The sequence below is a fragment of the Canis aureus genome, chromosome 38 (assembly GCF_053574225.1).
Source record: "Canis aureus isolate CA01 chromosome 38, VMU_Caureus_v.1.0, whole genome shotgun sequence".
NCBI classification, from domain to species: Eukaryota; Metazoa; Chordata; class Mammalia; order Carnivora; family Canidae; genus Canis; species Canis aureus.
In genome coordinates, this window is record NC_135648.1 from 5,196,939 (window position 1) to 5,773,654 (window position 576,716).

General features: G+C 45.7%; 1 protein-coding gene, 1 long non-coding RNA gene, 1 other non-coding gene and 1 pseudogene across 10 annotated transcripts; 2 read left to right on the forward strand and 2 right to left on the reverse strand.

Annotated features, from left to right (window-relative positions):
* The first annotated feature begins 67,185 nt into the window (after positions 1–67,185).
* On the forward strand, positions 67,186–392,821 carry PBX1 (PBX homeobox 1). Of its 8 annotated transcripts, XM_077886854.1 has the most exons (10): positions 67,191–67,656; positions 67,878–68,168; positions 71,474–71,547; positions 300,621–300,865; positions 306,917–307,107; positions 314,365–314,500; positions 319,107–319,266; positions 326,431–326,543; positions 327,880–327,969; positions 353,290–358,585. In XM_077886854.1, the coding sequence occupies exons 2-10, from the start codon at positions 67,978–67,980 to the stop codon at positions 353,380–353,382; spliced, it is 1,293 nt and encodes a 430-aa protein (XP_077742980.1). In that variant the 5' UTR covers positions 67,191–67,656; positions 67,878–67,977; the 3' UTR covers positions 353,383–358,585. The 8 variants fall into 8 exon arrangements, with proteins under 8 accessions (XP_077742981.1, XP_077742986.1, XP_077742980.1 ...); XM_077886855.1 differs by lacking the exon at positions 353,290–358,585 and adding an exon at positions 391,310–392,821 and having other exon boundaries at positions 67,186–68,168; XM_077886852.1 differs by having other exon boundaries at positions 67,191–68,168.
* LOC144307246 (uncharacterized) lies at positions 130,659–141,676 on the reverse strand. The gene is made up of 3 exons (XR_013374165.1): positions 141,579–141,676; positions 135,339–135,473; positions 130,659–132,060 (listed from the first exon to the last, which is right to left on the reverse strand). It is a non-coding gene; the product is annotated as an uncharacterized LOC144307246 (long non-coding RNA).
* Positions 206,843–206,947, forward strand: LOC144307475 (U6 spliceosomal RNA). The gene has a single exon (XR_013374351.1). It is a non-coding gene; the product is annotated as a U6 spliceosomal RNA (small nuclear RNA).
* Positions 241,478–242,813, reverse strand: LOC144307189 (methylsterol monooxygenase 1 pseudogene; annotated as a pseudogene).
* Positions 392,822–576,716: the final 183,895 nt, after the last annotated feature.

A 576,716-nucleotide genomic window follows, 5' to 3' on the forward strand; every position in this document is an offset into this window, starting at 1 on the left:
CTAACTTCTGGGAGTGACAAAAATTATTGGGGCACCTGGGTGGAAGAGTCGGTTGAGTGTCCAACTCTCGCTTTCAGCTCCAGTCCTGATCTCAGGGTCAAGAGACTGAGCCCCACATTGGGGCTTATATGCAGGAAAACTTCACTCTATAGTCAGCTGGTTAGCTTCAGTAACTATCATTTTCCTGCCTTCCTTACACAAAATCAGTCCTTTTGATGCTCGTTTTACAGTTACTTTTTTCTCCTAGATTAAATACTTTGTCCTTGCCTTTATTGGATTTCATGTATTTCCTGGTGACACCCACCAAGGTGTGTCACTAGGACAGTGAGTCAGCAAGCCCTCTCACACAAACTGGTCGGTACCATAAGCTTAATCATCCAGCTCTATTTAAAGACTTGGCCAGGGGCACCAGGGTGGCTCAGTGGTCTGCCTTCAGCTCAGGTCATGATCCTGGGGTCCTGGGATCGAGTCCCACATCGGGCTCCCCGCAGGGAGCCTTCTTCTCTCTCTGCCTGTGTCTCTGTCTCTCATTTTATTTTTCAAAAAAATTAAAATAAAAATAGAGTGGGCTGGCTTCTTCCAGAAAGAGTCAGACTGAATATTTTAGGCCTTACTGACATTATGGTCTCTGTGGCAATTTATTACTCATCTCCACCGCTGTAGTACAAAAGAAGCCATGGACAGTGCCTAACCAAACAACCAAAGCAGGGTTTCAATAAAACTTTATTAACAAAATAGGTGGGGATCCCTGGGTGGCGCAGCGGTTTAGTGCCTGCCTTTGGCCCAGGGCGCAATCCTGGAGACCCAGGATTGAATCCCACGTCGGGCTCCCGGTGCATGGAGCCTGCTTCTCCCTCTGCCTGTCTCTGCCTCTCTCTCTCTCTCTCTCTCTCTCTCTCTGTGACTATCATACATAAATAAAAATTAAAAAAAAAATAGGTGATGGTGGATTTGGCTCTCAGGCTCTAGTTTACTGACCTCTCCTCTTCCATTTGCCCAGAAATTAATGCTTATTAAAACCGCGTTGATGACAAATGATCAATTTCATCTTATAGTTTACTTCTTGATCACCCAATAATTGCTTGAGGTAGAGTCTGTCTTCCAATGTATCATGAGGAGTCTGTGAAGGACAAGTTCAAGAGCCTTACAAAAAGTTGAGCTCGGTTACATCTGCCATACTTTCTTGACCGGCCAGAGCTATAAACTTATTAATAGAAGAATATAAGCCTCTGCAATCTAATGTTACACGCCATCACTTCCCAAGAGGAAGCTCGTGTTCCAAAAAAACTGGGTACTTGAGATGAATTCCACTTAGAACCAGCTTTTCAAATTGCAGGTCAAATGTTGTCTGCGATACAAAAGTCCCATAAGCTTCTGGAATGCTGGGCCATTATCTTTTTCATCCGCCCCGTATCCTAGTGCCTTGTACACTGTGGTGTTCGTTAAATATTTGGTGAAAGACGATGAATGAATGTTGTCCACAGAGACTAAGATTAACACAGACTGCTACTCAGTACATTGCCCTCTTCCAAAGACTTTAGTTCTTTTTAATTCATCAAGAATGTTCAGTGGAGGGGCACCTGGGTGGATCAGTCAGTTAAGTGTCTGCCTTAGGCTCAGGTCGAGATCTCAGGGTCCTGGGATTGAGCCCCAGGCTCTGTGCTCAGCGAACAATCTGCTTGTTCCTCTTCCTCTCCCTCTGCTCCTCCCCTGCTCATGTTCGTGTGCTCTCCCTCTCTCTTTCTGTCTCTAATAAATAAATAATCTTTTTTTAAAGATTTTATGTATTTATTCATAAGAGACCCAAAGAGAGAGGCAGAGACACAGACAGAGGGAGAGACAGGCTCCCCATGGGGAGCCCAATGCAGGACTCGATCCCAGGACCCTGGGATCACAACCTGAGCCAAAGCCAGATGCTCAACCACTGAGCTGCCCAGGTGCTCCAATAAATAAAAAATCTTTTAAAAAAAAGTTCAGTGGTACTGGACCTACCAAAACATTCTATAATATCCATAGACTTCTTAACATTTCATTAAAACAGTGATCCTTTTCCAGAAAATCTGTTAATGAGACAAAATAGACACTGGTTGGAGACTTAGAAGACCTAGGTTCTCGTCTTAGCTGTGCCACTTGGGCTGCAGGATTTCAAATAAGCTTTTCCCTGCTGTGGGTCTCTGTTTCCTCACGCGCAAGATAAATTAGCTGGACTCCACATTCCCTACGGTGCCTTCTCTCTGCTCAACAGTGCGGCCCACACAGGCCATGCATCCACCTCTAATCCCACATTCTCGACCCGTTACCTGTCTTCGCCTGAAATGTGGGAAGGACATGACCACTAGGGCCTGGACTCTCTCTAGGCAGACAGAGAGCCCCTTTTCTTCTCCAAATTTGCACCTCAGGGGGGAAGACTTTCAGAGACTCACCTGAGGAAGGAAGCATCTTCTAGACAAGAGGCTCGGGTGGCAAAGGGCCCCGTAATCACTCTGATGGATCTCCCTGAGATAGGGACACCACTCCTGCTGGGACAGAGTTTCATTGTCGGCAGGGGCAAAGCGAGGAATAATCAGCTCCTCCTGAGTCACAGGGACACGGAGAAGAGACAAGCAGCAGACAGGCAGAGAAGCTAAAGAGAAAAACAAAGGCAAAGGGAAACATGGAAAGTACTAACTAGGGAATACAAAAGACTTAATGGAGCAATGATTTACAACAATGTGCCTTTTTTAGGGAAGGCGGATTGAAATTCCACAGAGCTTCAATTTTCCTCTAAACGCTTGTGATTTCAGAGACTCCCCAGAGTCCGTGCTCCCTCTGGAGCACTCTCAGCAGGAAGGAAGTCCTGGCCCACCTGCTGTGGGAAGAGGGGAGGCGGGTGGTTTCTGCACTGGGACAGATGAGGCCACCCCCACGCCCCACGTGAAGAAAAATGAAACCACTCTTTTGAAAGAGGGGGCTCAGCCAGAGAACCACGAACACGCTCAATGAGAGATTTCTAAGCTTCCCGTTTCCAGAGGTTTCACCTTCCATGGCAGTTGTCAAGGCAACAGAGTCAAGTAACAACCAAAGAACAAATGGCATCAGCCTCACTGGGTGTCACCACCTTTACCTGCCAACTGCAGGTACACATAGTGCCCTCTCTTGTCTGGCAACAGCATCCCCGACTTAACTCCCAGATGCACAGACAGCAGGACACAGACAGAGACACAGGCACGCTCTCTTTTCCTACACATGAGGCCTCCTCGTGAGCCTACAAAGAATTTGGAGCCCTCTAAGTGTCTCTCAAATGTAGCAGCCTTTAGAAATATCTGTCATTTTTAACCATTCTGGCAACCTGGGCTTATGCATCATGGGGAAAATATTCTTTGTTCTGAAAACCAATCTGCTAGGGAACCTCAGGAAAGTCAGTTTGTTTGTTTGTCTTCAAAACAGACCTAGAGTCCCAAATATTTTCCTTATTCACAATTGCAGGGGATAAAATGAACATTCAAATTAATATGGTCCCGATAGCTCCACAAGCCCTAAAGAAAGGACAGCCTCAAGGGCATCACACTGTGGACAAAAAGGAAGCAGTTATTAGAACCGGAGTGAGTGTGCGTGCAGGGAGCCTGCAGAGGAAGGATGGGCTCCGTGCTGGCTCCGGGCGTGCTCAGTTACCGCCGTAAGATGCTCCCTGTTTGGAATCTTTCTAAGTGGGAAACAGGCTAGGGAAACTCTACAGTGAATTATATGTTAAGACCAGCTGATTAGGTCTTAATTCACCCGTTTGCTCCAGACACATATCCTGGCAACACCATAAAAATGTGTAATTGGCCACTCACCCTGGTTTCAGTGCTGAGGACCACCAGGAAGCCTTCCCAGATGTGCCAATAGACTGGTTCCTTCCATCTGCTGACCCGCTGACATCACTCTTTGTGCATCATTTTTCAAAACACCAACTACATCCTGTCTGGTCTCGAGTCACGCGTCTAGCCTGCCTTATCTCCTCACTACACTGGCATTGGCTGGAAGCTCCTAGAGGGTGGGTACAACGTCCAGATCATCTCTGTAGCCATCTTCACAGGGTTTCCTGAGGATCTTATTCATTTATTTATTCAACAAACATTTCTGAAGCTCGCATTAGACCAGATGTACTGGGACCTGAAGATGCACCCATAAATAAGACATCTTAGCCACTTGACACTCACTTGTGAGGGAGAGACACTTAACTACACAAATGAAAAGCTTGGATGACCATTAGGATGGAAATCAACAGTACCGTGTGAATAATACTAGCTAATGTGTTCCATGGGGCCACCAACTATTTTAAGAATTTCATTGGGATGGGGAGTGCTAGGTGGCTCAGTCAGTAAAGCATCTGACTCTTGATTTCAGTTCAGGTCATGATCTCAGGGTCGTGAGATCGAGCCCCACATCAAGCTCCACACTCAGCATGGAGTCGGCTTGGGATTCTTTCTCTCTCCCTCTGCTCTGCCCCCACTCTACTCGCACCGTCTCTCTCTCTCTAATTCTCTCTATAATAAATGAATGAATCTTAAAAGAATTTCATTTGGCATCAACTTATTTTAATCCTCACCAGCCCTGTGACGTCCGCACTATTACCATCCACATTTTACAGATAAGGGCGTCAAGGAACAGAAAATCTAAGTAATTAGCCAAGGCCTCAAAGCCAGTAATGGCAGGGCTGGGACCAAATGCCAGACCAGCCAGGCTAGTAACTGCTGTGTTCTTCAGGCTCTGAGAAGGAATGACAGGAGATCCTTTTTGAAAGAGGTCAGGAAAGGCCTCTCTGTAGAAGTGACACTGAAATCGGGAGCTGAAGGCAGAAGCAGCCACAGGTGTCTCCAGTGCTGTTGATGAAATAAGCCACCGGCTGGGGCAAGGGGCACCCTGCAGGGCTGACCTAGAGCTCCATTTGACCCAACAAGGGAGCTGTGGGATGAGAAGCATAGGCAAAGGCAGCTGAAAATATCAGATCAAGAGTTCCAGGTTTCATTCCAGGCTTTTGCAGACTTCTTCCCAGTGTCCCCATTTTCTAACCAGAGAAAAGTAATTATCAGCATCCATGTGAACCTCTGCCTGATGAGTCAGACAATCCAGTCTGGTTTCTCATCAAACCAAAGCCATCCATGGCCATCCTCTGTCAGGATGGTTCTGGGCAGAACTAAGGTGTCTCCTTTGAGAACTGAGTTTGGCAGGGGCGCCTGGATGGCACCATCGGTGAAGCATCCAACTCTTGGTTTAGGCTCAGGTCATGATTTCAGGGTCGTGGAATCGAGCCCCATGTTGGGCTCCACACTAAGCACAGAGTCTGTTTGAGATTCTCTCTCCCTCTCCCTTCTGCCCCTTGTGCTTATGCTTTCTCTCTCTCTCTCAAAATAAATATTTTAAAAAATATTTTATTTATTTATTCATGAGAGACACACACAGAGAGAGAGAGAGAGAGAGACAGGCAGAGGGAGAAGCAGGCTCCCTGTGGGGAGCCCAATGTGGGACTCAATCCTGGGACTCCAGGGTCATGCCCTGAGCCAGATGCTCAACCACTGACCCACCCAGGCATCCCTCAAAATAAATAAACTTTTTTTTAAAATAAATAAACTTTAAAAAAATAAAAAAGAACTGAGGTTGGCAAAGTTTGAATGTGTGGTGTTCCTCTAATGAGCACTCATAGGAATGTGCCAGGCACCATGCTAAGGAGGGCACAGTGGAAAGAGGCAGCCTGAGGTGGGAGGAAGGTTAAAAGTTTCAGAGGCAGGCATCCCTGATTGAAACCCAGCTCCATGACTCAGTGTTCTCATGTCACATGGGATGGTGGCTTCCACTTCTACAAAATGTGGGAAACCCAACTTTTTTCAGGGCTACTGGAAGGATAAGGCAAGAGAACCCTGTAATGCAATGAGAATCGTGTAGGCCCTAAAGACCATATTAGGGATTTTGTTGCCTTTCTCTGTCCCTCACCATCTAATGAGGGATCATAGGCATGTGTATGTGAACGAAAACAGCCACCTATGACCTAATGTGCTGTGTTGCCTGTGGGAGGCACCAGGCTAAGAGGGAGAAGTGGACACTGCCTATTGTGTTCACGCTTTCTGGGAAATGCATGGCCAAGCAGGTCTCCTGTGTTGACTTTTATGGATTCCCAGAACTTCCACTGTGGCTTTCCAGCCTCTGCCGCTACGCTTCCTACAACTTGAACTTTGGGGCACTAACATTTATGAAATACCCAAATACCATAATAATTATTATTATGCATATATTATCCCATTTAACTCTCAAGACAACATTATAGGATAAGTCTAATGATCCTCTTTGCTATTCTGAATGTTTACCAGTGTCTGGCTTTCCTCTAGTTCCTGGTACGTGAAGGAGTAGTAAGATCCCTCAGCCGCTGACCTCGAGGCATAGCCACATCCCTGGTATGGACAAGGAGATGTAAAGAGAAGAGAAGGATCTCACTTCTCTGTGTGGTTGCCAGTGTTAAAGCCTACACTCTTCCTCTGGGGGGTGGGGGGGGGGCACTTCTCCCAGGTGGTGTTGCTACAGAAAGATGTCACGTAAAGAATGGCTGCCCCAGAGAGCTGCCTCTCCCCGACCACGGACTCCGTGTGAATTAGAAATTCAACTTTGTCGTGTGAAGCCATGAAGTTGCTGGAGTTGAATTTTTTTTCCTTTTTTTCCTTGGCTGATCTGGGCAGTACACTCCTGAGACTCAAATTTGAAATCCGTCCTATCTGAATACAGGACCCATACCTCTTCCTCTAGGGCACGCTACCTGATGATGCCAAATTTGATATACACGTTAAGAAAGAGTTGTTCTGAGGGCAAATATGGAATTGAAAAGAATGGAATTTCTGCAATGGCGGAACGTCAGGGACTGGGCAGGATCAGCAATGCAACAGGGCTTTTGGAAAGTCATCAAACTCTGCAGAAAGGGAGCTGGTGGTTGTAACTCTCACTGTAATCGTGTGGTGGTGGTGGTTAGTGTCAGAGGCAGGGCAGGGGCAGTGGCGGAAGCCAGGGCAGTGGTAGGTTCAGGGACCAACGTGGTCAGCAACGTTGAGAGTCACTGTCAGGAGGTTAAGAGTATCTAGTAAATAGCATTCTTCTCCTTCTGCATTCAGAACCAATAAGAAATAGATCCAGGAGTTAGATTGACAGAGGTCAAAACATCCCCTTTCTGAGAGTCTGGATTGGAGGTCACGGCTTGGTCCACAGCAACGATGGGATATTTTGTGATATTTTATCCCAGAATTAACCCTGCCTATCAAATCACAGGTGGTGAGACAACCTCAGGCCTCCTCCTCCCATCCCGCAGAGGTGAAGCTTATCGAGGAAGCCCACACCATGATAACAGAGCCAACCAGGACACACTCAACTCAGGAAGAACTGAACCAAGCATGACCAGTTCCTAGTTCATTCCTCCAAACTCCACTCAGATGGGTCACTCCCCCTTCTCAAAGGTATGGAAGAGCTCAAATTTGTTTCTCTCTCCAGCCTCAGTCTCTTCCCCCACTAAAGAAGAGGTTGGATTTAGCAAACTATGAAGTTCCTTCTGGTTATGTAAAATGTAATGTTCAAACTGAGAGAAATCATACACTTGCAAAAAGTAGAGCAGTCCATCAAGTAACCACCAGAGTATTTTCTGAATCTTGACAGAGGGCAGAGCATGAAGGCTCTGCAGCTCTTCAGTTACTCCAGCAACATGCCCACAGAGCCAGAGGTGGTTATAATAAGCTCTCCAGACTCTGTGGAACCAGAAGTTAAGAAAAGGATTTGAACTGCAGTGGGCAAGAAGGCCAGGTCATACAGTAACCCTAAAAAGTTCCAAGTCGGAACACAGCCCACTGGAACAAACCAGAGAGAAAGGTGTTTGGAAATTTCTTTGATTTATGACCTACTATAGGATATTGAGACATTATTTATGATCGATATATGTGCCTGCTGGCATCTCACTGGAGCCATTGACACTGCTTCATGCCACGGAGGTTGGTCAGCCCAATCCAACAGACATACTATCTGTGTCCTGTTGGTGCAGGCAATAAACCCAGATATAGTCATCCATCTCCCTGAAAACGGTGCTGGTTACTCCAGCCCTTGGAGGGCTGCCCCAGAGATGTGGATTTGCAAGGAGAAGGCAGGTTGGTGGGAAAAAGACAGACTTCCTCAGTAATTCTCATTTGAAATTTCTCACAGCATCATCCTTCAGTAATTCGCCTTCCTTAAAAAAAAAAAAAAAACACACACACACACACAGAGCATAGCTTTGGGTCGCTAGGACCCTCACTGTAAAACTTCCTCAACGTATTTCTCCTAAGGCTGATACAAGTGGAATGCCAATAAAAGTAAAACTCATCTAGATTGGCATCTGGTCAGTCAACTTATATACCATCCCTTACACTAGATGACATGGGAAATGTAAATTAGGAAATATCAAATATTTTATTTATGTAAAGTATAAACATGTCACTTGTATAAAATAAGAAATAGGAGTTTCCTTGTCTTTAAGGACCTCCCCCCTCTGGGGGCAGCAGAGACTCTGCCTAGAAATTTATATATCAGTCCTATTTCTCTTCTTCCATTTAGTCCAATGAGTACGCCACGTACCCCCCCTCCACGAGGACTTTGAACACGCTTTCCAATGCCTGCATCACTCTCACTGCATATAAATCTGTCCTCTCTCAAAAAACAACACACTGTTGAACCCCACTGACCTTATCTTACTGAATCCTACCTTTCTTGTAATCTCAGCTTAAATATTAATTTTTTCAGGAGGCCTTTCCTGAGGCCCTAGACTAGGTGAGATTCCTCTGCAAGGTGTTAGCACAGCGCCCTATACTTCCCCCAGCATAATATTCATCACATTGACCGGAATTACTCAGTTGATAGTCTACTGTTTCAGCCAGACTGTGGGTCCTCAGAGACAGGGGACATGTCTGCCTTGCTCCTACTAATCCAGTAGATTCGCCATCTGCATCCTCTGGCACAAGTTATAAATCTATGCATAGCTATAGCCATTTATCTTCTCGAAAATGTTCTTGGTTAATCATGCTCTTCGAGGGCTGACCAAAGATCTGGTTTTGTGGAAAAGGCAGAAAGATGACTTTGTGCATTTCCAGTGACTCGCAAAGTCTCACGCAAGGAGGTGTTCAATAAATGTTTATTAAAGAATAAACGGATAAATGAATGAATGAAATTATTATAACTAATCAGTGCTCATCAGAGAACTGACTATAAATGCAATAACACTCAACAGCTGAAAAGTGAAAATCTAGTCTAATGCTGCTGCCCTTGATTCGGTTTGGTTCAATGTTTGGAAACCTAAAAGTTGACCACTTTTTGGGACTTTGATATTCTTCTCTCAAAAGAGATGCATCCCCCATACTTTTTTTAACTGTTCCATTCACTCATAACAGCACCTCTAATCCTTCCCTGGGTCTACACCATCTCTGCCTCCCACTACCTTTCTCTAGGATATCTAATGCAAGGCAGAAGGTGAAGACTAACTTAATAATGTGTCTGCATTTGGCCAACGGCAAAGGCTCCATAGGTTTCTCTCTAAGAAGCAGGCTAAAATTAAAAGATGAGGGGAAAAAAAGACAAAGCCTAAATAAACAGAACTAAAAATTAGGGAAAGTTAGATGCTCTCATATTGGAAGTCTTCATGGTTGCAGGTATGAGGGGACAATGGTCCTCACTCAGGGAAGCACCATCTCCCTTACAGCTACTGTTTCAATGCTTTAGTTTGTGATCTGGGGCCCCCATTCCAGCCTCTCACCCTGTGACCTGGATTTGCTCTTACCATTGATCTGATAACTTCTCATTGGTTCTTAGAGGCCCCACCTTCAACACATTATTTATTCCACAAATATTTATTGAGTTTCTACTAGGTGCTAGAGACTGGGGATTTAGTGGTAAACAGAACAAACATGGTTGTTGTCTTCACGAAATCTACAATCTAGTGACTGGCATAGATCATAAAGTAATATTGCAAATAATAAATGCAGAGTTACAGATTGTCATGAATGCCAGGAAGAAAAGGTATAATGTGTTATGGGAGATTGTAATGAGAAAAATGTTTTAAATTAAGGGATGATAGAAAGCTTCCCTAAGGAATTAGGGGCCTAGAGAATGAATGGGTTTAGCTACTGAAAGACAAGGGACATTGTGGCCAGAGCAACAGGAAGAGTTTGTGGTAAAGCCCTGAGGTGGAAAGAGCTTAGTGCATTTGAAGACATGGAAGAAAGCCAATGTGGAAAGAACTTTTGGGAAGAAAATACAAGAAAAGCTTGAGAGATAGGCAGAGACGGGACCTCATAAGACTTTGTAGGCCAAGTCAATGATGAGGGTTTTCTAATGTTGGTGAGGATGTGGAGAAAGAGGAATGCTTGTGCAGTGTTGGTGGGAATGCAAACTGGTGCAGCCACTCTGGAAGGCCTTATGGAGGTCTGTCAAAAAACTAAAAATAGAGCTACACTCTGATCCAGTAATCACACTACTGTGTATTTACCCAAAGCATATGAACAGTAATTTGAAAGTATATATGCACCCCTATATTTATTGCAGCACTATTTACAATAGCCAAATTATGGAAGCAGCCTAAGTGCCCACCAATAGATGAATGGATAAAGAATATGTTACACACACACAGGAATATTACTGAGCCATAAAAAATGAAATGTTGCCATTTGCAACAACATGGATGGATCTAGAGGGTATAATACTAAGGAAAATAAGCCAGTCAGAGAAAGACAAATACCATGTGATTTCACTTGTATGTGGAATTTAAGAAACAAAAGAAAGAAAAAGAAAGAAAAGCAGATTCTTAACTATAGAGAACAGATGGTCACCAGAAGGGAGGTGGGTGGGGGGATAGGGGGAATTGGTGAAGGAAATAAGAGTACACTTATCCGGTTGAGCACCAAGTAATATGTGGAATTGTTGAATCACTATATTGCACACCTGACACAAATAAAACACTGTTAAGTACACTGGAAGTAATTTTTTTTAAATTAAGAAATTAAAAAATGAAATAAAAATAAATAAAAACCAAACTCCCGGAAACACAGAATATGTTGATGGCTACCAGAGGCTAGGGTTTGGGGGAAATGAGATGATTGATGGTCAAAGAGTACGAACCCCCAGTTAAAAGATGAATAAATTCTGGGGATCTGATATACAGCAATTTAGCTATTGTTAACAATACTGTATTATATACTTGAAAGTTGCTAATTAAACTCATACAATGTTATCTGTCAGTTATATCTCAATAGAGCTGAGAAAAACGTAAAATTAAAGTATTCATAGTTACAAAGAAAAAAGAGGTGGATTTTCTACATTAAAAAGTTTTCAGCAGTAGATTGGTCTTAAGATGATTCTGGGGGCGTCTGGGTAGCTCAGTCAGTTAAGCGTCTGACTCTCAACTTCAGCTCAGGTCATGATCTCAGGGTCATGGGATCGAGCCCTGTGTTGGGCTCCATGCTCAGCAGGGAGTCTGCTTGGGACTCTCCTTCTCCCTCTGACCTCTCCTCTCTCTCTTTCTCTCTCAAGATAAATAAATAAAAATATTTTTTAAAAAATGAAAAAATTACTTTGGCTGCCTAAGAATAGGTTGGAGGGAGGATGGGAAATAATGCAAGGAGACCCGTCACAACCATGCTGCAGCAGATGTGGTAGGAGACCTGCCACTGGCCCAAGAGTAGTAGCCACAGAGGCAGAAAGTGGGTAAACTGAAGATGTTTTTGGAGATGGTGTTGACCAGACCCCTTCTCCAGTGAACTCCCAAGAGTCACTGGGTCTGCTTAAGCAACAGGTGCCAATGTTCTGACAGACTTTGTCTCGGTGAGAATCAGCTGGTGAGACAGTTAGCCAAGCAGCCCAACTCTGCCTCTGCCCCAGTCTGGTTATTTTGGTCACGTAGACGTGGCCTTAATAACAGTCTCTTTCTATCTATAGACTCGGTGTCAAATCTGGTTTACTGCGGACCAGATTTTTTCATCGACTCAGCTCTCTGGGAGAAGATACCCTCCCCAGGAGCAACAGAGACGGAACCTGGCCATCTATTTATAAAATTGGGGGATGGAGAACATGATACAAGATAGCAGGAGTTTTTGGAACACGAATTTTATGGTTTGGAGTCTAATTAATTTGTGGAGCTCTCTTCCCCAGCAGAAGGACTTGGCTGAGATGCTGAAGTTAGCAAATTGCCTGCTTCACGCAGGCACCATGTCCATTTCAGAATGTTTTCTATGGATTTTTCCCACGTCATCTATTAATTACCTAATTACATCGTCTAATTATGGGATTCTTCATGTATTTACACTGATTACGTAATTGGGTGCAATTACACTAATTAGGTTAATGATACAGGATAACAGACTACAAATTGCTTTAAAGGGACACTGGGAAGGCTGGTAGGCCAAAAACCCTTTGGGGGTAGGTCGGGATCTGTCTATTAGCAGCTTAGAGATTCCGTCTTCCTTGTCCTGACTTTGGGATCCATTCTAAAGAACAAAGTGGGTAAACTGACAAACCTGTTGCCCAAGGTCAGGAGACCCAGGACAAAGCTACGACAAAGGCACAGTGCATAAGCAACCCCAGGCTCCCCTCCTGTGGTGGACAGAATAATGCGTCCTCACAAAGATGTCTATGCCCTAATACTCAGAACCAGTGATTATATCCCCTCACATAGAGAAAGGCACTTTGCAGACATGATTAAGGGTAAGGACCTCGAGATGGAGATGGCATCCTGAATCATCCAGGTGGGCCCAACCTTATTACATGAGACCCTAAAGATGGAGAACCTTCCCTGCCTGGGTCAAGAAAATGCAACAATGGGATGCAGAAGCATCCCATGGAAGATGGCATGAGAAGGATTCGACATCCTGCTGCGGGTTCCTAGAAGTGGCAGGCCGTGTGCAAGGACCAGAGAGCAGCCTCTAGTGGCTCAGGCAGCTGACAGCCAGCAAGGAAACGGGGACCTCAGTCCTGCAACCCCCAGGAACTGGATCCTGCCATTTGCATGAGCAAAGAAACGGATTCCGCCCTAGAACCAGCAGAAGCAACACAGTCCCACTGAACCTTGACTCCACCCTGGAGACACCCCCCCACATCGGACTTCTGACCTACAGAACTGCGAGATGATAAATTTCTGTTATTTAAGCAACTACGTTTATAATCATTTGTTACAGCAGCTATGGAAAACTCATACGCTCCGTACTCTTTCTCCCCCACCTCCCACTCACTCCCTCGATGTCATTTGTCATCACGCATATCCTCTTGGCTGCTGTCTCTCTTATCAACACCCATTTTCAAGGAAGGGTCTGACGACAATCTTATCCTTTAATAGGAACCTACATCGCTGTTACCTCTTCCAATGACATTGGTGTTTTGTTTCAGCTCCGTTGTAATAAAAGATTTTGTCCATAAAACTGGAGTGAGAGCCTCAAACTCGGAGTCAGACCAACAGTGCTTCAAATCCTGGCTTGGCTACTTGTTCTGTGGCCACAGATTTCCTTCCGTTCTTTGAAAAGTGCTTGAACCATCAGTGACCAACTTGGGAGAATTAAGAGACCAAGGGACTGTCCCCATATATAAGACATCACAAGGTCCTGTCAGACGAAATCAAATGCTAGATGATTTATCTCATGCCACTCGGAACCACCGGTGGGTCTCAGAGAAGTGCCACCATCCCCTAAAGGAAGCCGGGTAGTGGAAGCCACTGAAAAGCATCTGCTACCCCAGTTGGCTTCTGAGGGTCTGATAAAGGAATGTGGGTAGAGACAGCGAGGTGACACTGCCTCCCCCCATCTCTGCCTATTGCTGGCTGGACGTAGAGACAGCGGAAAGACAGCTCGGGATCCAGATTCCTATCTATGACCCTTGGCCATTTTTAGAACATAGGACTCTAAGCAGTCCCTGGGAATATTTGTGCTAGATGTTGGCAGAGAAGAGGAAAAAGTGTGCAGAAATATAACAATAGTAGCAGCTAACCCTTCTACGGCATCTGCTCTGTGTGCCGCATTCTACAGACACTGAATCACTTGATCTTCCCGGTAGCCTTGTGGACCGTGAATATCCTACTCTCGTCTGCATTTACAGTTGAGGAAACCGGGGCACAGAGAAATAAAGAAATTCTCCCAATGGTACCTGCTGTAAGGTGGCGGCACTGGGGTTTGCACTTGGGTTGGCTGGCTCTCGGACAACGCTTGCCTCCAGTGTGCCCCGTCCCGACACAAGAGATGGGGGCCCAGCCCCACCAGGAGGGGCTAACTTCTCAATGGTGACGTTTGGCCGTGTTTCCCAGTTACATTACAGCCATTAAAAGGTTCGTCATAGGGGCACCTAGGTGGCTCAGGGGGTTAAGTGTCTGCCTTCGGTCATGATCCCGGGGTCCTAGGCTTGAGCCCCACGTAGGCTCCACGTGCAGAGGGGAGCCTGCTTCTCCCTCTCCTGCTCCCCCTGCTTGTACACACTCTCTCTCTCAAATCAATAAATATATATATATATTTTTAAAGTTCCTTCATAATCAGGTAGTCAGGTCTGGAGTCTCCGTGCAATCCAGTCCCTAGAGTGCTGATCTAAGCGGCTTTCCCTAAGTTTGGTCCAGACGCGGGTGGGAGCAGCATCCCTGGCGTCAGACCAGTTCTGCCTAAATCCCATCTCAGCTACATCCTAGCCGTGGGAGCTTGGAAAGACCGCTTAACCTGAGCTCTTACTGGTAAAACCCCGGACCGTGATCCCTTCAAGGTAAAGAGGGATTCTCACATATTCTTGCAAAGATTTTATCTGAGCCATTAAGCACTGTCCGTGGCAATGAGGACTGCCACGATACAACCTGAGGACTGCCACGCGATCTTCCACCCCCTCCACATGCACACACAAAATATTAGCTTGTGTCTGATGTGTTCTCTGATTTTCAGATGGGAGTCAGCATTCTGAGTTAGGACATGGGCCGTGTGAAAATGCACAGACTTCGAGAATAGCTGCACACATCATGCACTTCTTAGTTATTCGACATCATGTAAATTCCTGATAAACATCCACTTTTGACATGGTGATAGTCCAAGTCAGAAAACGAGGATGGTGAGGATATTGGGGCCTAGCCATCTTAAAAGGGTTATTTTGGGGGCACTTCTGAAATAACGCATGTGAATACAATTAAAAGTGCTACCTAATTTTGATTCCGGCAACCCTTATCTTATGTGGCACTTCCTGTATACCAAGGACATGGACAGCACTGTTTCTGAGCCAAATAGGTATCACGTCCTCCTGGTAGGGAACTAATCTAAGCCAGATGGGGATTAAAAGAGTCAAAGGAAGAATGAAAAAATAAATAAAATTTTTTTTTAAAAAAAAGGAAGAATGAGAAACAACCCGTGTACCTATCTCCATCTTTGAATGTGTCCCAATGCTCTGTAACTATCAAGTTCAACTTCACGCCCATCTGAGCCTCTGGACTCTTGGCTTCGTGAGGGCCAGGCCTCGGTCATGTCTAACCTCCCAGGAAATAACAAATTGCTTGACACACCGTAGGTGCTCAGTGAAGTATTCACTGAGTGAATGAATGAATAAGTGAGTGAACAAAAAGCCGAATAGAATTTCTCACCAAATATGTGGACGCAATCTTTGTGCTCCTCCCAGGTCCCAGACACCAGGACTGCGTGAGCCTCTACCCTACACTCCGTGGTACTTTAATTTCCAGGGCAGTGGTGCACACCTTCCCCCTCGCCTGCCTTTCCAACCACACCTGTCTCCACCAGGAGCCGCCCTCATTTCTCCTCTTTGTCAAAGTGGCCCTTTGGGCAGCATTCCTGTGCTGCTTCCTGGCGTCAGAGCTCAGACACTGGTGAAATCACTTATCCGCTGCTTCATTAGCCACGGCTGCTACCTGGGATGCCGCACATAGCATCACCCAGCATTTATTGATTCACCCTTTCAGGACTGAGCAGAGTGATTTCACTTTCAACTGACTAATTGTGTGGGGAGAGGGCTTCAAGACAAGAAAGCAAGCATCCATTAAGTCCTCTAAGACAAAACCTAGGTCACCCCGGTAAGTACTACACCCATACAGAGGTGCTATTAAAGCAGATGCTCATGCAGACAAGCCTGGGCCCTTAGCAGGATTGCCATCTCCTTGAGGCTGTCTCCTTTTGCAAATGACTTCCTAGGATTTGGGGGGACGGGGCTTTGAGGAGGTGAGGGGAGGGAATCCTGAATCCTTAAGCAGCCAGCATTTTCATTCATCTCCTCTGCTCCATTTCAGCTGTTGTCACAGAGCTAGTGTATGTGGACACGACCAGTGTCCTCAGCGCGGAGATTTAAGGACCATCCAGTTATGCCATATGGACTCAAAGAACTTTCCGACTGAAGAGATTCTCTAGGCCACAGCTTTTCAGACTATAGCCCTTGGAGTCTTGGTGATCTGAGAAGCTGCTAATAGGGCTTTTGGCAGGTAGAGGGGAGTGGGAGCAGCAAAGCTAGAGGACTCTTGATCCATCTCCCACCTACTCCTACCACCATGTTTATCTGTGACATACGAATTATAAGGCGGTTGAGAAAAAAGTTTCCCTGCTTGAAAATACTTTCAAACTATGCCTCTAGGCAGTATGCAGAATGGTTAGCTCTACCTCCAAACTGGGTGGGTTTTTTCTTTTCTTTTTTCTTTCTTTTTTTTTTTTTTTTTTTTTTTTTTTAAGAGTTTTATTGGGGCAGCCCGGGTGGCTCAGCAGTTTAGCGCCGCCTTCAGCCCAGGGCCTGATCCTGTAGACCCAGGATCGAGTCCCATGTCAGGCTCCCTGCGTGGAGCCTGCTTCTCCCTCTGCCTGTGTCTCTGCCTCTCTCTTCCTGTGTGTCTCTCATGAATAAATAAATAAAGTCTTAAAAAAAAAAGAGAGAGAGTTTATTTGAGAGAGAGAAAGAGCCTGCAGGAGCATGGGGAGGGGAAAGAGTAGAAGGGTGGGGGAGGGGGAGGAGAGGAGGGGTGGGGGAGGGGTGGAGGGAGAAGCTGACTCCTGCTGAGTGGGGAGTCCACCACAAGGCTCAACCCCAGGATCTGGGAATAATGACCTGAGCCACCCAGGTGCCCCAAACTGGTTGGGTTTAAATCTGACCCATAACCACTGTGCCAAGACGTCCTCCTGTGCCCACTGAGATCCCTTCTCTCCTACACAAGGATTTTGCTCCTACCATCATTTCCTCTCTCTCTCCTATATCATCATTTTTTTCTTAACTGAATCATCTCATCAACATATAAACATACTAGGCGCACCTGTGTGGCTCAGTGGTTGAGCGTCTGCCTTCGGCCCAGGGTGTGATCCTAGAGACTAGGGATCAAGTCCCACATCGGGCTCCCTGCATGGAGCCTGCTTCGCCCTCTGCCTGTGTTTCTGCCTCTCTGTGTCTCTCATGAATAAATAAATCTTTAAAAAAAAAAAAAAAGCTTCTGACTCTTGCTCTTAGCTCTGGTCTCGATCTCAGGGTCCTGAGTTCAAGCCCAGCATGGAGCCTACTTAAAAAACAAAATGTAACTCGCTTCTCATCTTCATTGCTACCGTTAGTTCAAACTGCCACATGCCTCCCATGCCTTCCCGCAGTAGCTTCCAACGAGTTCCAGGTCACATAAAGGACAATACACAAAATCCGTCGTGTGGCCTACACTGTCCTCCCTGCCCCAAGCTCCAGGTTCACCTCCTGCTGGTCTCCTCCTGACTCTGTGCGGCTTCAGCAAATGTGCTCTGCCGACACACAGCCCATTAGCTCACCTCCAAAGAAGTCTGACCTCCCTCGGAGCAGGCCAGGTACCACCTTATCCTCCCACCTGACCTGGGGTGCCTGCGACTCCAAGGTAACTGACTTGGAGCTTAGACCCCCTCTCCCTTGACCTGCTCTCACAGCCTGCTGGGATTTTATGAGACTGACCCAGCCTGCTCGACCGAGGCTCAGCCCAGAGGTGTAGGGAGTCAGCCATTTATCACACCTAATCACTCTGAAAAATATAAACTGGTTATTTTGAATTCCTGAAGATACAGACACTTTGAGTGGTGATATCTGCCAATTATATGGCAAATACATCTACGTACTTCTTGCCCATTCATGGTACGTGGGGGAGGTGAAGATGCACAAGTTATGAGACCATCTGTGGCCATTAAAACCAAGCAAGCCAACCAGATACACTAACGCAAATAAAACTGTTGCAGTACTCCGTGACAGGTACTGGAGCTGGCAGGCCAAATTCAAGCTCAGACCCAAATGCGATGCAATTCCCTTGAAAACTCTTACTCAAACGTGCTGACCCACCTTTTGGAGAAATTCTTACCTCTGCATTGCCACTAAAAATCTTCCAGGGAAGAACTCAAGTTTGGCCAATAAATCCAAGTTAATGACTTTGGTCTTGAAACCCAGGCATCCAGCTAGCAGTCAGTAAATTAGAGAACAGTAATAAATAAATAAAGATATATATATATTTATTTATATATCTGGAGGAACCTGTAACTACTGCAATATAAATTAAAAACAAATTTCACTTCCACCAATCTCAAATTGGCATTTTGGGAATGAAATAATTGAACTTCACAAGCCTTACCTTGTCTCGAACATGAATCATCCAGCACACTCTGCAGCAGCTGTTAGTTACCACCATCCCCACCACACAGTGAAAGAGACTGAAGCAGCCTAGAGAGGTAGGGTGTCTAACTCACAGCCACGTGGAAAATGGGGTAAACTGCAAATGCCAGCCAACTAATCTGTGGTTATGGCATCAATCTGTCAAATGACGCAGGATGTAATTAATTAAATGCCATGCACACGGCACTGTGCATTTAGTAGGCACTCAATAAACTTCACGGAATGAGTGAAAACAAAACACAAAACAAATATGAGTTCAACTGTGACCCACCCCCCCCAATCAAATGTGCCAGGCTGACGCCCTAAAGAAAGAGGGTTTTAGAACTGGGATCACAGGAAAAACCTGGAGGGACACGATCCCTATCCAACGTCAGCTCCGTTTCCTTTCCTGAGGACAGGATCCCATTGCCCGTCAAAGCATGCTGATGCTTCTGGCCAGCTATTGAGTGAAATGTAGACAAGTGGGTTTTTCTCGTAGCTCTCGAACTATAGCCAAGTAGTAGAAAGTTCACAGACCACCAGGAAAAGAGCATTTTTCCACTAAGCTACTATAGAGACACTGGGTCTTTCTTTATAATGATTAGGGGGTGGGGATGCACCTGGGTAGCTCATTTGGTTGAGCCGCTGGCTTGTGATTTCTGCTCAGGTCCTGATCTCAGGGGTCGTGAGATTGAGCCCCACCTCCTGCTCTGCCCTCAGCCTAGAGTCTACTTCAGATTCTCTCCCTCTCCCTCGATTCCACTCCTCTGCTCATGTGTGCTCTTTCTCTCTCTCTCTCTTAAAAAAAAAAAAAAAAGGCAGCTTGGTGTTCTAAGTTTTAATAGCTGCCTTACACTACATAGCCATTATTATCAATTATGGGGAAAAAATCATGGTTATGGGCAGCCCCGGTAGCTTAGTGGTTTAGCGCCTGCCTTCAGCCCAGGGCCTGATCCGGGAGACCAGGGATCCAGTCCCATGTCGGGCTCCCTGCATGGAGCCTGTGTCTCTGCCTCTCTCTCTCTCTCTCTCTCTGTCTCATGAATAAATAAATAAAATCTTTAAAAATTAAAAAAAAATTAAAAATCATGGTAAGTTCCTTGAGGGAAGTCAGATAATAATACATCCTATGTGAATCTGTCCCAGGGGGTCTTTAGTGCTGACCCACCATTGAATTTGATGGTCACCCACTGACATTATTCAAACAAATGTTTTGGACATTCCCCTTTGGACATGTGTCTGGTAGAATATGGGGGACCTACTTTTTTTTGTCGTCCTTTTACATAAAACGCAGTTCCTTGCAATTTGTGCCTTATGATTTGGTCATTTCCTCCAGGTGGCTTGGGGTGGTGAGCCTGGACAGTCTTCCTTAAAGAGCAAATCATCTTAGGTCGTGATAGGGTATCCCTGCTAATCACCTGTGTTCTGGTGAACATTTTATAATGAAAACTTCTCATTAGGCTAACAGGCGAGCCACGTGATACAAAGGGGAAAAAAAAAAAAAAAACCACCACTTAATTTAGCCGTTAGCCAGAAGATTTTGTTTTGCTGGGTGCTTTATTGGGAGGTTTACGGGCACTTTTTATATCTGTTTTTATAGTTTCATAATCAAACAAATCGCTGCTAATTGATTTAGGAGGTTTGGGGGTGTGCATAAAGCCAGAATGAGGAGGGCAGCCCTGGTGGCTCAGCGATGTAGCGGCGCCTTCAGTCCAGGGCCTGATCCTGGAGACCCCGGATCGAGTCCCACGTCAGGCTCCCTGCATGGAGCCTTCTTCTCCCTCTGCCTGGGTCTCTGCCTCTCTCTCTCTCTGTATCTCTCATGAATAAATAAATAAAATCTTAAAAAAAAAAAAAAAGAGCCAGAATGAGGAAGAACTACCTACAGTGTGGGCAGTTTGAGAACACGAGTGAGGCAGGTCTGCAAATAACAGGGGCATTTTCAATGGTTAGTCAGCATTTTGTGCTCTTCTCCAATCGGGTTTTAGTGAAGATTAATCTAGAGGGGACTTACTGGCTCTTAAAGGAAAGCCGTCAGAATTGCAGAAGTGGGGGGCCTCGCAGGGCTCACGGGCTGAGCTAGTGCTTGCAGCCTGTCCTCCAGGGGACCGGGCGCCAGGGGGAGGCTGTGGGATCCCCGCTGAAGGACAAAGGGCACCCAGGCGCAGATGGCTCAGGTCCACTAGAGAGCCAGCCTATTTTTAACCGGGCAGCCAGGATGTGAGGAGTCTAGGATTCAGCTTCTATTTGTGGAAAGTCACAGCATCAGAGTGAAAGAGTAGATGAGACTCCCAGGCCCGGCTCCTGTCCAGCCCCGACACTCAAGGGACTCGCTGGCCCACTGGGTCCCCCGGGGCCATCATTCCCCGTTCAGGGGGTGGGGGGTCCTCTTCCCCAACCAAGGAGGCTCGCTCTCTCCAGGCAGCAGCCACAGGAGGAGGATCCAGTGCAGAGGGCCGCCGGGGTCACCAGGAGAGGAGCCGGTGTCCACGGGGCGCCTGCAGAACCGGACAGTAGATCACAGCACACCAGGTGACCAGGCCCGAGAGTTCTTACCATTACTATTGGGAAAGGTCACTCCTTGAGGGCACCTCTCAGCCCTGGGAGGGAGGGGGGTGACACACAGGGGGTGGCACAGAGCCCTGCCCAGAAAGTCATCCGATCTGCCTTACAGACCCAGCTGGTCACGCAGGTGGCTGTGGCTTTACCAGGCTGCGACCCGCTTCCCATTATGTCGCGGCCCCCAGGGGACTGATTCATTCCTTTGTGTGTCTCCTCCGGAGGATGAGTTTGCCTGCCTCAGGCGAGGGTCAGCCTTCCTTGGGGGCGGCTCCGTGGGCTGGGAACTGGAGGAGCCGGGTCCATCCGACCCCCACACCCCATCCCCCCACCTTCACCCCCTATCCCCCACACCCCCACCTCCCATCCCCCATACCCCACCCCATCTCCCCACCTCCCATCCTGCACACACCCACCGCCCCACACCCCATCTCCCTACTCCCTATCCTTCATCCCCCATCCCCACTCCCACCCCCACACCCCACCTCCCATCCCCCCACTCCCACCTCCCATCCCCCACACCTCCATCCCCCACCTCCCATCCCCCACCCCATCCCCCATACCCCCTCCCATCCCCCACCCCATCCCCCCACACCTCCATCCCCATCCCCCACACCCATCCCCCCACCCACACTCCCATCCCCAGGTGACCCACCTGCCGCTTCCAGCCCCCGTGTTTGCCTGCCCTTCCCACCACTGTCGCAGCCCCGTGGCAGCCCCAACTCCGCCTGGGAGCACCAGCTCCCCCCTCCCACGAGGGAGCCTCCTCGGGGTGCAGAGTTCCCTCCGGTCGGGCTGCGGGGGGAGGAGCCGGGCCCGCGGGTCGCACCCACCGTGGGGACCGAGAGCGAGTCACCGCGATCACCACGAGCTGGCCTCCCGGCCCAGGCCCTGCCCGCCTACCTGGGAACGAAGCAAACGGCCCCCCAAGTCCTTGACCAGAGGCCTGCTGTAAATAAAGAGCATTTTTATGATGGGCTGGCTGCCAACAGCGTTATCACCTCCATCCCTGCATCCGTGCCCCCCCCCGCCCCCCCTGCAACGCACACACGCGCGCACAGACTCGGGCTCTGCTACATTGGATGCCACCGAGGGCGACAGGTTAGGGCAAGGAGCCGGGCAGGTTAGGATGCACGTTCGCAAATTCGGTTCCTGATTTTACCTATTTATTTCCTTTAAGGAGAAGAGGGAGACAGGGAAGAGGGGGAGCCATGAAATCATTAAAAGCAATTCCCTCCCCGCCCCCCCCCTCGGTCCCCGGGCGCGCGTGGAGCAATGTCTGCGCTACAGAGCCATCCCCGGGTATCGATCCAGATGTGGAAATTGGTATTGACTGCCGCCCGGCTCTGTGCACTACCCCCCCGCTTTTAAAGATACAGCGGCCGAGGTGATGCCGCTTTGTCCACCGCACAGCTCCCCAGACATCTGCAGAGGCGAACCCAAGGAGGCAAATGAAAGTGCGCCCTTTGTGTCTTGCCCCCCTCCCCCGACTTGCACCAAATGGGAGCCCAAAGGGCTGCCAAACAGATGGTGATAAAAATGAAAGCTCGGCGCCCCTTTCTGAGGGGAGAAAAGGACCATTTGTGTGCACTTGGAAGTCATCCTGGCCCCTGGGGCCTGGCTCTGCACAGCCCCAACCTTGTTAAAATCCTTGGAGGGTCGGAAGGCTTAACTGGAGGTGCGGTCTGCTCCCCCAGAGATGCTGTTAACTGCCTATTGCTGCCCTAAAAATTACTGCAAATGCAGCCCCGGAAAACAAAACAAATGTATTATCCTACAGCTCGATAGGTCAGAAGTCCGATGGGGTTTCGCCGGGAATATGATCAAAGTGTCGGCAATCTTTGTTCCTTTCCAGAGACTCTAGGGGAGACTCCTGCTCACGGTGGATTGTTGACTGAATTTAGGTCCTTGAGGTTGTAGGACTGAGGTCCTAGTTTGGCGAGGCCTCTCACCCTCCTGCCTTGCAGCCTCCTTCTCCATGTCCAAAGCCGGCAATTGGAGGCCAGATCCTTCCCAACTGGCATCTTTCTCACCCTCTTCTTTGCCTTCCCCTCCCATTAGGCTGACCGAATTAATCCAGATCATCTCGTTTCGTTGCCGCCCTGCACCTTGACCAGGCCCTTAAAGTCCCCTTGCCATGTAAGGTACCCAATCCACAGCAGGTTCTGGGGATTAGGACACTGACATGCGTGAGGAGCCGTTACTCAGCTGGGCACTCTCAATATCTGTTTCAGGTAATTTGGTGGGGACAGGTGACTTGGGGACCCTACTCTTCCACCATCTTGCCCCCTCCTCAATATCTGTTTCAGGACAGTCTGGCAGAAATTAAAAAAAAAAACTTAGCCTTCTATTTTAATAATGGACAGCAATGCCACTCCTGCGTTGCATGTGAGCACTTCCACAATGGCTGTCGATTCACACAAGGGACAGAACTGTCCCGCTACATTTAATACCAAGTTCTAATATCAACCCTGTCTTCCCAAAGGCTAAGCTCTTGAGAAAAGAGGCGGTATACCTGGCTAGTGTGCAGCTAGACTCTTGAAATACCACAATCAACACCACACAGTCAAGATTTTCCAGAAGCTCACAGTTTAGAGGAGAGAGAAACAAGGGATGGACGGTGAAGGTGAGCCTGTGCCGTGTGTCAGAGACCCTGAGACCACAGCAATGAGCCATGCTGAGGTGTCTACCTGCCTTCCCAGGGCCTCCTTTGGGGCCGACCCTTCCAGTCCTATGTCACAGGTTGTAAAACAAGGATTAGAAACGAGGTCATCTCATAGTGGCTGAAGGAAGCATGATGCTAGGGGTCACATCCTGACTTCTGCTCCCCACGGGACACTGTGCACCCCAGGCAGAGACTTTTCACCTGCCCAGATTCCTTTAGGTACTCCTGCAGCCTTCCTCTCTGTGCTCTGGAGGGGACTGCCGTGCTGTAACCTCCGCTCTACTATAAACCCGGCCCAGGGAAAGTCTGTCTCACTCCTGCTTATGCCCACGGACAAACTCATCATCTGTTTTCAGCCCACTGCAGGCGAAGGGCCCCTTGGCTGAAAGTCTTCTGTCAGCCTGAATGGCTAATTGAGACCTTCCCGGGCCGAGCTGGTGCAGATGGCCATGAATGCAACACTGTTAGACAAGGAGGGAAGGCAAGGCATCATGAATATTTAAACAGGTAAAAGTAAATATTAGTGAAACAATTGCATCTTTAAATGGTTAAATTACTTTCCACACTCCACTCCGTTGTCATATGTCGTGATGGCGCTCAGGTGCACGCACACGCGTACACGCCTGTCCTCCCTGCCCCCCCCTGCAAATTATTCATTTTTCATCTCTGTTGTTTCCAGTCTGATTTTTTTAATGTGAGAATCCCCCCTATGCTTAATCTAAGCCTTCCTGCATTTATTCCTGAAGTTGAAAAAGCATGATTGGGCCCTGAATATATAGTTTGCAACTTGCTGGAATCCCAATGACACGCCTGAGTCTTGTCTACTCTGATTTCATGGCACAAAGCCATGCATGCCATCGGGAGGCAGGAAACCTTAACTCGAGCTCATGTGTGGTAATTGCTTTATTCTGCATGAACTCGTTCTAATTCTCCCCAAAACAAGAGAGAAGCTGCATTTTGCAATTTTAATGACCACACTATTTACCCCTCTGCCGTTACCTGGTAAACTGCCTGGAGTGTCTTTGGACAGATCTTCCTCTGCTTATATTCTTTTGTGTTAATTTTCAATAAGGCGTCTCTGGTTTTTCTACTCTTATTTTGCAATATCATCTCATCTGGCATCGTCTTTCCATCTTAACATTTTGGGAAGTTTGATTCAGTCCAAATTGTGTCTCCTTAGACTTGTTCTGTCTGTCGTTCACCTATTTTTCACTGTGGAATTCAGCCTTCGTTCTTCCTTCTAATGTTCTCGCAGTTGCCTGAATCCTACACTTTCATTTTCCATTTTGAATTTCAGATAGAGCACTTCTGTGCCTCTTTGTTTGGTTTCTTAATGTCCAATGGGATCATCTCCCCTTAACTCTGAGGGGATGTCCAAGAACCTCATACCCGGCCTCTAAACCGTATCTTCTCTCTTCCTCCCCAAACACCGATTCTTACAATGGTCCATCCCGCCTTTTAACACGCATCGCTCTACCACCACCTAAAACTAAATTCCTGATTTTCTTTCGTGATCAAGTGACTTAACTGGTCTTCCAGCCACTCCCCTGTGCGCTCCCTCCAGGGACTGTGCTAGAGGCCACATCCTGTCTTCCAGCAGCCATAGGGTAATGGAATCAAAAAGCGAAAGATCTCTTGCTTGGGCAAATCCAATTTATTTTAAGGCCAATGTTTAATGAGTTTTTGAATCTTCTCTGCAAAGAATCTTCTCTGAAATCTATAACCACATTTTACAGGTCATCTAAAATCTGCATCAATCTTATTTTCAACATGTTATATGTACATATATGCAAATGCACATATGTCCACATATAATACACATATTTTAATATATATGTATAAAATATATGTGTATAAGCAGTTCCATTTGAGCCCTGGTGAGCATTCTGGGAAGGAAAAGCTGTGGCAGCCATTCATAGGTTCAAGGGCAGGAGGCTAGGAGGAGGGAAGTGAGGAGAGAAAGCTTCTAACTTGTCTTCTCATTTTGCAGAAAAGCGCAAGTCCTTGTCACAAGGCCCCTAACTTTTGTCCTCAACCCATGGCCTGCGCCTTTACCTGTTCCCCTAATGGCTATCACTCCCCACATCTTTGACCACACGGAGTCACTAACAGCAGCAACAAAAAGTAAAAAGCAAACTAGTTTGCTAACGGGTTGCTAATAACACCAAGAGTTGTCTGGCTTCAAAGAAGTCACTTGAAATTTCTGGGTCTCCTTTTCTTCCTCCATAAAAATTAAAGGATTAGACATCAGCAGGTGAGAGAGGATTTTAAAGGCTTTTTAAAGCCAGGAAACTTTCTCCCAACAAACTCGTACACAGAAACGTCCTTGGTAAAACCGGTGAAGTGGAAGTTGTCTGGGGCAGGAGGAGAGCACAGCGCTGCTTCCCGGGCTGTCCCCCCAGCCACTGGCAGGGGACTCCTGGCTTCCTCTGAGCCTATTCCACAAACACCACCAGACCAGAGTCAACTGAGAGTCAGTTCGAACGTTCGGCATTTCTGTGAAAACCACGAAGCTTGGAAACGATGACCTACAAATGGTTACAGACATACTTCACTTTACAGAAAAGAAGTCCTGGCAGGTGATCTCTACACTAACCCCAATTTTTCCTATTGAATAACATTACATCTCAGAATTGTTGTCTCTTCGGCTCTGATCCATGGTCCTTTGGCAACAGCAACTAATATTCTGGCGTTTTTTGCTATTGTGTTTCTCCCCCCTCCTCTCCTTACACCTGTCATCATTCAACACCCACTTGGGGCCAGGTGCTTTATATCCTGTAAGTTCCCCTTACGTTGTTCTCTTGACCTTAAAGGGGAAATTACACTTGATCTCAGCTGCGGGAGGAAAACTATTTGAGTAAATGAACCCTGTGTCCCATCTTTTAATAAAGTAAAAAGAAATTTAATCCTTGCAAGGGAATAATAATTACCTCCTGAAGTGTCTATTTGTTCAGTGTGAATGAGAAGATCATGTCTGTGCTTTGCAATAGAGTTTCAACGTTTTCTGCATGAGGAGTGAGTGGAACACGTATCCACACCATCATCCTCACCACTTCCCTGTTTAATGTGATAGGATAAAACTACTCCTTTGAGTGACTTTAGCTGTTTATTTCTATGTGAAACAAGGAACTGAATCAGGTGACACAAAAGTCAATAAACCATAGAGCCTGGCTTCAAGGAGCTCCCAGTCTGTAGGTAAAACACATAAATATCGAATTATTTTGAAGCATCCTGAATATAATAGTAGTGCAAACAAGCCTACCAGGAAAACAAAGGAAGCAGAAATTCAGTTTGTCTTAGAGAAAGTAGGACCCAGGGAAGTTTCATGGAGGAGTGACATTTGAGCCTAGAAAAATGGGTAGTATTTCCCTTGCATGATCTTGGCAAGGGGAACAGTGTGTCCAAAGGCACAGAGGCTCCAGAGAACAAGGCAGGATTATTGATTAAGACCCATGGTCAGAGCACAGAGTTTGTAGCATATACCCATGGACCATGAGGAAAAAATGTTACAGGTGAATTGTGAAACTATATCGTACCTTATTCTAGTCTATACTCAATAATAATATATTCAGTAATAGAGATTTTTTAATCAAGGAAATGGCATAAATATATGTGTATTTTCAATAGTCCTGATATGAAACATTCCAGAGATAAAATGTATAGTAGTGACATATCAGAGCCATGAAGAAGAGATGGTAGTCAAAGAAAATGCTAGAATGGTAGCTTGGATGACCAGGTATATAGTGATGCCATCAGAGATTAAGGAATCCCAAGGGGAGAAATAATGAATTTGCCTTTAAATACATCTTTAGATGGGGCATCTGGGTGGCTCAATGGTTGAGCATCTGCCTTCGGCTCAGGGCGTGACCCCGGGGTCCCAGGATCGAGTCCCTCATCGGGCTCCCCGCAGGGAACCTGCTTCTCCCTCTGCCTGTGTCTTGCTTCTCTCATGAATAAATAAATAAAATCTTTTAAAAATACATCTTTAGATATGCCTGTAATATATATGCACAAAATTATAATATACATCAAGTATGTAATTTACATATAAATTCTGTTACAAAATTCACATATTTAGATAATGCAAATTTATCTATTATATACTAAATTATATTCATATGCTCACCTATAATAGATATTATACATATAACATATAAAATACATTCAGACTGAAGGGTGCAGAAGTCCCTGTTCATACCTTATGGGATGTATTTGAACAGAGTCAAGCAATGCCCAGAGGAAGTGAGATCTGGACTTAGCGGGTAGGAGCCATTCTCCACTATCAGGATCGGTTACAGAACTGGTCACCGTAGAGACCACACGGGAACTCAAAGCCTGGCAAGCTGGCCCAAGGCACCTGTAAGAAATCAAGCTACAGGGAATCTGGGCCTGAGGCTGGGAGGTCAGGTAGCGTTAATCCAGAGACAGGGGCCCCTGCAGGGCCATGGCATGGACAGGCAGAGAGAAGGTGGCATCATGTCATGCCTATTTGCAGGATGGTCTTGAGGATTAAATGAGATAAGAAAAGCAAGGAGCTTGGTTGGCATGTGCACATGCTCCATAAGCATGACTTAACCTCAGCCTTTTAAAGATGTGCCGTAGAGCTCCAACAAGAGGCACGACAGCCATCGTGTCATTCTTAGCAAGTGAGCATTTGTAGTTTCTGTTACCCAGAAACTCACTTGATATAATTCCACATTGAAATGATTCATTAAGTCACAAATTCTACATAGGACGCAACATCCTGAAATATAATATGTTGGAAGCTCCAGTGACCATCCTGTTCATGCCCATCATCTTACTCTGGGCGCTGCTAACTCCCCTCCCCTTGTGTACTCTATAATACTTGGCATCCTGCCACATGTTTGTGTTTGGGTTTTTTTTTCCCAATGGTTGTTCAAAAAAAATCATTTTTAATGAATAATTTTAATAATTAATTTAATGTAACAACTAAATAATTTAATAAATAATTTTAAATAGATAAATATGTAAATACTTATCTCTAAAACAGAATGCAGTAAAGAAAGCTTCTTTAATTCTTTTTTTTTTTTTAAGATTTATCTATTCATGAGAGACAAAGAGAGAGAGGCAGAGAGACACAGGCAGAGGGAGAAGCAGGCTCCCTGCAAAGATCCCAAAGTGGGACTCGATTCCAGGACCCCGGGATCATGACCTGGGTCGAAGGCAGACACTCAACTGCTGGACCACTCAGGTGCCCCGAAGTTTGTACAATTCTTTCTGCTGCCCTCAGCTCCCTGCTCTTCCATTGCCTTCACTCTAAACAAAGATCTTCTGAGATGGGAGCCCATACACAGAATGTGAAATTTCTCACATCCCAGTCACATACAGATATTATTATTTTTTAAATATTTATTTGAGAGAGAGAGAGAGCATGAGCAGGGACAGGGGCAAAGGGAGAGAGAGAACCTCCAGCAGACTCCTCACTGAGGGCAGAGCCCAAAGCAGGGCTTGATCCCACGACCCTGAGATCATGACCTGAGCTGAAATCAAGAGTCAGATGCATTACTGACTCAGCCACCTAGGTGCCCCCATATAGGGTATTAAATATGATTTTCCTGATATCACAAAGCCTCCACTGTGTTCTGTAAATTCTGCTTAACTAAAGTCAGGCTTCCTCAGAAACTTGTCAAAAGGATTTCTGACAAAATGGCTACTTTAAAAAGTTTCAGTACCGAAATGGATAACATTCAACTCTCAAAATGTATTAATTCAAAATAACTCACCATCCAGTTATGATACACAAATGTAACATTATGATACATTTAGAGACACTTTATTTGTCCATAGGATCTTTGGTTTTATGAGTGGTGAAGAAACAATGGTTCATGGGACATACATGTTTCACAGAAAAGTTTGCAAGAGTACATCTTTCATATTGAGAAATTTCTTTCTTGTTCCTAGATATTAGTTCCCTCTCACTGCATAATTTATTACAAGTTAAATACTTGCTCTCAATAGTTACTTAACAAAATATTACTTTTAAAAGTTAGAATCTTTTCTTCTGAAATACCTAAATGTCACTGTATTATGCCAAAATTGTGCCACATTCAATCTAGTAAAACATGAAAGAGGTTCATTAAATTTTATTTTCACAAGAAAAAAGAAACTAAAAATTTAAGTGCTAAACCAGTAATACAGCCCTCTAAATCCATCCTAGTTATGAAACAAAACAAAACAAATAATATAAGATCAAGGATCATACAATTAAAAAATGGTTTTATCCATGGACAGGCATTTTGGCAGATTGGGAAAAAAAAAAGTCCTGCCAATGAGCATTGCCTCTCTATATAGGTATATAAATATATATGTGGAAGACATCATACATATATATATGCACATGTGCATGCATGCACACAAACACACACAAATATGTAAATAAAGATCTGGATTCAAATGTTTCAAGATGCATTTCTAACTGGCTTACTGGTCCAAGACATGGTCGATGCCATTATGCAAGTAAATATGATAGAAAAATAGATTTTATCCTAAAATGTATCCTGACATTAGACACAACAACATAATAAAAAAATCAACATTTTTCTTACTTTGCAGAATGAGGTGTCTTTAAGGCTCATCAAAGTCACATGGGCATGTTATCTATTACTGTTCTCCCCTTTTAGAATCAGAAACAGATGCACAGAAATCATATGACATCTTAAAGACTGTATCAGTCTCCAGCTGTCTTATCCAATACTCTGTCTAATAACTGGAAGAATAGATGCTTAGAACCACTGTCCCCCTCCCTCCTCTTTGTCTCATCCCTCTCTCTCTCTACCATTGAAGAGAGCAAGCAATGACTTGGGTTTTCTAATACTCTAACTCGAATCATTTGCTAAAATGATGTTACGGTTCATGGAATTGCCAAGTTAATTGGATTTTGACTCCACTTAAATTACTTTTAGAAGACCAATCTCTTGGTCAAAGAGAAAACAAGTAAGTAGTCTCCAGAACTACGACTCAGATTTTTAAGTGACATCAAAACACAGAATCAGCAGATTATTCGAAGATGACACATGGATAATTGTTCCTTAATTTATTGATTATGGATTCATTGACCTTATGGGAAAATACAACAGACAGGCCTGTAAAATACATCCAAAACTCATAAGGCAAATAAAACAATAAGACAATGGCTGTATCTATGTGTTAAAAAAAAAAAAAATCCCCAAATGACAAATTTTAGCTAGTTGTCTTCACAAAAGGGCTGACTGCCAGGTCCATTCAACTCTTTTGTGTATGGAAAATGGTCTTTCTAAAAATAAAAGAATGACCGACAAGCAGTTTAATTTCTATATACATCAACCACCCTGATAAAAGGACCCAGATTTCAGGGACACATGGGTGGCTCAGGCGATTAAGTGTCAGACTCTTGATCTCAGCTCAGGTCTTGATCTCCGGAACATGAGTTTGGGCCCTGTGTTGGGTTCCACGCTGGGCGTGGAACTACTTTTTATAAAGGGGAAAAAAAGAACCAGGATTTTTAAATATATATATAAATGTTTAGCATTTAAGAAAAATGGTGTGATGATGGTGTTTATTAGAATGAATAATAAATTTCACAAGAGTAGATGATCAAAAGCTGATATTAAAGAACAGACTATTTAAATTAGCCTTAAAAGAAGGAGATAGCATGAGAATAAAAATTAAGTACAAATGTGGAGACTTTAATGGGCAATGTATAAAATGCACTAAAAGAAGAAATGACGAGGAAGCAGGAAGACCGGCTAGGGAGTCACTTTAATGGTCCCAGGCCTGATGGGAGCTGCTGTAATAGTCCAACAAGCAGTAACAAGAGCTTACAATAAAGTGTCAGAGTGCAGGAATGGAGGGCTGGAGGCAAGGGTGGAGAGAAATCAAGTAGAGAGAGGTGGAGGGAAGCAAAATTGACCAGAATTGGAATCTAATTGGGTTCAGGAGGTGAGAGAGAGGAAAGTATCAGAGATGACCAGGAACTTTACCATTTAAGAAAGATCAAATCCATGGTTGGGGCTTAAGAAAACCCTCACTCAGATTTCATCCGGTACAATCCAATATCTCAGAGGCAAAATTTAAGTCCCAGAGAGTTTAGGTAATCCACTCAAGGTCACACAGCCATTGGTGACAGTTAGACCAGCATCCCAAAATGTTCATATCCACTTATCAAAGGTTGGAGAAGTTATCAAGAGAAATAACCCACCTAAGGGAGAACACATTTAATAACAAAAATAAAGTGAAGAGCCACAGTGAGAAATGATTTCATTTAGTGCATGTGTGCAACAAACCAAGCGGTGCAGCCACTCTATCTCCATATGCTTCCTCGTGGAAGCACCCAGACACACGTCCTGTTATCATCCCCAATCACAGGTCTGAGAACAGAGACTTACAGAGATCAAATGACTTTCCCTAAAGCATAAAGCTAATAAGAGGCAGAGTCTCTGGGTACAAACCACAATGTATGCATTCTCACCCACCTTGTGTCTTACTGATTTTGAGGGGCCACTGGGACATCCCAATAGAGATAGCCAACCAGTCATTACAAAGTTGGTACCATGTTTGGGATGGAGGTTCAGACTGAAGACATAAAGGCAAAGTTGGAAGTCATAGAAACACGAGAGTAGGAAAGTGGAGAAGGCAAGAGAAGGAAAAAGAAGGGCGCTGAGAGCATGTTCTTGACATGGCTTGCATTTCAGGGCTGGAGAAGGAAGCAGACTCAGGAAGAACAGTTGCAAAGATAGGAAAGGAAGCGAAGGGTAGTATAATGGAGGCCTGCAGACTTGGCATTTGTTTGTTTTTTAATTTTCCTTATTGAAGGCCCCCAAGCAGGCCTGAGGATAAGGTAGACAAAGAAGCCTGTCCTGGCACAAAAACATTTTCAACTCAAGATGGCTTCTTTTTCCAGAAATTGCATCTCAGGTATTGACCATGTTTGCTGAATTCTTAGATCTGTTTTTGGCCTGATCCTTGGATTCCAGGTTTCCCCAACCTTTGGGTCAACTTTACCTCATCTTGTGTTGTCCTCCTAGATGTAACCCATGAGACCCATCGGCTCCAAAGGATCCATCCGGTTCTGATTCTTGATCCTTCACCTGTCAAGGATTGTCTAATTTCAGGAGACAGCAGTGACCTGAAACAAGCTTTTTTTTTTTTTAATATTTTATTTATTTATTCATGAAAGACACAGAGGAGAGAAAGGCAAAGACACGGGCAGAGTGAAAAGCAGACATCATGCTGGGAGCCCAATGCGGGACACAATCCCAGGACTCCAGGATCATGCCCTGAGCCGAAGGCAGGCGCTTAACCGCTGAGCCACCCAGGGATCCCTGAAACAAGCTTTAGTGAAAGGAATGTCCTTTCATGAAGGGGTGTCCCATTACTCAGGGCAAGGAAAAGTGGCCAGGCCACAAAAAGAGCTGGTACAGGAAAATACATAAAGGCACACACGTTCTCTTCTTCTCCTCCTTCCTCTCTGTGTCTCTCTCTCTCTTCACATGGCTCAATCTCTCATCTATGCTGTGAACGCGCTTAATACTGTCTCTACTATTGCGTGGTCATCATGCCCTCTGGCCATCAGAGCCATCCAAGGACCCCCAGTCTTTATGTTCTTCCAATTTTGGGGACTCCCTCAAACATATGTACTTTTCAATATGACAGTCTCAAATCTGCTTTTACACCATTCCTGTGTGATTTCTGTCCTGAGCACTCCAATGAAAGTGCTCTCATTAAGGTCACGAATGATTTTTGTCACTAAATCTAGTGGGATATTTTCAACCCTCACCTTATTTGGCCTATCAGTAGCGTGTAAGTGTTGGCCAACTCATCTTTCTCAAAAGTCTTACTTTTCACAGTTCAAGGAACAGTACACCCTCCGAGAATTACCCTTTGCCTCTGGCTCCCCTCTAATGAATGCCAAGATGTGGGGTTGAGTCTCTGCTCATTGATTTCCTCCTCTCACCCGGTATGCTCTCATGGCAGACTCATCCAAAGAGTCCTCATTTATACTCTGATGATCCCAGACTCTAGCCTGGACCACTCCTGTAACCCCAGTAATTACCATCCATCCACCCCTTGACATTTCCCTATAGATGTCTCTCAGTCAGTGGTGTGCTGGAACCAGGCTACACTGGCTCATGAGAGCCCACTGCAAGCATCTCTTCATAGCTCCACGTTCACATTGCTAGGTTGAAATCCACCATGATGAGAGTTTCTATAGTATGGAAATTGGCAAATGCGGCAAATTCAGTGTGGTGGTCCTCCTCCCTCTCTACCCTTCCTCCCCCTCCTTTGACAGCCAGTTGCTAATCATTTACAAAACATCACTGTTGGGGGCTTCATAAATTTAATAGTTCAGAACTGAGCCCACACTGTCCTTGCTTCAACCAACTGGGTTCTCTTGCGGTGAACCCTACTCTTGTGGCTATGGCCCCCAGAAGTCCAGTTCATAGTTAAGCATGCGATCTCCTCTTCTGTATTCTTACCACCAACACCTCTTCAGTTTCACCTTCTAAATGTTCCTCAGTTCCATCCATTTCCATGCACGTCCACCTTGCCATGGCCACTGTTTGAAATTACTTTAGACTAATGATCTACTCAACATTTTCCCTAAATCCAAACTCTCGCCCCTCCACAAGGTAGCTGATGTGTTTAAGAACACAATTCTGATCGTGTCACTCTCTTTCATAGTTTCCCATTATTTTTGGATAAAGATCAAACTCCTCATCATGACCTTGAGGTCTTTCCTGGCTTGTCTCTGCCTTCCTCTCCCATTTCACATCCCTTCCCTCCTCTCTACACACACCTTCTTTCATGTCAACACTTCCACTGTGTTCCTGCCATGCTCAGGGCCACACATGCTATTCCTTCTGCCTCTTTCCTCTCTTCCTTTCCATCTAATAAACTATTTTCCTTCAATCTCAGCTTGATGTTACTTCAAGAAAATGTCTTTGGCCACTCAGATTCAGTCTCATGTCTTCATTACATATTCACAGAGCAACTCATATCTCCCCTGTACTTTTCACATCAAAATGTACCCATGAGGGCAGGTAGCAGGTCCATCTTGTTCAACATTCTATTCTCAATGGTAAACACAGTAACTTATACAATACAATAGGGGCTTGGTATCTATTCAATGAAAAAATAACATTTTCAGTGAATGAAGACCATCTTTTTATTCTTCTGCTCACTTGTAGAAAATATTCCATCAAGTTACCTAGGCCAGATTGTGAAGTGAAGCTAGGCAGCAGAGGTAGTTTCAGTGTAGACGTTGCCTACATATAAAATAAAAATGGTATAAAAACAACAGAAATATAGCCACCATAACCACCTGTAGACCAGAAGAACAGGATTAAGTGGATCATTCAATTAATGGTAGATTGGACAACTGAAGTGCCAAACATAACAGTGAACTCCTGGCCAAAAACATGGTTAACAGAAGTGAATAAGGAACCACATTGGAACCACATTCAAATAACCAGAAATACTTCCATTTCTTACTCCTGTAAGACTCCTCGAAAGAACAAACTCAAAATAGAATGTCACAGGGCAATTCTAGTTGCAATTCTAGTCCACCTTTAAATCCAGATGAGTACTCTTTTAACACTCCACAAGATCATTCTGGAAATATAAAATCCCGAGAGGTTCTGGAAGGATTTGACAGGGTTACTCAGAGTGTGAGCTACCTCAATACCTATGGATAGGGGCAGGGCCCCTCCCTGACTGCTGATATTTCTCTACAGAATTTGCTAGAATCTAATCTACCATTTCACTGTCAGTAATGCTGGATGTATGAAAGAAATAACACTAATACTGGTAACACCAACCACCGTAACTTCTATTTTTCCTAATAGACAGGAACCATTCTGACTATTTTTACATCCAACCACACATTTCATCCTCACAATAGCCTAGTGGCACATACTACTATTATTCTGATTTTACAGATGAGTAAATATGCATAAAGAGATTGTCCTTGACTCAAGGTCACTCAGTTTCCCAAGGCTGCACCATTCCAGATGAAGCCAAAGTCTAAACCCAGCATGCCAGCCGCAGAGCCCATTATTTTTGGTCCCTGCACTGTGGGACCTCATCTCTGTTAGAAGCTATCTGGAATCAACTGGAGGCTTACTTGATCAGCCTGCACATTTATAAACATAAGGAGGAAAGCGAGGATCTTTCCATTCTACAATTTTTGTGTTATAACCTGGCATGGAGGGATCTGCAGAGCTTGGTTGGTCGAATGCTATCATTCCCCGATCTTTCCTTTCTCTCTCCATGCTCCCTTCTCCACCTGAGATTCCTGTCCAAATGGATGACAATCCAATGCTCAGATACACAGAAAAATATGGATGCACTACCCACTGGATGCATGGACTAAAATGGCAGGAGAATGGGAAAAAATTGATGCCACGGGCAGCCAAGGAGCTCCTCTCCTGACACCTCATGGCTGTACAAAGCAAGTGTAGCCAGTGGTTGGCAGCCTCTTCCTTCCCTTTCTCGAATCATTTCCGGAGTGAACTACTTGTATTGTTAAAATATCCATCGGGCGGGTGAAAAGAGTGGCATGATCTTATGGGAGTTTGAAAGGTCTCTGCTTCTCTCATGCATTTTCAAGTCGAGCTGGCTGTCTTTGGAGCAGTCCCTTTTGCAGGCCCAAATGTTTATGTGTTTTGAAGTAAATGATGTGTGTTCGTCTTTGTAGTTTTGCTAAACATTTAAAAGCACAAAATAGTCTTTTAAAGATATAACTACAATTGAAATGCCTGGAGAGAAGCAGCAGAAGGGGCTACTCGTGTAGGCATGCTCCAAAGCTTTGAGCGTGATGCTCAGTCTGAAGGAGGATCAGAAGAACTCACTGGAGTTAACAAAAGAATTATTTACAAAAGCAGCAAAATATAGGATGCCATTACCCACCCCAATAGTTAGGTATGTTATTTGCTGACTCTCTTTTCAAATGCATTTTTGATCATAGCTAAAGGGTTGGGCTAAGGTGGACGCCGCTTCCAATCCTGCATGAGAACTGCACACATCTGTGTGCCGCATCAGATGCACGTGGGGGAGAGAATGCACCAGAAGACCTATCTTTGGCGAGTCTTGGAGTCACACCCAGGACACAGTTCCACACTTTTAGAACTAAGGCCACAATGCTTTTCAAGGAAACTTCTGGCAAGAAACATAATGAAGGAGGTTTTCTCATCTTCTGATTCAGCGAGAAGAACATGCTCACCCACGTACAGCTTTAAGGTAAAACCCAATGGCTTTTAAGGCCTAGACCTCCAGGTCACAGCTATTCCCCGAATGTTCCATTTTCTCATTTCACCTGTTCCTCATTTTTTTAAGCAAAACTTCCAGCCTCTCATGTGTCAGCCACCTGCTCCCAGGAAGAGAACGCCCTTCCCCTTCATGCGATGCTCTTGCTATGGGGAAGACGGAGACACAGTGTCCCCCTCTCCTTCCTGCATTTCCTCTGCTACCTCCCTCCTCTCTGCTCTGCCTTGGGCTTTGTCAGTTCCTTTCTCTCTACACTGCATCTCTTTTAGTTCCAAAAATAGATCATTCAATTTAGGAAGAACAATTAACTGGGATGAAAAAAAAAATCCAAAGTATGGGGAGGCATTTCGGCTTCTCTATCAGGCATGAAGTAATTGGCAATGCCACAGCAGTGTCTTTACTGGGGATTCCAGCTCATTCTTCCTTCTGAGCTTCAGGAAAATCATGGACTCAGGAAGGTCAGATTCAGCTTCTCCAGTTCCACAGCACCTCCCCGGTGAGCTTCAAACACATCACAGAACAGTGACACAAAGAACAGTCCCCGCTGCTGTGATTTCACTAGTGTTTGTACTCAATCTGCCCCAGCAACAGATCTGGGATGGTTTGTGTGATCTCTTATCAGCAGATACTTGTTATCTTCCAATGCATTGACCTGTCCCTTGAAAATTAGTATCTCCAGAGCATTCTAATTGCTCCCAGGGAATGTGCATTCAAGACCACAGTCATCTTAGGGCGACGTTTCTCAAAGTATGATCTTTAGAAACACCTGAATCAGAATCATCTGGGATGTTTGTTAGAAAGGCAGATTCCCAGCTCACTTCCCAGACAGAGTTTCTGGATGATGCTCATCTGCACTAATGTTTGAGAAATGCTAACAGGGATTCTTCATAAAGACATAGCCAAGTTTTAAAAAGTTGAAGAGCCTCTAGAGTAGCGGTTCTCAACCGAGGTAATTTCACCTGCTAGGGTGTCACAACTGGAGGTACGTGGGTGCTACTGGCATCTAGCAGGTAGAGACCGGGGACGGTGCTAAGTGTCCTCCAATGTACAAGACAGCCATCCACAACAAAGAATTATCCAGCCCAAAATGCCAGTGGTGCTGACTGTGCGTCAGATGGGTCATTTCTGATCCCAAAGTGGAATTCCCAAAAATCCCAAGAGTTTTTTTAATGCCTAAATGAATGTTTTTCAAGCCGTACATCATTAAATCAGTTTAGTGTGGTTTATGGCCAGCATTTTTTTTTAATGGAATGAGATGGAAGAGAAAAAGATATATCATAGTCTATCACCCTCAATAAAGGTATTATTTCATAAAATTTTTATTTCAGTTGCATATACGCCCTTAGTTACTGTGTAACAGATAGGGAGGATGCACAACACGTTCTTCTTTTACATATCTTTGCTGTTAAATATATTACATTTCCATGAAAGTATACAAACCACAAATGTGTGACCTAATGAATCGTGATGTTATTTAAAGATGTATTTACCTATTTATTTGAGAGTGGGGAGAGAGAATCTTAAGCAGACTCTGTGCTGAGTGTAGACAGCCTGACATGGGGCTCGATCTCACAACCCTGAGATCATGACCTGAGCAGAAACCAACATCAGTCGCTTCACCGACTGTGCCACCCCAGGTATCCCCTGAATTATTATGTTTTTATGAAGTCAACACTGTATAACCATCACCCAGGACAAGAAATAGGATTCAGTGGCCCAGAGCCCTTAATGTACCCCTTCATATCATAACTCCCTTTCTCTCCACTAAAGAGAACAATTATCCTTTTATGGTAACCACATCTTCTCATTTTTCTTGTAATTTTTAAGCGCGTATCCCTAGTTCAGTTGAGATTTTCAGTTGGAACTTCATCTAAATGGTAGTCTATATATCTGACTCCTTTTATCAACTTTATCTTTGGGAGATCCTGCTAGGTGTTTGTACACAGTGGTTGAGCATGAATTTTTATGACCATATAATACTCCAGTGCATGCAGATACCAGTATACGTGCCCATTCTATTGTTTGGACATTTGGATTGTTTTCCATGTGGGCCTCTGATGTATAATGCAGATATGAGCATTTTTGTACACCTGCTGATACACATATGCATACACTATGTTAAATACATACTTAGGTAAAATTGCAAATCTTAAGGTGTGTGCATATTTAGCATTAGTAAATGATGCTTTCCAAAGTAGGTGTATTAATTGACACTCCCACCAAGAGAGTATGAGATTTCCAATTTCCCCACATCCTCAATGCATTTGGTGCTGTCTGTACTTTAAATTATAGACATTCTAGAAGTTATGTGGTGGTATCGTATCGCAGTTTTACTTTTCTATTCCCCGATTAGTAATAAGATTGAACATATTGGGATCCCTGGGTGGTGCAGCGGTTTGGTGCCTGCCTTTGGCCCAGGGCGTGATCCTGGAGACCTGGAATCGAGTCCCACGTCGGGCTCCCGGTGCATGGAACCTGCTTCTCCCTCTGCCTGTGTCTCTGCCTCTCTCTCTCTCTATCATAAATAAATAAAAATTAAAAAAAAAAAGATTGAACATATTGACTCATGTTTACTCTCCACCTAGATATCCTACTTGGTGGCACATCTGTTTAAGTCTCTTGACCATTTTTATATTGGATAGTCTGCTCTTTTTATTAATTTGTAGAGATTTTAAAAATATTTTCTTTTTGTTTTAAGATTTTATTTATTGATTTGAGAGGGAGCAAGAGAAGGAGACAGAGAGAGAGAAGGAGAAGCAGGCTCCCTGCTCAGCAGGAAACCTGACACAGGGCTCGATCCCAGGACCCTGAGATCATGACCAGAGCCAAAAGCAGATGCCAACCGACTGAGCCACGCAGATGTCCCTTAAAATATTTTCTTAAAATAGGTTTTATGTGTTGAAATATCTCCTCCCATTGAATAGCTTGCCTTTCTAGGCTCTTAATTGTTCTTTGATAAAAAGAACTTAATTTTAATATAGTCAAATTGATCCATTCTTCCTTTGTGATTAGCACTTGTTATAACAGGTTTTGTTTGTTTGTTTTTAATTTTTGTTAGTTAACATACAGTGCAGTATTGGTTTCTGGAATAGGTGTTGTAACCTGTTTAAAGTATCCCTACACTAAGTCTAGGAAGGTATATTCCCATATTATCTTTTAGTAACTTTATTGTTTTCTTTTTCATAATTAAGTGCAGTCTACTTGGAATAATTGTAGTGGGAAGAGATTTTTAGGACTTTCCCATATAACAGGTAAGCATCTCAGCTTACATATGCAAAGAACGATCCTTTCACCAGAGTTCTGGAGGTCCAACTCTCATAAATTGAGATTTCACATCTACTTGGCTAGGAGTACTGTTTCATCTATTTTTCTATTTGGTTGCCCTTGCCACAATACTATAGTATATAAATTAGTTTAACTGATTTGATATAAGGTAAAGCAAATCCTCTTGGCTTTTTCTTCAGGACTATTTTGTTTCATTTGTCCTTTGTTCGTATGTCCATGTAGATTTTAGAATCAGCTTATAAAGTTCTTCAAAATAGCCTATCAGGACTGTATTGATTGTATAGATCAATATAGAAGGAACTGACATCTCCAGATATTAGATCTTCTAATCTGAAAACATGCTGTACATCTCTTATTACAATCTTTCTAAATTTCCATTAACTAGGATTTAAAATTTTCTGTATAGGGATCTCAGACACAGTTTTGCTAACCAGTTTTTGCTATTTTTTGATGATAATATAAAACTTTACAATATTTTAGCTTCTGTTTATAATTGATTAGGGAAATATATTTGATTTTTTTGAGCTTCTACCCACCTATCAATTCTAATAATTTATCTGTGAATTCTTTGGCAACTATTAGACATACATACCATTGTAAACAATAACAGTTTTATTTCTTACATCCAATATTCACTCTTTTTTTTTTTCTTTTCTCATGCCACTGGATAGAGCTTACAGTAACAAGCAGAATATAGGTCTGGATGTTAGGATCTTTGTTTTGTTCCTGATCTCAAATGAAAATTTTCAACACTTAACCATTAAGAATTATATTTGGGGGGCAAAAAAATCATGTTATTTGTAAGTTTTTATTGACAGTTTTGACCAGGGATGCCTAGATGGCTCAGTGGTTGAGTGTCTGCCTTTGACTCAACATGATCCTGGAGTCTCTGGATGGAGTCCCGCATCGGACTCCCTCTACCCCCCTCCCCCGGGGAGCCTGCTTCTCCCTCTGCCTATGTCTCTGCCTCTCTCTCTATGTCTCTCATGAATGGATGAATAAAAATATTTTTTAAAAAAACTGAAAAACTGAAATTAAAATAAAAAAAGACAATTTTGACCAGATTAAGAATACTCTTTATAAAAAAGTTTTTTTTTAACATGAATGCATGTTGGATTCTATTGAATGCTTTTACTACATCTATTCAGCTAACACTATTATTTTTCTCTTTTATTCCACTGACATGTCAAACTATATTAATATTTGAATATTATATGAACCCTGTATTAATGAAATAAACTCAGCTCATTCATAATGTGTACTCTTTTTACATATTGAGGGATTCAGTTTGTTGAAAGCATTTATGTAGGATTTTTACATCTACATTGATAAAAGAGTCAGGCCTGTCTCTTTTATTTCTCACAGTAGCTTTGTAGATTATTGATATCAAGGTTATAGTGGCTATAAAGTGTTACTTTTTCCCCCCAGTTCTGTGGAAGAGTATATATAAAACTGGTGTTCTTCATTCTTTTTAAATGTCATGCAGAAATACAACAGTAAAGAATTCTGAACTTGAAACCTGTTTTGTGGAAAAGTGTTTAATATTTTTGAACAGTTACAAGACTTTGCACATTCTCAGTTTCACTCTGTGGCCACTTTAGTAAATTTGATTTACTAGAAATGTGTTACTTCATTATTGGCAAATTTATTCACGAGATCCCCTTATCATTTTAGTCGCAACATAATCTATATTGATAGCACTTTTTAAAATTCCTAACACTGATTATTTGTGACTTCTTCCTTCTCTTTTGATCAGTCTTACTAGAAATTCATCCATTTTAGTAGACTTTTTAAATATCTGATATATCAATTGCTAAAAGTGCTAAACTTCTCTGTCCAAGATTGTGCATTTGTTTAGTTATCCTTGTAGTTTTAAAAATATTATATTTGAGACTGTTTCATTATATGCATACAAATCTAGATCAACTTCTATTTGGAAAAAATTAGGTTGGATCTATATCTCAAATACTTATCAGGATAACAAACCAAAAAAATAATGTTTTAAGAGATAATGGGAGCAATGCATTATACTCTCCTTATGAAAGACTTTTAGACTATTCCAAAATTCCTAGAACTTCTAAAATAAAATATTGATAAATTTAACTATATAAAACTTTTCTGTGTGGCAATAAAAACAAAAACAAAAACCCACCATAAGTAAAACCAAACAACAAATGAAACAGTGGAAAAAGTATTTGCAAATTATATCACAAAGGATTAATTTCTCCAAAATATAAAAACCTCCTGCAAATCAATAGCAATCTGAAAGAAAATAAGTAAAGGATATTAATAAGGAATTCAACTAAAAATAAATACTAATGGCTTACATCCGAGCTATAATACTCAGTCTATTCATTATAGGAAACCTACAAATTAGGTTTACACTAAGATATTATTTTTTGACCCATCCATTTGGCAAAGATTGTAAAGATTAGTGTCACTGAGGTAGTAAGAGGGGGAGTAAAGTAGAAATTCTCAAATATTGATGGTGAAATTAGAAATCTATACAACTTTCATAGAGGGTTATAAATTATAGCAGTATCTACTCAAATTAAAAATATCTTTTGACCCAGCAATTCCAAATTTAGAAACTTATCCCACCAAAAGAAAAAATGCACATGTGCAAAACAATGTGTATAAAAACCAATTCATTTCAATTTCTGTCTGTCATGAGAAAATTATACAACCCAAGTATCTACCAATAGGTGACCAGGTAAACTAGTTATGGTTTACCCTAATAATGGAACATTATGTAGTCATTAATAAATGAGGCAAAACTGGGGCACCCAGCTGGCTCAGTTGGGAAAACAGGTGGCTCTTGACCTCAGTGTTGTGAGTTCAGGCCCCATGTTGGGTGTAGTGCTTACATTAAAAAAAAAATATATATATATATATATATACACACACACACACACACACACATATACATATATGAAGCAATACTATATACTGATATAAAATAATTTTAAACATATTTAGGTAAGTAAAATGAACAGAGTACAGAACTATATGTATGTTATGGTATTGTTGCGTTAAAAAGTATATACACACAAAAAAATTTTTTAAATAAAAAGTATATACACTTTGCTAGTATATTAAAAATAATATATATGTGGGATGCCTGAGTGGTTCAGCGGTTGAGCGTCTGCCTTTGGCTCAGGTCGTGATCCCAGGAGTCCCGGGATCAAGTCCCACATTGGGTTTCCCGCAGGGATCCTTTTTCTCCCTCTGCCTGTGTCTCTGCCTCTCTCTCTGTGTCTCTCATGAATAAATAAAATCTTTTTTAAAAAATAATTATATATATGTTATAATGCATACTCAAGACTCTTAAAAGAATAGTTTCTAAGCAGGCCAGGCTCTCAAAATTTCCAGTCAAGCTCACCTACTTCACCTATTCTCATGTTCTGCTGGGAAATAGAACACAGAAGGGTCAATAGAGAAGAAAATTTGAGGAATATTATGTATACATCTTTCTTAGCAATGAAGGGTTAGACAATTCATATTTGCAATGTTCCATGCCCTAAAGTCAAATTAGTAGAAAAATACAGGCTGAAAATACAGTTGATATGAATATGAATATTTACACATTGTAAAGTTCACTACACCCAGTGGCTTTAGAGCTCTTTTGAAATATGATCAATAGTAAGAAATACACTGGTATCCTGACCCAGTATGTACACACACACATGCACACACATACACACACATGCTCTACACAAGAGTTTCACCTAAAATAGTTAAGCTTTGCTCCAACATTTCTATTTAATTTTATGCTTTTTTATTTCCAAAATCTGGTGGCTTATACTCCAGGAAGGGACAACATCGGGAAATTTGAAAAATACTAAAATATCAATAGAATAGTGGGAGTATGAAGGGTGCAGTTTGGAAATTGCCTTAACCCGACTGTAACCTCCATGGGCACACCCTTTGCAGTCATCCCAAAGAAACACACGTCTTATTTAGAAACCTATGTTTGCTATGCAAACTCAGCTTCAGGACGAGCTCCCAGATTTCCCTTCCACCTCTCAGAAGAGTGCCCCCTAGCACCCCACAAATTCTAAACCCGCCCCTGAATTGAGCTGAAAATGAAGCTCATGAAGGGTGCCTGGACCCCACTGTAGCATAGGGAAGGAGGTCCCCACACAACACCAAGCAAATCTCCGAAGCCAGCAGGGTGTCCGAGGATCCAAATTCTGACACTTGACCCAGAGAGAGCATCAGCTCCCCCAGGCTGGGGCTCAGGCCTGCAGGACCCCCACTGCCCACCCCAGGTGCCACTCACAAGCCTCAGCACAGCCCACAACCTGGGCTTCCGACCCACTGCCCACAGATTGGAGATTCCAGCCACCTCCTCCTTAGCTCCTTTCCGTTTGCTAGAGCGGCTCTCAGAAGCCAGGGAAACACTTATTCATCTTTTCCAGGAAAGGACATGCTGAGGGATGACAATCACCAGTCAGAGCAGTGTGGGGCTCTCCCGCCTCCACACCTGGGTTTCGTCCATGACTAAGTCGCTGGCCATTGGCCAATTCAACCTCCAGCCCTTTCCCCCTCCTGCAAGGTCAAGGTTGGGTCATGAGGTCAGGAGGTTACAAGGTCAGGCAGGGGTCAAACTGAAAGCTCCAATCCCCTAATTACTTGGTGGGTCCTTCTGGCAACCAGCCCCCACCCTTGGGTGGGGTCCAAAAGCCACTTTCATTAATCTAAGGAAAGACACCTTATCACCCTCAACTCAGGAAATTCCAAGGGTTTGTGGAGCTGTGAGCCAGGAACTGTGGATGAAGACCAAATATAAATATGATAAATATATTTTGGTCATCTGAATGGCCAAAAAGATATTTCTTTTTTTTTTCTTAGATTTTATTCATTTATTTGGGAGAGGAATGCGACATAAGCAGTATGGAGGGGTGGAAGGGCAGAGAGAGGGAGAAGCAGACTCCCCGCTCAGCAGGGAACCTGACATGGGTTCAATCCCAGGACCTGAGATCATGACCTGAGCCGAAGGCAGGCTCCCAACTGACTGAGCCACCCAGGCACCCCTAGATCATTCTTAATAATCACAACATTGCTGAAGCCAAAACAAGGAATAAGTCATTGAAATAATTGATTAAAAGCAACTGAGAACGTACAATCCGATTTTCCCAGTTTTCTTCAAAAACCACGCAAATACTACTCTAAGGGAGTAGAGGAGGAAAGGATGTGAACACGGAATGACGAAAAGAATCGGAAAGCAAACAATAGCATAGAAGACAAGTCAACACACGGAGGATGGAAAACACCAGAATCCGTGCTGTCTTACCCAGGCGTCTGGTCTCTCCCATCCTTTGGACGTGCTTAGATGTTAAGGAAAATGATCAATACAGGCCAACAAAAGGCAAGTTGGTTTTTAGTACAGAAGGGAGAAAATGCTCAGGAATGAGAGATACTACTTACTTCTGAGGTAGGTACTTATTCAGAGAGTAGGGTTCAGTGTGTATTTAAAACTCTAAAAGGAGAAGCTACAGACTGTAGAGCTGGATTATTCAGTAAAGCTGCCACGAGCCACCTGTGGCTACTTAACTTTAATTAAAATGTAAAGCCCAGTTACTTGGCTTTGCTAGAAACATTCCCCTTACTAATAGCTGCTTTACTGGGCAGCATAAAAAGACACTTGCATCGTTTTATAGGGCAGTGAGGGTCCAGATCCATCTTCCAGACAACAGACGCAGGTGACAACTTCTGGCCTGCCTCGGCAGAAGAGAAGAGCCAGTGGACCAGGGCACTAGCTACAGGGGAAATGAAGGTGTGCTCCTTTTCTGAGAGAAGGAAATTTTTTTTTTATTTATTTATTCATGATAGAGAGAGAGAGAGAGAGGCACAGACACAGGCAGAGGGAGAAGCAGGCTCCATGCCAGGAGCCGGACGCGGGACTCGATCCCGGGACTCCAGGACCGCACCCTGGGCCAAAGGCAGGCGCTAAACCACTGAGCCACCCAGGGATCCCCAAGAGAAGGAAAATTAAGAGAACCTCTACATACCGAACGAGAAGGCTTCAGCTTTCTTTTTTCTACTTTACTTTCAGAAATGCTGACATAAAAGCTTGTATCCCCCAGATAAAACTTGAAAAATTATTCTCTGGGAAAAAAAAATGGATTAGCTTTTAGCTAGGAAAAAAAATCAGGTTTTGAGAGTTCCCAACAAAAGAGCTATATGACAGGCCTGATCATCATCTGAAACCCAGCAGTCAATGAACCAACCCCACATGGTTTTCGATCAACTGCTCAGTGCTTTGCTCATCAATGTAAACAGGGAGACAAAGGCCCCCAGACCCAACTAGCACACACAGCAGAGACCAAAACAAACAAATGTAAAAGGGAAATTTGGAGAAAAAGATAATGCGTAGAACATAAAAAAAAAAAAAAAAAAAAAACCTTAAAAATAAGTATTATATTCAATGTCTTCACAGAGTAAGAGCAGGTATTTTACAAGGTGGAGGAAAATCCTACCATAAAAAGGTAATAGATAATAAAGAATTCCTCAGAATTAAAAATACAAGAGTCAAATAGAAGGCTTAGAAAGTTAAGAAAATGGAAGTTAAAGAAATCTCCCTAAATGGTAAAGCAAAAAAATAAATAAGGGAAGAAAATTAATATGAAAGAAAATGGCAGCAAGCAGTGGAGGAGAGGATGGATTTAAAGCCTCAACCAAGAGGTAAAACTCCAAACAGAGAAAAGTTTCATAAAGAGAAAATGGGAGGAGAGAAATCAGCCAAGAAGTTGATAGTCCGTTTCTTCTTTTTACACTAAATACAACTGGCCACCCAACTGGGAGAAGGGGAAGAAGCTTTCCCAAGCCACCCAATTCTCTCTCTGCTCCAACCTAGTGTCCTACAATTCGATTCTAAAGCTATTTATCCTGAGTTAGCATCAGATCCCAAAGTCAAGGGCTCAGTCTTACACACCATTTCCCAAGTCAGACACCAATCACGAGCCAGAGAAGCCACCTGTGATTCTCACCAACTGGCTATAAATCAGGGTGCCATGATGCCCTCATGGGTTTGATTAACTTGCTAGAATGGCTCACAGAACTCGGACAGCAGTTGACTTACTAGGTTACCGGCCTATAAAAGGATCCAACCCGGCTAAGCCAGATGGAGATAACAAGGTATGTGGGAAGGGTAGAGAGATTCCATGTTCTCTTCAGGGGCACCACTCTCCAGCACCTCCGTGTTCACCACCCTGGAAGCTCCTCAAATCCTTCTGGTTAGGGTTTCTATGGAAGTTTCATTATGCAGCTGGGACTGATCACATCCTTGGCCATTGGTGGTGACCTCAATCCCTGGCCCCTCTTCCCTCCACAAAAGTAGGAAAGTTTCAGCCCTCTAGTCCAGAGATGGTTTCCCTGGCAACCAGTTCCCTTCCATCCTTAGGGAAGGATGGAACAGTCCAAAAGTTGCCTCATTAACATAAATTCAGGTGTGGTTGAAATAGGCTTATTATGAATAAAAAGTCTCTCCTTTTACCCACCCCTTCCCATTTATCACCCTTATCATTTGGGAAAACCCAAGGGTTTTTAAGAGCTCTATACCTGGAAGGGGACAAAAACCCAGGTACACTTTTCTTACTACAAATCACACTTTCACAGAAATAATACAGGAAAATTTCCCAGAAAAGGATGTAAGATTCCAGATTCCAAGGACCTTGTGAATGCCCAGGACAATGAATGAATAACAATATGATAGGAAATTAATACATAAAGTCATGGGGCACCTGGGTGGGTTAAGCATTTGCCTCGGGCTCAGATCATGATCCCAGGATTCTGCGGTCAAGCCCCAAGTCAGGCTCCCTACTCCCGCTGAGCAGGGAGCCTACTTCTCCCTCTGTTCTTCACCCTATTCATGCTTTCTCTCTCTCAAATTAATAAATAAAAAAAATACATAAAGTCTTAGTTGAAAATAATCAGTTTATTTTTTTATTTTGATTTTTTTTTTGGAAAAATCAGTAGTTTAAGTGCAGGTATGCTACTTAGAAATATGGAAATATAAAAAAAAAAAAAAACACCTGAAGGAAGAGCTAACATTACTGATTATTGCTGCTTCTAGGAAGTGGGATTCTGGTGAAAAAAGGAAAAGGGACTAACGCTGGAGGTTAAAAGCCTTGAAATGCAATCTGACATTTAAAACTGTGTATATAGTACTTTGTTTTTGTTTTTGTATTAATTAAAAACGTAAAAGAATAGAACTCATTTAAGACATGATGCACTTATGTCAGGGAGTCCTACCAGAAATTTGTTACCACTCCAAATACATGCTTGAGGTCAAATGGGAGAAATACCTTGCCAGTCTGGTAGCAGACTCTTAAATAGCATATATCTCAGCAAACTCTAGATAGAAGCCAATTTCAATAACCTTAATAAGTTGAATAGCACATTCCTAGTAAGTTGCCCTTAATTGTTTATAGAGATGCTCATGTATGAAATTACATATTATTCTCCTGTAAGAGCTCAGGAAGTGTCCTGCTTTCTTGGATCACTCCTTGGCTAATCAGAAAACCTCTTGGGAGCACAATCTTGAGCCATGATTCATAATTTGAATATGAGATACCTCCTAATTTTCTCAGATTTTTCAGGGTGTCTGAGAGTTTATCCGTTCATTAAACATATATGGAAAAATATTGTAAGGCAGACACCTTGCTTGCTAGATGCTAAGGATAATTAGAATCTAGTATGACCAGTGTTCAGAGATTCTAGTGAATCTAGGCTTGAATTAATTTCTCCAGGTTGCTACAGATAGCTGAGGCATTTCCAAGTTTTGGCTTAAAACTCTAAATTTGTCATAGAAACTTAGAAGGATCAAGGTGTCCCACTATTCAGAACTTTAAAAATATAAAAATATACTATATATAATATACTATATATTATATAGTGTATATAAAATATGCCATATATATATATTATATATATATACAGAGAGAGAGAGAGAGAATGTGTGTTCCTGGGGCATCTGAGTGGCTCAGTCAGTTGAGTGTCTGACTGGTTCAGGTCACAACCTCAGGGTCTGGGAATCGAGGTCCCTGTTGGGTTCCACACTCAGTGGGGAGTCTGCTTCTTCCTCTCCCTGTGCCCCTCCTCCCCTCCTGCTCTCTTTCTTCTCTCAAATAAATAAATAAAAACCTTTAAAAAAGAATAAATATATATATAGTTCCTCTGCTAAAACGGACCTGTGGGAGATCCTGCTAGTTATCTGGTCATGGGTGTTCCCAACAACCTCCCCCAATTTTTTCTTGCTAAGAGAACCCTAATTTTGTGGTCTAATGTACCAGTGCCAGGAGATGGGTCATACTTTGCTCAGCCAATGTGACCATTGTGTTTCAGACCTTTAGAGCTTCCCCTGCTATCACATGACCAGTTCTGACCAATACTATTAAGTGAAGCCTATTGGAGGAGTTTCTGGGAAAGTTGTTGTCTTACTGATAAAGGAAGACAGGCAGGACTGGGAACTGCTGACTCCCCCTTTCTGCCTTAACACGGATGTTAGAACTTGAGTTCTAGCAGCTGTCTTGTTACCAAGATAATAACAGCCAAAATACAAGGACGAGCTGAGCAGAAAGACAAAAGGGTCTTAGTGTCTGAGGACATCAGTGAGCATCTGACTCAAAGGTAGCAACTGTTCTACTTTGGTTTTGTCGTTACCAAGTCCTAAGATCTGTTTCTACCCACAGAACATTTCTGACACCCAGTGAGTGAGGATTTTTTTTCCCCTTCACCAACCAATTCCTCCCTCATCAACCAATTTTTATTCCTCCTCACCAGATCTGTTTCTACCCACAGAACATTTCTGACACCCAGTGTGTGAGGATTTTCTCCCCCCCCCCACCTCACCAATTAAGTCTATTACCTGAACTTAGTATCAGATCCCACAAAAGGTTCATCCCTGCAAGACTGAACCTCAGACACCAACTGCAGTCCCCGGCCTCCTGTACTAATGGCTTACCAGCTGTAAATCAGGGATTCCCACAAATCTCTTCAGATCTGGTAACTTGCCAGAATGGCTCACAGAACTCATGAAGACATTTTGCTTCATAAAGGATACAAATCAAGAACAATCAAATGGAAGAGATGTATAAGGCAAGCTGTTGGGGGAAGGAATACGCAGAATTTCCATGCCCTCTTCAGGCCCACCACTCTCCCAGGCCCAGCAGCAACATGTGTTCACCTACCTGGAAGTTCTCTGAACCCCAACTTTCAGGGTTTTAATGGAAGTTCCATTAGTAGGCATGATTGATCATTGGTGACAAATCATTGGCCTTTGGTCATTAGCTCAATTTCTAATCCCCCCCCCCACCCCGCCCCAAGAGGTCAGGAGTGGGGCTGAAAGTTCCAACCCTCTAATAATGCTTAGTCTTTCTGGCAACCAGCTCCCATCCTGAATCTATCTGGGGACCCCAAGGGAAACCAGTCATCTCATTAGCATACAAGTAGACACTCAACAATCTGGAGATTCTGAAGGTCTTAGAAGATCTTTTGTCGTGAACTGTGGGGAGGGAGGGTCACAAAGACCAAATATTATAATGAAAGATATCACTATCACTCAGGAAATACAAGCGTTCTAAGACCTCTGTGCCAGGAAATTGGGCCAAAGACCAAATATATATAGCTTTTATTCTATCACAATATCACTAAAAGATTAAACTTCTAGTTATATAAACCACTCTTACTTTTACTGGATTTTATCTCACTTGCCTTCTAATTGAAAGAGGATCTGAATCTCTTGTTTTATAAATGGGGAAATCCAAGCAAAGATAAATCAAGCAATGTAACAATGTCGTCAATGTCAGCACACCTTGCTTGATGGCAGAAATGAGAATAAAATCAAATAGGAATGTGCCAAACCTTAACATGAAGGAAAAATGGGCTGAAAAACTCATTCAATTGTGGCTCTTTGGTCCTTATATTTTCTGAGTGGTTCATTTGATATTTGACTATTATAGTTTCTTGAAGAAAAATGAAATTTTCTCATTGACAAGATCTCATCAAAATGTGTAGTTAGTAGGATTTTTCAATCATTCACATATCCCTTCTTGACTCTATCAATATGTATTTATATCTCTTTTTTTACATATTAGTTTTTAAAACTTGCCTTGAGAATTTGTTACCCATTTATTAAGGGTCCTAGGCATTATAGATTACTGCTCATAATAACTCTTAAATGTTGGTATCATAATATTCATCTTATAGAAGAAAAAACAGAGGTTCAGGATTACAGTGCATTAGATAGTGTTCCCCAAAAAGATGTGTTGAAGTCCTTACCCCCAGCACCTTGACTTTTTGGGAATAGAGTCTTTGCATATAGAATCATGTTAGGATGAAATCATAGTTGGACCATATGGATCCAATGCCTATTGTCCTAAATTCAATGACTGGAGAGGGCAACTTAGAAGCACCAAGACCCACACCAAGTGAAGGTGGCCATGTGAAAATGGAAGTAGAAATTGGGGTGATGTAGTTACAAGTCAAGGAAGGCCAAGCATTGCCAGAAACTACAGAGTCCTGACCCTTCCAAGGGAGCACAGATATGCTGACACCCTCATTTTGAGTGTCTACCTACCCGAACTGAGAGAATAAATTTCTGCTGTTTTAAGCCACTTGGTTTGTGGTAATTTGTTAGGGCAGCCCAAGGAAATTAGCCCAAGGAGTTAAATAATTTACTCTGCATCACACAACTGGAAAGTAGTGGGGCCTATCTGAAAACATGTCACTTAACTTGTGCATTGGAGTGGATCCGTTTAATCCACATGTAGTGAGTTGAGTAGCTATAGAAAGGCCAAACTGCTCCAAATTCTTCATTTGTTCTACAAGTCTTTAAGTTCTAATATACTCTTAAGAATACAAAGACGAGCTTTTGTGGTGCTCACAATCTATCATGCAGTTCTTTAAAAGTAATGTAAGATATCATTATTCCTTACTCTATTGTGCCAATATCCCTAGAAAGCTACTGTTTTTGGTTATAGCCCTTATTTCTTTAGTCTTGATTTTCTTTCAGTGATTTACAATGATCATTCCCATTTCTCAGCTTAAACTGCTTCTATTAAGGGGCACCTGGGTGGTACAGTCGGTTGGGCGTCCAACTCTTGGTTTGTTCTCAGGTCATGATCTTGGGATCCTGGGATTGGATCTCAGGTCAGCTCCAGGCTCAGCAGGAAGTCTACTAGAGATTTTTTTCTCTCTCTCCCTTTGCTCCTCCCCCTGCCACCTTTCTCTCAAAAAAAAAAAAAAAAAAAAAGTTCTATTGGTTCAACTGTCATGTGTCTACATGTGGTTTTCTTTTAATTTCCCCCATTTGGAGTCCACAGCTATTCTTGGATGTTTGGCTTGATATTTTTCATCAACTTTGGAAAATTTTAGCCAAGTTATTTTCGAATATTACGTTTAAATGAATTTATCTCTTACCTCTTTCTGGAGTTCCAATTACATGTATGTTGGGTCTTTTAACTGTGCTCCATTTATCCCATAGGAGCTTTCCCATGATTTTCACTTTCTTTAGTCTCTGTGCTTCAGTCTGTATCTGTTCTCCTGGCCTCTCTCTTCATAGTCCTCCCTTCAGCTGCGTCTACTTTGCTGTTAAGTGTCTGTTGTGTGTTCTTCATTTTTGTTATTAGATTATTTAATCCTAGGGTTTTTCTGTTGATAAATTAAATTCTCCTCTAAAATTCTCCATATTTTTCCTATTTTTCTTACATATAAATCACGGATATTTTAAAATCCATGTGCATAAATGTTAATATCTGACCCTCCTCTGGTTTGTGTCAGCTGTTTTTCTTTTCTTTTCTTTTCTTTTCTTTTCTTTTTCTTTTTCTTTTTCTTTTTTTTTTTTTTTTTTTTTTTGAGCTTTTGGTCTTGTCTACTAGAATGCCTATTCATTTTTTTATTGGTGTTCAATTTGCCAACATACAGAATAACACCCAGTGCTCATCCTGTCAAGTGCCCACCTCAGTGCCTGCCACCCAGTCACCCCCACCCCCTACCCTCCTCCCCTTCCACCACCCCTAGTTCATTTCCCAGAGTTAGGAGTCTTCCATGTTCTGTCTCCCTTTCTGATATTTCCCACTTATGCCTATTAATTTTTAATGATGAATGTTGTATGCAGAAAATTGTAGAGATAATTTGAGATTCAGATTAATGTTAAATACTTCTAGAGAGGATGTACTTTGAGAGGCAGATATATAGGATAGACCAATTAATCTAGCCTATAAGTGTGCTAAATAGAATCTGGACTTTAGGCTTTACAAGAACTTTTCTATAAAATAGCTCTTCTTTGGGGCAAATGGATGGCTCAGTCATTTAACTGGCTACTTTCAGCTCAGGTCATGATCCCAGGGTCCTAGGATCAAGCTCTGAGTCAGGCTCCCTGCTCCATGTGGAGTCTGCTTCTCCCTCTCCCTCTGACCCTCCCCTCCTCTGCCCATCCCCACTTCTCTCTCTCTCTGTCATATCTGTAAATAAAATCTTTTTAAAAATTAGCTGATGACTCAAAAGGAAAACCAGAACTGAAAGTGAGGCTTACTTTCCTGAATTTCCCTTGTCTCCTGGGTCAGGATCTTTGGTCTTCATTTATTATTTCAAAAATGCCTTCAAATAGCTTTCTCAGATTTAAACCTTTTTAGTTGTTTTTGTCAGGATTACTTGTCTGATACAAGCTAGTCTGCCATAGATAGAAGTGGAAATCCAGAACTGCTTGCTTATCGTAGCCTTGGAGAATTGAGCTTGACGGATCTTGTTTCATAGTGAAAATGAGAGACAAATTTCCGTTCTTCCATTCATAAATAAGGCTCCATTATAGAGCATGAGCTTCAACCTGCTAGCACAAGGTGATGGAGGTCCACCAAAGCCTGGGAGGCAGCTAGGTGGTGTGTGTGTGTGTGTGTGTGTGTGCGCATGCATATGTGCATGTGCACACTTCAGCTCTCATCCCTACTTCGCTACCAATTTGTCTAGACAGGAGGAATAGATCTAGGCAGAATGAGTGTTCCCCTCACCCCATTCTCTGTCCTATTTCATAAGTAACATCTTGCTCTCAGTTACCTCATAATTTGGGGAACGGTCATATAAACAATCCTTTACTCCCAACTAATGTTAGATAGTTAATACTGACTTAAGAAAGATAGTTGCTATTAACTTATATGTTTGATATTGACTTTACGAAATGTGATGTGATGAAGAGAAACATTAAAATTTTCTATCATTTTATCATCATTACTTAGTCCATTAAACTATTTTTTATGTTGTCTTGAAATTTGTTGAAATCCAAAGTGCTCAATTCAGGAACGTAAAGTTCATCGATTTCAATTGGCTTTTATCTACACATAAATACAAAGTAAAGGGAAGATTTCAGACATTTAGTTATATAATTGAATTCTACAAACTTTCGATTTTAAAGCATTTTGATAGAGCAATGAAAGAAGATACCTTTGCATAGAATTTTGGAGCTAGAAGGAATCTTGGGTGTCTTTACAGTCTGACTCCTTTTTGAAACATGAATTATCCCTTTCCCAAAAATAATTCTCTGAAAACACTTCACTTTGTATATGATGATGTAGATTTAATTTCATGTTAATTAAAAGAAATAAGCAAAAGGAAAAAAAAAGTCTGTAATGGGAATATTCTTCCGCCTTTCTTTTTTCTTAGAACCATTGAGATGTTTCCTTGTGCCAGCCGTTTGGGCACTGACTCCCCTCAAGGCACTCAAAGTCCACTGGTGGATACTCACCCGTAAACAAAGAGTTATGTGAATAGTACACAGGAGGCCCAAAAGAATAAATAATTAATTTTGCCTGAGGAAGTCAGAAAGGAATTTCAGCTGGGTTTAGCTGATGAAAGGAGAGAGAAAGATACTTCTGGTAGAGCATCCTACTGCTTTACAGAATTGTGAAAGTTCAAGGCATACTTGCACTTACTTGGGAAGCAGAATTCAGTGCAGAGACATAATAGGAAATAGGACTAGAGACATAACATGGGGATAGATTTTGAAAGTCCTAATTTGCCATGTGAAGCAATTTGAACACTATCTAAACACAAAGCTCCTAAATATTTTTTCCAAAGCTCCTCAGTATTTTATTTTGTTTTATCTTATTTAAAGATTTTATTTATTTATTTGAGAGCGAGAAAGAGAGAGCATGAGCAGAGGGGAGAAGGGCGGACAGGGAGAGACAAGCAGGCTCCCCACTGAGCAGGAAGCCCAATGTGGAGCTCTATCCCAAGACCCCGACATTGCTACCTGACCCAAAGGCAGACACTAAATTGAGTGAGCCACCCAGGTGTCCCTCAGAGCTTCTAAATATTTTAAAACAAGAGAGAAATAGATACTTTTTGGCTTCTAGGAATACAACTCTGTCAGAATTTTAGACTCAAGACAAGCATGGGAACAAACTGGTGAATGGGAAATTAATGCAACTGTCCAGATATGAGACAAATAGGTCTAGAGCAGTGATTTTATTCTTCATTTAAAAAAAATATTTATTTAGGGATGACTGGCTGGCTCAGTGGTTGATCGTCTGCCTTTGGCTCAGGGCCTGATCCCGGGGTCCTGGGATCAAGTCCCACATTGGGCTCCCTGCATGAAGCCTGCTTCTCCCTCTGCCTATGTCTCTGCCTTTCTCTGTGTGTCTCTCATGAATAAATAAATAAATAATCATTTTTTTTAAATCTTAAAAAAAATAAATATTGATTGATTGATTTGAGAGACAGAGAGAGAGAGAGAGTGAGCAGCAGGGAGGGGTAGAAGGAGAGAGAGAGGAAGTCCTAAGCAGACTCCCTGCTGACAGCAGAGCCAGATGAGGCTCAATCCCAGACCCATGAGATCATAACCTGAACTGAAACAAAGAGTCAGATACCCAACCAATGGAGCCACTCAGGTGTCCTTGAGCAACAACTTTAAATATCTTTATACATTGTCTTCCTTATCCAGGTACACAGAAGGGTCTGAGGTAAAGAGGTACACTCTAGAGGATTTGGTAGTCAGGTTGCCCTGGGGCTGAAGAAAGCACTGTTTGACTAAGGAGAATGGGTGGCTGGTGATACCGTTAGCTTAGATGAGAAACAGATAAGGAGGAAATGCAAGAGGAGAATGGTGAGTTCAGTCTAGCTGCCTCGTGGCTTGTTGGTGTGGTATTGGGAGGGAAGTCTTGGTATGGCGGATACCTACAGAATGGCTTGCTTCCTTTCTCTTGAGATCTCCTTCCCTATCCACACAGCTAAGCTCTTCCTTGCTTTTATGTGATTCCTGTGCCTTGCTCATACTCAACGCCCAACCAGAGTTGACGATCCAAGGAGAAGCCACAGACTCTTGGTGATATCCTTGTTTTGGGGGAGAAAATGGCTTCTTTATTTCTTCTCTAAGTCCTCTATATTGCTAACATCAGTTTATACTTCAGGGACCATTTTCGTTGCTCTATTGGTTACGATAGCGTCTGGTATGTGTATCTGTGAACCAATAACAATGATTTCAGCAAATTATTTTGCCTCATTTAAAAAAGAAATCCAGAGGTAGGCAGTCAAGGACAAGTATGGTTTTCAAGGCAAACATTAAGGATCCAGGCCATTTCTAGTGTCCTCTTCCACCATCCGTACCTTTCGTTCTCATGGTCTAAAGACAGCTCTTTACCTCTAGATATTACGTCTATGTCCCAGGCAATAAATAAGAAAGGGAAGGGCAAAAGGCATGAGTATGCTAAGTCTGTCCATTTTTAGCACTAATAAAATAGCTTTCCCAGAAGTTCAACCCGAGACATGTTTTCTTATATTGCATTGCCCAGAATTAATGACACATAACCACGCCTAAATGCAAGGAAGCCTGGGAGATTAAGTTATCTAACTGGGTACATTGCTGTCAAAATAAATTGTGATTTGTGAATAAGGAAGAATGTATGTTGGGTGTATACAACTAGCTGGGCCTGCCAGCCACGTTTTCCTTTTAAATATAAAAAGTAGAATTTTTTTACAGGTACAGTTTCCATAGGTCAAGCACATCAACATGGACGGAAAAGGCAGCTGGGAGATCCTAAGGGAGGAAGATCCTTGGAGGGCCTGGCTGGCTCAGTTGGTAGAGCATGTGACTCTTGATCTTAAGGCTGTGAGTCTGAGCCCAACGTTGGGTGTAGAGATGACTTAAAAATAAAGTCTTAAATTTAATTAATTATTTATTTAGTTAGTTAGTTATGTCTTAAATTAAAAAAAAAAAAAAAGGTCTCACCTGTTTCTCCAGCAGCAAGTGCCATTCTATTACCTTCCTTTGTTCCCCTCTCCAACTCCCTTTCATAGGGGAAAGAAAGTGCTTAGGATTCTTACTTAGGCTTAGACAATGCTAATCCACAAAGTCTAAATTTGAGAAGAGTAGCCTCCTTCAGTATTACCAGGGCAACCAGAGGTAGGCTAAATTTTACCTCCTGGCTGACAAGAGAAAGAGGGAAGGATACTTAAGGCCAGCTAGGACAATCAGGATGCCTCAGGGCAAGGATCCATTCAAATTCTTCATTCCAAAACATATCCCCCATCCTTCCCCTCTATCTTTGCAACATGACTTTGCAGCTACTACCATCAAGAGATGGGGCAGGCAGTGCCCATCTCCACACCCTTGAATCTGGGCTGGCCTTGGGATTTGCTCCAGTTAACAGAATACCCTGGATGTGTGCCGGTTCCCAGCTCAGGCCTCACAAGACGTCGTGCACTTTCACTTTCTCTCTGGGAACCAGTCTCTACCACCTGAGCAAGTCTGAGCGAGGCTGATGGATGACCAGAAACACAAGACCTGACCACTGTTCTCATCTCAGACCATAGCTAGGCGTCAGATATTATAGCGAGGCCATCATAGACCAGGCTGGTCCCAGCCAATCTCCTAGCTGTCTTAATAAGTCCAGCTAAAACTCAGCCAAGCACGACCTTGCTCATCTGTGAATTTGTGAACAGTGAGAAATGATTATGGAAAAAAAAAAAGGAAAAGAAAAGTTGTAATTTGAAGCCACTAATTTTGGGATGGTTTGGTATACAACAATACATAATTTGACAAGTAAGTTTCCGTAAAATTAAGCTCCCTTTTGGGGACTCTACAATTATGTCGGGGGTTTACACCTATGTTTTATTTATGTTATAAATTGCTTTAGTCAAATGTGAATGGGAATAAGCTCAAACTAAAGGAAGTTTGGTTTAGAGGATGGAAAAAAAAAATAGTTAAGCAGGTCACTCCGGTCACTAGCTGGAAGGACTGTAAGATTCAGGAACTCTGGAGGAAAGTACAACGTCATTAGTGGCCTCCAAGGCAGGGAAGGACAGAAGGAAAAATGAGACGATTCTGGGAGAAACTATCCAAGAGGCAAAGAATTAACATTGATTATGATCTAATTCCACCCTAACCCGAATCTTGAAAGTCGTGAAAATGAGGCTTTAGATCAGTTAACCTACTTGGCTGAGGTCATGAAGCTGGTGAGTTTCAGAGCAGAGTCTGTGTGATCTCTAAGCACTGGGCTCTGCTGAGCATCTTGTATTTGTGCCTAGGACTCTGGGGTGGAGCCCTGCGTCCACAATCTGTCCAGCTGAAAATCCTTTTTGTGCTCTGACCACACGCGGCAATTATTTAAGTAGCTACGTCATGTCATGACTTCTCGTTACACCATCAACCTCAGTTTCTCCAAGTTCATCCTGGTATCCCCGGCACAGACTGGTCTTCAGGCTGGAGTCTTCTCATTTCTCCACTATCCTCCACTTTTAAAGATGGAGGAGATAAAGGCAGGGATAAAAAAATAAGAACGTTGTTTGTACAATTTTTTTTTTAAGATTTTATTTATCTATTCATGAGAGGTGCAGAGAGAGAGAGAGGCAGAGACACAGGCAGAGGGAGAACCAGGCTCCCCGAGGGGAGCCCCATGCGGGACTCGATCCCAGGACCCCAGGATGATGACCTGAGCCAAAGGCAGATGATCAACCCCTGAGCCACCCAAGGACCCCAATGTTCTTTTTTCTAAATGAGCAATTGAACCTGGGGTAATCCACACTCCGAGCAAAGATCCTGTGGTAGATAAAACATAAGTTTTGGTATTTTATTTGTTGGTACTTGGCTTCCTCATCTGTAAAATGGGCATGCTGATATCTACCTCACAGGGGATGCCTTCTCCACCACAGCAAGTGACATACCATGTATTGAACTAGTCAAACCAAAATCCAGAAGTAAGTTTAATTCCTTGTCCTCCTCTCCCTCCCACATCCCAGTCTCTAGTGAGTCCTGTTGATCTTACCTACACAAAAGATCCCAAATCGAGTCATTTTGACGGTGCCTGGTATCAAGGTACTTGTTCAAGGTACCATCCTTTCTGGCCTGAGCTACCACAATACTTCCTCACGCAGCTTCCGCTCGTCCCCCTCCCCACCCTGGCCATCCATTCTCTTGCAATGAGGCCAGATACACTTTTAGAGTAAAAGCCAGATGTTGCTGTTCTTCAGGGTTAAGACTGAATGTTTGTGTTCCTCCAAAATCAGATGTTGAAACCTAAGACTCAGTGTCATAGGATTTGAACACGGGGCCTTGGAAGGTGCTTGGGTCACGAACGTGAAACTCTCACGGATGAGATGTGTGCTTTTACAAAAGACCCTGCAGAGGCCCCCTCCCCCTTCTACCATGTGAAGATACAACGAGAGGACAGCTGTCTATGAACCAGGGAGCAAGCACTCAACCAGACCTGGACTCTGCTGGTGTCCTGATCTTGAACTTCCAGCTCCAGGACCGAGAGAAGTGAATTTCTGTGTTTTAGAAGCCACCCCCTTTACGGTATTTGCTGTCAGAGCTCGAACAGGTGAAGACATCGTGTGTAACACCTTCCAATGCCTTCTCATTTTGTTGATTCAAGCCACCTTTTTCTTTTTTTTGAACCTCAGGGTTGTACCCTCTTTCCTCATCTGGCCACACTGTCTTTGGTTCTTATCTCTCAAACACTGTAGGCACATTTGCTCCTCGGGGAGGGCCCCTGTATTGGCCCCATTTCTCCTCCACGCAATAGAAAAGTAGCCCACAGGGCACTCTCTGCCACATGTTCTGACTTTATCTTCTTTACAGAACTTACCATTCTGTCACCGCGTTTGTCTACTTGTTTGACTAGAATGTCGTTCCATGACAGCGGAGGCCGGGCCTGGCATATATACCAGGGACTGGGAAATGCCTAGCATCCTGTAGGTTGTCAAAAAAATCTTTGTTGAATAAATGTTCGTCGGCGCTCCCGTTTAGCATGCTGTGGGTTGCAAATGCAGTTGGTATAAAACCCCAAGTCCTTACCATGGCCTGAAATTCCCTGCATTATCTGGTCTCTGCTCCCCACTCTGATTTCATCTTTATATACTTCTCCCCTGGCTTATTATGCTCCCGTCTCGTTGGTGTTTTTTCCTTGGAGTCCCAAGATCCAAGCTCAGCCCTTTGCATTTGTCATTTCCTCCTTCCTACCCTACTTCCATCTCCTCCCCCTTCCACATGCTCTTTCCCAGGACCTACCCATATCTCACTTGTCATCACTCAAGATGAACCCCCATGCTGGCTTCTGAGAAAGCTCTTCTTTGGCCACCCTATTTGATGTTGCCTCCCCAGCACTGTGTAACATGACCCTCCTTTATTTCATTCATAGCATTTATGAGTCTCTGCATTTATTTGCTTATTGTTTATCTCTTACACTAGAATTCAATGCATTCAGGGAATCCATTTGGTCTTATTACTACTATATTCCCAGTGCCTTGCACAAGGCACCAGTGTGAATGTTCCAGGACAGGATCTCACCCCTTCCCTTTGATTGGCTTTCAAGGGTTGGTACCTGCACCTCTTTAGCCCTGACATTGCAATTTGATTGACTATCATTCGATAGTCCTAATGGGCTGTTGACAATCTGGTAGCTTGCTCCATTCAGAAAATGGAGGTGGATATTTCCTTGCAAAATCTCACCTGCTATGAGCCACCTGGTTTCTCCAGACCAATACAGGGTAAGGTTTACTTTACAGCAGAGTTAAAAAAAAAAAATGTTTACTTTAAAGTAAAGTAAAGTACCATTTACTTTACTTGATAATACAGGGCTAGTAGATGTTACCTTTTTTGGGTTTTGAAATCCCTTGAGACTCTGATGAACATAAAGGACCCTGCTCCAAAAATAATGTCAGGTAGTGCATAGCATCAACTTTTGTGTATAATTTCCAAGAGTTCACAGAACTCCTGAAGCTCATTTATGGATGACTGGTTAAGAATCCCTGTTGTAGGTTCGCCATGCTCCAATATACAACCTCAGGACTCATGCAGGGAGGTGGTCCCAGTACTGCTTCAGGGCCAGCCTGGTGAGGCAAGGAAACAGGACTGACCTAGGAGTGAAAGGTCTCTGTGACCAGGATGGAGGAGGGTAGAAGGAAGAAGAGGAAGAGCAAGAGGAATGGAGGTGGAGAAAGGAGTGGAAAAGTTGAAGAAAAGCAAGGAACGAGGGGCGAGAGAAGACCTGAAAAAGAAAGTCAAGAATCCTTGGATGGAGGAATCGGGGCCATGGACTGCCTGAGATGCTCTCTGGGGTTGTAAACTCTGGTCTTGACCTTCTTGGGCAGAGGACAGTTTCTGTTCCCACATAAGCAGAAGAGTTACAGAAGCCTAAAGGCCAGTTCAAATATAATCACAGAGATACAAAGATGAGTGTCTGCTTAGATGATGTAAGGCTGCGTGGTAGTGAATTGATTCCTGGGACCATGTAGGCGGCCCATCTCTCTCCATTTGGTCTGCTGGGGAATGGACCGGGTTCCTTGCACTCTTTGTCCCTTAATGAAGCTGAGAATATGTACCAGTGGGTTTCCAATGCAGTTTGAAAGAGAATCCTCAGAGTAAACTAAATCTTGACGCAAAAGTAAACATGGTGAGATGACTCTGTAAACATTAGAATTAGATCACACTGAGAACGACCAAGTGGCCAAAGTTGATAATGGCTCATGTCTTTGAAACATGATTCAGTGGACTTCAGTTATCATTCGGAAGAAATGCAGCATGATTACTAGCATCAGTCACTCTTACAACACGTATTTGTTAAAAATATCTAATGCAACTAAAGCATCGTTGAGATATGGAAGGGACACAAAAGCATTATCCACCCCTCCTCCCCGTGCAGAAGGCGTGTAAATTTCTCCTCAGAATCTACTTCTAGGAGTTCCTTAATGAAAACAGAAGATTCTGATTTTTATTCTATTTTTTCTATGATAGTGTTTCCTCCTAACTTCCTTCACCCTCTGTGACGCATTTTAAAATAAGAGAGTTTTCAAATCCATACTTTGTGAAGTAATTCCACTTCCGGGAACCTTGGTGTCTTCTCCTGCAAAATGGAGGAGAAAAGTTGTGTCTCACAAAGTTGTGACAATGAAGGGTCACATCGCTAAAACTAAGTACACAGGGTGCCTGAAGCATAATCAGCACTCGACAAATTGTATCTCCAGTTGGAATTATTATTCTGTTAACATCACCTCATTCTTTTTTTTTTTTTATGATAGTCACAGAGAGAGAGAGAGAGAGAGAGGCAGAGACACAGGCAGAGGGAGAAGCAGGCTCCATGCACCGGGAGCCCGACGTGGGATTCGATCCCGGGTCTCCAGGATCGCGCCCTGGGCCAAAGGCAGGCGCCAAACCACTGCACCACCCAAGGATCCCACATCACCTCATTCTTCCCACATAAGCTGGAAAACATTTCTTTATCCTTCCCCCCAATTCACATAAAATCAGTTACCATGTTCTACTACTGGCTCTTCTTTGAAAACGTTCTTCATAATCGCTCTCCTTTCCCATGCTTCTGCCACTTTCCTCGTTCCTCTTCCTTATTGCACCTTCTCTTCTTCCAAAATGTGGTGTTGGGCAATAAGAAGCTGTTAACAGCTAAGTTTGGGGGGAGTCAAAAGTTTCAGGCAGATTTTTGACTCCATGGGGAACAGGTGCCCCTAACTCGGCTGGTTGTTCGAGGGTCAACCATATATTCGATGTATTTCATTAATTTAATCACCACAACTGTCCGACTCAATACCTATGCTTTTACTTATCAGCCAAAGCTTTCTTCTAATCACTGCAATTGGGCTGCCCTGTTTCTCATCCCTGATCGGCGTTTAGGACATGCTATCTCATCTATAGCATTAAATACATATTGAAATATATTTTGGCAACACTATAGAGTCATAATTAAAAGCACAGATATTGAGATGAGACAGTTGTGGTGATTATTAAATTAATAAAGTACGTTGAATATACAGTTGACCCTTGAACATATAGGGATTAGGGGTGCCAATGCCCCGTGCAGTTGAAAATCCATATATAACTTTTGACTCACCCAAAACTTTACTACTAGCTTACTGTTGACCAGAAGCCTCACCGATAACAGAAGTTGATTAACACATATTTTATGTATGTATTATTGTATGTGTCATAAATATTCTTACAGTAAAGTAAGCTAGAGAAATGAAAATGTTATTAAGAAAATCTTAAGTAAAGGGCAGTCTGGGTGGCCCATCGGTTAAGCATCCGACTCTTGATTCAGCTCAGGTCATGATCTCAGGGTCCTGGGTCTGAGCCCTGCATAAGGCTCCCTGCTCAGTAAGGAGTCTGCTTCTCCCTCTCTGCTGAACCTTACTTGCTTTCTCTCTCTCTCTCTCCCTCTCTGTGTGTTCAAACAAATAAATAAATAAAATCTTAAAAAAGGAGAATCCTAAGAGAAAATACATTTACAATACTGTACTGTATTTATTAAGAAAATCCACATATAAGTGGACCTGCCTCAGTTCAAACCCATGTTGTTCAAGGGTCAACTGTAACACTTGATCATACTAAACCACTCAATTCCCTTTTTTTTGTTAAATATTTTATTTATTTTTTTATTTTTAAAGATTTTATTTATTTATTCATGAGAGAAACAGACATAGGCAGAGGGAGAAGCAGGCTCCATGCAGGGAGCCCGATGCGGGACTGGATCCCACGACCTCGGGATCGCGCCCTGAGCCGGAGGCAGACTCTCAAACCCTGAGCCACCCAGGGGCCCCTAAAGATTTTATTTCTAAATAATCTCTATACCCAACATGTGGCTCAAACTTATGACCCCGAGATCAAGAGCTGCCAGCCAGCCACCTCAAGCACTCAGTAAATACTATCATTAATATTATTACTGTGGGCAGTTCTTATTTCTTCGATTTTTAGATTTTTTTTCAATTTTTAAATTTTTTAACAAAACAGCTTTATTGAGATGTAATTCACAGTGCCATAAAATTCACATTTATAAAGTGTACAATTCTGTGTACGTACCAAAAAAAAATCTGGTTTTTAGTATAGTCACAAAATGGAGCTACCATCACACCTATGGAATTTTAGAACATTGTCATCACCCCAAAAAGAATGTTCATAGGTGACAATGACCTTCTGGTATCGATGGTACGTACCTTTTCCAATAGCTTGCCTGGTGAACTTTTATCAGATTTTCTGTTAAAATTACTTGCTCACATCCTGATTTCCTATAGGATCTGGGCTGACTTCATGCTTGAAGATGTGATAATTTCATCATTGTAAGCGATACTGTGATTGACATACAATTTGAGGATATCATTTCGTGCTCAACTTTTTATTAGTGTTGATTTAAAAAACCAGTTTACAAGTCAGGGTATGTCTATGAATAAAACAGTTGTTACTAAGTAATGGCATCATCATTACAATTAATACGCCCTACTGCATGCCCTCATGCCAATAAGTGCCAAGTAGCTTGTTAAGAACTGCTTTGAAATCCTTTCATAAGAGCTCCTTATGTTGCCAAACTTGTTTTTGATAATGACTGGGAAAGAGGTTGGAGTGATGAAAAAGAATAACATTTTATTTTATTGTATTTATTAATTTTTAAAAAAGATTTTATTTGTTCATGAGAGACAGAGGGAGAGAGACAGAGACAGAGACAGAGAGGGAGGCAGAGACACAGGCAGAGGGAGGAGCAGGCTCCATGCAGGAAGCCTGATGTGAGACTTGATCCCAGACCTGGGATCAAGCCCTGAGCCAAAGGCAGACACTCAATCGCTGAGCTACCCAGGTATCCCAAGAATAACATTTTATTTGAGGATCTTAGAGCACCTGGCAAGGATGCCTTCCATTTTGCAGATTGGGTACACTGAGGTTTGGCTATGTTGCCATCCCAGGAGAGGGCTGGATACACATTAGAATAGTTTATGTTAACATTTTCTGGGCTTTTCCTAAGTACTTCCCCTGCCCTTTTATCTTTTGGCCATTGTGACTGTGTAGCCAGCCAGATTTCTCCTCTCACCTTGCCTGATGAAAAGACTGGCGGCAAATTTGTGATCTACCTGGAGCTACGGTATTGGACTTCAGCTGGGAGTTTATTGGTTTTTTTTTTCCCCTCAGTTCTACTTAAATCTTTTCTCATTCTTTCCTACCCATTTTCAATTTGAGTCATCTTGTTCGAATGTGTGTGTGTGTGTGTGTGTGTGTGTCTTTTAAAGCACTTTAAGCCTCTTTGCAAACAACACGGGCAATGCGCACATAGCTAATTTTTTACACGATTCACACATTTCCGTTAGACCCAGGCAGGTTGTACAGTTGAAACACCAGGTTTCTGGAGACAGCCACACTTAGGTTTAAATTCCAGCTTTGACACTTAAAAACCGTGGGACCTTGGACCAGTTTTTTAACCTTTCTGTGTTCCCTCTCTGTAAAGTGGAAATCATAATCCATAACTCAGAGGTGTCTCGAGGATTAAATAAAATAAGTCATGCAAATTACTCGGTGCATAGTAGGCATTCAATAAATGTCAGTTCGCTTCTTATTCCAGTTAATAATGCTTATTAGACTATATTAAAAACTAGAACCAGACTGTGATAATGCATTTCTTTATTAAGTATTTAAGCCAAATAACTAATTTCCCCCAGGGGGAAGGGAGAGATCTGTTGAATTAGATTCAATCGGTGGACTTCTTTATCAATCTTTCCCCCTCCCCTCCAACATTATTTTGTTTCATAGTTCACAATTGAGTGTTCATGCACCACAAATGTCACAGTTCGGTCTGACTTTTAACTCTACTGTGATTCCAAAAAAAAAAAAAAAAAAAAATCTATTATTGCATCTGCCCTTTCTTAAGAGCTCAGGGTTGGTTGTGTTAGCAGCTCGACTGTGCTTCCTAACTACTTCGTGCTGACAAACTTTTGCTCTCTACGGTTTCCCTGAGGTCTAAGGATTTCCAGGGTTCCAGTTTTCCAAATGCAACGTCGCAAGCAAGAGAACACAGAGGTGGGTGGGTGCTGCTGGTGCTGCTGCTGGTGCTGCTGCTGGTGCTGCTGCTGGTGCTGCTGGGGGTGGCGGGGTGGGGGGTTGACTCACAGCGGCTGTGTTCTCTCCTGGAAAATATCCTACGTTTGCACTGAAGTGCAGCCACATTCGTCTTCTGCAGGGCGGCAGCCAGGCGAGGCAGGCGACAAGACCTGGGCGCAGAAGGCAGCCGGCGCTCGGGTTGCGCGGCACCTTTAAGAACCGGGCGCTCGGCGCTGGCCCGGCCTCCTTCCCCGCCCACCTCCGAGCTCTGATTGACAGGGCGCCGGGAGGGGCGGGGCCGAAGGAGGCCGCGGAGGAGGCGCCGGGAGGCGCGCGGCGGGGGGCGGGGCCGTCTTGGCGGCGGCGACCAATCAGAGCAGGGGGGCGGGGCCCGCGCGCCCTCCTCCCTCCTTGGGCCCCCCGCCCCCCGGCTTCCCCGCCCCCTCCCCTCTCCTCCTTCTCGTCCTCCTCCTCCTCCTTCTCGTCCTCCTCCTCCCCCTCCTCCTCCTCCCCCTCCTCCTCCTCCTCCTCCCTCCTCCTCCTCCTCCTCCTCCTCCTCGCAGGCTGTGGTTTTTCTGTATGTGTTTCTGGAGTCCTGAGCCTGAGCTAAACAAAAGCAGGAGGCTGGCGGGGCTGCCGGAGTTTGCAGAGCCACGGAGGAGGAGAGAGCCTGAGCTCTGCCTGCCGCCGCGGCCGGGGGAGATCTGGCTTTTGCAACAGCCCACCCCCTTTGAGATCACTCTGGCCCGGAGTGGGGGTGGGGGGCAGCGGGGGGTGGGGGGGAAAGTTTGCATTGCAATCCCCCTGCCTTCCTCTCCTTTCTCCCGATCAATGCATATTTGCAAAAGGATTAAGCCACAGATTTAAGCGCCGGGAGCCCATTTCTGCCTCGCAAAGGAGACCGGACTGAGAGGAAAAAAAAAAAAAAAAAAAAAAAAAAAAAAAAAAGCAACCAAAAGCCAGCTCTGATTTCTTTTCGTCAAGTGGGAAGGTGGTTTATTTTTCTTGCTTTTCGGAGTCAACACCCTTCCCCACCAGCCCTTATTCCCACCCTCACCCCGCAACCCCTTCACGCCCCCCTCCCCCTCCCCACTCCCCATCCTCCCACCAGCCTCTAAAAGAGGCAAAGGGATTTTTTTTTTTTCTTCTTCTTTTGGTCTTCTTTTTTTTTTTTTTTTTTTTTTTTCCCCCTTCCCTGTTTATCCTGAAAAGGATCTGAAGCCAGCTTGAAGGATAAAAAGCCTTGGTGCTGCCCAGGAGCCGAGCCGAGGAGCAGAAGAGGAAGAGCCGGGGGCTGCCGTTGCCTTTGGAGATGGACGAGCAGCCCAGGCTGATGCATTCCCATGCTGGGGTCGGGATGGCCGGACACCCCGGCCTGTCCCAGCACTTGCAGGATGGGGCCGGAGGGACCGAGGGGGAGGGCGGGAGGAAGCAGGACATTGGAGACATTTTACAGCAAATTATGACCATCACAGACCAGAGTTTGGATGAGGCGCAGGCCAGGTGAGATGGAGGCTTTTCTTTTCCTTTCTTGGGGTTTTTTGTTTTTCTCCCTCTCGCGGGGGGAAACAATGGGAACCGAATCAGCGCAGCGCTTTCTTTTTAAATGTTATTTCTTTTCCCATTCTGATGAGCTCAACTCCATGGCGGAGGAGTAAAATTGCAAGGAGCGTTGTTATCGAAAGTGTAATCGCCCATGCCGAGATGTGGCTGCGTGTGTGTGTGTGTGTGAGAATACAGAGATATTCCTGTATGTGCACACAAACACTCAGGCACGCCGAAAATACTGCCAGCCGATCCAAAAGCGGCCCTCGGCACTTTTTACTGCTTTAAAAAAAGTATCAGAGAGAGCACAATTGTCAAGTTTTGAACCCCATTCCCTGCCTTCTTGCTGGGGGACTCCGCAGCATTACAAAATGCAATGTCCCAATAACACTTTTATTTGCAAATTTAGTGACTCCTTACCTCATTCAGAGACTTTTTGCTTTTCGCTCTTGATGCACCCCTCCAAAATGGATTTTTATCTTTTATCCCCCTTCTGCCCCCTTTGGAAAAACAACAACAACAACAACAACAACAAAAAGCAGATTAATTCTTTGTCAGTACTTGTCAGCTCTCCAAAAGATATTTTGCATTCATTTGATTCTGTTTCAAAAGAAGCTAATGGGAAGAAGGAAAACATAATTTTGCTTTCAGGCATATTTGTTAGTTCTGGGCGACTCAGATATTCAGTTTAACTTTATTGTCTGTTCATTTGAGTCAGTTTACCAGCCTTCCAGTGGCACCCAATGTATGGTCCTTTAAAAAGGGGTGGGGGGGGTGGCACAAAAATCAAGCATGCTTTTTTTTTTTTTCCTCCATGCTTCTTTCAGGACCACTTAGAATGCAAATAAATAGAAATGAAGGCATGTGTGAATTGCATGTATTTCAGTGCCATAGGACAGGAAGATCTTTATTAAGGAAACATAATAAAGAAGCTGTATAGCTTCTCAACTTAACCCTCTGCCAGGTAGAGGTTCTCCACTCCAGGATTTTACAGGAAATTCTCTTTCAAAATAAAACGTAGAGTCAATGGCAACCCACTAACAGCTTGCCCAAGGCCGATCTCGAAAGGAAGAATTTAAAAAACCTAATGATCACATATGTCTTTACAGTTAATTACCCTGCTTTGTTAAATCTCAGAAGTAGTTGTTTTTCTAAAAAAGAAAATATGTACACTATTCCTATACCCCAGATGACTTAGTTATGTGAAAAAGACCTCATTTATAGGTGATTTTGTCCTACGGAAATAAGGAATTTGAGTTGAGAAAATGAGAAGCAGTTAAAAGCATGGATGTTATGAATTACACCCTTATTTTAGCTGCAAGCACATGCAACATGTAAACTCAAAAGTACTGAGGTTTATGTGTGCTCGAAAACTTAGAAATCTCTGAAGACTGGAACTATTCTTAATTTTTTTTTTTAATGGGGGAAAGTTTTCGGAAATGAATCGGTGCTCTTTTTGAATTGTATTATCTGAAGAGAAGCTAATAATTGTAGTAAAGTGGAAGATTTCCCACTGGCAGTCTCTTTTTGAATTGGAACAGATTTCTCCATTACATTGTTCCAGGAAAATAAACTCAGACATACCAATAAACAGGTTTAATAACAAGTTTGTGAAGTGGAAGGGGCCGGGAAGGCTGGAGACTCACCACTTTTCTCATGTTTGGTCCTACCTCTTTTTGTACAACTGAGGACAGCCGTGGCTTGGCGGGTCCCCCCTTACAGTGGCCTAGATGCTGCGAGGGATCTAGGCTCCCAATTTTGGGAGAGGGAAAGCTCTTCTCTCTCCATAACCCCATTGATGTGCTGTGGAAATGCAGTATTTCTGTAAAGCCGTGTGGGGCTTTTTGTTGTTGTTGCTTTTGTTTATTTGTTTTTCCATTTGGGCCTGTGCGTAAGAATACACTTAAATGAAAACTATTTAAAAGGCCCCAGAAGGGGTCTTTGATACAGTGAAGTATTTTCCACCTTTTTTTTTTTTTTTCTTCTCACCCCACATGAGAACTCAGTCACCACTAAGCTTGCTTTTTGGTTAAACAATGTAACTCTACTTAGCAAATACTAGATCTGTTTTTCCTTTCCTTAGCCATACCTTTCTCATGTACATTTATTATTTACAAAGTAAACCATTAGTGTTTTAGACACCATGCATGTGTTTATTTTGATACTCTTGAATTTTGAGCTTATTACCCCTCTGCTGTACAGTGTATGGAGCATGCTTCTGGTTACTATCCTTAAGGAGAATGTGTCTCTCTCTATTTTTTAACTTTCACAAGAATTAAAAAAGAATTGCATGTGTCTGGAGTGCCAGGGGTTTCCATTTGTCTTTACACTTTAATTTCAGTTTGTAAACAGAATTCCCTTAACTGATAGCTGATATGATCAGGATTTTGTTTCCAAAACAATATCCTTCTGTTAAGTGCTTCCATAGTAAAATCAAGGGAAAGGTATTGTTGTGTTCCTCAAGTGCACTCTGAATACAAACACACGCAGGAACCAGGTAAATCACTAATCTAAAAGGCAGAATTGTATTTATTTTTTTCCCCAATGGGTGCAAGGTCCTAATTGTAAATAATTGAATTTCAACACCTGCAAATAAGCGGTGTGTGCACAAGAGGCATAATGTGAACACGGAGAAATGAATTTATTCCCCATATGGGTATGTTTGCCCCCTGGCAATGCATTTCCATACTCTTTAACTTGGGGACTGAAATTTTATAAATTGACAGTTCTACTCAGAAGACCTTTCAAGCATCTTGTGTTTATGAGAATACAGGGGCATCTGCGGAATGAATTCGAACACATGGATGAATTAAATTTGAAAACACACACATAGACGGAGAGGCAGACAGCTCCTAGGCTGTGGTGGATGCATAGATTATAGAAAACTGTTACCCCATGCATTTGGCTTTGCCGTATTCATTGCCCTGGATAGAATTATTGGTTTAAGAATTCCATTTTGATTGAACTACTTGGGGAAAAAAAAAAAAAACGCCCAAGCAAAAACCTAACTCTGCCTAAATGGGCATAATTTAGGTTAGTTCTGTTCTGTAGTTAAATCCCTACTCTCTCCCTGCTAATTAACATTATTTCTTTTTCTATGGCGGGACTCTGTATATTAAGTCATAAAACAATTGAAGCATGCCACAGAGTTATGCTTGGGATATAATTTTGGCTAAATGTTCAGATTTTTCCCCCTGTGCATTATCAGCAGTTTGATCTTGAAAGTCCACCTAAGCTATTATGTTGTTGTTTCTTTCTTGCAGAAAACATGCTTTAAACTGCCACAGAATGAAGCCTGCCTTGTTTAATGTGTTGTGTGAAATCAAAGAAAAAACAGGTAGGAATGAGATTCCAACGTTTAAGCATTTTCTTTGGCCAATTGACTCACTTAACCAGCAATGACAAACCCATTATTTAAATATTAAAATTTCAGAATAAAAGTGCTCTCAAGATTGATCGCAGATTCCAATAGGAAGTCCTAGTAGCCCTGCTTCCTGGAAGAAGCACCAAGTTTCTTTGACAGTTATTATCCAGCATTACTGGTTTATTTTTCTTAACTCTGTTACCAGCCTCTTTGAAATTGGGGCTAAGATAGAGGTTCTGAAGGGAAATTTATAGAATGATGTGCCTTTGGGGGAAGAATATGAAAGTAAAAGTCTGTGTCCTGGAGGAACATATTTTTGGCCCATATTTAAAACGCTCGTTTTTTTTGGAGTTGGGCATGGGGGCTAAACTGTTTAAAGTTTCCTTTCCTTTTTTTTTTTTTTTTCTTGTAATTGTACCAAGCAGCAGGCTAGAGGTTCTTAGCAGTGTTGTCAAATACCTTTGTGGAAAGCGCCATACAAGCTCAGGTTGCCGGTATTTGAAGTGCCCTGTGATTTTATAGCAGGGGGAAGCGTTGGGTTTAGGGGACTATAATGCCATGAGATCACTCATTCTGTTGTTTTTCTACTTTCTAGAGCTCATATCATGGACTAACACACTTATAACACATCCCAGGAGGGCATTTAAATTTTAAAGCAACAATTAAAAAATAGCAATCATCAATCAGAGGTGTTCTTAAACAACAGATGCTCTGGGAAGGACATTTAGCAACATCCTCTTGTTTGTTTATTTTAAGCCTTAATTTTCCAAAGTGGGTGCATCTCGCCCTTGTGAAAAGAAAGAGTTGAGAAGGCAATCTGAAACTAGGGCATAAAGATGAGGAACGAGGGGTGGTTATATAAAGCGGGAGCTTCTGCTGGCCTCTGGCTTGCTCGCTCGCTTCAGAGCAGTGCAAAGTACCTGCCATCCTATTTATTTATTTATTTTTTACAACAAGGAGTGTAACAGTCAATAATTCATATCTAAACCATATAAGCAAGGGCATGACATGAATGAAAGTGACAATAAATATGATTGCATGCCCGGTTGATATACATTGATAGTTACACATAAAAAAAAGGGGGGGGGGGAGGGCACCCAGGGTGGCTTTCTTTCTGAAAGCTCTCGGTGTTTCTCTTTTAAAAAATAAATAGTTTCAAGATGTGACCACTGATGGAACATGTAATTACTGGGGTCTTGAAATCTATGGGAAATTAGTAAGCAGCTCCTTTGTTGGATGTTATTTGTGTTGTGCATAACATTCTAGACAAAGCACCTGAGCAGTGATGTTCAGACCTTCCAGACTTCCAGGTTGCCTTGCCAGAGCCTAACCTGACTGCAAAGCTGTTAATTACATTATTTTAGCTGTGAAACACCTTTTAAGAGATTTATGAATTGTACATAGAAATATCAAAGAGCTTTTCCGGTTTGTCACACTTTTTAGTTTGCTTGTTTTTTTTTTTTTTTTTCCCTATTAACCGGAGCAGGAAACCTCAGTGCATGGCTATTTGTTTCTTCTCTCCTTTTTTTTTCTTCCTTCTCATTTTCTTTTTTGATCTCTGATGCTTATGTACTTTTGAGTAGAGTATTTGGTTCGTTGAAATTTGTCTCTAATCTGGTATGCTTTCTTGCCTCTCTTGATTAATAAAATGTAGAAATCAAGACATAAAGGCATATTTGATAATCCAGGCTAAGGCGACTCTATTTTTGAAGACACTTTATCAGATATTTATTGAAAGGAAGCCCATCAGGGCACTTGAATGTATATATTGTGGCCAAAGTGTTTAATTCTAGGCTTCTAATTAAAACCTACTAAGGCAGTAGATCAAAGTGGGTGGGTGTGAATAGAGATCCGGTTCTGGTGTTAAAGAGTTTGTTTCTTATTCATATTGGCTAAACTACGGTGATAGGAAGCAGTGGTATTGGTCAAAATAACACTGGAAAGGCGTCATTTATCATTGGATTGGTATTTTGCTTTTTTAAGAATTTTCTGTCACTTAATGAATTAATGTCTGGAGAGGTAAAAAAAAAAATCTAAGTTAAGGTTCTGTGTGCTATCTTTAGAATCACAGATTTAAAACATAGTTGATCAAGTCCTGGAAATGGAAGACGGCAAGGATCACTGCCCCTGTGTAAGGGGAAATAACATGTCCACACGCGCACACATACACACCTAGGCCTTGGGATCGAGAGGGCACCCACGGGTGAAAGTTGAAAAAAAAAAAAAAGACAAGAAAAAAAGGTTGCCTTCCTCCTTGTTATTCTTCCGCTTGGATGTTAGAAGGAGTGAGGGGAAGGAAGAAATGTGTCCTGGAGTGTTGAGTGTTCTGTGTTGAAGGTAGGAGACAGACAACCGGTGTGTGGAAAAGAGGCCTTTGATTCTAAAGCCTGATGACTCCCTTCCTTAGGATCTGCCCAACTCCCGTCTCCCTGCCAGCTTATCTTCCTTGCGGTCGATGTGTCTGAGACACAGAAAGTGTAAAGTTGCAGGAGCTTTTTTTTTTTTTTTTTTTTACCCCCTTCCCTTGATGCAGAGCTGGTAACCAGATCTGTAGGATGGTCAGGTCCTACGCATTCCTTCATTGTTATGGGACTTCTCCTATTGTTACTTCCAAGGGCCCTTGCCTTGAATGAGTATTTTCGCCTTCAATGAGTATTTTTGCTTTGGATGAGTATTTTTGGGCTCCCATCTCAAGCCCTGTAGACGTTACTTGATGTTGGGTGGGCTTGTTTGCTGGTTGGTATTCTCACACCAAGTTCACAAGGTTTGGCTCACCTGGGTCTTTCTATAGGGAGGACGGGACTCTGAGAGGTGCATGGCGGTGGCCTCTATTTTCTGCTTTTACTTTTTTGGTTTCTGTTCATGATTTCACTTGGAGAGCTCAGAAACAAGTAGGAATGCTAGCAGAGATGGTCTCACCAACCTTTTGGAACTTGAAAGAAACACATGCGCACAACACCCAAAGTAGGCAGCAGCGTCTAAATTACAGTTGATTGATGGGTATTTAAGTCAGAAATTACTGTGAGGATATTAAAAAAAAAAAAAAAAAAACACCTCACCATGTGTCTTCTTGCTTCAGAGTGTGGGTGAGTTTTTATTTTGATACCCTTTTGCTTTTTAAAAATAAATGCTCGGAAAAAAGAATGCCTGCAAAATGCTCGGTGGCAAATCTCAAACAACAGCAAGGAAAACCTTGTCCAGACCCATAGCAATGTGTGTTTCACAAGTGGCTTTTATCTGCTCTCTCCTTCTGGGAACAGAGGGATTTAATACAGAGTTTTGGACCTCAGTATCTCATTTTCTCTTGTTTTTTTTTTTTTTTAGGAACCATTCCTTGTCTTCTGACATATTAGCAATAGGCTGAGTTTTCCATACGCGTATATGTGGTGGTCGTGGGGTTGATGGGATATGGAAGAGGAGGAGGGAAAAAAAGGTAGACACACTGCATTTCTTAAAAAAGACCTTACTTATATTTTCCAGTGTTTCTTTTACTCTTTTTTTTTTTTTTTTTTTTTTTTTTTTTTTTTTTTTACTTTTGTGTCAAAAATCATGCAGGTTTAAAAATGAGGAAAACACGCAAAAAATATTGGGTGCCATTTACTAAGGAGAATATTTATAGATAGCATTGAATAGCTGTAATTGTTGTGAATAGTTTTTAATTTTAGAACATAATAGCTATCTATGGCATTTTCAGCCGGTTTTCCTCTGTGAATTATCTGCGCTGAAGTTAAATCAAATCACTGAAGGAGGTTAAAAAAAAATTATTATTATTATTTTTTGCTTCCTTAACACTCTTTTGTTCTCTCTCTTTTCTTTTTTTCTCTGTTTTCAATTAACACCCCCATCACAGAACTGTAGGTTTTTTTTTTTTTTTAAGTCTACTACTGTATTTCACTTTTGACACCTTATCTTATTATTCTTGCCTGCCACTTCTTTGTAATACAGCAATTATATCATGGGACTGGTACTCCTCTCTTCTTTACAACATTAGAGAATCATTTGTATGTGTGTGTGCGTGTGTGTTTGTATAAATAGGAGATGGGCATTATGCAGCGAAGCTGTATACAGCAGGGGAATAATTCTGATGGCATGAGGGCTTGAGCCTAGCAGGAGTGAAATAACTTCAGTCAATGTAGGGCTGCCTCTGCTCAGATTCCTAGTGGGGTCGAAGCAGCTGGAGTGACTTCACAGAAGTTCATCCATAGCAGGCAAATGCAAAAACTTTTTCTTGCTGACCAGAGAGTTCAAGTATTGGATCTCTCTCTCTCTCTCTCTCTCTTTTTTTTTTTTTTTTTGATGGAAGAGGCTGAGAGAGCAAAGGGGAGAATGAGGGAAGGGAAGTCACAACCCGGCTTTCCTTGAACACTACCATTCAGGCACAGCAGTGAGCTCGGCAGAAGGGATGTGATTCGACGATATACGATTTGTCATAATCTGGATGTGAGCTATTGACCTGCAACTCGAGGACTGATGAGAAATACCCCTTCTCTCCAGTTACTTTTATGTGATCTGTTTTAAGGGGTGGGTTAGACAAACTCTAGTATTTGGGAGGTGGGGAGGATGGTGCAAAGCACATTTGGGTCATAACCCATCAGAGGGCTGAGAGTTTTGGAAGTTTGGTGTCACTGCTTCTAGCAGGGTGCCTGTGAGGATTGGGGAGGAGGGAGATCTAAGTTAAAGTGAGGGGATTGGGAGACACACACACACAGAGACTTGGGACCCAGGGTCAGTGGGTGCTGGGAGCTGGGGGTGTGGGGCTGTGGGTTCCCGGTTGGGCAGTGCCGGGAGGGGGCATTGCTGGCCTGTGCATTTAGCTCTCTGCTGGTGCCAGGCTTGTCACATGCTTTTGCCCCTGCTGTCTGCTGACATCCATGAACTTTGGGTCGTATTATTGGCAAAGTGACAGAAATAGCCGTAAACAGGCAAACAAACCAAAACTTAAATATTGAACATGTTTAAACAGGAGAGCATTTTAATTTTAATTTAAAGCATAACCCCAGCTTCTTCGGAGACACAATTTGCATTCATGCCTTGGGAAAACTTCGCCTTAATTTTGGTTTTAAACCTCTTTTAGATGGATGCTGTTCTGTTTTGAACTTGGTGAGGTGAATCTAAATATACTTCATTCCTTTTCCTTTTAATGTAAAAAAAATTCACCCCAAAAGCCACATGACGGAGGCAGTGTCCGAGGTCCAGCTCCCCAAGACAGACCGTATTCATTTTCCTGTGACCCTAGGGGCCCCCAGTCTCTCTGTACTGTCATTTGTGTCTGGGTACGAAGAATATAAGAGTTCTGGCCCCAGCCCTGCCCCTTACCTGAGCTGGTGGGGTGAGGTGTAAGGAATCCAGTAATTGATAAATAAAGTACAGAGAGGATTCGGGAGTTGTTTGCAAAGTGCTTTGAGCTCCTCGGCCTATCCAAATAAAAGATGCTGTGTTTTCTATGATAAATTATGTCAGGACTCCTAGCCTATTCCATTTCATAGGATGTCACTGTATTAACTCTTTCAGGACACGGGGACACATCCACTGGTCTGTCATCACGTCATGGGTGGTTGGTTGTCTCTCATGGGGAGAATTCCCTGGTTCAATCTTTTGTTCCATCTGCATCTTAGAGATGTCACTTCTCAGAACTTGGCAGAGTGATTTCCAGAAAAAAAAAAAAAAAGAAGTGCAGGTATAGACTGTCATAAGATTATAAAACCTATCTTCCTTTACGGCAGAATAAGGTCAGTAGTGACTTCCCGGATGGTCTTCTTACCAGTGACAGCTGTGTTTCAATCTCTTATTTATTGGTAGAAATCAAGACTGCAAAGGGTAAAAAAAAAAAAAAAAAAAAAATCATACTTTTGGGTTTAGCTCATACATTCAACTATTCGTTGTGCTGATACGCTGATACTTTAGTCATTAAGCGGGTCCTGGGGTACCCATACTTGCTTGGGACCTACCCCTAAGTAGTTGTAAGATGATAGGCAAATTGCTTAAATAATTTTAGGAGAAACTATAATAGTACTGGGTAAGGACTTGGTCTCTGAAGCCACACTGCCTGGGTTTGTATCCCACATCTCCTGTTCTTTAGCTCTGTGATCTTCAAGTTACTCTACCTCTCTGTGCCTCAGTTTCCTCTTCTGTACAAAGGAGAGAACAGTGATACCTATCGGAGAGGGACGTCGGGAGGATTAAATGAGGTAATACATGTAAATTACAGTGCCTGGCATAAGCAGTCAATAACTGTTAGCTTTTATTATTTCTGGCCCTGTTTTCTTACATGAAAACGAGAGGCTTGCACCAGATGGTCCCTACAGACCAAGCCAATTCCAAGACTCTGTGATTCTATGCTGAAAAGAGACAAAAATTGCTGAATTTAAGATTCGCTTCCTTTTGTTTCTCTTGCTGTTCTCTTAAAGTGAGAATTAGCTACATCTCTCCAAAAAGGCTGAGGCTGGGTTGGAAGAAAGGAGGGAAAAAAAAAAAAGAAATGAGTAAGAACAAAGACAGAGGGTTTTAATTATCCACGGACTGGACAACAACTACCTGAAAAGCTAGAGTTGCATATGTTAGGGAGAGTGTTGTCTTAGCATCAGCAACTGGGGATATTATATAATTATAGTTAAAAATATTTTCTCTCTGAAAACACAGAGACCCATCCATTCCACTTACAAAGTTTCCAAGTAGGAAGAGTAACACCAAGTGGGTTCAGGGCAACCCCACCTCTTCCTGACTTCCTACTACTTTTCATATTTAGGAACAATTTTATATCTGTCATAATGACAGCCTTGATACATAGGAGGTTTATTCTTTTTTTATTCTTTCTGGATAGTTTTCTTTCTTTTTTTTTTTTTTTAAGTAAACTCTGTGCCCCATATGGCACTCGAACTCACGACCGTAAGATAAAGAGTTGCAGGAGCCAACGAGGCGCCGCTGACAGTTTTTGTACAACCCTCAGAACCTAAATTCAGATATATTTTTATCACCTCCCAAAAAACCCAGTACCTATTTTACCAGTCAGTTCATATTTTGCCCTTTGCCCAGCCCCTAGTAATTGCTAATGTCTGTCTGTATGGATTTGTCTGTTCTGGACATTTCACATAAATGGAATCATATAATATGTGGTTTGTTACTGGCTTTTTTCATTTAGCGTAATATTTTCAGGTTCATTTATGCTGTAGCATAGCATCAATACTTCATTCCTTTTTTTTTTTTTTAAGATTTTACTTATTTGAGAGTGAGAGTTTTGGGAGGGAGGGCAAAGGGAGAGGGAAAAGCAGACTCTTCTCTGAGCAGGGATCCCGACTTGGGCTCGATCCCAGGACTCTGGGATCATGACCTGAAATGAAGGCAACTGCTTAACTGACTGAGCTGCACAGGTGCCTCACTACTTCATTCCTTTTTATGACCAAATAATATTCCATTGTATGGATATACCACAGTTTGTTTATCCATTCATCAGTTGATGGTTAATTAGCTTGTTTTGTATGTTTTTGCTGCTATGAACGTGTGCATCGGAGTTTTGTGTGGATGTTTGTCTTTCTCTGGATATACACCTAGTAGCAGCATGCTGATCACATGGTACTCTATGCTTGGTGTTTGATTGTAGGAGGTGTGCTCTCAAGTCATATTGTAAGTCACCTCAAAGTTTGTCTTCAGCACTCCCAGCCTTGCATTTTTTTTCAACCCTTTTCTCTAAGGTTCTACTATATTTTTGGTCGTCTTTGATCAATACCTATTCTAAATTTTTTTGATAGATTTAAAGCAAAAGAATTAATTTCTACTGCTGGAATATCAGATATCTGGTACCTGGAAGGGAAGGAATTAGTAAAAAAGATAGGGCAATTTTCTGAACAGCAATTTAGTATGAACCTGGATTCTGTTCCTAGCATGGCTGTGTAATATTAATAAGTTATTTGATCTTTTTTAGTAAGTTGTTTGATTTTACATAGCTTCCATTTCCTCACCTGTAATGTAAAGATAATACTACTACGTAAGGTCGTTTGGGAGACTAAAGAGCACAATAAATAATATAATGCATATAGTTGAGGGAGTGTGCCAATAATTGCCAACTACAGTTTTTTATTTTTGTTTTAATTTTTTCCAAAACCACATGGCAGAGTGCTGACCATCCTTCTCACTAGTTTGGCCCTGTCTCTTCAGGTTGGGTTTTTCCTGGTTCTTCCCAGGGGTTTAGAGGCTCACCAAAATGCTTCCTGAGTCTGCTGCATTTAAATGCTTTAAGTGGTTGTCTGTGTGACAGGAAAAAAGACTCTTGGGCAAAGCTCAGCACCAGGCATCCCAACACATACCTGCCTCTCCCTCCTTCAGTCCTAAGAGTTCTAGGAAGGGAATCCCATAGAACAGTGCTGTTCAGTAAACACATATATAATTTTAAATTCAGGGATCCCTGGGTGGTGCAGCGGTTTAGCGCCTGCCTTTGGCCCAGGGCGTGATCCTGGAGACCCGGGATCGAATCCCACGTCGGGCTCCCAGTGCATGGAGCCTGCTTCTCCCTCTGCCTGTGTCTCTGCCTCTCTCTCTCTCTCTCTATGTGACTATCATAAATAAATAAAAAAAATTTAAAAAAAAAGAAAAAAAAATAATTTTAAATTCAGTGCTTTAAATTTTCTAGTGGCTCACTTAAAAGAAGTAAAAATAAACAGGTGAAATATATTTTATTTAAGAAATATATTTTGCAACCCAAATAGCTAAAATATTTCCACGTGTGATCAACATAAAAATTAGGAGATATTTTACTTTTTTCTTTTGCACTAAGACTTTGAAACCCATTGTGTATTTTACCTTTACAGCACATCTTCAATGTGGACTGGCCATACTTAGAGTGCTCAAGAGTTACACGGGGTTAGCGTCTTCCATATTGGTCAACTTGGCCATGGAATGATTGTTTTGGCATAAACTTTGGTTTTGTTTATTTTTTTGGCATAGTTTCTGCACTCAGGAAGACACATGATTGTTCCCTACTCAAACTTGGTCTGGTACTTCTGTAGCAATTGATACTACTGTACCTGTTCCTGACGGAAAGCCATGTCCCAGAACAAGGCATATGTCTACGGCATTTCTTTTCTGGCACAGAATGTCTCACTAGTGGGAGTTAGGATGAGGTGATTCCCCTCTACCTTCTTCTGATTTTTACTTTTTTCTTTCTATGACTTATTGTTTAATGATTCTTTTCTATATTCTTAAAAATCTGAAATGTTCCCTAAAATAGAATGAGTGGGTGGAAGCAGCCATCTTGTTTTCTGCCCTGAGAATACAATGAATAAGTACAGAGGAGTCCTAGTGTGACAAAAACTTGCAGGACGCTGTGTCCGGAGTTCCCAGGCCTACTGCTGACTGCCTCCAAAGTATGTTATTTTAAGAATGTCATTTAACCTCTTGATCTTAGGTTTCCACATCCATGGAATGGGCAACTCTAGAAAGCCAGTAGCCTGACCCTGCATCCCATAGATCACCAGCCCCAACGTGATCCCTTGCCAAGGCTTGGGATCACAGGATGGAAAGCAGGTGGAGCATTTAGAAAACAAAATTCCTTTTTATTGTTCCTGCAGTTCTCATTTATCCTTTGACTCCTTGTATCTTTTCTAGACAGTCATGTAAAAGTGGTTATGGTGGTGTTAAAGCCACCTCCATCAATCAAGTGGAATTGGAGAAGGCAAACTGGGAGAGAAAAAAAAAATCACTATTTTTTTTTTCTTAATTGAAGCATTTAGCATCACATTTACAAGGCCAGTTGGAGGCCAGTCCCAGTTTAATCCACCTTGTTGACTCCATGACTGAATACAAATAATGGTTCTTTTGCATCCTATTTATAGCTATCAGATTCTAGCCTGGAAATTGCTTTTGGGAAATACAGAGTCTGGTTGCAGGATGGGAAGTGCAGTCTACAGCTCTGCAAGTTCCTACGGGGCCGCCTGGAAAGTTGGGAAACTTGGTTTTGGTTTTCACCTTGGAACTGGGGAGAGGGTCACTTGTTCACCTCTGGCCTCCCCTGAAATGCTAAAAGGAGGTCTGAGTCCCACCCACCTGTCAGGAGGGCTTTTGGAAGCTTCAAGTGAGGATATTCAGCAAGATGTCTGGCTCTCTTTGAGTGTGGTCCAGGGAGTGTGAGGGCAAGTGTGGCTGTCGCGCGTGGAGACAGGACGGAATCTGCCAGCGGGGCAGAGGAATAAGTTTACCTAGTGGCCTGTGCTGGTAGGCCGGGCAGGCAGGGCCGGCGGGCGGCTTTTCTGGGGGCTCTAGGTGATCTGGGGCCGACTGCGTCCCTGTAGGAGAATCCTCCTTATAATTACCATTGTTAATCGAATTGAAAGTTTGCATTTCTCTTTTGTCCCCGAACAAAGAAAACCTCTCGGGGACCCTGATGGGGAGCCCGAGATGCGTGTGTCCCGAAAGGCCCTCCACGGAGGGGAGGGTGTGCTCGTCGGAGCCCTCCTGCAGAATGTGCCTGCGGAGGCCCCGGGACCTGCCTGCAGAATGTGCATGTGGAGGTCCGGGACCTGCCTGCAGAATGTGCATGTGGAGGTCCGGGACCTGCCTGCAGAATGTGCATGCGGAGGCCCCGGGACCTTCCTGCAGAATGTGCATGTGGAGGCCCCGGACCTTCCTGCAGAATGTGCATGCGGAGGCCCCGGGACCTGCCTGCAGAATGTGCATGCAGAGGCCCGGGACCTTTCTGCAGAATGTGCATGCGGAGGCCCGGGACCTTCCTGCAGAATGTGCATGCGGAGGCCCGGGACCTTCCTGCAGAATGTGCACGCGGAGGCCCGGACCTTCCTGCAGAATGTGCACGCGGAGGCCCCGGGACCTTCCTGCAAAATGTGCACGCGGAGGCCCGGGACCTTGCACCCCGCTCCCATCAGCAAACACTTGCAAACAAAGCGCGGCGGCCGGGCCGGCTTCCCTTTGTGCGGCCTGCCGACGGGGGTACCCGTGACCCCGCGGCCCCGGCGACGGCGAGGCGCGGCAGCCGGGCCACGCGCGGGTGGGTGCGGGGCCGCCGGGCGGCCGGGAGGTGCGCCGAGCCGCGGGGTCAAGGGCGCGGGGTCAAGGGCGGCCAGGTGGGCGGGCGGGGGCTCACCCCGGTGGAGGACGGAGGGCGGAGCCCGCAGGCAGGAGTTTGAGGGGATGCGCCGCGCCCGCAAACTTCGGGAACTTAGGGGAGAGGCCGGGCGGGGGCGCGGGGGAAGGGGGCGGGGTCCCTGCGGGCGCGCGCCCCAGGGTCCCCCGGAGTCCCCCGGAGTGGGGCGGGGGCGGGGGTGCCTCCGCGGCCGCGTTTTCCCCCCCCGGACCCCCCCCCCCAGCCCGCTGACCGCGCTGCCCTTGCCCCCGGGAGGACCCCGTGTCGGCCTCCCTCCCCCGGGGGCCGCGCGGCCTTTCCGGGCACCCAGTGGGTGGGCCCTGCGGTCACGGGGCGGGGCGGAGCCTCGGGGTCGGCGGGCGGGGGGGGGGGTGCCCAGGGGGGTGCCCGGGGTGGCCGCGCAAGCACAGGTGCCACGCACGAGGCGGCCTGCAGGCACGTGGCTGGGGATGCGCGTGCGCTCACACGCGCGCACATGGATTGGCAGCGCCTTCCTCAGCCCCGTGTTGCAGGCTCTCCAGCCCCCGAGACTCCGCTGGGTGCCGGGTGCCGGGTGCCGGGTGCCGTGGACAGATCCAATGCCATCATCTCATCTCAAGTTGCTGCAGCAGCCCACCCTGTCCTCTCCAGCTCTTCCAGGGAGCTCTCAGCAATTCCAGGGAGCTCGTCATCCCCCACCCCCCCACCCCGGGAGATTTTTAACCCAAAGAACCTTGGTGCACTTCAAACAGCACTGACACTTGTTTTCGTTAAGCGTGGCCTGATTCCTTGAACACTGGAAGGAGGGTTGGGGCCTTCCGACGTCCCTGGCTCCTTAGATGGCCGCTTGTCTTGTCTCACAGGAAGGCTTGCAGGGGCCTCCAGCTGCCTGCTTTTTGCCAGAGTCTTCAGCAAAGAGAAAATTGATTTGGGGAGTTTGCGGCCTCCTCCCCCCCCCCCCCCCCCCCCGTGCGCCGCGCGCCCCTCCCCCTCCCAGCCTACTGGAGCCGAGGCAGGAAGGGGCTGTCATCATGCTCAGGCCTAAGCCATATTACTTTATTTTTCTTCTTAGAAAGTTACACTAGGAAAGATGTTCTTGATGTGTGATTATTATTCTTAAATGGATTCTTGTGCTTTCCCGTTATTGCTGTTACAGCCCCGCAGAGCAACCACCAGGTCCTGCGATAGACCCTCCAGAAACTTTCCATTGAGTGCACGTGGGAGAGCTCAAGTCGGAGAGGTGGAATGCTCTCATTTTCCCATTACTTGGGAAATCTGTGAAGTTCAGTCTAGGAATTTCACCAGCCGGGTCTCTGATCCACCAACTACCAGGCCCCTGATTATAGTTTCACAGCGTGGATGTTTCATCCCGGGAACTCTAGGGCCGGTAGGTAGGTTGAGAGTTCCCATGTTCTTTCTGTGAAACACGTTGTAGCTAAAATTCAAGAGTGGGGACGCTCATACCGGCTATGGTAATAATGAACACTTGCTAACCTCGGCTCCTGATTCGGACCCCCCCATCCTCCTACCCTTTACCGAGTCCCCCTTCTGTAGGGGGTTCAGGCTGAGATAGCTTGGTACCCGGATTCACCTCCAGGCTTACACTAAAGGGCCAAGCATCTCCGTCGTGGCCTCGTGTGGGCACATGTAGGCCCAGATTGGTGGTCTGGTCAAGATCCCATTGGAATAGATCTTCTCACCTGTAGTGTCACCTTCTGACTGTCGCCCTCCATCAGCGGAGGTTATGGAAGCTTAATTGTTTTTTCAGTTAAGTTTGGCCCCATCTGTTTGACCACTGTCAGTTCTGGAGATGTTGGCAAAGACTCTCATGCCCCACGGGTGGAATAGTGAAAAAGTTAAAAATGAATCCCTGTCCTGACTGAGGTTACTTTCTCTGTGCAGCTGGACATTGTCAGCTTAGACCTTCAGGAGGGCATGATGAAATGTGCAGAGTTTGTCCCCTGTTTTGGACCATCGATTGCTTTGGCAAATATTTATGGAACTCCTCCTAAGAACCTTAGTGCGAGACCTGGGAGTACAAATGCGTACACTCTGGCCCTTAACCCTCCAGGAGCCCCTGGCCCAATGGGGGACCTGAATCAAGGTCATGATCTTTGTCACGCGTGCCGCTAATAACTTGCTCCCAGAGCCCTGTGCCCAGGAGAGGATGTGCTCCTTAGGACCAGGAGTGTGGCCTTCCGGGTCGTTCTGAACGAAAGTTCATGAACACTTGGGGGTGATGAGCTGCTTTTGTTGATTCCAAGGGTGCTGCGTTTCACTGTGGCAGCCTGAGAACCACCCATTTCCATTTGCTTGGCCTTCTCCCCTTCATTGTCTCTTTTGTCCCCTTCCTTGCCTCCCTCACACCCCCAAATTTGCTATTTGCCAAACTTGTGACCTGAGACCACTTGGCATTTCCCTGGGATGGCTGGAATTTACCACCCGCCGACTAGGCATTCGGTGACATTTGCTCACCTGGGTAGCTTAAGCTACGGGGTCTGTGTTCAGGGAAGGCCGAGAGGAAGTGTGAAATTTACCTCTGTGCTCCAGGGTTCTTGCCAGCGGGGAGACAAACAGTGATGCTTCTGGAAGCTGGAATTAATTTTTATCGCGGTGCGCGTATATAGTTATATATATTCATACACACATTTATTATGTATTCAATAAATGCATGTAGACAATTTGTGCATTATCTGTCATTCCCTAGTCATTATTTTAACAAATTAAATTTTCATGGTTAGATTCATCTTTCACGTGCGTACCCTCCCCTCCTCGGCTACCTTCTCTCTTGCTCTCCCTCCTTGCTGGTCGAAGATGCTGGGTTAACTTAATGCTCTTTGAGGCCCTATGCCATTAGACCTCCTGTCTGCTTAAGGTTTCTGAGACTCCCGTGATGGCTTTCTCGTTGTGGCCTGCCCAGCCGCTCCGCCGGTGACGGAAGAGCTGCTTGTCCCTTTGGATCAAACTGGTCTGGGAGCTGGTGGGAGCCAGTCCCTGGGACAGGCCAGCCCCGGAGGCTTCTCCGGCTCTTGCAGCCCACAGACACCCGGTCTGTCTGTCCTGGCTGGTGGCTGAGCAAGGGAGGCAGGCAGTGTAGATGGTGAAAGCTGTTGCTTTTTATTCCCTTGTACCCTGTCCGAGCGATTTGCAGGGAAGGGTGCTGCGGGCCCCAGGCTGGGAGAAGAGTGGTGGTGGTGGATCATCTCGGGATGAAGCAGGATAGGAGACGTCAGCAGGAGTGATGCTCCTTCCGTCCCCGTAGAGCAGGAAATTCTGTCCACAGGTAATAACAAATAACGTGCATGGAACGTTGACCTGCATGCGGAGCTAATATTATTTGCCCAATTTTTAAGATGAGGGTACAGAGAGTTTAATGAACTTCCTTAAAGTCACACGGCTAACGAGAGGCCACGTTGGGACAGGTGGCCACGTTGGGACAGGTGTTCCTCGGGCAGTTCTTTGAAATCCTCCTTCCCCTTGAGTGACAACCCTTCAGATTGTGATTCTTCCAAGAAAATCCTGTGGAATCCTACATAGTTGTCCGAAAAAAACCAAATGGTTTGGCTCTGCCCACCTCTGGTCCTGTTTCTCAGGTACATAAATTTAATTATGTCTTGGCTGCAGTTGACTGTAAAACATAAGTAAAAGGAGATAAGTTCAAAATTCTCCTTGGGCCTATTTCCTGATTTTTTATTAGGTCTCTGCCTGTTAGCTTTTTCGAATCTCCCTGATTTCTTTCAGGCTGTGAGCATGACTTACTTTCACAGGTGGCCTAAAGCTTGCCTCCCCCCCCCCCCCCTTATGTGTATATCACCTTTTCTGGTTCCTTCTCAGAAGCCTGGGGTTTTGACAGGAACGTAAAGCAAGGCACAGCGTCTTGTTGTTGCACACTCTTGGTCCTGCCATCCTCGTCTCGTACCTCCGTTTGTGGCCACACTCCAGGCCCCAGGGCACCCAGGTGCTTCCAGGTGGTGTCCCGGAAGCTGCGTTGGGGAGACCTGGAAGCCTGCTCTCTCCAGCTGCAGAGCCGCTCTGTCACAATGGCACATTGGGCAGCTCCTTTGTTTTGAGAAGTGGATGTTCTCAGTTTTCTGGAGGGCGCAGCTGCATCCCACGGGGTGGGGTGGCCCGGAGAGCTGGGTGGAGGTGACACTCTCAGGCTTGTTATCTTCATGTCATCCCTGGTGGATAAAGAAAGAATTAAAGGAATAAAGAAAGAATTCAGCATATCCCATGTTTCAATGTATTGTTCAGAAAACAGTTTAACACCAGGAACTTTTCTTAATAAAGAAAATTTGACAAAAGAAAAGAAACCCACCTTAACTCGTACTACCCTAGCTCACTATCGCTTTATAAGCAACAACCCCCCGCCCCTCATCACCCTGTGCTTAATATTTCCTTCCTGTCATTTGCCTTATGGCTGTATGAGTTTTCTATTTCTTGGGGATGATTACGCGTGCAGGGATGAAAGTCTCTCCTATTTTTGCAACAGAACCCGTTATGGATCTTAATCTATTTATGGATTGCTCATATCCTCTCAAAGAGGAATTCAAGCAGTTTACCAAAAGGGATAAGCAAAATGAAGAGATTTACTAAATAAGTGAGGACACTAGAAGAGAAAATTGTGGTAGAAAATTAAAGTGCGAGGGAATGTTAGTATGTAAAATTGCCTGCGTAAGGATCCTTTCTCCTGGTAGACTTTCCAGTCCTTTTGCTGGTATGGAAATAGCTTCTGCCTCTTTGGATCAGACTAATCTAGGACCGTATTTAGTCCACATCCTATAGAATTGGTTATAGAGATTTAACTCTCTGCTTCCTGGCAGCAAAAGTGAAAAGGGAAACAGGATCAATTTTGGATTTCAAAGCATGGAGAATTGAAATGAATCAGAATTTGACTTCATGCAAAATTTCTCCCATTGCTCACTAGAAGAAGGCGTTAAGGGATGTGATAGATGTTGTCCTCTACGAGATCATAAGCAAAATGTTATATAGTTCATATTTTACCGTAGCCCTTTATATATAAAGTCCCTCAGCACTCACCAGATTTTATTATAGTTACTGGCTTATGATCTGATTCCTTCATTAGATTAATGAATTTCTGGAAAAATAATGATCAGGACTTCTATGACCAGCACACAGGAGATACTCAGTTAATATTTATTGAATTGAAAGGCTGTGTTCTCTGTTTATCCAAAAAGGAGATAAATCAATTTATTAGCATTTATTGAATACTTGCTACTAAAAAGAGGGGTCAATCAGAAGTGCTTGCCCTTGAGGCTACTTATGGGGTGTCTGGGAATAGCTCCGTCCTCAGAGGTATGTTGGAGTTTGGCTGGATAAGTGCTGTGTAATAGAGGCACGAACATTTTCTCTTTTGTGGAATGGAGTATCAGATTGCTTAAAATACGCTCTCAGTACAGCTGGCTTCTCCCTTTGGAGTTTGTGTTGGGATCTGTAAGCCAGAAAGGGGGTGGGGGGAAGTGGAAACAAGAATGATGAGGGCATCTGAGAGTTTTGGGGCCTGAGGAGAGGTGATTGTCTTACAGGTTTGCTCTTTCACTTCCGTCTTCTTTTAGGAAAGAGGGTCCTGGGCCTTGGCTAAAACTAACTCTACCTCCCTGAACCCCAGGCCCCCATGAATGAGGGGGCAGGTGGCCACAGAGAAAACAGGTGCTAAGACGAAGAGCAAAGGATCCTTGGGCCGTACCTGTGAAAAAAGAGTGAAGAGAGCAAGGAACTGGCTTTTTACCAGTTTTGTTAATTATTAGTTGTTCATGACTACACTGACCAGAATTGTTTTACTTTTTTTTTTTTTTTTAAAGATTTATTTATCTATTTTAGAGAGTGGGGGAAGGGGTAGCAGAAGCAGAGGAGAGAGAGTCCCAAGCAGACTCCCAGCTGGGTGCAGAGCCCTAGCCAGGGCTCGATCCCAGGACCCCAGGAAACCAAGAGCCAGACGCTTAACTGACTGTGTCACCCAGGCACTGGAGAATTTTTTCCTTTTTACTTCCCTTCCTCTTTTCCTTTCTTCCTTCCTTCCGTTTAAAAACATTTACCAGGCACTTCTAGGCTAGGCATGCCAATTTCCCCATGATCTGAAAGTAGGGTGTCCTGCCACTCTTAAGCCAAAGCAAAGAAACAACTACCGTCTATTTAATTAATTAATTAATTAATTTTTAAAGACTTATTTATTTATTCCGAGAGACACAGAGAGAGAGAGGCAGAGACACAGGCAGAGGGAGAAGCACGTTCCCTGCGGGGAGCCCAATGTGGGACTCGATCCCAGGACCCTTGGGTCACGTCCTGAGCTGAAGGCAGATGCTCCACCGCCGAGCCGCCCAGGCATCCCAACTACCATCACTTTATATGGAAAAAAATTTTGAGCATTCTCAGACTTTCTTAGCCTTTTCTCATACCTTGGGACACATCTTGCTAAGGGATGCAAGGATGCACAAAATACATGGGAACGAAGCTCACTCGGGTGCTCATGGGCACGGGTCAGAGTTCTGGTGGCTTGCTGCTGGGGTGCTGACTGGGGGTCCCGGAAAGGGGCTGGGGGGTGCCCTTCGCAGTCCAGGTGCATGCTGCCTCTGTAACCCTCACTGCAAATCTAAAGTTGAAGGGTATTTTCACTTTTTGCTTTAATTAACTAATCAATTAATTAATTAATTTATGCAAAAGTGTAAGTCCTCTTTGGATTTCTTTCAATTTGCAAAAACAGGTACTAGTACAGGTTTTTTTGTAAAAGTAAAGTGACTCTGGGCACCTCCGTGGCTCAGTGGGTTAAACATCTGCCTTCACCTCAGGTTGTGATCTCGGTCCTGGGATCAAGCCCTGCATCAGGCTCCCTTTCAGCGGAGAGTCTCCTTCTGCCTCCCTGTGCCACCCCTCTCCCCATGCTCTCTCTCAAATAAGTGAAACCTTTGTAAAACAAGTGAAGTGACTCAATGCAAACTTTTGAAAAGCAGAGGATGGATGCCTGCAATGAGAGATGCAAGACAGGAGGATGTTGTCCTCAAATATTTTACTCCCGGGAGGAAAGCAAGAGAGGATTCCAGGGCAGCATTGATCAGGACGTTGAAGGCGACCTTAATGTAGCCTAGTGCCCAACCCACTGTCTGCTCTCAAATGTTTCCAGAAAAAAGATGATTTGAGTTTTCTCTAAGATTGTGAACTTCCCCTTCCAGATGGTAAACTCCTCGTGAGCAAGCCATGCTTTGCACACCTAGCACAGTGCAAAAATATATATGATGTCCAGTAAATATCAGTTGAAGGGAGAGAAGGGAAAAAGGAGCCATAGGTAATTCATCTGAATCTAAATTGGACCTAGTTCTATTTTCAGACTTAGCATCTTCAAAAAAATCATTTGCAAAATCACTACTACCTGCTGTGAGCCTGCCAGTTTGTGAATGTTACGTGTGTGCGTCCGGGATGTGTCAGAGGATAAGAGAGGGTGGGACCCCCCCCCCCCCCCCGCCTTCATCTACTGGCTTACTCCAGTGAAGTGCTCCAAACCCCGTGCTCCGAGACCAGGAGGTTTCTGGTTGGAATCAACTTGTCACTGAATGAAGAGAGTTCTCGGGTGGCTCCTCGGAGTCTGAGTTTTCTGAGTTACGGTGTTGGACTTGGAGTTGTGAAGGTGTGCGCGGGGTATCGTGGGGGTGGCTGGGGGGTGGGGGGGAGCGTGTGAGACAGGACACATGAGAACTGTGTAAAGACAAGTGATAATCAGAGGTAGGAAGCTGGCTAGACGCAACCTTCCAGTGGGAGAGGCGGAGGTGGGAGGGCCAGCTGCTGCTTTAGCCAGTGGCTCAGATTCCAGCACCTTCTTTCATGCCCATCTTCTTGTCCCCCTGCCTTTTCCCATGTGCAAAGCCTCCTCTTTGCTCTTTGCCCTCTCCCAAGAGTCGAGCCACCTGTTTGCTTGTGCCAACGTTTTGTCCAGGTTCCCTTGCATGTTGAATGTTTTGTCCAGGTTCCATCGAAATGTCAGAAATGGATTTCTCCATTTAATAATAATAATTAATAATAATAATAATAATAATTAATTAATAATAGGGGATGCTTGGGTGGCTTAGTGGTTTAGTGCCTGCCGTCATCCCAGGGTGTGATCTTGGAGTCCCAGGATCGACCCACATCGGGCTCCCTGCATGGAGCCTGCTTCTCCCTCTGCCTGTGTCTCTGCCTCTCTCTCTCTCTCTGTCTCTCATGAATGAATAAATAAAATCTTAAAAAAAATAGTAATAAATACAAATAAACTCAAGAAGTTGAGAGTGGGATTTTTCTTAAGGTGAAAGAGGTTGTAGACCAGGAGGCAGGGGAAGTAATTGAACAGGAGGCTCTCTGGACCCACCCCCCCCCCAGCCCCAGTTAAGCACGTGTAATTTAAACCTGTCCTTGGGGATGAGTGAAGAGAGAATCACCCCCACCTTCCTCCCACCGGTCCCCTCCTCCCTCAGTGAAAATTCCTAGTGGGGAGTCTGTGCTATCTCAAACTGTGCTGTCACTTTTCAGGGTCACTCCCTGGGGATATCCTTCCCCCAATCCCTGTGCAATTTAGATGTTTCGGAGGGAAAAACAGAAGCCCCTGTTGGGTCCTGCGGTTGCTTTAGTAACTTTGCTGGTTTGCAACTTAGCCTCCTTGAGGGGGTGGGGGTGGCGCTGGGTGGCGGGAGGGTGGTCCTAGACAGGGAATCACACTGTGGGCTCTCAGGAGGGTAGTGGGTCCTTGGGGCCACGTACAGTCGCCCCTTAACCCACAGGGGATGTGCTCCAAGAGCCCAGCTGGATGCCTGCAACCCTGGGTAGTACTGAACCCCACAGAAACTTAGGTTTTTCCCCAGACGGGCATGCCTGTGACAAAGTCTGACTTATGAATTAACCACAGTGAGGGATTGACTGTAGCAACTAATGATAAAAGGAACAATTATAACAAGATACTGTAATAAAGATTTCGTGAATGTGCTCTCTGTTTCTCAGAGTATCTTGTGGTCCTGTAGTCACCCGTGCCAGTTGATAAAATGCCTCCGTGATGAGACAAAGCGAGAGGCTGACGTAGGCATCAAGGTGTAGTGTCCGGTCACCGTGGGCACCCTCTGGCTCTACACCAGGAGGAGGTTCATCTGCTTCTAAACCTTGGGGTCCCCGAAATCTTGGAAAGTGAAGCTCCAATAAGGGGGGCAGTGGGTGGACTGGACTCTGCTACACTTAAAATGTTCTGTATTTTTTTCAAGGATTTTATTTATTTGTTCATGAGAGACACACACAGAGAGAAAGAGGCAGAGACACAGGCAGAGGGAGAAGCAGGCTCCCTGCGTAGAGCCCGATATGGGACTTGATCCAGGGACCCCAGGGTCATGACCTGAGCCAAAGGCAGATGCTCAACCACTGAGCCATCCAAGTGCCCCCATTTAAAATGTTCTGGAGATTTCCTTAGGCTTGGTCTGGAGGCCGCTAGAACCAGTTCCTTTGATTCTTGTCTGTGGCCGTTCTGCTCCCCTGGAGAAACCACGGTCTGTTTAAGACTTGTCTGTGACCTTCTCGGTTGCCAAGACTCACCCCAAGTTGGGCATCGTGGGGGCTAATAACATTGTATGTCTCCCTGAGAGACGTTTGCCTTTCGGTTTGTACACTCTGTTCTTTACATTTGATGCTCAGGGGTGGTAGTTTTCTTGAATAAGGACCCTTTGTGCGATTGATCAACAAAATAAGTTTCAATGAATGGCCTCCCCCGTTTCCTATGACATTCCCCGAGTAGATAGTGCTTATAGACAGGCATCTATCCCTTCAACCAAATGTTCAAGAAATGGTCTCTTCCTGGGGTTCTAGGTCAAAGAGAAGAACCACCTGGGAATCTGGTAGCCCAGCTCCCACGTCCACAGGGGAGACATGTACAGCACATGTCAATATTGCCCTTGCTGATTAGGGCAATATTTTGGTTTGTTGAGAGAATCCTAAATCTAGGTGGTCACTTTTCTTTTCTTTTTTTTAAGATTTTATTTATTTATTCTTGAGAGATAAAGAGAGGCAGAGACAAGGGCAGAGGGAAAAGCAGGCTCCCCCAGGGAACCCGATGTGGGACTTGATCCCAGGACCCCGGGATCACACCCTGAGCTGAAGGCAGATGCCGAACCACTGAGCCACCCAGGTGCCCCTAGGTGGTCACTTCTCTAATCTGATCGGCAAATCCACATGTCAAACCGAATCGGAAAATACCCAACATCCTCCTCTTACGATGTGGAGTTTACGGTGTTGGAGTTACGGCTCCAACGTATATCCAGGCAAATAGGAACAAAAAGAGCAGAAGGTGTTGTGTGCAGAAGATGCACATGTGTGTGTTTCGTGGCTGGCCTAGAGGAAGCCGCTCACACGCGGGTGAGGATGCTACTGTTAGCTCCCTGTTGCAAGAGCGAGGATCCAATATGGCACCAGGTGCATGGCGAGTGGTCAGCAAAATGTGTTTTTCCTTCTTTGTTTCCAAAGCAATATGGAAACATGCAGGCCCATTTGGAGCAGACTTCTGATGCAGGGGACCAGCCAGTGGCCTGTGGTAGTGCTGAGTGGGTCGGTAACCCTGGAGCCAGCCATGCACGCTCCTGGTGCAGGCATGCATGGTGTGGGCCCTGATTACACTCTTCAGACCGACCCTGATCCACCTCCACGGTGTTTGTGAATCTCCAGGGAGCTGTGGGGTTTAAGATGCTTTGTAAGCTGTAAATTCACAGCGCAACTTAAGTGAGTTCTCAAACCCACCGAGAATTGAAGCAAGGGAAAGAAGCCACGGACTGGCAGGCTGGTGGAGGGCTGATTTAGAACGCGGTGTAGACGGAGAAGTCTTGCGGAACGTGGAATTGGTAGGGCAGGCCACTGTTGTAGAGCAGAGGCCCCAAGACGGTGGGACAGAGGGGTGTGATTGGGAGTTAGGTGGTGGTGGGGGGCCCTGGGGGCCTGAAAGTAGAGGTTACCTGCCCACAGTGGCCGCTGTCCCCTGGGATTTTGTCTGGAGAATGGAGCTGGAATATCAGCCTTCTAGCACCTCACAGCCATGTTGGCAAGGGAGATGGCACGCGAGGCTCATCGTGTGGTTGTGTTGGTGTGTGTGTCCCTTTATTTCACCTTTCCTGGCTTCCCACATGGGGCCAGGATGCTACACCTGCAGCTGTGTCTTCAGGGGACCTGTGTTGGCCGTCCCCCCCGCATACGCACGTGTGTGCACGCTGTTGGCTCACGGTGTCCCCGGCCTGAGTACCCTCCTTCGCTTCCTGGAAGCGTGTATGGTGGACAGGACGCCGGATGGCGTGGCGGACAGTGGTCGGTCACTCGGTAAGTTGCTTATACTCGAGGTCTTGGCTCCTTCCTCTTTAAGTTAGGGGGGTAGATTGGCGTGACTGGTAAGGGCTCCTCCAGGTGAGGCTTGGGGCATTCCTTTGTAGGGTGAAGAGCCCTTTTTGCGATGCGGATACTTTTGTAACGGGGAGGGCATTTTTTCCTGCCTTTCTTATTGTTGATTTTTGTGCGTCCCATTTTCTGAGGGCAAGGACGTCAGGCCCGCTTATTCCACGTGTGGAGTTTATTTTCCTGATCATGGGGATGCAGAACGTGAGGTTTTCAATAGATTCACTTACTAGTTCCAGAAGGTGATGAAGGCCCATCTCATTGGACCAACTTGCCGCCTGTGTTTGTCACAGTGTTTCTGTGAATTTGAATCACAGGCACAGAGCTGCCCCGCTCGGGTGCTTGGGGGGAAACAGCCTCAAATGTCACACCGGGGGTGCTCCCGGGAGAGGTGGGGAGCCCAAGGGCCAGATGTTGTGTCTTCCTGCCCTGGGAGTGTGAAGCCCCCAGCAGGTGGCTTAAGTTGAAGACCTAGATGCGGCGAACAGGGGCAGGAGCCCCAGGGGTGCAGGGAGGCCTCGGCACCTCTCAGCGCCCCGTGCCCGGAAGGACACCTGAGTTTTTGGGAACCGAAATCCAGACCCTGGGAGGCAGAGACCAAAGGGCGGAGGCCAGGCCCAAAGTGAGTGCCTGCTCTCATGCGGGCGCAAAATAATTGAAGGAAGCAGGGATACCCATCACCGGGAGCTGAAAAGCCTCACGTCCAGATGTGGTCAGAGAGGTTCGCCGAATGAAAGACAGTCTGATGAGTGAGATACACACGCCTGTAGAGCACAATAGAAAAATCGATAGTAAGTGGAGGTGAAAGAGTTTGAGCTGGGTTTTATTGAGCACAAAGAGGACAGACTGGCTCTTGCCGTGGTTCCAACTGTATGTTCATGGTGCTTTTTTTTTTTTCCTTTTTTTTTTTTTTTTTTTTGTTGAAAACTCCAGGGTAGGGGGGTAAAAGTCATCCAGGAACAGTTGCCAGCCCAGCCTGGACGTGCAAGCCCACGCATACACACCGATCGGCGGGGGTGGGGGAGAGACACACGGGCCTCGGGGCCTAACGTGTCTGGGCTCGCGCGTGTGGTGGCGCGTGCTCTTGGCTTCACGTGCGTGGGGGCACGTCTGTCATTGGGGGTTTCCAGGAAGCATGAGTGGGAGCTGTCTTTTCCCATCCCGGGTTCCTTCTCCCTTCCCTTTGCCCTCCACCAGTCTACTGTGGCTTTATTAGGAATTCCCTTTGGTTTAGGGGGGGAAACATCGAGGGAGAAAGAGAGCCGGCTGGAGGGGGGGAAGCAGAACTAGCTCTTGGCTGGAAGCCCACGGTGTGGCCCAGCAGCCTTGTTTGAGAGCGCTGTCCCGGCCTTCTGTTTTCTTAAGCACACCCCCTTTCCCCCCACCGTGCCCTCTTTTTTTTTCCTCTAAGGGGGCTGAGGGAGGCTGTTTCTATCCCCTGAAGCCCCCCTTCCTTTTTCCCCCCCTTTCCGTTGTTTAAAGAGGATCTTTTTTTTTTTTTTTTGAGGCCTGAGCCCTGAGCCGGGGTTTCTCCACGCCGGCCTCCCCAGCCCCCCTCCCCGATGAAGAGTTCATCCAAAGTTCGCATCCAGACTCCGAACAAAGTGGCGCAGACCTTTTCCTGACTCCTCACCCTTTGTCCTCATCACTCAGTGACAGACAGGAATCAAATGCTGAGGACCCAGCCGGGCGAGGGGCCGTGGGGGGAGGGAGAGGGGGGTTGTTCCCAGTAACTGGCTGGGCCCTCAGCAGCCTCAGCCTCCGGAGGGAGGGAGGGAGGGAGGGAGGCCGGCCTCGGAGGGAGGCCAGAGGCAGGAGGAGGGCGGCCCCAGAAAGGATTTTTGTTTTAGTTTCCCCAGGCACACACTGCCGAGCTCCCCGGTTCATCTGGTTTCTGTTTGAGGGAGGAGGGCATGGGTGAGCCACGAGGAGAGGCGGCTGGCGGGGGGCAGAGGAGAGGCCGGAAGGGGAGAGCTGGGGTGCTTTTTCCTGAAGCGGAAAAGCCTTGAAGCCTTCTGATCCTGCAGCGAGGAAACAAATTCTCTGGGAGTGAAGGGTTCACCTCTTGGAGGTGGATTACACTTTTCAGGACACCAGAGGACCATAGAGCAAATTACTTCTTCCAGAGTGCTAAATGATCCCCTGGTGCCCTGGAAAGAGCCCGTTTACCTCCAAAAGGTGAGTTGTTTATTGCCGGAGAGTCGAATATTGGCTGTAATGCCGGCTCATCCATCCTCTCACATCCCTGCGAGGCATTTAGGGTGGAGGTGATATTATCCACCTGTCAGCACGGGAAGGGGCCCTGACGAATGCTTGTCGGATTCCCGTTCCCAGGGCGGGCGGCGGCGCAGGGAGGTGAAGTGACTCCGCCAAGGTCTCACGGTGCCCGCTGCCCGGAGCACCGGGGCCAGCTCCAGCCGGGAGGGGACAGGCCAGAGGACGGCCCTCCTGCCATTGCCCAGACCCTAGCGGGGGCCCCCTCACCTTTCCTGCTTGCGTCACAGGCTCCTGCGGAGGCTCCCAGCCTCCCGGGATTGTCGGGAGAGTGATCCTTGGGGAGAGGTATCCTTTGGGGTGAGCCCGAAATTGGAAGGCAGACCGGCGTGAGATCTTGCTTGCCGCTGTGATCAGACCCTTGGCCCCTTCTTCCCCCTAAGTCGTCAGAATCGCAGGGAGCTCAAGGGGCTGTGGTCCCCCGGCCCTTGCGGGGTGGGTCAACAGGGGGCTCAGGAGCTCTTTCTGGTGGGGGCGAACGGGGAAACTGAGCCATGGAGTCAGGACGCCGGGGGTTCTGTGTCTCCTCCTGACCGGTGGATTTGTTGAGTGAGTCGTGGACCTGAATAAAGGCCTGAGTGTAATTGTTGCGGGGCTGTGTTTGGGGTGTGTGGGGGGCTCGGTTAAAAAGGTGAACGCGGCTTAGGCTTCTGGCCCGAATGGAGTCTCCTGTGCATTCCCTGCCTGCTCGTGTCGATGAGCTCATGTAACCCACGCAGCGTCCTGGGAGGTGCAAATCATTGTTTTTTTTTAAATTACTAGACATGAACTTTATTTTTTAAAATCGTCATTTTTTTAACAAGCGAGGGAACGGAAGCACAGGGTGACTAAAACCCCTTGCCGGGCATGGGCTTAGTGAATGGTCATGTGCATCATCGTGGAGATAGGGCGCGTTCCCAGTGATGTTTTTATGGGCTGGCTGTGCTCACAAGAGGGTTGTGGGAAGGAGAGACACCCCTATTAATTAGGATCCTGGATAAGTTGGGCCCCCAGGTGTTGCAGGCTCTGAAGCCTCACCTCTTCCCAGGTGGACAAAAAGAGGACTTCCCAACTAGGCTCCAGCGTACGCGGGCAGGGGGCTATGTGGCCTGCTTGGGAGAATAAACTTACCAATAAATGTTTTAATTACCGATGATCCTTGCCAATTAATTAAAAAGTCTGTCTGTCATGGCGCTGCTTTCTTGGCAGCACTTTTATTGACGATGCGTTTGCGTGCACATGCAAGGAATAAGGTGACATTTCTTCTCGACGTTTCCTAACCCCGGCTGTTTTGAGGCGGAACAGCCCGTCGGCAGACTGGTGCAGTTTTCCTAGCCTGTGAGCCGAGAGGCGAGAGGGAGGCCTGCGCACCCCCGGGCCCGAGGGTAGGTAGTGGGGTGACCTGGTCTACGCACCAGCCCGGGACTCCTGCGTGTTGTGGGATTCGTGTTTCCTGTGAACTTAGTTAAGCCGTTTGCAGAAAGTTGGGGGCCTCCGTGAAGAGGGGTGCCGCGCTGCCGCAGTTAGATGCAGTCTAGACTTTCCACCTCCCCTGTGGCACTTTTGGCAAGTTGACAGGTATAATTGATGAGTTATTCTAAGAATGTGATTCCTGAGTAAGTCTAGAGTGGAGTGGCTGTGTTTCTGAGTAGTTAATGCGGCTGGGGGAAGGCAGGGGAGGGGGTGGGGGTCGGGGAGCGGGAGGGAGATGGGGAGGAGGGTCTTTGTTCTACGTCTGCGGTTCCAGAGAGGGTGGCAGGGAATCCTAGCACTCGCCGTCCCCTCTGGGCTCACGGCTGCCGTGTGACAGTCTGCACGCAGCCTTTCCAGTCCGGCCAGCCTGTGTCCTGGGAAGCGGAACCGAGGCCTCTCACCTGACTTGTAAACCTCTGGGCCAGCCTGGGCCAGGCTTCTCGGTTGAGCTTATAGGGATTCACAGAGTAGCTCTTAACTGCTTCCAGTTTGCCCAGTTGCCTGACAGTCCAAAGTTAACGATCACCACCCGCCCCCCCACGGCCCTTTAATGCTCAAGGGTCGGGACAGAAGAAGTCGGGGTGGTGGTTGTGGGTGTCGTGCCTTGTTGCTCATCTGGATGAGCAGGTGCCAAAGCTGGCAGTGGAGGCTCTGGGGGCATGGAGGCTCTGGGGGTGGTGGAAGCCTTGGGGATGGTGGAGGCCTGGGAGTGGTGGAGGCCTTGGGGACAGTGGAGGCCTGGGAGTGGTGAAGGCCTTGGGACATTTGAGGGTCTGGGGGTGGTGGAGGCCTTGGGACATTTGAGGGTCTGGGGATGGTGGAGGCCTTAGGGGCGGTGGAGGCCTTGGGACAGTGGAGGCCTGGGAGTGGTGGAGGCCTTGGGGACGGTGGAGGGTTTGGGGACAGTGGAGGCCTTGCAGGCGTTGGAGGCTTTGGGGGCGGTGGAGGCCCTGGGGGTGGTTGAGGCTCTGGAGGCAGTGGAGGCCTTGGGGGCAGTGGAGGCCTTCGGGGTGGTGGAGGCCTTGGGGATGGTGGAGGCCTTGGGGGTGGTGAAGGCTCCGGGGGTGGTGGAGGCTCTGGGGCCATGGAAGCCTTGGGGGCAGTAGAGGCCTTGAGGGTGTTGGAGGCTCTGGGGACGGTGGAGGCCTTGGCCTTGGGGGCAGTGGAGGCCTTAGGGATGGTGGAGGCTCTGGGGGCAGTGGAGGCTCTGGGGGCGGTGGAGGCCTTGGGGGCAGAGTGTAGCCTGTTCAGAGAAAGGAAGGAAGGGCCTTGCAGGACTTGGCCTGGCACGTCCACACAACACGTTGGAAAGCAGCACAGGACCCACAGCCCTAGGTGGCTTGCCAGAGGTCAGCGCTTGCTCCTCCTCTGCTTTGAACTCCGTCCCTCAGGGCTCCCCCCTCCTTCCCACCACACCAGTGCACCCCCCGCAGCAGGCCAGTCCCCCCGAAACCTGCCGCACCCAACCCCTTTTGCCTGCTGACCACGACGGAGACTCCCCCTGGGTCTCTTGAGCCCTCAGTTATGACAGCCTCCACCCCCACTGGCAACTCCAACTTCCCCAGCCTCTGCAGCACATGGCGCTCACATTCTTTTGAAACCCAACCTACTTATTTATAGATCCAGACACAATTATCTTATTGGATGTTGACCGTGGGTGGTTTGCTGTGGCTGCGCTTTAATTTTCCAACATGTCAGGTGGACCCCAGATCCCGAGGCTACTTCAGAAGCATTAGACTGCACTCTGGAAAGTTAGAAAGACAAAGTCTGCCCCTTAGTCTGCTCCCCACCCCCCACTCCCGCCCCATGGGAAGAATGAATCAGGTTAGGGAGACGTGGGTGTGAATTCCAGCTTTCGTGGTTACTAGCTGTGTGACCGAAGGAAGTAACCTAACCTCTCTGTTTTTAATCTGTGAAAATAGGGCTATTTGGCCTACCTCCAAAAGTCGTTGAGAAGGCTAAAAAAATAATGAATGGCAGGCACTACTTTGTAAAAATACTGCTAATTTTTGCTTTTTTTAAAGCTCATGCTAGGCCAATGCACACCATCCTGTCTCCTGTAAAGGATCAAGTGCCTGGTGCTTTGGGGGCCAGGGTGCTTTCCACGCTCTTCCTGTTACTGTGGCCTTCTCCCCTGGCTCTCTGCGGCTCTTGAGGGCTCCTGACGTGCCTGCACGCTGGGTAACTCTGGGGTTAGGCTGATGTTCTCTCCCTTTGGGAGAACCTAACTTTTCCTACTTCACCCCTGCCACCCCAGGTTGCTGTTTCTTGGTGGGACCTCCTGGACAGCCATAGGACAGGGTGATAATTATAAACCTAATTTACATGGCACTTTACCAATTTCCGATCCCTTTCCTATTTCATCTCACGTCGAAGGTGGTATTATCCCCATTTTAGAGATAAGGAAACCAGGAAACCGAATCTCGATAAGGAAGATATTTTAAATCCTTTCTGCTACTAACTTGCTGTGGGAAAGTCACTCCAGAGCCCAGAACGAAACAGGGAACGTGAAAGCTGCAGGGGAGCTTTTAGAGATCATCTAGTCCAGCACTGAATTTTAATAGGAAATTCAAAATGTGCAACTGTCATGTTAAAAAAGGCAAAAAGAAACAGGTGAACTTAATTTTAAAGAATATCGCAATTTAGCTAGATTATTTCAATTTGTAAGCAACATAAAAATTATTAATGAAGTCTTAGATTTCTTTTTTTGTGGGGGGAGTGTTCAGTGATCAAAAGTGGGTATGGGTTTTACTCCTACAGCGCATCTCAGTTCAGATTAGCCACTATTTCAAGGGCTCTGTGCCACCCACGGCTGGTAGTTACCTTATTGGATGACCCAAATCTCACCTGTTAAATTTTGCAGGTTAGGACGCCGAAGACCAGAATTATTATTAATACGTGGTGAAAATGAAATAAATCTGCCTTCAGAGCCCTTGTCACTGTACTGTCTGCCCTCAACTCTCTTTTTTTTTTTTTTTTAATTTTATGTTTATTTGAGAGAGAGCACAGGTAGGGGGAGGGGCAGAAGTAGAGGGAGAAGTAGGCTCCCCACTGAGCAGGGGACCTGATTGGAGGTCCTGGAGCCCATCCCAGAACCCTGGGATCATGACCTGAGCCCAAAGCAGATGCTTTAACTGATGGAGCCACGCAGGTGCCCTGATGCACTGCACTGTCTTTAATATGAAGACCAAAGAACTTGGTTTCTGCTATAATTCTGCATCTTCCCTCTGGTTCTCTATAGTTTGGGCTTAGAGAGGGCCCCCACTGTCCATGGGCTTTGAGAGAGTGCCATGCCTGTCTCCAAAGTTACATCATAGTCTTTCCAATGGCAGACAGAGCTTTCCTATTGCTAAGCATGTCCTCGCTCTAGGGGAAGTAGAAATGCACCGTATTTCTGTCGGACAGACTTCCCATCAGTGGAGCGGGGTCCTTGCCGCTCACAACTTGCCTCACCCTACCCTGTGTGCGCTTGGACATGACGCTCCCTAAGAATCCCCAGAAACCCTGAGCAGCGAGTGCCCTTGGCATTGCACTGGTGAGCCAAGTGGGCAGTGCCCGTCGAGCACTTGTCGGAAATGGTCCCCCGGTGGCAAGCTGGCTGTAAAGCAGTTGAGGATGACATGAATGATGTCTCTTGAAGCCAAGACTGAGCAGCCTTAATGGCAAACAAGGTCAGTTACCTGGCTGGATGAGGACTCTGGGAGTCTTTTTTTTTTTTTTTTAAAAGAAGAAGAAGAAGAGCCATTTATTAATCACCACTTTTGGCATGTTATGTATGATTGATTTGCTCATTGGCACCACCCAGCTCAGCTTTGCTTTTAGGAGGTGATCTCCATACCGGTACGATCGCTGTATATTCACTTTCACTGGCTTCAGGAAACCACCAGTGGGAAGTCTTATTTATGGTGATGATGGTTATGGTTATGATTATTGACAGCCATTATTATAAACATCATTATTATTTAGTGTTAATCAACAACGGTGTGAAGGGTGCTCTAAAGAACACGGAATTAGACTCTGTCCTTGCAAATGGGCTCATAAGAAAAAAATGACAGAAAGAGACACCTAGCCTATGGGCTGGCTAGGAAAAATACATTCTAGGGAAATGCAGCTGACAAAATACTCCTAAGGTTATAATTTCTAGAGCTTTGGTAGAGTCCAATATGGTACCCTGAACGTAGATTAGAAAAATAGAAAGTAGAATTTCCCAGTAAAAGAAGGCCCATTGTTTCAGGCCAGTTTTTAGTATTAGACTGAGTCAGGAAGAACAAATACGAGGGAAACATTGGCTGTAATTTTGTGTCTTGGACATGGAGGTTCATTTTTAGGATCTGTTTTTACTGTGCAATATTTGCATTCTTGAACGACTTTCAAGGTCCCCGTGATGTCATTACAGACTTGCCCTGCCCATGGTACAGGAAAAACTTGGATCTAGAGCAGAGAGCATTTGTTTGTGGTATTTCAGAAGCTTCTGTTTCATTCATCCTGATTCTAGAAACAGCCTTTTACTTTTCGGCTTCTGTTTCCTTGTGTGTCAAATAGGGATCTCAGTAACTACACGATAGTGTCTTGAGAAGTAAGGTGTTACTCTTTGGACTTCTACTGTTTCCCACTAATTTTCTTTCTATACTAAGCTCTAAGCTTTTTTCCTCCCCCCTGCCCTCCCCTTATGTTGCTCAACTTCTCTAAAATTAAAAAAAAAAAAAAAAAAAAAGGGAGCACCCTGGGTGGCTCAGCGATTTAGCGCCGCCTTCGGCCTAGGGCCCCACCTCGGGCCCCCTGCATGGAGCCTGCTTCTCCCTCTGCCTGTGTCTCTGCCTTTCTCTCTCTCTCTCTCTCTCTCTCTCATGAATAAATAAAATCTTAAAAAAAAAACAAACAAACCCCCCCCCCAAAAAAAACCCCAAAAAACAACAAAAAAATCCCCAAACATATATCCAGGAATAAGCTGGGGCTCAGAGAAGTGTAGTGTCTTGGCCAAATCCACATAGCAAATAAGTGCACATCTGGGTTGTGAGGCTGGTTTCTTGACTTGGATCAATGATTTGTCTTCAGATGTGTTCCTGGCCGTTGTGCGGATTAGTGAGGGCATGCTCCAGGACCCAGGCTTCGAGATGGGAGTTCTTGTTGGTCTTGACTTTGATATGTGTGTGTGTGTGTGTATATATATAGTGTAAATTGCCCAACAATGTCAGATTTCTAGTGGGGACTGGTCATTGCAAATAACAATTTGAAAATACCACTTGTGGTCACTTTTGCATTCTACGTACTGCCAGTTATTTCATTGCTTCAGCTGAGATGGGTTTATGTGGCCCCAAAGGGCCAGTTAGCCAGGAAGAGGCTCCCCTCTCCCTGTCTTTTGTGGAAGGAACTGAGTTGGTGGTTACCTGAGAGAGTGGTCATCTCCTTCGAAGGTAGATGGTGACATCAAGCGTTGATAGTTGGAAAATACAACATAGTTCTTTGAAGAAGTAGAACCATCTTGACTTGTTGGACTGATGGTATCTATAAAGAAGGTTTTGGGAGGGATGCAGAGGTAATTGTCTACCACACTTGCAAATTTGTTGGCCAAAAAGCAAGAATTTCCCAATTCTCTATATGGCCCTAGGAAGACCAATTGCACCCTTTTGGATGTCCCCAACTATGATGATTCTGAAGGTGTGGCCTTGAAGACAGGACTCCATATGCACTTTTCCTTAATAAATTCCTTAAGTTTCTTCCATGTTTTAGGACTTCAAGAATGGCCTTGTCATGGCCTTTGTTTTGGGGTCTTGTGGCTGCGTGACACGTTAGAAAAGTCACTCTGTAGCTTGTAACTTTGGGCCCCTAAGAGGCCTTGGCCTTTTAAGAAACTGATCTGAATGATCACAGTACATTTCTGCAGGGCTTTCAATTCTGGGTTTCTGGTGTTTGTCTGTTTATTTGTTTCTTTAGGTATCCTGACTACCAGAATAAGAATATGGTTCTCTTTCTCTCTCTTTTCCTTTTCCCCTTCTTTTTCCCCCCCCCTAACTCCCTACAGGGTGGTGGAACCCAGAGCAGAATTTAATTTTAATTTTAAAGATTTTATGTATTTATTCACGAGACACACAGAGAAAGTAGAGACATAGGCAGAGGGAGAAGCAGGCTCCCTGTGGGGAGCCTGATGTGGGACTGGATCCCAGGACCCCGGGATCAAGACCTGAGCCAAAGGCAGACGCTCAACCACTGAGTCACCCGGGCGTCCCCGGAGCAGAGTGTTAGGCTGGAATTGGGTCAGGTCAAAGTGGAGGACCTAAGCCCCAGTCCTCCATTGTCTGTGGCATCCTGGGGTAGCTCTCCTCTCCCACGGTCCCCGATGCCTTCATACACTCTTAGACCTAGAAGGGTCACCTGCTGGAGGTGAACTAGTCTGATACTCAGATCTTTCTAATGAACAAACGGTGTCAAGTGGTCTTCAGTTGGGTGACCAGAGCCCTCATTACGTGCTGAAGTCCTTGGAGAACCTGCTCATGTCTGGTTTTTGTCATTTGTCTTACCATTTCTGGGCAGCATCCACCTCCTTCCCCAGCTCCGCTATGCCCCTTTTATCCTTCCAGACTTTTTGAAGGGCTACCTGGGCAGCCACATTTTTCATAAAGAGCCTGGTACCTAAAATAGCTTGACATTTGTGTAGTAACTTAGAGTTTACAGCACACTTCATTTATGTTATCAGATTTGACCTTTAAAACCACCTGGAGGTAAGCAGGAGAGGTATCATTATCCCCTTTCACGTAAGACATGGAGGCTCAGAAAAGTGCAGTGACTTGACCTAGGTTATTCAACAGGTATGTGGCCAAGCTTGAATTTGCATCCCGGTCTGCGTCCAAACCAACTCCTCCCTGCCCATAGACAGAGTGGTGTTCTTTTACATGGAACTCCATTTCCTGGGTCTTTTTCCTCCTGGTTTTTGCAGCAAAGAAGAGTCAGCAGGCTCATCAAGAGATTTCTTCTTTTTTCCCCTTTCCATCCATCCCTTAAGATTCCATGTCCAACACCACACTCTTTACTGCATCCTTGCTCTCTCCTCGGTCACCAGCGTCAACTCCAGTTTTCTGGAACTGGGTAATCCTGAGCTTGACCCCAGTCTCTCTACTGTCTCCCACTCCTGCCTGTGGTTTTGTTTCTTTTCTCTTTCTTCTGGCCCCGTCTGGAGCTGCTGGACAAATGTTTAGCCTCTTATCATTATAATTTTTTTTTTTTTTTTTACAGTATTCTCATGTGAATCTTTTATCAGTGGCCTCTTCTTCATTTTAGCCCTTTTGGGGGAAGGGTTAATAGTTCAAACCCATCATTTTTCTTGGGAGGGTCAAGACTTACAAAAGCAGCCTGGAGTGGGGCTGTCCCTGGGATGGGCGAGGGGCCCCGGGCCAAGGTGGGGATGCTGGAGGTTGGGAGGACACTTGTCTCTTTCCTCCCTCCTCTGATAGAAGTGCCCAGGAAAGCTTGGACTACAGAAGCTGCAGCCTTTCTAAAAGCCTGCTGCTGGAGTTTGGAAGACTGGAAGATCCCTCCTGGCGGGTGTCCTTTCTTCGTTTTACTTTTCCTATTGGTTTGCTGAGCAAAGAGCAGGCTTTGTGCAGCCCCCATCCCCCCTTCCCCCCCTTTTCTTAAAAAGCTTCTGTTCTCCTTTGAAACAAGCCAACAAAAGTTGAAGCCAGCGTGTGTAGGCAACTCAGACCTCATGAGCCGTTCTTTTCCGAAGCAAATTTTAATTCACAGCGGCCAGTTTGGGGGCAGCGCGAAAGACCCTAATCACCCTGGCAATCTGAAGGACCTTGCCTGATGCTGAATAATTAAGTGTGGTTGTTCCTGCTTCCTAAATCTCAATGTTGTCTGCTGGGCCTGATAATTGTGAGTGTATTTATGGGAAAATTTGGGTAGAATGTATGAGTCAGGAGTGTCCTAAAAAAAAACCCCAAACCCCAGATGTCTCATCACTGCAGTGTTAGACTAAAATGATGGAAATATTAAGGACCCAAACCATGTTACTGCTTTTTTTTTTTTTTAGGTTTTATTTATTTATTCATGGAAGACACAGAGAGAGGTAGAGACATAGGCAGAGGGAGAAGCAGGCTCCCTGTAGGGAGCCCTATGCGGGACTCGATCCCCGGGTTTCGGGGATCTTGCCCTGAGCAGAAGGCAGATGCTCCACCGCTGAGCCACCCAGGCTTCCTTGTTACTGCTTTATAACTTAGGTCAACCTGAGCCCCTGCTCTCCACACAATGCAAACAGACTTCTGGCACTTTCCATTGATTGGGAGACCGCTGTTGCCTATTTAGTTCAGTGTAGCTTAACTGGTTAAAGCACCGGGCCTGTTCCTGGGCCACAGACTCCATCCCTAACGTGGTCTGGCCATCTCGTGCCATCTCGTGCGTGTTTGTTTCTAGTCACACTGTGCACTCCAGGGGGAATCCCGGGTCGATCTGAGGCTGAAGTCATAATCCCGAAGGATCACTCTTGTTGGGTCCATGGTCATGATTTTCACCCCTGAAGGATGGCTTGCGTTTTGCAAACTCAGGGATCGCTCTGCCTTCAGAAAACCAGAATGGGGCAGTAAATTTAAGCAGATTCTCCATTAGGTAGTAACCACCTTCCGAGCTAAGGAACCTCCTGTGCTTATGGAACACAAAGGAGAGTGAAGAGAAGTAACTGTGTGGTGCTCTCTGAGGCCTGTAGTTAAAGGGGTTTTGCAGGGAGCCTCACCCTCTGACAGGTAAGCCCATGTGAAGGTGGTGAGGGTTTTGGGGGTTGGGGGAGAGGAATTAGAAGTGCTGGAGTCAGCATCTCACTGGCCCGGAAAGCTTGCACGGCTCTTTTCTGCAGGAGGTGGGAACATGGGACTAGAAATTGTGGAAGCAGGGGCATGAGTCTTGGGGGTCAGGGCATGGCTGCTTGGCCTCCCCCTGGCCTCGACAGGGCGTACCCCCTTCTCCCCATCCCTCCCACCTGCCTTACCCTGAGCTCTCACTGCATTTCCTTGAAGATCCTTAAAGAGATTAACTATTGCATTTAGATAATCTAATGATGAGACCCCTTAGCTTGTGGGGTTCCTTTTCTACTGGGCCCATTCCAGGGAGACTCTGGGGTGGTGTTGGAGGGGAAGTGCCTTTGAGAAGGAGGCTAGCTGGCTGCCTTCTCCTTCCCCATCCTGGCTGAGAACGGTGGTGCCGGCTCTGAAAGTTAATCCCCACTGTTAATCCATTTAGGTAAAGCTGTTAGTTAAAAGGTAATCTGTTTAGCCTCCCTTGTCCCATTCTCCTGCTGGAGGCCAAGGGGGTTCCGGTCTTCTCCCTGGGACACCTGTGTTTTGGCTGGTGGACTGTTCTTTGTGGCCTGGGGAGGAAAGCTGCCTAACCAGTTCCCAGGCCCTGGTTCCTGAAGCCCAGTGCTGCTCCCGGGGACACAGGAGCAGGAAGGGAAAGGCTTGCTGAAGTAGAGACAGCCCGGGGGCGGGGGGGGGGGCACCCTCCAGGCCACGGCCCCCACCCCTGCAGGGGTCAGTGTCCGTTCTGGGGGCAGACTTCAGGCTTCTACTGCCTTCTCCCAATCCTTGAGAAAATGTGCCCTCTGTGTTCACACTCCAGGACTCTGTCGTGGTTGTGTGGTTGTGCTCCGGGGGTTTGACTGTATTTTATATTGTGTTTGGATATTCTTGTATATTGAATTGCTTGAACAGGGCCTGGTTGTTTGGGAAGGGTCTCTGCACCCTGGCCCACAGCCCCACGTGGCCCCCCCAGACCCTGAGCCTGTGCTTGGCCCCCCCACCCCACCCCACCCCAGAACCCCCCCAGCCCCTTCCTGCAGCCTCCAGACGCCCACTGGCTCCGTGTCCTGCACTCAACCCGGCCCCCTGCCTGGCCCCCGGGGTCCCCAACAGACAAAACATAATGTGCTAAATTGCTCACTTGCACGAAAGGCCTCTTGCCTTTGAGGGGAGCTCTCCAGGTACCTAATTTCTCTCTCAGATTTCTTTCTGTCCTCAGAGGTTCCCCAAAGGTACTTGGAGAATGTGTGCCGTCCGCCGGCTGTAAATTAGGGGCCGAATGTTCGACGCCTCGGGGAGGGAGGGGCTGGGGGAGGGCCTCCCTCCCGGGCTGGCGAGGGTTCAGTCCTGCAGGCCGGCCGCAGGCCCCAGTTCCTGAGTGTCGGGTTTCAGCGCTCCCTCCTTCTCTCCTGCAGCTCTCTTCCCCACCTTCCTTATCTTCCATCTCCTTCCTTCCTTCTTCCCAGCCCACTCCGCCCCCACCCCTCCAGATTTTTCTAAAAGTAGCCACTGGGAACAGAGCGGGAATAAAAGCGACTGAGGAAGGTGGCAGCAATTCCCCCCCCCTCCCCGCCTAAGGCAGGGCCAGAAGACTTGATTCTATCCCCCCCCCCATTTTCCCTTTTCTCTCTTTGTGTTTACTTGCTTGCTTGCTTTCTCTCTTGAGCCAAGTTCGGAAGGGTGGCTTGCAAAAGAGAGGAATTCTGAATAACCGCCTAAGTTAAACAGAATGTGGAGAAAGTTCAGCCCCGTCCCATGCTTTAAAAGTTAAAGCTGGAGAAGGAGAAGGCAATTTTGTCCTAGCCGTGCTGGCCAGATGTAGCTCGGGGGAGGGGGGGGGGGCAGCACCGGCGTGTTGTCACCTGGGGAAGGGGTAGGCCCACTTTGTAGGAAACTCCAGTGTGTGCAAATGTTGGTCTGTAGAAGTAGACACAAAAATACTTGTGCGTTTCCAAAAGAAATCTCTGTGTCATTCAGTGTATCATTCACGTTTTTAAGAGGCATGATAGTAACCATGCAAGGTAATAGGGTTTTTTTTGTTTGTTACCGGGTTTTTTTTTTTTTTTTTTTTTTTGAGATAACAAACCTCTGAGTTGGTCTAAGGTGTGGTTGGCTTTACCAAAAAAAAAAAAAAAACCCAAAAAACCAAAAAAAAAGAAACAAACCACATTTCTTCTCAAACAGAGGACTTTATGACAGATTGTGCGGAGAACAGGCACATACACCACAGCTTGGGTTGAGAGCGCTTCCTGGCGACGTCTAGCTAACACGCTTGGAGTTTTAAGTTTAGCGTGGTCTGCTTTTCAGTTTAGCAACTGGACTGTAGCTAAGAAAGAAGAACATAGTAATGTTCGGCACCTCCTGTTTGCCAGACATAGTGCGAAGGACTTTGTACATGAACTCATTTAGGCCTATTTTAGAAATGGGGACACTGAGGAGGAGCCTGGGATTCTGGAAGTCGTAGCTGGCCGCGCCGCGCTGCGCTGCTGGCCTCTTTACCTGTCTGCATTTCACTGTCACTGCACAGGGTGCTCCCGACTCTTAGGATTACAGTTGGACTTCCGAGGCTCCTTCCACCCTGGTATTCATTCATTCATCCATCCGCCCATCCATTGGCACACTCACCAGTCACCTGTACTGGACGCCTCCTGGTGCCGGGATGCCCTGTCCTTCAGGCCTGTGCGTGGTGACGACTTTTTGTCGCAGGATCTAATGAGTTAGCTTTAACTCATCAGGGGTGGACGTGGCCTCTTCTGCTGTCCTGTGAGTTCTTGCCTATGCCATCCACTTACTACCGTGCATTCCATACGGAATAAATAACTTATCAAAATAGTCATAAAGGACTTGGCAGACAAAATGAACCGCTAGAGATGACTGCATTAAATTTTAATAGAAAGAATTCTTAGTGATAAGCTGAGGATGCGTCTCGGTGTGTGGCTGAGCTGTTCCTTTGAGACTTGCGTACAAGTCCTGTGACAGCAGAGACTTTGTCTCACTGCTCCGTCCTGGCACCTAGAACATTCTCTGCCATATGGCAAGGGCTCCCATTTTTATTTAATGACTGCATGAGACAGTTAATGCTTTATTTGTGCATGGAGACTGATGGTATTTGCAAATTTTGTACAAAAGACATTGCATAACCGTCCATACTGCCTTGTTCTAACTTTAATTTCTTTGATGAGAGAGAGGAGTTGCAGAATCTACAAGCTCATTTATTTAACAGAAGACGGCCTCACTAACTCTGCGGTGAGGTTTTGGGGAAGGATTCCAGAGTGACGTTAGCATGGAGTTTCAATAGATCTGAGGGATACAAAGGCGCAGCTACAGAATGTGAGTGTGTGGCGAATCCGAGGCCGAATACGGAGCAGCACGCAGGGGAGTCGTGTGATCCTGATGGCCACAGTCCAGGGCCACACCAGGGTCCAATTATGCCAAAGCTAAGGATTTCTAGTTTGGAAAGCGTGAGTAGTAATGCTTGAAGGACACCAAGCTTCTCAGAGACTGAACAGAGCCGTGAGGGGGATGAGCTGGGTTATGAGTAGCCCGGAAATACATGCCTGGAGCTTCAGAGAGAAGGGTCAGGGCTGGAGACATAGGTGTGGGGGGTCATCAGTCTGTGGATAGCAACTGATGTTATGGGAGGGAACGTGAAGACACAGGAGAGTCCGGGGAGAATAGAAGAGAACCGGGGCAGAAGATGCCAAAATGTGCAGGCAGAAGAGGGGATAAGGAAAGGATCATCAGAGAGGTGGGAGGGACGCTGGAGGGAGCTGGATCTTCAAGGCCAAGGTGAGTTTGAGAACCGTAGGTCATCACGGCCAGGTGCCTTGGCCTTCCTCTGGACTCTTCTACTTCTGTCCTAACGTAGATCGTGCTACGTTTTTCTGTTCACTGTCCTTCTCTCCCATTCGTTTGTGAGCCCCGTGGAAACAGGGTTAAAGCGTGCTTTCATCTTGGTGCCTAGGTCACGAATGGGGCAGAGGTTTCATTTCATCTGCCAAGTGTAGGAGTTCTGAGCTGAGTCCAAGGTCTTCAGACAAGAGTGCCTTAGTCCATTAAGGGTTTCTGGTATGGGTTTAGGATCAGAGACTGGTGGCCACTTGCCATGTATTTTTCATCTCTGCATTAGGCACTCATTCATTCATTATTCAGCAGATCTTTACTGAGCACCCAACCTGTGCCAAGTCCTGTGCCAGGTACTCAATAAATGTTTATCGAATAAATGTTGAAGGGTTAAAGCTTGCAGCAGCCTTCAAAGGGGCCTGACCATGGGCAGCCCGGGTGGCTCAGCGGTTTGGCGCCGCCTTCAGCCTAGGGCGTGATCCCGGAGACCCGGGATCGAGTCCCACATCGGGCTCCCTGCATGGAGCCTGCTTCTCCCTCTGCCTGTGTCTCTGCCTCTCTCTCTCTCCTCTCTGTGTATTCTCATGAATAAATAAATAAAATCTCTAAAAAAACCCCACAAACAACAAAACAAAGGGGCCTGACCAGGGATGGGCGACCTTTGAGAACCTCGCGGAGGTCAGATCTTGGTGACCCGGCCGTCGTGCACAGGAGTGCTCTGGTCAGCTCAAAGTCCTCGCAAGCAGAAGGCCTGCCCTATGTCCACGATCATAGTACAAATGCTTTTCACTTGTGTAAGTACTGATGAGAGCACACGCACATCTCACTTGATCTTTGCATTTCTCCAACTGGAGAGATATGGACCGTTCTCTCCGTGGGACAGATGAGGTCACAGAGATGTGTGTGATTTGAGTGATCGACAGCCGAAACTGAGCTGGGAGCGGTCCACGGGTCTGCCTCCCACCTCTAGCTCTGGAGACTATGGCACGAGGCTTGGCTTCTCAGGGCACAGAACGAGGCCCTGCTCTTGGGGCAACTGGGCAGGGCCCGATGCCTTGCTTTTTTCAAGAGGTTTCTCCATGGAACCCGGGAGGCGCCAGGCAGCACTTGGGGTGGCAGGAGGAGGAAGAAATGATTGGCTCCCAGAGGTTCCCTGGGCTCCCATTCATGATTCATGATTCTTTCTCTGTAGCTAATTTTTGTTAAGTAGAAGAATTCCAGGAATCCTTCAGGAACTGGGGGAGACTGCTCTCTCCTGAAATATAAAACATCTGCTCTTGGTCTCTTTGGGGCTCCATTGTCTGGGGGGAAAACCAGGGAAAAGAGTTGATAGGAAACAGACATTTTTTTTTCAAACACGAAATCCCCCTTTACTCATTAATTAAAAAATAAATTTAGGGACAGAGGTGTCACTTTCCAGGAGGCCTCTCCTAGCACAATTTCCCTCCACCCCCAGGAAAGTGATAATAGATTCAGAGCCAGAGACCGAGTCTCTGGGAACATGAAATTACGGGTGTTGGTTGGACATTGCCCGTAAGCTCACCGTGCTGCAGCACGCTACCCGATTTGGAGGAGGACCAGTACTTTTCTTGATAATCAGAGCCGGGCACACCTGAAGGGACCTGTATTACAGTCTGAAAAACCTCGGAGGGAGGTTGCCCAAATCCTCATTTCCACTTTGTTAACCCTTCTGGATCCATCCAGATTCCCTTTCTATCCTGAGGCCCCCTGAGGCCTTCCAGCTGCATCCTGGGACACTCTGAGGCGCTCCACCTCTCTTCCAGGGCATTGCTCTTTGGCCCAGTCACCGTGAGCCCCACGGATTTCAAGAAACCACCTAAATAACCTTTCTGTTGAATTTGGCAAGGGCCTTGGAACCGGGGAAGGGAAAAGGAAGGCGAGCGAGTACAGGGGCGGGGACCGTCCTGATTCTGCTTATCGCTGTGTTCCCAGCACCCAGCCCAGCGATGGGCCCTTAGTAGGTCGCGCAGTGGAAAGCACCCAGTGAGCTCCCCGGGGGAGCAGGGGGGTGGATACAGTAAGAGGAGCGGGCAGTTGGTGCAGGGGAGGAAGTCCCCGGACTTGGAGGGGAGTTGGAGAGGGGATTTGGAGGGGACTTGGAGGGGACTTGGAGAGGGGATTTGGAGGGGACTTGGAGAGGGGACTTGGAGGGGACTTGGTGAGGGGACTTGGAGAGGGGACTTGGCGGGGACTTGGAGAGGGGACTTGGAGGGGACTTGGAGAGGGGACTTGGAGGTGCTGGAGCAGATGTTTCCTGGCAGAGTGACAGCAGGGACAGAGGCTCTCCGAGACCCAAAGCCTGCACACCAGACGGAGGGTTGGCCTGGTTCGCCGTGTCCTGTACGGAAGGGCCCCGGCCCTGTGCGCCCGCCCGTGTGTCTCCTTTGGTGCCATGAGGTTCAGTGGCCCCCTCCCTCCCCCCGTGTCCCCGCTTGCCGTGGCGCCAGCAGCAGGCTCCCACATAACTAGAGCCTCTGGGGCCGGGACGGAGGGTGGTCCACAGCCCCTCCCCTCCCTTTCTTTGAACCCGGGAGGGGGCCGCTTCCAGGGCTCTGTGGGGAAGCTCTTCTGAAGGGCGATGCACTTGGACTGCGGGGCACCATCGGGGTAGTCCAAAGGGTCCCTGTTGAGCTCCAAAGAAAACGTGGGGAGGTTCACATAAAGCAAGAGTTGAGCAAGCGGAGACCCAGGGACCCAGTGGTCTCTGGAGGGCCTGCTCCCTTAATTGCTGCTGGATTAGGGTGGGTGGGGAGAGCTTTTGTCCGAGGTTAAGTTCCTGGTGGAGCGATGATTGGATTAGCCACAACTTGGTGGCAGGGGAGGAGACACCAGGAGCCTGCCCTGCGCCGTGTCCGCCGTGTCCCCGTGTTCCCCGCCTGGCCACAGACCGCAGGCCGGCCCCTGGGCCTGGAGGGTCCCGGGGCTGGCGCCACCCTCGCCAGGGACCTCTGCCTCGGGGAGCACATTTGCATGCTCCCCTGTCCCTCGAAGCCCAGAAGCCCAGCCGGGAGATGGGGAAGAGAGAGAAGAGAAAAACAAATTAAATGTTTGACCAGCGGAATGAATGCTGTCTCCAGTCAGGCTGGCTTACATTTGTCTGGCTTTCTATTTTCTGAACTTTCTCTCACCATAAATCCTTTTTCTTCTCCTTTTATCCATTAAAACGTTTTAATCTTTGTGCCAACACTTTTGGCTGGTGGTGTCTTGCCCGGCTTCATAAGCCTCCCTGGGTCTTTTTGTCACCTTCTTGTGTCTCCCTCGGACCCCCAGCCCTTGACTTTGAAATGCCGCCCCCCCCCCCTGTTTTTTTCCTCCCCTCTAATGCAGATTTCAGGATTTCTTGCTTTATGGTTGGCTGTTCACTGGATCCTTCTTGGGCTCCCCCGTCTTCCCCCCCCCCACTCTAGCTTTGGGCCACGTTCATGTTTCTGTCTTTCAATTAAAACGGTTCCTCTTGTGTGTGTACAGGATCGCTGGGGATCAGGCCTCCTTTTGGTTGTGTGTTTAGAGAAGTGAGCCGGCCTCCTGGTGGGCAGGGGTGGACAGGGGAGGGCGGGGGTGGGGGTGGCGGTGGCGGGGGATCAGATTGTCCCCTGGATTTGCCAACCTTTACCTAACTGCTTTGAGGCATGGGAATAAAAATGACTCAGCTGGGCCACTCTGCCCAGGGAAGAGAAGGGAGGGTGGCGCGCCCCTGGGGACGGGACAGCCCGGGGACTGGGGAGCTGGAGTGAGCCGGGGCCTGCAGTGCGCCCGGCCTCCCACCAACATTTCCCGCAATCCCACTTTACCTCCAGCAAGAGGGGAGCTGACAGCCTGCAACAATGGCCTCCTTTCTTCTCCGAGGGCCAGTGTTTTGATAGTGTCAGGTTACACCCCAGCCTCCCCCTGGCCCATTTATAAACCTGACACGGGCACCATGATGTAATGTTATTTTTCAGGATCTCAATGAGGGAATGTTTTGCCCCAGGTCAGAAGAATGCTGGTTGATTTTTGCTGAAATGAACCATGGCGTGGTATAATAGATGGGCTCTTAGTTCAAGAAGGCGGGCGTTGGGGGGGGCGTTGGGGGGTGTTGGGGGGTAGCACCCGGGCTGGGCCTGGGAGTCCGAGGTGAGCAGCGGGGCTTTCTTTTTTTCCTGCTTCGCCCCTTCCACCTCCCGGGGCCTAACTAAGCCAGCCTGTCCGTGTTGGGGAGTGCTCTGGTGGAAGGAGGCCTGGGAGCTGCCCCCCTCGAGCTGTCGGACCCTGTTGGCCCCTGTCGGCCTGGGGTCCCCTGCCATTGTCTTGATTTACGGTGGTGGCCTGGCCGTTGACGGTCCAGTGGTGGAGATTGAACAGAGGAAGTGACCGGAGAGAGGGAAGAGGGGCCTGTGGTGGCAGCTGGGATGGGGTGGGGTGTGGGGCGTTCTTGGGGTGACCGAGCCTGTCTTCCCGGCTGCCCCAGTTCCCCTGCTCAGCTTGGGCTGTGGCCGCCCTTGGCCACGCTGCTGCTGGGTGGGGAGCCGACAGGCCTGGGGGTTCCCTCCCATCAAGCTACTGCCCGTCACCTTCTTTTGTGGTCGGTTACCTGTACCCTAAAAGTTTCAGGAGCGTCTCCTTTCTGCATTCACATTTGGGTTGAACCAAAAGGCGCTGGAGATGGGTGGGAGCACCCACTGCCCTGGGTCGGGAAGAGGTAGGGAATGGTCGGGCCTGTCCCACCGCTGTCCCGTCCACCCGGTCCCTCTGGCTCTCTGCAGGGGCCCGTACCGGTGCCTCGCGAGCCGGTAAGGAGACTGGAGCTGACGTCCACCTTGGCTCCCCAAGCCTGGCCCTTGTCCTTAGTGAGTTGATGGGTTCACCCTGGGCCGGGTGTTTGACCTCTGCCTCTGTTCCTGCTCTGTCCCGCAGGACGACTGCTACTAGCCCTACCCCACAGGAGCTTTGGGGACATGACATGAGTTCGTGTACACAGAGTGCTCCCAACAGTGCTTGCCGAGTAGAGGACTTCCTTTAAAGAGTCCTTCCAGAAGTGGTTTTGCCAATTGCCAGTGTACTTTGTCTTCCCAGGTCCCTCTTTCTGGGTCAACCTCAGAAGATTTAAGTGGCTCGCGCCCAGGCGTCCTGTGTTCCAATTTTTGACCTGTCCTGCTCTGTTACCAGACCTGCAGGCAAGCCCTCTGAGGCCATCACCTAGATATTTATACCGAAAGCCGCGTTGGGCTGTCAAGGGAAGCGTTTTATACCAACTGCAGTGAACTTGTCACTATTCTCAGAGCAGGTCACACCCTTTGCTGCTGCGTCGCTGCAGCGCCGTGTCCTCTGTGGCCAGTGCCTTCCCCGGCTCCGCACCACCTGGCAAATTTTTCTTTTTTCAAGGACCAGCTCAAATATCAGTCATGCAGTAAAGCTGTGCCTACCGTCCCCTTGTTCCTCCTGAGAGTCCCCGTAGGTGGTGTGTGGATCTCTGTGCTGTCCTCGAGGACTGTGTGGATTATGTGACAGCCCCGAGCCCCCCCCCCCCCCCCCCCGTTAACACAGTGCCTGTGATCCAGTTAGCGTTCCATATATATTTTTTTTTCTAAAGTAGCCTCCACACCCATTGTGGGGCCTGAACCTACGACCCCGAGATCAAGTCCTGAGCTGAGATCAAGAGTCAGATGCTTAACTGACCGAGTCGCCTCGCCATATTTTAAATAAATGGACAAATAAGTACTTTTCTGGTGACAGTGATATACATTTCCTTGTCTTACGTCTGTCTCTGGTGAGGTCACCTTGGGGAGGACACAAAGAAACCAGATCCCATGTGAGGCTTCATCTGAGTCAGGATGAAGAGTCAGGATGAAGAGACTGCAGAGCATGTGCTGGTCTCATGCTGGACTCTCCCCGGGGGCTGTGGCTGCACAGAGCCTCCAGGTTCTCTCTCCTGGGGTGGTAGCGATCCCAGGGGGCACCCAACCCTGGGAAGACCTGGCAGGTACTCCTCGCCTTGCCAGAGGAGTAGGATTGAGTCAGTAAAATCCATTAACTTCCCAAGGATAACCGTTCCAGGATGTTCCTGTGGGATGTCTGATGGGGGAAAGCAAAAGCGTGAACAGTTCCTCCGGAACACTCAGGAAGCAAGGTGCAACCCTGTTATTCCTCCACTTGGGGACCTTCCATGGCTGGGCCCTCCCTGTTAATGCAAAAGCACAACCAGCTGAGAGGGTCCGTGTAGTTTGGCCACCACTTACTGCAGCCCTCTCATTTTATATATGGGCATAGTGAGGCAAAGAGCAGTTACGTGCCTTGACCAAAGGGCACAGTCCTGTAACAGGACGAAGGCTTGGGACGCAGGTCTTAGGACAGGGGTTCTTCTCGTATCCAGCCATGCTGCCTTTCGAACTTCAAGCTCACACAGTCAGGTCAGCCCGTAGACACCTCTTTTTTCTTCAGCTGGGCCTTTCTGGTCTGTTCTCTCCTTCTTTCCCTCTGGCTCCCATCCCTTCTCCCATTTCCCCGTCTCTCTTGTTCTGTAGACAGGTGACTTCTGGTCCCTCCAACATGGCCTGCTACCTAGGTCGTTGCTTTTTGCCAGCTGGCGGATGAAGAGTCTGCTCTGCTACTTTGCTCTGCCTCCGATTTCACCCCTGGCAACCTAGAAGCAGCTCATAAAAATGGCAAATCGACATTGGGCTTCGTTAGAAGGCACACAGTGACGATGGACGGGTCTGGGAGGGCATGACCATGAGTTGGTGGCTCAGGTTGGCTTCCTTGCTCACGTCAGCTAGACTCCGTAAGCGCATTCAACTTTTCCCGTTATTCCTTGGTGGTGGAGACTCTTCGAAACTATTTCTCACATAGCCTAAGTTTGTGGACACAATTTCTGCGTGGAGTAACCAACCCATGGTGTAAAATAAGAAAAAGAATGCAGTTGGAACTCACTTCTTTTCCTTTTATTAGCAATCTGTGGATTAGCCTGGTCCTGTTGACCAGTTTATTTCCACTTCTCCTTGTGGCCGAGATAATCTTTCAAACAACCACAAGGAGGTTTTTTTTTTTTTTAAAAAAAACATTAATTCAGGGGATCCCTGGGTGGCTCAGCGGTTTGGCGCCTACCTTTGGCCCAGGGCGGGATCCTGGAGACCCGGGATCGAGTCCCACGTCAGGCTCCCAGCATGGAGCCTGCTTCTCCCTCTGCCTGTGTCTCTGCCTCTCTCTCTCTCTCTCATGAATAAATAAAGAAATCTTTAAAAAAATTCATATTTAAAAAAAACCCCACTAATTCATTCTTTTTTAAAAAATGTTTTTCTCTATTTAATTTTCTCTGGCCTAATATAAAAATAATGAATCAATAACATATTTCTAGAATAATTTTCCCTTCTTTCGGGCAAATGACTGTCGAGGTGGAATGTTCCTGATTTTATAGGGGTGTTGATTCCCCACAGAACACAAGCGTTCAGGCGCTAGCCTTCTAAATGTTAGGCACCAAATTGACCCTTTTGTGATCAATTCGTTTTTATCCAGCTTTATTAACAGCCAACCACGGGACCATTGATTGGATCGACAAGGCGGTGACGTGAAGCGGTCACTAAACGTGGCCAGAGGAGCCAGGCTGACTTTTGTGTGGTTTTGTTTGCTGGACAAGGACTCTGTTAGTTAGAACAGCATTGAACTGTGCCCACCACGAGGAAATAAAACCCACGAGACAGTTACAAATGACCTGTCATGAGAGGGGAGGAGTGGAGTAGAAGAAGGTAAGGGAGGGAGAGCCCACAGTGACCATAACACCCTCTCGACTTTGGGATCCGGCTTCCCCAGGCTGGATATGCCCAGAAAGGTCTCAGAGGTTAAGAGCCAGGAGTCTGGGGAGGCGAAGGGTTATTGTGTTTGGTCACAACGGTGCCTTCCAGGCGGTCACCATGAAAATCCTTTGCACCGGGGTGTCCTGAGGTGACCAACCCAGGACCATGTGAATATGGTGACAGGAGCCATGGGGCCGGGATCAGAAGACTGGCTCAGTCTCTTTCTGTATTGGCCTCTGCAGCTGTTGCCGTGTGACTCCCAGTAAACTTTTCGGTGGCTCTTCTCCAAACCTGAGGCTGATTCAGCATGTGAACAGGTCTGGGCCAGTTCTTGACGCAGCCATCCATGCCTGGTCCAGCAGGCAAGCTGCTCCGGCCCTGTGCCCTCTTAGTGCCTGTGTCCATTCTCCCAAGTTGCTTGCCACTCCCTGCACCCCTGGGTTCCCTCCTCCCTCCTTCCCTTTCTCCTCCTGGGCCTCAGACTAGTAGGAAACTCGGTTTACTGATCTATTAGGGTGTTGGTGGGAAGCACTAGGTTAGCCCCGATACTGATACCTTGCAATTATTTAGCATTATATGGGGTGTATCTCCCTTGAGAAATACATTCCTGGGAGTATACCAGTGTAATGAGTTTCAGTTAGCTGAATCATATTTTTTTTGTAGCTACGGGAATTATTAATTTACAAATCTGTGCTCAAGGACAGAAATCCTGACCCGGGCCATCTCAACCACAGGCTGAAAATTTCGGTAAATGTTTAAGGAGGCCTATTTTCCGATGAATTACAAGGTAAAAATACTTTATTCAGCAGGAAAAAAAATCACAAATTATGTTGTCTTCATGCTAACTTGAGAGGGGGTTGCGTTTTTCTAGGTGATTGGGTCCTTTTAAGGGTGGTAATAATAAAGTGCGTATTTAGTGGTACTTCTCATGTGCTAGGCGTAAGTGCTAAATCCATTGACATAAATCATTTCACATAATCCTCATAATAATCCTTTAAGGAATGGAATAGATTTATCCTAATTTACAGATTTTTCAGACTGAGGTTCAAGTAAGTGAAGTAATTTGCTCAAGGTCATACAGCTGTTAAATGGTAGAGCCGGGATTTGAACCCACTCGGGGTCCAGCTCCAGAGGTCATATCATGTTACTTCTTGACTGTTTCTTTCCTGTTATGGGTGGAATAGCATACTTTCATCTCAAATATTATTAAAAAAAAAATCCTGAAGCTTATACGCCCAAAGGCCCCATGTTGGTGCCTTTCCATTTTTATTTCCCTTAGAGATTATAACTAAGGCTAATGTCCGGGGCTAGTCAGCTCGGTTGGTTAGAGCTAATGGGGCCAAGGTGACAAGGTTCAACCCTCCTATGAGTCTCTTAGCCGGGCTGAGTTTCATGGCCATAGAATTAACCTTTCACCTTGGCCAGCTGTCTCCCAAATGCATGTTGTTGATCATAGAGAATAAGGAGGGGATTGTGGATAAAACGGTGCAAAGCACTTGACCAGCCACCCAAGACCGTGGATGGTGGTTCAGTAATGTTGTCTCTCCAACCGGGGAAGAGCTATGACTGCCAGTTTTAATAGCTTACAATAGCATTTGATAGTGAGTTCCTTGGACCTGGTATTTGTTTTAGGGTTTGCCCGTGAGGAATGGTTGCCCACTCAAGTTGAGTTTGGGCCATGGTGAGTTAAAGAGCTTTCTTTTAATGACTGGGCTTCTTGGAGCTTTAATATGTTAATGCGAGTTGTAAATCTCCTGGAGGGGCCTGGGAGGTGGGGGAGTAGTTGCCTTTCGGGGAATTTATTTGACCTGGGGACCTTCTCCCTGGACTGGGATTCTTAGAAACACACTTTAGCAAATGCTGCCTTAAAGTGCAGTTGCTCTTTGCTATTTATTTTAAATTTCTGTAGTCACGCTGTCTTTGCCCAACAAGGGAGAGACACTGGGAACCAAAAGGACCCGTCTCCACGTTCCCCAAACTTCTGCATGTGTGGATTTCCTTTCAGCAGGTTATACACCTTTACCTCTGGAGGCTTCCCACATCTCTGGTCTCATTTTCTATTTTTGTCCTAATTTTGTAACTAGGATTGTGTTGCCCGCCGCAGTGCACACCCCAAGTCAGTGACCCAGCAGGAACTAGAACCCAGATCTCTGGGCTCCGGCCCATTTCTCTTTCCAACAGCCTATGCTGCCTCCCAGTGGACAGAGCATTTGCAAGGAGCAGAGATTTGAGCACCCGAGATTCTTTTCTAGAAAAGGTTTGCTTATTGACTGTGAGCATTTCTTTGGCCTTTCGTTGCTCTGAATTTGTAAAGTGATATTGTCTTAACTCCCCGAGTGAGACAGAAGCACCCCTTTCACACCCTGGTTTCCTCCCCAAATTAGCTGCGTTATTAATAAGCACTTGAAAGCATCATTTAAAAGTTCGAAGAACAGATTTAAAAAAAATTGTTCAAAGATTTTATTTATTTATTCATGAGGGACACACACACAGAGACAGAGACACAGGCAGAGGGAGAAGCAGGTTCTGTGCGGGGAGCCCGATTCAGGACTCCATCCCAGGACCCTGGGATCATGACCTGAACCAAAGGCCCACGCTCAACCGCTGAGCCACCAGGTCCCCCCCAAGAGCAGATTCTAAACCGACTTTCTACTGGGAGAATAATCACATTGGATGGATTTGAGAGGGTCTGCAGCAGTCCCCAACTTTCTCCGGGGGAATCCTGAAGATTGCTTGAATCTTGTCGATGATTATCCTACTTCATCGCTCACTTTTTCCTTTATTTCTGTGTAGCTTTGTCCAACTTCCCAGGCAACTTTGGTGTTCTGATTTAGTTTGGAAAATAAATGGGAGGCAAAGGTAAATTTTACTTTACTTAAAAAAATGAAACCCAAGTGAATAATCTTTATGCTCTAGTCCTCCGTAATATTTCGATGTGACTTCTGAAGAATAGTAGGGTTGCCAAAATCAGTAGGGTCTTCCCTTCCTTCCTTCCTTCCTTCCTTCCTTCCTTCCTTCCTTTCTTTCTTTCTTTCTTTCCTTTCTTTCTCTCTCTCTTTCTTTCTCCCTTTCTTTCTTTCTTTCTTTCTTTCTTTCTTTCTTTCTTTCTTTTTTTCTTTCTTCTTTCTTCCTTCTTCTTCTTCTCACTTGCCTGAAAAATTCATTATACTAAAATAAACACATTAGGAACTCCATGGTCTTTTACATCTCTAATATTTATGAAGTACTGAGGCTCTCAGCCAGCCGATAAGGAAGCAGGTAGTTCCCAGCAATCAGTTAAATAGACGTTGGTTGATTTGGATTGCAAAATATAGGTGCCCTGATTACCCCCATATATGGACATGCATTGTTCTTCAGTCATTCAAAAGCTACCTAATTATGAATATTGAAGTATAATGTTCTGGCTTTTACCATAAGGCACTTACCTTTTAATTGGCCATCAGCTTTGTTTTTAGCTCGGATGTATCTCCACTGGGATTCAAATGAAATGGGGAGATAATCAGCCAGTAAGCAGAGAAAAGGGTAAAATGATCATAGATAATTAAGTGGCAGCAGGGAAAGTTAGGGTTAGGCCAAAGGGAGAGAAACAAAAGAAGGAAACTCCCGCTGCCACTGCACTGCCGGGCGCACCCCTTTTGAAAACACTTTGAATTCCCCTCTTCGGCTTTCAGGTGGGACCTGTGAACACCTTGGAGCTGACGCCCACCGGCTTGATCACAGACGTGTCTCCTCCTTGCCCTAAGCCCAGAGCCAAGTGGAGGGCGGGGTGTTGGATACTCACTGCACAGATTTGGCAGGGAGAAAAAGGAGCGAAGTGAAGGCTAATTGGAAGCTGCCCCAAAGTGCACTCTGTTGGAGCTATTTACAATATCTTTCAAGCAGAGGCTTACTGGATAATTCAGTTAAGGGGCTGTGGGTGGGTGGGTGGGGGGGTTGGGGGGATCGGTGGGGAGGGCTCCAAATGACCTGAAGGACCAGCTGGCTTGGAGAGGCGGTGCATGCCTTCTTCCCAAACCCTTGAAGTATTAACTCCTCCATGATCAGGGTCCTGGGGGCCCAGTCTCAGACCTGCCCCTTGGCAGCAGGAGCAGGAGCAGGAGCAGGAGCAGGAGCAGGGTGCGTCTTCTGGGTCACATGTCTCTGTGTCGTCTGATGAAAGCTGCAGCCCTCTCCCCAGAAAATGAACTTCGGTACACCTGGGCATTGTCTTGTCCCGCATGCAATTTCTGGAAACTAAGCAATCCCTGAAAGGCGAGCTATGGATCTTCTAATTTTGTCAGGTTTAAAAAAAAAAAAAAATCCCTCTGCTTTAGATGCCGAGGGAGATCCAGGATGCTTTCTAGGGTCCAGACAAATCCTAGTGCAGGTACCCGGGACATCTCAGGGAAAGCTCAGGTGGACTGTGGGTTTTTTTGTTTGTTTTTTAGAATACTTGGTCCAGCATTCTGTTGAGCTTTGTTTATTCGTGATTCTCTCGTGTATATCTTACGGCACTTTTTAAACATCCCAGTCAGCTCTTACTCCAGGCCCGGGAGGTAAGCGATGTTATTATCCCCATTGCTCGGTGCTGTCTCCATCGAAAGTGCCAGCCCTCTCGGAGGTTCCCTGGCACCTCAGCTGTGCTTGGTGGACAGAGAGCCAGACAGAGTGAGGGGGGAGCACATCCAGGGAGCACCCCGCGGAAAGGTGGGGGTGGGACAGAGGAAGACGCTTCCCTACATCAGTTTCTGGTGTTAAGAGGACAGGAGAGCTCTTTCTTTTCTTCCTCCGTGGTCAGGTGTCCCCACCGAGTCTGATTTTCCCCATTTGGAATTTGTGATCATTATTATAGAGACACAACGAAAGTTTACTTTTGTTTCGTTGGTAAGGCAGGCCCGTCCAGGCAGATTTTTATAGAAAAGCATAAACTACTTTAGAGAAACCTTTGTATTCAGGTACTTTGAATAAGCTCAGAAAGACCCACGATGCAGATTTATTTTATTTTTTTTCATTAAAGCGGATTTCTCATAAGTCACTCTTTTGAGGCTCTATTTTGCTGGTGCAGTTCTAGCTACTTCCAATTATTGTTATGCAAGCAATAAAATTCCATATTTTAAAAAAATAATCCTTATCACTTTAGGTTTTCTCACCAGCTCATATGCTTGCGTGTCTGCATGTGCATGTCTGCATCTGTGTATGTATGTGTGTGTGAATCTCTTTTCTTCCCACCTTCACCTCCCCAACCCCTGACGTGAAGGAGGAATTTGCCCACAACTATATCCCCGCAGCCTCCATCCAGGCCCTGATGCAGAGAAGATTGTTGAATGTATGATTGGATTGGTAGCTATTGACTTCAGGTTTTGGGAGGAAAGCCAAAGACATTTTTTCTTTTCCATTCATCTTTTTTATTTAAAAAAAAAGAAAGAAAGAAAGAAAAAAGTCCTTCCCTTTCTCCTGTCTTTATGTTTTGCCTTCCTTTTCTCTTCTATTCAGAGGGGGAGAATTAGGTTCTCAGAAGCTATTATGGACATTTGTCTGGCTGCTAAGGATGTGGAAAAGCACTGCAAAGGATTGCCTGGGGAGCTGTTTGGCACTGGGCCTTGGGTGCAAACTGGTTCACTACCCATTCTCCTTCAGAGGCTGTTACAGGTCAGTGGCTGAGCAGTCCTGGGCTGGATTAGGTGCTCATTCCATGAGCCACAAAGGATGTCTGGTTGAAAATAATCGTGAATTTTGGCCATCCCTCCCTGTGCACCGTCCCTCTTTTTGGCCATAATTAAGAAGCATTCTCATCCAAGGTGCCTGTTTGGCCAGTGGAGTTTCTCAACAGCTCCACGGAGAAAGGGATGGATGGATGGACGGACCTCCCCAGAAAGGGTTCTGCGTTTCTGGAATGCAAGATTTACATTCAGAGCTCAGAGAGGATTGATTACCCCTGTGTCTGCCCGTAGAATGCTTGAATAGGCATTTGGATAGATATTTTCTACTATTTTATTTCCATCTTCTTTAAGGATGAGACATTTGGATCAAAGAGAAAGGCCCCATCATTCATATCAAATCTGGTCTATAAAAGCAACTAACTGATTCTTGCTCCACGTGAGTGAGGCAGTGAGTGAGCCCCGGTTGCACAGACCTGCCGAGTAGAGGGATTGTTGATACACTACGAGGGCCGCTCATTCTGGTGTCAGAGAAGCCAGACAGGACAGGAAAAATGTCCATTTAGGTGCCATCTAGGTTGACCCGGCTCCTTGTCTGTTGTGACAGTGGCTTTAATACTTGTAGCTGCAGGGTCGACTCTTCTTCAGGTGTGGCCCCCAACAGACAAGGCGGGGCTGGAAATCTTGAAATGACCACTGCAGAGGAGAAGGCATCCTATAGGAGGGGTGTGTGTGTGTGTAAAACTTTGGCTCGCCGGACACCTCGATTTCTGCTCCCCGAGCTGTCCCTGCTGAAGCTGTTTCAGGGAAGCCGCTGTGACGCACTCTTCTCCGTGCCGCACTGTGTGAGCGCTTCGGATGCTTCCAGTTTATCTGTCTGGAATTTTAGATCCGCAGAAATCAGCCCAGAGAGACTTCTGCGCTGCAAGACTGGGGGGCATTTCAGAGTCCCGAGTTCTCGATGAGCTCGTTACGCCGTGGCGAGTCGAGGAGTGAGGTTCACCTGGCTCTTCTGAGACCTGTGACCCTCAGCCTGAGACCAAGGCCCAGCTCACTTGGACCAAGCTCTTCAGTACTCAGGATGAATTCGGCCCTTGATTTGCACCCACTCTTATGTCCTCTCTCCAGATTCCTCCAAGTTCCTACCCACCATATACTTGCCACTGTCCTACACTGAGTACTTAATCCTGTTCTTGTCCACTTTGAGAAACATTTCCATGAAATCTGAAAGCCAGGCGCAACTGGCTATCCGAGATCACCTTGCACGCCCTGCACACTGGTGGTGTGCACTCGCACACACGCTGACATGCGCTCGTCCTGCGTACACACCATTGCCATTTTGTCAATACTGCCCCTCTTCCTTCTCTTTTTTTCCGCACCTAGCATGCCTGTAATCTCCGGAGGTCAGACCTGCCCCATTACACATAAGATGATCATCACTAACGCAGTGGGTGCAGACAGATAGAGACATCTAGCAGTGTGTTAATAAAGGGCCTGGTGAGCAATAGAAAAATGTTGCCCCCAGGTAATTCTAATGGGCCGCCTGCAGTTTTTTCCATAAGCACGACCGGAGAGGAGGTGGGATAGGATTTCAGGGGACAGGGTGCACCCATGTGCAACCATGTGTTAGGTCGGGAGAGAGGAAGAGACTTCCGTACTTTGTTTTCTCCTTGTCTAGGAAATTTTATTTTATTTTTTAAGATTTTATTTATTCATAAAAAAACACAGAGACAGAGGCAGAGACACAGGCAGAGGGAGAAGCAGGCTCCATGCAGGGAGCCCGATGCGGGACTCGATCACGGGATTCCAGGATCATGACCTGGGCCCAAGGCAGATGCTCAGCCACTGAGCCACTCAGGTGCCCCCTTGTCTAGGAAATTTCAAAACCTTCTTCTGCTTCAGCACATCAAGAGCCTTGCCAGGTTGCAGTTCCCTCAAAACGGCGCAGGGTGCATTGGGGTTCCCCCTCCCGCCGGGACCGCCACCTAAATGCCAAAGCCATCAGCTTTCTGGCAATTGCTCTTGGGCCTGTCTCTCTCCGTCTTCCTCACGCGTCCCACCTTCCCTCCTGACCTTTGTCTGTCTGGGCCCGTGTCCCTGTCCCTGTGGCATCCGCGCCTGGATGTTCCCACCTCTCCGTGCTTCTTGGTTCCTGCCGAGCCTGCCTTGTGCCTTTCATTACCACGTTAACAAACTCGCGTCGTGCCTAACGAGGACGCCTCATACGTTATGCTAATGATCAAGAGACATGTTAATGATATTTTAGAAGCCTAATTAGTGGAATATATAACTATATGCAATTTGGTAATGGACTGTGACAACAAGTTGTTAAAAGGGGGCTTGACAAATCCAGTTGCATGTGGCCTCAGACAAACAGGAGCTGAGAATGGATGAGGGGAAACCCTGCAGGGAGACGGAGAGAGGAGGTGGGTCCTGGGGGTGCGATCGCCCCGTGTACATTGACGTGGGGGTCCGTCTTTCTGGCGGGTAGCACAGCTTTCCTATATGGTCCTGCCCCTGCCCTAAAACCACACGGCTGGCTGTGTATCCCGAGAATCATTTACTAATGTTTCTTAAGCAATTGCTACCGTTGTCATTGATCATACACATATATCTTTGTTAGAAATGTTGCTTTGATTATGTTATTCTCCACAACATCCTTACCCGCAATTTGTAATAGGAGATGGATACACGGAAGATGGAAGATAGGTTCTTGTGCCAAAGAGAAAATTTTATTGTGTCGTAAACCAACCATCAAGACCATGTAAACTGGGGAATTATCCGTACTGTGTCCATCAACATTTTGATAGAGTCGGTAGGAGTAAAACAAGGGCAGCGTGTGTAAAATCATTCAGCTGTTGGAATGTCATTTTCTCTCAATGAAAGAATTGGTTGGAGGTGTGTATTTCTTCATTTGGGATCTTCCTTCCTCTGCCACAGTGGTACCCAGTTTGTGGGCTGCGGACCCCGGGGGGGAGCCAAACAGTGGTTGAAAAGGTTTGGGGAAATCCCTGCGCACACGAAGCATTGTCGGTAAACAGAATAGTGTCAGGACACACGCACACACACAGACAGATAGGCCTAGTAAAATTCGTTGAGTGTATGAGATGCTATTGTGGTTAATAAAATGCACATTCATTTAAAATAGCAATTTATGGTTCCTATTGGCTTTTTTTTGTCCATGTGCCTCGTCTCACGTCTGTGGAAGCTAAAAATAAATGCTCTCTTGTAGTGGGCCGTAACGATTTTTAAAAAGGATTTAATTTATTGATTTATGAGAGAGAGCGAGCAGGAAGGAGGGACAGAGGAGCAAGCACGATCCAGGCTTAGCTCGGGGCTGTGGGATCGAGCCCCAAGATCATGACTTGAGCCGAAACCAAGAATGGAACACTCTAGTGATGGAGCCACCCAGGCGCCCTGGGGGTCTTTACAGGTTTTGCTTTTTTTTTTTTTTTTTTTTAGATTTTATTTATTTATTCATGAGACACACAGAGAGAGGCAGAGACACAGGCAGAGGGAGAAGCAGGCCCCACACAGGGAGCCCGTTGTGGGACTCGATCCCGGGTCTCCAGGATCACGCCCTGGGCTGAAGGCAGACGCTCAATCGCTGAGCCACCCAGGTGTCCTTTCCTTACAGTTTATTGATGCTAGAAAAGAGACTGTACAGTCACAGGGGTTGGCAACCTCAGCCTGGCCTGTTGTCATCAAAGCTGCTTGTAAAAATTAGGCAGGTAACTGTCACTCTTGACAACTGTCATATATTCCAGGAAATATGTCTGTGAAAATGTCCTTACACTGTTGTCTGTTGCTACTGTGACCGTTATTAAAGATTTAGGAGTATCTTTCCAGGGGGTAGGAGATCCCTGTGAGTTGGAAGGACATGTACCACGGCCCACCCACCACGTAGGGTCTTGGGCACTGCAGGGTACAGGTGGCACTGGCTTATGGGGACTGAAGTTATGGAAACTTGCTCTCTTTTACTTTTTGTTCAGGATGAAAATGCCCAGGAGAGGTAGACTCGCGGTATCACACATAACCGCCAGGCAAAGCTTTCAGAAACATGTATTCGGTGTGCACACGTCTAAAGTTTGATGGGCACACGTCTAAAGTTTGTAGCCTCTTGATGGGTCAAGACACAGATAAAGAAAGTTAGTGTTCTGTGCATTGGCTCCATTCTCCTGAAATGGGTTTTATCAGGTTATTGGCGAGGGGGTGTATTTGTAGCGTTTCCTTGGCTGTTCTTCCCAAGGCAGTATGGCCCTATTACTGTTGAGGAACGTGGAAGGGTGTAGACTTTGTGTTTGGATTTTATAACGTCTTGAGCTCTACTTCTGTGTCGGGCAGAGCTCTAAGTGCTTTTCCTTTACTAACTGGTTCAGGCCTCATCAGGCCATCCCCTCCGGCTTGGTACTGGGACTTGGGCTTGGCAACAGAATGGCCTCCCACATGGTGCTTGAGTTCCTTCTCAAGATTGTGTTCCTTTACCCTTTTCTGTGTTAACCTTAAAGGATTGATTCTAAAAGTTTTTAAAAAATGTTATATTTGAGAGATAGATAGAGAGAGAGAGGCAGAGACGCAGGCAGAGGGAGAAGCAGGCTCCTTGCAGGGAGCCCGATGTGGGACTCGATCCCAGGACCCCGGAATCACGTCCTGAGCCAAAGGCAGATGCTCAACCACTGAGCCACCCAGGTGTCCCATAAAGGATTGATTTTAAAAAGACATAAGGAAAACTATAGACCACTCCATTTATTAAATTGTACCCTCGTGACATCGAAGACATTTGATTTCAGTTTAGGCATCGCCTCTGGTTGTGCATGTGATACTTTTGCTCACGTGGGAACTTGTCTTGTAAAGGGTCGCGCTCACCTTTGTAGAAATGTGCCACGAAGAGCCCACCTGAGAGCCCTTTTCGAATGCAGCAAGGCAAAATTGCGGTGCTGGTGGTGCTCTGGGCGACGTGGGCTTTTTTCCCTGGGGATCTTCTCTCCCTCCATTCTCCACGTGCATGGTGCATGGAGGCTTGGGGGGCTGAGGTTCCCGGTTTTACCCTTAAACCTGGATTCCGTTGATTGTGTAACTGCTCAGCTTCAGTACCTGCTTATTTCAGGTGAGCCTCATACCACGTTTCCTCCTTCTCTGGTTACCTTACCTTTTTTTTTTTTTTTTTTTTTGGTTAGAGCACTGATGGAAGATTGTGTATGAACCCAGGATGCTGTTACTATGCCTGATACTTGTTTCCAGTTAAAATGAGTTTTTGGGGGGTGGGGGGAGGAGGGATGGAAAGGGAAAAAGTTTATAAGTGAGCCAGTGGAAAAGGCACATTCATTATCAGTGTCTTTCTCGCCGAGTCGTTTGAAGCTGGGAAAATTAGCAGCTGCTTTGAAGCTCAGAAGATCTTTCATCTTTGTGTGTGTGTGTGTGTGTGTGTGAGTGTGCGCGTTAATATTAAGTTGAGATTCCTTTTCTTGCCACTTATTTGGTTTTTCTACTAATAATGAAATTATAATGAGATCCCTGATGGGATTTTTTTTATTTAAAAAAAAAAAAAAGGAAAAACACCTCACATGAATTATCCCCTTCACCCCCCCTTCACCCTCCTTCTGCCTTTCTGTAAAATCTATTCTGCATAATAGGTCTTTGTCTCTGGGTTTGAGACACAATTGAAGGAGGCCAGGAGTTGAAAATGCCCCTATTGTTCTTTTTGGGAAACAAGACACAAAGTTCTGGGAGGCAGGAGATGCTTCCTTTGCCTCCACCTCCCAGCTCGGTTTCTCCCCAGACCCCATCATCCCCGTCCTCATCCCCATCCTCATCCCCAGGCTCAGCACCTGCACCTGCAGCCCTCCTCCCCTCCCCCCAATGTTGGGCCAGGAGGAGGTGAAGGCAAGTGTTCGTTCTTACGAGCTAGTTTATTTGAGGGGCATGTGCTCCCTTCTCCCCTTCTAATTCCCAACACTCATGGCGTGGTCTGGTGTAGAGGGACTGAACATCTGTCTCGACTGGCAGAAAATAGGGTGATTTGAAACCTTGTGAAAACCTTGCTTGGGATGGTCACATTTCTAGTAGCAGGTGCCACGTCCACCCCACCCCACCTCCCGCCTGTTTCTTGTCGCATTGTCCTTTATCAGGAGGGCTTTTTTGCAAATGCCATTGATTAAAGAGGGCTCGTTGCCCCGGCTGAGCGGCCTGAGCATTCCTCAGCCAGGCCTGGCTTTTTCTACTACACGTGAGCGAGTAGATGGAGCCCTTGGTAGCGTGAATCGATCCGTAGGCTGCTTGAGACAGACACACGAGACTTGCACTTTGCTAATCTCAGAATTTCCTTCTGTAGGAAAGGGAGTGTCGTGGCCTAGCCCAGTGAACCACCGAAGCCTTGGCAACTCTCCATCTCAGAAAATTCTCCCCGAATGCCACCTAAATTTTCTTTGTCAGTGTTTTGTCTTAGGCCAGAGATCCCCCAACTGCTGTTTGCTGCTCTTAATACTCCAGAGAACTGGGGGTAGAAATGGATGAGAGATGCTTGCCTCATCTCCACGTGGGGCTTGATCCAAGGCTGTTCCCTGCGTTTTTCCACGTTGAGCATTTTCCGATCAGCGCTGATGACCAGTTTCGGGGCCCCACTCCCACTCATGTCTGTAGGTTCCTCCTCCCTTTCTTCTTCTTACCATTAAACAGGTATAATAAAGCTGACGAATCTTTACAGTTGGTGATTTTATATCATAGATCAAAGATCAAAGCAGAGGAATACACAGCAACCGTAAAATTAACTGCTTTTTCAATTTTACAATGCTTTCAGTGATAGAGAATCTTATAAATTTAATATTAATTAAACACTTAGCTTTTAACCTCCTCCTGCATCTACTTTTGGCTGGTGGCTGGAAAAAATTAATTGGGCATCTTAAATCTTGTGTTACTAACGCTCTGACAGGAGGGGTTTCAAAAGCACTTATAACTTCAGCAAAATGCTCTTGGAGCGTTTGTCCTTCTACTCACCTAATTGAAAGTGCCTTTTTTCCCCCTTAAGGAAAAATGAACCATTTGCTAATTTTTTTTTTTCCTCCAAAGGAAGTATAACTTCCAGTTCCTTTTCCTAGCTGGAGCTTTAACGCAGTCCCTTGGCACGCTTAACACTTCATAAGATGGTCGCCGTTGGATTTCCATTATTATGAGCGTCCTATTGATTTTGGCACGTGCCGGTGCAGATGTGCGGCTGGCAGGTGCTTGACCTGCTCACTGTGTCACCTGCAGCTCCTGTGTGTGTGGTTCAGCAAGAGTTGCCTCCTGCTTCAGGGAGCGTGGGAGGGGACCAGGCTCACCTTGGCAGTGGGACACCCCCGTGGCGGAACCAGAGGGGTGGCACTGGGGAATGGACCCTCCGCATCTGGAGCAGGAGGGTCAGAATAGCAGAGAAAGGAGACAGTGATCCACGTGAGGGAAGAAGAACAAGGCCCAAGAGACAGGAGGCCAGTGTGAGAGGCGAGATGCTTGGGGGGAAGCAGGGGCAGGTCACGTTTTCTGAGTACAGAAGGGGTACCCGGTTGTGGCCTTTAGTGGCAATGGGCGCTCCTTCATTAACAGGCAGGCATCCCTGTCTGTGCTTCAGGAGTGGCTCAGGAGAAATCCTGATCCCACTGCTTTCTCGCCAGAGAGCTTCGAGCACTTTCATCCACGTGCTCTTGCTACTTTTCCCCATGCATGAAGTTCTTGGAGGGCGGCAGGGTCGGGCCAGTGGCCTTGGCCCTCGCCGGTTTCCTGCCCCGACCGTACCTTTGAAAGTGGCACCTGCGAGTTGCAGGACTATAGAGCCTGGGCCCCCAGAGAAGGCACCTTTCCGGCCTGCTCTGGAGTCAGGTGATGGCGAGAGGTAATAAGCACAGGGACTGATTTGGGGGCCAGTATGGAGTGGAGTCCCCGGGGTCATGTGCACCTCACCCTGAGAAAACCCGTAAGAAATGAAATCTGGGGGCGAAACTTGTAAAAAGTCGTTACTTACGAAAACATTTTGGAGAAGTCTAAGACGGCTTACTGCAAGTTTGCCTTCGTGGTACGCGGCCTTCGAGCGGACCCTCTTCCGGTGAGACCGTCCCTAAGTTCCGAACTGGTCGCCCCGGAGCATGATTTTGGGGTCTGTAAAGCCTTACAGACGTGCGGCACCGTGGTCCCGTCTCTCAGCGGCCCTCGCCCTTCATCACATCCCCGGTCACCTTGGCCGTCCCCGCGATGGCAGTAGGGAGCGTTTAATCCAACTGTGAAATAATAAATTAGCTGCGGAGTCGCCCCCGGAGCCGGAGCCGGGAATCCCAGCTTGCCGCACCTGGCTGGTCCGCGCTCCCTGGGAAACCACCACTGTTCTCGCCGCAGCTGAGCTTTCTGAACCTTTTAAGAACTGAATTGATGGGACGTGGAGTTTGAGAGCCGATAAATTAAGGATATTGGTAAATCTTAACGACTCTATTAGAGGATGGCATTTGCAGATCCGTAGCAACCCCTGCTTGTGTGCGTGTGAGCCCGGCCGTGGCGGTCCTTTATATACGTATCCCTCCGTTTCTCCATCTATCCAGATATATATGATATGTGGGGTGCTGTAAAATTTTTAGTGCCTTAGTTTGGGTTGACCGCCTTATTACTCACGAGTGAGCTATACAGGTCTTCCTTAACAAGTGGCAATAAAGGCTTTACAACACCCCTTACACCGTCACATATTTTGTTTAGGCCACATATTGTCTTTTTTCTTTTTAAGTCTCTCTTTGCTCGTGCCCCTCTCAAGTACCTTTGTTGCCATGGCAACAGTTCCACCGCTGCTTAGAGTGGAGCGCAATGGCATCTTCACGCGACGTTCTTGAGGCCGGTGCTCGGCCGGGCTGACCTCGGACCCTGGGCCGGGGCCGGGGCTGGGGCCCTCACCCTGCTCATCCGTGGCACTTTGCTCTCTTTGATGCCATCAGCTCCCTGTATTAGACCGGGGTGGCTGCCCCGACACTGATGATCCCTGCCCCCCACCCCCTGCACCTGTCCTCGAAGGAATGTGAAGAGGCTGACCCACTCGCCATCTAAAAATTGAAAGAAAGAAAAGAAAAGAAAAAGGGAAAGGAAAAATGGAAAAGCATTTAAGCATTTTCGAGGGAAATACGCAGTCGACATCAGTGGTGGGCCACCACGGCAAGTACTGCGGCCAGAGAGGAGGCTGAGGAAAGCCCTTTGCACAGTGAGACGCTTTCTGGAATTCCCTCCTAGGCCGGTATCTCTAGATTACCATCTGCAGGTTTTAGGTTTTCTCTCTGTATCCATCAGGTTTTTCTCTTTTGCCAGACTTTCCTTTTTCTTGCCTCTATGTGGACGGTTAACGGGGGTCACTGAGATGTGTGCAATTTTTAAAAATTTAAATTCAACTTGCCAACATGTACTGTAACACCCAGTGCTCATCCCATCGTGTGCCCCCTCAGTGCCCGTCACCCAGTCACCCATCCCCCTGCCCCCTCCCCTTCCACAACCCTTTGGGTGTTTCCCAGAGTTAGGAGTCTCTCTTGGTTTGTCCTCCTCTCTGGTTTTTCCCCACTCAGTTCCCCTCCTTTCTTCCCTTATGGTTCCTTGCACTATTTCTTATATTCCAGGTATGAGTGAGACCATATGATAACTGTCTTTCTCTGATTGACTTATGCGGAGTGAAGTAAGTCGATCAGAGAATTGTGTGCAATTACTTTGAGGGAAACTGAGGCACAAACTGGCATGTGGCTTCATCGAGGACTGTGTGACCTCGATGCAGATGGAATGGGAGCCCCCATGTCCAAGCCCCCGGTTAGTTGGCTGTCAGCTTTGCCACGATTAGTTGATTCTTTACAACAGAAATTATTCAGGGGGTTTTATTATCAGGCCAACTTCCCATTAAGCCACTTGAGCATTTCTCTGGAACGTGGGTGTAGCTGTAGTGAGATCGTTTGGCAAAAACTGATACGTGCGGTGAGGCTATACCCCCCAGACATCTCAGTTCTTTCTCCAGCAAGAAGATTGGCTTGCCAACACCTTGATGAAAGGTAGGAGTTCCTGTGATCTGTTATCTCAACCACATTTGGGATGCTTGTGTGTATGCTACGTATATTTATGGATCTTATATGGGCAATATTTTGACTGTTTCTTTTTTGAAACATGGTGTGAAGGAGCGTGCCAAAAAATCACAGATGATATCTGAGAAGTGCTATCAGTAAAAGCACTTTTTTTAGGAAGGTGAAGGAAACAACCCTAAAACAATGTGAAATTTTTCCTGACGTCCCGTTACAAAGTCATTAAGAAAGCTAGTGCTTGTGGTCGGTGGGAGGATGCTCACAAATAGCATGTAGCCGACCTTAGTGATTTGGAGTAGGGAAAAGAACTCCGATCTGAGACTTTTTTTGGCGTGGGCATAGAAGGAAAGGTGGTATCATCCATTTTTGGATGACGTGGAAAAAAAAAGACCGAATAGATTTTTCTTTTGTGGGCTGATCTTAAGTCCGAGTGAAGTATTTTACGTGTCCAGGCAACGTGACATTTTAGGAGACGGGTCATGCTCTGTTTTAGATCTTCCCGTGGGCTTTCCGACTTTCCGACTTGTAGGTGTGATGCGGTGCTCACGTGTCTTTCACGTATAGGCTTCCTGTCACAGCAGTTCGCCTTAACCATCCATCTACCAACCGGGAAACACTGTTACACACCCTTTGATGTCCTTTCTCTGTTTTCCCAAATACTAGGGAGAAAGAGACCGCTCACGTTCACTGGGCTCCTGCCAAGCAGGTACAATGAGATCTTCTATGCAAAATCCATTGAACGACCTTGAAAACATTACTATTCCCACTTGACAGATGAGGAAACTGAGCCCCGGAGCGAATAAATAAACCGCCCAGGGTCCTGTAACAACTCTGTGATTAAAACTTAGGTTCCTCAGATGTCACGACCCACATTCTTTCCTCTGAATCACTTCGCTCTCACCAGGTACTTGGCAGTTACTGACTCTCTTGTGCAATCTTTGGGCCTTTCTTCTTCTTCTTCTTCTTCTTCTTCTTCTTCTTCTTCTTCTTCTTCCTTCTTCTTCCTTCTTCTTCCTCTTTTAAAATAATGGGCTTAATTATTTCCTCCACGACTCATAATAAAACAAGAATGACAAGTGTTTGGCATCATCACGCAAAGGCTTGAGAGTCAGCAGATCTTGCCTCGCTGTGAAGGTACCTTTGTTGCCTCCAGCAGGTGTCTAGGTAGTATGATGTCACAGACAGAGTGGGTTGTGAAATCGCAGGTCTAGGCACCTGGCAGCGATTGGGGGTGGCAGGCGGAGGGCCGAGGGAGCAGTAGATGAACCTTAGTAACACCCAGGGTTGCTTATTCTTTTTCCTTGCAGGTTAATGTACACAAATGTCATCTCATTTATGGTTACTATTCTGTGTGTGTGTGTGTGTGTGTGTGTGTGCAAGGCACCCTTTAAAAGCCTCCATCTGGCTTAGGTGCTAGATAGATGAAAGTTCTCGTTAAAATAAAACACGCAGTTTCACGAACCCACCGGGAGAGACCGTGCTTTGGTGACAGACGTTCAAGGCGCTTTCTGAACCAACTTCAGTGTCTCTGGATGCAAACGACGCAGAGAAGCCAGAAAACGTAGCTCTCAGGTTCAGGTGATGACGTCAGGGGACAGGGGCTGGAGGAGGAGGGACAAAAAATAAAAATTAGGTAAAGGAAGAAAGGAACAGCTATCACTTTATGTTGACCCTTTTACAGAGATAAGGTGCGAAACATAAATAATCCACGTAGAGGGTGACAAGTCCACTTAGTTAATTCATTATTTATTTTACTTATTGGAGAAGCTGCCCAGCCTCTGGGCATATTTACAAGTGTGATAGAAAAAATAAAGACAGTCCCTGCCATTCCTGTTTACAATCCACAATAGATAATATATAAGCGAGACGTATTGTTTTCGGAGACAGACACTTGCATCAGATATACTTTAAACAAACAAGGGGGAAAGCAATTAATATGCATGTGAAACGGCGAAGATAAATCAGCTTTTGTGGCAACAGGAAGGAGAATCAGACAAATCAAGGTACAGGGGAGACAGAGCCGATCTGCATGGGACTGTTCTCCCCCCCCCACCCCCTGTATGGGATCGGGGTGTTGTGGCCAAGTCAGCCCCCCCCCCCCCCCCCCCCCCCCCCCCCCCCCCCGCGAGCCGCGCTGTGACTCGCTTGTTCCGCAAGCCAAGCCTGGGCAGCGCCCAGCAGCACCCCTCACCTTCATGGGCCGTCAGCCGGAGAGAGGCAAATTAGAGCCGTGGCAGGGCCACAAATCACAGGCTGTTGTTAGATGCCGTCTGACCCTTGGCGTCATTTTATCCGAGTCCTCTTGGATTTAATGTGATTCCTTTCACGCCACCCCTCTCTGGACAAATACTAATATTGTTATGTTATCATCATGATTGCTCGGGGCTGACCTGATGCCCTCCTGCCCCGAAACCGTGGGACCTTGCCCCGGCTGTGCCTTAACAGCCCTCCTCCCGGCACCTCATTGCCACTGGCCGTCCTGGAGCCTTGGGGTTGCAGAGAAGGGAAGTATCACTTAGAGGCCCCACTGCCCTCAGCCCCTGCGTCTTCAAACCCTGTGCTTGTTTTTTGTTTTCCTCTGTTGTTTTCTTTCTTTTTTTTTTTTTTTTAAAGATTTTATTTATTTATTCATGAGAGACACAGAGAGAGGAAGAGACACAGGCAGAGGGAGAAGCAGCTCCCTGCAGGGAGCCCGATGTGGGGACTCGATCCCAGGTCCCCGGGATCACGACCTGAGCTCAACCACTGAGCCACTCAGGCGTCCCTCCTCTGTTTTCTATCAGCCACCCCGACACACAAAAACTAGGCCTTTCTAATGATCAGTGGACTAGGAAGGGTAGGTCGGTGGGCACGGTGGACTCACACGGTGCGTGAGGTCTAGAGAAGATAGAGCCATGATCTCGTTGACGTTCTCCACGAGCTTTGGCGCGGTTGAAGGACAGACAAGGAGGCACAAAAGGATGTGATGAGGGTGAGTCTGGGAATGGCCTCAAAACTGGGAAATGGATTTTACGGTGCCCGACCTGCCCCTGTGGGGTGAAGAACTGGAAGAGACCTTAGAAATCCCCAACCGCTTGTTTCACGAGAAGGAAACCCCGAGTGGATGTAACTCGCTCGAGTTCACACAGCTTAGTGGACCCACAACCAGTTCTCCTGATGCCACGTCCACTTCGCTACACTCTGTTAACGATGTCTGCAACCGAACAGTGTTGACCGACTTTTTTGGGTGGGGCTTTTGCTTTTCAGGGCCATCTTCTCTCTCTCTCTCCTTAGACTGTTTGTCATCCCATCACTGTCTATTCCTGGAGTTTCCATTATCGGGTCCACTTTGCAGGGATTCAGGGGATCTCGCTGTGGGTTGTTTGCTCGGGTCTGGTTAGTGCTTCAGTGGAGCATGTCATGCAGTAGTTAGGAGCATGGACTCTGGGCTCTGGCTGCCAGGGTTCGAATCACAGCTCCGCCTTCTATGTTAGGTGGCTCAGACGTATCATTTAGGTTCTCTGTGCAGCTTATCCTGATCTATGCCCTGGAGAGAATCACAACCGTCTACTCCATAGGTATCTCCCTCCCAGCTAGTGTATGGAAAGCGACGGCCCGTGTCTGGCCCATGTTAAGCCTCACAGCAGGTTTTTGTTGCTGTTACTTCCTTCATCCTCCAGCAGTGGCCTTGAGCCGCCTAGAAGGTTATATGATTTAACCTCCCGTTCAGCTGAGGCGGGAACCCCCTGGAACCAGTCTTTGGTAATGGTGACCCCGCTCCCTGGAACGCTGCCACCTTGCAGGCCAGCTCTCCACTCCTTGCAACGCTCATCCTCAGGGACAGCTCTGTCTCTGACACTTGTATGGAATAGTCTCTTCCTCCTGCTATGGAGGTTCCTGGGGTGCTCGCGGAGTGTTCCTCCCCTTGGCTTCTGAGAGCCGGTGCTTGCGGGGCGCTGGGAGATGCGGCCAGAGCTCCTTCGGGGGTGTCGTGGTGACGTGTCTCCTGAGGGCTGAGGTCACACACCCTCTGGGGCTCACCTTGGACTCCCAGATCCCCAGGCCGAAGCACTGGTCCACGTGAGAGCTGTGGAAGACAAAATTTACCGCCTCCCTCTTCCTCTCTCCTTAAGCATAATACTGTTTCCTGAAGGTTTTGCAAAGGGAGCGTTTCTGAACTTACTGTGGAACCTGTCTGGACCAGAGGCTCAGGGCGGTGCTTGGGGTCTGCGCTTCCCTTCCACGGGCGCTAGTTGGATTCTGTTTCTGGAATGGGGATTGTCCAAATCCCTGGTGGTGTCCACTGGACGGCTGTAAGCTCAGAAGGGCAGCGTCAGCTTCCTGCTCATGGCCACCAGCCCAAGGTGCAAACTTCCTTGTCATATAGTGAGGTCCGGGCTCCCCTGGACGTAGCTTGGGGTCTTTGATTCAGGGGGTTGTACTTTCAGGCAGGAGGGGTAGCTCTTCGTTGCTTCCTAGCCTGTCAGGACTTGGCAAGGCCCAGACGTTTGGGGCTGGGGGTCGTTGACGCCAGTGTGGTGGGAGAGAGCCGCGGTGCCAGTGCCATGTTGGACGGAGGCCCTCACTGTCTTGGGGGCTGGCGGCGGGGGGCCGGGGTTACCTCCTGGGCTGCTCCTCCGCCTCTGAGCCTTCTTTCTGTCTCCTTAGGGGAGAGAGAGAGCCACAGGGAGGAGAAGGTTGAAGTGTGAGCGTGGGGAGGGGGTACAGGGAGCGTGGAGGTGGGGGTGGGGAGGAGGAACAACTGTAAAAAATGTTAATTTATTAATCACTGAATATATAGCAGTTCATCTGAAATGCTGTTGCTATGCCAACACCCTGGGAGTTTATTTTCTTAATCCGAGAGAGGAGCTCTCAGTCCCCTGCTCCCCTGCTGTGTCATTTGAATTCGCGGCTGCCACCGCTGCCACCATGGTATCTGTTTTAGATTGTGGGAGGGGGGAGGGCGAGGGGTGGGGGAGAGGGGGGCCGGGCTGAGCCACCAAAGCAGTCATATGCAAAGCAGTAAGAGGCCTTTCTCCGTAAGACTTAGTAAAAATGACACAAATTAATATACTCTACTTAAACCAGACCAAGATTAATGGTTCTCTTTCAGTGCAGCTTAGCCCAACTGTCACTCGACAGGCGTTTGTCGGACAAAATCAACACTAATCAACATTTATTCGTCTCTTGCCCTTGGGTCTGAGGAGCGTGAGCGGGCTGCGCCATTCCGCCGTGCGCCTCGCCACGCTTTTCACCCTCCATCCAGCTTTGCCATATATCACCCTTCTCCTGGTGCCTCTCCTCGGACGGATCCACACACTCAGCCATCAGGGTACATTAGAGGCATGATAGATTTTCTGTTTTAATTTACATCTATTATATTACAACATAACAGATTTTGATTCAGGAGAGACCAGCGTCTCCTATAGCCAGACTCCTTGGGAAGATTTCTGCATTAACTTATTAAGGTTCGTTAGGATGCAGCTTCGGATAGACTCCCTTGCTCGTTCTCTCCGTCCCCCTCCTCTCTCTCTCCTTTTCTTCTCTCCCTCTCTCTCCCTGGCACACTCAGTGAAGAGGTCCTGGCGCACTTTGCTTGCGCGCACACAGCCCCTCTCTACACTGGGCTGTCTGTGCTGGGTCACATGAGGCTGCCCGGGGTCCTCCCCCAGTCTCTGATTGGACTGGGATCAGCCAACAGTGGGACCTGAGAGCTCTCCCTACCTCCCACCCCCCATCCCACCCCTGGCCCAGGTCAGTGGGCCTGGACAAATCTGGTGGCCTAGCTGGTGGGAGTCCCCTCTGAGGCTTTCTTCCTAGCCCCTCGCATCTTTTCTCCCCCACCTTGTGATTTCAGTTACAGTTGCATTCTACGTTTACAGGTCTCCAGGGTCAGGGGCCCAAGAGTGGGGGGACACAAAGTTGGTTGGGCTGACCCAGGAGAAGGAGATGGACAGCAGGGGCGGAGCAGTGGGTCTGAATGGGACTGGGCTCATCTGCTACATGACCATCTTGAAAGCCTATTATTCCAGCTGGGAACAAGGTAGATGCGTGCAGCTTGCGTCTAGCGTGCGGGGTATGAGTATTTATGGTAGCCCCGGAGAGTGCCTTTCCACCTCATTTATGGAATTGGCGTTTTATGTTTATTTGTTTTCTCCCCTTCCTGTTACCAGAGATGTCGTGTTAAGTACGTCTCTTCTTTGGTGACGAAGTGCCTCTCCTTGAATTTTGGTGGGACGGCCACGTTAAGCTTTGGATATCTAATCCACCTGTTCACTGGCTGCAGAGATGAGCCTGAGAAGGGGACAGGAATCCTCCCCTCCGCTCAGATCCCGTTGACCCTGTATTACTTTTCACGGGGACACCGTGCTTTTGTCAAATGCCCGGGGAGGCTGTGTCTTTCTTCTCAAATTGGCTGGAACCCTAGATCCCTGGCCACTTACGAGGCCCGAGTTTTGTTATTTTTTTCTACCGCGATGTCCGCCCTAAACCGCAGCGAGGTTCCTTTGGTGGCCAGAATGCCGAAAAGCCACGGGCTGAGTTGGGGATGTGTGGTTTGTGTGTGTTTGCGGGTGGCTGCTGAAGTGTAGGATGTGCTAGGAGGATAGCTTAGTACTTCCATTTTGGTTTCTTATTACGCAGCAATAAAGTAAATGACGCTTAGTATAACTTTGCACTTAGAGACTGTAGCTCAATTTAAGAAACAAAACCCCACCAACAGGAGTGCTCAGTATCTTGAGCTTGGGAAACTGACCTCGTTAATTTTAATGAAGGGAAAAATTCTCCAGCTGGGGCTGGGAAGAAAATGAAATACCAATGAGGTTATCACTTCGGATGATCTCACTGAATTCAGAGTAGAATCAGAATGATGCTCGAGAATTTTATAAAAATCCCGCGGAGAGATTTAGAAGAGAATTCATAATGCCCTGGATGGCATTGAGGGAGCACTTGCCCTGGTGGGCAGAGCAGAACTCTGTATGGTCTCTCCTAAAGTGGCTGTTAGAGAAGTTAATATATTAAAAAGTTGGACCGAAAGAAAACAAATAAAAAAATGAACTAACACAATCCTTATGTGGCTCAAGCCTGAAAACAGCAGAGCAGGTCTTATGGTGGCCAAGACAGTTGACTAGAAGCCAAGGGCTTCTGAGTTCAAGTGCCTGCTGGGATGCTGACTTCCAGTGGGATCTGGGGCATCTGTGTATCACCCAAAGGCAGGAGGTGGGCTGAGGGAGTCCTGTTAGACAGTAGGCAGCTATTCGAATTGAACAGTAAGTTGATGACTTTGGCCCTGCTGTTGAGCCAGTGGGTAGTGATCAATGAGGTTAGGGTGACGGTAGCACGATTTTGCCCTCAGTTCGGAGAAGCTTGCCAAGTTGGGCTGGCATTTGGTCGGGGACCATGGAAAGAAACATCACGATTTAAGGTATCTGGCCCTCTTGCCTAAGCCTAGTCCGCTACACAGCTGATCCGGGGAAAAAAGAGCATCCCAACAATGAATCCTTCAGAGGTATGGGGCCGAGAGCACAGGCTTTCTTCTCCAAAAGCTGGAGCTTGCTGACTCAGGCTCTCTCCCCATCTTCCTGGCATATCGCTGCACTCGGTAGATTTCTACGGCCATCAGGTGAAATTCAAGTGTCACCAAAGGGGCACTTTCTGAGTAAATGGGGCCATCTTGCTCTGGGGGCCATCTGGGTCCGGGTGGAATGTTGAGGGGGATCCGTTCATACTTAGAGGCTCCTTTGAAATGCAGCCCCTTTCTCTCCAAGCTGTGAGACCCTGGTGCTGCTGCTGTGGCTGTGCGTGGATATGATGGGAGATGCTGGTTGCCAAGCAGCAGGGAATGGACATAATCGTGCTGCCTAGCAACCGCGGCAGCGTGGTCACTTGCGCAGCTTTCTGCGCCTCTTCCTGTTTGGTCTGCCGGACGACACAGACGGCTTCTGTGGGTCACCCTCTGCCCTAGGCACAACAAGGTGGCGGAAAACACAGCGAACCGGGGCGGATATGGTTTAAAATGACTCCTTTCCGTGCTGTCTGGTGCCGAGCACAGATTTCTCTTCACGGCCTTCCTCAGTTTCCCCTTTGAAGTTCTTGTGCACAGCTGCACCCGTAGGTTGATGGCTGAGACAGAAGAGGAAGCTCAGGAAAGTGCCAGACTTCTCTGGGTGTTGCCTCTCCTGCGCCTGGCGAGCCTCTCCTCTGCATGTGTGAATATAATATAAAACAGTCAATTTTTTGGTAAAGACACACACACGCATGCACGCACGCACACGCCGAGTGGGAAAGACGAGGAACAGAGCATGACTACCTATTGTTCTTGGGGGTCTGAGGACAAAGCAGTCGGGAGAGGGAAAGGCAGGCGATCCCCGCGGGCTGGCCTGGCCATTCCTCCCGGCTCGGACCTGCACCCCTCGCATGTGACGCTCCTCGGTGAGGTCACCTGCCTACTGCAGGGTCTAGAGCCGCCTGCTTGGCAGCGGCATGTGAGTCCTCTCAGGCCTGTGGTCTCCTTGGTGGCAGGGTGTGGACAGCTCCGGGAGTTCCTGAGCTGAGGGTGTCAGGGAGCTGTAACCCTCTTCTTGGGTGGAGGGGAGCTGCCCGGCTGGGTTCTGTCTATGGGAGTCGGACTGTAGCCGGGGCACAGGCCTGCATCCGGTGACCCCAGTTCAGCCCTCCTTTCTGCGCCCGACCGGCCGTGTGGGTTTGTGCAAGCCTCTTGTCCCACCTGAGCCTCTGTGTTCTTGTCTGTGACGGGTGGCGATACCTGCCCCCCGCCCTCCCCGGTGGGTTGAAGGCCCCACGAGTGTGTTGGCATATGTGCCCTGCAGCAAGCGTGAGGGGACCGTTGCTGTGACCCTCCTCCCTGTGGTCAGTGGGGAGGAGAAAAGCAAGCTTGTGCAGAACAAACGTCGACCTCTTGGCATCTGTCTTATAGGTTAGTCTTGCCAAGGAAGAGCTGTTATGTGCCCACCTTTCAGTTAGAGACCAGAAACTGCCCCCCCGTAATGCTTCACGCGGTTCCTGGGGAGCTTGGAAGGCGTCCGTCCACTTTCCGTGGTTTCTCAGACCTTCCGGAAGCAGGATGGTTGCTCTCGTTTCACAGAAGACGAGACAGGAGTAAAGAACAGTGAGGTTATTTGTTTGGGGTCCTGGAGGCCCCCCCCACTTCCAAGACGAGCCCAAATCCTGGGGCCTGAGGAGGTAGGTGAGGCCTTTGGCAAAGTGAGAGGGGATGGAGTGGGGTGGGAAGCCCCTGTGGCGGTCGAAGGTCCAGGAGCTCGAGAATTACGGACTTCCCGGTCGCCAGTGAGGGACCTGCGGACAGGGCACAGGCTGCGGGCGGCTTCTGGAAGCCTGGCGGGCTGGCTGGCTCGGCAGGGCCCAGGTGGGGCCTCGCGCCGTCGTCTCCGTCCTGTCCGGGTTTGTGCGCCTCCTCGTCCGCAGTGGCACGGGGTCGGAGGAGAAGGTTCCAGGCGCTCGCTCGGCTGGCCTCTCATGGAAGACTGTGGTGATGAGCCTTCTTCGGCCTCTTCAGCGCGACGATGATCACGTTGACCTATTTCTCAGAGGAGGAGCCGATGTTCAGCTTCGACTTGTCTGGCAACGGCCCCCTCGGCCGACCGCTCCTTGCCCCACGGGGTCCTTGGGCAGGCTGGTGCCCTGGGCACGGTCCTCTGGACAAACAGCTGTTCCCAGCATCGCTTCTCTGTCAGTGGAGGGACTTGGGCTCACAGAACCTTTGGGTTTTTCCCTCTTAGCCCCTCAGGATGCCTGCGTCCCGCTCCCTTTCTTGTTCCGTGCGTGGGGCGGGCCACCATCCTTCACAAAGCGCCCCCCAATCGGCCTTCGGGGACTCTGGTTCTGGAATCGCACCCCCCCCCCCGTTCTGCCGTGGCGTCCCCTCCAGGCTGCATGTGACTGTCCCGATCCGTGGCCCTGTGCCACAGCGGACTCGTGACAGCCCTCTTCACATGTTACGTGGAGGTGGGGGGACGGGGGAGAGTCGCGTGTGGGCTCCATCCCTTGCTGGAGCCGTCGAGCGGCTCCCGGGATGGACGGCACCAGGGGCCTCGTGTGCAGGCTGCCTGGCTGCTGCAGAGACAGGCTCCCAGGGGGGAGAAGGGTCCTGCCCGTGGGATGCGACCGTGAATGGGAGATGGAAGCACAGGTGGCCGCGGGCCTCTCAGCTGGCTCCCACCTGCCTCGTTGTGGGCCAGCCGAGGACATCAGTCCCGTTGTCACGTGCACAGCCACCCAGGTGTGCCTCTCGGGTTAGTTGGGAGGTGAAACCCTCGAGGAGCGGCGTGGAAACCTGCTGGGGGGCAGCTCCTGAGGTCTGGAGGCAGCGCGGCCTCGTTGCGCCAAGTCCTGCCAGGCGGTGGGCGCTCGGTAGGCCTTTAGGGACTCAGGTAGGTGCTGCTGTCCTGGTGAACACGGTTCCTTTAGTAGCAGCGAGGACATAGTGAACACGTGCCACGCCGACGACAGCAGATGCGACCAGATCTGACAAGAGCGAGCTGCCCTCCGGGAGCTCACGGATCGGGGTAGACGGAGGCTCTCGGGGCTCCTCTTCCCTGACTGGTGGCTCCAGACGGTTCTGAGTCTCCTCCTTCGCCTCATCCCAGCCCAGCTGTGTCAGGGGAAAGGATGGAGAGGCGGGCTTCTGCCGTGATGGAGGTGATGCTTTACTTTAAAATAAAGTATGGAAGCCACTGATTGATGGATTATAAACTGGGAGGTCCGAGATAAAGCTTCATTCTGGGAGCATCAGTGTATTTCACCGGGAGCCTCCTGGGCATTAATTCTGCCGTTAATTTTGTTATTAGAGACCTAGCCAAACAAAGGGAGGTGGCGAAGCTCGAGGCTGGTTTAACCTTGATGAAACAGTGATTTCACCAAGGATGATGTTCCCCCATCTATCTTCATCCATCAAGGCACTGCTGAAATATGCTAATGAAGCCGAAGATAGGAACACAGAGCAGTTAAATGGGGCGTTGCAGAAGCTCTCCGTACCCCCGTGACAGGGCGATGCTACTTACTGTCCAGATTTAGTAGAGGAGGGAGGGATGCTGACTGGTATGGTGGTGAAAGACGGCGTGGAGGTGGAGAGTGCACCTCGCCGAAACGAAGGGCAGGGTGCCCACCTAGACACTCCAGAGCGGGATGGAGAAGCTTGGTCTTTGGCCGAGCGAGTGGGTTCCTTTATTCTCTTGGACCCCCCTTCTAGCCGGGCCGTACAAGAAGCAGGCATGTGGCTGCATCAGACCTCGTGCCAAACCAGCTTACCTGTCACCATCGGTCCACATCCCCGTGTTTGTTCCCAGTGGCCAGAGAACACTCGTGCCTTTTTGGAGTCTCTAAAATTGGGTACCGATTGCCTGTATCACTTACATACGTGACTGGGCATCCCATGAAGTTACTTTATCTTACTTTACTCAAAGATTCTTACGTGTTTATTCGAGAGAGCGAGTGAGGCATGAGTGGTGAGGAGCGGCGGAGGGAGAGGGAGAAGCAGACCCCTCGCTGACAGGGAGGCCGACACAGGGCTCCATCCCAGGACCCCGAGATCGTGACCTGGGCCGGAGGCAGGCGCTTAGCCGACTGAGCCACCCGGGCGCCCCTGAAGTCGCGTTATGCCCTTGAATCTGGTTAAATTCTTACCGTGATGAAGCGAAATTAGAAGGTATATTTTACAGATGAGATTTGAGGGGTTAAATTCGTGTCAGAAATCTCATAGCTAGCTGGCCAGTGGCGTCGGTTGGGATTCAGACCACATGTCCATCCACCTCGAGAGCTTTTGCGTGCAACTGCCGTGGTCTGATGGCTCTCCTGCAGGTGTCCCCGGGAATGCCTGCCAGCTGCTGGGGTAGTCTGGCTCGCTTATGTATTTATATATTCTTTGGGTTTGCTTTGACTTTAACTTTAGAATTCCCTTCACACTTCCTTCTTTCCTAAGTAGACCATAAGCTCTGTGAGGCCAAGGGCAGGGCACTGTCTCTAGTCCCCAAGCGCCACGGAGTGCTTTCATTTATGACTCGCGTAACCATGGCTCTCTCTCCCTGGCTTCTCCGTGGAGTGCTTATCTTGGCCTGGTTTTCCAGTGGATGATGGTAAAGCAAAGCTGGCCAGCTGCTTTCTGGTTCTCATACGGTAGATGAAAACCCTTGACGGTTTTATTTGTCTTTACAAGTTAATCCTACAGGAATCACAGTAAAATTTCTGTTGCTTTCAATTATTGGTGGATCCGGTTCTGTTTCCTCCTGGCTCGCTGGCTCCGTCCTCTCCAGCCCGTATCAGACCACACGCTGGAAGAAGAAACAACAAATGAAATTTTATGATCGCTGATCTTCTTCTTCGGGGTGGGATGGTGCTGATCCTAGGCGGCGGCGGTCACCAGTTGACCTTTTCGCAAGAGGCAGATCCTCAACTACCAGGCGGTTTTAGGATTAGGCACGATGGTTTCCAAATCTGAAATGATTATGGGCCCCTTCCCCTTTGTGGAGATGGAGGAAGGCAGAAGCAAAAAAAAAGAAAAACAGTGGAACGAAAGATGTATTTTTGGAAATTTAAGTAAGATGCTAAGTAACACGAATTCCCTGACATACACCGCGCTGGACTATCTGCTCCGTCTTGGCCTTAAAATCTCTTGTGCCGTGGATCGTGGATCAAGCCAGCTCGGAACTTGGGGGCTCTGGACTGTCTGCCAGTAAAGAGTTAATAACCGGAGGCCCGCAACTTCCAGGATGTCGCGGGGGTCAGAGAAACTTGCCAAAAGGTAACATCAGCCATGGAGTCAGTTGGGCTCCCCGTCTGGCAGGTCTGTGTTTCTCAGCTGCTCCTCCTCCACTTTCCAGTCTTGGAGTTCATATACAGTAAATCTTTCTCTTAATAAAGCCGTTTTTCAAATCTGACTTTGGACTAGGGACTGCTTTGCCTCCAAATGCAACAGCTGTTAAACATGGTGCATTGGGCACGGTGTATATCTCTTTGTTTAGTTTTGGGTTTTTAATATGAGCAGAGACGTGGAGGAGTGGGAGGGCTCTCGCCATTCTTTCTCTCCAGGCGACAGTCCGCCACTGGGCTTGGAAATAAGGCCTCGGGGCTCCCCGGGCCGCTCGCCCTTGAAGGCGAAGCCCATTGTCCCCCTAATAAGCAGTGCAGGGTCCCCCTTTCCTTTTTGCGAGATAAAATTGTGGAGCTCGAGGTGTCAGCCAGCAGAGGCCAGACCTTTTGGCCCCTATCTGTCCCGGCTACACGGGGGAAAGCATTGGGACCCCCTTTGCTCACTTGTCCCTTCTGCTACCGTCTCTGTTCCCAATGCGCTGGCGAGCATTAACTCCCTGCAGGGGAAAAAGTTCACAAAAGAAATGAATTATGCATATGGAATTCATTTCCTTGATGAATAGGGAATCTGAACAAACTCCATGGCTGTTTGAGTTTAAGGCAGGGAGGAAGGGGGGTTGGGGCCAAACAGTTTGGGGGGGGCCGGTGATCAAAAAGAATCGAGAGTGAGAGTTGGGAGGCAGATAGTAGCAGCGGACTTGGGCCTGAAATCTCAAGGAAAAGTAAGTGGCCCTTTGAAAATAGCTCGTGGCCCATTATTCTTGCCAACGCGCACGCAGAGATACATCCCTCGCCCCCAAGTGCATGTGCAGATTTGACAGCAAATTGGGGGGTGGTGGTGGGGATAATACGGGGGAGAAGTGATGCCACCGTCGTGACAGGACCCTGCACACTTAGAGTTCTGCAGCACTTCTGACCCGTGGCAGTGCAGGTTCATGATTCCAGGGCTCAGAATTTTGAGGCAAGAGTTGTGTGGCGTATAGAGCATCGCATTTAGAAGTAGAAGGCTTGGGGGCGCCTGGGTGGCTCAGTCGGTTAAGTGTCCGACTCATGATCTCTCAGACCTTGATCTCAGGGTCGTGAGTTCAAGCCCGGCATTTAAAAAAAAAAAAAAGTAGAAGGCTCGGACCCTGAGCTCCGGGGATCATAGACTGTGTGACCTGGGGAAGTCACTTAACCTTGGCCAACCTCAGTTGTCTCACCTGTAAATGGAGAGCGTGTCATCTGCCCTGTGGAGATAAGAGGATGAAAGACACCAGGAGCACACAGTGCAAATCTGGAGATTTCTTTTTTTTTTTTGTCTCTGCCTTCTTTCCTTGACAGCCCATTAGGTGTGCAGACCCAGTCTTTAAGTGAGCCAGAGTTCCTTTGAAGCAGAATGAAAGGGAAATGGATTCAGGAGAACATGGTGGTTAAAGAAAAAAGCGGGGCGCTTGGGTGGCTCAGTCGGTTAAGTGTCCGACCCCTGATTCCTGCTCAGGTCATGATCTCAGGGTCATGGGATTGAGTCCCGCATCGGGCTCTGCGCGCAGTGCAGTCTGCTTGAGCTTCTCTCCCTCTCATGCATGTTCTCTCTCTCTCTTTCAAATAAATATTTTTTTAAAAAAGAAATGAATAAGCAAGCAAACAGAGAAACAGAAATCTGTTGTAATCCTCACCTCATCTGTATTATGATAATCATTTAAAATAATCAAACCTGATGTTTTTGGCAAATGTAGCCGTGGAATTCGCAGTTGCTGCTGCCGAAGGACTTAAATCAACAGTGGGAAGGTTGGTCATTGGCGGCCACGTAAGTTAAGGCATTAAGCTGAAAGTAGGTTTTCGAGTTTGCTCTCGGGAACCACCAGGAAGAGGCAGGCACCCTTGGGCTCCAAAGACCCGTGGGTGCTCCCGGGCTGGAAATGTGGCCCAAACCGGCCTCTTCACTCCCAACTCTTCTCCGGTACTCCTCGCTCCTGAATGCAAATAGGGCTTGGAGACCCCCAGTCTTGAGGGGAGGAAACGAGTCCACACGCACACATACACGCACAAATGGTGGGGAGCTTTCCCTGCTTGCGGATTGGAGAGAGGTTTTCTCCTGATGGTCTTGGGGGACCTAAATCCCATTTCAGGATTGAGTGGATTGAGCCGGTCTGACCGGTGCCATGTTTCTGTATTTTTCTCACAACCCAATTGCAACACATGCAATTTTCACAGAGGTGCTCTTGTTTTACAACAAATGACTTCTTTTTCTGGTTATTGTGGTGGGGGAGGAGGACGTGTAATGTAATGAAACTGTTCTTGGGGCTGTCGACAGCCTCAAAGCCCGCAACCCAGCCCTGCGTCCTGTGCTGCGGTGGTTTTCCGTCCTTGCCCCACGCGGCCCCAGGAGGGGTACAGGGCGGCCCAGGGCTGCCCTCCTGGCAGTGGGGTGAGCCCATGAGGCTCCGGGCCCTCACCCCAACTTCAGCCCCTGGGCTTCTGTCTCAGGGCTTTTATTTGTTTGACTTTATGGCTAAGAGGCTGCTTCTAAGAAATGTTTGGAATCCAGTAGTGCAGAGACTAGACCAATACCTAATATGAATTATTTATTTGTTTATTAAGATTTTCATGGCACCTTTCGTCTGAAAGCTCCAGGCGCTGTATGGAACATTTCAAACTGATAAGGTTTAGCAGTAGAGATTTGGAAACAAGGCCAGTGGCGGAGGAAGCGCTGGGAACGATGGGAAAAGAGGAAGGAGAAGAAGGAGAGGGAATGGGTGACCGACCTAGTGGACCTCCAAGCCCCTCCCAGGTGTGATCTTCCATGGAGGCCGAGCAGCTCCCCTTTCTAGGTGAGAGGGCCAACACTCCCGCCCCGTGAGTCATTACGGTAATAAAAATGTGTTTTTGATGTCATGCATAAACCTCTCAGTAAGAAGTATGTTTGCCACACTGTGGTTTTCAGCTCTGGCTCCACATTAACATCACCTGGGGAACTTTTGCAAAATTCCACCAACACCTGGGCTCCTGGGCTCCTGGGCTCCATCCCGGAACAGTGCAGCCCCCCTTGGGTTGGGGTGGGGGGTGTGCTGAGCATTTGTGTTTTCTCCAAGCACCCCAGGGTTGTCAGAGCTCCTGTGGCAGAGGTTGGTCAGGGGAGGCCAGGAGGTTGAGAGTAGCCAAAGAAAGGAAAGCAAGGAAAGGCTTATTGCCGGGGCCATGGTTTGAGGAGCTGCTCTGCTAAACGGTGGGGGAAGGGACTTGCAACTCTGCTCTGATGTTATCAAGCTATAGGTTATTTCTGGTAGTGAAGCGTGTGGTTCATTTGGCTCATGGAGCTCATTTTTCTCGTATTTCAAGGCTGGGGAACTTCAGAACCATCACCGCCGCTTCTTTGGACACTTCTTTAGTTGCCTGCCTGGCCCCCACTGAAAGCGTCTACCACATGCCAGGCCCGGTTGTAGACACATTTCACTTAACCATGTGTAAGTCGTGTGTAGGTCAGAGGTTGGCGTTATACTCCCCATTTTACAGAGGAGGAAACTGAGGCCCAGAGAGGCTAAATAATTTGCTCAGGGTCCCTAAACTTGGAAATAGTGGAGAAGGGGGTCAAACTTGTTGATGACTCTCTAAAGATGACCTTCCCCCGCTTCTTTCCACTGTACTCCCTCAAGATGACATGGGACTTGTGAGTTTGTTCCATTGGTCCCTTCTCTTGGTGGGAAGGCCTTTGATAGGATAGGTGAGGGACTATGAGGGGGAAAGTAGCTGCTGTAGGGGTTACCTTTGAGATGGAACAAGGCAACGTTGGGTAAAGAAAACATGCACATGAGCTGGGGCCTCTAGCCACAGGGCAAGCTTGAAACTAGAATCCGGCCAAGGAACAAAATGGTGGGGCATTTGTTCAGATGTGACCATGCTTTGTGTTTAACTACCCAGCCTTTGGTGTCCTTGACGTACGTTACGCCCTCTGCTTCTCTAGTTTTGGTCTGCATGGTGTTACCTTTGTGTTCAGGATGGACTCCCCATGTGAACACCGGCCTTCAGATGTAGTTCAGTCCTCTCCCAGAACCGTGCTCTCAGCCACTCCACTCACTGCCTTCCAGAACAAATGGACTGTGTGTGTCTCCTTCCCTTCACAAAATGTTCTATAATCATATTTTCTAGCTTAAAACAAAATTAGTCTCTTAAGGGTAACACTCTTCTCTGGCACTTTTATTTATTTATTTATTTTTATTTTTCCAGCACTTTTATTAACGGACTGCTTTCCTTCAGGGATTGTAATGCTTCGTACGAGGTGCCAACCCATGTCTTTTCACATCATCCAGGGAAGGAGGTGTGAACTACTTTGCGGGGAGGAAACTAAGCTTTTGTCTGTGTTGAGTGTAGACAGAACCTTTGGTAGGTGTCTCGGGCCTTGAACCTGCGACATGTGGTCCGTGTTGAGTGTAGACAGAACCTTTGGTGGGCGTCTCTGGGCCTTGAACCTGAGACATGTTTGACACAATTATCATGGCCTCTATTTTGTGATACCCTAGGTCTATCAGTTTGGTTTATTTTTTCCCCCCAGTATGTGAAACAGGTCATTCTCTGGTATCAGTTCATCGTGACTTGGAGTCACGATCCCATGGCTTCCTACAAGATGACCAGCTAGGTTTGTGGATCTTCACACCTGGCCTCCCACACCCTTCACATCCCTGTAGCAGATTGGCAAGCTAGCTTTGCTCTTTGGCCCACCTCCCACCCCTGCCAGGGGTTTGGTAGGGCAAACGTTCATCCAGGAAACTCGGACTGACCCCTGACGAGTCTGTTCTAAGTATGGATGGTGTCATTGATTGGGCCTTCACATGCGTCCCCTTTTAATGCTGCTCATGATGGTTTTCTTTTCTCTTCTCATAATAACATTGCTGGCTTTTGGGGGTTCTTTGAAACACCTTGCTTGAGAAGTCCTCGGCCAAAGAAAACCATGATATTTGGCCTCAAAGTATGGGCTCCGGCTCACATGCGTCCCGTCAACGGCTGAGGGAGAGGGGAAGGATTTCTGGGAAGGGCTATGGAAGCAGTTCTGAGCTCTGGCTGGGAGATCTGCTGATCAAAGACATCAGGGAAAATGTAGCAACTGCAGGTACCAGCCCTGGGCTTCACACTGCGGCCAACTGTATGGAGTCTGCGCCCTTCGAAGCCACCTTCCTCTTAGGCAAGTGCAGTGAAGGGAGGCTTTCTCTTTGCCCCTGGGCATCTAGGATTATTTCCAGTGGAGGAAGAGGCCCTGACTTGGCTTGATTAGAGCCAGTGCATCCCTAATGCATCGTGTGCAGAAGACAAGGCCATCGCAGACTCTGAGCCCTTCCTTGCTACTCGACCCTCTTGACAGCTGGTAGCTGGGAACAGGGCACTTGTTCTCCCCGGTGGGCATGTTCAAGGGCTTTCCCCAGTCCGATGTGGCCCATGCGGCTCTGTTCTGTGGTCCAGTGCGTGCTGCCTGAATTTTCTTTGTCGCCCTCCTGCCACCGCCCCACCCCTCACCTTTAAAAGCAAAACGTGTGCAGGAGCAGCATCTCTCTTCCTTCATCACCACCTCTGCTTTCTTTCTCCCTTCTTTTCCTCCTTCCAGTGCCACCTTTAGCAACAGGGAGAGACAGAGTTATAGTGGTTGAAGAGGGGTGGGGGTGGGATGATGCTGTTCAGGAAAAAAAAAAAATCAGCTGAGAGAGCTTAAGGCCGGGAGGAGGGAGGAAAGAACCCTCCAAGCATAGCACAGCGCAGACCCGCTCCCCAGCCTCTCTGAAGGAGGGTGATGAATTTGGTTTGCGCCAACATTAAACTGATAAATGAAATTTGTACGTTAAAACAATGATAATTTAATTGTATTTTCTTTCCTTCTTTCCCATCCCGGCTTCCGCCTCCCCCCACCTCTTACTCACTCTTCAGCTTTGGGTGTTGGGGGGGGTGGTGGGTGGCTGCGGGGAGGGGGGCTCTGCAAGCTGTCGGTTTGCATTGTGCGGACGGGGAAAGGTCTCTACCTGGCTCATTTTGTCCCCTTTGCTTCGGCTGTCACTGCTGACAGTCCTCATGTTTATTTCATCTCGCGTGGTGGCTGTCTCGTTTCCCTACCCTCCGATGTCATTAACGCACAGAGAGCGGGCCCTGCAGTGTTGAGCCTAATGAATTCCACTGTGGCTGCTCTGCTCCCCACCTCGTTACCAAAGCTCAAGGTGTCAAATTAAACCCAGCCTAGAGAGAAAGAGAAAGTGCGGGAGAGAACGGCGGAGCAGGGGAAGCCGGGGAAGCGGGAGGCGTGGGGAGCACACAGACAGCGCCCCGAAAAGAGCAGGTGGGCAGAGAGATGCCACAAATGGGGGTGACTTCCTGCGACCAGGTCCACATTAAGCAAGGTGACATGCGGGACTCTCGGTGGGACCTGATGACCTGCCCTGCGTGGTGTAGGCTTTTGCACCTTGGCCTTGGCTGCGGTGTGTTGCCTTTTTCTCATTGCCTGATTGATTTATCCTCATGGTTTATGCAGATTGGGCACCTTGCAAAAGCAGGCACAGCAACTAGAGCGAGCAAGAACAGAGCTTGTGTGTGTGTGTGTGTGTGTGTGTGTGTGTGTGTGTGAAAGTGGAGGCCAAACGAGCACTCCAGGGTTAAGGGCTCTGATCGGCTACAGAAATCCATGTTTTCAAATGGTGGAAAGAGGGGCCCCTGGCTGTCTCAGTCAGTAGAGCATGCAACTCTTGATCTCAGGGTCCTGAGTTCAAGCCCCACAGTGGGTGTGGAGCCTGTTTAAAAAAATAAAATAAAATGGTGGAAAGAGAAAATCACCACATAAGTGAAAATAATCCCCGTGGATGCTCTCTCTCCCTTTCCCCACACCCACTCCAGTCTTTTTATTTCCTTCATCTCTTTTATGCATGACATTATACGACTTACAGCATTTTTCTCTAAGTTACTGATATTTTATCATTGGGGTGTTTTGTCTGGACGACCACTAGAGTTCTCCCATTTTACAGATGGGTAAGTGTGTGGAGATGTTACCTCACCTGTTCAAGATGATTGAGCTAGAAAGTGACAGGGGTCCTAGTATAGGTCTTCTCTTTTCAGAATTTCACCTTTTCTCCCCCTTTACCACAAAAATTCCTAGACTTAGTCAAAGAGGGGAGGATATTGGTGATGAATTTTAAAAATTGAAGTAAATTTATATACAGTAACATGCATAAAACCTGAGTATATGCTTGGATGTATTTTGACAAGTGAATTTGCCCGTGTAACCGACACCCAGTTAGGACATGGAACTCTTTCATCATCCTAGAAAGTTTACTTTGGCCTTTTGTACTTCAGTTCCCTGCCAGCCTCCACCCCAGATAACCACTGTTGTAATTTTTATCATCAGAGATTAATTTTTGCCAGTTCTTACGCTTCATATTAATGGAATCATGTACTATATATACAGTTGATCTTTGAATTACTTGGGTTTGGGTGTGAGGGTCCGTGTTTCTGAGGACCTTTTTTTCTATAAATACAGTCAGTGCTGTAAATGTATTTTCCGCCTAATTTTCTTCATAAAATTTTCTGTAGCTTACTTTATTGTAAGACTACAGCCTATATAATACATAGAGCATGCAAATTAGGTGTTGATCAACTGTTTATGTTATTGGTTGGGCTTCTGCTTAACAGTAGGCGGCTATTAGTAGTTGAGTTTTAGAGGAGTCAGAAAAGTTAATAGTGGCAAAAATCAACAACGCAAGAAACAACAAGTGTTGGCAAGGATGTGGAGAAAAAGGAACCCTCATTCCCTATTGGTAGGAATGCAAACAGCTACTGTGGAAAACAGTACGGAGGTTCCTCAAAAAATTAAAAAATAGACTTTACCATATGATCCGGTAATCCCATTACTGGGTACTTACCCAAATCATACCAGAACACTAATTTGAAAAAATATATGCACCCCTATGTTTATTGTAGCGTTATTTAAAATAGCCAGATTATGGAAGTAGCCCAAGTATCCATTGATAGATGAATAGATATAGAAAATGTGTGTACACACACACACACACACACACACACACACACTGGAATGACATTCAGCCATAAAAGGAATGGAATCTTCTCATTTGCAGCAACATGGGTGGATCTAGAGAATATAATGCTAAGTGAGCTAATTTAGAGAAAGACACATACCATATGATTTCACTCATATGTGGAATTAAAGAAACAAAACAAGCAAACAAAGAAAAAAAGAGATAAGCTAATAAAACCAGATTAACTATAGAGAATAAGCAGAAGGTTACCAGAGGGGAGGTGGGTGGGGGAATGGGTGAAATAGGTGATGGGGATTAGGAGTACATCAAGAGCGCTGAGTAATGTCTAGAGTTATTGAATCACTATATTATTGCACACCTGAAACTAAATATAATACTGTATGTTAACTAAATGGGAATTAAAAGTAAAAAAAAAAAACTGAATGCATGGCTTTTCCATGATGCGAACGGTCAAATCTCCTAACCCTCACGTTGTTGAAAGGTCAGCTGTCCTTTCGTACCTAGTTTTTGCTCCTCATAAATTTCTTGAGATTTTTCAGATGTTGTTGCTTGAATCAATAAAGAGTTTCTTCCTTTTTACTGCAAAGTGGGTACTCTGTTGTGTGAACATACCATTGTTTGCTTATCCGGTCTCACTTGGGATTTTTTTTTTTTTTTTTTTGAGAAAAGTGTTTGTCAAATTATTTGATATTTTTTAAAGATTTTATTTATTTATTCATGAGAGACACACAGAGAGACATAGGCAGAGGGAGAAGCAGGCTCCCTGCAAGGAGCCCGATGTGGGACTTGATCCCGGATCCGGGGATCATGCTCTGGGCCAAAGGCGGACGTTCAACTGCTGAGCCCCCCAGGCGTCCCTGATTTGATGTTTAAGACACAAATTTTCGAAAACAGTTTTGAAGGACGTGACATGGTGGTCACCTTGGCCTGGCTCCCCTGGATTCAGGTGCAGGGCCGTGCTGCCTGGTGAGGGGGGTGGGCGAGCAGAGGTACACAGGCTTTAGGGCCACGCTTCTCAAACCTTGCCCCGCAGCTTGGTGCTTTAAACAGCTTGGGACTTCTTTTTCTCTTGGCCTCGAGTTCATTGCCTGGTTTGTCGTCCTGTGCTCTTCATGACAACAAGCAGGGCAGTAGGGCAGTGATGCCCTTCGTTGGCATTTTGTCATTCCACGTTGGTTATTTAATGGTAAAAATTCTGCTGCTCCTTCCCTCAAGGTTAAAATGGAGCTTTATTCTGGAGAAACTTCTACGATTTCCTTTCCAAATAGTGGAGTGAAGTCAAAGATATCACTGGTTGGAACTAGAAATCTTGGCAGATACTCTTTAAGTACAATGAATGGGAGGCATGTAGCTATAGGGGCAACCTAGAAAACTTTGTCAGATTGTTTGGCAACTTAGAATCACAAGAAAATTCAGGTTCCCTGACATAGCCCAGCGTTCCCTTGGATTGGACAGGTAAGGTGTGTGTGTGAGTGTGTGTGCAGGGAATTGCCACTTGTATTGACAGAAAAGAGGCCTAGTCTTTTGTACTTTGGTTAGAGTTGACATCAGGGTAAGCCAGGAGTTCTCAGGTTTCATTGACTTAGACTTGCTAATAACCCACGGCCTCGCCTTGCTGGGCCCATCGGAGCAGCACGGACCCAGAAGGGTTTGTAAAGACGCAGACAAGTAAAGCAAGAAATACTGGAATTTAAATCCTTTCCTTCTTTAAACTCTCTCCAGTGCTGTTTGTAGTTTCTTGGGGATCTAAATGGGGAAGAGAATGGTCTGAGAGTAGAGGCGTGAAGGTGGCCCATCAACATCCTACTTTCTCTGCACCCTGCACACAAAAATTCTCTAGGTATAATTAGTTAGGGGGCATTATAAAGGCTTGTTCAGGAGGGACTTTGTTGTTGTGAGTCGATGGAAGAACCATGGCAGTTAACTGAACCGTTAGCAGAGCCTCTAGTATGTCCGCTTGTGCCAGGGATGGTGCCTTGGCCAGGATAACCCAGGGCAAGAACTGATTTTATGGAAATTAGCCAAAAGGAGTTATTCATTAAGTCAGCCTACCTCCCCCCCCACCCCCATCTCTGACATCCCTCAGGGACACGTGTCTTCTGCAGGGCACCATCCTATGGGGTCTGGTTTCTAGAGTGGAAAAGTCCAGTGTTGAATAAATGGGATTGATGAGGCACATGGATGTTGGGACCACTTTTAACCTCCCAGAGAATGAGCTACTTTTGTTGTTGTCCCATTGGGATGATCAAGACAGTATGAATGTTTCGGGTGATGATCAGTGAATTTTCTTCTCGCAGTTGACCCCATTTTTGTGTTGGCTGGTCTGGAGCTCCAGTTTGCCTCCTTTGATGGCGATCATCTGTTTCTGTTTTGTCTACTTGTTTGCATTGGGCTTTAGAGTTATAAGACACCGGTTTACGACTGTGTGATGTAGTTGCTCTAATCCTTACTGAGGAGGCTTTTACACGGCCTCGGTAGGTTGCTTTTATCACAAAACTGCTGCCATATTGTTAGAGTCTCATACAGTATAAGGACTTGGATGGGGACTCAGGATGACAAATGAGGCAGTGGCTGCCTTTGCAGCCAGTAGGTATATGGAACAGGAGGGCGGTGTTACTATCCACCATTATAGTATACGCCGCTTTGACTGGTGTGGATCGTAGACGTCAGCCTTCGGTGACTACAGGTAGAGAGCGGAATACACACGGCATATTCTTAAAATATTTTAGAAATGATCTTTTTTAGAGAGTAAAAAATAATCTTATTTTTAAGATTAAAATCTTAAAATCAGATCTCTCATGATCTGATTAATTGAGCAGAAAGTGGGCTGTTTAATATAATGAGTAACTTTCGGGATCTATCGATAGAGTTCCTGAAGAGGGAGAACTGTCACATACAGATTGGTCTAACACATAAATAATTAAGTAACTGTGGCCAGGTGGGCTTAGGCAAATCTGCAGACTGAGGAGTGGAGCAGCAAAAGCCCTTATGTCCTGATGAAACCTGTTATAGTTGACTAGTTAATGATCTTTTTCAAGCAGATAGTAATTCAGAAAGGGCAGGAGCTTCGTATGTCTCTTGGATATTTTTGTCTGAGTTGTATTTGCCTGTTAGGATCTGTATTCTTGGGGTGGCTCAGCGGTTGAGCGTCTGCCTTTGGCTCAGGTCATGATCCCCGGGTCCCAGGATCAGTCCCGCATCGGGCTCCCTGCAGGGAGCCTGCCTCTCCCCCCACCTGTGTCACTGCCTCTCTCTGTGTCTCTCATGAATAAATAAGCAAAAACAATCTTTTTTTTTAAAAAAAAGAATCTGGGGATCCCTGGGTGGCGCAGTGGTTTGGCGCCTGCCTTTGGCCCAGGGCGCGATCCTGGAGACCCGGGATCGAGTCCCACGTCGGGCTCCTGGTGCATGGAGCCTGCCTCTCCCTCTGCCTGTGTCTCTCCCTCTCTCTCTCTCTCTCTCTGTGTGACTATCATAAATAAATAGAAATTTAAAAAAATAAAAAAATAAATAAAAAATAAAAAAATAAAAAAAGAATCTGTACTCTTCTAATGCATCCAAACCACCGCAGAGTTAGAAGATTTTTCAAAAACGATAGAATCCCTCTCGTCGGAGCTAATTCAGATCAGTAAACCAGTGATACCGAGTGTTTTCCTTACCCTGAAACTGAATTATAAAAAACACTCCTTCATTAGCTTTTTCAGGACTAAGAAGGCTCTCAGATTTGTATGGGACCACAACACGTCTCTTGCCTTCATTTTAGAGAAATGATGAGAAAACTGTCTGGAATTTGGCCGCAACACGGCATGCCATTTGATGCCACTGGAGGGTTTGCTGTGTCAATGTAAGATTGAGTGATGGACACTGAGGAAATGAAGGAAAAAACCCTGCTCAGTGTGAAATGGAAAGTAAAAGGACAGTAAAATGCTAAAATGCTCGGGAAATTCTTGTCGTATGACTAATTGCGTGCGAGGTTCGTAGCTTCCACTTCTGCTGGTACCCTGGTGTTCTGCAAATGGCCTACCGTCGTGCTTTGCTACTGGCTTTCCTATGTTACGAATAACGTGTTATATCGTACGTGTCCCTTATCAGGTACAGATGATAACATGTTCCACCCACGTGTGAGTTTATGAATGGGTGAACTGGGGCTATTTGTTTGACACCAAGCTTGTGTTAAAAATGAAAAAAAAAAAAAAAAGATCTCCTATGGGGGTGGGGGGGTGTTTGGCCAACACAATGATGTTAAGACAACGTATTCTAGTCTCACTACGCAAGTGAGCTGCTGCTTGAGAAGCAAAACGAAATGACGGGGAGTGTGTTGGTCCTGTTTTCCACGGAGTGAAAAATAACAAGAGCGTATGTAGAGATGACGAAAAATAGTTGAGTTCAAGAGTCAAGCTTCTGAAATGCGTGACAATCGAGGGGCAGCAGAGTGGAGCACTTTTTTTTTTTCTTTGGGGATTTGGGTAGTTCTACGTGCCCTCGTCAAACATTTTTAGGACGGAGGAAATGTGTCATGCCTTGGTGTCTAGTCAGAAGGTGGGGACATCTGTCTGTCATGTAATTGGGAGACTTCCATCTCAACAGTAGACAATAATAATAGTATTGGTAAATACCTCGTATTATCACTGATGTATTAAAACTGGGATTAATCGAAGCCATAAAATCAAAATCACAGTGAATGCTTCTGTACTGCGTGAGGTAGGGTTGACTTCAATATCAGAAATAAAGCAATAATCTCACAATTCCAGCAGAGCCCATGATCCCTGTTTTATGAGGTCATCAACGAGACAAGAAAGCCGTAGAAGATGCTAATAACAACTCAGTTGGTCCTGAACCATGGAACGTGGGATGTTGAAGTATGTTTACGTCGCACCATTCTGTCCACCGCTGGGTGACTCAGTGTACCTATTGTTCCTTCTCTTGGTCTGCTCCAGTGGAGAGGAGACTGGCTTTTACCTTGATAGGGTGGTCGAGGAAAGAAACCCGCCTTTTCCTTCCTGCGTTAGATTTGCTGTCTTCTTGCCTTTCATTTACTCACTGTGATCTGTGTGGCTTTATCGACCGTTCTGCTTTAAGCCAGTGTAACCTGCGTGCTGTTTGGGAAGGAGAGGTGATGGACAGCTAGCCTCAGAGTGAAACGGACTCCTGGTGCCTCTTCCACTCGGTGACTCACCATCTCATCATCCCGGTGGCTTTGGGGACGGCTTCCTGCGAGGGGAGCCTCTGAAGACGCGCCTCCCTGTGGCTTCAGCGTCAGGGCTGGGGGGCATTTGTGCTGCGATGTCAGGCAGATTCTTGGGGACTGTCATGGGCGGGGTGGGGGGAGTTGGACAGATGATGGTTGGCAGGTGGGTGGCAGATGGGGAGACCTAAAATTCAGAAGTTGATCCCCTTTCTCTTGTAACCACGATGGCGTTCAAGAATTGTGGTTATTTCTCAAATATTGAAAGGGGGGGGGAGGGAAGAACAAAAAGAAGAATGGGGGGAAGGGAAAAAAATAAAACCGCATCCACCTTACAACCCGCTCCAGTCCCGCAGCCAAGATTTAGTGCACTCGTGAAAGTGACCCTGTGCCCACACACCAGGAAGGCGAGTGCCATCAGTTCTTAAGGCCCGAGTCAGCTCGGTGTGTAGATCAACCACTTGAAAGCTGCTTTCTCTCTGCTGCGGTCACAGGGGTTTCTGGGAATTTCAGTTCTTGCGTAAGAATGGCCAAAATAAGTGCAGATATCACTGGAGATAAAATACCAGAGACCTATTAAAACACATCATTGCTGTGCTGGCTCCTCAGCATCACAAGCAGCGGAACTTCAGCGTTTGCTCTGATAGCAGCTCCCTCGCCCTGCGTGTTTGACGGTGTAGAAGTGTGTGCGCAGCGTGGTGTCGTAGAAATAAGGCCGGTTTTTGAGTCCAACGTGAAACGTGAATGCGGCATTCCCGTTCTGCTGCACGTCTACACGGAAGAGCCAGCTTTAGGACTCTGGACGGGCCACTTGACCTCCCCAACGCCGGGTTATTGGTTGGTAAAATGAGGATTTTAGTGACTGCCTTATAATAAAAATAATAGGCAGTGTTTACCGAGCACCTGCATAGCACGGAGTGTCGTCGTCACTTGACACACATCAACCATCCGAAGACCCGCCGCGGCCCTCTGGAGTAGAAGCTCTTCTGCTCGTTCTATAGCAGAGCAAAGAAAGGGCAACAAAGAGCTCGAGTCACTTGCCCCAGTGCAGTCGTTATGTGGCTCGATCGTGGGCTCTTAGATTTCTAGAACCATCACCCAGATGATGGGAAGACTTAACCAGAGCCATGCCCGTCCGTCACCCGGCCCACCGCCTGGCGACTAGGAGGCACTTACGAAGGGTGGCTTCCGTCACCACCCTTTACTCCTACTCAGGAACGGCGTGACCTGGGCACAGAGAGGAAGTCTTCCTTTCCCCGAGTAGTTGGAAGTGAAGTCTGTTGTTTCAAGCTCTAGAAATCACATCCTGGGAATGTGCCCAGACTTGAAGCTTACGCATTCACATCATCTCAGCTGGAAGAGGGGGGGTGGGTGGCGAAGGTCCGGTTGCAGTAAGGTTTGGGATCCCGCATCCTGATTCCTGGGGAGGGGCACGGGCAGGAGAGCCACAGATCCTTTCTTTCCAAGCTTCTAGAGTGGGACATGCATTTCTCTGCTACCTCCTCCTCGGGAAGCTAGCCCTCTGTTGTAGTCCCGCCTGAGTTCCTGGAGAACAACGGTGGCTTAGACTGACTTCCCTTGTGTCCTCAAAGCACCTTATTTAGGGAGAGTGGTGACCATGTGCTGTGTCTTCCCAAGCTGTTTGCTGAGCGACCGCCATCCTTTGAGTGAGCGAGTAAAGGGAAGTTGAGGTTGTACCAAGCAAGCAGATGAGTCTGCGAAGAGTGTCCTCTTGGCCACTGGGGAGGCTCCTGCCGATCCCCGCTTCTCCCCTCTCCCCAGCAGCGGGGGCATGAGCACCTGGCACCTGGCCGACTGGAAATATGTGCCCAGTCTCGAATTGGTGGTGGTGGTTGTGGTGGGCGTAGGAGGGAGAGAGGCAGAGAGGAGGATGATTGGGGCGGGGGCGGGGGGGACCGACCGCAGGATTGAGGGTGGCGTGCGTCGGTGGCGGGACAAGGCCCCAAGCCAGCAGCGCCCTGCCCGGCTCCTGACTTCCTGTGACAACATTCTGCCTGTGTTCTCGGCTGCCTGTGCTTATTATTTTATTTTACTTTATTTTTTTGAGTTCTGAGCTTGGTTCTCCAGGCTTCCTGTTGATTCCATGAGGCACCACGTATCTGTCCAATAAATTCCTTCCCTGGGTAGGCAAGCCAGAGTCCATTCAAGCTGTTTGTAACCAAAGCCCTGGACTGGTGGAGGAGTTTGGGTGGGGGTGGGGGTGGGGGACCAGATGCCAGCTCAGAAATCAACTTCCCAGGGGAGAGGGAGCAGGGGGCGAGCCCCATCACGTGTTCCTGGGGTGCGTGACCAGAAGGACAGGGTTCTCTGAGTGAGTGAAATCGTTCTGGGAGAAAAGGTGTTACACGAACTGGGGAAGGATTGCACCTGGCTTTAATATATAGGGGAATGTTGTCTAAGCCTGAAATACTGGTTTGGGCTTTGCACGGAGGCCTTTGGGGACCTTGCCTGCATGGGACATGCTGGGGCCTGGAGCTTGGCGGAACTCACACCGGGCTTGAAAAGCAGCTGCCAGGAAGCTGAGGCCTGTCGGCTGCACCGACCATGTGGCAGGGCTGAGAAGACTCAAAACACCTGCCTGGTGTGAGCGATGGGCGAGAGATCCGGGCCACCGTGCGGCTCTCCACCCGCACCCCCCTTCCCCGGGCTGGAGGGAAGGACTCCGGCCACCACCTAAATTTCCTTTCTGTCAGCCTGTTGCTCCTTGTCCGTCACCCTGTCGCCTAGACGAAACCAAAGTCAGCTATAAGCTGCGTTGGCGAACGCAGAAGGAAGTGGTTTTGTCTAGAGGTCACACTTGGTGGTTGCAGTGACGCCTGCTTCCCCCATCACTTTCTTTTCTTGGTTAACAAAACAGGTCTGCTTTTGTGCACTTTACCCTTGACTGAAGCTCTTCAGTGCATTGCTGGTCATCGAACTTTGAAAACCCAAGCACAGGACATATATAGACACACACACACACACACACACACACACACACACACACGTATTTTTTTTTTTTTTTTTAGTGTCGTATTTTATTTCTAACAATAATAACAGATTGGGGTCTATGTCTCCAAACCAATAATGCATCAACTGTTGATCCTCCTCATTCCCTTTCTAGGATTTATAAGCTCCTCTCCTACAAATTCTATGGAGGACAGGCATTTCCTGCCTTCCCTGTGGAGCCAAGAGCCCCCATTAATATCCCTACCGTGCTTCTGCCGGGGAGGGCGACCAGGTCCTCACCTCGCTGCAGTAGCTGGGCGCGTCTGGAGGCCGACACGCTGCTAGTGGCCATACCTGTTTCCCTTGCTGAAGGACACACAGGTTGGAAGTAGCGAAGAGCAGAAAATCTCTTATCTGGTTTTCTCCAACACCTCTTCCTCACTGGCCTGAATTCTTGTTCTTCTTCTTTTCTTTTTTTTTTTTTTTTTAAGATTTTATTTATTTACTTGACAGCAAGTGAGAGCATGCACGAGCGGGGAGGGAAGGAGAAGCAGGCTCCCCGCTGAGCAGGGAGCCGGATGCGGGGCTCAATCCCAGGACCTGGGATCATGACCTGAGCTGAAGGCAGATGCTTCACCGAAGGAGCCACTCAGGTGTCCCTGGACTGAATTCTTTATAAGCCGAACCCCTGCTGCCATTCGCTTGTCTTTTAATTCTCCGGATCCATAGTGGGCAGGAAGGAAAGGAGTGTGTGCTTTGAGCGTCTGTGCATGAGCCCAGCAGAGCTCCCTCTCTCCGTAGGGAGAGCCCGGGACCGTTTCTGAGGTGCGGCCTAGCGACCGCTGGCAATTCCACCGTAAGCCAGTCTCTTATATTGATCTTTGTGATTTTATTTTTGGCTCGAATGTACACATAAGCATTACGACCGCGATGGAAGGTAGAAGTTGTGTCAGCTCTTTATTTATTTCGCATCTCCAAGCAGAAGTGGACAGGTTGGTTATAGAGTTAAAAGGCGGAGGTGTGGTGGGGGGGAAGCCTGAAGACCTAAAAAAAACACCAACTCGCATCAATTTTCTGAATGGTTTCTTCTTAAATACTCTCTCTAAATCCTATTAAATCAATTCCTCTCAGACTTGAAGAAAGACCTCCTCCCACCCCTTTATTTAAATACCTCCTTGGTCTGGTTTTGGAATGGTCAGTCTGACCAGACATTAGGCCTTGTAGGACGCGTGCTTTAGGGCAGAGTGCATAGGGTGCTCACAGAATCCCGTGAAGCCCTGGGAGACCCCGAGCATCCTCTGCACTGACGCCTATACCAAGTCAGTCATGAGTTCCCACAGTCAGCTGTGGTGGTCCGGTGTCCTGCATGATGGCGCAAGGTCAGACGGGACCCTGAGGAGACCCTTCTTGCAAGCCTGGAGCCCCCCCTTCACCCCTGCACCACCCCCCTCCCAGCAGACCCAGGGTGGGAGTGGGGACTTGGAGCATCCCTGGATCAAGGTGTCTTGCACAGCCTCCCGGCAGTGGGATGCCGTTGTTCCCAAGCTGTGCTGGTCTTTCTACAATTCTCCTGCATTTCAGTCACTCAGTTATTATGATCACGCTCTTTCCCCCGGTCGTTACCTTCTGGCGACGTGAAGGTTTAGCATTCTGCGTTGTACATACCTGTGCACACGCGTGCAGGTTGATCCTCTTTTGCCAGAAAGTGGTTCATGTGCAGGATTTTGATCAGAACGGAGTTTTTCTACCTCCTGGACTAGAACCCTCTCCCTCCCGTATCTTAATGATTGTGTTCCTGTGAAGAACTACATCTCTAAAACACAGGTGTTTTGAAATGGACTGTGGTGCCATGGAAGCGCATTGGTGCTAACATGAGCACGACTTGTGAAAATACGTCCTGCCCAGCTTTGTTACCTTTCAGGGGTCTCCCAGAAGCCACGGCGCACATGTGTCGGCCAAAGGGATGACTTAAGCAAAATGGAAACTGTGCCTTTCCCCCCCCCTCCCCCAGTAAGTCTTGTATTGTGAGATTTGGTCAGAGCAGAAGGTGTCTTAGTGGGGGGGACCTCTCCCCATGGATGCAACATGATCTAGTGTAATAATATGTCACTGTTCAACATTACCTGCTTCGGGCTCTGGCCCATAGCTTGCCTGGTCTAGGCTCTGAACGCGAAGATACTTATCACCGACACGCTGTGTGTTCTTTAAAAGTAAAGTTATATCAAAGATACTTACATTTAATGAGATGATTGCACCTGTCTGTCATTGCAATTAAAACATTTATGAGATCATCAAACACTTTTTGAGCGCTCCTCAATGCATTGCTCTTGGTATGATATCCTATCCATCATAGTCCTATGCAAATAATTACATTAGCAAAGTATGGGGAAGTGTGTTGGCGCCTTAAGTAAAATATCAATTGCCAGGTAAGTTGGGGTGAACCCTAGGCCACCTTTCATAGTACAACTATGACTAATCAGATGATGTGTAAGTTAATTACTCTTCCCAGAAGCCAAGTGTTGAAGAAAGTTAGAGATGGTGGTCTTGCGTGCAGGAATCCAAGCACCTGCTGAGTGGTACCTGATGATTTTGTCAAGGAGTTTCAAGCAGCCTCCCCGTTTGTGACAGGTAAATCTGGGAAGAGCAAAATGCTTGCTTTTGTCAGTCAGAAGCTGGCAGCCACTTTGCGTGTGGTGAATATATTGAATTACTCATATTAATCCACATAACCAAGGGAGGTGGCTGTATGTCAGTGAGAAGGACATAGATACCTCCACTGAAGAAGATGAGCTGAGATCCTGGAGTTCAGAAAGCACTAGTGCCCCTCATTTCTTTCCTTTTTTTTTTTTTTTTTAAAGATTTTATTTATCTATTCTAGAGAGACACAGAGAGAGAGGCAGAGACACAGGCAGAGGGAAAAGCAGGCTCCATGCAGGGAGCCCGATGTGGGACTCGATCCCGGGACCTCAGGATCACACCCTGGGCTGAAGGCAGACGCTCATCCCCTGAGCCACCCAGGGGGATCCCTATTCCCCTCATTTTACATGATGAAGTCTTTTCCTTCTCACGAGGGTCGGACATTAACCAGCTGGAGGACCTTGTCCATGGGTTGTTTTAAGGCTCTGTGTCTTCTCTAATAGGCAATGCCTGTCCCTCCACGGCCACGTGTTCACGTTGGTTTTGTAGCAGGTGGCTGCAGTGCCAACGTTGGTCATGATCTCAACCAGCACAGTGTATTAGGGTTTCTGCCTTGGGTTGAACCCCCATCACGAGGGACAGGTCCTGGAGTCATTCTGCGTTGTGCTCGAGCTTCACAATGGCACAGACTTGGAATCCGTGTTGTAGGATCGCAGAAAAGAGACCTTTCATGATAGGTGAGGCAAGGGGAGGACTGGCACCTTCCTCAGTGAAGTATCAATCCTGTAATGAATCCTGTTGAGTGGTTTATTTAGGAGACAGTTGTCTCACTGGGCAGAAAGAATTGATGAGGTCACTTGCATTGGACTTTTTAGCTCATTAAAAGTAATATACTCTGGCTCCTCTGAGCAGAATAAAAAAGTTTCTTAAGATCTTGGGTTTAAAAAAAACGAAGGTTAAAAAACACGTGAGGCCCTGGTCAGCTCACAGTATGTCTGGACGGCCCGACGGCCCGTGTACCCTGAGCCCAGCAGTGCCATGGAGGCTCCTCCACCAGCCAGGACAGTGCAGACCTGCTGCCAGTGGTTTGGTCACTTCTGCCCCTAACGATCCACATGCCCCGTCACCGAGGTTGCCAAGACCCAGGCCTCTGAGTTCAGCTGCTGCTCTCTCAAATCTAAGCTTCATCAGATTGGTGGGAGACCCATTTTATCTGCCTGCATCCAGGTGCAAGGGTGTCTGGGGTTTTAGGTCTTGGGGTTTGGCCTTGGGAAGGTGGACTCATAACGTAGGAAATTGTACTGGCTCGAAGACGTTCAGCAGCAGTGAAGTGTAAGGTACGGGATTCTCAGTTTGGAGCAACTCTAGGGACAGGGTGGGGGTGGTTGCACCAAACCGGATGGTGTTGGGGAGCTCTGGAGCGTGGCTCGCGGGTGCTGTTCACTGTCCTGGGAATGCCTCGGCCTCAGAGGAGGTCCCCGTTGGCCACCTTCTTGGGGTCTACGTCTACCATGGTGGCTCCCTCTGGCGGCTTTCTTGGCTGCCACGCGGCAGCTCAGCTCTTCCTCCCAATAGCTTCAAAGGCTGGGTGGAAGGAGAGGCGGCTCTGTTCCTTTCTGCATTCAGTGGACACCCTCTGAATGCTAAAAGGGGGCTCACGTCCATTATTATCATTATTCTTATTTGATGCTTTTGTATATAAATATGCCTAAGGTTTCAAAGATTCCGTGATGTATTTAGCTAATGCTTATGTTGTTATAATGTACTAGTGTGTTCGTTTCTCAGATTAGTCTGAGAAAGAAAAATGAAATGATGATAGCTGCTCGAAGACGCCTGATAACAGATTCTGGTTGATGGAGCAGATACTCTGCAGCTTGATAAGCTCAGTAGAACTGTGGGGCTTGGGTTATTGCTATTCCAATAATAGAAATGTCCCTCGACTGGCTTCAGAGAATATCAGTTAATAATGCCTGGGAGAGGGGCTGAAATAAATACAGAGGCTGAGGGATGGGGGCGAGAAAGAAGATTCCCGAAAGTCCCTGGATTTTAAAATCGAGGCGGATTCAGACTAAAATCCTCCCTTCCTCCTGAAAAAGTAGCGATAAATCATAGATTAGTAACCACTACCTTTTATGAGTCCTGATTATGTGCCGAGGGCCTTTATTAGGTTATCTCACTGAATCTTCTTCAAAGAACTCTTTTTTTTTTAAAAAAAAAGATTTTATTTACTTATTTTAGAGACACACAGGAGAGCATGAGCAGGGGGAGAGGCAGTGGTGGAGGGAGAGAGAATCTGAAGCAGACTCTGTTGAGCGCAGAGCCCGACGCGGGGCTGGATCCCACAACCCCGGGCTCGTGACCTGACCCGAAACCAGGAGTTGGTTGCTGAACTGCCTGAGCCACCTGGGCGTCCCCGCAGAGCTCCTTAAAGGAAGGCGTCGATCCTCCTTTTCTCAGGTGAATAAACTGAGATTTGGCGATTTTCTGCAACCAGTCTTCGTCACATGTTTCTCTTGAGTGGAACTGGGGTCTGAATCTGGATTTGCTTGTTCGCACCAGGCTACACCCTCAGGACAGAGCCTGAGCTCCCATCTGTCCTGGGATGGTTCTGGAGCTCTAGGTAATTCCTCACAGGCTTCGTTGCCCTCCACCCAGATGGACGCTGCCTCTGGAGGCTTTTTCCGGCCCGCTGCTCCATTTTCATGAATGCTTGGCCTCACGACTGTCCCTTTCGCTCATGGACCTCATCTTGCTCATCTAGTGTGTGGGTGTGTGTATTTAGCTTCTGTCTTTCCATGGAAGTGAGCTAAGACGTGCAACTGTTTGCGCGAAGGCCTTGGCCCTGTAGAAGTTTGTAATCTGAAAAAATAAGTATTGGCAGAGTGATAACTCTGACTCTGCCGGGACCCCAGCGTAGGAAGCAACAGGAGACATTTGGGCCGAGACAGGTGCACTGGGTCGTGGTCAGCGAGCTGCATCTCAGACCCTGTGGGTCGCCGCTTGGGGCCGAGAAGTCATCTTACGCACGGGACCTCTGTCGTAGTCCTCTGAGTGCTTCTTCACTGAAGCGGGGTGGACCCTTGGTCCTCAGAGTTCGTATTCTTGGTGTCGGCTGGTAACGTGACGGCAGGTGCCCATGGTATCTAGAGAGCTGTAAGTTTGCGGAGACGCAGGTGTGAAGCACTTCTGCGGGAGTCGGTCCTCAGGCCGGAGAGGCCCCCGCAGCTGTCTCCTCGAGTGGGGTTCCCGTCTCCAGACACAAGGCTCCCTGGACATGCAGTTCATGCTCCCCGCGTTTTGTTTCCTGGCCTGTCCTGGGCTCAAGCGGTCCGGACGGTGGAAGGCTTAGAGGCCAGCAGGCTGTCCCTCTGGCTGGACGCAGAGGGCTCCGGCTCCCCGCATCGGGGTGGGCGCTGTGCTGTTTGCAGATCTCTCCCTGATTGATCAGGCTTGTCTGCAGAAATGGTGATTGATGTCCGCTTCCATCGCTTCTCCTCCGTGAGCTCCTCCTCCTTCGCGTTTTGGTCAGGAACTGTGTCATCGGCGCCACCTCCTATCATCTGTCCCCGACAGTCGACCCTGTCCTGTACGGTCCTGAACTCGGGCTCGGTGAAACCAGGCACAGAGCCCCCCCACCCAGCACACACCCGGGAGTCTCCTTCTTCCCTAGGCGTCCTTTGTTGTTAACTGGGGCGGCTGGTGAGGGGACAGGAGGTACTGTGCCCCGTTCCCTTTTCCCCACCGCCCCGATCGTGTCCTGATGAGGCGGGGGCTGACTTCCAGGCTTCCAAAGGTTTGCGCTGTGTCGCGGGAAGCGGCCCGGGGGGGGGGCTACCGATCCTCTCTCCTGTCCCACGCCAGCACCCCGGCACCCGGCCCGCCCCCGCCGAGGCTCAGGGTTGCCGGAGCAAGGGGTGCGCGGCCTTCCAGGCCAGGGCTCGGGCCGGGCCGGGGCCCCAGATGATCTTTAGGGTAGGCGTAGCTGATAGGCAGCCTCAAAGCCCTGCCAAAACCACTTGGCCACGGCCCCAAGATAATATTTGAAGTCCTCGTGCTCAAGAGCATCAGAGGATAATGTACTCTTGCCCCTCTTGCCTTACCTTCCCCCAGCGCGGCCAACACTTGACGTCTTTTTATCAGATGAGCTTGGCGCTGCCAGGACGGGCTCCTCGCGCCAACGTGGCAGCAGCCGCAGCCCCTCAGCTTGTTAGACTGAAAGAATGTGCCGTTTTAATTAATGATATGTAAATATCCTTGAATGGGCCGCATTTGCATATTAAGAGAGATTTGCGGAATCTGCGGAGTAATATATTTTAATTAAGGATTAATTAAAAATAATGGGAATTTCATTTCGCCCTGCAGAATCCGTTTAGATTTTAGCACACGTCTGCTTGGGAGTCTGGTAGGAAGGCCCCGCGTTACGATTCCCGCAGACGAGCGAGGCCCTCCCGTGTTTACCATCTTGGGGCCCCATCCAGGAGCGCAGGGAGTACGCAGAGGGGTGCGGCGCTCCTGTCGCCTTCCCCAGCACCCACCCATCTTCCTTCCTCCTCTTTGTGATTTTAGGGCTGTTTTGGTATTCTTTATGGTAAAGTAAGTAAATGGCTCTGAGACACGGAACACTAGTTGTGTTGGCAATTATGTTAATGGGATGCTATTAGGCTATGATTCTATATGAGCAATTGGGGAGAAGAAATGCCTTACTGAGAGAGAATGATACAACAGACGTCTGTCTTATTGATATAGCTCCAGTGGTGCTTTCTGCATAATTACACTCGGCCACTTTCCTTTGGGTGGGGGGAGAGGCCGCTGCATTAGGGAGTTGGCAACCAGGGATCGGGGTGAGGGGTGCCCCGTAATAAATGCACAGAGGACGGTGGGGCAGGGCAGGCTCCCCTCGCGGATGTGGCTGCCGGCAGGTGAGCACAACTTGCTTCACAGAGATCCTTCTACTGCCCGTCCTTTCCCTCTCCTCCCTGGAAGTCGTCTCAAGTAGGGACGGAGTTCAAGCCCCGGTAGCCCTTTCCAGAAGCTGGGTTCTCTGGAACGCACGCACCGCCTGTCTTGACCTTCGGCCTGGTGGTGGTGGTGGTGGTGGTGGTGGAGGGTCTATCCTTGGCGCCTTTTCCTGAGTTTACGAAACTCAGACCCCGTCCTCCTGGGGGGCCGACCGCTTGCCCCTCAGCCCTGCACACATGCCTGCAGCCCTTGATGGATACTGCCTGCCGCCCGGTGGGCTTTTGCCAGGGATGTGCCTGTGCGGGGGCTCGACCTGGCCGCTGCTGCTGTGGACGTCTGTCCGTCCGTCCATCCGTCCATCCGTCCGTCCATCCATCCGTAAGCCTTTCCCCCTCTGTTCCAAAGCTGCTGCCGGTTTGCAGATGGGCCGGCTTGCCCTTCCCGAGGGCTGGAGGGGATTCCTCTTGCACATCCCACTGCGCGCAGAGCGTGAGGGCCCGACGTGGTGGGCAGCCCCACAGGAAGCCCGACTCTGCCCTCAAGTGACCGCGTCCCCATGACAGAAAAGGCTTATTTGGTTTTCTTCTCTTACCGAAACACCCTCAGGGAGCTGGGGGGTGGGGAATAGCCCAGGACCTCTTTTAGAGCCGATGGCCCGAGGCTTGCATCTTTCAAGCACATTTCCGGATTGTTTTGATGACTGCCACCGCAGGAGGAATCTGGGGGGCCGGGGATCTGGCAATTAGGCTTCCACGCGGTCCTTTCCAGGAGAATCCCCCGGTGGGAAATTTCAGCACTTCCCCTGGAAGCTTGAACTCCGATTTCCCCTTACTCTCATTAAAAAATATGTGTCAGCTGTCCCCCTCCCCCCCACCGCGTGCGACTCCTGTAATTCATGAATTTCGGGGAAATCTAGCTATAAGCGCCGCCGCCGTGATGATGGCCTTGCCTTGTACGCCTCCTGACATCTCAATAGCCAGCGGGCCGGAGGCGTCGGGGTCAGGAGTGGAAGGAGGCTGGGGTGGAAGCTGAATACATCGCCGCGTGGAGCGTGGGGTGCGGAGGGCCCGGGGCTTCCGGTGCTTCCAAGCCCCGCCGTGAGGTGGGAGCCTCGCGGAGAGGGCGCAGGGCGAGCGATGGGTGCGCCTGGGCGCCGGGGTGAGCCGGGGGGAGGTGGGGGGGCAGGGAACAAAGCGTGGGGGGAGGATCGCGAGGGCTGTTCTCTTGCTGCCCATGTCCGCGCGCCCGTGTGCACTTTGCAAAGGCAGCGGTGCCGTATCTAATGCAAATGGAGAAAATGCAGTTTCTGGTAAGTGTTCCCTAATAAATAACATCAAGTCTTCTTCCCTATCAGCCGGTGACATCCCGCATTTCTCTTCCCTCTGCGCCAGCCCAAGACATTTAATGATGTGGTGCTCCTTGCGGGATGTGAGGTCCATGCTAATATCTCCCTTGCACAAGATGGTGGGAACGCGTTCAGCGCGGCTCAATTATTCTGCACCAGCAGAAATCACAGAGTAAATACGTATATATTTCACATATGCAGATAGACCTCTTTTTTTTTTTTTTTTTTTGGCCAAGTCGGTGAAGTTCTACTCTTGTTTTTTTCTTTTCATTATGTAGAAATTCGTCCAGGGCTAAGCCCTGGGTCTGCTGGAGGATTTCATTAACGGCACGAAGTAAAAATAATCAATTTCAGATGTTCCCAGGGTTTGCGGAGACGGTGTCCCTAACAAGTCTGATGCGCCGCGTGACACGGAATTCTCGCTCTGCGATGACCGCTCGCCGGCGTTCTGTATTGGGCCAACCTGGGGTGTGCGTGCACGCGTGTGCCTGCGGGTGTGTGTACCTGCCGGCGGCCCAGCCTGCCTGGAGCAGGGAGAAAGGCTCACAGGCGCCCCCCCGCCCCCCCCCCCCCCCCCCGTCCTTTTCCTGCCCCCCTTTGCCAATTGCTTCGCATTTGATTTCCCCTGTCGTAACCCTGGCCCTCCGCCGGGATGGCTTCTGAAAGGCTGTTCTGTCCTTTGCTCTGTCCTCATAAGTCTGGGCCATTTCTGGGAACATGTGTGAAAGGCTGAGTTTTTTTTTTTTTTTCCCTTTTTTGTAAGTGGTTGGGGGGAGGGTAGGAGAAGCTGGTTAAATCTGCATTCGAATCAATGGCAAGCCGCTCGCCACCACGGGAGTAAAGGTTTTATGTGGGTGTGGGTGTGTGCATCCGTGGTATATATTATCCTGGTAGCTCTGCCAACTGGGATCTCATCAGGAAGTGCTGGCTTGCCCATATGCCTTACCTTTCCTTTCTTCCCCAGACCCCCTTGTACTTTCAAAGAATGAATAAATTAAACTGAAGAAGAGTCCACAGTGGTTTTTCCATTATTAATATGTTTCTTTTTATTTATTTTTCATGGATTTCTCTTACTCTGGCTGTTTTTCTTTTTTTCTTTTCCTTCCTTTTTCTCGTTTGCGATTCCCCTGTTGATTCCCCACACTGAGTCTCCAGCCCTGCCATCCCCGCCCCCTCCCCGCCCCCCCATGAACAGGGACAGCGATTTCCCTGCAGCCTGCGTGTGACTCCACATAGACGCTCACAGATGTAAACACACCACAGAGGGCCACTGCATGTGTGAATTGTTTATACTTCCTCCCTTTGATAAGCTGTCATCTGTGGGCCCTGCTCGGGGATTTGATCCCAGTGATCTCTCGACCCCACGGAAGACTTAAACACCCTCCCGGACCCTTTGCTCTGCCTCTGTCTCTGAACCTTTCACTCTCCTTTAATGAGAATTTCTCCTAATTATTTCAGTGGCTGCAGCAGAGGGACCGCAGTGTACTTAGATCTCGATACTGGGACGTGACTGTTATGCTGATAAAGGCAAGAGATCAATAATTTAGGCCCCAGCTTTAATGGCAAAGCTGAGAGCTTAAGTGTCTGCATTCAGGTTGAGTCTTAGAGGTTCCTGGAGTATTAATGATTTCCACAGGATTTTCTCCCCCTTCTTTTTAAGCTGCTGCTGATCAGCATTCCTATACCTGCTAAATTGCATTTGTAAAGAGATATTTGCCTCGTCTCTGTGAACATATGTCTGTACAGCCCGTAAATGTGCAGAAGCATGCCTGTGCATCTTGTGTGTACATCTGATTATTCGCAAATGCGGATCCACACAGAGGCACACGGGGACTTCTATTTTTGTTCTTATCTGGGGAGTGTCCTCAGTCACTGAGTCTTGGCTTTTGGGCTGCCCATGGTTTGTCCTTCTCCCGAGTCATCTGGTAAACACGCAGGCACTTCAAAGGCAGGGGGAACATGTCATTCTCTTTTTTTCCCCCCCTCTTTCTTTCTTTTTTCTTTTATTCCCTGTCTAACTCGCTGCTCCGTCTTAAAGCTACAATTGTACTCGACGGAGAGGGGCGACACCAAAGCACAGGACTCACTCAGATGTGAGTGTGCATGGGTAGGTGGTAAAATTGAGGTTTTATCCACAATCATTCTTTCAGGAATACTGACAAACCTCTTTGGGCCCCCAACAGATTTCTACAATACACTTACATGAACCAGACAGATAAATGCTGTGAAAACAATCCTAGTACACGACACATTTTCTATTAAGGTTGAAAGTGGTGGGGTGGAAGGGAGCATACCTCACTTGAGGGATTTTCTTGGACGATTGGTCACCCGAGTGCCCATCAGCTACAGTAATGGAAGGCTGTAAATACGTAATCAGGGCTGTCCTAGAAGGTCACGGGGGCTGAGAGCGGGGCTGCACATGCACACCCACATCTGAGTACCCCTTGTTCTGCAGTGAATCCAAGCTCCACCACGTCTCTGTCCTCTTGTCAGCTCAGCCTCTCTGATATCGTTGTTGTTGTTGTTTCTGGAAAAGTTGCTGACATTTTTAAGTTGCCTTAGGACGCTGAGCTCCTCCTGTGCACCTGCTTGTGTCTTGGCACTGTAGACTCCGTGGGGACAGCATTTCTTTCAGCGCTTAGCTTCCAGCTGGTTGGAATTCTTGAGGGAAGGTGGTGGGATTCCACACCGAGCTCAGCACAGGCCACACCAGCCACCAGGGGGCAAAGCTTCGGCCGGACAGTCTGCAAGGTCTCAGGAGGAGTCCACAAAATGCAAAGATGCGCCCCTCAGGGAGACCAGGAGCAGCGTGCAGAGAGGGGCTTGAATATCCGTAGTGTTTTATACACACTGGGAACCCGGGGCACAGTGACGCAGGGACCCGAGCTGAAAATAAGACATGGCCACGCGCAGGTTCCAACGATGAGTCGGTTTCTCCATCCAGTTGACCTTTCAACACGTGGCAGGTTTTATTTACCTTTAACCTGTCCATCGCTGGTCAGCTTCCACCCCTGCTTCTCAAGTTCATTAAGGTTGGGGCTTCCCAACTCTACACCAGATCCCATTGGTTTTGCGTTTCCAAAACCCTTATTTCTAGAAGCAGATCCCCTTTCGTTTGTAATCAAGCCTAGGTTTTGTGGGGTCATGACTTCCATGTGAACAAGGGGGAATGAGAAGTTGAAGTCTAGATCCAGGAGCCGTAGCATCTTTGTGTTTTTGGTACCATTCTACTTGATTCTGTGGCTGAGGTATGCAAATAGCTCGTTTTCTCCCCCGAGTTCTTGACTTTGCTCTGCTCTGCCAAGGTCATCGTTTTTTTGCTAAGTTGGAATGCTAGACCTTGGTAATTGCCACCAAAACCCTTTTTTCCTTTTAAAAGAGATAGCCTAGGGACCCGGAGTAAAAGCCAGCAGTCAAGGAGTCCTGAGAAAGCTATAAATAGGCGTGGAATGTCCTGGATAATTCTGTGGTGGAGAAATTAATTCTGAACCACTAAGTACCATTAAGAACTTGATGCCAACTAAATAGGCAGAAATTTTTACAGATGCTGCCAGAATTTAGAAGCCACCCAGTGTGCCGTGGCTTCAGGGGAGCAAAACTACTAACTCTAACAAACTGGGGGAAATGAAGAAACACAAGTCTGAGTCAGTTGAGCCTGGAGACCACTGATCCCAGGTGAGCAGAGCAGAGGGTCACCCCAGGTGGTTGGTCAGAGAAGGAAGTCACAGGCTCACCCTACTGAGAAGGGTCTTTACACTTGATGGGATAACGTTAGGATTTTTTGGTACCTGTGAAAGTAACCCTTTTCTTTACATGGTACTTTATGGTTTACTAAATGTTTTCACATCCGTGTTCCTACTTGATCTTCAAAACACCCCGAAGAGATTGGCAAGGGAAATACAGTTAACTCCGTTTTAAGATGAGGATCCTGAGGGCTAGAAGCCCAGAGTGGCTTGTATAATGTCACACAGCTGGTGAAGGTCAGAGCCAGGACAACAGTCCAAGGTCGAATTCGTCATCCTGGGCTGATAGGTGATGTCTGCAGATCTCTCCCCTGGGAGTTTTGGTGAAACAAAACTGTAAAACCATTTCATTCATAGAAATGGGATAAAGGTTCTCTTCTGGGTTTTTTTTTTTTTTTCTACTGCTGGCATGCAACCCTTAACACTGAAGAGAATAGGAAATGTCTTCCTTTTACCATTCACGTAAGAAGTATTAATAGTAACAGCCACCAGGCAGTGCCTCCCAAGCTCCCCCCTGGTGGAGAAGACAGCAGTCTCTACTTGATCGGCCACCCCCCTCATGCCCAGCGCAGCTGAGGCCGAGCCAGCTAGATCTGGCCGGCGGGTTTCCCCTTCGATGAGGGCATCAGAAACTATTCTGTTGTATGCCATGCATCAGGCTGCCCATCATGATGAGGGGTTCGTGCCCTTTCCTAGCTTTTCCTTTCATGTTCTGCCCTTGTAAGATCCTTTGCAAGATCCTTTTAACTCGGTATTACTCATATCACTATGAATGAACTCCAGGCCCCCCGTCTGCCACTAAGGACTATCTGTGGTCTGTGCATTATATTCCACTGGACCTGCTGGGATGAAAAACTTTTAAGCAGATCCTGGTGTGGGATTGGCCATGAAGTTTCCATATATCATCAGACTGGGTGCATTAGGCAGCTCAGGCTGCCGTAACACAATACCGTAACCTAGGGTGGCATAAACAACAGGCATTGGGGGATCCCTGGGTGGCACAGTGGTTTAGCACCTGCCTTTGGCCCAGGGTGTGATCCTGGAGACCCGGGATCGAATCCCACGTCGGGCTCCCGGTGCATGGAGCCTGCTTCTCCCTCTGCCTGTGTCTCTGCCTCTCTCTCTCTCTCTCTCTCTCTCTCTCTCTCTCTCTTTCTCTGTGTGACTATCATAAATAAATAAAAAAATTAAAAAAAAAAAAACAGGCATTTAATTCTTGCAGTTCTGGAGACCAGGAAGCTCACGATCAGATACGGGTAGATTGTGTTCTTGGTGAGAGCCCTCTTCCTGGCTTGCAGATGGCCACCTTATACCCTGACATGGTGGTGAGAAGCTCTTCTGGGCCTTCCTTTTTGTATAAGGGCACTGATCCCATTGTGAGGGGCTCCACCTTCATGATCTCATCTAAACCTCATGACCTCCCCAAAGCCTGCCTCCTAATACCGTCATGTTGGGGGTTAGGGCTCCAACAGGGGCATTCTGGTGAGACAGAAACATTCAGTCCAGAACACTAGGTTTTGGATGTGGTGGCGCATGCCATGTTTGGTGTGGTCTATGTGCCATCTCCTTCCATTTCTGCATTTGGGAGTCTGGTGACCTGTCACCCGTCTTCCTTCAGTGGGACCCCTGCTCCCCAGTCATGGCTTGCTGGTAGGGCTGTGCTGTTTCCATTTGGCGGGAACTGGTGCGGTTTACAGAGACCTTCACCTAAGTTCTTGAGCCCACCTTGATAGAGGAAGGGCTGGATCAGGGTCACCCGCTGTACAGAGGGGAGCATGAAGGAAAAGAAGGGGTTTTGCATTCTCTGTACTGCCTGAGATAAACCGAGGCCTCTATGGGCTCATGAAGTGTTTATATAACCGTGTTGTATTTGCCCAGCCAAGTGCCTGGGTTTCCACTTGTGATTCCTCTTCTGCTTTCTGATTCCTTCCTGAACAAGCAGATGCCTTGAGGTGCTGGATTTTTCATCGTGGAAGTAGTAGGGCTGGCTGTAGACCAAGAGAGGATGGAACCAAGGACGAACAAAAATATGAAATTAAAATCAAATCCATGCGGGCCAAAAAAATCAAACCCGGATGGCAAGACAAAGGTATATGAAGGGGGAAACTAGAGCCCTCAGCTGAAACCAGGTGGCTCCTGAGCCTCAGAGGATCCAGCATCTCAAGCCCTAGAGCATGGCTTCTATGGCTACAGAGTTTATTTCAAGGACTTTTGGGAGCTCAGACACCAAGTCTTGAAATGGGTTATAGTGAAGGGATTTAAGAGGAGCTTCTGGAGTGGGGCTGCCTGGGTTCTTCAAAGCCTGGCCTCTCCATTTGGCTACGTGATGTTGAGTTTTTTAAACTGCCCTACTTAATATGTGTTAGCATTGTTGTTTTCAGAAAGCCATGCCTGACTTGCTTCCTAGCTGCTGAGAGTTCCTTTTCTCAAAGCTTAAACCTTGATCTTAAGCCAGGGGTTGAGGTCTGCCTTTAAACGGACTTGCTGCCCCAGAGTCCCTTCTACCCAATAGCCCTGACGGCTTGGGTGTGTTTTGCTTTTGCAGAAGAGTGCCCTGTCAGGCTCCTCTGATCACTGTCACACCCATTTGGATACTCCGGTTAGGATTCTTGGCCTAGTGTCTACCCCTTGACCAACTGGAAGATACTGCCAAGGCCTCAGTGTGAATAGTAGCCAAGCCTTCATGGTTTATGGCAAATAAGAATATCTTCCATGCATATACTGCTTTACAGTTTACCAAATGCATTTATTTGTTCCATTTACTGACAGTTTTTAAGGTACTGTGAGGTCTACAAAAAAAATATGTAAAAACTGATATCTGCCTTAGGGGAGCTTCCAGTGTTCGGGAGAGAAAACTACAATACATAAACTGCAGACGGTAATGTTCGGGGAAGTTGTAATTAGATGTCATGGATTAAAAGTACAGTGATATTTCAGAGACAAAAGCAGTGGCTTAGAGTTCGTGGTAATTAGAATTGGCTTCGTGGAGAGGAGTTGGGGTGGAATGAGGTAATGGGGAAGGCATGGGGGTGGTAGCGGGGAGGCAGTTGCCAGCGCTAAGGAGGTTATTGGAATTAAGAATTACTTCCGCATGGGAAAGGAGTGACAGCGAGGATGTGGGCCTGCCTGTTGTGCGGGATTTGGGTTAGCTTAGCAGTGGATTAAGAGGATGCTATAGACTGAGTATCTGTGCACCCCTGACAGGTTGTATGTTGAAACCTAAGAGCCAATGTGATGGTATTTGGAGGTGGGGCCTTTGGGAAGAGATTAGGTCATGAGGGTGGAACCCCTGTGAATAGAACTAGTGCCCTTATTAAAGGGACCCTACAGAGTTCCCTCGCCCCTTCTGCCTCGTGAGGACAGAGCAAAAAGATGGCCATCCATCTATGATGGATCTGGGACTTCTCAGCCTCTAGCACTATAAAAAGTACAGTTCTTTTGTTTAAAGACTGATAGCCACCGGCCCATGATATTTTCATTATAACAGCTTGAATAGACTAAGACAGACAGGATGAGTAGGGTCAGATTATGGAAAGGAGACCAGGAGAATTTAAGGTAGGTAGTTCACATGGGTATTTTGTCATTTGATTCACCAACAGCCCTATCCATTCAGTAGTACTGGCCTATTGTTCTTATAAAGATTTTATTTATTTATTCGTGAGAGACACACAGAGAGAGGCAGAGACACAGGCAGAGGGAGAAGCAGGCTCCATGCAGGGAGCCTGATGTGGGACTCAATCCCAGGACCCTGGGATCACGACCTGAGCCAAAGGCAGATGCTCAACCACAGAGCCACCCAGGTGCCCCTAGTGCTGGCCCATTTTATGGAAAGTATGTATGATGATGGGTACACCTACGTCTCTGTAAAGCTGTGCTCTTTCCATTCCAGGAGGCCTTCATTGAGAGCAGGCTTGTAGGCTACATGTGGTTGGAGGTGGGGAACCTCTGTGGCTTTCTTAGAGAGGAAGTGTGAGTGTGAGGGGACTTACCAGTGAAGTTGTTGACCGCAGCTGAGTGTGTCTGTTTCTAGAAGGCGAGGAGATCATCTGGTGAGACATACAGAGCAATCCACGAGGCAGACTGGAATGTCAGAATAGGAGCTCTGCTCCCAGGATCTGCACCTTTTCCCCCATGTCCCGGCAGCAGCCAGCCTATTTACATCCACCCAGTGCTCTCTCTGCAGCCCAGCCAGTATCAAAGACGTGATCTTTTTTGGGTCTGTGTCTCTACAATTTACGATGCCTTCAGATCACCAAACACAATCCATTTGGCAATGAAAGAAAATAGTTTTGTGCTCTTGCCTCCGTGTGCAGGAAACTGCATTTTTGATGAGCAAAGCTGTTGGCCTTCTTCATTCACACTTCTGGTTGACAACGTGAGGCCAGGGCCTCAAGTGAAAAATCCCAGGAACAGCCACCCCACTGCCACAGCCCATCCAGGGGGAAGCAGACTTCATCCCTGCCGTACGTTAAGCTGTGTTTTGTAATCTCTTGGTTTTCGTTAGTGAGTGTATACACTAATGACTATCTGACTAAAATAATTGTTTTTAAAAAATATTTTACTTATTTACTTAGAGAGAGAGCACGAGCAGGGGGAGCAGCAGGCAGAGGGAGAAGGAGAAGTAGGCTTCCTGATGAGTGAGGAACCCGATGGGGCTCGATGCCAGGACCCTGAGATCATGACCTAAGCTGAAGGCAGACGCTTAACCGAGCGAGCTACCCAGGTGTTCCGAAAATAATTATTTCTTAATGAAGATTCCTTTGATAGACTTTGTTATCAAAAAGTGGGAGATGAGGGTTGATGGGGAAGAAGGGGTGATTCTTGTCAACACTCATGGATTTTTCAGGTGAAAAGAGGTAGTAAAGCAACCCGGTTGTCTGGCCCTTGTTGGGAGGATGGCAAAGGGGCTCGAAGGAAGAGTATAGCATTCTGTGTCTTCTCTATAGGGTGGGTTCTGGTTAATTCCAGTCCAGGACCATATTCCCTTAATCCCTGGTGGTCTGGCTGGATGACCCCTAGAGGTGATGCTCTTCTTTAGTTGTCTCTGAGCTCAACCAGTGGGAGATACTTTATCAGCTGGAGATTATTTCCTTTTTTACAATCTTACCTACAACCTGCACAGTACCGAGGAGGCCAAGGTTAAGGGTACTGCATCCGCAAACCCGTCCTTTGGTCCAGTCTGCAAGGCACTTTTACAGACAACTGGATTTTTGTTGTTGTTGTTGCTGACGGCCTCTGTCAATGAGGACTTACCGTCTTCCAGGCTCAGAGGGAGGGGGGGCACCTGTCTGGAGATAGAAGGAGTGCTAAGGTCATTTTAACTTAGATTTATTTATCTAAGATTGCAAAGAAATCGTGTCAGTGGTAAGGCGACTGTCTTCATGTAGTCAAGGGGAGAAATAAATTAGATCAAATCTACGTGTATCTTCTTGCGTCCAGACCAGTATTTTGAGAAACTGGCTTGCCAGTAACTATAAAAAGCTTCCATAGGTTTTCCTCCCACTGCTCATCCTCCCCCTAAAGGTTACATGGCTTCCACGCTCTTAATTAACCACATCAAATGCTTTGTTTCCTGGGCTGGGCTTTTTATTCAGTTGATGAATGATAGCCAGGCAGGAGATGATGGCGAGGAGAAGGAGGACTCAGGAGCCCTTGTCAAACTCTGTGGGCACTTTGAAAGGGAGAAAATGACTCATGAGGTAGGGAGGGAGCCAGTCTGCTGCTGTGGCCACTGGAGAGGCGGGTGGCCACGGTAAGGACTCAGGGACCTCGGTAGGAGACATGTATAGAGGTAGGACAGAGTTGAAGGGCTCCTTCAAAACCGCGTGATGGGGACATGGTGTGTGGAGTCATCTGGGTTTTCACCAAGAGTTGGCAAACCTTTTGGGCCTTTTTTATTTTTAAGGTCACAGTATGAGCTCATCAGATTGTCAACCACAAGAAGAAAATTCACGGTCATTGACTCTGAGACCTTATGTTGCTTTTTAAGAAAAAGTCAAGCAGACTGTATTCATGTCATTATTGTCTAATTAAAAGACAAAATTTACTACTGCTTTTGTAGTTATTTTTCAAATTTACCCAAAAAACACTCCCCCACCTGTGAATAATAGCACTAGAGGGTTTCCATTGATGTTTGTGTTCTCATTTGATCTGCATAACCAAGTCTGTGAAGTAGGTTCTTGGGACAAACACGGATTTCACCCCATATTAAAGATGGCAGATCTGAGGCTCAGAGCAAGGAAATAATGGGATGGATTTCACAAATTATGTACTCTGACTCTAAGCTCCTCCTTTTAAAAAAAAATACTGATCTGATCTTAGTTGGGCAAGGAGGCTGTCATTGGAAATACCAGTGATGATGTGAAATTAATTAGTGGTTTCTTCCTTCCTGGTGGGAATGAGATCTCAGAGTAGAGCAGGTGCGTTACTTCATTGCATGTGGAAATCTGGCCCCTACCTGTGTGTTTGTTGTTGGTGGGGTGAACCTGGATGGTTTAACCAATGCAGAAGGAAAGCCTGTTCCCAGGCAGATGGGTCCAATGGATATTCCATAAGGAACTAGAAATTAACTACTAAAAAAATTGTATTTTAGAAGCTTATAAAACAAGCATTTATTATATTCATTTGCTTTTTTTTTTAAAGCAAAGCTTTTAAGCTTGTTTGGTATTATCTGGAAGAGAGGACATTAACAATTTTAGAATTACAGATTCAAAAGGGATCCAGTTTTAAACTCCCACCCAGTGAGTGGACTTACCCTTACCATGAGCTGCGACCGAGCTGGCTAATGTCATCTAGATTTTGTCTAAATTCTCCTTGAAATTGGTAGCAAGAACATGGAATTTTTCTATCTTAAATTAAGGAGCCTTTGAGATAATTATTATCTGAAAGTCATTAGGATGCCATACGCATCAAACAGGCTGTTTTTTTTCTCCTGATAGACTGAATCTCTCTCAGTGAAACATTGTGCTCATCTATCTGAGGTCTCCCTTTGGACATCTTGTAAAACAAATCCCCCTTTGCTCTTCTGCACGATGGCCACTCAAATATTTGAAGACCACTGTTTTTATCCCTTCATCTTTTCTTCCCTAAACTGAACATGCTCAATTCCTTGAGTTTCTGTGTGTTATTTGTACCTTCTTTCTACTTCTTTCATACTTCCACAGACATTTATGGAGCACCTACTATGGACAAGCCTGGGCACTTTAAACAATTTAAACTTTTTTCGTAAAACTTGAGAACTAGGAAAAGGAAATCTGGTTGTGTTCTTTTCCTTTGTGCTTAGGGAATAGAAAATGTGTGTGTGTATGTGTGTGTACGCACATACCCACAGACACATACATACACATACATACATGTGTGTATTTTTAACTATAGGAAATGAAAACTGGAATGTAAATAAATGAGAAAGATGTTGAAAAGTTAGTTAGGCATTTAAAATAAATCTTTTGACTTTGTTTTATTTTATTTTTTATTTTATTTAGAGACAGAGCGAGTGAACATGGGAGCATGAGGAGGGGCAGAGGGAGAGGGAGAGAATCCCAAGCAGATTCCACACTGAGCACAGAGCCCCACTCGGGCTCAATCCCATGACCCCGAGATCACAACCTGAGTCAAAACCAAGAGTCAGAGGCCCAACTGGTTGGGCCACCTGGGTTCCCCAAATCTTTTGACTTCGATGTTGTAAAATATTAATTGTAGGAGCACTGGGCTGGATCAGTCAGTAGAGCATGTGACTCTTGATCTTGGGGTCATGAATTTAAGCCCCACATTGGGTTTAGAGATCACTTTTAAATAAATAAACCTTTAGAAAATAATAATAAAATCAAATATTAATTATGGAGTTAATTATAGCTGCCCTTTAGAGACAGAGCATTAGAGTTGATTGTCAGGCCTCAATGCCTGTGAGGGGAGAAATGCAGCTTTGGCTTCCTGCTTCAGCAGCTTGCTCAGTTTTGTTCCAGACCAGTACATAGAATGCAAGTGAAAACCTGGTTGTGTGGTTGTGTGATTTTCCTCAGCAGTCTGGGAACAGGTGGACAGAAACTCAATGATTGCATGAAGCCAAGGCTTGGTTGCAGGACAAGTGACACAGAGCTTTAAGGACAAAGGAGAAGAAGTAATGAAATTAATCATGAGGGGTAGCCCAGGATAGGAAAAGACCCCAAAGTCAATGAAAACTAAGTTGCCAGGAGACACATTTGTTTAAATTCTACTATTCTCAAAGTTTTGATCTTTTTTTCTTGAGGATCTCAGATGTACCTTTGTCTTTGCTGGTATAAATATTGACTCAGAAATAAATAAACTTGTTAAAAAAATTAGAATAAATAAATAAATAAATAAATAATAAATAAATAAATAAATAAATAAATAAATAAATAAATACTATAAGAAATACTTTGGGGGGAATGTTTTAAGTGTCCAGGCGAACAAAAGAGAACCTTCACATATTTTCCTAGTTTATAATATAAATGCTCAATAAAAATGTGTTGATAAGTCACTTACATACAATGACAACATGTCTTTCTTATAGATTTATCTTATTTTTTAAAGATTTTTAAAAATTTATTCATGAGAGACACACAGAGAGAGGCAGACACATAGGCAGAGGGAGAAGCAGGCTCCCTGCAGGGAGCCCGATGTGGGACTCAGTCCTGGAACTCCCGGTAGATACTCAACCGCTCAGCCATCCAGGTGCCCCTCTTATAGATTCATTAAAACAAATGTGATCTACCAAGGATGTTATAAGCCCAATGAAAAGAGGTAGGAAGAAATCATCCTACTTTGAACATACTCTCTTAGACAGCCATCCCTAATTCAGACTGGCCCTTCTTGTTATTTTGAATTGGTGAGAAAATGGCTCATAAATTCCATTTTGGGGTCGCTCACTTTCTTTGCAGCTGTTTGGAAATAGAGCAGGTTTGGTACAGCTCTTCCTGGACCCACAGGAAAGACCTGTTCATCCATCCTCCCATCTGTCTGCCCATGTGTCTGTCCATCCACTCATCCATCCATTGAATAAATATTTATCGAGCATCTACTGGATGCCAGGTGCTATTGTCAGTGCTTGGAAGATATTAGTAAACAAAGCAGGAAAAAGGGGATCCCTGGGTGGCGCAGCGGTTTGGCGCCTGCCTTTGGCCCAGGGCGCGATCCTGGAGTCCTGGGATCGAATCCCATATCGGGCTCCCGGTGCATGGAGCCTGCTTCTCCCTCTGCCTGTGTCTCTGCCTCTCTCTCTCTCTGTGACTATCATAAATAAATAAAAATTAAAAAAAAAAAAAAAAAAAAGGAAGTCTGGAGACTGGGTTTTCTAAAAAAAAAAAAAAAAAGCAGGAAAAAAAAAAGCCCGACCTCAAGAAACTGTTTTTTTTTTTTTTTTTAAGGAATGATGACTTTTAGTCACTTGATAGCTGCTGTTTTCTATCAATTATCAAAGTTGGATACTTCCAACTTAAAAAAAGAAAAATCAAAACTAATCACGCATGAAGGGTAATCGTGTCTCCTACACTTTCTGTGCATTTTCCGTGAGTCTTCGGTAGCTCCCTCCTTCCTCAGGCTGCAGGGGAACAGGTGGCCCAAGCATCAGGCCTACGTGCTCCAGGGTGTAGAGGCTGGGCTTGCTGCCATGTGGGGGGCCACCATGGAGAGCAGTCCCTCACCAGGAAACCACTCCCAATAGGAGGACAGAAAGTCTTCTCTTTCCTTTCCTACTCCCCGCACACCTTCCTTCCTTGCTGGTGGTGGGATTGCTGTGAGGTGGAGCCGCTCAGGGGTGCTGGGCTTCTTCATTGTGCTGTGTTCCCGTGCCCCAGTTAAGCTCAGAAGCTGGGCTGTGAGCCTTCCCATGTGGAGAGCTGTTCACTTAGCCTGTCCTGGGGAAGAGCACACAGCAGGAAAGCCTCTAAGGGGATGGTGTTTCTATGACCCTCATCAAATTCTGGGTTAAAACTCAAGATTGCCGGATAGAGGTGAGTACGTGGATGGTACTAACTGCCATTCGCATGACCCCTATGGGCCTCTGTGGAGTGGAGTGCAGCTTCTAGATATCACATCAGGTGTCCTGTCACTTGATCCCCATCAGGATGCTCTGAGGCGAAAGAGAGAGCCCTGTTCTACAGAAGAGGAAGCCCAGCATTTCAAGGAGTTTACCCAGGGTCCTGTAGAAAGTGTCCAAAATAAGACTCCTTCCCCCTTAAAGACTTTATTTTTAAGTAATCTCTACACCCAACTTGGGGCTCAAACTCACAACCCCAAGGTCAAGAGTTGCAAGCTCTACCAGCCGAGCCAGCCAGGTGCCCCCAAAATAAGACTTTTAAGCCTAGTCCTGTGAATCCAAAGCCCGTGGTCCCTCTGGCTGGCTACACTGCCTCACCCCTGTTATCTTGACTCACACAACAAATGAGACAAGCAGGGTTCATGTCATTATCTTCTGTGTGTTACAAACGGGAAAACCGAGCTAGAGAGGCTAAGTGTTTGGGGTTGCACAGGTGGGAGAAGACTCTGCATCCAAACCCGGGTCGTCGAATCCAAGTCTTTCTGCCCTGCCACCTGGCTTAATGTATCAGGAACCACCGCGCCACGTGTGGGCACACACATGTGCACGGGAACCCACGAGCGCGCGGGCAAGTGGTGCACTCACGTTTGGATCCATCACTGAGTAAGCTAGCTTAGGGCTGCAGAACCTGGTCCACAAACTTACTCCGATGATAAAATGAAGTTCTGCTTTTGTTATGTGCTTGTGTGGTACTGGGCACCCATCTCTTCTTTTTGGTATTGATGGGGGATCGCTTTAAGATTTATGGTTATTCTTAAGATTTCTTTTCCGTTGTTTATGCGCAGGATATCTAACAGCTAGGCTTGCATGTAGAACGGCCTTATGAATATCCCTGTGAACCCCTCCAGCTCCAGCATACTGTTTGCTTTTTGTAGATGAATCTATACATAACCTACCCATCTCTGGCAGGTAGCATTATCATCCTGTTTCTTGATACTTTGTGAAAGTCTTGCAGAAATAAAAGAGCTGTCTTTATTCTTTGATCTCTCTTAGGCTTTATGCATCCTGAAAAATTGAGGGAGAACAAAGGAAATAGATGCATTAGGGCTTTCCCTGAGTTGTGAGAAGCAGCTTTAAAAAAAAAAAAATGCCTTAAAATTGTTAGAAGCCCGAATGGACAAGACACTGGAAAGAAGGATCCCGTGTGGTCAAGGCAGACCAGGATACTTCTCTGACCCCAGCCCTTGAGTTGAGAAGGCTGTGTTTAAATGTTTCTTTACACGTCCTAGATTCACAGACCCATTTCTCTGGGCATTAAAATGTATATAGATGTTACCCTAAGGATAATAAACATGGAAAGAGAGTTATCATTTCACGCATCCAGAAGTCACTTAAAGTGGGGAGGGGGGTGCTTTTCCTACAAGCTCCCTGGGGTAGAGTGTCCTTCTGATGTCACCTTGTATTGGCAAAGGAGATTTGAGGCACAATAATGGAACTTTTTTGTTCTTATACACATGTAGTCTTACCTATCCTACAGAACGTGAATGATCTTCATGGAGCATTTTATGGTTAAGAACCACTTAGTCTTTTTTTTTTAATATTTTATTTATTTATTCATGTGAGACACACAGAGAGAGGTAGAAGGGAGAAGCAGGCTCCTCACAGGGATCCCCATGCGGGACTGGATCCCAGGACCCTGGGATCACGACCTGAGCCAAAGTCAGACGCTTAAGCACTGAGCCACCCAGGCGTCCCAGAACCACCTAGTGTGTTGAAATAGTAAGTACTATTTCTTTAGTAAGAAATAAAAGAAAACTCACTTATAGGTATATTGTGGTACTTAATCATTACCTTGATGCCAGGAGTTAGAGCCTGGTACTGGTCAGGAAACTGAGTCCTGGAGAGATTGAGTGAGTTCCTCAAGGATCAAGACTGGAGCCTCCTTTTCTGAATCCAGAGTTCTCGCTCTGTCTGTTAAGGGATGTCTCATGACCCAGAGGCAGTGGCAGGAGCCTTCCAGTGTGACCCAGACTCTTCAGCAGCCCCCCTTCTGAAGGCCTCCCCTGTCAGGGCTATTCCTGGGGGACGGGAATGGCTTTTCCTAGATCTCTCTACATTATTACTGTTGCTGTTATGTTTTTACTTTTTTAAGAGTTTTATTTTTATTTATTTTTATTTTTTATTTTTTAAAGATTTCATTTATTTATTCAGGATAGACAGAGAGAGAGAGAGGCAGAGACACAGGCAGAGGGAGAAGCAGGCTCCATGCTGGGAGCCCGATGTGGGACTCGGTCCCGAGACTCCAGGATCGCGCCCTGGGCCAAAGGCAAGCGCTAAACCGCTGAGCCACCCAGGGATCCCCATGTTGCTGTTATTTTTAATTCTCTTCTCCTGAAAAACTGTACTTTTAGCCCTTGCAGATCGCACCGCAGCAGCTCATCACAATGTTCCAGATTGGAAGGTCTTATTTCACCTATATATTAGGGGCACCTTCATGCTTCCGGAGGTAGAAGGAAGCAAAGCCAGCTTTCCCCCAGGGGACAGCTAAAGCCAGCAGGCTCTCATCCCACCCCAGACCCCACGCTCTGCTCTCTCCTCCCTCTTGCCTCTTCGAGGCGTGAAATAATGCAGAAGTGTTTCCGGTTTCCCTGTGAAGGCGGGGAGCTTCTGGAGACCCGGGGAGAAGTACTTCTCATTGATTCTGTACCAGGGACAGTGCTAGGACTCCATAAACATTTTCCCGAGCATTACAACAGTTCTAGGAGGTGGGCATCATCTCCATTTTTCAGATGGGGGATCTGGGACCCGAGTACCATTTCCAAACTTGCACAGGTGATAAGAAGTTGAAGCCTGGATGTGAGCTCAGAACTGTAGGAGTCCAAAGCCTGTGTGCGGCCTGTCTATACCGGGTGCCCTCCCTCGTGCTGGAGAACACCTCAGACCATGGCTTCTTGAAGCCTTCCGAGTGGAGACCACTAGGTGCCCATCCTCTATGTCACAGACGGCAGCACCACCCAGAGGGAAGGGCCTGGACTCGGGAGCCAGTCAGGCTTGAGTTTGAATCCTCGTTAGCCCCTTCCTGTTGATTGGGTCGGCATGCTGCTGAACCTCCCCAGACCTCTCTTTACTCGCCTGTAAAGGGGACGTATGAGGATTAGATTGGAGGGCATGTGCAGAGCCCTCACCCCGGTAGGTAGGTGATCACTAAGTGATGCTCCTTATTATTATCATGAGTCCTCTATTATACCTTTTTTTTTTAAGATTTTATTTATATGTTTGAGGGGGGACAGAGAGGGAGAGAGGGGGAGCGAGCAAGAGCCCCCAAGAGCAGGGGGGGAGGGAAAAGCAGACTTCCCACTGAGCAGGGAGCCCGACCCTGGGATCATGACCTGAGCCAAAGGCAGATGCCTCACCGACTGAGCCACCCAGGTGCCTCCCCACCCCCCGCCCTGCCCATTGCACATTTTTTAAAGATGCCAGTGGTAGGTCACCTGGGTCCTGCAAGGGTACATTCTTCACCAGGCTCTTGGATCTGTGATAGAACTCTGCCAATTTCCCAGCCTCTCCTCTGTGCCAGGGTTCCGGATCTTACCAGGCATCTCTGTTTCGCCAAACCTGTCTGGCCTGGTTCCTTGGGAGGCTTCCCTGGCCCGTCTGATGGGAATCGGGCAGGTGGGAAGCAGAGAGGAACAGCTGGCCCATCGACTGTGTGGCTGCCCCAGGGGGAGTGGAAGGACGAGTGCCTTAGGAGGGCAGAAGGCAGGAGGAATGGTGATGCTTGGGCTCACAGAGGGGAGGCAGTGAGGGAGACCAGGATGCCACTTAAGTTCCCTGTCCCCTGGGCACAGGCCAAGTACACCCCCAGCCCTGGGTGAGCTTGTTGAGCACAGGAGTGATGCCTTGACTCCTGACTCTGGGCGCAGCAGTGGTATTGACACTAGTCAACAGCGGGCCGGGTGGTGTGGACACCGACGTAGCGCGGAGCAGGGTCCTGACGGCTGCCTTCCCTGGGCTGGATGTTAACCCAGTGGCCACCGGTTCTTGGGCCGCACGGGGAGGAGACGGAGCAGAGAGAGGGTGGCCCTGGGAGATGGCAAGGTCCGTTAAGGTGCAGCCATTTATCAGCCTGTGCGGAAGCATCTCGAGGTCTAGGCTGGTGGTCCCCACGTACTGGGCTCTAACCGGATCAGCCTCGCCTCGGCGATGGCAGGGGTTCTCAGCGCACATGCGGACCAGGCCAAACACTTGGGCCAGGTTTTGTACGTCTTCCTGGCAATATGAGCTGGACAGTCATCTGGTCACCATAGCCGGCGTTGGCTTCTGGTACTTCGTGCTGTGTGTCCTTTTTCTTTCTTTCTTTCTTTCTTTCTTTCTTTCTTTCTTTCTTTCTTTCTTTCTTTCTTTCTTTCTTTCTTTCTTTCTTTCTTTTTTTCAAGATTTTATTTATTTGAGAGACAGAGAGAGAGGGAGAGAGGGAGCATGAGCGGGGAGGGAGGGAGGCGCAGAGGGGGAAGCAGACTCCCCGCTGAGCAGGGAGCCCGATGCAGGGCTCGATCCCAGGACCTCGAGATCACGACCCGCACCGAGGGCAGACGCTAACCCGACGGGGCCACCCAGGCGCCCCTGTGTGTTCTTTTTTTAAAAAAAAACTTCTAGGGCAGCCTGGGTGGCTCAGCGGTTTAGCGCCATCTTCGGCCTATGGCCTGATCCTGGAGACCCGGGATCGAGTCCCACGTCGGGCTCCCTGCATGGAGCCTGCTTCTCCCTCTGCCTGTGTCTCTGCCTCTCTCTCTGTGTCTCTCATGAATAAATAAATAAAATCTTAAAAACAACAACAAACTTCTAGATGGAGAAACTGTGGATTTAACACTCAGTTATGGAAGAAGTAACTTTGATAAGAACCAAGTGGGTTTTTCTTTACTGGTTTCGTGTTTTTCGCATCTCACGGACTCTCGCCGGCAGGGTCCTGCTATGGGCACGTGCTGTGACCTCCCTGGGGGGCCACCGGCCCCGGGCTCTTCCCCCCTGGGACTCCGGTGCTGTCTCCGGCGCAGACTGTGGGGGACGCCTGCCTCTCCCTGCTCCTCTCACTCCTGCCAGGGCACACGCAGCTCGTAGCATCTCTCCCATCTTCATTTCTTCAACCTTACACCTGCATCGTATTATTTTTTTTAACGCACACCTTTATTTTTCCTGGAGGGTGGAGAGGCAGAGAGAGAGGCAGAGAGGGAGGGAATCCCAAGCAGGCTCCGCACCCAGCAGGGAGCCCAACAAGGGACCGGATCGTATCTCACAACCCCGAGATCATGACCTGAGCCGAGGTCAAGAGTCGGGGGGTTAAGGTTCTGAGCCGCCCAGGCACCCCACGGCTGTGTCTTGGAAACACAAGCGCACCTGCCTTTAGGTAGTTCATCATTAGCTGCAAGTAACTGGACAGACCCGGGGGTAGTTCTTTGGATTATTAAAAAGGATTTTTCAGTTTGGTGGTCTTCGCCAGCCAGCTTCCGGGAGTGTGAGATTCTCTGGTGTGTCTGAGCGGGCACACGAGTCACTGGCAGCTTGAAGAGAGGCTTGGCACTCTTTGCTAAACTTGCGGGTGCTTTCAGAAATGGAGGTAGAAATGAGTAACGAATAATAATAATAATAACAAATAATAATAAAAGGAAATTTGTGGAGTCCTCTATAGAGGCTTTGCAAAGCTCGAGTACTCATGTTCCCATGGGTGTAGGAGGTCTCCATCTCTGATCCTCTGCAGGATGGAAGAAGCGCTGCTGCAGACATTTCTGCACTGGTGGGGGGTGGCTGGTGGCTGGATGCCGCCTCCGGGAACCCCTCCAGATGCACCAGGACCACGACGCTCCCGCACCCATTTTCAAGGCCTTCATCAATGACCCATGACCCTACCTCCATTCTCCCACTCTTCTCCTGATATTTACCTTTTAGGTACCAAGGCCTTGCCCTTCTCCACAAATGGTCAGCATCTGGAGATTTAGGCCAAGAAAAAAAAACAATAGGATCCGACTTCCTTTTCAAACTGGGGCACGCACCCAGCTTCTCCCGACGGTCGCTGTGGCGCCGGGCTGGGTCTTCCCCGCAGCGGCCCCTCTTGTCGGGGTGGCACTGAGGGTGGGTCGGGTGACAGTCCCTCTCACCACCCTCCTGCTCTAGAGCTGGGCCCCCTGCGGGGGGGTGGAGCCGCTCCCCCGTGGGTGCTGGGGCCCCGCGTGGGGAGCCAGCGACCTTCCTCCGGGGCTCCAGATATCGAGCTGGGGAATGAGTAATTGGGACTCGCCAAAGTGTTTAAACACCAGAATTGAAATTAATGTCCTCTCATTGCTGGCTACGCTGACAATACATTACAGCAAACACCTTCCCAAAGTGAAATGAATGTTTGTTTATCCTCATGAAATATACATCAAAACATGTTGGTGGGAGAAGCCCTAATGACAGAAGGGGCCAGGTTTCCGTTAATTCCCGGCGAATAGTTAACCAAAGTGGAGTCGTTTTTCCTTTCCTATCCTCTCTTTTCTTTCCTTCCTTCTTTTTCTCCTCTTTTTTTTTCTTTTCTTTTCTTTTTTTTTTTTTAGAATAACCTGTCCACAGCTGTGTATCTAGGACATTAATATGGGTTTAATGAAAACTCCAGTTGATCTGTCCAAAGATATTGATGAGCATTGCCCAGCTGTATTAATCATCTCCTTGAGGGAGGAAATGAGGGAATGGGCGAGCAACATCCTGTCAGATGCCAATCCAGATGAAGAGATGTGGAAAAAAAAAAAAAAGAAATTATTTTTTAACCCTCTGTAGCCCCATCCTGTTTCCTGGGACGCGGACTGGGCCAGGAGGGAACGGGAAGGACCCATGACAGCACGGGAAATTCTGGGGGGCACGTCGCCTGCGAAATCATTAAGCTGGTGCCAATAAATCCATTACTGTTAATTATATTGAGAGGGCCAACGATCCACTGACAATATCCCGTTATTGATTTTCATTCGCCGGGAATCGATGTTCTGGCTTTAATCTCTTTGGTGTGTTCATTTGTTGGTTTCTTGCTCCCTCTCCTCATCTCTTTCTCCCCATGCCCCCGCTCCCCACAGCCGGCCGCCCCCTCCCCCCATGAGCCTTCACAGTAATCCAGTTCCCCTCTCACTGGTGATACAGTTCTCTCCCTAAGTGCCAAATGTTTCTTGATAGGAACAAGCTACATTTCTTTATGGCTTATGGCAAACTGCCTTGATTACTTCTACTGCTGTACCCATTATGTGAATTAAATATGTATTCAGTTGCATGCTGCTTGCGATGTTATTGCAGGGTGACATATGGTACTGACTCAATTAGAATGAGACTAGCATTAGATAACCCTTCTGATTACATGCATCCTGACCGGCTCCTCCTCGGCCTCCCCTCCGTGCACCCGCTCGCTCCAGTGTCTGCAGGCTGCAGGTTTTCATTATTGGTTATCATCGCCACCACCCTGGATGCGGGCGGGGGCTGGGAGGGGGGCTGTGGGTCTCTGGGAAACAGGGCGCGTCAGGCAGATATAAAAAGGTTGCTGGGAGAGGAATAGTCAGGGCTCTAAGCTTGGATTTGGAATTAACCTCTAAAATTATATTCTTTGGAAGTGGTTGTCAGGCCTGCGAGGAGAGGAGTCCAGAAAGGTCTGTCTAGGGTTGGAAGATCAGAAAAGGGGAAACAAAAATTTACTGTGAAATGGATTTTGTGTGTGTGATTAGTTGGGCCTCACTTTAAAAATTCTTCGTTTAGAAATGATGCCTTTTTCCTCCCTGGAGGAGAGGCAGCACCCATTCTAACACCAATACCCTTTTTACGTAGAGCACACTCGTCTTCAGTGTGTGTTAACAGGCTTGATTCTCATCGGCACCTGGTAATGCAGGTAGGGTAGGAATGGTCGCCCCCATTCCACAGATGGAGTAGTGGAGACAGAGACCCTAAGTTACACTGTAACTCAAGGTCGTAATGTCATCTGGTGGCAAAATGAGGAGGAATCCTTAAAAATGCCGAGGATGCTGAAGGACAGCTCAAGGGTATGCTATGAAGCCACCGAGAGTTGTTAAACCTTAAAAACCAAACCAAACAACACAGAAAAGAAAGGAAGTATTGAAGCGTCCGGAGCAGGGGCAGGAGTGGCTGGGATATTGCGTCCAGCCGCAGCACAATTCATGGCAGAGAACAGCTGACACACAACATTTCCTTCTGAGGAGTGATTTTCTCTCCTTGATCCTGTCACCATGTTGGAAGCTGTTCTAAGCTCCTGTCCTTTTGTTTTTCCTGCTCAGTCACTTCTGCTCTCACTGAGAGCCCAGGGACCCACCCTTTCAACCTCGTCTAGCCGCAGCCTGAGGCTGGGGCAGACCCTTCCCGGTCTAGGGCCCCTCCAGGGCCTGCAGGCCATCTTGGATTTTCCCGCGGCCGACAGAAAAGCTGCTGGACCCCACACTGCCTGACTGGCTGTTGCACCACCATCCAGAGGGACTTCTTGTCCGTGACCAGATCAAGTCTGTTTGAACATCTGCTGTATATATTTGTGTGTACCACACCATATGCTAGGGGAAATATAAAAAGTTTATTTGGTATATGGTCACTGGCCATAGGCTGCTCATACCCAGAGTGAAAACAAGTATCAAAAAGGATGGTATGAACTCAGAAATGCTATGGATGCACTTATGAATCTTAGGATTTCTAGAATTATGCTGTCATTTAGCTTTGAGTATAGGTGGCATTAAAAGTATTGCTTGGATGGATGGATGGATGGATGGATGGATGGATGGATGGATGGAATGATGGGTGGATGGATGGGTGGATGGATGGGTAGGTAGCTGGGTGGGTGGCTGGGTGGGTGGGTGATTGGATGGGTGGGTGGGTGGGTGGGTGGATAGGTGGGTGGATGGGTGGGTGGATGAACCATAGCATCACTGAGGCAGGTTTCCATGGAGGAAATGGGATTCCTTATAGACAATACAAACATCCATCCTCATCCTACTCCTCACCACTTACTGTCCCATTACAACAATGATCACTACTTTATATAGCCCTGTACTTTGAAGCAATCCTTCAAGAAACACTGAGGAGATAAACAAGCAAAGATAAATAAGCAAATAATTACCCGTTGAGGCCAGGTAGGAGGGGTGGGTGGGGGGATGGGGACAAGAATGGGAGCAAGACCCAGCAGCATATGGGAATCATTACATACATATTGTAGATGTATTTTTTACAATGTAAACGTGTTACCTATTTAAAAATAATATGTATTAAAATCAAGAAAAATTTCAGGAGCATTAGCTTACCTGATCTGCACAGCAACTGTGTCTGTGAAGGGGGCTGGTTACTTTTGTTAGGTATTGATTTCACATAAGGAAACCGAGACACAGAGAGGTTAAGTAAAGGATGCAGGATCATAGAGCTAGTAAGTTTAGTCAAGACTAAACCCAGATTGGGTGGTTTCCACCATAGCACATGGCTTCTGTGAGCCTTGGCCCAACTGTGCTGATCCCCAAAAGGGAGTCTGTGTGAGTGGGGTCTTCCCTGGGACCTCGGTAGCTGTGTGTGTACTGAGGTCTCTGCACATGGGGGAGGACGTTGGGTAGGGACCCTCCCAGTGCCACTGTTACATGGCAAAGTTAAACTCCCACGGACAGATGTGGCTTGGAGTTACAAAAAGAGGCATCTCTGAACCGGCCCTATAGTTCATATTGCTGGAGGAGGCAGGAGACATCAATCAAGTGGGTTTAACCTGGTCCTTAGGGTGGCCTTGCCATTCCCTGGGTGCCTGCCGAGGAGCCGGGGAGGTACAGGTGCACTATTCAAAAATTCATGTTAGCCATTTCACATTTATGAAAGACTTAGGTCAGTACCTGTTTTTGCTAACTGAAAGAAATCCGAAGGGGATTTTCACTTTTACGAGAAAAAGTAAGGAACAAAAAGACCGTTCAATGTTGGCTTTGCAGCAAGCCTCTCGGAGGCAGTGCGCGCCTGGACAGGGAGGGGCGCCATCCAGCTCTTCTCGGGAGCCACTCTCGGGGTCTCAGCTGCCACAACTCTGACCTGTGTCCACGAGCACCTGTGCTTTGTCTCCCTGTATTTTGTGCATCCCTCGGCAAGATGTGTCCTAAGGTATCAGAAAAGCCTGAGAGAGGTTATCTTTTGGGTCTGGGAATGCTCAAAAATATCTCCATATAAATTAATGGTGATTGTGTCTTCGCTTTATGGCATCTTGGCTCAGGGGAGGTTTCATACGATGCTGCTTCTGGATAGCTGGGGAAACCTGTGTGACAATTATCATAATACCTAGAAGGACCTGGGCCCAAGTCTGGCACCGGAAAAGCCAAAAAATGGTTAGTCTTGTAAACTGAGTAAAATATGGTGCATATTTTTGAGAGCAAAGTGTGATGACATTTTCATGGCACCCTTCAGGTCCCTGTGTCCCCTGACTGTCCCCAAGTTGCTTAGGAGTGCTCCCTTCTCACCATCCGCCCCCACCCTCTCCTCTTTCTCCATCCCCTCTCTCTGGGGCTGCCTCACGTGGCAGGAGAGAGGGAGAGCTGTGCCATTGGCTGTTCTAGTGTGTTCTCAGTATGTCTGTTGTTCCATTTGCAGCTTTCACGGATGTTTGCTTTACAGGCCCGGCTAATTCATGGCAAGGCTTTTCCGTGAGCATCACACAGCCAGTGAAGAATGGGTTTGTCCACAGATTCCATGAGAGCGTCTCCTGTCCCAAACACCACAGTGCCTTTCTTTTGGCAACATGTTGCTAGGCAAATGTATATTATGCCCCTGTTTGATCTTCGGAAGAGTTGGGACAATATCCTCCCTTTATGTGGGTCATATTCTGTTTCATTTTCATCTAAAACTGTCCGTTGTATCTTCTGCACTTCCTGACCCAGATCCCACCTTATCCCACCTCACGAAGCCTTCTGGGACTATTCGAGACCTCACAGCTACCCTGTCTGTTGATTCTGAGATTTCCAACTTTCTTCAATAACTTCTAGAAGCTTCTTTGCTTCTATTGAGAGGAGATTTCTGCCTCTCCAGTTGGAATCTCCCCATTGACAAGTCCAGTCTACACCCTTTCCAATTCTAGACTCTAGCTGTATTTGATACCTATGACTTTTCTATCATGAATCTTCCATTCCTCCTTGATTTCCATTTTATCCTATTTGCCTCATAGTTGTGTGGTTGGGACTTCTCAGTTAACTTCAGTGATGCCTGTCTCTCGACTCACCCCTGAAATATTCCCCACTATTTCTCATGACTTCATTTATCCGTGCCATACTCACGGCTCACAAAGGTATCTGCTTGTAGTCTCCCTGAGGACAGGAACCTTACCTTTCTGCATCCCCAGTGAATAGTACAATGTCTGAACCAAAGCGAATATCCAGTAAATATTTATTGAACAAATGGTAAATTACTAAAGTCTGTATTTTCAGCCCTGGTTGATTCTGTGAGTTTCAGATCTGCACGTATAACTGCCTGGCTGGCATTTCTTCTTCACCCATATGCAACAGGGCCCTCCAGCCCTACATGGCCAGAGCACACCTTCTCAACCCCCCAGGCCACATCAGATCCTCTTCCTATATGCTTTCTCTCTTTCATCTGCCCAATCCAGAGATCTCATGTTTGTATCAGACCCTTAACTTCTTCCTAAGCCTGCAGCATCCCTCTTTCCCACCTTCCATCTAATCACTGGACAATCTGTGTTAATTCTAGAAGCAGGCATTTATTGAACACTTTATGCCAGGCTTAATGCCAGATGAGGGAATATCAAGGTAAACACACCACCCTAACAATGTCTCATATCCTCTTCTCCCCCCATCTGCCACACTCCTGGGTCAGGCCCTCGCCATCTTTCACCCAGACAGCTACGTTGACCTCTTAGCTGGTATCTCTGCCCCTAATATCTTACAGCTGTTCATCCTCTCTGAGGCCCACCATGACACTCCTAACATGCAAACCTGCTTGCCACACCCCTATTGAGAATTCTTCACTGTCAGCCCCAGTGTCAAAAGCTACAGTCCCAAAACTATAGTTGTGTGAAGTATGTCGAAGGAATTATGATATTAATAATAGGCTAAGACCTGAGATTCGGAAATTATTTAGAATTTTAAACTAATTCAAATTATCAACATTCAAACGTCGCTTTCACTCACTTGAATTCCTATATGCTTTCTTGAAGAGAAGTAGCTTTATAGTCTGCTAGGAACTGGGCATTTCTCTGGGTGCACACTCCGGAGTATGCCCTGAATCTGAGCATCATTGAGCATGCATCATGGGCATGACATTGAAATCTGCAGGATGAACTCCGAAGGCGTTGGCATAAGTACATGAGCCTTGTGATCTAGGCCTTGTCTATTTACTTCACCAGGGCTCTTTCCCACCATTTTCTTCTACCTCATTGTAGGCTGCAAATACATAGAGTTCCCTACAATACCTAGCACTTGCCACACTTTTCATTATACCTTTGGAGATTGTCTCCTCCACCAGGGATTCCCTGTACCCACCATCCCTAAAGTAAACTACAGCTAATCATTCAAACCCTAGCAGAGACCTTGTCCAAATATTCTGACTCAGCCCTAGATATTCCTTCTTCTTTGTATTCACTTTGCCTTATATTCTTTCATTGTAAATTATATTACCTAGTCTCTGTAATTTTATTTTTTACGTGTTTATTTTCCAATTGGACTCTAAGGACTCTGAGGTTAATGTCTTTCTATTGTGTTTCTTTTCTTCTTGCAATTGTTTAGGACAGGCTTGGATGTTTAGTAGATGCTCTATAATCATTCACTGTATGAACTAGGGAGTCACGTGGGCACCATCTTATCCAATGGTCTCAACATTCTCCAGAGGCAGGCAATTTTAGTACCATATCTTACCTTGATGGACTCAGGATGAGCCATAGACAGGGAGTCTGAGGAGTGAGCCCTAGCTCATCCATGAGTGGTTATATGGCTTTAGACATGTTACATAAAACTTAATATGCCACTGTTTCTGTGTGCATGGTCTCTATGTTGGGAGTGTCCTATGAAATGTTTGCTTAGACCAAGTTGGAAGATCTCTATTGGGAAGTATGAGAAATAGGTTGTAACAGATAAAGTGCTTGGCACTGACCTTATGGCATTGAAAGTCTAGCAGAGGGCTTCAGGCAAGAAGTGGAGACCCTGTGGGGGTGCCTGGGTGGCACAGTTGGTTGAGCATCCGACTTTTAGTTTTGGCTCAGGTCATGATCAGGGTCATGGGATCTAGCCATGCATAGGGCTTAGTGCACAGCAGGGAGTCTGCTTGAGATTCTCTCTCTCCCTTTCCCCCGCTTGTATGTTCTCCCTCTTTTAAGTCAATCAAGCAATCAAAAAAAAAAAAAAGAAGAAGAAGTGGAGACCCTGTGGTTGTTTGAACATAGATGACACTGAAATCAGAGTTAAGGACTTCTATTCTGATAAAAATGTGCAGGATGTATACTAGACTGAAGAGGAAGATTGAAGACAAGGAAGGTCAGCCAGGAGACAAGAGGACCTGGGGTCTGGGTAGATGAAGTGGTATTTTGAGAATGAAATGCCTCGGACTGTTTTGAAAGAAAGATTAACAGTGTGTGGTAAGCATCTAGATATGGAAATTGAAAGAAAAGTAGGAGTCAGGAATAGTTGAATCATTTAAGTCATTGATTAATTTGTATTCCACAAAAAGTTTCAGATGGGAGATGACTTAGTACATAAAAAAAAAACTATTTAATGATTATAACTGTCCCAAAATAGCCAGAGGGTATGGTCACAGATTCCTGCATTATCATGTAGCTGTGGGAAATGATGCTTTGCTGGGATTGCCCTAGAGGCCTTTTCTGAACTGTGTGCAGGTTCGAACTAGACTCTGAGTTGTCTTCCATCTCTTTATCTATGTGTCTGTGTTTCTGTGTTACCTGGGAAAATGGGCTTGACATTAATAAGGACAAAGAAGTTAGGAAAGGGCGGGAATTGGAATACCTGTAGAGTTTCGTTCATTTCATATTGTGGTAGATCTTTCAGTTTCATGGAATATTGTGATTGCTTCTGTGTATTGTTGAGTTTCTTATGGAACATGTGTCTGACATTCATTTGACTTTGTTTCTTCAGAGAAAAATGTGTAATCTGCTAGCATCATGCTCTATTTTCCGGTGATTTCCAAGACTTTGCTTTTTAGATCTTGGACTTCCTTTCTGGGAGGAGCTAGAGTTTCTTCTTGTGGACCAGAGTAAAATATAGTGAGAAAGAATTTTGACTTTGGAGTCAGACTGACTTGAGGTTGTGTCCCGAGTCTTCCATCTACTGTGTGACATTGGGCAGGTTACCTAATTTCTCTCTTGTCTGTTTTCTCAGTACTAAAAGTAGAGATAGTAATATCACTGACTTCATAAGGTCTGGGGGGAGTATTATGACGATGATAATAGCTAATATTAATTTAGGGGTTGTGTATCAAGCACTGTGTTATTTATGTTTATTATTAACCCTCCCTCCAAAGCCTGTGAGGTAAATACTGTCATTGTCCCCACTATATCGACCAGTAAACTGAGCTCAAAGGGCTTAAAAAACTTGCCCTGATTACCCATGGTTGGAACTGGCAGATTAGGAATTTGAATTTGGGTTGAATGACTACGATAGCTGAGCCCTTAACAACTGAAAACTCCGCAGCCTCCCAAATCTCTCTCTTTCTGTGAAAATCTGAAAGCTCTCCTAAGACTCCCATTTAAAGTAATCACCCCTTCTACCATGTTTCTATAACAAAATGCCTGTAGCTTTAATTAGCATGTATTTTTCTAATTATTCAACTCCTAATTTTAGCTAGTTGTTCATATGTCCCTCTCTCTTCACTAAATTATAAACTTTGGAATGTAGGAACTGTGCCTACCTATGCATTTTCCCTCTAGTGCCTTCTTTCTACATAGGCATTCTCAGTATTAATTTGTTGGAAAATTCTATGAAAGGCTCAGCTCACTCTTTCCCTAGGGGACATCTTTGGTGCTGCGAGGTCACCTTTCCCTTTCTGTCACCAAAATAGAAAAATTAGAGTGTCAAGGAGTACTGTAAGCAGCACTAATGAAATGTGATCATTTAAAATAATGAAATAACATCACTTAGTCTGATGATGATCCTTATATCTACTCTCCCACCCCCCAAATAAAAAGTTATAAAAGCAGAAGTGATCTTTGCCTCAGTAAGTTAGACTGTGATATTTGGAATTGAACTAGACAAGAAATGAAGTATCAGGAACCAGTTCCTCCTTGCCTCCAGGCATCAGACATGCTGTATCCTATTTGGTCTTAGCTTTTTCTCACATTTGCCCCTTCTGTTGGAATGCAGGCATTCCTCTGAAGCTTTGCAGGAAGTGCCTTAGACATGCTGGAGTCTGACCTTCCCTCTGTGGGGAGCATGTCTGGGGAATCAGTGTGAGTACCCTTCAGGGTACCCATCGTCAGGAGGGTTGGGCTCTGAGCCTGTCCTTTTCTCCATTCTGCCACAGACTGAGATGGAACAAAGAAAGTCCGTGGTCCCTTGCGTAGGAGTCAAGGGAAAGCAAGACTCCCACCTCTGAATGCTCTTAGGGTTAGAAGTGCCTTATAACTGTTCTAGGGTGCAAAGATGAGTGATAATAATGTTCCTGTTGGTAAAAACAATAACACACAGAGTATGTCATACTAATCAAAGCATTGTGTACACTGTACCTCTTGTTTCTGTCGGATGGAAGGAATTACAGGATTGCGTTTGGCAGTATTCAGTGAAAGGCCTTCAGTTAGTTGTTTTGCCTCCTGTCTCCTCATTCTTTCCTTATCCCAAATGAGTCTCTCTGGTAGTTACTTCTCACCATTCAGAGCTCAGTGTTAGCAGCCTCGCCCATCTGAAGTAACAGGGAGCCAGGACATTAGCATAGAAGGCCTCTATGTGACCAAAATAAAGGCGCCATGCACTTCGGACTGTGCAGTTGACTCATCAGAGAGCCCAGAGGCCACCACCCAGAATCTCTTTGATCTTATTTCAGACACAATTCCAATGGTATGGTTGTCTGGTCTTCCAGCTCTTGCCAGAATATATATGTGGTCATGACTAATCCTTACTGAGCACAGTTCGCCATTGCTAACTGCAGACCCTGGCTCGAGGGCTCACAGGTATTAACTCGGGTAATCCTCATGACCCCTGCTAGGAGCTGGGTAACAAGTTTGTCTCCATTTCCCCGGGGGAGGAAGGCACGAAAACAAGGGTCTATAGCCAATGGTTGGGTTTGGCTTCCATGATCTGGTCCTACAGCCGCGCTCTTAACTATAACACTACCGCCGTTGAAGAAGAGGAAGCTCCAGGAGGCAGAAAGACTGTGCAGAGGAGAGGAGAAAACTTGCACGGCCCAGCAGGTGGAGTTTATGTACAGTAGACAGGCAGGCTCCCACCTAGCAGTGGGTCTGGGTGGTAATTGGCATTCATAATGATAAATGATTTGGGTCACGAAGAGGAAGCCAAATTATGTTCAAGATTATCCATCTACCTATCTGTCTGGATATCTTTTTAAAGAAGCTAGATGGAAATATAACATGTTTTAAAATGATTTACATCCAGAATGATGAAAATAAACACAGTTTTGGTAACCACCTCCCCCGCGCCCCCAGAAGGTGGAGACGAGGCAGCTTTCCAGAGTGATTTATTTCTCGGTACTTAATGCTCCCTTGCCTTGCTGCCCGCTCTTGGGTTCCAGAGTTGCCGCTCCCTGGGTGTCTTCCCCCAGAACAAAGGTGGTGGGCCACCGGACTGCCTCCACCCCCTCTTGCTCCAGAAAAGATGACAAGAATTTATGAATCGCCCTGCACCGTGGATGGGGTGCCGCACGCTCCCTCAGCTCTGTGTTGCTCTGCCTCCACGGTGGCAGGTAGAGGGAGTGCAGTGCAGTGAACATCAGTCCTTTCGTGAACCACCGTGGAAATGGAAAGTGGTGGTGGGGGGGGGGGGTTGGTCAGGGGAGTCGAGAGGAGGGAGGGGGTTGGTGGGAATCACTGCTTTGTCTGAAAGGGAAGCTCTGTGACTGTCCCTTCAGGTCTGTGAGGTGTCTGTTGGATGAGAAGGAAATTCTTCTCTTCTTGGCTTCCACCTCCCCTGGCCCCTTTATTTTATTTTATTTTTTTTCTCCCTTTGTAGAATCCTATAAAATAAAAAAGCCCAGCAGAAAGGGAGCTGTGATGCTGTCGTCCCTGGCGTTGATGTTATTTATTTTCCTCAGTTGCTGCTCTGGAAGCCCGGAGTTGACAGAGCGGTTTTGTAGAATAGAAACATTATAGACTGTTACTGTCAGAGTGTTAAATGTGATGGATAGAGAAATAGAGGCGAAGGAGGGGACTTAATACTGAGAGCCAGGGTGCTCATGGGAAAATAAACCATCCGCATATAAGAAATGAATGAGGTAATGTGGCGGGAGGTAATGGGCTCTCGCAACATGCCGGAACAGAGATGCTTATTACGGGGCGTGCTTAACCCTTGGCACGCTGGCTCCCCTTTGTGGGTACCGGGGCTTCTCTCTGGGTCCCTCTGTGGGAGCCTGGGGGGCTTTCCTTCCGGCAGGGGAGTGGGAGTGTGGGGAGCAGGGGGCCTAGCATGTTCCTAATGACGCCTGGGACGGTGCATCAGAGAGCCTGGGTGCTCCCCAGGGGATCTGGGGGAGGAGGGGCTCTGCTGGTTTCTCCACTGGAGACCCATTGGGAGCACTTGGATTACTTGGGAGGGCGGGAAATTCCTGGTGCTTGGCTCCCTTGCTTGACCCCCCCCCACACTTGCCCCCCGGAGACGCCCTGCTGCTCTCCGTAGCTGGTGCCTAGCCCTGTGCCCCTGGCCCACCTGTCGGGGGGAGGGAAGGGCAGATAGGGTCATCTTTATTACCCCCCTGTCAAGCACGGTGCCTGCTGCAAGGTGAGCCCATCAGGTGGGCACCCTGCATGGATGGGACACCCCAGGGACCCAACCAGGCAGGTGGGGTGCAGTGCAGTGAGCTGAAATGTGGTCGGGTTCTGTGAGCAACATGCTTTTTCCCTCGGCACTGGGTTCCTGTGGCCTTTCCTACTCACTCTTGTGTCCTGCGTCTGACAAGGATTTAGTAAATTAGGAGGACTCAGCCGACCCGGGCCCCCCCCCCCCCCCATCTACCTGCTGGGTGGCCTCGAGTGAATCATGTACTCTCTGGGCGTTAGTTTCTTCATCCATAACGTGGCTAAATTTATTATCGGGAGTAAACATAATCACGCTTATGAAAGTGTTGGCAGGCTATAAAACATTGTGCAAATACCAAAGTATTACCATTATTTCTGTTGTTAGTAACAGGACAATAAACACGCATTAAGTGATAAAGTGAAGAACTTCACCCAAGAAATCGTGTTTTCAAGTCAGCGGCTTCGCGTGCTCCAAGCAGTGCCATCCTCGGCGGATGCTAAAGTGGTGGTCACATGGTCAAGGACACCGCCCTGGTGGGACGTTGGTTTCGTTGGGGACCCCGGGGACTGCAGTCACCCTACAGCTGGGGTATTCGTCTTCTCCTCTTCAAAGTTTCACGGAGCCGCTGGATTTTGGAGAGAGAAGGGCTCATAGAGAATGTAGATCGTTGGCCTTGATTCTGTTTGGAACATGCTGCCTGCTGGAGCTCGGACCCCACCTCCAGCAGCTGCTGGATGTTTCCCTGGAGCTCTTCCATCCAAGATCTTCTTCAGCCCAACCTCGTTCTCGGAGATGTGACTGCGCCCTATGAGGCCATGCCGCTAAGGGCCCTCATGATGATAAGATAGTCCACATTCTGGGGTTTTTTTTTTTTTTTTTTTTTTGATTGTCAGTTTGATTTCAGAGGTCCTTAGTATTTCCACAGGAGCAGGAGGACCTAGGTTGGGGGGCATGGTCGACCGTGCCAAGTCTCAGGTTGGCATAGGTTGACCACTGGAGGCGAGGGGCCAGTCTTACCTCCTGCTTCCTTTTCCTCTAGATCTCGTCCTCGCTTCTGGGTCCACACCTGCCAGACAGGGTGGAAGTCTTGCTTTTTCGGCTGCTCGTCCTGGGGATGTCCGGTCACCTGTCTCCGGTTTGTCCTGTGTATGTCTGGTCTCCGTCTGTCCTTCACACTTTGCTGCCTTATACTTTTCTCAACAACCATGGCCTGTATAGAATGTTCGTTTCTCTTGATTCCTCAGATTTGTAGACTATGTGTAACAGCTGGCTAGTTACAGTTTCTGGTGTTTGATTGTTTTGCATGAGAGCATCTTGTCTTATGAAGGATATTAAAAATTTCCTGAGAAAAGGGGTATATTCTGTATATATATATATTTTTTTCCCTATGATTGGCATTGCATTACCCTCTTTTCTATTGATTTGTCATCTGTTTGTCTCTAATACTTTCTTCTCCCTGTTTCCAGTCTTCCTCACCAGATTTTCAGTTCCTCCTAGAAAGAAGCATCGCCTGAGGTGTCTTTTGCTGTCCTAAGGCACCTAGTATATAACCTCCCTTGTTATTTTTTTAGCTTATTGACAGTTTTTTTTTTTTTTTAAGATTTATCTATGATAGACAGAGAGAGAGAGAGAGAGGCAGAGACACAGGAGGAGAGAGAAGCAGACTCCATGCCAGGAGCCCGACGCGGGACTTAATCCCGGGACTCCAGGATCGAGCCCTGGGCCAAAGGCAGGCGCCAAACCTCTAAGTCACCCAGGGATCCCCTATTGACAGTTTTTAACAGAAAATGTTCTGTTCCTGCCCATGTCTACTTTATGTGCTCAGACACCCTTATATCCAGCCTTAAATGGAGCAGGAAGGAATGCTAGGTGGACATGAAAAATAGTCCCAACTGATGACACAATCTTGTCTCTTGGTAAATAATATTGTTGACGCATTAGGGTGAGAGTAGCTTTGGCGGGGGTGCATCTAGGTCTGTGCTTAAGCATCTGCCTTCAGCTCAGGTCATGATCCCGGGGTCCTGGGATCGAGTCCCACATCGGGCTCGCCATAGGGAGCCTACTTCTCTCTCTGCCTGTGTTTTCCCCTTTCTCTGTGTCTCTCATGAATAAATAAATAAAATATTTTTAAAAAGAGAACAGCTCTGAGGGTAGAATGTGCTGGCGCATCTGAAGGCTTTCGACCAGTACCTGACACCAGAACTTGTTAGTTACCCCAGTAGTGCATTGGTGGTGGTCATGATGGTTGAAAGCAGGAACAGTCGCAGTAATGCCTGATGCCCTCTGGTCTGCCTTTTTTGCTCCATTTGTATTTTGAGAGAGTTCCGTATATTTGGGTAGAATCTGTAAGCTGAGGAAACCCCACGACTAGACCCTCTCCGTGTGAGTCTGCCTTGGGCTGCTGGGATCCTTCTGCCTCTTGCTTGTTCTAAAGGCTGGAGCCTGTCATGGTGTCTTCCTGATGGCCTCTGTGGTCCTGGGACATTGTCTTCAAATGTGTCCCTATAAAAGCCAGCTTCAGTTGGGTTCATGCAGCAGTGGGTGGGGAGGAGTGTATTTTTGGACCCAGTAGGTACAAACCCCTGGGTTTGTTTGAAACGTACAAGAAGGACAGTAACAAGGAAGAGGGGAGATCTGGCTCCTGGCCTTTTCGGGAGACTCTGCTTCTGTGCATCCAGGCCCCTCTAGGATGCCTAAAGTGGGCGGACATGGAGACCAGAGTTCAGGAGCAAAGTGGAACAAAGCAGAGAAGGGCAGTGGTTTCCCCTTGTGGATCAGCTATTTTTCTAACTCCCCTTCTTTTCTGTCTCCCAAGCCGTAGCTCACAGCGCTGTCCGTTTCACCACCTCTTAGCTCAGAAGGGTGTGCACTGGGCCCTTCCTCTTGGGAATAGGGAACTCCTTTCGGGGGGGAATTGCCGGTATCCTTCAGCAGGTGAGACCAGTTAGCCTCCAGAATAACCTGGGCTGCTTATAAAATGCAGAGTCACAGGCAGGTTTGCTCTCTGGCCTAGGAATCTGCGTTTCATAAATAACCTCCCAGGAAGTAGATTCCTGCTGCACATACCTTACTCGTTGGGAAATACCTCTACCTTTGCGCCTCCTCCCATTCCACCGTGGTGGTGCCTCACTTACTGGTCCTGAAGCTGAGGATCCACTGCTATGTGAGAGCATTTTATTATATTTTTTAAATATTTTATTTGTTTATTCATGAGAGACACACAGAGAGAGGCAGAGACACAGGCAGAGGGAGAAGCAGGCTCCCTGCGGGGAGCCCGATGCGGAACTCGATCCCAGGACACTGGGGTCATGCCCTGAGCCGAAGGCAGGTGCTCAACCGCTGAGCTCCACAGGTGCCCCAACCATGTGAGAGCATTTTAAATGCAGCCCGTGTGCTCACTTCAACAACACATATAAAAAATGAGAACAAGACGGAGAAGATTAGCATGGTCCTATCCAAGGATGGCGTACACATCTGTAAGGAAGTTCCTCTTAGTTCACTGAGCTCTGCACTTGTGATTTGTGCCCTTTCCTAAACCTGTTTTATATCCTGAAATTTAAAAAAAAAGCATCTGTTGTCCTTTAATTAATGGTCCTCTGACCTATGACCCCAACCCAAGAACTTTTGACCTGCATCAAGAACTTTTGAGGAGACTAGAGAACTGGTATTACAGATCCAGGGTGTTCCTGTAGACAGCTGTCCCTGAAGGGTTGGTAAGATGCAAGTGCCTACATCTTTGTTCAAAAATCTAGTTTGTAGCAGTTGCGGGGAATGGGTGGCAGGAGCGAGCAATGCCTCTCCTCGTTCCTCCTGTGCAGTCTGTGGTGACCACCGTCAGGATACCTGCGGTGTCCCCTGCACACGGGTTAGAATGTTGGCGGCTCGAACTGGGCCAGGAGAGCCTGTGACAGTGTTGCCCGGACACTCCTGGAGATGGGGATCATAAGGGGAGAGTGAGAGGGTGCCCTGGATTTGCATTCACAAACGTGAATATGCTCACGAGCTCCAGCTTTTTCCAAGATCTCGGAGATGCGATTGTGTTTACTCACGTGCACGTGCACTGCCTCCTGCTGATAGAGTTGTGTATTTGTAGGTACCGTTAGGCATTTCCCTTCCACGCCGCAGCTGCCATACCGGAGCCACCTGTCCACTTAGAGTTGGCTGAGTTGTGTGTGTGAGTGTGTGCCCTCACGTGGGTGTATGTGTATATGTTTACGCCTGTGTTTGGTGACCGGCCATCCTCTTCTCGTGGTCTCCTGTTAGGACTTGGTCTGTGCCACAGTGCAGAGATGCTTAACTTACCCTGCCGGTTCCACTGATGTCCAGCCACGACATGTCTTCTGATTTTTGAAAACTTGGTGTTTGCAAACATCCTTGTTCCTCTCTGATTTCCCCCCCTGTGCTATCGTAAATGTGTGAAGGCAGGGGAACTTCGGGACGATGGTCTAGAGATGAGACGGAGGAGAACGTGTCTGGATTGTGTGGGTAGTGGGTTACTTGGTATAGGTTTGTATCATTGGAGTTGAGTTATAGTGGTGGGACCAGGGGAGGGAGACAGACAGACACACATGGACATAGAGACACTCAGATACAGACACACAGACGCTCAGATACAGGCACAGACACACAGATATACAGACATGCAGACACACACATAGACCCACAGGCATTCAGATACAGACAGACACACAGACATACACATAGACGCACAGGCATTCAGATACAGGCAGACACCTAGACAGACACAGACAGACACCCAGATACACACACACACACACACACACACACACACACATAGATACCCAGATACAGACAGACACACACACACCATAGACAGACACACAGACACACAGGCATTCAGATACAGACAGACACACACAGACAGACATCTGGACAGACACAGACAGACACCCAGATATAGACACACACACACACACACACAGATACCCAGACAGGCAGACAGATACACACAGATACCCAGATAGAGACAGACACATACGCCTAGATACAGACACACAGACACCCGGACACACACACACACACACAAGCACACAGACACCCCGATGTAGACAGACACACAAACACACACACAAAACTACACATATACATACAGCACACACACATTCAGATACAGACACAGAGACAGACAGACACACACACACAGTATCTGTACTGACTCTCATGAGCCTGAACTCCTTCTGGCGGGGATGACCTGTTAGCCAAGGGCCCAAGCCTGCGGGTGACAACATGGGTCTCTCTCTCTCTCTCTCTGTCTCTCTCTCTCGGTCACAGCCATTTCTGCCGGCTGCACTCAGTTTCTGCCTGAACCGAGAAGCCCACATACTCTCAGGCCTGAGATGGGGAGGAAAGGAAAAGGAATGGCCTGTCCTCTGACCTTTCCTAAACCTCTTCTCCGCACAGCTCCAACAGCGCCCATGAGGACCGCGCCGCCTTGTTACGGTGGGCTCTGGCATTCAGAGCCACTTCCCTACAAATCTCTTTTTCTTGGCATTTCCTCCAATTTAACCACCCCTGAATTGCATTTGAATCAGTTGAGAGAAAGAGAGAAGGGGAGGAGGCTCCCCCCCTTGCTCTTGGAAAAGCAGCTCACAACCAGCTTTATTTGGTAAAACGCTGCAATAGATGCTTGTCAGAAATAATTTATTCCTGTTAGCTGTAATCTGAAGGAAAACAGATACAAGTCCTATAGTTAAAAAAAAAAAGTAAAGTAGTCTTGCTTTCGCTGACAGTACAAAGGTGTCATATACAAGAAGGATTGACACAGACCAAGGGGTCTTGTGGGAAATATGATAATAACTATAAAGAAGACAGATTATTCCCCAGTTGCCAACATTCAAACCTTTTTACAGTCAGTTCAAACATATAAAACTTTATTGCTCTAGCAGAAAGGGGAACAATTTCTGGTTGCACAGCTTTCCCAGGGCTGGGTTTATACTGTCTGTGTTATTGCTCTATAGTGGCATTTTAAAGTTTATTGAACAAGACTTTTACAATTGAAGGAAGTATATAAAACTGTAAATTTATTAGATTTTTCAGGATAAGTGCCCTTTCTAGTTGTGCTCAAGAATTCGGAGCTACGAGAAACTGCTAGTTACAAGACTTATTAATATTAAAGGCTGAGACTACGCACATTTTATACCTTAACCGGTCTCAAAAATAATATTATTATATTACTGGGCGTCAAGGCTCTGATGCTGTGGAATTGGATGGCTACACACATGGAGGACTCTGAAATACCAGACGTGTTTATTTTTCACTGGCTAAAAAGTTAGCTCTTGTTATATCTTACTTTATCTGATTTGAAGGAATCGGTCAGGATTACTCCTCTGTTCGCTGAAGATCTCTCACGGTGGTTTTTCGGTCAGACTCTTGCTTATTTCCCAGCATTTCTCGGTGGAGGGCTACCGTGTTGAGTACAGGTGATGGGCTTTTGGAGCGTATTTTACGTGAGGTAATGTATCGTGATCTCCCCCCCCAAAGCAGCTAAACATTCAAATAATCGAAATGCTGCTAAAAGGAGTTCTTTATTATGTTTTTCAACTTCTCTCTTTTTAAATTTTTTTAATTAAAAAGTTTTTTATTTCTTTTTTTAAAAATTTTTTTATTTCTTTTAAAAAAATTTTTTTTTTATTTCTTAAAAGCCTTTGAGGGACCTGACTTTAGGAATTTTGTAATGTTTGTGATCATCTGTATCATGGTTTCTGACCATCTGCACTCTAGATTTTTTAGGCGAGAAGATTCTTTGTTGTGGGGGCTGTGCTCTGCTCTGTAAGGTGTTCAGAGGCATCTCTGTTCTCTACCATAGTAGGCAGTGTCCCCGTTATTCCAGCCAAAATGTCTCCAGACATTGCCAGGTGCCCTCTGGTTGGGGGAGGGGTAATCATCCCTTGTTAAGAAGCACCCATTTATTTTATTTTTTATTTTTTTAGAAGATTTTATTTATTTATTTGACACAGAGATGGAGAGAGCACAAGCAGGGGGGAGCAACAAAGGGAGAGGAAAAAGCAGGGCTCCCCGCACCTGATGTGGGGGTGGAGGATGTGGGGCTCGATCCCAGGACCCCGAGATCATGACCTGACCCAAAGGCAGACGCTTAACCAACTGAACCACCCAGGTACCAGAAGAACCACTCACTTACCCATTATTATAATATGTCTTTGAAAACAAATTTTTTTACTGTAAATAATAAAGTATATGATGTGGGTTATATCTGGTAATTAAAAAAAAAAAAAACCAGTTACCCAATATGGTCAATGACAGGCTTTTTTTAACTTTCAGAAATGTCTGACTGTGGACTTCTCTTCAACAGTGTGTTTGTTACCCAAAGAATATGGCCTAACTCAGTCTTTGAAGTGTTCTGTGGAATTTCTCGGGGCTAAATTACTCCATAATAAGAAATGACCTGTTTGCTTGCCTGAGTCCGACGGCCCATGTTTACGGGTGTATCCATCTCTGAGTCTGGAGGGCAAATTCTTTCTGTATTATCTTAGGGTTCACCACTTATATATATGTTAGCCTCTTTGATTTTTCAAACGCATGTGCAGAATCATATGTACATACACATACACACATTTACATTACGAGCCTTTCGCAGTGAAGGATTTCAGAGGGACGGAGACATTTGGATTATAATTTTCTCACTTGACATATTTAATGTGGATGTACCATCAACTTGCCTTTAATTTTCAATTTGTGTTCGAGAATTTTTTTAACCTCATCAGAAGGTTTTATTAGTGGATACATTAAAAACATTCAAAGAGGTTGTTTATAGCACCTGTTCACCTTCGTGCCACTTAATGTTAGGGAAGTACCTACGTGTGAATGGCACTTTGATTTGGGATTTTGTGCTAATTTGCCTAAAATTAGCCATAGCGTTTAGAGAATAATTAAGACAATATGTTTTCAAAAGAGAGTAAATTATAACAGGCCTTTTGTTTTTTATTGCTTGCTGCAATTTTGGAAGTCTATTTGCTTTTTCCCCCTTCATTGTAAAAATTTTAGACACTTGTGACTTAGGTGTACCTCGAAAGTGTCTTGCTTCTGTTACTATTTTGTGGAGCCACTGATCTTTCCTGTCCCCGTGGCCTTGGATGGTTGGTGATGTTAGCCGTGAGGCAATGTGTCCTTTCTCCTCCTCTTGCCATCTCTCTAGGTCGTTGGGCCCCTACCCTGTCGGTGCATCCGAGGTTCTCTTGTGTGAGGATGTGTGACATCCCTAAGAAGCATGCTATAACTCACTTTATTTATTGATGTTTTTCTGGTAAGCTGGATATAAAATACGTGATTGGAAAGCAGATCATACAATTGGAAAGTTGGTGGGTCGCCTCTGGTGATCCTCTTAGTAAGTCAAAGGGTGTGTTCACCATCACCCCTCTAGCTACATTTGGTTTCCTTATGTCATAATACACCTTGCTTGACTTTTTCAACTACTAATATCCATAGCCATGTGGTACCCGTCCAATATGGCAGCTGTGGAGTTACGCGTGAGTCATGTGGCCGTCTTTGAACTTGGCCATCAGAGGAGGTGCTTAGCCCCTATGCGGCGGGCTCCCACCCCTACAAATGATAGCGTCCACACTTCATGAAGTTAAAGAATGCTTACGGTCTGTGGTGTAACTTGTCATGAGAACCCGACACTGAGTCAGGCATCCACAGCCCTCCCCTCCAAAGCACTCCTGGTGAAGAGCAGAGTCTTCTTCAGGTCGCGCTAACCCCTGGATCCCCAGGTCCTGCTCCCAGGCACCCTGGGGGAAGGGGCAGATCGCCGTCTTAGGAGAACTGTGGCCAGGTGAAAGGAGTCACTAAAGGAGACCAGAACCCCAGGCAGAGTTGGGTTCCGTGCATGTCCCAAGTTCCTGGCCGGCCTCGGCCAGGCCGCCACCTGCGGCGGTGGGTCGCCGAGGCCTGTGGGCTCCTCCAGGCTGAGAGGGAGCGAGCAGGAACAGCACGAAACAGCAAATGTCAGGAAAGTGGTAAGCCCTGAATCTTTTATGAGACCTTGGGTATTCTGATCACAGCTCCGCTGACACTGAGATGGGAATACAGATTACGGGAGGGGGCGGCTGTGACATGAAGCCCAGGCTTAAATCTTCCCAAGGTTTTAACGTGCCTCGCCATATGAATATTTTGTTATTTTATTTGGCGCCGTTCCCGCAGGAGGCCAGGAGAGAGAGCGCTGGCCGAGCCTGGGCCAGGGCAGGGCCCGAGATGCGGGAGCTGAGAACCACACTGTGGCTGATGAGGCTCACACCCTTGTACGGCTGTGCGTGTGTGTGAGTGTGTGAGTGTGTGAGGCAGTGTGAGGGTGAGAGACTGAGAATGCGAGTCTGTGTAATAGTGTGTGTGTGAGGAGGTATGTGAGATTTCATGTGAGAGAGTATTGGAACGTGAGTGTGCATGTAGGGTGTGTGTGTGAGAATGAGTGTGTGTGACAGTGTGAGAGGAATGTGAGTGTGTATGTGAGAGAATGTGAGTATGATTTGAGAATGTGAGAGAACGAGTGTGTAAGACAGTGTGTGTGAGAATGAGTGAGTGTGTGTTGGAGACAGAAGGTGTGTGAGAGAATGACTGTGATGTGAGAGAAAGAGTGAGAGAGACCTGTGAGCATGAGAGAGAATGAGTGCGTGAGACTGTGTGAGATCGCGTGTGTGAGAATGAGTGTGAGAATGGGTGTGGGTTGGAGACAGAAGGTGTGTGAGTGTGTGAGAGAATGAGCGTAATGTGAGAGTATGAGAGAGAACTGAGAGCATGACAGAATGAGTGTGTGAGACTGTGTGAGAGAGAACGAGTGTGTGTAACAGTGTGCGTGTGTATATGTGTGTGTGTGTGAGAGAATGAGTGAATGTGACAGTGTGTGAGACTGTGAGAGAACGAGTGTATGTATGTGTGTGGGGAATGTGAGTGAGTGTGTTGGAGACAGATAGTGTGTGTGAGTGTGTGAGAGGCCACGTGTGAGAGAGACCTGTGAGCATGAGAGAGAATGAGTGTGTGAGACTGTGTGAGAGAGAACGAGTGTGTGAGACAGTGTGAATGTGTGTGTGGGAGAGAATACGTGCTGGGGGGATGTGAATGCGCGTGTGAGCCAGGGAGTGTGCACGAGAGCACAGCTCCCCGGGAATCGTGTCGCGTGTCAGGCCTGGATGCTAAGGCCCTCAGACCTGCTTATGAATTCCCTCGGCTTCCGGTGAGGGAAGGAAGGAAAAGAGCAAGGCCCTGAGCTGCCACGAATTGCTCGCCTGAGAGCTTGTCTTGGGAATGCAGATGGTTCAGGGGCCTCCAGGCTGGGGTGGCTTTTAGGGAAAATGGGGGGAAGCCACGAGAACGTGGGGGCCTGTGGGGCCGCGGGACACGCGAGCGAGGGACGCTGCCGCCCCGAGGGGAGGCCGCAGGCCTGTGGCGGGGCGGCGCGGCCAGGGGCTCGCCGTGGGCCCGGCCGGGGCGTGAACTTGCGGCCGAGCTCAGGGGAGGCCCGAGGGTGCAGCCGGCGCGGACGGGGCGGCCCTGACGGAGGCCGAGCGTTGGCCGAGCCCCAGAGCCCCAGAGCCCCAGGGAGCCGCAGGCGCCGTGAGGGCCGCCGTGAGGGCCGCGCAGAGCTAGACTTTGAACTGCTTTCCCGGAGCACGACTTGGCAGCGCCTTCGAGCGTCTGGATTCCGCTTCTCCACACGTGTCCGCATCTGGAGGGTCGCGCGCTGGCCCGGAGCCAACCCGGAGCCAACCCGGAGCCAAGCGGCGAGGCAGGCGGCGAGGCGGGGAGCCGGCAGCCCGGCACGGGCCACGGGGCAGGCGGCGCTGTGGGCGCGGGGCCCGGGGGCGGCCTTGTCTCTCGTCGGAGCCGTTGCCCAGCAGAGGAGCGGTGTGAGGGGCACGCGGGGGTGACTGAGGCGTCGTCATTCATCAAGAAGAACTATTTGTATCCAGTGACGCGGAGGTGTCAGGCTCTGGTCTAAGTGCCTTTAGCATATGTCACCTTCACAGCAAATCTGTGGCGCAGGTACTTCATCCTCACCTTAGCGATGGAGGAGCCAGGGCTGAAGCAGGCGTAGGGGAATAGAGCCGGGTTTTGCCATTCATTCATTCATTCATTCATTCATTCATTCATTTTAGAGCGAGAGAGCAGGTGTTGGGGGGAGAGGGCGCAGCAGAGAGAGAAAGAGAGAGAGAATTTCCAGAAGACTTGAGCACGGAGCCCGATATAGGGGAATAGAGCCGGGTTTGCCATTCATTCATTCATTCATTCATTTATTTATTTTAGAGCGAGAGAGCAGGTGTTGGGGAGGGAGGGCGAAGCAGAGAGAGAAAGAGAATTTCCAGAAGACTTGAGCACGGAGCCTGATGCGGGGCTTGATCTCACGACCCCAAGACCGTGACCTGAGCCGAAATCAAGAGTCGGACACTCAACTGACAGCCACCCAGACCCCCCACCTGGCCGGAGCCGGGTCTGAATCAAGGCTGTCTCCAAGGAGCTTGGCCTCAAACCCCCACCTGGCACATTTGGCCTGAATCTGTTCCTTCCCTCGAGCCCCCACTCACTGAGCGCCTAGCAGATGCCACGTTCCATGCGGGGTGCTGGGGGTGCACACTGGGGGAACACCGACCCCATGCCCACCGTCATGGGGCACCCAGGCCAATCGGCAGTGGCGGTGGTGCCACAGGTGCTCCGAGAAGGCTACCCATGGTCCACAGTGGCGGCCAGTCTGCATAGACGGGATGGCTGCATCCCACCCAACTTTTTGAGGTCCCCTTTGTCAAAATCGGCGTCCCCCGAAGGCTCCATCTGCCTCCGTTGTTGACACCCAGAGAGCTGGCCTTCGTTCCATGAAAGTTTCCAGAAGCTTCGCAGGGGAAGAGGGGCTTGTGGACAAAATGGGAAGCAGACCCACCAGAGAAACAGGCCCAGCTGCTTGTTGCAGGAAGTTCTCTAGCCTCGTTAGCCCCAAATTGTAGCCGAACAAAGCTAGGTCCATGGAAACAGAAAGAATAAGTAAACAAGAAAAGAAAAGGAGAGAAAACCCCACTTTAACTTGAATAACCCACCGCTGAGCCGGCTCCTGAGTTCAGAGTGGGGGATTCTCATGTTTCCAGGATATTTTCAGATTCTGATGGTAATTAGGGGAAGACCATTGTGACCTTGAAACTTGGTCTGGGGGGACTGAGCTGAGGACCACCAAGACATTGCACACAGACCACCCACGGCAGATGCTTGCATGGATCTGCTGGCCAGTCGTAAGGTTGTCTGCGAGGCAACCTAAGCCCTATTTTGTAGGGCGAGTTGGAAGGGTGAGAGCAGGTGTTGAAAAGCCATGAAAAAAAAAAGGATTAAAACAAACATGTGCCTCAGGCTCATTTCAGCTAGCAGCCGGACTTCCTCTCTCTTTCTCTGAATTTGATATTATTACAGGAACATTATCACAGACTCAATTTTCAGTCGAGAGTGAAAAAGCAGTCAGCTCTGGGGGTGGCTTCTCGTGAGCCCCATAAATCCGCAGGGAGGAGGGCACGGGGTGGGCAGACAACACCAGGACCGGTGTAGGCCGTCACAGTGCCAGGACACACTGCGTGGTGTAGGTGCAGCCAGGGAGCGGGTCACGGGGCACACCGCGGAGTGTCGTTTCGAGGGTTAAACGGGCGAGCGTGTGTAGGATTGGGGCCTGCACGCCGTGCTCAGCGAGTATCAGCTGTTGCTCCCATTTCTTCCTGGGCAAAGTGACGCCATCCTCTCTCTGCAGAATGAGAAGGTGACATCCCAAAAAGAGAGGCACCGTCGTGGGTAGGAAGGAACTTCTTTGGGGTTCCCTTAACTTGTTCCCGTTTTCTCATTTCAGTTCCCTGCTTGTCCTTATTGGAAGGCTTCCAGAAGTAGAGTTGAAACTGGGGACCTTCTCCAGTGCTGTTGAATTGATGGGGTGTGTGCCCCGGTGGTGTGAGGGGCCACCTTTCTTCCTATGGGGACAGAGAAGGCCCATGTAGGGGATTCAGGATGAAGGAAGGGGATGACCAGGTTGGAGATACCAGATTCCTTCCAATGTTGAACAGAAGAGTGGACAGTGACAGCTGAGTCCAAGGGACTTGGAATCCACCTGCTGTCGCTGACCCCATCTGGCCTGCTCGCCTCACACCCTCCTGCCATGGGCCCTTCTTCCCCCCTGCTCCTCACCCCGTCCACTTGCATGAGGGGAAATTGCGTCACCCCCTGAAAGGACCGGGTGGCTGTTGGCCATGGGCCCTCAGCGGTGACCCAGGGCTGCACCGTCAGCCACCGAGACGTCTGCTGACCGGGGGGCAGAGGCATGGATGCTTCTAGCAAAACTTTTACCCTCACGAGTTTTTCTTTGGGTCCTTGCTGCCTCCCTCCCCTGCGATGCCCCAGAGGGTTGACTTTCTGTGACAAGCCTGAGAAACAGGTCTGTCGGGGAAGAACATGGGGAGAAACCGGATTTGGGAAATTGCTTTCAGGACACGCAATCTCCACAAGCACGGGCCTGTCCCCCACAAGCGCAACCGTGGTTGTTGCCCGTGTCTCTATGAGAAGAGTTGAAGGGAATGATATAGACGCTCCGTTACGGATGTCCAGCCGCCGTGGGCCGAGGGCCTGCTACGTGCTGGACGCTGGCGTGTGGCGCTCATTGGTGGGAGGTCTCCGGTCGTGCTTGGCCGTGGGGAGGGGACCCCGGTGGGGGGAGCAGACAGGTTCTCGGAATGCAGTTGGGGGCTGAAGAGCTGAGACAACTGAATTGGTTTCCCCTGTTTCCCTTTGCTAGTTTTTTTTTTCTTTCTTTTCTTTCTTTCTTTCTTTCTTTTTTTTTTTTTTTTTTTTTTTTTTTTTTTTTTGTCTTTCTTTTCTTTTCCATGAGAGAATCAGAAAGGTCCCATCTGCCTTTTAGGGGGAGGGTCTTGCTTGGTGACTAGTAGCATCTGGGGTAGGGTCCAGTTCATTATGCCACCCAGAATATCAAAGCAGTTTAGGCGTTGGAGACCAGGGAAGAAGAAGGGATTTAAACACACACACACACACACACACACACACACACACACACACCCCACAACCCTGCTGCCAATCGGGTAGCTCTCTCTGCTGTCTGCAGGCTGCTGCTACCCACTCGTTACAATTAAAATGAAGTGTCCGTCAGCGGCTATCTTCTCTGTGTGGCCCATATGTTTCTGAGCTGATACTGTCCGGATTATTCTGTTCGGGAAAACGATAACGGCTGTTTATAACCTTGGCAAACACTGAGGCTTAATCAGGCTGGAGCACATTTTCACCAACTGGCTGATAACAGGCTGTTAGCAGCCTTATCGCTGGGGAGAGATAGGCCAAAATAAGCAGATCTGTGAGCACAGGAGCCCAATCGAGTGGTACACACTCTGGCCCCAGCTTTATTTTTAGATTCCCTTTCCCCGGTTGATATCAGAAGGCGCAGAGGAAGGAGGTGGGGTGGGTAGTAATGTGTGCCCCCGTGGGATGTTAATCAACATGAGAGGCAGAGGGTCAGCCCGGCTTCCAGTGCTCCGGGCTCCCTTCAAATGAGGGAAAACACGTGCAGGTCTTAGGAGACAAAGGAAGGGAAGGGGCTCTGTTTCCTGGCCTGGTGTGTGGGCCCCGATGCCTGTTGGGCTCAGCATCTTCCCGCCGTTGGAGGCTCCATCTGGACCGGCCGGCATAGGTGCTGGGCTCTTCCTCTGTAGGGAAGAGCCTGCTTGTGCTTTCTCTCCTGCTGTAGGGCCTGGCTTGTGCTTTCTGTCTTGGTGGCCTCCCTCCGGAGTGACAGACCCTGTCCCATTCATCGTCCTCGCGTGGGCTTAGAGGCCACACAGTGGGCCGGGTCAGTGGAACACAGACAGGAGAACGGACACTGAGTGGGAGGCCCAGGGACCAGCATAACCCGAGGCCCCATGGAGTCCTGGACTGGTGACTGGTTCTCAGCCCCCAGGGAGGCACTACTGTGTGCGTTTTCAGAGCGGCCCAACCTCCTGCCTCTTGGGATGGTCTTCAAGGACGAGCCCTTTGGACCCGTCCCCATACAGTGAGAGATAAAAGCCAGATCCACAGCTAGCTTTTTTGCTTCTGGACCCGGTTCTCCGAAACAAGTTACTCCTGAGCCTTGACATGTGTGCGCTGCTAGAGCAGGTAATGGATTTGAGACAAAAAGATAGAGGTGAGGCCGTCAAGCGTGTGATGGAAATACACGTCGGAGGGGACGCGGAATGGCGATGGGCAGCAGATGCCAGAAAAAGAAGGCAAGCGGGAAGGTGTTGTTTGCCGTGGACAGTGGAAGTCTTGATGTTTCCTCTGCATTCTGCAGAGACCGTCCTCTCCGGAAGAGCATTGGGCATCTTTCTGTCTGCTTCCGTCCGTGGGTCCGTCTCCATCTCTCTTCTCCCCTTTCTTTCCTGTCCTCTCCCTGCTTGCTCTGCGCAGCTGCCCCGTTCCCGACTCACTTTTGTCTGCCTAAGACCCAGCCAGTGGAGTCAGGTGGCGGGAAAGAGGGGCAAGCGGACCCGTGCATGGGGGGAGGGAGGCGTTTTCAGGGGCGCACAGATTGAAGTAAGCACAGAAGGCAGCGGAGAGCATTATTACCATTATCATGCAAATCTATTTACAAGGCTCCCTTTATTCATTAATCTTTGAATAGCAGAACCGTTCATACAGCCCTGAAATAAGAACCACCTGTGCCTCTACAACCAAAAAAATTAAAAAAAAAAAAAAAAAAAGATACGGGCGTTAAGGACAAATGATATGTGGGAGCAGGAAGGGAAAAATTAAATATAAACAAATCCAATCATTCTGTCATTTAGATCTCCACGTATATGATTTTACAGCTCCCCTGTTGCAAAATGGCCAGCTGATGGGCAATTTAGGAGACGTCCCCCAAGTTGAGAGAAAATCTCGGGGGAGGGCTGGAAATGTAATCAAATGACTCCAACAGTCTGTGTTTAAAAATCCAAACACAGGTTTTTCTGCACCAATTCTTAATTCTCCTGTTTGGAAGTTAGTGCCCATAAATGGAATCTAAATGATCCGGGTGAGTGTTTCAGAGCTGCTGGTGGACTCAATATAGAGGAATCTCTTATATTATTGTCACTGAATTCATCATAATATAATATAAAAATCTAAATCTGGAAGAGACCTTACATATGATCCAGTTCAATCCTCTCACTGTCTATTAAACCTTTAATTAAGAGTTCTTTACACGTACTCCACATCCCCATTTGTCACATGGCACATAGGCTGGTTACATTATCTTTGGAGCGGTTATTCTTACAGGGAGCAACATAGCTCTTGCAAACACTTATTACCCTGTGTTATAGGCAATTAGCAGGGGCTGCAGGGAGATGCGGGGAAGGGCTCCAGCTTTCTTTGCCACTGTTGCTAAGATGGCAGGATACCAGTTAGAAAGTCCACAGAAGAGAACATCTCCCACGTAGGGCTAAGCCTCTTCTGAGGAAACCTACAAGAGTGCCAACAAAATGCAATGGCCTCCGCATCCCTTTCAAGTGGACCTGACGTTAGCTGAGCCTGACAGATCCTGACAAATCCGTCAAGACGTTGGCTCCTTTAGTTCTAACCACCAAACATTATTGCTCACAAGTGTTAGAGTCACAGAATCTTAAGAGCCAGAGGAACCCACCTGAAGAACTACGTCCTGGTTGTGTAGATGAAGAAATCGAAGCCCCGGAGAGGGGACTGGAGCTGCCTGGTCCGTCTGAACGAGGGCTCCAACTCTAGGGATGAAGAGGATCTCCTACCTTCTAGCTCAGCGCTTTTTCATTTTTATGATGACTTTATAGGGTGATTTAGTTGTAGGATGAAGAAGTTAAAATAAATCCCTTAACTGTCCATGCCACTGTGGACTCATCTAAAATAAGGATTGTAATTCCTCAGTTGATTTTTAAGTTCCCCAGGAGCTGGGCCTGTGCCATCCACCTCCGCCTTTCCCGGGTGCACGCTCTGAACGTGGAGCTGCTCAATAGATGTTGACTACTGAATATTTGAATGAATATTTGAATGAATGAGTGAATGAATGAATAAATGAATATGACTTTTAATTGGATTTCTCAAGTGATGACTCTTTCATTAAACGATTGATCTAAGTTGGGCGCATATTCCCAGCCACTCATTTCTTAAATCTGTTTCAGGAGAAACAAAGAAAAATGGTGATGAGGCCTTTGGCAGTTCTGGTGAAAGACCTCTCGGGACTGCAGAGGCCTGTTTATAATCGAGGAATTTTGTTATTGTTCGTTTGCCTTGTGGTTGGTGGTTCGCAAAGCCCATGCTCCTGAGGGTCATTTGACTTTGAGGTTCTCGGTAGTTAGAGTCTTTCCATTTTTCCCAGCGATGGAAGGGGAGTTTGCTTCTTTTCTTTTCTTTTCTTTTCTTTTCTTTTCTTTTCTTTTCTTTTCTTTTCTTTTCTTTTCTTCTTTTCTTTTCTTCTTTTCTTTTCTTTTTTTTCTTTCTTTTCTTTCTTTCTTTTCTTTTTCTTTTTTTCTTTTCTTTCTTTCTTTCTTTCTTTCTTTCTTTCTTTCTTTCTTCTTTCTTTCTTTCTTTCTCTTTCTTTTCTTTCTTTCTTTCTTTCTTTCTTTCTTTCTTTCTTTCTTTCTTTCTTTCTTTCTTGATTTTTCACTTATTTGTTTGACACAGAGAGAGTGTGTGTGAGCACAAGCAGGAGGAATGGTAGGCAAAGGGAGAGGGGGGAGCAGACTCCCCGCTGAGCAGGGAGCCTGATGTGAGACTTGATCCTAGGACCCCAGGATCATGACCCAAGCCGAAGGCAGATGCCCAACCGGCTGAGCCACCCAGGAGCCCCGGAAGGGGAACTTATAAGGCACCCTGGGTGGACACCTTATGTAAGTTGCTTCCTGCTGTTCTCTAGTGTCTAGATGACCCCTGTGTCCAAGCAGGTACTTGGTAAATGGAGGCGTTAAATGGAGGTAGGTCTACTTTGACTCCACTAGCCCATGCCTTGGAAGTGAGAAGCCGAATTGCAAGTCTGAATTATCTGAATTGATTCCTCTGACTCAGAAATCCTGGCCAGGATACGCTTTTCCCCTCAAAGCATACATTCTGTCAGTTGGCTAAAAATCTGTGTCTTTGGACCTTAACTCTTGTCACCAGGGCCCTTTGTATCCTAGGCTTGTCTCCCCATCACCCTGAGAGGACTATGCACAAAAGCTGATTGTCCACCTAGGCTTCTGAAGGTGGCCGTTCAGAGGGTCAAAATCCAAGGCGGAGAGATTACTTGGGGAGGGGGTCGGCTGGGTTCTTTTGAATCGAACTTGCTTCTCAGAGGCACGTGACTGGCATATTTGGGTCATTAAATATAAAGACATTCCTACTTATGAATTGTGCCAGCACGATGTTTTCAGATCGTATGAAAACGGTGTGTGTGGCGACTGCCAAGTAGTGTTTTTATGCGTGTGCCTCTGAACACACCGCCCACTGGTCCGTGTTGTGTAAGACGGTGGTGCTGTGCTCCAGAGGCCGCATCATTCATGCTGAGATCTTAGAACCTTCCTTAAACATCCAGTCATTTACGACTCCTGTGAGTTAAATAAATAATAAGATCCTTACCCCCTTGAACAAAATAGGAAGACTAAAATTTTGAAAAATTAGGCAATTTGGCTCCAGGCGGAATGTGCAGCAAAAGCATTAACCGGTGAACCCACCCTCGGCACCAGCGGCAAGGATTCCTCCCGTGAACATGTTTGTAGCGGGAGGTTGCCGTGTGGCTTCGAGAGGGGCTTTGAGTCTTCGGACTGACACTCAGCATCTGGGAGGGGCCTGCTCCTGAGTTGCAAACAGTTAAAGAGAGAAAAAAAAAGACAAAACATACACAATCAAGATCTTCCCTGTAAGACCAAAGGACACCATTGGTGGGATTAGCTCCGTGGAGTACGTAGTTAAAGTATTAAAAATTGTGATACAGATGATGCTCAGTTTTGGAGGTGGAGAGCACTCACGTTGCAGGGTCGTGGTGGGGGGGACTTATGGTAGGGGAAGGGAACCCGGGCTCTGAGTTGAAAAATGGGTAGGATGGAAGTCAGCATAAGGTGGAAGAATGGGCCTTGCTTTTGAAGCAAACCAAATAAATAAAGGCAGAAAGATGGGAAAGAGGGTGATGGTTTTGTAGTAGCTCTTACTATATCTCAGTTTCCCCTCTGGTAAAAATAAAGGAAATGGTACTGGTTAGGAGTGTGGCACCAGGGATCCCTGGGTGGCGCTGCGGTTTGGCGCCTGCCTTTGGCCCAGGGCACGATCCTGGAGACCCGGGATCGAATCCCACATCGGGCTCCCGGTGCATGGAGCCTGCTTCTCTCTCTGCCTGTGTGTCTGCCTCTCTCTCTCTCTGTCTGTGACTTAAATAAATAAATAATAAATAAAATATTAAAAAAAAACAAATTTATAAAAAAAAAAAAAAAAAAAGGAGTGTGGCACCATGGGCAGGACAGTACAGTGTGACATATTCTCGGCTGCCTGGGTGGGTTGCTCTGTGTCTCACCTGCATGGGCATGGCATTGGCTTTAGGTTCTTCGGTTCCTTGAGAGCCTTCATTTAAGAACTTAGCGGGGGATGTGTTTCTTCAAAGACTTTTATCCACCTGGTGTGGGGGGCAGTCAGAACCGGACTGGGGGAAGAGGAAGCCCCTTCGTGGCCACAGGATGAATATAGCCCAGCAAATGCAACCATGAGGGGAAGGAGTCCTTGGGTGTCCCAGTGGCCCCTCCCTTCCAAGACTGAGCTCGGTCTAGGATTGTCAGGCAGGTGTTCAAATAAATAATGCATCTAGAAACACTTCCAGCAGCAGCTGGGACCGCCTTAGTAGCTCCAGGATGGTGGGAGTACACGGTCCCAGCTACTTGGGCAGGTGTGTGTTGGCTCCAGAAAGTTAGAACAAACGCTCTCTAGACATATCCCCTACATGGACTAGGGACCCGTTTCTGACGGAGAAACAAAATGAAGCATTTATTTCGTCTAGCCCTGCCTGGAAACCGGTTGCCTTGGCTGAGCCCATCAGTTCAAAAACAAATGAATAGGCTTCCACTAGGGGGAGACTGTGGTTTCAGAGCACTAGGTTGGAATTAATACCTGTTTCTATCCAGTTCTTGTCCATTATTAATAACAGCACCTAGTATGACCTTAAGGAGAAGATCAATCTCCATTCATGATCATAATGACGATGACTTAACATATTCACAGTCTGTTTAGTGCTTATGCGCCAGACACCTTATGTATTGTTTTATTTAATCTTCAAAAAAAAAATACCAGTATTGTTCCATATCCCCCAATAGTTCTGAATGGTTCATGATAGTTAAAAACTTTGTCCAAGGTGCATAAGGCTTAAGTCATGGAGTTAAGTCAGCTTCTTGAGCTACCATACTTTGTTAAAAATGTGAACTTGCCATTTAACAGTATGTTTTACCTTTTTTTTTTTTTTAACACGTTAACTTAGACATATGGATTAATGTAGAAAAATATCTTATATTGACCTTATAGCATGTTCAGGGTAATTTTGGAGAATCCAGATTGTTTCTGTCAAAAGATGTCACCCCCAACCCCTAAAGACAGCCGTGCCTGGGGTGAAAATCAGCTGCTGCCCATTGAAGCTTCCCAGTTGGATCCCATTTGGGAACCCTTGAGAGGTCAAGATGTGGTGACCGTCATCATTGTGGATGCCGCTTCTGTAGGGCTAACTCTGGTATGTTGTAGGTCTAAGAGGGATACTTGACAACTGGGAGGATTTAGGATTTGAGTGACAAATGTAGTCTTGAAAATGATTCTGTAGGTTCTCGTTGTTGTCACGTGATGAGTATCCATCTAAAAGGTTTTAAAAGGTTTTATTGGTTGGAATTGTAAATATAATCTGTTCTGAAGGTAAGGAGAGCGATGTGATAGATCATGTTCCTGGAGCTTTCTGATTCATCTAAGTTCTTTTAGTTAGTTCAGTGGAAAATAGTTAATTTTTGTGAGGAATCGACTTAGGGAGCACTCCAGCAGCCAATCCTTGGATTGCTCAGGCTTCAGGGATGAGCTAAGCCCACCTCTGCCACTTTGTGGAATCAACACTGATGAGAGAGGTTGCCTGGCTAGAGCTCGCCAGAGACTCCACCTTGGTTTTGACTCTGATCATCTGGAGGTTACATAACGATGGTGGAGATAGCCACACACTCTTCTCTTTGTGGCATCGGGGGCTAGTTTTGAGAGAGCGCTCTGTTTCCGAATTTCAGATTTTGGAATGGGAAAATTTGAGTTGCAAGTGAGATAGAGGTTAGGTCTTTCTGAAACCGAGACTGGAGTCCTAGAGTCTCCGTCTCTGTGGTCCACTGGCCTCCCTCTTGTGGAATCACACTTGGGTTTACTGAAGAAGGAGGGGCTGACCCTCAGGAACTGGCCAAATGACAACCTTTTGGTTGATAACGAAAGTGTTTCAGAATTCTACTCAGCCTTGCTCCCGGCTGGTGACCCCGTCAGATCTGATAAACCGAACAAGCTGGGGATGACCGCGAGCTGCAAAGGAGCCCCACACAGGCCTGCTGGTCTGTGAGAGCCAACAAAGGGGCAGGGGGGTGCCTCCCCAGCAAGCAACTCCACGCTGAGCCATTTTTCTCTGTACTCCCTCTCTTGCAGGTTTAAAGCGGAGGTGAAGTTAGGGGAAGTTCTTCTGTCTCTACTTTGTCCTGTGAGAGGGAAGGTTGGGAAGCTGACGGTTTGATGTCTGTAGTAAAATGTGGACTATGAGCCCTGATTCCAAAGGCGATGAGATTGTCCAACAAACATTCGACCAGAACCTGGGGGTCTGGGGGCGCTAGCCGTATTTACTTGGTCTGAGTAAAAGCTTTAGGCTGTTAATTGGAGTTGTAAATACAATATTTTTTTAAAACATAAACTCCATGAACCTGATACAGTTCACTTTTTAAATAATTCTAATTTATTTATTTGAGAGAGAGAGAGGGAAGGAGAGAGAGAGTAGGAGCAGGGCAGGGAAGAGCAGAGGGAGAGGGAGCAGCAGGGTCCCCTCTGAGCAGGGAGCCCCACATGGGACTCTATCCCAGGACCCTGAGATTGTGACCTGAGCCAAAGGCAGATGCTTAGCCGACCGAGCTGCCCGGGCGCCCCTGGAGTTGCCCATATAGCATTTACAGGAAATGAGGGAGTAGATGTATGGTGTATTAAAATTACCTGTAGACCTTGTAAAAATTGTACATATCCTGGATCATCCCAGACCTGTGCAGTTTTGAAAAGCTCCCTGGGTGAGTCTGTGCCGTGTCCCACCGAATGGAGATCCGGTGCTTTACATTATTATATAGGAACATTGTTGTTGTCCTGCTCAATGAGCACCCCGATGATGGCCCACCATTCCTGTCATTGCATTTGGAAGTATTTTGGCTCCTGAAAGCACATGGGGGTATGCGTGAGTCCATGCACGTGTACTCACGGGTTTGTTTTCTGAAGCCCACGGTCTGCTGCTGGCCCTTGACATGTGATCAGAGTGATGTGGACATACAAGCCTGGGCAGACCGACTCTCCCCATTTCACCCTGCCTGCAAACACAGTTAACATCCTCAAGGTAAAGCTCTGAAATCCCATGCTGACCTTTTCGTGAAGCATTATAATCAAGTTGAACATTTCCAGTTGTACCACAAATGCTTGCCCCATGGGAAAACACTTCCCTACATTTTATGACAATTGATTCTGATTTTGAGGAACTAATTTGTATTGAATGCAAAATGTCCAGCCTCGCATGGAAACTGGAAAGTCCCCATGTCCAGACAGGTCCAACAGTGTGTTTTTGTTAAGAAGACAGAGAAAACAATGAAAGATTGTGTTTTCTGTTTCAGAAAATCCTTCCTTCATTGTTCTGCATATTTTTTCCCTTCCTTCCTTCCTTCCTTCCTTCCTTCCTTCCTTCCTTCCTTCCTTCCTTCCCTCCCTCCCTCCCTCCCTTCCTCCATTTCTTTCTTTCTTTCTTTCTTTCTTTCTTTCTCCTTTCTTTTTTTTGTTAATTTTTGTTTGTTTGTTGTTTTTGTTTTTTATGGTCCTATGGGTCTAATGACAGCAGGCAATGTTCAGATGTATGGGCTTATGGAAAGCTTCACCCTGTCTGGATTCTCAGCTCCTAGATGGCAGAAATCACTAGATCTTCTTACCGTGTGTTAAGCCCCCCATTGTGCCGAAGATCCCTATGTGAACATGCTGACCCCTTCCAAGAGACTCTTAGATTATATGACTGATGTTTGTTCTCTGTAGGGAAAGTCAGTGTTTCACTCCCCACATGGTGGTTCTGGCTACAAAGGGAGCGCTGCCCCTCGGACTCAGGGATGAACCCAAGAGCCCTGGGGCCTTTTAACATACCTTTGGAAGAAGTCACCGAAACAGAAAGCTACCACTTCTCAGGCTGACACCTGCTGACACAAATAGGAGCCTCTCAAGGTTGCCTTCAGCCAGGGCCCAAACCGGGGCTCACTTGGAGAAATCTCATTGAAGCTTGAGTTCCCCTGGCCCCCCAGACCCCAGCTAGTGTCTTCTTCGGTGTGAATCGCAAGTGATACTTGGGCAGGGATGTGGTGAGACGTCTGTTAAGGCAACAGATGCCCAGTGGAACATTGCTTGTTTGGCTTGTGATCTCCAGTCCAGGGAAGGTGCTGCCCCTCCAGTGGCGCTGTTGGTTGGCAGAAGGCTTCTGTAGCTTCCTTTCTGAGGGATACTCACAGTGGTCACACCTGTGTTGTAACAAAAGACAAATTTAGGGGAATCCTTGTGGGGAGCAGGAGGAGGTCTCTTTTTCCGAAAGAATGTCAGGATGTCTTAGGTGGGCATCTGATTCTACTTACCTGGACCAATGAGAAGAAGGCCAAGCAGGTGTGGGTGTCTGTAAAGGTTTCATCCAATCCCAAGAGTCCGTGAGCCTTCTCAGGTGCATGGCAGACTGTCCATTCCTATTTCTGGAATTTGCTTCTTGACATTGTCATGCCGGGGACTTTTTCTGAGTTGTGCTTTGTGGTAGAAAGGTCAGCTGTGCACCGAGGAATATGGGACTCATGCTCTTCTCCATCCTCGGGCCCTGGAGCAGGCATTTGACTGTGTTGCATATGAATTGGGGAGTTACAGGGTCTTAAGACTTTCTCTGATCCCCAGTGTGGCCTGAGTTCTCTTTAGGGCACTGCTTCAAATCTCAGGGACTCCATCTGTAAAATTGGGTGGTGGTGTTTGGTGTGTGTGTGTGTGTGTGTGTGTGTTTTTTTTCTACGGGATTGGGGAGAGAATGGAGGTAGAAGCATAATGACTTAAAAGCAAAAACAATTGAATTCTTTGAGCTGCGGTGCTCTGCTATGACAGCCCAGTTGTTTCCCGTGTGGAATACCTTCCAACACATTTATCTGGATTCTCTCACTTTTCCGTTTGCTGTCATTGGCCTGAAAGAGCAATTTACTAAAGGTTCCCTAATGTTCCCCAGGTAAGAGCGCTGAGCGTTTTGCGGTTGACCGTTGGACTGAGCGGGGATTGGGGGCACCAACCCCCTGCACCGTGGAAAATCCACGTATAATTTTTGTCTCCCCCAAAACGTAATAGCTTCCCGTTGACCTGAGACCTTACCGATTACAAAAGTAGTTGATGAACACATAACTTCGTATGTTACATGTGTAACACGCTGTATTCTTAGGATGAAGAGAATTAAAGGAAGTTATTAAGAAAATCATAAAAAAGAGAATATCCTACTGTAAAAAAAATTCTGTGGATAAGGGGACCTGCGCAGTTCAAACCCACGCTGTTCACAGGTCAGCTGTGTTTAATTTCTCATTAGTAGCTCCCTGTGGTTCCCCTTTCCCTGCCAGGCTGCCCTAGGAAAATGGGGAACCCCATCTGGGGATTAGCCAGGGTGCATATTTTCATTTAGAATGTTTTATTTATTTGTTCATCTATCTGTTCATTTAACAGAACTTTATGGAGCATCTTTTTTTTTTTTTTTTTTTAAGATGCTAGTCTTTTTTTTTTTTTGAGAGAGAGAGAACACAAGCAAGGGAAGCAACAGGCAATAGGAGGGGGAGAAGCAGACTCCCCATGGAGCAGGAAACCCTACATGGGCCTGGATCCCAGGACCCTGGGATCACGACCTGAACCAAAGGCCACTTAACCGACTGAGCCACCCAGGCGCCCTATGGAGCGTCTTTTAGCGACAGGCTGTATCCTAGGCACTAGGGATACAGTGCGAATGAAACAGGCAAACAAACCCTTGCCCTCACGGAGCTTCCATGTCAGTGAAGGAAATAGACAGTCAATAGGTCACAACATGGTGGGAGGCGGTACCCTATCCTATAAAACCCTAATGTCTCAGGCCCAGTTTTGCATCTTACCCCTGGATTGACCCTCAGTGCGAGGCTCCCTGGCGGGTGGCCCCCTGTGTGGCGCTGCCTGGCTGTCACTGATTATACGTATCTGCAGGGCTTATGCTCGTGCTCTGTAACCATTTCTGCTACGGGATCATCTTGCCGTTCACTGAAGCCTTAATCTCTTACGCCGCGATCAATGGGCGTGTGCCTTTCCCCGTTGGATGCTCATTTTTTAATCCTTACTGCCTCCTTCAATGTCACCCCGTTCCATTTTTCTTTATAGACTTTCAGGTCTACTGTACCTGCTGATGACTTAGTGGAGAGTGTTGGGCATCTCCCTTAATTAATTCCATCGATTGCAAATCCCACAGGGTTCGAGGTCCTTAGATTTCTGAAGCAGCTAAAGGGAATGTCTAAATTCCAACCTTTTCCTCCTACAAATTGCTTTGCCACGATGTTGCTGGGAGGGAGTGCTGCGGTTTTATTCATCTGAAAGAGTGTATTAATCCACAGAGGGTTCTGCATTCTTAACTGGGCTTTTTGTATACGAGGTGGAAGGAAAATACTGGGCTTGGATCTCTCCCTCTTTCTCTGTCTCCCCTTCTTCTCCCATTGACTCCCATAATGCTGGCTGAGCTGGGCTGTAGTCTTCGCAGCCAGTGGTTTCTCGGATTCTTTGAAGAAGGGTATGACCGTCGACCTAGGACTTCTTTTTGAGGAGTAACCGCGTAGGGTTTTTCCAGGAGGATACAGCTCAAACCTATGGCAGTGACCTCATTGAGTAATATCTATGTGATTCTTTTTTTTAATGCTCCCTGTGAAAAGGAAACACAGAATTTCTGGGAAAGAGTTATCAACTCTGGCTCCGCATCGTGAGGTTTGTAAGAACAGCACATCTTCCACAGAAATCAGCATTGCTGGGAACCTGAGAGATGATGACCTCATTTCCCTCGTTTTGTAAATGTGAACACGGAATAAGGAATTTGCACCGACTGAGTACTTGACAAGCACCAGGCCCCTAGACGAGGCATTGTGCACATGCGATCTGTGAATGGTGCAGTAACTGGCTGGATTGGGCAAATTCCAAGCCGCCACTAAAACCCAGTCCCTTTCCAATCATCCTACTGCCTCTCCTGAAACCCAAAGAGCCAAGGAGAGGGAGGACGGAGGCAGGGCGCCGTAGAGGCTTGTGCACTGCTCTGGCCTGGGCAGACGCTGGGTGGCGGCCAGACTGGCTGCGCTCGGAGCATTGGCAGCTCCCAAAGAGTTAATGTGGGACCGGCGTGGGTGGTGGGCAAATGGAAGGGGCTGGAGGGGAGAGATCGACAGATGAACACCCCCCCCTTCTCCCCATCATGCCATCTGACCGTCTGAAGTTGTGTGCGTGGTGGAAGGCCAAGAAGCACATTCTGAGAAGGGCGTGGACTTGTCTGCAAGGGCTTTTTCCCCCTCTGCCTGGGCCAGCCAGGTCGCAGAGCCCTGTGCTGCCTGCGGCTGGAGAAGAAGACTCTGTTGCTATGCGCCGGAAGCTTAATTTTATTATTGCTCTCCCCTACTTAATGTCTGTCTCTCAGGCAGCTGGTGATGTTTTAATGAAGCTGGAATTGTATAGTCTGTAGCGCTGGATAATCATAAGCTGCCGAGTCAGAATCAAATTAATAATTCATGAAATTAAAGTGTATAATTAATTTGAACCATGCAGATGAGAAGAAGGGCCAGCACCCACAGCCTGGAAGGAGCTGAAGTGTGGGGAGTGTTTACCGAGCTTGGCTTCTGTCCCCAGATCGTGTCAATCGGCGTGCGGGTTAGGGGTCGCCTGCCTGTTGGTCTGTCCACCTGCACGCCCATGCTTACCGGAAGGAAGGTGCTTTCACCTAAAATGTGAACTAATCCTAGAAGCTCCAACTAAGCATTTTAGTTGGTTTTGAGTCCCCTTTCCCAGGCCCTGAAAGGATCTTACTCCAACTGGAAATGAGACTGTCGGTCGTTATGGGGTTGTGTATCCTTGTGGCAGGGGGTCCGTTGAAAGCTCCATCAGAACCCCACCACCACCATTTTTTTAAGATTTTATTTATGTATTTGAGAGAGAGGCAGAGATAGTGACAGAGAGCATGAGCAAGGAGGAGAGGGAGAAGCAGACTCCCCGCTGAGCAGGGAGCCCAATGTGGGGCTCGATCCCAGGACCCCGGGATCATGACTTGAGCTGCAGGCAAATGCTGACCCTTCTGAACCACCCAAGTGCCCCAGAAATTTCACTCTTTTGTACAGGTCACCAGGACGTAAATCAAATCCAGAAATTTAGGCATTTTATTGAGCTTCCAGTGTCTTATATTTCCGCCTCGTGAGTGCTGTCTCTCACACACACAGGCGGACACTCGCACAGCAAATGCGAATGACCTTCCCTCGACAGCCGCAATGATGTGTTTCCCATCTAGCGTCCTGGTTTTTTTTTTAGCTCTTGCAGAGGCCCCTGGCCTGGCCATAACTTGAAAAGCTGTTCTTGGTGCCATTCCTAGCCCACAAAGAAGGAAGGGAGAGGAGCCCAAGTGCCTCATCCAGGGACGGGGACTGGTCGATCGCGTCTGAATTGCTCTGCCTTTCCTGCCTGCTACTTTCAAGCAACTCTCATGTTGTCTTTGTTGTCTCTCTGGGTGTAAGAGGCAGGGGTTCTGCTTATCACTGGTGTGTTGACATCACTTGCCGGGCATTTTGCCTGTCTTCTGCAGACGTTGACTGGGATCCCTCTATTGTATCTGTAGGGGGTGCCCGCACTGGTCCTCCTCAGCTTCGAAAGACAAATGCTCTGGTGCTCTATCTAGTGAGAGAGGGATCTCTGGGTTGTGCTTTTCATTAGAAAATCCCTTCTGGTGTTTCAGCCTCCTAAGCATGGCATCTCCTTTTCCCAGTGGAGGCTTGCAGAGAGTGAGAAAGCAAAATGGGGAAGTGCAAGTGTCCGTTCCTCTTTGTCAGGTCTTTGAGAGTTCTTGTTCTAAAGGGACAAATGATTGGAAGCCGTGATACAAACTAATAATGCATAAACCCCCAAAGGTTTGGGTTGCATTGAGGCTCCGTTGACTTCACGTTCTTGAGTCTTCAGGATGTTTATTTGTCCCTCCTAGAGAGGCTTGCTCGGTCTGCCTCTGTGCTCACGCACTTCGCCGGGAACAACGGGAGGGAGTTGTACCAGTGGGAAATCTCCGTGGGTACCCAGGGCCTCACAGACAACATCAATTCTCTTTACTGTCTCTTGATCCACGTGCTTCTCCTAATGGGCCTTCGCTTCTGTGGCCTCAACTTCTGCACACCTTTCTGCTTTCCCACAAGTAACTAACTTCTCAGCCACTGATGCTTTGCCAGACGGGCTGATTCCCTGTAAACACATCTCAAAGTTCTAGCTTGCTCCCAGCAACCCATAAGCCATTGCCTGTCTCACACTCTCCGACTAAGGTACAAATCAGAAACATCTGAGGCCCAACACATAACGAATTCATTTGGGGGCCAAAATAATGGTCCTGTAATATGCCTGGCTTCCTATCTTCCAAGCGTTTTGCCTACACAAGTAAATCCTGACTGTGAAGTAGCTATCCATCATTTTTTGGTAAGAAAGCCAAGACAGAGAATGAAGGTGACTTGCTCAAGACATCTAGAGTGCTTGGCACCATGATGGAATTTGCTTTGTCTTGCTCTTCAGTTGGTAGAGGGAGCTTTTGACAACCACCTAGAGGATTTGGAAATGAAATGTAACCACCTAAGCACATCTGGAATTTCCTACTCTCATGTTCGGTTGAAAATTTTTGTCTGCCTTGAGTGATTGGATGCCATCTTTTTTTTTTTTAAGTTTTTTAAAAAAATTATTTATTTGTTTATTCATGAAAGACAGAGACAGGAAAAGAGAGAGAGAGAGGCAGAGACACAGGCAGATGGAGAAGCAGGCTCCCTGCAGGGAGCCTGACGTGGGACTCGATCCCAGGTCCCCAGGATCAGGCCCTGGGCTGAAGGAGGCGCTAAACCACTGAGCCACCCAGGCTGCCCAATTGGATGCCATCTTGCTGGAAAAGTGTTATACTACCTGGATTCCTGTATGGCCTTTTTAGCATTAAAAGTGGAATCTGTTTTTGACAAGATGAAAATATGGAATGATCACAATATTTACTTGTAATCTCTCTCTTTACATACAAACAGTTCGGTGGACCCATAGCTGCCTCCTCCAGGGACTGGGATCTTGCTGATTTGAATATGTTGATTACGGTTTGCAGAGGCTGACGTCTTTTTTTTTTTTTTTTTTTTTGCTGTGAGCTTGGTGTAGAGAGAATGGAAAGGACGATGCTGAGTCTACTTGTATGTCACCTGAATAACTGGACAGTGACCCTGCCAGCCCAGTTATTCTAGCCATGCAAACAGTAATTAAGCTCGATTGCTGTAGGATCAGTTTAATTAACCAGGTGGCATTCAGCCATGAATATGGGTAGAACCAATGAATTAACCAAAAAAAAAAAACAAAAACAAAAACAAACAACAACAACAAAAACTCCAAACAACAACAACAAAACCCAGTAACACCTTAGCAACAAAACCTGGTCACATCTGGGTATATGAATAGGTGCATATTGAAGCCACTTCCAGGAATTATATAAAATTGTGAGCATGGGCATTCACTTCATCATTGAATTAGCACTGTTTGAAGTCTATTGAGTATGAAATGGAGGTCTATGGAGTATAGAAATGGTCTTTAGGAAGTCTTTTAGGAAGAGAAGTACTTCCTAAAACCTGTAATGACAAAATAATGCTCTACTGGTAAAAGCATCCCTTGCATCTCCAATGGTGAAATAATTCTTCGTTGTGGTCCTTACTTCATGACTTTATAGCAGTATTTGTGTGGGGCTGACAGTGCATTTTTTGTATAGGAAGAAACTGAGACACGTCTTGAGGGCAGTGACATCGTCGGCATCCCTTGGGATAGGCGCTGAGTTGGGGCTCCACTTCCATCTTAGCATCAGCTTTCTCCAAGAGCCTCTCTCGTTCTAATGTAATGCAGGAGAAAAAAACCTTCCCCTTGGTTTTCTGGGTTCCCTCCAGCTACTCTCTTTGATCGCTTCAGTTTGGTCAGGTGCCCAAGCCATGCAGCATAGCATTACAGTTTTGCTAAAGCTTAATGCCGGGCTTAGGGTTTATGAAGCTAGAAACCCCTAGGAATAAATATTCTGACCCTTTAGCAACTCCAGGGTGAGTTACTGCACTCGCCCCTTGGCATGCGCATAATGAATATGTAATGAAATTCAGTGATTAACTTATTTAATTTATGTATTTGTTTAATGTATGGCCTTCATATCCGTCTTACCATCTCAGAGAACCTGCAATTTCTGTTGGTTTCCTTTGGAAGATTCTGGAAGTCAGGGACTGTGCATGTGCACTTTTCTTTAGTACTCACTATGTCACGTTAATAAAACTCCATTTGGTTATAATTCCAAGTAATACAATTCCTATACAGTCCATTTTAATAAAGTGCACTTTTCAAGAACTAACATACTTTAAAAAGTAAAAAGGGCAAATTACCTTCATTTAGTGCATCTGAGCAGGCGGTGGTAGCTCTTGGGTGGGTCTTCTGGCCTGCCCCATCCACTCACATGGTTGCGATTGGTTCTTATTACTGAGATTTAGAGATTGACTCAGTGTTACAGACACAGCCTTTGGTTAGTGGCTAGAATTTGGTTATAGGTCATGGTTTGTTGGCTGCTTGTCATTTGAACCCCAGAGAGTTTTGCTCAGACTTCTAAGTTAGCAGTTAGTGCTGCACCTGTAAGGGGCAAGTGGGAAAAATCACCTGTCCCTCATCCGAGAGGGAGGCTTTTACCCCATTGGTGTTTCCAGTGGGGTTTGTCAACATTTGTGCCCTCCCTGCATCATCTTCTGTGGAGGGTATGAGAAGAGAAACCAAAGAACAAAAAGTGGAGATGGCTCACCCCTACGCGTTCTGGTGAGAATGGGGGTGACTCTAAGATGGGTGAACCGTTTGAGGCTGTGGTTCTCGGAGACACGAGCAAGGAGCCCACATGCAGCGTTTCCATTTCATGGGCAAACCAAGAATTTATTTATTTTCCAAAATGGAGCCAAAAGCAGAGAAGGAATTCATAATTTTCAGAAATTATTTATTATCATTATAACATTTCCCCACAGGCAGCAGATAGCCCATTATTCAGAATTATAACCTATCCTGGGTTTAGACATGGCCTGAATAATGAAATTGGGGGAGATGCAGAAAATACAGATATTAATGTTAACTAAACCTACTTCACTCAACAGAAGGAGGGACTGCCTCTCAGCTACAGATTTGTTTGTTTTCTCAAAAATGCATATTTTTTGCTCAGGGCCTCTGGTTTTTAACTTTACAAACCAGTTGAGAGTCACTGAGTAATTTTTAACTGCAGGATGCATCTCTTTCCCAATATTCTCTCCACCCACTGCAACATATTTCAGCTTAAATGGCCTGTTATTTTTCTTCACAGAGCCATGTCTCTGCATGGGTGAGAACTACAAAACCAGTCAGGAGGAATTTGATACGCCAAATGGGTCAGCTCATTATAACTTCTAGGAAACCACAAGATAATTGTAGGGTTACTGCTGGTAGGCTCCTCGGCCCCGTGTTAGGCATTCATACTCTTCTCCACTCAGCTTGCGACCGCCGCTTCTCCCTGTAGTACGTTTGCTAGGACATCTGAACAAAGATGGGGAACATGCCTTTTCCAAAAGGCAGAATTTTCAAGGCAGCGTCCAGGAATATTAGGTAACTGACCTTGGAGGTTTACCAAAGCAAAACTAAAATATGCGATTGAATTCTCACGGTAAGTAGGAAATAAATTTGGGGCATCTGCTCCAAATGATTGGAGTACCTTTGTTGATTCAAAGCGAATTTTCCCTGAATGATGTCCTATTGATAGATTCACTCACTATGTAGTGGTTAGGGTCCTACTGAAGACATTTATCCACGTACTTATATTTGTATCTTCATCTATGAGGGTAACAATAGATTGGGTCTGCTTTCTAGGGTCTCACAAGTTAATATAAATATTTTTAATATGGGAGCACCTGGGTGGCTCAGTCAGTTAAGCCTTTGCCTTCAGGTCCCGTCATGATCCCAGGGTCCTGGGATGGAGCTCCATGTCAGGCTCCCTGCCCAGCAGGAAGCCTGTTTCTCCCTCTTGCTCTCAAATAAATAATGTTTAAAAATAAAAAAAATTAAAAAATAAATGCTTTTAACATGGATGTAGAGAGTTCAAGGAATTGCATATATGTGTGTGCGTGTGTTCTAGGTCTATATGTATGTCTTTATAGATGTTTGTATATATAAATAATTAATATTTCTAATTATAGGCAGCATTCATATAGCAGTTACTATATGACTGGGGTGATTCTCAGTGTTTTTCAGGCAATTTATTTTAAAGAAGCAGAGGAAGTAGGTATAAATATTATCCTCCTTTTACAATTAGAGAACCTAAGGTCCAGAGAAGTTAATTAACGTACCTGAGGTCACACAGCTCATAAGTGGCATATTTAGTTAATGTAGGCAGGCAGTCTGGCTCGGGAGTCTGTGCTGCTTCTCACATATGTGTAATAAGCAAAGGACTGATGGTAATAATAATAAGAATAGAAGAAGCAGGGGCGCCTGGATGGCTCAGTTGGTTAGGGGTCTATTGATTTCAGCTCAGGTCATGATCTCAGGGTTGTGAGATCAAACTGTGCGTTGGGCTCCACACTTAGGATTCTCTTCTCCATCTTCCTCTCCCTCTGTCCCTCCCCAAACCCCTAGCTCATATGTACTCTCTCTCTCAGAAAGAAAGGAAGAAAGAAAGAAGTAACTATCACCAAAAAGTCTCTGTGCCCCAAGTACCGTGGCCCACACTTCACATCCATTCCCTCCCTTCATCCTGTCAATTACGTGATGATGTGGGTGCCATCAGTACCCTTCACTTTGCACACTTAGAAATAGACTTAGTTTCTAACTCGCCTCATGTTGCACATCTGGGAAGCAGCAGCTCTCTGGTATTGTTGGGATACACCCGGAGGGCTTCAGGACCTCTAAAGACACATCCACGTACATCCCTGTGAGGGAAGGAGAGGCCGAGCTGGGTTTGTAGGAGGGTAGGAATGGCGGGTCTATCAGCTGGTTAGAGCATGGAGTCTGTGAATCCATTTCTCGTTGGTTGGTTTTGCTCCTCTCCATGGACATAACCTTGAGTATTTGTCCCAGAGTTGGTGGCATCAATGAGGAAGGACAGAGCCATCCCCATGCTAGAGCACTGACACACCTTGTTGGCTGTGGCCTAGCAATGACAGTTGTGCAGCAGAAGTCGGGATGTGGGTGTCCTGACCTCTCTAGTGCCCACCCCAATAGTACGGAGTGTGTGTCCTGGGACCTCTCCATTAATAGGGTGGAATAGTGTCATTGTTTCATCCTGGGTCTTATGACCTAGTTAGGCATAATCTTTGGGGGAAGGAGGTGATTCTCTCCTCTCCCCTTTTCCCTCAGCCTTCTCCTGCCTTTTGGAAAAGGTTCAATCCCATCTCCCCGTGAAATATTTTACTGAAGAAAAGGGTCTCTGGCCCTCCCTGGGCTCCTCAGTTGAGCTGCCACAGCTAAAATGGGATCTGAACAACCTGGCACTTCAGACTCCACGATTCATTTTGCAGAAAATGCACTGCTTTTGCATAAGCGTGGTCAAGTCGAGGGCAGCGATAGGGGACAAAATCAAATGAACTCAACTGGCTCTTCCCCCTTGGCATTAAAGAAGCAACTAGAATGACCATTTATTGCAACATTTTTGCCATATTTTCTCTCCTTTTCATATTTGTCAACACCGATCTCTGGATGCTGGAACTTTGAGTCTACTCTTTTGTTTAAATGTGGAAAAACATAATGGATGGATGGGTAGTGCTCATCAGAATGAGGTCAGAAAAGTCGAAGACTCCGGTGTGTTTTTGCCAATGCAGTGCGTGTATGTGCACATGCATGCACTCGTACACATATGTCTGTGTCTCTGACGTATGGGCAATAGGTCTTCTGGAGACCGACACCCTCTCTGTAGGTTCTAGAAACTTCTTTACCAGCGATGACCCACTTGACCTATTTTCCAAGTGTCTTTTGCCTTCCTCCTACTCTTTGCATTCCTTCCCCCATCAGACATGTTAATGGCTCATATCATCTTCCCTTTTCATCAGTCAAAAAAAAAAAATCTCGCTTGGCTTCCCCTCTGATTTCAGCCTGTCACTTGATGAGGTCCCTGCTATTTATATTTTTGTTTGTTCAGAGGGAGGGGGGGGAAACATATAAATAAAGCCCAGGCAAACCCAACCGCCCTGCTGGATTGGAAGGGACTCCCTGGCCTCATGGCAGCAGGGCTGCCTAACTGGTAGTTAAGCAGGGACCAAGAGGTCCACACCATGAAAGCCGTTGAAAGGGTTACTGGGAAATGCAAACAAAAACAACATGCAAATGAGGCCGCCAGCAACAGGTAGGCTTAATCAGATGCTGTCAGATGAATTCAGCATCTCCCGATTGTCGCCTCTCTTTGCCTCCCATTCGGAAGCCCTCATCTGCTCCAGATGTGGTTTAATTTACTGCGACTTGGCTAATTACTGTAATTAAGGATTAATTACTGTTAATTACTTTCACATAAACTCAACGCCAGTCAAAGAGCGGAGCCTTATGAAGTCTGCCACAGAAGTGAGCACGGCTTGGCGGCCTGCGTGCGCTCTGCAGGTCTGTGGATGGCGCCTGGGCCCCTGCTGCCACAAATCTTCCTGACCTTCCAGCTCGCCAGCGGGACAGGAGGGCCAGAGGTGCGGGAAGGGTCAGCGCTCAGGCCCTCACAGGGCATCAACTACCAGGCCCTTCCCTACACAGTGGGCCACCAGAAGGACAGGGCTGCTGTTGGGGAGAGGGCCCGGTCAACCCGCAAAGAGATGCGCAAAGCACCAGCCTTCCCGGCGGATGTGGGAGCCAGCCTTGTCTTCTTTTTCTGTTATTACACTGTTGGCTTTGTGAGCTGATAAAGAAGCCAAATTCCTTATCGGTGCTGAGGCATCTGAGATGTTCACCGTAGGTAATTTGGAGCAAAAAGAAAAGAAGGGGCTGGCAATCGGCACCAGGTCATCCATTCTTTCTAAGTACTACCTTCCCTTCTTAACACATGGGCCGGTTTCTGTAGCGAGAAGCGGATAAAGGAATGGTTAAGCATCCTGCAGGCACCCAGTCCGTCCAATGGGAGATTAGTGCCACCCCAAATACCTGTTCCCCGACTCCGCCTGGGCTCTCAGCTCTGCCAGTTAACACTTCCACGCCTTACGGAGAAGTAGGTTGCCCTAGTGACTGTTAAAACAGATTCCCTTCTTAACCCTGAATGCGGCCTCCGCCTGGCAGATGGCACTAGGTTCTAGTTCATGAAGAAAATTGAACCCTTTGATCTCAGAATCCCTTAATCTCCCCCCACATTATCTCCAGATGGATCCATATTCCACCTTCCTCTTCTGCTTCCTCCGAGAGGTATTCCCTTTCTTATATGAAGGTGACTCTTCTCCCTGTGTCCCTTATGCTAGTCTCTTCTCTCTTCTGGTCCTTGGCTTTATCCGTGGTTCTGTTTGTCTTCCGTGTGCTCGTGGGCATTCTCAAGTCTTTTGTAACCTCCAGGAACCTATCTGTGGCTCTGTCCTTCTGTCGCTACACAGTCAGTCTTTCCCTTCCTCCTGTCATTCCAATGCTTGACGACAGAAATCCGCCTCTGATCTTTCTCGGCCTATCACAGTCTTCCTTTGCCCCATCCTTAGACTGTTCTAGATAATGTCACCAAAGCCACACAGCTGCTTGAATGTAATGTGTAATTTACAGTCTTCATCTTATTGGGCCTCTATCGTTGCTGTGTTTAACACTTTTCTTCATGACCTCTTGATTCTGAATGATTTTGTTCCCTTTAATGGGCTTCTCTTTCTCCATTAGACCCTTAGATATTGATATTCCTATAGAGTTCTAACCTCAGATGGGCTGCAGATGGACCTCATTCTATCTACTTGTTGGGTGACCCCATCAACCTCAGGGTGTTTACGACTCATCAAGTGGCCTAAGAACTCTGGGCTTAGGGTGCCAGGCCATGTGTCTCATTCACTCTTGTATCTCACAAGGGGGAGTACCACTATTAACGTAGTGGTGCCTCCTGCTTGCTGGACTGTGGAACCCTGGGTCATGTGCACCTTTGGGTGCCTAGCAGGGCAACTTTCGAGAGTCTTGTTCCCACTACCACCTTTCTTCTTACACAGGAGGATATTTCTGTTGCGGTGAGGCAGGTCTTCATGTCATCTAAGAAAATCCTAGGACTAGAATCATTTCAAAGTCAGGTTCAGAGATCTTTCCTGATTGTGCAATTCTAAAAGATGCATTGATTGTTGGTGCAGAAAAAGAATACTGGGATATGCACTCCCATATGTTTATAAAAAAGTAACCTCCTTGTTCATAAGTAAGGTCGTCTTGAATTTGACAGAAGGGAACTACCAAAACATAAAAGGAACTTTAATTGAGGGCTGAAGAAACATTGAAACTAATTTTTTTACTCTATCCAATTAATTTTTCATAAATTAGAAAAGGAAAACTATTAAACAGCTTTATAGTTGAGTTAATTATAATTATAAGAGAAATTTTAACTTTTATGAAATATTTTTAAATCTTAATTAAACCTCTTAATCAATTAAAGCAAAATAACCTTTATACAATTAAAATGTGCTTTAAAAAATAGACCCTTTTTTGTGTTTGTTTCTTGCTATGTCCACAGAAATATTCTACTCATTTTTTTCTTTAGTTGACGCATTGACAAATGGATTGCTGGGCTTTATTGTGTACATGCGTGTCCTTACATACTATATGTTGCTGTGTTGTGTAGGTGTGGGTTCGTTATGTATATGCACTTGTATTTTACTCCATGCGTTTGCAGATTGTGATTTTTTTCAGACAAAATCACATTTATTTCAATAGTTCAAAGTACAAATACAGCAAGTCAGTTCACAATGTTTCAAGATACAGTTTTAAGTATAATGAAAACTTGATACACAAAAATGAAAGGGTAAAGAGCAGAAATAAAGCTCAATTTTTAAAAAAAAATTCAAGTAACCCAAAAACCTTTAGACTAAAATATTCCATTTACAGCAATTCGGAAATGCCTTAATTTATAGATACCAGTAGTACATTGCAATCCAAAAGGACTTCTCAAAGGAAAATCACCCCAAACCAGTCAGCTCAGGAGAAGAGTGGAAGTTCTTGGGGCGGGCTGTTGCTGATTTGGCAGCCTCACTCTCACTGTTGATTGATATGGTTCAACCCATGATACTTTGATGTTTAGGCAAATTCTAGAAAATGTTTAGTTCAACATGAGTCCAACACCCTAAGAGATACTGAAATAGCCACTATATATTTACTAGATTTTAGAGACCAATTTTAACTTCAGGCCTATGGTGTCACTGGGGGAAAGACACAGATTGATACTTCTTCCATTACTTAAAACCTTTCTTTAAGGTTACCAACATGGCCTTTACAACTTCCTCATGAAAATCATGCTTCATTATATATTTACTTATTTCTACACATACAGAACATTTATGTAAAGTGGAAAAAGTTTCCACTAGGAAGATAATTAAAGGTTGTTATGTTCTTTGTATCACTTAGCAGCCAACACACATGTTTATTTCTGCTCCGCAGAAGCAATGTTAGCTATTCGCAGAAGCAACATTCGCTATTTGCTTCAATTCAGGATAGATGTGTGTTTTCAGGATGGTTTAATGAGATATGTATTGAATCTTTTTCTCAATCTTCTTCATCTTTTCATTATAGGCAGTAAACTGAGAGTCTGTTCCGAAAATTCTATCCCACCATGTAAATGTGGAAGCATAGTTTCCGATGAAGTTCACATGGTGGAAATCATGATGCCGAGAACCAGCATAGAAAGGGATCAGATTTAAAGGGTTCAGAGGAATGTCATAGCCACTATGGACATCCATAGTTTCTATCAAACGAATGGTCACCCATGCCCAAAGGAGAATGATATGATCACATAAAAGCATGATTCCAATGAAAAATCCAGTTCCAAAAATCAGAGTTTCCAAAGGATGTGCATATTCAGCTTCCATTCCAAATGGAGCCTGAAACTCATGATGAACTTTATGAATATATTTATATATTCTTTTGTGATGTAAGAGCCTATGCAGGAAATAGTGCCAGGTATCCTCAATCACCACACAGCCAAAGCATCTTGCCAAAAGCATATAGCATCTTGGCATTCTTTCCCAATCATAAGGTATATTAAAATACTCTGTAAGACAAGAAGTTCCACAGATCAAAGGAAGCTGGATACACAAGTGATTAAAGAGAAGTACTTTAAAACATTTCCATTGGTTTTCCCATGTTTCTGGTTTATCCTTTTGAATTTTGTACTTTTTCATGAAAGATATAAATTGAAACAAAAATCCAGGTAAACAGAACAAGATATAAAGAACCTCATGAACTATCAAGGATCCCCATGTTGCAATCTGGAGCTTTGTATAATTCAACATATATTTCCAAGCATTGTTAAATGGTTCTTGTAGAGGATTCTCAGATGAAAGTGAATCTACATACTCCACAGCCAAGGATGCTGAACTAAAGATGCTGATACTTTCATTTGTTGCCATTTTTCAAATCTCTGCAGAAAGCCTTTGAATTCTGGCCCAGCGGCGGGCCTGCAGATTGTGATTTTAAAGGACATTCAGCTGTATGAGATTTTAGTGGGCGTGCACTTGATGTACAGCACTAATAATCAGATGCTAGTGCTCTATATTTTGAAGTTATCTCCTTTTTCATTTTTTCCTGGAATTTTGTTGTAAAAAGTATAGTATTGTAGGTCCCGATTACCAGCGATGGTTTGAAGGAAACATCTCTTGTACATAATGGACCAAAATCAACTTCAGTGGGCAACTCATTTGCATGCTTAAAATCCAAAAAATAGAAAAACTGCCATGCTAAATTACTTAAATACATCCTATTATTTCTTGTCTGAATAATCAACTTCGTGATTTGAATTTCTCTTTTAATGCGATTTTGTTTGTTTTGCACACCATCACCATCAGATGATGTGTTTGCCGTGACCCACCATGTACTGATTCTTGAAGTTTAGGGATTGGGTAGCTTTTTCCCCTTATGTGATATGACTATCATATAAGGCGTCGACTTAACAAATACTTTTTGAATGCCTGTTGTATGTCACACACAGTACTAGGCCCTGAGAATAACGTGGTGTTAAATTACCTGTACTAGTGAATTATATAGTGTGATAAAACTAATAATACACCATTACCCAGAGTAACAAATAAAGTTTGACATATTGAACATTTTTCCTCTCTGTGGCAGTATTTACTTAGGTGCCTGGACTGCATGTAAATGTTGAAGAATGGGAAAGATAAAGCTCTATTGGATGGTACTGTGATCTGGAGAGGGAATCTTTGTGGGGCTGCCTTTTGCCAATGAAACCAATTACGTTAGGAAAATCTCTGAACTAAGGAAACGTGGAATAAAGAGATAATATCATGGCATTATTTTCTGAGCTGCATAGCAAGAACTATGGAAATTAGGTGAAAAGTGAAACAGAGAACCTTCTAAATGCTTCTATAATTCATTAATGCTATTAGAAAAGTATTCATTTCCAGTTAAAATTTAATTTAAATGCTTAATTTGTTTCATTATGTTTTATGCAATTATTTACACTATATTGTATAAGCTATGTATATACACACCGTAGCTTTAGCTCATCTCTATTCCAGTCACAATGTAAGTACATTCCGTATTTGCAACGCCACGATCATTTGAAAAAACAGATATTCCTTTTGTAAAATAAAGTGTTTAGATTCCCGGATTCATTCAACACTTGGCAGCGTAAGAATTTATGGATTGCTTAGAGGGGCCACAAATAAACATGCAGAGATACGCTTGATCTAGACATAGTGGGATTAAATTCTGTAGGTTATTGCGTATCTAGAACGTGCATGTGTTTTGCACTTTGGAAATTTGTTGTAAATAGCACGGATGCGCGTGTGCCCGTCTGCGTGTGCTCATACGCCTGTTGTATGGAAGCTCGGAGAGGTAGGTAAAGGCCTTACTGCGGAGAGTGGGAGCCGAGAGCCCAAGAGCAGGAGGGAGAAGGAAAGAGAAAGGTGATTAAGCCGGCATTGTTCTACGGGAGCGCTGGCTGCTGCTATTGTTTTCGAGCATTTGAAGAGGAAACATACTCATTTAGCTTTCAGAACGAATGGCTTTAATAAGGGCTGAGCGGAGAGGTGGGGTGGCCCTGATGACTGGGGAGGCCCATCAAGGCTCCCCCTAAGGCCATTCCGTCAGAGCCGGGGACCACATGACCATTAACTCTGCAATCAGGACAAGTTTTCAACATTCCGGGGTATCCTTCAATGGCAGAGAGAGCCATTTGGAGTCCAGAGAAGATGTATATCAGCAGTAATTGGATTCCGGCCAAGGCTCCAAGACAGTGTTCTCTGCGGCGGGCGGGCCGGGGAGGCGCTGGGCAGGGCAGGGCAGGGCAGGCGGGCCTCCAGCCACCGCCCGGGGCGAGTGGCCGCACGCAGAGCTGTCGGTTTGCCCGGGAGCCAGCCTGGCCTGTCTGCGGGTGTAAGCGATCCCCCTTCCCCCGCAGAAACCGGGTTCTGACTGTCCTGCGGGGCGGGCTGCGACTTGGGGCCCGCGGCCTAGGCTGCCCCGGTTGCACTTGACTAGACAAAGCTGGTTAAGGCCTGAAAGGGCCCGTCCGGCCCCTTCCACGCGGCCCCCTCCCTTCCCTTCACCCTGACTACTTCATTACAATCTGCCTTCAGGCCGGAATTGCCCTGCTTAAGCCTCAAATCATTATAATTACCATTATTAGAAATAGCTGCGGGGGAGGCGTTGGAACACCAAGTGAAAATGTGTGAGTGTGTCCGCTAGGCCTGGAATCACTCCTTTGGAGCTCGGGGGACCACGAGGCACGAGGGTTCCACCAAAGCCAGCTAATGCGACGGCTGTCAGCTCCACTCACCCCACCTGTCAAGAGGGGGATGCGGTGGGGTTCATTTTTTTAATTGACACCTTCCTCTCTCATTCCACGCTCTCTCGTCTCCATCTAATTCCCCCTTTCATCCTCGTTCTTTGAGGAGAATCCATTCCTCCGCTCCCCGAATAAAGAGAGGGGAGAAAGCCACCCGAGGAACAATGACACACGCGTTATCCTCCGGAAGAGACATAGGTTTTGAACAAAGGCACAAGCCAGGAAATGCCGCGAAAGTCAGAAAAATAATTGTCAACCTAATACGAGGTAGACAAGATGGACGGATGGAGGGGCGCGAGACGGGAAGTCAGCGAGGCCGAGTGGGGGGAGGAGGGCGAGGCTCGCCCACCTCCAGGGGATGGACACGTTGTTTCCCACTGTCCGGTTTCCTTCACGTGTTGAGGTGGAGCCCAGAGCTTCATACGGGGGGGCCCACAGAAGGGACACTGGGTGAAGGCCCGTGTGTGTTTTCGGCCCCTCAGAAGGACGATCTGTAGGTTATTCAGGAGGATTATGAGGGGAAATGGGAGGTAATGCTGGTGACCGAGATCCAAGGAGGCTTAGGAAGTAAGGGACACGTCCAGGTGGATCCTGCCCAGCAGAAGTACCTCAGGACCCCCTGGCCTTGACTTTGGGCAGCCCTGAGACGTGTGCCCCACTCTGTGTTTTCTCAGCACCTGACAGCAGAGCCCCCCAAAGAGAGCTCCTTCCGTGAGCCTTGGCCTGTTGAGCTCTCAGGTCCCTGAATGATGGGTTTGCTTGAAGTTAGATTGACACGTATCACATGTGACATTAGTGGTATTGAAAGGTGGAGTGGATCAGTTCCCTAAATCAAGAAATAAAGTAGGATTCAGTGAGGGAAATATGTCAGAGCCTTTACTTCAATATTGAAGTATGAATGTTGCCTCTTTTTTTTTTTAGTTTGTATTTTTAATCAACTTGAGGTATAATTTACATAAATAAATGCACCTATTTTATGTGTATAGTTTGATGAGCTTTGACAAATATATGTATCTCCCCCAATCACCACTTCAATTAAGATAGAGAACTTTTCTATCACCCTAAAAAGTTGCCTCATGCCCCGATACAGCCACTGCCACCCCCCCAACACATCATCCCTGCCTCTGGCAATCCCCTTTCTGTCACAATGGTATCATTTCTCTTCTAGAATTTCATGTAAGTGAAATTATACAGAATGTAGTCTTTTGTGTCAGCCTTCTTATATATAAAATCTCAAAAATAGTATTTTGAGATGCACCCACGTTGGTGCTTGGCTCAAAAATGTGTTCCTTTTGTTGCTGAATATGATTTCATTGTGGGAAAATACCACAATTTGTTTATCCATTCATCCATTGATGGACATTTGGATCATTTCCAGTGTGGGGTTCTTATGAATAAAGCTACCGTGAACATTTGTGCATAAATCTTTGTGTGACATAGATTTTCACTTCTCCTTGGTGAACACCTAGGACTTAAGTCATAGAGTAACTTTATATTTAATTTTATAAGAACTACCAGGCTGTTTTCCAAAGTGGCTATACCTCTAGCTCTTCTTGAGTTAGACCATAGCATCTTTTCTACAAAGGAAAAATTAGGTGAGATTTTACTTACGGTGATAGAAAAATCAGCCAGTTGATACAGACTGCTCGTGTTCTATATAAAGCTGTCTTTAGGCTCTGGTGGATAATTCGAATTATTCCATTTTTAAAAGTAACTTTAAGGGGCACCTGTGTGGTTCAGTTGGTTGAGCATCCAACTATTGATTTCTGCTCCGGTCATGATCTTGGGATCGTGAGATTGAGCCCCACGTCAGGCTCCACATGCTCAACACAGAGTCTGCCTGCGGTTCTCTGTCCCTCCCTTCACCTGGGCACTCTCTTAATTAATTAATTAGTTAAAATGAAATTAAATAACATTGAAATAAAACCCCCTTTCCTAAAATCTACAGGTCTTAACTATTAATTGATCTTGTTGAATTGTGCAGCTATTTAAGGAAACAAGAAAACAGGGTTCGGATCTGCATTGTGTTCCATGGCCCCATTTCTCACCTTCTGCAGGAAACCTTCTCCGAAGAGCTCCCTCAATTCTCCTTCCTTCCACTGTTATTTATGTAAATTATCCTGTAGCACCGTCTAGCTTGAACAGTATTTTTCTAACTATTCAGTTGTTTCTGGGTGGTGTGATGGTTGGTCTGTTTGGTGATACCAGTTTTGGTAGAGGTCCCTTATAGACCGGAAGCATGTTTTCTCCTCTTCATACTCCCCATGCCGCTTACTAATGTCATGCATACCGTCGGTGCTCAGTAAATTATTCAGGAAGCTTAACTGATCCCGGAAGCCCTAGTTGAAGGACTCATGACCACTCTACCATCTAAGATGACACATCTTGAATAATGTGGGTTCCCCCGGTGTCAATCAGTCTCAGCCCTACACTACATGCGTACTCTATGTGCTTTTTAAACTCTGAAACCTCACCTGCTCATGTGCTTTCAATGGGCTCCATATACAGCTTCCTGCCTTTAGAGTAAATAATCACGCGATAAAGCTCAAGAAATATTTGGTTGCGGGTTTTATTTTTCCACCTCAGCTGCTGATGTGTTACCTAGCAGGCTGCATTCTACACAGTGCTTGGTTCTCTTGCACAGCTTGTGGTGAGTGAAATTATTACAAGATTCAATGAATACCTGCTACTGAGCAGCTTCCCTAACCACCCAAACCAGTCTTTTGTTAGTGGTTATTGAGACGATTGACCTACTCAATTTTCCTTCAAAAGAAATGAGCATTTTTCTTCCCCTTTCATTTCTAAAAGCAGATATGGCAATTTGCTTAAATTGCTGTCTTTAAAAGTTTCAATGATTATACTTTTTCCCCTCTCTTGCCTTTTTTCTTCCTTCTCATTTAAGTTGCACACTGCCGTCTCTTTTTTTCTGTGATTGGACACAGTTCCTGCTGCAGCATTTATGAAGTAACTCTGTGTGTGTGTTTCCTTACACATTAGCATTTATTTACCTGAGATCTCAGAGACAAAATAGGTTATATTGAAATATTTGAGTAACATTTTATATTTTAATTACAGTGTCCATTTCTTTAGGCATACATACCAGAGTTCTATAGCTTAAAAAAAAAATGCAAGTGCCCCTCATGGAAAGCCTCCATTTCTTTGCAGAGAAAGGTAGGTAGTTACTGGCCTCAATGAAGTAAGAGGAAGTCAGGTTATGTTTTAAAGATTTTTATATCTGGAGAAGAGACAGTTTGATAGAAATATGAGGAGAGGAAATCAAAGTTACAAGTGAGGGACTGACTGGGGGGGCGTGGATGCAGAGAAGACTGGGATGGTGATGAAGTCCTACCACCCATTGGCGGAGGCCAGGAGCATCGTAGTCACTGATTCAACACTATAGGTTCAGTTCCTGTGGGCTACCGGTTTCTTTACGGTGATCTGTGACCATGGCAACAAAACACATTGAGCCATCGCTTCATGCCATATGCTTTCTATGTGCTGAGCCATATGATGGAGAAATTATATTCTAACTAATAGTATGGAAAGGATAACAAATATGGAAAGACTCCGTTCTGTCTTCAGAGAACTCACAGTCTAGTGGCCATAAACTTGACACACAGTAACAGGCAGCTATATTGCTAATAAGTTGACTATGTTAGAGGTAGGACCAGTGGATGAGAAAATAAACTTACGACTAATTTGTAGGGGGGGGACTCACCAAGCTCAGACCCCATTAATAAGGCTTTATGTAATATGGAATTAGTATATTTAGATTAGGTACCAATGATTTGTGTAAGATATTTCAGATTCAATGTGGATTCATTCATTAATTTGCAAAATATTGAATATGTGTCTATTATGTGCCAGGCATGAATAAGACCTTCATTATCTTTGCTCTCAAGGAACTCAAGAGTTTATATAACAGGTAAATACATAATCAACTCTTTAATACATAAGAATAAGTGCTTGATAATATAAATATTTGCAAAATTCTTTGGGAAAACAGAAAAGGGAAAATTAACTGTACCTGTGGATACTGGTATTTGTTCACTGTTACTAGATACAGGATAAAGATTTCAAAACCATCAGGCTTGGAACATTATTAAATATTGTAGGTAAAACTATAGGGAAAACCTAACAAGAGCTGGTAAGGTATGTATGTGTGAGTATTGGTGTTAGAGGAAAGGGCTAGTTCTTCCTCTTCTTTGCTACTATGTGGTGTTAATAGTTTTACTCAGGTATATACTGAGAGACACATTTTCTAAGACATAAGCAGAAAAGTTGGCCAAGTAGTCTCTGGCTGTTGAAGGCACATGGAGTATGAATAGCACCCGTGGGCCCTGAGGAACACATCTCTGGATTCAGTGGGCCAGGAGTGCATTTTGGTAAATTCTTTAGTGATCCAGAATTCATATGATTTAGATGTAGGCTTTTACTATTCCAAAGAACACTGGACAGGTTTCCAAGGTTATAAATTGCAATTCCTGTTAACAAGCAGCCAGAAAGGGTCCTATAAGTAAAATGTATTTCAGATCCAAGAGTGAAAGAATAATGGTATAGTAGATCAGAGTCTTTCGCTCCTGTCATTTAAATGTAATATCTGTACAAGGAAGTAACTGCAGAAATGGGCTGTGGGTCCCTGTTGGTTGCATTGGTAGGATGGTAGCCAACCTTTTTGTCCCCCTTTTTCACTATACTTCTCTAATAAATGGTGAGAGTGTTTTAATAAGTCCCCTGGCCATCGTCGTAGTTATGATCTCTAGATGAAGACAACTATGTGAGGCTGCTATCCTAGGAGACTGTAGTCAGCATGTATGCGTGCATGTGCGTGTGTGTGTGTCTACACGTATGCGTGCTTGATTTATGAACCACCAAAGCTACAGTGAAGTACTAGGGTGAAAATCACCTACATTAGTAGCAAAGAAATGTCATCATCAATTCCAAGAGGGACTTGTAAACCTGGAGCTAACAGCCAATGGTTTAATTCTTTTAAAATAGAAATTTCTTTAACCTTTCTAGGCGAAACCATATCCCATCTGGAAAAAATGCAAATTTATGGGCAAGAAGAAAAGCTGAGTTGTGGTTTTCATCTAAGAGCCAAATAAAAAATACCCATATTTGAAGGACAGTCTTCTAGGGAGTCTTGAAGAGAAAAGTAGCTTTTCTACTCACATTGCAATCAATTCTAGACAAACTCCAGAATAGGGAAACCTGTAGGTATTTGATACTTGTTCTATCCTAGGTATGGGGAGAAAAGTCTTCAAAGCCTTCAACTACAGGGTATCATTACTTGTTGACTGAAGGATCCAACACGTATTCAATATTCAACACTGAGGTTCCTAAAACTGGATTTCCAGTACAGTAGGAGACTCCTCCTAAACAGTGAATGAATGAATGAATTAAATGAAAAAATGATATACTCAGGCCATTATCTACAATTAGAACCCAGATATCAGCTTGAGGAAACTGCCTAATAAAAACAGTCCATTTATAACTAACCCTGTTAACTACTGACTTAAAAAAAAAATGAAATCAAAGAGCTGCAGCTTGACTCAAAATAAAAACAAAAACACATAGAGATCATTTTCGTCAAATTTGGGCTTATATTTAGAGATCTACAGACTGGGGGTTAATAGTCCTACCCAGCTTACTGCTTGAAAATGCTAGAGGCATGGCTTCTGAAAGTGACTGTAGAGCAGTTGACAGTGATGAATGCGAAGTGGTAATGAATAACTTCATCATAGAGCAGAGATGTCATGGCTTTGCATACTACTTACTGGACGGAAGGAGTGGAACCCAGCGTTGACTCCGATAATATGATCGACTTTCCTGCTACAGGGTCAGTTCCTGGCAAACAGCAGTGTAAGCCAGTGAAGAAGATTCCTCAGGGGCTAAGACCAGTGGATGGAGCAAAGTCAGAGAGCCCAGCTAGCCTAAGTGGGGAGCTCCTGGTGGGATTGTAGCTGTTGCATTCCTTTCACACAAACGTCCAATCAATGGCAACATAATTAGATGACCATGATAATGGTAATATTTATTGCCATGATAACAAATTTGATAACGGTTCTATTGATCTGTTTTGTTCATTTCCTTCCTCCACTGGAAAGTCAGTCTCGGATGACTCTGACATGCTGAATTCTTCCTTTTTCCTTTCCTTCTTTTTCTCTTGATCTCTCACTCTCTCATTTTTTAATAAGGTATCTTCAGGACTCGAGGATCCAACACTCCTACCCCTCACTATCCACTATTTTGATCTTTTTGCTAGAAAACGTACTTCCTTCTGCTGCTGTTGGAAATGATATATGTCCAACCTGCACTTTAGCACAGCATATGCGCTAGACCCCTCAGAATTTATTAGGTAGTATCTGCGAGGCTGTGCATCATCTTTCATATTATGTTTCCAAAATTGATTCCAAGGAAATCCAGGATTCTCTTAGACAGCTTAGCAACCCTGTATCACCTAGCATCAGATCTGTCTGCTGGCAACATTTAAAAAAAAATGGTGGCTTAAATAATATCTTGTGGAATAGAATTCCAAAAGTGAGTCATCGGAGAACGAGGGGCCTTATAAAGCCATCATTCTGCATTTAGCTTCTATCCCCAAGGTCCCCTCATAATTTAGCATTACTGCTGGATTTCCAGCCATCCCATCAATGTTCCAGGCAGTAAGGAAGGATGGAGAAGGTTAGGAAGGGCATAGTTCTCATTTGAATCATTCCTTGAAGGAGCCTTCTTAAAACTCCCATAAACACTTCCACATACACGTTATTATCCAGAACTTGGTCCCATGACCATTGCTAGCTTCAAGAAAGCCTGAGAATGTAATCATTTGCCTGGGTATATTTTCTAAATACATTGGATTTTTGTTTCTGAGGAGGAAGGGTAGAGAATGGGCCTTGGCTAGGCAACTAGAAGTCTGATGGGACTGTAAGGACTTGTTGCATTAATCTGGATTCCTTGAGCTCACATTTATTCCATACACCAGAAGATAACACCAGGAGGTAGGATCACAGAACATCCGAGAGGAATGGCATAATTTCCGAAATAGCAGAAGACATAGGCAGACCACACCCATGGTCGACACCAAGTCAAAATCAGAAATTCAAAGTAATGTGTCTGACTCAATAGTGGGTTATATTTCCGAGGCCCATTTCTAGCCACATCTTGTAACTTTAGGAGATTTCCCTCTTATCTCTTCTATAGTTCCATACTTTTTTGTGTTTGGATTGAGAGATCAGAAATCTTCTGTACTTACTACTTGAAGAACTTCCAACCACAACATCATAACATGTGTCCAATGGGCGAATAGTTTACTGAACATGCCTCTTTTAGCGAAGTAACTGTTAACACTCATGGTTATTCTGATATGTAGCCTCCGTATCCAATGTCTTTAGATCTGCTGCCTTTATTGGATCTTTGTAACAACCTTGCAGGGCAGGGGTAGTGTCTCATCTGTGGGAGAACATCTTGATCTGTCTAGATTGTTTCTGCTTCCCCAGTAGCTACAATAGTGCTTAGTATATGACAGTCACCCAACAAATAATTTCTCCCTCTCTTCCATAGTCACCACATGATCAGAGGTGAAAGGGTAATAGGCAGAGGTTGTAGACATGCCCTCTACTCTTAGGTAGCTGTTGATCAGGGATGGGAGATATATAGATAATCAGAGAGAGTTGATTCATCAGCAGGGGTGGAAATTTCACATGGATCCCATATTTTATTGAGCTATTTGATCTAGTGTCATATCTAAGAAGATAGCGTATGTGAGGGGACAGGGAGGGGGTTGGGTGCAGGGTCGGGGAAGGAGGGATGGCATCTTGGCTGATTACTTGTCATCGGCAAGACTCTATTCCATGTAATATACCACGCTTGCAAGGCACTGTTTTTATTCCCTACACCACTCTTAGGTGGCAGTGCTTTATTATCTACGCCAGACTTGCAGGTTAATACTTCTATCCTCATTTTAAAGATGGAGAAACTGAGTCTGAGAGATGAAGAAAGTCGCCCAAGGTCAACATATCTAGTAAATGGCAAAGCTGATATTAAAATCCATATTCTTTTCCACGGCACCACATTGCCTCTCCAAGGAAAAATATCGAAGCAGGACACTTAAACTTTACAGTGAAAAATAGAAGGAAAGCACGGGCCACAGACTGAGCAATGGCCTGGAAATTAGAATTACTGAATTCTGTCTTTCTCCCGACGCTGCCCTGGGACTTGTCTTTATCATCACAGGCTGCCTGCTAAGAGTGCTGTGTAAAGGATCGAGCCTTTATTATTATACAAATACTATTTCTTAATAATAACAGTTATATCTACACCTACACTTCTGCCCTTATCAAATTGAGCTAATAATACTGTTTCTTGGCCAAAGCAATGTAATAATTAATGTGTTGGGAAGTGCATAGAGAACCAGGGATGAGGTGCCTCACTGCTTTGTCAACATGATCAGTTTGCAAAGTGGTTTCGAATCTCCTCGTTGAGCTGCATCCTCTAAATTTAAAGCACCCAAAGAAAGTAGTAGTTATCGTAACGATATCAATCCAATCGTCTATTTGTAGTAAACTTAGTCAACCAGCTGCAGGTTAGGCCAAAGGTTCTAAGCATTTTCTGCCAATTTACTCCTGTGAAGTGTCTAATAAAGACATTAGCAGAGTGAGAGACCATCTGAGGTTAGACCTTTCCAAGAGCCTTTAGAAATCTCTTTGTGAATTCTGCTGCATGCCTTCCTATGTGCATATGTGACCCAGTGCCATTAATATTAATATCCTATTCCTGCGTTCCATTTTCCTCTGGATACTGAGACTTTCCAGTCCAATCAGAATTGATGTGACTGAATCATGTGCTTCTGAAGGATCCTGCCAATTGGCCTCCATCGCACATCCTAAATATCAGAATTGAAACAATCTCTCACTGATCTGTTGTTGCCACATGGCCCTTGGCAGTGCCTAGGAAAGCATCTGATTGTTATTTTTTTTTTAAGATTTTATTTATTTATTTGAGAGAGCGGGCGAGCAAGCGCACAAGCAGGGGGAAACAGCAGGCAGAGGGAGAGGGACAAGCAGACTCCCCGCTGAAGAGGGAACTGGATGTGGGGCTTGATCCCAAGACCCTGAAATCATGACCTGAGCCGAAGCCAGACACTTAACTGACTGAGCCATCCAGGTGCCCACATCTGATTATTTTCTAAGAGAATAGTATAGCATGTATATTTTTAAGTGGCCATCCCAAGTACTTTGAAATAAAGTATCGAATCTAACTTTCCTAGGGCCAAAGAAAAGCTAAGAAAGCCAGCTTTTAGGTACCAGAAGTATTCGGAATTATTTTCTTGTGCTTGGCGTCTTGGTGCAAGAGGTTCCCAACAGACGGTAAAGTGATGGGGAGCATTCTGCTCACACATCTTGGTCACTTAGCCTGGAATTTATAGGTAAAGTGGTAACAGATAGTCACACTCTTAAATGTAATGAGAAAGTGCTAGTGAATAGTTTTTTTTTTCCTATGTTTCCCACCTGGATTTCTTGCCAGCACTCATTTTAGCATCAATTCTGCACAGAATGCTGTGGGGTCCTCATGGATGTGTGTGGCTACAGGGAGTGGGGATGAGGTAAGGTGGGCAGGTGAGTAGGTACAGAATTTCGTTTCTGGAGTAGAGTCACCTGGGTCTAGTTTCCATATGGTGCTTCCAAGTAATCCTAAAGGAAGGATTTTATGTTTCACAGAACACAAAACTCTTGAAAATCACTGCACTTTCTCATTTTATTATGTCCCCGAATCATTGAGAAGCTGTTGTTCCCTTTGTATGGATGAGAAACTGAGGCTTAAGCAAATCGAGTTTCCAGGGAGCACCTAACCCAGAAGTTACTGAGTAGCAGCTCAGAATCTGATCTGCTGACTCTAAATTTTGTTGTTGTACCACTAAATTCAGACTCCTTTTTTCCAGACTTAAGTACTAGTAAATTTGAGAGTGGTCTTTTTCCTTTTAGCAGATCCAGACTATAAAGAGTATTTTTGTAACTCTCCTACTTACGTTAATGTGGCACCCGTGTGTGTGTGTGTGTGTGTGTGTGTGTGTGTGTGTGTGTCGTAGGTATATCTGAAAGTAAAAGAAAGGAGGACAAAAGCTGGGGCAAAGACAAATGTGGTCATGTTTATATTCTTGGCCTATTATGGGTGTAATATGACGGTGCGTTTTTTGTATATTTTTGTGTCCTGCTTGCCAGATCTTAGTTTAGAACAGCCCTCCGCTCTGTGTAACCGTAAGCAAGTAACCGTACCTCTCTGAATCTTGAATGACCATGGGCTCACTAGAAATGAGAGTATCTGCCACCTTCCACAGGAAAAGTAGGCAACGCAGGATTTTGTTGGCCATTTCTTCTTGGGCTGAAGAGTAGAGCAGTTGTGAGATAATGAACAGTCCTCTGAGTGGAGACATTTACTGGACCTCGGCGATGCTCAACTTGACCCGAGTTGTAGTGAGACCTAGGAAAAAAGGACAGCCTTCATGGTTTGAGGAGGAATGGTGTTCCAGGACATGTTGGGGTCAGACAGCTTTAGAATTCTGTTTAGATTGGAGGTTGACAGCGGGAAGATAAGGTTTATGAATCAGAGCAGAAATATTTCTTACTCCATTTCCCCTAATGTATACACCCGATCATGAGTAGTAAAATAATATACAGCCAACAGCCTGTGAAGAAAAGTCTACCCACTATTTTAACTTCAAAATGAAGTTTAACCAATGGGAGAAATAGTATGGGTGCCATTCATTCATTCCTCCTCTTCTTCTTCTTCCTCCTTTTTTTTTTTTTTTAATTTTTCATTTGACGGGAAACGTTAAGGTCCTGTTAATAACACAAATAGACCAGCAGGATTTGAGATGCAAAGTGTTAAACACTAAGAGCCTCAAATTCTTTATTCGAAATAGAAGATACAAAAAGACCATGTCACACCATAAATAATAATTGTGTGATCAAAGATGTGTGTGTGTGTGTGTGTGTGTGTCTCCAGGGATGGCAGGGAGAGAGGAAGTTCATTGGGGTTCACCTGACTTCCACTGCTTTGTGATTCCTGCTTGCTGCCTTCTAGAAGCACTCATGTGTATCAGAGGACAGGCCAAGAGATAATTAAGTGGAAATAAGAACTCCACGTCCGGCCTCTTCAGAAAGAGGCAGCAAATCCTCCTAATCAATTCTGATTTCTACTGGCTTGGTTGCCTAAGGTCAGCGTAATAGTCATTAGAAGAGGTCATGGCGGGCTCTGTGACCTCGATCATCTAAGGTTAAATAATACGTCATTAAAAGGGTCAATCAGAAAAGAGCAGATATTTTCCCTGTGATTCACTTATTTTGCAGAAGCCTCTGGCTTGGAAATTTCTATTAAAATTTCAGATCTCACAGCAGAAATGTTTACACATTGCAGTATGGCTGGATTCAGAGGAAGCTGTCCTGGAGCTGATGAGAAGGGGGGCGGGTTGTGGTCTTGAGGAGCAAACGGCCATGACATCTGTCCTTCATTCTGGATGAGGAGAAAGGTCACCTCATTTCATTAGATCTTACATGAGGATTTGAAAAGACCACACTAACCTTATGGGAGCCCCTCAGGATAGCATGGGGATGCAAATAGTGGGGGGGAGGGAGAAGACAGGAGGAAATCTTTCTTCACTTCAAGTAGGATCAGAAGTATGAGAAGGAGGAAACCAGGAAGAAAATACTCACAACTCTGTAATAGGTTTGATTTTAGCCTCACCTTGTTGTTACGGGATAGTCCTCACTCACTCTGGGAAAACTTCACGAGCCACCAAAAATAGGGAAAATCAAGTATAGCTAAAGCTCTAAGATGTCCTTCCAGACAATATTAAAGCAGCACAGAAGACGGGGAAAACAAAAGGAAAAATACTGGCAGTACTGTCCCCCAAATACAGGAACACATTGCATTTTGCTGTATTACTTTCAAATAATTACCTTTAACAACTGCTAAATAGTCCTTAGGTAAAGTTTTTAATTTATTTTTTTAAAAGATTTGTTTACCGGGATCCCTGGGTGGCTCAGTGGTTTAGCGCCTGCCTTTGGCCCAGGGCCTGATTCTGGAGTCCGGAGATCGAGTCCCACATCGGGCTCCCTGCATGGAGCCTGGTTCTCCCTCTGCCTGTGTCTCTACCTCCCTCTCTCCCTGTGTCTCTCATGAACAAATAAAATCTTTTTTTTAGGATTTGTTTATTTATTTGGGGGAGGGGGAGGTGAACATGTAGGGGAAGGCCAGAGGAAGAGAATCTGAAGCAGACCCTGCACTGAGCATGGAGCCTGACCCAGGGCTCAATCCCATGCCCTGAGATCACGAGCTGAGCTGACACCAAGAGTCGGACACTTAACCGACTGAGTCACCCAGGTGCCCCTCTTTAGGTAGAATTTTTTAAGGGTAATTGCCCAGGAAATAGGTGAAAGTAATGACAAATAGCATTTATTATTATGAGTTCCTGGGTAGGCACAGAGAGATAAAGATCTATTTTTGTGTTTCCTTCAGATTCTGCCAAAAACTACTTGTCAGCCAAACAAAAGTGAGATGAAGTAAGTGTTCAGGTATTTGGTTTGAGTTACTGGAGATTTTTGGTGGATTTGATCTTTCACATGAGCTTGCTTTTGCTTAAATGAGCTAGGCCTGAACCTTTGACCATCCCAAAAGCTTTCTACGAGGACGGGAACTAGAGGCTGTTTGTGCAGGTGGATGAGCGGATGGGAGAGGATCGTTCTGTCCCTTTTTGAAGCTTAAGTGCACAGTTTAGGAGCATTACAGACCGAGCAGGCCAGGATAGAAGGCCTGCCTTCTCTCACGGTGGTTACCATCACCTGATGGACCAAGAATCCGTATGTAGAAATGATGGTTTGAGTGAATACAGACATCCCCAAGCCTTGTTTTTTGCTTTACATAAAAAGTTAGGATTTAAGCAAAAACATTACTACTTAGAGGACAATGTGTATTACCTTTTTAAAAAGCAATTTCATCTCTCTCTCTTATTTTTTTTTAAAGAGACTTCAAATGAAGTAAACACTGAGCCAGAGCCAACAGAGTATTTGTACTTCTCCCAAGTTGCATTTAAAAGGAGCTTTCAACGCAGGGGCTGCGTGGTTGTGTTTGTGTGTGTGTGTGTGTGTCTGTATGTGCGTTTGTTTCCTGAGCGCTTACTGCAAACTGTGTGGTGGCCTTTCTTACTAAAAAGCATGTGTGTGTGTCTTTGTGTGTGTATGAAATATCTGAGAATACAGTATTTAGACCCCATTAGTGAAGGTAAAAATGTACAGATAAACTGTATCATTTATGGTTATGATATGGCTACTGTCAAAATAACATGCTATTTTGACAGTTGCTTTATCTTTACTCTCACTGAGTCTACAATAAGAAACTAGTTTCTTAGCAACTAAAATATATTCTCAAACAAGAACATTAAAAAAGAAAAAAGCCCATAAAAGAAAAACTATACCCTGTAGTTGATGTCTGGACCAGCTATTCTTGTTGGGGGGCGGGGTGAGGGGGAAATTGATCTGAAATAGGATGATATCCAGTTGCCGGTCCTGCTGCCTGGGGCAGCATCATTGGCAGAGGCAGCTCTTTCTCAGAGAGTCTGGATGCTAGAACAAGAGGTGGCTTGCAGGAGGCTCGGGGAAGACTTTGTTTTTCCTTTTTCTTCTTCCTTTCAGTGTCTTTAACAAAAAATTATTTTTTATGTGTCCCTTATCTCCTCTGTAAGAAAGTTCTAGAACTAGCACAGGAGTTCTGAAGCCAGAAGCCTTGCATTCAGGTTTGTCATCATTGTGACTGGTGGCCAGTGGTTTATATATTTTGCGATTAGCTATGATCATCATCGGAGTAGGGACTTGGGGGAGCAGAGGGGAATTGACCTATTTCAGGCCTGTGATGTTCTATCCATAAAACGTTTTGAACTTCTCTTAGTGCTACAGGTCTCAAAGGATGGTTGGGGGATCCCCAAGCCCTTTCAGGGAACCGTGAGGTCAAAACTATTTGGATAACAATACTGAGAAACTATTTGCTTTTTTCGCGCTCAGTCTTTGATGAGTGTACAGTGGAGTCTTTCTAGAGGCTCCATGATATATGATACTGCCACGGACTGAATGCACAGACAGGACAATTTGCCTGCTTTCTATTAGGTCACACATTAAAAAAAAAGATTTGCAAAATTGGAACACCTGGGTGGCTCAGTCAGTTAAAAGCATCCAACTCTTGATTTCAGCTCAGGTTGTGATCCTAGGGTCGTGAGATTGGGCCCACCTCGGTCTCCACGCTTAGCATGGAGTCTGCTTGAGATTCTCTCTCTCCCTCTGCCCCTCCCCACCTTCCTCTCCCTCTCTCTCTACGTCAATAAATAAAATCTTAAAAAAAGATTTGCAGGGTACCTGGGTGGCTCAGTTGGTTAAACATCTGCCTTTGGCTCAGGTCATGATCCTGGAGCCCTGGGATCGAGTTCTGCATTGAGCTCCCTGCTTAGCGGGGAGTCTGCTTGTCCCTCTCCCTTTGCGCCTCTCCCTCTCATGCTTTCTTGCTTGTGCTCTCTCTCTCTCTCTCAAATAAATAAATAAAATCTTAAAAAAAAATTTGCAGAAATGTAAAACACGCCTCTCATTAATTTTTTACTTCAAAATAGTATTTTTCATGAAAACATTTATGTTACTGTGTAATAGCTTATTATTGTTTCAAATGGATTCATAAACCCATTTTTTTTTAGTTTCAAGTTTCTAGTACAGTAAATATCAACAACTGTAATCTCTATAAACAAGAACTCTTTGGAGTCCTTAATACTTTATAAGAACATAGAGGGGTCCCAAGCCCAAAGTGTTTGAGAACCACCGGTTCTAAACACTGATTGTCTCTACCTTTGTGTGATCGGTGGCTTTGGGGAAACACCAGTAATGATTACTTTTCAGATGCTGTGCAGGCTTCAAGGTGGTTCCCCAAGAAATGAGCAAGTTAGAGGTGTCAGCAGTGAGCACGTCAGTTTAGCGTGCCTCAGGGTTTTGTTGCACACCTGTGGTGCTCAGACTCTCAGGTGGACAGAGAACTAGGCCTTAGGAAGGAGCCTGTCCCCATGATTTCTTCTGCTGGCCCCACAGCCCGTGCATTTCTATGGAAAATGGCCTCTAGTGTGTAGGTGCCACCCTACCAAATACTGCGAGCCACATTACCATTCCAGAACAAGATCTGAGAAATAAGACATAGGGGAGAATGCAGAATATGGAAGGAGGAGAGGGGGGAATTGTTAATTAAGCTCTATTAAATATTAATTGAAATATAAATTCAAAATCTCACCAACTCCTGACAGTTATATAATCTAATTAAGTGGTAGGGCCTGTTGCCCCACGGTGTCACTGGGCGTATTAGGGGAATAAAGTGATCTTCTGCTCATAAACACCATGAGGGCTTTATTAATCCAAGGCATTTGCCAATAAAGTAGATGGGGAAGTTGGCAATAATAATAATTCTATGGAACGTGGAAAAATTGAAGGGGCAATTTTGATCTGGTGAGCAGTGTAGTGAATCAGCCCATGTGCTCCGTGTGCGATGGGTCAGCCGGTGTCACTGGGGCGGGGAGGTGAGGCCTACCCATGGTTACGTAAGTCTTTTCTGCTTTGGGGAAAAATCTGTGGTATCCTTGGGGTTGGTGTCAAGTATTTCCCTCCCCTTGAGGGGAGAGATCGTGTGTGTGTGTGTGTGTCTGTGTGCGTGTGTCGGCTCGAAAATTTTGAAAGAACGTAACTTGAAAGGTTTTCGGAGATGAAGTTGATTTCTTAATAGCAGAAAGGTGAGGAAGTTGGTGTTTTGCACATTTTTCATCGATGGGGTTGGTGAGAGGCATGAATCCCCTCTACACCGCGAGAGAAAAGTTGTTAAGTAGACGTGCACTATATTGTCTATATGTTTTTGTCTCTTCTGATTCTTTCATAACTTCTGAAAAGTGCACGGCACGGGGTTCTGAGTTTTCGTCAGTGGTGCAACTCCATTTTGAAAACCATTATCCCGAGTTAAATCAGCGGCTCTTTGCGTCTGTTTCTAAAAAGCCTCTAGGTGGACGCTCGGATCATTTCTTGGTACTTGGCAGGGTTACGTGAATTCTCCTGGTTCTTTGGTCTGCTCTGGTTTTGTTGGCGGTGGTTGTTTTGTAGCAGGACCTTCTTGCACTAACTTGTCTCGCATGTGCTCTTGATAACTTGGGCCTCCCCCCTGCCCATTCCTGAGACTGATGTCAGGGTTTCGGAAGCCGAGTTTGCCTGCACGTTCAGATCGCGTCCTGCCCGCCCGGCCGCCTTTGCCCTCGTGTGGTTTTGCCAGCCCCATCTGTGAGTGACACAGCCGGCATGTGGTCGTGCTCCCGCTGGTTCTCGGAACTGAGGGTGGCTCCTCCGCCCCTGGGCCACCGTGGCTGGCTGGCTGGGGCGCGCAGAGTGTCCTAGGATGTGGTGTCAGGCGTTGCTCTCTTCTTACTCCCCGTATGTTAGCAATTTCGCTGTGGTCTCTTTTCTTTCCTTTTCAATTTGGGCCTGGGCAGTTGGCGGAGGAATGTGGATCAAGGCTCCCAGGGTTGGGAGCAGGAATAGATGCCGTGTGAGCAGTCGCCTTACCCTCCAAAGGGGCTGAGGAGCCTCGGAAGAAAGGCCCCCCCAAGAGGGGAGATTTCTGTTTCGCGTGGCCGTGAAGGGGTCAGCATCCTTGGGCTTCCCTGAGGTCAGATCATAAAAGCATTTTCCGCGTGGCTGTTAAGAGGCGTAGGCTTGGGGAAGCGTGTGTCTCGGCGCCTTTCGCGCCTGGGCCCCAGGGACCTCCAGGTGACCCAGCACCTGCTGTTCTGCGGCCTGGGGGGCAGGTGGGGGTGGGGGGAGGCAGAGGCCGGACACCCTTCGAGAACTTGGCAGGAGCTCCCCCCGATTCACTCTGGGGTGTTTCTTTTCTTCAAGCCAGTGCTGGATCTTGGGTCTGTGCTGCTGACGTTTTAGAACATGAGAAAGAGCCGCCGTAGGAGCCAAGTATCTGCCAGACTGTGTCGGGAGAACCTTTATCATTTCTGTCAGATACATCACAACTCGCTTGTCTTACCATACATCTTCCTAAATGTGACAGAATTTTCAGCTGTTATTAATTGAATACTCTCTAATTTAACTGCTTAGCAGGAGAAAGAGTGACTGGTTTGTTTCAACACGTAAAACTGGCATCAACCTGTATGTGAGTCTCGATCCCGTTGCCTTGCCGGGCCCACCAAAAAAAAAAAAAAAGAAAGAAAGAAAAGAAAAGAAAAGAAGTCTTGATGTGAAGAGGAATGGCTACCCTACATTTCAACAGGGGAACTAAATTCAGTTTATTGTTCTAAAACAAATAGAGGGGTGGGTGTGAGAGAGAGAGAGAGAGACAGAGAGATGCATTAGAGGGATACACATTGGCGTGTGAGCATGTTACGCTCCATCGTTCTTCGTGATAGGTGCGTCCTTCTACAGCTCCTGGAGTCGTGCACAGCTCACCCAGAAGGTTCCATGGCACGGTGGATCGCTTTCACCCGAAGGCTTGCAAGGGTGGACTGGCTTCCTCTGCCTTGATCTTTTCCCAGCCGTGGACCGTGAGCAGAGAGCCCTGCACATCTCTCTGTAATGTCAGATGTCGCGCTAAGAATTAAAAACCCATCTCCATGAGAGAAATTAAGAGATTACGATTGAAGGAGCTCGGGGTGCATTTTGAGAGACTAAACACAGGCTTTTCTCCCCTTGGACCTTTGGTGGAAGAACAAAGGCCGGTCACCCAGCAGCTTCTGCAGCTGCCCCCCAGAGAAACAGAAGAAGATTCCGATTCCTGGATCGACGGAGAAACCGGTGCATCAACTGGACAGCCCCCCCCCCCACCCCAACCCTGGTGTGGATTTTTAACATGTATTTTTGTACACATAACTGTGGGATTTTTTTTTTTTAAAGGGGAGATAGAAAAATGCACTCAGTGCCAGAACGCCTCTAGGTACATGTACAACATGTTCTTTTCTTAAATGAATTCAGAGCGTGACAATAAGTAGGAGCCAGACTTGGCTTGCACGGAGCACCCTCCGCAGTGAAGTAAAGTGAGACAAAGGATCGTGTCCCCATCTCGGCCATGAAGGTCAGCGGAGTGTGCGCTCCGGCACTTTGCAGAGATGGATGAGAGTCCAACACCCGGGACAGAGAAGAGCATACCTCTAGTCCTTCGAATCGCCCATCATGGGACTATTAGCTTGAGCGTTCTGGAAAATATTATTACCCCCAGGGCGCCATGTAACTCCCTGGCTCCTGACAAGCTGCCAACGTGGCTCTCTCTGGGCTGCAAAGTTGGAGCTCCCCTGGCAGGCTGCCAGCGTTTTAAGAAGGCTCTGGGGGCCCAAGGTAGTCTCCTGGTGCCAGTCAACATTCATTGTAAAACCCAATTCAGAAGAAACTCCCCCACATTCCCCTCTGCCCAGAGCTAGCTGGCATACAAGGGCTGTCTACGCTGGCACGATGCCTCTTATTTTAGGGGGCCGGCTTTTGCTTCGGGATGGCATGGAGAAGGGGATTATTTGCACTGTGGCTTTTGATGTAAGCCATCATTGTCATATTATATGAATAGCATTGCGCGGGGATGGCCGAGCACAAAGACTGGCCCCCTTCCCTCCCTCATGCTGCCCTGTGTAACCCAGGTCCTGTCTGTCACAAAAAGGCTTATGGATTTTTCACCCCCTCTGTAAGGTCTTACGGAAAACGGTGGCCTCGGTTGAAAAAAAAACCTCAATTTTTTAAAAAGGCCCCTTTAATTTGGGCCTTGCAAAACATGTTAAAAATTAGAAGAGTGTTTTTTTTTTCTTCCCCCCAAAGAAATAATTTACACATTTTTACACAGAACTGCCATACACATATGCTCACCATCATATTTATAATTACTTTTTCTTTGCGGTCATTTAAAAAAAAATTACCCTTGGCCACGGGGTTTCTTAAGCTACCCTAACGCTGCCTGCTTAGTCCAGAGATGAAAAAAAGCATCACATAAATTTCAGGCACTCAGAGTAGAAAGCTCTGTAGTGAAAATACCAGAATCATAAAATCCACTCACTAGAGGAAGACTGAGTGGAGAATTCCTGGTATGTCTCTTAGCTCACCAGATCCAGTGTTTATAAGACAAATGGAGGAAGGTAATGTATTTAGTGCAAACTCTGGATGTCTGTATACTTATTTATAAATATATGCGTTTAGGCTTATCATGACATATGAGCATATGTGCAGAGAGGAAGGGTAGAGATTGGGATCCAGAGAATCCCTAATGTGGTAATACAACAAAAATCATAATTCAAAGAGTTGTCAAAGATAAAGTCTAGATGAGGAGAAAATTTTTTATATTTATGTAGCAACTCATTGAAGAGCTCGACACTCATAGGTCAGTGATGCATCGGGAGCTGCAGCGGGATTTGGAGTCGGTGGAGTGGAGGTGGTATGTAGCCGTATTTCTGAAACTCGTTGGTCTAGGCTTTTTTGGTCAAGAGGAAGATGCATCAAAAATTTATAAGCCCCCTTCTTCTGCTCCCAAGAACAGACGAGATAGCGATGAACAAGAAAGAGGACACCATGGCCCCCATGGGACTCAGATTCTTGGAGGGGAGACATATAAAAACTAGGTTGGGGTTCAAGGATATAAACCTGATGAGGGACAGTGAAATCTTTCAGGGGCTGACCATGACTTTGAGGTTCAGTTTCAAAGAGTACAAATGAAGAAGAAGTCGTGAAACATTTTAATTTTTAGAGAATGTTAACACAGGGACACCTGGGTGGCTCAGTCATTAAGCGTCTGCCTTTGGCTCAGGTCATGATCCCGGGGTCCTGGGGTTGAGCCCCGCATTGGTCTCCCGGCCCATTGGGGAGCCTGCTTCTCCCTCTCCCTTTCCCTCCCCCACCCTCCCAACTTGTACTCTCTTGCTCAAATAAATAAAATCTTAAAAAAAAAAAAAAGTTAACACAAAACCCGAATGTTCTAAGTGAACTGCATTGTAACCTCATAATAACAGGCCCTAACTTTGTGGGCTCAACTCTTGGACTCACTGAAGATTCATGTTTTCTGTTACTATCTGAAGTGTGACCAGTGAGGGCATACAAATGGGGTGATCAAAAGATTATAAGCAGTAGCCCCAAAGTAATGTCTCACCTTCCAAACTCCCTGAGAGAGGTTTAAGGACTTGAATGGGGCTCTCTCACCCACTCTTACAATCACATAAATTATCTCACCCATTTCACATAGCTGGCCCGTGAAGTCAGTGTGTTGCACCTGCAGTCAATTGGGTATTGACAGAGAAGGAAGAAAAGGGTTTTTAAAAGGCATTTTTCCAAGCTGGTTTAAGCCTTTAAAAAAAAAAAAGAAAAGAAAGAAAAACCCACTTCTAAATCATGCTGTTCCTGTTTTGTAGCCCAGCCTGCTCACACTCAGGCTCTCACACCAGGTTGTGGTGACCCAGTGAAACCCCCTGAGGCCTGTGGGCCGGGCCCAGTCGGGTCTGCAGGCCCAGCCCAGGGTCTGTACCTCTGCTGAGCCGGTCAAAGCAACCCTCTGGGTCTGTTGGGATCTAATCAGACTTAGTGTACTTCTGTGTCTTTCACTACAGCGCCAGGACTTTTATAATTTAAAATGGGCTTTCATGGCTTTTGAGGGACTTGGGCTTTGTAGACAAGCTGAGCTCTGTGACACGTGGGATGATGAGTCAAGCAGCGCGTTTACTCAGACCATCCGGTTGGTCATCGGAGCCTCAGCCACGGCCCCCTCACGTTTATGCAGCATTTTATGTTTCACAGCAAGTTTTCCTCTTTGGTCCTACAACTCGTCCATCCGCCACCACCACCACCCCCGCGCCGCCTCCCTCCCCCATCCCAGAAGCCCATATTATTTTGCCTCTTAGAGAATCCAGTCTGCATGTGGGGCTTTGTGTTCACAAAACACCCTTGGTTATTTTTACCACTTCAATGGTTGTTTCAGACAACCACTGTTTTCTTGTTCATTATTGCTTAAATATATCATTGCATGGTGTCATGGCTTATGGCTAATAAAACTCCCACTCTGAGTGACTGCAGCCCGGCTTGGTGGGAAGTGACATTGCAAGCTGCAGGCAGACTCTGAAGTGGCAGGTTTTAGATATGCCCTGATGCTGGGGATTGATCTCAGCTGCACGGAGTCGAGGACACGGGAAAAGCAGGTGACACAAGGGTCCCTGCGTAATGATCCCTCCTGGAGCATGGGAGGAAGGGGGGACTCCCAGGGCCAGTGGCCGGGTGCAAACCTGCCTCTCCTCGCTTCTTTCTTACTCCGTCACCTTCAGAATCCATGATACAGCCTTTCTTTTCCCTCGCCAGCAACCAGCCAAGTGCAAGTGCGCACGTTGAGGTGGAATTAGCCTCCTCGAAGTGCGCAAGTTCAGTGACTGACTTTTTTTTTTCTCCTCGCTCTCTTTTCCTGCCAGTGGTCGAGATGCTCGAAACTAAAATCTGTTTCTTTTTCCTTTCGGTGGAGTCGATTCTGCTAGCATGTCTTGAGTGCCCGGTGGAGGCTCTCCTAGCTCAGTGCCTAGCACCTAGTAGGTGCTCACTGAGTACTTTCTGAATTGCTAAATGAGGGGAGCACCAGGCTCCGTGGAGGGATGAGGAAATGTAGGGGGAAACTGAGTTCCAACGCAGGCAAAACCAACCTCTGCTTAAGAGGAGTCAGGACGGATAGTGGCTTGCACTTGGATGTAGGGTTACCCTTAACTGTGAGCGGCTGCCCCAGGCTTTGGGGCAGGGGCTGCTAATTATATTCTCTGTCTCTCTCTTTTTTTTAATTTTATGCAGCTTTGCCATTGCCTTTTAGTTCCTGTGGACGATAACACCCTTAAACATGTTATTTTATTCTTTTGAAGTAAGCTCAATGCCCAATGTGGGGCTTGAACTCATGACCCCAAGGTCAAGTGTGGCACGCTCTACCTCCTGAGCCAGCCAGGTGCCCCTCTATTGTCCTCGACGCAGGCACTTTGTTAAAAGTCATCAAGCCCAGCAGCTCTGAGTTGTGCGCTTTTATTTAATGCATCCTATACCGCAAGAAAAACGTTTTCTTGAAGGGTAGCGTCCGTTCTCGAGTACCTGACGATCTAATAGATGGAAGGTGGAGGTAGTAACTGAAACACAGGCAGTAGATTATAATGCATTTGACTGAACCCAAATTCTAGTAATGTGCTGTGATAGCAGGGTCATTCCAAGCTCCGCCCTGATGTGTGGCATTAGCAGGTTTCGGGGCGGGGGTCACCTGAAGCTGAAGTCCCCAAGTCTAACACACAAGGAAGTCCACATTCGGTGCCTGTCTCCTGCCCATGACTCAGAAGCCTGGGTGGCTGGTTCAGCTTTGTCTGCTGGCTCCCATTTATGATTTTTTTTTTTTAAAGAAGGAAACATAAGGAAAACATTTGCTTTGACATTGAATCCACCCCCACATGTAACAGTAATTGCAGGCCCTGGAGGGGAAAAAAAAAGTATCATTCCAATTTGGGGCCAACCAGCCTTGACAATATTGTGTTAAACCTTCAGAAGAGACGAAGCCAAGCTGCAGCGAGGCAGCCCTGGCGCAGGTGGACAGTTGGGGGCATGGGGAAGCGCGGGCTAGGAGAAGCTTCCAGAAGCAAGAGATGTGAGGGCACCCACGGACCTTTCCGAGGCAATTTCAGGGAAGACCCTAGTCTTAGCCCTTGGAACGGCTTGTGCTGCTGACCCCTTGGGTTTGGGGCTGTGAGCTAGTCAGATGCCCGCTTCCCAGGATAAGATACCACCACTTGACCTGCGCTTGGAGCCCAGATCTCCCAGAAATGACAGCCATAAAAGCACCGCACAACCAGGAGCCTCTGCAAAGTCCCCAAGCACACATGCTTTCTCTTCCAGTCTCCGTGTGTCTGTAAAAGTTCAAATACTGAGTCAAGTTTATTGTTTCTATCTCGTTTATTTTAAGTATAGTTTTACACTTTATTATGTGCAGTGACATCTTAAATGGAGCCTGTCACTCCGTCTTGACTACTGCTAGGGGCTAGAGCCACTTACCATGTCACACGTTTCGGCAGCCCTGATTAGCGGTATCAGAATGAGCAGCTCAGACTCCACCCGCACCCCCGCCCCGAAATCGGGCCCCTGTTTACACAAAGGAAGATGCTAGAACCACGGGATTCTGTATCTCAAGGGAGAGGGATTCTAAACTGATGAATTTGGGGGTTGCACTTCTTTCCCCCTTCCCCCTCCCCTTCCCCCTCTCTCCCCTCCCCTCCCTTTCTGTTTCCCTCTGTCCCTTTTCCAGCTTTTCTGAGAATAATAAATAAATTAAAAGTAACTCCCCCTGATCCCCCCACCCCCAGGCATGTTTTCTCTCTCTTTGAGAATAACATTTTTGAGGTTAAGTCTTGCCCCGAAAGGGCAACAATAAAAAAAGAAATAAATAAACCCGACACACACAAAAACTTTCTTTCCTTCATCGCACTCCTCCCCTCCCCAGGTCCCTTTCTGTAGCCCCGTCATTATGCGAGGTAGCCTAGAGTAATTTGAATATTTCATTCTCCCGGCTGCTAATGCAGCATGCGTTACAGATGGTACTGCTCCATCCTTCTGGACCTGGTTCAATTATAAATGAAAGTAGGGAGCTGAGATTTGTCTTTTTGTCTCTGCTTAGTTGGAATAACACAATAAAGCTTGATGGGTAGGAATTTCTCAAACTGCCTCTGTCGCTGGGACGTGCCCCATGAGCTCTCTTGGTGGCACCCACGTTGGAAGCCGAGTGTGTAATGGTCATGATTGTTTTTTGGGGGCATATTTCCTTTCCTCTCACTTGGACTAAGGCCGTGTTATGCAAGTACAAGCGGCCTTTGCCCCCCTCCCTGCCTTTTTCTTGCTCTTTCCTCTTTCTCATCAATTCCTTGGCTCTGACTCCATGACTTATTCAAGAGCCTTCAATAAAGCCACTTCCCCACTCTGTGCCCTTAAAAGTCCTGTCCCGTCACATCGTGCCGCTGAAGGACACATTCGTGGTCAGGGACGAGGATTTTTCTTCCCATGAACGCATGTATACCCAGATCACCAAGTCAGTATGTAAAAATAGGACACATGTGTACAGCAATTTATGCAAACTTATTAATGTAATCTCATATGCACATATTTATCAGACACTAGTAGTATTTTAAGTGCATGTGTGTACATGTGTGTGCATGCACGAGCATGCCAAACGACTTGAGCTTGGTGTGTTTTGGAAGTCTGAAAAATAAACACTGAATATATTCTTTTATCGGGGTATTACTGTTATGAACATTTAGGTAAATAGAAAGCAGGCTGTTTACTCGGGCTATGTATATTTGGGATCAGTGTAGTTTTTTCCCTCTCCACCCCAAATGCATGAGTGTTAAGTGTTGGGCAAATGCAGTGTCACCTAGAGGAATGAGTGGCTCACATATCTCTCAGCTATTTCAAAAAATGGAGGAAAAACATTAACCATGTTTCTTTTACAGTGATTGATTGATTGATAATTCATGAGATTATTATTATTTTTTAAATTTCATTGTGGGAGCATCTGGGAGGCTCAGTTGGTTAAATATCCAACTCTTGATTTAGGCTCAGGTCGTGATCTCAGGGCTGTGAGATCGAACCCCACATTGGGCTCCATGCTCAGTGGGGAGTCTGCTGGGGATTCTTTCTCCACCCCTTTCCCCTGTTCTCTCTCTTTTTTTTAATTTTTAAAATCTTTTTTTTTTTTTTTAAGATTTTACTTATTTATTCATGAAAGACAGAGAGGCAGAGACATAGGCAGAGGGAGAAGCACGGAGACACGACATGCTTTTAAAAAATAAAGTGTACTTCGTTTTCATACTGGTTTATGACAAAACATTTTTTGGAGGTGACCTAATAGTGGAAGAGCTGGTTCTCAAGTGTGCTGCAGATGGAGTCCTCCGTGGGTCCCAGTCCACCTTGATTCCAGCTCAGCTCTGTCATCCTCTTAATATGAGGTGAGCAAGAGGTAAAAACTTGGGACCTAAACGGAGTTAGAAATGCCACTGTTCCCTGTTATTTAGGGAACTGAAATAACGTCATTGCGACAATTTTCTAGGAACACAACAATTAGAAATGTTTAATAACCTGTGGTCACTTTCATACAACTAATTATCTTGGACTCACTTTCTGCCAATAAAAAAATCTTGCCAGAGAAATGAAATTGGAGTTCCTATTTTTAGCTAGCTTTAATTTGTCAATCATTGCCCTACTTTTCTCTGGTGGTTTGAGCTAAACTGAAAAATAATAGCAACAATACTAATATTGGTGTACTTATTTTCAGTGTCCAAAGTACTTTTTGTATATATTATCTCTGCTCTCACCCTCACAATGACTCTGGAGAAGTGTTTTGCTTGTCTTAGTTTATGGATTGGAAGAGAAGCTTAGGTTAAACAATTTAACCACAATCACAATTCAAATAAGTGAGAATGTGTTAGGATTAGGCCCAATGGTAATAGAAACCACAGTCATCCCATTGCGAGAAACAGAAGACAAGTGTAATCTTCTGACGTATTCATGATCCAGAATGGCTGCTAACGCGCCAGCCCTCCACACACATTCCAGGCATCAGAATGGAAGAAAGGGTGAAGATGAGGAGCAGACTTAACTCCCTTTTAAGAGGACTTCTTAGGCTACCAGCTATATTTCCACTTGTATCCCATTGATGAGGACCTACTGATATGGACACTCTTGGTTGTAAGGAAGAGCCTTGGAGATGTGGCGGCGTGGGAATGCTTGGGCAAGTTTCTGAAATAGCGCTGCACCTGGGTTTAGAAGAGAAGTGAAAGCCTCAGCCCCCAAATATCCCTTGACCCTCGACCAGGTACGATAGATGAGGTAGTCACTTTTATTGTCTAGAGCTGATTTGGAACGTAGGCATCGTGTTATACCTGAGAACCCGTTCGCTAATGGAAAGACAAATCCTGATTGTGTTCATGAATGTTTGCTAAATTGGTGCGACGAAACGTGTTCATGGTGAGGCACGTGGGGAGGCGGTGTGCTTCCAGAAGCCGCAGCAAGACAAGGGGCTGACCCTGTTCATGCCACAGGCGGCCAGTCCATGGCCGGAGTGACCTGCAAGCTCTGGTGTAAATTCTTCAAGTTGACTTGCTGTGCTTCTAGCAGAATTTTTAAAAAAAGAAAAAAAAAAAGTAGCTGTTAAATCCACATCCCCCCTTGGTGTTACTTCGATTGAAATCATAAAAAGAATGGTTTATAGGATTGCGGAGATTTATAGGATCAACTCCTTGGTTTTCTGTTGCCAGTGGTCAAGGAACCCATATGCTCCATGTAGCCTCCATGGAGAGGGCTTCTTATTGCTGACTTTAGTCTTGAAGGGGGAAAAAAAAATCCGAGTTTCCAAGTACTAGGGCATGTCCTTTTTGCTTTGTAGCTCAAATATCGCTCAAGTCGTCGTCCATGAGCTGGGCAAGCAGGGTGTCTTCTCTGCGCTTTGTCATTTGAATTAACTGCCCCAAGGGCTTTGGAGTCACAGTGCGCGCACGCACACACGTCATGGGTCCTGATGGCCGGCCGGTAGCTATCTTTTACTTATTTATTTTGTATTTACTTTTAAGATTTTATTTATTTATTCATGAGAGACACAGAGAGAGGCAGAGACACAGGCAGAGGGAGAAGCAGGCTTACTGCGGGGAGCCCGATGCAGGACTCGATCCCAGGACCCCGGGATCACACCAAAGGCAGGTGCTCAACCACTGAGCCACCCAGACACCCCTGTATTTTATTTATTTATATATTTTAAAGGCTAAGATGAACACAGAGCACCTATATGATCGTGACAGAAAGCATTTTGTGTATGTCTGTGTATCTGTATACTGTTTCACCTTATACATCACATCAGCCTCTTCCTATGATTTTCCTTAGGTCACAAATCCATACAGTGTTTGACACTGTAGCTTGCTCTAATATTTTTGTTGCAGTGATGTGGGGATGACCACATTACTCACGAGTGAGCGCCGCTGGTCTCTTCAGGATGTCAGGAGAAACTTTATGGTGCTGCCGGCACCATCACATATTTTATTTAGACCACAGATGTTCAGTCCCATAATTTAGTTGTCTTATTTTGTTACATTTCCAGCCTCATTGTTTTCCCTTTTATTTTGCCTTTATAATTTTATTAGAATTTGCCCAAATAACTATAGTCTGCCTATGTTGAAAAAGACTCATCAATTGTGGCGACATTGGTGCCCAGATCTACATATAGTATAATTTGAGGTGCATACTGACGTGTGGTTCGATACAGGACCTTTTTCCACTGTCCTGTAATGAAATACTTAGGTTAGCGTATTTCTTTACCATTGTCGAGACTACCATCTATTATGTCTAAAGACGCTACTCCTATATTTAAGGTGTTTTTATTTTTCATTTTGGTTAGGCAAGTTGTCATAATTCTAATTCTTCTGTGAATTGGTCTTCTTCCTTTGGGAAGGGATTTTCCAGCACTGAAAGACAGCTCTCCATGTAGTTACAGATTTAAAATACTCTTCCTCCACCCTGGCCTTTGTAGTGTAGTTGCGTCTGCCAGCAGCTCCGTATATGGTCATCAACAGTATATGGTTATTGATTTAACCCTCCGTTGGAGGAACACATGGAGATAATGCCTTGACACGAATTGGCAGGTGGTATAAAGACATATATGCATACAGTTCTGCTCTTAATTCACCCATGATTTTGTCTCTGCCCAGCAAGATTAAATGTTACCTGTAAAAAATTTGTCTTGGGCATGTTGTGTCCGTGTGTGTACGCGCACACGTGTGCCATGTGCAGTAGAGTGGGCAATAAATGGCCTTTCCTGATGGAAAGAAACAGGACACTTTTGCTCTGATTTCTTTTGCAAACTGGGCCCAGGAAGGGGAACAAGGCGCTGTATATCTCCCAAGGTGATTGGCTCCTGTTAATGACTCCCTTCCGGCGCCAGATTTGGGGAAGGAGCAAGCAAATCCTTACTGGAGTCGGCGAACTGCTCAAAATGGATTTCACCTCGTGAAAGGCAGAGAGAAAGCAGCTAACATTTCCTGGATGCCTTCTGTGTGCCAAGCACTCGCCTAATGACTTCACACGTGTTAACTCGTTTAAACCTGATGGCGATTGTGCCCGATAAATGGGGTTTCCCTCCCAGTTTACAGATGAGGAAACAGTCCGGGCCTTTGAGAAGTCAACTAAGTGGCCTCAAGCCAGACAGCTAAGAAGAGGCAGAGGAATCAAAATTCCACTTAGGTCTGATTATGAAGCCATCCGGTTTCTAGGGCCCCATGGAAACTTGTGTCACTGTGAGTCAGGTAGGCTCCTTCTATCAGGGTGGGAAATGACCCCCCCCGCCCAAAATCTTGTTGTGTGAAATCCTAGCGATGCCTTTATGGGCTAGACTCTGATGCTGCTTACCTTGTGTTTATGAGCCCGTTTCATGCCCCTAGCAAAGTCCTGTATGCTAGAAGAAGCAAAAGAAGGGTAAGGTGTGGTCCCAACCCTTGGATGGCTGACTCTGTGTAGACAGTGAGAAAACAGCATGTAATTGGTGGGCCTGATGATTTGTCACGGAGCCGGAACTCATGGGGTATCGGGGGTCACTACTGAGCTGTGCGCTGTGGTCCAGAGAAGACCTGGAGAAGCACAGGAGGGTGAGAGGAGCACAAGGCTGGCTGAACAGAGCCCTACAGGGACGCTCTCCATGTGGCTGGCTGGAGGGTGCAGAGAGGACCTTGGAGGATTGGCTGGACGGAGCTTGGGTGGATGCTAGAGAAACCAAGCATCATCATCCTGCAGGTAGAACAAGAGGAGCATCGGCCTGGCCTGGCCTTCCACGGTTCTCGAAGCACTCCTTACCGCCGCCTCTCTTACTGAGGTGTGCTGGTTATCCTTCTCACCATGGTCATTGTTGTTGCCCGGATGAGAAGCACTGGCCAAGCCCTGCTCCACCTCATGCTGTGCTCTGCGAAGGGCTCCAGAGGCACTGCGTGAGGGACGCCGGGCTGGGCGCAGCAGCTCTCCACCTGCTCAATGTCCCCAGCTAATGATGCGCAGACACTTGACATTATCCCAAGTCTTCTGATTCCAGTTTGGATCTAAACAGTAAGGGCTCTTCTAGAGTTTGATACCCTGTCAGTGGGTTCCAGTTTACGAATGGGTTGTATTCTAGACTCTTGCAGTCTCTTCTAGTGCTTATCTCCTGACAGTGGCCCTCTCCTTTGCTGCAGGTGTGACATGGCTCGATTCCCAGGCCCAGACATAGACGCCTGCTGTAAGATCAGGTGTGCCTTGAGTAGGTTATGCTTGTCCTGTTTTGGTTGTATCAGATCACCATTTACAAAATCATCTTTAATTAAGAAAATACACGAGGCAGGACCGGCTATATAATGTGTTGGGGCCGAGTGCAAAACAAAAATGTGAATCCCCACGCTCAATAATTATTAAGGATTTCAAGATTTCGACCTTAGAGCATTAAACCAAACGCAGCGTCCTTCTGAGTCCGGGGCACTGTTTGACTGTGTGGGGCCTCTCATCCAGGGGGCTGGCCCTGTTTGGAGGTTTGGCTTAGGATATAAGGAATACCTTCTGTCCTAGAAACGTAGCAGGGCCTCCCAAAGCAGGGAGTGGAGAGGAGGCATGTGCACGCATCGGGGCTGAGAAGGAGCAAGGTTCAGGGTGTGGGATAGACGTGGTTTCTTGGGTCTGCCTGTCCGGGTAGATGTACCAGGAACGTGTTAACTCTCCATTGCATGAGAAGAGATAGCTCTTTATTAGTCATTCCTGAAGAATTCTGATTTGGAGCAAAGGAGAGAATGGGTAAGTAGGAGGAATCACACATCGAAAACAGGGTTCTGTGCTCACTGCCAACCCAGATCTGGTTCAGTTTCAAGTTTGCAAGTTTATTATTGTAAGTGGAGATAAGGCCCATAGTTTTATGTAGAAGTCCCAGCACCTTCCACGTGTATTTCTGGGACAAAAACAGATGTGATAGGAATTTACACAGAAATCACATCTGCCACTCTGGACAATTAAAAGAAACATGAAATTGCAGCTGAAACCACAGGGTATTTAAATAGAACAAGATTTCAAATGAAGGACTCATGTTGTTGAACCAGAATGTGGTTTAACTCCGCATCTTCTGAAGGAGGGAGTAGTTTTGTGGGGTTTGTTTTTGTTTTTCCATAGGTTTGGGAGTTTTGTGATTGTCGTTGTGTTTTAACATGAGTAGACGTGCCCACTCCACAAAGACAACTCTTCTCATTCTGGGGGAGGCTAAAAATCTGTACATTTTTGAATCCTCCTATCAAAAGGGACATGGAAAAAAAAATCCTAATATTTATTTCACACCAGCCATGTACAGGGGGCCCACAAAAGCCACAGACAGAAAGTCCTGCCAACTTTATTTTACAGTTGAAAAAACAAGCTCCAAGATGTCACCCACGGCCTTCATGCCAGTAAGCGACGCAAAGGGGACTTGAATTCTAAGTCCAAAGCCCGTGTTCCCCCGCCCACCCCCCCGGCACACCAGATCACCCCTCCCATCTCAATTCCAGCCTGGGAAGCCAGAAGCAGAGGAAGGAACAGAGCCTGCGAAGTAATTCAGCCTCTCAACCTTGTAGGAACTGAGCCATCAGGAGAGGGCCCTGCTGTTAACATTCTCTCGGTCCTTGTGGAGGTGGAGTCCTGCTTTATAACTTTGCATTTGCTCCCTGAAACGTTTCCAAAATGTGATTTGGATTTACAGCTCCCATCTCCTTCCCTCTGTGTAAAACCCCGTGGTCCCCAGTAGGATGGCTTCCTGCAGGAAGAACAGGTGCCTAGAGCAGAGTAGCGCAATCGAGAGGAGGCCTGTGAACTCTCCCATAAAAGAAATTTCACTTGCTTGCCACTATCTTTGCCCATGCTACTCTACCTCGCTGCCCCCTGACCCTGACTGTTATTCGTGTGAGATAAGGATGCTTTTAGTGTGGAGTCTGTTCAAATCGGTTTCAACTTCAGGTCCATTGCCTTCACCTGCACAGGTGGTTTGATTCCCTCACAGATAAATTGGATTTGCCTGCTCACGGTTTTGAGGGGATCGTGAAGAATCTCGCAGAGGTTCAGTTAGACTCTGGCCCTAATCATGGATCTGTACCCTGGGTTCCTGTCATTCCCTGACCCCTACAGAGCCGGGGAGTGGGCGGGGAGACACATTCCCTTTGCTATCAGAAGTGGCTCCATCTCTGACCCATGTTCCCTAGGAAGGAAAGTAAGAAACAAAGGCATTAGGCTCGGAAGACCCCTATTTAAAGCAGGGAAGGCATAGTCTCTTCTCGGTTCCTCACATAAAGGAGGCTCAGTGTGTCGTTTATTAGCAGAGCTGGTCTTCTCCTACAGGGCTGTTTGTAAGGATCACATGAGGTGTATTGTGTGTGCTGTACAAATAAAAATGACATCATCCTAACCAGGAAGCTGGGGCTTGGTTTGGCAGTCTAGGGACTTGTGCCACACGTGGACCTTAAGCCAGTTTTTATTACAATGGCACCAAATGAAATTGTTCATGAATAATTGTCCTGTAAGAGAAGAGGCGCTTAATTCCTGAAAGGGAGTTGGATCCAGTTGCTGCCATGATGCCCCACCTCCTCCATTCTTTGTAAGAGACAGCATCCACGCGCACCTCCACATACTGTCCCCGCTCCCCTGCCCCTGCTTGCACCCCTGCCTTTTCACAGCAGCTCGAAACAAGGTAATGGGCTTCAGAGGAGTCTACACATACCCAGGCCATCCTTCCCTCTCTGACTACCAGGATTTTTTTTTTTTTAAGATTTTATTTATTCCTGAGAGACACACACACAGAGACAGAGACACAGGCAGAGGGAGAACCAGGCTCCATGCAGGGAGCCCGATGTGGGACTCGATCCTAGGACCCAGGAATCACGCTCTGAGCCAAAGGCAGGAGCTCAACCACTGAGCCACCCAGGCACCCCGAAGCCCAGGATTGTGCAGAGGACTCGTACCTTGAAGAACTGGACTTGGGTGATCCGTGTAACCCTGGATTGAATTGAGCTTCTCTGAGCCAATTTCCTGAGTTGGGTATCTGTGATCTACTTCTGAAGATTGATGGGGGGGTCAGGTGCGATATGGAGATGAGGTAATATGCAAGTTCTTGGTAGAGCCTGAAGCGCCTTGGCAGAAAAGAAGTTCAAAGGAGTCAAAGGCTGTCTCACACGCTGTGTCGTTTTAGAAAATGGATCGTTTTCCAGAAACATGTCTTAATCACCAAGATCTTTAAAAATGACCTAATGAACCCCTCCCGAGTGCCATCCCCCCTTTTCACAAAGCAAGGAGAGTCACTTGCCCACAGTCACAGAGTTGAAGAGTGACCAACCAAGTATCTCAACCTCAGTGGGAAACCAGCGCTTTTCCCCTGGAGCCAACCCACGACGGCCCAGAGCCGCCTCCTGTGCTCCAGCTGTCCCAGCCTCGCAGTCTGGTGGACATTTCCTCCCCTTCGTGACCGAAGCAGGTTAGAGCCCTTCTCTTCCCTCTTCCTGCTGTGCTTGGCTGCCCAGATGTCTTGCAGACGGTGCCTGCAGGCATTGCGCATCAAGGTGGCTCCACTGTTTTCCAGGCTCTTCTCTACGCTCGGTCAGGCAATTGATGCGGTGTGCGCAGGCCTCTTCTTACTGCTCTAAGCTTGGAAGCCCGTCTCCATCTCTACCAGTTGATGCTGACAGCTTGGAGAAAGAGCCTTTCTGAAGCCAAGCCCTTAGTATCACTGTGTCTTTCGATGCCCCCGACTCCCTTACTCAATGTGCAAGGAAGGTTCTGGTGTTCATCACACTGGTGCGAGAGGTGTGCAGAGGAGGCGAGGAGGTCTCTGACCTCCCAAAGAGGGACACAGGCCAGTACAAGCAACATTTGTGCACTTGTACATTCCAAAGACTGCTGCCCCTCTGTATTTGGCTGGTCCTTTCAGCAAAGCAAATTGCAAAGTAGGGACCTCTCTCTCCATCCTGTTGCCTTAGGATGTCAGCTTTCACAAGAGGGGCACGCTTTTCTCCCACAGCTCCTGGGGGCCCTTCTCTCCACCCTCCCTGGTCCTCTCAGCCTTCCTTTTCCCTGAAAACCTTGAGGATTTGCAATACTCCCTCACCAACATCTTCAACCAAGGGACTGCCAGGGGATTTGAGTGTTTATTGCTTTTTTTTTTTTTCCTCCGGGATTGGAACAGCTCCGACCAGCGACTATTTGAAAAACATAGAAGTATATATATAGTTTTTTGCTTATTATCAAAAGGAGAATAGAGTTTTCTTGCAACTAAATGAGAACTTGATATCTTTCTTGCCCCAGGGGTGTGTGTGTGTTTGGGGGGAAGGGGAATCCAGCCTCCCCTTCCCCACCATCGCTGTCTCCTGGTAGCCAAAGCTGATGTTCAGAACCACACCAAGGGCGGCAGGTTGCCTTTCATCAAAGGCAGACGTTCAGTAATTAGCTTCTACCTGCTTCTGTCTGTACCCTTTGCCCAGAGGGCTCCCCCATGGGTCAGTCTGTCTGCTGTCTGCAAACGGCGTTTGTTTGTCTGGAACGCAGAAGTCCCTGCACTTGACGATCACGACAGTCTTTCTGTCTTTTCTCTTAAACAGCTTCTTTAAAGCCCCTGGAGACCCTTAAAAAAAAAAAAAAAAAAAGAATGCAAATGGAAATTGTGCTGGAAGCTAAAATGAACATTGTTGTGAGTCATGGGATCCTGGCCACACGGGGACAAACTATTTTTTATTTTGGGTAATATTTCTTCCTTGGCATTTATTACACCTCAGTTAAACACAGCTCATGTGACACAGTGTTACTCACAGGCAATCAGAGAAAAAGCTGCAAGTTGAGCCATCAGAAGGGCAGGGCAACTTATTGTTAATAGCGGCCATTAAAGCTGAAAGGAAAGATTACCCATCTGCCCCCGACAGACCTGTCTGCCTGGGATGAGCCCGGGCCCCCTGGCTGGAAGGGGGGGCTGGGGGCACCCAGGGAAGGGGAAAGGAATGTAGAAAGTCCATCGAGATCGGTGGAGGGGAAGGGAGGGCTGGATTCAAGTGTGGGCCCTACCCCAAGCATAGAAGAAAGCCCACCGATCCCAACACACAGGCCCACCTCTCCTCCTTTCTCCCGAAAGCACCTGATAGCTCTTCCCCAAAGGTCTACTGCGAGATCCAGTTCAGCTCCAGATCAGAAACTCGACAGAAAGATTTGTAGAGGAGCAGCAACGCCTTCTAACGTGGTGCTTCCCACCACAGGTTATAATTTATAACAGATTTTACTATAGCGGAATTCTTTGCCGTGAGACCTTGGGGTTCAGCGATGCAATTTTTTTTTATTTTAAAAAGTCGATATTTAAAAGCGCATATGGTTTAAAATCCTTTCAGACATTTGAAATCCTAGCCAAAGATGCCACACCATTTACCCACTCTGACAGGTCACTCTACAAGGGTGCTTGTTTGATGGGGCCGTATAAAGTGTCAGCTAGGAAAATAAATTTAAGAGGGCTTTGCGGAGAGTGTGTTTGTAAAACTTACAACAGGGGCGCACCTGGGTGTTGTCGTTGGTTGAGTGTCCAACGCTTGGTTTCAGCTCAGGTCGTGATCTCGGGGTCGTGGGATCGAGCCCCACAATGGGCTCCGCTCTCAACACTGGAGTCTGCTTGGGAACCTCTCCCTCTCCTTCTGCCCCCTCCGTCTCTCCCTGTCTAAAATAAATAAATAAATCTTAAAAAAAAAAGAAAGAAAGAAAGAAAAAGAAAACAAGAAAAGCTTAAACCAGGATTGGAGGGGAAAGGCACGGGCTGGTTTTGCACATGGCGCTAACTCCCTGGGGGTGCGAAGTGACTATTGGTATCAGGATCATGTACAAATTTGGAGAACTGTAACGGAGACTGGACTCGGGGCTTGGAGTATGGCCCCTCCCCTCCCCCTCCACACCCTGCATGCTTTTGGCGGGGTGGGTGGTGGAGATACTAGAATGAGGTTTGAAAGGCTAGCTGGTTGGCCCCAAGGATGACCTCTGGGGCTGGCTGGAAGTGTGAGTACCCAGATGGTACTTAGCAACCCCGAGTGCGTGCCTGGCTCTAGGTAAGTGGTTGGGCCTGTCAGAGGGGGAGGTGGTGCCTGCTGAGTCAGACCTGGAGAGGTGCTTCATGCTCAGAGTACTTGATTTTCCAGAGAGGACCACGCCCAATTCTGGGCTCCAGCCCTAAACTGTTCCTTGGCTCTCGAAACCAATGTCAGGTCACATCAGCCTAACTCATCACCGAGAGGATTCTTGGTAGAGCTCGACTCCTTCTGACATTTGGTCGCTTCGTCCCACTAAGAGTGGGGATTCTCAGCCTCTCCGTGTTCGTGGCACAAGGTTGAAGACTAGAACTATTTTGGCTGCACTTTGGTGTGAATTTTAAGCCCTCTCTCAAAGGATCTTTGGCACCAGGTCTTTCATTGACTAGAACTCTTTCCTTCCCTTGATCCAGCTCTTAAATACAGTCACCACGAAGTTCTTGGTTTTACCCTGTCTCTCACCTTCTGCTCTTGGCAGTTGGATTGCACCCTGATAGACTGAACGGGGCGACCCACTCAGCTCAGCATTCTGCTGACAGACACCTCCTGACACACTGCGTATCTCACGTGTATCAGCACCTGCTGCTGTAGTCTGTTCAGTTGTAATTAAAGAGGAATTTTATGAACTTATCAATTGTTGAAGAGTCTGACAATGTTGGTCACAACCTGTCCTGGCAGAGACCATGGAGATAAAGGCCTGTGCTGTTGGGTTCCACTTGGTGATCAAGTGTAGAGAGTGCATTTGGGAGGTACATGGCTTAAGAGCTAGGATGGGGCTGGTAGGGCAGGTGGTCCAGACACATCATTTCTGAACCATTGGATTATCCCTAGAGGGAATTCATAATATCACCTTGAGATACCTGCTGAGTGTTCTGAAAAGAATTGGGTGTTGGAAGGCATTGAAAAGCAGGTCTGGGAAAGAATTAGCTGAGGTGAGAGAGTCAACTGAAGAGAAGCAAGCTTGGCAGGGCCCCAGGGAGCCACGGGCAGTGAGCAGCAAATTTGCAGTGTCAGCGTAGCGGATCTGCCTCAAGAACTAGGTCCAGGACTCCGGAAAGTCAGCAAGTCCTTTTTCTCCCGTCGTCCCCATGTTAGGACAGACAATTCCCTGAAGCGCTGTGTCCATTTTGGATTCTTTGTTTTGCTTTTTGGTTATAAAAAAAAATTTTTTTTAAGATCTATTTATTTACTTGAGAGAGAGCAGAGTGAGAGAGAGCACGGAGGGAAAAGGAGAAGCAGACTCCCCAAGGAGCAGGGAGCCTGATGCAGGGCTCCATCCCAGGACCCTGAGATCATGACCTGAGCCGAAGGCAGATGCTTAACCGACTGAGCCACTCAGGTGTCCCCATTTTGGATTCTTTGATCTTTAAGAAATGTGAGTAGCAGAGAGAGATAGGTGGCAAAAGATGAGGAATTTCCATTTCACAGGCCCTGTGATTGTTTATTCTTTAGAAGAGAAGGCTCGTGGTTTTTTGCCTGGCTTTGTGTAGAGGGCTTCTACACAGAAGATGTCGGAAAAGTCGGTCGTGAAGAAATAGCAGAACAAGGGAAAACCCACCTAATATACTTTCCTCTTCAAGCAAGCTCCTTTGGGAAGCTTCAAAAATCCCAGAAGGCTTGGTACCTCCTCTCACAGGACTGATGAAGTGAAGGCCTCTTCGTAGCATAAAATGCTGGCTCTCCAGTACGATGAGAGGTCTCTGTTTGGGAGCTAGAGAAGGCAACCCTGATGTGGCTTGGGTTGGTTTGGCACCTTCAAGGTGAGGCTGGAACTCTCACATTTATTTGCTTGGATTTCCAAGCGGTCGCTGTGGTAAGAGGCCATGGGCGCTGTGCCACAGACACTGCAGAATTTGCTCCTGTGGCCAACCAAGGGAGGACTTGGCCCCGGGTTGTTAGGGTTTAGGGGATGGTACGTTTTTAACCGACCTGACAAATCTGCTCCACTGCAGCCGCTTGGAGACTTCCCGAAGACTGGAAGCAGTCGAAGGGGGCCGTGGGCATCAGTCGTGATCTAATGTTTCTTCCCTGAGACTGGCTTTCCCCCGTCTCTCCGTTGAGATCTCCCAGTGTAATTACCACCCCAAGCATTTCCTGTTTGTCCCCTGTAGGTACACCACATTGCGCCAATAACCCGCGGCCCAGCAGGAGTATACAGTATCCTTTGCCAGTGTCGATCAGGGCTTGATTACACTTCACGGCTGTAATTCAAGCCTGCTAATCCTCCTCTGCGTTAGGAAGAGAGGCCTGTTCTATTAGATAAGCTGATTACTGTCTGGTGTGTGCTTCATGCCTCCCAGAGTTGTTTATATGTGGAATTATTGCTGGTTAGAGTCTGTGCTTTCCTGCACCGAGTGAGCTTGCTTCGGGGTCAGGGGTATCAGGCTTCACCCCAGGTCTGGGAGGGGTGAGAAAGGGAGCCTTGATTATAGCTGCTTTTCTCTCGACCTCTGCCACTGACCCAGCGTTGACTTTTCTCCTCTGTGAACGGAAGGAACCCAGATAAGATTTTAAGAGTCTGAGACTTTTGCCCCCAGGCCTCTCTGTCAAAGATCACAGACTGAAAGGTCACCGCCCCAGACTCTGCACGGCCCTGGGCACTTTGTAGGACCATCTCAGTGGGGTGTTGTGGTGGGGTGTTGTCGGGAGGGCCCAGGGAAGGAGCAATAGGGTGGGCGACGTTGAGTGTGTGGTCGGGTCAACAGCCACAGACCCAGGAGTGCCCGACCACAAGGCGAGATGCCTGCAGAGACCATTTGAATGCTTTCTCGCATCCAGAGATGGGCTCTTCAAAGCCACAAAAGCCTTGAAACCACCTTTGTGTCTCCCTCCCCGCCCATCACCAGTCTGCCCTTCAGCTTGTGGCTTGGGTGCAGTCCCCAAGGCCCTGGCTCTACGTGGAGGAGGAAGTGCATTTGTTATGACTGCCCGCCAAGCAAAGCTGGCCTGATGGATGCTGGCTGTGCTCTCTTGGGGAACGGGCGGGGGTCCTGTCCCCTGTGCAGAGCCCAGGTGGTGCTCCATAATGGCTCTTAGGGGTTTAGATTCTACAAGAGGTTCCTGGTTTACTTGCGTGAGGATGGCATGAGTGCTGAGTGATCCCGGGTAGGCGTGAGCGCCTGGCCCCCGGCCTGGTCAGCCTCTGCACTGGCAGATGTTGGCACCTGCTGACCTATTTGAATACGCGGTGGCCTCCACTGGAGGAAGGGAGGTGGGGTGCATGTCAGCCGTTTAACTGTGCACGTATCCCAAGCAGCGTAAACTTCCTCCACAGCGGTCTGTGCGGACGGTCTGTTTGTCTGCCCTTCTCCACGGGACCATCCGTCCCCTCCAAGGCAGGCATTTTGTCTTTTATTTCTGTGCCCCCAGTACACCTGTCCTGCCCGGCATGTGAGAAACACTCAACAAATGATGATTTTGGATTAATGAATTGAAGGGCGCCCGGGTGGCACGGTCGGTTGGACATCAGACTCTTGGTTTCAGCTCCGACTGGGATCTCAGGGTCATGAGATCGAGCTCCGCCTGGGGCTCCACACCCAGCACAGCGTCTGCTTAGGGCCCCCTCTCCCTCTCTCTCTGTCCCTCCCTGCTCCACCCCTACCCTGTGCTCTCACAAACTCTCTTTCTCTCAAATAAATAAATAAACCCTTTTAAAAAAAATTAATAATGAATAAATTAATATATTTCAGTCAAAAGGGACCTACCTGAGAACGAGTGCAAGTACCCATCACTTTGCACGGTTCACTGCACGTGTGTTCCCTCTTGTGTACCTTTCCTTTTTTTTTTTTCTTTCTTTCTTTAAGCAGACTTTCAACCCCCGGGGGCACTGGTGTTCCTTTCCTTAGATGTAAAGGGCACGGTGAGCCGAAGGCAAGACAGGACACTGCAGAGCCAAGTCGCGTGTTAAGAAGGACACTGTGACATGAGATTTAGACAGAAGGACCACTGCATTGTGTCCTCACTGCTGGGCATCTGGTCTGTGTAATGCTTCTTGATCCACGGATGTCTCCAGACTTACTTGATCTCCCTCTTTTCTTCTCCCTTTGCCTCCTTCACCTTCCCCTCTGAGTCCTCTTCCTTCCACCACCACCCCCCCCCCCCACACACACACACTCCCCTTCTTCCCTTACCTTTTCTAGGGAAATCTTTGTCTCCTGAAGATCAGCATATTCTCCAGAATGGATGAGTTGTACCCCCAGGGAGATTTCTTTTTCTTCTGAACTTGAATCAATTTGTGCTTCTAGGAAAAACCCAAAGAGTTGTTCAGAGGGCATGACACACTAAAGCAGAGCTCTGGAAAGGAACTGCAAAGTTTTAAGCCTGATTTAAGCAATGAAGATTTTCTTGGATGTGTGCTGATGAATTGTCTCTTCTTTAAGGGTTTGAAACATGTGTGAGTTTAGCCTACCATCACTGTAGGTAGGTATGGCTTTAGCTTCACAGCTACCACTGCAAAAAGACTGGATATTTACCCTAGATTCTGTGGCTGTGCATTTGTGTTTTTTTCTGTGTGTGTGTGAGATAGAGTATGTGTGCCATCTTCAGAACGTGGAGGTACAAGCCTTTTTTTTTTTTTTTTTCTTCTACACATGAGTTGAGTAAAATGCTTGCCTCTCAAAAGAGTAACTGTCCAGGAAAACCACATTTGGAAATTCTCCTTAGCATCTTCCAAATAATCTCAGATGTTCTGAGAGGCAGTAAGTGAATAGTAAGGTTGCATCCCAGAGACTTAGACCACGAACCCAAACCTGAGGGTCAAACCTAAATAGGGAACTCATTTGGTCCCTACTTATGTCTCAAAGGACATAAGTAGGGACCAAACGATCATGTCTTGACTGCACGAGGAGCAACAAGGCAGAGAGAAATTAGGGGAACCTCTGCTTTTTATTCTGTTTATAATTCTTCACACCCTTGTCACTGAGAGGCTGGATGACTCTCTGATCTCCTATGTGTTGCTGGCATCTTGAGCTTTAAGACCAGCAGTGTTGTTTGAATATTTGCCTGAAGTAGAAATATCTAGGTGTTTTGTTTTTTGTTTTTTGTTTTTTTCCTGGAGTTGGTTTCCTGGGATCCTCTCTCCAAGCAAGGGGAAACAGAAATATGTTAACATGGTTTGTGTTGGTTTATGAAATCTAAAAATTAGCTAGTTTTTGTCCTAATCTTGTTCCATCATCAGCTGTTGAAAATCCTGTTTGAAGAAGAGGAGGGTGGGCTCAGATGGCTCCAGACCTTCTGACTTTATCTTGGAAAAGGAGATACACATGATACCTAATACATTGAGCAGCTTGACAGGGGTATATGTGGCACCTCTTTCTCTGGAGGACGTGAGAGCATCTTTTTTCTCACCTGGCTCAGCCCTTTTGCCATTTTGGTAGTCTGTGATGTCTGAAAACTATAGAGTTTTTCTTGATTGAGGCTAGCTCAGGAGAGGAGAGAGCAGGAATGTTCGTGTTGGCCTCTAACCAGTGAAAATTACCAGCTGCTGATTTCCAGGTGTCCCAGTTCAGCCCTGTGAGTGTTTCAGGGCCTGGGCCCTCGTTGGCTCCTGGCTTTGCTAAGACTGGACGGAGGTGGCCGTGATGTAGGCGAAAGCCCTATGTCAACTGCATAACCTGTTGTGTGGCCACGAGCCCATCTGACTCCCTTGTATTTCTGTTCCCTCATCTGAATAAAGGGTTTAATAGCACCCCATAATGTTCATGTGAGAGTGAAGGCAAATGAGCTCATTTTTGATAAATTGCTGTATGAAATTTAATTCCCATGCAAGAAGAGATCGTTGCTCCCTCCCTCTGTTTCTCCCATGCCGTTTGTCCACACCAAGTCCACCCATTGCACTTGGTGGTGTTAGCCAGTGCTTCTCTATCTTCCGTGATTCTGCTGACTTATTTCTGGTTGAGTCTCCCCAGTGGAAAATCTAGGATTTAGCAGAGTAGGTACTCGGGGTATATTGTTGAATGAATAGTGGATGAACTGACAAACTGGGGTCCTCGTCAGAATGGCAATGTTGGTGAAATCATGCTGGCCAGCCACACTTTGTGTGGGCTAAGAGATTTTTGTTTTTATTTATTTTATTTTATTAAGATTTTATTTATTTATTCATGAGGGACACACACACACAGAGGCAGAGACACAGGCAGAGGGAGAAGCAGGCTCCCTGCCGGGAACTCGATGTGGGACTAGATCCCAGACTCCAGGACCACGCCCTGGGCTGAAGGCAGACACTTAACCACTGAGCCACCCAGATGTCCCGAGATTTTTATTTTAATTGAGCTGCGAAGCCGTCACTGAACAGAAGTGGACCTGACCAGTTTGGCAGAGTCGGGCAGACTCTGGAAAGCGGGCAGCACTGAAAGATTAAAGCAAATTTGGCTTCTAAGATAGCCATATGTCTGTTGCCACCAGAGAGCGTGAGCCCTTGCAAAGGCCTCTGGTGAAGTGGGGACAACTGGAATCCCCTCTCCGATCTGTAGGGCCCTTGTGGAATGCTCAGCACCCTGGGCCTCTGTCCTCCTCGACTCAGACAGGGCTTGCTAGGGGCTCTCCCTTGGGACCACATGGGACCCAGTGACGTGCCGTCTGTGCGGCCCTGACAAATGCCTGCAAATAATGTCTGGCTGGTGGAGCAGGTGGGGAGCTCCCACACCGTGTCAACTCCAGAGCAGCTATTTTGTGGGTCACAGAGATGTTGGCTCCCTCCGTGGAGGAGAAAACAAGACACCTCTTCAGAGAAATATAGTAAGAAACACAGTAAATAAGGCCCAGCCTCGGGGAGGCAGATCTTTAAAGGAGAATTAAGATAGCCTGTCATCTGTCTCTGTGTCAACCGTTGATGTATTTAGCTAGCGCCTTGCGGTGCTAAATGCTTTTTGATGATGATGGTCATGATGGCCACTGTACCTCCCCTCAGTGAGAGGCACCCCCCTGTGCCAGAGCCTTTGGTGGGAGGGTGGGGGGGTGGGGGTTGGGGGCAGACTCATCACAAGTGCTCCGAGAGAAGGGATAGGCCCAGCAGACCCTTCTCTCTTGTCCCTTTCTTCTGGATTTTACCAGGATGTAAAAGCAAGTGAAGACGACAGCAAAATGCTCGTCTGAAACTCAGAGCCTAATCGCTCCCATCTGCTCCAGGGCTGCTTCCCCTCGCTGCCTGCCAGGATGTTTGCCGCAGACGCTAAGTAGCACATTATTTTCGATAAGTTGCAATCATTTACTTGAAATCTACTTCTCCTTTAAAATGTCCCCCTGGAAACTCGAATCGGCGTTTGAGAAGCCCTGCTCAGGATGGAATCTGAAGGCTTGCGCTCAAGTTTAAGAAAAGTTAAGCCCATTGGTCCTCCAGGTGTTTGTGTATTCGAGGTTTCAGCTGCTTGGACTCTTCGGGGAGAGGAGAGAGAGGTGCCGCAGGGGGGCAGTCCGGGGGATCAGAGCCACCGTGCCCCCATCCCCGAGGACAGACACAGGAACTGAGATGGTGAAGGTAGGAAGTGGTGGCTCTCAGTGGACTCTTCCTCGAAGCAGAAGTCTCACGCCTCCCTTAAGACGTCAAGCCAAGGCCCTCCGTGGTCCCCAGGAGATGTTTCTCTTTTAGCTGGTGGCTGGGCTCGTGAAGGCACGTTTTGCAATCTGGAACTCATAATCTTGAGTGCCCTGCCCCCTCCACCCCACCCCAAGATCCCCACCCCCCTCCAGCATTTCTTCCTCAGCACCCCTTGCCCAGGCCCAGAACCTAGACATCCAGCCTGCCATCTGATCTTCCCTGTCACTCAAGCCTTAGTGCTTTCAGAGGCTACTTGGAAAGTTTCGAGAAGCAGCAAAAGCCTCCTGCTTCTCCTGCAGCCTATTTGCCTGCGGACTCTGCAGCTCCGTGCGTCTGAGGATGGTACGGGTGACTCATTAGCAGCAAGGCATGTGCTTGGGGTGGTTTTCATAACGAGCAGTGATGGATCATCCGTATGCTCCCCCCGAAGGACCCTGCCTGACCTTGTGTGCATTTGTGAGATGGCTGTCTGGGGTCACAGGTGTTGTCTGTGGTCATGGAAAAAGGAAAGCTAATTGGCATGTGTGTTGAAATGGACCTGGGGCGCCCATAAATAGACCCGGTGTCCTTCGGCTGCGTTTCTGCTACCAACAGAGCGAGGGGAGGTGATGTCTTCTCTAAGTAGGCTGAACGAGGATTTCCTTTCCCGTCCCCGTGTCCCCGTTCTGGTCCTCTGGAACCGACAGGTTCAGCAGGCTGGTTAGAAGGCAAACGTTATTCTAGTGTTGTGTAAGGAAATGTCCCATTACGCACTGTTGTACAGGTGGGCAAGTCAAAGAGGCCAAAAGGAATTTGTTGGAATTTCATCTCCCGTGTCGTCGCTCCTCCTATATTTGCCTCCAGGTTTACAGTTTGATCTGCCTTAGTTTTCCCCTCGTCAAGAGAGGTCCCTCTCTTCTCTCTCTTCACCGCAGAGGCAACAGCATGCCCTCGGCTGGTTTCCATGTGCAACCGGCCCTCACCCCCCACCCTGTGACCCCCAGTCTAGGCAGCCAGTCACCCAACACCCTGACTAGGAGGCACCCCCTTCCCTTCTCCGTTGCCCCGGACTCCCTGGAGAAGTCCCACCTCTGCTCATTTGCCAGAGCAGTTCTCGGAGAGCCCCCTCAAATGATCAGCTCTCTTGCTATCTGTGCTAAACCTTCTCCTTTAGCAGGAAGAAATTCTCCCCAGTAGCTACTCAGGCTCTTTGACTTGCTTCTAGTTCTTGAATCTGCCCCTTTGTAATTACATCTCTAACATGCTAACCAACATGGAATCACTCTGCCTTGTGGAGTTGTTCCTCCTCCTTTTTAATAGGTTGGATTGGCTAGGCTGCCAAAAACAAACAAAAACCTCCAAAACCCCCAAATAAGTAACCTAAACAAAATACAAATTTATTTCTCTTTGTTTTCATAGAGTCCGAAGGTGATCATCCAGGCTGGCCTCTAGAGTATGATAACTTCTATCTGGTTTTTCTTCCTAGTGTGGCTTCCATTCCCCAGCCAATTCATGGCCCAAAGTGGCTGCTAGAGCTCCAGTCATTGCATTTCATATTCTAGCCAACATAGCAGACAAAGAGAGGGATGAGAAAGACATTCCTTCTTTTTTGAAGTTTTATAGCCTACCTCATTATCGCAATTCTATCACTAGAATTTTGTCACCCAAGCCATGACCACATCTAGCTGCAAGGGACGCTGGAAGGTGTCTCTCCTCTCAGTGGCAATAGATTCCCCTGAAAGCCAATGTTAAATATATTGGAAGAAACTGGAAAAGTAACCCATCCCTTCATCATTGTGCCAATGCTCTTTGCCAGGCCCTTCCCCAGGGACCGCCTCTCCCACATCCCATGTAGAGGATGGTCCGTGCTCCATCATATCTCATGTATTGACAGAGTATTCGTATAGTCAGCATACACATGTATGTGAAACCATCTCATTATCAGTGGTAGTTGCAGAGGTAACATAGTCCGAGAGCTTCAGGGAGCCCCTTTCTCTTGTCTTGTTCGAGGCCTTTTACTCTCTCACGCTTCAGCCTCCCATCCTCTTTATAGAATGAAAGGAATCCTGTTTCTAATGGAGAGAGGATCAGAAGGACTGAGTCCAAGAGGCCAAAGGGATGGAGTGAACTAGCATGTTGTACCTCGTTTCTTTCTTTTTACCTTTAAAAGATTTTATTTATTTATTTATTTATTTATTTATTTATTTATTTATTTATTTATTTTTATTTATTTATTTATTTATTGAGAGAGAGAGCAAGCACGCAGGTGAGGGCAATGAGCCAGGGGAGAGGCAGAGGGAGGCAGAGACAGTCTCAAGCAGACTCTGCCCTGAGAATAGAGCCTGACGTGGGGCTTGATCTCATGACCCTGAGATCATGACCTGAGCCCCAACCAAGTGTTGGATGCTTAAGCAGCTGAGCTTCCCAGATACCCCTCTTTTTAAAAAATTATTTATTTACTTTACTGAGAGAGAGAGAGAGAGCAAGCAGGGAAAGGGGCAGAGAGGTAGAGAGAATCCCAACCAGACTCTCCACGGAGCATGGAGCCCGATGCAGGGCTCAGTGACTCATGAAGTCATGACTTGAGTTGAAATCAAGAGTCGGATCCCCAATCACCTGAGCTACTCGGATGCCCCTGTTGTACCTCACTTCTTGATTCCAGACCCTGTGTCCACCTGCTGGAACCTGCTCTTTGCCAGTCGTGATGTCATGGTCCGTTTGTCCCTGGGGTGCTCACCTCTGTCGATGGCGGTCATCTGGCAGCGGTGTGAGCCGACTCCAGCAGGGCAGTACTGTTATTACTATTAGTCTTCCTGACTGGTGGAGTTGGAAATAATCGTGGAGCAGGTGGAGACTAAATTATCACTGTCTTGTGTAAAGACTCCTTAAGGTCAGTAGCACGTTACATTCAGGACCCTGCCTTGGAATTATTCCGTGGCTCTCAAAACCTGGGTGAGAACAGAATGTTCTTTATTTCAAACTAAAGTCTGATAAAGTTGTTTGGAAGCCTGGAGAAAAAACAAACAACTAGTTCTGTCATGATTGAGTTTGTAAATACAGGTGAGAAAATCCCACTCGTCACCAGGCACCAGAAGAGCATCTGTGGTCCTGAGAGTGAATGATGTCAAGATGGTAAGACCACACGTAGTAGGAAATGTGGTGACATCTAGTATTTTAACATTTGAGTGTGGGGTTTCTTGATGCCCCAGCAGAGAAGGATTGTGAAGTCGGAATCCCACCCAAAAAGTCGAAACCGAAACACAACTTGCTCAAACTTTAATTATGAATAGAGTCTCGCGCTCTCTCTGGTTCTCTCTCTCTTTTTTTTTTTTTTTTTTTTTTTTTAATGGAAATGGGAAGCTGCCATCTTCAGATGACTTCCAGGCTAGCTTGTTGGACACAGGTTGAGGCCGCATTCGAGCTAAGTGGTTCCCAGAAGGGTGTTTCTGCCTCTAGAAGGACCCAGCCTTCCCTAGCAGGCCCTGCCAGGTCGGGGAGACTCCATGCTCCCCAACTCAGGAAGAATGAGGTCAGGGGCTCTGCAGAGAGGGGACACTTCAGGCTTTAGAGGAAGCGCGATCCCTACCCAGCTTGGGAGAAGAACAGCAAGAAAGGAATGTGAAGAGGAAGGAGCATGAGGACACAAAAGAAAGATGTTTGAAATCTACTGTGTTGGCTGAGGATCGGTGGCTCGGCCCATGATGGTGTGAGCACGAGCCTGTCCACACACCCGGGACGGTGAGCTGGAATGTGCGTCCGCATGTGAATCCGGGTGCTCAGGGACTTCTGGTTCCTTCTGTCTGCTGATTCCTGAGCTACAGAAACCAGACTCTTGACTTCTAAATCTGTCTTGCTTTCTTATTCTTCCCAAAGGGACCGTTTTTTTTTTTTTTCCAGTGGGATTGATTTAGCTTTAACCAGCAGTGGAAAACCTACCAGTCTCCAAGACATCTGCTTTTATAAAAATGACCTTAGTTCATCTTTAATAAGGATTGCAGTGTGGTTGATATTATTACTGACCATTGGGTGATAGGGATGGTGAGCTTAGGGGACGTCAGGTCACAGGGTGGGGAGTCTTGTACGTCGCTTTGTACCAGCATTCTTCCTCTGTGCATGCTCTGGCGCTACCGGGACGGGGCCCTGGGCCCATACCGCACATCCTGGGGCCCAGGATGATGACGGGAGGGTGTCTGGGTGGCTCAGTGGTCATGATCCCAGGGTCTTAGGATCCCCTCTGCCTCTCTCTCTCTCTGTCTCTCATGAATAAATACAATCTTGAAAAAAATAAAATAAAATAAAATAAAATAAAATAAAATAAAATAAAATAAAATAAAATATGATGAGAAAGGAAACCTAGTGTGTATTAGCGCTGGGACGGAGCAGAAAATGTGTTGGAGACTCCAAGTTACAGGACATTCTCATCTTCAGGCAAGAGAATATTGAGAAACTTCTCTCACTTTCTCGGCAGTCACCTCTTTTAGAAACTACCGCTGTAGAGAGAAGCTTGCATCTCCTGGGAACGCACCTCAGGCCACGAACCAGTGGCTTCATGTTTTTCATACAGCTTCGGAGGAAACCATGCCTCGCGTGGTGGGACACCACATGCCGCGTGGGCCTCGCACACTCTGCAGTCCTGTGAGCTCACCCGCTTCCTCACACCGCTCAGCAGGCGGCCTGAGGCCCGAGCCAGCCTGGAGTCCCGGCCTCCTGCTGGCTTCTGCAGCATCTCTCTGGGTAAAGGGGTTCCCCGGGCGGCAGACCGAGCTTGAGCTATTAAGGCCCAAAGCCCCTCGCCCCGGCAGCCGGCACCCTTCCAGAAAGGCAGGAGCCTGCTGCCCGGCACATGAGCCTCCTCTCTCTGCCAGCTGGCCCAGGGAGGCTCAGTGTGCCAAGCAGGGGACGTGTGAATGGGATCTGTGCCCGAGCATCGCCTGAGAAGTAGAGAATGCATGTGACCAGAGCTGCCGAAGCCTCGCCCAGAAAGAGATGATGACAAGAAAAGTGTGATGTGTTTCTCTAAAGAAAGCCCGAAAACATAAACCAAAAAACAAACAAACTCGAAAATCATCTCAAGAGCATCATATAATTTCATTTTCGCCCCCACCCCAAAACCTCACACGAAGCCCTGCGCATTTGGTGGCTGTTGGCTAAATGTAGACAAAGTGAGCACATTACATTTTCTTTTGAGACCCAGCACCGTGCCTGGCACCGTAGGAGATGCTCAGTGTTTGTGGGATGAGCTACTTGAGGAATCCCAAGATGGTGCTGCTGATTGGCTGTTGCCCTCGGGTCCCCTGGCTTGGCCCACCTGCCTAATAACTCAGAAGGAAAGGTGAGAGGCCCCCAGGACCTCTTATTTTTGTAGCTAAGCCCGTGGAGCTCTTCAAGAGACCCCAGACCTGGGGCCCCGCCTTTGCATCCCTGAGCTTCTGGAAAGCCGAGACATAGACGCCGCAGAGTCCCCGCGTGGTTTCCAGCACCTGAGGATTTCAGGAGCTTGGGCTTCTCACCTGCCAAGCCTGCCCCAGGCCAAGAGCAGCAGCGGGAGCCACAGCGGGCCTGGAGGGTCTCAGCTGGCTCCCCCCGTGCTTAACCACAAGCGCTGCCTTCTTAGGGTGCTGGTCTGGAAAATCCAGGGCACTGAATTGATAATCATTTCCATTTGTGTGATGGACAAACTCTTAACAACACACAAAAATAAGCTCTTTCATGAAACAAATGGGAGGGGGGGTTAAGCATTCAGAGTGGAGAGGTCAGGATGCACCAGCCCGAGCCCCCAGCCACTCATGCGAGATCCTGGTCCCCCCTTTGGGGTAGAAGAATCCAGTTACGTCCTAGTTGGTTCTCAGCTCGAGCTGAGGAGTGTCCGGTTTTGGGTGTGATTGGGCTTGTGGGAAACCAAAAAACGTGGAGCAAGGGGAACGGGTGTGTGGGTTGAGAATTTTTTGGTCGCCAGCCACCTATTCGGGCCACTTCCTGTGTCCACCGCCGGCCTCAGAGAAGGGACCAGAGGAGGATAACCCGTGGGCTTCATGTGGCCAGAGCCCGTGGCTGGGTCCTCTTGGAAATCCCAGCCCCCACCTGGTTCCTGGCACCTTACAGGTGCTTGGTCAGTAACGTGAGCGACTGAGCATTCCTCGGAGGGCTCGTTGGTGCTCAGCATCCTGCGTGTGGCCCCTTCACTGGGGCTGCTGTCGGGCCTTCCAGGAATTCCTTCCAGGTACCGGTCACTGCCAGGCTCTCTCCAAAGCACCCAGAGCCTTCATGGGTAAGGTTGGGTTTCTGGGGGAACCCCCGAGGCTGGGGGTCTTGGAGGCTCTGGCTTAAACCGTAACATGGATTTGCCTGTTTGGAATCATCAGATTCCCAAGGGCAGTTTTTTGAGGTGGGTATGCAAGCTGGCGGAGTGGCAGCGTGCTCCTACCCCATAGCATGCTGGCCATGGCCCAGCCCGTCACTGGCATGTAGGGGAAGGGCCACACGGGAGCCCACTGCCTCCCTAAGGGCGTGATGAGGCAGTGGGTCCAGGGTCACTCCACCCCCCGCCAATCTTTCCCTCTTTTTACATATTAAGAAATGCTTGAGTAAGTGCTTAGTGCCAGAGGCTCGGGGAGGCCATCTGGGGGATGCACAGATGCAGGACGGGTCCTCACTGCCTTTCAGGAGCTCACGGCCTTGCTGGCAAGCTGGCAGGTGTGACCCGAGGTGTTCCAAGATGCCCTGTGGCCGTGGGGTAGACAGCACATGCTCTGGTGGCTCCGAGGTGAGGGAGTTCATTTTGGGCTATTATTAGCTTAGGCTCCACGGAGGAGAGTGCTGAGCTGAGATTTGAAATAGGATAGGACTGTGGTAAGAGGATTTCTCTGGCGGAGAGGGAAGAGGGCGCTCGGTCACATGGCACGGCGGCCCTGACCGTCAGGGGGCCCTTGGCAGAGCGAGGTCATTGAACAGGATCAGATTTGGAAGAATTGAAAGAAATGAAGGAGTCCGTGAATAATAGACCTTCCTTCCTTCCCTGCCTCATCTCTTGTCTCCTTCTCAGCATTTGTGCATCGAAAGACATTGTGTGTGTGTGTGTGTGTGTGTGTGTGTGTGTGTACGCGTACACACGCACACCCCAGGTTGATGTCACATCCACCTAGTGACCCTTCGTGGAAGAGTCAGAAGCCTAATGCTGGGGATCCCGGGTGGCTCAGGGGATCCCTGGGTAGCTCAGCAGCTCAGTGCCACCTTCGGCCCAGGGCCTGATCCTGGAGACCCGGGATCGAGTCCCGCGTCGGGCTCCCTGCAGGGAGCCTGCTTCTCCCTCTGCCTGTGTCTCTGCCTCTCTCTCTCTCTCCTCTCTCTCTCTCTCTGTCTCTCATGAATAAATAAATTAAAAATCTTAAAAAAAAAAAAAGAATCCTAACGCTGCAGTCGAGGAGACGGTGTCTGAGACCCCGATTCTCCTCTCGGCTGTGTCCCCTTGGCTTTGATGTGGGGGATGTTACTTTGTTGTGACCACCTTGGTCATCTTGAATCGTCTGCGGTGCAGTTTGGGCCTCACATTTTGTAAAGTGACACAAGTCCGTGCACGCAGGCACTTTATGAACTAGCGGAAGGTGTCCCCGTGATACCTCGACAAGGCAAGCAATCACCTGTATTTCTAAAAATGCAAGCACAGCCTATTTCTGTCCCTCACTTCTCTCCAGCGTTTTCACCAGCCGGAGATGGCATAGCTGTGGGGGGGGTGGGGGGTGACTGTCCTCCCGGCCCTGCGTGTCGTGGAGAGTAGCCCACAGACCGTGGATCGCTCCGTGTGGGGGTTCAGTCTCAGGCCTTCCAGCCCAGCAGAGAAAGGCCGTGGCCAGTGTGAGGGCGTCCACCCTGCAGAGACCACCTCGCGCTCTTTCTCAAACCACCTGTCTCTATCTTTAGTCTCCATCCCCCCCATCCCCACTGACCATGTCTCTATCTCCGTGCATCCTTCTGTCCCCCAGCCCATCCTTGGGTCCCTGGATGCCCGTCCCAGTCGGAACGACCCTGCCTGTAGATCTGCCCTCCTCCCCCCACCTGCCCCACTGTGGACCTTGGATGGAAGCAGGGGCCAAGCTGGGGCGGGGGACCCTCCCTGCACATCCCGTCCTCGGTGAAGACAGGGTGCCCTCTAGTGGGCCTCGGCCGCGCTGCCCGCGCTCCCGGCCTTCGGGGAAGGACAAAACAACCAGCTCCGGCCCTCCTGCCCGGGATCTTGAACATGCCTTTGGGTTTGCCTTGTTTTTCTCCTTCTCCGAAATAAAAATAAAGGAAGAAAGGACAGCGGCAGGCCAGTTGGGAGAGCAGCTCCGGCGCGGCTGTGACAATCTCCACGCCTGTCTTGGGAGTTTTACCGAAGGATGCCCCCCCCCCTTCCCGGGCCGCCCGAGGCAGCGCCGTAGATGTGACATCAGATGCTTGTCCGAGGGCTCCTGACAGTTTCTACACAAATCACACACCTGCCTTGACTGGCCTCGAGTATGAGGGGTTAGATTCGGGAGGGGTGGTCTCCTTCTTTGACAGTCCCTACCCAAAGGGTTACCTCCCCGGTTGGGTGACCTCCCCCCCCGCCCCGGGCTGGCGAGCCCAGTGCAGATGATGATTACGTTTTCAGGTAGCGGACAGGTGCACACCTGACTCCTGACTGCTAGAGCCCCGTATGCCCGGGCATAAGCGGGGGGCCTTGGCCCTTTAAAAGCTGGTTCGGTGAAGGCTGCTGGACTGGGGAACACGGGGAGGTGGGGGGGAGCAGAGAGCGCAGGGCGCCCGTCAGGGAAGCAGAAACCTGATCATATGTGATGGTTGCTGGATTAGGTAACAGCTCCGCTGGTTGAAATTGGATCTTGGAGGATGAGTGTTAACATCTCTGGTGTCCTGGCGAAAGGTTCATTTGAGTCTTGCATGGTGCCACAGAGATAAAAAGGAGCTTTTAAATAATCATTTTGTCTCCTACACACCAGAGTGCTGGCTTCGAGCAATAAATAGGTGGCATCAGTTCTGCTTAGACATATCACCCGTTTCATTTATTTAATGTTGGAGGGATTTTTTTTTTTTTTTTAACCGAACAGCCGAGCGTTTTCCGTATCCGTGAATCCCAACACCCATTTTTTTATAATGGTTCACACGGATTCTTCTCCTGGGCAGAAATAAAGTGCAGGCAGTTTATTGGCCCGTCCATGCGTCCGCTCAGTGCACAGACACAGCCCCAGAGCATCGGAACCGGAATCTTCTATGCGAAGTACAAGATGAAGATGTTCTCTTGTTTATGTTGTTGGTATATAGAAGCACATAACAGATGTGTATATACACACACACACGTGCATTCTATATACACACTACATATACACATTATGCATCCATATATACACGTTATATATTCATTATATATACACACATTATATATGTATATACACACACTATATATACACACACTATATATACACATGAGGGATATATATATAGCAGGGGATTCCAACACATACTCTGAATTTTTTAATTCCCATAATGATTTCAGTATAATTTATTTCTATTCTTAATTTTTTTTTTAAATTTCAGTATAATTTAAAGAGTGTAATTTGGAGAGGACTGCTCCTCCTCCACCCCCAACCCCCATCTTTACATTCTTTCATTTTCACTGGATCTCTGGTTTGGGACCTATTTATGTGTCCTGAACCCTAAGTATAAATGCAGGCGACACCTATGTTAAGAAGCATCGTATTCTATAACGATGTCTTATTGGCCACATTTGGAAACCAGTTTTATTAAATCTTATTAAATCCAAATTTCTTTTTAAAGAGTGTTTGTTTACAGGATTCATAAAATGGTATAAAAGCAAAACGAAGTGCTAACACTTGCCCTGTTTTTGTTTTTTGTTTTTGTTTTTTTTCTTTTCCTCTTAACTAAATGTATCCTTTATACCTGAGCAGGGACAAAAAAAAAAAAGAGTCCGTATAGGTGAGCGCTTTGCACTGTGTGACTGCCGTGAAGTTTCCCTGGTGGTGAGGGGCTCGCAGTGTAACCCTTCAGCATCCTTTGCTGGTCTTAGCCATTTTCTTTCTTATTTCATTTAAAAGCAGTTAGATTTCAAGCCCAACAAAATGTTAATTAGGTAGATGTGTGGATAGTCTGTGTATCCCACTGATTGTTTCAAAGAAAAGGTGGAGCAAAGGTGTCCATGCAACTGTGTGGGTCTGGAAGGGGAAAATACTCTCAGAAGTAAGTACGGGTGCTAGTAACACGCCCATGGCTACCTTCCTAGTACCCGGAGGGACTGGGCCCAGCACTCTGGTCTGTGGATGCCTATCTGCTTCTCCTGCTTCTCTCCTAACGAACTGAACTTTGTTGGAGGAATAAGCTGATGGGGTGAGCGAGGCAGTCGTAGGCACACGTGCTGTCCAAGGGTCCTTGTCATCATCTCGGGTGGACAGGTTGTGGACTGGATCTAGTGGGGCAAGTCCTGACCATTAGGGTGATGTTGCTCCATTTCTCTTTGCTACCTTCACTGAGACCAGAAATTCTTATGAGATCTTTCATGTGCATGAGGGATTGGCTCTGGAACAGCCGGGAAGACCCAGTTGGAGGCATTACCACTGGCTGGGCATCTGGGGAGGGGGTGGTTTCCTGTCAGCCTCAGGGGGCTGCTGTCTAGAGTCTGTGGCCTCTTCTGGAGGTCCGCAACACCAGATGCAGTAGAGTGGATTAATCAAGAGTAGAATTTTGCAATTTATTTAATGACCAACAAATTGTAAAAGTGCAATGCAACAATTACATTTGTTTATTATGAATAGCTCAGAGGTGAATCTTTTAAGTGACCCAAAATGTTTTTGTTGATAAAGCAAATTAAAATTCGCTGAATCAAATTCAGGAGAGAATCACCCGTAGACACCACACACGAATGCCCTCACCCATAGGGGTGAGGAAAGGGGAGCTTCTGGGCTGCTCGGGTGGGTCCCCTTTCTTATCTGCCCCTTTAGGGAATGGAAAGGTCTCTAACTCAGGAAATGGGTACAGCATTGAATTATTTTCTTGAGGAAACCTGTTAGTGGCGATATGTTCTTCATAGGACTTTGAAGGTTTGGGTGAATGAATTCAAGGCACAGAATAACATGACTGGATGTTATTCAAAAACCAGTCAAAGGGGCAGTTTCTCAGTTCATCTCCTGGGCCTACAAAAGGAGGATTTCCCTGGAAAGAAGCCCAAAAAACAACCCTCAATAATGCCATCACTGATACGGCAATTTTATTTTAGTGCAGCAGGAAATTGAGGACTCAGGTGTAGAAGGAGAAGAGCCTGAGTCCAGAGGTGTTTGGGGTTTGCCTACAGGTGCGGACTTCCTTCTTTCCTCCCCAGTAGCCGTCTTCCCTACATCTTTCTTCCCCGCCGCCCTCCCTTACTTCACTGCTTTTCTACCCCGAGCCTTCATCCTCTGCTCCTAACCGCCACTGCTGGGCCACCTGGCTCAGCATGCCACTTGACTGTCTCGGGTTTCATGGAAGCCATGCTGCAGGGTCCCACTGAGTGTAGGAATTGGGATTTCCTTCTGAACCATGCTCACGGTTGGTCCTTGTCTCACCTGATGGAAGCCAGGAGCATGTGGTTATGCTGGCGTTACATGTGATGGGACACCCTGAACATCTATACGTCCTTCATATTGACCTCATATCCGCCTTCCCGGTCATGACCCCGTGGGACTGTCTTGCTAGGGCTCAGGAGACAACTGGGCCCACCTCCTGGGGGCTCCCCAGATGCACCCCACCTGGAATCAGCTTGTGTCCATCAAGCCACATGGTGCCTGCCATCTCCATCCCGAAAACAGACGGACATGGCTCATTCTCCTCTGCCTTGACTCTCTTCCCTCCTTTCCTTCCTTACCCCAAACTTTATTCATTTTTTTTATTGGAAATTCTTTTCATGTTCTCTCTTGACAAAGATTTGGATGCTGACAGATAAACTAGGTTTAGATGAGTGATTTATTTTATGGCAAGTTGTATGATGGTAGTAAAAAGAGACTGCCTAGCTCTTCTGCTGATTTACTAAAACACTTGATCTCTTTCGGTCCCGACCCCCACCCCCCCACCCAAATGGCCAGGGTGTTTTAATAAAAAGCAGCCATTTCATTCATTGGAGTCTCCTCCATCCTACTTGGGTTCTCTGAAGAATACCCAAAACAGCTTGTTAAGTGGGCCTCACCCTGGTTTCCAACAGGACTGTCTATACCTGGAATGAAGAGATCTCAGCGTCCAGAGAGAAACATCCCTACTCACTGGCCAATTTGTTTTCCTGCTGTTTTATTTTGTTATTTTATTTTATTTTTTATTCAATACTAATTGGCATGTGATGTTATCTTCTTGCTGTTTGAAACTTCCATACTCTCCCTGCTGGCCTAGAGGAAAGGTCTTAAGATTTCAGTCCAAAATGACTAGATTTACGTGGCTTAGGTTATTTTTGGAAATGAAAATTCAGGCCAATCAAATATAACAAAGGCAATATGAGGGTAAAACCACAAACTCACAGAACTCTAAAATTAGAAAAGAAGGAAATGTCTTTCCTTGATTTAAAAATTTGGCAGTTTGGAGATGAAAGTGAAAATTATATCCTGCTATAATTAATTTTTTGTACTTTTGAAATTTCTTACGTAACGTATACATAACAAGGTTATCATCTTAACCATTTTTCAGTGTCCAGGGTACAGTTCAGCAACATTAAGCGCGCTCACTTTGGTGCAGCCGTCACCACCATCCCTCTCTCCTACGTGAAACTCTGTCCCTAGGAAACACGGACTCCCAGCCCCCACACTCTTCTACTTTCTGCCTCCCTGAATTGGACTATTCTGTGTAGCTCTCATAAGTGGAGCATCAGTAGTTTCTGGAACAAAGCAAACCTCTCCTTGGGTTCTCTCCCCTTCGTCATCCCCCTTGCCCGACCCTTCGCCCATCCTACGTGTGCCATGTTGCAAGCACTTGGGTGACTTGCTGCGCCAGTGGCATGCCATTGCTTTCTGTTTTCTTCATTTGCTTACCTATGGGTTACCATTAACCCTCCCCTCTGCTGTGTCCCCCTGCAGTCTTGAGTATCCGGGGAGCCCAGGAGGAGGAACCAACAGACCCCCAGCTGATGCGACTGGACAACATGCTGCTGGCCGAGGGGGTGGCGGGCCCTGAGAAGGGCGGAGGCTCGGCGGCAGCAGCGGCGGCAGCGGCAGCTTCGGGAGGGGCGGGCTCCGACAACTCGGTGGAGCATTCAGACTACAGAGCCAAGCTGTCCCAAATCAGACAGATCTACCACACGGAGCTGGAGAAGTACGAGCAGGTAACCGCGGCCATGGGGGCGTCGTCGGGCACCCTGGCCCTTTAGAAAGGAGGGTGAAGAGCCATGGGCCCCGGGGGCTTGCAGAGCCCCAAGGGCCAAGCCTCTGCATTTCTGCACCAAGTCCCTGGCCGGACGGGAGGCCAAGAGTCCTCAGTCTCCAATATTAAAAACCTAGGTGCTCTGACCACAAAGGCACCTAAAAAACTTAAGTTGTAAGTGATGATTTCAGGAAACACGAATAGTCAATATAAGAAATGTTTGAGCTGGGCTCCAGGAGGACATTTGCCCACGGTCGGCAGCCTGGGTTTCATGGGATAAGAGAGGTCATTAGCAGAGTCACCACCTGACCCATGGGGCAGTTGGTGGACTCCTCTGGCCCTCTTCTGCTCCTTATTTGGGGATGATTCCTCACCTTCCAATTGTTCATGGAATCCTACAGGAAAGGATACTAAAACTTGACCTTCAAGTCCCTTTCTCTACCCAGACTCAGCTCAAGTGAGAGTCAAACGTGTTCATTTTTATATAATACAGGATGTGGTGCTCACCTCCCTCCAAAAAGAAGAGTAGAGGGTCTCAGGGGACCCCTATAGTCATCAAAGTTGGATTCCAGTCCTGACGCTCCACTGATGGGACCCAGTGGACCACATAGTCTAACCAAAAGCTGGCAGTGTAGGGCAAAGAGCTGTAGATTTAGAGTCGAGGATATCACAAGACCATGAAAACCATATAAAGAAAACATGGGAAAGGCTTTAAATTACAAAGCAGTATGTAAATGTAACGTATTCTAATTATAATAGAGTTCCTCTCTCCAAGAAACGCTCCCTGCGCCACACACAAACGCGCACGCACACACGCATGCACATATGTGCGCACACACGCATATGGGACTCTATGTATCAGTTCTGCTTCCTGGGGTCCGTATGAGCAATACTATTTTAACAGGAGTCCCTTATATGCACCTTTCCTCCATCAGCAGGTGACAGGTACATTTGTTGTCACCTTTTTGGATGCGGCATTATGCTGAAGTTTGACACTTAACTTACTTTCATGGAATTCCTAGCTTTCTGGATTCCTTTTCTTTTTTAAGAGTCGCAGAATCACGTGGGAGAAAAAGCAAAAGGCAGAAGACCCTTTCTAGTCCACTTCTGACTGACTAGGTCGACAGCAAATGCAAACTTAATAGAAAATTTAAATTTTAAAATAGAAATGGGCGTTTTAAAATTTAAAGTGAGGAAAGTTTCATTATTGCACTCCTATCTGCCTTCGAAATGGATTTCTACCAAGTTCCTTTTTTCTGAGGGGTTGGGGGGAAGAATAGCTGCGAAGCTTGCAGCCAAGCGTGGTGAAACTCAACCATCGGATAGGCGTAGGGAGGATTTGAGGGGAAGAGCATAGCAGCAATCTTGCAAGAAGAACCTGTGAGTCATCGCCCTTCACCTTCTTAGTAAAGAGCAAATATTCTTGCCGCAGTGTTGGCTCATGTAGATATTTCCCAAGATCTCAGGAGATGCTGAGCCCACAGAGCTCGCCCATCCCTGAAGTTTCCAGGTCCATCCTGTCACAGTTCACAGTCTACCTTAACCTTTGGAGGTTAAGAGACAGAAGGGGACAAATCCTACCTGGCCTCTTGAGTTCCACCCATTCAGTGCTATTCCTACTTTACCTTCAAGACTAAGCCTGGTTTCTGGCAAAGCAACTTCTCTAGACCTGCCATCCAGGGTAACTCCCACCAAACACCAGGGGGACAAGAAGAGCTCAGGGAGTGAATCTTCTCTCCCCACCAAACTAAACCTATAACTGGGATGGATTTTAGGCTGGTAAGTGTTAAAAGCCGGCTTTATTCTTAGCTCAAGTTGCCCACAACATAGAAGAACTGACTGCTTACTTTTGCTGACACAATTGCACTTGTTCCTCAAGGTAATTTTGTGGTTGGGTACCCAGGACAGGTACTGTTGGCCTCTCTTGTTTTGACAGGTGAGGAAGTAGAGATCAGAGGGCTTATATGGTCACATATCCAGTGAGGGACAGAGGTGGCCCTGGAATCCAGTTTCTGACCCTTAGTCCAAGGGCTCTTATTGGAACACCACCTGACTGCACTCAATATGGATTGTGGGCTTGTGCAGGCAGTGAAGAAGCTGGCCTGTCCTTTGTTACTTCCAGGGACTAGGTTAATTACTGGTAGGTAAGAGAAGCTAGGAATAATAACATTCTCCTTCAAAAACTTCTCAAAGATATCTGCCTGTTTTAAATAATAAAGAGGTTGGAAATCAGAAACTTAAGGAAAAACTCTCATCAGTACAGAAAAATTACATAATTATAAGGGTGGTCATCTATACTTCTTATTCTTAAAAATATTAAAAAAATAATTTCATTAGTTTTGTGGACATTTTGTGGGTAAGAACCGAATCCTACTTAACATACTTTGGGCACCTAATTATTTATTAGTGCTAATTATATTGTTAATTATAATAAATAGTAGATGGTAGGGAAGTTATGCCATTAAGCTCCTAGCTAGTATGTCTGGGAGATGCATCGTCTTCATTTTTCTGTGATCATTCCTCATGGGAGCTTTTTTAAAATCTGGAAACCTCAAGGATGCCTGGGTGGCTCAGTCACTTAAGCATCCAACTGTTCATTTTGGCTCAGGTCCTGAGATCAAGCTCCACACCCGGCTCTGTGCTCAGCAGGGAGTCTGCTTGAAAATCTCTCTCTCTGCCCCCGCTCATGCTCCCTCTTTCTCTCTCTCTAAATCAAATAAATAAATAAATAAATAAATAAATAAATAAATAAATAAAATCTTTTAAAAATAACAATAAAAAATAAAATGAAATCAGGAAACCTCAGTAAAGTAAAAATATCGCTCTCTACTTTAGTCGTACCTTGGATGAAGTTGCCAAATTGGCTATTAATAGTTGACTCTGGTATTTTTATTTTGTTTTAAATATGGTGGTGATAAATAACCAGACGATCAATTAGCTTTCTGCTAATTAGGTATCAGGCCCTCCTCAATCCTATCCTGAAAAAAACAAAACAAAACCACCTACCTGAACCAGCCATTGTTTCACCCTGAGGTTATTAAATAAAGAAAGCTTCTAGAGATTTTCATTAGAAAGAATGGTAGGAAATTATTTTATTTAGTTACTGGTGTCAAAAAAATGCTTTTCCAGGAGATCATGGAGGTAGCTAAGGTATTTGAGAGCTGGCTTATTCTAATAGACAAAACCGTGATGTCACAACACTGAATTTTACTCCACGGGGTATTTAAAAAACTGATGCTCCTTGTCCCTTTGCAGGGTTCTCTAGCTTTTGTAAATAATGCTGCTGGGGCATGGATGGGGCTAAATGTGTACAGCTGAACCGGGCTGGGTTGGTCGGTCCATGGCCAGGAGGAACCCAAAATCCCAGTTATGTTCTTTGCTGAGGTGGGCACCACATCCAGTTTGAAGGAGTAAGGGAAGAAGATGGGCTGACCAGAGTGCAGGAAGGAAGCTTAACTCTGGAAGCTCGAGCAGGATGTTCTAGGAGGGCCTGTCTTTAGTCTGCAGCTTCCAGAAATGTTCTTGCCCTGGAACCTGGGAAGTGTCCCTTCGAAATCCTCAGCCTTGTAGGGGCACGTGGAGTGGCAGTGCCAGAGGGTGACTCCCTTTTTGACCGTCCGCAGCAGAGGGTCCCCCCGTCCAGAGACTTCCAGCCTCTGCAGGTCCTGTTTAATTAGCAGTTGTAGCACCAGCTCTTCCCATCCCTGTCCTATGGGCCACATCTGACAGGACAGAGGCAGCCTGGCCTGGCTTCCAAAGGCACAAGCTTGCGGGATCCAAGGAGGATGGCATATGGGTCGTGTAGGTCCTGAAGAAACCTGGATCATCATGTCCTGTCCATCTGAAGTGGACTTGGAACAGGCCTCTGCTCTGTTGTGGGTTCCTGAGCAGCTGTTGAGCAGCTGCCTTGCTGTACCTCAGCAGTGGGTGAGAAGACCCCACTGTCTGTTTATGGCAGAGCAGAAAGGGCCCCGGGATAAAAATGTCTTGAATAAACATCAGATATTGTGAGTATTTTTATTCCCTGTAATGAAGCACATTATTATTAGCCCAGCATCGTGGCTTCCCTGTGGAGAGCGAGTGCACTTGACAATGCCTCCTCACATCAAGCCCCTCCCCCGGTGGAGCCCCCACCAGGTGAGGAGCTGCAGGCCAGCCAGGTGGCTGGGATGCTAGCCCTGTGCCTGACCCTGCACTTCCCACCCAGTGGCCTCATAGAATCCAGCCAACTGGGGGGTGGGTGGGCAGGGAAGAAGCTTATATCATCCAGATCTTGTGTTTATATGGTAATTCTCTTAGTGGAGAGCAGAATGCCAGATAGATCCCATCTATGGATTTCTCTTCAGCATGTAGAGAGAAGGTAATCGGAGGATAGAGTAGAAAGAAGGGAATCGGACCCTGTTTATTTTTACCAAGAGACAAACAGGGGTCTGGACACATCTTTACACAGCCAGACACACACCTAGTAACTTCTCTGGTCCTTACCATACCCTTTGAAGTGGGAACTGCCACCCCCATCTCACAGATAAGGAAGATGAGTCACAGAGAGGTTAGGCAGCTTTCCAAGGCCCAAGGCAGGATCCGAACACAGGCCATTCAGGCCCCTCTCACCTCATGAGCACGATTCACACCATCTGAGGGTCACCATATAAGACCATGGGTGTTGCTGGCCTTGCTAAGGGGTAGGAATGATTAAATCCATTCCCCCATATGAATAAAATGAGGCACTGAGTAGTGAAAGGCTTTACCCAGACACCTACAGAATTGGGGTCAAAGACCAGGTCCCCTGGTCCCCAGTGTAGACTCAGCCTGGTGGATGGGCCTGCCTAGATAATCTTTGGCCAACCAATCTCGAAAGATTTCTTAAGAGAATTGAGTAGGGAATATGTTGTTGTTACTGCATTCTTGACAGAAATGAGGGGCTTTGTGCTGTAAAAACAGACGCAGCGCAGCGTTACCATTCATGAATGAGTGGCATTTCTCGTGTTGGTATTAAGTTGGAGCCCTTTGAGTCCTTAATTCTTTAACTGTCAAAGATCGTCTTGCCTTTTGTGTTACAAATCTAATATAGTTTTGTAATGTTGCATCTGAATGCTCAGCTATGGAAACCAGACTTGAGATGATAAGTAATAGTAACCACAAGGAAGGGCACTGGTTAGTGTTCAGGGGAGCAAGTTTGGGCTCTGGGAAAGGACAGAAGTCCCCGGCCTGGAGTAGGAAGTGTTCAGGTCCTGGCGTGGCTGCTCCTTTTCTGCTGTGTGTCTTAGGAAAAGGCCCCTCCTCTCTCTGGGCCGCAGTTTTACCCCAGTGTAAAGTAGGGAGGTGGGACAACTGATATTTAACCTCACCCCCAGAGCTGGTGGTCTACTGGTCTAACCTGAGAGTTTTCCCTTCTGCAGGGATGACTCCTGAATCCTCTACATCATGTGTTGATGCCATTTCTACAAGGCCTCTGAGGACAGGTTCCAATCTGTGTGGTGGATGTAGTGGGTCTTCAGAAGCCCAGCAGAGGAAGGAATTCTCGTAATAAGACTGAAAGGAGAAGTAGGTTTATGAGAGATCTCCCAGGAGGGTTAGCTTTTAATCCCATGATTCCATTCTTTTGGCTGTTTACACATCCCAAAATTGAACATTTGGAAGTTCTGATACATCAGCGATAATGAGCAAGGGAGAAGTTTGTACCCTCTCTGACCCTAAGCTCTCTTGGGCTGTGAACCTTGGGGTGAAGGGTGGTAGAGTGTATCTTATACTAGGATTCATGTTCTCACCTTTCACTGTAGTAAAATTGTGAGAAAAAAAGATGAAGATTTATCTTCACCCTTAAAAAAAATCTCAATCGTGGCCAAACGTAGAGTCAAACAGGATGAAACGTATTTTTAGGCCTGTCATTTATTTTATCCCACAATCTAGCTGAGTTTTCTTTCCTCATTGCATCCCTAAAAGAGCCCACACAGCCTTCTGTCCAGGCCCTGGCCGTCCACATGTGCCGGTGTTGATTGTCCTGCTGTTCTAGGCGTGCAACGAGTTTACCACCCACGTGATGAACCTCCTGCGGGAGCAGAGCCGGACCAGGCCCATCTCCCCGAAGGAGATCGAGCGGATGGTCAGCATCATTCATCGCAAGTTCAGCTCCATTCAGATGCAGCTCAAGCAGAGCACATGCGAGGCCGTCATGATCCTGCGCTCCCGGTTTCTGGATGCGCGGTGAGTCGCCAACAGGGCCACCTGTCCACTGGGGATATCCCGGATCTGGGGTTGGGACCCATAGCTGGCCCCTCTCTCTGGGCTCCATTTTCACCATGTCCAAAGCCACGCTGAATGGCAGCCTGCTTCTTGGGTCAGGAGAGGGAGGCTGCAGGACGGCATCAGCCATCGGTTTTAGGCAGCTCCAGGAAAATGTATGATGAGAAGGGACGCCTTCTGTTCCCACTGTTACTCACTCTGCTTGGGAAGCAGGAATGAGTGAGGCAGGTGAGAGCAAAGGTCGCACTTCTGTGTTCATATGACTCAGTACCGCTTTTAGAGCTACCTGTTGTCGCCCTGGGCTTGTAGCGGTCTCACTGGATGCCTCAGGGACACATGTTCTCCAGAACGTTAGTGCAGTTTGAAAAGCTGGGATCTTCTCCACGTTACGTATGGCCAGAGAGTGCATTTTGCTTGGCTTAACAAATCTTTGTAAGTAGGTGGCCACGTGGCATACTCTGAGCTGCGTATTAGGAGCACAAGGATGTGGAGGAGGAGGAGCAGGGGCCACATTTTCAATCCAGGCTTCATGTCTTCCATCTGGCATTGCTACTCATGACCTCACTTGTGAGTTCATAGAATTCAGTTGAAGAAATCCTAGATTGAAAGGTCCTTTTAAACAAAGATAAAAAACTAGAGAACAGAGAACCAGTAATCAGCTCTTGGTCCTTGATTCTCTAGACCACTGGATTTATGCAAATCCCTCTGGTATCTTTAACTTCTGGTATGCCGGCTGCAAGATGGCAATCATCATATCTTTCGTTTACTGGGGAGGAGTGTTTCGATAGTTGATCTTGCAGACATGTTTGCAGAGTGTGGGTGTCCTTCACGATCTGCAGCCCATCTTAGATTAGCCAGCTTCTGTAAGTGCAGATTTCACTAGTCATTGCTTCAATTCCTAAAAATCACCCCACTCTATGATTTGGGTTATTGGAACTTCAGGTGTGTCAGGACAGTATGCCATTACATGATCTATGGTTTTGTCCCTTTTCAATGAGACAGAGTCACTGCTCCTTGTAGAATCTTTTCACCCTCGAAGTCATGCATTATTTAGCGCTTACCTGTATTTCTCTCTGTTCACAATGGTGGTTTTTGCGGTCCACAGACCTCTTTAAAACTCCCTGGCATCTCCTAAACTCCCTTTTATTCAGTGTGTTTTGGGTCACATGGAATACAGAATGAGAATGCCAGCTAGCAAAATGTGTCTCTGGGCCACCAGAATTCCACAGGATCAGTCAAGAGAAAGTTAACACAAAGAGAGCTTTTTCCAGCTGGGCATGGTGATGCAGAAGGAGGCACAGTCACCCTGAAGCAGGTCCCCTGTGCATCTCCCTCGCCTGATGGCCTGCTGCCAGCCCAGCTTCTTTAAAGCAGGCTGGTACTCACAATCCAGAGTGCAAGTGACTGGTGGCCTCTGTCTGGGCTCGGCACCCATGCTGCCACCACCGCCACTCTGCATGTGTTGCTTCCATCCCCATGGAAACCCCCCTAGTTAAAATTCTGGAGTTGGTATTTGTGTTGGCAGTTACTGAAAAAGAGGAAAGTTGGGCCCAAACTGGATTCCCATGCAGAGAGAACCCGGGGAGGAGGGAGGAGCAGAATCATTGTCTTGTTGGATTTCTTCTCGCTGTAACTATGCTGTGCACAGCTGAAGGTCAGACCCAAAACTGGGCGAGCTTTGTACGCAGTTCCTGTCACTTCCAACAGCCTTCGCCTGGATGGTTCCAGTTGGCATCAGAAGGACAATCACTTAAGAGAGGGCCTCTTTCCTGCTTTGGTTGCAACCTTTGAATCACTGCCTCTGAGCCATGGTTCCAAACTAAAACAACAAAGCTATTATCATCGTTAGCAGCATTTATTTTGAGGGTCTATCTGGTATCGGTGAAAGAGTATAACTCCAAAGGGCAGCCCACGGCTGAGCAAATGGTTTTCTCAGCTCAGAAAGAAATATTTACCCAGACCTTGTAATTGGGGTAGTTCCTATCATTGCTTCCAGTGCTATAATTGGAGCTCTTGCTAAGCAAATCTCAGTGAGAAAGACAGAGTCAGTGCTAATATTCACATGCATCTGACGGGCTGGGCTGCATCAGTGAAAGACTTGGAAGACAAGTAAAATACTTAGTGGCACGATTAGGCTTGGTATTGTCACAGGTATGTGGAATCGAATGATCTGACTTTGTTGCGAAATACTCCTCATCTCAGTTTTCTGGTGCCACCTAACCGATGACCACAAAGCAGATTAAAACAACACAAAGATACTATGGAACAGTTTTCTGTGGTTTAGGAGTCTGGGAACAGATGAACTGGATCCTCTGCCCTTCGTCTCACAAAGCTGTAATCTGGGTGTCAGGAGAGGCCGTGATCTCATTTGAGGCTCAGGGTCCTATTTCACACCCATTCCCACTGTGGGCAGAATTCAGTTCCTTGTGGTTGTGGGACTGAGGTCCCCAGCTCCCTGGAGCCACTCTCTCCCTGGCCAGCATACATCTTGGCTGCTTGCTTTCTTCCTGGAAGCCAGCAAGAGAATCTCACCATTTTAAGGTTTTAACCTAATCTCCTGAGACACAAGGACACAGGATGGATATCCATTCCTGGTCACAGCTCCACCCACACTTGGTGGGAGGGAGGGGATGCCAGGCTGGAGTCTGGGCCTTATAATTTTGCCTTCCCAACTCCTCAGCTGAGCACTTGGTCCAGGTTTGTCCATTCAGGTCATTTCTTTTTTCTTTTCCTTACGTTGACTTCATTGTGCCAGAAATAAATCTATCCATCCATCCATGCATTCATTCTACATTTATTATCTCATGCTATGTACCAAACTTTGTGCTATCAAACTTGTAAGGTTATTGTCAGGACCATCAACACCGTTTTCTCAGTTGAGAGAGAGAGAACTTACAAAACTCTTAATGATTTTCGAGCAATAATTTTAACTTCTGTTATTGCAATCACATTTTGCTGGAGACAACAATAAGAGGATAAACAGCTGGAAGAACACCTCTGCATTTCACCCTGACAGAGGGATTATGTAAAATGAAGTAGTAAAGTAGAAGACAACGAGAGGGCGGGACATCCAGGAAGGTCTGGGTCCTCTCACCTATATTTAGATTGAGGTATCTCCTTGAGTTTGCTTTCTGCCAAATGCTGTAGTAGCCACTGGAAAAAATAAAAGGAAAAAAACACATATCAATGGGGGGTCTTACCTTCAAGGTGTTCATAACTGTGTGGAACAAGCAGACGATTCTTACTAGTGAACGTAAAATTGCGTGTTCCATGAAGTACATCTACCAGCTCTGCGGGAGAGGGTAGAGGGTTTGGGATCTCAGAGTCAGCATGGTGTTTGCCAAGCAGAAGGACTCCCATGGACACGGTGAAACAACGTAACCCAACTTCAATGGGCGATACTTACCCGGAATGCTTACTATGTGTCAGCACTGGGGTTTCAAAGAGGAATGCCATGTGGCTTCAACCCTTGAGGAATTTGCTGTGTAGCTGGGGAGACATATGGAAACCTGTGGCAAATGCCGTGGGAGAGAAATACACAGGTTGGTGTGAAGAAGCATAGGAGCATAAAAGTCACAAGTGTCTTTGGGGAATGGAGAAGCATATGATGTGGCTAGATGAAATTATGCAGAGCATGTTTAGGGCTGGAGGAAATGAGGCACTAGGGATGGACAGATCCATTGAACACCCCTAACTGTGCCCGTGAAGATTTCAAATTTGTCCTGAGAAAAGCGGCAGAAACCGTTAGAGCTGTTTAAGGAAAGGATACAGTAATTTGTAGCATAAGTTCTCAAACTGCACTGCTTGGATTCCAATTCTGGCAACCTTTGTAACTCAGGCTAAGTGACCTGTCCTCTCTAGGACTCTTGTCTGTAAAATGGGCCTAATCCTATACGCAGGAGTAATTAAGATAATTTGAAGAAAAAAAGACTTTGTATAGTGTCTGGAATATGGTATTCACACAATAATTCATAAAAGAATTATTTAATATATTAACTATCACTATGTTATATATTATTTTGTCGTATTTATATTTTATTATTATTACTATAACTATTACTATAACTATTACTATGATTAGTGACATGATCAGATCCATGGTTGGGGAGAGTTATTGTAGTGCTTCTCTTGAAGATGAGCTGAATGGGAGAAGAGATGCAGTAAGAACCCCAGTTAAAGCCTGTGCTCTTCAAACTGGGTGAACACAAAATAAATATGAAGTACCTTCCCCATTTTACTCAAATATGCAGAGCAAGATCATTTTATTTTAAGATAAACATTGGTTCATCACAGAATAAACTAAAGAGGCCTTAAAGACCTTTCATGCTCTTGACAGTGTGCAGCAGGGCTGTGAATTCACACCTTCCTTGTATTTCTGGAAAGCTTCGGTCTAGAGTTACACCATCTAGTAAGTGGCTATTTGATTTTAAATTTAAATTAATTCAAACTGAATTAACATGGAAATAAGTAAGATTTCAGAATTAACTGCTCAGTTTCACTAGCCACATTTGAGTTGCTCAGTGGTCAAGAGCAGGCTCATGGCCACTGTACTGGGCAACACAGATCTAGAACATTTCCCTCACTGTTGAAAGCGCCACTGCGCAGCACTGGCGAGACCGTCACATGATAGATAGTGGCTTATCTGAACCCATTTCAAAAATAGAGCAGCAATAGGCTAGAATAAAAGAGTTGGATTTTAAAAATAGAACTGGCAGGACTTGCTTTGGGGCCCATCATCTGATGAAGGTAAGACAGCAGGAGGGGTTGAGAATCGCTTCCAGGTTCTGGCACCTGCTAGGTACTCAAATATTTGAATGAATGAATGAATGAACAAATTAGATACAGTGAACTGCGTCTATGAGGGTGTGGTAAGGAAGACAATGGAGCTGGTCTGGGTGAAATCCGATGCTAGTTTTGGAGACACAGAGTGTGTTTGAAGCTGGAGGAGTGCAGTAGTAGATGGACAGTGACTCTTAGGAGAGTCACATTTGGTATTTAGCAATGTGTGTCTGTGGCGCTGCACTTCCCACTCTTGAGTCACTCTGATGCAAAAGGTTTCCTTCCTAAAATGCCACATTTTAGGCATTTAGGCAATAGTACATCCAGTACTATTTGATGATCAGCCTCTTACAATAAAAACCTAGATACCCAACTCCCGAGGCTTTTGTTGAGCTCAAAGTCACAAATGTTAACTCACCCAGCGGCTAACACTTCAAGCCAAAACCAGATGTCTAACTCAAATAACCTTATCGTCAGAAGTACATCATTTTCACTAGGTTTCCTGAAGTTCCGAGAAGTCCTGATCTTGGGATTTCCAAGGCCCTCCGTGGAGACGGCTCTAAGAGAAGTGATAAGGGAGCCCATCAGAGTAGATGAGACCACCTAGGGAAGGTTGCACATGACTATGGGAAGAGATTCGGGAACAGCTGTCTGCACCAGCCCCGCCCCACCAGCTCATTCCAGAGAGGCTTCCTTTGAGCTCAGTTGGAAGACTCCCAAAAAATACAGTGTGATGCTAATGCAGACAGCTGAATGAATGAACCGAGGTTCTCCCAATTAGGGGAGCCCTCAGGGTCCAGTTCCCCAGGCCTAAGACAACTGTTTTCTCTAGGCAGAGAAGAAGCCAAGGGTTATCTAAAGCCTGGCCTGGAGCCCGTGCTCGCCACTTGGCTATCTTCCTCAAATTCCCATCAGGCAAGGACTTATAATAAATGCCTATTTTTTGAGATGGGCTTTTTAAAAAAAAATCCATTCTGCCCAATTTCTGATGCTGGGTGACCCAGAAACTCAGCATGATTTGGGAAAGTGACTTGGGCTTGGCATAGTCTGGACAGATGTGGTTAATACCTATGGACAGATGGTGTTCATCCGGTAAAATCAGGCACTTTATTGTGTTAATTAATCCAAGTGGGACCCTGAAAATACAATATTAGCTGAATTTCTTGTCTAGCGAGGCGATCAGTGCTTTCTGGTGGGCTAAATCGGGAAATCCTATGTCCTGGCATAACCAAGGATGTTCTGGAAATCCCTTCCATAAGGAAAAAGCTTTTGATAAAAGCAAGAAAGGCAAAGTGCTAATAGAGCTAATTTAAAGATGGAGTCCCCACCGCCTCGAGGAGGGCCAGCCAGCCTCTGCTGTGAGCCTGGTGTCCCCAAACAGCTCCCCCAGCTGCCTACAGGCCTTAGCTGCGAGGCGGCAATAAAGTGATTCTCACTTTAAATTAGTTCAATTAGCACTTTTTTTTTTTTAAGACAGAAAAATGCTTTTATTCAAAAAGTGGTTCTCTTCCTTTCAGCAACCTGTGTATTAAAAAGATTTCTGTGGGCTTTTGTTTTACCATTTAGCAGCTGTTCTTGCTTAAGAAGTGCCACTTTTCTCTTTCTAAGGGAGGTCAAGCAATCCAGGGGGCTAATTTCCATGCCTTCCACACCCTCTTCCCCAGATGCCTTTAAAAAGTGCTGTGTGCATTTACCTGGGAATGGAATACAGGGGAAATAATAACTTATGTTTAACTTAAGGCAGCAGAGTCTGTGTAATTGCCAGGAGATGATTTGTTTCTAAGAGCGAGGTTGGGTTTTATAGTCAGGAAGACCTGAATTAATATCTTGGTTCTAGGACATGCTGGCCGAATGACCTATGGACTCAGTTCTTCATTGGTAAATGGGAAGAACCAAACCTATCTCACTAGTTGTGCAAAATGAGTAACTTGAATTGATTGCTAAGGGTGAGATCCAATGCCTGGAGCCTTGGAAGAAACCCCGTCACCTAGCACTTACCACTATCCCGGGCACTGTGCAGAGCACACTCGCTATTTTCCAGCTGCAGTCACTCTGCAAGGCCAGCATGACTGTCTTCACTCTCAGTTGAAGAAGAAGCTGAGGCTTGGAGGGTGGGCATCTCACTCCCCCGGCTGGCGTTCAGTTGGTCCAAGATTCAAAACCAAGGTGGTTGGGTTTTGCAACTCTGTGTTCCTCACCACTCCGTGCGAGCATCTGTGACTGTTCTTCTGGCCAAGCGCTCCAGTGACGTACAATCAAAGTGCTTAACAAGTACCTTCAATGATGGTTTTGGCATCCAGCCCCTTGGTGCACATTTCCTTAAATCCACTTTTAAATAAAAAATTTGTCTTTTCCCAGAAGTAGATTCTCATTCCCTTTTTATACGTACTCGCTGTGAACTTTTTTGTTGTTGTTGTTCTTTCCTTTCTCTTTACGAAGGCGGAAGAGACGAAATTTCAACAAGCAAGCGACAGAAATCCTGAATGAATATTTCTATTCCCATCTCAGCAACCCTTACCCCAGTGAGGAAGCCAAAGAGGAGTTAGCCAAGAAGTGTGGCATCACAGTGTCCCAGGTAAGGAGCCCTGAAAAGTCTCAGCCTGTCTGTCACGTGGCTCTGAGGGAGCCACAAGGCGGGGGCTCGGAGATATTGCCTTACTGGGCTTTCGTAATGGCCTGTAGGCTCCATTTGCTTAAGCCCTAACCTAACACGGCAAGGTAAACACATGAGATGTTTCAACTGGAGAGTTTCCAGTTGGGTACCTGGACAATCTTGAGAGGGACCAACAGACTAGGAGAAGGTCAAGGTTCTTGCAGGCACTTGGAAAGCTCTCCGCATTCTTTATACTGTTTTCTCAAGCACGATCCATTCCTTAGCCCATCTTTTGCCCAACCTAGGAAGTAGTCAGTGAATGGAACTTGTAAATGAAAGGGACTCAGATGTCTTCTCTTGATGTGCTCGCTCTGTAACTGATGAAGTGTGGGGATTTTAACGTGTCACTATGATTGCAATGGGATGGTTGCACAAAATGTCACTGAGTGCCACCTTTTCCCAAAAAGCAATAACCCTAACAGGTGCCTGTTGACATGGAAAGACACATGATAACACATTTTTATGGACCTGAAGTCTTCAATGTTAGTATGAAGAAAAAAAAGTAGGCAGTACGTATGTTTAAGTGTATTTGTCTACCCAAAAAATCCACCTAAAACTATTATTTCTTCCAAACTTCAAATATCACCACTGGTCTCTAGTTGAGAGCAGTAACCATAGTTCTGAAAGCTACCAGAGAAAGTCCCCCTGATTTCTGTCACATGCAGGAGAACCAAATCTACTGGCATTTCCAGAAAGGGAGTTGGGGGAATGAAGGAAAGAAGGCTACTCTAGTGGGAAAGCTTCACTTAACATTTTCCAACCAGAATAGATGCTGCTTTGTATGAAGCGAGCATTTGTACTTCCTTGAGTTGACTCTTGGCTTCTGTTACTCCGTGCTGGGTGCTGATCCCGTCAACCTGTGTTTAACTAAGCTGAATTAGGTCCAGTCAGAATATAGAGCTCCACACAGTGTACGCACAATGAAGAGATTGCCAGGGCCTCCCCGACAAGCTTTGGGGAATTTGCAGCAGCCTTGGAAACACCAGCTCCTTTCAACTCAGACCCTCCTTAGGTGCTTTGACCCAGGGGAAGGTTGTTCTAGTCTTAACCCTAGGAAAGCAGAGCATGAGTGGTCAAACTCACGTGACCTGGTTTTGTCTAGGTCTCTAACCATTCTTGTCCAACTTTAGATCCCTTGTCCACAAGAAAAGGGAATTGATGCTTTTTGATATCTGCTGCATGTGTGAGGAATGGTTCCAGGCATGGACCATATCCCTAACTGACCATCAGTGAATTTGATACATGGAATCTTCTGCTTCTAAAGTAGAATTAAATCACTAGACTCTTTGAAATCTAATTCTGGGATTAGGAATTCTAAATCCCTGTTGAAGGTAGAAGGAACATCTCCCAGGAGCTAGTCCGTATTCTATCTCAATCAAAGCTGGACTCCTGGCCCATTCCGGCAACTTTCACCTCCATTATTATGGAAACTCAAAGTGCACATAATTTGTCCATTAAGGTGGATATTTACATTTATATCACTTTTCCCTTTGCTTCACCCATCCTAAGGCCATGCCATCTTCCTTTCCCATCACATTCCTCCCTCCCAACAACAATGAAGCTGCCTCGCTGTTGCCAAACAAGTCCCAATGGGAGACAGTATGATATGGTGCTATAACAAGAGCATTCGTCTTGGAGCATGTTTTTGTCAAGAGTCAACTGTGAGATTTTAGGGAACTCCCTCTTTTTGGGTCTTAATTGCCCCATCTGCCAATCATGGTGTGTTGGACCACATGATTTATTAAATCTCCTTTTAGTTCTCAAATCTAAGGACTGCAGATTTTAGACTTTTTTTATTTATTTATTTATTTATTTTTAATTTTTTTGTTTTTAGACTTTTTTTTAAAAGCCCTTTTGGGGCTCTTTCTTTCTTTCTTTCTTTCTTTCTTTCTTTCTTTCTTTCTTGTTTTTGTCATTTTTTTTGACACCCTCCATCTTGGGGCACCTGGGTGGCTCGGTCAATTTAGCATCTGACTCTTGGTTTTGGCTCAAGTCATGATCACAGGATCCTGAGATTGAGCCCCACGTTGGGCTCTGCACTCAGCAAGGAGTCGGCATGAAAAATTCTCTCCCTTTACCCGTTCCCCAACTCATGTGTCCACTCTCTCTCTTTCAAGACAAATAAATAAATCTTTAAAGAAATTACCCCTCCCTCTTGAAATTCTCCTCCCTTAGCTTCCTTGATACTGTTCTCTGTGGAGTTTCCTTCTTCCTCTTGGGCTATTTTTGCTTGGTCTTCTTAAAGGATCTACTGTCTCTACTTAACCTAGAAATACCATTTGTTTTTTCTTTAGTCCTCATCTCTTCAAGCCTCTCCCATAATTCTTACCCAATTTTTTTTAAGCCACAGATTCTTTCGAAATCTACTTACTGTTGATTCCTTCCATGTTCCAGAACAAAAATGTGCTGATACACCAAAGACCATCCTGTCCTCTGATCCCTAGACTGCCCTTCTCTATATTCATGCTGCTTGGAGTGTGGTCTACAGAAGGCAGCATCAGCAACTCCTGGGAGCTGGCTGGAAGTGTAAATTCTTAGGTCTCAGCCCAACTCCTGAGTCAGAATTAAGGGAGGGTGGATGGGATCTGTTTTAACAAGCTCTCTGTGCACACTCAGTCTAGAAAAGTATTGTTCTACACACTTTCTCGGAGAGATCTCTTCTCTGCTTATAGCTGCAAGTATACCTTTATTTGAGTATATTCAGATGAGATTCTCCTGGCACAGCGAGCTCGTGTATTTTCCTTCCTGCTGGACTTTGCCATGGCTCTGCCCAGACTCTTCGAACTTAAGATGTTTGGGATGTGATTAAACTCTCCCAAGAGAACCGATTATTTTTTCTGTATTACCTGTCTTTGTCCTCTATGTGTCTCTAGTGTCTGGCACATAGTAGATGCTCCACAGCTGTGAACGGCAAGTTCATTAATGAAAGCACTGATTACATACGTGGCTCAGGGCATCCGATACTGTAGGAAATGCCTGAACCGACTAAGCACCTTGTTCACCACTCTGTTCTTCTCATTGAGGGGGGAGTCACTCCCACAACACGTTCCATCTCCTCTTCTCATGTAGCTTATTTAACTAGACCTCAGGCATTTCTTTTCTTCCTCAAAAGCCCCCCCAAACTATCTTCATCTTTTCCCTTTTCTTCCAACTCATCAGTTACCTTAGAAAAATCTCATTGCCTCTTTTCCTCTCCCTCATATCAGTAGTGAAAGTTACATCAAGGAAAGCATGAGTTTTGGAATGATATTAGATATACTGTGGTCCTAAAATGGCCCCAGAGTGCCCTTCCTCTCCTAGCATAACTCTCTGTAGGCACTGCAGCATTTACAGTAAATAAAGCAATTTCTCATTGAATTTTTTTTCCTCTCATTTACTAATACTGCAATGGTATGGTTTGGTTTTGATAACAAAGGCTTGGCATTTCTCCCGTAGCATAAGCCACACAGGCATAGGAGGGCTTACCTTATAAGATTTTTAAATTTTGCTAATGTATTTACAAGGTAACCATAGTTTTTCAAAAATTTCCTTTATCTACCACTGTTTGGGTAAATATAAACTATGTGGTACATGTGTTATCAACTTCCTCTTCCCTCACCAAATCCATAGGTTATTTTGTAATTTTATTTAAAAAAAAAAACACGCAGTATTTTAAAATGTTTGAAATCACATCTGGAATATGGGGTATAAAACGTTCCTCATAAGGCAGGAACTATAAGGGTAAAACCTGAATTTCACTACATCTCCTCTTGTGTCTGGCAGAGGTCTTGGTAAAAAGGGAACGGGGACACAGAAGCAAGCCAGGACAGCTGCTGTGAACCACATGAAGGAAATAAATTAACAAATGAAAGTAAATTAGGTTTATTTTGCGTATTGGCTTTAACATTTAAAGCCTGGAATTCAAAGGAATAATCTGTGGTATGGCTCAGCTTTTCCTTGAGTAGATAACACCAAGCTTTGCACAAAGTAACTTGGTGAAATCTATCGGATTGGATTATACTGATCCTAAGGTCTATATAGTACATGCAGTTAAGAATCTAGTCCGTGTTAGCTTACATAAATTCTGAATATTTAAAATTAATCCTTCAATGTGAACACCTATATGTTGATACAGATTTGTATGGATGTTTGAAAGTCTGTGCCTCTTGATTGCTCAGTGTTAGCACTGATATGTAACATTTCCCCTGAAATGCTGTTTATTTTGGTGTCATGTTCTTAAGAGTAAGCAAGTTTAAAATGCTTACCCTAAACTAACTGTCCGAGTCCAAATGAGCAGCTCCTCCGTAGGAAGTTTTTGCGGCAGTGGTTTTGCTCTATGGTGCTGTGTTAAGCAGGAGACTCTCCTTGTATGCAATGGCCCCTCTCGGTGCTCTTCCTTCGGATGTTTTCATTGATGTTTCGAAATCAGAATAGGATTGGGGGGTGGGGTGCAGCCTGCCTGCAACCCTCTCTTGATGCCCCCTTTTCCCCTGAGATGTTTGCATAGGATGGAATGTTAACTTTCTCCTCTTCTCTTAAACTGCTCTAGGTATCAAACTGGTTTGGAAATAAGCGAATCCGGTACAAGAAGAACATAGGTAAATTTCAAGAGGAAGCCAATATTTATGCTGCCAAAACGGCTGTCACTGCTACCAATGTGTCAGCCCATGGAAGCCAAGCTAACTCACCCTCGACTCCTAACTCAGCTGGTTAGTTTTTTCTTTGATTTGGGGGGATCGTGCTCCATTTTTATACTTGCTTTTCTTACATTGGGGTTTTCTTTCACTCTTTAGGTTTCCAGTTGGTTAACTTACGTATTTGATTGTCCTTTTTGTTGTTGATGCCACTTTGGGTTTTTCCTTTCATTTCCAAGGAGCAGTGTGTTTTACTGTTTATAAGATGGGCTTGCCTGGAGGTTTGCGATAATATGTCTGTCCAAGTTGGACAGGCCTAAATTGGTTGGTTTTGATGAGAAGACCTTCACATTCTCCTTTCAAAGATGACAATGAGCTAGATCTAATACTTGGACATAATCCCTTGGGAGCTGTAGCATTTAGTCTGGCTCATATAAAGTTTTTATCCTTGTCTACTTTGCTGTTCCCATCACATACTGTTTGGGTGACCTACTAGCATACATTCTCAGCAAGAGTATTCCTCATTATAATGCTCTGGTCTGCAAAGCCAGACTAGGGTTACTGCTGTACACTGTTTATAGTTGTTATTCTTTACTATTTTGATTTGTTGGTTTCTTTACATAAACTACAAAGAAAACTGCCAGTCATTAATTCAAAGTATTCAGATTCCAGTTTTCCGGTTTTAATATTAGTCGTGTGCTACGCCCCTGGTTTTATTTTAGTGAACGTGCATTATATCACTAACTTCAGAGTTTAGGCTAACGTAAGATATTTTGGGGTTTGCCTCATACCACCAGTTGTGAATTTCCACACATGAAAAAAAAAAACGTAGTCAATGATCCATAAAATATAACCTTAGTGTTTATGCTGTGGAAGGCATGTTGGTACTTTTTTGGTTTTTTTTGTAAGAGAAAACCAGACCTACTTCCTTTTTAAATACTTTTGGTCTCAGATCATGTGATATTTGCCCCCCATTATGAACCAGCTACACTGATTTTGGCAGTGGGTTGTATATCTCAGAAGATTGTCTCCAACTTGAAGGGTCACAAATTCAAATGTGTTTGACCATAATGTGATGAAAAATCTAATTTCTAACATTTCTGGGAAGTGTGTTCGAGCCCAAGGCTTGTTTTTTCACTAAAACAAATTCTCTTTATACCGTATGGTGGGCTGTTCCTGGAGACCTGTAAGGCTCCACACACTAATGTCTTCTGTGAGCATCTAGATGCCCTAAATTGTTATAAGGTTCTCCACTGGGAGAACCATCACTGGCCTTCTTTTGTTTAATTGGAATCTTACATGAAGAGTGGCCGGGGCTTTATAGTCATGGACATGGTAAGACAATGTAGAATGCAGTCTAGTTGTACTTTTCCCAGCACACCAGGTCGGGTAACTCTAAGGAGCATATTTACCTTTCGAGCATATTTACCTTACCTTTTGTGCGTGTGGATTTCCTTCTCTCCCCATCATGGCATGATTGACAGAGGATCAAGGCTAAGAGATTCACTAACCCAAGAGTTTCCTTCTACCCCATGTGGTCAACTATTAAGCATTTCAGACTTCGGCCAATGCTAGTTGAATCACACTGCTAGGCAGACATATGCACTTGTCTCTGAAAGAAGTACAGTCCTGTCAACATTAGCAAAAACACACTCACCACTCCTGCAAAGGTTATCATAATGCAAAACAGATATCAAAATGACTTTTTCCTGTCCCTGATAATATCTGCATTGCAGATGGTTGGGCATGATTTATGACTAGTCCCTAGAAGGGCCCTGTGGACTCCTTTCATTACTAAAGCCCTAACTTTTTATTCTTTTCTAAAGCACTTAAAAAGAGAAAAGTAAGCATTTTAAACCCCCGCTCTGTGTTTAAGAATTATGTTGGCTCTCTTGGAATGTCAGTCAATGATTACAGTTTTCTAAAGAATTTTTCTGGTAGCTTAAACTTATGTGACTATTCTAAGCACAGAGTAAATTATTATGGAAAATTTGAGCTAAGCCTTCCAGTTGTGCCTGGGTGGTTGGAAATAATATGCAGAGGAACCCCTTTGTAGTGCTTTTTTGTTTTTTGTTTTTTTTTTTTCTTACAGTAGAGACAAAAAAAAATACTATTGTATATGTGCAATAGCACGGGATTTTTATTCATCAACGTTTTAACAGGAAAAGTTAGACACGGGCTTTTGTGTATTTTCCTTTGCCCTTAACAGAGCCCAGATCACTGCACAGATAAACCAAGAACTTGAAAGTGGTCAGACTTTTCACATAGGGTGCCTATGAAGTTGCATACTAGCTCCTTGATAATTCCGAAGGGTAGGTGATCATTGAAATAGGTACAAGTTTTAAATAAAAGGTTAATAAGTGAAATATATGTGGGCTGAGTTTGAAGTCTAGAGTTCTGGAACCTGGGAGCTTTTATATCCTTAATATTGGAACAGGGTTGTTGTTGTGGTTCCCCACCCCCCAGAAGCTTTACTAAATATACATACTCATTTCTACTGCAAAGAGGATACTTTGCAAGTAAATCTTCTTCCCTCTAGAAGTTTTTGTGTGGACCAGCAATACCTCAGTGTCTTTATTTAGGTCACTTCTGAATATTCCTGTTCGGTGATACATGGCTGATCTCTTGTGTCCTTAAGCATAATTCATTAAAATCACTTTGGGCGAGGACCCGTGGGGGGAAGAGCAAGCATGTAGAGATACTTGGCATGCTTCATATTTGACACCAGCAGAGTTGTGCAGAATGGAGAGAACAAACAGGAAGAATAGAAGGAAGGCAAGAAAATTAAGTTTCCAAGAAAACAAAAAGCAAGAATGGGGACCATTCGAAGCAATAGTTGTAACCTTGGATCCATAAGTCTGCACTCACCTAGAGGGACACATTCTCATTTCTATTTTTGATGAGATTATAAAGGCAAGAATGAGATCTCAGAAAAAATGGAGCCCCTTCTGGAAGGTCACCTTATCTTCTGGAGAACATTTAGCATCCGAGAAGAAAGAAACTGGCTTATGCATTACAAATGTTTGCCGTGGCATGGCGTCAGCATTGATATTTTATTAGATTCTGTGATTAGCTAAGTAATCCCAGGCTTATTGAGCCTAAGGACTTCCTCCCCCAATTTGAATTCTTTTCCTGGCTCTGTGTGTGTCAAGGACACCGGCAGGCTCAGCCATGGAAGTCCTTTCTCTGGCACTATTTAGTTAGTGGCAAGCCCTTGTATGTATTTGTTACACCCCCTAATAGAAGGTTTGGTGTGTTTTCTGGATTGGGGGAAGATGATCATATTAAAACTCCTAGACTCTGGCTTCCTAGGAGAAGTTTGTGTATATAATACCCACAGTTAGAGAGGAGGTAACACATCCGGGGAGGTTGGCTGACAGTAAATCCATGGGAACTCTTAGAATTTTTTTCTTTTTAAACCAGGTGAAAGAATTTATCCCTTTGATGTTTTCTGCTGTGTTCTTTCTCCCCTTAATTTCTAAGTAGAAAATGAAAACACAGCCTGCCGGAATTGGAACTCTAGAACTTTGCCATGTGCACCTTCTCAAAGGGCTTTCCTGTTGAACCAGATGGCCTTTGTCTCTTGTGCTTTGTCCTGAGTAGAAAGTAACAATGATTTTTGGAGTTTGGAGTTTGGAACAATGATTTTTGGAGTTTTGGAGTTTGAGCGTCCAATCTGACCTACTGCCACCTAATGTCTCTGGAGCCTTGATTTCAAAACTGCAAAATTGGGGCCACACTTGTCATATATCTGCTTCATTAAAAGTGCTATGAGGAATAACGAGTCAATGCTTTTAAACACTTCGAGTTCCTCAGTAAGAAAAAGTAAATCCCCTCTTATTGTCCATCACTAGTTCTCCACAGTGTGAACTTGTACCTCAGGGGACATCGGGGCTGTTTGCAGACCTATGGTTGTCAGAGTTTCAGGAGGCAGGTGCCACTGGCATCGGTGCATGGAGGCCAGGGATGTAGCTGACCATCCTACAGTACAGAAAACATTCCTCCACAACAAGCAGATTTTTAGCCCAGAGCATCAGTTATGCCAATGTAGAAAGCTTGTTCTAAGTTTAGATTTTATCATTAGTACTCTAGGTTTTTTTTAAAATTATGATTAAAAATCATAATAACATCAGTTATGAATCATAATTCATAAGAATTTTTAAAATTATGATTATTCGATTTTTTTCTTGAGCACATTTAAGTCTCCTAGAGACTCTTTAAAGTAGAAATGCAGTCTTTAGGAAATGATCTTAGGAAAATGGATGTTAACACATCTCCACATCTTTATATTTGCCTGAGCCAGTGCATTAGAATCCATAGGTGATCCATTAGTTCTTGTCTGTCCAGTGGAGTGCGGATGTAGCTCTGTACCTGCCCCCGATGTCTGGATGACAGCTTAAACGAGCCACTTGCCTCCCTTCCCACTCAAGCTCAGAACCTTTTAAAGGGCGAGCACATCTTAGAGTGTGCTTCTGGTAATTGCTGATTACTTTACAGGTGCCTGCAGGTGAGGTTCTTGATGGACCTTCTCAGCAATGCAGGTGCTTCTGTATTAGTTCCTTGAGCATCCGCAGCACCTCCTGGACGGCCTGTTCACTCTTGGGCGAGGAAGTATGTCCTTCTCCGGGAGTGGTCCGTTCTGTGTTGAGTTTTTTTGTTTTGTTTTTTTTTCTGACATCCAGTGCCAGATGAAGGACATGTCTTCTCCTCCTTATTTCGAGTTTTGTGTGGGCTTCTGTCTGCTTTCTTGCGTTGGTGGCACGTGGCCTCTTCTCTCAGAGCCATCCCTGCCTCGAGATACTTATCAGAGAGTCAGAGGCCATGGTTGTGTAGTACATGGCTATACAGGGACAACAAAATGCCAGAACCGCAGAGGCAAGAGCACCCGCACTATTCCTGCAATTACTGCTCTGATTCAAATGCATTTGTACATGAAGGCCATTGATATGCGCATATTTATCTCTCTGTACATTAGGCAGCCAGACATATTTACAATTTATCTATGCACATATATTTCTTAAATCATCTGTGTCAATTGCAGTGTGTATCTTGTAAATGGCACATTCCATACCCTCATGGGTCCACGGATGCCATGTTCCTTGGCACCAGCGCAGCCCTTCTGGGGGTCTCTCCCAATTCCTCAGTCTGTGTGCTGATTTCCAGTAAACCATCAGCGAGGCATAAGGAGTGTGGGTTTATTGCATGGCATTTGATTGGGTGAGAAAGAAAGTATCTGGGCATCAAACTGAACACTCTCCGGGGAGGGGGGGGGGGCGGAATTCTGATATTACGTAAACAGTCACAATTTGGGGCCTCAGAGCTGACCGTCCTTGGTTCTGATGCCATCTAAATGTGAGCATGTGTTGCCACAACGATGATAAAATGGCTCTTATTATGGAGGTTACCTCTGATTAAAAGAAAGGCTTGAGAGGGATGTAGGTAGGACACGCAGGCCTGGGAATTATGTCTCTCAACCTGGGAATCCGTGATCTGTGCCATGCGCTGCTTCCCCTGCATGCTGGGGAGATTGGCACCACATTACTGGAAGAAATTTCCAGGGCAAGCTGCCCTGCCTAGTCAGACCTTGGGCCTCTTTTGCTCAAGACCCCCAGTCATCTACATCCTTGCAGAATAAGCTAAACAGAGAAAGGTGAGCCCAATGAGACGGGACATGTTGCAGAGCTATGGGGACGTTGTAGTTCCCTGAATGGTGCTCAGGTCGCCCTTTCCTGCCCCCCAGAGAAAGTATTCCCTTCTTCCCATGACAAGAGAGAGTGGGGGATCAGTTTATGTAGCACAGGAGCTAGCTGGTTCTTGGGTGTGGATGGACATCCCCCAAACAAAGAAAAATGGAAATGTTTCCTACCTTGAGGGTCTCCCCAAGTGGACCTAAGTGGGTCTTCTAAGTGGGTCTCCCCTTGGAAGTGTGAAGATATACTCGGAGCAGTTCAACATGCAGCAGAATGGCAGGGTTCAGAATTCATTGCTAGTTAAGTGACTCTTCTATGGCACAGAAAAAGCCTTCTCTTGAGCTCCAGGAGACAGCCCTCTAGGAGAGCGCAGGTCCCCGTCTTGGGAGATTCAGAAAGTACCAGAGCTGGGGCATCATTGCTGGGCCATCCCACACGGATGATGGCTGCCAGAATGTTAGGACAAGAGTGCAATTTGAGCAAGACAGTTGGGAATAGAGTGGAACTGACCTGGGTCCCTGAGGTCTCTCCTTTTCTAGGCTAACGTCATGTTTTAACCAAACCTTGCACGTTGAGCTTTCTTTCCTAATGCGCTGAGCTGCACGATGACTTCAGAATAATAGAAAGCTTCACCACGCCCTTGTGTTTAGGCCGAGGGTGGGCTGAGTGTACCACAGTGCCACCCGGGTGCTGCCTGGAGGCTATCTGGGAGAAGACTAATTTTCTGGGAGATGAAAGCCGAGGGTTGACTGCTCTTCCTGAGGCCCATTTTTATGATTGTCCTGAGCGTTATTATTAGGACTTCATATTTCATGCATGCTTCAGAACTCCTGGCCCATTATTCTGTTTCATGTTCCTCCATGATAGCAGGTGGCAAGGGAAGAAGTGACCATTCTCACATCTCCTGGCGGTCCTCAAGGCTCTCTCAGGCTGCTTGCCACCCAGCAAGGAACTTGACCTTCTTTTTAGAAATCGGGAATGTCAATGGACTCCCATCCCAGGCCCAGCCCTATTGTGGGCCATTGCCTTCATGCACTCCCCCCCGACCCCCCCACCAGGGCTGCTTACCATGTGAGGGCAGATGGGTTGGTGGGGGCATATTTGGAAACTAGCCGGACAGCTCATGTGCTCCATCATGGTGGCAGAAGTACCATTGGCTAGCCCAGATTCTTCAGCTTGTGGTCCCCTGGCAACCCCTAGAATTTTATGGGCATGAAAGAGGTCCTGGAGACCATTTCCAATTCAAATAGACTAAGTTGAGAAGAACAAATGAGAAGAAATACTCCCTTTTTCAGCTTGAAGTTGTTAAGGGGACACAGTCCTATTGGCAACTTGCAGTGACATGTGGCTTCACATAACATGAACGATATGCACCCTTTATTGCTTGCTCTGTTCTTCATGCTACTAACCAGACTCTGTTGATGTTATTTTTATTTTGGTATTTATTTGGGGGGTTGCTTTGCATGTCATTTCTTCCTCTTGGCTGTTAGTTGCAGGGGTTGAGCCTTTTCCTTTCTGTGATTCAGGTGCCTCACTCTTTCCTTTCCAGGTTCTTCCAGTTCTTTTAACATGTCAAACTCTGGAGATTTGTTCATGGGCGTGCAGTCACTCAATGGGGACTCTTACCAAGGGGCCCAGGTTGGAGCCAACGTGCAGTCACAGGTAGGGACCCAGCCAATGTGCCACCAGGTGAATGCATTGGAGCCCAAGAGCCCTTGGTAGTCTTGGCACTTGCCAGTATTGTCCAGAGAGAGAGGAAGAGAGAGCGAGGGAGAGGGTGAGAGACAGAGAGAGACAGAGAGAGGGAGAGAGAAATGAGAGAGAGAGAGAGAGAGAGAGAGAGAGAAACGTAGAAACAAAATCTTGCCAACCACCAAACCAAACCAAAACAAAGACAACCGTGGTCGTGGGGAATCTCGTCCACACTTTGTGAATGCATTTGGCTCTGGCTTGTCAGCCACACTGGGAAGGCAGGAGAGCAAGCACGGGGTGAGGGGACCAAGGCCCATCAGGCACGTGGAACCAGCATATTCTTTCTTGGCTGAAGGGAAAGGGAGGAGGAGTTCAGTCCGTTGTGTCACGTTGCAGGCCTCCCTCTTGTTTGTGGGTCTCCCTCACTCAATATTTGCCAAATAAGGAGGTGACTGGTGACTAGGCAAATGCCTTCGTGTCTCCTGTTTTTGTTTCAAGCTTTAAAAACACCCACCCAGCCGGGTTGACCAAGCTCATCTTCTCAATCATCCTCGAGGTCAGGGGACTTGGGTTTCTGGTCGTGAGTCAGAGCCCACGTTGGGAAGCGAACACCAGGTCGTGTGGCGTAAACCCTCGGTGTCCATTAGCGAACGGCCTGCCTTCACTGCACCTCGGGAGGCCGCCCTCCTGCCTCGGCACAGAGCCTGCCGTGAGAGGGTGGAGTGGACTGCTGGGGGCAGGATGGCTAGGGGAGCCTCTCAGCCACGGTAGCCCGCTCTCCCACCCTGCATGTGGCACAGGAGGCGACCGGCTGGCCAGCGATTCCAGAAACACTGCCTAGGGGCGAGTGTGGGAGCCGTGGTCAGGCCAGCGGAGCGGAGGTGTTAGGCCGCACCGCTCTCGGTGAGGTGGCTGCCGAGCCCCCTCTGGGCAGAGCAGGGCAGCAGCGAAGGAGAAGCTATGTCGGGGGGCCTGTACGCCAGGGGCACCTCCTTCACCCTGCCCTCTCTCACCGCCCCCGCCACCCCGCCCCGCCGTCTCCTGCAGCGCTGGGAGTTAGGTTCAGTGGCGGGAATCCCAGGTTTCTTTGACCATTTTACCGTCTTGCTGACTGAACTCAGAAAGGAAAACGGATTTGGCAGGTAGAGAGAGGCCGGCCTCCTCCGAGCGGAGCCCTCCCAGGAAGGATGCCTCCGCGAGGACGGTGGACGTTTGGCCGCCCGCACTGTAGGCCGCGTTGTGATGCTCTGCCTCCCTTTTCCTGCATCCCCCTGACTAATTTCCTCTCTGTTGTTCATCTGTTTAGGTGGATACCCTTCGCCATGTTATCAGCCAGACAGGAGGATACAGTGACGGACTCGCAGCCAGTCAGATGTACAGTCCGCAGGGCATCAGTGTAAGAAAACAAGGCTCCCCCACCCTTTGTGTTTATTCTATCCTAACCAATTATTTCAAAGCCATAGGGCTCGGAATGCCACTTAGTAGGACCTATCTTAGCTTTACGGTCCCCTAGTTTCTCGTCTCTGTATCGGCCACGCCATCGGCAGCGTCCTCCCCACACGAAATGTGGCGACCGGGCAGGCTTCATGCAGGCAGCTGGCGTCTAGGGCTGTCACACGCAATCAGTGTCCGCATGGCACCTGCGGCCACTCGCCTTCAGCTGAGAGGAGCCGCTAAACAGGTGACACCTAGCACAACAGTCGTAGGAAATGTCACCACGAGCCGGGGCCCCGGGGACCCGGGCGGGAAAACCGGTAGCCAGAACCCCTCGCATGCAGGTCTGTGGTCTGCAAAAGAACCTTTGTCCAGTCTGTCTAAGGACGAAAACAAGAAGGAAATGAAACACAGAGGCTGGGGATGTGGGGAGGGCTGGGGAGGGGTGCGGGACCATCTTCTCCTGGTTCTTGGGCGCGCTGGCGGCTTCTGACTAGCATGAAAATTCATAGCGACAAGCTGTGTCGCACAGAGTGAAATCAATCAGACAGACACAAGGAGAACCGAATGTGGATTTGGGACAGCAATCCAACTTGATTTCTCAGATCAATCGTCCGCTATCTCAGCAGCGGTGACAGCATGCTAGGACGAGAGGCAGCCTGGAAAAGGAGGCTGTTGTGTAGATCAGGGGTCATTTCCTGGGCTTTTAGAGGTTGCGGGGGGCTCCCGTAGAACCACGGGCTAAGAACTCGAGAAGAAAACTATGGCCGATTGATGGTAATGATTTTTGTTGTCGTTTGTTTCTGTTGTGATGATTCAAATGAATTGGGGATGGACGGAAGGAAAGGTAGGCACGATCCACTAGCGTCATCCGAGTCTCTACTAACTGAGGTGCCGGGTCTGCAGTGCGGGAGGTGCTGGTCCCCTGGACCCTGCATTGGTCAAATCAGACATGGCTAAGGCGAGACTGGAAGGAATCAACCCAATACCGACCAGTTGGTTGGTTCATCACAAGGAGTGACTGAAAGAATGAGCAGTTCTTAGCCCACGAAAGAGAAAATGTGAGTGGTCTAGAGTAGTTTTGAAAGAGGGGTATTTGTGAAAGAGATTGGCTTCATCACGAGTGATCTAAACAGGGCAAGGGTAGCGGTACTGAGTAGAAGATTCAGAGAAACACGCCTCACTTCGAGCTTGAGTGGGCCTTTCTCCTGGTCAGACTTGTCCGGAGAAGGGACTGGCTGCCTCCGGAAGTCCAGAACTCCCCACCATCAGAGCGTTCAAACAGGGTGCAGCTGGCTACTCAGTCAGGATGTCGGGGGTCGGAGAAGAGAGTCAAGTACCAGGTCGTAAGTGTCTTGGTGACTTTTTAAGGCCCCTGCCAACTAGGAAACCTTTATTTTCTACCTTCTTTAGGCAGACTCTCCTCTGGATTTGTATGATATTCCTTAAGCCTCTCTCTGGCAGGAGATGGAGGAGGTCAAAGCCAACCCCGTTGAATGTAACCCTGGGCAGTCATGTCACTTTTCCAGCAAGGATTTCCAGAGCAGAGGCAGTCTTCTCTCCTGTGGTTATCCTAATTATTATTACCATGTTAATGGCTGATGCGCTGAAAGCCTGCTTAGAAAAACACAAGGTACTGTGGCAGAGGAGTTATCCTCCCCAAAACAGACTCCAGACATGAAGTTGGTCTGTGCTCAGCTGTGTGTGTGTTGGGGGACGGGGTTCAAGCACATACACGTTTACGCGTTCTCTGAGCCTATTTGAGATGTCTTCTATCTCCAAAGATTTTTTTTTTCCAGAAAAAGCTTTGCTCTGTATACGTGGAAGAGAAGAAAAGGAGGAAAGTACCAGAGCATGGGGATGAACATATGAGCTACAGAAAGTCTGTGTGAGTGGGCAGGAAATGGGCTCACAGTTCTGCTGTGTGACATCCTTCTTCCTAATCGGGTAGTGCAGGAGAGGGTGGCACCAGACTCTGGGGGGTCGACACTGACCCCTCTGACGCTATCTGGTGGGCTGGGAATCATTTCTGAAAGAGTGTAACCAAACATGTGCAGACAATTATGTCTGATTACATAAGCTTACCACAGAAACTGGGCTTGAAAATGCCACTCGAAAGAGTCGCTCGTGGTGCATTAATTTTTTTTTTCCCTGCGAACTGTGTTTATTTTATTTCTGAGTCTTTAACAAGCAGGGTAAATGATTCAAAGGCTGATCGTGATAAGATACATTCCTTGGGGTACCCATTTTAAATTTTTAAAATGTGCCACCTGCAGGAGACGAAGCTTGTTAGGGCAAGCCGTGTTTTTAGACAGCGGTGTTCGACGCGGACGCGTGTGAATGTGCGGAGTGGGGCTCTGGCTGCCAGGAGAGGAAGGAGAGAGGGAAGGAGGGAGACAAGAAGAGACAAGGGCAGGAATGAAAGGCTCGAGCCAAGAAATAAAAATAAACAATTCCTAAACCCAAGGCAGCAATGGAATTCCCAGCTGGACTCTGGATTGTGTTTCATTTGGTGGAGGACATTTTCTGGGCAGCCTTTATCTGCTCCCCTGGCTGGGTTTCTTAGCACCCATATCTTATCCAACCAGTGTCTATTTTAAATCCCCTAAAGTTCAGACCACTTGCCTCTTTCACTGAGCCCATGTGGTGATGGTGTGGACGGTCGGGAAGAGCTGGGAGACTGGTCCTGGTCACTCTCATGTGTCCGTAGGCAGGCCTTGTACCTCTCTTCCATAAAACGGGACCAGTAATTCCCACCCTTAATACCTCCAGCGCTGCTTTAGGGAAAATGAGAAAATAAGTAGGAAAGGGCTTGGCAAAGCAGAAATGTTTCCACATGAATGCAGTGTGAAATGTTATAAGCGATAACTTTCTAATTTGACCTTTTTTTCTCTTGTGTGAGCGGTTTTCACAGTAGGTAGTTGCTAGTGAGGATTGGTTAGGACACGGTTGTCACTTTTTTCCCTTCTGATGGAAAGATAGGCTTTCGACAAGGATGTAGAGTTGTGCAAGTCTTAAACACCCCTTTCCTGAGCGGCGGCGAGCATTAAATTATACATCCCTAAGTCCTTTGTGCTCTCAGGTGACAACGGGCAGTACTTACCAGGTTAGAGTAGCTCTGAGTAATGGAGGGAGATTATTTCACTTCCCTGTCAATCAGACGGACTTCGGTCACTCAGCTATCGCATTCGTTCTCCTCGGTCCTTTCTCACTGCCACTGTCCTGGCTCTAGAGTATTTCATCGGCTTGGCCATTGTGCTCATTTCCTCATCACTGTTACTGACTTCAGCATCTCCTTTCTCCTGCACACACTCTCTGAATTTGGCCGTGCTTTTCCCAGAAATCAGCAGCGCCTGTCTGTTGCCCACCTAAGTAAGCTCAAACCCCGAGTCTGACACTCAGGCGTCTCCCACACTCTGGTCCCGATCCACCTGCCCTTCCACCTCACCCTCCTGACACCCAGGTAAAATCTGGATGCTGGGCAGCACAGTCAGTTCATCCTTACCTGGTAGTGCACGTCCCCCCTTGCATTTGCACGTGGCTACCATCTGTCCTTCGTTCCCGTGCCACCTTCCCCATGCTTCCCTCATCTCAAAATCATACAGCCAGCTCCTCCTTGCTTCCCCAGGTTATCCTCCTAGGCCCTTCTTCCCTGCTTCTCTCTGCTTTATCACACATACGCTTCCCTTGCATTATAGATATGTGAACAGACTTAATTGGTCTTCATGTCTTCCACTCTTGTATATTTCCTAAATATTTCCTAAATGCCTGTATTAGTTGCTCAGAACATGTTGACTGATGAATAAATCTAGGAGAAGACAAGTCACCACTGAATTTAGAAAGGGTGTTTATTTAGTAACCAATAGCCGCATTTATGTAACGGCAAAGTATCTGGAAATGATTTTTATTTTTCTTAAAGATTTATTTATTTATTCATGAGAGACACAGAATGAGAGAGAGAGGCAGAGACACAGGCAGAGGGAAAAGCCGTTTCCTCATAGGGAGCCCGATGTGGAACTCAATCCCGGATCAGGGAATCACAACCTGAACAGAAGGCAGGCGCCCAACCGCAGAGCCACCCAGGCATCCCTGATTTTTATTTTAAATGCTTTACTAGCCCACAGATATACTGTGTTTCCAGTTCAAAAAGTTTCTTAAGTCTTTCTTTTTACATATTTTTAAAATATTTTATTTATTTATTTATTTATTTATTTATTTATTTATGAGAGAGAAAGGGAGAGAGCATGAGGGGAGAGGTAGAGAAGGAGGGAGAGAGAATCCCAAGCAGACTCCCCACCGAGCAAGGAGCCCAACATGGGGCTCGATCCCATGACCCGGAGATCATGACCTGAGCCGAAACCAAGAGTCAGATGCTCAACTGACCCCATCCAGGGGCCCCAGGTCTTCCTTTCTATAAAATTGAGGGGTACCATCCATGTAGGAACATAACATTGTCTCCACCAGATACGGGACTGAAATCCCCCAGCATAGATTTGTGGGAGATTGAGGCAACTAGCAACTAATCAGGAAACTTAAGTCCTTCCTGTGCCTTTTCTTTTGATAAGTCAAGTCATCTCTGTATTTTTGCTTCATCTGTAAAATTACTAGAGAAGCAAGCTCTAAGTTCCCTCTCAGCTGGATAGTTCTAGAGTAGAGATCTAGAGTTCTACAAGTAAGATCTTTGGTCCTCACTGTCAGCCCCAGGGATGCCAGATTCAATGGTAGACTGCGCTCCCTGGAGAACTCTATGGGGAGACTTAGTCTCTGGCATTCCTTCTAGTCTAACCCATTGCTTCCCCTTCCAATTGTATCCTGAGGTCCTAAATGGGAAGGAGGAAGAGCTGTCATTACACAAATATTTCCCTTTGAATCCTTGGAGATATGTGGTAGCAGAAAACATTATTCTTCAGGAGCAAAACACTTTATTTTTAATTATTTTCAAGTGTGAGTTAAGGGATTGAGTCCACTCCAGCCAACCTTAAGCATAAATAGAAACCCCTGCAAGATGTTTCTTATTCAAGAGTTGTAGTGAGGATGGAAATAAAGTGTTAGTGTTCTCTCCAAAAAGGCAAAGTGCCATTAACGTCAGTTTATGACAGAAGCATCTCATCAGTTTTGCTTAGTGATAATTATAGGAGTGGAAAAATAGAGTTGGAACTTTTATCTTTGTAAACCATAGCATACATATTTTTGTTTTGGTTTGCTTTTCTATCATATTAAGCAAAGAGAAGAAAAGGACATTTATTGGGAAAAAAATATAAATCATTAAGGCAAAAATAGCATCCTATTGACGTGAACACAGTGCAGATGCTTGGATATCAGAAGGGTTACTTGGTAATACTTGGCCACGTGCCATCATCTTAATTTTTCCTTAACTACTTCTGAGAGACCTCCTTCCACTTAAAATATATATTAATAAGATGTTGCCACATGTGGAATTGGAAGGCTGGGAAGCGAGAGTGATAATTAAAATTCATATGCAAATCTTTAAAAACTCATCTTAATTATATGAAGTTTTAATTCTTCTATTTTGCCGAGTGGAATTTGAGATTTTAAGGTATTAAAATATACCCAGGCTCCCCTGTTAGCTGCTTTCGAGTGCCTCCCAGTGCTGTGGCTGGGGACTTGTGAAGAGCCACAGGGTGAAGGGATGAAGCGAGTGATGAGAATCGACAGGTCTGAACATGGTGAACCAACCTCTGGAGGGTTTGAAGGTAGCAGGAATGGCATAGATGGACTCCTGCCTTCCAGAAGCTTCCAGCCCAGCTTAACTTTATGGCAGAGTCAAAAGGAAACAGAGGAAAAAAAAAAAAAAAAAAAAGGAAACAGAGGAAGCCCCTTTAGCTTCTTATTTGATGAAGCTTTTAAACCTTAATACCATATCAGCTCAGCATTTGAGAACAGAAAAGCATCTCATTCATTTGAGCCCATAATAGTTGGAGAAGCAAAAAAAAAAAATCTCAATATTATAATTTCATATGTAATCCATTGTTCTTCTCCCAGCGGCCAGGTGAAAGCCCTTCAAGGTACAGAAAACAAATAAGACCAAATCATCCAATGGCATCTTGATACACGCATGCATTCATGTGTTCATGTGTTCATCCATTCACCTGTCCATCCCTCCATTCAGTAATAAGTCATCCATAGTACTTTTGACCTTGGGAAAGGAGGCGACATCCTGTTATGTCCAGGTCAGGTTAGGGAAAGCCCGTACCGGAGATAATGTAAAATCCTGATGCCAGTCAGCACCTGTCTTAGCTTCCAATCTCATTCAGCACTTTGGGATTAGGTTTCCTGTCCTTGGAAGACTCAAACAAAGGAACCAATGAACTCAAGTTTAGGAGGGAAACTGGAAGTGACTTACACAGCAGAAGAGAGGACTTCAAGACCAACCAGAGGTAGTTTGAGAAATCTCCTCTCCCCCACAAGAAGCCCTACTGGGACCTGGCAAGAGAACATATCCTTTTGGGGAGACTCCTTATCCCTGTGTAGAAGCAATCGCAAAGGATTTTGTTGATCCCAAACCTAGTGATACGATTACTCCGGACGCAATCACATTCACAATGTGCACGTACACATGGATACCCATTCCGTTCCTGCCACTTTTTGCCTATGTGACCGTGGACAAATCACTTCTCCTTAATAGGACTCAGTTTCCTGAACTCTGGGCATGACAACAGAGCTAGATGTCTATGGCCTCGTCCAGTGTCCTATTCTGCTTATAAAACACGATGTTTTCCCATTTTTAGGAAAATACAGCGGGAAGGGAAATAGTTCAAAGCTATAAACTAAAGAGAAATTTGTCTTTTTGAAAAGAGCCCCACCTATGAGATGACAACGTGTGCCATGCCGTTCCCACTAGAATTGGTATTTTATAGCAGCCTGCCCAGGTGGGCCGAGATCTGGCCCTACAGCCGTGCTGTCCTCGGGCTAGGATCCGGCCAGTTTTCCAGACTCCAGTAGGTCCCGCCTTCTGCTCTATAAAGAAAAATTTCAGGGATCCCTGGGTGGCGCAGCGGTTTAGTGCCTGCCTTTGGCTCAGGGCATGATCCTGGAGACCCTGGATCGAATCCCACATCGGGCTCCTGGTGCATGGAGCCTGCTTCTCCCTCTGCCTGTGTCTCTGCCTCTCTCTCTCTCTCTCTCTCTCTCTATGTGTGTGTGAGTATCATAAATAAATAAAAATTTAAAAAAAGAAAAAAAAAAAAAGAAAAATTTCACAACCTCAAAAGGGCAGTTTGTTTTTGTAGTGGCTCCTGAAAGTGGCCCAGCCCTTCTAGACCTCAGTAAATATTAAACTAATTAAATCGGCTGAATTTAATTGTGGGAAACGTTGGCATCGATTTCTGCTGATGGCTTCTTGCCTTCTGGGAAGGAGTTCCATGCTCTTAGCTTGTTTTCAGATAAAATGTTAGACCTCTGTCTCAGAAATCCAATTGTTCTTTTAAAATTTGGTACTTAAAAAAAAAAAAAATAACCTCTACTTACCTCTGCCTGTGTTTGAGTTTGAGGAAATTCTTTTCCATAACTCTAAACACTAAGTGTTTATATGCTCCAGTTTGATGGAGAAATAAGGCAAAAGGCAGGACCGATTTGAGTCTGGAACAACTGACCAGATGAGTAAATAAATGAGTAAATGCTTTATTAAACAAACGTTTATAGAGAACCTTCCAATATCCATCATGGGCCATACAAATGTCAATAAGACATGGTGCTGGGAATTATCTCATTCCACCCCTGCATCTCTGAAACAGAAGGTCTATACCACCCAATGTAGCCAATATAATAATATTCTAAAGGATTTTGGGAATGGCCATTGTGAGAGGAATTTATGTATATAATCATATTCCTAGCAACCAAAAATGTGAGTGGCTTGTAAACATGGATTGACATTTGCCATTCTTTTACAGAATTTGCAAGTGACAGTGCCAAAAACTAGTCTTTCCTTTTAGAAGCATGCTATCCGAAAAGAACTTTTCATACTGATGGAAATGTTCTGTTTCAGTGCCGTCCAGTAAGTTAACCATTAGCCACACGTGGCTGTTGAGCACTTGCAGTGTGACTAGTGTGACTGAAAAAACAAATTTTTAATTGTATCTAATTGACTTAATTGAAATTTAAATAGCCACACATGGCGAGTGGCTGCCACTTGCCCAGCACAGTTCTAGATGCCCTGCCAGTCACGTAGTGGCCACCAAAGGTGGGACGATCGTGTTGGCAGCTGTGACCAGGCTGTGCAAACAGAGCAGACTTCCTGACACAGACCGCAGAAAGACATGCTTTCTGCCTAAATCAGCCTTTCCTAATGTAAATAGAACTCTTTATTAAAGATTCACCACGCACAAGAAGTTAACTGAGATTAGCATATTCCTATGCTTTAAACCATGAAATAATGCAGAGGAAGGTTTAAAACATAAATATATAGGGATCCCTGGGTGGCGCAGCGGTTTGGCGCCTGCCTTTGGCCCAGGGCGCGATCCTGGAGACCCGGGATCGGATCCCACGTCGGGCTCCCGGTGCATGGAGCCCGCTTCTCCCTCTGCCTGTGTCTCTGCCTCTCTCTCTCTCTCTCTGTGACTATCATGAATAAATAAATAAAATCTTTAAAAAAAAAAAAAAAAAAAAAAAAAAAACATAAATATATAAATGCTACATTTATTGTGGTTCTATTTGCAGGAATTGTCATCTGTCAGCCATTCATTCATCTAACCTAATAGTTTTCAAGCCTAATCAGGACATGTCTTTGAACTCATCTTGAACCCTCTCTTTACACCTAAAAACTCTTTGGAGCTCAGAGGAGGTCCCATCTCTGTTTCAGATTTCCCAGGTACCCAGAGTCTTTGCTGGCAGCCACTGCTTGGCTGGCCCTTCCCCACCCTGGCCTGCTGGCCTATTCAAAACGTGGCCCGCAGATGAGCATCATCGGCATCTCCTGGGAGCTTGTGAGCCCCATCGAGACTGTTAAATCAGATTCTGTGCTTTAACCACATCCCCTGGTGATTTCTGAGCACATTCCGTTTGAGAAGCTCTGCTCTAGCAAGAAGCACATCTGAATGCTGCTTAGGACTTACCCAAGAGAAGGAATTATGTTGTTTTCTCTTGCTGGAAGGATACCACCTTTAAAATGTTTTTTGATGTTTTATTTTAAAGTTTTTCAAGCATGCAGAAGAGTTGGAAGATTTTCGCAGTGAAACCACTGTGCCTACCACCTATATGTTGTCATCCATATTTCACTCTGCCGGCTTCATCGTATATCTATGTCCATATCTGCGTCCTTCTGTCCATCACCAACCCAGCTTCCTTTTCTGATGCATTTCAGAGTAAGTTGTAAAAGTAAATCAACAGCAGGACAGGTTCACCTAAATAAACATTACTCTGGTATCATTAACTGGAGTTCAGTATTCGTTTACAGTTTTCTTTCTCTTCCGAAGTAAAATTTTGCACAATTAAGCGTAGATGATGAAGGGCACGTTCTCTTGAGTTTTGATAAAGGTAATGCACTTGTGAAAAGTTTACTATCCTTTACCTTCTTGTATCTACCCCTTTCTCATAGTTTACAAAAACAAAAATGAAGTAAAAGGAAGGACAGAGTTGTCCTGAGTAATCTGTCCTTTCAAAGGCAGTCAGATGTCCTCCTTGCCTCCCACTCCCCGCCGCCACTCACCCCCTCGCTCGATCTGAGAGCCAGACTCTGCTAACAAGTCTATTGCATATCGAATTAGATGCTTTATTGTACACTTGCCTTTGGTTCTGACTTGATATAACTGCTTTTAAAGGGACTTGTGTTCCCTTTGGCATAATAAAAACTTTTGAAATACATAAAAATAAACACTGATGATATTGGAAAATTAGAGTGGATTTCCTCACTTAGAAGATACTATATCTCCCCTCTTTCTATTTTTTTAAGATTTTATTTATTTATTCATCAGAGACAAAGACAGAGAGAGAGAGAGAGAGAGAGGCAGAGACACAGGCAGAGGGAGAAGCAGGCTCCATGCAGGAGCCCGATGTGGGACTTGACCCCAGGACTGCAGGATCACACCCTGAGCCGAAGGCAGATGCTTAACCGCTGAGCCACCCAGGCATCCCTCCCCTCTTTCATCTTGTCTTCCTCACCCTTTTCTTCTCTAGTTCCCTTTAGCTGAAAGTCCAGTTCAGAAGCTTCTCCCCCAAATTATACAAACCTCTTATTTTTCAAAGCCACACAACCTGTCCAAAATGGTACTTTGTTCCTCCTTAGAGAAGTAATCTGTCAAGGGAGTGTGCAAGCAATCCCGAGACTAAGGGGATGATCAAAGAGGGTGAGGTTTTGAGGGGAGGAGTGCCAGGCCCCTCTCCCACCAGATCTGGGCATCATAGAGGGACGTGGTGTCGCTACTGAACACTCTGTGCCCTTTTCAAGGGACAGGAGAGCAAAGGCACAGCCCAACTCCATCCGTAAAGTTCTGAGACGAACCTGAGCTCAGTATCCCAGTATCCACATTAAGAACAGTAACTCGTAACATTTAGTGTGTGTCCTAATATAGTCCAGTGTTTTTCTTAACACGCTCTTCTCCATTTTGTGGATGAGAAAACAGAGACTCAAATATTAAGTAGTTTCCTCAGGATCAAATAGCCAGAAAGGGAGAGAGCCAGGATGTGGACCCCACCAAGCCTGACTCCAAAGCCTCCATTCTTTCCCTTTGTTCAGAGGGAGCCTTGGGCTCTAGTTCTTATGTTAAGTAAAGGGAATTGGTTAAGAACCCTTACACTAAGAGAATCTGTTGTGTTTCCTGATGATAAATCTCTTAGAGCATGGCTGATAAGAGAAAAGAACTGTGGGTATTCACTTAGACTATTATGTTATGTGTCCTTTTGGGTGGCCTATAGAATGCTTAAGACCAATGGGTTTTCTTCTTAAAATTAAATCTAAAAGGTATATAGAAAGCCCTTCCCTGGAGATAGCCTACATTACATCGCTATTGTGTCTCATTTGGTTAACCAACCTAGCCAAGAACCCAGGGATCATATGAGAGAGAGCAGTGTCTCCTCATGGAGAAATTTGGGGGTTCATTAAAATACATGGCAAGACTAAGGAATCTAAGTATGAAATCAAGAGAAATCTTTTTTTTTTTTTTAATTTGGGGACAGTAAAATGGAGGAAGAGAAAATTTTGCCTGTTAATAGCTTATCTATGGTAAGTTAATGGTTTTGGGGGAAGGTCAGCATTGAAGAAACAAGGGTATCTACCACAGAAGTAACTGTTTGTCTAGGACCAACAATCAGGGTAAGAAGGGACCACCTCACTTTGCTGGCCAGGACTTCTACCAAGACAGTCCCTCCTCTTTGTTGAACACTGAACAGCATTTTTAATCCATTACAAGACTAAATATATTGGGGCACCAGGATGACCCAGTCGGTTAAACTGCCACCTCTTGGTTTCGACTCAGGTCGTGATCTCACCATCATGGGATCAAGCCCATGTCAGGCTCTGTACTCAATGCAGAGTCTACTTCAGATTCTTTCCCTCTCTCTTCAACTTGTGAGCTCTCCCTCTTTCTGTCTCTCTCTCTCTCTCTCTCAAATATGTAAATAAAATCTTTAAAAAATAAAAGACTAAATTAACAAAATGCAAGGATAATATGATATGGATAAAATTTTAACAATTTAGAAGAAGAGTGACACGTGTTAAATTTAAAAGAGCTAGGAAATATGTCAACTGTACTTCCATAATAAACATTTAGATAAAGAGAGCAGGGAAAGAAGAGAAATGGGAAAGAAGAGAAATGGAATCAGGAAGAAAGAGTATACTAATGAATCACAAGGGAATGATGGGAGAATAAGAATGACAGGAGGATGAGGAAATGTAAAGCAGCAAAGTGAAGGTTAAAAGCAATTAGGACAGACAATTACTAAAGAGAACACTAAAAGCATAAAATAAGCTAGGATGAGTGGTTAAAATAAATAACATCAGCTAAGAACATACTTACCAAGATTATAAAACAGATCAAGTAGTAATAAAATAAGGAAGTGGTATAAAGCAGTAAATTAAAGAACAATTAAAACACAATAAGGATAGAAAATTAACATGCTAAAATGACATTTAATAATTGTATTAATAACTAACACTTCTATGTGCCAGGCACTTTATATGCATTATCTTATTTAATTTGTTTATTAAAACAATTAAGACATTTAAAAAAATGTCAACCAAAAACCTTTGGAGATAGGTAAAAGCAGGCATCAGAACAAAACAACAAAATTAAAGGTGAGCAAAACAGACCTGAAGATATCCATTGGCATGCCTTGTCTTGTGTGATGATTTTTGCTGTTGAAGATCACCAAGTACCTGGGCTGGTGCTTCCCAGCTAGACCATGGGTTCTGGAAGCGTCTGGTGCCATAAATGTCAGTTCTCTCTGCCTCTTGTCCTCCTGAGCTTGGCCTTTCCTAGAGGCAACTCCTGGTGATGAAAATTCTCAAGCAATAGAATCCGTGGTCCAGAACCGATGGCAGTGGGCACGCATCTCATAATCCCACTCGATTTGTAAGATTTAGCTAGCACAGGATTACCTTCTAGATGTCCTTCCTAGTCCCTGCAGACAGCACCTACCTAGTACTTAGCATGCTGGGTTGGAATGGGAGTCATTTTCTGGTTGTTTTCCTGTAATTTTTCTCTAGGCGTCCTGTTTTTTTAAACAGAAGAACCCTCACTTTGTATCCTAGCCTTCAGTCCAGGCCTGGTACATAGTAGGTGCTTAATACATGCTTTTTGCATTGAGTCTGCTTGAACCCGTAGTCAAGAGCTTTCTCTTTTCTTTTCATTCCTCTTACTTTTTGCTTACTTCTTTTTAAACCAGCAAGTAGACTTGTGGTTGGATTTTCTGCCCGCCTGGAACCCCTGCACACATATGCATTTTGGTGTTTCTGTTGTCTGGAAAGTCTCTCCCACAAAAGAATGGATTTCTTCTCCTTTTTCTTTCCATTTAACACAGCCTGGTATGCATCTTTACCTCCAACTCCTCTATCCCTTGTACCCTACGGTCTTCACCAACTCACACCCTAAGACTTTTATGGGTAGATACTCAATGACCGGAGATCTGCTGCCCTTCCCTGTTTTCCCATACTTCCCTCTGGAGCAGATGTTGCCTCTATGGCCTTGATCTTGATCCAGAGTTCATTCACTCATTCAGTTGGCAGGCTCTGTTATGACCCAGTTACTGCATTGAACATGAGGGCAAGGAAAATAAAAAGGAGATTCCCAAGCTCCTCTGCATCTCATCGAAGTTGATTGCTATGTTTCGCCTTCTTTGACCTTATTTTTTGCGGCAAGGGAAAAACAACTGATTAACATTCTTCGCAGGTAGTTGTGTTTTGAAGAGAGTTTTGAAATCATTTGCTAACTCTCTTTTCTCTAGGCAAGAGTCCCAATTGCCTATGTCTAAGACCTCAGACCAGTGATTGCCCTGGTTGGCTTTCCAGTGAGTGCTGGAGGTTGACCAAGACCTTTCAAATGTACGAGACAAAGACCTAAATCAGATGTGGATTTTCCCGCATATGCTTTGTCTAAATTCTACATTTACTTTGTATTTTCCGATTACAAATTAACATTTAACATAGAAAATTTGGAGAATGCAGGAAAATCGCACAGAAGGAAGTTACTGCTAACTTTTTTGCTCTTCCAGCCTTCTAGCATTCTGTGTGTAAGTGTGTTTTGTGTGGATGTAGAAGAGCTATGATATCGAATGTATCATCTCATCACCTACTCATTTTACTAAAAATATATTACAAATATTTTTCAGATCATTAAACATTCTTCTCAAACATAACTTTAATAACTGCAGAAGCGTGGTATAGGGAAAGTCCATAATTAATCAGTCTCTACGGTGGAATACTTAAGCTGTTTTCTTGTTGTTTTTTTTTTTATTTTATTTATTCATGAGAGACACAGAGAGAGGCAGAGACATAGGCAGAGGGAGAAGTAGGCTCCATGCAGGGAGCCCGATGTGGGACTCGATCCCGGGACTCCAGGATCACACCCTGGGCCGAAGGCAGGTGCTCAACCACGAGCCACCCAGGGTCCCATGTTTTTTGTTTTTTTTTTACTATTACTAAAAACAGTGTAGTAAACATCATAGTTCAGAAAACTCAGTATATATTTTCTGTTAATTCCTTTTTTTTTTTTTTGTTAATTCCTTGAATAAATTCCTAGAAATGGAATTGCCGGATCAAAGGATAGGAACTAGACTAAGGCTTTTGCGATATCTGGCAAACTTGTCTTCTGGGAACTTGTATGAACCCATGATTCCCACCAGCAGTTCACGATCATTCCCATTTCCTCACTCTTGGGAATAGTATCTTAGCAGGGTTTTTTTTTTAATCTTTGGCAGTTATCCAGCTATAAAATGGCCTCTCATTTCTATTTTAATTTGTATCTCTTCGATTACTAGTGAGATTGGATGTTTTTCATATGTTTGCTAGCCTTCTATCTGTATTCTTGAAATGTTCATCTTTTCCTATTGATTTCTAAGAACTTTTATACAATAAGGTTATTATTCCATCCTGCACTTTGTCAGCATGTAGACAATTGAGAAAACTCTCATTCCTCAGTGGAAGAAGGCTCTTATGGAATAAGGCCCCAGGGCTTATTCTGTTTCTGTGGAAAGCTCTTCAGATTTTTTTTAGCCTAGGAAAACGAAAGGCAGATCTCTAAGTGATACTGGTGTTGATTTAAAAAAACAAAAAACTAAAATAACCCTCCAATCAGAATTCACTTAACATTTTCTGTATTTCTCGTCTATGAGAAAACTCAGGTCTATAAAATAGAAGCTAAGAGTTTTATTTGAAAACCTAGGGATATATCAATCAGTCAAAAACTTCCTTGACAACTTACCCTGCGCCTGGTATGATTGGAAGTATTAGGAGTTGCCAAGTAAGAACTTGGCGAGTTTATAGCCAGGACGAAGAAAGCAAGCTGCGTACATTAACAAGCTTTCTTATGACCTTCGGTTGACAAACTGGTCTTCTGAATGATGTGGTGTTTTCTGGCAGTTTGGCTGCTCTATCAGTCTCCTGGTATCTTCTTTGGCCACCTGCGAAGGAGCTCATTCTTCGGGGCTGCTGAATTTTGACACCTCCTGGGCACCGCTTCCCTGTGCCTTCTCCTTCCAGAGCAGGACATGTGCAGAAGAGCCAGGTCAGACTCCCGAGCCCTCAGCACCAACGGAAGATTCCCACTGCAGAGGTTTCTGGGGCAATGTAAGAGGAAAACAGATTAAAATTTTAGAAAATCAACCCACTCTCACACCTGGCTGAGAATCCCAGAATATAAGAGGCCATTCCCCAGTATCCACTAAACGGCTCTGGGATGGTGGCACATGAATTCTGAATTCTCAGGCCCACAGTTTGCAAGCTCTTGCCCTCATTTTGTCAGTAAATGAAATTCTCCAAACAACAATATCCTCCCCTATATAAATTAGTGCCCCATTCTAGCACATTCCCCTCCACATTCTCTGTCTGCATTCCCCCCACAGCTTCCCGCCACATCTCCCCCCTCCCCACCCTTCTGTTAGCTGTAATGACCCTGCAAACACTAAATGGCATTTGAGTGCATTAAGCAGCAAACTCTCTGGTGACATAGCAATTATGACTCTGAAATAGATTTGGTGCGTCACGGAAGATAAGGGTTTTAAAAGTTTCTGTTGTGATTATAGCCTGTAACTCCCACAAATAATAGGCTTCAAAATAAGAGGCTGCCAGTGGAGCCTTTGTGGCTTTGTCTCAGTGATGGCACGTAAATTGCTATTAATGTCCTAAGTGTACTTGAATATGCCAGTCTTTGGGATGTAGAGTTGGCTCAGTGTCTCTCTGTACGCGGCATGTCATTGTTGGTCTGATAATCTGGGGTAATTGCTGTCTCTTGGATGGTCAGAAAAGTGTAAGGGGCTTTAGCTTCCTGTGTGATGGCAAATAGCCTCAAGGTTCACCATGTGTTTCATCTGCGCGTGCATGTGTGTGTATGTGTGTGTGTGTTCTGTGTATAGCTCTCGTTCATCATTAAGGTGTGTATACAATCTCAGTGTGTGCCCTGAGCAAATAATAGCCTTTCAAAAAAGCCAAAGCAAAATCAGAGGTTATAAAAATAAAATGAAGAATTTGGGGCCGTGTAGAATCAGCCAATCGGATAATGTATACTGAGAGTTTAAAAAAAAAATAGCTTTGCTTGAATTATCTAGACTTTAGGCATATGAGTAAATATGATTTTCTGTTATCTCATACAGCTATTCTTTTCCCTTTTAAGCAGCATCTGTGTATGTGTGTGTGTGTGTGTGTGTGTGTGTGTGTGCATGGTTGTATATGCATTTTTTAGGCGCTGTATTTTCTAAACCTGTATTAGTTCTCTGTAAATATGACGAAATAAGTACAAATTCTGCCCATTTATGAACACTGTGTATGGATGTGTGCAAGTGTGTATGTGTTTTGGTTTATGCAGGTGTGAGCGTAGAGGATGTTTATTCAGATATAAATACTTTTCTGCACTAAGGCCCCTCCATTTAGCTAAATCAGGTGGAGCTTATTTTTCTTTGACTCTGTGAATGAAATAAAACAAATTCTTTAAGTTTAACTTCCTTGATGCACATTTAACCTAAGGACTCTATAAGCCTGTGGGACCCAGAAGCATTATGTGTAACTGTCCAATTTGTACTTGTGGCAGAAATAAGGAGCAGCCCAGCCATGAGCCTGGAAATGCACGTGACTTCATATCCTGTGCGAGCCATGAAAGGTTCCACCAAACCGTCTTGTGTGTCTGAAGAGCCTTAAGTGGCGGTATTAACCCTGGGCCTTCATAACAGATGAATTAGAAAAGGATGAAGCTAAGAAGGTGCTGAAACAGATCTCGATCTCAGAGTTGACCTGCATGTGTACTTTAGTTGTGTGGTGCACCATCTTGGTGTGGCAGTTGATATTCTCGTGGTTGGGTTTTGACTGTCACCACTTGGACAGCAGCTAGAGCGCATACCGGATAAGGCTGGAGACAACGACGGGTCCTAGAGAGTTCATGTTCGTACCAAGTAGATGAATACCAACTTTACTGTACAGGTCTTAAAGCTGGATGCCCCATTTCCAGTTAAGATAACTTAGTATTAGCAAGATGACACCCCACGTGGTGGTGTCTCAGAGGTATAACCCCGGGGGAGGAGAGTTTGTCTTGTCCAGAACCAAGTTTGGGGAGGTGGATTGCAGCTTAGCAGTGGGAGATACTAGAATCCCCTAAAAGAGGTCTTGGAGGCCTGTCTTGTGGTTCATAAGTTCTAGCATCTTAATTAACAGCACAGAGATTCCCTGAAGGTCAAATGCAGCCATGAGTCCCCTGCCTTCAGCCCTGAGCCATGCTCTGCCTGTGGTGCCCACCCAGTCACACGGCCTGGCCTTTTGGAACTTGAAATGTCCAAAAGCAGTGGCATATAGCAGAGACTGAGTCTGAAAAATTCTAGTTTCTGAGTCCTAGATTCCTCACCTGAGAAGTAAGAATAGGAGCTCCCACTGGGTTTATGTACCATTATGTACTCATCAACCGAAGTAAGAGAATTAGCACCACAATCCCTGTACAACAGCACAGTTAGGGTGGCCACCAGCCTCCGGAAGGCCTCAAGTACCTAACTGAGAAGCTCTCTATGAGACATGATCCTTCTGCTCTGATGACCTATGGCTGAATGATTCATCATCTCGTTGAGAGGAAAAATGAAAATCCTTCATGTGTCCTGAAACCATGATCAAGCGCTGCAACCCTCCAGCCCCGTCTTGCTACCCTCACTACCCCTCTCCTCATTCCGTTGCTTCTGGCCCTCTTCGAGGTCCTTGGAACCTTAGGAAAGGATTTGCCTTCTGCCCAGATTGCTCTTTGCCCCACTGTTGACTTGTCTATTTTCGGTCACCTCTAGGCTGACTTTCCCAAAACCCAACCACAATGAGGTCCCTTTTATACTCTCATGGCACTTACTACCATCTATAGAATCTACATTTGTCCTTTTGATGATTTGTCAAATGTCTATTTCCCACAAGGCAGGAAGTTCCAGGAGAGAGTAGATGTCAGATTTAAAAATTTATATATTGTATCTACCACTATATGCCTAGTACATAGTACAAGGTAGACACTGGGTGCTTATTTGTAGAATTCAGAATTAAGTGATGACAGTGAGTGAGACCTGGTGCTCACATAGATATTTAAATAAATAAATAAATAAATAAATAAATAAATAAATAAATGCCACACGTGGCAAAGTGTTAACATGAAGGGTCAAAAAGTCAGGGGTCCTGGTACATAGGCAAGTAGATGGTGGTATGTCTTGAAGAAGGAAGGAGGTAACTCTCAGTCCAGGCCGTGGACAATGACATGGAGTTCTAGAGACCAGAGGAGAGGAAGAGGCAAAGGCACGGAGCCTCTTGCTGGACTTTGCTATAGAGTCAAAAGGAATCTTACTTTGCAAATGGGTAGTCTATTATTTCTTGGCAGCAGCTTAAACTGCTGAAGTCTTGGTTAGCCGGGGTATCCATTCTCTACAGGAGTGGCTGCTTCACTGCCGATTTTTCTTCACACGTGGACCTTCAGAGCAAAATCTCAGGACTCAGGAGGCTGTGGTGGAGCCAGCCTAGAAAGGGATGTGATACTGGGACTTGGTTGTAAGGTCACCAGGGACTGACCTAGTGGCAGGTGGGCAGTCAGGGAGGGTACCCACAGAGTCAGGGGACCATGGAAACAGGGATTCTGGAGTGAGCAGCGTGGGATAATCCAAGCAGAGGAAGGGCTTAGGGGAAATGTGATGGCAGGTAGTAGTTGGCGAGCTGAGGTTCCAGAGCAGGACCAAAGTGCAAGAGCAAGTCACCATCTCAGTCTCAGATGAACTGTAAGAAGTAGCAAGACATAAAGCAGAAGCAGGCATGGACTTGGTAGAGATGGTGTGGCCACAGCAAAGACACACCTGTATGAAGATTCAGGTGCAAAAGGTCAAAGCAGGACAAGCAGCAAAATTGATTCTGAGTTACCTATGGTACCAGAATAAGCCAGAATAAAATATTTTTGGGTTGAGTGTGCATGTTATTCCCAATAGAGCTGCACATGGAGATATCGCATGCAACAGACTTACACTAAAAAGTTATTTGTTGTTTACCTAAAATTTGGGGGGTGTCCTATGTTATTAGGCAGCTCCAATCCCAGATCCCAAGTTAGGAACTATGTGTGCATATGGGTCTCAGCTTTGGAGGAAGTAATGATGGGGAAACCTCTGGTCTTTACACTTTTGTGATTCCCACTGAGGAAGTGACCAGAAGACTGTTCCAGATTCAGGGTACGGTACCTGCTTCCTCCCCGTGTCCTAGGGAGGACACTCCTTATAGAGGTGGTGTGCGAAGCCAAGGAGCTGCAACAGGCAGGATCCAGTGCTTGCTCAACTGTTTTTGAAAGAAGCAAAACAGAGCAGTGTAAATAGGAATCATTGTTCCTTGCTTGGGATAAGCTAGGAAGCACCAGGTCTCCTTGATGCCCATTTAGACAAGTTCACTTCCTGGAGGTAGAAGTTACCCTGAAACTTGGCACTGCCTCGGCTTTAGCCTTTGAATATTTTCTAGGGTACACAGCTCTTTACGTGTCCTCTGCCTGGACTGTGAAGGTCACGGGTCCAATACCATGTATCTCTCCACACCCACAATGGGGAAGGAATGTTGTAGCGCCACTAAATGTTTGTTTCCTTCTTTGTGTGTCCCTCCAAGAGATATTTATTAGAACCTGTGCTGCAACAGGCACTGTGGTAGGCACTTTGGAAACAAAGAAAAGTTCCTGCTATTGTGGTCTGGTAGGTGAGACAGACAGAACAAATGCAATACGGAGAACACGGGGAGGGGGTGCAGTGGGGGCGGGAGCACAGGTGCATACGGAGAACACGGGAGGGGGTGCGATGGGGGTGGGAGCACAGGTGCATACGGAGAACACGGGGAGGGGGGTGCGATGGGGGTGGGAGCACAGGTGCATACAGAGAACACGGGGGGGTGCAGCGGGGGTGTGGGGACTAGGGGAGCTGAGGGGGGCCAGTGGAGGACGCCGCACCTGCAGGAGGAACAGACCTTGCTAGGGGGCAGATAGGGACGCGAGACACGTCACCTCAATCTTCAAAAGAGCCAAGGTGTGCGTGGCAGGTAATGGGACGAGGGGAGTGTTCAGGAGCAAGGAGCAGGCCTGAAACAAATGCTCCACTCTGGTCGCCTGCGGCGGCCGGAGTATTAAACACGAGCATGGAGTGGGGGACTGAGCCAGATCAGGGACGTTGGGGGCCCAATGAGGACACTGAGCCTCACCCCGAGGCCAAGGGGAAGCCGCTGAAGGTGAAGCGGGGAGATGGGACGTAGACCCTGGAACGAGCGCTTCAGTGGCAGCTGGGGAGGCGGCTGCGGGTTGTCGGGGCCGGGGAGCCCGTGCACCATGGGGCAGCTTCCGGAGAGGATTTGAACGTCATGTCCCTGAGGGACCTGTCCATGGCGCCACTTTGCCCACAAGCAGCTTTTGGGAAGCGCTGCCTGTGTGATCTTGGGAAACGTGTACGCGCGGCAGGAACCCCAAGTTCTGTCCTCATGGAAGCGAGGAAGATCTGGATGTGGCCCCAGGGATGAGCCGATGACTCCCCTGATAGGGAGCGGCCACGTGGGCCCGTGCAGCCACGTGTGCGTGTGTGTGCGTGTGTGTGCATGTGCCTAAGAGGCCGAGGGGGTGCGTCAGGGTGCTCGGTGTTCCTTCCTTCCCCCCGCACCCCCCCACACCCACACCCAAGGCATCTCTGGAAATGGCATCTGGCCCGTATGCAGATCGAGCTCCACTTGGTGCTGACATCAGCCAGTTTGTGGCACCTCCGCGGATTTCTGGGCTGCAAATGAGAGTTTCTTAGTGCCAGGCTCGCCTGGGCTGTCACATCCGGTGATGAATTCTCTGCATCAACCGTGTGCTGCGAAGGGGAGCTCAGAGGCAGGGCCGGAGGGAGCGGAGGGCGGCCCGGAGGTACTCAGCCCGGCGGCCGCCGCTCCTCTGCGTCCTGCGCAGCGAGGGAGAGGCAGGTGGCCCTTGCTGGGGCTCGGGAAGGGGGCGAGGAGAGAGAAGCCGGGGCTTCGGGGGCCCTTCTGCGAAGTTCTCGTGTTTGGTTCGGAGACACCGTGTGGGGCGTCCGCGTCCACACTGCTCCATCGCCGGCTTCACGGCTAGCTCGCTCTCTGCCTCCCTCACTCGAAGGCTGGGCCTTATCTGTTAGGGGCAGCCCGGCCACCTGGGGCACGTGTCCGTTATGTGCCAAGTGCATCCGGGCAGGATGCAAATAGTCATTTTTGTCCTGGAACAGTTTGTCCCCGTCTACCTTTCTTCACGTTGTATTTGAAAGTCCAGCTTTTCTTAAGTAGGAAACTGGCTGCATCTTGTCCTAGTTTTTTTTTTTTCTTTTTTATAAATTTATTTTTTATTGGTGTTCAATTTACCAACATATAGAATAACACCCAGTGCTCATCCCGTCAAGTGCCCACCTCGGTGGCCATCACCCAGTCCTAGTTTTATATTGTCTTCGCCTCCTGCTCGGGAGGGCCCACGATGAGCCGGCCGCTGGCCCGGGCTTCACGGGTGGGATGAGCCGCGCACTGGGCTCTGGCTCCAGCACCTGCGGGCCACAGGCTCCCTGGAGGCCGAGGTGCAGGCGTCCACGCTCTCGCACCAGGGCTGCTCGTATTCACCTTTCCACCCCCGTAGGGCCAGGTGCGTTCCCAGCGTCAGCTCTTCGAAGTGAGCGCGTCTGCTACGAAGGCGAGTGAGAGTGGAAGTTGGGGTGCAGAAGGAAAATATAAAAACAACGAGGCTTGCTTCTCGCCGCCCCCGCCTGGTGGCTAATGAGCCCATCAGGGACTCTCCTTGGACTCTCCGTGCTCCCGCCCCAGAGATAAACACACAGAGGCGGGGTTTCCCACTTGCTGTGCACCTGCAGTTGGAGAAGGAGGAGATGACTCCCCGGGTTGGGTGCTCCGGGAGCGGGGTCAGCTGGTTCCCAAGACGGAGCGGCCCCTGAACGGCTCACATCGCGCGGCTGGAACCGCAGCCCGAAGAACCCGGTTGTGTTGGGCCACCTCACACTTGGCGATCGCAGAGGTTCCAGCAGGGGGGCAGCAGCCCCTGGGCCCGGGCAAGCAGTGCCCCCGAGAAGCAGAGTCTCCAGCCCACGCTGTCACAGGGGATGCCTGTTCCAGAAAGGGCTTGCAGTCCTCTAACGGGAAAGCCAGAGTCCGCGGGGTCCTGAATGTGGCAAGATGTAGGGGGTCATGACAGGGGACACCCTAGGGGGTGATGAGCATCCCCCTTGGTGTCCCTGGGCCTTGGGGCGGGTGTTTCCGTCATATGGGATTTGAGTGTTCTGCACGAGGGATGCAGGCCCTGGGCGCGCAGGGACAGCTGGTCACCCAGTCTGCGTGGGGGTGTTTATGGAATAAAAGGCAGCTGAAGAGATTGATTTTATTTATCTGTTTTTAATAGAAGGTCTTGTGTCGTCTTCTTCGCCGGGCCAGCTAGCCTAATTAAAATGCCAGTTTTGATATCGGCTTGAAATAATTCGTGTCTCTACCATCTGTGAGTTCCCTGGACCCTCTGGCATCTTGTGTACCGGTCTGAGAAAACAGAACTTTTCTCACATGGTCTCCTGTTCGAGTTATTTCAACTCAGACACAAATCAAAAAGGGAGCCTCCCCGAATCTTCTGGTCAAAGTCACACGCCTTGCCGGCTCCCTCCTAATGAGACGCCACAGGGCTCATTTTCTTGATTGATGGCTTTATTTGGGGGGCACCACTTATTGTTATTTTAATGAAATCGGAGCACGGCTAAATAATGGTAATAGTGGTGCATTATGAGCAAGGTCGTGAAAGTTCTCTGCGCTGTGTGCTGCGCCTTGGACACCGCCTGCTTTTCCGCATCTACTTGTCTCCTGCCAGGTTGAGTCTAAGACACAAGCGTCTGTTTCCTCTTGTGCCAGCACTTTGCTCTCTGCATCGTGACACCGTACTTAAGGAACTTCCATCAAGTTTTCTGAAAATCCTGCACCACTCGGCAAACACACATACACATGCACACGCATAGCCGTCTATTTAGTTATTTACTTACCTGTCCCTCTGGTAGACGCCCATGGATAAAAAAGGGTCGTCAGGGCAGACAGGTCTCACGATGCTAACAGCTAACTGTCTTTGAGTGTTAGGATTATAGGTGTTTCCATTTTGTATTTCACGCTCTTTTCCGAATATTACGTTGCGTATAGAATTGCATATATTATATTTGAAAATATGATATAAGCTTGTATAATCAGGAAAGATGAACGATGACAATAAGGGATGTTCTTTGGGGTAAAATAAATGCAATCGCTCTTCCCAATCTGCCCAAAATGGCACCAGAATACATGTTCTTGGTTGGAAAGGGAGGCTGAGCTCTGTGACCAGCCTGCATTAGGACGCCGAATTAATTCTCTTCTTGGTTCTGGGCGTAACTGCAGCATCTTGACCCCAGAAAGATAGCAAAGAAAGAATTCCCATTTCCCCTTCCTTATTCACCATCCGATCCCTTGCCAACAACAGGAGAAATGGGCTGTGCAGGGAGAGGGGGCGGGAGGAGCTACCTGACTAAGTCAGGAGATGGAGATTTGGATTTTTGTGAGCAATGATTCATGGATCCCCGATTGAGGTGGATTGCCCAGGATGACCTTTTGTGCTCTTAGTATCCAGACCTGCTCTTTAGTGATGGGTGGGGCGGGGAGGCGATCCTATCTTCATGCAGAGGTAACTGGTGGGAGCTGCTATGAATTAAGCACCAGGCTTCCCTGGAAAAATTGGATCATCATTTGGGTGAGCTAGTGAAAAAGAAAGCCCAGTGGATGAGCAAGCAGAGGAAAAGGAATCTAGATTCAAAGGTCAAGAAACTGGTGTGTCTCAGCCAGAAACCAGAAGCCTGTGTTTCTCTCGCCCCCCTGCTTTCTTATGAATGAAATGTGAACCCAGAGTTGCCAGCACCCAGGTGTCAAGCATGCTTCTAAGAACGGTGGATTATGCTAGAGTAGAAGCTGGGGTCCCTCCCAAATGGCAGCAATAGTACCAGCCCCGGGTACCCCAAATATATGCGTGGACAGTACAGTAGAAAATAATTTACCAAGCCTGCCTAAGACCTGGTCTGTTCAACATTAACATTTTCAGAGGTGAGGTATGTCAGCTTCAAGGGAACACAGCAACTGGGGAGAAAAATGCACTTTAGGACACTTCCATTTCAGTGCTTTAAAATACATACACAATCACAGATTACGTACGGATCACGAACTAACCACTCTTAACAGATCACTCCTCAGGTATTTCAGTGGTGAGATATTTCTGGCAAGGGGTGCTCATTAAAACCGATCCTTTTCAAACAATCCCATTGTTTGGATGCTTCCGGATTTAGAACCGTAGAAAAAAGACCTGTAAGTGGAGATCATACTTAGAGCTTCCTGGCTCGCCACCTCTCTAGATGTATTTATGTGGGCCAGTCCCTAGTCCACCTCTGTTTCACCTGTTCCATTCGCCTCAATCACCTCTGACCTTTTCGTGGCTCGCCTCCAAGAGTACCTCCTCCCTGACGCTTCTCCTGATGCTCCAACAAGATGGGATATTGTCTTCATCTGAACTGTCGTAACACCTGGGCTGTATCGTTTATTAGGCTCTGCCTTGAGTTAGAGTTCATTCGTGTGCGTGTCTTCTCCCCGTCCTTGAGGACATGCACTGTATCTCGCTCATCATTATATATACCCGAGAGCACGTAGCACAGAGCCTTGCACAGAACAGGTGCCTGGAATCCCGTAACATACGGAACATGCGGGGGGGGGGCGGGGGGGAAGGGCTTAGAAAGCATTTGGGCAACCTTCTTGGGAAACCTAAGGCCAAAGAGGTGGAAGTCCTTCGCCAGAGTCAAGAGCTAGTCATTGCCAGACTCAGAACTAGATCTGGGGGCCCTTGACCCGTCCTTCCCCTCAAGCACACCCAATGATCATTGGATAGCTTTGACCGATTTGAAGTATCTTCGAGAAGTGGGAGGTGTCAGCTTGGGTCCAAAGGCTCACTGGGAGGACCCGTACTCATCCGAGGGTGGAGGGAGCATCATCAACCACAAGAAGAGCCGCCCATGTGCCAGGCCCCTTACACAAGTTGCCTTGTTGTCGTTGTCTGCTCAATATGGCCGCCCGATCTCAGAGGACTGACTTGTCTCCCTTTTTCCCTTCTAGGCTAATGGAGGTTGGCAGGATGCTACTACCCCTTCATCAGTGACCTCCCCTACAGAAGGCCCTGGCAGTGTTCACTCTGATACCTCCAACTGATCTCCCAGCAGTCGCATCCCGGCTGACCCTGTGCCCCAGTCGGGACAGGGCCAGGAGGGAGGGTTTCTCTCCCAACGCTGAAGCGGTCAGACTGGAGGTCGAAGCACTCAGCAAACACAATAAGAGTCTCCTTCTCTTCTCTTCTTTGGGATGCTATTTCAGCCAATCTGGACACTTCTTTATACTCTCTTCCCTTTTTTTTCTGGGTAGAAGCCACCCTTCCCTGCCTCCAGCTGTCAGCCTGGTGTCCGCCATCTTTCCTGCCCCCTCCCTCTGTCCTAGACTCCCTGGGTCCCTGCCCGCTATTACATCACGGAAGGATATTTTCAACAATTAGAGGAATTTAAAGAGGAAAGAAAATACAAAGAAAATAATAAACGTGTTTGTATGTTTTCACGCTGGTGGTTTGAGGAGCCAAATTTACCTCACTCGGATCCCTCGCTCCCTCTGTTAACAGGCAGCCCTTCTCTTGTTTCTCTTCTTACTCTCACTACCTCTTCGCAGGAATGCGCCACGTTGCCCCCACTCATTCCAGGCCCCCTGCCTCCTCTCGCTCTTCCCTCCCTGGGCCGGTTCTGCTTAGAACACTTTCCTCCTCTTCCTTCCCAGCCCCAGCTGTGCCCCGGAGACTGCCGCAGCTGGGCTTCTGAAGGTGCCACATTTTCCGGTCTCGGCTCCACTAGGTCGATTCCCAGGCAGGAAGTGGAGCCGCAGGAGAGGACGTAAGCAACCAGCAGGGGAGAATTCTTGGAGGCCTCCTCCTCCTCCTAACAGCTCTTGGTTTCAGAGGCATAGTCTTTGGAGACCACGCAACACTTAGCAAGCAAAGTCCAGCACCTACGGCAAAGCCAGATCTGAGTGGGCGTGGTGACGAATGAGCCACTAAGGAGTAGAAGGTTCTTACCCTGAAACCCTTCAATGAAACCTTCACAGACACACACACACGTGCACACACATGCTCACGCACACCCAGGCACACGTCAGCACAGGCACAGCCTCATACATTGGTTTTCTCAAGATCAGTCACATGCCACATGCCAAGACCTACATTAGCAGCCACAGCAATTTGCCTGGTGAGCCCAGGAGAGGCAGTTAGCCGCTCTGAAGGTTGCCGACCCAGAGAAACAGTATGTGCCTGGGGCTTCCCCGACCTGCAGCCCCCCAGCCTGCACACAGCGGAATGACCTACACACAGGACTTGATCGTGATGGAGGCCAGGTTTGCAGCGTACACTGTTGTTCCCGCCACCTCTGGAGCGCTCAGGGAGCCACACACAGTGCTTACAATGTCTGGAACGGATTTGGTTCTGTTCTGGTTTTGTTTTCGTATTAGGGACGTTGCATTAATTCTCCGAAGTGTCACATGGCACCGCAATCTGGTTCTGGAGGGGTTGCGTAAGAACACGGCTCGGGCAGATTTTGCTAGCTTAACGTGAAGACCTAGGAGCGCTGGGGAAAGGGGAGGTAACGTCCTCCGTGAAATTGTCACAGTGGTTTTCATTCCCTGGAACTATCTGAGAGGACAGTACGTATAGAAAGCTCTTCTGTAGTGTCACCTGAGCTTACATTCTTCAGCTGTGCCAGCGATCAACGTGGTGGCTCTGTAACCTAAGTGGGGAGGTGGCCACATCTCTCGGCACCTCATTGTCTTCATCTGTAAGATGGGGATTGTGATGCCTGGTTTACCAAGAGGCTTGTGAGAGACTGAGGAAATTGATTTCGTTCATATCCCATTTGTACATGTGAAGTCAGGGGAAGTGTCATCCCTGAGATAAACCGGTTCGTGCCATGGAGGGGCAATATATGGTTTTGCTGTTCCAACCTCTGGTTGCCATCACAACCATCTGGTAACCCCTGACGTCATTGCCGTGGTGACAAAGAGGAGAAGGGGTATTATTGTTGGTTTTTTGTTTGTGTTGGTCTGTTTGGTTTCATAGACTAGAGATAAGCGTCCAACCTAGAAAAATAGGACCCAGTTCTCTTAGTTTGTACTTGAACCCAGTATGTGGCCTTGTAAGTACTTAGTCCCCTGTCACATCCACTCTGCTTGAGAGGCCTGTGGGAGACATAGAAGCCCCTGAGAGGTAAGGATGGCCCGCTAACGAGGTCGTGGAAATTGTGCATGGCGCTACGGTAATGAATAGAAATTGCTCCTGTGTGTGTGTGTTGAAGAGAGAGGTTCCCTAAGAAACTGGAAGGTGCGTGACTTTAAAGGAAAGGCAAAAAAAAAAAGGTAAATCTTTGGCAAGATGGAATTGTGCCTTGGTGACTAGGAGCAGTGGAAAGACTGTGTCTGCTGACCTGTGCCCCAATCAGAACAGAACCCGGTAGAGGGGCTTCCGGGCAAGAGCCGTCTTGTGACAACTCCGTAGTCATAGAGCCTTTGGAGAACCTTGCTCAGGGTCAGGGACCTAAACTACCCACACGGGGGTACGGCTGGGTCACATGCCTGACTGCGCTAAGTGCAGAAGAGACCCGAAAGGGTTCTCTTGGAAACCGGAAGAGCGATTCCAGATTTGGGTTGAATGATTGCCATTTTAAGGTGTTGAAACAGATCAGAGCAGAGCTGCATTTGCACAGACGGCTTCTCTCCCCGCAGGAGTTTGCACTGATTCTCACCTCTCCCAGCATCTTCCCCACTCAGCACTTACTTCCCTCAGACCTCGGTTCCAGTTGCCCACCACCTCCCCTCCATGCCCACCATCACGTCCAACACGGCAACCGCCAGATCCCTGACAGTGAGCGAAGCTTGGGAACTCTGGAAGCAGAAGGAAGGGGATGGAAAGAGCGTGCCTCTGGAAATATAGCTCCCTGGGAATTCGTATTAGGTCCATCCTACAGATACCAAAATGTGCCCCAGGACTCCTGCATTTTCTAATGGGAGTGGGAGCGCCCTGTTTTCCCTGGCAGCTGATTTCCCCTGAGTAATACTAGCCCTTGGGTTTGCCCACCTTGTTAACTCTCCATCACATCCTCCTTTTCACCCCTAACTCCTCCCCCTGGCGTGGAACTGACGCCTGTGCAGTACTTTTGCCAAGTGGCACCTTCCTTAACAGTGATTTTTTTTTATTATTATTATTTTGGGGTTTTTTTTTTTTTTTTTTGCTGTGGTGGTGGTTCTTTATTTCCTGGTTGCCTTCTCTCACATACCTTACCCCCCCTTTCCTTCTGAGTTTTATTTTTCTGCCCAGAAAAACCTGACTTCGATACCAAAAAAGATGAAACTACAGAAACTCAAATTTAAAAAAAACTTAAAAAAATACAAAAAAAAATACTCAACAATTCTTTCAGCTTTATTAACATTTTCCATTGTTTCTTGCGACTTGTGTCTCGTTCTTTGTAGTATTGATGATGAACATTTGATAATGAATGTTCTTGTATATTCAGATAAAGAAAAAAAAACCAAAAAAGCGGTCTGAATTTAATAGTGTTTATAATAAAAAAATTTTAAAAATGACCCTCATAGCACGCAAAACAGGATGGGGGGCTTCCCCTCTTCTTTCTGTGACAATACACATCATTCCTGCGTTCGTTTTTAACACCAAACTACCTACATTAATCATTTCCCCCATTTTTCTTTTATTTTCTTGCATTTGTGAATTAGTTCAAGAATGCTAGAAAAGTGTCGAGTTGTGCACATTCATTTCCTGTTTCACAATGTTTAAAAGTGACAGTAATTCATTTTGTAAACTAAAAAAAAAAAAAAAAAAAAGGTTGGGATAGTGAGCATAATAGGTACAACCTAACACGTTACGTTTATTAACTTTGAGACCCAGAAATAAATTCTTTTCTTTCTTTATTCCTGCTCTTTAAAATATTAAAAAAAATATGTTTTGTGTTATTTTTGGTTGTTTTATTGGGGGGGGGCTTTTTTTTTTAATTGTCAGGATTATGATCTTGCTGTTTTGATTCCTTAAATATGTATACGAGGTGATGTGAAAAGATGACATTTGTAGAGTTAGGTGGCTTCCTTGTACTTCTACTTTGCTCCGGAATTCAGTTGACTTCAACGACAAAGATGAAGCCCATGCGGATGTCACATCACTCACGTGCATTTCCAGAGTGTGTGGCACTCCTGCAGTCCCTGAGAAAAACACAGTCAGGGACCTGGGTTCTCCTTTTGGCCCTTTAAAAATTCAAGGACTTGGTCCAGGAGACCTTGTCTACAGTAGGGAGAGACTTCTTGCCTTTGTTGACTGTGAATGTCGCAACGAAATGCTTTCTTTTCTTTCTTCCTGATTAATAACAACATTCCATGAGCCCTCTTACAACTAGAGAGGATCTTTTCTCCCAGAAGCATCCGACAGGAAATCCTGGTGTGATGGACCACTGGCTACGTAGACTAGATCCAGCAAGCCGTCCCGGGGGTCCGCCGGCCCGCTGATTCTTTGAGTCCCGATTTTGGATGAAGAGTCGAGAAACTGAGCCTGACTCAGGGCTCTCCTTGTAATGCTGAGAGGTGAAGTTGGACTCCTTGACAGCATAGCTCTTACTACCCTCCGATTCAGGTGGCTGCTTAAAACTAGTTAACCCGGCGTGATTTGGAATGTTTTTATTAGTTAATAGGAGAAAAGAAAGCAGTATTATCTGGAAGAAACTTATTTGAAACACTTTGCATTCAACAAATGATTATAAGTGTCCAGAAAGCAACCAGAACGTAAGCAAGAAAAGTGAAGGCAAAGATGCGGGACTGTGGAACAGTGCTTCGCAGGTGTTTCTGCCCAGACACCTGCACTCTTGTTCCTGAGTCAACAAAATAATGACGAGCTTTTCACATCACCTTTCTGGTTTCAACACCCAGCTCAGAGCTTTCTGGAATCTTCTATTTTTTGTAAACTTTTTTTTTCCCTTTTGTTAAAATTAATAAAACATTCAATGTTTTCCCCCCTTTTCTCTCTTATTACTTACTTCCTTTCTTTCCAATTATTTTGAAGTGCTTTCCTTTGGTGGTTGGTTTTATTCTCCTGCTCCCCTCCCCTGTTCTTATTATTCAGAGTATAAACCTGCAAAGTTCTGCTCTGTTTTGGTTTTTGAAAGTTTAAGCTTTTCTGCTTCTGTGAGAGCACAGGCTTCTGTCCCTTTTGATTCCAACTGAACTTTTGTGTTCTCTAATGATACTAACACGGTGTAGGTTTTACAGTCTCCTAATTTGTACTGGTAATGCATATTCCAAATAAATAGTTTCTTTTGTTGCAAAAAATACATATACTTGTATTTTGTGTAAATTTCTTCTCTTACCTGCTGGCAACCTTGTCTCCCCCCAAACTAGGGCCGTGTTAGTATGGACGGTGGTTCAAACTGTGGCCCTAATTATTTTAAAGGCTACATACCAGGGCAGGGGCGCGAATGACCTCGCGAGTCACCTCTCTCACCCACAAAATGAGAAGGGAAGAAGTAGGGAGGGATCTTTTATGGGCGATTATTAGCTGTGCTGCAGGGGGGCAAACCATCCCACCTTGTGTGCTTGTCTATGACTGGCTGCCACCCTCCAGACACCAGTCAAAAAATAAAAAAAATACCAGGGAGATTTTCCATAATAATAATAAATAAATTTTAAGTCTTTAAGTCCCAGCTGTTTGCCCAGTGGTTCCCCTTTCCTTCCCTTTGTCTGCTGGAATCTGGTCATAAAGAGAAGCATGGTACCCAAAAGATGGTTCAGAGGATAGAATCTGGGTTGTGAATAATACTGGTAGGCTTTCAGAGGCATGCTAGGTGTTCCTCTTATAGATCTGCACACCTACCATGTGTTACGTCTACTATCCCATGCGAGCACCTGCCCCCCTCCCCCATTCTTTGCACTCATATTGTGCCCCTTTCTCCATCTTCCCCACTGAAGAGTAACAAAGCCAAATCTGGAAGGTGGACTGGAAATGTTTTTACTGGGAGTGCGATCTGTTCCGGTGTTTGATGGCTGCAGTACCCTATCAGCTCTCCCAGCCTGAGGCAGTGTCCCAGCCATTAACACCATCTTTCCATCCAGGGGCTGGATGGAACTTACCTGGCAGTGGACGTGTCATCCCTCCAGGGACATCACATATACTGTTTCCTCATTTCCATGCCCTAAGCCTCCAGAGCATGTATCCATGTGTTGAATGAACCAATCACTCACCCTCTCATCTCAATTGTGATTCGAATCAATAGACAATAGATCAAAGGGATGGAGAGATAGGATCAAATGATCCTTGTTATTCAGGGACCAGCCAAGAGCCCAACGGCCTCAATAGCATAAGGCCTTGGGGATCATCACCAGGAGCCAAAACGGAGGCCCCATGTTCCCTCCTCCCTCCAGGACACTGGAACACACTTGTGGGAGGTGTATGTATGTATGCCAGGCAACCTCAGACTCCTACCTTTTCCAGGTCAGTGAAAAACTGGGTGTGACTCTGCCCCCTAGTTTACCACTTGGAGTGATATTAAACTGTTGTAACAAATAGACCAAACGTGTGATGCCTCAAACTCAATACAGTCCATTTCTCACTTAGGTAGTAGCCTAAGGCCATGTTCCTGGTGGGGGTGCCTCTTCTTCGTGTAGTGACTCTGGAATCCAGCTCTTTCTACCCTATGGCTCCCGTGCCCTCCAGGATTACTGGTCCTCCACATTTAGCTGGCAGAAGGGAAGTCAGATGAAGGCTCGCCAATTTTCGAAGGCTTTGACCAAGACCTCCCTTCCATCCATATTCTTAAGTGCAAGGGGTAGGGAGGTTGGGGTGGAAGATGGAAAAGTGGTCCCTGGCTAGCCAGCCACTTCCTGGCAATAGTGCCCCATTCACCCACTTTTTGGACAGTGGATCATCTGTGTCACAGCTAGTGACCAAATGGATAACCGAGAGCAGAAGACAAACCCACATGGTTGTTTCCCTGTACTAGGCACACTCAGTAAAAACATTTCCAGTCAACTTCCCAGATTTGGCTTTGTTACTTTGCAGTGGGGAAGATGGAGAAAGGGGCACAGCCTCAGGCCCTAGAGCTATTCCACCCAGAATTCCCCTTCAGGGAAGAGTAAATGGAAGTCCCTTCCTCCATGGGGATGTGCTAGAGGGAGGGGACGTGACCCTTCCCCAACCATCTCCAAACTTGGCTATTGCCTAAACCCAGGTCTCAGCACCCAACCTGTGATCATCACGCAGGCAGAGGAAGCTGCCTGCGGGCCATTAAGACAACCTGTCCCTGCCTTCAGAAGTAGCCCCAGGTCCATTGCTGGCTAGAAGAGCCAAGTCTGGTGGCCAGCAGTCACTTTGAAGACTATGGTCTGAAGCCTTAAAAATCACAAAATCTGATAAGCTCACTGCCCTCCACCTGCTTCCCTCCTCCCCACCCCATTGGTTTCTTCATACTTACTTTCATAGACTTCTGCTACTTGCCCAATTAAAACAAAACAAAACAAAAAGACATGCAGCAAAATGCCAATGTTGTGAGCGCCGCCATAGCCACAATACAGCTTCTGGAAACATCCAGCATAGGGAGTGCGCCGGGAGCTCAGTGTTAAGAAATGGTTCAGTGTGTCCAGGAGGGTGTTTTAGCCTGGATCTCTGAACTGGGGCCCTGGAGTGAGAATGGGGTTCTGCTCTGGGGGCTTTGCTCTCATGCCTTTGCATTAAAGTTACAACAGCAAACAAAGGCTGCAGAGCATCCACTGTGAGATGCAGTCCATGGCTTCTAGCCTTGGGCAGACTTCCGAGGCCACTCTGGGCACTCTAGGCGTAGGAGCTATAAGGGGTTGTGACAGTGACAGTGTCCAGGGCCATGTGCTTTGAAGAACCATCGCCCTCCTGGGACCCATGCAAAATATAGCTTAGCTCGAGCCTCTGGACGCCCCGGGTTAGAGCAGGGGGGTTCGTGCATTAACATCCATGTTACACTGTACCCCAGCCAAAATTCGCTCTCTCCCACGATATTCAGCCACAGTGTCCAGGGTTAACTCACCAGTCATCAGAGAGCACCTCCTGACAGCATAGGAGGTGCCAAGTGCTATCGTGCATTGGAATATAAACCTCCTGTTGATTCGTATCCAGGGAGAAATGAAAGTTCAAGAGAAAGTCCTCTTCTCTTATAAATTAAAATCCAAATGCTAGTCTGCAGCTCTGCCTTCCATGAGTTCCTCCTGTGTCCATCGTCGGCCCGACGGGGAGTAGAGGCCTGCCGTCTAGAGCGGCAACAGTCCACAGAACAGCCGTCACTGTTTGGGTCCCTCCCAAGTGCAGTTAATCCAACCTTGCATCTCTCTAGTGCCCCACTCTTCCCAAGAAGTCACTTTAGGAGGCATGTGAACCGTATCTCCTCGGCAGCCTGCCCTACAGAATTTAGAAAACACAAGCAAAGCCCAGGCTTCGGGTCCAAATTGAGTCCCCAGAACCCAGAACGTAGTATTGCACGGCGATAGCCAATGAACGGCCACTCCAGAGATGTGATCGCTCAAGGGAAGATGCAGGAAAGACGGCAAAGACATGGAAGACTGAGAAGACAATCTATATATAGCTCAGTCTTTACATGGCCAGTTGATTAGTATCATGTGTGGTGTTGAGAAAGAGCCAATGTCCAGAGGTTCATGTAGCGCACTGCTCCCTGCGTCCTGGGGGACACGATCCAATCTCCACATCCTGCCTCCCCTCTCGGAGAACGACCTTTGAAATATTCATGCCGTTGTGAAAAATTCACAAGTGGAAAATGGGTCCCCTCCTGTCCCCAGGCTTACTTGCGACTCCCTTCTTCCCCGTGGTATTCATAGACATATTTAAGATGTATTTTGATTTCCACTTCCCATTACGCCCAGTGTTCCTAATCCCAGATATGTTGATCCCCGTCCTCCTGTGACTCCTGCTCTTCCTTCTCTGGACTTTGCCAAGCTTGCGACGCCATCTGGGCTTTTCCTCTGTCTCAGCTGAGCCAATGTCCAGCTGCCGGCCACGGGCTGAGGTCTGACCCCGCACTGCTCCCCCCAGACCTTGCCTATCCAGCCTGAGATCTCTTGGAGGTTTGCCCCAATGTTTCTATTTCCCCCCAAATCTATATAAATGAGCAGAGCCAGTAAAGCTAAAATGGTCTGACCTGCCTTTTCCCTAGTGACATCCATCCCTTCCCTGTCTTATGGAGGGCTCGCTCTCTCTGCTGTTCAGCCCAGGCATCTGTTTTCTTCTCATACTTTTCTAAATTCTATTTTGAAAAGTTTTTCAAAACTTCCAGATCTGTCCAAGACTTCCATTGTTCAGATCGATTCTGCTCAGCTTTAATTCCTTGAGTTGAGTCCCTGCAAGAGGTGCCTTCCCATCACACACCCAACAGCCTCCACGACTGTGTTCCCAACCCCACCACGAGGCCTCCCTTAGAGCGCTCTCTCTGGGCCCACCCTCAGAGCAGAGGGCATGTCAGAGCCCCTGCACACAGTAGCTCCAATGTTGAAATGCGTTCATTGTTCTTGAAGCATTTAAACGATCTTCTTGATTTTCCCCTTCGGATGTGCCCACATTTTCTTTTATCATCTAGTGAGACCTTTAAAGTCATCCACAGGGACATCTCGGATTGCTTCTAGTACTGGCTCCCCATCTGCTGCTTTCAAAGGGTCTTTCCTGGGTCTGATGGTGTGAGGAATACATATAGTTTGCTCGCTGAGATCTTAAAAGTCAAAGCACAGAGCCTTGAATCCTAGCTCTGCTACTGTCGGATTCATTCTGAAGCTACATAAGAGAATTTTTCTCGCACCAACCAATTCTCCAACTTTCCAACACCAGCTCTGTGTCCTACAATTGAATTCAATTCTGACACTTACTACCCAGGGTTAGTGTCAGATTCCACAAGTACAAAGGCTCAGGCCCACAAGACTGCCCTCAATTCACATGCCAGCTGCAAGTATCAGGTCACTCCTGCTTCTGACCGACCAGTTATAAATTGAAACTTTCCACAATCCCCATCTTTGGTTTGATAATTTGCTGGAACGACACACAGAACTCAGGAAGCCACTTTACTTACATTTACTGGTTTGTTATAAAAGATACAAATGACTGTTCAAATGAAGAGATACACGGGATGAGATCTAAAAGGGTCCTGAGTATGGATCCTCTGTCCCTGTAACATTGGAGTGTGCTGGCTTCCCGGCACGTGGAGTCACTTGCCAACTCGGAAGCTCCCCAAACCCCGTGGTTTAGGGGCCCTCGGAGTGGTTTTAGTACAAGAGATGCTTGGTTCAATCATTAGCCCTTGGTGATTAACTCAGTCTCTAGCCCCTTGCCCTCCCTGGAGGCTGGGATGTGGGGCTCAAAGTTTTGAGTTTCTAAACAAGGCTTGGTCTTTTCCTGGATCAGCCTCCATTCTGAAGATTTCTAGGGGCCCATGAACAAAAGATGGTCCATCACCTTTATCACTCAGGAATTTCCAAAGCTTTTAGGAGCTCCATGCCAGGATCCAAGGACAAAGATGCAAATGCATTTCCCGTTACACTACAATTGCTTACCAGCTACGTGACCTTGGATAATTGCTTAATCTCTCTGTGCCTCACTTTCCTCCTTTATGAAATGGAGATAATTAATACCTACCTCATAGGGCCATCGGGAAGATTGAGTCACTACTTAGAACAATGCCTGGCTAGCACTGACGAGTGCTACAGATGTGCTTATTAGCAGCGAATTTAGCCTCCTCACATACCTTTCTGGGTGCTTCTCCTTCCCTGAACTAGTAACAGTTAGGATATCCTCTTTTTCCCTCATTCCACTGTAAAGAACTGTTAGTTATGTGTATTTTCTTGTCTTTCTTTTTCTCTTTTATATCCATCTAGCCAGGATGCTAAGATCATACCCTTCCCAAGGAAATCCCTGGCACCTCCCTGGCTCAACCAGCGTATCTTCCACCATTTCTCCATCACTTCCCCACTGTTCCTAACTTTAAGAGAAGTTAGGATTCTGAAAAGAAGTCACAAACCTGGTGCTTAGAAGCATACGCAGAGTTGATTGCACAGATCTGGACAGTCCCTGAAGCCTGCCTTTGTACAGGCCACGTCCTTTCTTTAAATTCTCGTTCTGTCCCTGAGCTCCTTTTCTAGGCTTCTTACCACCAAGGACATTTCAGCTGAGAAGGAAAGGATGCACTGTGCCTCTAATGTCTTACTTGAACGGCTCCAACACGGTGATCCTGTCTGCTAGCTCCATCTAACTTACGTTGAAGGTCGGGGGTTTCCAGGTTCTTATTAACCAACACTAGTAGCAGCACTGAATGGGAATCAGGAAATGGACCACATGACCACCATGGGTAACACGGCTGGCTTACGGTGTATTTGAAAGTTGCTAAGAGAGTAGATTTTAAAAGTTCTCATCACAAGGGAAAAGTCATTTCTCTCTCTCTCTCTCTCTCTCTCTCTCTCTCTCAGTATCTTTGAGATGATGGATGTTAACTTACTGTGAAAATCACTTCACGATATATGTAAGCCAAGTCATTACGTCATATACCTTAAATGATACAGGGGTGTATGTCAATTTTATCTCAATAAAACAGAAAAACAAGGAAGATGCCATTTTTATGAATGGCCCAAGAGATGCCAAGTTGCTGTGCAAATGCAGGCCTCTGGGCAACTCTCAGAGAAGAGGGCAGACCTCCCGGATCTTACCTTGTATTGAATACAGGGGCTGTCTGTGCAGGCCTGGCCTCAATCAGCCTCCAGGAAGGTCCACAGGATGGACTCCTGAGTAGAAAGCCCTGGAAAGCCATGATTTCCGGGGCTTCCACGGAGCCTAGAAGCTCAAACTGGGCCTTCTGCACCTGGTTCCAGAGAACAAAAGACCATAGCTCTGGAATCACCTTAATCCTTTGTTTTCTGCACCCAAGTTTATCCAGGACAAGTCACTGCCTCTTGATCCTCAGTGACATAAACCCGGCTCTTTGGCTTCTGGATCTGCCATCCTGCCTCTCCACACATTACTGCTTTATTCAGCACATTTTCCTCCCTGGGACTTTCCATGCATGGCCAATGCCTCCTTTCTGCCCATAGCAGAATGTCTGCTGGGGATTCCGTGAGTCCCCTGGGCTCCTCTCCCAGGGGGTTACTCCTTAGGGCATCACAGACACTTGCCAGCCAGGCAGCCATGTGTGTGAGCATCCTTGTGTTTCTTGAGTGAGCAAGCATGCCCTGACCACCTCCTATGTGCCAGGCACTGCTCTGCAGTTCACAAGGATCCCAACCTCTGGCAGAACTACCCTGGGAAGACTTTTTCAATAAGACAAATGATTAAACAAAAAAACAACCCAAATCTCCAGGTCCTTGTTCATGGCTATGCCTGTATTCATCAATTTACAAGCTTGGGCAAGAATTTACAATTATGATGTCCCTTAACAAAGCCCTAAACCAGGGGGAAATGGAATTAGGCTGGGCGTATGGGAACAGATGTGGATTAAAATGAAAACATTCTTGCTGTCGGATGACTTCAAGCAACTAATCCCATCCAGGGAAGGAACAATAGGAAGCTCAAGAAGCTGCAGAGTAACTGTATGAACCAATTATTTTAAATCATCTAGCTTCAAGGAGAGGCACAAAGATGCTAGGCAGGAATCCTCAACACCCAGAAGCCATGATGATGATTTAAAGCCTTCCTGAGCCTGGAATGTAGTTCGTCTCCCTTCCTGCAGTCATACAGAAATTCAAGTCCATTCAATTCAACCAATACTTCTTGGCAGCCTGGTCCTGGGAATTTGCCAAAACAAGATCACTAAGATGGGTTAGCAATTGCTTGCTTAAAAAATATGCATGTGAAGTTGGGTTGCTCCATAGAGGTAAAGAAACAATGTTAGAACGATAGAAAAGCAATATTCTAACTTTGGAGGGTTCACGGATCTCTCTGCCTTTTTCCTACAAGTTCAAGTAAGAACGGTTGGGGACGCCTGGGTGGCTCAGCGGTTGAGCATCTGCCCTTGGCTCAGGGTGTGACCCCAGGGTCCTGGGATTGAGTCCCGCATCGGGCTTCTCCCAGGGAGCCTGCTTCTCCCTCTGCCTGTGTCTCTGCTTCTCTCTGTGTGTCTCTCATGAATAAATAAATAAAATCCTAAAAAAACAAAACAAAACAAGAACAGTTGGCTCTTGCCAGTGGTCTTCTGGCAGCACCCCCAGGATTCCAAGCTTGTTCCCTCCCTTCTTTTGGCCTTTTGGCAAACTTCATCCCTGATATCCTGATGTCAGCCACCGTGGATGACGGCCCGCGCCATGGTCACAGACCCACTCCCGCACTCATTCTCTGAGCAGGTGTCCATCTTCTTCTATGAACCCTTTCTGCTTCCTGGACTCCTCTGTTCCTCCAAACCCCTCCAATGAGTCCTTGGCGGGCCTAATTGTTACTAAATATCTTCTCTGTCTACATAAACTGTGACAATTTAAGGGGTCCGATCTCTCACCCAGAGGGAAGCACTGTGTTGTGCCTCCAGCAGGTGCTCAGACCCTGAGGAGAAGAAGGGAGCGAGGGAGGGAAGGAGGGAGGGAGGGAGGAAAGATTAAGGAAACGGAAGGGAGAGAGGAAATGATGAAGCACACAGGAAAGTAAAGAGAAGGGAGAAGGGGTAGGAGGAGATACGGAGGATGGAGAAGGGAGGGAATGAGAGGAGGGAAAATGAGAAGGAAGGCAGAAGGAGGGGGAGGACAGGCAGAAATATCAAGAGCAGTGGGTGGTGGGGGTAGGGAGTAAGGGGGACAACGGGGTCTTTCTGGTAAGACATGGAAGGCAGGTCATGTCCGTCCCCCCCTAAAGTGAGATCTCTGGCATTTGGGAAGGGAGAAGTCAAAACAGGCAGCTGCAGAGAGAAACAAAGTCTCAAGGGAAGGATGGAGCAGGTGGGAAGACAAACTTGCGGGGCCTGACCTCACAGTCTTAAGTGAGCTGTGCCCGCCTCACCTGTGAATGTCAAGTCTGTGACTTTACTTTAAAAAGATTTTATTTACTTATTCATGAGAGACAGGCAGAGACACAGGCAGAGGGAGAAGCAGGCCCCCACAGGGAGCCTGATGCTGGACTCGATCCTGGGACCCCAGTGATCATGCCTGAACCAAAGGCAGACACTCAACCCCTGAGCCACCCAGGTGCCCCTATTTAAAGAACCCTAACTACTGGCAAGCTCTCACAGGCCTGCCTGCCCCTGGCGTTGGCCTGAGCACATGCTTCTTCGCGCCCGTCCGTACACGTGTTCTTTCGCTCAGCGAGTCCTGGATGAGTGCTCCCCGGTGTGCCAGGGTCTGCTCTAGGCACGAGGACCCAATGCTGGCCAAAACCCCTGTCACCAGGGTGCTTAGGTCCCCATGGGAGGGGTAAGAGACAGAAAACAGAGTAAGTGAGCAAGTGGCATGTCAGGTGGTGATCGCGCTGGAGGGGAAATAAGAAAGGACTGGAGTATTCTTGTGAGTCAAGTTGGGTGGCCCGGAGGACTGGCTGAAGGAGGGGGCGCAGCAGAGCATTAGAGATTCTGAGAAGGCTGTTCCAGGCAGGGGGATAGCCCTTGCAAAGTTCCTGAGACAGGAGCACATCCTGTTGGTTCAAGGGGCTGCCAGGGCTCCGAGGTGGCAGTCAGAGAGGGAGTGAGGGCAAGACTCCGAGGAGACGTGGTCTGACAATTATGGTGGAAGGGGCGCAGAACAGAGTCTCCTGTGGGGCTGCTGAGGACCTCGGCTGTTCCTGGGAGTTAGGAGGCCTCGGAGGCTTTGGGGCGGGGGATGACATCACGTGATGTAGCAGGTGTGTCCTTGTGTGACGCTGGAGCGGTGTTGGGGACAGACACAGCGTAGACACAGGGAGGCCAGTCAGAAGACGGTGGCCATCCTGGAGCCGAGAGGTGGCCGTGGCTTGGCCCTACAGCAACCCCAGTGCAAGTGAGGCCCCTCTGTCTTTGCTGCGCCCGCTTCTGTGCACACCCTGTCTTCTCCCTTGAGTGGCTTTCTCCCTGCTCCACAGCCTCCCAAACTTCAAGGCTCAGGGCCGGTGTCACCCACCTCCAGGTAGTCCCCATAAAGGGTCACCCCCACAGCGCTCTGTGTCCGCCTCTCGACTCCCTGAGCCGATCCTGTTACAACTACTCATCTACCTCCTCCTTCTAAACTGCAAATTCCTCGACAATAGTCAGTCTACAAACATGTACACTCAGTGGGAATTAAGAAGCAAATAAGACATTATCTCAATCCCAATCCAGTAAGGAAAACAACTACTCCCAGAAGGACCACACAATTTGGTTCCTTTATTCTAAGATTTTATTTATTTATTTATGAGAGACACACAGAGAGAGGCAGAGACACAGGCAGAGGGAGAAGCAGGCTCCATGCAGGGAGCCCGATGTGGGACTTGATCCTGGGTCTATAGGATCACGCCCTGGGCCGAAGGCAGACGATCAACTGCTGAGCCACCCAGATGCCCCCAGTTTGGTTCCTTTTGTCAAATGAATAGGTGAACAAATTAACCAGAAGCCAAACCACCAGGACTTGCGATGTGCTGTCCTTCCTTACCACATGTCTATGAGGTCACAACGCAGGCTGTCACTGGCCGCTCCCACGCTTCCCCGGGCCGGTTCCCAGGAGCCCGGTCCCACCGGGACAGTTGCCTGCAGATGCTACGGTGTCGAGAGCAGTGTCCTGTCCGATTGAGAGAAAGTGAGCCCATGGAAGATTCCAGAAGGGAGAAGTGCAGGATGCTTAAAACACCTGTGAATGTATTTATTTCTTTTCCCCTAGTACTGGCTGTTGATGCAAAGCTGTCTCCCTGGAGTCTCTTGGTGACATTTGTTACTTGGCTTTTCAGTCCTTAAACAGAAATTCTGTCCTTTTCACGGAATTGCTCCTCCTTCGCTAATGTGCTGTCTCCCCCAAGTCCCAGGCAGAGCATTTGACATTTGTTATTGGTACAAGAGCATCATTTGCTGAGTGTGAACAAAAAAAAAAAAAAAAGTTTCCCCAAAGCGGGGAAAATGAATGATTACGTCGGATCTCCTCACCCATTTCCTCTTCCCTTTGGACATAGCAGCGGCCCACGGCCATGCCGGGCCCTGGCGGGGAGCTGCCCTAATCAGCCTCCCACTCCAGCTGCATGTTTCAGGGGTGGAGGGAGAGCAAAGGGGGATGGGTCATGGAGTCATCGGGTTGGGGTGGGGACTACAGCGATGTCCCCCTCACACAGCGCGGTGACATCCTGAAGGTTGCTCCTGCCCCTCCAATCAACAGATGGTTCCTGAGAGCCTCCTGTGTGCCAGGCGCTGTTCGGGGTGCTGGGGGCGACGAGGAAAAGGAGGGAAGTACCTGGTCCCTCGGGGGGGCGGGGTCTAATGTCCATCCACTACTCATGCAGAGACATGTAACTCTGCAGCTCCATATGTTCCACCAACAAAAGACTTGGGATCCTATGAGAGTCTACACCAAAGAAAACCGAGTTGGTGCAGGGGGTCACGATGTGTCCCTGAAGAGTCACCCCTTGAGCTGCAACCCGGAAAAGCAGTTGAATACGTACAGATGGGTGAGAAGAGAGTTCCAGGCTGGAGCAACAGTAGGTGCAAAGGTCGTGTCTGAGCCGGGAAGCCGGCAGGTGCCACCAGCTGAACGCAGGCCGGCGAGAGCAAGGAGGGATGCACCCGGGGGGGGGCCACGGGGACCCCGAGGCCACCACGGTCATGCACCTGCTTGTCCCGCCCGCGGGGACTGCAGCCTCTGCTAGAGGAGAAGTTCCTTCCCTCGCCTTTCTGACGTTGACCTGTTGAGTAGCAGCCTTGTGCCGCAACGTGGGGGGCAGAGGATAAAGGGTTTGCATTCCCATCCCTCCTGAGATCACGGTCCCCTAAGACGCGGACACAGACACATGCCCCTAGGCCATCGGCCCGTCCATGCCGCCGTCGCGTCGTGTCCACTGCCACGGGGTAGAGGTGGCTCGAGGGCGGGGAGTCATGGCTGGTGGGAGGCACTGTGGGTCCGTGTGGTGGACGCCAGGAGGCTCGGCACCACTCCTTGTCCCCTGTTAGCGCCAGCACCCGCCGGGGCCCCCCGTCTCCCTCCTCTCCCGGCCCCCGGCCCTTCAGCTCCAGCGCCATCGGGTGTAAATCTTTCCGGGAGAGTTGTTTCTCCTTGTGGTCATACAGTACCGGGCCTCTAAAGCTGCCTGTGGGGTGAATTACGAGCTGGTCTCTGGAGCCCCAGCCTCTGCTGCCCGCAGAATGAATTGTGGCGCTCCAGGCTGCTGGGCTTTTTATTTATTTATTTGTTTGCTTTAGCATATTTTAATCTGATCATTAAATTGCAATCTGCCACCCATCCCCAACCCCGACCGTCTTCAGATGGAACAGATTTTTCATAGATAATGATACCTATAAACCTCGGGGATGGCAGCCACCAGAGCAAAGTGGGGGGCGGGGAGGGGCGAGGGGGTTGCGGTGACCCATCGTTCCGCTGTTGCCCTGGGCTCAGCCTGACCCATCCCGGGGCCGCTGCGGTAGCCACGTCCTCCTGGGCAGCACCTGCAGCCTTTTCTAGCTGAAGAAACGTGCGCTGAGAAGGCAGGGGTGCGCCCCCACACCTGTCCTCGCGTGCATACGACCATCCCTGCTCCATACTGTGCCAGGCAATAAAGGTGTCACCTAAGCCGCCTTTATGGGGCTGCATGGGGAGGGACCTGCCCTGATAAATCAAAGGCGCACAGGGTGCCAGATGGTGCCATGAGGCTCATGTTCCCGAGGTCGTCTGTCTCATCTAGTGCCACTCGACCCTGGAGAGATTGCCATCTGACAGCGGGGCCCTGACCCTGGAGAAGGTGACGGTCGTCGTTGGTTATAACGTTGGCACCGCCGACTTGTCTAGCGTTTTATATGTTGTGCTGACACATTCCTTTGGGGCCTCGCAATAGTCCTGTGAGGGCCACAGGGCAGGTGTCATGAGTCCCATCTGAAAACTGAGATGCAGGCGACCTGAGTGGCTCAGCAGTTTAGCGCTGCCTTCGGCCCAGGGTGTGATCCTGGAGACACAGGATCGAGTCCCACGTTGGGCTCCCTGCATGGAGCCTGCTTCTCCCCCTGCCTGTGTCTCTGCCTCTCTCTCTCTCTCTATGTCTCTCATGAATAAATAAGTAAAATCTTAAAAAAAACAAAACAAAACTGAGATGCAGGGCTGCAGAGTGAGTTGCCAGGGCATCACAGGCTCGGAAGGGGCTGCCTACAAGTATTGAATGAATGAATGAATGAATGAATGAATGGCTTCCTGCTGCCCCGAAGCAGCCTCAAAGGCACATCCCCAGGGGCTTCTGAAACTGTGTCCAGATAAAGGGTTAGAACTTCATGATGGGAGCCTGCAGGTCCTACCTGAATCAGCTGGGTAGGAAATCACCCCCGCACTCCCCACCCACTGCTAATTCTCATGCCCCCCAGAGTGCTCACTGCTGGAAAAGGTGCCTCGAAGGTGCCACGGCATAGCAGGCACCAAAAGACCCGTCTCCACCTTACCGTGGCCGAACCAGGCACGGTGCTGGGGCTCTGCACGTCCTCACGTCCTCAATCTTCTCAATACTCTGGGGCAGGTGCCATCACCATGTCCATGACCAGTGACCGAGCTGAAGCACAGAGGGGTTGGGCAACTTTCCCAAGAGTCCCAAACTTCTAAGTGAAGTTGCCGGGGTGACATCTGGCAGCATCTGAGCTACTGACCCGGCTGCCATACCACCTCATTCTTTTCCTTCCAGAACATACGGCCTCCAGACTGCTCTCCGCGCCCCTCATTGTGTCTCACTTCGGGAGGTCAGGGGCAGGTGGAATGGAAGAGGCAGCCCTGGCCTGGGTGAGGGACTGGGAGCTCAGGAGGGGATGGAGAGAAAGATAGCGGGAGTCTCTGCCGCACTGGACAATCGGATCTGGTCAGTGGATACCAATGGTGGGGCCCTGGGGCCTTCTGGAGCTTCAGGAAATGCACTCGACGCACATGACTTCCTCGATTTTTCAGGAGAACGAGGAGTCCAATCTAGAAGCAAAACTCAGGACTTCAGGCTTCTAGTCCAAATACGAGCCACCAGGTTACGCCCCTTAGAAACCCATATTTTTTCATCGATGTTTTAAAATCTGTAAATACCGGATAGATATTTCTATTCATTATTCCATAACTGGCTTGAGAATGGTTTGAGATCAAATCGCGTCTCTGCGAAGAAGGTGAATTTATAGAACCCGGGGAAGAGTGGACGACGGGACTCGTCCATTCACATTCCTACTCACGTCTCAGGCCTCCTGGTGGGCAACCCTGGGGTAGAGGCTGTTGTTCCAGCTCCTTCTATCAACAGTCTGTTACCAGTGATTTCTCCATATCATCCAGCCTTGGAGTCTCAGAGAGCGCAGGACGGGTCATCAGATGCCCGAACATTCTGTGACAACGCAGGGCATCATCCGACAAGCGGTGGCCCAAAGCTACTGTGCCAGGAAGCCGTCCTCACGTGACCTTCCTACTGCTGACCTTCCTAGATTATGAGCTATCCAGAGATCTAACCCGGATCCCGACCCTACAGCCATAGACCTTCCCTTAACTCTGACCAGAACCACCCACACAACCCCTCGCCTGACTCCAGGCGTGACCCTCAGACTAGCTTTAACCATAACCCAGATGCCAACTCAGCCGATTGCTGGTAGATCATGTGTTGGGGATTTTAATACCTGGGCCCTTAAAGTTCACAAATGAAGCAAGATGATCATGCTTTGAAGAATCGTTCTAGGGTTGAACTTTCAAGAAATTAATCGAATTTGAAAATAAATAAATTGCATGATATGTGAGATTCAGAAGGGGCCTCAGAAATCCCGTGGCCTAGTCTCCATCTTTTTGATGCAGACACAACCCTATTCCATTCAGTCTGTGGGATCTGGTCTCCGAGGTAGTGGCTGCCGACGGTTTTCAACAAGAGAGAAGCCTTTATTGAAAACTGAGGTTTCTGGGGCGCCTGGGTGCCTCGGCGGTTGAGCGTCTGCTTGGGCTCAGGGCATGATCCCAAGGTCCTGGGATCGAGTCCCGCATCTGGCTCCCTGCATGGAGCCTGCTTCTCCCTCTGCCTGTGTCTCTGCCTCTCTCTCTGTATCTCTCATGAATAAATAAATAAAATCTTAAAAAAAAATAAAGAAGAAGAAAACCAAGGTTTCTGAGACCTCGTCTGGGTCATTGCATTTTAAAGAGGACAGCGTTCAGGGAACAGCGGAGATTCAAAAATTTGTGAGACCACGTGGCACAGAGAGCCCTTGGTTTAAAGACCTTTGTCCTGCTGCTTAGGAGCTGGGAGGTCTCGAGCAAGTTATTCAACCTCTCTGAGCCTTCTGAGCCTTTCCCTTCATCTCAGGGTTGCCAGGACTGACGAGACACTGTATTCAAAGGGCACAGCCCACGGGTGACACGTAGCAGGTGCCCCATCCATCCAATTGCCCTTGTGCTTTTGTGACATGCGACACCTGACTTTGCACCCGGGACAGGCTACGAAACTGGGCTGTGTGGATTACATCTCAGAGACCATGCAGGGGAAAAAAAAAAAAAAAAAAAAGATGTGTTGGAGACAAAAATGGGCCAACAGTGGCCCCGGAGCAGGCTTACCAAACGTGTGCTGCAGAGCGTCCCATCTTGAATGTGGCCCCAAAGCCGCCCCCTGTCCCTGTCCCCCCTCACCTTGCCCACTAGCTCCAAGCTTTCGGGAAGCATTTTGCAGAAGGAATAATGAACAAACCCAGAATCGGCCTGATACCTGGAAGGAAGGGGAGGGGGGAGGAGCCAGGCGCGGTTTCAGTCACTGCTCACCGACTGCTTCGTATCCCCCGTGGAGTTCTTGTCAATGATTATTCAATCTCAGGCCTGACCTTTCTATTCTAAATAACACTGCAATATCAGCGCGGCCCAGCCCGCAGCTCTTGCAAGAAATTAACTGTATCTGGCTCTCACAGGAGACCCCAGAAATCCCCTCAGTAACTAAGCCCAGGCTGGTTTACAGAAAAAAAGACCTAGCATTAGCTTCTCCTCGCACACTCCTCCTAATGCCCGTCTAAATATCACAGAGCCCCCAGCTGTTTAATTCTAATAAATACTCATCTATTCTCAAAACAGACAAATGTTAGGTCTCAGGTGGGCCGCCAGCATTTGTGCGGGAGGAAGAGGATCTGGAGAAAGAAAGGATAGAGTGGGCTCGCAGCTAGCTTCGGAGGGCCAAGCGGGTCCCGGAGACGCCCCAGGGGGTGGGTCATGGTGCCCCGGTGTCCAGCTGGGCCAGAGCCAGAGGAGACTCCTAGGGGAGGCCACGCTCCCGGCCAGTGAATGGTCTGTCTGCACGGAGTGCTCCTTCCTTCCCTCAGTGGAGGGTTCCAGAAGGGCTCGGAGGCCGCGAGACCAAGCCCATCTGGCTCCATGCCTCTGGGGTTGCAGGGCTGGGAGGGCTGGTGTGAGCCCCACGGTTAGGGGTGCAGCCTTTTCACGGGAAACCTTCCTGCTCTGAGCTGGTGCTCGGACCTGAGTCCTAGGGGCTCCCCTGCAGGCAGGAACCCCCACCTGGGGTGTAAGGAAGGCCTCGTGCTCTGAAACCTCACTGATGTGCGAGCAATGTGGGCAAAGGGTGGGTGGGGCCAAAGGAAGAAGCCTGTGACATTGTGGGCTTGGAAAGTGTCAGAAAAGGCTGGGTTTGGGTCACTGAGTATGAAGAAATTCTGTCCTGCGTTTCATGGGCCCTTAACGAATCCATAGTGGCTGGGAGTCAGTGAGAGGCTGAGTGGAAGGTCTGGGCTCACAGCAGGGGTCCTGGGAGTCTGTGGCCTGGAATGCCTCCCCCACCAGGTGATGTTCTGTCGGGAGCAGATGTAGATCAGGACTCAGATGCTTGAGTCCCTCTAAGAGCTGGTGATGACCTTGCGACTCAGCCGGGAAGGCACCCGACTGAGGTTGTTCTGGCTCCACGTCCTCCTCTCCCCTGGGTCCTCGGTTCTCTGTGTGGGGCTGGGGGATCTTGGCTGGCGGACGAGAAGGGTTCTCCTGGCCACTGGCAAGTAGGCCTCTGACCCTTTGAATGTTGGTTGTTTTTCTTTTTTTAATAAAGTTTTAATTTATTTATTTGTTTGAGAGAGAGAGCTGAACAGGGAGCCCGATATGGGGCTCGATCCCAGGACCCCAGCCAAAGGCGGACCTTTAACCGACTGAGCCCCTGAATGTTGGTTTTTATCTCCAGCATGAATTGATAATAAGCTTGTATTTTAACAAAACCTAAATACCAGGGGATCCCTGGGTGGCTCAGTGGGTTTAGCGCCGCCTTTGGCCCAGGGAGGGGGGAGAGTCCCGCGTTGGGCCCAGGGCGCGGTCCTGGATTCCCGGGATCAAGTCCCATGTCGGGCTCCCGGCATGAGGCCTGCTTCTCCCTCTGCCTCTGCCTCTCTCTCTCTCTCTCTCTCTCTCTCTCTCTCTCTCTCTCTCTATATATATATATATATATATATATATATATATATATATCATGAATAAATAAATAAAATCTTAAAAAAAACAAACACCTAAATACCACCACAGTGATGCCCCCCGCCCCAAACAGCCCCCGACGTTGTATACATCAGTGTAGGCTGTTAGATGCTGCATCTCAGCTGGCAGTGAAACACTTGAAGCCCACAAGTCTAAATCCATTGTGAAAACCCCACGAGATCCAGCTACCTCCTGTCCCTCTCTTCAGGGAGCCTGGATATCTCCTACAGGCAGGGGGAGGTAGCTTAACTTCCCCATTTGGCTCCCTGTGCATCACTTGAAGCTCCTGAGTGTTCAGCTGTCCTGGTCAACACCACCGTCACTTATTTGATGAGAATTAACACCTTCTAAGTTCGGGCCTTAGGGTCATCACCAGGGATAGGTGATGAACAAAGCAGAGTGAAGCCCCCCACCCCTTGTGAGAACACACATTAGGGTAAAGGAGAGAGGCCCACACAAAATAAACAAGTAACATAGTGAGAATGTTAGTGGTCAGTGCCAAAAAGAAAGGTTAGCAGAGGAGGAAGGGAGTGAACGTCTGTCTGGGACAGGCGGGAGGACCACTGGGATGACCGGGGAGGGCCTCTGTAAGAAGGTGACGTGTGAACAGGGCGGAGGAGACGTGAGGCAGCAAGCTGATGGATACGTGGGGCACAAGCAATGTGGTCAGAACCAGCGTATTCAAAGGTCCTGAGGCAGACACATGCCTGGTGCTTCGAGGAGCAGCACAGAGGCCAGCATGGCTCGAACAGAGGGGACAAGGGGACAGCTATAGATAGGAGAACTAGGCCATTGCCAGGACCATAGCTTCTATTTGGGCCGACATGAAAAAGCTCTGGAGGGTTTAGTAGAGGAGCACTTACCTGGAACTCAGGTGATCTGGGTCCAGGTCTCAGCTTTGCTCCTAACAAGCCGCCCTATTACCAAGTACTTTAAATGATTTTCACCCTAAAATTACTTCCATCAACCTTAGTTTCATCACCTTTAGAAGAAGGAGTCTATGCTTTTGAATTCTATCTTTGTTCCAGCTCTAACATTCTGTGATTCTAGTTAAATGAATTTAAAAATAAATCAGGGGAACTGTTCGTTAGCATCTCAAGGGCCAATCTCCACGGCCTTCCTTGGCCGGGGTTCCTCTGGAAGGTCACGTGAGAGCCCGGGAGGACGTTACTCCTTATCTCCTATTTAGTTGAGGCGTGGGGACTGATCGGAGGTATAGAAGATTCATCGACATCGCTGTGGGAGCCTTAAATCCTCCTTTCCCAAATGCTTATCAACTAGGTCAAGCTGATTATCTTCCACCCCTTGGTTTTATAATCATTATTATCATTATTTCCTCCAATTTAATTGAGCCCCTCTGACATACTCTGCTCAATGCTCAATGGAGGACAAAAAGGACACAAGACAGGTTCTCCGTCCCTGGAGTGTTGACGATCTTGTTGGGCAACAACTTGTCTAGTTTAACGCAAGACAAAATGTACTAAATATCAGTACAGAATGGTAAACAGTAGGCGCCTAATGAGAGTTACACAGAGTGGGAGCTCCAGAGGCTCAGAGAAGGGAGTGCTCTCACTGACCACAGGGCCCGGAGGGACCCCTGGAGGATTCAGGGTGACAGCCAGGCCTCCAAGGCCAGGTAAGAACTCGATGGGTGGATATTACTGCCTCCAGTGTATTAGCCCAGTAAAGCAGGCGTTAACGTCGTGGGTAAATACAGGTGAAGCGGGTTGGCAGTTGATCGTGTGCCCCCAGGCAGACCGTCGGTGATTTGGGTTTTCATGAACTGATGGAGAACAGATTCCCACAGGTTTCACGACATCTCATTTTAGGACGCCCTAGAGCGCCCGCCCCATCACAGGCAGATGGGTTGGATCTTGGCGGGAAGCTCAGTTTTGGAGACAAGTGATTCCCCGAGCCTCGCTGAGGCTCTCAGGACATCTACTGTTTTGTCAAATCCATCCCCCCGCCGTCCCCAGAGAGTCAAAGAGGTGGCAAAGATGGCCAGCAGCCCTTTTGCGACGGCCTGTCGTAGACTCCCGGGACCTCAGAGTTGGAAGGAAGCTCCTCTCGGGCTGAATAAACCATTGTCTCCCTGCTGCTCTCCTGGATCCCGTGCCCCGAGATAGCACAAATGAGGGGATTTTTATACTTGTCTGTCGAAAAGAACACACGAGACTGGCAGTTTCCCTTTCCAAGGACAGAGACCCTTCCCCATCTCTGTGTCCTCCTTATCTAGCCTACGAGCCTACAGTAGATGCTCCCTAAATGTTGGAAGCAGCGATGCACCAGCTCCGTTCATCTTAATCTTTTGGGGAGTCTCAGGTTCCATAAAGGATCTGAAGAAGGCCTCGAAGCCTCTCCCTAGAGAAAAACGCACATCCGCACATACTTACAGGGTTTTGCCAATGATTCCTGGGCCCCGGGGACTGAGGGTGGAGCTCTCTCTGGGGACATCCTTCCTTCGGGGACACTCCTGGAGGTGGGACTTCCCGCCTTCCCACGTGGGAATGGTGTTAATGGTCAGAAGGATCGTTTTTTATATGTAGCACAGCACCCGTCCTTTCTGGAATTCCACCCTCGTCCTAGCTCCCTGCTAAGCAACTCCAGGCAGGGAAGGAGCTGGGGGTTGGTACCCAGGGGCCCTAACTCGGCATCCTGCGTGTAACTGCTTTGTGCTGGGGGACCCTCGTCCTGAGCTTCCCCGGTCTTCCTTTTGCTTCTGCTGCTCTTTGCTCTGATGGAGCTTACGCCTCCTCGCTTATCCCGATTCTGTCTTTGAAGAACCCCTGTTACCACCCCGAGAGGAGCCACAGGTAGCTGGTGTTCTTTCTCTGTTTCCAGACAGTGGGTTTACCTTTAAGCTGCCGAAGACTGCATTTGCTTTGTGGCAGCCACCTCATGCCATTGACCCAGCAACGAGCTCCGGGTCGGGTAGGGCCCTGGGTCTTCTCCAGGGGTGCCCTTGCCATGCCCTGTCTCCCCACTGAGCATGTGTGCAGCTTGCCGTTCACACCTGACCACAGGACTTTCACATCTCTCCCTGTCAAATGCCATCCTAACAGACCTGGGCCTTGAGTCCAGCCTGCTGAGATCCTTCTGGATTCTGCTCTTGTCATCCAACGTATCAGCTCATTACTCACAGACGATGTGTTGAGTGCGCCACAAAGAGCGGCCAGTTTGGTGTACGTCTCCGGCAGGTCTTGTGCTTCACATGACACGACATTTCACTCTGCCCTCACTTCAGCTCTGAGGTGTGTGCTGTCCCTGTTTGGTAGGTCAGCATGTGGTGGCTAAGGGGGGTTAAGTACCTGTCCAGGGACACACAGCCCATGTGGGGTAGAATCAGGATGCGAACCCCACTCCATCTGACTCCGAAGGCCATGCACAGAGCCACTCTGCTGTGCTGCTTTCACCCGGCTCAGTAATATGTGTAGCAAACACGAGAGCTCTTCAGGCTGAGGCTTGCTTCGTCATGGTCCTCCACCTTGGTCCTTTAATTGGAGAAATAAATACTTTTTTGTTGGCTTTTAATTTCAAAAATCTTGATTAAGTTTCTTTTAAGATTTTACTTATTTGAGACAGAGAGAAAACAAGCAGGAAAGAGAGGCAGAGGGAGAAGCAGGCTGCCTGGGGAGCAGGGAGCCCGATGCGGGACTCGATCCCAGGACCCTAAGATCATGACCTGTGCTGAAGGCAGACGCCCAACTGAGCCACCCATGCACCCCAAACCCTGATTACGTTTCTTAATAGTTTCTTTTGTGGCAGACATCTTTGCTTTGAGATCACTGAGACAAGACTTTCTTTAAAGTTTGTTTAAAAATAAAAGCTGAGCTCCTGGGCGGCTCAGTTTGTTAAGCATCTGCCTTTGGCTCAGGTCATGATCTCAGGGTCCTGGGATGGAGCCCTGCATTAGGCTCTTGGCTAAGCAGGGAGCCTGCTTCTCCCTCTCCCTCTACTCCTCACCCTGCTTGTGCTCTCTCTCTCTCTCTCCCTTTCCCTTTCAAATAAATTTTAAAAATATTTCAAAAATAAATAAATAAATAAAAACAAAAGATAGGGACAAGAAGGAGAGTCTGCATCTACTTGCAAACAAACCCTCTGCGGATGACAAGTCCTGAGCAGCTGGGAAGGGGAGGGCTACATCCCCCAGAATTCTGGTGTGCACCATCCAAGAAACTTTTCTTTTTGGAGGCTCACCTGAGTTGTTTTTTTTTTTTTTTTTTTAACCCCTGTTGAGTATAGTTTAGCAGAAGACTCAGGCATTAGACCCTCCTGGAGTACAGTCCTCTCTTCCCCCATGTATTAGTAAGACAACTCTACTTATTTCTCTCTGCTGTGAGATCCCTGTCTTGACTGATTTTTTTATGTGTGCAAATGTATTAGATCACTTATATTATGATATTTTAAAATTATGTGCATTGTGGCTTATCACATGTTTAATGTATTAGTTTACACGTACACATAACTTCTTACTGTATAATTTTCACACGTTGCAATCCATACTCATAATCATCTTTCTACTCACGTTTTGTCAGAGGTGGAATCATTACAGATTGTTGTAGGTAGGAGAATGGGGGGCTCTGGAGCAGTGAGCTTGTTCCTCAAAACCCTCTTCCACCACAAAAGTCCCATACGTAGAGGCTCAACACTCACAATTTATACTAAATCTCTTTCCATATAGATTTACAGCCATCACAGAAAGGAAGGAATAGAAAACCCTTTGAGACAATTCAAACCATTCACCCTGCATATATTGGTGAAAAATCTCAGTCGGGGCACACTTGCCTAAAATGGCATGGCGCCTTGTCAGGGTTTATGCCGGCTGGGTTCTCGGGGAAGCAGACGCTGAAGTGAAGTTAGGATTCCTAAGTGCTTATCAGAGGATTACCTCTGTGAAGGAAAAAGCAGAAGGATGTGTGACTGGGCAGAGAAGAAGCAAATAATAATGCCGACCTGAAAACATCTCAGCCAACCCAACGGGAGGTTCTAAAACAAAGACCACCCAATGGAAGAGCCCTACTTGGGGCAGAAATGACCAAGCTGTGTCGCATGGCCATGTTCAATGGCTGTCTGTATGGATCCCGAAACGTCTCACCACCAGAGGCTCCCAGCTAAGCCCTGTCTTCAGAGCCGGGCAGGGAGGCCTTCCTTGAAGGGATACGTGAGCAGATGATGCACGTCTGTGTTTGCCACACGACTCAAATTTGCCCTCAGTAGGTTCCATACCTGTTCTGGAGGAACAGGAATAGGACTTCAGTGACTTCATAATAATAGTAATGCTTATTTTTATTCATTGAAAAGTAGGAGTATTGCCTTGATAGATACGCGACAAATGCCAAAAAAGGAAAAAAAATATACTTGTATATATGCCAGATGGCTTTTCATTAAAATATTTTACAGCGGGCACTTGGGCAAGCTATTGGAAATGGCCTAAGGTGTCTCCAGAGTGGAGGTCAGTGAACTCAGGACAGCCCCTTGGATTTCCATTAGCGAGTAGTTAGATGAAGCAATAAATAAATTATTATTAAGCACTTTGCAAATATAGTGTTATGCAAATGCTAAATAATCATAATAATATAGTAGTGTGCTGATCTTGATAAACGGGTCGGCTTCCATGTCATTTAAAATGGATGGCGCAGCAGTGTCTGTGAAGATGAATGAGGTCCGGGCTCACCTCACTCCGTAATGAGCACGGTGTCCTCTGCTGGGAGGCTCGGGCCTCCTCGTCAGTGGCTGCCTTCTCCTCTGGCCTCTGTGGGACAATTAGTGGAGGAGAGGGGGATGCAGCTTGGAGGGGGTAGGACAAGGCTCCGGTGCAGCGATGGGGAAGGTGGCCTCCGGTGAGTGCACGTGGATTTGCATTTCTGAGAAGTCAGGGCTCTTGGCCAAGAGGGATGGGGGCAGGGGATTAACATTTATTGAGTGCCTCCTGTGACCCAGACACTGTGCTCAGTGCTCTGTTTATTATCTCATTTATCCTCCAGGCCAGCACATTAAGGTAATAGAGGAATGGAATAAAGCAGAATGCATCACTATTTTCTGTAGAAAAGCAGAAAGACTGGCCTCAGTGGTGGAGCTGCTGTCTTCTTTTTTGCATTCCGGCCAGCAGAAGGACCTGGAAGGTGGGGAGAGTCCCCCCAGGGAACCAGAGAAGGCTTGACCCCTTGATGAGCCACAGCCCCCACACGCTGGGGCCTCTCAGGACACACATTCTTGCGATGAGAGAGTCCCTCTCTCCTTTGGGGCTACACCTGGGTTAATGGCTCTCCTTGCCCCTCGCTGTGACCCTGATGCCCCAGGGGCTGCAGAGCACAGGGAACCTCATTTGGACCTTTCCAGTACCTTCCCAAAACACAGCAGACCTTGATAAAGGGTTCCTGTGAGCCACATACTCCATTGAGGGGTTTATGCTTACCATCTCATTGAATTCTCACGGGGTCCCCAAGACGCAGGATTTATTGTCCCTAACATCCTCATCACCTCAAGGAAGAACATGAAGATTTGGGTAAGTAACTCGCCAAAAGTCAGACGACTATTCACGGAGGAGGAGATGAGTTCCAGGTTGGTCAACAAAGTGGTAGAATCTTGTTATACTGGGTGGACTCCGAGGTCCTTGGGGATGCTTGGGGATTTGTTTATTTTTGCCCATCACTGGGCTGTGTTCTTAATAATGACTAATTACCTTTTGTTTAACATGTCAGATTTTGAGGGTATAAAAGTAGCTCAAGGGTTTGCTTTTTTTTTTAAGAAATAGCTTTATTGAGCATAAGTGTCATAAAATAAACTGCACATAGTTGAAGTATACAATTTGGTTAGTTTTGACAGACATAAGCACCAGTGACGCCATCACTGCAATCAAGATGATGAACATGTCCATCTCCTCCAAAAGTTTCCTTTTCCGTAATCCATCCCTCCCACCCCTCCTCACCCGATACCCTCCCCAGGCCACACTGATCTGTTTCCTGTCACTATTGTTAGTTTGCTTCTTCTAAGGTTTTGTATAAATGGAATCATGCAGTCTATGCTCTTTTCTTTGGGTCTGGTTTCTTTCACTCAGCATAATTATTTTGAGATTCATCCAAGTGTTTTCTTTTCCTTTGTTTTATTTACAGAGGCATAAGGACTTTGAATAATTTGTATGTATTTTATTTAATTTTAGCTTTGGATTCGGCCCAGAGTTCAAATTCCAGCTCTGTCACTTACTGTGTGTGTGCCAAGGGGCAAATCTCTTAACCTCTCCATGGTTCAATTTTCTCATCTGTGAGATGGGTATAACAAACACCCCATTGTGGGGTTCGTGTGAGGGTTAGATGGAGTAGGGTAGGTAAGGTGAATAGTGCAGGATCTGTACATGGTAAGAACTTGTTTTTACGATTCAAATAGAAATTTTTAACAATAAAGACAATATTTTCATCCAAATCTCTTTGACATGCCTCAGGTTTTCAATACCAAGTAATAGAATAATAGTAGGCAAGAACTACTATTTGGCCAGGTAGAAGGCCAATTGTGACATATAATCCTCAAAGAAACCTGTGAAGTATGTGGGTTCATATTTATGCCCACATACTTCACAGGTATTTATTTCCACTTAGAGAGGAGGAAACTGAGACAGATGAGAGGTATGGTCATTTTCTATTCTCACCAATAGTAGGTGGTAGATTCAGCATTTGAACTGAAGCAGTCTGGCTCAAGACCCTGTATTATTTTCCATTATGATCTGGCTACCTTTTGGTATGCAGTGACATCATCCACAAACAAACACTAAGGTTTCACATTTTTTAAAAAGTATTTATTTTTTTATTTTTGAGAGGAGAGAGGGAGCATGAGTGGAGGGGCAGAGGGAGAGAGCAAGAATCCCCAGCGGACTCCCCACTGAGTTCAGAGCCCCATGCAGGGCTGTCTCAACAATCCTCAGATCATGACCAAAAGTCCGATGCTTACCCAACTGAGCCACACAAGCAGCCCTAAGGGTTCACATTTTAGGGAAAAAAAAAATCTAGATACGAAGACCATACCAATAACTAAATAAAAATTAGAAAAATGGCTAATGGAAGAATAAAATGATAGTCAGGACACCCACCAATTATTATTAAGGGATACCAAATATTTCAAATGTATTTTGGGCATATACTTGCAATTTGGAATTGTGAATGGTGATCCACACCTGATTCTAGGTTTCACCATAAGTGAGTCAAAGACAAGGAATCCACAAAGAAGAAACTATGGCACCCAGAACCTATTCTGTCTTTCCCAGAAACACTGGGAAAACTTCTGAGTGTCTTATGTTTGAGCCTCAGGTTTAAAGCCAGCCAAGAGTGCAGCCCCGTCACTGAGCATGTGGTGTGGCTGCACGGTCCCACCTGAGCAGGAGGTACTCACCTCAAGTTTGAGGTTGCATTGTCAATTTAGAGCCCCTTGGAATACTTGTTATTATAGAATAGAGAAACTCGGTTACATTAAGCACAGTAATAGATACTCACTAAAGATCTGTAATTTCGTCTAATAGAAGGAGGGACATTTTAATTCAGTTCAGGTGAGTGAGTCTTTCTTATTTGTCTGACAGAGAATCTGCTTTGAGATACTCCTTTCTGGAGTAAGTGATAGAGATTGAAGGATACAAATAAATTAATTTCAGTGCTAAGAAAGGCTTGCATTCAAAGGATATTTAGAAAGCAGAATCAATGGAGTGTGTATACCTAGAAGGAGGCATGAAGGGAAGATCAGGGTCCTCACTTTGAGAACTGTGAGCCACTCACAAAGAAAGAAAATTAGGATACACAGATTTTATAAAACAGGTAATGAGGATGATTTCTGGCATCTCCATCTGAGGTGTAATAGGAGATCCAGGGGGACACTTCCAACAAGTAGTTGTGTTTCTGGATCCTGAGCTCTGGTGAGAGGTCAAGGTTGCAGAGAAAGGTGTGTGTCATCAACATTTAGGATGTCGATGAGGCTGTAGGAGTGGATGAGGTCTCCCTGCGTGGGTGTGTGGAGTGGAAGCAGATGGTCAATACAGTGATGGAGAAAATACGGTTGACCAGATACCAGAATCAGAAGGCATATTACAGTCATGGGAATGGGACAATAAACCATAAAGATCTTTCCTTTGCCAACTCTTTCAAAATTTGTTCAGCATACGCTATTTATTCACTGTGAATAGATGGAAGCTCTAATCCAAATCCCATTGAACAGCAGGAAAAAGGAGCCCCAAGTAAACAGGAGCCTGCCCTGGGTGTGGTCCTTTACCTACTAGTTGGGGTAGAAACACTTTGGGTGGCGGATGATGGACAGAGGTGCAGGTGGAATAGAATAGCTCCTTTGTTGCATTAAATACAAATCTGGCATAAACAATAGTATCTTCCTAAACCTGTCTTTCATCAAGGATGGAGAAACTTGAGATACTGAACTGAAAAGAAGGCTTGTTTTTCCTGTTTCCTACTTGTGTGCTGTCCTCCTGCTACCTTAAACCATCGCTTCTCCTCTCCTCATAGCCCTGCTTCTCTATCGTTCAGCTAACAAACACATGTTGAGCACCTTCTATGCGGAGACTCTGTGTGAAGTGCTAGGGCACAAAGAGGAAGGGTATTGGTTCCTGCCATTGAGAAGCAGAGAGTACACTCAGTGGTAGTGTGCTAATTATCAAAACCGTCTCGTTGGTGTAGTCCTTTGCAGGTGTCAAAGAACTGTCATCTACAATATATTGTTGGCATTCTACAACACGGGGGTGGAGGAAGTAGGGCAGTGATGATTATTACTATGCATCAGTAGCTGAGACGCAGAAGTAGAATGACTTGGGGAAGGGCAGTCGGTGGCTGAGATCCAGATCTTTTGGCCAAGAGTTCTTTCTGCTAAGGGGAACGTTTTCCCCGGCACTCTCATCCTGGGCACCTTGCCTTTGCAATTTCCTGGTTGTCTATTTTATCTCTTTCAGCTGACAAATTTGACAGGTCCTTGGGGAATACTGACTCCAGAATAACTTGCCTTTGGTCAAGTGCTAAATCCCATAGGTGTAGGACAGACTTTGGAGGAGCCACCATCGCTGTCCCTGCCCCCCCAACCCCCACTGTTTGTCTGGAGGGAAGTATGCTTATCAGCTCTGTACGTACCAGGGAGCAGCTAGCAAAACCAAATTAGCTCAAACTGGCTGCCTTTCAGGTCAGCTAATTAAATTAGCTATTGTTGCATTACTGATAAGGACAGTTTGGAAAAGGAAAAAAGCCACTCATCCCAGCAGCCATAACACTAAAGCCAAGAAAATGTGTTAATGGGAACACTCGGAAATGAAACCCCTCAGACGAGCAGCAGTACCTGGGGGGTCTTTGGTAGTCTGTTCTCCTGGCCATCTGCTCCCAGCTCAGTACTCCCAGCCCTCTCTGGCTCTGGTCCTTGTGGGCACTGCTGGTACCCAGCTGCAGCCAGGGAAACCCTTTCCTCTCCCCACACCGTGAGCCCATCTTCCTGGGAGTCTGCAGAGAAGTGAGGATTTTTCTGGGAGAGAACAGCTTACTCTTGTTTACTACCATTGGATCTCTCCATTGTATAAAAGCTGGTTGGTGTTTTCAAAGAGCCCTTGAGAGAAAGAAAGAAAGGAAGAAAGAAAGAAAGAAAGAAAGGAAGGAAGGAAGGAAGGAAGGAAGGAAGGAAGGAAGGAAGGAAGGAAGGAAGGAAGGAAAAAGAAAGAAGGAAGAAGGAAGGAAGGAAGGAAGGAAGGAAGGAAGGAAGGAAGGAAGGAAAGAAAGACATAGGGAAGGAGGGAAGGAAGGAAAGAAAGAAGGGAAGGAGGGAGAGAGGGAAGGAGGGAGAAAGGAAGAAAAGGAGTGAAGGAGGGAAGAGGGAGGAAGAAGGAGGAGGAAAAGTCCTAAAAGCTTACACTATTCCTTTTTTAGGAAAAAAGTCCTAAAAGCTTATACTGTCTACTTCCCAGTGTCTGCCCCTTGCTAACACCATCTCCACCATTCCGGGCAGTGTTGGTGAAGGTGTGACTAAATTGGCCGCCATCCTAGGTGAATTTGCACACAGAATCTACCCTACTCCATTAGCCTCCCTCCTAGGACTCCAGGTCTTGAGCAGAAAGATGCAAGGTCAAAGTGCCAGGAGCTCATTTGCTTCAGCAGCAGAACCTCAAGGAGAACTGCCCCGAGCCTGCAGCCCTCCCCCAGCCGCCCGCCCCCCACATCCCTGCCCACCTCGCTGTCCCGGTTCTGTCTCCTGCCAGGACTGATTGTCTAGGCTTCCCAAAGTTCTCTGAGTGAACTGACAACTTTCCCATTCATTCCTTTTCTGCTTCAAAGAACCAGAGTCTGTTGCACCCAATCCAAATGGTCTCAAGATTGTTTAGTCCAACCCCCTTCTCTAACAGCTGAGGCTGAGGACCAGAGAGACTGAGTGATTTTCTCAAACTCACACAGATGGTAATTGGCAGATCTGGGGCCAGAGCCCAGACTTCCAAAGCCATGAACTCATGCTGCCCTAATCCAGGGCTCACTGTGCAGAAAGTGAAGGTGACTCCAGGGATCCCACCTGAGAGTCAGTCCTCCCCCGCAGGAGAGCCTGGGAAGTTCTCATTGCTTTCCCTCCTTTTCATGACCCCCTTCTTTTCTTCTTCTTCTTGTTGTTCTTTTTTTTTTTTTTTTTAATGGCAGGAGGGTGTGATGGTGGGGGGTGGGGTGGGGGATTTACTAAAAAAAATTCATTGGAATTCACATATGATGCAATTAAGCATCTCAAAGTATACAATTCAGGGTTATTTGCAAGACTTACAATGTTGTACAGCAAGAGGCATTCCAAAATTCCAAAACATTTTCATCATCCCACAGAGACCCCATACTCACTCCTCGAGTCGCTCCTCGTACTTCCCAACCCCCTCACCTAGTAACCTCTTATCTGCTTCCTGCCTCTATGGATTTGCCTATAACAGATGTAGGATGTTAAAGATGTGCTTTCGTGTTGGGCTTCTCTCACTCAGGTCTCTCTCAAGGTCCATCTATGTGGTCGCATGAAACCCTGCTGCATTGCTTTTCAGGGCTGAATAATATTCTAGGGCAGGGCTATAGCGCATCATCCATTCACCTATTCATGGGAATTTGAGTTGTTTCCACCTTTTGGTTTTTATGATATTGTGGCTGTAAACATCCGTGTGCATGCAAGTTTCCGGGTTGAGACATGTTTTCATCTCTCCTGGGCATATACCTACGAGTGGAAGTGCTGGGTCCTGCAGTAACTCAATGTTTAACTTTTGGAGACGAAGCCAGATCATTTTCCACAGCATATTCCTACCGGAGGTCTTGACCTGACTATGCCCTGCTTGTCTCTGTGCCCGGTTCAGAGCCTGCATCTTGTCGGGGTTACAATGGAGGAAATGTTTTATGATCTTAAAAGAAGCCATTAAAGGGACAATGATCTCTTTGGAGAAAAATAAGTGCCAATTTTTATGTGTTAAGTGTTATAAGGCGGATGTGAAGTCTTGGGGGTGAAAGGGTGACACAGGTCTTATTCCACAGGGAGGTGAACTTGGAGCTCTCAGGATAACAGGAAGGAAGGAGGAGGAAAAGTGGAAGGAAGAAGGGAGACAGAAAAGGAGCCTAAAAAGGAGCAGAAAGCTGAGTCCTGGGTACTGGGGGATGGGAATCCTTCTAAACTTGGCTTCCCAGAATTCTCCTGCAAAAGATACTATACTTTCAAATACTGGGAATAGATGCTTTTCCTCATGAGGGTGGCTCCTAATTCTGAAGAAGGGGTTACATTACATTGGGCGTGAAGTGGTGTGAGACAGAAGCAAAATTCAAGGAGTCTCTAAGAGGCTGAGAGGCACGGACATAAGCAAACAGCCCCCCTCTTTGCCACACCTCCCTGGTGCCTACCTTGGATTAGCAGAAATCTGGGAGAGGACATCAGCCTTATCCAAGCCATGGGATTACCCCAGATGGGACAGGGATGACTCCCTATTCTTTTGATTAGGTAAATTCTGTTTCAGATTTTTCATATCATGGGATAGCATCCTTCTGAGAGAAAACACGTGAAATATAAACCTATTGTTACAGTTGTCCAGTGTAAGGTCATGCAGGCAGTGTCTACTCTCATTATGAAATGTGGAATTTCTATAGATCAAGCATATTCTTAAGCCCTCAACACCCAGAGCTGGAGTACTTTCTACTGAATTAATGAACACTGACATTGAGGGAGGCAGTGATATCAAGGACAGGAACAGCTGGACTTATTTTATAGGGCAGCTTGTAATTATAATTGGAAAAATAACATGTATGCTATGCTATCAGATACATGCTTACTCTATTTTTTTAAAGATTTTATTTACTTATTCATGAGAGACAGAGAGAGAGAGAGGGAGAGAGCGAGAGAGAGAGGCAGAGACACAGGCAGAGGGAGAAGCAGGCTCCATGCAGGGAGCCCGACGTGGGACTCGATCCCAGGATCACGCCCTGGGCCGAAGGTGGACGCTCAACCACTGAGCCACCCCAGGCGTCCCTGCATGCTTACTTTAAATTTCAAGATTTATTTCTTTATTTTAAAGAGAGAGAAAGAGAATGTGAGCAGGAAGGGCAGAAGGAGGAGGAGGGAGAAACCTCAAGCAGACTCCCCCCTGGGTGCAGAGCCGGATGCGGGGCTCGATCCCATGACCCTGAGATCATGACCTGAACCAAAACCAAGAGCTGGTCACCCAGCTGACTGCACCACCCAGGCGCCCTCATATTTATTTTTAATTTAGAAATACATTCTCTAAGTCTACTTTCTTTATCTGCAGACAAGAAAGTTCAACTGTCTTCTCTCCCTTAAGCTCTGGCATTCTAAGCTAAATGGGGAATTACAAACAGTAGTGAACTCCATGGGAAATTACAACAGTTAGTGAATTGGGTGTATTTACTGACATAATTGATTTTAAAAAATCGTCCAAGCCCTTAAGATAAAGATATAAGGGGGGGAAAAAACTTGCTAGAGAAGCTGTTCTAAGAGACGTTGGTCCCCAAATCAAGCTCTCCCCTCCGTGCTCATTATGAGGTGTGCTGAAAGGAAGTTGAGGCCCCCACTGCTTGCGGGTGGGGTGCTGATTCCATGCATAATATGTTACTGAGAAGACGCTGTCAGTGCCTCTGACCCAGAAGAGATCAGTCTCCTGAGAGTGTCAATCAATTGTTATATTGGGAATTTGATGGAAAGAAGTAGCCTACCCCTGGGCAAATGGACACCCTCATAGGGTCCAGTAAAGTGGAATATAATTCTTGCTTATTTTCCTTGTATAAAATAACATGAAATCATTGCACAAAATGTAAAAGTGGGAAAATATTGTAATTCTATTACCCTAACACAGTAATACTCATTTTCTGACATTCATCTCTCTGTGCCCATATATATGTTTGTAATTAATGTTTTGGCAATTTGTCAATAGATGGGTTTATTGCAAAAAGCTTGTCAGCCTGAGCTTGACATATGATTCAGAAGTTAGGATTCTGGTTCTTTTCGCAACTTGATTAGATGTTCTTTCTCTCCTCTTGATCCGCTGGCCACCAAATCAAATACAGATGCCCTTCCTCCCCTTCTGTAGGGACTGGGGATAAAGCTTCATGTCTGTGGGGTGATATTAGCTATTCAGAGACAGGTACACATTAAACTTTAGAAACATTAACTTTTGAAAAGACTACTTTTTAAAAGATTTTATATAAAAAAATAAAATAAATAATAAATACAAAATAAATAAAATATAAGATTTTATATCTAAGCAATCTCGACACCCAACATGAGGCTCAACCTTACAACCCCATAATCAAGAGTCACACGCTACAGACTGAACCAACCAGGTGCCTCCAAAACTATTTTTATTCTCTGAAAATGCTTTTGTATTAAAGCCTGGTTCTGTGTATACATAGATTCATTAAAAGAGGAGACAGTTCAGTAATGCTCCCTCTTCAACCTTTGTTGATGCATACTAGGATCAGGAGAGGCCATCCTTTATCAATTGTCTTTAGATGGAAACATAAAAATGAGGTGCAGAGGAAAACCGCTGGACTCAAATTAAGAGCCTGTAGATTTAAGCTCTAAGTTTGCAATTGATCATTGCTTCATCTGTAAAACACGGGTAATAATAATTTTCACAGGGTTGTTATGAAGATTTAACAAACTAATGTAAGAGAATGTGCTACACAAATGATCCGCTTGTTTTCCTTATGAAGAAATTATAAACAGTTACTCCACTGAACTCTTCCTAATATTTATCACAGAGAATTTTTTCCCACGTTATATGAATGAAAAAGTAACTTCCATTTTTGATGGCCGATGAGCCATTTCCTGCATCATCTAGGGCTGGGCCTTTTCCTTCTCCTACTATTTTCAGCTGGTTAGCTGCTCGTTGAGATCTTGCCAGAGGGTGGGCAAAAGAAATAAAAGCTGAAATCGGTCAATTTGACTCTTTGATAGCAGCCCTGATGAAAGATTTGTGGAAGAGGGTGTTGAAGTTGTGAGTTAAACTGGGATTTTGCCTTCTTACCAGGAAATTGCAAGAACCTACTGATCGTTTGGATGTCCTGGTGGTGACAGCTACTCCTCTCCTCTTGACTGAAGAAATGTCTTCCTCTACGCGGAAAGTGGTCTGTCTTCCAGAATGACACATATTGACTTTTGAAGGAGTAAGAGGATACCCGCTGGCCAGTCGTATCAGCCCGAACATCTCTGGTGAGCCGTGGGCTGGCAGATGTTGCAAGTAGATGGCTGTTGCATCAACAGAATCCCAAAGCAATAATCACTCTTCTTTCTATTCCCCACTAATCTGGGAATCAAAAAATCACCTGTAAGCATTTACCATGCACTGCCATATAATATAAAATGTGGTGAGTACCTAGCTATAGAAGGCAACTTCTTAACCCTCAATAAAATTATAATGCATTAAGAAAGCGAGAGTTGTGCATGCGAAAATACAACCGACTACATGGGGAGAAGATCTTGAACACATTTAGAGCATCTCCCACCTGCCAGTCCCTGTGCAAGGTGCTGTATGTGTATTAGTTTATCTAGTCCCCACCACATCCCTGAGAGGCATTCCTATCCTTGTCCTGTGGATGATGCTGCTGGGAGGTAGAGATGTTTAATAACTTGCTCAAGGTTACGTAGCCAGAAAAGTGTGGAGCCTGTTTTCAAGCTTAGATGTGTCTAGCTCCACAGAATATGCTCTGTTACTAACCCTCTGACACAGACAGAAGTCAGAGCTCAGAGACATCGTCTGGGTAGATGGGTCAGGACAAGATGCTTTTAAAATGCCCCTCAGTAAAATACATTGATGAAGTTTACCAAGTCCATTAATTGGTTTGGGAGAGATTTCTGGCCCGAGAGTAAATATCTGGATTCTGGAGGCCGGGGTGGTGGAGTGGAAATGACAGCACTCTGGTCACAGCTCAGCCACCACCTGCATGTGTTCACCTGAGCATGTTGCTTCCCTCTTGTAGGCTTTTGTGTCATCATCTGTAACAGAGAGCGTTTCTGGATTCTCCAAGGTTGCTCCCACTCCATCACTGGGCAGGTGTATGGTATACTAGCTTCGAAGTCAAGTAGACTTGAGTTTGAATCCTGACCCTATCTTCAAGAGGTGTTCTGTTGGGCAAGTCATTTAACCATCTGTACAATGAACGTAATAATACCTACCTCAAGGTCTTTGCCTTTATTGCTCCTCTTTGGAATGGTCTTCTGTTATTCAGTTATTCACAGAGGTCACCGTTTTACCTCCTTCAGGGCTTCACTCAGCTTACTTTTTTAGTGAAACTTTCCTTGGACATGACATCTACACTTGCAAACCACCTGGCATTTCCTGTCTTCTTTCCTCATTTTATTATTCTCCTTAACACCTGACACCTAACACACTATATATAGCACTTAAGAATCTTATTTATTGCTTGTTTCTCACCTCTAGAATGTAAGCTCTATAAGGGCAGGGTGTTTTGTATTCTTTACTGCTGTATCTCCAGTTTCTAGAATGATTTAGGTGCTTAATAAATATTTGTTGCATAAATGACTGGTTGTTGTGAGGATAATATGAGTGATGTGCTTTGCACAGAGTCCAGCACTAGCAAATACTCTACACACAGTACCTGTCTGTTTCCATTACAATTTCATTATTACTTTGCCATGCCTCGGTGTTCTCTTCCCCTCCAGATAATCTGGGATGAACATTCTGATCCTTTTGGTAATGTGAAAGCCTGACTTTGTTTAGATCAATCTAGAAGCAAGAGTAATTATCCATTGTGGGGGAAATTTTAAAAAAGAGGCTTTGCCTAGTAGCTCTTTCAAATAACTAAAGGTGTGGTCACAGGGATAGAAATTCCAGGAAGCATATTTCTGCTACATAAGAAATGGTCTCTAAAACTGGTTGTCTAATGATGATAAAAGCTGTCTCAGGAGGTAACGAACTGCTCATGCATAGAGGTCTCCTAGAAGCTGGATAGCCACATCTCAATGACCCTGGGTATAATTATTGTAATGAAAGACAACTTGGAATCCAGCGAGGGAGATTATGCACTTAGAGCGCCATGGAGATGGTTGGTAAAACATGGCATCTCTAGGGGCAAGATGGAGAAGTAGCCAATAAAAATGTCGCTGGATCTGTACAATTGAAGAAACCAAGGATCCATGATCAGGAGGCTGAGCACAGCCACCTCAACTACAAGTCAAAATCTCTTACCCAGCTTCCAGACATGAGTCATTTTTCAGACCCAGGACCCACTGACAGTAGGAATGGCTGAGGCTCCAGGTGGAAAAAACTTCTCAAATATCATAGTATGTATATATGGTAATGATTTTCCAAGTTCTTCCCCCAAAGGTCCTTGGCTCTCTTCAGATAAGCATACGCTGGGGGAGGAAGACTACTGAAGCATTTGAAGGCTCTTAGGCCTCAAGCCGACATTGATGTCTGGAACTGAGATAAATATCATGGATGTGTTGTTAGAGTACAAGTCCTAGGTCTGGTCCTTACTGCATTCTCTAGGTCCATGAACCCAACCTTGGTAATCTCCTCAGTCCCTAAATAAATGATTACAATGTCTAAACTTGATAGTTGATAGAAACCTCACACAGTTCCTTGGTCTGTGAGGTAAGAGCTATTGTAATGAGGAAGACCTGCTACAAGTTTCTGAACCTTCTCTTCCTCTACTTTGTGTGGTAAAAGAAGTGGACTGAAGTAAAGATACATAGAGACTCATGGGCATGGTGAAGGGCATGGCTAGTGTTTGGGGGCCTGGAAGAAGCGAGATTTAAGATCAGAAATAAGGAGATCCTGGGAAGACATATATGAATGGACTCATGGGTGTGGAACCATCCCTTCTTCAATGATTATCAGAGGAGATTCATCACAGAAGAAGCACTCAACAGCCAATTAGACAGAATGACTTCTCAAGTTGATATCAGCCTGTTTATATCATTGGCCACTCCAGTGTTAGCACAATGGGCCCATAAATGGAATGCTCACGGCAGCAGGGAACATGCATGGACTTCCATCCACCAAGCCTAATCTAGATACTGCCATTGTCAAATGTCTATGTAGCAACATCGACCAAACTGAACTCTCCAACCTCCCCTCAAATGGCACCATCCCAAGGAGACAAATCAACCACTTGATAGCAACTTAACAACCTGGAATCCCTTCTACTCCATAAAAGGCAAAAATGCAGCTTGACTGGAACCTACAGATATCCCACATTTGGGTTTGTCTTTCCTGCCTTCAAGGCCTTAGCTAGTACCACTCTTTGAGAGCTTCTAAAATCTACTAGCACAGGATTCCACATAATATTGCATTGGACCAAGAAACCTACTTCATAGCAAAGGAGGGGTGGCAGTAAGCACAGGATCCTGGGGTCTGCTTTCCCTATGATATTCAACATCATCCAGATGCAACTAGCAGGAGAGAGAGGATAAAATGGATTTCTGAAGAAAGCACCAATTTGGAGATGATACCTTGCAATGATGGAGCTCCTTTTTCCAGAACACACTGTACATCCTAAATCAATGGTCATGATATGGTGCTGGATCCCTGGGATGTAGAATGCATGAATCTGAGACCAAAGGGTAGAAGTCAAAGGGATCGTACTTCCATGACTCCCAGTGACCTACGTGGCGGGCAGTGGAGGGGGGTGGGGGGCAGTTGTGTGCTCCTTTCCCATACTTCTGGTCTCTGTGAGTTTGGAAGTCTGGTTCACAAAGGAGAAATACTTCTCCCAGAAGATGAGACAAGTGCCATTGGGCTAGAAGTTGCAGCTGCTGTCTAGGCACATAGGGCCATTTGTGAGGAAAGACCAGCAGGTAAGGAAAGCAGTCAGGGGTAACTGATCCTGGTCAGAGAGTGTTGCTGTTATCAGTTGGATTGGGGAAGAATAGGTTTGGCGGTTGGTGGTTCTGGTCACCACACTTTCACACATGGTGCACGTGTACATATACACATGCATATGCATGTACACGCACACATACATATACACAGGTGTGCACACACGCATGTGTGTGTGGTTCTATCGGTTCTGTTTCCCTGGAGAACCCTGACTACTACAGTGCTCTAGGCAATGCCTGACAGATGAGGCCCAGCTCAACGTGTGTATGACACATTCTTTTCCGGCTTATGACAAACCTTCCCAAAGCCACTTCTAGCCCGGTCCTCCACATCCACCCCAGGGGAGTGGGATTTTCTGCTGCAATTCAGCCCTGGCACCTCCTGGTAGAGTCCTCCCCGCTCTGGTGGAGGATTTTTTCTGTCCCAGGATGCTCACCCCGTTGGCCTTCCCCTTCTCTTTTCACATGACCTGTCATTCTTTCCAATTTTAGGTGTTCTCTAGTAGGAGAGGTGATCCTGCACCGAGCAGACCCTATTAAATTCCTCTCTTACACGTTCAGCAGTTTTCCTGTTGAGGCCTGCGGTATTTCAAAAGTTAGTTCTTCTTAGGGAAAATAGGTGGGAGCTCAAGATGGAGGAGGGGACCATGGGTTGTATACCATTTGAACTAGCTCATCCTTTTTATTATTCTATTCTATTGTTGTACGGATGACCCTTTGGATGACATTTTAATTATGATGGCTCATACAGAAACTATCTCTGTTGTTCCAAAAAGGGCAATAAAAATTGCTGAATTTGTTTGAAAGCTTCTGGTTCACATGTGCAAATAATAAAAAAAATGGAGAAACCCCGAGTAAGGCAAGAGCTGAGAAACCTGCCTCCTGCATCCCCCCCCCCCCCTTAAATGTGCCTCAACCTTCACCTTAAAAGAACAGATGGGAAAGCTGATGTTGGCAGCTACGAAATATTGTCCAGGTCTCTTATCTGTTTCAAGCCTCCACTGCTGCCCTCTCCCATTTCCACTGGCTCAGGCATCCCTGGGATGCTTAACCCATATTTCCAAGCACTGATATCTGTAGGGTTGGATGCAGCTTCCTTGGGCTGGTGAAGGGTTTGGGGGAAGTTAGTGGTGTGGCCGTGGAGTGTGCTTGGCTCAGTCTTCTCTTCCTAGTGAGAGCTTATAACGCCACTTCCCATGGGCATACTAATCTTCCATTGAACTTTGGTTTTGGAAGATGACCTTTACAACATTATCGAGTAACATGCTGATACTTGGGGTTCTTCTGTAAGCTGCAACCAGATTGCCCTCACTCTTCCTGGATGGATTATATGAACACACACACACACACACACACACAGCGCCTTTTACACGTGATGGTCAGCCTTCCAGAACCTCTTGAGGCTGGTAGGACTATCTCTAAATGCGCTCTGTATAAATGAGGCTGGACTTGGGCCAGGTTTTGTGACGATGGGGCCTGGAGACAGGATGAAGTCCGGCAGTTAGGCAAAGGCAGGTGCCACCAACACACCTGCATCCAGCCTGGTACTTGGTGCAATGAGCCTGCAGTGCTTTTAAATCATTCTTTGAGCTTTGGAAAATGGGTCTCCTGCCTAAGCTGTGTCTGGCCTCATTCATCTGACATGTAAATCTCCCCACATGTAAGGAGAGCTACTTCCCCCTTGACAACTGGAAGAGTGCGGGGCCGCTTGCATGTTAGTAGGTGGGGCCTGAAGGTGGTAAAGATGGAGAGACAGTAGAGAGAGAAACAAGGACATCCCACTGCCTCCTCTTTCCCACTCACAGGCATGAGCATGGCACACAACGTGTGCCCCGTGCCCACCTTCTTCTCACGCATTAGCTTGAGGTCTGATGTTCTTGAGAGCGTCACAGCCTGGAAGTGAGATGGAATAGGATTTAGGGGCCCTGAAATGGTTTGGATTGAATTCTTCTGTTATTTAATTTTTCACATCCTTGTATTTTATCTCCTGACCTTGACCAGCTTCCTGAGGTGGTCCACCTGCCATGGCTGCCTCTGTGACCCCACCTCTGCCAAAGCACAACGCAAATGTGTTTGCTGTTCTCATTTATGTGTGAATAAGACCAGGAAGAAGACCGTGGGTGAAACTGGGGCTGAGAATTTGCCAGGATTCCCCCCAAATCTGATCTTCCCCAGGATTTATGGAATACTTTCATTTTGAGGGTCATTTTCTCTCTCTGTTAATGTACTTTCTCTCTGGGCATTCATTTTCTGGAAGAGGCCTGGACTGCTTTCCTGGAGTTTGGGGAGTCAGAAGGGATCTCAAAGCTCATTTTCTCTAATTCCCTACTTACCAGATGAATCCCCATTATTCATTGAATCATCCCAGTGGCCCCTAAGATGGGAGCTGTTGCGCCATCCCATGGAGCAGAACACTAAGTACCAGGGAGATGGTGCCATTTGCAGGACCACATAGATGGTCAGTAATGAGGTCAAAGGTTGGCCCAGTCACCCTTGACTTGGGTTGTTCCAGGGGTGTCCCACCTTAATTAGAGGTGCTTACACATCAGTCTAAGGATCATGCAGTTGGGAGCATTTTCATACATCTGTAACAAAACATGAAAACTAGACATATGCCAACATAGCTCACCAACTTCCTTTCTTGGAAAAGCCTGTCTTTTATGATGAGATGATGTCTTTCCTACATTTTTCACAAAGGTCTCTTCTTTATGAAATTATAGTGGTAATAATTGGGGGGGTGGTTTATAGAAGTCCTTGGCAAACTAAAATACTGGCAATTATATAACACAGGCTTCAGTGTTTTAAAAAATCAAAAATCCTCAGGCTAGAAACACAGCGCGAAATGATGCCACTTATAGTCTGCCAGCAGTGTTGGCAAAGATGAGCAGGAGGTCCCTGTAAGCATCCTCATCTTGTCGGGCAGCCATCATCACCCTACGCCCAGCATCAGCCTCGGCACCCTGGGGGTGGGACCCTGCCCTTGTGGCCCTGAAAGCTCCTGCCTGGCTCCTTGTGAGGACCCTGTGCAGGCCCAGGGGGTGGCCACAGGAGGTCTGCAAGGAATGGGAGCCCTCAGCTGTCCCAGGACCTTGGGGGCTTGGTTAGTGGATGGGCTGACTCGAGTCTATATTTGATGGCTCCTTCCCGGGTCTGGGGTGCTGGACAGGAGAGAGGGCAAAGTCCCGAGAACTTATCTTGTGCATCTGTTGCTGTTCTCTGTGCCTCGGGAGAAGAGAAATAATGGAAAGTAATAATCATGAAGGCATGCTGTGCTGGGCACCAGGCAGGGTTCCAGGGCTCCCACCTAATGAATGTGCGGCCTTGAGTGGGTTCTTTTTTAAGCTCCCCGTAATGTCGTTGTTACAATAGAATCACATAATTCAGGCAAAGCTCCTAACTCGGGACTAAATGCTCAGTCAATGTTCGCTTCTGTCTCTGCTCACACACGTTCTCCTCCTGCTTTGTCTTGAGGGGCAGTCCTAGGCAAAGCTGTGAATTGTCCTGTCTTCTGTGCCCTCGTGTCTACACGCTTCCACCCCGGGTTCTTCCAGCCAGGGAAAATGCTAGCTGATGCCCAAATTCACACTGAATGAGTTGGAGTTTATGAGAAGAAGATAGTGCATAAGCACAGGGAAAATTCTAGCAGTGGCATTCTGGACCCCATGGCACCCAGTGGAGGGGGCTTTGCAGCTCCAGCCTCCCTGACTTTCAGCTGGGGAGCCCCACTGCCCCCACCCAGGCAGGAGGCGGGTCCCGGTGCCAGGTCTGGGCCGGGCACGCTGGCCTCTGCTGTCACGGCCCATCTATCTCCTGCTCTGTGCACTTGCTGTAACAGCTGACACCTGGGATGTCACATTCTGACATATGAGGCTACAGGGGTCAAGTGAGGCAGGGGTGGGGGCAAGAACGGGGCTTTCACAGCCAGGTGCGTGTCAAACCAAATTCCACTCATGATGGGGTGTCACCGGGAGCTGGTTTGGATCAGAACGGTCTGCTGCAGTCAAATGACAATGTTTGTCTGGTCGGGGCTCATCTGACGGGATGTACTCCCTGGCAGGTCCCAGGGTCCAGGACGGAGGCCGCAGGGACGAGGATGGGTGGGCCGCAAGTAGTGATGCCTTACCCTCCTTTTCCTTGTCTTCAAATTTGTTGCTAGCTTGTGCTTGCTGACATTTGAGCAGATTGTACTTATGCAAATAGGCTATTTTTGCTTTATTTTGAGTCTCCTACATGCGCAGAGACCACTAACTGTCACAAAGGTTTCTTTCCACAATGGTGACTAACAGCACGGTCACTCACCCAGCAGCAAGGGAGAGGTCTAGCAGGGGACAAAGAGTGTTTAATATTGATGTGAGTCCTGAATGCATGAGGATCTGTGAAGCAGTGTTAGGTGGCATTCAACAGCGTGGGCTTTACATTCTGACAGACCGGAGTTTGAATCTCTGCATCGACACTGAGTAGTTGCATGGCCTTGGGCAATTTTATTTAATGTCCCTGGTCCTCAGTTTCTACCTCTGTAAAATGGTGATGTAATACTATATATTGCATAGGAGTATTTTAGGGATTAAAGGAAAATGCATGCAAAGCAGTTTGCAAAAGGCCCAGAGAAGTAAAGGATCACGGTGTTATTATGAGAGGGCTCTTACTTACTGCCACATGAGACTTACTCTTTTCTTCTGTTTCCTTATTTGCTATCTGTAAAATTAGGGTAATAGGAGGGTACCCAAAGGAAGAAAGAAAGAGGAGACATGGTGGTTGGTGGTCTGGAGGCAACACTTGGGAGAAGCAATGTGTTCCACTTGGAGATGTTTCTAGTGAAATGTTCTGCCCTAGGAATTTCCTTAGTCAATCCTACAGACTCATCAAAACTCTTACAAGGGTGCACTTTTGTCTTGGGAAACATGAAGGAGAGGACGGGAGGATAACCAAAGCATGGAATACATTTATACACAAGAGGACATAAAATAATGATTCACAGAAAATCCATTTCTTGCTTCCTCCAAATAAGTGTAGAAAAGCAATAAAGAATATTTGATTGAAAGGACGCCTTTATATCTGTGTCTGACAGTGAAGTGGGGCGGGGGCGGGGAGGGGGGGCAATTGCAGGAAGGTACGGAAGGAAGGACTTCGAGAAATTTATCCTTTTTTTCTCTTTGAGGGACAGCCCGTGAGGCAGCAGCCAACCTCACACTTGCCGGTCCAAGCCAATGAGTGGTGGGCCTCAGCAGTAGTTTGCCAAGAGGCCAGAAGAAGAAAGATGAAACCAGGGGGTTCCTGCTACCGTAGCTGAGAAATAAGGCAAAGTAGATGAGAAGTTATAACACAGATGGAAGTTGAAGAGCAGGTCTTCAGTTATTGGAGAGCCCAGCGAATCCAAGGTGGTTGCCATTAGGGGGAAAACTTATCTTTTCTTCTTTTTTTTTTTTTTAAATTTTATTATGAGCATTTCCAAATATGCCCGCAGGAACAGAGTACAACATTGTTCATCATCCAGCTTCATCAGCAATCAATTTTTTTATTTTTAACTCCTTTTAATTTTGTTAGAGTAAGGTCCATTTCAGACACTCCTAAACCCTCCAGTGTCCACCTTAATTACTTTTTACCCAATCCTAATACCATCTTCAACATCCGCCAGACTCAACAATTATTCATTAACAGTCCCTAGTCTTGCACCACCATTTTAAAGAGCTACAAAATGAAGTTCAAAAGTTCAAAGACAGACCCGAGCGTATATACGTTAATATAGGATAAAGGTGGCAGTGGAAGGGCTGGTTTATTCACTGGTTGGGCTAAATAGTTAATTTGTTGGGAAAGAAAAATTTCAAAATAAATGTCAGGTGAAGTAACCTTTTGGTAAAAATATCAAGATGGATAAGATTTTCTAAACACAGCACGGAAGGTAGGAAAAGAGTGTGTCTGGCTACGGAGAAAGCTCCTTGCTCTCTCCCTGCTCCCAATAAAAGCAACATCAAAACTGGTTAAATGATATGCAAAATTTAAATAAACTGAAGGTTCTAGAAGGTTCAATCTATAAAGCATACGAAAGGTTAGGATCTCTAGCATAGGAGTGTGTATAAATCTGTAAAGCACTTGGTTCTCCAGAAGAAAAAGGGAGAGGATTCTTGGTTAACTCACAGACATTTCATGTTGCAATCTGGCAATTCGCTCATGACTCCCTCACCCAAAGTCCACAGGGAGACTCCCTTGGCAAGGGGGCTTGGGGACATCTGTGAATTACTCATGTTCTAAGAAGTCATGTATCTGGCTTCCCTGTGTCCCAACAACTTATCCCAGACTTAACATTATTAGGTGGATGTGCTTTATACTTTGTGGTCGGAGTCCGTGAAGTACTCTTATTTCATTAAAGAGAAAGCTTACTCTCCTTTTTATTCTTTTATTTTTTAAAAGTTAATTTCAATGGATTAGTAGATTTCAAGGGAGAGGAGCTAAACAAAAATATTATTACTCCATCATCTTTACATCGACGTCCTTGGGTGACATTTTACAGCAGTTTTTAATTTAATGGGGTTGCATTTAATAAACATAATGTTTTCTCATATATTTGGGGGGGAAATGACACTGGCTCAATAGAAGAATGAGAAATACCTGCCCTTACTCATTAAAATGAGACATGGTTGTGACTTTGCTGTATCATAAAGATCTGTTAGGGAGAAAGAAAAGACTGTACAGCTTGAGGTCCTATGATTTCTTAAGTGAGAGGCATGTTGGCCCAGCAAGGAATTGGTAAAACTTTCATAAACTGTGTCACTATACAAAACCACTTCATTCTTCATGAATCTTCCTCGAGTGAAGTTTAGTACCTGACCAAGTCAAAGGATATCCTCCCTTTGAAAAAAAGTCTGGATGGAAAAAGAAAAAAGCAGTAACAATTGTCATCGAGGGTGAATGGCATCTTTGACATCCCAGATTTAGACGAATGTCATTAGCTTGGATTTGGGTAGCTGAATACTGCTGATATTTGTGCCCTTCAGCAAATTCTATATTTGATTCTCTTATCCCAAGGGCTTTTGTGAAACAGGGAGCTTCGTATCAGAACAGAGTTGCAGTCTGCTTGCTAGTCATTACAGTGGAATAAATGGCAATACGTATAACACCTGGCCATGAAAAGGCCAGTGGGTAAAGGGAAAGATGGGACTCGATGACTCCTTCCATGATTTATCCATTGCCTTTCAGTGTCTATGCTGGCTGAACTTTTATTTACTTATTCCTTATGAAAACTCAGAAGGTAACCTTGTTTTTCAGATGTTAAGCATAATTATGGGAATGAGCCCTTGGAATTATTTAATTCTTGTTTTCCTAGAAGTTCAAAGAAATATACATATAAATATATCTTAATAAATACAAATAACACATAAATATATAAGTATATACAGAGATAGATAACAAAATCTGATTTATTGAGCAGTTTCTCAAGTAGGAGTCACTATTTACTTGCAACTTAGTGCATCTACAAAGTAATGGCTATTGCTTTGTGACAATGGAAGTCAGATGAAGACCAACGCAAAGAATGTTAAAGAACAGTAGTCGTCAGATCAATACCAGAAGAATTGCTTTATACTGAGGGCTTGCCAATGACCAGGCTAGAACTGGATGTGCTTTGACCTAGGTTCTTCGGCCTTACATCCGAGCTACCCAAGCTAGAAACTGGGCATCGTTCTCTACTTCTCCCATTCTCTACCACACCCATGTTATCGCCAAATCCTTTCAACTCTAGGCGCTAAATAGAATGGAATCTATTGCTGTCTCCTGTCATCGCCCCTTTGTCCAACTCTGCCTTAACTTCCTCCTCCAGATCCTATGCTCAATAGAAGAATTGAGCCAACAGCCCACAATGGCACCCTCAAGGGCTCATTTGAAAATGCAGCGTTGATCTTGGTTCTCCCTCAAAAACCTTCAATGACTCCCTCTCCTCTTGGGAATAAACTCCAAACTTATTAACATGAGATACACTTTTCCAGTCTGGGATTTGCCTTATCTGTTACCACTTCTCCAACCACAGTCCACGCTCCAGCCACACTGAGGTACCTGTAGCATGAATCCCGTGCATGGCAAATATTTGATGCTTTTGCTTGCTTCCAGCTATCTGAGCTATCTCTATTTGCTCCCCTACTATCACTCCTGTTTGCCAGAGTTGCTTCTTTCATTTAAGAGTCAACACTCTGTCATATTCACTCAGAAATCTTTTTTTGAATTGCCTTCCCTCCAAGCCAGGTACTTTGTCCACACTCCTTAGTAACTTGTACACAGATCTTTTAGAACATTCATCAAATTTGATTGTAGTTGTCTATTTACTTGTCTGGTTCTTCTCTGTCATGTTAAAATGAGACCATCATTGCTAGTGTGTCCCAAATAGATGATCCATGACATATTTCAAGGACATGGAATGCAAAAATTAAGAATCAAGTAGAAGGATAAAAAGGATCTCTCAAGTCTCTTCTACTTTTGAGTTTCTAAATATCTCTGATCCCAAGAGCCTATGACACTGAGGCTCCTTGCAAGTAATCAGAGAAACAAAGTCATCACTGTTTTATCATAAAAATATTTGGATCTTTTTAATGACTTTGAAATTGATTTTTCGACAATAAAATTTATGTAATAAATGTTGACTACATTATAGTCCTCAACATGTAACACTTTTGCCCAGTTATGCACATAAAGGAAACTTCTCTTCATGATGCTCCTGGCCAGGGTAATTGGGAAATCTACTGCCACTTTGTTCTACCTACATTAGCTCTATTCAGGACTTCTAAAACCATAATGTGGCAGTTGGATTAGAACATGGGTTTCTGAAGAAGTTGGCTCTTTTTTTTTTTTTAAATTTAATTTATTTATGAGAGACCCAGAGAGAGAGGGAGAGAGAGAGAGAGGCAGAGACACAGGCAGAGGCAGACTCCATGCAGGGAGCCCGATGTGGGACTCAATTCCAGGTCTCTAGGATCAGGCCCTAAGCCAAAGGCAGGTGCTCAACCATTGAGCCACCCAGGGATCCAAGAAGTTGGTTCTAAGTTCAAATTCAACTCTAGAATTGTGATAAATTTCAAAAGTCACTTTATATTCTTGAATATGATTTTCCTCATCCAAAATGGTTGTTATATGGATTAATGTGTAAGAACTGCTTCACAAAGAAATTGGTACATAGGAAGCATTCATAAAATGATAATAGTATAATTATTACATAATAATATAATACAATATAAAATATGGTAATTATAATTATTATAATATAACTGAAATTATTAGTATTCTAAAGGAGGAAAACTAGGAAGAAATCACTTCCTAGATGTTAGATCCTCATGCTTGCACAAAGTCAGAGAGGACAACGGTTTCTTTTAAATGTGAAGGCCCAACTTTCATGGCTGAGCCCATATTATATTCCACCCAGAGCTGGATGCAAATAGAGATAAGGGTTTTTTTTCATACTAATCCCAGTAGTATTAAGGTTATTAATATTGGAATCCAGATTTCCAAAGGGTCAGGAAATTTTGAGCAAGAATGTCCTAAAAGCCCATGACCAAGTGGAGGCATATGGGGAAGAAAGAAGAGAGAGAGGTACAGAAGCTGCCCAGGCTTTCACCCCCTAAGAGATAAAGATGTTGGGATCTCAGCCAACACCCTTAAGTAATAAGGAGTGATGGAAGACAAAAGCTGACAGTCTATGACATGTGACATGTGACTTTCTAGTGACCCAGAGATTGGATTTGTTCTAAATGGGAAAAGCTAGCATGGTGACATCAGAAGCAGTTTCCAATGCAGCAAGTAGCTCACATCCCACTCACAAAAGCTGATGGCCAGAGGGAATGAAATGATTCAGAGGACCAGAGCCCTGCCTTGGACACTAAATTGACAATGCATTATTAAACTTCCCTTGAGCCCTTCACCACATCCATTCTGGCATGGAAAGTTTTCTTTTTCCCCCTCAAAGAAAAAGCAATCTCTGACATTTTGAATTTACCAAACAAGTAAATTAAAGGCTTGGTACATAAAAAGTTCCCTTTGCTTTATAGAATTCCCTGAATTTTGTTTGAGTCATTTGTTGGTTTTGTTTTGTTTTTATATAATGAACTTATCCAATACATTTACAATATAAGTCAATATCTATTAACACCAAAATATACTTCTGAAGTGGTTCAGTCAGTTAAGTGTCCAATTCAATTTTGGCTCAGGTCAGGATCCCAGTGTCATGAGATCAAGCTCCACATGGGCTCTGCACTGGGTGTGGAGCCTGCTTAAGATTCTCTCTTTCCCTCTGCTCCTCCCCTGCCCCACTCATGCACACACACGTGTGCACTTTCCCTCTCAAAAAATGTATATACGAGAAGCCTGGGTGGCTCAGCAGTTGAGCTCTGCCTTTGGCCCAAGATGTGATCCTGGAGTCCCAGGATCGAGTCCCACATCGGGCTTTCTGCATGGAACCTGCTTCTCTCTCTGCCTATGTCTCTGCCTCTCTGTGGTGTGTCTCTCATTAATAAATAAAATATTTTAAAAAATGTATATACTCCTAAAAAATGTACACGTTTTTCACCTCAGCAGTCCCTCAAGGGGGATAATGGGCACTGTAACATCAAAGGGCATTATCTCCATATATGGGGTAACCATCATGGCAGCATTATGGTTTCGAAAGTTGGAAGCAACAAAATATCAATGAAAAGAAGTTGAAATAGAGTCATCAGGCTATGGGATATTATATAGCTACTACAAAGAATAAACTTGAGTTACATGTATTAACCTAAGATGTATCCCAAATATATATTTTTATGGGGAATAAAAGCAATTTTCAGAGTGATGTGTAAAGGATGTTTGTGTGAGCAAAGAGAAGGGCATGAAAGAGCAGCCCCCAAACTACTAACATTAGGTATTTAAAGAGGGTGGGATTGGGGGTGGAGAGATCATTAAGCATTTTATTATGCTTCTCTTTGACTTGCAACAAAGATTACAAATTACCTTTGTAATTATTAAAAATGTATTTAAGTAGAATATGTGTGTACATATATACATGAATAATACATATATACATAAAAATAAGTAAGTAAATAAATAATTTAAATTAGAATAAATAAAATCAGGCAAATTTGTGTTTTAGAACCAAGGAGCAGAGGAAGAACAGGAAACAAATTTATTGTCTCTGTCCTTTGAGTTAACGCATGGTATATGTGATTTCATTTAATTGTCATTTTTCAATGAAATAAATATTAGCAGTCCCCTTTACAGTTGAGTAAGTGGAAGTCCAAATAGATCAAATGGTTTTCCTTAGGTTACGTAGTTAGTAAGTAGTAGACCCAGGAATTTGACTCAAGTCTGTCTATATTCAAAGGCCATAAACTTTCTATGAACTCAATTTTATATAGTAATTTCTCTAAAAAATATAGATTTCTTTATGTGCAGCTTATATAGGTATAACTAAATAAAAAACATTCATTGTTTGCTTGCTAAATCTCATATATATAAAGAAGGAAGTCACTGAAAGTAACAATTCCATGGTTAAAATATAACATTATTTTATTATAGACAGATTTTTTTGACTACCTTGCCTTAAACCTTCCTCTATATATCTAATGAAGAAATGACATTTACTGATTTTTGCTGTTACTATAGAATTATTGCTTTAGAGTAATATTGTGGTTGTGAAAATAAAAAATGCCATAGAAAAGAAAAATGTCATAGAAAAGAAAAATGTTTTTTGAAAAAACAACCACACGTTGTCAGGATAGGTGAAGCGGAGTCTTGGGTAAAGGATCATTGTCCATGTCTTGGTTTTCTCAGCTATAAAAACACACAAACAAAAATAGTGGTCCTTGAACACATAGTTATTCCCAGACATACTGATGTTATTTTCATGTTGACTCAGCTGGAATCCACCATTCATGACATTTGCTTAGTTATACCTCCTTTTCCCATCCCTTGGAAGAATCTTAGGCAGATTCTGGAGTATTTGTTTATTTTCCGCTGTAAGTAGGGTCATTTCACTAATGATTGCTCCCCTTAAAGTATTAAAAAGTCCAATCTAGTCTAATATTAAAATTTTAATATCGGATTTGGTCAGATTTTAATATCAGATTTGGTCCATAACTTCTTTCCTCTCTTTAACTGGTGCCTTGCTCATCAAGCACCTGCAGTTGGGGGAAAGGTGTGATGTGTTCTTTTGTTCTCTGCCCGCCACTTCCCCTTTTTGCCTTCTGCATATCCTGGGGTCCAAAGAGGGGGAAGGGCAAGCAGATGAAGAGGGGGAGACTTTTATGTCACTGGTGCTACTGTAATCTTCTCTCAGCTAATCTTGGCTGTCAGATTGTTCACCCCATGCCTCTTACTGCTGAAAAACTTCACCCCAAAAGGGCACCCTCTTGAAAGGTAACTGAAGCCCAGCGACTTCCCACAGGATCCAGTTGGCTCTAGGAAACTCATTCATTCTTGCCAGTCCAAAGGGTGCTAATGTCTATAGCTCCTCAGTGTTGTCTCTTTCCTCACCCTACCATTGTGCATGGCCAGCTGGTCTCCAGCCATCTGAATTCTAGAGGGAGAAGCACACATCAGTCCTGAGTTTCACATACAATCCCAAAGAAGGACTCTTTCACCCCATATCCCTCTTCAGCCCTGGAGCCCAGAGTCTACACTTCCTAAATATCCAGTGGGGGGCAGTGAGAGACCCTTCTCTGTTTCTCACATGTACTCTCAACCTCTGTAAGTATTTCTGTTGGATCCCTCTCACTTGATTTGGAGGAAGGCACCCTTGAAAAGGAAAGTAAGTGGAGAAAAAAAGGTATCACAGTCTTCCCTGCCAGTCTAATAATCTTCTTTCAGTGAAATCTCTCAAATTATTCATTTGAATTTCTGGACTTGTATTCACTACTGGGCATTAATGGGGCTGATGGACAGGTCCTGCTTTTTTTTTTTTTTTTTTTTTTTTTAAGAACTTATTTATTTGAGAGAGAGAGAGAGAGAGAAGCAGGCTCCATGCAGGAAGCCCGATGTGGGACTAGATCCCGGGACTCCAGGATCACGCTCTGAGCCAAAGGCAGAGGCTCAACCGCTGAGCCCCGCAGGCATCCCGTCCTGCTTCTTTTGAGTACATTTTGGTAGTATGTTTTTAGTTCCTCTCTTTAAAATGAGAAATTACTTCTCATCCATTGTTCTCAACTTTGGGGATTTGGCCAAACATTCCAAGATGCTAGGAAAATCCCACTCAACATCCTGTTTCCTAAGAAAATTGTTTTTATTTAGCTCAAGATTTTTTTCAAGAAAATTATACAACAGAGTTTCAAATCCTTCAGAAGGAACAAGGTAAACCATAAAATCACAGAAGTTTTAGGGTCTTAGAAATCATTGCCTTTTCATTATCTATGAAGAAAACATGTTCCAGAAAGGATAATTGACTTGCCCAAGGTCATGGCTACAAGAGATAGATAAGGGTAGTATTGGGCTTACCTTAGATTCATCACTTGGTGAAGACACAGCTAGAAAAAGTACTGTTTTTCATCCTATTTTTATCATTGGGAGCAGACGGGAAAGAATTTATGACTGAACAGTGTCTTGAGATATCAAGAATATAGTAAAATATACCCATATGGAATATAATGCAAAACCTGAAACAAAAGGAATTTTTACATATTCTTTATTTTGATTCTATGAGAAAAGGGTAAATGACCTATAGACAAATTGATGTCAGAAACTTATCCAAAATAAAAATTTCCAAGATATGTCATTTCTTGATAAATCTGGTCAATAGTTTTTCCCCCATTTAAAAATTGAAATTATAAACCCTATATTTCTTTGTGTGTTTTTTGCCACTTACAAAGAACGTCTACACATATCATCTGAAATTTCACTCTACAGTGAAAAATGAGGTTATACTAATGACTTTGAAGCAATATGAGTGCCTTTTGAATTATTAAGGGAAGATGGAATTTTGTTCTGTGTCATTTAGTGTTAAGTATATTATTTAGAAATACTCTCTCCACATATGATATTAGTGGGTAGAAATTGTCCACTAACTAGAACTTTCCAGTGACTAAGTATTTCACTATCCCAGGCATGTTGGGTATTGGATTACTATTCTGATGTACTTATGAGCAAATGTTGTTGCCTAAGACAAAGTTCCTAAATCCTTTCTTTCTCAACCTTTAAGTTATATTCCAGAAGCTTATCCTAAGAAAAATCAGTGGACAAGAGTACAAAGCTGCTTTATAATGCTATTCAGTGCAGCACTATTTTATCGTTTTCAATAGTACAGATCAAGTAAATGGTAAAATCATAACTTTTATTTAAAAAGTTATGTATTTGTAAGTTTGTGCGTACTAGTAAGTATTGCTGAGATATGTACACCCTTGGCTTGCTGCCACTGAGAGTCTGTTTACACGAGCTGATAAGACTCCTCTGATATATATGAGATCTTTACCTTTTAGGCTAAAAGAGGGGAAAAACGTTTGGGGGATGGTGATATCCAAATAGAAAGAGGGAAAAGGAGATGAGGATTGATTTTGGTGACATGGACTCTGCTCCAAAACCCATGCGGAGAGTCTGGTTTTGAGACTCAACTGAAAGAGAAGTGAGGAAAAGAAGCTAAAGGCTGTGCTGGTAAAACTTGCGTTCCTCTGGGCATCCATGAGGCTACTTCAGGATCTAAGTAACAAGACTTCAGAGATTTGGGAGAAGGCCACTGGCCTACCCTGTCCCCAGCCTCTGACTCAGCTCAGGGTGACCTCTGCAGAGGATAGCTGTGTGCATCCATGTCACGGAGGGCAGTGGCACACATGCAAAGGAGGCTGGAGCAGGGGAGAGGTGTGTCTCTAAGCATATGTAAGACACCATCACCCAGGACCCCTGGAAAAGACTATGACATGCCCTGAAGGAGAGTTGAAGTTCAAGGTGAACAAGTAGGGGCTGGGATCTGTCACAACATGCCTTCATCTGATCAAAGTTTCTCAATTTCAGCACTACTGACATTTGAGGTCAGATCACTCTGTCGTAGAGGCCGTCTTGTGCATTGCAGGATGTTTGGTGGCATCCCTGACCTCTACCCATGGGATGCCAGTAAAAACTCCTCCCCTAATTTATGAGTAAAAATGTCTCCAGATATTGTCAAATGTCCTCTGGGGGCAAATCTCCTCAGGTAGAGAACCACTGATCTAATGGAGCTGCAATTGTAATCAAGGTCAGTGAAAATCATTGCCTGATAACGATGGTTACTGTTCTGATGAATCTTTACAGCACCTTGGGCCCTCTTCTGACTGCGTCATGTTTTTAACTTATGAATGCTCACAAATCCATAAGGTAGGTTCTGTACTTGTCTTCATTTTACAGATAAGAAAAGGAAAGCACAGAGGAGCGAAGAAACTCCCAGAGTCACCTTGTCAAGACCAGAAATCTTGCAACAATGTTAACAATCGTGGACTTTCCGAGTGATTGCTATTTTTCTTTTCTCTGTGGGTTTTTGATTTGTTGTATTTTTCAAATATTTTCCAATAAATCACCTTAATAACAATTATTAATCAAGTAAATCAATAAGACGCAGTGGTGCAGGACTCTTGGGATGCTGGGTGGTGAGCATCTCCTAGTAGAGCTCCAGTGGAACCATTGTACACAGTCCTAGGAAAAGATTGACATGGCCAACATAACTTTAAACTAAGACTAAAAACCAATTGGAGAAAAGAGAGTATGTGTTCTCATGGCCAGCTGAGTTCAGCCTTCATCTCTTCTAACTCGAATAGGAGTGGATTTGCTGTCCACACTATATGGCCCACCAACTGCAGGCACCCACCTGAGGGCAGGCAAAGGGCAGGCTCTCACCTTTATCAAGCAACCATTTCCTCTCAGCGTGGTTGTCGGGGCTGTCCCTGGGTAAGAGGGCTGGTGGGTGTGGGTGGAGGGACCTAGCTGGGGAGACTCCAGGAAACAAAGGCTGAGACCCACAGGCTTGGATTGCATCCTGTGTCTGTCAAGCGCTGGCTGGGGCAGGATTCGGGAGTGATTCCAGCAGAGGCTGGGCTGGCAGCTGAGTGTTTAGCAGAGCCTGCTTGTCAGTCACTACTTACGCTCATCCCTTAATGGCTCTTCCCTTGTCATTTGCCTGGTGTCGCTTTTATCTTAAGTGAATTTAACAATGGTGAAAGGTGCCAGTCTGAGGTCCCCAGAGGGAAGCTTTGCTGGAAGAGCAGTTGGAATGAAAGTTTCCCTCAGCAAATCACCTCTGCTGCCCCACCCGGAAGAAAGTAACCCCATGGCTCCGGGGGTACCCTGGAGGCTGGACTGAGCCAGCCAGCTCTTTCCACCACAGCTCAGCAGGCATCCTTAAGGGAAGCCAGCTGAATGCAGGTCTGCAAAACGGAAGACATCTTGCAATTGCTTTTTCCTTAATTTCCACACCCAGGAGTATTTCAGGAGGAATTTAATCTCTATGTTTCTGGTTCATTTACACTTAACTTGTCACAAGATTCTTTCCAAAGAGCCATTTGGTGCCCAAGAGAACTTGTGAGCTTTTTAAACATATATCCATCTTTTTAAAAAAAAATGTTTTTTGAACTAGCCAGATTCAAGCAATGTCTAAACTACACATGAATACGAGGAGGTTTTAAATTTCAAATCCAGTTAAGATCCCAAGAATTTTTCTGTGGGGCAGCAGCCCATCTAACAAATCAGTCAATGATAGTTGAAAACAGGCATCATTTGCCCTCCCAGGGTTGGAAGTCGAAGCTGGGGTATAAAAGGAGTTAGCAGGAGAAGAAGGAGTAGAGGAAGCGAGAAAATGGAGACAGTGCTGAAGGTATAATGACTCCAGGAACCTTGTTTGACCTCTTACTAGGTATACTACCTTGTTTGACCTCTTACTAGGTCTACCTCTTGTTAGGTATACTAGGTACTATGCTAAGTACTTGGTTGGTAACTTCTTGCAACAGCCCTATGGCAACTTTCAGGTTACCAAGAAAGGAGTTCCCCCATTTAATAGACAGATAGACTTAAATTTATAAGTTAAATAAAATATTCATTTGTTGGAAAAGAAAAAAATTTCCTCTACCCTTCAAGATTCTTCTAGGTAGTCTAATAATGAAGTTGGTTGAGATAGATTAACAGGAGAAGAAATAGTTTAATTGCATGTGCACAGAGGTCCAATAATAAAATTGAGACTCAAAGAAATGACCCAGACCGTTTTTATGCATTTTAGACAAAGAAACAATAAACCTGTGAGACATTGACAGGAAAAAGAAAACATATGCTTAAGAGCTTAATTTGTAAGGAATTCCGAACAGAATTTGCACTGGGGTGGTAAATTAGTAAATGTAATAAGTTTTTTTATACATCCTTCTCAGCTTTGAACTCTTTGTCTCTGGTGATAAGGATGTTTCTTTACCTTTAGTACAGGGAGGGCACCTTTCACACGGGAGATTTATTTCTTGTTTTCTGGAGACAAAGGAAGGTAAGAGTGTTCCTCTTACACTGACTGTTTCTTAAGTAACTTCAAGTTCAAAATAATCAATATGTCAAAGTGGCACATGTGGAAACAGCCTCCCTTTGGCCCTTCACACAGTTCACACAGATAATAACTGATGTATCCAGAACGAAGTTCAGCCCCATTTAAATCCAAATTAGCAATATTGAAATGAGGAGAATGTGTAGGAAAGAAAAAAAGGGGGATACAATGACCCTACTCTGTGCCACTGCCAATGACTTCAAATACAACACCACAGACTTTTTTTCTGTTTCCATTCCTTATCGACTTATCCAAGAACTGTGTGATTGAGGGCAAGTGCAGCTGATTTCCAGTCATCTCATCATCAGACCATGGCTCTGGAAGAGCTTCCTTCCAGCTGTAGCTGCAGGGCACTGTCTTCGACTCACTCAGGAAACTTGCTCTGATGTCTAGCCAGAAAGGCTGAGGTTTATGACCTTTGGGCAAAACCTGACTTTACTTCTGAAAAGACCTGAAAACAATTTCCTAGGCACTGAAGCCAGTCATTTCTGGGGGGATTTGTATTTTTAAGACAAAATTCCTCATATGTTCTGCAAATAAAACAACAAAAAACAGGTATGTAGGTGTGCATGTGTGTGCACATGCACAGGTGTGCTCACACTGCTGGGCTATCCATGAGAGTAGAGGGCGATTTTCAGCTCTACCAGAACCCTGGTGTGTTTATCTCTGTTGAGCACTAGTTTGCTGGAGTCCTTACTTCCCATTCCGTTTGGTTCATGAAGTGCTGAGGACCTCTGATGGCAAGACTGTTGTACTTGATATTAAACACACCACAGTGAGAAAGAAACTATCACATGCATTTATTTGGGTTGTTTTTATCCAGCATCACTACCTTTGGTGTAATTTCCATAGATGATCCCGGATATCTCCAGGGATTAAGGGCACCCATAGGCCCCCTGGTACTTCTTTCTCATCTGTTTAAATATGGATGGGCACTGGACTCATACTTTTCTTTCAATAAAGACTCTCCACTAAAGTAGTAAGTGTAAGACTCCCAAAAGACATGATGGAAAGTGCTAATATAGAGGCAATCAATGTATATAGGGATCCTAGAGGATCTTGACCATAAGCCCTGCCATTTCTAGAGAAAAGCATCTTGTAGGTCCATGCTGGAGGAGATGAAGTTTTAGGGGATGGGAAAATGTGAAATGGAGCCAAGACAGGCTTTCCCTGTGTCCCTAAGTTCTTTTTAGATGGGAGATGACATACCTCCATCCACTCTTAGGAGCTGATGTTGGCAATAGATGTTAGCAAGGATTGAAGAACTATAAGGAGAAGAAAAAGTGCCAGTTTCAGGAGGAACAGCTATTTGAAAGAACTTAGGATAAATGAGTCTAGATCTGGTCAACCTTCTGCTATGAGCTACTCTGGCATCCTTGGTCTACTCCCATCCAATGCTATATCTTATTTGCCAGAATTAGGTTCTCATTGCCTTTTCCTGTTTCATGTGGGGCTAGTTGTTTTGTTTCCACACAATGGCCTCTACTCAAAAACTTCCAAAGGCTTCCCCTTAACTGCACCATGAACTCCATATTCTTTCTTGCAGCCTCAAATCTCAATTTTCACTGTTACTCTCAACATCTCCTCAATAATGTGCAAAAATACTTTGTTCTATTTAAAAAGATACATTTGTCCCATAGGGTGACCCACAATCCCAGTTTGCCCAGGACTGAAGGGATTCTCAGGACCCAGGATCTTTGGTGCAAGAACCAGAAAAATCCTAGGCAAACTGGGATGAACAGCTTACCCACTGTAAGTCACACTTGAATGAACAAATCTTGAGTTATTCTGCTTCTGTGCCCTCATACTTTTCTTGCTTGGAATGCTACCCTCTTTCTACCTAATAGGAAGGTGCCCTCCTGCATCAAATTCTAGCTTGTGGGTGAATCTTTCCCAGATCCTCCTCAGTGACAACCCATTTCTCTTTCCTTTGAATCCTGATTGTTCTGGTTGCCTTGGGGCATTCACAGGGGAGCCATGGAGTGTTTGAGAACATGGATTTAGGAGGTGGGTAAATTCAGTTCTAAATCTGATTATTTAAATTCTAAATCTGGTAAGTACTTCAGTTTTCTCACGTTTAACAAAGGAATGAAGATTGAATGAAATAATATATGTAGCACCTACCTTGTAGGTGGTCTATTGAAATATGTTTAATGAATGTTACTACCCTTTGGTTCCTTCATTCAATGAGTATTTGTTGAGTGCCTTCCATGTGGCTGTCCCCAGTCCATGAAACAGTGAATCAAACAGACAAATACTCCAGCCTTTGAAGAACTCAGATGCTAGTGGGTGTGGGAAAGATCATAAAAGTAAACTATAAACTATGGCAGATGGTGGTAAGTGCTAGAAAAATAAAGCAGTGGAAGGAGATTGTGAGTGCTTTATGTCTGGGTGGTCAGACAGCCTTAAGCAAAGACCTGTGGAAGGTAAGCAGTTGGCCCATGCAGATAGTTTGAGAAAAGTAGTCTCCAGGTAAAAGTGACAGTGAACAAGTACCATGTGCCGAGGAGGTTCATGCCTGGGAATTTTAGAAAAATATGGCTGGAGCAGAAGGAAAGAGGAATGTGGTAGGGAATGAGATCAGAGAGGCAAGGGCAATGGGGAAGCCATGGAGAGCTATGTAGATGACCGAAGGACTCTGGCTTTTATCCTGAATAAAAAAGGATGACAGTGAAGTGTTTTGAACAGAGGAGTGACACTTAAAATTTCTGACTTAAAATTTTAAGAATCACTCTTCCCACTATGTTGAGGATAGATCTGACAGGAGCTTGTGGTGGCAGTAAATGAGATGAAAGAGGAAGGTGACCTATGTAAGGGTGCAACAGGTCAAGGATATGAAATTCTGGCTGTTTCTGGAAGTAGAGCCAACACAGCCGCCAACTGAGAGCAGTCAGACTTAACTCAGGAATGGCTCCAAAGCTTCTGTCTACAGGGTAGAGTTACTTTCAACTGGGACAAGGGAGACTAGGGACACACAGGCTGAGAATTAAGACCAAAAGCCTTGCTTTGAGCATGGTGAGCGTGTGACATCTCTTAAACATCCACGTGGAGAAGCAGAGCCACTTTATTTTTTTTTTAAGATTTTATTTATTTATTTATTCATGAGAGATACAGAAAGAGAGAAAGAGAGAAAGAGAGAGAGAGAGAGAGGCAGAGACACAGGCAGAGGGAGAAGCAGGCTCCATGCAGGGAGCCTGATGTGGGACTTGATCCTGGAACTCCAGGATCAGGTGCTGGGCTGAAGTCTGCAGTAAACCACTGAGCCACCCAGGCTGCCCAAGCAGAGCCATTTTAAACAGGCAAGTTTTCTTTTCCAGCTGATCTCATGGTTATTTGGAGTAGTTCAGGGGAGAATAGAGATTACTGGGGGATGGGGGGTAATTAGTGGCCCCTTTCTTAAGCCTTCCTAGGTATTATGAGTGCTTTTTAACCAGAAGGTCAGATCCTTCATCTTGTACCTTTTTCTGGACCTCCTTCAGTTCTGAGAACAGTGCTGGGCACAGCAAATACCTGCTTTGTACTGAGTAGTGCCAACACAAACTACCAACCTGGAATTTGGGGTTCCATGAGCTCTTTTGAAACAGAATCCTCATGACCTTAAGCCCTTTGCATAAAAAGCATGGTCCTCCATGTGGAAGCCTTCTGAAAGTGCCTAACACATTCTATAGTCCCACTGAAACCTTAGTTGAGTGCCCAGCAGGTGATGCTTTGTGGCGGAGCTATCAACTCTTCTAGGTTCCCAGAAACAAGAGCATAAAAGGCAGAAGATGAATGGCCTTTGCCTCTGGAACAGCTGGTGCTGCTCCTGCATCTGCATGGCCAGTTGATTTAGAGATTTGTGAAGAGAGCCTCTGGGCCCCTCGCTCCTGCCAACTGAATTACTGGGAACATCCCATGGCAACGATGGAATTATCATTCTCTTCCAGGTGCTGCAGGACCAGTGCCCTGGAGCTGGAGGGTGAAAATACACTTGCTCCTGGAGGAAACTGCGGACATGACTTGGTCACAGCCCAGAAGACGAAGGTCATCTTGCTCCAGATGGTGACTTGGAGCCACCTCAACAGCATACATCCAAGACTGATTCCCTGGGGGGGTTGCCAAGGACTTGCTGCTGCCAAAAGACCCAACATTTGTGTCAATACGCCTGGAGGTGGAAGTGGGTGCCATGGCACAAATTGTTCCAAATGATATGTATTCCAGAAGCCAAAATGATATCCCTCTTACCATGAATGGCATTAGGACCTTTTTGCCTTATTCAGGGCACCCTTGGCAGGTATTTTTGGTACCAACCCAGTTGCCAGGGCTCAGTTCTCCCCTTCCCCTCCAAAATGGAGGATCTACAAAAGGGTTTCTATATTGAGTAAGTATGGGGAACTCTGAGTTAATGAGTGAAACAGGTTTCTTTGTGCAGGATCTTTCAAAACTTTCAACATGCTAATACACACTGACAGTTTCCAAAGAGGAAGAGCATGTATGGCCAGTGTTTGAACACAAGGATCTGGTTTCCTGAAGCACCTGTTAGGGCGAGTGTTGCTCTCATCTCGCTTAGGGAAATGCTTCCTTAGGCTAACATTGAAATGGCTTGCATTCTCTGAGACCAAATGATGCTTGGGGAAGAAGCCCAGGAGGATGCAGAGGAATCAGTTTTAAAGTGCTGCAGGAGATTTAAAAAGAAAGGCAGAAGGGAGAACTAATCAGCCCAGGAGCATGAGGACCAAATTGATTCTCCTGCCTGAGTAGCTTCTGGCTGAGTTCCTTCAAAAGCTGTGAACAGGGCGCTTGTTCTAAGACCTGGTGGGCTCTGTGTAGTGTTAATGGGAGGAAAAGTCTGGAGAATTCTACTCAATGCTTTGAATTCGACTCAATGCTGCTTTGAAGGAAGGAGGAAAGGCCTAGCAGCATTTAAATACACAGAAGGCTTTGCTTAAAATACGATCCCCAGAGAAGCTTTGCTGGAAAACTTCTTGTGGATGAGACGGGCTTTAACAAAGGCCCGTGGTAAACTCTTTCATGTAACAAGAAAATCAGAGAGGTTGACAGGAAGTATAGGGGATCTTAATCTCACCCCCTACTTTAACCATCAGTCTACTCTGCAGTATTGAGAAGAGCCATCCTGTTGCTGTTTGAGCAACTCCAGTGGTGAGGGAGGCCCCACCTCCTCAGGGAGCTAGTTCCATTGTCAGGCAGCTTTATACGTGTGCGTCCAGGAAAGTCAACTCCACTCCTTGATGAGGAACATAATCACCAGGTTGTGGCCCTCACAGCTCTTGCTGCTTTGTGCATGCTGTGCACTAGACCAGTAGGTTATGCAGGATCTAAAATAAGCAACAAAGGGCACATATACTGAGATTCTAGAACAATGAACGGAAAGAAACATACAAATGATACAGCCAAAAAACCAGTCTTTGTATTTTATCTTTGGGGGAAAAGCAATTCTGTGGATGTGACTTTTTGGTTAAAGAGGAAGGTTGTTTTGCATAAAAAATGAGATGGTATCCGTAGGCATGTTTCAAGGAACTCGAGTATGCCGTACGAACCTGAAGTATTATGATTATTAGTGACAGCGCTAAGGGTGGGAAGGATAAGGAGACAGTGCTTGGAATGAGGAGAAAGGATCGGATTGCTGAGGAGCCATCAAGGGTAGAAGGAAGGCAGTGGAAGGTGGGGATGAAAGATCCAAGTGAAGAAGAAGACAGTCAATGAGAGCGAGTGTCCTCTTGGAAAATCAGTTTCCATTTGCGCAATAGGCCACCTGACAACCACATGCCTTCAGTTCTGTTGCCTAACTCAGAATCTTGGGCATTATCTTTAACCTTTTTCCCCCTTATCCCACCACTGCTCCCAATCTGTCGTCACGTCTGTGAACCTGCTCTCTTAAGCGCAAGAAAACGCTATGGTGTGTTACCAGCTGGAAGGTGTTCACTATTTTTAATTAAAATGAAGTAAGGGCCTTTTAACAGGTAAAGCAATGTGAGGTGACACATTCCCTGTGAATGTCTCACTGTGTCAGTGGGCACCATTTACCCAGTCGAGGGAAGATGTACTTCTCAGCAAATGAGCCGTTAAGACTCAGTTTCTGGATCGATGACAGCACCAGGAATGAGCTAAAAGGGAGGAATATCCTTTGTTGGAAGGACTTGCTGCCTGCCTGCATCTCTGAACAGACAGCTGCCTCCCTGAAGATGTGTCCTTTACCCTCGGACTCTCATTCATCTGCTCTTGAACTCCCCGATGAAGTCACTGGTTATGGCGAACATCACGTGACTCCAGCTTTGGCCTTGGCTGACGAGGTACTCAATCTTCACTCACATCAGAGTTCCTCAGGGCACCTAAAATCTGGAGTGAGGGCGTGTCCTAAAAGTATCAGCTGGATGAGAGAGGTGGGTTGTGTGTGGCGGGGGAAGATGCACATGCACGTGCACCTGTGCAGGTGCATATGGCAGGGACAGGTTGAGCTGCGGATCTGCACATTCCTCTGCTGCCTACATCTGGAAACCAGGAGATTCTCTGACTCAAAGTTGGGGTATGGGTTGACTACAGTATCCAGTGTGCACTGGTGATTTGCAGTGATTTAAAGTTCTCAAAATTTGCCCACTGTGCTTCAATGGCCCCTGACAGCCTTCTATCTCCAACCATGGCCCATGAGCCCAGAGCTCATCACACCCAGCCAAGCCCCGTGTCATTTCCTCCCTGGAGCAGCTTCTTTAACTTCTAGGCCCAGGGGCCTCGCCTGCTCCTGGCTTCTTCCCTGAGTTGGCTCTCTGACTCTAGCATCTGCTTGCCTGATTGTATATGTCCCTTCTAGGGATCTTAACACCGAATGTCTATTTTCACACGTAGACCAATACGTGAGACCTGTGGTTAATCGAAAAATGTTGCTCAAGGGGATTACAATCATCTATTTTATGAAACACTGTCTAGGGAAAGAAGCACTGGTGGGTGAGCAAGCAATCTGCTCCACACTAGAATCCTTCCAAATGCCTTCTTCTTCTTCAAACTTTACATCTTACCTCTTAAGCCCTAGACACCAGCCCTTTCTAACCAGCCCAGGTTGGAGGCTCCATATATCCTCACAAGAAAATAGGTTCCTAAAGCTTAAAATTCAGAGAACACCTGATCATTTTTGGCCACCCAAAAGCTCTGACACAGGAATTTGTATGGAATTGGTTCTGTTCTCATCTGCGTGCACATGATTAAGTGGGTATTAATTTCAGGTGTCTATAGGAGGTAGAAGCTGACTGTTTACTTGAGATTAAGGCGAAAGAAAGGGTCATAATATTGGAAATTCATGTATTCACCACTCATGGGTTAGGGCAAATGTGGTGTGAGATAGGCATGAGTTTTGGAACGAGACCAGAGTCTCAGTGTGGATTTGGATTCGGCCGCATGTAGTCTTAATGTCTCTGAACTTCAATAGAACATTGATTATTGTGAGAATAGGATGAAATAATGTGTATAAAGCACTTGTGCATTACTTACTTAGAATCGGTGACTTTCAATTGTTATTTCTGGGTACCCAAGATGCTAGTTTGAGATGCTAGGTTGGATGTTACAACCTCTATAAAAGATTTATTCCACAGTTGAGTCCAGATTCCAAGTTCCTACTCACCGTGTTAGTGGTTGTTAGCCCTGGCTGATTCCATAATCGCCCCAGAGCCCTTTTGTCCAATTACAGACTTCTCACACTATTTGAAAAGATTCTGATTTAGCAGAGTTTGAGTGGGACCTGGGAATCTGTATTCTGTAAAAGCTTCACTTACGACTTTAATGATCAAGCAGAGACTTGAAAGAACTATTTATGCAGACAGGTGTATTTCACCACCAAATCTGTAATTCTTAATTATGCGGTGATAATGAAGTTGCAATGATTGATTAGGTGGAGAAACTTCTTCTCCACCCAAAAAAACATACTAGCATTCCCCTTCAGCCAATCAAAATATTGAGGGTGGAGGAGGTAAACGTTTTTAAAAAGCTTCCAGAGAATCCTTCCTACTTCTATTGAGAACCACTGCACCAGGGCTATCTTGGAACTTGAAGTCCAGTGGGATGCCAGCATCTGCTGGCATCTCCGACACTATCCACCTGCCCTGTGGCTGGGGTTTATAGAGTCACCAACCCTAACTTGGGCCGATTTAAGACAATGACAAAGGACATTCCAGAAAGCAATCTGGCATTGGGAGAAGAAGCGACTCAGATCTTCCCTATGTGCCTACCCACATCAACTAGCCCACAAGGGAAGATTTGTCCCAGAAGCTACTTCATGAGATGTTGCAAGTCAATGACAATGAGAACTAGAGGGGTGAAAGGCATTTGTCATTTTGCAATTCCTTGGCACCAAAGCAGTTGATTAGTTCTCAAGTCCTGAAGATTAGCTTGTCCAAGAAGTACAAGACTAGGCAAGTGAGTAGTCTCATGTTAAAGTTAGAGTTGGGAGGTCAGGGTGCTCCCTGGGAGCTTCTCATGGAAAGTGAATTACCCCAAGGGTCAGAGGCAGGAGCAGGCTCTCTAATGTGATGGACTCGTGGTAGGTGCCTCTTCTTGAGAGTAGTTCTTCCCAGGTCTGAGGGACTTGGAAGCTAGAAATAGGTACTAGCAAGAGAGGAGTGTTCACTGGGACAGGGGAGGAGGAGGGGAGAGTGGAGGAGGGAATTGAAGCGAGGGGCACATTCTGACTTAAGGGAGTAACAAGATCTACAGATCTTTGGGAAACTCAAAAGCCTAAACTTGAGGGATGACTGTGGAAGCAGTATATATTTTTAAAGATTTTATATATTTATTTGACAGAGAGAGAGAGAGAGAGAGAGAGAGAGAGAAAACATGCACAAGCAGGGGAAACAGCAGGTGGAGGGACAGGGAGAAGAAGCAGACTCCCCACTGAGCAGGGAGCCTGGTATGGGACTCTGTCCCAGGGCCCTGAGATCATGACCTGAACCAAAGGCAGACACTTAATTGACTGAGCCACCCAGGTGCCCTGTGGAAGCAATATTTACGTGAAATTATGCTCAAGAGAATGTCCTCCCCAAGAAGGCAATGGCTTCACCTTGTCCAAGCCATCTATTCCCAACCGAAAGACCCATCCCATTTAATTCAGATCAAGAAAATAGAGCACCCAGCTTGTGTATTCTGGGAAGCTGTTAGGTGCTCTCTCAGCGAAGAGAAAGCCAAGGGGAAGAAGTCAATATTTAACAGATGCCTGCTCTGTGTTTTGTACTTTAGTGCTGTGGTTCCCAAACTTTGTTGCACATTAGAATCACCTGGGGAAGCTTTAAAACTCTTAATGCCCTGTACTAATTAATTCACTATGTTCGGAAGTGGGAGCCAGCCATCAGCATTTTTGAGATTCCCAGGTGATTCCAATGTGCAGCGAAGTTCAGAAAGGACTAATTTCACACCATATTTCTTTATTTTTAAAAAAATTTTTTTCAACATATTCCTTTAATCAAAAAATTAGTCCCGGGAAATAGATATGATGAATTTAAAAGTCCTGTTTTGACAGATGAAGAAACTTCAATTTTCCTTCAATACAAGGAGCTGATCATTTGTCCAGGGCTACGCAGCACTTATGAGCCTAACTCTGGATTTAAAGGCTGCACCGGGTGATCTGATGGCTATGCTCTTCCCACTGTGTATTGTGCTACAAAGCACACAGCAGATTGCCAGTATCTAGCCTCCATTTATACGAAGCAGATTCATATCACATAAGAGTGAATATTAACTTTTGTGATCCATTCCCCAACTCACTGAAGAAGGAACAAGAAGACATAAACCTAAAGCTCTAGCAGCAGGAATTTAGGCTTAGATACTAGAATGCATTTTCTGAAAGAGATTATTCAGGCATATTGGAACGAAAAATGCAAGGATTGCTTTGGCTTCTGCCTCTATGGGAACAAGTGCAATATTGCATGAGATGAAAGAATCATACTTTTCTGAAACAAAATATTCCAGGAAAGATGAGCTATTTGTGAGGATGATGTAGTTTTCCTACTGATGCTTGGAGAGGTACTTCACTGGACTCATTCTCTGTGGTCGTGGGTCCATTGTAGGATGCTCTGCCCAGGCCAAAACTTCCTCTACACCTGAGCAAAGATGAAACATAATTTCTAATTCTTCATTTACTCCCCTGTTGCTCTTTAAGGATGACAATCCTCAAAGCAGAAAGGAAGCCCAAGCCAGTTGTGTAGATGGTAGGAAAACACCTCAGCTCTCTATAGGAGTCCCAATGCCTCGGTCCACGTGAGGCATTTATTCTCATTTTGATAGAAATAGGCAGCTTCCCCATAAAATAAAGATCTACTCCACACAGAATAAAGATCTTTGAGAAACCATACAAAATAAAAGGTAGGAAAGAATAAAATCCAATTCAAGTTTTTGGGAAGGAAAAAAAAAAAAGATTGAACCTGGAAACTGCACGCTAATAAAATAGGTGTGTACTCTTGAGGAAAATGATCAAATAGAGAATTCACCAACGATGAGTGCTTACACAACAAAGGAGTGGTCTCTGGGATCAGCATGGATTCACTACAAATAATTCACACACCCTGCAAGCATGTCCTTATTTTACTATGATTGTTAAACCGACAGATCAGGAGAATGCTGTACATGTCTTTCTCAGCAAGACATTTGACAGTTTTTAAAATTATATCCTTGGAAGCAAGATGAAGACATGTGAATTGGCTGGGAATTCAGGTATACAAATTTATTGAAAAACGCTACTCAAAAATATACATCCTGTGACTAAGACTAACAATGGAGGGTAGTTTCTAATAATAATTATAATGTTAATCACAGCCAATATTTATCTATGGGCTTAGTACTTCTCATATGCTTTCACTTTCGCTAACTTACATGAAGTCTCTAGAGATGAGCTTAGCCCCACTTGGTTAAATACTTTTGGCAAGGATTTAGTGGATACCAAGCAACATTTTGGGTGGCAGAACACTGGGAAGGACAACCCTGTGTTGGATTATTTGAATCAGACATAACTGTGAAAAGTTCAAGGAATTTTCAAACTTTCCTAAAAGCATCAAAAATTTTTTCTCAAGACAATCTTCGGAAGGCAGATGTGGGTAAACATGTAAAAGGTAAGTTGCCTGGATTTGAGAGCCTGAGAGCTCTGGTCAGTCTCTACACGAGATGCCCTTCACCTGCTTCCTCGTGGGAGGGAGCCGGGGTGGGGCAAGGAGGATCCTAGGGCTTTCAGGGGTCCAGTGTGAGAAATCCTATGTACTAGTGCAACTTGCAAGCCGATGTCCGAAACTAAGGTTAAATGATAGTATGTCAGACACAGTCATGCCATTCTCATGTCTGTAACTTGCTTCAAGACACTTCAACATATACAGGGTGGATTCATGGGTGTAACGTAAGCGTCAAATGAGCCTCATGTGGGAGCAATATTTGTTTAAGCCCCCACATCCTTGGGACCCTGGGTGAGCATTTCACAATGGGGTTTATAGATGTCAACAGTCACCCTCAAGGAATGACTGGTCTAAAACAAAGACAGGTAGACAGGAAGGCATGATGGGAGAAGAGATATTCTTAAAGCAAACCAAAAGACATCCACAATCCAATTCATGCAAAAACTGTGATGGCTTCCTGTGGGTGCAAATATATGGTTCAGATGCCACGTGAAGGGGGAACCTGTACCACCCAGTGGGGTGTGTCATTCATGTGTGCGTTTTCTCCCACATAGGCAGTGGAAGAAAGCAAGAGGGAACATTTACGTTTCTGTAAGCAACTGGAAGGACAACTCCTCCTTCATAAATAGGAGAAAGAAACAGGTCATCATCTGCTTTGCTCTCTCCCTAAGCAGAGGTGGTCGGGAAGCACCAGCCCTGGCTAAAGGCTTTGCAGTGACCCTCTTCTGCACTCACATGCAGGAAAGGGAGTAGAGTGGGCTTCATGTCTACCCCTCCTCTGACTCTCCGTAGAGATCAAGCACTGTGGTCCTGGAGCTGCAGGGGAAACCCAGCACAGTGCTGAGAGCTGAGGGTCGTGGGAGCAGAGAAGCAGCGACCAGGTAAGGACTCTAGGAATCAGAAATGGGCCCTGGTCTCAGGGTGCTAGAGGTGGAGCTTGGGTCATGTGGGTTACAAAGGTCACAGCCTGGAAGAAGGTCAAATGTCCCAGGTCGCCTTGCATTATAACATGTTCTGTGTTGGGTTTCTTTCTGGCTGGATAGTGAGCTCTTCAAAGATAGGAGAGATACTCTCTCCCCATTAATCTGTCCGTATCCCCCAAATAGGCTCCTAAAATACCTGGAGATCCTTTAGGGCAGTGTTTCTCAGAAAGTCATAGTCCTCCCAATACCTCCTCTGGCATTTGATACAAATACGGTATCCTGGGACTTGCCCGATAACAATTAAATCCGAATCCCTAGAAGAAGGTCCAGAACCTGAGCATTTTAGATGCTTCATAAATGATACATATACACACAAGTGCTGGGAACTGCTGAGCTAGAGCAGAGGTCCTGCTTGTCTCCATATGGCCTGAGGTAGGTGAAATGGCCCCCATCCAAATGTTCCTGATAATCTTGAAAGTTTCTTCTGGAACCCTTATCTACCCTTAGTCATGAGAGCAGAGAGTGCAATATTTTCTTTTACCTGGTGGGAGGCAGGAAAAAGGAATGAATTTCTGAAAGAAAAATATATACACAGGTTTTCTCCATCTATATTTGTAACTTTCTGTTAAAAGACACTTTCTGATACTGCCTTGCCTTTTAAGCTCTTGCAAAGGCTACCCTTTGCTACCCTTTTAAAAGAGAATCTACAGATGCTGATGAAGAACAATATCGTTTTCCTAGAACTTTTATTCAGCTTGAAAAAAAAAATCACAGCTGTATGATGTCGGATTCTGAAGCCAGGTGGCTTGAGTTTTAAATCTCAGCTCTGCCTCTGACTCATTGTAAGACCTTCGGCAAGTTGCTAAACTCTCTGTGCCTTGATTTCCCTACCTGTAAAACAGGTATAATAAGGATTTCTACCTCATAGAATGGGATTTGCACCTGTGAAACACTCGCCACGGCTGGTCCATAGCGAGCAGTCACAAATGAAAGCAATTGTTATCTAGTCGTGTTCAGTATAGAGGAGAAAATGGAAATTCAGGTTGGGAAGGGATACATGGCCAGTCCATGGCTCCATGAAAGCAGGAATCCAGGACCTGTATTCTCACTACAGGGCACTTTCCGCTTTTCCCCTTTCTGTCTCTTCCCCCTCCTATGATTCAGAAATTTGATGCTCAGTCCATAAGACTGATCTGAGTGTACTTTTTAAGAGCAGGTCCGTGGGGAAAAGAAAAAAGTCTAAGTACCATTTGGAGAACTAAACAGCATGCGAGTGCTGCCAGGGCATGCTCAGCTGGAGCCCCAGCAACAAACCCCAGTGAGAGATGACGAAGACAAAGGACTTCTCAAAGGACTTCGCTCCACGGGAGCATCGTATCCATCTCTTTTACAAACAGTAGAACGGAGGTTGTGAGAGCTGCAGTGATGTGTCTGCAGTCCTGGGTTGTGATCTCAAACACACAACACCTGACTCCTAGTTCAGTGCTCTAGTGCCTACTGACCCGACTCCAGTAGGGATGCCATGTGCAGGGTGGAGCTGCCCATCTGACCCGCTGCTCTGGACACTTTTGCAGACTACTCCATGCTCAGATCTGCTGGCCCCGCTTCCAGCCACCCCTCCGCTGGCTGATGGTGCCCATCAGCTTGCAGATCCACAGCTTTGTGAGCGGGACGTGGAATAAACCAAATCACTGTGATCAGACTCTGGTGGGGAGGACCCTTTCTGATTCCTCTAAAGCAGGTAGAACAAAGCATTTAAGATGGTCCTAGGCTGGTCTTTTTTATGACTACCTCCAGGTGAGGGGGCATACTTCACGCCGGTACCCCCTTATTACCTGTAATGAGTTGCAGTGACATTGGATGTCTCCTGGCCCCCTGTCCTTGATGAGTTTCCAACGACGGTCTTTGCTGCAACCTACAGATCCTCATCAGGTGCTTCTTCTCTTTGGGATAGAATTATTTTCAGTTTGCCCTCCTCACACTCCTGCTCACCCCAGGTGGCCTCAGGGTCCACGTTTCTGTCTGGGATGCTGAGAGAGAAGGCTGGGTGTGAGAGGCAGGAGAGCCAGGGCCCGGTGCCTGGAAACAACTCAGCATCTTGCCCTTGTTACTAATAATCCTCCCAAAATCACCGAATGGTTTCTAGGCATTAAAGTTATCGTTTGCCATAAACCCCTTGTCTGTTTTCTGGAGAGTTTAATATACTGCAGGAAGTTTCACCCATAAAAGGTGGCGGCTGTGCTCCTGTGAGCGGGCTGGGCGTCTGTAACTTATGACCTTCATAAATGTGAGTGGGTCTCACGAGCGGGCCCATCAGTCTTTGGAGTAATTCTGCTTCGTAGTAAAATATTTTACTGTGCACGCTCCCGTCAGCATTGGCCTCTGTGGTGAGATGCCCCATTCTTGCTGCCTCTTGCTCCTTTCTCTGGCTCCATTTCCATGATCCCTCCTCCAGACTTCAGTTTGGGACTCAGAGGATTGTCTACGCTTCCTTAGGGCTACAGTCCGTAGGCTGCTGCCCTGGGAATGTGGCTGCATCAATAGCACGTTATTTATCACCGTGACACTATGGGTGCTTTTTCTTTTTCCTTCCAGAACTGCAGGGAATCTGTCAAGAAAGCCATCACCGAACCAGAGAGAGTCCTTCACTATCAAAGGTGACTGTGTACTTAATGGTGTTTGCAGGCTGTAGAGTCTTCTAGAAGTGTGAGAATTCCTTGTCACGCTAACATAGCATAGAAATTAGCATTCTGCTTCATAATCCAAGATACCTAGAAAAGCTTGATCAGACTCACTGCCTGCATCTAACGCTGGCCCCGAAAGGCACCAAACACCTTCCAGACATCGTGGAGCAGTAGGGAAAAGGGTTTTCTTGGGGAATTCAAGTCTCAGCTCCATCCTGCAAATTAGTCACCTTCTCTGTGCCTCGGTTTCCAAAGGTGTAAAATTCCTACATTATCTCCATTGCAGTGTTGTAAAGAGCAAACTAAATACTCTATAAAGAGCAAAAAATCCAGAAGGGCCAAGTGATAATGGTTTTATGCTAAGGAACAATGGAAGGGAATGGACTTAAAGGACGTGAAGCTGAATGGGGAAATGTTCGAGTTCATGAAAAGAATTTAAGAGAAAAAGAAGTAGTTGGATATAGTAAGTGGCATATGTGGCTCTTGTGAGTGGGTGTTGCACTGCTGAGGGGGGTGGGTACTGGGAACTGTGAGCTACTGTGACCAGCTTGGTGAGGATGACAGGGATGGCCCATCGGCCCAGAAACCTGCTGCTCCCAGAACTGTCCACAGCATGGCCAATTCAGTTCAACAAATATTTATTGAAAGCCTAGTGCATACCACACACTTCTGTAAGTTCTTGAGTTATGTCAGTGAACAAAACAAAGATCTCCCCTTGAGGAACTTATAATTTGGAGGGAATGTATCCTTTACATGTGCATGCTGCATGCACAGTTCCTCAAATGCACAGTTCCTCAAACCGGAATGGAGCCTAGATTAGCAGATACAGACCCACTGGCTCTCCTGTCCCCCAGGCAGAAATCAGGGAGTTTTGTAAAAATTGCATCTGTGGGTCATTGAACAGAGAGAGTTCATCAGACTCCAGGGGCCTATGCGAGTTCCTCCTTCCTCTCTCCCTCTCCTCCTCCCTCCCAACGTGTACATCATCCTTGTATTGTAGGTCACATTGTGTTCTAAAATAGACCAATAGGACAGATTCATTCCATTGGTGGCTGTCATGGCTACATTTAGGGTTCACCTTCAAACCTGCTTCTGAAGCACGTTTCAGGAATTTCCCAGAACATTTAGAGAGAGCAGATAGATAAGAAAGGGAGCAGAGTGGAGTGGGGAAAACTTGAAAAATGTTGGGGTGAAGGATTTTTCTCTGGAAAAGATCACTGATATATGGCATTTTAAGACAGTCCTGCAGGTTCCTCATAATTCAGGAGCTGCCATTTACCTCTCTTTGAGAAACTTTGTTACTGAGAAGACACATACTCTTTAATTTATAATCTGAGTGATTACTTACATTGGTCAGCTATTGCTGTGTAACAACCACAAAATCTCAGTGGTGCACAACAATAAGCATTTATTTTGCTCAAAATTGCTCAGGCTGTCTGGAAGTTGGCTGATACAGGCTGGACTCAGTTGTTATGTTCTTCAAAAACAGGTTTGAGGGTGAATTTTAAATTTGGCTGCACCAGCCATTGATGGGATGAAATTGCTCTTGTTGGTCTGTTTTAGAACATAATATGACTTGTGATGCAGGGATGATGTACATACCAGAAGGGGGTAGAAAGGGAGGAAGAAAGGATGGAAAAAAAGAAGGAAGGATGGAAGAGAGGAAGGGAAAAAGGGAAGGAAGGAGAGAAAGAAGGATGGGAGGAAGGAAGAAAGATAGTTCTGGGAATAACTGAGCCAGCAGCAACAGCATCATCTGGGAATTTATTAAAAATGTGAATTATTGGACCCCATCCCAGATCTACTCAATCAGAATCTTCTAGGGGTAGGTCCCAGCAATTGGTGTTTTAATGAACTTTTCAGGTGATCTGACACTAATAAAGTTCAAGAAATATTCCTCTAACTTGGAGATTAGATCTCTCATCCTTCTTGGACTAGATGGCTAGCCAGGAAAATGGTAGAAGTGCAAGAGGAGAGCCATCTCTTAGGGCTTAGGTAAGGAACTGACCACTCATGTAGTGTCTGGCCACATTCTATTGTGAAAGTGAGACACATGACTGGGGTCATAGATCCAAGGAAAGGTAAGGAATTGGGGTCAAGAATTCAAACTACTAAAGAACTTAGCAAAAATAATGTTGGTGTAGCCCTTTATAGTCTATAATGCTTTTTCACATATATTATCTCGTTTCATTCTCATAGCAATGCTCTGAGGTGGCAGGTGTCTCTGTTTGAAAGATGAAGGAAAGGAAGTTTTTAGATATTGAGGGCAAAGTCACATAATTAATAAAACCCAGGTATCTCATATCCAATTTGAAGCTATTTCCACTGCATCAAACTTTTAGACCATTGGTTGATAAAAGCAGGCTTCAGATCTCTTTCATAATCAAAAACTTCTCCAATGCACAGTGTGGTAAATACCCTATAGTCCTTATGCACCAAGGGGAATGAGAAACATATTTTCTCACCCATGCTAGACAGTGAGATCTATTTATCAGATTTCAAAGTTCCAGTCTTTTTTGCTTCTCATACTTCCCCATGGCTTGAGTTCCAAACTTCCATTGACCTTCCCTTCCATATCCTGTGTCCTCACGATTCTAGGCAAGCTGACTTTTCTATAGGAAATCACTTCGACTATCCTCAAGGATTATGATTTTGCCGGAATGTCAGAATGTGGGATGGGGTGGTCAAAAGCACAAAAAGAAAAGAGCAATCAAGTAGAGTTTTCTTGCATAGCTGAAGATCCATTCTGAGGAGGAAAATAAGATTAAGAAGGAAAATGAGACCATGAAGAAAACATGGTGTAGAGGACATGATGTTTCTTGGAGTCATGCTATAGAATTCACAGCCTGTCAGATATTTTGTCAGCCAAAGTCAAAGGGAAATTTTAGAGAGTGCCTTTGATGACTGAAAAAATCTACTTAGAGATGTTTCTGATCAGACAAATTTTTATTTGAAATAGTTCAACAGATTAAATCTGAGGGATTTTTTATTTTAAAAAATCTATGAGAAGGTGGGCTTATCGAAAAAGATCCATTTGCTGTTTCCACGTTCATTTGTAAGGCAAGCATATTCCTCCCTTTCTCCTTTCCTGCCCGGTTCCCAATTACCCCTCCTCCCCTGACTACCTGACAATTTAAGACACCTGAGGTGCAATAGGAGAAAAATATGACCCTGATTCCAAGTGTGATCTATAGGGAGCCCTGGCTGCACACCTTAATTATTGCTAACAAAGTAACATTTTAATAGCTTTAGGTTGAAATTGATGAGCCCTCCTGTTCACTGGAAGTCTTGCAAAGACATGACATGACATCTTGTAGAAAAAAAAAAAAAGAAAGAAAGAAAGGACACAGTGGCGTTAAATAACTGACTGTATGTAGAATGGTCAGTTTAAAAAAAAAAAAAAGTGTATTGTCCTTGGTCAGCAACTTTTCCCAAAGAACTCAGAGTCCATTAAAGCCCATATGTTCACCTAATTTATTTCCATCTTTCTATAAATAGGATGCAAATATTATTCTCTCCTTTTACAGAAGAATAAGCTGAAGAAAGGCACCATGGAGGGACAGCACAAAGTCTTCTGGCAAGGAAAAGGTGAAAACGGGGATTCTAAATGCCTTGAGGCCAGGGACTTCTCTACCTATGGCTATAACGGTGCTGGCTATAAATGGTGGGTGTGGGTCACATACCAGATGGTTGAGGCGGGTTCCAGGGAACTAAGAGGACTCAGCCTCCAACTCCAAGGTAGATGTGATCCCAATCTCCCCTACTCCCACTCCTCTGGATCAACATTCAGTGAGAATGACTATCTTGGGCATTTAATAACTCTTCAACCCACCATTAACCTTTGAAGCACACTCCTTTTTTAGTCATTCCAGCTAATACATGTAGTGGCTATGACTCTTTGGGCCACTCACCTAGTCCCTGGCATCCATAACCCGCTGTGGCATCCATGGTGAAGTTTGATCTTGTCATTAGTCCATGGAAGGCAAACCATAGCCTCCTCAGAACCCAACCACGAGGCTTCTTCAGGTCTGTTGATTCTCTCAGGTGCCTCAAAGACCCTCTCAAGGAGCATCCTAAGACAGTATTGATTATTCTCCAGAAGCACTATGAGATCACAGGAAAATCAATAGGGTGATTGCAGAGTCTCCTCTTAGAGAAGACATGCTACCACTTCTTCTGCTGCTATGGCACTAGGACACTTCAAGAAAACTTTTCAGGGGTGTGACTTCATATTCTGAGGCATGGGAGTAGGGGAGAATGGAATGCAGAGACCCTTCTTAGGGACACATAGCAATGTCCAATGCTATCTTCTCCTTGCCTCTCTATTGTCTTCCCAGGGAAATTAGAGCTCCCATAGGAAAGAAAATGGGCTCTGTATATCTTCTAAGTCAATTTATATGACATAATTTTTATTCCCTATATCCTTAAGGATCTTACTTTTTATTACTCAAAAGCCAGTTTTCTGGAATTCAAAACATCCTACATCTCTTTTTTTTTTTTTCCCAAAAAAATAATGAGTTTGAAACGTATATCTTTATTTGTTCAGGCTTCTATAGCAAACTACGAACCTGGGTGGCTATAAACAACCAAAATTTATTTCTCAGTCTGGAACCTAGGAATTCTCAGATCAAAGTCCTGGCTGATCCTGCATCTGGTAAGAGCCTTGTTCATAGACTGTCCACACAGGGCAGAAGGGGAGAGGGAGCTCTCTGGGGTCTCTTTTACAAGGGCTCTGCCCTCATAATCTAATCACCTCATGAAGGCCCCCCCCCCCGCCCCCACCTCCTAATACCACCACACTGGGAGTTAAGATTTCAGTGTTTGAGGACACAAACATTCAGTCCGCAACAAAAGGTCTATTTAAGAGAACAAAAGCCAAACTTGATCTTTTCTCCCTTTTTCCTTGCACTTTTGCATCCTGAGTAGTGAGTAAAGAACACTTCACTGCTGTCTGAGTCAGAGGGAGAAAAGTGGTAAGGCTGTTTACCACAGAAGGTGGTAAGTGAATACTTCAAACTATTTTCCCACATCATCATAAATTTTTTCCCATCACTAAAAGAAAGGTGGAACAATTCAGACACAGTAGAAATAGGGGTTTTCTCTTTCTCAAGAATTAACCACTCTGTAAGGGGAAAAATTGGGAAAAGGGCTTAAGTCAGCAGAGGAGAAAGTAAACAGCTATTAAAACATGCTGGGTCTTTTAGTAGGTATTATTTTTGTCATATAGCCATACAGTCATAAACATAATTCAATAATAAATAGCTTCCTGGTGAATAATATTGAGCTAAGGCTTATTTAGGGGGCCCCAATACACCTTAGTCAAATTCCTATCATATCACATTACATGTCACACTCAATATGTATAAATAAGTGTGTAAATACTGAAGGCATTATGTGACTGTAGATGGGAGAGGTCCTGGAATTAGCTGCAAGGAGTGAGGGTGGGGAGCAGAGCAATGCCACTGTAGAGAGATTAAAGAAATGTAGATTAGCCAGCCGGTTAACAAAAGGGAAGTAAAGAAGGTAGGAATACCTAATGTCTTTTGCAGAAAGAGGTAGATCTGAAACTGTTAGATGCTTGGCAGAGCGGAGTAATGAGGTCTCCATGACAAGTAACCTTGAAAGTGTTTAGGAATTTGGGGTGGGTTTAGGGATGATGGCTCTTGGCCAAGACTGGAGATGACCATTCTCAAATCCTGAGTCTGTGTTATCTCAATGTAGTGGCTCTATCTCTTAAGATTTCTTCATCTTCTGCAGAGAAAAAATACTTTTAAAGAATCTCTCGAACTTCCAAGAAAGAAATCTATTGGTATCAAGATTGAATCAATGTGTCACACAAGATAGGAGAGGCTAATATGCAAATATGCAAAATAAATGAGCGTGGTGTTAAGAGGAATCTTACAATGAAAAACTATAGATTTTCCCTAGAAAGCAGAGCCTGAGGCAAAAGCCTACATGCTACTGCTTTATCAGGAGTGCCACCCGAGGGAAGCAAAAGGGAGGGGAAATGCGGCAGAGATAGGAAAGGAGGAGGAGGCAATTTAAGAGTATGTTTCCAAGCCATCTTGCTCTTGGCGTCAAGTACAACCAACTGCTGGGTCTCTCAGGAACCTTTCCCAAGGCAACATATGAACAGTTGCCTCTTAGAATACTCCATCCAGGTGGAGAAAGGGAGAAGAATTCATCTGCTGGCTCCCTTCTCTTGTTAGACATAGGTACATCTTATTGGGGGAGTTAACTCCCCTGTGATTCTTGGTGGCTTATGCCTCAGGACCAGCAGGGAAGTCCCGAGGCAGGAGGTAAAAGGGAGCAGCATGGAGTGCCCTGGGTGTGAACATGTACGAGAAGACTGCTTCAGCTGTGGGGCATGACGCCTCTGTGGCCACTGCCACAGCCCAGAGCACCAGATACAGAGGACGTTGAAAGAATCTCATGGGCACTTAGAGGTAATTGTTTGTCTTAGTCTGTTCAGGCTTCTATAAAACAAACAAACAAACAACAACAACCAAAAGAACCCATATCCTGGGAGGTTGAAACAGTCAACATTCATTTCTCACAGTTTTGGAGGCTGGAAAGTCCCAAATCAAGGTGCTGGTAGATTCAGTGTCTAACACGAGCCTGCTTCCCAATGTATATAGATGGCTGTCTTCTCACTGTGACCTCACATGGCACACAGGGACAAGAGAGGTCTCTGGGGCCTCATTTATGAGGATATTGATCCCATTCATGAGGCTCCACCTTCATGACTTCATGGCCCCCCCACCCCAAGACCATCACCTTGGGAATTAAGCTTCAACCTATGACCTTTGAGACACAGACATTCAGCCCATAACTCTGCTACTATCTTTTAAATAAAGATTTAACTTTACATTTTCTCAAATGAGAGATAGGGGATGTTAGTAGTGTGAGCACTCATCAAAAAACGGAGTTTTACTCAAGGATTCTTAATAGTAACCAAAGAATATGTTGATTAAATATGTATCACTGTTGGAGAAAGAGACCTCCTTCGCCTGTTCAGTATTAGCTTTCCCAAAATCAGAGAGAGCATTGAGAAAGCTAATACAGAACAGGCAAAGGAGACTTCTTTCTCCACCCCATTTGGACAGTGATCTTTTTGAGTAGCAAATAATATAATAACTCCTAATTACAGCTGATATTTATGGAGGTTCAGCATTGTTTTAGGAGTTTAGGAACTTTGAATCCTTGTATTAATACTACTACATGTTAACAGAGACCCAGAGAAGCCAAGTATCTTGTCCAAAGGTACGTAGCAGCTAAGTGGTTGAGTTAGGATTTGAGTCCACGTGTTCAGACCCCAGAACCCATGCTTTTATCCATTATGTTCAGTTTTGACACTGTGCCAGAAGATAAAATTGCAATTACTTCTCTTTTCCAAAATTCATGTCTGCTCCTGAGAAGTCCTGAGGTTTTCTTGAAATGTAATTAAAAGTATGCATATTTCACAAATAATGTTTAAACACCATAACCTCCAGAAAACCTTGACAGTGCGTGAGTTGTGATACAAGGGAAAATACATCCCACCTTAAATCTGGTAACAAGAAACACTGTGGATCAACCCTATGGCCTACAGCACCACTCCAGAAAGCATCCCAGTGATGAAAGGGTGTCTTGGGTGAGTGAGGAAACAGTTTCTTTCTCCCCAGGCCTGAGTGGTTTCACACCTTGAACAAATAGCGGTGGTGGTGTTGGGGGCATTTCAAGAGGCTGACCAAAGTGTGAACTAGGTAAAATTTCAATTCCCAGTCCAGAGAACTTCTAAAAGCAAATCTTGTTGCCTGCCTTTAATGTATTTTGTTCATGCTCCACAGATGTCCTTTCTCATAAATTCAGAACTATCTGCACGTCCCAAGGTGAGCTGGTATCTTCTTTTTATTGCCGGCAGTTTGCAGGCAAGGATCTGACATTAAAAAAATATGGCACTCACTTTTGAGAGTGTGACCCTCTTTCTCAACTCTTTCCCTGTCTTCTTCCAGTTCCCTTGCTCTTTCCACCTTTGTGCTTCCAGTTAGCACACATGGGGCTTCTGGAGAGACCCTTCCAGATACTTGGACTTCTTGCTCAATTGCAAAAGGATGCATTTTGTCTACAGATTGCCTCATAGTGACACTGCAACTGTCTAAGACTAAAAGATCCTCCAGAGAACTTTAGTTGTTTGCCAACTAACCCTTCTGCACACTTCCTGGGAGAGACGACACACACCATCTCTATAGGAGGAAGCAGGAGGGATATTGGATATCTCAAATAAGTATCTCAAAGGAAATTTATGATGCTGAAGGGAAATTCAAGCCCCTTAAAACAACTGCTGTGTTATGAACAAGGAAGAGAATTTTTATCACCTTGTGCCTGTGGCTCCCCTTATCCTCTTCCTGAGAGATAGTTGCCATGGATCCAGTTGGTGGTTTCTCACCCCACCCTGCTTAATGGCACCAACTATGGGGAATTTTGATAGACCATCAGTTCAACTAACTTGAGCAGATTCGTGTGCTTTTAGATATATTCCTGTGGATATGATAAAAGCACCACGTGACTTGCGGGGACTTTAGTTCTATACCCATCCTCCACTTTCTAATTCTTCTTTCTAAGGAAACCCCTCTATCTTTGGGACAAGCAATGTGCCAGATAAAAGACATTTTCAGTACCCTCTACTAACAAGGAGTGGCCAGTTGCCTAAATTCTGGCTATTGAGTTGTAAATAGAACTGTTCAGAGGAACTTCTGCAGAAGCACCGTAAAAGAGAAAGGCTGAAGCTCCTTTCTGCCCTCCTGTCTTTCCTCCTTTTTTAGACCCGAAACTTTAACATGAGGACTGGAGCTTCAGCAGCCAAATTGAACCATGAGGCAACCTCAAGGAAGGAATTTTGAGCCAAATGGAGCAAAGAACAAAGATAGAGGATTCTAGTTTCCTGATAACTGAAGAACTGTCATGTCAACTATGAACTTTCTGCCTCTAAACTTATTTTATCCAAAGGAGGAATAGGTTCTATCTTATTTTAGCTAAGATTGTTTGGTTGGTCTATGATATGTAGTAATATTTAGCCCTACCTGATTCACTCCCTCCGTGTTGAGAATATGCCAATAAAGCTTTCTCTTAACTGACTGTTTCAGTATCTGCCACTGTATTTGCTAATGTTCTTTAGGTGACAAGAAACAACGCCCACAAGAGCTAGCTTATGCAGAAAAAGGGAGTCTGCTATGAGGTAAAAGTTATGTCTCAGAGAACCTGGGGCCTCAGAGCTTCTGGAAAAATCTGAATCCAAGAACTGGAAAGCTATTGCTCTGTCCCTTGTTTCTGTTCTTTCCTGTGCACCTGCTTCTTCCTTCTCTCTTGCTGCAAGCCACTCTCCTCTACTTCTTTGAGCCACACTGTAAGAGACACGATGTCCACTCCCTACTCCTAACTTTATGTCCCTCAAAATGAGATTGATTCTTTCAGTCCCAGTTTCCTGGGAGGTAGAACTTTCACTAGCCTAGAAGAAAAGAGATTCATTGAAAGTTAAAGAAACACTCCAAAATGCATCTACTACTCCTACACCAAATGGAAACCTGGTATAAATTAAAAAAACAACCTGATGCGGAAAACAACAACAATTAAAAAAAAAAAAAACCAACTGTTAATGCCTGATTCTTCAGACTAGAAAAGTATTTGTTCAAATATTTAAGAAAGAAATAGCACAACTCTTGCACAAATACATCCGGGGACCAAAGAATGAGGGAACACTTCCTAATCTTTTTAGATATCAGTATAACCTGATTCTAAAAATTTTTTAAAAATATTTTATTTATTTATTCATGAAAGACAGAGAGAGAGAGAGGCAGAGACACAGGCAGAGGGAGAAGCAGGCTCCATGCAGGGAGCCCAATGTGGGACTTTATCCAGGGTCTCCAGGATCAGGCCCTGGGCTGAAGGCGGCGCTAAACCGCTGAGCCACCTGGGCTGCCCCGATTCTAAAATTTGACAATGGCATTTCAGGGAAGAAAATCTATAACCCAATCTCTCATAAATATAGATGCAAAATTCTTTTAGAAAATATTAGCAGATAGAATATAGTGAAATACAAAAAGAAAGGGATTAACATAACCAAATGGGATTATTTTAGATATGGAAGGGTAGTTTAACATTAGAAACCTAATTAGTGCAATTGACAACAAGAGGGAGAAAATATTACCGTATTATGGGAGAAAATATCATCTTGATAGATGCAGAGAAATCATTTGGCACAATTCAATAGTATTCATGAAAAACAGCAAAGTGAACAGAATGGAACTTCCTTAATGTAATAAATATAATCTACAAAAAAACCTATAGCAAATATCATGCTAATAATATAATATTGAAAATTTGACTCCTGAGTTTGGAAATGAAGCAAAAATTCCTTCTAGCTTCTCTTTTATTCAAAATTCTGATGGAGTTTGTAGCCATAGTAATAAGTCTAGAGAAAGAAATGAAACGCAGACCTATTGGGGCGTCTGGGTGGCTTAGTAAGTTACATGTCTGACTCTTGAGCTCTCCTTGATCTCAGGGTTGTGAGATTGGGCGTGGAGCCTGCTTAAGATTCTCCCTCTGCCCCCTTCCATGTGCTGTCTCTCTCTGTCTCTCTCACTCTCAAAAAGAAGCATATATTTTGAAAGAAGGAAAACTCTTATTTTTTACAGATATCATGATTGTTTATCTAGAAAATTAAAAATAATCCACAAATTATTAGAAGTATAAATGAATTCAGCTAAGTTGTAGATACAAGGCCAGTCTAAAAGAATTAATTGTATGCTGGCAACAAAAATTATAAAATAAAAAATTGTAAAATATAGCATCAAAAGTATCAAATCCTTACAGATAAATGTAGTGAAAGATATATAAGATCAATCCCCTGAAAACTATGAAATATTACTAAAAGAAATGAATTAAATAGAGGAGTATACTGCATTCACAGACTGGAGAATGCAGCATATGTCAATTCTCCCAAATTAATCTATAGATTTAATGAAGTTGTGCTCAAAATCCTAGTAGGCTTTTTTTTAAAATGGAAATTGAAAAGCTGAACATATGCACTCCCCACGACCGGAGAATTCTACTCCTGACTATATACCAATAGAAATTAATACATTTGTTCATCCATGTCATATAATAGAGTTTTCATAGCAATATTTTTAATATTCCAATCTGGATATTACCCTGATGCCCATTAATAAGAGAATGATAAATATATTGTTTGTTCACACAAAGGAATGTTAATTAGCAATGAAATTAAATGATTCATAAACATATATAAAATATTAATCTCACAAATATATTGAGAGCAATAAAGGCCAGACCAAAAAAAAAGCCCAAAAAAGAATATATACAGCATTATGCCAGTTATATAAAACATAATAGAAACATCACTTCTATTGGAAGCCAGGAAGGTGGTCAATTTGCAGTAAGGTAATAACTGGGAGGAAATAGGAGTTTTCTGGCGTGTTAGGAATGTCCTGTTTGTCCATCTGGGTGCTGGTTACATGATGTATTTAGTTTATAAAACATCTAGCTCTGTCTTATGTACGCTTTTCTATTTTTATGTCATACTTCAGAGGAGATTTAAAAAGTGATAAAATAAAAGCTGAACAAATACATATCTTTAATATGGTTAACGACTGCTTCTCCACAACTAGACTCTGTTTCTAATTCTTTATTACTGTATTCCATACTGGCTTTTATTTTTTTCTGTATTAACTTTTCATTGTTTAAGCCACAAGTCATTTTTTTTTAAATCATGAATAAATGTGTAAGAATATATTTTATTATTTGTAGAAGATATGTATGTGCTAAGCACGGAGCCAGACTTGGGGCTCAATCTCACAACCCTACAATCATGACCTGAGCTAAGAGTTGGATGCTTAACCTCCTGAGCCAACTAGGCACTCCACTGTGTACATTGAATGTAATTTGGTTTACAAATAACACAAACAGGTATAGTGTTTTAACAGATGTGGTCTCTATATAAAAAATGCCATGAAGATTGGAAATTGGGTAAGTTTGTTTCCCATGGCCTTCCCTGCTTCCCCGACAGCCCTGCCCCCAGCAAACTTTTCATCCTGAGCTCAGCATCCCCAGGACATTAACTCAGGCCTCCCTCTTCCCCAACCCCTCCGCCCAGACAGTGCATAGTCATCTTCATCCATTGTCTCAGAGCTCTACTCTTGCCAAGAACTCACCTAACAACCTACTTTGAGCCCAAGAGTCAAGAACTGATAATGCCTACATCTTTTACTTGTCCCAGAAGAGAATTCTACTTTAATTTCAAACCTTCCTGCCTACACCTAGAGAAATGACAAATGCGAGAACCCTGGGCCTTTGGCCGACCACTAGGAGATAGGTTTCTGGAAGGCAGTGAGTTATGACGGGCGTTCTTCAAAGCGTGAGACCTAGGCAGCTAGTGGCACGTAGGCCTGTCCTGACCATTTTGTGACTTCTCTCGGGTTTTCTTCAGTTAAAAAAAAATTTAAAAGAAAGAAAGAAAACTATTTGGACTCTTTTCTCTTAATGACAGTTGTAACATCTAAGTCACACTCTACTTGTTTCTTCCTTCAAAGCCCCTCTTGAAATTACCCTGATTTAATAAACTGGGAGATTCTATTTGGTTCAAGTCCTGAACTTTTGCTCAGAAATTGAGAGAAGGGCTGCTTTTCATCAAGTTCTCCACCAGAGTCCAAATGGCAGCAGGACATATTTCGGGCAGTTCCCGTTTGATGTTTCTGAGTAATCAACAAAGCAGACAAACCAGGGTTTATTAGCACTTTGTTCTTCTCAGAGGCAGAGTGCCGAATAAATGCCTTTTTTTCCCCCTTTGGAAAAAATTTTACTAGTAACCATAGCAATAATAATTCCATCTCCAAGTGAAAATTATTATTGTTATCTTCGTTGGCAGCCCCAGTTTCTTTCCTGTCACAAGGAGACAGAAGGCAGACACCGTCTTGAAGTCTATAAAAGGCTCACCTAAGCAGGATGGGGAGCAGCTGCTTTCTCTCCGAGCTGAGAGCAGAACTGGAGAATAATGGCTTACCCCTAGGATGAGGAGCTTAAGCTAGATATGAGGAAGTGGTTCCTGGCAGTGTGCTGGATGGGTTGTCATGGGAGTTTACTGAATCCTCTTCTTTAGAAGCCTTTAAAAATAACTTAGATGATCTGTGCAGGGAACAGCAAATGTCTTCCCTGCTTTGCCTGTGTCCATTGCACATTTAATATCCTCTTGGAGGTCCGGCTGTGCCTCTACCAGACCTCTGATAGCTAGACCTCTTTACCTCTGTTTGCCAGCACCGGACAGAGAGCATGAGCTCTGCAAATGTAAATGAATGAATGAAGTCGGGAATTTGGATAAAATGATTTAACAATGATTGAATGCAGTCTACTGGTTTGCGGCGAGTTAGATATTGGCCCCGTGGTTATTTTCCTACCATCATTTCGTAAAATGAGATTTGGCCAGATGCACACCATTTGGCCAGAGGTTCTTTGAAGAATTATGGAGTCCAACTCCCTTCTTCTGGATTGTTAACTTTGTCCACTTGATTCTACACAGGCTCTTGAATAAGAAGGAAATGTTCTCTGAAGTGGGAGTGCATGCTGTGTTTCAGAAATTACTCAAATATACATGGAGAAAACATTTGATAGGAAGAACCTGAACCAGAGTTAAATCCAGACATCCCTTCTTCCAGCCGCACTGATTTCTCTCTCATCGACGGAATGTGCTAACCTTTCGAAAAGTGCTTTCATCTAAAAAGTAATGGTCAGACCCTGCTAAGTCCTTCAGTAACAATATTTTACCTCAGAGTTGACATTTATATGCCAGCGACTCATTTGTTACAAATTCTAATTGCAGAGCAACAATCCAAACAAGGCAATGCAAAAGGCAAAAAGAGAAAAGGCTCAGAAACCCTTTGAGATCCCATCTAATTAAAAATGCAAATTAAGAAAGAAACCTCAAGTCATAAGTCCTGTTCAGTCTTTTCAAAGGCACCAATTACCAGTGACTCATTGTGAAAGGGGCTGCCTTTAATTTTAAGTCGAATTTCTCAACAATATCCCATTGGCAGGAAATTAAAGTGACTACTGGCTTAGTAGTACAATTAACACTTTGACCTTTGTTATCCAAACTTTATTCATTCTTGTTCTGTTTCTCTAAGCAATCACTAATGTAGACAATTTTCCATTAAATTTTTCTGAGATCCTAAGAACATTCTGTTTTCCAGAGATAAGCAATCTCATCTCGGAAGGCATCTACCCCCTTCCCATGAAACCACATTGAGGGACGTTCCAGAAAAGAACAAACTCCTTGATAAGTTAGAAAAGAACAAACTCTTTTCTAACAATACTTCAGAAGGCAAGATAGGAAAGTACGTTACTACAGAGCAAAAGTCCTCAGACAGGAGATACAGGTCACCAGAGGACTCTTGCTAGGGCTTGAGTCCCTCCATGTGCTAATATGGATACATATCAGATGTTAGGGCCTTCATTCTTTTGTCCTTAGATATCAATTCATAATGTATTATGCATTATAGTTTTTATTATCATAAGAAGTAAGGCCAGTTATGGAATAAATTTTTTTTAAGTCTAAGCACTAGAAGAGGAATACAAGAGAGTATGTAAGCCAGTCTCTTCAGTCTAGGGCTTATCTAACATGAATTGAGTGCCTATATCAGTTAAGATATAGAAATCACACAATAAACTGAGCAGGGAAAATTTACTATTAACTGTAACAGGGGATTGTGGTAATAGGGGATTGGCTAGTAAGAAGTAAAGAGCTCTCTAAGGAACACGGGGTGGCAGATGGAAGGAGCAACCATTATGCTGAGGCTAATGTAGAGTCCTCAAGAAAGCTGCCCTTTTCTTCTATCCCACGGCTGAAATCCAGAGAGGGTAGTGGATAATGAAGGAGTCACTGAGGTGTCAGGCATGTGGACTATGCTAATAATCTGTCCTTCAGGTGCTAGGGGAAGCTGCTGATGGGGAGGTCCTGCACCTCAGAACTTGCTGAAAAATCCCACAAAGGACAAGCCAGGGAAGCCTATGATGGGGAGGTGCCTTGCCAGTGTGTTCTTTTATGAAGATGCTTGAGTGGGGGTACTAGGGTAAGCCACTGGCCACTAGGCATGTTGTAAAGCTGGGTGCTGGAGAAGTCATTTGCCATAGGAGCCAGGCTCAGAAGAATGTCCATGGAGTCCTGCACTGGAGGAGCTGCCTGTATTGTGGACTCTGGTTGCTGGGAGAGCCATGCAAGCCATAGAAGCCGGGTGCTGGGAAGTGGTGCATGCTGCAGGAATCTGGCCAGGAGAACACACTGCAGGAGTCAGGCATGCAGGAAGTAGCATTTGCTCCAAGCTATTGCCATGAAAGCACAAAGAACTAGAAAGGAAAACCCCGTCCTCTACCAGTGTCCTTCTAGTATCCTCTACTGACAAAGTTTTACTATGTGCCAGCTGACAAAGGGGAAATATTTAAAGGACCCATCTCTGTTTTTACAGAGCAGACAATGAAGCTTGGATTTGGAGGCAAAGATAATACAACAGTGTGTATTGCCTATTATGTGATAGCTATGTTACAAGCATCATCTAATTTATTCCCTGCAATATTTCTAATGAATAAATATCATCAGGTACAACTTATAGAGGCACATAGAGTTTAAGAAAGGCCATGAGGTTGGTAAATGGGGATGGGGATTCAACCCAAAATTTGGCCAACACTAAAATGTCTTATCAGATAAAAGGCTACTATACAAGATCTATAAAGAGTTTATCAAACTCAACTCCCAGAAAACAAATAATCCAGTCAAGAAATGGGCAGAAAACATGAACAGACACCTCTCCAAAGAAGACGTACAAATGGCCAACGGACACATGAAAAACATTCAATATCGCTTGGTATCAGGGAAATACAGATCAAAACCACATGAGATACCACCTCACACCAGTCAGAATAGCTAAAATTAACAAGTCAGGAAACAACAGATGTTGGAGAGGATATAGAGAAAGAAGAACCCTCTCACACTTCTGGTGAGAATGCGAGCTGGTGCAGCTGCTCTGGAAAACAGTATGGCAGTTCCTCAAAAAGCTAAAATTAGGGCTACCCTACAACCCAGCAATTGTGCTATTAAGTAATCACCCAAAGAATAAAAATATAATGATTTGCAGGGGCATCTGCACCCCAATGTTCATAGCAGCAAAGTCCATAATAGACAAACAATGGGAAGAGACCAGATGTCCATCAACAGATGAATGGATAAAGAAGATGTGAGGTGTGTGTGTGTGTGTGTATGAATATTACTCAGCCATGAAAAATGAAATCTTATCATTTGCAATGATGTGAATAGAGCTAGAGGATATTATGCTAATTAAAATAAGTCAGTCAGAGAAAGACAGTTATATGATTTCACTCATATGTGGAATTTAAGAAACAAAACTGAGGATCATAGGAGAAGGGAGGGAAAAATAAAATAAGATGAAATCAGAGAGGGAGACAAACCATCAGAGACTCTTAACTAGCAAACAAACTGGGGGTCACTGGAGGGGAGTGGATGGGGATGAGGTAACTAGGTGATGGGCATTAAGGAGGGCACTTAACAGAATAAGCACTGGGTGTGAACAGATGAATCCCTGAAGTCTACCTTTGAAACTGATTATACACTATATGTCAATTAATTGATTTAAAATAAAATTTTTCAAAATTTGGCCAACACCAAAACCCACTGTCTTTCTATGCTAGATTTTCTCCAATGGGGCCCAGAATTCTAGGAAGATTGGCAACCTATGGGGCCAATCTCAGGGCAAAGGTGACAATGAAGACTATAGATGGGGGGCAGGCATTCTAACAGGCTGGGCTGTGGCAGGAGTGAGGTTAGATTGATCTGAGCCTGGGGAAACCTGAAAGACAGAGTCTGTAGCAAAACTAAAACTAGAAATGAATTAAACTAAAGTCCATAGGAGTTAGGTAAAAGAACTAAGATGAATTTAAAGGCCATGGGATGAAATGGGAGACAGGGACAAGAACAAAACAAAGCACACATGTTCCAAGTACAGGTCAACCATTCCTTGAGATGAACACCACCATCATGGGGTACAGGGTGACTGGCTATGCCCACAGGTAGTGAGAGGGTGCCTAAGGATGCGTTCTGGTTCAGACAGGTTACTTAACAAGATAATGGCCAAGTTAGGAGGAGAACCTATCTCCTTGACTCTCATTTCTGTGTTTCCGTTTGTCATCAGCAGCCATGAATGCTAGGTTGTAGCAGTTAGACAAAAGTGGATGGAACTGCTGGACCACAGAGTTCTTTGCCTGTTGAACTGATCAGAGGACATTAAAGCGGAAAACACTGATCAAGTTTAGTTCAGGTAAAACATTTGGTATGTTTAAAACTGTTCTCATTTGCTTCCTTTGTTCCCCCTGCACCTTCATGAGGAGGCATGTGATAAGCATTCAGACACCTGTTTGCAGGGTGTTTGCAGGGTGTCACACCCTCACCGATATTAGCTGAGGCCTTCTAATAATGGATACTCAGCCTTTAACAAATATCCAAATCTTCTGGACAACTGTTTTCAAAAGTACTGATGCCTAAGGCTGTTTCACACCAATACTGAGAGTCTCGAGAAGTGGGCCCCTTCATCAGTATATTTGCAAGATCCATGAATAGCGATTCTAATTCAGATCCAGGGTCCAGTATCACTGGCATATCCTGACTATGGTAGAATGACATTGAAAGAGAAAAAAAGTAATTTAAACTCCTCTTCTGTGGGATTTATTCTCCTAGGGGATTCTGAGAACAACTCTTTTTCCAGAGCAGTCACCTTTCCAGAGCAGGGTTGTATTGCATGGTATCATCCTGGCAAAGATTTTTTTTAAGATTATATTTATTTATTCATGAGAGACACAGAGAGAGAGGCAGAGACATAGGCAGAGGGAGAAGCAGGTTCCTTGTGGGGATCCCGATGCGGCACTGGATCCTGGAACTCTGGGATCACACCCTGAGCAGAAGGCAAATGCTCAACCACTGAGCCACTGAGGTGTCCCCCAGCAAAGATTTTGAACTCAAAGCTGGTCTCCTGACCAGGTTTAGTTCTATGGAAAAGTATGCTGAAGACATATACAGGCTTCTGAAGCTATATTGCATGCCGAGAACCAATAAGAGACCGAAGACTGGCATCCCTTTATTGGAAAGGGAAACGTGTTACAATTCTGAGGTTGATCCATTCTTTGGCCTTAAGTAAATGAGGTGTGCTCCCGACAACTACCTCCGGGTAAGATTTTAACTAGGAAATCCTAATCTTCAGTGACATATGCGATGGGGAAAGCAATGAAACATCCTTCTGCTTGGTGATGGGTGAAGCCCTAAAGACTCAATCTGGTCTTGATGAACATCCAAGAATCTGGATGCGCACCCCACTGAGGCAGGAGTTTCTGCCAACCATGCTGGTAAGAAGTCTGTGGTTTCTCGCAGTGTCAGATTTGTTCACTTTGGGTATAAACAAATACTCTAATTTCCGTCCTGGGGTATAAACAAGCAGGTTTCTCTCCTTTATCCAGGTGCCATTACTATCCTTGAAACTACTTGTGTATCTAATTTAAAACAAAATATTATTTAACTTCCTGGTTTTTCTCTAGGTCATGTCATTTCACATTATTTGAAGCAATTTTCTTTTACTTTGTGAAATAAAGCTTAGGTTTCCAACAAGATAAAATTACTCTAAAAAATCATTATGAAACTTCTCAGTGATATGCATAGCATAGTATAATAAACCCTATTGTATGCATCACCCAGCTTTAAAAATTATGAACTTGTGGCAAATCTGATTTTATCTATACATTTGCCCACTACCCAGCCTCATAGTCTTTTGAAGCAAATTCCAGACTTCATATTATTTCACCCACAAATATTTGAGTATATAACTCTTAAAATAAGATATGTGAATGTTATAAAGATAATCTGTTTTTTCCCCTTGTAATTTATTTGTTGAAGACTTCAGTTGACTTGTCCTGTAGGGCTTCCCACAGACTAGATTTTGCCTATTGCATCTCCATAGTATCTTTTAACATGTTCTCCTGTCCTCTATGTCTCCCACCATTCAGTTGTTGGATACATAAGTTTAATTTTTTTTTTTTGGCAAGACTAATTTAGAGGTGATATTGTGTTCTAACATCAGGTAGCACATAACGTCTGGTTCTCACTTTGTTTTGGCCAATGACTTAGCAGTCTTTGATTATCAATGCCTAGACTCATTAATCATTAGGGATTAGAAAATGGTAAATTTCAATTCTTTCATTCCCCTGTCATTTGTTTCACACTGGGTCACATCTGTAAGAGAAATTTTCCTTCATCTATTATTTGGGTACCCAGTGGTACAGTTTGTATAGGAAAGGAAAGTGTTAATTTTATTCCTTTCATTTCTTTCCCCTTTATTTACTAGTTTGCAAAATAATGAGTGATTCACAAAACTTCCCCAAGGGTGATCAACCAAGTTTTCTTTAAAAACAGCTTTATGGAATCATAACTAATATACAGTAAACTACACTATTTAAGGTGGCAATTTCATAAGTTTTGAAACTAATACGCACTTGTGAAACCACCACTGTAGTCAAAAAATAAACATGTCCATCATCCCGAGAGCTTCCTCATACCCCTTAGTAAAACCTTACTCTTACCCCTGATTCCCCAGACAACCACTGATCTGCCTCTGTCATTGTTAGCATTTTCTAGAATTTTATAGATACATATGGTATGTTCTCATACAGCATACTCATCATACATATGATGTATACTCATAGTCGTACAGTATCTTCTTTCTTTTTAGGGGGGTGAGAGTAAGGGGGTTTGTCTTCTTTAACTCAGCATAATTAATTTGAAATTCATCTATATTACTACTTGTATCTGTAGTTCATTACTTTCTATTTCTGTGTAGTATTCTACTCTAGGATCTGTGACCTTATGGTTTTCATCAAATTTTTAAAATGTTAGTTATTATTTATTTAAATATTTTTTCTCTTCCTTTTTCTCTCAGAGACTCTGACTACCTATTTATTAGACTGATTGAAGATGCTCCACATCTCTTTTCTTCTTCCTCCTCTTGTTTTCTTTTTAATCTTTTTTTTCTTCTGTCAGTGTTTTATTTCTGGTAGTTTTCATTGCAGTCTTCAAGTTCATTATTCTTTTATTCTGCATAATATACCATTAAACCCATCTACTACGTTTTACATCTCATATTCTATGTTTTTTACTCAATATGTTTAAGTTTCTCTCAAGGTTCTTGAACATATAGAATATAGTCACAAGTGCATTATTAATGTCCTTGTAAACTAATTCTATTTGTGTCATTCTGGGTCATTCTGTCTTGTGTCATTCTGTTTAAGTTGCTTGGAAATAGTTTGCTCCTTTCAGCTTTTGCTTTTAAGTAGTTTTCCTTCATCTGTAATTTGATTACTTAGTACAGTAGCCTGGGTTTTTTTGTGTAAGGTTAATTTTCCCCACTACTGAGGCAAAACCCTTTGAGCACTCTACCCAATGCCCTGTAAATATGAGGTTTCTTACCCTGGCTTGTGGGAACAGACATAACTCCCAGCCCTGTGTGAGCACCAGGGACCATTCCTCCTAATCCTTTTGAAGAGCTCTTTTCTTAGCCTCAAGCAGCTTCCCCACATGTAATTGCGGATTAGTGCATGGGTAAGTACTCAAGAGGATTTTTGGCTTCAGTATTTGAGTATTCAGCAGGTATATACATGTTGGGGTAGAAGTCATTAATCAAGAGTTCCATTTTGGATATGTAATGTTTAAGGTGTGTGATAGATCTTCAAGTGGAGGTGTGAGTCTGGCACTCAGAGGAGTTATATGGGCTGAAGAGATACATTTAAGAATCATGATCACTAAAGAAATGTCATTTCAACCATGGGAGAGCCTGAGATTACCTCAGGAAAGAATGAAGAGAAAAGAGTAGCACAGAGCCCTGTGGAAGTCCTGCCATTTTCTGAGTGCAGGGAGAGGTCACAGAATGGAGACTGAGAAAGAGCAACTGGTAAGGTAGGAGGAAATCCAAGAAAGGAGGGTTTTGTGAAAATCACCAGAGAAGGAGAGCTGTGTTGACTGGGTCAAATGCTTCTGGGAGTTTAAGTAAGATGAGGATAAGGAAGAGTCCATTGGATTTGGTAACAGGAGTAACACTAGTGGCTTTGATGAGGATGATTTTTGTGGGGCATGAGGACAGAAGCCATGTTATGATGGTTTGAAGAACAGGAAGTTGAGGAAAAGGTAACAGCACATTAATACAACTCTTCCCAAGAAGAATGGAAAAATAAAACCCTGAAGAGGACTGTGGGGATCAGTGAGGGCCCCAGCTCAGAGGTAAGAAGCATCTTCCCACCCATTCTTATGGGGATCTCTTTCACATGAAATGAAGTTTCTTAATCCAGTCCCTTGTAATTTTAGTCAGTAAAGGTTCCTCAAGAATTCTCATTATGTGACCCACCAGTCTTTGTTTTTGATGAGTTAATAGCTATGTTGATGGAATGTTGCAATCCAAAGACATCCAGGCTGCAAACCAGATGTCATTTGTAAGCAGTATCTCGGCAAAAATAGCTCAACTGGTCTCCCTGTCTCCAGTCTTGATCTATTAAATCCATTCCACCTTCTGCAGTGAGAGGCCTACTCACAACCTTGCTCAATGCCTTTCAAGATGTCTGCTTTGACTATGAAATAAGTTCACACACATTACCAGGACATGCAAGATCTTCCATGACACAGGCCTATTACCTCCTCAGACTCAGTTCTCAGAGTGGCTCCCTGCCTGTCACTTTCCACATCCCACTGTTTGTATTTCCCTGCATACACCAGGCTGTTCCATTCTTGGAGGGCATTGTCTCCTGCATTCAATTGCCCACTCTCTTATCTGCCTATCTCTTACTTACCTAACAAGACTCATCTCGGACATCACCTTCTCCAAATACTGTTTTCTCCTCTAATCGTTTAGAAAACTCCAGATTTACATCTGTCTCCACAGACCATTTTATTTCCATTTATTTTAAAGATGGGGTCTCTTTTCTTCATCAGGCTATCTAAGAGCAAGAAGTATGACCTGTTTTTCTCCATGCTTCTAGCATGGAGCTCTTCAGGTCTTCAGCTCAGTGGTACAACAGAAGAGGAGATTCATAAATTAAGTTTACTGGAAAGCAGGAAGACCAAGACAAAGGGACAAAAGTTTCAGTGTGGAGTAGAGATTAGTATAAGTAACCGGGGATAAGGTCTTCAATAGGATGAGAGCTGTCCGCCCCCTGCTTCTATACCCTGAGGCAGTAGCTCAAAGGAACAGTTTTGGTAATAAAAACTAAGACAAGACCAGTAAGGTGGAGCCAGTTAACTTTGAACTTCAAAAAACAGGCATAATAATTGTAATTTGAAGGCAATTTGGTTGCCCAGGTTTGAAGTTGTAAACTTGGACATGTTTGTTTAATAGCAAAAATAAGATCTGGGAAAAGTCAAATGGCATTAAATAATTCTAACAAAATAGAGTTAACGTTCTGGTTTTGCAACCACTATTTGAGACAACCAGCCTGAACTTGGGAGCCTGATGCTTCCGGTTGTTCAGTTTTTCCCCTTAACTATTACCATGTCAAGCTACAAAGCATCATTAGGACATGGCTAAGAGTCTGGATCCCAGAGCCAAACTTCTTGGTTTCATATACTGGCTCTGCTCCTTACTGACTGTGTGACTTTGAATGCATCCTTTTGTGCCTCCATTTCCTTATGGAGTCAAGGAAGTCAAGAAGATTGATAACGTGTACCCCACAGCATTTTTGTGAGAATTAAATCAGGCTTCATAATGGTAACTCACTTAGAGCTGTGCCTGCCATGCTAAAAACCATATAAATGTTTTTTGTAAATTAAAAATTAATGTCTAAAACACTAGACCTCCTAGTCTCAAACAGGCAATGAGTGTGAAAAGTATCATCAGGTGCATCTCTTGAAGCCAAGGAGCAAATGAAGATTGGGCTCAAGGAAACACTGGGTCAGCAGCAGATACAGAGTCCCCAAGGGTCTCCAAGTTGATGAAGCTTTGACCTAGCAGGAGATGGTTTGTATTCTGCTTGCCCACTAACGATGATGGAAGACAGTGATTCCCTGCACAGAATAACCATAAAACGTCTATGGCCTGGATTAAGCCCTTAGGTTGAGAGGCCATAATCAAGGCAATTTCTGAGAGCTCCATTAATAAGCTTTTCTAGAAGCTGCCAAAGTCCATCTACAGTAATTATCCAGTTAGTTTGCTGAATCAGCGAATATAAGCTTCCCCAGTCCTGTTGCTAATTAGGCTTCAGCCTCTCATCTCATTAATAAGCTTCCAGTTCATTTGCATGTGAGGAAAAAATGGTGGGTATGGGGGAGTTTAACAGAAACCCAAATCACCTTCAACATGTGTCTTTTTTATTAAAATATTTAACCTTTTATTCTGACTCAGAAACATCTGTTGGCATTACACTCTGTGAAAAGACATGATGAATTCAGCATTTGCAGGCAGTTCCACAGCACCTCCTCCTCACACCTGGCCCGTTTCTGATCAAGTAGCAGGAAGAAAAGACAAATGAATATGATTAACTCAGTGTTAGAGATTTGCAGTTGGAAGAGACTATCTGGTTCAATTCCTTCCTTTTACAAATTAGGAAACCAAGGCTCCCAGAGGTAGACTGGCTTGCTCAAAGACCCACAGGCTGGGACTATTGCACAGGCCACTCTTCCTCTGACCCAGGTCTCATTATTCATGATTAGGTGCCAGACTTGGAAAACATCTGATGGTACTAGCTGACAAATAACAGTCGCCTGTCACCTAATGTGGGGCTAACTTCTCTCCACTTGCATCTGTCTGCCTGGAAGAAAAGCATAATTATTGTCCCTTCAATCTATTTCCAAGAACTGTGGGTTTTATCGCCTTTGTTAAGCTCGTGTGGTAGAAGGATTTTGGCACCCATGGCCTTTGACCTCTGATGTCATGCCTATGCTTATATTATATGGTTAAAAATCAGATAAATGCAGCAGAAGGAGAAGTTGGAGATTTCAAGCATGAGGAAAATTTCATGCACTATCATTGGCTTGAAGATGAAGGGGGTCATGTGTCAAGGAAGTAGAAGCCACAATCCTACAACTGCAAGGGACTCAATTTTGTCAATAACCTCAAGTGAGTTTGGAAGCAGAGTCTGCTTCAGAGCTACTACATAAGAGCCTGGCTAGCTGAATCAGGACTTTAGCCTTAGGAGGCCCTGAGTGAAGGGCCCAGGGGAGCTATTCTGTGCCAGGACTTCTAACCCACTGCCAGATACTAAGTGAGTGTTGTTTGAAGCCACTAGGTTTGTTCACTTGTTATGGCAGCAATGAAAAATGAATGCAGCTTGAATCTATCTATTTTGCTCCACCTCCATGGCCCCTACCTTAGTCTAAGCCCCTGTTGTGTCTCTCCTGGACCAGTGAAGTAGCTCTGTAGTTCTTGTTTCCACACCCCTCTGTCTCATCTTTTATGAGGTCTTTACACTGCAGCCAAATCATTTCTTTGTGTTTTTTTTTTTTTTCAAATAATTTCTTTGGGTAGAAATTCAACCAATCATGTGATTCCTGGCCAAGAAAGTTACTCTTTCCAAGGCTTCTTAAGATAAACACTATCCTAATGGTTTTTAGACAACACAATACCCTTTGTGTAGTGTGCTAGGACCTAGGACTTGCCCCACTGGTCAAGGAAAGAGAAAACACTCTTTCCTTCACTCGCTATGGCACTCACATGGACCTTCTCCTTTTCCCTATCATTCTCCCTCTCTTGATGGGGCCTTACAGGCGCTCTGCTTTCTGCTCCAACTCCCCTGTCCCTCTTCCCTTGACTTGGCTAATGTCCATTTAGTCATTGCTCTTAATTTAAATGTTGCTTTTTTGTGATGGACTAAGTCTGCTTGCCCTCTTAGATGCTTCTATGGCCCTGTGTGTTTTTCTTCAAAGCATTTTACAGGGTTTGTAACTATGCCTTTGATTCTGTCATTATTTGATCATCTGAACTTCAAGCCAGAAAGAAAGCTCCCCCTTTTTTTTTCTGATGGAGATCATAGATTTAAAACATTTATCAGAAGCTTTAAAATAAGAAGTACTCAATAAATTGCAAAAGCTATCATATATTCGTACCATTTAATGGCATTATGTGCAATTATGAGGATGCTCACCCAGGACCACAGAAGAGGAGTTCCCAAATCCTACCTGGTAGGAAGAATCTGGGAAGGAAGTCTCCCTGGAGGGACTCAGCCAGGCAAAAGAGTAGTGGGAGAGCAGAAGGCATTGCAGGAAGTGGGGGTAGCATGAGCAAAACTATGGAAATGAGACACAACATGATGAATGTAGGGAACTCTGCTGCTGGCATTAGTAGTCACACAAATCCCATAATAGACATGCTTTGTCAAAGCAGGTGTCCCAATGTCTGCCTGGTGTATAATTTGGCATGTGTGCATGCCCAGCCAATGAACTGAACATTGCCACACAGAATTCCTGGTACCCTACTTCCAGCTTGGCATCTTCTCCAAATGTACCAAAGGGACCCATGTAAAGCTAGCATGGAAATATGGAGACACAGTGAATGACGAGGTCTTCACCTCTTTAACATTAGGTTGTGATTGGTTTGTTTTTTTCCCCCTCCAACTGACCAACAAATATTTATTGAGCTGATCTCTACACCAGGCTGTCTGGAGGATGCAAAATAAATCTAAGACTCGATTCTTGTTATCAGGTTCATAATGAATATAATTAAAGGGGACTGTATAAGTGTCCATAAAAAATAAAGAAAAACTCAACTTAGTTTATGCAACAGATGCTAGTTGCCCACCCAATAGCCATTCTCCTCTTCCTTCTTGTTAATGGAACCCCAAGTTTGCCCAGATATGACATAGATTACAACATGCTCTGGGAATGTAGGTCCCCTTGCCAAGCTCAGGGAAGGAACTATGATTGGTCTAAGCTAATCATAGACATTCCACTTCCTCATGCCAGTGATTGGCCTAGTATTAGGCATATGAACCTCTTCTGGATAATGAAGCATAAAGGAAAATCTCTTGGGGTGTAAGGATTTTCTTCTGTGCATCTTTTCTTTTTCTGTGTGAGCTGTCATCGTGTGACAGTGGTGTTTGGAGTCATCATGTTGCCATCAGGCAGGAAGCCTAAAGGGCAAAGAGCAACACATTGAGGACAGCAGAGAGGAGAAACAGAGCGAGCCTGGGTTCTTGATGATACACTGATTCTCTGCAATAAACCTGGTATTATCCATTGTCAAAATTTTGTAAAGTGAGAGAATCACATTTTTTCATTGCCAAAGCTATGGTTGATTGGTATTCTGTTTCTTGGAGTCAAACACATCCTAACAAGCACAGCAGACAGCAGTTGCACATTACAAAGAATATAGAATTTTCAGTCATTGAAGTTAACGACCGGGTTCAAATTCTGGCTCTATCGCTAAGCCTCTGTGGGTCCTCAGAACTAGTGTTAGGGGAAAGGCACTGGGCTAAATGTGTTGGGGGTATGCAAGGATGAGGAAGCTAGTCCTTTTTTTTCATAAATTTATTATTATTATTTTTAAAATTTTTTTATTTATTTATGATAGTCATACAGAGAGAAAGAGAGAGAGGCAGAGACACAGGCAGAGGGAGAAGCAGGCTCTATGCACCGGGAGCCCGACGTGGGATTCGAGCCCGGGTCTCCAGGATTGCGCCCTGGGCCAAAGGCAGGCGCCAAACCGCTGCTCCACCCAGGGATCCCATAAATTTATTTTTTATTGGTGTTCAATTTGCCAACATACAGAATAACACCCAGTGCTCATCCCATCAAGTGCCCGCCTCAGTGCCTGCCACCCAGTCACCCAGGAAGCTAGTCCTAATGATTTTACAGTTCAATGGGCAGAGTTAGACATACCTTTTCAAACACTATCTAGATTGCAATGCTCAATGGAAGGCGCAACTGGAAAAGAAGAGCTGATATTCAACAAGTAGGTACCAATGTCACTGAGCCATATGCTGATGGCCAACGGCAGTTCTGACAGGTCAACGCTGATGACATGCCATCTTTTCAATGTCTTGAGTATTACAGCCGTGAAGGAGGTCACACTCTGGAAGCACAATGGGAAGACAAGTAGCATTTGTGCTGCCTCTTGAATAATGAGGAGGACTGCTGGAGAACAGGAGCAAGCCCATTTCGGCCATAGAAATGGGCACCAAAGTGTGGAAGCACATAGCATGTTCAGTGTGGTAGCTGCTCATAAGCCCACAGGGTCAGATATGCGAAAAAGTGAAATTTGCAAAAACATACACATTGGAGGAAACTCAAGTTTGCAAAAGATGTCATTTGTTTGAAAAATGTCGACGCAAGATTCTTGGGAACATGTGCTCGTAAAATTATGTGTTTGTTTACAGATAATGACATCATTGTCAGAGTGTTAGGGGAGTAGAGATACAGAAAACCAGCAGGTTAGAGCCGGTACTTAAAGAACAATCAGGATCAAATCACAGGTTTCTGGAATCCTGATGGCAATCAGTGGTAAAGTAAAATTCACTTTGCATGTATTTGTTAATAGTTGCTTTTATTTTTTATTTTTTTAAAAGATTTTATTTATTTATTCATATGAGACACACACACACAGAGAGAGAGAGAGAGAGAGAGGCAGAGACACAGGCAGAGGGAGAAGCAGGCTTCTCGCAAGGAGCCCGATGTGGGACCCAATACTGGTCCTCTAGGATCTCACCCCGGGCTGAAGGCGGCATTAAACCGCTGAGCCACCGGGGCTGCCTCAATAGTTGCTTTTAAAATGTGAAATAATATTTTAGTTTTACAGCACGATTGCAAAATATACTATAGAGAGTTCTTATATGCCCCTCACCCAGCTTCTCCTAATGGCGTCTTAGACAGATGTTTGTAGGATCTGTAAAATCAACAGTGTAATACTATTAACAGAATTTTTTCACATTTCAACAAATTGTCCGCAAATGTCTCTTTTTCTCCTTCTAGGATCCTCTCCAGGACCCCACACCATATTTGTTATGTCTCCTTGTCTGTTCCAGTCTGTGCCAGTTATCCTGTTTTTCCTTCCGTTTCATGACGTTGACACTCGTGAAGGTCATTGGTTAGCTACTTTATAGAATGTCCTTCAACTGGACTTGTCTGATGTTTCCTCATGATTAGATTGAGGTTCATCATTACCAGCAAGATGCCATAGAACTGAGGTGCCCTTTTGATGTATCCTATCCAGGAGCACCGGGGGGCAATACGCACTACTAGTGATGTTAACCTCCATTGTTTTACTAAGGTGGTGTCTGTTAAGATTCTTTCCAGAACTTTCCTCTTTGTTCCCTTTTCCCAGCTGAAATGAGTGTTTGTTAATATCCTAAGGCCAGAGTGTGTATTGCCTTTGTCCCCAAAGATGAAAGCTTTGCTTCTACATGGGAAATAAAAGAGAGGGATCTTGGTGAATTTCTTGCCCCCCCACCTGCAGCTGCTCTTCTTCTTCCCCATGTCTGCAGCACAACACACACTCTTTTTGGCTCTTCTGGTCTTTTCTGTGAATGCCAGGTGGTGAAGTACAAGGAGAAGGAGGCCACAAGAGAGGGCCGACTCCTCTGAGTTCTGTGGCTGCTAAGGGGTATCATGGTCTCCCACCCACCCCAGTTCACACGCTGCCTTCACCAGTTTGTCAGCTGGTGCAGCAGCACCCTTGTTACCAGTGTCCAGATGTGTCTACCCTGGGTGAGCATGTTTCTGCATTTCTTTTCTCCCGACAGGCACTGTCTCTCCTTAGATTTGGGCCCAGTTGATTTGCCTGTGATCTTAGGTCTCCTGTGGCTCCCAAAGCAATCACAAAGTTTGGTGGAAGCCCCAAGTCTTCATACAGACACACATTGTGTAAAGTACAATTGACATCCAGTGTCCTTGGATTTTTGGAACCAGAAAGTGAAAGAAGAAAATGCTATGTATTTGAATGCATACACGTATTATTTACCACCTTTCCTGTTCCCCCGGGCTCTGTTTGGGAGTTTGGGAGGAGAAATAGAGGCTTATTCTGCTGCCTATTAGACATACATGTGGAAGAATGAAACCAAAGAAACCATACTTGGGGTCCAGGGATCTAGGCCCTAATTCTGACTTGTGAACCTTGTGGCCATAAGACTGAATAAATGGCTCTTCTCAGGGCCTTGGCTTTTTCCGTCTGTAAAATGGGGGTGATAAAACCGAACACCCTGGCCTGGGAGGAATGAATGAGAAAATGATCAAGGATGAATATTTCTCTAGACCAGAAGTCAGCAGCACTTTTTCTAACTAAAGGCTAGGTTTTTGATATTTTTGGCTTTGCAGACCATACAGTCTGTCAACAACTCTCTGACTCTGATGTTGTCGTGGAAAAAGCAATCAGAGAAAGCATGTAAGTGAACAGGCATGGCTGTGTCCCATTTTTATTCACAAAAACAAGTGCCAGGCTAGAACTGGCTGCAGACATAGTCGGTCCCTGTGCTGGACCAAACTTGCCTGGGGGCACATGGCCTGTCCTTCTAGTTGAAGGTGAGGAAAAATATTATTTTGGAGACTCCACAAACCTTTTTAGTTATCTATGCTCTGCGTGCTCACTTGGTCACAAGGGCTGAGAAAATGCCATTGCTTCTGCCCAGAGACAGCCCCCATCATTGTCCGGTTGATTCCACACCATCTGATGCTGCCCAGGCCTGCAGTTCTGTATCTGCAACACTTTCTCGGCAGCATCTTGCTCCCTCGATGGCTGTTAGTCAAGGCTCCCGAGCCAGACTCTGGGGTTCAAGTCCTAGCTATGTATGTGCTAGCCCTGTGAGTTTGTGCTAGAAATGATTCCTGTTATTCCAGTTCCCTCCCCTATGGAATGGGAACAAGAAGTCTCTGCCTTGCAGTGGTGTAGTGAGAATACATGTAGAGTATTTAGAACAATGCCTGGCCCCTGGTAATTGCACGATAAACATATTATTATTTTCTTGGGTAGCGCTGTCCTTGCCGGACCTGAGTTGAAGTTTAGGAGACTCATCTTCAAAGAAGGCAATAGCTTTCTCTCTCTCATCCTTTCTCACCTTGAATCAGAAACCTCTAACTAGGGATTAACATGTGTACCCAGGTCCCTGGATGAACTGCATCCTGCCACAGAATTGACTCCCTGACAGGGCTCCTGTGATCCTGCAGTGGGCTGAGTAGCTCCTGGCATTTCCCATACGCACGTGGGGTGGGCTCCTTCTCTTTTCAGAAGCGGGGCTCTCAGCCCCTCCCCCAGAAGACCCCCTGCTCCCAAAGTTCTACTGCGGATGCAACCCAGATTTTGCAGGATCATTTTCAAGTTCCTAACTCTTATCAAGTACCTGTGATGTGGTTGTTTCTTAGTAATATTCATTCCATCTCCCTAAATGCACAAAACAAAGCATATGTAAATGAGTAACAAAATCATTTTTTCAAGAAGAAAGTTTCTAATTTTTGGATTCTTACCTGGAAAAGCAGAGGTGGCAGGACCAGAAAGAGTAAGTGGTGGGGGCAAAGGTCATTATGAGGGTCCAGTGTTTTCCAGTGTTTTCCGTGGTAGCATGGTGATGATGAAGATGATGACGATGATGCCCAACATGCATGAGCCTGCCATGTGTGCTAGAACCAGGTGAAGCTATCCGGCCCTCACAGTCTGCCTGCGAAGGGCACATCATTCACCCACATTTACAGTCGAGGGAACTTGGAGAGGTCAAGTCCTCCAAGGATACACAGCTACGTGTTGCAATTCAACCCAGGGGAGCTGCCTTCTGTCCTCACTCCCTTGTCCACCCTAGGTCACAGTACAGCCGGAAGCCTTCAGGGGTGTGTTCAGCAGGCATCAGCATCGTCACTAAGCCCATGTATGGCAGCTCTGCCAGCTGGACCTCCACCTAAAGTAACAGAAGGAGATGCAAGAGTGGACAGATGCTCATCAGTCCAGCCACAGATGGGAGTTCAGGGACAGGAGGGTCAAGTGGCAGGAATCAGAACTGCCAGACTGAGGGAGCCAGGGTGGGGCCTCGGGGCCCCCCTAACAGTGGGACAGGGAGCCAGTGGCATCCTGGACACAGGTCAGGTGGCTGTGGAAAGCCTTCTGTTTCATGGCTGGCACCCAGACTTGCTGATTTTCAAAGCGAAGTGGCCAGGCTATGTGGGGGAGAGATGTTCAGGCTCAGGTCACTCTCAGGAGCCAGAAGGTGCTTCCTACTCAGAGCATTGCTGAGCTGCACTCTCTGGCTCTGGGAGCAGACCGAGAAGGCCAAGCCCAGTTGGCTTGACTCAAGAGCCAGCCTGATGGATGATTTACCTCGTTTGCATTGTGTATGTGTGTGTGCACGCACGTTTACGTGCGTGAATCTATGTGTATGTGTGTGTGTGGCTGTCTGTGTGGATGTACACATGTGTTAATATGCATCAGCATACATATTCCTGTGCTTACCACGTACGCACGTGCCCGTGTAAGTACCTTGACACTTAGAAGGGTGAGTTAAATGAACAGACGCTTGTGAGCCTGCCAGCCTTCCTTTTGTACTGATAGGTCAGGGCCATTGTCTGGTACAATTAACCTGGGGCTCAGAGACTTGCAGATGAATCCAACAGGGTACTATGGCTTGGATGCCTTCCAGGCGTGGTGTGTGATGGGGGTTGTGTTTCAAAGCCTTCGTCACACTAGACTGCCAACTTTCCTGATACCTTGTGCTTTGGAGGACACAGGCAGAGTGGAAGTATCAGACTGGAAAATTGCCCAGTGATCTGTTACAAACATATTGTCAACTGCTGGAGCCTCTGGTGCCTGTCCCTGCAGTGATGGGTGAATGCCATTTCCCTTTGGCTCTTTGGAAGCCATGTCTACTCTGATTCGTATTGCTGTGGAAAACATATCATGCCTCGAGATGGAGGTATTCAAAGGCATGAGCATGTGGGCTGAGCTTGAAGGACAGTGTGGGGGAGGGGATAGAGGGGGCATGCATGCAACTAGGGTATGGGGAGGGCATGCCCCTCTCTACCTCTATTGCTGTCTCTGTCCTCTATTTGTCCCAAAGCCTTGCATCTCTGGGTACCACATCCCATCTGCTTTTTATTATCTAGCAGGTGGGTCGGGAAGCCCTGAAGGTCTCAATTACAACGTCAACCACCTTCAGGTCTACAAAACAAAGTTGCTGCAAACCTGGCATTCAAAGTTTGAGAGCAATAGGCAACTGACTTCCTGATATGATTTGAGGGTCCAAAAAGGTCTCTCTGTCTCAAGAGATCTACCCTCTTCCTCTGATACACAGTTCCTTACCTCTTCTACGAACTCAGTTCTCATCTTAAAGAGATACATGCATTTTTATTTAATTTAGAGCATATTGTTATCTGGCAAGGGTCACGTAAGAGAATCAACACATTAGCAGCCCTTCATTTCATTAACTACATCATCACCACTGCTGTTGGGCCCTTGGGAGAGACTTGAGACGATGGGGCAAAGCACAATGGGTGAATCTGGATGAGAATCACTAGAACTGGGCAGCCCGGGTGGCTCAGCGGTTTAGCGCTGCCTTCAACCTAGGGTGTGGTCCTGGAGTCCTAGGATCGAGTCCCATGTCAGGCTCCCTGCATGGAGCCTGCTTTCTCCTTTCTCCCTCTGTCTGTCTCTCTCTCTCTCTCTCATGAATAAATAAATAAATCTTTTTTTAAAAAAAGAATCACTAGGACTCAGAGCACTAATATAGGTTGTGTGTGTGTGTGTGTGTGTGTCTATGTCTGTGTCTGTGTTGCCCATTATGAAAAACAGGTGAGCTGGAAGATAGCAAGCACGATTTTGCCCTGAAGAGCTTGTAGATATCGAATGAGACAACACGTACACATATACAGTTAGGTGATAGGTCCTAAAAGACAAAATGAATAGGATCCAGTGATCCTACTGAGTAGTGAGTATGGAAGAGTGGTTTAGGGTTAGGTGGGGAAGACTCCCTTGTGCTGACTTTGAAACTGGGTTCAAGGAGGAATTGATGTGCATGACCCCCAGGTCAGGGAGCAGGGCAGAGGGTGCACTACAGTGGGCCCTTGAACAATTGCAGGGGTTAGGGGTGTCAACCCCCTGCTCGGTAGTCAAAAATCCACATATAACTTTTGACTCCCCCCAAAAACTTAACTACTCATCACCTACTCTTGACCAGAAGCCTTACCAAAAACATCAAGTTGATTAACATGTATTTCTTATGTTATATTATTAGATACTCTATTCTTCCAGTAAAAGAAGCTGAAGGAAAGAAAATGTGAAGACAATCATAAGGAAGGAAAAAATCCATTTACAATACTGCACTGTATGTATCGAAAAAAATCCACATGTAAGTGGACAAACAGGGTTCAAACCAAGTTGTCCAAGGGGCAACGGTACTTTGAAAAGGTCCAGTGTCCGCTATTTGGGATGGCGGATGTTGATGGGAATGAATAGCAGTAGAGGAAGAGATGAAGGTTAGGAAGGTTGCCGGTCACCTGTTCCCACTGGCCCACGAAAGTGACGAGCATAAAGTAAACAAATAATTGAAACAGACACAAATCAATTAGATGGTGACAAATAAAAATTTTAAGAGTCCAGGATGAGGTGTTATTAAAAATGACTTGTCTGAGCCCAGTGCCTTTAGATTTACATTTAAACATAATTAACGCAGAATGGCACTTACACTGCTGTTCTCGTTCTGCCAGCTGATGGTGTTCGTTAGAGCGCTGTGGAGATGCCAGGAAGCATTATCTTTAGAAAATATCCCATCCCTATTTTCATTCATTTGTGGTTTAACTTCCTTCATTACATGGCATTAGGAGAGAGAGCCTGGTGGCTTCCTGGTGCAACCGCTCCTGGGGCTCGATTCCCCCCAGAATGACGGAAATCGTCATGCCCCAGAGACAAGAGAGCCATCTCCCCAGCAAACGGTCCTCCCACCATGCTGCACACTTGTCCTTCTCCCCCTCAGTAGTTATTACTAAAGGGATTAGATATGGAAAAATTCGCTGTAGATTTCCTAAGACTTTGGGGCAAGCTGTCACTTCTTCACTAGAGACACGGCCATGAACTAAGGGGACGATGGGTTTTTGCAGTGAACTGAAGCTGGCTCCTTGAATCTGTCTCTACCCCTCCTTTTGGTTTTCTGGTGCAGGTTTCCCATCACGAAATGGGGGCTATCAATACCTCCCTTACAGAATTGTTTGTAAAGACTAAGCAATTAATGGACATGTACTGAGCAACTATTATGCTCCATATGTTTTATATGCACAATTGTATTTTATCTAAAAGGTAAACACTAATGTTTTGGATTTTTGTTATCGATTGTGTGATAATCCATTCCCAAATTGGGGGCCTTACATGATCATTTTATTATTTCTTGCAGTTCTAGGAGTTGATAGGGCTCAGTGGAGATTTTTCTGCTCGTGTTGCTTAAGGGTGTCTGGTGGGATGCAGTCAGTCAGATGCAGTTGGGGATGGAGCCACCAAGACTCAACTGGAATGGTGGAATGGCTGGGTAGCTCTCCCGTGTGGTCTCAGGGCCTCACCTCTCCGTGCTGCCTCTCCAGAGGATAGACTTCGGACCCGACCGCACAGGGCTCCCCGAAGCACAAAAGCAGAATCCACCAGCCTTCTAATGCCCAAACCATCACTGTCAGTTTCCTTTTATTCATGCAGTCAGGTCCCAGGTGGGCAGAAGCTGAATGTGGGAGGGGATGACATAGGGCTCGTATACCAGGAGGAATGGTTTATTGGAGGTTGGCTGCCATGTTTCCATTTCACTTATGGGAAGACAGAGGTTCTGATTGTTGAGTAACTTTCTCAAAGTCATAGAACTAGTAAGTAGAACTAGGATTCAAATCCAGCTGTCTTGAGTTTCATTTGTGTCTTTGACAGCCACGCTGTACTGACTTTTAAGAGTCATGAAAAATTCCTGAAATCATGTGTGGTCTATGGAATGTACTCATGGAATTGAATTCCATTTCCTTTTCTCTCTTTTCCACATATTTTGTAAGAGTTATGCTGTATCAGTTACTCAAATATTTATTGAACATCCATTACGTGTCAAGCATGGTGCTGTAGACACCGGGGGATAGCGTGGCCTGCAAGATGGACCTATTAGCCATCTTGGTGGAGGCTTTAACTTGATATTTGTGTAACTAGCAAGTAGGAGCTTGAGAAAAAACTGTTTCCAGTGAGGTTGGGCGTTTCAGAGGCATTTGGAATCTGGCTACTGGACTGATGGTGACCTCATTTTAGTCAGGGTATTGGGGTGTGGGGAGGGAATCAGGATGGGAGAAGCATAGGCCTCTGTCTCTGCAGTTGGGTCTGGTGACCTGTATCCAGGCCTGGGAGATGCCACCTACAGGTCATGCTAAGTAGTATTACAAAACCTCTGGTAAAGGAGGGATCTAGTTAATGATTTCCACTTTAAAAGTAACTTTCACCATTTGTATAACATTGGAGGAAAAGAGATAAGCGAAGAAGAAGAAGAAGAAGAAGAAGAAGAAGAAGAAGAAGAAGAAGAAGAAGAAGAAGAAAGTAAAAAGAAAAAAATTCCCAGTATCCCCTAACCCTAGGTCTGTAACTATTGACATTTTGGCATGTGTTCTCCTTGTTAGAGTTGTATCATATCAATAAATCATATTTTTCATAATGTATGGAGAAGTCAAATCACTATCTTGTACACTCAAATATAATGTAACATTTTGTGTTAACTGTACTCAAATAAAAAAAATTTTTGAAAAAAAACACATTTTTATCGAGTATACGTCAAGAACACATCAAATGCACATATTTGGAACCACTTTTTTCCTCTTATTTAGCACTGTGTCATGAACATTTTCCTATGCCAATAACACCATCAATTATACTTGTTCATTGTTTGCCAATATATGGATGTTGTGTAGTATATTAACTACTGCACATCCTCTCTGCAAATAGTATTCTTGTAGCTAAGTACTGTGCATATTCTTAAACATTTTCTTAGTATACATTTCTCAAGGTGAAAATACTGGACCAAAATATGTGCATATCCTTTTGACATATTGTTTTTTTCAAATTTGGCAAATTGCCCAGCATTGAGTGTGTATACCCATTTCCCTACTCCCTAACCTGCTTGTTTTTTGGCTTAAAAAAAATCACTGCTATTTTGATAAGTGAAACATGGTATCTTGTATTTTAATTTGCAATTATTTGATTAATATTGAGGTTTGACATTCTTATATCTATACCAATTAATTGTATTCTTCTTTTAACAATTACCTGTGTCTGTCCTTAATCTGTGCAGTCTCTACGAATGGACAGTTTTGTTTCATGCCCCACATTTGTCGCTACATAGCTCTTGGTTCTTGTGTCTGAGGGTTTCTTCTAGGACCTGCCTACATTTCACTTGCTTGTGGGCTGTTACTCTGACTTCCCTGCCCAGGGACTGCAGTTCTGCTCCTGATCCCACTCTGAGGATTCAGTTCCTGCTACTTCCATTCAAACCTCCCCGGTGTGGCTGGTTCCTGTGGCAGGTTCCTCCCAGAGTATCCTGCCTGTTGAGACATGTCAATCCATCCACCTCCAACCTATTCCTGTGGGTGGACCTCTATAATGCCAGCCTATTCCATGTCACCTGTCCATCTTGCAGGATCCCCTGGAGCCCCCCTAAGCAGGTTCTCTTCCTCTCCTTCCTGGATATCACGACATCTTTCTGCTCTGGTGGCCAAGATGGCACCAGGCAAGGCCTTCTGCTCTTAACTTAGTTCTCTCCAACTATGAATACTGTATCCATTCTCATTTGGACAGATGAGTAAATAGAAGCCAGAAAAATTGGCTTATCCAAACCAGCACAACCAATAAGCTAATGGTACCACCAAGGCCCCACTGACTCCTGAGTCCAGCTTTCCACCCACATGGATTCTGAATCTGATGTCTGGATTTCAGGAGGTTCATGAAATCCCTGCCATCTCATGGATAATCATGTGTTTATTTGCATGTACATTTTCCACGGGAGCTTTTGCAAGCTTCCCAAGGGACTAGCGATCCACAAAACATTTACAAAATGGGAACCCCAAAGATTTCACTGCGTAGCTAAGAACCATTACCACTGGTATTACCACCACCACTTTCACTGTTACTACTACTCATAATAAGGTAAATGAACACCATGCAGATTATGTAACATAATTCTGGAGGAGAAAATTTGCCAATGAAAAATATCCTTAAAGTCATTTTTTGGGTGACCAGAACAGCTTTATAGAGGAACCTGTCCCAGGTTCTAGCAGATCCAAAGTCTCTGGGCCTGATAGCAACAGCAATCACATAATAATTGCTAAGCATCCTAAGATAAAAGTGTGGACCACTCATCACTCTGTCTTCCCCAGTGCCAGCAGCATTCAAGGCAGGTGTTGGGAGATCTTCTAGAGGCAACACCTGAAGAGAGACAGAGAGCACTACACGTCCTAATAGTACTCCAACATGGAGACCTAGCAATGAGATCGGCCTTGCAACAGAGGAGAAGGGCGTCTGTAATGGCGCAGAGCCAAGGGAGGAGGATAGAAGTATGGCCAGTGTGGCTTAAATTCTGCTGGCCAAGAGACACATGAAAAGATGCTCAACATCACTGAGCATCAGGGAAATACAAATCAAAACCACAATGAGATACCTACCACCTCACACAGGTCAAAATGCCTAAAATTAACAAGTCAGGAAAAGACAGATGTTGCCAAGGATGTGGACAAAGGGGAACCCTCTTACACTGCTGGTGGGAATGCAAGCTGGTGCAGCCCCTCTGGAAAACAGTATGGAGATTCCTCAAAAAGTTGAAAATAGAGCCACATACAACCCAGCAATTACACTACTGGGTATTTACCCCAAAGATACAAAGGTAGTGATCTGAAGGGGCACCTGCACCCCAGTGTTTATAGTAGCAATGTCCACAATAGCCAAACTATGGAAACAGCCTAGATCTTTATTGACAGTTGAATGGATAAAGAAGATGTGGTATATACACAATGGAATATTACTCAGGCATCAAAAAAATGAAATCTTGCGATTTGCAATGATATGAATGGAACTAGAGGATATTATGCTAAGTGATATGTCAGTCAGAGAAAGATATTTATCATATGACTTCATTCATATGTGGAATTTAAGAAACAAAACGGAGGCTCATAGGGGACGAGAGGGAAAAAATAAAACAAGATGAAACCATAAGAGACTCTTAATCATAAGAAACAAACTGAGGGTCCCTGGAGGAGATGGAAGTGGGGGGTGGGGGTAGCTGGGTGTTGGGCATTAAAGAGGGCACATGATGGAAGAAGCACTGGGTGTTATATAAGACTAAAGAATCATTTATCTTTACCTCTGAAACTAATAATACATTATATGTTAATTAAATTTAAATTTTTTTAAAATTCTGCTGTCTGAACACTCTCTTGACATGTGTATATCTTTTAAGCTGATTGCAGTGGACGCTAAGTGAGGAAAGCTGGATCTGCACCCTAGATCTGCACCCATAGACTGTGTGACTGCAGCAAAGTCCCTTCTCCTTCCCAGGAGAGACTTTTACTTCCTCATGAAAATAATTAATTTGAGAACGATGACTTTGGAATCCATCCCTATTCTAATGATTTGATCATTTTTTGTTATTCCTTAAAATGTTATCTCTATGATCCTGAACTTGTCAGAAAAACAGTGGTAATATCTTGAAAGTCTTAGGAGAGCACGCTCTAAGAGATGGACACCAGGGAAGTCTGATACAAAGATGGTGGACTAGGGTCCTCCAATCCCTTGTTCTGCAGGCAAACATCAAAAGTAATGGAAACTGGCTAAAACAACCTTAAAGGAATTCTGGAAGGCGGTCAAAAGTCCACAGCAACCAAGGGAACTTCTAATCAGGAAAATCCACATTCAAAATGGTAGGAAGTCCTGTGGCATTTTTCCTTTGCCCTTGTTCCATTTGCTCTCCAGTGCGGAGGAGGTGGTGACCCAGTTTCCAACTTCCTCCCTCAAACTGGAAGGAGCAGAACAGACCTTACCTGTGATGTTATAACCTGGCTGGGAGCTGCATGAAGCACTGGCCTCTGTCCTACCTCAGTTGGATCGCCAATGAAGAGACGTGGTCAATAGCCCTTGAAAGCCACAGAGCCGGTGGCAGGACACTGAAGGTAGAGACAAGCAATAACCCATCTCAGGCCCCCAGGAGAAGCTGCGCTGACACCTTTGAGAAATTAGGACATGCAAAAGCAGCCGTGTGGACAGAGGGGCTGAAAAAAGCCACACATGGGCCCAGTTAAGATATATGTTTAAAACACACCTGAGAAGACTCTAAGCTTTCACTTTGGGTTGGTCCCCAGGCTCAGAGCACACCCAGCTGATCAGCAGAGGACTGCCCACCACAGAGTCAGGCAAAGATTCAAAGAGGTGGCTGCTACTTCAAGTACCCAATTGCCAGCTTTAAACCCAAGGTTTACAAAGAAATAGGAAAACATGGCCTCTTTGAAGGAAGAAACCATTCCTGAAGAAGCAGAGACATTGAATGTACTAGACAAAGACTTTATTTATTTTTTATTTTTTTTAAGATTTTATTTATTTATTCACAATAGACACTGGGGTGGGGGTGGGGGGCAGAGACACAGGCAGAGGGAGAAGCAGGCTCCATCCCGGGAGCCTGATGTGGGACTCGATCCTGGGACTCCAGGATCACGTCCTGGGCCAAAGGCAGGCGCTAAACTGCTGAGTCACCCAGGGATCCCCTAGACAAGGACTTTAAAACACCTGTTTTAAATATGCTCAAAGAGCTAAAGAAAAACACAAAAAGTTAATGGAAATCAGGAAAAGCAATATGTAAAATAAGAATATCTATGTCAGGGATCCCTGGGTGGTGCAGCGGTTTGGCGCCTGCCTTTGGCCCAGGGCGCGATCCTGGAGACCCGGGATCGAATCCCACATCAGGCTCCCGGTGCATGGAGCCTGCTTCTCTGCCTATGTCTCTGCCTCTCTCTCTCTCTCTCTCTCTGGGACTATCATAAATAAATAAAAATTAAAAAAAAAGAATATCTATGTCAATTTTATGAATCATATTCATATATGATTTTGTGATTATTCATCCTGTATCTTTCCCACAAACAAGTAGTATAGGAACTTAACTGAATCTGGATTGTGGTCATATTCTGAGTTGTATTCACTGTTATCTTTAAAATCATTTTAGATATTATTTATTAAGTATCATTTGTATTCAGGCACTATTCTAGGTACTTTATATACTTTATATACTTTGTTCTCTTATTCCACCCAATGATTCTGCAAGGGTATTATTATTATACTCATTTTACAGATAATGGTCAAATAATTTTCTTGTGCCCCTGATCCCTGAGGTTATTTCAGCTGCAGTGAGAGGGCAAAGTAGTAGAAAACATTCCCAATACTTCTTCACAACCCAAGCGTTGTGTTACCCAAGTGTTGAAGATCCTTAACCATGATGCTCATCCTACCTCTACATATGTGTTCTCTTGCAGCCCCTCTATTTTATAAGAAACACTTCTGGGATCCCTGGGTGGCGCAGCGGTTTGGCGCCTGCCTTAGGCCCAGGGCGCGATCCTGGAGACCCGGGATCGAATCCCACATCGGGCTCCCGGTGAATGGAGCCTGCTTCTCCCTCTGCCTATGTCTCTGCCTCTCTCTCTCTCTCTCTCTCTCTGTGACTATCATAAAATAAAAAAAAAAAAAAGAAAGAAACACTTCTGCACTCTCATGCATGGGTGTGAGTGAAAAATGGGTCATCAAATAATGACCGGATGGTACTTTCTAGACCAGGAGGATTATCAGAATTATGTGGGAAGGCTTTTTTAAATAATGCAGATCCCTAAACCCCACCTATGGAACTCCATCTATGGAACCAGATACTCCAACAGCATGACCCAAGCTCTTGTGGGTAAAATCTCCCCCAGGTAATTCTGATGCTCAAATAGGCTATGGGCAACCTCCATGGAAGCTCAGAGGAGGTCCACCATCAGCACAGGGAAAGCTTACCCAGGGAAGCAGAGAGCATTCAACTGAGGAAATTCAACACCATCTGTTTTTTTTTTTTTCAGGACAAACGAAATTCAGATAAATGACGATGATTGTAAGGGCTTCTCAGGTAGGATAAGTGGTGTGAAAAGGATACAGAGGCAATAAAATACATGACATATTGGAGAAAAATGGTAAATGTTAGTCAAGGAGTAGTGACAGCTCTGGTTGCTTCCCTCCCGGTGGAGGGGGTTCTGTTGGAGAAAAGTCCTGCTTTCCCTCATCCCCTCACTTGTGCTGCCAGGGAATAGTTAGGAGAGAAACCAAACTTGGGCTTCCTAGCCCCAGGCCTTTCTCCCCCTGGGGAGCCAGTTGCTCAGGGGAAACATGGTTACCACTGCCCTCCTCTGTGTCCTGGTTCCAGGGGCACCTTCTCCTTTGTTGGTTGGGGGTGTCTGCCCCAGTCCCACACTGCCTGAGACAGAGTGGGTAGATCTGTTTAAACCTGGGGTCTCAGTATTAACAAGTCCACTAGCCTGAAGCTGTATGCCACATTCTTCCAGATTAGCCACTTAGGAAATATAATCTGTTCATCTCCCTTCTGCCTCACTCATTTGTCTTATCTCTCCTTGGCTGAGAACTCAGGCAGGGGAGAGTGGTTCTGTTTACTGGATCCCTCAATCTCCAGTAGGACAATAGGGTTGGACAGAAGATGAGGCCAGGTGAAGGGGCATGGCTGGAATGCCAAACCTTAGGCCAATAGTGCTTAATCTTCTCAGGAGTCGCACATTTATTTGAGGCTCTGATAAAAGTTGTGAAAATTCTTCCCAGTTATCAAAATCATCTACCTTTTTTTTTTTTTTAAATACAGATCCCCTAATCCCACCCAAGATCTCTTGCATCAGATTCTTCAATGGTGAAACCCACGTCTTGGGTATGAGTAAAATCTCTTGCAGATAATTCTCATGTTCAATCAGAATTATGTTCTATTTCAGGGTATCCGAACACCTCTTGAAGCCTACCTGGGGACCCCTCCATCCCAGTACTGAGAACTTCAGGCAGCAGGGGCAGTCGTGTCCTGGACCAAAACAAGCCACTGTGGGCATCAGTGATAGGGTCCTGTCAGGGATGTTGGCACTTTGCAGGACTGGAGGGAGAAAATGGTCAGCCTCCCTGAATTATGTTTGCAGAACCCTTGGCAGACTTTTGCAGGCCTCCAAGGACTCAGATGGAAAGAGGCTAACAACCCCCACACTGGAGAACATCAGGAGACACCAGGATTCTGTTGTTTGTGGTTTCTAGGTCTGGTTCTCATCAACCTCGTCTCCAAGACAGGGTCCTCACGTCCAGGTGATGCGTTAAGCATAAATGGGTGATGTCGTACTCGGCTCTTCTCCCCCATATTCCTTCTGCTCTTGGATTCATTAAGAACAAAAACGACCCTACCAAACTGCAGCTGTTTCTTCTTGCTTAACCTGAAGCATTGAACGCCAGTAGTTTTGGAAACAGCAACAGGCTGGTCTGCGTAGAAATCTCCAGAGCATTGTAGGCTAATACGTTAAAATTAAAGAGAAACAGAAGCCATCACTACAAATTGCAACATTATTGTTCAAGCCAAGATCGTCCTAATTATAAACTAGCATTTTTATAGATGTCACAGGGGCTGTTTTAGTGCTGCTTTGCTGATGCTAAAAAGATAGTGTGGAAATGTGATCAGGGACTCTCACACTACTGCCTAACTGGAGGGGAAAAAAAAGTTAATTAGGCTCTTTTTGGCATATTAGTGAAGACAGGCTTATTAGACACATTTACAAGCTAATGATATGCCTATACTCTGCTCTCACAAAAATGCATTTCAATAAACTGATTTACAGTTCAGCCATTTCCCTCTCTTTAACCAGTACAATCACAATTATATTACCCACATTGAATTGGCATGGAATCTGAGTGGTTCCAGGGACCGTTCTGTGAGGTGCTAATGGTAGGGTGATCTCCGCTCATCCTGCCTCCCCCAGCCTGACCTGGATCACAGGTAGCTCCCCACCCTGCTCACCCTTCACCTCCTGGGATGAACAGCCCGGATTTGGCTAAAGACCTTTGAGCGACAGTGGTGGGTCTCTGAGCTGTCACCGAGGAAGAGTGCAAATGTGTGTGTCGGTGGAAGAGGGACACGGGGGAGGCAGAAGCCAGTGACCTGGGTAGTCAGGGCCCCACTCCACCCCAGGCTTGCTGGGGAGTGAAGCCAGCACTGAGGGAAAGGATCTCTTTCCTCTCCAGCTCAGAAATCGAGGGCATTGCCAGGGGGCCTAATTCATGCTTGTCTGTGTGGGGTGACCCCATTCTCCACCGACGCCCACTTTCCACATTGCTTTTTAGTGATCCTTCTCACAAACGCAGCCGCTGGAGCCTGTCATCGCTGGAGATCCGGCTCTACCACGAGAGGCTACTCACCTTATGTGTCCACATCGATAAAACGAATATTGTAGGTGTTCCTACCTCAAAGTGTATTTGAGAAGATGAACTGAGATACTGCCTGTAAAGTGCTGAGCAAAGTGCCTGGCTTGTACTAAATGCTCACTAAATATTACCTATTATCATGATACTGTTAAAGAATTTGTGTATTTAAGTGTTTGAGGGATGCCTGGGTGGCTCAGCGGTTGAGCGTCTGCCTTCAGCTCAGGGTGTGACCCAGGGGTCCTTGGATTAAGTCCCATATCAGGCTCCCCGCAGGGAGCCTGCTTCTCCCTCTGCCTGTGTCTCTGCCTCTCTTTCTGTGTTTCTCATGAATGAATAAATAAGAAAATCTTAATTAAAAAATAAAAATAATAATAAAAAATAGAAGCATTTGACGAGTTTCTACTTCCTGCAGGAGCGAATCTGACTTACTTAACATGTCCTTAAGGTCCTTCCCTTTCTGATCATAATTTCTCTTTCCAACTTCCTTGCCTTTCTCCTCTGACACTGTGTGCTAGCCACACAGAACTGCCGACTGTCTGTGGCATCCCTCTGTTCTCTGCTTGTGCTGTGCCCTTCGCCTGCATGGCCCTGCCCTGCTGCCCGACCACCTTTGCCAGCTGGTCCTCCAGAAGACACCCTCCTCCACCACCTCCCCCTTCTCCTTCAGAGCTCAGCTCAAACACCCTCTCGTGTCCTTCCTGGCAAATTCCTGGCCCCTGCCCAGGCTGCACCACACACACCTCTCCTGGGTATCACTTACTTCATGGTATGAGTTACCTGTTTCCCCCGACAAAAGGTATGCTCTGCAAGGACAGACACCAGGACTGATTCTTGTGTTTTATACCCAGGGTCTGACACAGTGCTGAGCCCAGCCAGGTAATGTGTGAATGTGTTTGATCCAATGGAATCAAGTTAAGTTAAACTAATTTGAACTAGAGTTTCAGCTAGATCCTTTCTTAGGTGCCATCTACACCTCATAGTCTGTAAGCCTGTGATTTTATAAAATACTGGGTTGAGCTCCCTTCCTGAGCTTTACTTCTTTGGTTCATGATAATAATAATAATTCCTAATTCATGGGGCTATTGGAAGACATAGCGGGTCAATTTGTGAAAAAGATGATAAACTTCAGATGCCACACAGATGGTCAGCAGGACCATTTCCTTGCTTACCCTGGGGGAGCAAGGCGATAATAGAAAAGTACATTGTCTGTGTAGCGTGCCTTGTATCTGTTGTTGTTTTTCCCATTCCAATGCCCCAGAGTAAAGGGAAGCTCAGTATCGTTCCTTCCCCAGGGAACAAACAGGAGGAAACATTTCTTGGTGCCCATTTCAGCAGGACGGACTGGGGATGCTTGGAATCAGTCTCTGTATACCGTAGCCTACATGTTCTGATTCCAATCTCAGTTCTCGCAAGAGAAGGATCCTGGGAAGCGCCCTGGAAAGATCCTCCTCCTCTCTCCCCAGCCCCTCTTTTTATGAGGATAATCATCATCAAAGACATCATTGGAGTTTAAGGCCTGGGAATGGTTTCGCATGCCCGTGACTAGCAATGTCACGGACAGTTATTTCTTTATAACGTTACTGTTTTACCGTCAAGGAAAATATCACTTTTGTAAGGTAATAAATGTGGTTTATTGGGAGAGTGGACACTTGAAAGTCTGCCGTTTAATTTGATAACGACTTATCCTCGGTGCTTCTTTGAAACTGAGTCACCCAAGAGCAGGGCCTTGCAAGTACTTTCCCCAAGTGTCTCCCGAATCACTATGTTCCACCCAGGAGGCCTCCTATCTGAGGCATCTTTTAAAGCAAAAAAGATTCATTCATTCGAAAAAAAAAAAAAAAAGATTCATTCAACAAATAGGAGAGCTGGGGAAACCCCATCTAGTCCAGAACTGTCGATGTGTGCCCTGGTTGCTACCAAATATGTGAAACTGGTCTGAGCACCCAGAGGTCTACTCAAGGGGCATTCCCTAGAAGCACTCCTGTTTTGCCTCTGCTGAGCTCAGGAAGAGAGACACCCAGGGGTGGGAGTGTGAGGAGGAGGGCAGCTTTCCCTGCTCTCCACATCACTGTACCATCACAGAATACATGGGGCCAGATAGTCACCATTTATGGGAGCACCATGCAGGGTTGGAGGTGGCACAGAGCAGGAGATGCTTCCTCAGAGAGCTCGTGGAGTCAGCTTGACTTACAGAACACATGCGAGTGTCCACCATGGTGGGTGTTCCACTCACTTCTGAGATGACAGCGATCCACAGATTCACAAACCATTCCCGCGTGTGCTTGTTTGGAGGTGCAACATAATGCATTCATGTGTCTATGGTGTGTTCATAGGAAACTATGACACTGGATGGTAAGGCCTCTTTTCCATTCATCTGCTTCAGCCACTGGACTGCTTGGGTTCAAACCTTGACTCTGGGACTTAGTCACTAGTGGAAAACCTCAAACAGACCCCTCGATCTCACAAGGTTTGTCTTTCTCAGCTGCAACATAGGGATGGAATTGACCCCTGACTGTGCTGTTGTGAGGGTTGGATGAAGAGGGTAAATGAGGCCCCCACTGCAGCGTCTGAAGTCTAGCAGGAGCCTGGGTCTCAGTGGTGGTCATTGTGGTCATCAGAGGTGGCGCTGCGAGAGGGAGCAGTATTTTAGCAGCGGCCTGGCACCTGGTGCAAAGAACACAGAGTATGCTCAGTGAAGTGAATTCTGGACCGAACAAATAAATAGATGAGTGGATCTGATATTCCCCTTCCGATCTCAGTAAAGGGCACTGAGGGAAATAGTGTCTCTGATTTAACCAAAACCCACTGTGCAGATTTGTTACCCTAAGAGCTCAACTACAATTCCTGGCAGATTTTGGGGTCTGGTTGGAGATGGGAGAAGCCACACTGGTGACGTACGAGAGGCAGAAGTGTCTGCTAGGGGCCTGTGGGGCCTTATGGGAAGTAGCGGAACCAAATGGCAAGGAGCGTGGCAGTCTCACTGGCAAGAGTAGCAGCACCCCTGAGGCAGCAGGTTCATGACTGTGGTGATCAGCACTGCCTGGCGGACGGGGTGACACTCACTGGGAACCTGGATACCCATGAACCATCCCTAAGGGCTGCCAGAAATACGAGTATGTGTGTGTGTGCGCGTGTGCGCATGTGCGCGTGTGCCCTTGCCCATGGCAGAAACTTTAACTGGTTACCATGCTTATGCTGTTTTTGCACAGTAGCTGGCTGGTGCACTGGTAGCTGATCTTTAAGGTAAGGTGCCGCCCAGACCACTGTCATCAGAACATTCTAGGCAGCCTTCACCAATCCCTTGGAGTTAGCCCTAGGTACATCCTAAATCCCAGATGTGGATTCCTGTGGGGAAGGAGGCCCTCTGGACTTTAATAATATAAATGTCACTGGCACTTGCTTGTGGAGGACTTTATGCTGAGTTACCACCACCCCAAACACGCATTCTCCACAAGAGAATAAATCTGGTCAGAAAAAGCAAAGTTTCATCTTCCGGGTATAACTCATTTTTGAAGAAGTTCCCAGCACTTTTAGTACAGAGCAAGTGCAACCTTTAAAGTATATAATGGAGCTACACTTTCTCAGTTTTGAGAAAAGGAAGTAGCTCTAGGTTTTAGGATGTACCAAGTGTTTTTTAATCAGATGTGTAGAACCAAAGGGTAGACCAAAAAGTTTTTGTAGACCAAAAAGTTCCTAGAGCCCTGGACCCCATCTTGTGCATGTTCTCAAATGGGATGAGGTCTCCACTCATAGGAGTTCCAGAGCCACCAGCCAGAGCCGGGAATGGGTGATGGGGGGGACATTAGTTACACAAGGCAGAGCTGGGGATCTCAAGGTGCTGTGCAACACTGAGGAAATGCCTAAGTTATTAGTTTTTATAAAATATGCTAATGGGCTTCCCATTATTTCCTCTCTCATTATTCGATGTTGCCTTTCTGCTTCTCTGACTCTTAACTGTGACAACGTGACACCAAAAATATCAGGGCCTGCAGGCTCCCTGACCCCTAGCTCCTTTTCTTCCAACAGCTGGGACATTCGACCCTTGCCAGCAGGCTCTGCTTCCGAGTCAGGCAAATCATTCCCTCCCCACACGTATTTCCTTTTGATACTTCAAAAAGGTCACATACATGAGAGTATGTAGGACACAGTAAGCCTTCAGCAAATTTAAATGTCCTTCTTCTCTTTGGAACCTTCTTAAATTCTCTAAATATGGTGCGATCCCTCTGAAGGTGGAGAGGTATAAAGTTTCTTACTTGAGGATCAGAGAAAGACTTCCCATCTCCAAGGGCACCTAGAAGGCAGTCGCAGAAAATGCCCAGCCAGCCATTCAGAGATTGAAAAAAAGCAGATGTGAGCCCCAAGGCTGGACTCTGTTGCCCACGGCAGAAATTCTTAACTGGTTCCAATGCTTAAATGCTGTTTTAGCACGGTAGCTGGCTGGTGCACTGGTAGCTGATCTTTAAGGTAAGGTGCCACCCAGACCACTATCATCAGAACACTCTAGGCAGCCTTCACCAATTCTTGGAGTTAGCACATGAAATGAAAGCCCCCTGCCTTCCTGCCCAAGGTCATCAAGATCATACTCAAACAAACACCAACAGTTGATCCTATTTGAAGATGTTTATCTGGATATCGGTGTAACAGATTTAAGCAAGTCAAATATGTCCAGGTCAACTTCTGAGGTCAGAAAGGGCAAGACCCTGGACCCCCCAGCAGGCCCCCACTGGGGGCAGTGCCTCGAAGAAGGTTACAAAGCCACATCCAGACAAACCCTTGTTGAAGGCAGGTTTCATGAACCAGGATGAGGAAGACGAGAACTTGCAGAGACAAGCAGGACATCAGATCAGAACCAACAGGGACGGGCAAAATATGGGTTAGAAGGTGCAGATCAGATGCCAGGAAGGGGCACTCTTGCCAGCTTTGCTTCTGTGTGTCCTGCTTGTGGAGCCCGGGCTGCCCCTTCACATCTCAGGTTGCTACCATAAAAATATTCTGAATTATTTAACCCCAAATATGTCCCCTGCTAATTAATCTCTTCCTTCTTCTGATCCCAGGAAGGATCTGGAGACCTGTATTTAAACTCGAATTCTTTCACTTATTTGTGGACCATGGGACCTTGTGTGAGTTGCCCAAATGTGTGAGCGTTTGCTTCCATGTTTGCATAGAGGTCCTCAGCTCAGTCCCTGAGACAGCCTGCCTTCCACGGTCTATGGTTCTGGAAGGGGGAACGGCAGGGAAGGGACTTGACTGCAGATGCCAGAAAGGAGAACCCAGTGCCCCTTTTAAAAAATAAAGCAACGTCAGAAAGTATTGTGCTGTTGAGCAGTGTTTTGTTTACCACAAATAATTTTTACATTTCCTACTTTGGGGCTAAAATGATATGTTATTCATGATAACATAAAGACTACATAATTTGATAGTTAATAGTTAATAGTTAATAAAGGTCCAATTCTCTGCCTTATGCATTAAATTATGTAATAATACACAAGAAATACGAAGCTTTTACTATGCGCTAGGTGCTGTATTAGATACTTCTATTTGTTACCTTGTTTAATTATCTCAGCAAAGCTACTGAGTACTTTTATTCTTCATGAGTGAGGAAATTGAAATTGGAAGGAATTAAATAATCTGCTCAAATTTACCTACTTAATAAATGTTGGAGCTGGATCTTGAACTTGAGCAGTCTGACATGAGAATCCTGGTAAACTTGGGGAAATATGGGTAGTAGAATGTGCTTTACGGGGAAAAAAAACTCATAAGATAGTCTTATAACAAATAATGTATAATTTACAAATAATATATTAAATGTCACATTTTCCATAGAAAATCCCATAACAAAAAAGACCGTGTTGGGAAGGCCCCTGGAAAGAAATGTCATGATTAGCAGTCTTCTGAGTGGCTCTGTGATGCCTTCAGCTGTGTGGCAAATACACAAAGTTTGCGACCCCTTGAGGGTCACATGCTCTGCTTCTCTAGTACCAGGGTCTAGACCCCTCCGGGATCTAGCCTGGGGGCTGATCACTGGGGCTGTGCAGGGCAGAGCTGATCTTCCCTCAAGGATCACAGCAATCATCTTACGGGGTAATAAGCAGGAGGAGGAATTTGTGCAGGCACACATAGATGCAAATGAAACAAGCAGTGGCAGAGAGAGAGACCTTTTGTATCTTTGACAATTGTCCACATTCTCTCTCTACTCCCTAATCCCCCATTCTCTCTCCAACCCACTCCAATATGCCTTTCATCTTCCATCATCCACTGGAAATTGACTTCTTGTCAAGGTCACCAATGACTTAGATCCTTGAAACTTCAAGTGTGGTCTTAGGACCAGCTGCTTGAGCCACATCCAGCCTCAGAAATGCAGAATCTGAGCCCAACCACAGAATATGATTTTAATAAGAAGCCCCAGATAATCTCTATAGAGATTGGAAAACATGGACTTAAGTCTTCCCAAAGCAAATGACCAACAGTCTGCCCTCACTGCTCTCAGCTATACTTGGGATTTCCACATTACCGAAATACTTTTGTCTGGAGTTTGGTAATAGCACCCTTATCTGGTTTATGTCCTACTTCACTGGCCAATCCTTGTCAGCATTCTTTGCTTTCCTTTTCCTTTGCTCCCTTGGCCTCCCCTGCCATACTTCCAAAACTAAAGAACCCCCAGGACTTTGACTTTTGTCTTCTTCTACGTACGCTCTTCCCAGGTGATTTTATATAGTACCCCCTAAATGCTGATGATTCCAAACTATGTCTCTATCCCAACCTTTCCCCTGAGTTCTAGGCTTGTAGGTGCACTTTCCTACTGGACAATCTCTTCATGTCCACTTGAGTTTTTAATAAACAACCAAAAATTAATTTGATCAAACAGAATCATTGCCTCTATACTTTCTTTCTAACTCTTCTCCATCACCATAAATACTATTATCACCTATCATTTCCTCAGGACAGAAATCCAGGAGACATCATTTAATTCTTCTTTTCCTCGTATTTCACATCCAAACCAACACAGCAGCAAGTCCTGCCGATATTATCACCACAGTACATCCCAAATCCAAACATTCTCCTCCATCTCCATATCATGGCCCTATTCAATACTGGGCTAATGTAGTAAGTTCCTAATTGTGCTTCCTACTTCCACTCTGGTCCATTCTCCAAACAGCATTCAGCGAAATCTCTAAACCCATAAATCAAATTATAATTCTACTCTGCTTAAAAATCTTCAATGCCTTTCATTTTAATGTCAATAAAGTCCAATATTCCAACTACATGAGTTAGAATACTTTTAACTCCAAGTCAAAAATACCTAACAGAAAACAGTTTTATATTTTACCCCTTAATAATGGCAAAGACCAGTGGCTCTAAGGTTGGTTCTAGAGCTCCATAATCTCTTCTATCTTTTTGATGTGTAATCTTCAGCGCATTGGTGATATCTCACCTCATGGGTGCAAGACGGCAGCTGTTGCTCCAAGGATCACATTTTTACATAATGTTGAAGAGTAGGAAGGACAGAGAGGGCTTTATTTTATTAGGAGAGAGGAGAATGTTTCCCCAATGCTCTAAACAGACTCCTCTTAGCTCCCAAACTGAGTTACATGACTAGGCCTAAGTTCATCACTGGTAAATAGAAAAGTCCTAGTCAATCAGGATTCATTTACTGGAGAAGGGGAAAAAAGCATGCCTTTCCAGAGCACATTTGTAGTCCTATGTCTGAAAAGGCAGGGGATCGTAAAGAGGAGGAAAAGAACACCAAGTGTTTGTCACACTTTCTGTGCCTACAAAACAATGTCAAACTGTCTGTGCCTATTTCTCACCTCATCACTCTCTACTTTCCTGCTCTTACGGGGTACACCCTCCACACTAACTCTCTGCCCCTCAGATAAACCAAGCTTCTGTTCTTCTCAGGGCCTCTGCACTAATTATTCTTTCTGTTTTAAATGCTTTTTTCACAGATGTCTGCATGGATGCCTCCACACGTTACTTAAGTATCATATTCTGAAAGAGGAGAACGTCCCCAACCACCCTACATAATATAGTCCTACCCCCACCTGACATCTTCATTGGTCACTCCACATCACATTGTTCCATTTTTGTGATCCAAATTTATATTTTATTTTGTATATTTATATTACATTTTGTATATTTATAGGTTTATATAATCTATTTTCACCTAGAATGTCTGATACAAAGGATCCAAACACTCCTGCTGTTTCTCTAGTCCCTAGACAATGCCTGATACATTGCAGGCTCATGATCCACTCTTGTTGACTGGGTTGACCGGTTGACTATAACTCTGGATGAGTTGTCCCATATGACTTCTCTTAAGACCATACATATGAGGTAAACTCCTCATCAGTTAAGCTAAGTCATAAAAAGAAAGTAGCTGAATTGGTTAAAGAATAGAAATCTCAAAATGGATCAGTATCTGGTCAGTTAATTGACTGGCTTTGCCCACTTCTCAATCTGGAGAAACATCTTTAAGAAATGATCAGTATTTTCCCCTCTATATATTTAAACATTGGTGAGTAAAAGCCATTTGCTTTGGGAACTGCATTTAGAGGGAGTCCTGGGAGACTGAGCAAGGAAGTTGCTGCAGCCATGTGTGATGCCAGCTGAAAACAACACTGACAACCAATAGTCAAGAGGCGGTTCTTTTAAAAGGTAAGAAGGAGTCCCTGAAGCTGAATTTCTTTATTCTATTAAAGTCCCTTTCAGGATTGCATCATTTATAATTTTGTGCAGTGACAATAAATATGACCAAAATGGAACTGTAATTTGTTTTATTTTTTTATTTTTTTATTTTTTGTAATTTGTTTTAAACAAACTGTGAAGGAGGTCATTGTGACCAAAAATGCTAGAGTCAACCTCCAGCTTGGACATCACATAGACCAAGGTTTCAACGTAGAGCCTGCCAAACTTGCCTTATGCCTTGATGAAGTCACACAATTTCCCTGAGCTTCAGAAGCTTTATTTGTACAGTAAAATTCATACTTCGTGGAACTATCAGTAGAATTATGTTGATGTTATGTTATGTTATGTTATGTTATGTTATGTTATGTTATGTTATGTTAATTCACAGGAAGTACCTGGTAGGTAGTAAATATTCAACTTCTTCTGGTCCTCCTTCTTTCCACGTTTGCCTGCCAAGAACCTGGGCTCACTAGAAGCAAAGAAATGGAAAAGTGACCATTTATGCTATCAATACAGTCATAAAATCTCAGTGATAGGAAAAATATTAAGACTTGGCCAACCACTACTCTTATTCACTAAAGACAGTACTGCAGAGCTCTTTGAATAACTATCTTTTAGGCTACCAAATGCCTGACAATAGGCCTTCCTTTCCAATAATCTCTTCTAAATAATCCAATTTTTATATAAAGTATGGTCTGCTGGCTCTGTTGGAAGTCACGGAAGAAAGTGTTGGGCCTTACAGAGCCCCAGCTTGGCAGGCTGCCTTCATGGTGGTGCCAACCCAGTCTTGCCAGGAGGGAGATTATTACCTACAAGAAAAGGCACATTTAGTTTTACAGTTTTCTCAAATCATCTTGGGTCCGGTGCCTGTATGATGAGTCAGTGGGCAGATTCCATTAGTCAGTCCTATGACACGTGTTCCTATGACCTGAAGAGGCCACACAGCTGTGTGTGCAGATGGTGACACTGGGGGTTAGGAGATTGATATTTTCATCCTTGTTCTGTTAAATATCACCTCTTTGGCCTGGGATGAGTCACAGAACCTTTCTAGGCTTCAGCTTTCACATTCACACAATGAGAATCTTGGCTTTGTAGGATCCCCGAAAGTTCTTCTCTGGCCTAAATCTGTCTGGCCCGGATATTCATGTTTTCCCCCCTAATCTGGTCTTACTTCTCTGCAGAGGGAAAGCTCTGTGTAGGAGGACTGAGTGTTCAGGCTGCTTATAAAAACTACAATTAACCCTTAGTATTTGCAGATTAATTAAATTCCATAAATGTTCTTACATGAAACAATCAGTACTTACTGTGTTGATTTCTGCTAATGAGTTATTTTCAGATGAGTTGACAGTCAGAAGAAGGGCATGCAGTGGGGTTGAGCAAATAATGACTTTCTATACTTTACCCCTCTTTGCCTAAGTAAGGCCCAATCTTTCTGTGTGTCATCTGTTTTAATTTTGAGAAAGAGAGTGAGAGACAGAGAGAACACAAGCAGAGGGAGGGGGAGAGGGAGAGAGAAAATCTCAAGCAGGCTCTCACATGGAGCTGGATGCAGGGCTCACCATCACTCTGAGATCATGACCTGAGCTGAAATCAAAAGTCAGACACAACCAACTGAGCCACCCAGACACTCCTCTATGTGTCTTCATAGATGTCACCTTCATTAGGAAGCCTTTCTGAGTTAGGAACGTTGTCTATGTGTCCCCATAGCACCTACTGCTTCAACCTTGGCAGCACTCATTATAGTAAGTTGGAATTGCTTGGTTTGCATGTTTCTTGTGGTATGGTTGTGATTTCATGAAAGTGAAAGCTAAAAATTATCTTTGAAGCCATATTTAAAATATTTTTATTCATTTATTTGAGAGAGAGAATGAGCAAGAGAGAGAGAGAGCACGAGTCAGGGGAGAAGCAGAAGGAGAGGGAGAAGCAGACTCCCCGCTGAGCAGGGAGACATGCGGGGCTCAATCCCAGGGCCCCGGGATCATGACCAGAGGCAGACACTTAAGCAACTGAGCTACCCAAGCACCCCTCTTTAAAGCCATATTAAGGAGATGGATTTTAACTGAAAACCATGGTGACCATTGAAGAGTTATCATGCATCAAGGATCATGATACAGTTCCCAGACCAGAAATATCATTCAGACCATAAAGTGGAGAGTGGAAGTCTCTGGAAGTAACCCAGGAGAAGTGATAGTTGGAAGAAGGAAGGACTCCTGCTTTCTGATTTCAAAATTTCAAACAAAGCTTCAGTGATCAAAAGAGTGTGGTATTGACAGAAGAATAGACATACAGATGGATGAAACAGAATTGAGAAAGGTAACAAAACCGCTGGGCCACTGGGGCTGCCCTCTTTGTTATTTTAACAAGATCTCTAGGGTTTTACACATGAAAGCCTTTTCTTCTTTCTTCTTAAAAATTGTGGGACACGTGAGATCTATTCTCTCGGCACATTTTCACGTTCACAGTATAATTTTATTAACTACAGGCACAATGTTGTACAACAGATCTCTAGAACTACTTCATCTTGTATCACTGACATTGTATTGGAGCACCAATGGCAACCACCATCCTACTTTCTGTCTCAGTGACTTTGACTGTTTTAGATATTTCGTTTAAGTATTTACCCTTTGGTGATGGGCTTTTTTCACTTAGTGTAATATCCTTCAGATTCATCCATATTGCCACATCCATAAAAAGAAGGATCTCCTTCTTTTTCAAGGTGAATGATAGGGGGATCCCTGGGTGGCTCAGTGGTTTAGCACTGCCTGCAGCCCAGGGCGTGATCCTGGAGTTCTGGGATCGGGTTCCGTGTCAGGTTCCCTGCAGGGAGCCTGCTTCTCCCTCTCTCTCTCTCTCTCTCTCTCTCTCTCTGTCTCTTATAAATAAATAAATAAAATATTAAAAAAAATAAAGGTGAATGATATTCTATTGTACATATAGACCATATTTTCTTGGTCTCTTCATCTGCCAATTATCATTTAAGTTGTTTTTGTATCCTGGCTATTTTGAATAATACTGCAATGAACATGGGAGCTGATCTCTCTTTGAGACAGGGATTTTGTTTCTTTTGGAGTTATACTCAGAATTGAGATTTCTGGAATCTCCGTACTGTTTTCTACAGTGGCTACACCATTTTACATTCTCACCAACAGTGCATGAGGGCTCCTTTGCTCCACATCCTCACTAACACATGTTACTTCTTGTCTTTTTGATTCTAGCCATCCTAACAGGTGTGAGGTGATATCTTGCTATGGTTTTGATTTGCATTTCCCTGGTAATGAGGAATGGTGAGCATCCTTTCATGTCCTTGTTTTTTTGGTTTGTTTGTTTGTTTTTGCTTTTGTTTTTTTCTTTCTTTCATCTCCTTGTTGACCATTGTATGGCTTCTTTAGTGAAATGTCTTTTCAAGTCCTTTGCCCAATTTTTAATGGCTTTGTTATTGTTCTTGTTTTGCTACTGAGGTGTAGGAGCTCCTTTTGTTTTTTTTTTTAATCTGATTTCCTTTATTGTTTATATAATTGACTATATTGAAGAAGTCTAATTTATTTATTTTTTAATTTTAATTTTTTAAATAATTTTTTATGTTTTTTTTTTTATTGGAGTTCGATTTGCCAACATATAGTATAACACCCAGTGCTCATCTGGTCCTTTTGTGTTTTGGATAGTAGCCTTCTATCAGATACGTGCCTTCCATTCTGTAGGTTGCCTTTTCACTCTGCTGATTATTTCTCTATTGTGCAGAAGCTTTTTATTTTGATATGGTCCCACTTGTCTATTTGGGACTTGAGTCAGAAGGTCAAGATTGGTTAGGCATTTAGACTTTGGTTCTTCTTTCTCTGTTCTTGTCTCTTGGCTTTAATCATATACTTGCATCTCCTCTGGAGAAGATTTCTACTTCTCTGGTGCTATTGCCCATATGTTCTCTCCACCAGACGTGGCTGAGCACGACTTCTCTGCCTTGTGTGACTGCACACAGGAGCTCCCAGCTTTTACAAGGCTTGGAAGGGCAAATAAAATCAAGACCATTTATAAACTGAATAGGAAAGTTCAAATAGCTTTGAATTATTTGATAACAAATGTACAGGCCCTTTGTTGAGAAAATGTCCACACAATTCTGTTTTTATAGGCCTTTAATTTAAAAAGGCCTAAGGCCCTTGTCCCTGTAAACTTCCTTGGGAAAGAAACAATGGCTAAGTGCACATTTACTCGCTGCTCTCAGGTCCTTTGTATTATGTCAGCAAGCATCAAAATTGATGGGAGAAAGTTTTGCTTTTGATACCTTTCTTCCCTTCCCATCTCAGGCGAAGGGAAGGCTACAGTCTGGATGTACCTTTTAGCTAAAAAAAGATACAAAATCTAAAAGACCAAGAATTTTCTCCTGCCCCCTATACACTTTTAGTTTGAGTTCTCTTCTTAAGATGGTAAATTTTTTGTTAAAACAGTTGTTCATTTTTCTCAGTTGCTTGTGAATTTACTTTTAGTCTAAAAACAAGACATCAATGATCCAAGTGACAACGTTGCCGCTGGGTAAAGTTGCTGCTCAGTTTCCATTAATAATAGAACAAATCGTGGTACCTTAAGTGTGTTCACTGGGAAGCTTTTCTTACAAGAAACACAAATGACACCTGATAAAACATCTCACACAGCTGTGCTTTAACATGTATGGCTGAGCTGGGTGGGATTAGGAGCAGAGGAGACGCTTCTCTAAGGTCCTCGCAATGAATCTCAGGTAAGCTCATCTGCTTTTCCAGCACGCAGTGGAGCAAAAGTTCCTCTCTATGAATGGAGCTGTTTGGACAGCTGTCCAACTAGGGCTTTGTCAAATTTGAGGAATAGTGATGAAGCCCCAGGTTTGCAAAGCAGGGGGCTTGGGTGCAAGGTCTGGCTCTAAATTAGCAAGCAGTACTGAAGAATTCACTTTACTTCTCTACAGCTCATTCTGTAAGATAAGGTGAAGGCAATATTCCCTGCTCCACAAGTTTCGATGATGAAAAGTTAGTGAAAAATATATAAATAAAAAAAAAGACTTTTTAAAGACGCAACAGAAAGTTATCAGTGGTATAACTTAGGTGGTCCAGTTTATTACATTCCTTAACATGGATTATAAGAACCTCTGCAATGTGCCATGTGAGTCATAATAATGAGTCATGTATTGGGTTAGATGTTTCACACTTTAACATTTTTTTCACTGTTTTACCAAAAGCTTTTATAAATCCCGTGAAGTAAGTATTGTTGGCCCAATTTAACATATGAAGGACCATGCAGGTATAAAATGGCAGTTGTGGATGCCCGCGTGGCTCAGTTGATTAAGCATCTGCCTTCAGCTCAGGTCATAACCCTGTGGTCCTGGGATCAAGTCCCGCATCAGGCTCCCCACTCAGTGGGGAGTCTGCTTCTTCCTCTATCTCTATCTCTGCTTGTGCTCTCTCTCTCTCTCTCTTTCCCATGCTGTCTCTCAAATAAATAAATGTCTTTTAAAAATCTTTAAAAATAAAAGAAATAAAACATTTTCACACTTGGGGTGCAGATTTGTCCAGTTGCAACCTGGACTCTCCTTCCTAACATGCTAGCCCCCTGGAGACCATAAGCCACCAGGCCATTTCCATCTCCAAAGGGTAGGAACTGCTGATCCAGAGTGAATCTAGCTAGCGTCCCCAAATCAGCTTCTCTCACCTTGTTCCTAAAATATGACAGAGGATACAGGATTTAAAAAAAAAAAAATAAGTGGCATCCTGGAAAACCAGATGGCAGACTGGCTAATGCTGGAAATGGGGAGTAATTGCTACTAATAGTACACCAACAGATCTGGATGGAGAAAACCCTGACTAGACTTGGCCTCACTTCATGGACCAGAGGCTTCCTGAACGAAGATAAGATAAAGCTTTACAAACCTTTCCCATATAGATATGTCCTGAAAACTGGACAATCACTTCCTCCCCCTTGCTGTGAATCTACATGAGAAGATACTTTTCCTTTAAAACCATTTCTTCCCCAGGAGGACTGCTACCTACAGACACAGGTCATTCCCATTCTGGTAGGGGCTGCAATTCGAGGAAAGAGCTGAGTTAGACATAAGGGAAAGCTGTCGGTGGCAGAGACTACTAGAGTCCTGGTAGCCATACACACCATAAATAATAACAGACTTTAAGGTACCACATGGCCTCTCCATACCAGAAATTAAAGCATTCACGTGGATATAAGTTGCCACCTTGGGAGAGCAGAGGTACAGTGACTGCCACTTGTCCAGAAACTGAGAAATAAATTAGGAGCTCATCCACTGCCCCTTCACTGGTGTATTTGAAGAGAAGATGAAGCCACCACCCGGGTAACCTAAGACATGGGCCAAAACAATGCCTTCACTGGGAGCAACAAACATGGATAAAGATACTGCTTTATTCAAAGATTACTAAGGAGAAATAACCAGGAATGGGACTCTGAGATAATTTATCAGAGCAAGGAAAAGCCCCCAGAAGACCCAGAATGAGATCATTTCTCCAAAACTAGGCTTTTGTCGCAGATGGAAGCAAATGTCCACAAACTGCATGGCATTCTTAATTAAAGTCTGGAAGGGATGTCCTCTCTGAAATAGGAGCAGAAAACATGAGACACTGATGGCTGAGGTGATAGAGCACAGGATTGGGGGGAAAGTAATGACAGGACGTGGAAAGAGACATAAGTGAGATAAGCAATGATCCCAACAGAACTGAAAACGGAAGCTCGAGATTACAATTCCTTTTGGAGAAAATCAAAAAGCAGAATTGATGCTGCAGAGAAGTGAATGAATGATACGATGGAAAATGCCGAGATGTCTTTTAGAACCCCAAAATTTGTGGCCTGGAGACACAGGAAGAGAATGACGGTCTGGCGGTGGCCAGCAGGACACCTGGCCCCACCCTGGTTCTGAGGGATGCGGGGGGCGGCGGGGAAGGGGAAAAGCAGCCTCCCTTCATGGGGCTGTGGGAAAGAACTCGTCTGAGGAGTGGTTTTACACTGGCTTCCAGTTTCCCTAGTGGTAGAGGAACTGCTCATCATCAGTTGCCCCCATGCCACTGGCTGTCTTCTCTTCCTTGTCTCTCTTCCCCACATCCCTGCTGTCACCTCTTCAATAAATGACTGCTAATACTTGGATTTTTCTCTCTGGGTTTGCTTCTGAAGGAATCCTACCTACGACAACCTATGCTAACCCACAGTTCCCTGTCTCTGCTCCCTGACCAATTAGCAGGGTGTGACCCAGAAAGTCACTCCGTCCTTCCTGAAAACTCTTGTGTCTCTTGATTTCCAGGACACCTCACCTCCCAGGGTTCCCCCCAACTCTGCCCCACTTGCTGACCCTTCTCTGCTCTTTCATATTGGAGTATCTTAGGCTCTGAGCCTCCACCTCTCTTCCTTGCTCTCTACCCTTCTCGTGCTTTCCATTTGAGTCCTCGTTTATGACTCCAGTCAGGCCCCTCTTCTGAATTCTAGACTTGCTCTAAACATTAATTAAATGATGAATCTTAGCTCTACCTTGAGTTCACTTTCCTAGGGTTTGTGGAACAGCAGGCACTATGCAAGCTCCTCAAATACGTTGTCTTATTTAATCCTTATGACAGCGCTCCAAATTATTATGCTTGGAAATGCAAGAAAAATAAGTCTCAGAGAAGCTAGGAGTTTGCCTGGGTTCATGGAGCAGAGGAGGAGCAGCACCAGGATATGAATGGGGTCTTCCTGACTCTGAAGGTCATAACCCTCACCACCAGCCCACTCTGTATCCTGCAGCTTCCCCTGTTTTGGGCAATGGGCACAGAGGTTTTATAAAACAATAAGCTGCCAGAGCTGGACAAGAACTTGGTGACCTTCTAATCCAGCTCCTTCATTTAAGGGTTGTCCCAAAAGGTCAGACAGTTTTCCCAAGATTTCTTAAGACATCTGCTTCTATTTATAATGGGTGGGTGTTTTCAGGCTTTGTGTTTGGGGCTGTAGATGGTGCCAAGAGTTGCGTCTCCAGCCTTGGAGGCTCCCTACATGCAGAGATACATGGTGCACAGCATCTCAACTTCCCTGATGCTGACAGGCCTCTAGAGAGAGAGAGAGAGAGTGCACTGGGGGTTGAGCAGTTCACCACGCCACTCCCCTGGGATATTTTCTTAGGTGGAGATAGTTTTCCAATTGTGCAGACCAATGACTGGCATTTTCTTTTTTCTTTTTTTTGTGAGCAAAGCGATAGAAATTTATTAAGCAGAGATACAGATAAAGCTCTCAAAAGTGAGAGGGGTCCTGACAGTGTTGCCCCAATGACTGGCATTTTAACTAGAGAAGTCCAGTGAGTATATCTCCATTAAATACCTACCCATCTCATTAAAGCTATTTATTGTGCTGTATCCAGAGCAACTAAACCCAAGACTGTGTCTGTGCCAAAGACATGAATAAAAACTGGGGGAAAAAATTGCATCCATCCAGATGTTCTTTGGCAATGACAAACACCCAGACATTTGGAAGCATCTGGATGACTGACTGACTTTTTCAGTTTTCATCTGGAAGATGAAGATTATGCAGACACAGCATGATTACAGGCTGGATGATAATAAACAAATTTTTGACAATGTCCACAGGATTTCAGACATCTGGGTGCAAAACTAAAACAATCCAGCTAACTCTCCAAATGTTTGGTATCATTTAAACAAAACATTGGACAGCAGGGGATGGGCAAAAGATCCAGAAAAGAAGGCAAGCAGTCCCCAGAGGAGGCTCTGCTTACATAAAAATAGTTATGTCCAGTTTAAAGGGGAAACTGAGTTAGGAATGGTAGGTGTTTGCTGTTGTTGTTGTTTTTATTAGAATCCACTCTCCAGATCTCTTTTCTGTCTACTGGGGTTTCCAAACTTACTGAACAGAGGGACCTTTGGGAACCGTGCAGTCAGGGTCTGATCTATTTACGGAATATAAGAACTCTCCAGCATCACAGCAGAATATCAAAGTCTTGTTTCTGAGGAGTTTCTCAGTTCACCAACAGAGGCAGAAAGTACCGAAAATACATCTGGAGCTTAAGGGCTTGCCAACCAAGAAAGGACAGTGATGCTTACTTCCCCGCTGGGGTAGGCGAGAGGGTATGAGAGTGCTGGAAGGTGAACGAGGCCTCTTCATCTGAGAATAATATGAATACGCTGAGTGATACAGGCAAGGGTGAGGCACCCCCTCAAAGGTGAATTTCACTCTAGTCTTTAATTGATGAAGGAAAGAAGTCTTGTATGCATTGACAAATAAAAGAAGTGCTGATGTTGGGGCCAAAAGACTGGCTGTCCTTTGGAGGGAAATGATCTTTTCTCTTGTGGCTCTTAGAGGGGCTGATGGCACCTGAGACGACAGCAGTAACACACAGTGCCCTGGTGGCGACCATGGCATCAGATGGGGTCTATACGGCCTTAAGGACAGCTCGCAGAGGTGGAAGGTTGGCAACCCTTGGTGGGCAAGTCAGAGAGCTGAAGCATCTATAAGATCTTGTACCGAACCAAGTGTGGGCTGGGAATCAAACATTCCTCTGATTGTAACCTGAGCTAGTGATTTTTCTTTCTGCTGCCATATTCCAGGAAGATAAGGGTTTTGAGCCAAAGGAAAATGGAGGCATCTAGATGTTGCTTTTCATCTGGGCCATGTTAAGGAAAATGTAGTAAGATTTACACCTCTAAAGCTGTCGTACTTGTGATGCCTGCTTTCTGGCCATTTCCTTGACAGGCCCTGGGAACAGTGCTCTGTTAGGGCGTGAGGCAGAGAGTGCAGCTTGCAGAACAAACAAGGAGAAAGAGGTTGGATGCAGAAATAACATTCACGCAAAACCATGGAAAACCACAGAGGCTGTCAGTAATGTCATAGGCAACCTAAAGCTGAACTTCACTTGTCAACTACCTCCTGAGTGAGTTCCTTGCAATCTGGAAAACCAATGTCCAAGACAGAGATGCTCTTCTCCGAAGATGTCTGCACCTTGATCAGCCCCCAAAAGAGAAGGAAGGAAAAAAGCCATCCCGAAGGGCCCCTCAGATTGTGTAAACAGTGAACTTCTAGATACGTTCAGCAGGGTCTTCATTCCATTGTGCTAACCGTATTTAAAACCAGATGCTGGCTCTCCTTGCCTCTTTGCTGGAAGAATGACTGTCAGCGTGCTTTGTTTCTGAGAGGAACGTAAAAAGGCAAGGCGGTCTCCAAGTTCTGTAATTAAAAGAAGTTTAAAAAAAAAAGCTGTACAAAATTTTCTGAGTTTAACACTTTTATTACAAAGACATCTCTGAGGTTACAGAGAATTAAGTTAGAAGTAATTGAAAAACACACCAAAAATAGGTGTATTGTAAGTAGGGCCACTACAGTGTGACCTTGGCAAATTGCTTCGGTGTCCTGAGCCTTATAATCTCATCTGTGAGGTAAATGGGTTGGAATTCCATAACTTACAAGGGTCCACCAGCCCTTGAGTCTGTAGCAATATTTTCTGTTGGGGTGGGTGGGGGAGAGGGGCGTACAGGAGCTGTCTGTATCCCAGCTCGGTTTTTCTGTAAATCTAAAACTGCTCAAAGAACTAAAAGTCTTTTTTAAAAATATGTAAATCCGATCTAAACATCAGACTAACCCAAACTGAGGAACATTCTACGGAATACCTGACCAGTGCTCTTTAAAAGTGCTGAGGCCCTTAAACACGAGGAGTGAATGAGAATCTGGCACAGCTTGGAAAGCCTGGCACGTTGCATCCTGGATTGGATCCTGGGACAGATAAAGAATACAACAGGGAAAACTGTGGAAATCTGAATAAAGGCTATTGTAAAAAAACAAACTAAACTAAACTAAACAAAAAACCAGCAACAATAAAACTATAGGACACCTGCGTGGCTCAATTGGTTAAGTGCCGCCTTTGGCTCTAGTCGTGATCCTGGGGTCCTGGGATAGAGTCCTTCACTGGGCTTCCGGCTCCATAGGGAGCCTGCTTCTCCCTCTGTCTTGCCCCCTCTCTCTATCTCTCACAAATAAATAAATAAAATATTTTTTAAAAAACTGTTACAGCTAACTAAATAAAGACTACATCAACCCCCAGTAAAAAAGTAAAAAATGTCACTTTGAAAATATAGGGAGATATATGGAAAAACATGTGAATACTTATACAGTTATTCATATTCATAACTACTTTTAGTATTTTGGAGCTTCTTCTTACAAAAAAATGTATATTTTACATAGCTGGGATCATAATAAGTATGAAATGTTGACTCTTCTTCTGAAACTCACATACATTATTATTTTGTCCTTTATCCAAAGTTAACAATAATATAATCTTAACCACTTATTTTTAAAGATTTATTTATTTATTCATGAGAGAGAGAGGCAGAGACATAGGCAGAGGGAGAAGCAGGCTACCTGTGGAGAGCCTGATGTGGGACTCGATCCCAAGACCCTGGGATCACGACCTGAGCTCAAGGCAGATGCTCAACTACTGAGCCACCCAGGTGCTCCAGCCACCCAGGCGTCCCTAATCTTAACCACTTTGAAATAGTTACCTTAGGATGTTAGTATCATCTTGGTCTTTATAAATGTCTGTTCTTAATTTAACGAAACTATTTTTTTTTTCTGTTGAATGGAAATCCTAGCCATTGTGGTGGTATTTTCCCTAAGTGCTCTATTCAAATGCTGTGTTTGGCTCTGTAAGGAAAACGAAGTGCACAGAAAGGAGTGGTCTGAACACAGTGTTGGTGTTCTTGCTTTAGAAAATCTAAACAGCAAAATCCTTCACTGAGAGAACATATAAACTAATGCTGTTTCTCTTAATTTATGAGTACTCACACAAGATCCCTTGAAATGACTCACTCTGCAAAATCCAAATGTCATGTCCCATTTACTAAAATCTAATTGACACAACTATTATGTTTGACAAATTCCCCTTATTAGGGCAAAGCATGAAGATTCCCTAAAAAAGGAGCAAGGTGGCAGTGGGTACAAATTACAAGGGCCATTGTACGGCAATGTCATACTCGATGACTTTACAGGGACCCTCCCAGTTCATAACCCCTCTTATTTGAGAACATCATATGTACAGCATGTATGAGTCCAGTTGGCTATATTTGTTTTGTTTTATTTTCGTTGGCCTTGTTTGTGTGGCATGCGCTTCTTTCCCCACCTGTGGCGATGGATGATTTGACTTTGAGTAAGACCCTGATTCAAAAGGAGCCAATTAGATTCTCTCCCCTGAGAGTTTGGAGTTGGGATTGAGAGATTCATTTAACCTTGATGTATTCATTTGAACTGAGGACATATAAATTTGGGAGCCCTTTAGGAAACCATGTTTGTCAAAGGTCAAAGAGCAAAGCCCATAAAGCTGTCTGGAGAGAGGGAGAGAGAGAGAATGAGAGAGCGAGGAGCAGAGAAGCAAAAGCCAGAGCACCTGGGGATGTTCCAATTCCTGCTTCCAGACCTCCTGAGACCCTGCCATGTTTCCTGCTCAAGTCACTCTGGATTTCTTATTTCAGCTAAGTTTATGTTCACTGTGACTACGAGAACTTTATCCAAAATAGATCTTGTAATGCCTGTGACTGGACTTCTACATCAACCAATATAAACCACTTGAGAAAAATATTTTAAAATATTTTCAAAAATAAAATGTTTATCAATACCACAAATTCTTACAAATCACCTGTTATGTGTTGAGTAAAAGATAAACAGAATGCATTTGTTTAATGAGTGCTACGTTCTGGGAGGTCCCAAAGTAGATGTGATGTTATTCTTATACTTGAGAAGCTTCTCTCTGTTCAGCACTGACTATATGCCATGAACTTTGTGAAGGTTATTACTGTGATTTGAGGGCTTTAACTAATAAGGTTTGAATTTCAACAAATTTGCCTTTGACCCAATGAAGGCAAGTCAAATTTTTTAAGACCATTATTTGTTTTATTTTTTCTGCAAGATCTTTGTTTTCATCTCAGCTAGAGTAAATCTACTCAGAGCGTTTGTGTCCAGCTTGGGCCTCTTCTTCTACCACAGCCCAAGGTGACCCAAGAATGGAGCTGCTAGAGACTCTGAACTCTGGACCAGTAATCCCTCTAATATCATCTTTTGGATGCACCCATCTGTTTAGCATGCACTTTATTAGAATAGAAAGTACTTTACTGATGTAAATGAAATCCTAATAAAGACAGAGGTAGACAGCTTCATTAAGAAATCTAATTAAATTAATTTTAGGTAGTAAGTTTTAATTATAGTGGTTCTTTTCTATTTCTCATCCAAACTTTCCATCTACCTCCTGTTACTAAGAAAAAACAGAATTCCTGGGTTTCAAGTCGAAATTGCTCACTCTCCTGCCACTGCAATGTAATCAAGGCAGCTCTTCCCACACGTGTTCCCCAAAGTGGCTGCCATACAAACAACCTGGAATGTTTGTCTGAAATATACACTCCAGGGGTACCTGGGGTGGCTTGGTCAGTTAGGCATCTGACTATTGATTTCAGCTCAGGTCATGATCTCAGGGTCTTGAATGGAGCCTCACATCTGGCTCCACGCTCAGCAAGATGTCTGCTTGAGATCCTCCCTCTTCCTCTGCCCCTCCCCCCACTCGCCCTCTCTGCCTCTGTCTCTCTCTAAAATAATAAAATCTTTAAGGGGAAAAAAAAAAAAGAAATACATACTCAAGGGATCCACTCGGTGTCTGATTCAGTAGGCCTGAGAATGAGCCTGAAATCTTGATTTTCAACAACTTTCCAGTTGATTCTGCTGTGGTTCTGTGTTAACAGTTGATTTACTGTTTGGAGGATCTAAGTGTGGCATTGAGAAGTTTAGTTTAGGTCATCAGGAAGGAGACCCCTGGTTTCCAGACCAAGTGCCCACATTCCACTGTGTGAGTTGCATTCTGCCCAAGGGCACCCAGTGGAGAGGCCGTAGAGGCTGAAGGCTGGACTATCCAGGCCTGCGTCAGCCCAGAGGAGAGGTGATGGTTTTGAATTTGCTCTAGGACTGCAATGGGCCCGCAGCAGCTCTGTGAGTGATGATGGACATGTGATCGCAGTCCCCATACCACACAATCTCCAGACCAGCTCAACATGTGCCTCCATCCCTTTAATAGCGTCCTTCCTGAGACCCCATCACCACATAAACATTTAAATTCTTTTGTTTAAAAAATGTCACTGTGAGGGACTCCTGGGTGGCTCAGCAGTTGAGCGTCTGCCCTGTGCTCAGGGTGTGATCCCGGAGTCCCTGGATTGAGTCCCACATCAGTCTTCCTGCGAGGAGCCTGCTTCTCCCTCTGCCTGTGTCTCTGCCTCTCTCTTTATGTGTGTCTCATGAATAAATAAATAAATAAATAAATAAATAAATAAATAAATAAAATCTTTAAAAAAAGAAAAAAACAAAAAAGATGTCACTGTGAGCCACAATTTCCCAAAATACATTCTAGGAATCTTTATGCTATATGGTAACTATCACACTTACACACACACAATTAACAACACATGTTAGCATATTAAAGTCTCTGAGAAGTCCTGCGGTAAAGATATCTGGCTGACTCAGAAAACATAGCTTAACTGTTTCCCAAATGGAAAAAAAAAAAGCAGTTTCTTTCCTTGTTTCTTTTTGATCATTTTCTGTTGAAGACATGTCCCTGGACATCCCCTTTCTGCCCTCTGCTGAATTTCTGTGGCTTATAACTTAAATTCTGACACAGGGATCACATGTCCAGTTGCCAGTATGTAGCACAAAAAAAAAAAAAAAAATGCCAAGCATAGGTAGTACCTAAACGGTTTTGGAATGAATAAATAGATGAAGAAATGGTATTTTTTTTTCCCAAGAGGACTATTTTTAAGCATTGACATCAAAACTTTGGGGGGAAGGGGTTAACATTCCTCTCTGTGTATAGGTTGCACGTACAGACGCAACGTGTTTGTCTGGGTGACTGACCGCCACCTCTTCCTGGATGCCCTCTGCTGCTGTAGCCCCCATGGTCCTCATTAGCAGGAGAGGCTGAAACCTACCGGTTCCCTTTCATCTCAGCTTGTGCCCTGTCAGGACTTATCAAGATCTTCCTCGCTCAATTCACGGGCAATCATTATTTTAGAACCTGAGATCGGAAGGCAGTAGATTTTATGTGATTAGCCGCTGAGATAAACGTTAATTAGTTTTCAATTTCCATAAAGTACCCCACTGACAGAAAGATTTGTTAAGTCAGTTAATGGCTAGAGATGATTGTTCCAAAATTGGGGTGGGGGGGTAGAGAGCGGTGAAGACAAGGACTGGAGTGGAGTGAACATGAGCAGGAGCACATCATATATTATGAAAATAAATGGAAAGTTACCAAATGAATCACTGCACGACCTAACAGTTGATGATCGTTAGAAAAAGATGAATTGGGGACTGGGGAAAGGTAAGGGACATAAAGTGGGTGACAGACTAGGTATTTTTATCGTTTGATCCCAGAAGAAAAAATATATATACATAATTGAACCCAAAATCCAAGACTTGGGAACATGTGTGATGGCGTAACTACAAACCCTAGACCGGGGTGCTGAGTCGGACTTGGACTCCATTTTGCTTTAGTCTCATCCAGAAAGCTGAGAAATGCTCTCATTTCCTCCTGGAGCCAAGAAAATTGCTTTGGATAAAAGCAATAAGGGCAATAAAAGCAAATAAGGGCAGAGGAAATAAGAGAGAGGGGGGTCGTTTAGTGGGTTTATTTCTCCCAGGTAGTAGGGAAACTGATGTCATTGGTGTGGACGTGTAAGTTATACACCAATTACACCTTCCTTCTCCAACACACACACTGCATGGACCAGCCTCTCAGCTCCTTGAGCCTCAGTTTCACCTTTTGCAAAAGAAGGATATTGTTTGTATCCCGCCCCCCCCTTGTCAAGTTGTATCAAAGACTAAAAGAAATAATGTCTAAATTGCCTTTTGCATTGTGCTTGCTGCAGCTTGGCAAGGCCAAGTACTCAAGGACTGCTATTTAGCAGTATGGCTGGGGCATGGCGAGCCAGTTTACCAAAGCAAAGCATCTTGATGCCATTGGTGCTTACATTCCAAGGAAGGCCAATTGCTGGAGCCCTACGTGCTGGGATGGGCGCTTCTAAACACCAAAGGCAGTGGAGACTCGCGCCAGACCCAAAACTAAACTCTGTAACAAGCAGACTCCAGGTCCCTCATCCCACCAATGACTACAGCGGCCTCCCGGTCAGTTCACTGTGCCCAGTAAGGGAGATATTGCCAGGTCCACTTATCCTGTCTACTTCTTGGTCTAGGGGCTAAGATGTGTCCCTGTAATCCTTCCCCCACCCATCCAATGTAATGAAATAAATGAAAGTTTGCAATAAAAATGCCCCAGTTGCTTCCAATTCTGTGTTCCTTCCAGCACCATCTTCCCTCCTACAACAGGCTGATGAGATCCAGCCTCACCCAGTGATGTCAAAAGCCAGGCTCAGGAGTTTGAGTCATGGCACTCACCTATCACAGGCAACCTCTTGCCCCAGCAATAAAATTGCTTGCAAAAAGCATTTGCTGTCTTGATGTAGTTTTCCCCAAAGGTCTTCCTGGGAACCCGGGGGATTTGAGGGAGCCAGGACAAACTAGGTTGTGGCTTCTCTGATGCCAAGTGATCCAGGAGAAATACCATATCTTCCGTATTAAGGATTCATTTAAACACGCCCCTTAATCCTGTCTTAGTTAAGCCTGTGTTGTCACGTGCAACCCAGAGCAATTTTTACCAAATATACCTCATATTTCTCCCTATCTACTATCCTAGGACCACATCAGGACTTGGAGGCCATTATTAACCTATTATGGTTTCTTAAGAATATGCTGTTTTCAAAATCTGAGCTAAGCGTACACGTATCAGTGGCCTGAGTGAGAAAGTGTGGGGCCACGGGGAGAAAAGGTAACTTAGAGACCCTGTTTCTGTCTTTGCAAAAATAAAAACAACAGAAATAAAGAAGGGTGGGAGGGAAAACATTTCACTACATCATCAGAAAAATTAGAAGTTGTGACTGGAAATAATAGTATACAAGGGGAGAATTCTTCATGATAATTTTTTTCTTATGTTCTTAAATTTGGGTGTTTGATTTTTTAAATGGTGAAATTTATAAATAAGCAGGAAATAAGAATAAAGCTTGGGGTTAGAACACAGTTCTCTCCTATGGGAACAAGATGGTATCTGGAAATATTTTCTTCTTTATTTCTTTATTTTTAACACAAAGAATAAAAAGCACATGATGTAGTTAGAGGTGGATTGACAGTGACATTTCATTAATGGTTTGAATAAAGCAATTTCTTCCCAGCGCACAGTACCCAAACAGGAAACCACAACAGCAAGGTAGTTTCCCTAATAATTCTGTGTCAGAAACATCCATTAAAGATAAATAACCATACATAATTATATATATTTAATTTGGTAGACATTTCTTGAAGAAAGGGAACTTTATTTTCAAACTCAACCTCTTTTTCCCATTTTTTGTGTTCTGTTTTTGAAGAGAGAAGGCAATGTGACTGCATAATGATCTAGCAAGTCAATACTCCTGGGGATATATATCACACAATACAATGCCACCTCATTAGACTATTCTGGCATTAAATGGTGTGCTATACACAGCATTTAAATTCAAAAGTCCATCTCAAATCCCAGGGGTCTGGTCCATGCAGCAAAATTATCTGGAAAATTCATGCTGAATCCTTTCATTATCCTGAATTATCTAGGTATTAGATATGTTGGCATAATTGTGAAAATAAACAGAAAGCACCCATAAAAGAATAAGCAAAGGCTATTTATTCAGAGCTTGGTATAGCAAGGGAGTCAGCCACCATCACATGCATTTGGCAGAGGCTCAAATGTAGGCAGAAAAGTGGGAATGCTTTTATAGTGGAAAGAAAAGAGAAGGCTTTAAGTGCCCTGACTGGATGGTGCTGGGATGGGGAAGCTGCATGCAAGCTTACTAGAAGAGGGGCATTCTAGGTGATTGGTTTGGGTCATATCTGACATTCTGAGGTTGGTCATCAGTTGGAGATGGAGGCTAAAGCTTGTGAAAGCTCTCCATTTATCAAGTCCCGGCTATTTGTGACCAACTGCTATAGGAGTTATTATGTGGTTTCCTCGACTGGTTGTATACAAAGTGGATTGGCTTCCTGGATTAGTTTCTGCAGATAATAGGTTGCTTTCCTGGACTTATTGCTGCAGATTGAGGGTCATAGTTCTATTTTTATACAGAGTCTGGTCATTTTCCATGTGTATATTCAGTCTCTGATAGGTAAGTAGTTCCCTACACCTCTGCTGTTGGTTTTCTTCTATCATGAATAACCTAAGTATTTCAAAGAAATCAAGTTGGGGCACCTGGGCAGCTCAGTCTGTTAAGCATCTGCCTTCGGCTCAGGTCATGATCTCAGGGTCCTGAGACCGAGTCCCAGGTCTGGCTCCCCACTCAGCAGGGAGTCTGCTTCTCCTTCTCCCTCTGCCCTTCTTCCCCTCTTGTGCTCATTCTCTCACACTCTCTCTTTCTCAAATAAATAAATAAATAAATAAATAAATAAATAAATAAATAAAATCTTTTTAAAAAATCAAGTTCTTTGGACCTAAGATGTCCTTTATTCATGGCATCTACATAGCCATAGTTTAGTTAATGGCTCACATGCTCCATGCCTTTATTTACATGATATCCCATTAGCCAAATTCAATAAACATTTATTCAATTATTACTTACTACTCTGTGCTAGGTTCTAGATGTAGAGATACATCAGTGAACATGCTTATATTCTAAAGGGAGAGGGAGAAGATAAACAGGCAGAAAAACAAAGGAATAATTAACAGAATGTTAGATGCTGAAAATGCAACAGAGGTCTCTGAAGAGAAGACATTTCAGCTGAAATCCAAATGCCATGGAGCCAGCTTTTCAAAGATCAGAAGGAAAAATAATCCAGGTGGAGGGACCAGCTTGGGCAAAAGTTCAAAGACAGAAGAAGCTGGCATGTTCAAGGAATTAAAAAACCCATGTGGCTAAAACATCATGATCTAGGGAGAGTAGGAATAGCAGAAAACAGAGAAATAAGCAAGTACCAGAGCATGCGTGGCTTTTAAGCAAGATAAAATGATTCTTCCTTGTTTTAATTGTAGAATGATAGAAACATTGGAGGGTTTTTAAACAGCAGAGGAATACCATTCCACTTTTTTTTTTTTTAAAGGATAACTCAGAGTTCTGGATAGAGAATAAGTCATCAGGAGTGAAAGCAAGAGGACCATTTAGGAAACTGACAAGAGATGGGGTGCCTGAGACTAGAGTTACAGCAATAGGTAGTAGAGTAAATAGATAGGAACATATTTTAGAGATAGGGGGAGTCACAGGACTTGCCAGGAGGAGGAAGAAGAGAAACGCTCAATTTGGGGTTGAGTCACTGGGTGGGTTCCTTTTTTTTTTTGAAGATTTTATTTATTTATTCAAGAGAGACACAGGTGGAGGGACAAGCAGGCTCCCTGTGGGGAGCCCGATGCAGGACTCGATCCCAGGACCCTAGGATCACAACCAGAGCCGAAGGCAGTCGCTCAACCACTGAGATACTCAGGTGCCCCAACTGGGTGGCTTCTAGTAACATTGAATGAGACAGGGAAGACAGGGGCAGGAGTAGACTTTAGAGAAGGTAATGTAGAATTCTTTTGGCACCTATTTGTGCATATTGCCCTAGAGTCAAATCTAGGAAAAAGCATTTAAAAGCTGTGAATAGGTGGTTGAGAATAGTGTATGTCATGAGGAAGGCCTCCATGACAGCTTTCAAGAGTCCTCCACCTCCAATGGTTGTAAGGCAAATATGGCTGAGGATCAAGCCCTAACTCTGTCTTGTAAAGTTGGAAATGTTATAGCACCAATGAACTGCCTCCATGCTGTGTTAAGAGCCCTGCAGAAAGGAGTGGAACTATGAGATGTGGGATGTGAATATTTGGAAAGACATAGATAGGGCTGAAAGCTTTGGACCGCTAAAATCCTTCAACCTCTCTTGTCAAAGGAAGCCGTCCTTCCTCCCAGCCTCTCCCTCTATTTTCTCTTCCAATTCACCCTTTTCTGGAAAAAAGGCTTTCAGTGACTGCATCTGAGGCACTTGCTCACAAGCTAATTCCAATTCTCCTCAGGCCACCACCACCAGCAGCTTTTATTGCCTCCAGCCCAAAAGTAAGTGTTAGTCCCATTAGAGAAGTAAAAGCCCTTTTCTATGAGGAGGAGTCTATACACAAAAATAATTGTAAGACACTCCCCAAACAGGAGTAGGGGAAGCCCAAGGAAGGACTGTAAGGGTATTAGATTAGGAGGAATAAATATTGGATTCAAACAAGCTGCTTTCACTGACCTAGGTAGACTATCCCAAAATTTAGGGTTTAGTGTTTTGGCTAATCAAAACCCGTCATTAACAATGACCTTGAAAAAAAACAATGACCTTGAATTAAAAAGATCAAAATGCCTGAACGTCACTAAATTCTGCAGAGTTTGAAGGCTCAGTAAATCGGAATTTTGGAATGGATCCATTATGTGCACTCTGCTCAGATATTCCCCAAATGTACTTCTCCCTGTCCTCCCACCCCAAGGAGGAAGGCCCAAAGGACTCTCCCTTCACAAAGGAATTAAGAAATGCATTGGTGAACAGGGCACCAGCGCTGCTACAGGCTCTTGTTGTGATTGTCTCTATAGGCTGGGGAAACTAGTAGGGGTTAATGCAATAGATTTGGGTTCCCTGATCTAAATGGCACCAATGGGATCCTTGCAGTGGTACAGGCCAGGTGGTATCACTTAATTATCAGAGACAAGGAGGGCAATTACTATCACAGTCCACAATGACAAAATAATAATCAGAGTGTTTTAATGTGCCATGATGATTCATCACAAGGTCCCTAGATGTAATATAGATAAGCTGTCTACTAAGGTTGCTTGACATATATAAGAGAAAATGTTTTAGGTCTGATGTGCAGAAACCTAACCCAAGTTGCTATAATGGGGATTCCCAACCCTTTAACTAGTTCCCAGAATGAAGTCTGTTCCCAGAGCCCCTTGACTGATGAGGAAGCCAGATTCCTTTGAGTTTTGTAATACAGCCATATGGTGTACAATGTAACTTGTAAACCATACAACTCGCACAACAAGCCTTCATCACAGGGGTCTGAGGCCATTTACGGGTATAACTGTACACTGGAGTAGGGGAAATAATCAATTTCCTGAGGTTGTTAGATTCTGGCTCTGAACTAATACTGACCCTCAGAAACTCAAAATACCATCATGGCTTGTGGGAGGATGGGGTCTTGGCCTAAGATCTTTTATTACAGTAGAGATCAGATAATAGATGGAGTCTTAGCCCAGCTCATCTTACAATAGGCCCATGCAGACTCACCTGGAGTTGTTCCACTGGTCCCAAACTGTATAATAGAAATAGACATACTAGGTAAAAAGCAGATCCTGTATATTATTCCTTTCCCTTGAAGTAAGGCTTTTCTGTTAGGAAGGACCAGGAAGAGGCCCTTGCAACTGACCTCTTTCTATATCTACCAAAATAATAAAATCCAAACCATCAACTTAGGGAAAAAGCAGAGAATAGGATCTCTGTCAAAGACTTGGGAGATGCAGAGGTGAAAATTCCTCCCAAATCCTCAATAAACTTTCATCTGTGTCCACTGCAAAACCCAGATAGGTGAGAAAGAGTGGCAATAGATTAATGGAAACTTAATTATGTTGTTATGACAATCGTAGTTGCAACTCTAGAGGAACTATATTTACTAGAGCAAATGAATCGCCATCCCTGACATCAGATGCACAGCTATTGACTTGGCAAATGCTTTTTTTTTTTACATTTCAATTGGTAAGGATAAGCAGCCACAGTTTGCATTTACTTGGCAGTGTTAGCAATATACTTCTACAGTGTTTGCTCAGAGTTCCAACTGTCTGGCTCCAACTGTTCTGATATCCTTTAGAGCATCGCAACATGATGGTTCAGAATCGATGTCATTTAATTTATTCATTTATTCAGAATGGGAAGTCATGGAATAATAAACTTCTTAGATGCTTTAGTAAAATGTATACATGTCAAAGGGTGAGAGTTAAACCCTGCAAAAGTTCAAAGTCTTGCTACATTAGGAAGTTTCTCAGGATCCAGTAGTGGTCCAGAGCATGTCAGTATACTCTTTATAAAGTGACAGACCAGTTGTTATACCACCTATGAGGAAGGCAAAGCACAGTGCCTCAGTGGCCTTTTGGTTTTGGGACACAACATATACATATCTTGGCATGCTATTCTGATCCATTTACCAAGTAATCCTTAAGTCCATCAGTTTTGAGTAAATCCCAGAAGAAAGGCTCTGTGACAGATCAAAGCTATGATGCAAACTGCCTTCAGACCCAGAAGATCCATTTATGTGTCTACGTTAGACACAGATGCAGCATGGATCCTCTGAAAAGCCCAATAGGAAAACCACAATGTAGCCCCTGAATAAAGCCACGTTCAGATCTGTCCACAACTATTGTGCATTTGAAAGTAGCTTATGACTTGCCACTGGTATAGACTGAATACCTGACAATGGTTACCAAATGACTATGTGACCTGAACTTCCCATAATGAACTGGGTGTTATCTACAGAACCACAAAATCACACATACACAGAATCAGTTTGTTGTAAGAAGGAAGTTGGATATGAAATATTGAGCCCAAAGTGGTCAAGAAGGTACAGGTGAATTGCACAAAGAGATAGTCCAGATTACTATGGTACCTGTCCACACTGTGTGTCAATGCCTCTTCCTCAGCCTATTTCTACTCATGTGGTATTCCCCATAACCATTTAACAGGAGAAGAAAAACCACTGGTGTGGCTCATGAATAGATCTACACAGTAAGCAGCCAAAATTCTGCAGATGCCACACTATCTATATTCACATTCAAGGGTGGCCTTGAAAGACAGTAATAAGGGAAATCCCACAACAGGGCAGATATATTCCATCACACACTTTATATGGAAGGAAAGATAGCCTGAGTTACATTATCCTATCCGTGGACAGTGGCTAAAGAGTTGGACCGCTGATTAGGAATCTGGAAAGGACAAAATTGGAAAACTGATGACAGGGAGTATTGAAATGGAGCTCTGAGAATAGAGAATCATGACATTACACAGACAAATGCCACTAGAGGGCATCCACAGCTAAGGAGACTCCCAATAAATACATGGGCCTACCAACCTATTTTTTTTTAATTTATTAATTTTAATTTTTTATTTTTTTCTACCAACTTATTGAAGATGACAATTGGCCTCTGTCTCCAGCCACCCCAGTGCTCATACAATGGATCCATGTACAAAGTGGCTCTGGAAGCATGGAGGAAGACTCCCTTTGGGCTTAACACCATGGCCTTTCTCCAGCAAAGCAAGTCCAGCTACTATCATGGATGAGTGACCAATATGGCAACAGCAGAAATCCATGCTGAGCCCTTTATGTGGCTCTATTCCCTGAAGCAACCTGTCAGCTTACAGGTTGGTTACACTGGACTCCACTTATTATAAAGTAGGCAGCACCTTGTCTTCACAGGAGTAAATAAACACATATTTGCTTTTCTTACCTGAAGGGTTTTGGTCAGTATCATTATTTGTAAACTTAAAAATGACTCATCCATCATGATGGTATCTCACACATTGGTGTCTAAGAGCAATAGATATATTTTATAAAATGATGACATGTTTTACAATCATAGAATTCAGTGGTTTTTATCAAATTTCCCAACTTGTAGAGGCAGCGGCTTGATAAAGCAGTGACCTGACCTACTGGAGGTCCTGTTATGCTCCCAGCTGAGAGACAGTAGGGTTACTTGATTGGGCTAGTCTTTTTCAGATGTCATGTTGCGTTAAACCAACATCACCTTCCATAGTCAGGATACATGGGTTCAGGAGTCAAGAACTGGAACTGGGGGAGGTCTCTATCACTATTGTATCTAATAATCTACTGAAAGCGTTACCCCTTCTTGTTCCTATGAACCTCAGCCATGTTTTTGGAGATTCTGGTGCCCAGTGGAGAAAAGTTTCCACCAAGGAACCAAATATCTTTCAGATGAATTAGAAGTTACATCTGCCTGCTGCCTCATTTTGGTGCCCTTTACCTCCAAACCAACAAGCAAAGAAGGGGAGACCATTGCACTGGGTGGGGAAGTTAATTTCAATTATCAAGAGAAATTTGGTTACTGCTGTATGAAAGCAGCAAGAAAGACCAGATCAAGAACAAAAGGAATTTACTGGATTGCTTTTAGAGGCCTTTCCCCAGAACCCTTGTTTAATGGAAATCTGGGGGAACCAAGTAAAGATTTGGCTATCAAGAACTCCATTTCTGGGACGCCTGAGTGACTCAGCCTCTTAAGCATCTGCTTTCAGCTCAGGTCATGATCTCAGGATCCTGGGATCAAGTCCTATGTGCCCTGCTCAGCAGAAAGTCTCTTCTCCCTCTGCTTCTGACCCTCCCTCCTGCTCATACTCGCTTTCTCTCTCTCAAGTGAATAAATAAAAAATCTTTTTTAAAAAAAGAACTCCATTTCTGAAGAAATTAAGGTTTAATTATCCCTATAAAGTAAAGAACCCTGTCCATCCTAGATGCTCGCAAAGAGCAGGGGGAATAAGAAATTGGTAGTGGAAGAAGGTTGCTCTGAACCCTGAATACCAACTTAGACCTCATGATACTACAGAGGCAGAGATTGTAACAGTTTCTTAAGGGTACTTACCTACTTTCCTTCTCCTCATTTTTATCTTAGAAACTTAAACAAAGAACTCAGTGGTGGCTCATGTTTTAAGTTTCAGGGGGAGTATGATTAATCGGGCATCTCCCCACATTGATGAAGTTGCTGATGGGACTGAGTCCTCTGTTGGAGATGCTAAGGAGGGAAAGGGAAGAGACTGTGCTGAATGTCACCTGTTTACTTACCCAGATCCAGGTGCCAGCTTTCCCTACCCCACCTCCTCCTATAGCAATCTCATCTATAAGTAGCACATCCAACAGGGCTTGTACAGGCCTCTGGCCTCAGCTAATTCAGCATTACCAGCATGAATCTGAAGGGTGGCAGGAGAGTGACATTAGGATGTCTATTCCCCTGACTTCTCCCTGTGAAGTTGTTTCAAGCTGGCTATGTACCTTGAGCACAGATCACTCCTTCTTTCCAGACAGCCTGCTCTCTATGACTTTCTCCTCATGGGTTCTGTTAGACTCCCCATCCTCATCCTTCAGGCCTATGGGGGTAACTGCTTTGCTCTGCCCACGTCAGGTTTCTGCATAACTACACACCTGCCCATACGTTGTAATAAGGCCCTTCTCCACATATCCTAAGCTGAATGTGCTATCTGTTTCTTGTCCAATATGATTGGAAACCAACAACTGAGAAGACGAAGGAGCTGATGATACTTATTTTGACCTAAAATCATCAGTATGGTGGTTTTAAAGCACGTCTACAAATCATTCAATATTCTTCCCTTTAAGAGGTAGAACTTAATTCTCCTCCTTGGGTGTGGGCTGGACTTAGTGACTTGCTTCCAATGAATGTGAACAGTGAAGGTGACGATGTACTGGCTCCGTGAGTAGGTCATAAAATGCACTGTGCTTTCCTCTTTGTTCTCTTGGACCACATGCTCTGGGAGAAACCAGCTGCTATGTCAGAAAGGCATTCAAGAACCCTTGAAGAGACACAATGATGAGGGAACTGAGGCCTCCAGTCAAATGCCATGTGAGCTCGTCACCTAGGAGGTGGATTCTCCAACCTCAGCCGAACTTGCATAGGACCATAGCCCCTATTGCCTTCCTGACCACGTGAGGTGCTCTGAGCCAGACCCACCCCGCTAAAGCCATTAGAAATTCCTGATTCACAGAAACTGTGAGATAATAAATGTTTATTATTTGAAGCCACGAAGTTCGGAGTAATTTATTATGCAGCTATAGATACCTGATATACTTGGCTACAACTAAGATGATATATTAATAATAACAGTGGTTAATATTTATTGGATGCTTATTGTACATCACTTACTGTGCTAAATGTTTCATTTAATTTTCACACGTACCCTATGAGGCAAGTACTATTATTAATCTCATTTATAGATCAGTCGCCTGAGGCATAAGCAAGTTAAATATCCTGCCCAAGGACACAGACGGCATTGTATTTCATAGATTATAATATGCACATTTTTTCATATTTACCATCTCTGAAATCAGGATGGCTTTTAACAATCCATGATGTCTCACAATTGCTGGGAACCAGGCAGTAGTTTAATATAACTGCAATTGTGTGCGCCTGTTGTGACCTTGGCCATAGCTGTTTGTAGTGCTATCTCTTCCATCTAGTTGCATGCACTGTGCCTAACAGCTCCTTAAGATATTTTCAAAAGCGTATTCTATGACTTGGAAATAAAATTAAAAGTTATTGTGTGCACAAAAAGACAATAGAGCAGCAGATCATAAATTTTATATTTGAGATGCAAATATTTATTGCTGAAGGAATGACAACAATTTCATATTTTCTAGCAAAACAACTACCAAGTCCTTTGCGAGACCTAAAAAGGAAGATGCCCATAAATAGCTAAAGCTGTTTCTCTTTATTCCTGAGATATGTGCAAAAGGATTGATTATCACATGCCAAGCAGCACGCTGTAAAGGATGGTCAGATTCCTTGAAAAAGAAAAAATGAAATTTCAAAACAATAAGACCCTGGTAGGACCATTGTCATGTGTCATGTAGAACCATTATTAAGGCATCGCTTCCTAGTTTGATTAGAGACGTTTCTTCCTTCTTAATATTTAAAATAACAATGATGTGCCTTATGGTTGGTGGTGTCTTAGAGATGACACAGTATGTTAAGTGGTGGGACTTGGGTTTGAAGCTGGGTCATGTAATTTCAAAGTTCATATTCTTGACCACCAAAATATCTCCCTTATGATCTGGCTTATTTGGGCTTTAGAGAATGCCTAATCAACTCAGTAGAGTAATTGAAGTAAAGGTTATTCAAAATTACTTCCCCTCGCTGGAAAGGTTCAGGGGATTGGTTGTACAACAATGGAAATATACTTGATAGTATTGAACTGTGTATTCATGTTATCTCTATAAAGTAAAGAACCCTGTCCATCCTAGATGCTGGCAAAGGGTAAAATTGGTGGTTAAAAAATGGTTAAGATGATCAATATTATTTTACACCTATTTTAACACAATTAAAAATACAAACAAGCAAACAAATATTTTTCATCTCAAATATCCAGTTTATTTCTATCTCTGGACCATGGTGGAAGGTATTGGCAGGCCCTAAAGGCTGAAGTTAATATTCTGTACCATTATATCAAAAAAGCATTGAAGTTCTGCATTGTGATTGTGGTGCTAGTTACATGGATGTACACATTTGTCCAAACTCATCAAACTGTACACATAAATGAGAACAATTACTGCATGTGAGTATGCCTTAGCAATAACAAAATCGAATTGAAAATTTGAGTGGAGCACCGGGCACAGGAAAAAAACAAATATTTAGTGAACAGTATTGATACTAAAGAAATTGAGGACTTGTTGAGGTCTAAGATCTTCAATCTTATTTCCATGATTCATTGTATTTGCTGTTCCATCTGAGCTTGATGCATGTGTGAGAAGAAAGTACGCCCTGTCTATGGCATCCACTTTGTCTGCAATATCGTTTCCCAAAAGGGGCTTGACATGATGCGTCCATGATAATCTCATGGTGGTTCCTAGGAGAAATCATACCTTTATTCATGTGTTCACACACTTTTGTTGAATAGCCCAATTTGTTCATTTAATTTGCAACAGAATATCTAATAAGTTTAGTTGACAAAATGATTTGCCTCTTCATTCTCCCTTTATGATGTGGAAGGAAGGTATCAGAAAGTTTCTTTTCCCCTAAACACCGAACACTAAGAAGGAACTTCTCAGGTCCTCACTGGGAGCAGGAAAGAAGGAAATTACATGAGTCTTTCCCCAAAATCTTTTCTTTGGTTGCAGATAAAATCTTTTGCCTATACTCTCAAAAGAGTGCAAGTAAGCCTTGGACCGACTGATCTCATGTTCTTGAGGCATTTCTCTTTGTTTAGGAAGATAAACTAATGCTGGGGAAGGGGTAGAGAGTGCTACTCAGTCCCTGCAAGGAAGGCTGAGGAACAGACTCTTACTCTTAGAGAACAAGTGTTGGGCGTGATGTAGGAAAGGGCCAGGAAAATTAGCACAAGTAGATAAAGGTGCAGAGAGTAGACAGGCTTCTCTCTGTCAAAAGCCCAAGCAACACAACTGAAGAGAGGAGACCCATTTTAGCCTTGTGTTACAAGAAATATGCTACGTAGTTCCATTGTGATGGTAGCTGAAGAGAGGCTGCATAAACTGCTCACCACAACAGTCCACAGCAGAAATAGAGGAAAAGGTTTCAGGGTTTCATTCTTGGCACTCGATCACCTGACTACCTAGGGTTCACCTGACTGCCACGATCTGCCACAGACCAAAGACAGGCCAAGCTGCAATAGGCATGCACAGGGGAGCCCATAACATAGTTCCTATTAATTTTAGAGGAACAAGAGATTTCAGGGTGGGGATGGAAACCCCAAAGCCAGAATATGAAAATGCAGTAACTCATATGGACTTTGCCAAGAGGCCTGAATGAAATGGCTTACCAGCTCAGTACCTCTGTTTCTCCTCCTGTAAAATGAAATCAATTCTCAAGTTCTCTCTCTGTCTCTCTCCCTACCCCTACCTCACCTGTCCACCTTTCTTCCTCCTCTCCTTTTATTCATTTGTTTAAGTGCTATTTCTTTAACACCACTATATGATGCTCACTGCTCCGGCCTATAAGGTGATGGGCAAACCAGAGTCCCTGCTTTCACAGAGCTTACAGGCTAGTAAGGAAAACATATTTATTTAGGTGAATACTATTAGTACAAAGAACAGAGGACCCAGTTACTTAGTTACTCCAGTGGAGTAACATGAGGTAATATGCAGAGAAGTGCCCTGTTGGAAAATCCTGACCCGAAACAAGAATGAGAGAGCAACAGTGGGATTATGGAGTATCAGCAACTCAGGTGGGATGTTGTAGGGAGAATGAAAGGCAAAGACAGAGTCAGAGACAGAAAGAAAGAGAAAAGACCTCTCAACTAACTGTCATTCTACCCTCACTTCTCACTGTTTCTCTGTGATGATGGCCTGACTCCAGCTGACTCCACATTTTATCCACAGTCCATATAGCCAACAGCATTCTTTTCTCTCCATGGCCTTTACATTTTTTTTTCTCCCCTGCTGGAGCAGGGTGGTGATTGGGGAGTGGAAGGGCATGCATGCTGGGTTCTTGTGTCCAGGACATCAAGACGGCAGAGGAGGGCATTGGGGAGGGCTAGGTTTCCAAACCACACTGTCAGGGTGAACTTACGTTGTTGTTAATGACTTTGATGTTATTAGGCTAGACAGAGAAATGTCGATGTGAATCATCTTCAGGGTTATTCCATATTCATAATGGACTAAATATAGTCAGAGGAATGGGACTAGCGGGCACAGGCCCCTGGATGGTCATAGTAGATGATTCCCATGATGAAATTAAGTGCCAGCCCAGCTCCTTTGTTCCCCAAGGGGCAGAGAAACCCATACCCCCACCCTCCAACCCAAAGATGAAACCAAGAAACAGTTGTTAGATTTTACCCTTCTTTTCCAGTAGCCAAATTTAAATACCATTTCTCAAGGCCAGGCATTTTGCTCTGATTTGTGGAGATTTAGAGTACATGGATCCAGCCAGGGGCAGCCAATCCCAAGGCAGTCTGTGCCTCTGCCCAGTGCCAAAGCCTCGAGGCCATGATTTTCATTAAATGAGAAGGTTAATATTTTCACTTATGTAAAGGAGAATATGAAGGGATGAGGGGAGGGGTTGCAACTATGAAAATAAGCTTTTTCTTTGTAGCATAATGAAAGGTGGAGGTAGAGAAGAGGAAGAAGTACAGAAAAAGAGTCATTGATCTACTCACTAAGATTCAAAATTAAGAACTCAACTGGTAATGCCTAGAATGCTAGGAGTTTCAGATCATAGGTTTTGAAGGCTTAAATTTAATGTCAACTGTATGCACACGTGCCATTAAGCATTTAGTTCCAAGTAAAGGTCAAAGAAAGGACTTTTTCAGTTGGTTTTAATTTGTGATTTCTGATTAAAAAATAATACATGTTCAATATAAATACATGAATAAATAGCAAGAAGTAAAATTACACATAATCCATCAATACATTGTGTGTGTATATATGTATACACACACACACACACACACACATATATACACACACACACATATACTTGAGAGTCATCTAGAAGTTTTTGTTTAGCACATTAAAATTCATTACTAAGACCTGCATCACTGGGTTTGATAATCACTCTTATTGGGTTTAGAAATTTTTTTGGTTTTAGAAATAATTTTGAGGTGAGAAAATAAATGTGCATTGGGTTGTTCTATCATTAGCCTGGCTAAACCAAGAATTATATCACCCAGAGTCTTCTTCTGCATGATCCCAGACTACAGTTGCTAGGATAAGAACAAGCATGACATTTGGGAGTAGAAAGTGAAGCAGAAGCCATTACTCTCTGATGTCCTTCACAGCTTGATACGATGACAAGCAGAAGAGATGCCTAGCAAGTTCCAGCTTGTCCTCACTCTCCTTCACTCCATGCCCGGCTCTTCTGCCCGATTGTCAGCCCTGAGGACCAACAACAGCCCAGCCCACCTCCAGCCTCCTAGCCTCAGATCCCCAGAGGTCAGTTTAGAAGCAATGGCTTCCCAGTTTCCCCTCCACAAGTTTCTCTCTACACAGTCCCACTCTGACCATCTATCATGCTTGGTTTCTTAGTTTCCCTTGCAAGTTCTTACTTGTCCACATACATCAGTGTCTCCTCTGGGGACCTCTAACGTCCCATTCCACATCTCCATTTCTTAAACTCCTCCCATAATTGTGTAAGGTGTAATCTCTATGTGAATGCTATATCCCATTACACTTAGAATTGTTCTGCTTCCCTAACTAAACCCTGGCTAACACATGATTATTTATTCCAGATTTATTTCCAAATGAACAGAATTTAAAGGATGGGAATCCCTGATTTGATTGTGTTTAAAGACATTAATGACCTTATTGCTAATAGTGGTAAATGGGACACTGGTAGTCTGTGACATGCAATAGCAGAACAGTTATTTAAGCCATCACCTGGAATCAAGTGCCCATAGAAGACAAGGATTTGAGTGACCAAGTAGCTTACTCCATAGAGCATTTTAGTTTAAATAAAGAGTGTATGGACTATCAGGTTGTTTGGAGAACATGAAGAAAGAAGATGAGGAGCCCAGAACTTCGAATTTCCAGATCAAGATCCAGGTAAGTGACCACAGAACATCTGTGGTTATTTTATGTAAAACAGCAAAAGTAACTCATCTCTTACAGCTTCAGGCTGAGATACCTGAACACTTAACCAAAATATAATCTTGTGCGTAGCCGAATTACAATGCAAGTTGAATTTATAAGCTCATAGAATGTCTTATGTTAAATTTAGGGCATTAATTGGAAAGAATTTGGACACCAAAATTTGGAATGGTGATATATGAATAAATTAAAATGAAGCCACAGACCTTGAAATTCCATATTCTGCAAGATTTTTTGTTTGTTTGTTTTTGTTTTTGTTACTGGTGATATACTGTTCTGCCCTATCTGAGGAGATTTGTCCTTCTTTCCCTGAAGAACTTGTGATGGCATCTCTTGTCTTGCAGGGCAACACTGATCCTCCTAAAGACCTAGCTCTACAACCACGTATAACTTTTGAGCTATATCCAAACTCAAGTCCCATAAGGTCCCCAAGGAGTCATTTCAAAGTGTGACTAAGAGTTAAGACAGAAAAGGAACCCAAGATTTGTGGACTAAATAATAAAAAGTCTGGGGCAATATGTATAAGAAAGGAGCCTAAAAGTTTGGGTCAGAATGGAAGGGATATAATATTAGACCGGGACAGGGCAGCTCAGGTGGCTCAGCAGTTTAGCACCACCTTCAGTGGAGAGCGTGATCCTGGAGACCCAGGATTGAGTCCCATGTCGGGCTCCCTGCATGGAGCCTGCTTCTCTCTCTGCCTGTGTCTCTGTCTCTGTCTCTCTCTCTCTCTCTCTGTCTCTCTCTGTGTCTCTCATGAATAAATAAAATCTTTAAAAAAATATATTAGACCAGGATAAACTTATTGACATGAATACAATAAGCAAAGTCCTGAATTTAATGTTTCAATTTGAGGGCCTTGGAAAATCTCTAACAGTTTGTATACAAATTAAAAACCAAGTTTATACTATCTAAAGAGATACACTTCAAATATAAATCAAAAAGAAAATTATATTTTTAGGAAAGACACACCAAACAGTAGGCATAAGTATAATATCAGGGAAAGTAAATTTCAGAAGAAAAAGTATTTCCAGAAAAAAAAGAGAAACATTTACTAATGATAAAGACTATTTCATCAGAAGACAAAAGAATTATAATTGTATGTGACTATAATAACAGCGCTTAAAAATACATAAAGCAAGACCTAACAGAATGAAATAAACAAATTAATCTTAGAGATCTTAATACTTCACTATCAATGATGGATAGGACAACTGGATAAAAATGTGTTAGACTATGAAGATACAAATGACACTTTCAACTACCTTCACCTCATAGATATTTATACAGAATTATGCCCAACATAGAATACACATTATTAAAAAGATATAGATCATATTTTCAGCCATAAATGTCTCAATAAATCTCAAAGATTGAAATCTTAGAGTATATTTTTACCACAATGGATTGAATTAGAAATTGGTAACAAAAAAAAATCCCAAAATATTTTAAAATTAAAATACTTCTTAATAACTCATAGGTCAAAAAATAAATCACAAGAAAAGTAGAAAACACATTGAACTAAATAATAATGGAATGATAGTATATGAAATTTGTTAGATATAGTAAAAATAGTACATACAGGGAAATTACAGCTCAATGCTTATATTAGAAAAGAAGAAAGATTTAAAATTGATGATCTAAGTCTTTATCTCAAGATGCTACAGAAGAAGGAGGAAAGCAAACTAAAATCACAAAAAAGGAAAAAATGGGCAAAAATCATTAAATATGAACTGACAAATAATAGAGGAAATTGACAAAAACAAAATCAGTTTTTTGAAAAATTAATGACATTGATAAACCGATAGCTGATTAATCAAGGAAAAAAAAAATGAAAACAAATTACCAACATGAAGAATGAAAGTGGGGATTTTGCTAAAGATTCTGAAGATACTAAAGGGATAATAAGACTAAATTTCATTCTAATAAATTCAATATCTTAAATGAAATGGACAATCTTCTAGGAAGACACAACTTATTAAAACTGACATAGAAGAAATAAGAAATGGAAATAGTCCTATTTTAAAAATTGGATCAAGGGATCCCTGGTGGCGCAGCGGTTTGGCGCCTGCCTTTGGCCCAGGGCGTGATCCTGGAGACCCGGGATCGAATCCCACATCGGGCTCCCGGTGCATGGAGCCTGCTTCTCCCTCTGCCTGTGTCTCTGCCTCTCTCTCTCTCTCTCTGTAACTATCATAAATAAATAAAAATTAAAAAAAAAATTGGATCAATAATAAAAAAACTTTGCCACAAAGAAAACTCCATGCTCAGATGCTTTCATCAGTCAATTCCACCAAATATACAAAGGAAGAAGTAATAACAATCTTTAAAAACCTTTTAGAAAATAGAGAGGAAAGGAAAAGCCCACAATTTCTTCATAAGGCCAACATAAACTTAATATCAAAATTCCACAAGATATCATGAGAAAAGAAAAATCATTGCTTAATATCTTTTATTATATGAACGCAAAGCAATCCTTAACAAAATTTAGCAAATCTCTTCATGACTAAATGGAATTTATTCCTGAAATGCAATGTCACCTCAAAAATTAAAAATCAAAGTAATTAGTCACAACGACAGAATGAAAGAGAAAAACATATGACCACCACAATAAAGATGAGAAAGATTGTCAAAATTCAACACCTACTTATGACTCTAACAATTTTCAGAATAGGAATAGAAGGAAACCTCAACGTGATAAGAGATATCTATGAAAAACCGATGCAATCATTATTGCTAATGGTGATAATGTGATATATTGAATGTTTTCCCCAAATATTGGAAGCAAAACAAGTATGTCTGCTCTTACCACTTCTGGTAATATCCAGGGCGACAGGCAAGGCCGGGTGGGGGAGTATACAGTTTGAAAAAGAAGTAGTAAAATATTCATAGATGAAATAAATGTTTATATGTAAACACATAGAAAATTTTATGAATCTTTAAAAAAGATACTGGACTTCATAGTGGAATTAGAAAGGTCACCAGATACAAGGTCAATTTTTAAAAATAGCAAATAATTGGAAAATAAAACTTAGAAAAATCCATTTACAATAGCATCAGCAAACATAAAAAAAAAAGTAAGTACAAATTTAACAAGAATCATGTAAGAGTTCTGCCCTGAAAATACAAAATGCCTGATATAATTTAGCATCTAAACAAATAGAGATATCATTCCCATAGACTGGAAGACTCAAAATTGTTAACATCTGGGCTTTCCTTGCCCCTATCTACATATTGAATACAATCCCTCCCATACCTACAGGATTTTTAAAGTAGAAATTCATAAGTTGATTCTAAAATATATGTGGAAATTCAAAGACCCATAATAACCAAAACAATCTAAAAAAAGAGTGACCAGAGTTGAATCCTGAGTCCTGATTTCAAGACGTCCCATAAAGCTAAAGAAATCGAGTATAGTATTGGCATAGTGATAGTCGGATCAATGGAACAGAATGGAGGGCCCAGAAAGAGACCCCCACATAAAAAGTAAATTGATTTTCAACAAAGCTGCCAAGGCAATTCAGTGAGCAGAGGAAATATCTTACAACAAACTGTGCTGAAACAATTGGCTGTTTGTATGAGGGAAAAAATGAATCTTGACCTCTACTCGATATAGTTCTATTGCTATTTCAGTTAAATCAGTAAAGACTGTAAGTACTGTTGATAGTAGAGCCATTTATGGTTTTATGATTACATTTGCTTTCTTGTAAGGTGTGTTTTGTTTTTACTGTTTCCTCTAGTCTTCCTTTTGGGATTGTGCTACTCTTTCCTTTAAGTTTTCCATCATGGCTACACTTCCTTTACCATGAAACAACTCAATGCCACTTGCTTTGTTTCCAGGTTGTGGAACGGTTCCAGTCCCCCATCCTGGGATCCAGATTGAAAGAGCAGCACTGCATGAGAGTGGCTCTTTTTATGATAAAAGTCAGAATAGAAGAGCCAAAGTAAACCTCATGAGCACATTTAAAGCCTCTGATCAATATGGTATATGTCACATATACACACAATCCACCGGGTGAGGTAAGTCACATGGCCAAAGGCTCAAGGGGCTGGGAAGGTACACTTCTCTGTTGCAGAGGGGAAGGAGAAGCGCATGTTCACCAAATAATAATATAATTATGTATCTTCCTCTTTCTGGGTGCATGTTTGAAATCGCATTTATTTTACCCTCTTATGACAAGTAGTTAGTATAGAGGACAATTCTTCATTGACAATAATTCTTCATTAGTATTTTGGGGAAATTGCCCCATCGACTTCTAGCATCCAGTATTGCTGATAAAATATATGGTCTTTCCTCATCTAAGTGACCTATTTTTTTCCTCTCCGGAAACATTCTTTTTTTATCTTCAGTGTTCTGATATTATACAGTGATGTGTCCATATTTTGACCCTTTTCCAATTATTTAAATTAACAATTCAGAAGGCCTTCCAGGGATGCCTGGGTGGCTCAGTGGTTGAACATCTATCTGCCTTTGGCTCAGGGCATGATCTTGGAGATCGAGTCTCACATCGGACTCCCTGCATGGAGCCTGCTTCTCCCCCAGCCTGTGTCTCTGCCTCTTTCTGTGTCTCTCATGAATAAATAAATAAAATCTTTAGAAAAGAAAGAAGAAAGAAAAGAAAAGGGAAGAAAGAAAAGAAAAGAAAAAAGAAAAGAAAGAAAAGAAAAAAAGAAAAAAAAGAAAAGAAAAGAAAAAAAGAAAAGAAAAGAAAAAAGAAAAGAAAAGAACTTCCAATCTGGACACTTACAGCCTTCACTCTGGAGCATTCTGTTGTACTATTTCTTTGATAATTTCCCCCTTTCTCCATTTCTCTGCTCTTTCTAGAACTCCTTCCTGGGGTGATCTTCTAAGTCCGACCTTTTAACTCGTATATCTCATTCCTGCCCATTTGTGTGTTTGTAGGGACTTTTTTGGTACTATTTTCTAAACTTTTATTTAATATTTTCGTTTCAATATCTCAGTTAAGATGTTTTTTGCCCACAAGTAATGAGGACTCGATTCAAAATGGTTTTATCAAAAAGGGGATTATCTCCACAGCAAAAAATCCAGAAGTGGGTGGCACAAGGGATTAATAAATTTAGCTTCTTAATGACATAGAGGTTCTGGCTGCTTCATTGTGTCATCCTTGTCATTGGACCTGGTGACTTTTGGTATCAAGGTGGCTGCAGCAACTTCAAGCATTGTGTCCTCGTACAACTAGAAAATGTCTACGTTGTGTCCTTTTTTACTAATGAGAAAAATCTTTCCCAGAAACATTACTGCAGACTTTGCTTCAAATCTCATTGACCATTATTGTATCACATTCCTATTCCTCAGCCAATTACGTGACAGAGAGAACAGAATTACCACTATTATCTTAATCAAAATCCACTCCTGGTGCCGGGAAGGTCCAAGTTTCCCCTGAGACATGAGGCATTTGGAAAAGGTGATCAAAATCAGGATTCGGTCAGAAAAGGCGGAGAGAAGACAATGGCTGTTGCACAGGCCACCGATAGCGCCCTTTGGCTGCCAGGGTCCTCATGTCAGACAGCTCTTTTTACTTTGTTTTTTCCATTCTTATAATATGATTTCTTGTTTTTATGAATGCCAATTTTGCGTATTATCTCAGAGGATTCTAACTAGAGTTTTATTTATGTTCTCTTGGATTTTATTTGTTATGGTTTTTCCATGAGGCTATTTTATGCTATCTTATCTCCATCTTCTCTTTCACGGTGCTGGAAATCCTCAACTCTCTATCCATCCTTAGTTGTGTCTGTATCTTAAATGTAACAAGCAAGAACTGACTAGAGGCTTGGTACCTCTAGTCAGGGTGTTCATTTGTCAGCTTATGGCCCAGGACGATCAGGCCAGAAGCACATGATTATTTTGGGGGGAGATCTGTAGAAAAGAAAATGCAGAGTTCTTTTCTCTAAAACATATCCACTTTTTCAACTTAGGAAGGAATATTCTGGAAGTCAAGATTAATGGCGGGGCTGCCTTCAGCCCAGGGTGTGATCCTGGAGACCCAGGACCAAATCCCATGTCAGGATCCCTGCATGGAGCCTGCTTCTCTCTCTGCCTGTGTCTCTGCCTCTCTCTCTCTCTCTCTCTCTCATTAATAAATAAATAAAATCTTAAAAAAAAAAAGATTAATGGCGGGGCTAAAGAATGCCAACAATTCCATGTGTATGTTTTCAATTAATCTGTCTGTCCATAAACCCATGGTATCTTTCTATTCACTCTTTCAGCCGCATGCCTGCAGCCCCTGCTCTGGTTCCTATGCCATAAGTGGCTCCTTCTTCTGGCCTCAAGCCCTTCCGCCCGGGACCCCCCTCACTGCCACCCACCCCACAGCCCCGGGCAAGGAGTTTGAGGAGCCAGAGGAGGATCCATCCAATGTTCACAGTTCTCCTAGACCATGCTCTGAGTAACTGGGACCCCAGAATTCTCTGTTCACTCAGCCCCAACACTCTTCCTCCAGGCACTTGTGTGGTTTCTCTCCAGGCCTTGAATGGTAGTTGTGGGGGGGCATTTGAGGGGGTGTAAATGGAACTACAATATGCCAACTGGGCTGGCAATATGGGTGCATGGGAGGCCCTGAATGGTACAAAACAGAGGGTGGGGGAAAGAAGGGGTATCAGCTGGGGGCTGAGGGACCCCACATGTACTGTTGTTCTGGGTCCTGCAAAGGACAGGAGGGAGCTTGTTTTATCTCTTCCTCACACCTGGTATTTGCAAATTCCAATCATCTCTGGGATTAGAAAGATTAACTTCCTCAGCTGTATCACCCAGGCGTTCTCTAGGCTCATGCTTCTCAAACTTGACTGTATATAGGGATGACCTGAGCCTATTAAATGCACATTCCAGGCCCCACTCATGGGAGTCAGATTCAGTAGGTCTGGCATGGGGCCCACAAATTTACTTTCCTAGCAAATTCTGAGGCATTGCTGTTGCTGCCTGTTCATAGACCATAATCTAAGTAGCACTGCTTGGTCCAGGCCTCGTAGGCCCCTCTTCAACAGTTACACATTCCCTATATACTCACTCAGTCTCTCTCAATCCCTCTCTCTCTCAAGAATTTATTTAAAATTTTCTTTTTTTTTTTTTTTTTTATTTATTTATTCATGATAGTCACACAGAGAGAGACAGAGAGGCAGAGACACAGGCGGAGGGAGAAGCAGGCTCCATGCACCGGGAGCCCGACGTGGGATTCAATCCCGGGTCTCCAGGATCACGCCCCGGGCCAAAGGCAGGCGCCAAACCGCTGCGCCACCCAGGGATCCCTATTTAAAATTTTCAACTCTGATGTTCTCTTTGTGGTTATGTTTTATACCTCTAAAATCTTTATTTACTATCATTTTAGTCATTCTTCAAAAGGAAGAAAAGATAAATGTGGATGATCAATCAGTTATATTTTTTGTGAAAGTTCCATGAAAGGTTTTTAAAAATTGGTATTTAAAGGGGTAATTTTTATTTAACTGAAAATTAACTGAAGTGACTGCTTCTTCCTCCCGATGGTGACAGATAAATGGAGTGTTACATATTATCATAAAATAATGGTATTGAGTCTAAGACTGGACTTGACCTCTACTTGACCTAATGCACATGGATCTTACTTTACCCTAGCAGCTTCATCTGTAAAATGTCAATATCATAATTATACTTGATTGTTGTCTAATAGGAGTATTTTGAGGTTAAATGAGAAATTATTTATGAGACACATCCAGGACCCACATCATAGTAATTAAGCTCCATATTTATATAGGGTCCTGGCTCTGAGTTACCTCAGACCCCACACAGACATTGCATAACCTGCTATTTTCCTGGCATGCTGGAAGGAAGTTCCATGTGACTGGGGGAGAATCAGTTGGAGTCAGGCAAGCTTCAGTCTGAATTTGATCTGAGCCTCTAGCCATGTTTCCTCATGTGCCCAAGATGGCATCAGAGCAGGTCTACAGCCATTATCTTAAAGTGTGTGCCGATTGGTAAGAAAACAATAGAACCTTAAAAAGTGTGAATATGAAACCAACAACTCATGAGAAGACAAAATACTGCTAATAAATTAACACATAAAAACCATTCAATTCTTGCCTTTTTTTAAAGACGCAGGAATTAAAATGAGATGTTATTTTCATCTATAAATTAGCACATATTTCTTTAAATGACAATACACATTATTACCCAGGAAACATCTACCCTTTACCCTTTACATATTTGTGACACCATATCATGATAAACCCTTCTGTAAGGTACTTCAACAGCAAGAATCAAGATCACATACACATACATGTATAAAAGAGGATTTTTTTCTTCCTATAATGTATTTTTCTTCTTATCTATCCATCTATATAATACACATATATCTTCGAATGATGTATATGATATATATCCTATAAAATACTGCATATGAAAAAATAAACATAAAGAGATGGTTCTTCTATCTATAATTTGTTTCAAATACCTCAATAAGAACAGCATAGTAAGTATGTATTCCTTTTTATCTACATCCTCTGGGTAGATATAGATAATATTTAAAATTTCCTAAACAGAAAAATACACTGGATAATGGGTGGGTAATCAGGAATCTATACTCCAGAGGGAACAGATACTTAGAAGGTTTGATAACTATATGAAAGATATTAGAAATGATTTTTTTTCTGCAATGAATAGCTAATGACAATGGTGGGGGTGTTGTATAAATAGACATTGTGTGTTTGAGGACCAAGGGATTTTCTTAAAAACATCTCAGCATTGTCACCCCTCTAATCTCATCTCAGGCACAGGTTCAGCTTCCCATAAGCTTGAGTCTTATAAAGGTGATCTAGGTGGGAGGGTAGAGGCTATGGATGGTGATGGTGACTAATTAGAGACCATCTAAATCTTGGTCCCCTAAGATTTGATGGACCTCTTTCTGTCCTTAGATTATAAGAAGTTGATGACCCTCTCTGTGAGGGTGAACCTATGGAGTGTTTTGGTACTGTTCCTACAAAGTCAGTACACCTGAGAATGTGGGGGCCCTGGAGTCTGTCTTGAGTTTTACTCTGGTTGCTGAATCAGCATCTCCATATCCTGCTCTGAAATACTGCCTTGTCTGTGATCCCCAGATAGGGAATGGAAGGTGAAGCAGAGGCCTCTGGAACTTACAAGGAACTCAAAGGTGAAATTCAAGGTATAAGTGCTCCAAGGAAACCGCAGATCTCCACTCAGAAAGAGCTGAGAAGCAAGAAGAAACCTGAGCCATAAGTGGTGAAGATCATTAGCTGCTTGGCACAGGCCCAACTATAGGGCCTTGAGGGTGGTATTGTGAGTCACCGGACCTCCACTACAAAGCATCTTTGAATTTCTACCTTTGGGGGCCAGAAAGGTGGCTGACATCCCTGAAACTGAGCTAAGTCCAAAAATATTTTAATTTTATTTTTTCAAGGAATCTCTTCACCCAACATGGTACTTGAATTCAGAACCCAGAGATCAAGAGTCACATGCTCTACAACTGAACCAATGAAGTACTCTGGTCTTGAAATATTACTACTAGCATTAGCTATGCTTCCGTATGTGGATGATATAATGGGAAACTCACATATATTACCTCATCTAATCCTTACAATAACCCTAATTGTCCGAGAGTATTATATCGCCAAGTCAAAGAGTTAGAAGGATTCTATATTTGCCTAAGATGGTAAAAGTGGCACACGGCAGAGTCAAGAGAAGGCAGGTCTGTAGGGTCCCAGAGCCTAGCACTTAGTTAAGTGGGTGTACACTGGACTTCAGATTGCTGGCCCCACTAGTCACCCAGGGGATGCCACTCATGCCCATTACCCGGCTCCAGACTAGGGAGGGCACAAGGCAAAGTCACTTTACCCTCCTACTGGCCAGTGTGTGTGCTTTATGGTGGCAATCACAGAACCCTCAAGGCCAGGAGCTGCCCCCAAGTCAGTTTCTCATACATGGTAGGCTCTTCCACCAAGAGCAGTTCTAGTCGAAAAGCTCACGGGCTCCTTCCCCACACAGCCTCACTGGAAGAGCAGGTTGGCTGCACCAAAAGGGATGTGGCCAGGTCTCAAGACTTGCTTCCAGGGCTTTGTAAAGGTCAGCAATTCCCAAAGGCTGGACCACTAACTCATCTTGGGTACTTCACACTGATCAGGGCCCTGTCTCTAGATCTGGCTCCTAGCAAATGATTTTTCTTACTCAGGGTCTTAGTCTTACAAACCAAGTGAAGCCATGTGGTAAATCAGGCCCAAGGTCCCACCACCCCAGGAACACTGTGTTTTCTAATTTCCTGGTGGTCAGTACTATTTTATATATCCTGGAAGGTGACTCTATTAATTTGCTAGAGCTGCCATAACAAGGTGCCCAACAGTGGGTGGCCCAACCCACATAGATTTATTTACTCACAGTTCTCAAGACCAGAAGCCCAAGATTAAGGTGAATTAAGGGCAGGGTTGGTTTCCTCTGAGACTTCTCTCCTTGGCTTGTAAATGGCCAACTTCTGGCTATGTGTTCATGTGGTCTTCCCTCTGGGTGTGTCTGTGTCCTGATCGCCTCTTCTTACAAGGACATCAGTCATACTGGATTAGGGCCCACCCTAATGACCTCATTTTAACATAATTACCTCTTTAAAGACCTTATCTCCAAGCACCTTCACGTCCTGAGATACTGGGGGTTAGCAATTTAACATGTAAATTTAGGGGAGGACACAAACCAGCCCATAACAGTGGCTAAGTACGCACTGTAATTCAAAGGAGGATCTTCTCTTAGGTTCTCTGGAGGTTCTCAGACACACAGGATATAGGGAATTACCCTTGCCTGAGTTAAACCATATTAGGAGGAATATATATTCTATTATGCAAACCAAGATGTATTCCAGAGGGAAAGAGGGTGTAATTGACACTGATACCAAGAAAACAGGAATAAACTGGAACCACCCCCAGGTAAACCAGGAAGTATGGTCTCCCTATCTATAAATCAAGAACCAAGGACTCGCATCTGTAGCTACAATTACTGGAAGGAATAGACTCTGCACAATGCCCCCTAAATCTCTCTAGAGGTGAGAGCAATGGGAGCCTGAGCTCTGTTTCAGGCAGTGTTATCCGTGAGTCAAGGTCCAACTGCTCCACCCTCCCTTCTGCCGATTGCTGGTGACCACAGCCAGTGGGCTGTGTATTGCCACGTTCAGTTCTGTGGTTTGCTTTCCTGCGGCGCAAGGCATGGGGATCTATCATGCTCCAAATCTAGAGTTTAGCCCCTCATGCAGATGAACGTACTACCCTTCTTAAGAGACATGACATTCAACTGAGGACAGCCCCAGCCTCCAGGAAGCGTTTGGAAATGATTGGAATATTTTATTATCATGATGATGAAGGCTGGTACTGCCAATTTATATTTGGTGCAAGGCAGTGATGCTGAACACCCTGCGATCCTGAACAACACAGAGCTGTCCCCTGCCAACTGCCTGGAGCACCCCACCTGAGATCCACCGCCCAGAAATGCAGCTAGTGCTATGGGCTTGCAAACCCTACAGAAAGCTGGTTGGGGACAAGTCTGGGGCAGACCCCAGGGTGGGGACCTTACCATTCTATTTCTTCCATGTCTAATGCAAACTTATCGTCCTACATTCCTCTTCCCACCCCAGGAAAATAGTGCGTGTCTGGGTGAGGATTTTTAAGATCTGGATTTGAATCCAGGCTCCTCTGAATAGTATTTATGCCCCCCTGGGCTATTTAGCTAAGTTTTCTGAGCCTACTTTAAAAAAAAAAAAAGATTTTATTTATTTATTCATGAGAGACATAGAGAGAGAGAAAGAGAAAGGTAGAGACATAGGCAGAGGGAGAAGCAGGCTCCATGCAGGGAGCCCGATGTGGGACTCGATCCCAGGACCCAGCGTCATGCCCAGGGCCAAAGGCAGGCACTAAACCAGTGGGCCACCCAGGGATCCCGAGCCTCCTTTTCTTCATCTGTAGGGCAAGGGAGATATAATGCTCATAATACTTGCTCCTACCTTTCTCAAAGGATCTTGTCCCCATGTAACCGTGTTTGTGCAAGTGCTTCGCAAACAAAATTCTCTAAGAGGTCGGCGGTGACCAGCATCAGCAAATGCATCTCTGTTCATTTACAGGAGGAGCCATGCCCACCATGATCTGGGTCACCCTTTCCACTGTGTGTGGCCAGGACAAGAGAGGAAGGGAGAAAGAGGTGGCCCCTTGCAGCTGCACTTGGCTCCCCGCAGCCTCCCCACATCTGTTGTGTTGTTCTCACTAGGAACACAGGTCCATGGGGGACACAGGGAAGGCCAGGGCGGGGGGCGGGGGGGGAGTCTAGGCTGTGGCCTAACCACCACCTTGACCAACCACTGCCTGGCCAGAGTCTTTGTAACAAAGGTCCTCTAGGGTTTGCTCCCCACACATGCCTATCACTTCCCTCCTTTGACTCCAGGGAACAGGGGTTTGGGGCAGCCTTTGATCTTATTCCTAAAGGCCTGGGAAATGTTAGAAATGCACATAAAATTCTAATCTATTTTAGTCCCCATCGCTTTGCCACCCTTTTTCCTTTATAACTTGCTCTCTTTTCTCTGCAATGCTGCCTTTTCCCTGATGGCTTTGTAAATTCCCCTTTTATTCCTTTCTGCATCCTGGCCAGAATTAATTCAATTCTTGAGCTTTTTTGCTTGTTTCCCCTTAAATCTTTGTGGAGCCCCAAGGCTTCTGGAGGGAGGGGTATGAGGGCAGGCCAGGAGCCCGTTGGGCTGCGTGACCTCCGGCTCTGGCCAGCTCTCTGGCCCTGACAATGTCTCACTCCAAGATCCTCCCATGTCGACAAGCTGCTTGTGACTTAATTTTATTGCCAGCAAAATGTGACTCCAGGTACCTGCCCACTGTGCACTTAACAGGCGTGTTGTCTGGAGCAGTTAATTAGAAGGTGGCCTAATCCCTCTCCTCTGACTCTTCAGGACTATGCCCCGCGGCCCCATTCTCCTGTGTGGTAGATATAAATTTGCAACCACTACACTCAGGTGCAAGACATTATTTAACTTCTTGTGTTATTTAACTTCTCTAAATCAAATTAATTATGACCCTGAACCCTCCCTTGTTAGAACACCAGCCTCCCTCTGAAGGACAATGCAGAGGTGCCAGGGATCTTCCCTGGCTACGAGTGGCCCCTAGGCCTCCGCTCACATAAGTCATCGCCTTACCACCTTGTCCAAACCATCATGTCCCTGAGAATGGAAACTCGGATCTTTGCTCTCAGGGTCCACATAGCCAATGCGCTCTGGGGCTTTTTCCCAGGCCTGAGAGTCAGGGAGGCACCCAAAGTAAGATTCCCTCCCGGTGGAGGAGATGCTCTCCCTTCATGAGGGTTGGTTGCTCCACCTCTAACCATTTCTCCAACTGCCTCCCTCTCTTTGCCAACTCCTACCTCCATCTGGCAATTTTACCTAATAATGTTTCAAAAATCATTAGAATCAGGCTGGAGAAGGAATCCCTTTTGCAAGCTTGTAAAAAAAAAAAAGAAAGAAAAGAAAAAAAGAAAAGAGAAGAAGAGAAGAGAAGAGAAGAAAAAAGAGAAGAAAAGAAAAAAGAAAAAGCAACAGAATAAAGTTTGGGTGTGCCATCTGTTTCAAATGCATTTTCCCTGCACCCCCCCCCCCCCAGCTCAGGATGGACTGAGGTGTGGAAGCTGCCCTGGGGAGGTGGCTCTCCCTCATCTTACCACCCCTACGGTCTGCTAGCCTCTCCCAGGCCCTTGCCCTAGGTGGAAGTGGGGATGGTGAGAAGAGGCAGCAACTTGAGTGCCCAGCAGGACAGGGCTGGGCCTTCTGCATGTCTTCGAAGTGCAAACACTGCACTTGCAGTTCCCACCCCAGCATTCTGGGAGCCTCTCACCTCCAGTGTCCTTGATCTGTCCATGTTTATCATCCTCCTCGGCCTTAGCTCAGTCCTTCTGTTGGGGTCACCTTGAGCTCCCAGGGCAGGAATCCATATCCAGCCTGGGAAATAGAGCCACACATCTGTTCCCCACCAAACTCTGGAAGATGAGTCTCCTCCACCGTCCCTGCCCGCCCACCGCCCCCACATCAGCCAACCTCTCTCCTGGAAATTTGGGTTTGTTTGTTTATTTGTTTGTTTTGTTTTTTAACTCTTAGCCAGGCACCTCAGTCCTTAAGGAACCCTCAAACTCCAGGAAATGTGTTAAATTCTCTCCAGTTATTCCCTTGAGATTCTAACCCCCACTCGCCCCACCCCCAATCCCAATTCTCCCTCTCTTTAAAGATATCTTTACTCTGAAACTTTTTAAATCCTCCTCCCCAGTTTAATGGTAACGTCTCCCATCAAAGCTGCAGTTGACATGCCCAGCACGGAGCAGTGAGCAACCCAATTGTTCTCAGTCTTGGGGCCTCAAGGCCAGGAGGGGTCTTATTTTCATATCCAATGTATACATAGCACTTTGTCAGGCACTGGTAAGTGTAACAACACCTGGTATAAGGGCTGCAAGCGTTTAGAGTAGGGACTCCTAGAGCAAAGAGAGGGGCAGTCAGAGGAGTACCCAGGCAGGTGTCTGGAGGAAGAGCATTCCTGGAAGAGAGCACAGCAAGGGTGAACGGGCACATTTCAGGAGGCTGGACTGGCCACTGCAGATAGAACAAGGAAGGTGGGCCAGCCTAGAGGCAGGGATGGCAGCCAGAGATCAGGGCATGGAGGGTGTCACAGGCATGGTGAAGAGTGTGGACTTTCTAATGGATGCAGAAGTTCTAGTGGTTTCAAAGCAGAGGAGAGGCAAGACCTGACAGGTGTTAAAGGATCAGATGGCCTTGGTGGGAAACGGGCTGGTGAGGAGCAAGTGTGGAAGCCCAGTGAGAAGATCCAGGCAAGAACCATTAACAGGAACTCTGATAAGAAGTGGCCACATTCTGGAGAGATGAAACTAAGGCAGCAAGTTGTGCTGATAGAATGCTTCTAGATTGTGAGAGAAAAAGGTTTCTATATTTTTTCAAGATTTTATATATTTCTTTTAGAGAGAGAGAGAGAGAGAGAGAATGAGCAGGGGTAGAGCAGGAGAAGAAGAGAGAATCTCACCCTGAATCTGCACTGAGTGCAGAACCCGACTGGGGGCTCGATGTCACGACCCTGAGGTTACAACCTGAGCCAAAATCAAGAGTTGGACTCTCAACCAACAGAGCCACTCAGGTGCTCCGACAAAGAGGTTTTTAAAAAGAAGATTTTGAATGTCCTAGGTAGCTCTAGCTCCCAGTTGGCTCAAGGGAGACAATGTCCTCAGGGAAAGTGGAACTCCTATTCCAGGACTTGGGAAGTCCCAGTGGTAGTTGACCTGGCATCTCTCCTCAGGACTCATCTCTTTGTCATCTCCTAAGCAGGGTGGATTTGCAAGATAATACCTTTAGGGGGCTTTTTTCCTAAGTATAGTCCAAGGTCCAAAGTATGGTCACTGTCACAGACAAAGAGCCAATTACATAGACAGCCTAGTTTTTATTGATTTATATCCAGATCTTAAACTATAAAGGATAAGAAGCAGTTTGATGGGAACATAGTAAAAAAATAAGGAGAAAAATTAAAAGAAATGTCACATTTAAGTAGTCTCTTTCTCAACTAACCCAATTCAAGCTTAATTTTCAATCATTATCTAGCTCTAAAATTTCCTTTCAGGAATACCAAAAAATATTAACTTCCTCTCAAGGAATTGTCTATCCTGTTTTCTAATGGCTTGTGTATTGTCTGTATGGTTATGGTCTTAACAACAGTTTTGTTGAACTGAAATGTGTGTTTTTTTCACTTTTGTATGGATGTATTAGTTTTTAATCACCACCATAAACTTCCATTTCTCTCTGAAGTTGATCCACTTCAGTGCAAGGATTGCAAAATCGGAGTGGCCTCAGGGGTGAGGCAGTAACAGCTGTAGAGGGGGGCTGGGCGGGAGGCACCAGGGAGAGGTGGGTACTCTGAGGAACGGCCAGACCCATGCCCACAGAAAGTCATTCCAATTAAGAAAAGGAAAGGAACTAAACACTGTGCTGACAAAACAAAACACAGTGTTTATAGGACCCCTCCCACGTTGTCTCTTCTGAATACATAAAACAATATTTTCTCTTAGAACCCAAGCCTGTCTTTCTCCTGATCAGTTAAAAACAGATGCTAAATTATGTCCAAACCAGCAAAAACCAAAATCAAACAAGAAGCGTTCCTTGGCTTGCTTAGTAGGGGCTGCGTACATACTGCTACTGTACCTCCTGTAAACACTTCTCTTTCCCAGGGCCACTTCCTTGATTTTCCACTAAAAAGAAGATATTCTATTTTCTAAGATTCAGATCTTTATTTATTTATTTGTTTGTTTATTTATTTACTTGAGAGAGATAACATGAGTGGGTTCAGCGGGCAGAGGAAGAGGGAGAAACAGACTCCCCACTGAGCAGGGAGCTTGCTCCTAGGACCCTGAGGTCATGACCTGAGCCAAAAGCAGATGCTTCACCCAGGCGCCACCCTGTTCAACTCTTTAAAAATCTAAATAGAATAAAAATGCTTTCAAAACAAGTGGTTTCTTCATTCTTATACTTGAGAAATCCCTACTACTTCTCAGAGCACCTGCACACACTGTATTAGTTAGGATGCGCTAGGTTATGCTGCAGTAATAAACAACACCAGAATCTCAAAAGCCCAATGTGATCAAAGTTCTTTTTTTTTTTTAGGTTTTTTTTTTTTTTTCAAAGTTCTTTATGTATGTTGCATGTCCAACATGGGGCCATGGGGCTCTGCTCATTATAGTTGCTTAGGCACCCAGCCCACCATGATCAAGATGTCGTCTCAATGTGAGCCTCTATAATCACAACTGCAGTGAGAAGGGCACATGGCAAATCAATCACTGGTTCTTGAAGTTCCTACCTGAGAGTGATACATGTCACTGCTGCTTGCATTTCATTAGCCCAAACACTTCATCTGGCAATAACTACCCTCAAAATAAGCAGTGCAACCCTACAATGCAGCAGAAGGAGAGCTGGAAATATTTGTTGAACTACGTAATGAGCTACAAATAGGTTACATATTAAAAACTTAACACAGGTAGGGCTACAAATCTTTCTATTTGGCACAAGAAAAGATGAAGATTCAAAGAAAATTAGTGAGTCTTTCAATATAATCTAGTTAGTTACTGGAGAGCAGAACCAAGGGCCTTGTTTTCCTAAGTTTTAATTTAATGTCTTTTCATTACAACATGTTCTCAAACCTCGACTGTGTTAGCATGACATTTTTTTCCCTAATTTTATTTATACTCTCCTGGTTTCAAAGAATACTTGAGTGACATTATGAGATGTTGTGCCATGGCCTTATTTTATTATATACACACAGAACTTCTGGCTGTGATTATACTGCAGAAAACACAGGTTTTATAATCATTAAATTTTTTTTCATTTATTTTAATGACCTGTTAAAATAATGATATGGTTGATTCAATCAACCAAACTGTTTTAGATTGTTGAAAATAATGATTCCCTTGAAGGAAAAAGGAAGTCAATTCAGAGGTCATCTGTGGGTGTTAAAGCAGAAGCTTTCTAGAACAACATGCTATAACCGCATACTCCTCATGCTAAGAACTGACGTGGGGGAGGGGGGGGGACACAGCTTCCAAAGAGCCTATGAGCCTTTGAGAATCTGAGCAACAACATTCCAAATTTCCATCAACACTGGCTTGTTAGAACATGAAAGGGAACCCTTTGGCCAATAAAATGAGATGACTCTCTTAACACTTTCTGGGGCAAAATTCATTATTTTGCCCTTGACAAAAATGAAATGCCCATCAGATGACAACAAAGGATCAGTAACCTCAAACACAGGTAGCAGCTTAGATGTTTTTACAGGAATTTAGGCAATGTTTTCTCTCCTTCCCATCAGATATTTTCTTCAGAGTTCACAATTAATACATTCCTTAGACAATTGGCATCCCAGTCTTTAGTTAACACATTCATTTGCATAACAATAACACACCTTTTCCCTGTATCCCTGTGTGTGCGTGTCTGCATACACACATGTGCCTGAAATGGGGGTGCTAGCCAGTGGGCATGCATGTGTCTGCGTTTCTAGGGCCCCTGGGGATGAAATTACAGTGAAAAATCTTGAGGCAGTCTATTTTCTCAACTTGCCTGAAACTGGTTTCACGCTTCTTCATTTTAATAGGAATCAAATGAAGGATGCTGACTCATTAAGAGGCAGGCTTGAGAGGTGTGAATTCCTAGCTGATGGCTATGAACAGCTATGGGATAGTATTTCAAAAAGGTGAGAAGATGATTTTGCCTAATGTTTAAGGAATTACATTTTAAGTTTAGACCTGGAAGATCTGTTTACAAGGGCTTTCGAAACTGAGGAATATTTCAGGTTGTTGTCATAGCACTGCCAAGGCTATATTTTATTCAAAGCACTAGAGGAGACAAAAAGTGTGTGTGTACATATATATGTATACACGTGCACACACGTATACCTTTAATTTACTTTTTTTACTACTATAGTGAGAATAATGACAATACCTAACTTGTAAGCTGTTGTGTCTGCCACATAAGAGTGGGTTGACGGTCATCATCATCATTATAATAATATATTAATGGTTTTAAATTTTTTAAATTTTTAGCCCTAAAATTAATTTATCTAAATATTATCTTACATGGAAGCCCTATGTATAAAACAAGTATGTGAAATAACACTGCTCTGGTTGAAGAGCGTCAAGATCCTGAACCCCACCGGTTCTCCCGAGGCCAATGGCTTCTCTTGTCCAGGGCTTCATAGAGTATCTTTGGAAAACCATTGCCTTATGCTACTTTACATTTGTGTCTGATGCAGGTAAAATTTCTAACTATAAAACCCCGCTTAAAACACACACACACACACACACACACACAAAAAAAACACACACACACACAAACACACACTCATAACTTCAGAACAGGTTATTGGGCAAATACACTAAGTATAATTTCTAATAATACTAACTCTCTTTACTAAGTATGATCTCTAATAATACTTTCTGTTACCGAAAGTTTACCCACTTGCTCACAACTGTATACATATTACCTCAGTTTCTCATTTTAACTCTGTGTGATTGGTATTGGTATCCTTGTTTTATAAATGAAGAAAAGAGACAAAGAGATCATCTAACCGTTGATCAAATGGAAAAGCTAGGATCTGAAGCTGAGTTTGTCTTTCAGGAAAGCTTAAGCTCTTTCCACTTTACCACATGCTTCTCAAACTGGATACACTTAAAATCCATGGGTTTTCTGTAGTATGTTTTAAATTGAGTTTTCACTTTTAAATAATCCAAAACCTTGCATGTACAAATATTCTGGATCATCTCAATACCCACTTTGCAGCTGGGCTGTGCCACATTTCAGTGTTATTTGCTTTTGTTTGCAATTATGTTGTTGCCAAGTGGTGCTACCTTAATGGCTCCAACTAATGAGAAAAGAACAGAGGTGAACTGAATAGTAAATGATGCATTTGTGCCAAATGACATCACAGCAGGCCGTACAAAATAGTTCAGTAGAGGAGAGTGGTGTGCAAATGAGCCAGTACATGAGGTAATAAGCTGGGCACTCGGAACTCTGAGGAGTGAGGGCTGCAGTAGCCAGTACCATACTTGTGCTGCAAACTGTGATTGAGTTTCAGCCAAACGTTGCTCATCACAGAATATTTCTGTGTTCATTTGAATTTTATTGTGTTTGTATCTGAGGTTGTGTTTAGTTGGTGAAGTTGTTTTGGGTGTATTAGAGCTCTTAACTTGAACATTATATATCTGGTTTTATGTTAAACATATCAAAATAATGTAAAAATAATTTAACAGGGATCTTTGAGATGTTTTTCCCTACATAATTGCTCAAGATTTGAGGACCACTGCACAGAATGACCCAGCTCTCCATCTACTGGGTTTGCTCTAGGGAAATCTTTGGGATAGGAATCTGAAGACTATAGTCAGTCAGTTCCACCAAAAGTCTACTTAATTCCATCGAACAACTGGTTGACTTGTTGTTGTTTTTTTTCTTTTTCTACAAGTTGGCTGACACTTCAGATAGAATCCTGAATATAAAATCTACTAAATATAAGGATCATTTGTGTATGCATGTGTGTCCTTGAGAATAGTTTCCTGTCCCAGAAAGTTCCAATCAGTTATCTTCTTTGGTGGTAGTAATTAACACTTATTTTATTAAAGTTACCAATCCGAAAACTTAATCATCCCTTAAGCTTTTTAGTTCAACTTAGAAATCCTGTTATTTTACCTTTAAATCTAACAAATCTTAATCATATTTGGGTGGGAGGACGTTATTAATGCTTGGACCCATTTACAAACATGGTTAAGCTCCCTTACAAATTTTAAACTGCACTTATAAATTTAATATATTCAATTTTCTCTTTAAACACTTCAATTATCTGGCTGAAAAACTTTCCCCGTACTTAAGCAATTCTTATAAATCTAATAAATTAGACTTTTAAACACAGTGAAATTTAAGTTCTCTTAAATATTTCAACACTGTCTATAAAATTAGTAAGATTTCAACATAAAATTACAGGACTAAATCAATGACTCAATTGCAATTTTAAATTGAAGTTAAAAAGTTAAATTATTCTTCTGATAGGTCATTATAAGTATCTAAATATTACCAGTAACTAAATTCCAGATTTTTTTCAGATTCCTGACACAAACACATCAGTACTATGGTTCTTGTCTTTTAAGCAAACATTTCAGTACTTAATTCTAAATCTTTTGAGTTTTGAAAGATGAATACTCAGAAGAGAAACAATTACGTTACCCACATAATTTGGGAGGATAATGTCGGAGTCAGTTGAGGTTACACGATGACCTGAGGTTTCAGCTGGGATGGTGACTGGATATTTGTCAGCCACACTGATGGGGCATGCCTAGATCCATTTACTGTGGTTATATCAAAACCCTCCAATGGGGTGGACTCATAGATGGTTTAGTTCATACCAAGTTATATAATAATACATGATTTGTTCCACTTACCCGAAAAAACCTCATTCCCAACCCTGGTTTGTTTGATTGCATTTTGCTTTCCTTTGTATCTTAAAATACGTAAATGCATTTTCCAGTTAACTCTAAAGACTTTTGGACCTGTCAGCATCTTGCATTCTTTTCATATGCTTCCTATCTCTTAATATTGGATTCTAGATATCTCTCATGATTCACTGACTATTCAATCATAACTTTTAAGGTCATTCCTCTGACACAACCTATTTCTACGACTCACAGAAATTAGTTTGGAAATCTAGCCCCGTTATTTTCAAATTTTTTTTGTTAGGAGCTCTTTGTTCAGTCATAATGTTATACAGAACTATGAACAAATAAAGCAGACAAAAGCTTCAGATCCTATCATTTTAAATCAGTGTGTACCTCCAGACATGAAATCACAGGGGAAGCTTCTCCAATTCTTATTTTTACGGTCTTGAGCAATCAACCGTGAACTATCACACCATCCTGGATAGCAGTATTGAGGACAGAGCATATTGGCCACGTGGCTTGTAGGCAATGATAGCAGTAAACCAAGGTCCTGATGTCCAGGGTGATTATTGGGCCATGTACAAAATCCAGAGAAGGTCTCCTAATAAGAGGTGGCATGGAGTGGGGTGGAGGACTGTGGAAAATGGCTAGCTATTATCTAAAATCCATGTTTGCCTCTTCTTTGGGGGCATATTGTTAGACTATATTTGCCAAAATGCCTTGCAATTAGATGTGGCCATATGACTGAGTTCTAGTCAATAGAATGTGAATAGATATGCTGTGGCATTTCCAGGCATTCCATAAAAATCTCTCCTATCCTGTCCTCCATGTTCCTTTACCCTGTTCTGGTAAGAGTGGTGACAATGGGGACAACCCCAAGATCATGTTGGCAGTCACACAACCTGAAGATGGCACATTTCCATCAACCTGGATCTCTGAATAATTGCATGATTGAGGGCTACCCCATCAAACTGTGTTCTTCCTCAGCATTGCTACCCAACGACAAATGAACTTGTACCATGTTTGGCCCATTATATATTGAGGGACCTGTTTGTTATGGCAGTTAGCTCACCTCAACTGATAGAACAATCAATAGAATCAACTTCTCCATATGACCCTTTACTCTGACTTCCATGAGTAGGGTCTCATTCATTATTGATCTCTCCAGCAGAACGTGCCCATTGACCATATCCACTCAGAATGGGGCAAGCTTGAGGCTTCAACAATGGGGCCTCAACACAAAACAGACTCAACTTTGTGTTATTCTGAGTACATTCTGATTCCCGAGGGTCCACCATCATCAGGCCTGGTGCCCTGACTCTTACTCAGACTGGAAGGGTGTGAAGGAATATAGTTTCTCTATCATTTGTGTGTTGAGGCTTTTTCTGATGCTGACAAGTGATTCCAGAAGTTTCAGTTTCCTCACAACACAGGTGAGGTTACCCCACTGATGGCAAAGTTGTTCAGTAAGTCAGCAAAGAACATTTCTTCCATGGAATAGGTCATGATGACATAGCCAGTCCATGCTAGGGAATAGGTCTGACTCACTAGGAATTAGAGTCTAATGACTTTTTGGCCTCTCAGAGCAGGATCACCATAGTGGGCTGGTCTTTACCACTGGAGGCATCCCATGATGGAAGGGATCTTCAAAACTCTCCCCTTCTTCCCTTCGGAGATACAGGCAACTGCGTTTTTCCATTCACAGAGTATTTGTATATGCTGTTTCTTTCCACTGAGTGCCCCATCCTTGTTTCACAGCTAACTCCTACCATCTTTTCCTATTCAGGTCAGGTTTTATCTACTCTGAGAAACCTATGATCCTTCAGAATGGGTTAACCTCTCCATTCTCTATTTTTCTGTAGTACCCTGAGCATATTTCTATGTATTAACTAGCTTTACATCTATTTACCGTTACCTCTGTTGCCAGTTGTGACTTGGGGGCAGCGGTTATATTATTCCTCTTGAAAACTACCTTGCCTTAATCATCATGTATGTGTCACTCAGGAAATATCTGTTAATGAATTAATGAGCATTTATTTGGCATCATAGAGACTGACCCATAGGTTAAATGGCTGGAATTTCATTCTCCAACTATCTTGTCACCACATGGTTTCAGAACCTATATTTTACCAATCACAACTTACCTGAGTGTTTGATTTCTTCCCGTCAGCAACCCAATGATAGTTCTCTAATTTCTGCTTTATTTCCCAGGATAATGACAGAACATAAAAGGCATTAAAGGGTTAAACGTGTAGCAATCTGTTTGACACGAAAAGGAAAAGATACGTAGAAATTTTAATAAAAATACAACCCTACCAGGATTTGGACTCATTACCTCTGCAATATAAGGAAGACACTAGGCAATGTGAATTTACAGGTGTTAATTAGCCAACAGAGGACTCCTCGATTGTTCCCAGAATACCATACAAACATAGAGAAAAAGAAAAATTCAATCAAAGAGCATTCCCTAGCTCATAGGAAGGACTGCATGCATGCACAATGTCATGCAAATCAGGTTTAATTTACTGCGTGTTTTTCTGCTTCCACCAAATTTGTTGAAGAAAATGGATCTTTCTCTGCTTATAGCTGTAAATTCCTACACCATCAAAGCTCACTCTGATAAAGATGGTGTTTCCCAACTGATGCTTGAATAATAACAGAAGAAATTCTCTGTGTGAAAATACCAAATGGGTATTCCCATGGTCAGCATGGTTTTGGAAATATTCCCCACTGCTCTGGGGAGGAGAGTTTATTTGGGTAATGGGAACACGAGTAGGAACTATTTTGAACCCAAGTAGTTACTCTGATAAGGGCTCCTGTTCCCTCAAGAGTACTGGAAATTAGCCATTATAATGGTTTGCATAACAGTGGTTTAAAATACATCCTTGCAGCCACAATTAATTAAACCACATTCACAATTAAATGTAAGTAACACTGGGGGCATATCTACACAGCATCAAACAACCCATCTAATGTTTCCCCAACTACATTGATTTGTCTTCCTGGTGAAATGTGGACACAGGCATAAGTAAGCTCAGTCTGTTGGTGCAGTTATAATAATCTAGCCACATTCACATTCTTATTCAGGTGCTCACTCATGGAGCCTCTGCCATTTTTCAAAATTGTGTTGTCCTGGGCACTCTGAGTGTTCTGGAGATGTAGACACATTGTCATAATTGTAGCTAACAATTCACATCATGTCATGTAAATGATGTGAATCACTTTTTAAATGTTCAGGTTCACCTATTCAGGTCTCACATCAAACCTATGAGGTAGGCACTAATGTTTCCATGTAACACATGAAGAAACTGAGGCACAGAGAGGTTCAGTAACTTTCCTAAGATCCTACAGCTGTAAGTGGCAAAAGTAGGGCTCCTTGCTCTTAACATGACCCTCTGCTGCCTCAATTCCCATTAAATCCTTGTTGAATGACGAATGTGGTTCCATCAGACCAAAAGGGGTGATCTAGCTCATCACAACAGAGATGCAATTACTGACTACCAATCCATGGTTCTTAAAAAGGGATTGGCAAGCTTTCCAAAGCTCATTAAACTTCTTCACATGTCATGTGCCTTGTGACAAGGACATATTATCATTTGTTTCCTGGTTTGTATTAATATTTTATGAAGTCCAGACATTGCCTCCTGGCACCTTTTCCAAAGGACTGGCATCCTCTCAGGTACCATCTATTCTAAAATGTCAGGGTAGTGTTCTTGTATTGAGGACTGAGGGTGGAGTCATTGGTTTGCAAGGTCTCTAGAGAAGCACTGCCCAGGGTGGCTCAGTGGTTGGGCATCTGCCTTTGGCTCAGGGCGTGATCCTGCGGTTCCAGCATCGAGTCCCACATTGGGCTCCTTGCATGGAGCCTGCTTCTCCCTCTGCCTATGTCTCTGCCTCTCTTTCTGTGTCTCTCGTGAATAAATAAATAAAATCTTTTTTAAAAAGAAGCATTTTCCTAGTGATTCACAGGCTGAAAACCTTACAGGCCCTTGATCTAGGTGATGACATTTAAGGTTTGAGAAAGGGGCTGTGATCAGAGTTTGCTGTTTCTCTGAGAGGAACAGGATCCTGGGATACATACTCAGGACCCTGATTGTCACCCTGGATCATCTCAGGGCTCAGAACCCTGTAGCTGACTGAGAAGGAAAGTCATTTCTATTGAATGATCCTACTGAATAGATAAGATATAGCTGATTGAGCATTCCAAACATGACACCACATCAGTTGGCTGAGAACTGGCTCAAGTAGAGGAAGGAGAAACAGAGCCTGGATTCCTTCACTCATGAGTCCCTTCTGTCTAGTTATTTTTGGTTCCATTCGCAATTGCATCAGATTGACTATGTGTTGAGGTTAAACTATATGAAATTGCTGACATTGGATCAAGTTTTATTCATAAAAAAATGGCAATTTCATGTAGATCAACCTAATAATAGCAGATCTTATATAGTACTCCAAATACTAACCTCATGGTATTTCAACTACAAAAGTAAGGGAGGTAATCTACCAACCTCCTTCATTAAATCAATAGTGAACCATTTACTGAGTGGCTGGTGTCTGAGAGACACAAGGGGACATGAAGGCTATCCCCACAAATGACATGGGCAGGAAGAGGAGGAAAACACAATATAGGTAATGTGTGTGCCATGGCCTTCCCTCCACCAGTACAGTCTTTAGAATTAAAAACAAACAAACAAAAACCTTTGAGTTTATATTGCTTGACATCCACAGGTTATTATGAAATGAGTAATAAAAATACAATTAGAGCTTAGTGACAATTTATTGAGCCCTTCCCATGTACATTCTCTTAAGTGTTACAGTAGATATAGGGAGGGAACAGAGATCCTATCCTGAAGGGTGATTTTGGTCATTCAGCAAATATTTGTTCACCACCTACTGTGAGTCAGCATCTGGTCTAAGTGCTTGGGGGCACATCAGTGTTCCAAACAGAACAAAATCCATAGCTTCTTGGAACTTACAGTCTAGCAGAGGAACACAGATGATAAACAACAAACAATAAAGAACCAAATAAGCACCAAAAATGAACAGAGCAATTAAGAAGATCAGGACTGTAGAGGGTTACCATCTTAAAAGGAATGTTAGGGTAGGCCTCATTGAGAGGAACTTAAGGGAGGTCATGGGCTTAACCATGCTGATACCTCGAGGAGGAGTATTCCAGGTGGAGGGAACAACCAGAGCAAAGGCCCCAGTCTGGAAGCCCCCAGGAAGGAGCCCCATGTGACTAGAGCTCATGGTGAATAGCCCTCATTAATAATCATATAATAAGGAAACTGAGACTAGCTGTTAGGTTCAACCACAGAGAAGGGCAACCATGTGGCCAGAGGTTGGAAGCATTGTTAAAAAGTTGACAAGATGGTGGCTTATCCCCAGAGATGTTTAATCACAGGATAGCATTCTATAAATACACCAAAGCCACAAGAACTAGGTGTGTGGAACCAGGTCACATACAGCATCTGGGATGATGCCAAGAGAACGTCATCTGGGAAAGGAGCAGAGTCCTCCTCAGAGACCCAGATATGATACTGAAAACTGAGGTAAAGGAACAGTCAAGGGGGAAGGAAGTTTTGGCAAAGGTATAAAAATCTGAGGTGAAATGTAAAGAAAAAAAAGAAGAGAAGGAGATTTGGACTGGTCCATCGGCTTGAGGACGAGGGTTGTTGGTAGAAGATCAGCTTTATTGTTTCCACGGTGAATTGGCCCAAGTGGAGCAGCTGCTGCCTATCAGCAGAGGACAGAAGAGGATGAGCCAGGTGTCTGGCCGAAGGGCTGCCACCAGTTTATGTCTCCCCTCCGACCTGGGCGGGCTTCTCCCAGACTTTCTCCTCTTGAAATGGGCACATGTTGGAAAATCACTGAATGTCACAAAGTCTTTGTACCCCCACCTCCCCAGTCCCCCAAGGAAGATGTGTGTCTGAAGCAGGCCATGCTTTTCCTCAGAGGAAATTCCAAAGGCTCTTTTAACAACCCAGCCTGAAGGTCCTCTGAGTCATTGTCTCTGTGGAAGAGTGAGTTGACCCCATAAGCTGTGGAAAGCAAATGTCACTGTGGCTGGCAAATCAACCCTCCCCTCCACAGACCTCACCCCCACCCCCAGAAAATGGTGCAGGGGGAGACAGGCCTTGGTGCAGGCATCTAACCCAGCACTCATGGTGTCATTTCACCATTTCAATGTGTTATGTCATTGAGGGAAGCCACCAGCTAGGGCTCGGGCTGGGGCTCTGCACGGGGGCCTCCTGAGTCTTCTTGGTTGGCCTCCTGGTAAGGCAGGAAGGGGAACAGTTATGAGCTGGACATGACGAAGAAACAAAATATACTGCTCTTCATAATGACGTGAAGTCCTGATTCATGGCCGTTCCAGTGGTAGTAGCACTGGGAAAGTGCTTCAAGCAAGGATGGCAGTGTTTTTCAAAAGACTGCACCAGAATCACCTGGAGTATTTGCTATAATTGACATTCCTAGGCACCGACCAGGCCTTAGGAACCAAAATTCCTTGGGTGAAGGCCTGATGATTTAAATTTTAGCAAGCTTCCCAAGTGCTTCTAGAACATGGGGTATTAGAAAGACTCTGGTGTAAATTTTAGTATGGGGGAAGGGATTAATGTTGATGTTTAGGAAATACGTGTGTGTGTGTGTGTGTGTGTGTGCATATGTGAATATTTGTGTGATCCTATAGTTAACCTCTGTCATGGAAAGAATGCAGAGGCAGGTGGGCAACTCACAGCTCAAAGCGCATGGGATTTAGCTGCCCATGTCTCTCCTGATTATTTCTCAGGACATGGAATGTCTAAATTTCTCTGGCTACGCACATATGTGTGTGCGTGTGTGCATGTGCGCATACACACAGTGCCTAGTGCATTGCTCTTCTTGGTGCGTAGGGCTCACAGGAACAGGAAACTCACTCTGAAAAAGTCCCGCTGCCAGGAAAGATAGAAATTCCAAGCCACAGAGGTGGAATGCCTCTAAGATTGCCTGAGAGGTGGACTGATAATTGGCATAGTGGAAGTTAGAAGAAGGAAGTATTCTTTTTTTTAGTGCTTCTACACACAGTTTCTTTTTTTTTTTTATTATTTTTTTCTCAAGATTGTATTTATTTGAGAGAAAGACAGAAATAACAGCAGAGATAGTAAGAGAGAGTATAAGCACAAAGGAGAGGAAGGAGCAGGTTCTCCACTGAGCAGAGAGCCCAATGCAGGGCTCCATCCTGAGTTCACGAGCCGAGGCGAAGGCAGATGCTTAATCAACTGAGTCACCCAGGTGCCCCTCATTTTTTTTTTTTTAGTTTTAATTTTAATTCCAGTTAGTTAAGACACAGTGTTAGATTAGTTTCAAGCATACAGGGAGATATTCTTACAGAGAAGAGCATAAGAAATGCAGATGTTGGTGAATGGGCCCCTGCAGACATTTTCACACCTGGAGTGTTTTCATCATGGACTAAGGGGACAGTCATGTTTAGAGTTTTTCTGCTCCTATGGGAAATTCAACTCAAGTCGGGGATGGTGCACACCCAGCAATGGTTTGGGGAGGAGGGTGGGGCAGCAAAGGAGGCACGGCTGCCCCACGTCCACCCCTTCCTCCCAGGCATCCTGCTGGAGAGCACAATGTGTTGAGAGAGCCGTGCCTAGGAGTCCTGGGAGGCCGGCAGCACCACAGCAATGTGAGGACACGTTGCCAGGCCAGCACCAGCAAGGATGAAGGCAATCCGTCCTCAGCAGTCACATACACTCAGAGCAATGGTTTTCAAACTTCTACGACCATGGCCACAGAATGAAACATATTTTATATCACACTCTGGTATATATACCGGGACATATATTCAAGTTAAAGTCTCATGAAACTGCGATGTGTGAGGGATCAACACCTGGTAGCTTGCACAGGACTTGATGCTCGAAACAAGGTCTAGCTGCCAGAAAGGATATGAATCCCAAGGCCAGAACTGCCCCCGATACCTATTGTTCTTGATTGTTTTAACTTATTTCATTAAGACAAATGCTGCTCTTGACTCACTTAATTAATTTCTGGAGTATAAAAACACTATACCAGAGGGAGGAGACCCTCAAGGGAGCCGGGAAAAAAAACCACCTCATGGGTTCCATTTCTCACTGTCTGCTGGGTAAATGGAATCATTTAGCTGAGTAATGAAAAGTTGTTAATTGGAATCGAGATGGAGGGATGCTCATCCCTCTGGAAGCAACTCGGAGGACCTTCCTTACAAAGCCAGTCTCCCTGGTCCACCTGACCACGCTCTCCTTCCTGCTTCCTTGCACCTTGGATTCTCCCTCTGGTTGGACTAATGTATTGAACATTTTCAATTCATGTCTTTGTTTCCCTCAGTAAATTGTAAACTCCCAGAATGGGGCTGGTGCTTTATTAACTCCTTTCTACCCAAAGCCTTACAGCGTTCTGGTACAAGACACTTCATGTTTGTTGAGTGTTTGTGGAGTTTGTCTGTAGGAAGCTTTGCTGGTCTGAATTTGTTCTATCTATAATCATATCCTATATGTTATAGCACATAAATATAAGATATATATTCTGCTTCCGAGCCAGCATGAGTACATTACCAAAAGCACTGATACTGCTTGGGAGGTAGAACCGTGATGTGATCAATGTCACCTGCTTGGACTTGTATCCTGTCCCTGCTTTTAGTTACATTCATGTAACTTGGACAACAAGATTAAGCTTTTTGAGTCTCAACCTCCTTATCTGTAAACAGAAGATACTGAGAACATTCATCTCATTGGTTTTTGTGAGGATTAAGTGCAATAATCCACAGTGTCTGGCACAAACTAGGTGCTCAATAAATGTCAGCAATTATTGTATCCTGACTCTGTGTGGCCCCTTGTTAGAAGGGATAGCCATGATGAAAATCAGGGTACAAACAATGTACCAGCGCCCCCCGCTTGCTAGAGGTGCAATGTGTGGACTTTATCAGCCTGAAAAGTTTTGATGTTTAGTATAAGCCAATACCCTGCTGACCAACCACATAAAGCAGCAGTTTGGTGACCTCATTTTTGGTTACTTGGAGATAGTCTAAGGCCCACTATCTGATGCAATTGCCACCAGTCACATGTAGCTCTTGAACACTTGAAATGTGGTTTGTCCAAATTGAAGTGTGTCATCAGTATAAAATACATGGGAATTTGAAGACGGTTTTTAAAAAGGGTATAAAATTTCTCATTCATAATTTTTATATTGCTCACCCATTGAAATGATCATTTGGATAGAAAAGGTTAAATAAAATATGTTATTAAAATTAATTTCACCAGTTTCTTTTTACTTTTTTAATGTAGCTACATCATTACATTATGTATGTAGCTTGTATAATATTTCGTTCAGACAGGTGGGTCTGCAAGTTGAGCAAATACTGCTCTCTCTCAGCATGTTCCAGTCTCCTACTCCTTAAAAAGGAATCATCCTCCAATACCCTTATATACATTTCTCTTCCCACATATCCAATTCCAACCACTTTGTGCATATTATCCCCTAAGTCAATGATCAGCAACTCTAAGAATACCTTTGTCTGAAGGTGTCTTGTTTCCCATGTTTTAGGAATAATGCAGGATCAGATTCCATTTATCATATCAATGTTTGAGTTAATTGTGCAGAAATGGGCCAATAGATGGTTGAAAAATATTCAGTATTTTATTCAATAGATAAATGAGTAAATATTTAGCAACGATCTAATTAGACCAAGGCACCATGTTTGATGCTCTCTGAGTAATACAATGATAAATTAGAAGTCTTAAAAAAATAAATAAAATAAAAAATAAAAAGACTTATTGCTTGCACAGCCTAGCATACTTAATATAAAAATGTATGTTTTCCTCTTTGCTTTGTGGTCCTTGTATAGCAATCAACCCCCATTTCCAACAGTTCCCTGCCTCATACTGACACCAAACTGCCAATGGAATCCTGGCCTTACCATCCTATTTCACTGGAAGCCTTATCATGTTCGTTCCTCTGCCTGGAATGCTCATTCCTCCCCTTCCCGTCACCGTATCCTCCAGGTTCAATGGATTTTCAGGGCTAGATTCCATTCCTGTCTTTAAGAAGCCACTTCCAATCCTCCAGCCATAGCAGCGATGGTCCCTCCATTTTTCAACTAGTAGACTTTATATGTAGCTCCATTGTTGACCTCTCACACTGGATTGCAATTGTCTGTTGGCTATTCATCTTACTAGAGGGTAAGCAATTGAAGGATCACATGTATGTCCAGGGAAGTTGGGTGTCAATCGTATGCCTAAAGACCAAACTCCCAGCATCCCCGTCCTACTTCCACAGTCCCTTTATCAACTGACAAGCCAGAGAAAGGCATGAAATCTTGTAATTATTATTTTGGGGTGAGTCAGATAGAGAAAGAGGAGGAAATGAATTTTACATGAGTTCATATGACATTTTAATGGTCAGACCAGACTCCTGGCTAGGACATCTCTGGTTTGGAGGAATAGAATGGGACTTATGACATGCATGTTCTTTAAATATATTTAGTGTAACTTTCTGATTTGGGTTTTTGAGGTTAGAAAGTTTGGGTGCTGCTTATCTACAGCTGGAAAAGCCCATGATGGGTTTGGAGTAAACTGCTTACAAGACGTCTCAAAGTTAGAAGGTTCCTGAAACACACTTATTAGAACTTCAAGAGCTTCCCCGAGTGGAGCTGTATTGCCCCACAAAATTGTCCAGCATGAGTAAGGCAGCAATGTCTGTTAACATCAAGTGTCAAATAGCTGGTTCACAGTGGGAACTCCATAAATGTTGAAAGGATAAGTGAATGAATCTATCTGCAGAAGATTTTGACAAACTCTCATAAGATGAGAATCTGCATTTCTCCTGTTGTGGCAGTAGCATCAATGAACTGTCCTAAAAGTGTATTTGCTGGGAGGGTTTCTAGAAGGGCAAAAGGACAGAACTATGGAGGAGTTCCTGTCCCCACAGGCCAAACAAGGTCAAATGGAGACCTGATGCTCTCTGAGTCAGCTGGTAGCTCTCCCTCATGCTATTTAAGTAGGGAGATCAGGTAAGAGAATCTTATTCAGCTAATTGTATTTCTTTAAGCTCCCACCCTATATTAATTAGCTGATAGAACACTTATGGTGCGATGTGTGTTTAGGGCCATTGTGATGTGCATTGTCACAAAAATCTCTTTTGTGGGACTTGTTAGCACAGATATTATTTAGCTAAATAGCTCTTAATGATTCCTTCAGAGCCTGCTGCATCTGGTGGGTAATTCACTTTATAGTTGCGGACTTGGAAAATTCTGTTTTTTAACTTCTTCAACCCTACTGACCTAATTCTAGACCAGGGAGGTGAACGGAGTATCTTTGTGTTCAGAAGAGACTTAAAATAATTCCTGACACATCCTAGAGTAAGGAAAAGCCCCAGAGTGCAGTATTATTGTATTCCATTTTGAAGAGGCATTAAAAAATATATGATTTTTTTCAAATAAATTGCTGCAAGGGAAAAGAAATTTGAATCACATAAAAAACCTGGCTCTTTTGAAAATAACCTGTTGAATTCAAACGACTGAATTTATTCTCACAAATCCGTTTGTGCATCTGGGGAACAAATGAACAAGGGTTCTGAAGGGTCTGTGCAGCGAGTTCTATTGCTCTCAAATAGGCTTGACTAACAGATCAAGGGTTTCTGTTTGCTGCAGGCGATGCCGTAATATGTCACTGAAGAACTCCTGGGCATCACAGGGCTGGGGCAGCCTTGGCGCCGCTCTGTGAAGCCAGCAGCAGCATTCTCTTCAGGCCACTGGTTCTGCTAGTGAAATGCAAATACCCACATGATGACAGATGGGGCTGGGAGAGGGTGCTTCTTTAATAATTCTATAATTCAATCTTCTTATAAAAAATAAATAATTCTGTAATTCCATCAAATGTTCTGGTCTCAGGTAACAGAGAGCTTTGAACAGAGCTCATATTGCAACCCCATGGTGGTTGAGAGCTGCTTCTTCATCTCCCTTACCTTCCATGCTTCAAGATGAAATTAAAATCTCTCAAAAATGAAACCCAAGAAGCGTCTCTGAGGCCATTAGCCATCAATGGCTACGGAGCAGGCCTCAGAGCTTCCATTCCAGACACAGAATCTGCTTGGTGGTCTCCAAGGAAAGGAAGTCTATGCACTGGGAAGTACATTTGTCCCGAGAGCTGAGCATTTCAGGCCCTTTCCGGGAAACAACAGGCTACTTTTGGACCCAGCAGCCATTGCACTTTGTCAACTGGCTCTGATGGAAAATATTTGGGGAGTTAATCCACTGCAGTAGAGTGGTTAGTAACCCAGGAAAAAGAAACTGAATCGGATCCTCATTTCTGCCACTGACAAGTTCTGCGAACATGGACACGTTATTTAGCTTCCCCAATCTAAACTTACTCATTTGCAAAATGAGGATCACGATATCTCATTAACGGGGCTGTGGTGAGAAGCGGGGCTTAGAGGATGCATATAAAATGCTTCATGACGTGTAGCTTGTGTTATAAGGGCTGAAAACTGTTACTGTCCTTTCTAGGGTCTTACCTGGGAGTGGTGGGAAAATGCAGGGTTTTTAGGGTGGCCATACAAAGGCAAAGGCTGTGTATGTAGTTACCACTAACTGGTCCGACATAAAAGGAACATACAAATATCTTCATCTGCTTTCTCTAGAGTAAGTCAGCCAACTTTTTCTGTAAAGGACCAGAGACTAAACATTTCGGGCTTACAGCTGGATGGTCTCTGTCACAACTACTCAACTTTGTCCTTGCGACACAAAAGCAGCCATAGGACAATAAGTAACCAAGTGAGTGTGGCTAGGCTCCCATTAAACTTTAGGCAAAGCCCGACAATCAGCTGGACTTGGTAGTGTGATACCCTCTGCTGGACAACAGACATAATTGTTTCTTGAAGGACAATGGTCAATAAGCCAAAGGAACAATAACCAAAATCACATCCTATTATGCACCCCATCCTTTCTCCACCCTTTAACCTATACAAGAGAATCTTTTATTGACTTTAGTCACATGGAGAATTTGTAGCCTACATTTCCAAAAGTACTACTAATAAATAATGAAGAGGTTATTGACCGTGATAAAATTTAGTAGGCTAGGTATGATCAACTGAATGGATGAGGCAAAAAGAAAATAAAAATTTGGTTAAAAAAAGGAAAAAAACAGCAACACTTTTTGCACAGAAAACCTCGATGGTCTATACCATAGAGAGTTTATACAATGAGCTATTGATTCTACTGACTCTCTGGTGAGCATTTTTTAAAAGTCCTAGAAAACTTAGAAGGCACAGTGAGAACTGGGAATTTTAACAACATCAAAAGCACACACACATAAATATTCAACTGATCTTCAAAAGCAGTATGACCTTAGAAATCACTGTAGGATAAATTCCAGCTGAGCCTATGCACATAAACCTATTTTACGAAAAGAAAATGATCATATGTGAACTCAGACTCTTCACTGACTACGGTGGGAAGGGACACAAAAAGGAACACCATAGTTCAATTAGATTTCTAAAGTGAATCAATAGCTGGTTGTTTTTTAAAAAATAACTAGGTTTTAAAATGAGTTCAACTTTTTTTTTTTCCAATTTTGGAATCTGACAATTTACGATTTTGAAATACAAATCCAATCAACACCCCTCCTTCCCCATGCCCTTCAATGGCTTCTCTTCACTTGGAATGTTCTTGGGATAAAGACCAAACATGTAACCTGTGTCACCAGGTCTTGCTTGACCACCCACCCCCCAACCCATCCCCAACTTCCCACTGCAGCTTTATCTGCAACCACCAACCCCCTCCAGGTTCTTCTGGGCCTCAATCACCAGTGTCTCCATCTCTAACTCACCATCATCACCCTTGTACCTGCCCCAGGGCCACGGCCATGCACACACTTGGTTTAATTAACCCTTAGTCCCCACTTAGGCCTCTATTCAAATCACTTCCTCACAGAGCCTTTCCTGAGCCCCAGTCAACTGTCATAGAACCTGTCTCTAGCCTTCAAGCTCTCACTACAGTTTGTCATTATACATTCATTAGGGTGATGGTTTAATTAATGTCTGTCTTCCTGCTGGGCCAGGGACCCCCACCACCACCACCCCCTAAGAGCAGGAAATGTGCCTGTATTTGAATGGCAGAGGCCTCCACTCAGTGCCTGGTGTGTAAGTAGGGCCTTAATAAAAGAGATGATGGAGTGGCAATCAGAAGGATATAGAATTAAAACACAGCCGTAAAAAGTCAAACAAAGGGGATTTCGAAGGGATATTGCACACGTTACAGATAAAACATTGCTGTCTTTAAGGTAATACAAATTTACTTGTTTGCTTCTTCTTAACTGATGATCTAGATTTGGATTCGGGTTTGCTAACTTTTTCTATACAGGGACACACACTAAGTCTTTTAGACTTTGGGAGCCACATGATTTGTGTCTCAACTACTCAACTCTGCTGGTGGAGCAGCCAAAGAAACCACTGAATATGAGGGGCTACCAAGAAAGCCAGGGATTTTCCACCGCACACTACTGGTTGCTGTGTCGGCCTGCTAATTCTCTGCTGTGGGGCTGTTATGTACACTGCATCCCTGGACTGGACCCACTACATGCCAGGAACCAACTTACCGCTACTTAGGACAACCAAAAATGCTTCCGGACATTACCCAATGCTCCTTAGGGAGCAAACTCATCCCAGCTGAAACCACTGCCATACAACTTGATTTACACAAACCAGTGATAAACTGCCAACAGGCTATAGTTGGGCTAAATCCCAACCTAGAAAAAAGAAACAAAGAAAATTGGGAAATTTCTCAATGGGGTTCTATTATTGACAGGCCTATTAGTTTATTCTCTCACTTATTGGATCCTCTCTGTACAGTGGGAATCCTTTGAATATTTTCTTTCTCAGAGGTGGATCTACCCATGGCGTGGGGTCAGTGCAGACCTCAGAGAGAAGCAGGGTCTACTGATCTGATCTGTGTGAAACTCACCTCCTCAAACCAAGGTCACTGTCCTGATGTTCCACATTCCTTCTTTCCCACATTTGGACTGCAATCCCTTTGACTATTTTTATTGGTTGATTTTGTTGGTTTTCAAACTACCTTTCAGCACGATGTGTGTTGCAACTCAAGAGCTGCGGGTAGGGTAAAGAATAGCTGGACATAGGTTTCAGGCTAGAAGTCAAGATCGGAGTCTGGATTCAGGCTTTTGGAGCTGAAGTATGACCCTAGAAATCACCTCTTGCCGCCTTTTGAACCTCAAGAACACAGACTCAGATTTATCATAGTCTTTGGTTCATGATACCCTCTCATCGCTGGTCTGGGCATGGCCTACTTTTGGCTTTGTTTGTTCTGTTTCTATGATAAACACCTGCCTCCCACCCAACACAAGAAGCAGAACATAGTCACCAGTGAGCATGGCCCTAGATGCCCTCCTCCTGTGCTGTCCCCCTGCCTCCCTCACCTGAAGGAACCAGGCTCCAGACTGAATCCGAACTCCATCTTACTGCTTTCCCTCCCAGGATGTGGGCTTCTCATCTTGAAGGTGTAGTGGTCTACGAGAGGGGCCGGAGGAGTTGACCTCTCTCGCCTCTCATCTCCAAAGCTCTGACTCTGTGCACTTGGCGCACTCATCATTTTCTGTGACAATCCTCAGAAATTGTGCCCCACCTATATTTTCTCTAAACATGTCTCTAAATGTCTCTAAACATGTGGACATCTAGGCACACTGGTTTTGTGAGACACAGAGAAAACAGATTTCGATTCACATCAAAGACCTCTTCTTACCAGATGTCTCATGACCAAGGCCTTTGCAGTATGCTCAGGCCCTTAAAGACGTGTTGTATCGAAAAATGTTTTTCCTCTGATAGCCAAATAGGTGTCTAAAAAATATTGAGGATTTCCCCCCCGCCCCCCTTGGCCATTCCTCTATTTTAACGTGAACAGAGCCCTATCATTTATACAGCTCTGGTGACGGAAGCTCGGTCTATTTGCCCCTGGGGCGGCAATGCAGGCATGGTAAACTCCAACATAGCATGTAACGTATGGTCTAATTTTAAATTCTGCAAAATGCCGATTTATCTGATTTTTACCAGAGCAGAGAGAGAGATAAGGCAGTCATGCCCCTGTGCAGCTCAACATCTCTATAGCCTTGAAATTAAACCTCAGGGAAGGCAGGCATAGGCAGTGCCCAGGGCGTGAAGAAACCTCTGGCTGGTGCTGACACACATGGAAAAGACATGAGAGGAGACACAATCCCGTGTGTGTGTGGGGGGGGGTGGGGGGGGGAAGCGAGTAACGTTAATAGCCGTTTGCATCACTATTGATTTAACATGGGAGAACCAGAATTCTCCTGCAAGCCTTCCTGACCCATTTGGGTGAGATTGTAGCAACCTCCAGTGGACAATTTGTAGAATTGCTCTCATTGTCTTTGGACACGAGGACCTTACTTTCCCCTTAGGGGATCCCCTTTAGGTAATAAATATTTTGTGGCCTTTACTTTTTGAATTGAATATAGCTTACTTATGCAGATGATTTCAAGATACTCCCTAAGAATCTTAACTGTAATATGAAAGAAAAATCGGAGGGAAGTAATTTTAGATAAATAAAATTAAAATAATGAGTAAATGTGCGTATGTAGAATGAATGAATGAACAAATCTGCATTTAAATATGTAATGTCCAGGTCCGAGGGTTCTAGAAGACACAATTACTCGGAAACGTGCATCTAGTCAGAATCATTGGAAACATGACGGTCGCAAAGGCAATGAGTAGAAGGACTATATGGCCATCTCCAGCCACCAGCGGCTGCCAATTTTTCAAAATAAATAAGAAGAGCTGGTAAAATACTGAGCAAAACAAAGAACACACACAAAAAAATACATAAATAAAATTTTAAAAAAGAAAGAAAAAGAAAACTAAAGAACAGCCTTCCCTGGGATTGATTGATTTTTAAAGATCTTTATTTATTTATTTATTCATGAGAGACACACAGAGAGAGGCAGAGACACTGGCAGAGGGAGAAGCAGGCTCCCTGCAGGGAGCCCGATGCGGGACTTGATCCTGGGACCCTGGGGTCATGCCCTGAGCCAAAGGGAGACGCTCAACCGCTGAGCCACCCAGGCGTCCCTTCCCTGGAATTTAAGAGTAGGTTCATTTCTAGACTACAATTTTGCGAGAAGTCTTTTGTGTTTTCCTGTTAGAGGGAGATGGGGTCCAGGCTCCTTGGGCAGCTACAAATAGGCTTTCCACCTGCCCTGGGAGAGCCTTCCAAAGCTGTAGGAGATGCCATGACTATCTAGTGTCATGCAGAACTGTGCACTGCATTTCGGGATACTTAACAACCCTGTTGCCTAGTCACAAGCATCAATAAAACACACCCATTAATTCAGTAGACAAAAAGGCATCCCCATGTTACCAAATGGGCTGTGGAGAAAGAACTGCTTCTGTGGAGAACCATGGATGAAGACTTTCCTCTGGCACCGAGGACACTCCCGTCACATGGGGCTCTTGCACCTGGGCTGTCACTAGTGTTACTGCTTGGCCATGTGTGGCCTTGACCTTCTCTTCCTACTTTGGGGGACTCCTGAGATGCTGGGCAGGAGATCCCTGTGGCTGCAGGGAAGGGAGAGAGGGAGGAGGAGAGCTGGGGAGCACCGGGCAGGTGGAGAGCCAGGTCTGGACACCAGCTCCCACCTTAAACTCCTCCAGCACACGAGGTGAAATGCCAGGTTCTGAGACCCGGCCTCCTCCTCCTCCTCCTGCACCACGTCTTCAGCTCCACCCTGGAGGGCTTCCTCATGCCTCATCTGTGTCAAGCTCAGCAAAGGGTGGGTGGGCCTCATGCCCAAGACCTCAGAACTTGTCCTTGTCTGCCCCTCAAAGCACAACGCTGATTGCTAATTCCAAACACCTCATGTCCGACGAAAACAAAAATGCACTTGACAGAGGCAATGCCGTATTGCTAAGAAGCTCAGTGATCCAAGAAGAGATGTTTGTCTGTCTTATAGGAAAGACACAAAGGGTCTACACTTGCAGCCAGCAGTCTCTGAAGTGTATGAAACCCGGACGCTGGTTTGAATGGTGAGTCAGAGATATTTCTCAAACACAGAGAATGTGTTCCTTGTCAAGTAAGATCAGAAATGCTAGCTCACACAAATGGTAGCAAGCATAATTTTCACAAATGCCGGCGTGCAAAAGGGCACCCGTTTTCCAAAGCAGGCCAAAAGCTGACTTTCCAACTGCCATCCTGTTTGCTGCCTTGAGAAAAAAGTGTTGACAATGCAAAGGACGTGCTGTCACAGCAAATGTTCTCCATCCGTTCAGGACTTCGCCCTCGGCTCCTCCACTGTCTGCGAGTGCTAGAAACTCGGGGCGGGCCTTGCTCCTGCAGGCTCAGCTGGGGTCGGGGGTGCAGGTCTTCAGGTGGGCCCCGGGAGACGCCCACTGTGGAGGGGACACGTCTCATCTGTTTTTGGTCTCGATCTTCCATCAGAAGTCTTGGCGTCTGCATCCCCTCACCCCCTACCATCTCTCTTGGGGCGCTTTTGGTCTAACAGCCTCTCTCTACTACTTTTCCAAGGCCTTCTCTGCAGCCCGACACTCAGTTGTTCTCCGTCCACCATGAAGAGGTGTGGACGCCTCTGGGACATTCCTAAGCTGCAAGTCTCCCCAGGCTAGGCCACAGAACTAAGGCCCAGGGGCCTGGCCTCTGGAACCCCCAACCTAACGAGAGCTCTGCTCTTCCCTTCCTCAGACTATTCCCCACGTGGATGTTCACCTGGGGGATAAAGGGCCCGATGGTCCCTCCAGAGAAAGACCCCATTAGTGAGCCGCCTCGAATGTTCTCCCTTCAGACTCAGAAAAACCATCTCCTTCTAGGCTTAAGATGATTTTTATCTCCTCAGCTTGTGGCCTGAAATTGGCTTGGCAAATAGTCTTTAGCCTTCTAAGCCAACCGACTAAAGTGACAGTTCAGATGATTTTGCCCCCTGGGGAACACTGGCAATGTTTGGAGACGATTTTTTGTTGTCTCAATGGGTTGGAGGATGCTCTGCATCACTTGAGGATGCTCAGCATCTAGCAGGTTTGCCCCCACAACAAAGAATTCTCCTGCCTGAGGTACCAGCAGTGCCGAGGTCAGACCGGGAAGCTTGGGCTTGTTATTTTGTTCTTGTATCAGAGAGAAAGGGAATCAGTTCGTGTTCTTTAATTTTTTTGGCCGAATTCTGTGCTCCAGTCACTGACCACACTCCCAGCTGCCAACTATTAGTTAACAACCGTATTAACAACTTCCACTGGATCTTGAAAAACTGCAGACACAGCAGGTTGAGCAAAAAGATTGGGTTTTTCTACTCTGCTTGATAATGTGCACCTGGGCACCGATGGACGCCGTCCCTCTGTGGTCCCTGTAGGTCCCCCCTGTCAGATGGCAGAGGCAGGAAGCGGTGGCCTTTCTTGCTTTTGTAATATTTGGTCACATCTGTGTAACCCAGGCCCTGGGGGTTGGACGGGACCAACCAGGTTCATCTGGCAGGAGAGATAGGACAGGGCTGTGCCCCTGAGGCACAGAGGCCCCGTCCTGGGCCTGCTTGAATTTGGAGCAGCTTCTTTCCTACGGGTGTGACCGAGGACCGACCACCAAGCAATGCACCTTGCACCCAGAAAGGTCAACTGAGGGGTTCAGCTGGCATATGCTGAACCCTAAGGGTTTCCAGAAGCTCTGGGGGCTTCATGCTTCCATCAGAGAAGTGCTGGACTTTGAGATCAAATTGAAAGAAACAGTTTCTGAACACAGAAGACAGAGAGACAGACACCCTAGGAGAAGAGGACTTGGCGTCATGGCCTCGGAAGGCCCTGGGGAGGGCTCCTGTTCCGTGCGGGAGCTCACAGCACGGATCAGATGGGGAAGCAGGAGGGGAGGCATCGAGGAGAGAGCTAGGAAGGCCTCAGGGCGAGGGGGGAGGCACTCAGGCCTCCCCTAGATGGAGGGTGCCCCATTCGGCTTCTGGTGGGCGGAGGAAGGAAGGGAGAGGCTTCTGTCCTTGGGTGTCCTCCTGCCAGCACCTGCCGCCTCCGTGGAGGGAGGCGGGGACCGCGCCGTGTGGCAGCCGGGGCTCTGAACGTGCAGGGCACACTTGTATCCCCAGAAACATCTGTCACAGCCGCAACACAGTTAGGCTGGTGGTTCTGTTTACACAACCCCAAGCAATGAGTTTGACTGAGATCTTTATAAAAAGACTGATGGGGTAGGGCAGCAAGGGGACAGAAAAAGCTGACATCATTTAAGTAGAGAATTGGATGCCGCCTTAAACAGGTACCTCCAGACTTCCGATCGCTCGAGCCACACAGTTCGTTAATGGGTACCACTGCTGGGGACTTCCTATTATGCCGGGAAACAGTAGAAAAGCAGACAAAAAAAAAATGAGTAGGGCCTATTTAAAAATTTTCCTATTTTTAGGAAAACAAGGTACTTCTTGACGGATGCGGAAAGTACACCGGATTAACAGCGGAAAAAGATGCACACGGTGATGTTCAGTGCCTCTGGCATGAATAAAACCTGCCCCCCTTTTTTAGAGAGAAGGGGAGAGAAAGAGAAAGAGAGGGAGAGATGGCCGGGGAGCAGAAGAGGAGGAGAGAGAACCTCCCGCAGAGCCTGACACTGGGCTCGACCCCACCACCCTGCCCTCATGATCTGAGCCAAAATCACAAATCGGAGGCTTAACCTATACAGCCACCCAGGTACCCTGAAACCTGCCCCCTCTTAGCTACCATGGACTCCTGCTGCCCAGTTATAGCTTTTCATGGGTTTTTGTTCTATCACATCACCGTCATGATCACCCTCATCACCATCACTAATATTTTGCAGTGGTCCTCACCCCTGAGAGCCATAATCATCACTGAAGAGCTTTATTTTTTTAAAAAGATTTTATTTATTTAGTCATGAGACAGAGAGAGAAGCAGAGAGAGAAGCAGGCTCCATGCAGGGAGCCCAACGTGGGACTTGATCCCAGGTCTCTAGGATCACGCCCTGGTCCGAAGGCGATGCTAAACCACTGAGCCACCCGAGCTGCCCTGAAAAGCTTTAAAAAAAAAAAAAATGGGCAAGAATGGTGCCAAGGCCCGCTGCCCCCCCCCCCCCCATTACAATTGAATTAAAACCCCAGAGAGCAGAGTCCAGGAATTGGAACTTTTAAAAACTGTCCCCAGAGGTTCTCATGTGCCAGCTAGGTTGAGCACCACTGTTCTGGCGATGCCCAGAAACATGCTAGGTGACAGCACTTTAAGCAGCCTTATTGCCTAGAAAAAAGAAAGAGTCCTTCCTCTCCCCCGTGGTTTGGTGGCTCTAGTGCAGCGCTTCGCAAACCTGGCTGCACATGAGGGCCACCTGGGGAGCCCTAAAGAGCGGTCCCCGCCTGGGCCCCCGCCCCAATCCAATTAAGCCAGAATCTCCAGGGGTAGGAATCAGCGTCAGCATTTTTTTTTTAAAGCCCCCTGGATGATTCTGATATGTGGCTAGGATTTCAAACCACTGCTCCAGTTGCAAAGGTCCTCAACCTTGGCAGCACGTCGAAATCACCTGGGAGCTTATAAAAAAAAAAAAAAAAAGAAAGAAGAAGAAAGAAAGAAAGAAAAAAAAATTACTGAGGCCCGGGTCTCCTCTCCAAGGAGGCTGATTTAATTGGCCTGCTGGGAGGTCGGGATATTAGGAATTGTTAGTGCGCTCCAGGTGAGAGGAGCGTGCAGGCCAGGTTGGGGCCGCTGGGTCTTAGGGAGGGGGAACAAACGAGAGAGAGAGTTCCGGCAGCGTAATATGATGAGAAAATGCTGAACTATTTTTAAGCCGAAGCTGTTGCTTCTTTCTGACCCATCGGGGGTGATCTTCTCCCTGGCACTGGAGAAGAAATGTGACATTGCTTTATTAAGCTTGGCTCAAGCCTGGGTTGGTGTCAGGGTGATGTCCATCTGTCCAGGCTCCAACTTCCCACTGCTCTGGAGGACACAGAACACCAAAGACACACCCATTTCAGTATGGTAGCTGGAACATCTTCCCAAATAATATTTCTGCCTACTTAACCCTCGCTCTTCACCTACAGACTTCTAGTTCTACTTGGGATGGCAATGTGGCCCCCAGACGTCATGCTTCCCAGACCTCCCAGAGGTGGCCATGTGACAGCTCTGGTCAGGAGGATGGATGTGAAGGTTTCTAGGACACATTCATTTTCTCATGATGAGCCCTGACCCTTTGTGCTTCTCTCTTCCTCACACTCTCTAGAGCACAGACGCAAGGCTCGAGGTGGAGCGGGCTTGAGGCAACAATCCAAAGTGGAGTCACCAGCCCAGGATGGCAAAGCAGAAAGGCTGAAGGAACCAGGGGCATTGATGTCTTCGTGGAGCCGCAGCATCTGCCCTAGGTCACTTACCTTTCACTTGAGCATATGTCTGAGTGAGCCACTGTAATCAAATTTCTCTTCATGCAGCCAGACAACATCCCCCCCCAAAAAAAGAGAAAGCCTGGAATGCAGTCTATTCCCAAATTTGTGGTTATTTTGCATTATGGCCTGATGCCACCAGTGAGTGCTGGGTGTCTACTCTCTGTCTAGTTGATAAACTGCTGATGTCCACTCATGGTAGGCAGTTCTATTCTCCAAAGGATGCAAGCTCTTACCATCAATCTAGCCCTCCATATTCAGTATGTCAGGGATATCAGCCCTCGTGATGCAAGATGGCTGCTGAAGCTCCATACAACACACATCCTCACATAACGATGTTCCAATGTGGGAGAGGTTGGGGGCACTCTCGTGATGTATCAGGGTGAAAAATATTTTCTGGAACTCTCCAGCAGACTTCCTCTTAGGCCCTGTTAGCCATATTGGGTTGCTTACACAGCCCTCGAGCAATTGTTGACAAGGAAACATGGGATTGTCACGATAGGCTGAGACCAGGAAGAGGCCACCAACTGAGCACCCTGCTGCTCCAAATGTGAACCAAGTTGGCGTTCTTTTAGCAGAAAAGAAGAAGGAAATGGCTGTTTGGTAAGGCAAGCAACCGGGTCTGCCAAAAGGCGCTAACCTGGTGACAAAGGGGAGGAAGGGTTTTAGAGGCAGAGGGAAAATCATGGACTCAGGTAAGAACACATGAAAAGGTATATTGTATGTAGAGAGCAGTTAACTATTCCCTATGACCTAGATGTGAAGATGTGAAAGAAAAATCCCCCAAAAAGAGGGTCATAGAAATTTGGCCAAAGATATAATACAGAACTCATCGATTGCAAAATAAGGAATTCTTTGCTGATTATCAAGCATTTCCAGCGTGTTGTCCCTGAGTGGTAAGCAAGGGATTTTTCAGGATATCTGGCATTTTGTGCTTAGGACAGCACCGACACCAAAGGTGAAGTATTCTTGATAAGAAGCAAAGCTTGCCGAAATGTGTATCATCAGCTCAGCAGCTCCTACTGGAGGCATAGCTCACTGATTAGAGCCCCCGACACCACCCTCCCCCCAAACCCCTGAGCCCAAGCCCACACACCTTCTCCTCCTGGCCTTCCCTGTCCTGATGCAGTCTTTCCTCAGCCTTGGACAGATCCTCTTAAAACTTATAAAAATACTTTCTCCTCCCTAATAATCCTTTGATTAGCCACAGTTGCATTACTTCTGGGAACACGTTCTAAATAAACAATCCAAAATAATAATTAAAAGAATGCTCGAGGGGATCCCTGGGTGGCGCAGCGGTTTGGCGCCTGCCTTTGGCCCAGGGCGCAATCCTGGAGACCCGGGATTGAATCCCACGTCGGGCTCCCGGTGCATGGAGCCTGCTTCTCCCTCTGCCTGTGTCTCTGCCTCTCTCTCTCTCTCCCTCTCTCTGTGTGACTATCATAAATAAATTTAAAAAAAAAATAAAATAAATAAAAGAATGCTCGACTCAGGGGTATTTATTGTAAAGTGTTTTTTTTTTAATTTTTTTAAATTTTAATTTATTTTTTTCACTTAAATTTTTTTTGAATATTTTATTTATTTATTATTAAGAGACACACACACACAGAGAGGTAGAGACACAGGCAGAAGGAGAAGAAGGTTCCATGAAGGAAGCTGGATGTGGGACTCAATCACAGGACTCCAGGATCACACCCTGGGCCAAAGACAGATGCTCAACCGCTGAGCCGCTGAGGCGTCCTTTTTTCACATTTTTAAAAATTTAAATTCAATTTGCCAACATATAGTATAACACCCAGCGCTCATCCCATCGAGTGCCCTCCTTAGTGCTCATCACCCAATCACCCCATCCCCCCTCCTGCCTGCCTTTCTGCAACCCTTTGTTCTTTTCCCAGAGTCAGGAGTCTCTCGTGACTTGTCTCCCTCTCTGATTTTTCCCATTCAGTTCCCCTCCTTTCCCTTATAATCCCTTTCACTATTTCTTATATTCCCCATATGAGTGAGACCATATGATGACTGTCAATGTTTTTACGACTGTGAAAAACTACAAAGATGCCCATCTAGGATAATTTCACAGAATCACATATACCTATAGAATGAAGCGTAGCATTAACTATAAGCATTTACCTACTAAGATTTAACCATTAAGAAGCGTGGAAAGATATCTGTAGTATAAGGCAAAGCTAAACAGAACACGATCATGAGAAAGATCAAGATGGCCCATCCTTCTCCATCTGCTTCCCCAGGTAGGAGAGGTGGGAGAGGCCAGTACTCACATGCACATCTCATCTGTAGGGCTGTTATGACAGTGTCCTAGACTGGGTGGCTTTAAATGACAGACACTTATTTCTCGAAGCACTGGAGATGGAAAACCAGGATCGGGGTGCTGGCGTGGTTGGGATCTGGTGAGAGCCCTCCATCAGGCTGCAGATAGTTAGCCTCTGCTGTGTCCTCAAGTGGCAGAAAGGGCCTGGGGGCTCCCTGGGGTCCCATTTATAAGGATGCTAATCCCATCCAAGAGGGCTCCACCCTCATGAAGTAATCACTCCCCAGAGGCCCCACCTTCTAGTACCATCAGTTAGGTTTCAACATATGAATTCTGGGGGAATACAAACTTTCGGCCCATGACAACCCCATTCAAATTCCAGAATCTGACCCACAGGATTAACTCCTTATGACCAGAAAAGAAGGGAAAAGGATAGGGAAGAGATGAGGGAATGAACCAATCTAGAACAAGAAGGTAACTCATTTTCTCAATTCTGATTTTCTTTTGTCCTAAATATCTAATGTTATATAACAACATTAGAATTTCCAAGTTCTTCTGAGAATTCATTTTTGTTGATCTACAAGGAAGGTGTATCAAATTCATACCTAGTATCCTAGAATGGACAGCCTGTGTAAAAGTGGAAAATTCTAGAACGAATAGAAACTACTAACAGAACATGCTTACTTTGGAAAGCCCCATTTCCAGTGATGATGAGGCTCTGCAGCAACATCAATGACTTAGACTCAATGTCCTTGAGCAAGAGAAAGCCATCTGAACTCCAGTCATATGCCATTGAACCTAAAATACCGTATGTCATAACATACATCCCAAGTTCAGAGATGTTACCATGTGAAAAAAAATTAAAAAGCACATCTTTAAGTCAATGAAATGCAGAACAAATGTTAGTTCTTACTGAGAGTTTGTTATATACGAATTTTGTAGGCATTATTTCTAATACCACATTCCTATAGGGTGGGTTCTGTTATCTTCATTTTACACATTAGGAAATTAAAGCACATTACAGAACTTACATACGGAGTCAGAGCATGAGTAGGTGCTAGGAGTAGGATTCCAAGAGATGTCAGTCCAACATTTTTCGATCACACTACTTTCAACAATTTGACAAATACTTTTCCTTAGGGGAAGGAAAAAAAACACAAAGGAGCTGGTGCACAGAGTGGAAAGTATTCTTTCAGATACCTCGCTACATAGCCGGGACCACCATAGGTGGTTCAAGGTCACCATTTTGCAACCCCTGGGAATTAATGGATCTAGGTAAAAATCATCAAAAAGACACATAACCAGACAAATACAGCCTTCCTCCCCCCACAAGGAAACACACAGTATCACTTCTGAAGAGTCTTAACAACAACAACAAAATCACATCCAAATTTGATTCATCTTCTAGATCTAAGCACTAAGCTTAGGAAATGTTAGGAGACAGAGTAGCAGGCTAACCATCACCATGGGAATGAAAACAGAGAAACCCAGACCATGAGAAAGATCTACAAGATAAACAACTTGGTTTCTTAAACTAATTGCAAGGGGGGAAAAAAAAGATATAGACGGGCACCTACTGAGACAGAATTAAATGACATCAATCAACCATGGCACATGGACTTTGTATCCTTACGCAAAATAAACTGTAAAAAATATTATAAAGTGATTGGAGAAACACTGACTGAATGTTTGATTATATTAAAAATTATAAATTTTTTTAGGTGTGATAATGATATTATAGTTATTTTTACAAGAATATTTTTAGGGGTAGTTACTAAAGTATTTATATAAAAATATTTGAAAACAGGGGCTCCCGGGTGGTTCAGTTGGTTAAGCGTCCGATGCTTGATTTTGGCTCAGGTCATGATCTTGGAGTCCTGAGATCAAGCCCTGCATCAGTCTCCACAATCAGCGGGGAGTCTGCTCGGGATTCTCTCTCTCCCTCTCCCTCTGCCCCTCCCCCACTGCACACACACGCTTTCTCTAAAATAAATAAATCTTTTAAAAATATTTCAAAATAACCTCAGCACATGGGGTGGTTCAGGAAGTAGATAAGGTACCAAATGAAATAAGATGGGCTGTGAATTCATGGCCATATGAGGCTTATTACTATTCTCTTTGGTATATTATTATTTAGAACTTTTTTTTTCCTCAAGGCCCCTACTTTAAAATAAGTTGCTTGAATTGGTTTAGCAACTACTTTCCATATTTTCACCCCCCTCCGTAATTGCTACTGATCTTTGACTTCTCTTTCTCACCCCGCCCATGTCACTGTAGATCTCCCATCCTTTGACCCTGGTTACTACCCTGGTTGACATGATTTTCCCTCTTGGATCACAAGGAGCTTTTCACCAAGCCTGTTAAGAGATTTTTAAGAATCCCTCAAAATACCAGGAGAGTTGATTAGCGTGATTGAACAGGAAGCTGCCAATCTTACCATCTGCCACAGGCGTCAAGGGAACAATAGTGTCCATCCTGGGCCACCATGTCCAACCTCTCACCCAGGACCTGAGCTGGAATCAAACTGCGCATATCTAATGAAGGGAGAACCTACATAATCTGATCAACTCATGGTTATTGCAGAAGGGAGTCTTGTCCCAGACCGTGGAAATCCCTGGTCCATCAGGGCAAGTCATCCAGACTGGGCACCTGTTTTGTGAAATCCCTGTGCTCTCACAAACATACTGGCAGGGAGGGAAGGAGGCAGATTCCTCCAAACCCAGACAACCGAATCTGTTTAGGGAACTGTTGGTTGACCATGCAGTCTCATGCTTCTTAAGACCCTCCTGCCGAGTTTCACCTGGTCAGGGAAAGACTCACTAGTCCACCAGTAAGAGAGGCTGGCTGATGTAATTCACTCTCAGACTTCACAGCACTTGTGCAGCTGAACCTTGGGATCCAGACTGGGAAGTCCTTCCTTTCCAAGAGGGCCATGATGGTCCCAGGGATTTGGCGGAGTTCAGCCTGCTGGATTCTTGGAAACAGTCACATTCTACCCCCTAATCTGCCCCAGTGTTGGCCTGAGCAATAGATCTGTGGCCCTTCCTGCATTGTCATCCACCCAGGAGACCCAGCCTCTGGCGCACAGGGCCCTGGGCTTTTGTGGACAAGAAACCCAAGGCTCAGACTAGTTCAAGAATTAGAGAGCTCGGGAGATAAGCAAGGTGGGCTCAGACCCATCTCGTGACCATGCTTCAGCAGATTGGCTGTTTCTATAAAGCCATCGTGGATATGCTCGTAGGAAGCTCCTTCTGTTAAGACTCAGTTCAGCTGTGAGTGGGGTCTCTCGACGTTGTCACCAGTGACATTTGGGGCCAGACAGGGGGTTAGCAACTCTTCTGGCCTCTACCCACAATATGACAGGAGCCTCTCTCCAGCAGTTATAACCCAAAAAGTCCCCTGACATTGCCACATATTCCCTGAGTTGAAAACCAATGAGCTGGGAATGATAGGAAATCCCAAATAACAGCAGCTAAAATGAGGCAGAAATTTGTTTCACCCTCCTGTAAAGGAAATCCCCAAGTAAGCAGTCTGGTAAAAAGTCCACCAGAAGGAGTGGAGTCTCGGATGATCACATTTCCGTGGTCCAATGTGGCTACTCTGGTTGCACTCACAACATACAGCTTCCAGCCATGGGAAGAGGAGGGACAGTGAAGAGCCAATGTCCTCTACCTTCAAAGATGCGTCCCAGAGGTGACACACAGCACATGCATCCCATGGGCCGGGATCAGTTACTTGACTACAGGAAAGCTAGAAAATGTGGTTTGTACTCTGCATGGCCATGGACCCAGCTAGAGGTCGGGGGTGTAGGAAGGGAAAAGCAGATATTGAGGAGAGCTCAGTCTCTACTGCCCCATGATAAGCACAAGCCATATCTGATCATTGGCCTAAAACCCCAGTGCCACTGGGCTGTGTCCAGCGAGGCATATGGACCCACAGAGCCTCTTCCCCTCCTCACCACCAGCCTCCACCTGGCCTTCAGCCAGCCACCAACCCACCGTCTCCCTCGACCCTCCTGCTTGTCCCACATTCTTTTCAAATGCTTTCTCATCTGTGTTACACATTAATGAAAAGTCACTCTGAAAATACAGATACAACAGAAGAAGAAAAGGCTCCCATGTCTACACGATCTTGAGGTCAGCTCTGTAAAGTCCTCGTATGTCTCTATAATAAGGGCCCACATGTATTGAGGGGCTAAGCGCCACCGTCTGTGTTAGGGGCTCACCTGTCCCACCTGATTTAATACTTACAACCCCGCCAGGTAGGACTGCTACTGATACACATGGAGGTAACCCTAGTCTGTGCTTCCCTGGCAAGGCGAAGAATCAGTTGAGCCAGAGTGTGAACCCAAAAAATGGGTTCCAGACCTCTTGCTCTTAAGCTCTTCATGCCACCGTCATAACCTGCACTCAGCTCTCTAATACACACACATGCACGTGCCCACGCGCCCACATGTGCACACGCACACACATTTTCTTTATACAGAGCACGGCTGTCCTATAACATTATTTCATGCAACTTTCCTTTTCAGATAATGATATCATCGGAACATCTTCCCTTGTCTTTATATTTTCCTTAAAGATAGCTAGGTACACAGGATAAGAGTCTGATTTTTGGATTCAAGCCAACCAGCATTGAAGTCCCAGTTTAGCCAGAGTCTAACCAGGGTGGCTAGGCTCTCAACACTTGAGTTTCCTCATGTGTAAGATAGAGATAATATTAGTTTCTGATTATTGGGTTGTTGGGAAGATGGCCCTGACACCATTAAAAATGACTTCATAATAACCATAATGGCTAATATTTATTAAGGAGCTGCCAAGGACTGTCAAAAGCACTTCAGTGTGTCAGTCTTTATTATTTTTCCGTAAAGTCATTTTAAATGGTGTCAGTATTCTCTTCTACAGAGGGTACAACTCATTCTAGTTTATCCTCCCACAGTTGATGTCTGTGATAAAACCTGAAGACCCTCTTTGTAGGCTTGGGATAGACTAGATTCTAGAGCCTCAAGGCTCCGCGGAAGCTGCCAGAGATTTCCCTTAGCCCCAAATCAGAGAGGGAGACAAACCATCAGAGATTCTTAACTCTAGGAAACAAAGTGAAGGTGGCTGGAGGGGAGGTGGTTGGGGGGAGGGGTCACTGGAGGATGGGCATTAAGGACGGCATGGGATGGGATGGGCACTGGGTGCTGTATGCAACTGATGAATCCCTGACCTCTACCTCTGAATCTAATAATACACTACAGGTTAATCAATTAAATTAAAAAATTAAATTAAAAAAAAAAAAAAAGGAAGGCAATTGCACAAACATCAGTGGATTAGCAGCAGGCTAAAGGTGCCTGCCGGGCATGACTGCACGGGGGTCAGGTTTCCCTCTCCAGGCCGGTGCCCCGGGCCTGTGCCCATCTGCTGCCAAGAACCAACTCTGAAGTGGCATCCAGCCTGGCAAGCAAGCTGATTTGGTGAACTTCTGTCTGAAAGCTGACTGCTCACACTCTCTGCCATCCTTTTACACAAAATGCAACTCCCACTCTTTTGGGAACGGAAGTCCAGAAATCACACATCTGATGGCCTCTGATCTTGGCCTTTGGTTTCCTCTTCTGTAAAGCCCAGGGAAGATGTATGGGGGGGAAAGAGATGCAAAGGATTGATGGATATTGATAGGTGGTGGGAAGGCAGGAGGCCAGAGAGCCTCTGAAAGGGGGAGAGGGAGTTGGCAAAGGGGCTGTAGAGCAAACCCAGGCCCTGGGCTTCTCCTCCACTATCACACCACTGCCACACTCACAAGTGGATACGGGGCTTTTACCCCACCAAGCAATTCTCAGCCCACTGTCCTAAAATTCAGTGCAATTCGGGCATTATGCTGGGTTAGGGCCGACTCACAGGTCAAGGGCTTAGTCCGGCAAGACTGCCTCTACCTCACACTCCAGGGGCAAATAGTAGGTCCCCAGGTTATCCACAGCCTGGAGAGTGGGGAGGGGCCGAGGCTACAGGCTCCTCACCAGGGCCCCCCAGCCACCCGCCAGGAGCCCACCCAGAGTCACCTCCTCAGAACGGAAGACACTGCTCTCCCCTAGGAAATTCTAAGAAGTGTCAGGACCTAGGACCAAAGACGGAAGATTAGAATAGAAGATGCTCCCGGAGCTCTTAGCACTTAAGGAGCGGCAAGGGTTTGAGGAGCTCTGTGCAGGAACCGGTGCGAGGCCTCTGTGACGTCGCTGGGGGGTCTGTGGGGGCTGCAGAAAGACGGGGCCTGGGGATGCCCCCCAACGCCCTGTGCTCTCAGCGGGTTGGTAATTTTTGTTTTGGAGGAGCTGCAGTTTTGTGTTTGGCCACAAGATGGAGACCCCACCTTCTAGTCGGGGCCGGTTGCCCATCCCCAGCGGAGCCGGGCCCCAGGTGCCCCCAACCCGCCAGGTGCCTCCAGGAGTCATTTAGGCTCAGTTTCAGTTTTTTTTTTTTAGTTTCAATTTCACCAGAAAGACCCAGCCGAGCAGCTATTTTTTTTTTAATCCCTGCTGGTTTCTATTTCTGGAATCTTCTCCCATTCTTTTTCAGACCCTCCCTGTTGTTGTTGTTGTTATTATTATTATTATTATTATTATTATTATTATTATTATTATTAAGTTTGATCGCGTATTTAAAGGCTAATCAGGGAGGAAAAGATCTGTCCAAAAAGCAGCCAATTGGGTGAACAAGTTTCCTGACTACTTGTTGACCTCATACTGAGGCTCTCTGGGTTTCTGCTCTCAGGGGCAGACGCCTGGTCTCCGGAGCCAGTGCGAGAGACATCACAGTGCCTTCACAGATGCACACGCGCTTACACACTACCATGCACACGCGTGCACCCACTCTTGCACTCACACACACTCTATGCACACATTTACAGGTACACTCGCACATATACCCACACATATTCTTTTTCACATGTGCGTTCATTCACACCTACACTCATTGTCACACACGCATATGGGGTGTATGATGTATACACTCTCCTACATACATCCACATGCATGTCCACACATGCCCTAGTGTGTGCATTCCCTAACCCTACACTTGTGTGCAGACTCACACATGTGCATATGCACACTCACACGCATAGGCACACACACATGTTCACACATCCACCCACAACACTAATAACACACACTTACATGCATACTCCAAGTAAGAAAACGGGAAATGGGGCACCCATTTGGGGCCCACTGGAGATTAAAGATAACTCTGGAACATATTAAAGACTTTGGTTGGTAGAAGTAACTAATAGGGGCCCCCAGGTGGCTCAGCGGTTGAGCATCTGCCTTCTGCTCAGGGCGTGATCCCGGGGTCCTGGGATCAAGTCCCGCATCGGGCTCCCTGCATGGAGTCTGTGTCTCCCTCTGCCTGTGTCTCTGCCTCTCTTTCTGTGTCTTTTATGAATAAATAAATAAAATCGTAGAAAAAAAAAAGAAAACGGGAAATACTAGAACACTTTTCTGCATCCCCAGTCTGAATGTCCACAGAACTGGGCACCAGGTAAAAGGAAATGGAAAAAAAAAAAAACACACACAAAGAAACACAAAACATTTGAAGCAGGAAGGAAAAAAAAATTAACTGATTGACTTCTTCTTTCTAGATACATTGATTTTTTGAAAGAGCAAACAGCGGTCCATTTATTGCTCACCAAAATTTTGTTATAAATGTCAAAAACTGGAATCTATGGTACAAGGTATTCCCAAAGCAAGTATCAAAAGTCAGAGTGAATGCACACGAGATTGGTTGTTGCTCTAGGTGACCTGTTGGAACAAGGAACGGCATGACCTTGAGACCGGCATTCCCACTCCCATGTTGTGAAGGAAGACAGCCACGCCTGGAGGAAGTCAACGGCACTTGTCACTGGACAGAGAGCTCTTCGGCAGGGAGCATGTGCAGAACATCACTTTAGTTATTTTGGTTTGTTTTATTTCCTTTGAAAGTGGGCTCCATGCCCAGTGTGGGGTTTGAACTCACTGCCCTGAGATCCAGCTTTATGCTCTACCAACTGAGCAGCCAGGAGCCCCATCGACCTCCACTTTGTGTCTCTAGTACCAGCAGAGTCCCTGTCTCGTTACTCACTTGGGATGTAAGTGTGAGCGTGTGCGATGAGTGCACGCGTGAGTGAGCACGTGTGTGAGTCTGGGCTCGAAAGCATTAGCCAAATGAAAGAATGTGGCTCAAAGTCACACGAGCTAAGAAGGCACACTGGAACTCAACCCCAGCCTGCCTTTAAAGTACATATTCTCTCTCGTACGACCATTGCCATTTGAGGCTGACGACCAAAGGGACAATCCGGAGAGGTCACAAAGTCAGCGCCCCTGCAGCATGGCCCAGAGCTCTGCTGTTGTCCCCGCAGACACTAGCTCTAAGCCCACACACACAGAGTCCTGGATCTTGGTCACTCCCTGTCGGGGCAACCGACAAGAGCCCACCAACCGATCCCATCCACACCGTTCTGTTTTCCTAATTTAGATACTTTTTTTTTTAACATATTTTAAGCTACAAGTTCCAGTTTTTGACATTTTAAGGTACCATTTAGTAGACTTATGTTTTTTAAAAAGATTTATTTATTTATTTATTTATTTATTTATTTATTTATGATAGAGAGCATGTGTGCATGTGAGCACGGGGAGGATGGGGGGGGAGAGAGGGGAAAGATTCTCAAGCAGACTCCCCGCTGAGTGTGAACTGGAAGCAGGGCTCCGTCTCACGACCCGGAGACCAGAGCCTGAGATGAAACCGAGAGTCGGACGCTCAACCGACTGAGCCACCCAGGCGCCCCTCGTGTATTAAACTTTTAGACCATTTTAAGACTCTTTTTACATATTTTACTTAGATTTTTCTTTAGAAACACAGAGACACTTTTAGCAGGGGTTGGGGCGGGTATCCCAAGATCTAAACATTTGGTTAAGGATTTCTTGTAAACATATTCTCTTTCCTAAAACTGTATGTATCATCCCTTCGGAGCCATAGATAACTCCACGTCTTTATCAGAGAATAAATGATTGAGTAAAATCGGTTGCTACTTCCGTGGCCATTGAGAGAGATGATGGACGCTCCCTCGCTTGTTTGTTGTCCACTCAGCCCATCGAGAAATTGCAAAGAGTGTTATCAGACTCTCCCAACGCTGCCCTTAGCTGCTCGCAACAGCTCTTCTCGTAGAACAGGAGGGATCTGTCCTCACGGAATGATTTCTGTGACTCACCCTTCGAGCTTCTCGTTGCTCCTAAGCTGTCTTCTAGAAAGGCAGTCCAAGGAGAGCAGGTTTCAGAGCCTCTAGAAGGGGAGCTGACATTTCCTAAGTAGACTGAGGGCAGAGGGCTTCCTAGGCCAGGGCCTGCTGCACAGCTGCAGTGCTGTGTGCGGGTGGTGGGGGGGGGATGACCCTGAGAGGGTTGTGGAGGCCCAGCACCAAAAGGCTTCTCGCCCAATCCCACCGAGGGAATCAAGAGTCTGCACTTGATCTGATAGGCGTAAATGGCTCCTGGGCCTTAAAATTAAAACTGAACCAATAACGATCTGTATCCAAATGGATGCACGTAACACGTCCCCCCGCTCTGTGTTGTGTCACCTGAAGCAGCCGTGTTTGTTTTCAGTGTGTGAGTGATCAGGGCTTGCGTTACCTCAAAGAAGGAGAAGTCTTGCCTGATAAGCCATGCAGTGGTCGCCCTGACTGCTCCGGCCATGATTTTGAGCTTTGATAGAAATGGAGGAGATTGACCCAAGATTTCCACAAAAGCAGCTATCAGCGGACCAAGGTCACGTATGATATGTGCTTTGTGGTTGGATGTGGGGCTGGCATTCCCTTCTCTGCCCTCCCCACTTTCCCTCCCTCCCCCCACACACCCTGCCATGTAACACCACCGGCTTTGCCAGGCTGCGGTGCAGTTACCTGGCGTGAGCCTCTCTCCCCACATGACCCAGAGCTCGTGAAGGTGAGACCATGCCCTATTCGGGAGTCACCCGACAAATGTTGCTAAGTGCAAAGGTGATACCAGACCCCGCGGTGGAGGCTGCACTAGCAGGTGAGCCGCCCAGATGGGTCCCCTTGCGTCACATAGACGATCACAGGGCAGGTTCTTGAGTGCTAGGACTGGAGGGCGCAGGGTGCTCTCCAGAGGGCCACCCTCAGAGTCTCTGCAGGCAGCAACTCTCACTCAAGTCTTAAAAGAAGTGGAGGACCTAGGGCTCCGGGGCAGCTGGCACAGGGCCTGTGCCTCGCCCTGGAAGCCTGAGGAAGGAAGGATAGGATGCAGGGGGCGGGTGGAGAAACCAGTGGAAGAAAGAAAAGGCACAACTGTAAATGGAGGGTCAGCTGGTCCCAGGCCCCCTCCCGGGCACATCCCTGAGCACCCACTCACTCTTCAAAACCGCAGCCCCAGAGAGGGGGCCCAGCTCTGCACCCAGGTTCCTCTCCCTGCGCTCTGTGTAATCACCTACGGCTTTTAGAAGGTGTCCTCGCTCTTTCCCACCCTTCTTTTTAACCCCAACAGCTTCCAGAAGACTTGCCAGGAGTGGGCCTGCGGGGCCAGCTGAGCCGGGGCGGCTGGTGGCCTAGAGCCTGCCCGCGCCTGGCCCCGACCCGCAGGTGCAGCCCTGCCCCCGCGTGCGCCCGGCTCCGCGCAGAGCGCTGGCACCACTCGGTGGCCAAGGTGATTAATTAGCGGCGTGGCCGTGCGGGGACGCGTGCTGGCCACCACACCGGCCCGTGACAGCAGGGGTCAGGATGCGGTGTCACTCCTTTTCCTCTCACTCCCTCCGAAGCCTAATTGGCTGTGACACGCGGGCCAGCTGTTCGGAGAGGTGGCACGCGGCGGGCGTCTGGGGCCGGTGGCCGGGGGCAGGTGACGCGCCTGGGCAGAAGGTGTGCGTGCCTGCAGCCGGCGACCCCGGCTCCGTTCCCCGGCAGGGCCACTGGGGGCTTTGGCTGCAGCATCCTGCTTCTTTCTCCTCCCCCTCATCCTGGTTGGAGCCAAGGAGGCAAGAGCAGAGAAGAAGGGGCTGGGGGGACATCGGGAAGCACCCTTGGTTGCGACAACCAGAAGTCTCCCTCCCTGCCTGGACTGAAAGCATTGAGGGAGGAGGAGGAGGGAGGAAGATGTGGTTGGGGGCATTGGGACCCTGGAGATGCTGGGGTGGGGTGGGGGTGTGTACTTCTAGGAACTGGCTTGAGCTCCGGAGAGACAGACAGAGGGACAGAGACAGACAGAGAGAGAGAGAAGAGCCCTGGGAGAGCCAGCCCTGATGGTGGGGAGAGCGAGAGGGCTTTGCCGGGTGTGTGGGACACATACTACTCCAGAAGGAACCCACTGTTCTTTGACGTCTGGCAAGGCTGCTTTAGAGCAGCTTCCTCCCGCGCGGCAGGGGACCCCGAAATCCATTCTGACAGCGACTTTCTAAGGAAAGGATGAGCGCGCCTGTCTGCACCCAGAAGGGAGCAGAGCAGGGAGGCCTCCTAGGTACGAGCCCCTATAGGGGGCCAGGAGATGGGGTGACCCGTCCATGCCCCTAGGTGCAGGCAGGCTCCTTGGCCTCTCTAGATCCTGCTACTCAGAGCTCAGCCAGCTGGTGAACTCGAATGATTGGTTCATTTGTTCCATTCATTCAACAACCTGTGCAGACCTGTGATGGGCACCACGACAGCCTGACTGTGCTGGGCACCACGACGGCCTGACTGTGCTGGGCATGGAGAAGGCCTGACTGTGCTGGGCGTGGCGATGGCCTGACTTTCCTGGGTATGGCCATGGCCTGACTGTACCATGCTTGGCAATGGGCACCAAGAGACGGATGGGCTGGACAAACCACAGCAAGGCTGGGAAACCAGCAAGGGGTCACCGTTACAACCAGGTAGAGAGGTGGTGGGAGAGCCGGGCACGGTTGGCTGCCTGGCTCTCCAGGAGGCAGGAGAAGCCTGGGGAGGCCTCCTGAACTACATGCTGGGGGCCCAAGGGCAATCCCTGGCAGTTCCCGGCAGAGGGAGACCCAAGCTGACACCTGGGCAGGCACAGGCCACCAAGGCTGGGGCACGTCCAGCAATCCTCTGCCCCCCACTTCTCAGCTGGCGCAACCTGGGCGAGGCCACGAGCAGAAAGGCCTGCTGGGCAGATGGAGGCATTTCCCCCTGCAAGTAGATGGGCTGAACCTTCAGACAGCCTCCTTCTCGAGGCCGGGGGCTGCCTCCACCCACAAGTGGGGGCCCAGCAGGGGAGAATGCGGCCTGGAGGTCCCCTGGCCTCGTGGCACTAACAGCCTGGTCGGGGAAGGTGGGGGGCGCGTAGCTGATGCCGGTGCCGTCGGGGGTCTCAGCAGCTGTGATGGCCCTGCAGCCCCTGCGTCTCACCCTGCTTCTCGTTAGCCCCCCATCGGGCTGCCACATGGGCAGATGAGGAAGTGCTGCTGCTTCCTCTTCCCCTGGACCACCCCACGGTCGCCGTGTCCCTTCGTCCAGGGTCCTCTGGCCCTCTGAGTAGGATGTAGGGGCGGAGAGGTAGGAGCTCAGCCTGGCACTCCACTCCCCAGTGCCCAGCATCGTGGCATCTCTGCTAAGCACCAAGGCAGGATGCTCCACAGGCCCTCCCATGCCCAGCGCCTGCCCCTTCGTGCTTGCCTGAGCGTGGTCGTTGCTCCTGTGTGGGTCCCGCAGGGCGAGCAAGTCACCTTGACCCAGAGCCAGGGTGCTTCTCAGATGCTCGCAGCAAGGTGAGGAGGGCTGAGATCCGTGTGGCCGGGAACATCACAGCAAATGTTTGTTCGGCCTATGTGGTGCTATTAACCAGAGCCACTAAGACCACTGGGAGGGGGTCCCGAGCGCCTGCTGGACGATGACATTGCAGCAGAGTGACGGTGGGAACAGGACAGAGATCTGCAGGACAGGAGCTGGATCGGCATGGGGGGGTGCCCTGTGCCAGAGAGGGCGCCCCGGATTGTGGGGCCACAGGAGTCAGGACAGCCAGATGCTCCAGGAGGGCTTTCCATGACCTGCAGGTGCTCCGCTCATAGGGCTCTTCCTTTCCCGGTAACGGGGGGCAGCAGGTGCCACCCGGGGCCGCCCCGGGCTTCGCAGAGCTGGGAATGCCCTCTCTGCTGCCCCACATTCTCCTTCCTCCCTCTCCTGCCTGCCACAGGGGCTTTCCTTCACTCCCTCCGCCGGCTCTCTTAAAGAAGGAGTTTAATTTCGCTACATGGCAGCTGCTCTTTCGTCTAAGGTCTGTGGTCAACCTGTTTGTCTTGGTATCTTCGCGTGCAGACAGCCCAGGAAACTTTTGAAAAACCGCGGGGAAATAATCAACCATGGTCTGCTTTAAACTCTACATTACCAGGAAATAGGCTTTATTGATTTCCCATCACCCCACCCCCAGGATTGACCCCACCTCAGACTGCAGTTTTGCTGTGAGGAGCCAAGCGGTAGCGTTGGCATCTGAAGGGCAGAGGCTTCTCACGTCTGGGGTGGGGTGGGGCAGGGGGCTCAGGATCCTCATAGCTTCCCTCTGTTTTGCCGAGTGCAGAGCCCAGCATCCAGCACATGTGCTGGAGAACTAGCACAGCTTCCCCTGAACCCTCAAGGTCACCCGATGCAAGTGTGAGGACAGCTCATCAAAGCTGAATCAGGTGCAACTCTGTGAAAGAAGAGGTGATACCTGAGTCTCAGGTGGAGTGGGGATCTGCGGCCACTTGGGCAGCACCTCCCCTTGCCAGGCACAGTGTCGCTGGCTGCTGGAAGCCGCAGGCCAGCCCGCCTCTCCATCCCCACCTGCTTCCCTCCCTGAATCTGGCACGAGGCTGGCTCTTACCGCCCCTCTGAGGCAGCTTTTCCCAGAAAGTGTTCAGTGAAAACCTAGATGCTTAGGACACTTACCTTAAAAAATAATAATAAATAAAATAATAATAATAACATAAATAGCTGGGAGGGTTCTGATTCTGTGGTCACGTGAGTTTGGGAAATGTGACTGCCTCATTCCCCTTGCACGGTGGCCTGTTCAACGTTCTGAGAAGTCCCACAGCTAGGAAAATCTGTTTAGTTCTACCTAATGTAGCTGCCCGAATTTATTTCCTTGCAGAAGTCTCCTTTCAATGATAACACCTATTTGCATCTTATGGAGCTCGGGTTTTCTAGGATGCACGTGACATGAATTGTTGCTGCCCTACAGGATCGTCCATGGTAGTTTGAAGTGTATCATCATAGCGGGCTGCTCTCGAACCAAAGGAGTAATTCCTTCATGACAACCAGTGGGTAGGCAGATGGTGGCCCCACTGGTACCTCTGAAATCACATCACATGGGTGATCTCCTACCCTGTGCGGCCAACCAACACAGAGAGCTCTGGCAACCAAGGGGTTGTGTCGCACTGGGCATCTCTTCAAAAATCAAAGGCATGCCTCTTTCATGACAGAAGGCAGAAGGTTGAAGCACATCCCTTCAAATAAATTAATACTTATCTCGAGCCATTTATTTAGGGGAAAAGAATCCATGTGCACACAGGAGAAGACAAACAGGGAAGGATGCGAGGGCCACCTTCCTTTTGATACAGATTTGCTCTCCAGCGTGTAACTTTTTAGCCAAGGCAAATGCTGTGTGCGTGAATAGAAGGAGGCAGGAAATAGCTATTAAATAAACAGTGCACATTAGTTCTCGCATAGCACTTGCTTTTCATCCATTCCTTCCTGTAGCCAGGACTTACTGGCTATGTACTATGTGCAAGATACTCGTGCACCAAGAGGAAAGAGGGTTATGTGAAGAAGCTAGCAGTTGGGTTCTTTTTTTTAAGATTTATTTATTTATTTTTGAGGGAGAAGGAGAGAAAGCATGCATGAGAGCAGCAGGGGGGAGGCAGAGGGGGAGGGAGAGAGAGACAGCCCTCAAGCAGACTCCCTGCTGAGCGCAGAACACAACCTCTCAGGCTGCATCCCATGACCTTGAGATCATGACCTGAGTCAAAACCAAGAGTCTGATGCTCAACTGATGGGAGCCACCTACCTGGGCACCCCAAGAAGGTATCAGCTTCACCTTAAAGGAGCTAGTAGGTTGCAGGTTGTAGGCTCTGAAATCGTAATCACTGAATCACTGAGCTTTAAACAGAAGGCCCATTCCAGGCTGTACGATCCCAACCCATCATGTTGACACAGGAGGAAACTGAGGCTCAAAGAAATCGAGGGAAGAAATTAGGGCCACATGCCTTTTTGGGAAGAAAGCTGAAGTAGTGCCTTGTCCTCCTGAGCCCAACAAGGCTCCTCCTGCTGCTCCAGCAAGAGCACAGCAGAGCCCCAAAGAGTAGCAGTGAAGGCGCCGTGGGCTGCAGAGAAAAGGCCCCTGAGAAAGGAACCATTTAGGCTATAATTTTTTAAAAATGTGTAGGATTTTGACAAGTTGGGGAGGGCACTGAGGATGGAAAGAGCATTCCAGGAGGATGGAACAGCAAACAAAGATGTAGAAAAGGAAAAAGCCCAGGATGAGTTTGGACAACAGGCAAATAGTCCAATTCTTGGTCAGATACTCAGTAGAGAGAGAATAGTCATGGAATTGGACCCAAAAAGCAGAAAGAGCTAGACCCTGGATGGCCCAAGGAATCAGACCAAGGGCTAGCTCTGGTCTGTGTGATGCGGTCTGAGCCATGCACAGCAGCTGTGGAGGCTGTTCCAGCATCCAGGCCAGAGCAGGGTGGGCTCAGAAGGGTGAGGGCACCATAGCAGGGACCAGGGGGTGAGAGGCTAGAGATGGAGGACGTGCGTCTATCCGGGGCTAGAGCATCCTGTAAGAAGCACATCCAGACCATGGGGTCGGCACCTGGAGTAGAGGACCCAAGTGATGAAGTCTGCTTTCCACGGGAACTTTTATTAGCAAGTTAGATGTCACCAGTTTGTCCCTCCAGAGTGGCTGTAGTCTTGTGCTTGGTGAGGGAGGATCTTTAGGAACCACATGGAAAGGAAGACTGGCTGCTGACTTGCTCTACCCATGGGAAGCCTCACAGTGAGGATTTCAAATTTTTTTTCCCCCTTTACCACATATTCTTTCTCTTGAAATCAAACAGGTGTCCATTTATAACTACTGAAGCTGCTGAGAAATGTTCCCCTGTGGAATATCTTGGTGCTGACACCACGTCCGATCAATATTTCCATTTTCTAAAACCCTTTTTTTTTTTTTTTGGCCTCTTTTACAACATGGTTTTGCCTAGAAGCGGAGAGACTTGCAAACGGGTGTTCCAAAGAGTCTTCCAAACTGAGCATTTGGATCATCTTATGTTTGATTATAAACAAATAATCTGAGCCGAATCGCGACGCTCCCAAATATCCAGACATTTGTCGTGATAAGGCCCAGATGTTTATGTATTTTTACATGGCCAACGAAATAGATATTTGGGGCTATGGTGACAGGCTCGGAACTGGATCACGGTTTAATTCCTGGGCTGGAAGGGAAGTCTGATCTGGATGCTCCCCGCCAAATGCCTCCTTGTGATTCCTGCCTTCCCTGCACAACCCTGCTCCGTACCAGCACACACACTCCCTCCCAGAGAGGTCTTCATCTGAATGCCAGCAAGGCTGTGAAAACACCTTCATTCCGGGGGACCACTCGGTTCCCTGCCACGTCTGGGAGGGGAAGGAGAGCTGAAGGACCCAGCCTTCTGTTCAAGGCGGGAAATCAGTAAGCTCCTCCGCACAAATTAAGGATAAAAGAAAGGAGGGCGAAGACAGAGCAGGGGCAAGAGGGGAGTAAAGACACCAGGAGGAAAGAAGGAGAAGGATTCAGAATCCACCTCTCTGGGCTCGTGCACACGCTGCAAAAGTGACGGGGAAAGACATAGGCGCCCCGGCTGTTTGCGGGAATAAAGAAATCACGTGTGTGTATCACAGTAGTAATTAAAACCTCTCAGTCAGATGCTATAGAGAGATTAGTTGTCACATTGTGTTAAAGGAAGCCTTGCCTTATTCCCTAGAAGGGGACGGACTGCCTGCCGTCCTGTCATCTGTTCCTGTGCTAGAGTAACCCTCGGCCAGAATGCCTCACTGGCAGATTCTGTGCACAGAGCCCTTTGCAGCGGGGAGTGTTCTGACTGCTAAATAAGAGAAGAAATGGACCACATCTACGTGCCCCCCAACCCTGAGCCCCAACAGCCATGCAGTTGACTTGGGCTGAGACCCTAACCACTGCTTAGATGCTTAGAGACCCTCACTTTTCCAGTCTTACTTTTTGGAGGAAGGTGGGTCAGAAAGTCCAAGAGGTGGCCAGGAAGGGCAGAGAAGGGGGCAACGGAGTAGGGGTAGCCGGAGACACTGGGTATGGGACTCAGGGCGCTGAGCTTTCCAGGCCTCCTCTCTGCCAGGCTTCACAAGACCCTTCACTCGCCGGCTACAAATGGGATCTCTTCGTTCCAAGCCAGGTGTGATTCTAATTCTGCTAACTGAGCAGCAGAGACTAAGTGATTACCAGGTTGAGAGAACACAGCAGTGAGGTCCTTGGACAGGTTTGCGTTACCAGATAACCAGTTGGTTCACTCAATGTCCTTTGTGGTCAGCCCGACAAAAAAGAAGACCCAGCCAAACCAGCTCTTGGACTGGACCGATCGCTATTTTGACTGAATTTGGGAGCCAGAGAGTTGGTCACAAAAGAAACACAGGGACAACCCGAGTCATCCTGGGCACCAGCCTCCTGATCATGCCCATCCTCCACCTGGGGGGATTCTTTAAAAGTCATCGTTAGCACATCCTCTGTGTGTTCTATTCACGTAGTGTCTTTATCTGAAAGTGAACTGGAGGCAAGAAACTTGTCTTCCACACCATTAAGAAACTAAAATGCTCACCGAATGGGAGAACATATTTGCAGATCATATCTGATAAGGGGCTTATATCTGAAATATATGTGAGGAACTTTTGCAGCCCAGTAATAAAAAGGCAAATAATCTATTTTTTTAAATGGGCAAAGGATCTAAACAGAGATTACTCCAAAGACATACCCATGTCTGAGCAGCTCATGGAAAGGTGTTAAACATCATGAGCCCCCAGAGAAATGGTCATCAAAACCACAGGAAATACCTTTACACCCATTCAGATGGCTATAATCAAAAAGACAAGACACTTGGGGGCACCTGGGTGGCTCCGTCCATCAAGCAACCGACTCATAGTTTCTGGCTCAGGTCATGATCTCAGGGCCGTGGGATGCAGCCTTGAGTCAGGTTCCCTGCTCAGGCGGACTGTGCTTGGGGTTCTCTCTCTCTGCCTTTTCCCCTACTTGCCTTCCCACCCTCTGTCTCTTAAATAAATAAATAAAATCTTTAAAATAAATAAATACATACATGAATAAATGGGTGGATGGATGTAATCTCTTAATAAAAAAAAAAGACAGACACTTGCAAAATTTGATGAGGACATGGGAGAACAAGGATCCAGAAAGACGGGACCCCTCTTATGCTGCTACAGGAGAGTGAAATGGTGCCATTGCTCTGGAAAATCATCGGGCAGTACCCCAAAAGGTTAAATAGAGTTATCATACGACCCAGTGATTCTCCTCCGTGTATTTCCAAGAGAAATGAGAACATATGTCTGCACACAAGCCTGTGCCAGAGGGTCCATAGCATTATTATTTATAATACACAAAAAGTGAAAATGCTCCACATGTCGGCCAATAATGAATGGATCAACAAAAGTGGGTGTTTCCAGACAATGGATATTATTCTGTAATAAAAAGGAACAAAGTGTTGATTCCTGCTCCAGCATAGAGGAGCCTTGAAAGTACCACGAGGGGGATCCCTGGGTGGCGCAGCGGTTTGGCGCCTGCCTTTGGCCCAGGGTGCGATCCTGGAGACCCGGGATCGAATCCCACATCGGGCTCCCTGCATGGAGCCCGCTTCTCCCTCTGCCTGTGTCTCTGCCTCTCTCTCTCTGTGTGACTATCATGAATAAATAAATAAAATCTTTAAAAATAATAATAATAAAAAAAGAAAGTACCACGAGGGCACATATTATATGATTCCATTTGTATGAAATGTCCAGACTAGGAAAGTCGGTAGAGACAGAGGGTAGATTGGCAGGTGCCCATGGCTGGGAGGGAGGAAAAGGAGGAATGAGGGATGACTGCTGGTGGGCACGGGTCTTGGAGGACAGGTGACGAAAATGCCTTAAAATGGATTGTAGTGACAGTCGCACAACTCTGTGAGTAAAGTAAAAACCATTGGACTGTACATTTTAAATAAGTCAGTTGTGTGATACCTGAATTATATCTCAATAAAGTGGCTTTAAACTCTCCCTCTGAAACTAATAATACATTCTATGTTGACTCATTGAATTAAAATAAAAAGAATACTGAAAAAGAAAGAAAAAGAAAAAAATTGTTTTCTTTAGGTTCTCATCCCCCAGGACCTAACCCAGTACCTTGCCCCTCAAAAATGTTAATCTAGGGATGCCTGGGTAGCTCAGCAGTTGAGCCTTCATCCTAGGGCGTGATCCCAGGGCATGATCCCAGGGTCCCCCGCAGGGAGCCTGCTTCTCCCTCTGCCTGTGTCTCTGCCTCTCTCTGTGCATCTCTCATGAATAAATAAATAAAATCTGTTTAAAAAAGTTAATCTAGACACATTGAATTGATGATGGTTATGACAGTAAAAATCCTGCTTCATTTAGGTTCAGACTTTGCTTTCAGGAAGCATTTGGATGTGGCTATACTGTTATAGAAAAACTAAAGTTCAGTCCAACCACTGAGATGTTAGGTCTTCATGACACCAAAAGTCTCCATCTACACAGTTCAATATGAATCCCACAGCCCTATGGTGATACAACCTTGTTCGGTGTGTGCACTTCATGGTGGGAAGGTTGACTCTGGTGGTTCTCCATGATTGGGGGCTTTATAAACCCTTCACTGTTGACTCGTCACCTGTAAAACTGAGTTCCCCGAAATCCAAGGTTTGATCCTAAGACATGTTCAGAAACTAGGATCCCATCAGCTGTTTAGAGTTATTAGACTCAATAGCAACAAATTATTGGAGGTGGGGGCTGCTAATTTTTCTCAAACATCTGTTTTTCCCTTTCTTCCACAAGAATCAAGTGTCAGAGGGCTGCCTCGCAACTAGGGGTGGCCCTATGATTGATTAACTTCTGGCCAGTGGAATGGAAGTGATATATGCCACACCTGGGGAAGCTTAAAAAGATCAAGCATATGCCATCCTGTCC

Bases quoted from the DNA above. Each gene is read 5' to 3' on its own strand.
- PBX1 (XM_077886852.1), top strand. From the start codon at position 67,978: ATGGACGAGCAGCCCAGGCTGATGCATTCCCATGCTGGGGTCGGGATG. The intron at 307,108-314,364 runs GTGAGTCGCCAA...CTCTTTACGAAG, and splicing joins TCCCGGTTTCTGGATGCGCG to GCGGAAGAGACGAAATTTCA. The intron at 319,267-326,430 runs GTTAGTTTTTTC...TTTCCTTTCCAG, and splicing joins CTCGACTCCTAACTCAGCTG to GTTCTTCCAGTTCTTTTAAC.